This window comes from Dermacentor andersoni, chromosome 5, assembly GCF_023375885.2.
Source record: "Dermacentor andersoni chromosome 5, qqDerAnde1_hic_scaffold, whole genome shotgun sequence".
Lineage (NCBI taxonomy): Eukaryota > Metazoa > Arthropoda > Arachnida > Ixodida > Ixodidae > Dermacentor > Dermacentor andersoni.
The window spans coordinates 1,578,327-2,035,166 of NC_092818.1; the positions used below are offsets into that span (position 1 = coordinate 1,578,327).

Consider the following 456,840-nt stretch of genomic DNA (forward strand, 5'->3'; position numbering starts at 1 on the left):
TTTTGGACTGAATTTTTTTATATTAATCTGGTTCCAAATGGCAGCTTTTATGGCCACACCATGCCACTGAAAGCTGCATGTGCTTTGAGCGATTCTTAATGTGTGCTAAGACTTGCTTCACTAAATAAATTTTCTTATGACTCTTCTCAAACATCTAAATTAAAATTAATTTACTTCTAGTGTTCTATAAGTCACAACCACGATACGATTACGAGGCATGCCATAGTTGCGGACTCCGGCTTAACTTTAATCGCCTGAGGTTTCTAACGTGCACCCACTCCACAGTGTGCACCAAGACAGAAAGACCAATGTTGTGCTGCATAGTGGTCCTAACATGCTCAGTTTTCAATGACCTAATAATGGCATGGCTTACTCATGAACTGCAGCGTGCATCATTTGTTTGTGACCTACCATGCAATGTTGTCACCAGATTATGGGGCCACACTGCCTTTGGCACATGTTTAAATGTTGGCGTTAAGGATATATTTGTGGCGCATAGAAGGAATTTGAAGTTTTGTAGTGTAGTTAACTGAATGACAGCTACACACGCATAAGAAAAAAATTGTGCCAGGACTACTTAAACTCTGCAGTGTTTGAGTTTGACCAATTCTTGCGATTTTGCACATTTCGGATGACTGCAGGTCATTCATTACAGTTATACCAGCTTTTGTACTCTTTAGACATGCTGTTTGCCCCGGTTTTATACAGTGATCATAGATAGCCACACCACACCATGTTGGTAGAAGAATTCAGAATTTTAGTAAAATGGGGTTGCTCCATGTTGAGGTGCACCAGCATGTCATAGTAAGTGGAAGCCAGAAGCAGCAGCATTTTAAGGTATTGTGCCGCACCATGTAAAGTCAAATTATTGTGCCCCCCTCCACTCTCGCTGGCAAAACCTGCTGGTGAAGCATTGTGAGCAAGCTTTCGAGGTACGCTGCGCTCTTTCCAAAACAGCGTCCGAGGCAGCCATCTATTTTGCCTACAGGACGAGAAGTCCCTGGCCAGGAGTGCATCGAACATACGGAAATATCTGTCAATTGTGCTGCTGAACATCTAGAGATTTATAGTTTTGACCTCAGGTTGCAGAACACAGCAATGCTATAGCAAACAGTGTAGTGAAAGCTGTTTCACGGCTCTACCACGGCATAGCCAGCACTGCATGCATATACTATACACAAGCATGAGGTTTTAGCAGCAATACTTAACAGTAAATTGTATTTGTACAAATTCACTCTGTCTTTAACACTGCCAGGCTTTAAAATACATAAGAAGAGGTCACTGTCTTTCATTTGATGTGTTTATACAAAAAAAGTGTGTGCATGGAAGGGGTTAATTAAGGCTCCTTTGTCAAGCCAAAATGCTTCCTGGCATGATAAAGTGAAGCCTTGTGCATTTCAGTCTGCAAGTTGCTCACTGCACTTTCAAAAGCGCAATCAGCACAGAGAGCACAGGAAAACACACAAGCAATGGTTCAGCAGTTTATTTGAAACAAATGCAACTTTGTTTTACAGAAAGACCACATTCCAAAAAAGCAACCACATGCTTTGCAGACAATACAGCCAACTTATGTTAATTGCACAGATGTTAACATGCCCTGCCTTTATATGTGGAAATGTTTCAAGTCTCAAAGTGTGCTCCTACTTTGTAGCTTGTCCTTGGAACAATGGATGATTCAAACAAATGCTAAATTTAGCACCATTGCCACACTGATAGAAGAAAACTACATATTAAAATGGCAACTTCTTGGAGAACAGAAAAGGGTGTATAGTAAACTTCCAATAATCTGACTCCGGTTAATTTAATTTTTTCAGTTAATTCGATCCTGGCCGACGCCCATGCATTTCTATGGGATTAAACATTCATTATTTCGATCCTAAAACTGGCATTCGCCGGATAATGCGAACTTGACCACACCCCAATAATGACCCCTTTTAGTGGCAGCCCATGTCTCAGTAGAGCTTAGGGGACAGTGAATGCGTTAAACAAATGCCATCTCTCTGAAATGCCTATTTTTGACCCACCCGTGAATGATTTTCAAGCAGTAACGGTAGCTGACGATGTCCGATTGTGGTACTTATCTGATTCTAACGAACACTTTTTGTTTTCAAAGGACATTGAGACGAAAATTGCCTAGCTGTGCAATCGATTGCGAAACTAAAACCGTGGTTGCACCCTTCATATGCTTTACCACATATCATGGCTGTAATACGGCGAAGCTGGCTTTGGAAAATCAGCTGGCATTCTAAAAAATGAGGTACGCGTAGGTTTCTACTTTGGTTTGGAGTTAAGTCATTTCTACTTTAGTTTTATACTGTGGACAAATAGAAATTTGATGCACGTTCGTTTCAGAGGCGTGTTACTCAAGCACATATTGCCAAATGTATCAACGGTGCATCAGCAGGTTTTTGCATCTTAATTCGACCCGTCAGTCTCGTGAGGGTAGAATTAATGGAAGTTGATTGTATAAATTGCGTGATGAAGCACCAAGAAAGTTACCTTGCTCAGGTAGTGAAAAAGCATGGAGAAAGTGCTTCACACAACATCCACCAATGTTCTGTTGCAGATGCAAAAGCTGCCTCCCTTATCTGGAACAGAATAAATTCCTTTCGAAGGCAAAATAAAAAACAGAAAGAGAAGTCATCAAGGCATTCCACATCCATCTTATTCAGTCTTTACAGTGTTGCTACATCACCATTTGCTTAGCCTCCTATGCCAAAAAAAATTGTCGAAAATAAAATGACCTGATTCCCATGTTTTTCACCACCCAAGCAATGTTTACTGTCAATTATTACTGCTTTCTGTAACCTCACCTGTAAATACTGTATGTTAACCTGTATGTTAACACTGAGCTATACGATAAGCTTAGTGAAAGTTAAAAAAGAATACTGGATGTTCATTTCTGTTTTTTTTTTAGAGATAAGAAGGGGTGCGTAGAAGCGAGCCACATTTGCAAAATGCTTGAATAAACAGCAACTGCCCCGGTCATGCGCTAATTGTGGCCATGCTGTCCCTGCAAACTTCTCATCCGCCCACCTAACTTTCTGCTGCCGCCTGCTACGCTTCCCCTCTCTTGGAATCCAGTCCATAACCCTTAATGACCATCGGTTATCTTCCCACCTCATTACGTGCCCTGCCCATGCCCATTTTTCTTGATTTCAAGTAAGATATCATTAACTCGCGTTTGTTCCCTCACCCAATCTGCTCTCATCTTATCCCCTTAACGTTACACCCATCATTCTTCTTTCCATAGCTCGATGTGTCGTCCTCAGTTTAAGTAGAACCCTTTTTGTAAGCCTCCAGGTTTCTGCCCCGTAGGTGAGTACTGGTAAGACACACCAGTTATACACTTTTCTCTTCAGGGATAATGGCAACCTGCTGTTCATGATCTGAGCATGGCTGCCAAACGCACCCCAGCCCATTCTTATTCTTCTGATTATTTCAGTCTCATGATCCAGATCTGCGTTCACTACCTGCCCTAAGTAGATGTATTTCCTTACCACTTCCAGTGCCTCGCTACCTATCGTAAACTGCTGTTCTCTTCCGAGACTGTTAAACATTACTTTAGTTTTCTAGAGATTAATTTTTAGACCCACCCTTCTGCTTTGCCTCTCCAGGTCAGTGAGCATGCATTGCAATTGGTCCCCTGAGTTACTAAGCAAGGCACCATCATCGGCGAATCGCAACTTACCAGGGTAATCTCCCATTAACTCTTATCCCCAATTCTTCCCAATCCAGGTCTCTGAATACGTCCTGAAAACACGCTGTGAATATCATTGGAGAGATCATATCTCCCTGCCTGACGCCTTTTTTGATTGGGATTTTGTTGCTTTCTTTATGTAGGACTACGGTGGCTTTGGAGCTGCTGTAGATATCTTTCACTATTTTTACACATGGCTCGTCTACACCCCAATTGCATAATGCCTGCATGACTGCTGAGGTTTTGACTGAATCAAACACTTGTAATCAATGAAAGCTATGTATAAGGGGTGGTATTAAAATTAGATCTTTCGTCTCCTGCGATAGCTTACTGGTATCCTGTCTAACGAAGTTACAACTGACTTCTATTGCATACTCCTTAATGATGCCCATAAGATTTTCGTTCATTGCTTCAACACTAAGGTTCTCTTCCCTAGTTAAAGCCCTATACCTCTTCTGTAGCTTGATCCGAAATTCCTCTATTTCCCCTCTTACCGCTTACTCATTGATCGGCTTCTTATGTACCAGTTTTTTCCATTCCCTCCTCAAGTCTAGGCTAATTCGAGATCTTACCATCCTATGGTCACTGCAGCGCACCTTGCCAAGCACATACACATCTTGTATGATGCCAGGGTTAGCACAGGGTATGAGGTCTATATCATTTTTAGTCTCGCCATTAGGGCTCCTCCACGTCCACTTTCGGTTATCCCGCTTGCGGAAGAAGGTATTCATTGTCCGCAAATTATTCCATTCTAATACTAATAACTACTAATAACTCTTCCCTACTATTCCTAGAACCTTTCCCATATTCCCCCAATGACTTTTCTCCAGCCTGCTTCTTGCCTACCCTGGCATTGAAATCGCCCATCAGTATACTGTATTTTGTTTTGACTTTACCTAGCTCGATTCCACGTCTTCATAGAAGCTTTCGACTTCCTGGTTATCATGACTAGATGTAGGGGCGTAGACCTGTATGACCTTCAATTTGTACCTCTTATTAAGTTTCACAGCAAGACCTGCCACCCTCTCGTTAATGCTATACAATTCCTGTATGTTACCAGCTATATCCTTATTAAACAGGAATCCGACTCCTAGTTCTCGTCTCTCCGCTAAGCCCTGGTGGCACAGCATGTGCCCGCTTTTTAGCACTGTATATGCTTCATTTGTCCTCTCAACCTCACTGAGCTCTATTATATCCCATTTAATGCCCGCTAATTCCTCCAATAGCACTGTTAGACTCTCCTCACTAGAAAACGTTCTAGCGTTAAACATTGCCAGGTTCAGATTCCAATGGCGACCTGTCCAGATCCAGAGATTCTTAGCACGCTCTGCTGCATCACAGGTCTGACCGCCGCAATGGTCAGTTGCTTAGTAGCTGCTGGGGACTGAGGGCCGAGGTTTGATTGTTCTATTCATACAGAAGGTCAAGGACTGGCCAAGTACTGCACCAAGGTGGCCAATCCTGTTCTGGTGAGGGAGTGCATTACCGGTTCTGGTCACCGGGGTCAGGCCACCAGGCCTGTTTATACAGCTGTATCAACATGTGGATTTTTTTTTGTCCAGTGGAAAATTGCGTGGCACCGGGATTTGAATCACAGTCCTTTTGCATGTGAGGCAGATGCTCTACCTCTACGCTATCGCATCGGGGCGCAAGTAGTAAGTAACTATACAGAAAGCGTTTTATTTACTGTAATTGGAGGATTGGAGCAGATTAGTTCGACCACTCAAGGAGTGGGAATGGTTCAACTGTCAGAACCCCAACAAAAGGACTGGAATCACATAAACCACAACTCTGAAGGAATGAAGTGGGAATAGAATGGAGCGCCCCACTCTGCAATTCTGCACCATGCCGATATATCCTGTTCTTGGGCAATGCCAGCGCAGCTCTAGAACCACAAAGACGACCGCACTACCAGGGCGAAACACATCGAAGGCCCGTCAGCTGCTGCATGAGCACGTGCTGCCAACGAGCAATCCTGCACAACATATTATATATATATATATATATATATATATATATATATATATATATATACACACACACGCGCAGTGCACAGACTGGTGCCCTAGGTAGGGGCTAGGACTCACAAAAACTATAGTGTTCTCCACAAATGTGACGAGTACCAGGCCACCAAACTCCTTGCCCTGTGCACGTTGCTGTCTATCTTCATGAGCCTAGATCCTGATGCAACCACTGGTGCCACACTGCTATTTTCAAAGGCCACCACTAGGTGAAGCGCCAGGGACCGCCCAGGCCAGGGGACATCGGCTTGGTCCGATACACAAACGACAGTAAACTTCGAATTGACAGGACTACGAATTGGATTAGTAAATTCTTAACTAACCGGTACCAATTTGTAACTACTAATTAACTTTCTTCTCCGCGATCGCTAGTAAGATCTGGTGTGGCACAAAGCTCTGTATTGGGACCAATTTTATTCCACCACAAACATGGCTCCACACAATAATTTTGTTTGAAAACATATGTGAGTGCATATGCTTGTATTGGACAGCGAGAATAATTAAGAGTCAGTAAGCAATGCCAAACACATGCAATCCGGCTTACAAAACAAAAGGAACTGGTCACTATTTAGTAATAGTTTTCCTTTGTGTGAAACAACTTCACCCTTGAAAAGTTCCTCATTTTCTCTTCAACATGGCGATGTGTCGCCTCGCGCGCGATCTGGATCGGATACCCGACCTAGGTTACACGCTCTACGCAGACGACATCACGCTGTGGACGAGCAGAGGTTCACTGGGGGATAAGGAATATACGCTCCAAAGTGCAGTATTAGCGGTGGAGAAATTTTCTAGATGGAGTGGCCTGAAGTGCGCACCCGAAAAATCTGAGGTTATCCAGATACACGCGAAAGGCTACAAATCCAGAGGATCGATTAACATCGTGGTTGAGGGCCAATCAGTCCGAGAGGTACCCATGATGCGAGTCCTGGGATTGTGGCTTCAGAGCGACGGGAGAGCAGTACAGACACTCAAGACCCTCAAATCCACAGCCAACAACATAGCCCAAATGATACGTCGCGTGACGTATCGAAAAGCGGGAATGCGAGAAGACGATACCCTAAGGCTCGTACAGGCTTTAGTGGTTAGTCGAATAACGTATGGCTTACCGTACCAAATCCTGAACAGGGAGGAGGAAAAGCAGGCTAACACAATAATCCGAACCGCTTTCAAAGCTGCTCTGGGCCTACCTAAATGTACTTCAACGGAGCGCATGTTAGCTTTGGGAGTGCACAATACTTTCGACGAACTGAGGCAAGCCACCCTGATGCGACAGAGGGAGCGCCTCAGCTTCACAAAAACTGGTAGGGCAATATTGGCTAGACTCAATATCCCAGCATACCCCATTTATCTCACAGAGCAGGCCGTACCTCTCCCTCCTTCGATGAGATCCAAAATTACAGTAGCCCCAATTCCAAAGAATATGCATCCCGAGTACAACAAAGAAAGGCGCAAAGCACACGCACAACACATTCAATCAGCCTACTCTAATAACCATAGGTACAACACGTACTACACAGATGCAGCTCTGTATGCAGAGGCGACTGGGCAGCGCTACCAAAGGAGGTACGCCCTGGCAGTCGTGAACGCTATCAGCCAACAGCATATTACCGCGTCGGCCACGGCGGGATCCCCCACCTCGGCTGAAATATTAGCAGTGGCGATCGCACTCGCTCACGCGGAGCGTTCGCAAAGGGACTCGGTCGTGGTCACGGACTCCCAGGAGACATGTCGCATGTTTCTCAAGGGGCACGTGACTGCGGCTAGCCTCGCGATAATCCCCAAATCTTTCAACCACCATCATCGCCTACTCTGGTGCCCGGGCCACGCGGGGGTACAGGGGAACGAAAAGGCTAACGCGTTAGCTCGAGGGTTCACTAACCGAGCGACGGTGTCCTCTTCTAACCCCAACCACCCGCACTACCCCTCACAAAATTCCACCAATTTAAATGCCAAAGACATCCTTGCTGATCAGCGTGGAGTCCGAAGAAAATACCCGCCGCCTCACCCACAACTTAACGGGGAAGAGGCCGCCGATTGGCGTAAAATACAGACCGGAGTGTTCCCCCATTTAAAGTTGCTAAACGTCATGTATCCCACTCGTTATAGGGCCAACTGTCCTTGGTGCGGTGGCATACCTACCCTAATACACATAACCTGGGAGTGCACTAAGCACCCTCATAGGCCAAATACCAGTAGGACAATGGAGCAGTGGGAGGCACAGCTCGCCAGCTCCGACCTGGCAGGACAAAAGTCCTTAATCAGCCAGGTCAGGCAGGTGGCAGAGGCCAGTGGGGCCCTGGAATGAGAGGCTCCGACCACCCCTCCTTCAAATTTTTACAATTTCAATAAAGTTTCTCTCTCTCTCTCTCCTCATTCTACAAAGGTTTATATAGTGAAATATAGAAATATTTGGATGTATTTGAGTTATCACCTGGCCCAAGGAACTTCTAGTGGCAGCCTGTCTCGATCTCGCAATTCCTGGCACTGCCCAATATACAGCATGCTTGACTGCTGCAGTGGTCAAGTGCTCTGCAGCTGTAGGAAATCGAGGGATAAGGGTTGATTGCACAATTTATGGCATTTCCAAATTTTTAACTTAGTACCATCTCTATACTATGTCGACACTATGCCACTAGACCATTGCTGTGCTGCAGTCATCATAATATTAATTACTCATCGTATACACAAGCTAGACAACTGCTTAGGCAAAATATTAAACTGCGCGAGGAAGACAGGACGTGAACTGAAACATAGACACACACAAAGCACAGGCTTCCAACTGGTTTTATTTTGTGAAAGCAAAGAATATATAAGGTACTTCAATATAGCAAAACAAGGAGCAATTGCAAATAATTTGTGCACGAGGTATTGACGAAAAATATCAAGGCCATGTATGCATTAAGAGTGCAGGAGAGTCTTAATGTGCCCATCTAAGACTTCAATTCTTTCCTTGAGAATCTCCTCTTGCAGTGCAGGAGCTGCGACAGCAAAAGCTGCCTGCCTTATGAGGAACAGAATAAATTCCTTTCGAAGGCAAACTCAAGAACAGAAAGAGAAGTCATCAAGGCATTCCACATCGCTAAAAGGTGTGACAACTAAGTTAGCTCACCTTCTTGATCCCTATCAAGGAAAGAAATAGAATTCTTAGATGGGCACATTGGGACTCTACTGCGCTCTTAATGCACAGGTGGCCTTGCTATTTTTTGTCACTTCCTCGTGCACAATTTCATTGCGAATGTTCTTTGTTTTGCCATATTGAAGAACCTTATAAACTCTCTGCCTTCACCAAACAAAGCCAGTCGGAAGTCTACACTTTGTGCATGCATCTATGTTTTTGTTCATGTCCTGTCTTCCTCGCAGAGTTTAAAATTTTGCTGAAGCTACGAGCTGACTAGCCCAAAACATGCCTTACTTCAGTGTACAGCTGGGCTTGTTGGTAAAGCTACACAACGCAGCTCAAGTGTGTGTCTGCTCTTCCGTGTTCTCATGATGTGGCTCAGCCTTGAGTGCATGTGTAGTTTCAATACTGGCTACTACATTTTAACGACTAATACAATTTCTATCTTCAACTTCCAGCCAGACAGAGTACTTCATACTACATTCTGAACATTGCTGCAGTGTAGCAGGATTTCTGTCTAATGCATTGGCCTCTACCACCAAATGCCTGAGAAATTAAAAAAAGTTATGTAGATTCCAAGCACAGTGGGGATTCATGTTACAGGAGGCATACTGCAGGTAAATGGCTACATAGTGTTGGTTCGGGTTCTTCCAAACATTGCAGTGTTGACCAATGTGTTTGTGTATGGTGAGTGATTGCGTATATGACACAAGCTTTGTGAGGAGAGTACGAATGCAAAGGCATGGTTTCTTTGCCTCTTTCCTAACACTTTGTGGCGGCTGCTGTTTTGACGAGTGGAAAACTTGGCTTATGCAGTATGCGCAAATGGGTTTGAGACTTTTAAGACCAATTTCCTTGAGGCAAAGTTTAGCATGGAGTCAGTTTTGTCACAAGGAAGTTATTCCTATTCACACATGCCTGTTTTGTTTTTTGTTTTTTCATTTAGTTTCAGGTCCACCTAAATTATTGCCGTCATGACAGCCGTCACATATATGGTAGCATCAATCTTTGTATTAATCATTCGAGTATTGAAATCTAAAAGTTTGCAGCAGTGTAAAAGGACAGGAGGACAAGAGGAGAGAGGAGAAGAGAGGTTGCAGTGTAACAGAAACAGGCAAGCACTAATTGAGCGACAAGACCACTGGACACAGGAAAAGCAGATTTAGCTGAAACACAGCAGCCTGTAAGGAAGAGACGGAACATAATTCTTTGTGAAGCTTAGTCTGCATCAGTTTTATATACCATCGGAGATCATGAACATGCCAGAGGCAAAGCATACTGTTACGGGGATGTTGGGAGTATAGAAAGACTGTATTTACAATATATATTGTCACGTGGTAGTGACGGTTGAGAAGGCAGCAAAACTATGATTGACGAAACAAGCGTTTTATTGGGCGAACTTGTGCCCTCAAAAGAGGCTACACTCAAAGAAGGATGGTAGCGGCGAACACAATCGGCGGTCGTCGAAAATCTGATGAGCGGGTCAAGCGCATCGGCTTTTATACATCTGTCGTCGAATGTTCCAGAGCAGTCACTGGGACCTGCGTGCCTTCCACAATGTTCCACATTATTCGCGTCGCGCACACATGCAATCAGATAACACAAGTTGCAGTGAGAGACAGTGGATGGAACCATCGATAACATTCCAGAAACTTCTTTTACATGCAGGCGCGTCCTGTGCTGTGCGATAACATTTGTTAGGTGGCGAGAAGTGGTCACCCAATAAAGATAAAGAAGTACACGTGTCAATATACAAGATGAGGCAGAGTAGTTAAGATGGCTGACCACCAACAGCACGCAGCAGCCAGCGTGCTGCGGTCTTCTTCCTCTCTTTTTTCATCCTTCCGTAACAGGACCCCCGGGTGGTGAAGCGCCGTCTTGGCTCATGGTATGCAAAGAGTCGCGAGCGAAGTATGGCTTCAGCCGCGAAACATGCACGACATCAACAGGCGTCAGACTTGAGGATGCATCAAACTGAAGTGGTGAAATCTCGTAATTTACGTTGTTAACTTGACTTAGGACTTCATAAGGCCCTGTGTAGTGAGAGAGAAGCTTCTGGGAGAGGCCAACCCGACGACATGGTGACCAAAGGAGCATCCAAGCACCTGGTGCGAACTTAAAATCGCGATGGCATCAGTCATAACTCTTTTGGTATATGCTGCGGGGCTAATAAACGAGATCGGGCGACTTGACATGCCCTGTGAGCGCGATCGATGATCGAGTTGCAACACGTGGCACAGAAGGGATTATGATGTCAAAGGGCAAAGTGGGGTTGCAACCATACAAAAGATAAAAGGGTGAATATCCTGCAGTGTCACGTCGGGACAAGTTATACACAAACGGCAGTAAGGCCAGCGTGGTGTCCCAGTCGCGGTGATCGTTGGAGACCTACATCGACAGCATCTCTGTGATTGTTCGGTTGAGACATTCCATAAGACCGTTTGTTTGTGGGTGGTAGGCGGACAGCTTATGCTCAGTGGCACAAGAGCGGACGAGGCCGTCGACAACTAGAGACAAGAATGAGCAGCTGCGGTCTGTAATAACTGTCGAGGTGCACCATGGTGGAGAATGACGTCGTGGAGGAGAATATCGACGACGTCTGTTGCACAGCTAGTCGGCAACGCCTTTGTTATCGCATAGCGTGTCATGTAATCAGTAGCGATGGCAGTCGACTTGTTAGCTCTAGTCGTCGTCGGAAAAGTGCCAGGTAAGTCAAGGCCTAAGCGAGAGAACGGTTCACAGGGAACTTCAACTGGATGGAGTCATACGACAGGTGGTAGGGGAGGTTTCTTCCGGCACTGACACATTTCGCAAGTTGCGACATAACAGTGGACAAAGCAGTAGAGACCTGGCCAGAAGAACCGGCGTTGTACATGATCGTATGTATGCAAAACTTCAAGGTGTCCCACCGTCGGTGCATTGTGAAGTTGTTCAAGAGCAACAGATTGCAGATGATGAGGACGGCCAAGGAGCAACTCAGGGCCATCAGCGTTCATATTGCGGTGGTAGAAGATGCCGTTGCGTGGCAAGAACATGCAGCATGTGCCGTCAGTGCTGTCGGAGTGATTGCACTCCGGCAATGATGGACTGTAAGGACTCGTTGCGTTGTTGTTCGGTGCGCATGTCAGTCATGTCAGTGAAAGCCATCACGCAGGTCACTGGATCTTGCACAGAAGGATCAAGTGGATCCACGGGGTGACGAGAGGCAGTTAGTGTCCTTGTGGAGGCATCCAGCCTTGTAATTGACAATAAATGCAAATTCCTGGAGCCACAAAGCCCAGCCACCAAGCCGTCCTGTTGGGTCCCAAAGGGAAGACAGCCGGCAGAGTGCGTGGTGGTCTGTAACGACCGAAAATGTACGGCCGTACAAATATGGCCGGAACTTGACGACAGCCCAAACTAAAGCGAAGCACTCCCACTCGGTGATGGGGTAATTTCTCTCGGCAGGTGACAGCAGGCGGCTGGCGTAAGCTATCACGCACTCCGTACCATTCTGCTGTTGATCGAGAACAACGCCGATGCCATGGCTGCTTGCGCCAGTGTAGACTTCGGTCGGTGCAGATGGATCAAAGTGGGCAAGTATGGGAAGGGTGGTCAGAAACCTGATGAGAGCGGCAAACGCATGAGCCTGCTCCGGGCCCCATGAGAATGGTGTGTTCTTCTTTTTGATCTGTCAAAGGCCGAGCAATGTTGGCAAGGTTTTTGATGAAATGATTAAAGTAAGAACACAGGCCGAAGAAGCAGCGCACGTCAGAAGCAGAATGTGGCACAGGGAAACTCGTATGGCACGAACTTTTTCCGAATCTGGTTGGAGACCGGATGCGTCAATGAGGTGCCCCAACACGGTAATCTGACGGTGCCCAAATTGACACTTCGTGGAGTTGGAGGCCAGCTTTTCAGAAGACCGCAATAACGGCAGTGAGTCGGGTAAGGCAGCTGCCCAACATGGGAGAAAAAACAGCTTCGTCAAGGTAACAAAGACAGGTGGTCCATTTGTAGCATCGCAAAAGAGAGTCCATCACAAGTTCAAATGTCGCAGGAGCATTGCATAGGCAAAAGGGCAAGACTTTGAATTGATATAAGCCATCCGGTGTGATGAAGGCTGTCTTCTCCAACCATTTCATCAACCGAAATCTGCCAGTAGCTGGATCGAAGATCGATGGACGATAAGTATTTAGCTCTGTGCAAGCAGTCCAAGGCGTCATCGATGCATGGTAGTGGGTAGACGTCTTTTCGCGTGATCTCATTTAAGTGGCAATAATCGACGAAAATATGCCAGGCACCATCTTTCTTTTTTCACACGGACGACAGGCGTAGGGCTGGCTGATGGCTCGATGACCCCTTTGCGGAGCGTTTTGCCCACCTCTGATTGGATGACTCGAGGTTCAGCACGCGATGCACGAGAGGGACGCTGACAAATAGGATTTGTGTCTCCAGTGTTTATATGGTAGTGAACAACAGATGTTCAGCCTAAAGGCCTGTTGCCGAAATCAAAGATTCCACTGTACGATTCAAGCAGGAGACGTATGTCCCTGGCCTGTGCAGAGGTGAGGTTAAGTGCAGTCATTTTCGCAAAGTCGTCCGTTAAGGAACCAGAGCTGGGCACTGCGATTGGCACTAATAAACCACTCTCAGAATTCAGACTCACAATATCAAATTCAGAACCACTAGAAACGGTGTCCAAGAACATGCTGGCCGGAATCACTTGAGGGCACAGGCTCAAATTCAGAAGAGGTAAAACAATGTCATTATTAGTAACCGTGACCGGTTCAAAGCACATCGATGATGGGGCCAAGCACATATTCACCATCAGGAAACTGTGGCTGGGCGGTCAAAGTGACGTAAGTAACTGCTTCGAGTGACAGACGCACATCACGAAGCGAGCACAAGTGCGGTGGGGCGGTGCTCGGAGCATCGGCGAGTTGAGGCAGTTCTAACTGAAGAACGTCGGCCGTGCAATCGAGGAGAGCAGAACGAGTGGACAAAAAGTCAAATCCTAGAATAACGTTGTGAGGGAAGATGTTGCTCACAGTAAAGAGAACAAAAGTAGGGCGGCCAGCTATACTTGCAGTACACATTCCAAGAACCAGCATTCCACCGTCAGCCATATGAAGCACTCGGGCAGCTGCTGGGGTGAGGACCTTCTTTAAACGACTACGCAGGCTAGCACACATCACAGGTATGTGGGCTCCACTGTCGATGAGTGCTTGGACAGCTATGCTGTCTATTTTAACACCAATTACACTTCTCCTTGTGTGCATAGACAGAGGATTTGCTGCAGCATTAGGCAATGCAGCACCACCTCCGAGGGCTGCATTTCTTAGTTTTACGAACGGGTGCGGCCAAATGCCACAGGGGACGAAAGGCGACGTGGCTGTGGCGAAAGCGAAGATGGGCGACGTGTTTGCGGTGAACGAGACTGGTGTCCGTGCGGCGATGGTGAGCGACTGTACCACATGTTCCTAGCAGAGTTGGCGCTGTTAGATTCGGCGGTGGGCGAAACATTGCGGGCATTTTCATCACAACGGCTCAGGTTGGTCGGCATGCGAAGTGTTAAGGGCCACGAGTTGTGACAGTATCAGGCGACATGACCAATGCGGCAGCAGGTGAAACATATCGGCTGGTCGTCCGCAGTGCTCTACTCAGTCGGGTTGCGATAACGCGGAGAGAAGCGTCGGGGTGGAGCAAAAATAGTAGAAGGGCGTTTGTTAGCTCTGGGATTGGCAACAGCACAGACAGAACGTAAGCCAATGTTTTCAAGTTCCTGGTGAATGATGGCTTGTAAGAAGGGGACTGAAAATGTTGTAGCATCAGGGATAGGCAAACAGAAATGCAGGCGCCATCGCATCCAGTTCACGTCAACGATTCGCACCACATCCTCCGATGGCGACGCATGCTGCTGTGTGGGTTGATCTTCACACGTTGGCGTTGCAGCAGTAGTGGGAAGTCTGGCGAATGGTTGCAAGACGCATCGGCTTTTGGCGTGCTGGAATTGTTGGCACTCTTTAAAGATAACATCAACTGTAGAGCAGCTTTTGTTTGCACATGAGCAGATTAAAGGCGTCGTCAGCAACCCTTCAGCACATGCCCGACCTTCTCAGCTTCTGTCATGTCGTGATCGTGTTTGCTTTACGACAAAGTGCCAGCATGTCTTGGATGTACAAGAGATAGGACTCCGTGGGAGATTGGGTACAGGAGGCCTATTCCTGTTTTGCGTCAATTTTACGGCCGGCTGGTTTGCCAAACAACTCTGTCAACTTCTCTTTGCATTGGTCCCAGCTGGTTAGCTCCTTTTCGTGGTTTTCATACCACACCTTTGCCGTGCCTCTTAGGTAGAACAACAGGTTAACTAGCACACGCGTGGGGTCCCATCTGTTGATTCCACTCACACGTTCGTACATAGCCACCCACTTTTCAACATCGGTGCCATTGGTCCCACAGAAAGTTCCAGGATCCTTGGGTTGTGCAGCCACAACCTTGGCTATGCCCGATGACAAGGTACAGCAAGATGCTACTTTACCCCCAGATGTCACCTCTTATGACATTTCAAGGCAGCGAGACTGAGACTGCACTGTATTCAGCGGCACTGACAACCATGATGTAGAGGATTGACTTTCCCCCTATGTACAACACATCAGCAGAATAAGAACGAGGAAATGCCCTACACAGGTGCATGGCACTAAACTGGACGCACTACCTGCTGTATGCAAGAGAGAATGAGGAAGAATGAGCTTCCCGTTACTCCTGAGCACCTACCTACAACTGCTTTTATGGGCACAGCATTGAAGCAGCAATTGAGGTAATGCCTAACACCACATGAAATACAAAGCACACTACGTCAACACAGAGAAACCAAAACAACTGCACACACTTCTCACCGAAATAGACACAACACCTGCTTTGTTGCATCTGAGCTGAAACGGGTGAATCCCAAACTCTGTGTCACATAACATCTGAAAAAATTAGATGCTACGAGAGAACCAACGAGATTAATCTGGCGCACTATGCATGCATATTTAGCCTAATGGGTAAAGAATTGGGCTGCTGCACTAAGGACCCAGATTAACGACCCACCATCAGGCACGTTACTAACTGTTATTGAGCCTATCTGACCGGATGTACCAAGAAGCCAGGAGACAGCTCATGATAATACTTTGCATAAGAGACAACGAAGCTGAACCCACGTTTTCGGCCTTGTGCTTGCAATGCTCTACCAAGTGAGCTTCAACGGTAGTTGTCCCGATGTCAATTTTCTTGGATAGCTGCGCATATGTACTAAGCAAAGCCATGGGAGTGCTAGGCAGCAGCACTCACAGTTATGATGGCAGACGTGTAGTATCCTTTAAAACACCCACATTACAAAGCACACGATCTTAGAAGCTGACAACTGGCTAATAAACACTCGTTTTCTACCATGAGGCCCCAAGGCAGCCGAAATCAAAACATTTGTATCTTATGATCGAGAAAAATCAGGGGAATCATGCAGCTCAATTTTTTGTTTATAACAAGCATGTGATGGCAACAGACAATGAAGCAACAGTGACTATATAGAAAAATGGGTTAGAGCTGACGACAATCATTGGCAGCTCACACTATAATGCTTTCTCAAGTTTATTGTCGCAAGACATCTGGCAGCAAATCCTCTGGATTCTTCTTCTACTATGTCTTTTGCAACTGAAATTTTAAATGTGTGTAATACTTCATGGCAACTTAGAACACTTAAATGGTTAAGCATCTCCATACCTTAAATTTGTGGACCAGCTTTGTCACCTTTCTAGAACAATAACTCTCTGGTGTCATACATCACTCAAAGCAACTAATTCCCACTCAAACCACTACTTATTAAATCTACCTTTAGATGAGCAGTACCTGCATTAGACGCAGCTGCATACCCTTTTAGCAAATGGATATACATACCACGCTCAGACTGAGCAAACATCAAACCAACAGCAACCAGTACTTGTGTCCATTTGTCTTCAACGAGGCAGAGACAGGCACAGGTCTTGACAAACACAACAAATATAAGGTGCAGGCAGAGGAAATAAGCAGAAGCTGTAAAGACAGCAGCAAAGTGAAACAAATTAGACAAGTTCGCAGACAGTCAGCGATCTGGGCCGAGGACAATTCACAACGTTACTGCCACAATTAGAAGCAAATGCTCCTCATGCAACAAGAAAAAACACGTTTTAGCTGTAAACAGCACGACTGCACGGGGTTGGTTGATATTCTAAACACAGCACATACAACAATTAAAGCAGACACATTACTTGTGCCATCTGTCTTCTTGCTGTTTTTACAATATCGGTCACGGTTGCAAAGCTACGCACATGATCTATGAACGAAAGCAACGGACGTGCATATAAAGTTTGGTGAGCCGATTCATACTCATATAGGTTTAATTTTGAAAGTTCCCGTAAAAGTGATAGTAGCAGCAGCAGTAAAGTGGTTTCGTTTACCAGCTCGCTCACAACGTACGCATTGTATGATTTAACTCCACGGCTCGCAAAGGAGCTACTAAGAAGCTTTAAGTGAAGGAAATACGCTTTCGTTATCTCACTGCAACGAATGAAAGCCTCTGACGCCCATACCGCGGTCAGCAGTGAGAAAGGTAATTAAATGCAGCAATGCGCTGCATGGGTAAATAAGAAGGCCATAGCATAGTCATCCTATAGAGATGGAGAAAAATAGACTTAAGAACGCGATAAACATCATAGGACGACATCCACGCTAGTTGAGTGCATGCATTTCTGGCGCGTGGAAGATGTCGCTGTTTTTTGTTCATTTTTTTACATCGGTGCAACGCGTAGGAACTGCAGCGTTGAAGGCACGAACGAATAAATTATACTGCGATCACTGCGGGACCTGCGACAACCGTTTCGTGTTCCTTCGAATTTCGAGATCACATCGACCACAGCTCGAATGCGCAACCGGTTTTTTACGTGTCAGCAAGAGAACGGGTAATCGCACAACGCTTACCGTTGTTCCAAGTACTTCGCGGTAGCACCAGCAGCTGGGCAACAAATGTCATCAAGCCCTGGCCCACCGCAGTGTCCGCAACTTGAAGCTTCTAAGCATTCGCCAAAAACTAAAAGCGGACCACATTTATACGTACGCGCGCGAACGAGACGCGAGCCATGCCGTCTGAGTTCGAGAGTAGTTATTTCATAAAAGCAAAAACAAACAACAATGTGACGTCAGATCCGGTAAAGCCAACTTGTCCTCTTTTCTCACCTTCTCTCAGCTAACGCATGCGCAGCGACCACGGAGCCCTCGGGGGCGATGTTCAGGTCTAGATTCGGAGAGTGGGTCCAACGAGGGCTCCGCGCTGAGGCATTTTTTTTATTGAAAATCCAGAGGGCGCCACCATCGCCTTCTTCTGGAGGCCACGCCCCCGCGCGCGGCGGAGGTCGCGGCGGCACCGGTCGGAGAGCGTGCCCAACAGAAAAAAAAAAAGCACGGCCGCGGTCGAGCGCAGCGTCGTAGTTGCGTTCGAGGATGACCTTTCTCTTTCTATTTCGCCTGGGCTGCTCGGGTGTAGGCTGCTCGTAGAGATGATCCTGAAAATACGGCGAAGGATTGTGGGTACCGCAACAGACCGAAGCGCAGGCTTTCCACGCTGAGTAGATACTTCCTGGCCTTCAATGATATGCCCATAATGCCTCAGTATGTACTTTGCATCAAAGTGCAGCTCACGAATGGAGTCGGTGCGGCGAAGAATGAGCTCCTGCACGCGTCGCCGTTCTTCATATTTAGGGACTCCGAAGAGCGAGAGCTTGGCCTGACCTTTCAATCTACTGTATACGGTTATGCAACCAGTACACAACAGTAGTTCTTTCGCCGAAGTGTGCTCATCCTCTCATTCTTCTAACACTGTGCCAAGTCGACGAGTTACGAGACAAACCATAACACATATGCGAGGGCCGTCTGCGCGCGTAGATATCGTGCAGACGGCATCGTTTGACGGAAGCGAGGAACCTCAATTCATGGCAAAGCAGTAATTATATTGTATTCTTATTTTACATACCTGGTACAAAAATCAATTAAAGAGAAAATGACGAAATAAACACAAGCACGACGGCGTGTTCAGGAGACGGCGGCGCGTCGAGCAGACGACAGTTGGGCGCCGCCGTAACCACCATCGGTAGGCGTGGTTCCGCTGGGCCGTCGAGGCACCGGATTGGCCGGAACGTCAGAAGAAGGCGACTGCAGCGCCGCCGCAAATTTCAATTTTTTTGCTTCACTCTCGCCGCTTGTCGGGGCTTCCGCTGGACCCACTCCCCAATTCTAGGCGTGCGTCTATTTGTCGTACAAAAATCCCTCACGTGACCTGATCCTAGGTGCCTAGGGACAGCATCGTTTAGGGATTTTTGAGAAGGCGCGATGCTGGCGCCGAGCGACGCCGTGGCGTGTTCGTCCTCGGCGTGATCGTTCTCTGGACCGCGCGTTGTTCAACATTGCTCATGTAATCGTGCGTGCGTTGCTTGTGTGTTGGTTGTAGGTTCTGTGTTACTTGGCGGAAAGCCGTGAGTAGCGGCGGTGCGGCAATGCGGCTTTGGCCTCGATGAGCCCTGGCACTACAGAATCTGCGTTGTGCGACCCGTACTTTCTTGAGAACCCGGCGGTGGTGACAATTGTAATATCGAAGTGGCCTAGCGCCTCGGCAGCGAAGTTCTGCGAACCGCGATGTGGCGTCGCCGTGTCCGACTTTGCTTAACGGACATCGAGGCATGTGCTGCTCGCTGCAAGTCATGTAAATGCAACTGCGTCGACCGCCCACTGTTCAGCGCTGAATGTGTGTTTGGTGTGCTGTGCTTGAAACGAGTGGTGCAGCCGTGCAGCGGGGGTGGCGGAGGAGCAGAGTGGCTTAGGGTTTGCGCGTTCACAGACATGTGCTCCCGTCTTGGTCTCATTAGCGGCTGTCGCGGTATTGTGGTGTGCTAGCTCCTTGCCTAGTATGAAGTTTACGACGCTAACACACAGCATGTTCACGTTTTTCCGCGCTATATGTAATTTGTATGACGGCCGAGTTGAAAACGAGACGTATAGTGTTCTTTGCGTTTGTGTGTTGTAAATTACTTTCTATTGGGGAAGTTCTGGGAGTCTTATTACGCAAGGTGTGCGAACGTAAACATAAACACATATGTGTGTCTGAAATATTGAATTACCCATAATACCCTTTACGACTGATAAGTGGGCTACACGGCCTGTGTGAATCAGCTACCGTATGTTGCGACGCTCTTTCGTGTGGTAGAATGATGCATGGTGCGCGTTTATTTCTGTACTGTTGTAAAAACCATTTGTTTATTCACTCAATACAAATGTACGGCTTCTTCGCCGCAGTACAGCTGAGTACGCGGTGCAGCTTACTAGAAGTGGGAGGGGGCCGCTATCAGCCAGCATAGTATGTCCACTTAGGTGACCTGAGAGGCGGCGGGTGCACGAGTGTATAATTTAAGAACTCTCATTATGTCCAGTGACAGTGGAGATCATTAACTGTAGCACCAAAGTAGTGGACCACTACCAGAACAAAGGCATGTAGTATGCTCAACTCAATTCTTGTGCTTATGCCAGTCTTATTTTTTACAGCAATAGCTGCTATGGGCTAACTCCCCTGGTTGTTCTGATGTCTACTGGTGTTGTCACTGGAATTCCCGAAATTCTTGCTAGAATATTGCAAATAAAGTTCTCATTGTGCTGCGAGGATTCAAACATACGATCAAAAGAGTGGCAGTCCACAATTCTACATTTCAGCCACTCTGCTGAAGGTACTGTCGTGGTGAATACTGATCCCGGAGAGCGTTATCTAGCCAACAGGTGCTTAGATTGGCTAACACCTGCTCAATGTCTGCATACCGTATATAGAGCTGGCATGCACACCTTCAAGTTCTTACACATCACCTTCCCACTTGTGAAGGCAGTCCTATGTTAAGTTTTCGTCTTGCATGCGGTGACAATGATTGGGTGCATCTGCTTCATTAATCTTCTTCTAGTGCTTGGCTTCTCAGATTTACTGGATGGAGCTGTTGGTGTCTTGTTTTCCTCAAGCAAAGCGCGAGACAGCAATGCGTAGCCCAAATATAGATTTGAGAAAACAAACGAATTCAGCAATAAGAAGCTAAGGGTTGTTTTGGTGTAAATCAGTGGCTAAGTCCGGATATGAAAGAGGAGGAAGAAAAGCAGAGTCTTTCCACTTCAACACTGAGGCACAACTCCCACAAATAAATAGGACTCTTACTTATTTTACTTTTTTAAGCAGATTACCGACTTGCATTGGCAAGTGTTCACTTCAGCAAACACTGCATGAAGTAGGCTTCCTGTGCATATTTCACCAGCTACTGCATCATTGTTTCACATTATGAGTGAAACTGCAATTTTCTTTATGCCACAACTTGCCCAATTTTGTGTTTTGCAGTGGGATGTTAGCAGTGCTGAAAAGGCACCTAAATACTCCCATGAATAGTAATACAGAGAAAAAAAGTAAGAGAGCAGTGGCTTTTTGTGCGTAGACTATGCATACACCTGGTGCTCTTATGGTCATTTTTTCGCTTTCCGCTCAGCCATTGCAAACAAGAAAAGTTTATACACAATTAGTTTATTCACAGACCACAACTACACCACAGGTATCGTTGGTAAGCAAAGTACATTTATTCGGTGACATTTTCTGCAGCACTGCAATTGAGCTTTCCTTCCTTCCTTTTCAGCTGTGCAGGTTCATTAAGAAGTGATGATACAGTTTGACAATTTTAATAATTGAAAGACTTAGCGAAACCTTTTTCGGGTTGTTTTTTCTTGGTTTCAGACTCTGCACATTGCATTTTAAGGCGTGTTTTCTGTGTTTGTTGCTTTTTCTTTATGGGTAGGGCATGTCAACATCTTTTACACCATTAAGATTTCAAGTATGTTTCCATAGACTGTTCTTAGATGAAGTCTTGCCCTTTCATTCTGTACAATATGATGTCGGTTTTTTGTGTCCAAGGCGGTTTTACAGCGTGATTGTAGCATTTTTCTAAGTTTTGCCTCTGTCACCCAAGCTTGAAAGATTGCTACCCACTGGTGGTGGCATGACACATGTCACGTTTCTTTTTCAATAAAAGGAAATCTGTCACTTATCCTGTGCACTGGTTGCCTTTTGTCTCTTTGAATTACAATTTGTTGCCTATATTTGCTCTTTGATGCATTTCAGATTAGGAATGGCTATCATAACTGACATATAACCATATTGCACACAATGTGGATGATATGTAATTGCAATATATGGCCACCATAAATATAATAGAAGTTAATAATTCAAGAATAGTGCCTTTGCATGGTGGTGCAGCCATGAATTGTGGCTATAAGGTACCAGTACTGCAGATAGCACTGCTATATAGTGCAGCTCTACTACTTTCAAACATCATTCTTTTTATATGCATTTGCATAGCTCCAGTTTCGGTGAACAACACACATGTGGTGGAAGGGTGGCTTGCAGCTGCAGTTGGGTCCAATGAATAGCCAAATTTCTGCCTGTTTTCATGTTATTAGCATATTAGTAAAGGCAGTCGTTTTTATAGTAGCCTGTTTGCCCAGTGTAGAAGCCGCTGCAGGGTGTCAGGTTCTCATACACATCTTCAGCTTTGCAGGGGACACAGCATCTGGCACATAGTTTGTCACAGGCCATGTATTCGGGGCAAGTTGAATTCACTCACTAGCAAAGGCAGAACCAAGCCTGTCGGATATGAAGTAAACCGCCTGTATACTCAGTGGCCTTCATTTCGTGTGACAAATGTGTTTATAGCGACCCTTGTTTTAAGCACTTCTTGTCCAGCAGCGGTCGTTTGCTTTTGAAACACTCAGGATAGCTTTCAGCAAGCTGAACAGGAATAACACTCAAAAACCAGCAGATGTTAATTGTCGCACTTATCATGCGAAGCTTCATACAGTATGATGAGGTCGTAAATAAATGAGGGTGTTCCTCAAGGCCTTGTAGCACATGTTACGAGTTTGGAGGAACATGATGTATAGCACTTTTTTGATCGCATGCTATAGGTTTAGCAGGTGTGGCCATGGTTGAAGTGCAGTGCAAGGTCAAGAAAACAGATATCTATGAGCAGCACCCTGGTAAGGAGACTCTGGGAAAACTAGTGGGTTGAACATCTGGTTGAACCACTTGCTGGCTCCACCAGGCAAAGTATGATAAAGAGAAGGTAGTCATCAACACATCAGAAGGTTTTTACATATAAACAGTGTGCTAAGGTCATAACATGCCAACAAGTCTTAGTGCGCAGGCTATGCACGACACTCTACATATGCCTTCTGTTCGGACATTGCTCATTGTAACTAACAAAGATGGAGTGGACAAAAAAAGAACAGCAGCTCCATTAATTTAGTTTCACTGGTATTGACAGTGTTTTGTAGGCGTACATTGCCATACTCCCCAATGCCTTCTTGGGTGACATCAGCAAAGACCAGCTTCAGGCAAGGGGCAATAAACGTCTTTACAAGCTAAAAATGCATGAATGCATGGAGAGCACATTGTGGCCAAAAAGTAGGCACTTCACAGGAGCACTGGAGAAGGAACAGGTTATTAACAGTGGGCAAAGACAAGCTACTAAACACCCAACACTGTTGCCATGTAACGACCTCTGAAACAATCCCTGTTAAAGAGGAAATCATCTTTGTGTATCCATAAAGAGGGCAGATGGGCAAAGCCCCTTCAGTAATGCTGCCAGCTTCAAAAGCCTATTTTGCACATCCTGAATGCTTCCTTCTTAAGACTTTGCTGGGTGGAAGCATTCTACTGTCCAAAAGCTGTCATTGAGAGCACTGTTGTTTTGGTGGCAATAAAGTTCAGAAGCAATTGCAACAAACGTCCCTTCCTAGTTGGCCTGGATGCTCACGGTGCTTATGAAGCAGCACCATGAGGCAAGCAAGGTGAATGGATGCCTCCAAGCCCTTGTTCGTTTATCACACTGTTCTGTTAGTAACAACCATGAGACTTGAAACCAACAAGCTCAAGCTTAGCACTCGCATGGTTACTGTGGAGGATCCATAAAAAGCACAAAAACAGAAAGAAAACTCAAGGGAAAGGATAAAGCACCATTTAACACTTAGTATTGCTACAGCCCATCCCTTTCTTTTATTTTGTCTGGTCGTGCTACATCTTTTTACTATATATAGGCATGAACTTATTTGATGTTCCCAATCAGTGTGTAATTTTTATATACACTATGTGCTGGTTCAAAGAGTCTCGAAACACTGCAATGGAAGCTTCAAGTAGAAAAGGTGCCTGGAAGAAAAAAAAAAAGAAGCTGTGCTGCAACCATCTCGGCAACATCTTGTCCCCTTAATAAAAATTGCGCTTTCACATCACTTCATACTAGGCAAAGAGCCAGCACACCACAATCCCGCGACAGCCGCTAATGAGACCAAGACGGGAGCACATGCCTGAATTCGCAAACGGAGCCCCTAAGCCACTCTGCTACTGCGCCACCCCCTCTGCACGGCTGCACCACTCGTTTCAAGCACAGCACACCAAACACAAATTCAGCACTGAGCAGTGGGCGGTCGACGCAGTTGCATTTACATGACTTGCAGCGAGCAGCACATCCTTCGATGTCCGCTAAGCAAAGTCGGACACGGCGACGCCACATCGCGGTTCGCTGCCAAGGCGCTAGGCCACTTCATTATTTCAATTGTCACCACTGCCGGGTTCTCAAGAAAGCACGCGTCACACAACGCAGATTCTGTAGTGCCAGAGCTCATCGAGGCCAAAGCCGCATTGCCGCACCGCCACTACTCACGGCTTTCCGCCAAGTAACACAGAACCTACAACCAACACACAAGCAACGCACGTAAAATCACATGAGCAATGTTGAACAACGCGCGGTCTAGAGAACGATCACGCCGAGGACGAACATTCCACGGCGTCGCTCGGCGCCAGCATCGCGCCTTCTCAAAAATCCCTAAATGATGCTGTCCCTAGGCACCTAGGATCAGGTCACGTGAGGGATTTTTGTACGACAAATAGACGCACGCCAATTCTAGTACACTCTACTACTGGGGAATACAAACTGCGCGAGCATTGGCGCGAGACGAAGAACCGTCGGCCAAGCAATCCAATCCAATCCACCGTCAGGACAGTGGCCCGCAACCGTTTGTCGACGTTTGACTGTCAAAGGTTTTGACAAGATACTGGTGCAGACATGTGTAGTTTCAACGCAAACACTGCGAGAAACTGCTGCCATTTATTGATACTTAATCCTGCCTGAAGAATGGAGAATGACACGGATGCTAGGGAGCGCCTCTTTCACAATGCAATCCGTGAAATACTGGTTCGTGTCAGCTTGCCAAGTGTTTTAATCATTGGGCACTCGGGTTTTTCATCGTTGTCGCTCGCGTATTGCTCATACATATGCATTTCGCGTGTCCGCTTTCAGCAGTTTGCATGCTTTAAGCTTTTTAAGCGCTTGTTGTGCACGGTATCTCTGCCTGCAAGTTTAGTGAGCCTGACCTGTGACGGAGTTTGTACATTGCCATGAGATAATGCTCTTGTCGGCGCGCTGTAAGCATACCGCATAAACTGTCCGTATAGCGTGAACCGAATGCTTTTGGAACTTCTAATAACATATCATTTGCCTGCATGTAGATCTTTAAAGTGCTGTTTGCTTCCCGTTTCAGATTCACTTTTTATTTTTTCTTATCCTCTACGTTTTTGCGTACCTTTTGATTTCGAAGTTTAAGAAGAAGAAAGAGTACTACTTTGCTGGTGAGCATTCTATTTTGCACCTAAACTTCATGAATATTTGAAAGCTTATTGTAGTGCAAACGAAGTCTTATAACTTCAATTTGTTTATTGATTCATAGCCTCCTATATTTTTTCATGCCCGCCCACTGACGGGAGGAACAAAGCGCGCGTCCGTACCGCCTAGTTCATGCGTGCGCCACCAGATCGCGCTGCCTTCCCATACCCATAAAGAAGGCTACAAGGAAGCAATCTAGGGTATAATCTGTCGTACAGATTAAGCGGAAAGGTTGCTGAGCAACGACTACCGGGTTTAATGTATGCGGACGATATTGTACTCTTAGCAGATAGCCAGGAAGATTTGCAAACTCTGGTTAATTACTGTGGAGATGAAGGAGACAGTTTGGGTTTCAGTTTTAGTGCAGCTATGTCCGGTGGGATGTTTTTCAATTATACAACTGATCAGGAGCTTACAACACAAGGCCATGAAATACCCCGAGTGGCTGAATACAAATATCTCTGGGTATGGATAAACAAAGGGCAGGTGTACACAGAAAAGCACGAACAGTCTCTCATAGCAAAAGGGCGAAGAGATGCTGGGATAATGAAACATAGGGCATTTTGGGGGTATAACAGGTATGAGGTACTGAGAGGTATTTGGAAGGGAGTAATGGTGCCGTGGCTTACTTTCGGGAATGCAGTCCTGTGCTTAAGGGCAGAAATTCAGTCGAGACTAGAAGTAAATCAGAGAGCTGTTGTTGAGGCGCCCACGGGAAAACCACAAACGAAGCAGTACAGGGGGATATAGGCTGGGCATCGTTCGAAGCACGGGAAGCTCAGAGTAAGATCCTATACGAAAAATGCCTGAGGAAATTGGACGATAACAGGTGGGCAGCTAAGGTATTTAAATACCTATACAGAAAGAGCGCTGACTCACAATGGCACGAAAGAACTAGGAAGCTAACCAGTAAGTATGCCAGACACGAGGACGAAGAAAGACAGAGCATTAAATGACAGGTTAAAAACATGGAAGGTAAAAATTTGATAAATTCAATGGAAAAGACGCATATTGTTGAACTATATCGACGCTGGAAACAGCAGATCAGGAAGGAAGCGTTTTATGATAACTCAAGAGGCAGCGCCCTACTCTTTGAAGCTAGGTCAGGATGTCGTAGAACGCGGAGCTATAAAAAGAAATTTAACGAAGAAGAAGACATGTGTACTGTGTGTGGTAAATCTGTAGAAACAATAGAACACCTCATACTAAAATGTGATGGCATCCATCCCGATGTCGATACGGGCACAGTCATGCTTCCCGAGGCCCTAGGGTTCAGAGATAACAATATTCATGTAAATAAATGTGCGGTGGAAATTAGCAAAAAGTGATTGGAGGATTGGTGGCTCAAAAGCAGAGAGGTGACATAAGGTTAAAAGTGTAGGAACACGTAGTTAAAGAAAATGGCGAATTTTAATAACTTACAACACAGTTAAACAAAAATAAAAAGCTGAGCATGGTGGCAACTGCCATCACCCCGTTTCAAAGGGGACGCTCCTATCTCGCATCCATCCATCCTGTCCCAGAGCAGACGACGCGGCGACGCTGCTTGCGCACGCGCTCGTGGAGACACGTTTGGCGTTCGTATTTGACATGGAACTATAAAATAATATTGCATGTTGAATTGATGTTTCTAGACAATGTGCATCTGAAGTAAGCAACACAAAACATGTTGTGGAGAGTCAGCGCTTCACCAGAAAGTGCCGAACTGTGGCATCATAGTTCACACTATGAGGGTCTTTTGTGACAACAGTTTTATTTCAGACGCTTTAGCCAAGTCGTGTTTGCCTGTTGCATTCATTGCAAAATTTATGACTATTGGGCAAAAAAGCTTTGCCAGCAATAGTTTCAGCAGGTTCACTTGGTGTCCTGGCGTTGAGCACATCAAGGTTTTGCGCTCGCGGAGTATTGCAGCCTTCAATCACAGCCTTCTTCAAAGGGTGATTCATGTGCCTTCTTGTGAGAAGAACATTGATAAATTTTTCAAATACGTAGAGAACCGCTAAAAGTTGTCCAGATGGGTAGTTGAGTCCACCATGGTCTTGGTGCGTTATCAGCGAGTGCGAGGGCGCCAAGGCGTTTGGCTTTGTTAACAGGCTGATGCACTCCACACATTCGATCTTTTCTTGTACAGCTCTTGCGAAGTAGCTGCCTACCATAGCCAATGCTGCGACATATGGAGTAGGAAGTAGAGGCTGTTCTCGCTTGAGTCGCTCTGTGAGCTCACTACATGCATCTGCAGGGAATTCCTTGCTGGTTCCTTCTCTTGTGTTTTTCTGTTGCGGCAGCGTTGATAAGCAATTGTTGCCTTCAGCTGCCATTACGTTGCTCGTACTTGACGCCAACGCGATGGCAGTCTTCGGAGTCTTCTCAATACCTGAGAGCTCGGGCATCCGTCTGATCATTTGAGCCTGCTGACTTCCCCAGCCAGCCAAAAAACGAGTCGATTGGGTCAGACGACATCTTCCTCCTTAAAACAAAGTGAAAGCATATCTCTTCAAGAATATATCGAATGTAGTCAACATTTGAACGAGTTGTCAACACCAGGCCTTCGTATGTTTCCTTAGGTAAGAAGTTCTTCGCCAGGACTGGCTTTTGAGATCGACCAGGTAGTCGAGGAAGCTTGTTTCAAGCCAGTTTAGCCGTCCATCGCTTGTAGATTCGAACTGCTAGCAGTCGGCATTGTTCTGGTGTATGTGCTAGGTACAATTGCTCACGTGCATGAGCATGAACCAGCGGTGCACAGTGTCCATGAATTCAACCGTCCGTCCGACACCCGTGAAACTTACGTCGCATGTGTGGCCCCCTTGCTCTTGCAGGAGCTTGCAGCTGTCACGGCAGGAGACAAAACATGAATTGCTCTTTTCACATTCATTTTTTCAATATATGTGGGGAACACGTGTTTTCTTGTTAGAAATCGAACTGGCCCTACAAGGCTGTCTTGCTGCATTTTGTAGAGGCTCTTTAAGTGGTTCGCCGTTACTTCACCGCCTTTTCCTATGTCACGCGACAAAAACTGTGATTGCACGTTCTTGACCAAGTGGCACTGATCGAATGCTAGGAAAAGCTTTCGATTCGGTGTTCCTGGATGCTCAATAGAATGCATGGGGCTTCTGTTGCATAGAAGTTGGAACGCTAAGACATAGATCTTGTGGTTGTCGGTGACAATATGCATGACGAAAATCCTATGTCTTGAACTTCCTTCAGGACGTGTTGCATGAGCGTGTGTAGCTTGCGGCCAGTGCAATTTCTCGTGAAGAAGTAGGCCACGGCTATTTTGAACGAAACTGAAAGGCTGTTGAGGACAAAGCACAGAAGTGAGCTGGCCAGCAAAGGCTCATTTGTTGTTTCCTTAGGAAAGCTCCCACCATAGTCTACTTTGCCAATGAAGGCATCCCTTTGTTTATGGTAAAGTAGTTTCTGTTTCACGTGCATTTCGTGTACAATTAACAAGCACGCTCTGGCTTCCGATGAGGGATGAGAAGCGAGCTCGGTCAGCGAGTCCGAGGGAATGCAAGTATGGGGCGCGAGTGCCCCTCACAGAGAGCCGAGGGCCATGGACGGTCTCCGCGGCACCATTGTGCGTGCATGAAAAAGTATAGGAGGTTATGATTGACCTTATGCAAGAAACAGTTACTTATGCACTGTAAAACATGGCATTTGATGTTGTAACAATAGTTGAGAAACATTGTGGGCATGTGTTTTTTGAGTGCACCAAGGTGTGAATATGTGGGTATTAAGCTACATGTAGCCGATGAAAGAGGACAGTGCTTATTAACAGGACGTAAAACAGATGACACAGCAGGCTCAAAAAAAGAGCTTGTGTATCCAGCACTGTCTATAGATTTTTGTTTATTGGGGGCGAGCTCCACCACTGGAAAAGCAGGCACCACCATCGGCGTGACGTGACATGAGGGATCACATGGAGAAAGCGGCCGCGTCAGCTGCTTCGGAAGCGCTGAAGAGAACTGAGAACGAAAGTTTAAAGTTCCACCTGTTGCATGGTTCTGATTAAGTGGTGAGGCTTTCCCGCCTTGGGTGTCTGCTTGACAAATTTGAAAGCACTATAATAGGCAGTGGCTGCCTTTGGAGGCATGCAGCACGGTAGGCTACTGCACGCTCGTTGCCGCAGTGCCGGACGTATGCAACGAAGCTCGGTGTCAGCCTTATTCGCATGCAGCTGCGGGACAAGAAGCTGCGTGAAGCTTGGCTCGCGAAACTTAGAACCAGCAAACAGCCATTGGCTACAACTCGGGTATGCAGCAAGCGCAGACGCGATGATTTCTGCTACGGCGCTGGGTCTGCGATGTTCGGTGAGTGGCAGAAAACGCGCGCCCGCTGCCCCGCTGTCATGATGGTTTGGTCTGTGAACTTGTTCATGCTAGATACTGGTAACTTCATTGGAATGGAAAGGGAGTGGTAAGAAGCACATTAAAAAAAGACATGCCATATGGTCATGTTTGTATTATGAATTAATACACTGGTTTATGAAAAAGAAGCAGCGGGAAATCACACGTTGAGAAGACTGATAAACATAAAGTGCGACGCAGCTTGAGAAATAATATTGAATCGTCCAAGAATTTAGGAAAAAGAAAGATTGAATCGTTGTGACGGCACATCACAGTCACCGTAGGCGTTGAAGTCGCTATAGCGAAATTATTTTTGCACAGCTCTGATAGCGTCCACACAACAATGGTTGCTTGTGTACTGTCAAATGCTCGTACTCTGCGGCCTAAAACTCACAGCATGGTGCGAAAGCGCGCACGCAGCGAAAGCAAAACATTGTGCGCGGACATGCATGCAGACGCGCAGTCGGTCACTGCGAACCTGTGCGATCGCTGCATTGAGGCTTCATTCTGTTATGCTCCATCTGGTTATGCAGACAGCCTACTATAAGAAAATACTTCACATAGTTTGCTCTCAACATTTGCCTACCTTACATGCAAGAAGCCGGTTCAGGAGACTCCATCGCGATGACTGCGCACAACGGCGTTCACTGTACCTATTCGGTAAAGAGATAGCGTCTGTAAACAATTCTGTGCTTTCAGTTTGCCCAAGATTATTATTTTAGCAGTTAGAAATTTCTCTTGTTTTGAGACTACTTACAGAAATGTCCAGGAGGACTGCCGCGTGGTGTTTTTACTGAGCGCCGTAAGCCAAACCTATGAGGAGTGCGCTGCGTGATCCCTCATACTACGCAAGGGAAGCGCTTCTGACAGATGGCGGCTCCGTAAGTCCTCGCCCCCAATATGCTCAGTGAAGGAATCTTCCCATGAATAAACATAGTTATTGCTATTAAGCGCTTTGTATGGCTTTATGTTCAGTTAAACAGTGCCATTTTGTTTAATTTCTCTAGGTATGCAGCACTTTGTCGAAATTTGCATACGTTTCAGTATTTTGCTCTGGACTTATTCTTGTCATTGCTTCTGATTTATTGTTTGATGCTTTCAGAGGATGATGAAGATGCCATTGTGTACCGAATATCGTGAGTACACAAGATTTTATATTGACACATGTACTTCTTTATCTTTATCGGGCGACCACTTCTCACCGCCTAACAAATGTTATCGCACAGCGCAGGACGCGCCTGCATGTAAAAGAAGTTTCTGGAATGTTATCGATGGTTCCATCCGCTGTCTTTCCCCGCAACTTGTGTAATCTGATTGCACGTATGCGCAACGCGAATAGTGTAGAACTTTGTGGAAGACACGCGGGTCCCAGCGGTTACTCTGGAACATTCGACGACTGATCTATAAAAGCCGACGCGCTTGACCTGCTGGTCAGATTTTCGACGATCGCCGACCGGGTTCGCCGCTATCGTTGTGCTATAAGTGTAGCCTGTTTTTGCGGACACAGGTTCACCCAATAAAAGTTAGTTTTGTCTTTCACAGTATTGCTACTGTGTTCTTCAACGTTACCACCACGTGACAATATGTAGCTCCATTAACACAAATATGACAGAAGCACATCATGTCACCCTTTGAGTGCATCACATCTCATGTAAATTCTTTTCAAGTTTATTACCTGTATTAAAAACAGTAGAACTTTTAATTTGAAAATTACCATCTGATTTCTGTTCTTCCCTTCCTTGACATAGTTCTAGAGAAATTTATAGAAACAAGACTACACAAGTGCTATGTGAAATTTAACATGCTAACTTCGCAGCTTGGATTCCGCTAGGGTTGTCTACAAACGCTGCCATCGCAGGTTTCACGGTTAATCTTTCACGGTATATCTTTGGTTGTAGTTTCTTTTCTTTTTATTGTTGTCATTGTGATTGGTATACTTCATAGTTCTTGTGTGCAGTTTTGCCATATGTATAATGCCAGCCAATATTCTTTTTCGTGTTATACTTTTTCCTGCCCAACCTTATATTTGTCGTCATACCATATTATCATCGATTCCTCTCCATTTCTTTGTGTACACTGACGAGTTACTTTGCGCTTCTATTACCCCCCTTACTCAATGCCCTGTCAAGGCGCCTGTAAGGTAACTTAAATAAATAAATAAATAAATAATATTAAGTCTTACATTGATCATGGTGATACTTCAGCTTCTGTATTTATAGATTTCTTTAGGGCTTTTGATTCTATTGACCATAATATTCCTTTAATAAAGGGAAAATCAGACATCCACCCGTTTGTAGCAATTGGTACAAAGGAAACCCAAACGGGTTCCTCAAAGGAAAAGCCTCAGAGTTGAAGGAAAAGTTTGTCCTGGTCCGGGAGTCGAACCAAGACCACCGCCTTTCCGGGGCAGCCGCTCTACCATCTGAGCTAACCAGTAGGCTGGCACATGGCAGGGCGAAGTCGAAATCGTCGACCACACACGAAGCAAAGGCAAGTGTTTGACGTAGTAGTACTGCGGAAACCTGCAAGGTGGGTTTTCTTTGTAGCAATTGCTACGAACGGGTGGATGTCTGATTTTCCCTTTATTAATTACTTGTCTCCACCTTGCGGGTTTCCGCAGAACTACTATGTCAAACACTTGCCTTTGCTTCGTGTGTTGTCGACAAATTCGACTTCGCCCTGCCATGTGCTAGCCGCCTGGTTAGCTCAGATGGTAGAGCGGCTGCCCCGAAAAGGCGGTGGTCCTGGGTTCGAGTCTTGGACCAGGATGAATTTTTCTTCAACTCTGAGGCTTTTCCTTCGAGGAACCCATTTGGGTTTCCTTTGTAGCAATTGCTACGAACGGATGGATGTCTGATTTTCTCTTTATTAATTACTTCTCTCCACCTTGCGGGTTTCCGCAGAACTACTACATCATGACATTCCTTTTTTGAAGCTTGATTGTTATGTTATTGTTGGGTTAGCGCTATCACTCCTAAACAGTTTTCTTTTTCTAATAGATGGAAGCTTTTTGTTGATGATTGCTTTTTTAATCTCTCATATATTATTTTAAAGCAGTTCCCGAAGGATTTATTTTAGGGCCCCTTTTGTTTTTAACATACATAAATGACTTGCCTTATTGCCTTTCTTGCTCAAAGTGTATTTTGTATGCAGACAACAGGACCATCTTTGCGTACAGTCCTGACCCCAAAGGGGCCCTGAACCACATTTTATCGAAGTGGAGAAAGGCATCTGAAGTGGAAATAGGCTATTTTAGAAATACTTTGCCACAAAAAGTACTTCAATGCGTTTAGCAGAAGCAGAATTATTGGCAATCAAACACAGCTTTCGCTGTGCTCCCGTTTCTTCTTCAGTGCAAGTCACTGCGAGGGCTACGGCGCAGTGGGGCATGCCCATAAAGCTCAGCCTTCAAAATGTCACTGTGGCGTGCAGTTAAATTTTCATTTTGGATGTTAACGTAGATGCCATGATTTCTGCCTTTAGTGCCTACGAAGCACTAAACAAGCAAGGTTGTCCTCAGCGAGCCGCAGTGCGCTTAGCCTGTGGACTCGTGGCAGCACCCCGCGGCAGCTGTGGTATCTATGCCATGTAGCTGACTGCAGCTTGTCAGCTGTCGGCCAATAGCAAATGTCTACAGGGTGTCTACCAACTGGGAAAACCGGGAATTCTCAGGGATCTTGAGTAGTCTGGAAAAAGTCAGGGAATTTGGGCCTCTATCAGGGAAAATTAGCGGCAATTTTATTGAAACGGTCGAAAGTCGCGGTAATGCTGGCTCGAGTAACAGACAGGAATCGTAATGAATCGTCTTTGACGCTCTGTCGTCGGCTGGAGGAGTTGCCAGTGTACAGTCAACGACAGACTTTCTGGATTCCCGATAATTTGGACTGCTTCGCGGCACCGCCACGTACCCCATAGAGTCAACGTATCAGAACGTGTGACATTTCTGACGCAAGAACTCTTCGCCGTTTGATGTTCCGGACGTTTTGCCGTGACTGCAGGTCCGAAACGGCAATAATCGAAGGCACTACCACTGCCATTTTTTTTTACTTTGCCACCTCGAACCAGCACTCTCGCACGCAGATCCGCTGGCAGCCGTTGCCGCCACTGCGGCAACGCTAGGCCTAGCTACTTCTATATTCGCTATGAAGCTTCTTGCCGTTGGATGCCAAGTTATTTATTGAAAGAATTAGCTGCTGTCAGCAATGGCACGGACTCCGCCTTTGTGGTCCTAGTGATTGGCTTAGAAACTTGGAAAACATGGTGCGTTGCATAATGCCGGTTCCTGAAAGTCAGCTTCGCCTCTGTACAGAAATGTTACTTGGTGAAGCATACGCAAAAGTTTTGCAGTGAAGCATAACAAGCGTGGGAAGGGGCTATTGCCACGGAACACAGTATGTATTCCTTAATTATACACGCGTGCACCCGGTATTTCCTGTCACAGTACGAGCACCGATATGCCTAATATATGTACTGACAGGCCTTCAGAGCGTTTTCGAACGTGCCTGTGGCAGTTTGAGCCCCTAAAGGCACTAAATGACACGCATTTATTTTTTTTCCAACTGGCCGATTTTTCGGACGTTTTCGCGGCCCCTGGGAGTTCGAAAAATCGGCCGTAGACTGTGCAATTGACCGAGATACTCCAAATGGTCTTTGGGACGAACGAATGGCGGAAGGAAAACAAGAACAGAAATGGCCTACACATTGAGGAATAAACAGGAAAGGAAGCTTGCTGCCACCGTTTTGAAGGAGCCAGTGCTTAAAAAATTAAGTTTTGGCTAATGCCAAGCTGCTAGTGTCTCTCATCCAAACCAAAATAAACTCGTTAAAGCAGTGAAACACAACACTCAAGAGTCGTGCGCGGGCTGAGAGTATGTCAGGACAGTTGAGGTTGAATTACGAGCTGTTGAGAGAGAATCTCAATTGTGACAGAGTTCGGGCCTAATACCACTGAACTTGCTATCAGTTGATAGAAATAGCTGATATTCGAGAATACTTGCTTCTATATCCATCTACTTTTTATTCGTATTTGAGAATGTCTGACTCCATTTGCAATTTTGTTTTGAAGACATTTTATTTGCTGTGCATTTTACTAACCCCCCATTCTGTTCTCTTTTTGAATAACATGAACACTACTCCTTAGTATTCAAATTAGACTAAGTCGTTTTTTTTTAAATTTTTTTCTATAGCTTACCAGAGAGTGACAGCATCGGGCGATATTGTTTCAGCCCGTCTTGACATAAAACATAGTTCTGCATCACTCAGGGAAATTTGCAATGGCACTCAGGGAAAACCTGGAAAACTCAGGGAATTTGGAAATGTCAACTTGGTAGACACCCTGTGTCTAAGGGAATGACGAAATAGTGCGTCTAGAAGAGAGTGAGGACAGGGCCTTTGTTGGCATGAGAGCATTTGAGAGAAAGGTGACTTCGCTTGCGAGTTCCGTGCACCGTGTTAGACAGCAAAATTTGGCTGAGGTGTTCACAGCAGTGTGTGCTACCTGCAGACTATGTTATTTCACCAAGCCTGAGAGGTGTTTCGGGGCCCCTCTAATGTTTTAATTTCCAACATACAAGCAGATTTAAATTCCCTGGTGCAGTGGTGTGCTGCAAACCGGCTATCAATTACCACTTCTAAATCATATTTGATGCTTTTTCATTCACCAAACAGGAAAACTATGTCTTGTATTTTCATCAACAACCAGACTTCATCTGATCATGTTAGTTTTCTCAGAGTCATTGTTACCACTCATCTTATGTTTTATAAACACATTTATTCAGTCAGCATTAGAATATGTTTTGGCATATGTGCCCTTCTTAAACCAGATTCTACTCCCATCTCCGTGTACTCGCAACATGAGCCATACATAAACATAGCCAACATATACTGCATCTCGTCATACTTACAGAAGTACATGTTGCTGGGCTAGTCGGTTCATATTGTTGACTAGACCATAAATATGATCTCTCTGCCTCAAACAAGGAAAGACGGAAGGGAACAAGGGGAGCACCATGTTCGCTCCCCTTGTTCCTTTCTGTTTGTTTGCACCAAACCGATCATATTTATGGTCTACTCAATGTCACATGTACCTTACTGTGTTAAGCTCTCCCCATTGATTAAACTCCAGAAACAAACTGTTCGCAATACTAAGTTTGCTGCATAGTTTTTTACCTTCATTTCCATTTTTGTTGACCTTAATATTTTGCATTTGTCTAGCCTTTATATTTATAATATAGGCATAATGTTCTTTAAAATTTATAATCATATTCTCACTTCAGAAAATTTTCCACATGTGCTCTCTAATCCTACGTAAACTTGCTTTACTACCCATAGTAACTTTCTCTTGCCTACTACCTGTACTAATTATGATAGATCTGCCTTGCATTTTTCTTCAGTAGCATTCTGAAATAATTTACTCACACACGAAATGTGTTGCTTCCTTGCAAATGTTTAAGAAAATCCTGGAACAGTTTCTGTTTTTAAACCATAAATAATCGCCATCTACCAGAGAACATTATTGACTCAGTTATATATGCATTTTTTTTATAATATATGCTCCCCTTCATTTGCTTTGCTTCATGCCAACAAGGCAAAGTTCGTGCCCACAGTGATTAACCCTGGGGACCTTCTTCTGTACGCACACAACTATGTGCTATTTATAATATATGTAAAAAACTTGAATTGAATTGGAAGGTGCACCTCAAAAAGGGGACCCGTGCAAAAGGATTGGAACCATCGTGCAAGAGCCAATAGCTGATTCTGATATTGATGTGTGTTGCTGGGTTTACACCATCAGACCAAATGGAAGAAAGACTGTCTGATTTGTGTAGTGCATAAAGTGAGATACAATCTTGCTGGGAAGGCATGTCACTTGCAAACACAATAGCATGCAAGCAGATGCATTTGAATTTAGAATAGAAGGAATTGGTATTTGTGCCAGTATTTATTTCACACAAAAGTAGAAATTCTGACGAGGAAAGCACGAAAAAAGCTGCAGGAACAGCAGCTTGACTGGCCCCACCTCCCCGTTCATCCAGCAGCAACGTGCAGTTTGGTGCATAATTTGGTGAAACAACCAGGCAACCTGGACTTCCTATGCCGTAGCTAGGTGCAGCTAGGTGCAGAGTAGAAAAAAAAAACTGTGCTTGCAGATGCTTATGTATATTTTTCTGTGGGCCACAAAAGAAGTATATATACATATATACAGAGAGAGAGCATGCAATGAAATGGTGGCACGTTATGTAGATGACTCGTGTGTCTGCAGCAGCAGATGACGGCAAGCACAAGCAGTGCTTGCACTGTAAGCACGGCTCTCTTCACAAACTTTTGCACAAAATATGCAAATAATTTCCGCTGTTGCATCCTAAACCTACACTACCTTGATTCCCATTACTATTGCAACTTAAAAATTACTGAAAGAGAAATTGTTAGTGTTGAGTTTTATTTTCAGCAAGCTTTCTCTGGGGTGTGCAGTTGCTTTCAACTCGATCTTTTATCTAATTAAGAGCTTATGGATTGGTCTAGACATAGCAGTTTCACTTAGGATATTTAACTGCATTTATGCCTTAACACTAAGCTAAAATCCTTCATTGTATTCGTAAACAAAAAATAGGCATTTCAATGTATCTTTCTGCATTCACGTGCTATCTACACGAACAGTTCAAACTGCAGTGTTGAGATTGTGGCCGGAAAAGCTTGTTGCTTGGAGAACTGCTTGGAGACTAATTTTCGGTTATTTTAATTTCCCTGAAGTTGATTGGGCTAACCCTTCAACAGCAACCTACCTATCTGTGGCCCACAGTTTCCTGCAGTCATGCCTCGACTTTTCTTTAACACAGCTTATCACCTGTCCCACATGATCTTCGACTACATCCGCTAATACTTTAGATCTAGTATTAACCAGTGATCCTAAAGTGTGCTTCGACTTAACTTATCAAGATGGGCTATCTGATCATGATATCATAACAGGTAGTCTTGCAGTTTCTCTTCCAAGATGTCTGTGCTCTGATAAGTACATCCAATGTTACAATAGAGTGGATTTTGACAGCATAAACTCCGCGCTATCTGACTTCTCTTTACATTTCCTCAATAGATGCCAATTTCAAACCATTGGACAAAACTGGGCTGAACTTAAAACCACTCTTACTGAATTAATCGATTCGTCCCTCTAACAAAAATGGCCTGCACCCCGACAGCCCCATGGTTTACCGTAAAGCTTCGGTGCCTTAACAGTAAGAAAAAGCGTTTCTAACGTAAAACCCATAATGCCCGCAACTCAGATTCCTGGCACCGTTATAAGACCTGCGATAAGCTATATCAGTCACTGCTAAAATAATCTAAATGACATTTCTTTGCCCATGACCTATATTCTATGCTCACTAACAATCCTCAACATTTACGGTGTGTAATAAACCCGAAGAGTTACCCCGATTTAATACCCCTGCCACACTGGCACAGAAAATGACATTAACTGGCTAATGCCTTAACCCTTTGACGGTCAATGGTGTAAATATATGGCGCCGTGAACAAATCCGAAAATGGTCGATGCCGCATATTTATGGCGCCGTCTGTACGTTTAAAAAGTGTGCCAATTTCCTAACTTTTTCTTTTCTTTCATGTGCTGCCACTATGTGGGGATACAGGGAATTTTTTTTGCGTGCTTCCCTCTCTCGGTTTTCGTTGCATGATTTGTTTTAGCGCTAGTTTGCCCCGACACGTCTACATACTACCGCTCGCGCATTGGTATGCGCGCGCATGGGCGGCCGTTTGGATTTTGTTTCGCGGGTGGTTTCAGCTTTTTGCGCTTGCAAAACTGATGGCTATCTCGTTCCTAATCGCCCAGGGGGCAATCGCTTGTTTCTCGCTCGTTTAGTGCTCACAGGGGTGCGCATAGGAAGGATGCCGCCGTGCATGCGTTTCCGTTCCTTTTCTTGTTTTTAACACTCGCGAAAACTAATTGCCCTAGCTGGTTGGCGATAAGATGAAGATTAGCGGAAGTTTGTCACACGTGTTGCTTCTTTTGATGTCCGCACAACCAAACAGTTTTATTGAGTGCGCGCACCTACGCAGTTCGATTACGCTACGGACGTACGTATCAGTGTAAGAGCAGGAACATTTGAGGCTTGCGAAATATTCTCATGTGCAGATTTTCAAAGCCTTGGAACTGGGTGTATGAAAATGCATCAAATTTTTAATTCTGATAAGTTTATTTCCTTCTTTATTGTTGTTATTCATGAATGAAGAGTGCACATATACCAATGCAATATATTTTTTTCTCACTTTACAGTCACCCTAGAAAAATTACGGTAATTTTTTTTCCGAGATAGGTCCCTAAGAAGAATCGGAATCTGCAATAAAAAAAATCGACCCTGGTCGCATATGGTAATAAAAAATGGACCCGCGAAGGGTTAAACATAAATGTTATTTGCGGGATGCCACATGGACATGCTTAATGGCATTAAAGCTTAATGCCATTTGCGACGTAGTGCGTTCTCGTAACTCACTTGGCCACCAAATGCGTACTCTCGTTCCCAATGTCTCCACATTCTGACGAGACTAAACGGATTCTTAGTGAATAACAATTAATATATTCTTCACTTTCTTTAAAAAATTGCTCTTTCTTGCGGTGTAATGCATTCTTACAATTGAGTGAATGGGCATGGGAAAGCGGCAACCACGCAGTCGCCGTTAAACCCTTTTTGCTTCTACATGCAGTTCATCGAGCTTCTTGGAGCATGGCTGTATCCCTCGACCTGCGCATGTATGGTTTCACTAGTGCTCATCTTTAATGACTCACCGGCACCGCTGCCAGTCCTGCTATCTGATGCTAGTCAAGATCTTTGGTGCCAGCAAGTAATCCAGGGCGCCATCTTCATACCTTTGCACACGGATTCACAGCTGCCAGGAGCGACGTCTCCCTTCTGGCTCTACTTAAGCAGCTGTCTTCGTCCAGCCACTTTCAGTGGGCACGGGAAAGTGGCGATCATGCAATCACCGCTAAATCCTTTTTGCTTCTACATGCAGTTCGTGTTTCTTGGAGCATGGCTGTATCCCTCGGCCTGCACATGTGCAGTTTCACCAGTGCTCATCTTTAATGGCTGCCAGTCCTGCTATCTGACGCAAGTCAAGATCTTTGGTGCCAGCAAGTAATCCAGGGCACCATCTTCATACCTTTGCACCCGGATTCACAGCCGCCAGGAGCGACATCTCCCTTCTGCCATGCAGTCGCCGCTAAACCCTTTTTGCTTCTACATGCAGGTTTGTGAAGCTCCGTCTCTTTACTCTAAACGTACGAGTAACGTCTGTCTGCTGCTTTTCCCGTGCCCAAGTGTATTTTTTGCCTCACTGTGTGAATGTGCGTTTGTTGAAAGGCTACTCATCCTATGTGGTGACGTTGAACTTAATCCGGGACCCGCATCTGACATGCAGTACAAAGAATTTCTTGCAGCCATTTCTGCCCTTTCAGCAAAAATAGATTCATGACACACAGAGGTAATGAGTGGTCTCGCCAAATTAAAAGAAAAGCAAGCTCAATTAACTAATCAAGTGTCCGATTTAACCACTATATTGATGAGTTAAATCGCTTCTTGAATCACTTGAGCTTAACCCGTCGTCAGCCGACATACCTGCAGTTGTAGCTCACGCCTTTAAAACTGAAAATGCCTCTCTCCTGATACGTCTCGATGATCTAGAAGATCGCTCCCGCCATGATAACTTAATATTTTATGGTATTTCTGACACTTTGTCGGAAACATGGGCGCAGTGAAAAATTGGTATGTGGATTTTTATCTCATCATCTTAAGTTTGAGGTCCCCAAGAATATGGTATGTAGAGTCCACCGACTTGGCTCATATATTGCTAATAAGACTCGCCCAATTATAATAAAATTTTCTTGCTCAAAACTAAAGGATAAAATTCTGGCACTAAAATCTAATCTGAAATCCACCAGGGTATGGATAATGATAATGGAAGACAGAGTAGTCTAGAGGAATTCGACATCCCACAAGTACTGCCGGAAGACGTAAAGAAAGCCTTGGGAGCTATGGAAAGGGGCAAGGCAGCTGGGGAGGATCAGGTAACAGCAGATTTGTTGAAGGATGGTGGGCAGATTGTTCTAGAGAAACTGGCCACCCTGTATACGCAATGCCTCATGACTTCGAGCGTACCAGAGTCTTGGAAAAATGCTAACATAATCCTAATCCATAAGAAAGGGGACTCCAAAGACCTGAAAAATTATAGACCGATCAGCTTACTGTCCGTTGCCTACAAAGTATTTACTAAGGCAGGCACGTACCCAGGATTTTTTTTCGGGGGGGGCCCACCACCTCCACCATCATCATCATCAGCCTGTTTTATGTCCACTGCAGGACGAAGGCCTCTCCCTGCGATCTCCAATTACCCCTGTCCTGCGCCAACCGATTCCAACTAGCGCCCGCGAATTTCCTAATTTCATTGCTCCACCTAGTGTTTTGTCGTCCTCGACTGCGTTTCCCTTCTCTTGGTACCCATTCTGTAACCCTAATGGTCCAACGGTTATCTAACCGGCGCATTACATGACCTGCCCAGCTACATATTTTCCTCTTGATGTCTATTAGAATATTGTCTATACCCGTTCGCTCTCTGATCCAAACCGCTCTCTTTCTCTTAACGTTATGCCTAGCAATCTTCGTTCGATCGCTCTTTGCGCGGTCCTTAACTTGCTCTCAAGTCTCTGCCCCATATGTCAGCACTGGCAAAATGCACTGATTGCACACCTTACTTTTCAATAATAATGGTAAGCTTCCAGTCAGGAGCTGGCAATGTCTGCCGTATGCGATCCAACCTGTTTTTATTCTTCTGTGAATTTCCTTCTCATGATCAGGGTTCCCTGTGATTAATTGACCTAGGTAAACGTACTCCTTCACAGTCTCTAGTGGCCAACTGGCGATCCTGATCTCTTGTTCCTTTGTCCGGCTATGTATCATTATCTTTATCTTCTGCATATTAATATTCAACCCCACTCTTACACTCTTTCTGTTAAGGTCTCCAATCATTTGTTTTAACTCGTCTGCATTGTTGTTGAATAGAACAATGTCATCGGCAAACCGAAGGTTGCTGAGATATTTGTCGTCGATCTTTACTCCTAAGCCTTCCCAGTTTAATAGCTTGAATTCTTCTAAGCACGCAGTGAATAGCTTTGGAGAAATCGTGTCTCCCTGTCTGACCCCTTTCTCTATAGGTATCTCCCTGCTTTTCTTGTGTAGAATTAAGGTAGCTGTAGAACCTCTGTAGATATTCTTACGCGAAGGACGAGTCAGTAAGACGAAAAACTATTTACAGATTATATTTACAACAACGGTTGCAGCGCTGACCGGTTAGATTCACAGCGCGAGCCCAGTTCGTTCTTCCTCCTCTTTTCTGGAGGGATGGCGCCCACGCGCCTCGTTCAAACAAACAAATACCACACGCATGTAGCAATATTTTCCAAGCTTTTTACGTAAGCGTTTTGTTCTCCTTGATTACGTAGTGCATCTATGACTGCTGGTATCTCTACTGAATCAAATGCATTTTCGTAATCTATATAAGCCACATGGAGAGGCTTATTGTACTCTGCAGATTTCGCGATAACCTGATTGATGATATGGATGTGATCCATTGAAAAGTATCTCTTCCTGAAGCCAGCCTGTTCCCTTGGTTGACAAAATCCAGTGTTGCCCTTATTCTATTGGATATTATTTTGGTAAATATGTTATATAATACTGGGAGCAAGCTAATGGTCCTATAATTTTTCAATTCCTTAACGTCTCATTTTTTGTGGATTAGTATAATGTCTGCATTCTTCCAGTTTTCTGGGACCCTTGCAGTCGATAGACACTCCGTATAAAGAGCCGCCAGTTTTCCAAGCATTATGTCTCCTCCATCTTTGATTAAATCGACTGTTATTCCACCTTCTCCTCCCGCTCTTCATCGTTTCATGTCTTGCGGGGCCCTTCTGACCTCATCGCTAGTTATAGGAGAGTTTCTGTATCCTGTTCATTACTGTTTCTAAGTGAGGTATCGTGACTCCTCTGGGTACTGTATACAGGTCAGCTTAGAATTTTTCCGCTGCTTTTACTATATCTTCGAGATTGCTGATGATATTATCCTTCTTTTCTTTTAGTGCATACATCATGGTTTGTCCTATGCCAGGTTTCTTTTTTACTGATTTCAGGCTGCGCTCATTTTTTACGGCTTCTTAAAGGGACCCTGAAACGATTTTGACGATTTTCTACAAACGTACTGAGTCGTTAGAGTAGGTCCTTCTGATCATTAATTGACGCATCTAAGTGTTCCGCGTAAAGCGTGTAATTTATTATAAGGTTTTAAAAATGCACATCGCTGCCGATCGGAGCACGCTGCTCGGCGGAATTTCAAGCCGCCCCTACCCATATGACGAAAATCACCCATATGACGTCAGTGGGGAGAGCTATCCGATTGGCTGACCAGGGCGCGTGATCAATAATTTTTCCAACTTTATGGTAAACAAATGATCTTCGTAATAGTTGGAATGTTAGTTCATTTGTTTTTATAAACAGAAAGTAACATAAAGAGAATGCACAAGAAGGACTTTTCAATACAATTAAGCACTTCCGGCACACAGCAAGTGTCGTCTGCTTGTGTTACAACGTACTCCATTTTGACAAGAGCTCCGCGGTCAGAGTCGGTCTCAGTCTTTTCGCGAGCACTACGATTCGACTTTGTTGCTTTGTGAACTGCAAACGTAGCGACTGGCAATATGTCAAGCTGCGACATCGTGTCCCTCTGCAAGGCAGCATACGAGCGAGCTGGCTGCTGCGCATCGGACTGCCGCTATCCGATCGGCTCCAGGGTTTGCACGTTTGTGGCCGTCACTTTACACCGGAAAATTACTAACGGAATAGCGTTTCGCAAGTCCGGTATTAGGGCAAACGCAAGCGCAAGGGGACAGGGTCTGGCCGCTTGACTGTGCCATAACGGGATGAGCCATGGGATGAGCAGAATCGCAAATGCGAATGGTCTGCACGGTGCAGCCACCTGGTGGCACAGAGCTCAACCATACACAGTAGCAGTAACGAAGTGTATTCTTTTTTGGCTGCTGGTGTGTATTTTTCGCTGGAGTGTAATCATCAACACTTTGTTTTTATAAATGTTTAAAATGTTTTATACTTGGTTAGAGCAATATTAGCGATTTGTTTGGCTGGTTAAGCACTGCGCCAACAAGTGGCTGGACCGTGCAGACCGATCAGGCCGCACGTACGTCTACGCTAAAGTTCCTTCATCGGCTTGAGTTTATGCCTCCAGTCGTTTGCCGAAATGACCAGCTTGCCTGTGGTTACCCGAATACCAGACACGTTCGGCGCTACGACAGAATGCTCGCAACGCACGCTGCTTTGATAGCTCTCGCTTGGGGTCGACGGCCAAGCGGCTAGCGGTGATGTTTCACGCGGGCGGGGGCGGGCTCCAAAACAACCGGAAGTGGACGATGTGACGTCGCATCGTGACGCGAAACCAGTGAAGGCGGAGCTTAGCCCCGATCGCTCGGCGAACGAGTTGAGGAGGAAAAGCATGACTAGGGAGGAGGGTAACTTCTAATCGCTTGAAGCTCCATTAATACGTAACGCTTCACTTAAATTGTGGTGTGAATGTTCTACTTAAGCTGTACCCTACGCGTCTACAAAATTTGTCCGAACCGTTTCAGGGGCCCTTTAAGTCTTTCTCATGTCATAGTTTCGAATATCAGTTATTTTCGCCTTGTTGATCAGTTTTGACAGTTCCGCGAACTGCGTAACGCTGTGCGGCCGCCAGTCCCATACAACCGCGTAGAGCGCAGGACTCTGCGATTCTAGACGTACTGCGCTCACCGCGAAAGGTTAGAAAAACACCCATATAAGCAGAGCAGAGAAGTAGCTACGTGAGGCGGTTCGACCGATAACTGTAGAAGCGTCATTCAAAACAAGTAATTGTTCTCCACTTCCGGCGGCGTTTTCTCTACTTCCTTTTTAAATAAAAAGATGTTGATCCATAAACATTCTCATAAACAACGATTAACTTTTTTATTATTCGCTTTTGCTTGCAGTTTGGTTGTTGCCTTGGCTCTCTCCCTTAGTAGATCGCTTAATTTCTCAACTCCTTGCGATTTTTGTTTCCAGTTGCCAATTTTGCACGAAAAGGGCTACACAATTAGGGAAAAACAGACGAGGTAACGGGCGACAGTGATCTTGCTTATGGGTTTAAGGGTCATAGCAGGGTTTTATGATGGACGCACTTTCACATTATTTTATTTCTCACCTTATCTAACCCATATCACGTGTATATGGTTCCGGGCATCTGCCAGCGTCGCGGCGAGCCGTAACTCAAGGAAATAAGGAAGCAAAGGGAAAAGTTAAACGCAATTGGCGTTTTCTCCGGCAGCAACTCGTTCCATGAGAGTACAGACCAGCTGAGTAACAGCCGCATCCCTCTCCTGGTCCCATGATCAGCCTAAACAAAGAAGGTTGAACTAACAAAAGCAACAGCTATGCGCGTGACGGTTGAAGAGATGGTGACAACTGAACGCATCTCGAGTTAATCGCGCGGGTGCGGAATCTATGAGAAAAGTCTCCTTCACATTACAAGAGATGCCGATAACTACCGCCATCTAAAAGGAGTGAAAAAGGCAGCATAATGCTGGCCGATGAACAGCTGCCAAGTCTCAACATTGATGTGGCGGCGCTTTAGGAATGTGTGAGGAGTGGTGGCGTGGGTGGGGAGGGGGGGTATGCCACTTGATTTCGGGCGGGGGCCGGGCCCCCCTCCTGGGTACGTGCCTGTACTAAGGTAATTGCAAATAGAATCAGGAACACCTTAGACTTCCATCAACCAAAGGACCAGGCAGGATTCCGTAAAGGCTACTCAACAATAGACCATATTCACGCTATCAACCAGGTGATAGAAAAATGTGCGGAATATAACCAACCTTTATATATAGCTTTTATTGATTACGAGAAAGCGTTTGATTCAGTCGAAACCTCAGCAGTCATGGAGGCATTGCGAAATCAGGGTGTAGACGAGCCGTATGTAAAAATACTGAAAAATATCTATAGCGGCTCCACAGCCACCGTAGTCCTCCATAAAGAAAGCAACAAAATCAAGAAAGGCGTCAGGCAGGGAGATACGATCTCTACAATGCTATTCACAGCGTGTTTACAGGAGGTATTCAGAGACCTGGATTGAGGTGAATTGGGGATAAGAGTTAATGGAGAATACCTTAGTAACTTGCGATTCGCTGATGATATTGCCTTGCTTAGTAACTCAGGGGACCAACTGCAAAGTATGCTCACTGACCTGGAGAGGCAAAGCCGAAGGGTGGGTCTAAAAATTAATCTGCATAAAACTAAAGTAATGTTTAACAGTCTCGGAAGAGAACAGCAGTTTACGATAGGTAGTGAAGCGCTGGAAGTGGTGAGGGAATACATCTACTTAGGACAGGTAGTGACTGCGGATCCGGATCATGAGACTGAAATAATCAGCAGAATAAGAATGGGCTGTGGTGCGTTTGGCAGGCATTCTCAGATCATGAACAGCAGGTTGCCATTATCCCTAAAGAGAAAAGTGTATAACAGGTATATCTTACCAGTACTCACGTACGGGGCAGAAACCTGGAGGCTTAAGAAAAGGGTTCTACTTAAGTTGAGGACGACGCAACGAGCTATGGAAAGAAGAATGATAGGTGTAACGTTAACGGATAAGAAAACAGCAGATTGGGTGAGGGAACAAACTCGAGTTAATGACGTCTTACTTGAAATCAAGGAAAAGAAATGGGCATGGGCAGGACATGTAATGAGGAGGGAAGATAACCGATGGTCATTAAGAGTTGCAGAATGGATTCCAAGGGAAGGGAAGCGTAGCAGAGGGCGGCAGAAAGTTAGGTGGGCGGATGAGATTAAGAAGTTTGCAGGGACAACATTGCCACAATTAGTACATGACCGGGGTAGTTGGAGAAGTATGGGAGAGGCCTTTGCCCTGCAGTGGGCGTAACCAGGCTGATGATAATCTGTGGGCAAAGATTTTTGCCGAGCAATGCGCCAATCTAGGAAAAAGCTACTTGATTTTGCTAAGGCATCGGGCCAGACATACTCAATATGGCTAACCATGTTATTTTTGAACAAGAAGTGCTACGTTTACTGTTCTACCACTGACAATGTAGGCGAAGTCGACATGCCACGAGCAGCACGCTCCTCAGTTCGGTCGCCTCTGTTTCGTTCTCGTGTGCAACGAACAGACTGGACAGCTGGGTTGTCAAGAAGCAAAATCCCCCACGCCTTTATTCTGCATCGGTATTTATAGTCGAAGGTGGAAAGGGTTAGTAACAGTGAGGGGCGGGTATATGCACGTGGCAATCATGCATGTAGATAGCACGTGCGCTTTCATCAGATATGATACAGCCTCAAGCTATCAAAGAAAATGGTTTGACATAGCTAGCACATGAGCAATGTAATAGCAGCATGTCAGCTTTTTTCACTAATGTGCGAAGTCTACTAAATAAACGTGCTGCAGTGTCCTCACTGATTGATTCATGCGCTGCTGACATCGTATGTCTCACCGAAACATGGCACTCTGCTCGGATAAAAAATTTCAAAATTTTTTATTGTGAGAAACTGTATGCATGTTATCCCTGCGATCATGGTGTGCTATCAGGTGGAGGTGCCTTGATTGCAGTTACTGAAACGCTCACTTCGAACTCAGTTTCCATAGAAACATCACTTGAACTTGTTTGCGTGCGCATTGTACTCGACAGCAGAGATGCCATTTTTTGCACATGCTATCGCCCTCCAACTGCTTCGACATCATTTTGCAATGACCTTCACGACGCATTGAACAACTTAGCTGTCAGATACCCAACGCGCCCCTTTTTCTTCTTGGTGACTTCACCTTCCCCGATATCATTTGGCATAACGACACGGCAAGGTCCCAGTCTTCTCAGAGTACCCAGTTTACAAACACTTGTTTGGACTTCCACTTCATCTAGCTTGTACTAAAACTAACGCGCATGTCTGCCTCTTCATCTAACATACTAGACCTGATTCTCACCATGAACACTGACACAGTTCTTTACTCAAAAAGGCTTAAGTGATCACCTTGCACTCACTTTTCATATCAACACACGGGCTCCTGTTAAGAAAACTACGAAGGTGATCCGCGATTACAGCAAAGCCGACTTGGCTTCCATTACCGCTGAAATGGAAAATTTTGCAGCTTCTTGCATCGCTAATTGCGATCAGCACTGTGTTGAAGAAAACTGGTGCATTTTCAAAAATAAATTGTTGTCACTAATAGAATGTTTCGTACCGCTAAGAACAGTCGCTTGCAAGCCACGGTCCCCTTGGTTCAACCCCTTTTTGAAGCGACTATGGAAAAAAAAGAAGAAGAAAAAAAAAAAGAAAATGGTTGTTTCATCGCGCGAAAGCTTCACGCAGTGACGTTACTTGGTCCGCTTACTACCGCACTGAAAGTCACTACAACGCAGCCGCCGCTGGTGCGAAACAGCATTTTTATTCTGTTACACTTCCGTCTATCTTGCAAACCAATCCTTACAAATTCTGGACCATAGTTAACGGTACTCCAAGCAAAATAATGCAATTAACATGCCCCAATGATGAACCTGTTGCTCCTGAAGAATGCTGTAATGTTTTTAGTGATGTTTCTTCCCATGTTACCGCAATGCCACATAGAATACCGCTTGTATCCAATTCTGGTTTTTTGCCCATGGATTCAATCTCTGTTGACTGGGTTGGTGTTAGCTGCTTAATTAACAGTCAAAAAAGGTCTTCCTCTGCCGGCCCAGACTGCCTGAATTCAAAAATTTTGAAGTGTACTAATGTACCGTATTTACCCGCGTATAACCCGCCCCTGCGTATAACCCGCACCCCTAACTTTGAACTCGGCGGAAAAAAAAAAAAAAAAACTCGCGTATAACCCGCACGTTTACCTGAAAAAAAAAAATGAGCGCTAGAAAGATGCAACTCACACTCAGTGATCATTTCGTTTTCAGAACATTTATTCAAACGACCGCCACCACGTCACTGGTTATCCGATTCTTAATCGTCGCCGCTCTCACTACTGCCATCCGAGGCTTCATCGCCACTCTCAAAGACGTAGTCGTCCTCGGAACCATCCAAACTATTACTGATCGCACATTTTTTAAAGCTTTTCCGCACCAAATCGGCCGGTATCGCTTTCCACGCATCCACGATCCACTGGCACAGCAATGGAATATCAGGCCTTCGCACGCGTCCCGTCGGTGTGAGGGCGTAAATGCCGTCGGCCATCCACTGGGCATACAGCCGCTTCACGTGTGCCTTGAACGGCTTGTTCAGGCACACGTCGAGTGGCTGTAGCATGGACGTCATGCCGCCAGGTATTATGACGAGGTCGGTGCTGGTCTCGGCAAAGCGAGCCTTCACCGCATCAGTGCAGTGGCCTCTGAAGGAATCTAGTACGAGCATCGACCGGCGTGCCAGCAAGGCACCTGGTCTTCGCTCCCAGATTACTCGAAGCCAGTCACCGACTAGGCCACTGTTCATCCACGAATTTTCTTCCGCACGCACAACGATTCCTGGGGGCAGTGGAATGCTAGGTAGCGTCTTGCGTTTGAAAATGACATACGGGCGCAGTTTCGTGCCGTCAGCCAAAGCGCATAGCATGACTGTGCAGCGCAGCTTGGCATTTCCGCCGGTCAGCACGCTGACTGATTTGGAGCCCTTTTTTTCCATGGTCGTGTCCATCGGCATCTCAAAGTACACAGGTGTTTGATCAGCATTTCCCACCTGAGACAGCAAATAGCTGTGCTCCTTCCGAAGTGCGATCACATATCGTTGAAAGTTCAACAACTTTTCCTCGTAGGCTTCAGGAAGCCGCTGGCACATGGTTGTTCGCCGCCGCATAGAAAATCCATGTCTTCGCATGAAGCGCTGAAGCCATCCACGGCTTGCACGAAACTCACGTGGAATGTTCAATTCCCGGGCCAACTTCAGGGCTTCCATTTGCGCCATCTCAGTCGAAACAGCGTGGCCACGACTTCTCTGCTCCTCAATGAACTTCGCAAGCTGCGTCTCGAGGTGGGGGTACGCGCCAGTCTTCGGACCCCGAAACGCTCGCCTGTCCCGGTTCGTTGCTTCGAGACTCTCTTTTTTCTTCCTCCAGTCGCGAATGCACGACTCGTCGACGTCATGCTGTCTTGCAGCAGCTCTGTTGCCGATTTCTTCGGCAGCGGCTATAATCTTTAGCTTCTCTTTCGCTGTGAAACACTGCCGTCGAGTCGCACTCATGATGCCAAAACAAAGCAGGCAAACAGTGCAAACTGGGGTAAGTACACTAAACAGCGCCTAACGCGAGGCTCAACAATGCTGGCCTTTCGTTGGCCCTTCATCGGCTTGACAAGCGTCGATGACGATGGGGATGGCGGACTACACGGGGAGGCCGCCGCACATTGCGGTGAAGCCGACCCCCCCCCCTCCCAAGGAAAAAATTCGCAGATAACCCGCACCCCCACTTTTTAAACGCGTTTTTTCACATTTTGGTGCGGGTTATACGCGAATAAATACGGTATTTTCTGCTGTTATTTTGTCGCACATTTTTACTCAGTCATTACAGCAGTCTGTTCTTACACACGACTGGTGCGTGGGAAAGGTGATTCCAGTTCACAAATCAGGTAACACACACTTACCCAGCAATTACAGGCCTATCTCACTAACAAGCATTTCATGTAAAATTCTCGAGCATATAACATTTGGCTGAGTTTTTAGAATCAAACTCCTTTTTCAACCCCTGTCAACATGGTTTCCATAAGTTATTTTCCTGTGAAACACAGCTCTTATTTACTAACGATCTCTTTGCAATTTCCGATCTAGGTACTGACATTGACTGCATATTTCTTGATTTTGCCAAAGCCTTTGACTCTCTGACCCATGATTTGCTTGTGCTTAAGCTGGCTGAACTTAACTTGGACGTAAATCTACTCGAGTGGATAAAAAATTTTCTTTCCAACAGGACGCAGTTTGTAAACACTAATAACCGTAATTCTCGATTTTCTAATGTACCAGCAGGTGTTCCTCAAGGCTCAGTCCTGGGTCCACTTCTCTTTCTAATCTACATTAACGATCTTCCGAACTTCGTTCTTTCCTCTTCCATAAAGCTTTCCGCGGATGACTGTGTTCTTTACCGTAAAATTACTAATCCTTCGGATTCCCAAGAGCTGCAGGACGACCTTAACCACGTAACTGAGTGGTGTTCTAATTGGTGCATGCAACTAAATTTAAATAAATGCAAGGCCATGCGTATATCTCGTAACACTGCCACGCACACGTACTTTATTAATGGTGCACCTGTGACGTCAGTTACCTCTTACAAGTATCTCGGCCTTCACATATCAAATAACCTTTCTTGGCACTCGCATATTGACTATGTTACTAAAAACACTAACTGCATGCTTGGTTACTTGCGGCGTAATTTTAGCTCTGCCCCGTCTTCCCTGAAGCTAACTTTTTACAAAACTTTAGTTTGCTCCAAATTGGAGTATGCTTCAGCCATTCGGGATCTGACTCAGTCTTCATTAGTTTCTACTCTTGAAAGTATTAAAAACCGCGGTGCACGCTTTGTCTTATCCAATTATTCTCGCTATGCAAGTATCTCTTCAATGAAACGAACTCTTTAACTTACCTGATCTTTTGTCATGCCGCAAATCTTCCCGTCTCTCCCTTTTTCACTTGAACCCCCTTTTAAAAGAAACCCTTCTTGCCCCTCCGTCTTACATTTTGGCCCGCACTGACCACAGCCTTAAAATCGGGGTGCCATTGTGCCGTACTCACCGCTACAGTGACTCATTCATCCCTAGGACAAGCACGGACTGGAATCGCCTTCCCGCATCAATCGCACTCATCATCGACTCTACCAACTTCAAGACCGCTGTTCAGAACGCCTTTTGTTAATATTTTTTGTTAATACTTTGTTTGTATTTTTGCTGCATTACTTCTTGTTTTGACTCCACTCCTTCGAGCCTTGAAAGTACGTGAAATAAATAAATTACAACTCACTTGGCCATCGAATGTGTACTCTCGTTTCCAATGTCCCCGCCGTGGCCATGGTGATCACATTCTGACGATATTAAGCTAACTTGTAGATAAAAACAACTAATGTATTCTCAAATTTTTTAAAAGGAGCTCTTTATTTTCGTAGAGATCACCAGGCGATCTTGCCGCTACGCATGGCTAGAGCACTAATCATGAACGCGCTAGCCAGGAGAAGCTGCTCGATCGCACGGCGGTGGCTCCATGCCTTGTTGGCCTCATACTGAAGCTTTCTAATTTCTCGACGATGTTTGGCTCGAAGAAGCACATATGCCACAAAAAACTGGAGCACATAATCAAATTCTTCAGGATCGCTGCTTGGGAGCTTGGAAGCTGTGAGCGCCATTTTTCCATTTTCAATGCTTTGGCTACACTATGGATTGGCCGTCGAGCTAGCTTTGGCTTCAAACAGTTTACGGCTGGGTGCAATAATGACCTTCCTGAAGTAATCTACATACAATATGCCTATTAATGTTTCTCACTCCATTTCTTAAACATCTGCTCCCTAGAAAACTTTTTTTATTGTATTACAATGGGCAAGCAAACTTAATTGTTTCATTGCAGCTATCGCCATCACAATGTTTAGTATGCATGTGTAGCAGCAATCAAAATATGATGACATTAAGAAACTTAAGGTCTTAAACTTTTGATTGCATTAACTTCACCCATCTAACATGGGTATTACACTAGCTAACGAGCACGGTGATATGGTCCACCACTTGGAATGTGCCAATTTATTGAATAGCGCATTTTCATCTGTATTTACACAGGAAGACACTACATCATCACTATCCCTTGACAATCTCATTAACATATCAGTGCCAGAAATAATTGTTAGCGAAGCAGGTAATTCTTCTTTACTAAATAAACTTAAAGTTTCTTCGGCATCTGATCACACTGGCATTAATAATAAAGTGTTAAAACATTTGTCACCTAGTTTATCACCTATATTATGTGCACTCTTCTTGCAGTCTTTGTAAACTAACACTATTCCGCACGACAGGAAGGCGGCAATTTTAAGTCCGGAGACCGAACTCGCCCATTAAATTACCGCCCCATCTCCGTAACTAGTACTATTTGTAAATTACTTCAACACATCTTGTATACTGAAATTATTAACTACTTAGAAGACTACAAAATTATTGATTACCAACATGGCTTTCGTTGTGGTTATTCATGCGACACACGGTTAGCTGGCTTTTTACATGACTTACATTCATACCCAGACCTAGGGTTTCAAGTTAATGCTATCTTCCTGGTTTTCTCAAAAGCTTTCGGTCACGTCGCTAACCATAGACCAGGACTGAAGCTGATGAACCTAAACGTACACCCAACCGTTATTGGATGGATTAAGGATTTCCTCTCATCCAGAGTACAATACACGTCTGTTAACAGCAGCAATTCCTCTTCTACCAAAGTAACCTCCGGTGTTCCACAGGGCAGCATTCTTGGCCCTTTACTTTTCTCAATCTATAATAATGACTTTCCTAACTGTGTGCCTTCCCACATCAGACTTTTCACCGATGACTGCATCATATATCGATTAATTTCATGTGACAATGACAAAAATATTCTTCAAACCGATCTTAACGCTATTAACACATGGTGTTCAACACGGTTGATGACTCTTAATACAGCTGAAACAAAGTTATTATCATTTACTGCCCGCAGGGGCATCTGCGTCAGCAGGCGTTTGGTGTGTTGTGACACCATGTGCCCAAGCACACGAGGGTTGGACCCTCCCGCGTGTAGCCGTGTGCGGCTTCGCTGTGTCTGGGGAAAGGGGGACTCTGGGGGTTGAGCCGATGCTGGGTGTTTGGATCTTCAAGGCCCCCCGGCGGAGGCAACACACCCCTTCGGCCTCTGCTTCACATAGACGGTACCTCCAGACTGACCCACCTGGAGGAAATTGGCAGTCACCTTTTCCTGTCCCTTTATTCAATCTTTTGCTTTCCCTATCGCTGTCTCTTCTTTCCAGTCTTCTTATCACTTCTCACTTCCGAATTTCAAGGCGGCAAGGGTTAACCTGGTGTATGTGTCCAACCTTGGGTATATTATATTAGGTTATAGTATCTACGTACAGCTGGCGTCTGCGTTCCCACCCGGACTTGTGGCGTCCTATTGTTGGGCTTGGTGGTGGGCGGCTGGCGTAGCTACCGAAATTAAATTAATTCTGCATGGCTAAGATGTCATTCCCCCCCCTTTCCGATCGTCCTCTTTCAAAAAGAGGGTGCACCGAAGAAACCTTTCAGCTATTCAGCCAGCGCAAAGAATTTTTCCCCCGCTTTCATGTGATACACAGTCAAGATCCCGAAAAGACAGTCAGAACTATCTCATTTTTCATCGTAGCTAAATGCCTTACCGACACACTAGGTGCTGGCTAAAAAGTGACGAAAATGAGCAGTGGCAACCTTCTTCTTGAGGTCCGTGACACTCAACAGCAGGGCAAACTCTTTAATCTCCTAGCATTTCGTAATGTGGCAATCACCGTTACACTCCACCGATCATTGAACACATGCAAAGGAGTCATCTCTGATGAAGATCTATTGAGCCTAAGCGAGGAAGAGCTCCTGGAGGGCTGGAAAGAACACAATGTGATTAAAGTGCGAAGAATAAAGATCAAGCAAGACAACCAAGATATTCCAACTAAGCATCTCATCCTTACCTTTGCATCGAGCGTGCTACCAGAAACCCTGGAAACGGGATATACCAAAATTAGTCAGGCCTTACCCCCGAATGCAGAGATCTAACTTGGATCGTGCTTGGACTTGACGTGACGAAGTCGGCCCGAAGCAAAAGGTGGACTTTAAAACGCCCAAGTTGGCTTTCGCGTTTCATAGATGCTCAAGCTGACTTGCTTCGTCAAGTCAAGACAGTGCTTCAATGCAAAAGCAGTTGCTCGTCTGTGTTCGAGGTTAACAATAAATTTATTAGCGTAAGACACGTTGTACAGCAAAAAAGTATGTATCTTCTCCAATTTCTACCAGGGCATAAGTGCTGAAGTATAGTTTGGGTAAATTTATTCCATCTGGCTACGTCCGCCGCTGCGATGGGCAGTGTTGCTTGCGGAAAGCGCGCGTTCCCGGCGGGTTTAAGTGGTCTTCAAGTTTCGGTGTTTTGGCGCGCTTTTTGAGTTGCAGGTATCACCATTTTTTTCAAGTCGCTGCTCTACTTTTAGGCGACAGTGCATTTGAGTGCAAATCAATTTTATAGTCACATTCATTTTGGTTTTAGCTTATTTTTAACTCGGAGGTCTTGTTGCGTATTTGTATAACTGTCCGTAGAGAAGCGAACAAAATGGTTGGTTCGTATGGTGGTCTTTCAACGGCTTTTGTTCTCGATTGCCGCAAGCCATTCATGCGCCGTCTGGGCCGGCAGCCGGATACAAGAGGCCAAGACGAGGCACACGGTCGATTTCTGAGGGAGCTCGCGCGTCCCTTTTCGCCTATAGGCATTCCAGCAGGAAGGTGACGGCCGTTGTTCTGGTCGGGCTACGTGACCCCTTGAAGAAAAGGCCAACCTATTCGAATGCACTAGGCCATAGTCATAAACGAAAAAAAAAAAAAAAAATGCAACATGTGCCGCGAACGAGGAGTACCGAGCGCCGTAGAGTCCCCTGTCCGGACCCATATGGGTGACAACACCCGATAAAAAACAAAATAAATAAATAATATGACAATTGCAAACGATTTGTCTACTGGCTCGGCCTCCTTGTCGAGAACGAGAGGCAGAGTGTGGCACAGTCATAGACATCGCAAATTGGCAGCGCATGTCGTCTGCTAGGAAAGTGTCGTCTGTTAGGAAAACAAGTTATGGGGCTCGCGCGACGACCGCGCGCCGCATTTGGTACGAAATTGCTGTCCTGTCAACAGGCTTTGACGCTGAAATGTGGCACTCACGTACAGTGTCCTCCCAAGAGAATGCACCGCAACGCAAGACGGCACCCCGTTTTACAGAAGACGAAAAGAGCCTGCTGGCGACACTCTTGAATGACTGCAAGCATATTGTGGAATGCAAGAAGACTGATGTCGTGTCGTTGACGAAGAAGAATCAGTTGTGGAATGAAATAGCAAAACAATATAATGCCAACCATGGGATTACGCGGCGCGATCACCTGCACCTGAAAAAATGCTGGAACAACCTGAAGCAAAAGCAGAAAGAGTGCGAAAGAAAAGCGTGAGCGCCACAAAACTGATAAGCGCACATGTTCTGCATGACTGCCCCATTTAGGCTACTTTTTATTATGCTCATGCGCATGTTCTGTATTCGGTGGATGAGTGCGTGACAGTCCGGCAATGCTGAGCGTAAATATCGTCGTGAGCGCTAATAACTAGTGATGGCATGTGTAACCATTGAAGATGAGAAGATACGCTCGCAATCAATCTTACCACGAGTGCGGGAAGCGCACCAGCATCGGGCGCAGGTGCTTCGTGATGAGCAGAGTCATCGTTCCAACTGCGCGACATGCTGTTGACCGAGGAATGCGTACCAGATTCCTGGTGACTGTTTGAAACGTGCCAGCGCTGTAAAACAGTAGAGCCATCAGCAACTGCAGCATGGGAGGCACACAGGCTGTCTCTGTTGTCCCCGCTTACCTGGATAGGCAACATAGCGAGAAGTTGCACGGTGTTCTTCGTGAATCTGTAGCGACCGAGGAATTGTTCGTCGTATAGATCCATCGGATTCCCTCGGTCACGTAGGGCGGGTCGTGAAATTTTCGGCAAGGGATGCGCCTCTGAAAATGCTGTATCCATGGCATGGCAAGCAAACTCGAAAGCAGCTAACCTCGGCGCGACGTGCGTTCGGGAGGCTGCCATGTTGGAATAACGCACGAAGTCAGTTGCAAGATAGTCTGGCAGCAGACTTGAAACTTGAGCGGACTTCAACCCAGCCAAGTCGTTCGCAAGTCGCCGCAAGGTCGAGTAGGATTTAGGACGCGCGGCGAAGCGGTCTTGAGAATGCCAGAAGTCAAGTTCGAGCCAAGTTAGATCTCAGCATTCGAGGGTTACATCCGAAACACCCGAAGATGCTTCAAGTGTCAGAGATATTGCCATGGTTCGCAAAGCTGCCATGTCCGACTTACTTGTGCAAAGTGTGGCGAACACGAATGCAAATCTAACAACTGTAATGGCACGCTCCGCTGTCCCAACTGTGATGATGGACACACAGCATACTCTAGAACTTGCCCTACATGGAAAAAAAAAGACATAATCACAATGAAAATCAAAGAAAACATCTCATTTCAAGAAGCGCGGAAATGTGTTTCCTTTTTCCATACCTCAGGATATGCTGATGCGGCGCGCAAGGGGGCAACGACGCAGCAGACTCTGGCTCTCGCCCGGCCCACAAAGAGTGTGGCCGTGGCCGTGCCACCAGCCTCCTTGGCGTCAGCAGCCAGCGCTGCTGCGCCGTCCCTGAAGGAGGGCCCATCGACCTCGGGGTTGGTGGCCTCCAAGGCCCTGCTTTTCAAGGCAAGGCCTATGGTAAAACACCCCGCTTGTGTGAGCGGAAGTCCAGCGGCTCCCAAGAGTCTATGGACATAACCCCGAGCCAGACGGCGCATCCAGCACCTCGGGAGCAGCGCAAATCTCGCGACCCCTCCAAGAAAGACAAAACCCGAATCACGGGGCCTGAAAAGGCTCCGTAAGTCAGTTCTCTAACTTGACTCCTCTTGACACACAGCATAAGAACACAAACAATATGGCTACACAAATAATACACTGGAACGTTAGAGGTCTTATCCACAACCTCGATGACATTAAAGAACTCTTACACAAACATAACTCAAAAGTGCTGTGTGTTCAGGAGACACATCTTAAATGTACACAAACTTTCTTTGTCAGTACGCCATCTACTGTAAAGGCCACGACGAGGCGAATACCTCGTGTGGCGGTGTAGCAATAGTTAGTTGTGGACAAGTCCGTAGCTTGTCGCCATGTTGCCCTTCAGACGCCCCTTGAGGCAGTGTGAATTCGTGCAATTCTTTTTAATAAATTGATCACTGTATGTTGCTTATACACCGCACCCCCCCATTTTCATCTGGAAGAAAGTGACTTTTATAACCTAATTGATCAGCTTCTGGACCCTTACATACTCGCAGGCAATTTTAATGCCCACCACACCGTGTGGGGAGACTCGCGATATGACGCGAGAGGTCGTTTCATTGAAAATTTTCTTATGAACTCCAGTGCATGCCTCTTCAACAAGAAGGAGCCAACGTATTATAATATTCATAATAATTCATATTCATCAATAGACCTGTCTTTTGCCTCGGCTTCAATTTTCCCGGACTTGCAATGGCATGTAATCAAAAATCCCTATGGAAGTGACCACTTCCCTGTAATGTTAAATTCAATACGTCAACACGAATGCTTTCCACATACCCCCCGGTGGAAACTAGCCTCCATTGAATGGATTCATTTTAAAGAATCGACTTACTTATCACGAGATCTTATCACTGATTTTAACACAGACAAAGCAGTAGCATATTTTACTTGTCTTATAATCGACGCAGCTGAAAAGTTTATTCCCCAAACACAAGGTCTCTCTTGTAAAAGATGGATACCCTGGTGGAATGAGCAGTGTAGACTGGCACGAAAAAAAACAAAACAAAGCGTGGGGTTTGTTGTGTCACTCCCCGACTGCAGAAAACTTCATAGAATTTAAACTGGCAAAATCACTGCGAAGGCGCATGCCGAGACAGGCAAGGAGGGCTAGCAGGGAAGAGTTTCTCTCGGGCATCGCTTCTTACACCCAAGGGTTCAAAGTATGGAATGGCGTAAGAAAGATAAAGGGGCAACAAATCCACCCTTTGCCCTTAGTGGATGGCCAAGGGACTACCTTGGAGGATCAGGTGAACGCTCTGGGCGAACACTTCGAACATGTATCAAGCTCCACACATTACTCAAAATCATTCCTCAAATATAAACAATTAGCTAAACTTAAGACACTTGATCGTAAATGCCGTCCGGATGAACCATATAACCGTCCTTTTAATGTTGCCGAGCTTAAAGCTGCATTGAGCACATGTAGAAGCTCTGCACCAGGAGCTGATAGAATCATCTATGACATGATTAAGAACTTACACGAAGACACACAAATGACACTTCTGGCACTTTTCAACTCTTATCTGGGCTGCGGGGTACCTTCCATCTTCATGGAAGGAGGCTATTGTTATTCCCATCTTGAAGCTGGGTAAATACCCTTCCTTGGTGGCAAGTTTTTGCCCGATAGCTCTTACAAGTTGTTTTTGTAAGCTATTTGGAAAAATGATTAATCGTAGACTAATACATTTCCTTGAACTGAGCAATATGCTTGATCCCTATCAGTGCGGCTTCAGAGAAAGGTGCTCCATAACTGATCATCTTGGACGCATTGAAGGAAATATCCGCGATGCATTTGTACATAAACAGTTCTTACCGATATTCCTCAATATGGAGAAGGCGTACGACACAACGTGGCGACACGGGATCTTGCGAGACTTGTCGGGGATGAGCATTCGGGGAAATATGCTAAACATACTAGAAAGCTATCTGTCCAAACGTACCTTCCGCGTGAAAATTGACAATGTATTGTCGCGACCTTTTATACAAGAAACCCCAAGGAGGTGTGCTTAGCTGCACGCTCTTTATTGTGAAGATGAGCACGCTTTGGGCTTCATTACCGCCAGCCATTTTTTATTCTGTGTACATAGATGACATACAAATAGGTTTCAAATCCTGCAACCTTGCAGTGTGTCAGAGCCAATTACAACAGGGCTTGAACAAAGTAAGTGGGCAGACGAAAACGGATTTAAAGTGAACCCGAACAAAAGTTCTTGTGTGCTTTTCACAAGAAAGAGAGGGCTCATTGCAGATCCTAATATCGAAATGTATGGCCAGCAAATCCCTGTGAACAAAGAGCACAAGTTCTTAGGCATCTTACTTGACTCTAAACTAACATTTATTCCACACGTAAAGTATCTCAAGGTGAAATGCTTAAAAACAATGAACTTGCTGAAAATTTTATCCCATACAACATGGGGCAGCGACAGGAAATGTTTGGTGAATCTCCACAAGAGCCTAATTCGATCACGATTGGACTATGGTGCCGTGATCTATCATTCTGCCGCCCCGAGTGCGCTAAAAATGCTAGATCCGGTCCACCATCTAGGAATCCGACTGGCCACTGGCGCTCTCAGGACAAGTCCCATTGAAAGTTTGCATGTAGAATCAAATGAGTGGTCACTGCAGAGAACATACATAAGCCAAACATATTTCTAAAAGTTTGCTCTAATCTTCAACATCCGTGTTTTAATACCTTTAACGATATGACATATGCTACACTCTTTCGCAATCGTACCTCTGTAAGACAGCCCTTTTCACTGCGTGTGAGGGAGCTTAGCGCTGAAATGGATGTCCCACTCCTCAAACATCGCCTAATGCCTCCAGCTAAGCTGCTACCTCCTTGGGAGTGGCAGATGATACAATGCGATATATCTTTCATGCAAGTTACAAAGCACGCTCCAGAGATTGAAATCCAAATGCATTTCCTGTAACTCCAGCATAAGCATTCCTGCACGGAATTCTACACAGTGTTACACACAGTGTGCGTGTGTGTGTGTAAACCGTCCCGCGGAGAGGCGGCTGGTCTACGGTGACGTCGAACGATGACGTCGAACGGAGTGCTTATAAGCAGCAATTGTTGGCTGCTGGAGTGTGCTCGTTGTCGTGCTCGAAATGTACTAGTGAGCTGTGTGCTCGTTTGCTGTATGCTTCGTCTTGCGGGCTCCATTTGGGAGTCACGCTTGACTGTCGATGTATGTCTTGTTTAAACTGTAAATAATGTAAATAAACCCTGCTCGCCTAGTCCTGTCGCCGCAAGTTCCTCCGATCGTCCTACAAGCCCGACTCCAAACCCTTACAAATGGTGGCAGCGGCGAGATCGTCTGACAACTCCTACATCTGGTTAACAGCGGTGGGAACGACCTCCAAATCTTATAACAGACGCATCAAAGTCGCACAACGGGGTGTCCTATGCAGCCGTCGGTCCATCCTTCTCGGGATCCGATTTACTGCATCAGGAAACTGGTATCTTCACGGCTGAGGCCTACGCACTATTGTCGGCTGTGAAGCATATAAGGAAATCAAAACTAAAAAAATCAGTTATTATAGGGACTCCCTAAGTGTTGTGAAGTCTGATATCATTCTGTAAGCACAGAAATCCTGTAATTATTGAACTCTATTCCGTCTTATGTAAAGCATATGTATCTAACCAGCATGTGATTATATGCTGGGTGCCAATACACATCAATATGAGATCCTTGAAGGAAATCCACAAATCATCTACATTTGCTGTTGACTTTGAAAAACTATCAAAATGAAAGGATAAGACACTGATTATCGATGTGTCATCTGCACGTGAGAAGTTAGGAAAACAAGTCTTTTCGATTTCTGTCGATAGCAGTGTCAGATAAGGTAACGAGTACGGCCTGGTGATCGGAGATTCCCGTGACAATTTCGCATTTTGATTTAGTACTAATAGATCCGATCACTAAGAAAAGGTCTAGTATAGATTTAGAACTGTCGTGTATCCTAGTGTACTCGCCAACAACTTGAGATAAATCAAAAGCAAATGCTATATCCAACATAGCATCACCTGTTTTGTCATTATGGTTTATGAGGGACATTGTGGAACAGTCAATATTAGGTAGGTTGAAATCGCCAGCAAGAATTATCCGATCGCCAGGTTTTATATACGTGTTCACGTAAACTTTTAAATCATCCAAAAGTGACAGGGAAGAGGAAGGGGGCCTGTACATCATGCCTATGATGTACGTACCTGATTTGACCACAATAAGCTTTACTAAAAATGCACTCAACATTTGACACATCAGGCATCCTGAAAATGAATGATTTTTTGTAGATAATACAGACGCCACCACCTTTACCAATATGGTCTTTCCGGAGTGCATTGTACCCAGCAGGCACGAATTAGCTGTCAAAAATGTCATCATGTAACCAAGTTTCTGTCAGCACAGCAATGTCAGAATTATTAGAAAGAAGCAGCCCCTCAAGCTCGGTTGCCTTATTAACTACACCTCTGCAGTTAACGTTCAGGACTATCAAGGACGTAGTATCGTGTTGTTTCTGTCACTTATTTTTCCTTTTGGTCAATCTGATACTCTTTTTTCTGTATCCCAGGCATACAGAACACCATCTATGCTTATTTTATCAAAGACCAGCTTTACTTTAGCGCCGCTTGCTTTTTCTTCCGTTGCACACTCCCACAAAAGTTTACGCACCTCACAAACGCGCTTTGAAAAGTCTTTGGACAAAGACGATGATGAGCCTTTTAGTTTGTGGGATGCATGTAAAATGGACGTCTTTTCCCGATAGTCAAGAAATTTTATAATAACCTGCCTAGATTTCCCATTAGATTTACGGCCAAGATTTAAGTGCACATTAAAGAACCCCAGGTGGTCGAAATTTCCGAAGTGTTCCACTACGGTGTGCCTCATAATCAGAAAGTGGTTTTGGCATGTAAAATCCCATAATTTAAGATTTACAGCCAAGCCTATGAAGTCTTTCAATACCTGTAGGCGTTATACCTAGGTATCTTCTTTGTTATTAGGTCATCCTTTATCTTCTTCTCAAGTTCTTCAAATGTCTCCTTTTCCGACTCTTCAAATCCATAAACAATAAGGTTATTGTGACGGCTTCGGTTTTCTAATTCATCCACTTTATTTGTGAGAAATGATAATTGACTGTCAAACTCTGTAATTGTCTTTTTTATTTCACTTACTTGTTTCGGCAGTGAGCCCAAACTGGATAACTGTTGCTCAATGTCATCTACTCTATTGCTTAGTGTCGAGATTTGCTCTTTGATTTCATTCTGTGTAACGACAATTCCTTCAATAGTTCCTTGGACCATCTTTTGGCCATCTAGTAGTTCTGATAGCAGCTCCTTTTAAGAAGGTTCTGGGTTTGTCTTAATGTCGCCCGAAAGAAGTAGCTTAGTAGGCAAACGCAGTATTTTTCAAAATACATTTGATACACTGTGGGCAGGGCAGCAGCAACAAAAACAGGTCATCGCTACGGTAACATTACATAGGAATGCTTTTACTAACCTGTAGAGCAAAGAAGAAGTGATTACTGAACATGTTGCCGATACTGCTGCTGGCCTGCCCACTGATGAAAGGCGATGTTGCTCGGTCCTTTAAAGGAGCTCGGCGAGCCACGTGATGTGACGTCACAGTTGTCAAGAAAGAGCAATACGCTCTTACTTGTGGAACGGGCAGCAGCGGTGGCGTAGAGGTAGAACACCCGCCTCGCGTGCAAGAGGTCCGTGGTCTGAATCCCGGTGCCGCGCAATTTTCCACCGGATTAAAAAAAAAAAAAAATCCGCGTGTTGATAAAATTGCATAAACAGGCCTGGAGTGTCGCCTGATCCCGGTGACCAGAACCGGTAACGCACTCCCTCACCAGAGCAGGAATGGCCACGCTGGTGCAGTACTTGGCCACAACCTCCTATATGAACACAACAATCAAACCCCTGCCCTCAGTCCCCAGCAGCTGCGAAGCAACTGACCACGGTGGCGGTCAGACCTGTGACGCTGCAGAGGGTGCTAAGAATCCCTGGGTCCGGACAGGCTGCCATTGGAATATCAACCTGGCAACGTTTAACGCTAGAACGTTATCTAGTGAGGTGAGTCTAGCAGTGCTATTGGAGGAATTAGAGGGCAGTAAATGGGATATAATAGGGCTCAGTGAAGTTAGGAGGCCAGAAGAAGCATATACAGTGCTAAAAAGCGGGCACGTCCTGTGCTACCGGGGCTTAGCAGAGAGACGAGAACTAGGAGTCGGATTCCTGATTAATAAGAACATAGCTGGTAACATACAGGAATTCTATAGCATTAACGAGAGGGTGGCATGTCTTGTTGTGAAACTTAATAAGAGGTACAAAATGAAGGTTGTACAGGTCTACGCCCCTACATCCAGTCATGATGACCAGGAAGTCGAAAGCTTCTATGAAGACGTGGAATCGGCGATGGGTAAAGTCAAAACAAAATACAGTATACTGATGGGCGACTTCAATGCCAAGGTAGGCAAGAAGCAGGCTGGAGACAAGGCAGTGGGGGAATATGGCATAGGCACTAGGAATAGCAGGGGAGAGTTATTAGTAGAGTTTGCGGAACAGAATAATATGCGGATAATGAATACCTTCTTCCGCAAACGAGATAGCCGAAAATGGACGTGGAGGAGCCCGAACGGCGAGACTAGAAATGAAATAGACTTCATACTCTGCGCTAACCCTGGCATCATACAAGATGTGGACGTGCTCAGCAAGGTGCACTGCAGTGACCATAGGATGGTAAGAACTCGAATTAGCCTAGACCTGAGGAGGGAACGGAAGCAACTGGTACATAAGAAGTCGATCAATGAGTTAGCGGTAAGAGGGAAAATAGAGGAATTCCAGATCAAGCTACAGAACAGGTATTCGGCTTTGACTCAGGAAGAGGACCTTAGTGTTGAAGAAATGAACGACAATCTTGTGGGCATCATTAAGGAGTGTGCAATAGAAGTCGGTGGTAACTCCGTTAGACAGGATACCAGTAAGCTATCGCAGGAGACGAAAGATCTGATCAAGAAACGCCAATGTATGAAAGCCTCTAACCCTACAGCTAGAATAGAACTGGCAGAACTTTCGAAGTTAATCAACAAGCGTAAGACAGCCGACATAAGGAAGTATAACGTGGATAGAATTGAACATGCTCTCAGGAATGGAGGAAGCCTAAAAGCAGTGAAGAAGAAACTAGGTATTGGCAAGAATCAGATGTATGCGTTAAGAGACAAAGCCGGCAATATCATTACTAATATGGATGAGATAGTTCAAGTGGCTGAGGAGTTCTATAGAGATTTATACAGTACCAGTGGCACCCACGACGATCATGGAAGAGAGAATAGTCTAGAGGAATTCGAAATCCCACAGGTAACACCGGAAGAAGTAAAGAAAGCCTTGGGAGCTATGCACAGGGGGAAGGCAGCTAGGGAGGATCAGGTAACAGCAGATTTGTTGAAGGATGGTGGGCAGATTGTTCTAGAGAAACTGGCCACCCTGTATACGCAATGCCTCAGGACTTCGAGCGTACCGGAATCTTGGAAAAACGCTAACATAATCCTAATCCATAAGAAAGGGGATGCCAAAGACTTGAAAAATTATAGACCGATCAGTTTACTGTCTGTTGCCTACAAAGTATTTACTAAGGTAATTGCAAATAGAATCAGGAACACCTTAGACTTCCGTCAACCAAAGGACCAGGCAGGATTCCGTAAAGGCTACTCAACAATAGACCATATTCACGCTATCAATCAGGTGATAGAAAAATGTGCGGAATATAACCAACCTTTATATATAGCTTTCATTGATTACGAGAAAGCGTTTGATTCAGTCGAAACCTCAGCAGTCATGGAGGCATTGCGGAATCAGGGTGTAGACGAGCCGTATGTAAAAATACTGAGAGATATCTATAGCGGCTCCACAGCCACCGTAGTCCTTCATAAAGAAAGCAACAAAATCCCAATAAAAAAAGGCGTCAGGCAGGGAGATACGATCTCTCCGATGCTATTCACGGCGTGCTTACAGGAGGTATTCAGAGACCTGGATTGGGAATAATTGGGGATAAGAGTTCATCGAGAATACCTTAGTAACTTGCTATTCGCTGATGATATTGCCTTGCTTAGTAACTCAGGGGATCAACTGCAATGCATGCTCACTGACCTGGAGAGGCAAAGCCGAAGGGTGGGTCTAAAAATTAATCTGCAGAAAACTAAAGTAATGTTTAACAGTCTCGGAAGGGAACAGCAGTTTACAATAGGTAGTGAGGCACTGGAAGTGGTAAGGGAATACATCTACTTAGGGCAGGTAGTACCACGGATCCGGATCATGAGACGGAAATAACCAGAAGAATAAGAATGGGCTGGGGTGCGTTTGGCAGGCATTCTCAAATCAAGAACAGCAAGTTGCCACTATCCCTCAAGAGGAAAGTGTATAAGAGCTGTGTCTTGCCAGTACTCACCTACGGGGCAGAAACCTGGAGGCTTACGAAAAGGGTTCTACTTAAATTAAGGACGACGCAACGAGCTATGGAAAGAAGAATGATAGGTGTAACATTAAGGGATAAGAAAAGAGCAGATTGGGTGAGGGAACAAACGCGAGTTGATGATATCTTAGTTGAAATCAAGAAAAAGAAATGGGCATGGGCAGGACACGTAATGAGGAGGGAAGATAACCGATGGTCATTAAGAGTTACGGAAGGGATTCTAAAGGAAGGAAAGCGTAGTAGAGGGCAGCAGAAAGTTAGGTGGGCGGATGAGATTAAGAAGTTTGCAGGGACAACATGGCTACAATTAGTACATGACCGGGGTAGTTGGAGAAGTATGAGAGAGGCCTTTGCCCTGCAGTGGGCATAACCAGGCTGATGATGATGATGATGTGGAACGGAGGGCACCTTAATCACCGGACATCTGGCACGTGCCAGAGTTTCTGCAGTCAGTTCATTGAAAACATCCACGTTGATTGTCGTTGATGCACAGTCGCAGGGCCACCAATGATTCCCGTGATGCATAGGCTTGTAGGTCTGGTGAGCTGCTGAGAAGCAGCCATGCAGTGGAAGCGGTCCGCTCAGAAGGGCCGCCAACACCTGTAGAGCAAAGCAGAAGTGATTGCTGAACATGTTGCCGATACTGCTGCTGGCCTGCCCACTATATGCATATGCCAATGCAGAATTGCATAATTGTGCCCAATATGCATAATTGACCAATTAACCTAATTTTAGTTATTTTTCAACTAACTGCATTACTGCATATATTGCAATACACAATTTGAAGCCAGTAATCTCACATCAGGCTCATCTGCTTGGAACTAATTTTGAAACTAGCACCAATTTTGAAACTAGCACCAAACTATTCCACTCAAAGTTGCCATAAAAATGCCCTGTTCTTCCACTTACTTAAAGGGACACCAAACGCAAATATTAAATAAAAAGTGATAGATTACTGCTTGAGAATGCGTAAGGCATCAATATTATTGTGAACAGAGGTTTAGAAATGAGTGAGTGAGTGCGAACTTTATTTAGGTCCTGAGAGAGAGAGAGAGAGTAAACTTTAATGAACACCAGCAGTTCTTTCGGCTGGGCCTAGGCCTCCCACGATGGGACGTCGAGGTCTTGCCTCTTCGCCGCTTCGTAGGCCTGCTGGGTCGCCCAGAGTTGGTCGTCGAGATGGGAGCTGCGCAGGGCGGCGTGCCATCTCGACGAGAGGGTCACGGGATTAAGCTCTTGGTATTGATCTTTTCACTCCCATAGCATGTGGGGGAGTGTTGCCGATTCAGTTTTACAGACCTTGCACGTCTGGCTCGGGTAGATGTCTGGGTATATAGTGTGATAGCGTGTGAGGGAGGGGTATGTATTCGTCTGTAGCAGGCTAAGGGTGGTTGCCTGTGCCCTGTTTAACTTGCGGTGAGGGGTGGGGAAGGTTCTTCTTGTGAGGTAAAATGACTTTACAAGGTCGTTGTATCTCGTAAGGCGGTTGCGCCCTGCGGGTGCACCTGCACCGTCTCCGGCACGGTTGACTAGTCCTCGTGCTACGGAGTGTGTAACCTCGTTGAGGTTGGTGAGGTGCGGGTGGACAACGCCGGCGTGTGCTGGGATCCAGACGAGGGTGATTTGATTTTCAGACGAATGCGGGGCTTGTCGTAAGATACGGAGTGATTGATGAGAAATACGACCTTTGATGTAGTTGTTGACTGCTGCGCGAGAATCGCTCAGTATGGTGTGACAGGATGGGTCAAGAGTGGCCAGGGCAATGGCCACTTCCTCGGCCGTCTCGGCATTTTTTGTAATGATGCTGGCAGCATGTTGGAGCAAGCCGCCTGCTGTGGTAACCGCCGCAAAGCGCTGTCCATCTTGGTACTCAGCTGCGTCGACGAAGGTGACGCCCACTGTGTTGGCGTAAGCTTTGATGAGGGAAGTAGCTCGTGCCTTCCTGCGTTCTTTGTTGTAGTCTGGGTGCATGTTTTTCGGAATAGGGTCGGCGTGTATCCATTGCTGAATTTCGCGTGGTATTGGGTGTTTGTCTCCATGTTGACGGTGGTAGGTGATATTAAGCTTGTTTAGAATGCTGCGGCCCGTTTCCGTGAGAGTAAGCCGCTCTAGTTGAGATCGACGTTGGGCCTCGATTAACTCGTCTAGCGTGTTGTGGATACCTAATTGTAGTAGAAGATCCGTGCTGGCGTGGTTGGGTAGTCCTAAGGCCTGCTTATAGGCTCCTCTAATGATGATGTCCAGTTTAGTCTTTTCAGCTTTGTACCAGTTGAGAAAGGGTGCAACATAAGTAATGTGACAGACGATAAAAGATTGGACAAGGCGGATGAGGCTGTCTTCCTTCATACCCCCTCGCCGGTTGGTCACTCGTTTCAGCAGTCTGGATGTATTGGCGGTCTGTCGAAGGATCTTTGAGATAGCCGTAGAGTTAGCTCCGTTGGCTTCTATGGTCATACCAAGAACGCGGATGCAAGGGACCACGGGTATAGGTCTGCCATCCCTCAGGTTGAGCTCTATTTCCTCGTATTGGCGTTTAGTCGTGGAGCTTCGCGGAGGGCGTCCACGGAGTGTGGGGCGGTATAGGAGAAGCTCTGACTTTTCAGGGGAACAGCGGAGTCCCGTGCCTTCAAGATAATTTTCTACGACGTCAATGGCGTCTTGTAGGGCAGTTTCGATTTGGCCGTCACTGCCCTTTGCAGCCCAGATTGTAATATCATCGGCGTATATGGTGTGTTCAATGCCGTCGAGTTTTTGTAGTTCTTGTGCTAATCCGAGCATAACCAGATTAAACAGTATTGGGGAAATGACAGAGCCTTGCGGTGTGCCCGTGCTGCCGAGGGAGAGTTCCTCTGATCGAATGTCTCCGACCGACAGGAAAGCCTTCCGATTGGATAGAAAGTCCCTTACATAGTTATAAGTGCGTTCTCCAAGGTTGAGCAAGGAGATGCGCTCGAGGATGGTGGAGTGCCTTATATTATCGAAGGCGCGCTCGAGGTCGAGGCCCAAGATCGCCTTCGTGTGACGGGATTTGCCATCTCGGATTTGATGCTGAAGTTGGAGCATAGCGTCTTGGGTGGAAAGATGCTGTCTAAAGCCAGTTATCGAGTGGGGGTAAGCACATGTGTCTTCGAGGTGAGTGTTTACACGGGTTAGGAGTGCGTGCTCCATAACCTTGCCTACACATGAAGTTAGCGATATGGGCCGGAGATTGGCGAGGCTAGATGGCTTACCGGGTTTCGGGATTAGAATTACTTTGGCCGTTTTCCATGTCGGGGGAATTGATCCCTGGCGCCAGCAGTTGTTGATGTATTCGGTGAGTTGTTGCACCGAGGGGTCATCTAAATTTCTTAGTGTTTTATTCGTAACCCCATCTGGGCCTGGCGCCGAACGGCTGTTCAGCTTATGTAGGGCAGCATGAATCTCTGCCACGCTGAAATCTTCATCAAGGGCAGGGTTGGAGGTCCCTGTGTATGGGCCGTGAGGTTGAGTGGGCCCAGATGGGATGTACTTTTCACATAAGCTATTCTTAACGTGGTCCTGGCCATGCGTCTTGCTTTCTGTGAATAAAAGCTTGGTGAGGCGATCTTGTTGATATGAGCGGGTGGTGCTATCAATCAAATGTTTGAGGATTTTCCACGAGCGGGGATGGTGGAGTTGCCCGTCTAGAGAGTGACAGAGCTCTGTCCATTGTTGTTGACTTAGAATGCGGCAGTGTGCTTCAATTTCCTTGTTGAGAAGTGCGACCTTCCGTCTGAGTCTTCTATTGAGCCGTTGTCCCTTCCATCTAGAGAGGATGGATGATTTGGCCTCTATAAGGTGGGCGAGTCTACTGTCCATGCGCTCAGTCGGGGCGTCTGTTGCGATAATGCGGGTGGCCGATTTAGCATCAGACAGTAGATCGCATGACCATGATTCTATGTCGGTAATGGGAGTGTCCGTCGTTGCTGTTACACGGCGTTTACGGAACGTATCCCAGTCCATCCAAGTAAAGTCCCTTGTTCTTCTCGTAACGGCTGTTAGGTGTGGGAGAGTAATTTCGATGATAGAGTGATCACTCCCGAGGTCGTGTTGGGTGTTGCGCCAATGGGCGTTGTCTGCGTTTTTGGTGAAAGTGAGGTCTGGCGTCGTGTCTCGTTCAGTAGAAGTGCCGAGGCGAGTGGGGAAGGCTGGGTCAGTAATGAGCGTAAGCCCGAGATCATGGGAGTCTTGCCATAAGTTACGACCTGCAGCAGAGCTGCGTCTGTAACCCCATCCTGTGTGCGGGAGATAGAAGTCACCTCCGATGATAAGGGGGCTGCTGCCTGCGATGTTAAGGGCCTTTTTGAAGAGGGTTAGAAATCGGCTATGGCGTTGAGATGGAGTATTGTAGATATTGACACGTGTGCTTATCTTTATCGGCCGACCACGTTTCGCCGCTTAACAACTGTAATCGCACAGCGAGGGACGCGCGTGCATGTATCCGACGTTTCTGGAAAGTTATCGATGCTTCTACCCGGCTGTCTGTTGTCGCCGAACCTTGTGTTATCTGATTTCATCGCGTGACTCGAATGTTCTGGAACATTCGACGACTGTTGTATAAAAGCCGACGCGCTTGACCCGCTGATCAGATTTTCGACGATCGCCGAGCGTGTTCGCCACTATCGTTGTGCTGTAAGTGTAGCCTGTTTTGTGGGCACAGGTTCGCCCAATAAAAGTTTGTTTTGTCGTTCACAGTATTGCTACTGTGTTATTCAACGTCACCACCACGTGACATCTGGTGGAGGTGCTTTTCGTTCATGTACCGGACGCCCCCGACAAGCCGTGATCCAAGCCCAGACCGCAAAGAGAACACCAACGTAGTCCCGGAGCATCGAGAAAGCCGCCGTCTTCAACAGCTGCCCCCGGAGCACGGACTTCTACCTGAGAAGACCAAGAAGATTGTGGACAAGGCAACCCCAATGGCAGCCCCAGCGTCCCCCATCGTGCTGCAGCAGCCCAGGGAACCTCCGACGTTCCGCGGATCAACATTCGAGGACCCGGAAACCTGGCTCGAAACGTATGAGAGGGTCGCTAAGTTTAACAGTTGGGACAGCGACGACAAGCTGCGGCATGTCTATTTCGCATTGGAAGACGCCGCCAGGACGTGGTTCGAGAATCGGGAAGCCACCTTAACGACGTGGGACCTTTTCCGAAGCGGCTTCTTGCACACGTTTACAAGCGTCGTGCGAAAAGAGCGAGCCCAAGCTCTACTAGAAACCAGAGTGCAGCTGCCAAACGAGACGATCGCGATCTTCACGGAGGAGATGGCCCGTCTTTTCTGGCACGCCGACCCGGAAATGTCGGAGGAGAAAAAAGTTCGCTTCCTGATGCGCGGCGTCAAGCAAGACCTTTTCGCCGGACTTATTCGTAACCCACCGAAGAGTGTGGCTGAGTTTTCTGCAGAGGCATCGACGATCGAGAAAACTCTGGAGATGCGCACCCGGCAATATAACCGCCAGGGGCACACGCCGCAGTATGCCATCCAAGGACTGGGTTCGGATGACCTTCAAGAGACCATCAGGGCCATTGTGCGCGAAGAATTGCGCAAGGTCCTGCCTTCATCGCAGCCTCAAGTAGCTTCGATCGCTGACATCGTGAAAGATGAGGTTCAGCGATCGCTTGGTGTTCCTGAGGTGCAACCTCAATTACCGCAGCCCCAGCCAGAAGCGATGACCTACGCCGCCGTCGCACGCCGTCAAGGTCCCCCTCCGCGACCACGCCAGGGCCCTGCAACGACGCAATTCCGTCGTCCGCCGCCGCCAGTACGCCCACCCGTCGCCCAGCGCACCTACGCGAGGAAGACGGACATTTGGTGAGCCCCCGACCACCGCCCGCTCTGCTATCACTGCGGAGAAGCCGGCCATGTGTATCGCCGATGCCCATACCGGGAGATGGGACTGCGAGGTTTCGCCGTCAACGCTCCGCGCCCGCAGCAAGGTGAACGCCCTCGCGATATCGCCGACTACCTCGCCGCTACTCAGTGGAGCTCTCGACGACCGTCGCGTTCGCCATCACCAGGCCGCTACCTGTCGCCGCAGCGCCGACCATACACTGGCCCAGCCCGGGGCCGGTCAGCGAGCACATATCCGGAAAACTAAAAGCAGCAACCGATGGATGTGCGGTTGCTGTTCGTCGAAATGACGAAGATCCTCCGCCGCCGACGAAGACGACAAGGAAACCATCTCGACGACCTAATGACGACACGCCGCCATCTCGACGAAGTCAGAAAGCCAGGACTACACCGACGAAAGACGGCTTGACGACGCGACGTTCCAGCTTCAGTTCAACACGACGCAGCCGTGATCCGACGCCAAGACCCAACTGCAACGTCAGACAAAGAACCACCGACCTCGACGTACTTCTCGACGGCCACATAGTCACTGCCTTAGTCGACACAGGGGCCGATTACTCCGTAATGAGTGGACACATCGCCGCCCAGTTGAAGAAGGTTAAGACTGCATGGGAGGGCCCCCAAATTCGGACCGCTGGAGGACACCTCATTACGCCGACTGGAATCTGTACGGCAAGAATAACCGTTCATGACCGGACTTACCCTGCCACCTTCGTAATCCTCCAACAGTGTTCACGAGACGTCATTCTCGGCATGGACTTCCAGAACCATCACGGCGCAATCATAGACCTGAAGTCAAAATCGATAACGCTGTCGGAAGATCAATTGACACCGCTGGAGAGCTTTCGCAGTCACCACACCTTGAGTGTTCTCGAAGATCAAGTGAGCATCCCTCCTCGCTCGAGCATTGTTATTTTGGTCGGCACCGAAACACCCGTTGACGTAGAAGGCGTCATTGAAGGCGACCAAGGTCTACTGCTAGACCGTGAAATTTGCGTCGCAAGAGGGATCGCTCGACTGCATGGAGGGAAAACTGAAGTGTTGCTGACAAACTTCAGCCAAGAGTTCAAGCATATCAACAAGGGCACGATGATCGCGTACATCGAGGAAATTCTGGAAACCAGTAATGCGTTTGTCCTCGCGGATTCCACCACATCTACCCGGACGACGATGGTTCCCGAACCAGACTACGACATTAATCCAAGTCTCCCCATGAATAAGCAAGAGCAGCTCAGAAGTCTGCTCCGACGATACAAAGGCTGCTTTTCGACGTCATCGAGGATTCGACAAACACCAGTCGCCAAGCATCGCATAATCACCGAGGAGTGCGCTCGACCACTCCGCCAGAGCCCTTACCGAGTTTCGCCACGAGAACGTGCAGCTATAAGAGAACAAGTCGACGAAATGCTGCGCAACGACATCATCCAGCCGTCGAAAAGCCCGTGGGCATCCCCTGTTGTCCTGGTAAAGAAAAAGGACGGAACCCTACGTTTCTGCGTCGATTATTGTCGTCTGAACAAGATCACGAAGAAGGACGTATACCCCTTCCCACGGATAGACGACGCATTGGATCGGCTCTGCAACGCTAAATACTTCTCGTCGATGGACCTCAAGTCTGGCTGTTGGCAAATAGAAGTCGACGAAAGAGATCGCGAAAAGACGGCCTTCATCACGCCAGATGGCCTCTACGAGTTCAAGGTTATGCCATTCGGACTGTGCTCGGCGCCTGCAACGTTCCAGCGCGTCATGGACACGGTGTTAGCAGGATTGAAGTGGCAGACCTGTCTCGTTTATTTGGATGACGTCGTCGTCTTCGCCGGAAATTTCGACGATCACCTCAGGCGGCTTGCGACAGTACTAGAGGCCATCAAGTCGTCAGGGCTTACTCTGAAGCCGGAAAAATGCCGCTTCGCTTACGATGAGCTTCTGTTCCTAGGCCACGTAATCAGCAAATCTGGTGTCCATCCAGACCTGCAAAAGACAGCTGCCATCGCACAGTTCCTGCAACCCATCAACAAGAAGGGAGTGCGTAGATTCCTTGGCATGTGTGCCTACTACAGGCGCTTTGTTAAGAACTTTTCACGCATCGCCGAGCCTTTGACACGTCTAACTAAATGTGACATCGAGTTCCAGTGGGAAACGCCGCAGGCCGACGCATTTGAAGAACTCAAACGACGCATGCAGTCGCCGCCCGTACTTGCGCACTTCGACGAGCTTGCCGACACCGAAATCCACACTGACGCCAGTAGCCTAGGCCTCGGTGCCGTCCTAGTCCAGAGAAAAGATGGACATGAACACGTGATGGCTTACGCTAGCCGGTCGTTGTCAAAAGCGGAAGGCAATTATTCCACAACGGAAAAGGAATGCCTCGCCATCGTTTGGGCTACAGCTAAATTTCGCCCTTATCTTTATGGCAGGCCATTCAAAGTCGTCAGTGACCATCACGCGTTGTGTTGGCTAGCGAATATAAAGGATCCTTCAGGACGACTGGCGCGGTGGAGCCTCAGACTACAAGAATACGTCATCACTGTAACCTACAAGTCCGGACGAAAACACTCCGATGCCGATTGCCTATCACGCGCACCCATTGACCCGCCGCCGCAAGATGACGAGGATGACGACGCCTTCCTTGGAATAATAAGCGCGGAAGACTTCGCCGAAGAACAACGAGCGGACCCGGAACTTAAAGGCCTCGTCGATTATTTGGAAGGGCACACCGACGTTGTTCCCAGGGCATTTAAGCGCGGATTATCTTCCTTCACCCTTCAAGACAGTCTACTCGTGAAGAAGAACTTCTCACCAGTCCGCGCCAATTACCTTCTTGTTGTCCCGTCAGGACTTCGTCCAGAAGTATTGCACGCCCTACATGACGATCCGACCGCTGGACACCTCGGATTTTCCCGGACACTATCGAGGATACAAGAAAAGTATTATTGGCCGCGCCTGACCGCCGACGTCACCCGTTATGTCAGAACATGCCGAGACTGTCAGCGACGCAAGACACCGCCGACAAGGCCAGCCGGATTACTACAGCCAATCGAACCTCCTCGCCGACCATTCCAGCAGATTGGGATGGATTTGTTGGGGCCGTTTCCGATATCAACATCCGGGAATAAGTGGATCATCGCTGCGACGGACTACCTCACCCGCTTCGCTGAAACAAAAGCACTGCCGAAAGGTAGCGCAGCCGAAGTGACGAAATTTTTTGTCGGAAACATCCTGCTGCGACATGGCGCCCCAGAAGTCCTCATCACCGACAGAGGAACGGCCTTTACAGCGGAGCTCACCCAAGCCATTCTGAAATACAGTCAGACAAGGTACAGGAGGACAACCGCCTACCACCCGCAGACGAATGGTCTTACGGAGCGGCTGAATAAGACCCTCGCCGACATGCTAGCGATGTACGTCGACATCGAACACAAGACCTGGGATGCCGTCCTGCCGTACGTAACATTCGCATACAACACGGCGGTGCAAGAAACAACACAGATCACGCCATTCAAGCTGGTCTACAGCAGGAACCCGACGACGACGCTCGACGCCATGCTGCCGCACGTCACTGACGAGGAGAACCTTGACGTCGCTACCTACCTCCAGCGTGCTGAAGAAGCCCGACAGCTCTCCCGCCTGCGGATCAAGAACCAGCAGAGGACCGACAGCCGACACTACAACCTCCGACGACGCTTTGTCGAGTACCAGCCCGGCGACCGTGTTTGGGTGTGGACCCCGATACGCCGACGAGGACTCGGTGAAAAACCACTGCGACGATATTTCGGACCCTACAAGGTCATCCGACGTCATCCGACGCACTGGACTATGAGGTCGTGCCAGACGGCATTTCGCATTCACAGCGACGCCGCGCACGATCTGAAGTGGTCCACATGGTGCGTCTTAAACCCTTTTACGGACGCTGACAAACTTCCTTATTTTGTTGTTTTCTTTGCTAGGAGTGCTTTTCTTTTATTCCTTTCGTTTGTTTGCAGCATCGGGTCCATGCTTTTTAGGAGGGGCGTATTGACACGTGTACTTATATTTAACGGGCGACCACGTTTCGCCGCCTAACAAATGTTATCGCACAGCGAGGGACGCGTCTGCATGTATCCGAAGTTTCTGGAAAGTTATCGATGCTTCTATCCGCTATCTGTTGTCGCCGAACCTTGTGTTATCTGATTTCATCGCGTGACGTGAATGGTGTAGAACTTTGTGGAAGGCACGCGGGTCCGAAGGATTAGTCTGGAACATTCGACGACTGCTGTATAAAAGCCGACGCTCTTGACCCGCTGATCAGATTTTCGACGATCGCCGACCGTGTTCGCCGCTATCGTTGTGCTATAAGTGTAGCCTGTTTTTGTGGGCACAGGTTCGCCCAATAAAAGTTAGTTTTGTCTTTCACAGTATTTGCTACTGTGTTCTTCAACGTCACCACCACGTGACAATATGCTTCTTTTGTCTTCCTAACCTCACTGAGCCCTATAATATCCCTTTTACTGCCCGCTAATTCCTCCATTAGCACAGCTAGATTCACCTCACTAGATGACGTTCTTGTGTTAAGCGTTGCCAGATTCAGATTCCAATGGCGGCCAGTCTGGACCCAGAGATTCTCAGTACCGTCTGCTGCGTTGCAGGTCTGACCGCCGCCGTGGTCAGTTGCTTCGCAGCTGAAGGGGACTGAGGGCCGGGGTTTGATTATGGCATTCATTTAGGAGGTTGTGGCCAAGTACTGCACTAGGGTGGCCAATCCTGCTCTGGTGACGGAGTGCATTACCGGTTTTGGTCACCGGGATCAGGCCGCACGCCAGGCCTGTTTATAGAATTTTATCAAAAGCGGATTTGTTATTTTTTTAAAGCGGCACCGGGATTCGAACCACGGTCCTCTCATGTGAGGCGGATGATCTACCTCTACGCCACCGCTGAGCTTTTCGCTGTGCCTCAAACAGTTTGGTCACCGTGTTGTGTAGCCCCCAGTTGGAGGAGTCGTTCCGTGATAGTGTTTCTAGGGAGGCTTAGAACCTTTTTTTTTTAATCAACATACTAACCAGAACAGGTTTAGTAATAAAAAAATCGAGGTAAATGTGGGACACAGAGACTTGCCCAAGACATTCAAGTGCTAGTCCAATGATGTTGGCATGCTTCATTATTATTCTGTCACTTGTATTCAACCACTCGCAATAATGAGATCATTGCATTACATTATAAGACGGAAGGAAATGCTACTTGTCCAGTTCTATTAGATTTTTAGAAAAAACAATTCGTTGACGTTACTCTTGACAACAACATGGGCAGTCGAGAAGTCTTATTTTCGCTTGACTCTGTGCTGCCCATGCTTTTGTGTTTCAGTAGTGTCATTATCGCATAGTTTGTGCTAGTTTTGCTGGCTCTGGAAACCTGCAGAAGCTTCAAGTAGCAGAGAATTCCGCACCCATGTGTTGTCGAGGGATGCCCGAACGGTCCATGCCACTTGACCAAGAACAGCTGCAGCGGCGAATCTGACACTGTCTTGGCTCGGTGTCACTCTTTGCTAAAAAAATCGTAGCGCCATCTGCTGGGTGCCATTTTACTTCATGATGGCAGTAAAGGGCGGTGATGGTGTATGCAGCGTCACCACTCCTTGCTTGGGGGCAGGCTATTTGAATTACGCTAAAGGTATGCGGACCCTTCAAACATGATTTTCTCTTAAATTAAGTCTTTGCACGAAACAAGCTCTGTGAGGTTTCTGGAATTATATTTTAACAGTCCATGTAGACGTAATATTTGCCTTTAATGTCCATTTAAGAAAATGTCTTTTTATGCACTGAAGCTCAAAAGTTACTGGAACACCTGTGCTTTTCATTGCAAGCTTTGGGAATGCATATCTCGAAATGGGTGTCATCCTCTGAATGCGTTGAGTAGGTCGCCATAATTCGTAAATTGCAAGATGGGCTGTGAAGTAATTAGTTTAACATATATTAGCAATAAAATGTTAATTAGGCTAATATTTACTTTAAATTTTTGTGCACAAAATGTCTTCTGCCTGTGTGAGGAACGTAGCGCAAGAATTGATCTTTAAAAAGTTTGTTAATGATAAACTAAAACATGTACCTCATATATATTTGTGGTTTTAAGTAATCGTTCGCTCCCTAGTGACCGCTCCAAGAAACAGCCAATCCAGGTTTTGGCTTGAATCAACGTGGGTTTCCTATCATGACATGTACGGAATGCCTCTTAGTTCTCAAATTGTCATGATGCACTATTTGAGAAATAGGATGTATGAATCGTCATGATGTATGATTTCATCATTGCCCTAAAGAAGCAGACAATGTGCATCAGAGACCGACATTGATAAGAATCTTACACATTGCGAAAAGATGACTGACACTATGGTGCTTTGTTTGAACCACTTCACTCGAGATGACTTCTTTATTCCCAGCGAGTAAGACCATTGCTGTCGTTTTATATATATTAAATATGTTGCTGGCATTTCAAATCATGGAGTGTGCTTTGTTTAGGCATTTAGGCAGACACTTCTATAAATTAGTGATGTATGCTTAAGCTTCATTTGCTCGGGATAGCTTAGTTTTCTGCACCAGCATTAGTGTTACTAATGCCTTAAGCAGCAGAAATATTCTCGATGATGTACTTTATCCGTAGACAGAAGGTCTAAAGTTGATTATGACACGTTATGCCTGTTATGTTATGTTATGTCATTAAGGCAATATATTGTTTTGATAGCATGCATTAGTTAAGCGGTGTACGCAGAAAATGCTGTTTTCTCATTGAGGGCGGGGGTGTTGTCAGGTTATATGGCCGCGAGAAATTTAGAAGCTACTGCAAACAGCGCTCATTCCAGATTTGGAGCATTCGACCTGTGCACAGCGCCGCTAGTTTGCTTTCTGACTCTGTGCTCACAGCTAAATTCAATTACAACTGGTTCAATTTGTTTCCTAGTCATGCAACTCGAAAGAAAACCCTTGCCAAATTTCAGAAACCTGTTGGAAAAAATGCAACCTGGTCCAATTGGTTGTTATTCACTTCTCACGTTTCAATGGGGTTTGAGAATTCCTACAGGCAGCAGGTGCCTGTTGTGTTCCCATGTCCGGGCTTTGCCTTGAACACTGCATACTGCGAGTGTGAACAAAAACCAGTCATCGGACGCAGATGACCTTATCACACGTATCGGCTAACTATAAAAAGAAAGGGGCACCCCGACTAACAAACGGAACTCTCATTTGTTTTTATCCCAAGACACACTGACCACATAACTTAATGGTTTTCAGCCTCGTTCTGTCAGTGAACAATATCTGTATTTACCTTCTGAAAGCACGACAGACGTTACTGCTTAAATATTCTGGGGTGCTATGTGGTACACTGCAACATGAGTCGCAGTGCGGATATATGGATGTTGAAAACAGTCAAGTATCGTATCAGTGGAGAGCAACACTGCTTGCACCTTTCTGAGAGGCTCGCTATGCACCAACTCTTCCTTTTATTAACGTCAGTCTTGCTTGAAAGGCTCAATATCTTTAAGAAAGCACTAATGCAGCTCGCTAGGCAGGCCGAATCTTTACTCACACAGTGTATCTATTTCTGCGGTTTCGTCGTTGAGAGCCTTTAGACTAATCAGAGATCATCGGCAGCATGACCCTTTCGGCTTTGAGGAAACACCTCGTTTCTACGCCGCAAGCAAGAAACTTGAGCACAGCACCAAACAAAAGAGCCACTGTGAACTGTGATGTCCTAGCCGTATTTGCTTATTTGGCCAGTGTTGCTAGCACCAGTAACGAATTCTGGAGTTGCCAATACACAGCAAATTTCAGTGACTTTGTCTGTGGACTCATTAGCTGGAACTGTCTTGTGGTAAAGACCACCATCTTGATTGGGTCCTTGTTCCTCAAATAATGGCGCATGCCCGCTATGGGGGAAGGGCCACCATTCCAGAGGCAAAATTTGCCTGTGTGCTGCGTCTACTGGCAAATGTTTTTAATAAAGTGCGCATGTATCCCACAAGAGGTCTGTGCAGCTATGAAGGTGGACTGAAGTGTCATTTAATGTTACTAGAAAGTCTCCTGAACTGATTGTTTCATTGCTGCCTTTTGGGTCTGGTCAAGCTGCTAAAATGCATCCATTTCCTTGTTGCACTTACCCTTAAGGTTGTTTGGTGAAACAATCAAATGTCAAAGGAAAATGTGCGCAGCCTCTGGATGTGCTGCTTCAGTCTTGCGGTGTCCCTGGGGGCAGCGCTGCTTCTGCCTGTGTCCATTATCAGCAACGAGGTGCTGCTGCTCTACCCGTCTAGCTTCTACATGCAGTGGCTCAACAGTTCACTCATCCACGGTAAGCCCACTTCTGGTGACCTGTACTTAATTGGAAACATATTTATTCCTCCTAATGTTGCAGATATTAAAGCTGGGCGTGAAATGTGAACTTTATATATGCCAACACCCCTGCCCAAATTTTCTTCAGCAGCAAAAAGCGAAAGAAAAAAAAAAGCAATTAGTTTTGTTGTTTGCATATGTCGATCAGCTAGATGGTGGTACAGTTGTACCTCGATATCATGAACTTCAATATAACACACTTCTCGACACTACAAATTTAACATTTTATAACTTCTTTTTCATAGGACACCATGTGTTTAGAACCTCATTGTTAAGAAGTGTGTTTGTACACGATTTCACGAACGCGAACTTGTACACGAACTTTCACTGCAGCCGTGAAGGAATACTGAGACTATAAATAGAAACTTCCACATATGCAGATAGTCAGGTGGTTGAATTGGCTGCTTGTAAACGTACCTCTCAAATCAAGTGCTGCGCCACTAAGAGCCGAAGCGGAGCAGCAGCATATTCCTTATAGAGTGCAAGCGTGATAAAGTCCTATCATGTCCCATGCAGCCCACTGACTGCACTGCACTGCAATGCCTTCTGTGTGTTTGGTATGCAACAAGCTGGCAGAGGGCAAATTCCTTATATGTTCCGGTTGCAAAGCAAGTTTCCATCTAGGGAAACACTGTTCTGCGATAACAGACAGTGTTTACACCAAAATGTCTGCTGATAAACGTGAAACATGGACGTGTCAGATTTGTAGGTCTGCGCAGTTGGAGAGGTGCGTTTGCAAGCAGCTGCTTGTATTTCAATAATTTGGCCATCTGCATCCGTGGAAGGTTCCATTTATTGTCTCGGCATTCCTTTGCGGCAGCAGTGAAATTTCATTATATTGAAATTGCATGCAAGAACACTTCGTTATAGTGAGGTTCTAAACACATGGTGTTCTATGGACAGGAGGTTACAAAAAGTTAAATACTTTATTATATTGAGAATTTTTTTATATTGAAGTCAGTTATATCTACGTTTAACTGTAGTTGCAAGTGACGCTCCTTCCAGTCCTAAAGCTTTTTTCCGCCCTTGGTTGCGTCTTCACGGAATAAGATGAACCAACTAGCTCAGCAATAAAATATTGATAAGCTGCTAGTTGTATTGGTTTCACTGGGTTTCTGCCATTAGTTCTGCAAGGTGGGGCACTCTGAAGCATTTATTATTGTTAAAAAGAAAAGTGGGTGCCATAAAAAATTGTTGTTGGTCCTTTTAAAGGAGCTAATGAAGCTGTGCCTCTTCAGTTATTTAGTGTAAAAGGAAATACGTATGTGTGCTTACTGAATTCAATCTCAATGAAATCATTATTTGAATACGCAATGTTGGGGACACAGCCAAAAAGCCATTAATTGCCTTGACGGGGACTGTGCCTTGTTGCAGTGCAACTGCAGCAGTTACTGCATGTGAAAGTGCAAACAGATATGGTACACATATAAAGATTTTGGCTTCTAGCGCGAAGTGAAACACGGACACAGAAAGGAGCAGACAGGACGAGCGCTAACTCTCAACTAAATTTTTATTAAAACGAAGAACATATATATAGGTGATTGCAAAAACCGTAGCAAAGGAACATGACAAGGTAAAAAGCATCAGTTTAACATATCAGGGGGTATCGAAGTCAAAGAACAAAAATTACTTCAGATTAGTACACGTATTGCGAAGGTACTGAAATTCGCAATCTAACAGAGACAACGAAGCATGACTGACGCAAGTGTCTCCTAATCTTTTTATGTGGAATGCCTCGATAATTTCCCGCGTGGTTTGGCATCTGTGTCTAGAAAGAATTTTTGTGTCTTCAAAGAAAGGTTTGCAACCACAATCGAAACTATGTGCCGCTAAATGTGATGCATTAGGGTTGTTTAGTGAATGTTTGTGTTCTTTTAGTCTAATGTTAATGCACCTGCCGCTCTGTCCAACGTAAGCTTTCCCACACTCGAGTGGAATCTGATAAACTATACCCGTGTTGCAAGGCACTAAAGGGGACACATATTTAACTCCGCAATCATCTTTTCTTATTTTGCCTTCCTGTTCAAGTCTCCTATTTATCAAAGGGCACATGTTAGACAACTTGCGTGGGGCCGAGAAAACGGTACTGACGTCATACCTATTGGCCACATTCCTTAAACCATGGGATAATCTATGTATGTAGGGTACTACTGCAAACTTTGTTTCTTTTTTCTGTTTTTCTTGTTTCTTACCGGGGCTTTTTACTCATTTTACAAGTTTTTCGCAGGTTAGACACTTGCGTCAGTCATCCTTCGCTGTATCTGTTAGATTGCGAATTTCAGTACCTTCGCAATACGTGTACTAATCTGAAGTAATTTTTGTTCTTTGACTTCCATACCCCCTGATATGTTTAACTGATGCTTTTTACCTTGTCATGTTCCTTTGCTACGGTTTTTGCAATCACCTATATATATGTTCTTCGTTTTAATAAAAATTTAGTTGAGAGTTAGCGCTCGTCCTGTCTGCTCCTTTCTGTGTCCGTGTTTCACTTCGCGCTAGAAGCCAAAATCATGTTACCGTACCAACTCGCCCAACTGTCTATCCTTTTACACATATAAAGGCTAAGTACAAGCAGGTACATGTATAGGCATTATACATTGACAAATAAAGCAAAATTCATGTGCATTCAACAAATGAATCAGTGAACGAAGGTAACAAAAGCTAAAGAAAAGCATGCCAGAAAGCTTTAGTTAATTTCTTCTAATTACAGTAAAACCTTGTTCATACATTTCAGAAAAAAAAATATATACAAACTGGGAAAACATGTGATTCAAGGTCACTAAAAATTTTGCAGACTCGAATGTAGTTTACATCTGTGTAATGTGAACTATAGCGTGAATCATTGCAGCATGAGACGCCGATGCATGCTGCCCAGCTGGTGGAGCTTGAGTAGTCCGAAAAGTGTGTTGTCACTTTTGTGGCTTCGGCAAGCTTACGTTCGTGCTCTTCAGATTTGGCCTGGGTCAGCTGCTCTTTCAGGTGGAGCATTTTGGTGGGACGTTTTGACATGCCCACTCAGCGAGAATTGTTGCAGCATGAGAAGTTGATGTGCCTTGAGCTAATGAGGCGCAAGTTGCCTGAGATGTGTGCTGTCATTTTAAGACTGTGATGGAAAACCAAAGTGAAATCAAGCTGGTGGGCAATGCCGGAAATGCTGCGAGCGAGAGCAAAATGTGATGCTTACTTTGTGCTGCCATTCCCCGGGTTTATCGCCTATGAAAAGCTGGCAGCACGCTTCCTATGCCACGCCCACCGTGAAACAGATAGGTGAAGATGCTTGGTAGTGATAGCTGTGACTGGTGACGACTTATGAGGAGATTTGTTGGTACTGGAACAGGAAACCGAGTGAGTGGTGGAATTTTCACATTAGACGGGCGGGTGAGTGCTGTGGGGAAGCTGCTGTTGCAGGCACCTACTGCTTTCGATTGTGTGTGCTTCGCGCTATTTCTTGTTCATATGGGATTTAGTGGCCAGAAAATGCATTGTATGATCACAGCTAGGAAATTCACTGCACGTTGATGCTGAAAGATAGTACAGTCGAAACCGGATATGTCGAACTCGAAGGGGATTGCGAAATAGTTTGATGTATCAATAATTCGATATACAGAAATTGTCTTGAGACGCTGCTTGCGGTCGCGACAAAGGGTGACTTATCGGAGCATTCAAGAACAGTGAAGTCCATATGCACAATGTGAAAGCACACCTTATTTGAGAGAAAACAATATCACTAATCTTTGATGACTGCTTCTTGCTCTAGGAAATAAAGTTGAAAACACTGCTTTCGATTTTCTCGAGACTTTCCAGGTGCAATTGTCTGGTGCCCTTCATTCCACAGCAACGCTGAATCAGGCTGGCCAATCAAGCCTTCATCACCATGGAATTGCCTTCCTCTTGGATGCCAGCAATTCATGTCACAATGTCCTCATCAGCTAGAGCGGCTACAGCTTGAACATCGCTGTCAGCGTCGACAAAATCGTCAACAGTCACTTCATGCGGGACAACACCTGGAAAACGGGACAAGTCGCGAAATGCCTTGTGCAAATATCCCTATTCGTCTGAGGCTTCTGGAAATTCGTCTATGGCCACTACAGGACTTGCTTTGTCGAAACAATTGGCCACGGTGGCCTGCTTCATGTTGTTCCAGGCGCCACTGATAATATGAATGGCCCCCAACAGGTTAGCCTTCAGATTGACTCTCATGCGGAGGTAAATAAGGAGCTGCTGAACAAGTCTACTCTTGTAGCCGGCCTTCAGTGCCTTTATGATGCCCTGGTCCAGTGGCTGCAACGTCGGTGTTGTGTTAGGCGGGAGAATTTTCAATTCTATATTCTGCAGCTCGGAAGTGGTGTGATGGGCCGAGCAGTTGTCGACGAGAAGGCAGACTTGGCGGACTGACTTGCCCAATTCAGTGTCCCATGCATTAAGGCATTTCCGTAAAAGGCTGCCATGTCATCCACACTTTCCTGTTAAAGCTGTAGTGCACTGGAAGCTGCTTGCAGTTCTTGAAGCACCGAGGTGACATACTTCTTCCAATCACCAATGGCTTCAGCTTGCAAGATTCATCCATATTTGCTGCGAGCAAAACCGTAATGCGCACTTTGCTCATCTTCTCACCGTGACATGTGCTCCCTCGGAGGTCGAGCATCTTGCATGGCAGCATTTACCAGAAAAGTCCAGTCTCATCCGCATTGAACATTGCTGCAGAAGAAAACTCGCGGTGATCTTCGGCCACTCATCAGAAAGCCACTGTTGCATTTCCTGGTTGCTGACAGCTTCACTTTTGCCTGAAATGGCTTTTTTGACAATGCTGTAGCGGCTTTTGAACCTCTGTAGCCACCCAGTGCCATCGCAAAAGCTTTTCTCGCTGAGAGCAGCTGCGGGCCATTTCGCCTTTTCCATCAACATAGGGTGATTCCCGAAAATGTTTTTAGCTCTGACCTCCAGAAACTACGCATACGATGCTTTCTCAACTTTCTCAAAAGCCGCAGGGCACGCACAACATGCTCCAGAGCGACTTTGCTCAGCTCCTTTGAGCTTGATATCTTCCTTTGTTTTGAGCAGCGTACTTAAAGTGCTCCGTGGAATGCCAAATGCACCAGCTACCGAGAACTTCTTCTTGCCCTTTTCGACACTCTGTATGATCGCTAGCTTGGATGTAAAGTAAAAAATTTTCCATTTGTTTACGTTTGCAGCCTTCATAGCTTGCACTACAAGACAAAGCCACATGTCACACACGCCACCCACGGAATGTTCACCACATGCAAGAGAAAGCGACAGGTGTTCTGTGTGGTGTTGTGTCGGCAGCGGCAGGCAAGCGGGGGGCCCCGACGGGCGAACGCGCGGCTAGCGCCGGCGCAGTGAAGGAGACACGGAGCTAACTGCTCCCGATGAAAACCGGAACGAAGACTCCGCCGACCCGCGGCTGTTTATTACTTATAAAGGCTTCACACGCTAGATGACACCTCCCGATTGGTACAACCTCGTCACATGACAGAAGGGGGGTGCGCCATCTAGCTAAACAACTACAAAACATACATGTACGATGACACAGAGATCTGACAGGGGGCGACACTATACTACATCATCCCCCCCTGGAAACAAAGCGAGCATACAGTGAAACGCGCACACAAGACGCGCACTTAAGTCCAAAGGCAATTTCAGTTCATTCCCCCCCACGTTCACACACGCGCACCAGTCGCACACAAAGCACGCACTTAAGTCCACAACAATTTCAGTCCGTCCCTGCCCAAGTTCACATACACGTGCACCAGTCTTGGGCACCAAAACACCGGCAGTCACTCAAGGTCTGACAAGGAACACTGTACAAAACTGACTGCACCGCAACAAGGAGCACTTTTTATACCTGTGGTAATGAAACATGTGGACTGTCTCAACAAGGCCCCTAGCCGTGGCATTTAGAAGACTTAAATACATTCTACACTACATAAACAAAATCATCGAGCCACGGAGGCCGTTTTCTGTCACGATGAGGACGCGTGCGTACCTCGGAAGAACTTTGGGGGTTGCGACGCGTATCGGTCGACTTTAAAGACCCAGTCGTCCCACTACTATTTCCCTCCCCCTGGTTGGACAAATGAATGTGGTTAGCGCTCAAAGCTGGAGAGGGTTGCCCAGGAGGCTCCTCTCGAAGTCCCAACAAGTCCTGGGAGGCTACAGATTCCTCCACGGAATCACAGACGACTGCTGACTGTGCAGACTCTGAAGTGATACAGTCAGACGCACTACTTAACTGATGCTTATGAAAGGACGATGTCACTACAGACGAGTCATCGGAATGACTATCCAAGTTTGAATATGAGTACAAAAAGTTTCTATCACTTGTACACAATGTACTACCTGCTGGATCCTTCATCACTACGGTTAACTTAGACACATGCCACGTCTTCCCATCACTAAGTACAAAAATAGATGGTCCTATCTGGGCCTTGACTTTACGAGGTTTACTGTACTTAAAAATTCCTTTCCTGTTAAATCTTATTCTGACGGTGTCTCCCACCTTGACACGAGTTGCCTGAGCACCTCTACGTTTGTCTACGTACTGTTTAGTCTGCGACTGTTTCTGCAAGACCCTTTCTTGAACTTGAGGCACAAGGCTGTCCTGTTCTCGTAGATCTACACAGAGCCGCATGGTTCCATCCTTCTTGCGCACCACCACGAGTGGAGACACCCACTCAGTAGCCTCGACGCGCTCGATGACGTCGCAGTCCTCGAGACGTGGCAATTCATGTGTGACCTGGTCACGGAGAGCCAGGGGTAGTCGGCGCAACTTTGGAGATACTGGTTTCGCATCTTGCTGCCGATGAATTCGGTGCACAAAGTTGTTGACGAGGCCCAACTCGTCACTGGAAAGGTGATCAAAACCTGGAGGCACACCTGTGGGGCTCTGTACTGAAGGAAGCGATGGTAGACATGTCAGCGACGTGCCGTCGATCTGTATGCCCAAGCGTTGGATGGCGTCTAAACCCAGCAGCGATGTTCCTGTAGTCGTTACGTGGAACGTGACGGAGCATGACCTTTGGAAAAACTGGACAGTGGCTTGAAACAGGCCTTGAATGTCGATGCGTTGCTTGGAGAAATTTTTCAAGTCCACTGCTGTTTTTGACAGTCTGTGCTGTCGACCAAAGTGCTTTCCAAAATCCTCGGCCGTCATCAATGAGACAGACGCTCCTGTATCCACCGGCAGTCGCATGGAGACGCCGTTCACTACGACTGGAACTTCCAAATCTTTTTTAGTTTCAAAAGCCCTTACCGTCAAGACAGACGCGGACGGCTGCCCTGCGGAAGTCGAAGACAGCGTCTCTGCGGAAGAGACGTGTTGAACAGTACGGGTTTTTCGGCAAACTGATGCAAAATGGCCCAACGTGTGGCAGGCGTTGCACCGCCGGTTCCTTGCGGGGCAATTCCTGTACGTTGCGATATGCTTCGTACTGCCACACCGGTCGCATGAACTATGCTCGAAATTAGGGTCCTTCGCATCCTGTGCTTCATTGCGGGTCCCGGAGGAGCCTCGCGGAAAATTTCGATCATCTCGGCGGCCTCTCGGAAGAAGTCGGTCGTCTCGGCGGCCTCTCGGAAGAAGTCGGTCGTCTCGGCGGCCTCTCGGAAGAAGTCGGTCGTCTCGGCCCGTCGACGGAACGCCAAGTTGAGATGCCTCGATTCTTCGAACATTTTCGGAGCCGAACGCGCGGTTCGCTCGATGCAAGGCTTCTAACGAGCGTCCAATTTCTTCTGCCTTGTCCAGGGACAGGGTTTCGCCATGAGCCAGCAACTTTTCGCGAACGCTGACGTTCGCTACGCCATGTATTATCTGGTCTCGGACGCGCTCGTTGTAGGCTGTGCCGAAGTTGCACTGTACCGCCTTCTCCTTCAATGCGGTCACGAATTCCAGGAATCCTTCTCCGTCGAACTGCTTCCGACTGGTGAATTCGTGCCGTTCCGCCAGGACATTTGTTGACGCGGCGAACAGCCGGTCAAGCCGCTCCAAGAGTCTCGGAAACTCTGACGCTGGCGGGACCGCATCACTTGACGTTGACGCTGCGCCGGTTGACTGCCTTGCTGCTTCGCTTGAAGCTGACGCTGCGCTGGTTAACTGCCTTGCTGCTTCCTGCTCCTCGTCTTCAAAGTACTTCCGTTGTCCCTCACGCCCGAGAGCGCTGACGAGCGCGGACGCTCGTCGCGCGTCTGTCCAGTCGCCACCGCCGGCCGCTTCGAGGTGGGCCTGAAAAATTTTTTTCCATCGATGCCATGGAATTAACGGTGGTCCGGGCAATTCCAGAAAAACGGGAAGGTTCGCCGTGAAAGACGCCATGCCCGGTAGCGTGCGGAAGGCAAGCCGGAGCTCGCCGCAGGAATGGGGCAAGAACAAAGGGGCGAGTAGGCCTAGGCTCGGAAGCCTCGCGACGCCGAGTGCGTCGGCGGCGTTTGCCTGCCGTGCGGACACGGGAAGGGTCGCTTCACTTACGAAGCTCGTTGGTGTCCCGGGGCTTCGGTCGGAACCGCTGCGGGAATCCCATCTTCGTCGCCAAAAGATGTTGTGTCGGCAGCGGCAGGCAAGCGGGGGGCCCCGACGGGCGAACGCGCGGCTAGCGCCGGCGCAGTGAAGGAGACACGGAGCTAACTGCTCCCGATGAAAACCGGAACGAAGACTCCGCCGACCCGCGGCTGTTTATTACTTATAAAGGCTTCACACGCTAGATGACACCTCCCGATTGGTACAACCTCGTCACATGACAGAAGGGGGGTGCGCCATCTAGCTAAACAACTACAAAACATACATGTACGATGACACAGAGATCTGACAGGGGGCGACACTATACTACATGTGGCATGCACTGATCTGGTTTTTCGGCACCTGCGTACTGCTACAAAGGAGAAAAAATGGCCAGGCTTAGCTTGGTTAAGCCAAGAATGCGTTGCATATTGTGTTGGGGCCCAGCTTTTCTTCCGGCTGTTGTGACGTCACGTCACGTGGTTGCGCTAAAGGTCAATGGTGGCTGCCCGGCCGCGCCCAAGGGCTGAACTGAGTGATTGCAATATGCAATGCATAAAACTCTAGTGTAGGGGTATGAGCCACTATGGTGGCTCATACCCCCAATGGTGGCTGCCCGGCCACGCCCAAGGGCTGAACTGAGTGATTGCAATATGCAACGCATAAAAGAAGAGAGGGAAGGACGGAGAGAGAGCTTGACAGCACTCGGCAGTAATGGCCATAATGGCGGCATGCGCCGTGCATGCCTCCCTCACACCCCTGTTCGCTTTTTCGCATTGTCTCCCCAACTACGGCTCCATTGGCTGTGTCTTCTCTATACCGGCTTTTGCCAAACCGGTTTTCTTGTTTCTTCACACACGTGGCTTGCAAACGCCCCGGGGCGTCGTGCGCCTAACGACCGCGGGAGATGCGAGGGGCTTTGGGGAAAGCGCACCTTCCAGGGAGTGACGCTGCTCTAGACTGGCCGTTGCCAAGCCGGTTTCCTCATTCTTTCACGCATGTGGCTTGCAAAAGTCACGCGGCGTCGCACACCGAATGACTGCGGGAGATGTGAGGGGCTTTGGGGAAAGCGCACCTTCCAGGGAGTGACGCTGCTCTAGACTGGCCGTTGCCAAGCCGGTTTCCTCATTCTTTCACGCATGTGGCTTGCAAAAGTCACGCGGCGTCGCACACCGAATGACTGCGGGAGATGTGAGGGGCTTTGGGGAAAGCGCACCTTCCAGGGAGTGACGCTGCTCTAGACTGGCCGTTGCCAAGCCGGTTTCCTCATTCTTTCACGCATGTGGCTTGCAAAAGTCACGCGGCGTCGCACACCGAATGACTGCGGGAGATGTGAGGGGCTTTGGGGAAAGCGCACCTTCCAGGGAGTGACGCTGCTCTAGACTGGCCGTTGCCAAGCCAGTTTTCTCTGCGCACGCAGCTTGCAACTGTCATACGGCGGCGAACAACCGAGCATGGGCGTAGCAGATGCCTGCCTTTGGAGAAAGCACACCTTCCAGTGCGCGGCGAGGGGTTCGATATGTCAAATGACCTGCGAAATTAGAGTTCGATATATGACGCAACTTTTCTTTGGATTTGCACAGGATTTTCAAGGCGATAATCTATGTGTTTAATATAGCCAATAATTCGAAATATCCAGGTTCGACTGTATTTTCTGGGAACGTATTAACTAGTAAAAGAGGAGCGTAACTGTGTTGGGTCATTTTTGTGTTCTTGGTTGGGAACATTGGAACTGGGAAATCGTACGAAACAGAATCGTATCGAGGAAGTTCTACTCTATCATGGTAATAGTGTTACCAAGGCTATTTGTTAGTTGAAAAGTTAGCATGATTTGACTATTTCTGGCCAAGTCATTCCAATTGTAGTGAAATGCAAAAACACTATTTCTCGTAAGGTTGGCTGCACTTTAATATAACCCCATGGGTCGAAGTTAATACAGAGCACTTTGGCATCCCCGATAACCAACTGTGCAGTTTCTGTACATCATAGCCCATTTTATATTGTGGCCCATTTATTTGCGGCTGCTGCACTGAGCGGGCGTCTGTTTCCTGGCACAGGACTCTGGAACGAGATCTTTCTTTTCTCCAATATCTCCATCTTCATTCTGCTGCCATTTGCGTACCTGTTTACGGAGTCTGAGGGGCTCCCAGGTTCTCGAAAGGTGAGTCATTACACCATTTGGGCCGAACTTCAGGTGCACAGTGAGTTGCAATCAGCACATAGGGTGTTTTTAGCATGCTCTACAACTGTTCTGATGCAACATTTGAAGCAAGCACATGTTTACAAATTTGCGTAGGTAATCTTTACTATACGAGCACACAAAAATATGATAAACAACCGTGATCACTATGCTCATCTTCACATTTGTCTACAATGTACTACTTTATACAAGAACGAAACTTTTTAATTACTGGGTGCCTAAAAGGTTTTTGCCAAGAAAGGTATGGGTGGGAAACTTAATGAACAATTTATTGAAACACTGAGGACTAAAAAAAAATGGCCAGAGTTCGTAAAGCCCTTCCTGTGCCTTGGTGCAAGCCTTCAAACTCTTTGAGAATGCATCCACAGTGGAACGGAGATGTTGTTCATCGATTTCGTCCGATTCCTTTGGAAGGGCATACTGCAGGCTATTCATATTCTTGTGGAAAGTAACACAGGCCCTGCCCTCAAGCAACACAGGAAAGTTGAGTGCATATAAGTCAGGTGAACAAGGCAGCTCGTGCAAACTGATCAAGTCCGAAAACTGGGTGCTGCTGCTCCATTGCTGGAACACCTTGTCCCTGTGTACAGGCCTGAAATCAACCTTTGAAGTGAAATTGCTTCCAGGGTAATGCCCTCTTCTCCAGAATGTCCCTCAGGTGGTTTGACCATTCACTTTCACTCCCTGGTAGGTGAAAACCAATGCTGTTTTGCCAGTCAACGATGCACTAGCACGTACTGCAACCATGCCTGGGGCCCCTTTTCATTAATGTAACAGCCACATTAATTCGCTTCTTGGACTAATGAAATCGGAATTCAATCATTTTGGCATCAGAAACTTGTTCACCGGTGAATTGTTTTGTCAGTGTACAGCACCGCACAATGCCACTCCTGGTAGAAATACTTGCGAAGTGTACGGCACATCTGAGTGATTAGACTTCATAAGGTCATCCAAAGCATGTGCCTTCAGGACTGTGATCGAATGCATGCCCAGATAGTGTTTTGTGATGTTTCTGTTTCAACCTTTACTCATGCAAACTCCTTTCCCAATTCCCTTAATCTCTTCCTGACATTCCCTTAATCCTTTATCTGCTTTCTGACAATCCTCACCATCATTGCATATGCTGCAGTACAAGCTCTTACACTCCTTGCTTGATGTTTGACTGTAATATTATCCTAAAAGCATCAAAGGAGGAGTTGTATTGTCCTGTGAGAAACACCAGTGATTTCTACCATTTTCTTTTGCCAGGTCCCAAACCTAAAGAGAAGAATGATCCTGGTTCAAATGCATTTAGAAACTAGTATTGCCTTCAGAGGGTGAAAGTAAGCATTATCATGCTTCACCAATTCAAACAGAATGATATAAAATGCAAAAATGCAAAGCTGTAATATTATTTGACATCTACGACGAAAGTTAAACCAAAGTCCTTCAGTCCTTTTCATCTGGTCATGAAACTGCCTTGAATGTTTCATATAGAAATAGAAGGTGGTACCAGAGGTGCTGCCGCAAGTAGAAGGTGAACAATCTGCTACTATGCCAGGTGGCTGCAACAAGGAAAGGCCCACATTTATTTCAACTTGTTTGTAGAGTGAACATGCAATTGGAACTTCTGGCAAAATAATTTATTGTGCGATGGGTTAGCGATTAAATTGTACACGGCACTTGTCCTTGCACACACTGTTTCGTTCGGCAGTCTCTATTTGCACTTTGTCTAGTTGGTTAGTTGGATAAATCAGTTATATTTGGTTTGCGGGTTCAGTGTGTTAGTTATTAATTACAGTCGAACCTTGATATATCAAAGTTGAACTTGCAGCGAAAAACTTTGTTAAATCGCGAATTTTGTTAATTCGAGGTTTTAAAGGTTGAGCATGAAAAACAACTTCAGCATGTGTGGTGCAGATTGCACCATTACAGGGTGTTCACTCTTGCGCAGGAGGAATTGTCAGCTCTTGTTTACTGATGCAACAAATGGCACAGCGGTGTTTCCTGTCTACCTCGTCCTGGCATGTGTGCTTTGACAGTGGTTTTGCCGCTCAAAGTTTTCATGCAGAAGGATGCTTGAAATAACTTTTGCCTCAGCCGACATAGTTTTGCTGGATACAGGCTCGAAGTACATAATTGAAATTGCCAAAAACTTCGTTAAATCGAAACCTTGTGACGAAGTTACATTGTTAAATCGGAAAAAATAAATACACAACTAAGATTGGGAAATGAAAATAGTTCATTACATCTTAAATTTTTTTAAATCTAGGGTCATTATGTTGAGGTTTGTTGTTGATTAGTTAAGATGGTAATTATATTTGCTTAGTTATAGTTAGGTAAGGTATTAGTGAATAACTGTTATTTCAGTTAGATAACTTAGTTAATTAGTTGGTTAGCTTTGCTAGTTTCATTAGTCTTGTTAGTTACCTTATTAATTTAATTGGTTTAGTTGGTGTATTACTTAATTATTATGTAATTAGTTTGTTGGTTGAGCTTGTTTTGTTGCTGTAGTTTGTTACGTTACTTATTATTTAGTTAGTGTAGTTGTTAGACTAAATAGTAAGTTATGTTTGATAATTCGTTAGTGATTACCTATTTGTTTTATTAGTTATTCAGATGATTAGCTGTGCTAATTTTGTAATTAGTTGGGGATTAGTAGTTCATTAGCAATTAGCTTATAATAATTCAGTAATTGAAGAATAATCTAGTAATAATTGAGAATAAGTTTAGTAACATGGTAATTATTTTACTAATCAGTTGGTTAGCTTTGTTAGATTGAAACCCAGGCTTTTTTATGTGCAATTACGTGAATGTGCAACATGAACTCTGTTTTCGATTTCTAACGATGGAGTAGTACAAGCGTACAATTTTAATTATGAATTAAGCCACCGTAGTGAACGCAGTTGAACCTGGAAATGAAACAAGGCATTGTAGTTGTTTAGAAATAGTTTGTTTCTAAGTTTCTGAACACTGTACAGAAACAGGGCGACAATTGCATGCTGTGTCGACGTGCCAATACATGCCCTCGACCCTTGGGCAAGGCAAGTGTATGCACATAATGCCTGCGGCATCCGTTTGGCGTCTGCTCCGGTCCACCTTCTATTGCGCCAGCGCCATGATCTGTGCACTGCAGGTGCTATATAGCGTTATAGTGTTATATATAGTGTTACGTGGATGCTTCATGACCAGCTAGAAAGTATTGAAGGACCCTGGTTGCACCTTATAAAACTCAGGCTCAAGGACTTTTTAGTTGCCCGGTAAAGAGTTTGTCTAGTTGTGTGAAACATTTTGTTAGCATAATGCTACGGAATAGTATTTGCGATGACAAAGAGGCAAGCAGGGTGAAGACGACGAGGACGATTAGAGGCTAGCGTGGGCTGTTGCCTCTTGGCCAAGTGCAGCGTATTCACTTGTAAATATACTTGTATATAGCTTTTCGTCTGCGTCTTTCTACGTAACATATCTGGTGGAGGTGGACGCTCCCTGTACCTCATCACAGAGCTTCGCAGTGGACGGTATTGTTTAATACCACTTTAAACATCCACCTAATAGGTGTGTCTCATTCTTAAAGGTGCAGTGGTGGTGTAGAGGTAGAACATCTGCCTCGCATGCAAGAGGACCATGGTTCGAATCCCGGTGCCCTGCAATTTTCCACCGGATTAAAAGAAAAAAAAGAAATATGCATGTTGATAAATTGCATAAACAGGCCTGGAGTGCGGCCTGATCCCGGTGACCAGAACCGGTAACACACTCCCTCACCAGAGCAGGATTGGCCACCCTGGGGCAGTACTTGGCCACAACCTCCTATATGAATACAATAATCAAACCCCGGCACTCAGTCCCCAGCAGCTGCAAAGCAACTCACCACGGCGGCGGTCAGACCTGCGACGCAGCAGAGGGTGGTAAGAATCCCTGGATCCGGACAGGCCGCCATCGGAATCTGAGCCTGGCAACGTTTAACGCTACAACGTTATCTAGTGAGGCGAGTCTAGCAGTGCTATTGGAGGAATTAGATGGCAGTAAATGGCATGTATTAGGGCTCAGTGAAGTCAGGAGGACAAATGAAGCATATACAGTGTTAAAAAGCGGGCACGTCCTGTGCTACTGGGGCTTAGCGGAGAGGCGAGAACTAGGAGTTGGATACCTGATTAATAAAGATATAGCTGGTAACATACTGGAATTCTATAGCGAATTCTATAGCATTAACGAGAGGGTGGCAGGTCTTGTTGTGAAACTTAATAAGAGGTACAAAATGAAGGTTGTACAGGTCTACGCCCCTACATCCAGTCATGATGACCAGGAAGTCGAAAGCTTCTATGAAGATGTGGAATCGGCGATGGGTAAAGTCAAAACCAAATACACCATACTGATGGGCGACTTCAATGCCAATGTAGGCAAGAAGCAGGCTGGAGACAAGTCTGTGGGGGAATATGGCATAGGCACTAGGAATAGCAGGGGAGAGTTATTAGTAGGCTTTGCAGAACAGAATAATATGCGGATAATGAATACCTTCTTCCGCAAGCGGGATAGCCGAAAGTGGACGTGGACGAGCCGTAATGGTGAGATTAGAAATGAAATAGATCTTATATTTTGCGCTAAGCCTGGCATCATACAAGATGTGGACATGCTCGGCAGGGTGCGCTGCAGTGACCATAGGATGGTCAGAACTCGAATAAGCCTAGACATGAGGGAACGGAAGAAACTGGTACATAAGCTGATCAATGAGTTAGCGGTAAGAGGGAAAAATGAGGAATTCCGAATCAAGCTCCAGAACAGGTATTCAGCTTTAACTCGGGAAGAGGACCTTAGTGTTGAAGATGTGAACGACAATCTTGTGGGCATCATTAAGGAGTGTGCAATAGAAGTTGGTGGTAACTCCTTTAGACAGTAAGCTATCGCAGGAGACGAAAAATCCGATCAAGAAACGCCAATGTATGAAAGCCTCTAACCCTACAGCTAGAATAGAACTGGCAGAAATTTCCAAGTTAATCAACAAGCGTAAGACAGCCGACATAAGGAACTATATATGGATAGAATTGAACATGCTCTCAGGAACGGAGGAAGCCTAAAAGGAGTGAAGAAGAAACTAGGAATAGGCAAGAATCAGATGTATGCATTAAGAGACAAAGCCGGCAATATCATCACTAATATGGATGAGATACTTCAAATGGCTGAGGAGTTCTATAGAGATTTATAGAGTACCAGTAGAACCCACGACGATAATGGAAGAGAGAACAGTCTAGAGGAATTTGACATCCCACAAGTACTGCCAGAAGATGTAAAGAAAGCCTTGGGAGCTATGGAAAGGGGCAAGGCAGCTGGGGAGGATCAGGTAACAGCAGATTTGTTGAAGGATGGTGGGCAGGTTGTTCTAGAGAAACTGGCCACCCTGTATACGCAATGCCTCATGACCTCGAGCGTACCGGAATTTTGGAAGAACGCTAACATAATCGTAATCCATAAGAAAGGGGACGCCAAAGACTTGAAAAATTATAAACCGATCAGCTTACTGTCTGTTGCCTACAAAGTGTTTGCTAAGGGAATCGCAAATAGAATCAGGAACACCTTGGACTTCTGTCAACCAAAGGACCAGCAGGATTCCGTAAAGGCTACTCAACAATAGATTCAACACTATCAATCAGGTGATAGAGAAATGTGCAGAATATAACTGATAGCGCCGACAGGCGTCGTTCAGTGTTTGTTATCAGAAGCGGATAAGCAACCGCCAGCGTGTATAAGAAGCACGCGCTGTTCCGAATAAAGCATTCTCTGTTCCGGAGCCCGCTGGTCTTCTTGCTCGTCACGCTGCGCGCCTGGGCACGTCCCCGTCCGCACGTAGTACACAAAACATGGCGACGAGGGTGAGACCGACGCAAGTGGCTTCCCAGGACCGTGGCAGATGCTGACAACAAGCGCGGCAGGCAACCAGGCCATGGCGGCGGAACCTCGAGGACACGGCAACATGTCAAAGGTGGGAAGAATCAGTTGCTTTGATGAGAAGGCCGAAAGTTTTGACTCGTACGTGGAACGGTTCGAGTTGTATGTGGAAGCAATTGAGGTAGCCGACAGCAAGAAATTAGCCGTATTCTTGACGGTCGTAGGACCGAAATCATACGAAATACTGAAAAACCTGCTCGTACCCGATGCGCCGTCCAGTAAAACGTACGATGAAGCTAAAGCGGCTCTGAAGAATCATTACAGTCCCCGGAAAGCCATCAAAACGGAACGGTGCAGATTCAACCACCGCGTACAGTTTGAACACGAAAGCGTGACAGACTTCATACTCCAGCTGAAGAATTTAGCGAGAAGTTGCGCATTCGGTGACTTTCTTGACCAAGCCTTGAGGGACAGGCTCGTAGCGGGGCTGCGATGCGCGGACGCCCAGCGGCAGCTGTTTGCGGCTGACGCCGGGGTTTTGACCTTTGAAGGCGCTTGCAAAATTGCTCTGAACCAGGAAATGGCATCGAAGCAGTCGCAACAAATTAAGTCTGAGGAAGCAGCTCGTCAGACGGACCTGACAGCGGAAAGCAGGCAAATAGGCAAGCTCTCAGGCCAACAACGCCCCGTCAGAGAAAACCGCAGGCGAGGAGTCGCGGCAGAACCAATAGAATGTTTCCGATGTGGAAACAACCACTCGGAAAGAACATGTCGGTACCACAGGTACAAGTGCCACAACTGTGGCACGCAAGGTCATCTCAGGACGATGTGCAGGCGAGGAACCGAACGACGCAAAGAACTAAATTGGGTGGACGACACCACGGAAAAATCGGATAATGATTTGCAGATTTGTAGTATCACCAGCATCAAGTCCGCGTATTATGTTACCGTTGAGGTAGAGGGCCACAACGTGACCATGCAAATAGACAAGGGCACCTCAGTGACGGTGATGCCAAAGGCAATCTATCGGCAGAACTGGGCGCACCTGCCCCTGGAGGCGGTGGCTGATCCGTTAAGAACATACACGGGCGAGCTTGTCCCAGTCCTTGGTTCGGTCGACGTGCAAGTAAAATACAACAAGCAGACTTGCGTCCTTCCCCTGATAATAGTCGATGATGCAGGAAAGCAGTGGTTATGCCTATTGGGAAGAAACTGGCTGAGTCGACTTAAGGTAAATTGGAACGAAGTCGCTGCTGACAGCAGCGTCGTTTCAAAAACTGCCGTCGAGCCCAGTACTCTGCTACTACAACCCAAAGCGACCACTTGCACTCAGTTGCGATGCATCCCAGTACGGTCAGTAGACATTGTCACTGAGCTGAAACAGAAATTTACGCCTGTTTTTTCGAAGCAGTTAGTACCAATTTCCGGGTTCAAAGCGCAAATACTAATAAAACCGGACAGCAAACCCGTGTTCTGCAGAGCACGTAAGGTACCTTCCGCTCTTGTTGAACCAGTGGGAAATAAGCTGGATACTTGGGAGGAAGCAGGCGTCGTGAAGCGGGTAACACGGAGCGATTGGGCAACACCCTTGGTCGCTGTGCCAAAGGACGAAGGGGCAGACGTCCGGTCGTGTGGTGACTATAAGCTCACTGTGAACCCTGTGCTGAAAACAAAGCATTACCCGCTTCCGCTACTAGAAGACTTGTTCGCAGCTTTAGAGGGCTTGAGTGTTTTTTGCGTTTTGGATCTAGCCTCTGCATACCAGCAAGTAGAGCTATGTGAAGACTCCAAGTCACTCTTGACGATAAACACGCATAAAGGGCTCTTCCAATACCAGCGTCTGCCCTTTGGCATTGCAAGCACTCCGGCAGTATTCCAGTCGCTTATGGACAGAATTCTCAGTGGTATTCTTCACGTAGGATGCTACATCGATGATGTAATCATTGGGGGTACCACCACGTCGGACTGTCGCGAGCGGCTAGAACAAGTACTCCAGCGGTTTCAGGCCCACAATGTAACTCTTCAAGAGGAAAAATGCTAGTTTTTTCAAAGGGAAGTTCGGTACCTCGGTCACCGGATATCTGCAGCCGAAATCCAGCCTTTGGGACCAAAGTTAAAGCAATTACGGCTGCGCCAGAACCCTCAAACGCAATGGAATTGAAATCATTCTTGGGCATGGTGACATTTTATTCCAAGTTCATGTCGAACTTGGCGACCGTGGCAGCACCGCTGTACGCTCTTTTAAAGAAAGGCCTGCGGTGGCACTGGTCCAAAGAATGTTCTGCTGCTTTCCACAAAACAAAGAAGCTACTCACGTCGAGCCCAGTACTCTGCTACTACAACCCAAAGCGGCCACTTGCACTCAGTTGCGATGCATCCCAGTACGGACTGGGTGGAGTGATTTCGCATGTGCAACCAAACGGGGACGATAGGCCCATTGCGTTTACCTCTCGAACATTATCATCGGCAGTGGAACGCGCATACTTGCAAATTGAAAGAGAAGCGTTGGCCATAATATATGGGTTGAAAAAGTTTCATCGCTATCTCTACGGCCGTCGTTTTACGCTTTTCACGGACCACCAGCCATTACTCGGCATTCTAGGTGCCTGCAAGCTTATACCAACTTTGGCCGCTGCGCGCATGCAACGATGGGCGCTTATCTTGGCGGGATATCGTTACGAGCTTAAGTATCGGAAAGGGTCCCAAATGGAAGTGCCCGATGCGTTATCGAGATTGCCACTTCCAAGTCAAGCAAAGGATGAAGAGGCCGATTGTTTGGCAGTTTTTGAAACGACGCCACTGTCAGCCAGAGATGTTGCCAAGGCTACCAGACAGGACAAAGTGCTGTGCAAGGTTGCTGAACTCACGCGTAGTGGATGGCCACTGCAAGTAGAAGCCGAGCTACGACTATACCACACCAGACGAATGGAACTATCGCTAGAGCAAGCATGTGTGACATGGGGTAGCAGGGTCGTGGTTCTGCCCAAACTGCAAGAATATGTGTTGGCATTACTGCATGCTGAGCACTCTGGAATAGTCCGAATGAAGATGTTAGCTCGCAGCCTAGTGTGGTGGCCTGGGCTTGACGCAACCATCGAAACCGTCGTGAAAAGTTGCAAAATCTGCCAAGCAACACACAGTAGCGCTCCCCGCGCCCCTTTGGAACCCTGGCCATTTCCCGCTCGCTGCTGGCAAAGAGTACACGTTGATTTTTTCGAGTGCAAAGGCGCTTCATTCTTGCTGTGTGTTGACTCTTATTCGAAGTGGATTGATGTCTTTCACATGAAGTCGACAACGGCCTTGAACACCACTGAACGACGCCTGTCGTTGTGGGGGAAGGAATGTGATAGCGCCGACAGGCGTCGTTCAGTGGTGTTCAAGGCTGTTGTCGACTTCATGTGAAAGACATCAATCCACTTCGAATAAGAGTCAACACACAGCAAGAATGAAGCGCCTTCGCACTCGAAAAAATCAACGTGTGCTCTTTGCCAGCAGCGAGCGGGAAATGGCCAGGGTTCCAAAGGGGCGCGGGGAGTGCTACTCTGCGTTGCTTGGCAGATTTTGCAACTTTTCACGACGGTTTCGATGGCTGCGTCAAGCCCAGGCCACCACACTAGGCCGCGAGCTAACATCTTCATTCGGACTATTTCAGGGTGCTCAGCCTGCAGTAATGCCAACACATATTCTTGCAGTTTGGGCAGAACCACGACCCTGCTACCCCATGCCAGTCATCCCAGCCAGCCATTCCAGAGCACCTGCCGTACGCAGGCCCCCAGACAGTCCCGGCGTGTGTGACCGGGATCACGGCGGGTGTGCACGAGCCAGACCAGCCCATGGAGGGAGACCGTCAGCCAATGGGTCAACAAGAGCATCTTCAAATAAATCCAGAGGATGAGGCAACCGTTCAGCCCACGTTCAGCCCGTTCAATATACCTGTGATATTGCTAACAGATTTTTTTCCTATCTTATCGTTTATTTCCGATGTAGAAACTGTATAATATATGACATTGACTCACTGTTTGCCACGATCTTACTATCCCCTTTTCATGTTTTGTTAGGAGGTCCCCCCGACAGTTGTTACTTCGGGACCTCCGAATGTGTACTTATACCCATCTTGTATTTGTTTTGTCAAAAATAAATATTGATTGATTGATATGATATGACCAGCACGGCCCCTATGCCACGTCACCCGAGCCCCCTGCCGTACCACGTAGAAGTCCACGACAGCGGCACCATCCTGTTCGTTACGAGTCGGAGGACTTTCGCAAAGGAACTTAATTTGTGGGGGAAGGAATGTGATAGCGCCAACAGGCGTCGTTCAGTGTTTGTTATCAGAAGCGGATAAGCAACCGCCAGCGTGTATAAGAAGCACGCGCTGTTCCGAATAAAGCATTCTCTGTTCCGGAGCCCGCTGGTCTTCTTGCTCGTCACGCTGCGCGCCTGGGCACGTCCCCGTCTGCACGTAGTACACAACAATAACCAACCCTTATATAGAGCTTTCATTGATTACGAGAAAGCATTTGATTCAGTCGAAACCTCAGCAGTCATGGAGGCATTACGGAATCATGGTGTAGACAAGCTGTATGTAAAAATACTGAAAAATATCTGTAGCGGCTCCACAGGCACCGTAGTCCTCCATAAAGAAAGCAACAAAATCCCAATAAAGAAAGGCGTCAGGCAGGGAGATACGGTCTCTCCAATGCTATTCACAGCGTGTTTACAGGACGTATTCAGAGACCTGGATCGGGAAGAATTGGGGATAAGAGTTAATGGAGAACACCTTAGTAACTTGCGATTCGCTGATGATATTGCCTTGCTTAGTAACTCAGGGGGCCATTTGCAATGCATACTCACTGACCTGGAGAGGCAAAGCAGAAGAGTTGGTCTAAAAATTAATCTGCAGTAAACTAATGTTTAACAGCCTTGGAAGAGAACGGCAGTTTACGATAGGTAGCGAGGCACTGGAAGTGGTAAAGGAATGCATCTACTTAGGGCAGGTAGTGACCACGGATCCGGATCATGAGACTGAAATAATCGGAAGAATAATGGGCTGGGGTGTGTTTGGCAGGCATTTTCAGGTCATGAACAGCAGGTTGCCACTATCCCTCAAGAGAAAAGCGTATAACAGCTGTATCTTACCAGTACTCACATACGGGGTAGAAACCTGGAGGCTTACGAAAAGGGTTATACTTAAATTGAGGACGACGCAACTAGCTATGGAAAGAAGAATGATGGGTGTAATGTTAAGGGATAAGAAAAGAGGAGATTGGGTGAGGGAACAAACACGAGTTAATGACATCTTAGTTGAAATCAAGAAAAAGAAATGGGTATGGGCAGGACATGTGATGAGGAGGGAAGATAACCGATGGTCATTTAGGGTTATGGACTGGATTCCAAGGGAAGGGAAACGTAGCAGGGGGCGGCAGAAAGTTAGGTGGGTAGATGATATTAAGAAGTTTGCAGGGACGACATGGCCACAATTAGTACATGACCGGGTAGTTGGAGAAGTATGGGAGAGGCCTTTGCCCTGCAGATCAGATCTTGATCTGATCTTGATCTTGATCAGATTCGTCTCCTGCGATAGTTTGCTGAAGTATTCTCTATTAACTCTTATCCCCAATTCTTCCCAATCTAGGTCTCTGAATAGCATTGGAGAGATCGTATCTCCCTGCCTGACGCCTTTCTTTATTGGGATTTTGTTGCTTTCTTTATGGCTGTGGAGCCGCTATAGATATCTTTCAGTATTTTTACATACAGCTCGTCTAACCCTGATTCTGTAATGCCTCCATGACTGCTGAGGTTTTGACTGAATCAAATACTTTCTCGTAATCAATAAAAGCTGTACATAAATGTTCGTTATATTCCGCACATTTCTCTATCACCTGATTGATAGTGTGAATGTGGTCTATTGTTGAGCCTTTACGGAATCCTGCCTGGTCCTTTGACTATCAATTTTTGTCTGTGTTCTAGGGTAAAATGAAGCGCTTACTACAATGCTTCCGTGCGGCATTATCGATCACTGTATAGACCCGTTTAAGGGTCACACTTTCTTTTCACAATTTTGACGAGGTGTGGCCTTTACACGGTACCAAACCTTTTGGTGAAGATTGTGCCGGTGCAGCTGCCGACTTGTGCAAACCCCAGATGTAACATTGCATCAGAGGTCAGCGCACAGCTCTCGCCATCTAGTAGCTGCATGCAAAAGTATGCTGTGTAATCAAGAGTTCGATGAAAACTTGTCTTGTCAGGATTGCTCATTGTCAAGGGTAAAACGGACCCCAACCAGAAACATTAAAAATAAAGAAACCAAGACATTTCGGCTCCTGTACGGGGGCCTTGTTTACAATGAAAGTAATCGAAATGGGGGAAATTATTATGTGCGTGTGAATAGATGGCGCAAGCGGGCATAAACATGAGGAGGGCTGCCATCATTGTGGTTCAGCATAGTGTCAGCAGTTTGGATTAGTAATGACTCGAGATGCAAATGCTTCACACGATGAATGGCTTTGTGGTGACCAGACCCGCGGCCATAGCTAATGGCAATGAAGATACAGTAGCCGCTGTGAGGTGCGTAGGCACACTGCCCACACAGGTCATGCGCTCTCCTTTTTATTGTCCCTCGCGTGCCCCCTGGTGGTGTCAGTTACCATACTTTCTCCCTCCTTAATACAATAGATTAACAGCATATAAGCAGTTACAGTTCAAGGAGAAAACCGAAGCACCGGACGGCGTTCCCTAGTGCTTCAACAAAGCCGAGTTGTGGAAGGAGGCGCGGAGCAATCGGTGCGTGTTGATGTTATGGTGTCACTGGTCTCCAGCTGATAGGGCTTGCCAGATAGTAGTGTTTGACTCTCCAAGCTTGTCGCTGCTTCGGGTAAACCACTGTCAGTTGTACTTCCGGTCGCTTAGGATAAAGTCAAATGTGGTTTTGAGTGTGCTGTAGAAGGGCTGGAGCATCGACGGTTGTGCTGGTCGGGCATCGACTGTGGCCTTACATCATCGTGATGCCGGGTCCATTGTTGCCCGTCATCTAATTGTACCTCCACCTGTGAATTGTGTTGCCTGGTGACTACAGCAAGAATTCAGCTCGGACCTGGCCGAAAATTCCTGGTGAATACTCTGTCTTCTGGTTGTGCTGGCACCCTCAGTTTCGTTCTTTGATCGTAGTCCATCTTCTCAGCGAGTTGTTTCTGGCGGACTGTTTTCCTTAGGTCTGGCTGCAGCAGATCCAATGCAGTCCTCAGCCTCTGTCCCATCAACAGCTCGGATGGGCACTCCCCGGTGACCTTGTCGGGTGTCGACATATATGATAACAGTATTCGTGCAATTTGTGCACGAAGGTCCCCTGGGCCAACTTTCTGTAATTTTACTTTCATAGTTTGAACGGCTCTCTCCACCGCACCATTAGAAGCCAGGTGATAGGGCGGTACCAGCATCCTCTTCACGTCATTATTCTTCCAGAATGTCTCGTACGCTTCACTTGCGAATGCGGGTCCGTTGTCCGATACCACCATGTCTGTGAGCCCCTGATTCGCAAACATAACCCGCATGCCTGCAATCATGCATTCCACTGAGGGTGATGAAACGGGAAAAACTTCAATCCATTTGGAGAATGCATCAATTGAAATAAAAGAATGGGAGTTCCGGTAAGGTCTCACATAGTCCACGTGGATCCTTGACCAGGCCCTGTCTTGGAACGGCCACGGCATCATAGGCATTGGTCTCAATAGTCTCTGTTGTTGGCAGGCGAAGCACTCTTGAATTGTGGTTACGATGCCACTGTCTAACAACGGCCACCACACATGACTTCGGGCGATGGCTTTCATTTTTGTGACCCCAGGGTGGCTCTCGTGCAGTACCTTGAGGACTTCCCCTTGGAGGCTGGAGGGTACCACAACATGGTTTCCCCAGAGCACACAGTTCTGATGCACACTCAACTCATTGAATCGGGACACATACGGCAGGCGAGAGTCTGGTCATGTCTTGAACATGACCAGACCATAAATCCTGTAGCACTCATGACAACACTGGATCTCTTGCAGTGGCTTCTGCAACCACCTTTGATGAAAGGAACTGGGGATAGACACCTTGAAGCATGAATACCTCCGCAGGTGCCCCTGGAGAGCAATCAATTGTCGGCAAGGAGAGTCTACTCAACCCATCTGCATGGGCTATCAGGCTTCCAGGCCTATAGTTCAAACTGTAGCTGTACCCTGCCAGCAGCAATGGCCAGCGAAGAAGCCTCGGCAGGCATGTTTCCGTAATAGGCCTCCCAGCACCTAACAGGCCCAGCAAGTGTTTGTAATCGGTAGCCGCTTCAAATTTTCGTCCCCAGAGATACTGCCTGAACTTTGCGACACCAAACATGAGACCAAGGGCCTCCTTATCCAATTGACTGTAATAATTCTCAGTGGCTGTGAGGCTTCTTGATGCAAAGGCTATCGGCCGCTCTTCTTCAGTAGGCCCTCTCTGTGTCAAGACTGCCCCCAGGCCATGAGGAGAAGCATCAGTGATCAACCCCGTGGGTTTGGAGGGGTTGTAATGGGCCAAGACAGGCGGATGCGAGCAGCTACTTGCTCTTTGCTCAACTGCCGTCCAGCGCTGCTTTGCTCCAGGGGTAAGCAAGCCGTTCAATGGCTGCAGTACATCTGACATGTCGGAGAGAAACATTCTATAGAAGTGCACCAAACCCAAATAACTTTGCAACTCTCTCACATCTCGAGGTTTGGGAGTATTTCCTTGTCACTCACTGATCTTGGGGCCGTGCGGCTGTTGGGAGAGATGGAGTCGGGAGACGCAGGCGAGCACAGCAAACAGATTTTACTAATAACAAACCCAAAATAAAACACATTCAAAACTCAGAACTCGACTGACAAAGATAAACTCCACACATAAATAGCCTAAATATGTCTTTATTCTCCCCTACGTTCGTCCTTAGTGCGTTCAGCGTGAAAGTCCGGCAACCCTGGCCTATGGCCGCACGCTTACAAAAAGGAACGCGCTTACAAGGTTCCGTTGGTGCACGTCACTCCAAGTCCGATGTGCGGAGGCTCTTGGTCACTGTCAGTGCTCCTGCCGACTCTGCTTGTTTTGCATCCTTAGTATCGGCCGGCCAGCTCCTCCGTCTTAGATGCCAGCGTCCCGAACTAAGTTGGTGATGGTGCATTCAGGCCTGCCTGGCTAGGCCTAACACCAGGCTCCGCCGCTGCCTCTCCGAGTGCCGACGAGAAGCCTGGGGGACTATCGTCTGTGCTGGTCTGCCGAAGAAGGGGGATCTAATTCCTGGAGTGCCCGGCACTGCCGTGGGAGGCTGCAGCAGGTCCAGGGAGCCTCGCTCGAACGTCGCCGAGGTTGACGGCCACACCCTGGGTCGCCAGCTTCACAGGCCTGTCCGAACCTCCATGGGTCCCGTTGCCAGTACGAAGCTGGTGCTCCAACCTTCTTGGCCCAAAGCCACGTTGATAATCCCACCTTGGTGCCGCTTCTTCTCCGATCACACCTCGGGTCACGCGCATCGAGGGCTCGCGCCGTTCGGACCGGTCGGCGCACATCGTCCTCTTCTTTTCTTTTTGTGTCCCCTGCCTGTTACATATGACATTCCTACGGCTTCAGTCTTGGCAGGATCTGGATGCAGCCCGGCAGAACTTATTAAGTGGCTCAAGTACTGGACCTCAGGTAACAAAACTTGCATTTTGCAAGTTTCAGCTTCAAGCTGACCTTGTGCAAGTGCTCTAGTACCTTGAAGATGTTTGCCCAATGTTCGTCGTCATTAGCGCCTGTTACGAAGATGTCATCGAAGTAAACTGTGACATGATCAAGACCTCCCAGGAGGCTTTCCATTTCTCATTGAAATATGCCTGGGGTGGAAGCAACCCTAAATAGCAGTCTCGCATATTGAAACAAGCCCTTGGGGGTATCGATAGTGACGAACTCCTGTGACTGTTCTTCCAGCTCGATCTGCTGGTAGGCATCCTTTAGGTCTAGCTCTGCGAACAATTCCTCTACGTGTGGCATGGGATAAGTTTCCACAAGTGCTATGGGATTTACAGTCGGCTTGAAGTCGCCGCATATGCGCAACTGCCCATCTTGTATTAGCACTGGAACGACAGGTGCTGCCCATCTGGCAGTTTTCACTGGTTGCACCATGTCTTAATGGAGAAGTCTCTGCAACGATTTTTCAAACTTGTCTTTCAAAGCGAAAGGCAACCGCCGAGGCTTAAAGAATCTGGGTTTGGCATCTGGTGGCACCAAGATGCGAGCCTCAACCCCACGGATGGTGCCTAACCCATCTGAAAACACCTCTTGAAAACGGTCCACAGCTTCTTCCGCAGACGCCACAGGCAAAATAGATTCTAGCCTGCTGATTTACAACTGGAATTGCTTCATCCAACTTCTACCAAACAATGCTGGGCACTGCCCCTTTACCACAAATAGAGGTAGCCGTCTCTCCTACTCCCCAAGCATTAAGCGGCCACAAGCTTTCCGGCGACTGGTCGCGTGTCTCCGCAAAAACTCCTCACCTGTACGTTGGATAGTTCCAAGGCGGCTAATGGTAACAGTTGCGGGAACTTTGTTTCACTTATGGTTGACACTGGTGCCCATATCAAGTTCTATCTCTAGTCATCATCATCAGCCTGGTTATGCCCACTGCAGAGCAAAGGCCTCTCCCATACTTCTCCAACTACCTCGATCATGTACTAATTGTGGCCATGTTGTCCCTGCAAACTTCCTAATCTCATCCGCCCACCTAACCTTCTGCCTCCTCCTGCTACGCTTCCAGTTTCTTCCGTTCCCTCCTCAAGTCTAGGGTTATTAGAGTTCTTACCATCCCATGGTTACTGCAGCGCACTTTGCCGAGAACGTCCACATCTTTTATGACGCCAGGGTTAGCGCAGAGTATAAAGTCTATTTCTTTTCTAGTCTAGCCATTCGGGCTCCTCCACATCCACTTTCAACTATCCCGTTTGCGGAAGAAGGTATTCATTATCCGCATATTGTTCTCTCCTGGAAACTCTACTAATAACTCTTTCGTGCTATTCCTAGAGCCTATGCCATATTCCTCCACTGACTTGTCTCCAGCCTGCTTCTTGCCTACCTTGGCATTGAAGTCTCCCATCAGTATAGTGCATTTCGTTTTGACTTTACCCATCGCCGATTCCACGTCTTCATAGAAGCTTTCGACTTCCTGGTCATCATGACTGGATGTAGGGGCGTAGACCTGTATGACCTTCATTTTGTACCTCTTATTAGGTTTCACAACAAGACCTGCCACCCTCTCAATAATGCTATAGAATTCCTGTATGTTACCAGCTATATCCTTATTAATCAGGAATCTGACTCCTAGTTCTCGTCTCTCCGCTAAGCCCCGGTAGCACAGAACGTGCCTGCTTTTTAGCACTGTATATGCTTCTTTCGTCCTCCTAACTTCACTGAGCCCTATTATATCCCATTTACTGCCCTCTAATTCCTCCAGTAGCACTGCTAGACTCTCCTCATTAGATAATGTTCTAGCATTGAAAGTTGCTAGGTTCAGATTCCAATGGCGGCCTGTCCAGAACCAGGGATTCTTAGCACCCTCTGCTGCGTCGCAGGTCAGACCGCCGCCGTGGTGAGTTGCTTTGCAGCTGCTGGGGACTGAGGGCCACGGTTTGATTGTTGTGTTCATATAGGAGGTTGTGGCCAAGTACTGCAGCAGGGTGGCCAATCCTGCTCTGGTGAGGGAATGCATTACTGGTTCTGGTCACCAGGATCAGGCCACACTCCAGGCCTGTTTATGCAATTTTATCAACACGCAGATTTAAAAAAAAAAAACCGTGGAAGATTGCGCTGCACCGGGATTCGAACCACGGTCCTCTTGCACTCAAGGCGCATGTTCTACATTTACGCCATCGCTGCGCTATCCATCTCTTGTGGAACCCCGTTAATGATAACCGCATGTGGAACCCCGTTAATGATAACCGCAATGCACATAGGCGCTGGCCTAGCCGCCTGAAGTGCCCAAAGGTCATACGCTTCTGGCGTTTCACTCGCTCTGGATGCCCCAAGCACTTCATCGACGGTGTTCACGTGCCTCGAATCTGCGCACCGCGCCTTTCTATTTACTAACTCGCTATCACTTTTGCACACACTTGCCAGATGCCCTTGCCGCCCGTATTCGTAGCAAACTGAGTTGGTGTGTTGGCTCCGACGCGCTTGATGGGCACCGGCGCAGCTGAAACACCCACATTCACAACGCCTAGGTTGCACTATGTTTGTTGCCCCCATGACAGTTCTGCTTATCTCATGAGAAAAACTTGAAAGTTGCTACCACTTCCAACACCTTTGGCACGAAGTGGTTGGTGAGGGCCTCAAAAATTGCCACTAAGTTTGCTGCGGCAGGTTTCTCCGGTTCCAGTAGGCTTCGCAGCAAGGAATACATCGTGGCCCCACAACACCTTAGAAATACAGCCGTTTTCTTACCATCTGGCACGTCGTTCACAGTCAGGAACAGTTCCACCCGCTCTCGGTATTCGGTCCAGTCTGCAGTGCCTGCGTTAAACTTGTCTATCTTTCCTATGACTCGCATGCTACCTATGTGTGGGCGTAGGCGCACTGCCCACACAGGTCATGCGCTCTGCTTTTTATTGTCCATTGCCCGCCCCCTGCTGGTGTCAGTTACCACAGACTTCCAAATCTTTTCCTAGGTCTTTAGGAGAACTTCAGGTTTGTTGTGAATGCTGTATGAGCGATGTAGCGACGGAATGTTTGTGGCAGGCAGGATGAATTGACATGAAGCTTAAGTAGCATCCCGTGTGCATAGGTTTTTGGACATTTGGAAGCCATACATCTTGAACTTTCATGCAACAACTATCCTACTGCATTTGTGGCTTCAGTGCAGTGCCACCTATCTCACCTGTCTAGTGCTTCCTCTGCCACACTTGCTCCTTGTAAACATGCTGTGATATCTTATGCTCCCTGTACTAGCAAGGCCCTAGCCCGTATACTTCATTCTTTTGATGTGCACGTTGCATATGTGCCAGTGAAAAAGCAGAAAAATGTGCTTGTAGATGTCAGAGACAAGCTTCTGAAAGAAAGGTACCCAGGTGTTGTGTATAATTATGCAAAAAAGAGGTGAGGCGTGCAGACGGGACACAAGAGTAGAGAAGTGGACAACACGAACGCCGTGTTGTCCACTTGGCGTTCATGTTGTCCACTTCTCTGCTCTTGTGTCCTGTCTGCACGCCTCACCTCTTTTTTGCATAATGAATCCTTACCAGCTAGCTCAGCTTTCTGTCGTTCTGTTGTGTATAACATTCCTTGTGCAAACTGTAGTTACGTCTACATCGGCGACACAGGCAATTTACAAAGGTGCATCAAGGAACACTGTCATGATGTCAAAAAACAATAAGTTTCTTCTAATGCTCTTGCCGAGCATGTTGTAACAGAAGGACATGATATTGACTGGGTTGGGTGCATGTGCTAGTCATTGAAAGCAATCTAACCTCACGTTTCCATCTCAAGTTATTACTGATCTAAACTGCTGATACCACGCTGAATCGCAATGATGGCAGCCTTCCTTCCGTTTATGCCTGCTGTTTGCGCCATCTATTCATATTTACATAATCATCTCCCCCCTTTCGTTTACTTTCATTGTGAACAAGGCCCCTGTATGGGAGCCAAAACGTCTTGGTTTCTTTTCTTTTAATGTTTTTGGTCGGTGTCTGTTTTACCCTCAAATATAACTATGCCTATAACTATAACAATGAAGAGAACAGCAGTTTACAGTAGGTAGCGAGGCACTGGAAGTAGTAAGGGAATACATCTACTTAGGGCAGGTAGTCACCGCGGATCCAGATCATGAGGCTGAAATAATCGGAAGAATGGGCTGGGGTGCGTTTGGCAGGCATTCTCAGATCATGAACAGCAGGTTGCTATTATCCCTCAAGAGAAAAGTGTATAACAGCTGTGTCTTACCAGTACTCACATACGGGGCAGAAACCTGAAGGCTTACGAAAAGGGTTCTACTTAAGTTAAGGACGACGCAATGAGCTATGGAAAGAAGAATGATAGGTGTAACGTTAAGGGATAAGAAAAGAGCAGATTGGGTGAGGGAACAAACGCGAGTTAATGACATCTTAGTTGAAATCAAGAAAAAGAAATGGGCATGGGCAGGACATGTAATGAGGAGGGAAGATAACCGATGGTCATTAAGGGTTACGGACTGGATTCCAAGGGACGGGAAGCGTAGCAGGAGGAGGCAGAAGGTTAGGTGGGCGGATGAGATTAGGAAGTTTGCAGGGACAGCATGGCCACAATTAGTACGTGACCGGGGTAGTTGGAGAAGTATGGGAGAGGCCTTTGCCCTGCAGTGGGCGTAACCAGGCTGATGACGATGATGACAATTCATGTTTGAGAGGGTGGTGCAGCGCAGAGCTACAGGCACAGCCCATTTGTGTTCAGAGGGGTGGAAGGGCAACACAAGGGAGTCACGCGGAGAAAGCTGGAAAATGAGTGCATGGCGGCTGTTGGGGCAGCAGGCCATCGTGCAGCGGCTCGAATTCCTCATTCCTCAGCGAATTCCTCAGCGAAAGCTTTACTGGCTGCAAACTTGCGATTTCGCTGTGTCGGTGCTCCGAGGAGGCACATGACGTCACAAAGCGCACCTCGCCACAAATATTTCTCTCTCTCTCTTGCTCCCTAGTCACTACTGCGCATACGCCACTAGTAGCACTGTGCCACAGGTGTTCCGCCGCTGTGCCACGCCTTTCTGCTGCTGCCATTTGGTATGACGTCACACCGCATTCTTCGTCGTTGCGCTCGCCTCCGCTCGCTTCGCCAGCTGTGTCGCATGCCTGATAACATGTCGGAGGATTGAAAATTAGAGCTCGCGTGTACCGTAACCACAGTTGAGGCAGCAGTATGGACGGCGACAATTCTGATAAGCAGGAGAAGGCCTGGAATAATACATCGAAACGAGATGATGAAGAAATGAATCGCCCAGGAAACAGACGAACAGCGCGCCGAACAACTGGCTAAACGCCGCAACATAGCTAGACAACCAGACTCACCTGGACTTGCAATGAAGATTAACCAAGGCTAACCATGCTATGCCTTTGCTTTCGCTAAGTATATCCTGGCATAGCCAAGCTAAGGCACTGCCAATTTTCTTTTCAAGGATTTCGCATTTCACTACCTTTTGGCACGGACACCAGCAGCCAGACTTCATCGTTATAACCGATAATGCGGTATTGAGGCATTGAAGTAAGCAGGGTATTTCACCATAGAAAACATAGAAAGGTTGACGGTGCAGCAGCTTCTCATTGTTATAACCAAAATATTGTTAAAACCGGTATTGTTATAAATGGGTTTGACTGTACTATCACTTTGACACCATACAACATGTGGAAATATCATACCACTGACAATCTTCAAAATTGAATTAAGATGTCATGTTGTTACAGTGTAATTGAGCAACCTATTTCATTCATTATTTGCCTGAGTTAATACATGCTGCTAAAAGCAACGAGAGTCAGCTTTGAGGATCGATGCATATTAACGAGTAACTGTTTCATTGTCGTATCACACCTGATTTCACAGTACAGTTAAGCCTCATTTTAACCAAGTCGGTAAAAGTGGCCCTTTACTTCATTATATCGGAACTTTGTTTGACTGAAATTCATATTTTTTGCAATTAAGTAAAGTCACCGACTAAATTTTTGTATTGTGAAAAGGGCTGGAAATTTTCCGATATATCAAGCAATTGGAAAATACGAATATCAATTAGAAAAAGATCATTTTGGTGAACTTGAGAGTTGACAACCAAAGATACGGTTTCATGTCGTGTCGACGATATCTTTGTGTTAGTACTACAAAGCCAAGCCTGCAACACCTTCGTGTCCACTCCACCGTCGCGGCTGATAGGGGTCTTGCCCAACAATGGCAAGACCCCTATGCCCATGGCCATTTCATTTTCTTGATTTCAACTAAGATGTCATTAACTTGTGTTTGTTCCCTCACCCAATCTGCCCTTTTCTTATCCCTTAACATTACACCCATCACTCTTCTTTCCATAGCTTGTTGCGTCGTCCGCAATTTAAGTAGAACCCTTTTCGTAAGCCTCCAGGTTTCTGCCCCTGAAACACGTCTGCAAGCTTCGTGTAAAGCATGCAAGCCTGACGGACATAGGATTTTCTTGTGCAAGCCAGTGAGAAGTACGTGGCGACATGCTTGTCGCGATCTTGCCTCAGCGTTTCTTCTGGACTTCTCAAGCTAACAGGCTGCCGTAGAAGCCTCCTCGTGTTTTTTTCAAAGCCCATTTTAGGGCCACTAAAGCGATGTCTCGACGGAGCTCACATATCGCTTGCCGCCCATGAGCCCTCTTTGAGGTTGTTATAGCAGTCTCATTTTTTAATGCCGACAGCTGCGGCTTGTTGCACGCGATCTGAGCACCCAGAAAGCGGTTAAAGGAGTGGACATAATCAGCAGCCAGATGGGGGAAGGTGGTGAGGAGGGGCACTGGCGTCCCTGCCATCCCCCTATTTTGATTTTTGTCGTCCAACCCGGTTATAACAGTGAAATTTTTGTGGTACTTGAATATTGTTATAAGTGGGTTTGAGTGTACTTCTATTAATGTTGTTGCTGTCTTGTGTTTACTGACATGCAAGTTCTTGCGTTATTGCAGTTCCTGCAGTAGGAGTCTCATGTTATGCTTGCACGATAGCAGGTCTGAATGAATGAAGGCTGGCGAGTAGCCAAATGCGGATGATCCTTTGCAGGGGCTGATCTCGCGCCTTTATGAGACGTTCCTTGTGCTCACCCTGGGGGCTGCCCTGCTCTTTGGCATGACCTTCCTGCTGTCAGCCATCTTGGACTATGGCCGGTCCAGCATCCACTCTTTCTTTGGTGCGTTGGCTCCACACAGAGCCAGTGCTGTGCCCATTATATGTGCTTAATTTAAGCACTGCCACCTGTATGCAGCCAGCAGAATAGTTTCTAGACAGGCTTGTTGGTACAATGACATAATATGGCAAACAATATTCGTGTCGTTTGTTCCCTTCATCTTTTGGCCCGTTTTTGCCATGTTTGCCATATTATGTCTTCCAGTCACAGTCACGTGTCGAAGTTGCCTTTTGTTGCTGTCACTTTTCACTAGTGATACATTGCTTTCTTCTATGTGCAAAACCTGCTCTTGTGGCTATTGCTTCCAAACGCAAGACTGATGGCTTGATTTTGAGTCAGGCATTTCCATTGGGGTGGAATGGAAGAACTAGCATTGAGTTCAGATATAAGAACACCAAGAGGTCAAAATTAATTCTGACCCCTGTCATGAAACACATGCACTGCTGTGACCTCATATGAGTTTAGCTGCCAGCACAGAAAGCCCATTGTTATGACACTGCACATAGTAGGCAAGTTCACTAAAATAAGATTTTGAGTACAGTAGAACCTTGTCGATACGTTTTAGAAAAAAGCACGAGAAGTTCTAACTGGATAAACGTATGCTCTGAATTGACTCAAATAATTAGTAGGCTCAACTGTAGTTGACATCTACGCAACGCAAATGGTTGCCGCATGACACCGAGCTGCTGAGGCCCGAGACGCATGCAGTTTTTTTGGCTTCGACATGCTTACGTTAATGCTCCTCGTATTCATGCGTCAGCAGCCTCTTAAGTGAGGCACTTTGGTAGTAAGTTCTGAGTGCTCGGCGCGAATCATTGTGGCACGAGATGCCGATGCATGTCGAGCTGGTGAGGCCAGAATGTCCTGAGATGCGCATCGTCGTTTTTGTAATGTGTGGTGTTTCCAAAACTAAATTTAGCCGCTGGACTTTGCCAGAATACAATTCCGCTCGAGGAAAAACTTGGCGCTCACTTCGGGCTGCCTGCAACAGAGAATGGCGCTTTGTTTGGATTATTACCTTCTAAAAGCATACAGTAACCTTCCAAGCTTCCTCCACACATGCTGCGACACAGATAGGTTAAGAAGCTTATTGCAATAAGGCTGGTGGCAATAGTTTTGAATGTGGTGGGCAACGACCCATAAGGAGATTTGCTGGTACCGGAATAGGAAACGAAGTGTACGCCACCATTTTCATGTGACTTGGGTGGGTGAGTACTGCAGGGAAACTGAGTGGCTATGTTCTCAATCGCTTGCCCCTTTTCTTGTATACAGGGGATATAGTGGCCAGAAGACGTGTCATATGTTTGCAATTTGAGTTTGTACTAGAGGTTACTGCTGAAAGTGTTTTCCGGGAACGTTTCAATCGGCAAAAAAGAAGTGCAACTGTATCAGGTCATTTTTTGTGTTCTCGATCCCGAATGTTGGTGATTGGAAATCGAACGAAACAGGATTGTATCAAGGAGGTTCTGCTGTATATACTATGCAAAGAAGTAACTTCTTTATTTGATATTCACTCCAGTAGAGGGCTAATCGCTGAAAAATATTAACTCGTTCCTTCAAAGTTACTTTGACATCTCTTGGAACTCACTAGTCTTACAATGCTTCAAACAAAAAAAAAAGCTGATTTTTAATTTTAAATTCTCTTCAGTGGCAAAATAGTCACTGAAAAACAGAGCAATGAGATTAAATGTTGCTTTATTGGGTGCATACAATCATAAATTTAAAGAACCCACATTACTGAACCAGTGTGGAGAAACAAAAAAAAACATTGATAGACAACTTTGCTGAAAATTGTTTGTGACTCATAAAGATAAGGATGGGCAGTGGATGGAATCAGGAGGAAGGTCATCCTAATCTGTTGCTGCTCAAACAAAGAACGAACCTAAAACAGTCAGATTGGGCATGCCAAGTGTCACCCGTGAATTGCTATACCATTGTGGATTTTTTTCCTAACTACAGATATTGCAGTGCTGCATAAAGGCTTTTCTGAAAATATTTTTTCTGAAAGGGAAAATATACACGTACACTTATTGTGTGTACTGGGCAAGGGAACAAGAGTTCAGGATAGCAAGTCAGACTCTAGAGTCTGTGAAGGAGTACGTTTACCTAGGTCAACTAATCACAGGGAACCCTGACCATAAGAGGGAAATTCACAGAACAATAAAAATGGGTTGGATCGCATACGGCAGATATTATGAGCTCCTGACTGGAAGCTTACCGTTATCACTGAAAAGGAAGGTATACAATCAGTGCATTTTACCGGTGCTGACATATGTTGCAGATACTTGGAGACTGACAAAGAAGCTTGAGAACAAGTTAACCCTTTCGCTGTCACGGACGTACCGGTACGTCATCGCGCTTCCCCCCCACAGTGTCACTGACGTACCGGTACGTTCTCTATCGCGCGTTCAAAATTTTGCGCCTGAGCGCAAAGCTGGCGCTCCCGGACGTGACTCTTCCTACAAGTTCGTATTTTCGCCCCGACCTGTGTAAGTACATGTATTGAAGAGTATGGTGCGACTGCCACGCCCCTCTCTCTTTTTGCTGAGTGGCGCGGTGGCTCCGCGTTCGCTGGATCATGCGTCGCGCGTGTGTGGTTATTGGTTCAAGTGTTGTTCTGCCATCTCCGCCGGTTTGATGGTTTTTATTTTTGTTCTGTTGGTGCGTCTGCTACGGCGCGTCAAGTTCGGGCGCACGCGTCGCCGTTGCCTCTCCGAAAAGAGTGATTCGATTGCTGCTTTTGCTCTCTCGCCGCACCCTCGCTTCCGACTTGCAGCAGTAAACGTAAAGCCCTTCGAACTTTGTTTTAGCCTTTTTCCATCTCCCTCTTCTTGATCACGCAACGTCCCATTTATCTCCGTTGCGCGGGCGACTGAAAGCGCATCCTCCCTGCGCGCGGTTACTTTCGGATAGCTGAGCGGCGCAAGACCTTCGTCTGTTCATTGGAGCGGTGGCTCTTACGATTCAGAATACGAGCCGAGCTCGGATTTGGACTTGGACAGCGTCTAACGCGACGAAGAGATGAGTTCCGCATCGTCAGATTCGGATGTTGAACGGATGTTATAGTCAGGCTGATGATGATGATGATGTTTACTAATAATGGCTGCAGAACATTGAAATGTGCATATTGCATTGACTACGTTATTTGTGTACCAATCATAATCAAAAATAAATTGCTATGTTCATTCCCTGTTATGCTCGTTCCCTGAAACCAAGCCGACACTGGGGGTGCGTCACGGCCAGAAAGGTCCGACAGCGAAAGGGTTAAGGACCGCATAATGAGTGATGGAACGAAGGATGCTAGGCATAACTTTTAAGAGACAGAAAGAGAGCCGTTTGGATCAGAGAGCAAACGGGTCTAGACGATATTCTAATTGACATTAAGAGAAAAAAATGGCACTGGGAAGGTCATGTAATGCATAGATTAGCTATCCATTGGGTGGCAGAATGGCTACCAAGAGAAGGGAAGCGCAGTAGAGGACGGCAGAAGACTAGGTGGTGTGACGAAGTTAGGAAATTTGTGGGTGCTAGTTGGAATCGGTTGGCGCAGGACAGGGGTAATTGGAGATTGCAGGGAGAGGCCTTCGTTCTGCAGTGGACATAAAATAGGCTGATGATGATGATGATGACGATGATGATAATGATATCATGTGTAGTGCTTTTCAGCTTTGATGAAAAATGTCGACTGTGTGATGCAAGAAAGTTATAAGTGTTTTTGGGTGCAATGCTGCACAACTTTGCCTGTAGAACCTATAAGGATTCATCCTTCATATGTATTAGTGTTTATAGGCAACTTCAGTAAGGAAAATTTTTTTAGAGGCCCTATTCCTTACAAAAGTCTGCCAAGTTACTGCTTTTTCCTGGCAGGACTATTGTTGATTAGTTTACTATTATGATTTCACTGCACTGTCCTAGAGCTGTACTTTACAGTAAAAATTTTCCTTGCAGCAATGCCTTGTAAGTTTTGTTTAAAAAACAAAAAACAAGAAAAACAAATGCACCAGGGTGCCAGTTTCGGTCCAAGTAAAAATATGACACAGCTCAGCTTCAACATGTTTGTAGCAGCAGACCTCATCAGTGACAAGCATGTAGATCACGTGCATGAGCTAGACTTGACGGCCTTAGTAGTGGAGTACAGGTCCGCATGCTGCCCTCTCAATCTAAAGATATTGGTTGGTGATTGTATTCGCCAGGAGCGACTTGAAATTGCACATTCTGGACATTTGTATGCATGTTAGCCAGTGGCTTATCTTAGTTGGACTGCAGCTGGCAAGCCTAAATGCCGATCTTGTGTGCTCACACTGAATGCACAGTTGTGTGCCAGCAGTGATGCACTGTCTATTTCATCGTCTTATCTCCATGTGTGGCGCTGATTTTAATATGTGCTTAACAAACCAGTCTTGGCTGAGGGAGCTAGGGGGTCAAAATTTGTAACTACCCACCCTAATGTCTCTTATAACCCACCCATTTCGGCTTTTGCATTTGAAATGTTGCTGACCAGACTGGATTAGCCAGGTGCTTATGTAGCTGTGGCAGCTACATATTCAGAATTCTGCTTTCACTTTGTGCCATTTTGCAGCCCTGTGGAGTGGATACCTGCCTTTCTTGTATTCGTGCCTGTCATGCTTTGGAGTTGTGCTGTTGCTCAGTGAGTAGTCCTTCTCCCTTGTCTGCTGGTGGGCCACATGAGAGGGAAATGTTCAGAAGCCGTAAAAAGCTTGTGCCATATTTTTCAAGGAGATAATGCAAGTTCCTCAGAAGAATTATGACTTTGAAGAAGCATGTTGCGTTAATTTGTAACCAAGTTTTGAACATTATGAGAGATTGGTTTTTCAAAAATTGGAGGACGCTTAAAATTTGCCTTTAATACCCTTGTTACACTGGCAAAGATAACTGCAGTTACAATTAACCATGTCTAACTGCATCAAACTGCGGTTATCGAGAGTCACGGTTCGCCAATGTTACACAGTGTACCAGCATCCTCGGTCAAAGCAACTAGCACCACCTTGGGTGAAATAAACAAACTGACTTTCCTGATCCTGACATCACATTTTTGTCGGGATAAGGACGGCAGAATCGACTTGGCATCATTTGGCAGCAGTGGTCACGGCCGGAAACTACGAACTTCAGGAAAAACTTTCAGCTTGCTTTTGCAGATTAGTGCCGCTGCTGGTCAAGCATTTATACAATTTACCGTTTCTTCCGTGACTGCTGCTGCTCCAAGTGCTCGTATTATTTTTGTGCTTGCCATTATGCCTACTTGTGCAGAGCTCGCGAAACGAATTGATCAGTTAGAAGCCATGTTCAAGGGTCGATGGGACGAGGCAGTCGCTTATCTTGTAAAAAAGTGTTCGCTGAAGCTATCTACAGAACTAAACATTGTTGACTTGACACGTGAAATGGGCTTTCTGATAAAAAGTGCCGACATGCTCAACTCAATGGCTGAAAAAGCTCGAGCTCAAAATGCTACTTTGACTGCAGCTAGCAAAGAAATAAAAATGGAGAATGAAGCACTCGGCCCTGTATTTTCAGTTGGTGAGTGTACGTTTATTCAGCCATGTTCTTTCCTCGCCAGACGAGTTTTTGTCAAACCCTAGACTTCAGCAGTCGGCAAATGCCTGTCAGAACTTGAGCAGCGCTCAAGAATAAACAATGTGGAAATCAAGTGAGTAGCATGTACACATGGCGAGAACTGTCTTGCGATCATGAAAGCTGGTGGTGAAAAAATATGTTGTCCAATTTCTGACGACGACATCGATGTTGTTCACCGCATCCCGAGGTCAGGAACGGGCAATAAGCACATTATTGCTCTGTTCTGCTCAAGGACGAAGAAGCAGGATTTTGTTTCTAAGGCATGAAAGGCTCGCCTAAATTCTAAAGATCTCAGCTTTGCAGGACCGAATCATGTTCCCATTTCTATTAATGGTCACCTGACCAGAGAAAACAAAGTGCGGTTTGCGAAGGCTCAATCACTGAAAAGGGACAAAGGATAGCAATTTCTATGGACTGAGAACTGCCAAATAAAAGCAAGAAGGACGTGCAACAGTCGAGTCGTTCGTATCTTGTCCGAGGATGATTTATCGGTCTTCCGGTAGCTATGGGAAGGTGAAGGAACTAACCTATTTTGTTTCGTTCGATAATGTCATCTTATTTTTCAACTGAACAACTTAGACCTTTTTTGGGAACCCATGCCTATCTGTGATTCACTTTAGCGCTCGAAGCCTAAAAAAACACCATGATGAAATCTACAACTGTTTAGCATCTTTAGACCACACATTTTCTCTCATCTGCATTTCTGAAACTTGGTTTTCAGATGTAGATAATGATTTATTTGGTTTTCCCTCTTATGCCTTGGAATATTACTACTGCCCTCATAAGAGCTACGGAGGTGTCGCAGTATTTATATCACCAGATGTGGGTTACAAACGAAGACATGACATATAATTTTCAGTGCCAAATTGTGAAGCTGTATGGATTTAACTGGAAGATGCGAGCCAGACCATTGTCGGTTGCCTTTATCGTTCACCTTCAGCTTCAAAATCCACTTTTTGCAATGATCTGAACACTATACTTGGTAACTTGTCTCCAGAACGGAATAATGTTGCGCTTCTTGGTGACATTAACATCAATCTTTTGGATGACTGCAGCTCTGCTACTACTGCCTACACTAACTGCCTGCATGGATTTGGCTTCGAATCATTGGTTTCCCTTCCAACTAGACGTAGTTTAGGGGCTTCAGCCACCTTAATAGATCACATATTTTCCAACCTTATGTGCCCTCCAGTTTGCGGTGTACTTGAAGTTAACATCACTGACCACTTTCCTGTCTTTTTTAAGCTTCCTTGTTAACTATATAAATCTTGTCGTGAATTCTATAAAGCTGTGATTAATAAAGAAGACTTCATCGCTCGCATTGGTGAGCTAAATTGGTGTTCTGTGTTTTCAGAGTCAAACGCTGAATCTGCATTTAATGACTTTCCGGAGAACATAAAGAAATGTATTGCTAATTCTACAAGCTTTGTAAAATGCAGAACACATGTCCCAGCGTTACAGAACCCTTGGCTAACCAATGGTCTACTAACTAGCCTAAGAAAAAAGATAACCTGTACCGAAAAGTTAAACAACGCCCTTTTAACATTCGGCTCAAAACTCACTGTAAGATCTATTGTAACTTGCTAAACCGGCTGCTCAGGGTAGCCAAAAGAAATTATTATGAATTCAGAATAGCCGAAGCCGGCACAGATTCAAAACGGCAGTGGAAAATAATAAATTCCTTCTTGAACTGACCCCATCGAGCTAAACCATTAAGTAAGCTTCATTCATCAGATGCCACGTATCAACAAGCAGAAGAAATTGTGAACGCATTTAATGAGCTTTTCTGTGACCATTCCTCTGATCATACCACTGATACTCAACTATCATTTCAGCGATGCTTACAATCATTGTACGTATTTCCAACTGGCCCAGATGAAATAATCAATGTCATCATCATCATCATCATCAGCCTGGTTACGCACATTGCAGGGCAAAGGCCTCTCCCATACTTCTCCAACTACCCCGGTAATGTACTAACCGTGGCCATGTTGTCCCTGCAAACTTCTTAATCTCATCTGCCCACCTAACTTTCTGCCGCCCTCTGCTACGCTTTCCTTCCCTTGGAATCCAGTCCGTAACCCTTAATGACCATCGGTTATCTTCACTCCTGATTACATGTCCTGCCTATGCCCATTTCTTTTTCTTGATTTCAACTAAGATGTCATTAACTCGCGTTTGTTCCCTCATCCAATCTGCTATTTTCTTATCCCTTAACGTTACACCCATCATTCTTCTTTCCATAGCTCGTTGCGTCGTCCTCAATTTCAGCAGAACCCTTTTCGTAAGCCTCCAGGTTTCTGCCCCATACGTGAGTACTGGTAAGACACAGCTGTTATAAACTTTTCTCTTGAGGGATAATGGCAACCTGCTGTTCATGATCTGAGAATGCCTGCCAAACGCACCCCAGCCCATTCTTATTCTTCTGATTATTTCAGTCTCATGATCCGGATCCACAGTCACTACCTGTCCTAAGTAGATGTATTCCCTTAGCACTTCTAGTGCCTCACTACCTATTGTAAACTGCTGTTCCCTTCCGAGACTTAAACATTACTTTAGTTTTCTGCAGATTAATTTTTAGACCCACCCTTCGGCTTTGCCTCTCCAGGTCAGTGAGCATGCATTGCAGTTGGTCTCCTGAGTTACTAAGCAAGGCAATATCATCAGCGAATCGTAAGTTACTAAGGTATTCTCCATTAACTCTTATCCCCAATTCTTCCCAATCCAGGTCTCTGAATACCTCCTGTAAACACGCTGTGAATAGCATCGGCGAGATCGTATCTCCCTGCCTGACGCCTTTCTTTATTGGGATTTTGTTGCTTTCTTTATGGAGGACTACGGTGGCTGTGGAGCCGCTATAGATATCTTTCAGTATTTTTACATACGGCTCGTCTACCCCTGATTCCACAATGCCTCCATGACTGCTGAGTTTCGACTGAATCAAACGCTTTTTCGTAATCAACGAAAGCTATATATAAAGGTTGGTTATATTCCGCACATTTTTCTATCACCTGATTGATACTGTGAATATGGTCTATTGTTGAGTAGCCTTTACGGAATCCTGCCTGAATTGTCCGTAGCTCTCTTAATATGAGACGCTTCCCACAAATTGTGGTGCAAATGATTAACTTTAGCTGTGCCCTACGCGTCTACAATATTTGTCTGAGCCGTTTCAGGGGCCCTTTAAGTGTCCTCCAAAATTTTTTCCCCATGATAGGGAAACAGTTAAAGACGGTGATGAGAAACCGAAACGAAATCGAGCTGGTGGGCGGCGGTGCTTTCGGATTATTGCTCACTAAAAGGACAACCAACGGCACCACACCCCACACTGTGAAACATGATAGGTGAAGATGCTCATTGCACTAGGTTTGGTGGCAATAGCAGTGAATGCGTTTTTCGATGACCCAGAAGGAGAATTGCTGGCACAGGAATAAGAAAGTGAGTGCGCACCGGCATTTTGACATCATGTAGGAGGGCAAGTATTGTAGGGAAGCTGATGTGGCAGGCACATACTGTTTTCAGTCGCACTTGCCTTGCACTTTTACTTGTCTACATAGAGTATAGCGGCTGGAAAATATATACAGTGGCAGTCTGCAGGAGGAAATGGTGGCGCATTTGGGTTATCACCTAATAAAAGCATACAGTTCGCTTCCTACAGCACCACGCACTGTGAAACAGATAGGCGAAGGGGCTAATTGTAGTAGAGTTGGTAGCAATAACTGTGAATGCGGCGTGCGATGGCCCCAGAGGCGATTTGCTTGTACTGGATTAAGAAACTGAGTGTGCGCCAGCGTTTTCATTTGAGACAGGCAGGCAAGTATTGCGGTAAAGCTGCCGCGGTGGGTGGCTATATACTGTTCTCGATCGCATGTGCCTCGTGCATTTTCTTGTTTGCATGGTATCTAGTGGCCAGAAAACGCATCACATTATCACAGTTTGCCAATGTACTTAACGTTGCGTTGAAAAATTGTTTTCCAGGAATGTATGAACCAATAAGCGTAACTTTATTGGGTAATTTTTTCGGTTCTCCATCACAAATGTCGGCGCCTGGAAATCGTATGTAATGGGATCGTATCAACTAGGTTCTACTATGTTTGGCGCATGCACTATACTTATGTCTATATGTAGCAACATTGAGACAATGGTCAAAATACAGGTCACATGCAACATATGTCAGTGCCACAACGCGTTGACAAGCTTTTCTTGCCCACTTCAAATAAGAATACTCATTTTTTTCTGAATCTGTTATTTCGGATTCACGATTATTTGTACTTCAGGGGATACTTCAGGGGATCCCCACCGAATCCAAATTACTAGACGGTGACTGTATAGTGTGTGCCAAGGGCTTCATTTGAGGACGCCTAGCAGTGGATTTCAGAATTGTGGATGGAAAAAGGAGCATGGCCGTCCCCCCTGTGAACCAAGGATGGCAGTCATACAGGGCTGCAATTTATTTTTTGTGTGCTTCTGTGGTGTCCAGAAAGGAAATGCGCCTGCGGTTTGAGATTGCTTAGTACGCATATGAGCAAACAGCTTTTAAGGGTTCTCAATCACCATGGCCTCCATCTGCTGAGGTAAGACAGCAGCCAAAATGACATCTGACCACTTCTAGTGTTTATTTCTCTTAGATGATAATTGACCATAAACTTGTTTCACTGCAAAAAAAGAAAAGAGTTGGCAACATTTTTTGGAAGGTTTCAACTGTGGTCGGCGGCATGTAAGGCAACTAGGACAGCATACACATTCGGCTATTGTGTCCAATTGAAGCTGATATCCTGAAATAAATGTTCGTGATAGGGGTTGTAGACGATGAAGTCAAGTGTCTAAACAGATAGAATGTGAATGTCTGTGGCTATTCAAATGCATGTCCTCAAATATAGTACACTGGCACATGCAAGAGGTACAAATTCTTTATTAGGGTCTTGCACTCGTCGCATAACTGCAGTTAGAAAGCAGAGCTAGTATAGCTGATTCTAAGAAAATGCCTTTGCCATATGCACCTCAGCTTTTATTAAGAGTATTGAGTGATTATATTGACACGTGTGCTTATCTTTATTGGCCGACCACGTTTCGCCGCTTAACAACTGTAATCGCACAGCGAGGGACGCGCCTGCATGTATCCGACGTTTCTGGAAAGTTATCGATGCTTCTACCCGGCTGTCTGTTGTCGCCGAACCTTGTGCTATCTGATTTCATTGCGTGACTCGAATGTTGTAGAACTTTGTGGAAGGCATGCGGGTCCCAACGATTAGTCTGGAACATTCGATGACTGCTCTATAAAAGCCGACGCGCTTGACCCGCTGATCAGATTTTCGACGATCGCCGACTGTGTTCGCCGCTTTCGTTGTGCTATAAGTGTAGCCTGTTTTGTGGGCACAGGTTCGCCCAATAAAAGCTAGTTTTGTATTCCACCGTACTGCTTCTTTCTTCACCGTCACTACCACGTGACATCTGGTGGAGGTGCTTGTGCGTTCATGTACCGAACGCCCGCACAAAGCCGCGATCCAAGCCCGAAGCCCGAGGACAAAACCGACATCGCCCAAGACTAGCGTGCTAGCCGCAGACTGCAAAGACTGCCCCCAGAGCACGGACTTCTGCCTGAAACGACAAAGAAGATCGCCGTGGTCAAGACAAACCAAATGGCTGCCCCAGTGTCCCCCGTTATCCTACAGCAACCTCGGGATCCACCAACCTTCCATGGAGCAGCAACTGAAGACCCGGAATCCTGGCTGGAGACGTACGAGCGAATCGCGACTTTCAACAACTGGGACTCCGACGACAAGTTGCGGCATGTATACTTCGCCCTAGAAGACGCCGCCAGAACGTGGTTCGAGAACAGGGAGTCGACAATGACAACATGGGACCTGTTCCGTACCGGCTTCCTGCGCACCTTTACAAGCGTCGTGCGCAAGGAAAGGGCTGAAGCTATGCTGGACGCCCGAGTGCAGCTACCAAATGAGAACGTTGTCATCTTTACGGAAGAAATGAGCCGTCTGTTCCGCCACGCCGACCCGGATATGGCCGAGAAAAAGAAAGTACGCCTACTCATGCGTGGTGTGAAGGAAGAACTTTTCGGCGCAATGGTACGAAGCCCACCGACGACCGTAGCAGAGTTCCTTCGCGAGGCCACCGGCATTGAGAAGACACTCGAAATGCGGAACCGGCAATTCAACCGCCGCACAAGCTCTACCCACTACGCAGGAATTCAATCACTGGCCACGGACGATCTGCGCGAGACCATCAGGGCCATTGTGCGCGAAGAACTGCGCAAGGTCTTGCCTTCGTCGCAGCCTCAAGTGGCCTCTATCGCCGACATCGTGAAAGAAGAGGTGCACCGATCCCTTGGAGTTCCTGAAGTGCAACCAGAACCACCGCAGCCGGAAGCAATGACCTACGCCGCCGTCGTCGCCCGCCGTCAAGGCCCCCCTGCGCGACCGCGCCAAGGTCCTGCAACACCGCAATTCCGTCGTCCGCCGCCGCCAGCGCGCCCACCCGTCGCCCAGCGCACCTATGCGAGGAAGACGGACATTTGGCGAGCCCCCGACCACCGCCCGCTCTGCTATCACTGCGGAGAAGCCGGCCATGTGTACCGCCGATGCCCATACCGCGACATGGGACTGAGAGGGTTCGCCGTCAACGCGCCGCGTCCACAGCTTGGGGAGCGCCCACGTGACATTGCCGATTACCTAGCCGGCACTCAGTGGAACTCTCGACGACCGTCCCGTTCGCCGTCACCAGGCCGCTACCTGTCGCCGCAGCGCCGACCATACACCGGCCCAGCCCGGGGCCGCTCTGCGAGCCCATATCCGGAAAACTAAAAGCAGCAACCGATGGAGGTGCGGTTGCTGTTTGTCGAACTGACGAAGATCCTCCGCCGCCGACGAAGACGACGAAGCAACCATCTCGACGACCTAATGACGACACGCCGCTGTCCCGACGAAGTCAGGAAGTCAAGACTACACCGACGAAAGACGAGTTGACGACGCGACGTTCAAGCTTCAGTTCAACACGACGCAGCCGTGATCCGACGCCAAGACCCAACTGCAACGCCAGACAAAGAACCACCGACCTCGACGTGCTTCTCGACGGCCACGCAGTTACCGCCTTAGTGGACACAGGGGCTGATTACTCCGTCATGAGTGGACACATCGCCGCCCAGTTGAAGAAAGTTAAGACTGCATGGGAAGGCCCTCAAATTCGCACCGCAGGAGGACACCTCATCACGCCAACTTGAATCTGCACGGCAAGAATAACCATTCATGACCGGACTTACCCTGCCACTTTCGTTATCCTCCAACAGTGTTCACGAGACGTCATTCTCGGTATGGACTTCCTGAACCAACACGGCGCAATCATCGACCTGAAGTCACAGTCAATAACGCTGTCGGAAGATAAAGCGATACCGCCGGAGAGTCCTCGTAGTCACCATGCCTTGAGTGTGCTCGAAGATCAAGTGAGCATCCCGCCTCGCTCCAGCATTGTTATTTTGGTCGGCACCGAAACACCCGCTGACGTAGAAGGCGTCATCGAAGGCGACCAGCGTCTACTGCTCGACCGTGAAATTTGCGTCGCAAGAGGGATCGCTCGACTGCACGGAGGAAACACGAAAGTGTTGCTGACAAACTTCAGCAAGGAGTTCAAGCACATCAACAAGGGCACGACGATCGCATACATCGAGGAAATTGTGGAAACCAGCGATGCCTTTGTCCTCTCGGATTCTGTCGCATCTACCCCGACGACCGTAGTTCCCGAGCCAGACTTCGACATAAGTCCAAGTCTCCCCGTGATTAAGCAGCAACAGCTCAGAAGTCTGCTTCGACGATACAAAGGCTGCTTTTCGACGTCATCGAGGATTCGACAAATACCAGTCGCAAAGCATCGCATAATAACCGAAGAATGCGCTCGACCACTACGCCAGAGCCCTTACCGAGTTTCGACGCGGGAACGTGAAGCTATAAGAGAACAAGTCGACGAAATGCTGCGCGACGACATCATCCAGCCGTCGAAAAGCCCGTGGGCATCCCCTGTTGTCCTGGTAAAGAAAAAGGATGGAACCCTACGTTTCTGTGTCGATTATCGTCGACTGAACAAGATCACGAAGAAGGATGTATACCCCCTCCCAGGGATAGACGACGGATTAGATCGGCTCTGCAACGCTAAATACTTCTCGTCGATGGACCTCAAGTTTGGCTATTGGCAAATTGAAGTCGACGAAAGAGATCGCGAAAAGACCGCCTTCATCACCCCAGACGGCCTCTACGAGTTCAAGGTTATGCCATTTGGACTGTGCTCGGCGCCTGCAACGTTCCAGCGCGTGATGGACACGGTTTTAGCAGGATTGAAGTGGCAGACCTGTCTCGTTTACTTGGATGACGTCGTTGTCTACGCCGAAAATTTCGACGATCACCTTAGGCGGCTTGCAACAGTACTCGAGGCCATCAAGTCATCAGGGCTCACTCTGAAGCCAGAAAAGTGCCGCTTCGCCTACGATGAGCTTCTGTTCCTAGGCCACGTCATCAGCAAGTCTGGAGTCCGCCCCGACCCGCAGAAGACAGCTGCCATCGCAAAGTTCCCGCAGCCCACCGACAAGAAGGCAGTGCGTAGATTTCTTGGCATGTGTGCCTACTACAGGCGATTTGTCAAGGACTTTTCACGCATCGCTGAGCCGCTGACACAGCTAACTAAATGTGACATCGAGTTCCAGTGGGAAACGCCGCAGGCCGACGCATTTGAAGAACTCAAACGACGCATGCAGTCGCCGCCCGTACTTGCGCACTTCGACGAGCTTGCCGACACCGAAATCCACACTGACGCCAGTAGCCTAGGCCTCGGTGCCGTCCTAGTCCAGAGAAAAGATGGACATGAACACGTGATGGCTTACGCTAGCCGGTCGTTGTCAAAAGCGGAAGGCAATTATTCCACAACGGAAAAGGAATGCCTCGCCATCGTTTGGGCTACAGCGAAATTTCGCCCCTACCTATATGGCAGGCCATTCAGAGTGGTCAGCGACCATCACGCGTTGTGTTGGCTAGCTAACTTAAAGGACCCTTCAGGACGGCTGGCACGGTGGAGCCTCAGGCTACAAGAATACGACATCACTGTAACATACAAGTCCGGTCGAAAACACTCAGACGCCGATTGCCTATCACGCGCCCCCATTGACCCGCAGCCGCAAGATGACGAGGATGACGACGCCTTCCTTGGAATAATAAGCGCGGAAGACTTCGCCGAAGAACAACGAGCGGACCCGGAACTTAAAGGCCTCGTCGATTATTTGGAAGGGCACACCGACGTTGTTCCCAGGGCATTTAAGCGCGGATTATCTTCCTTCACCCTTCAAGACAGTCTACTCGTGAAGAAGAACTTCTCACCAGTCCGCGCCAATTACCTTCTTGTTGTCCCGTCAGGACTTCGTCCAGAAGTATTGCACGCCCTACATGACGATCCGACCGCTGGACACCTCGGATTTTCCCGGACACTATCGAGGATACAAGAAAAGTATTATTGGCCGCGCCTGACCGCCGACGTCACCCGTTATGTCAGAACATGCCGAGACTGTCAGCGACGCAAGACACCGCCGACAAGGCCAGCCGGATTACTACAGCCAATCGAACCTCCTCGCCGACCATTCCAGCAGATTGGGATGGATTTGTTGGGGCCGTTTCCGATATCAACATCCGGGAATAAGTGGATCGTCGTGGTGACGGACTATCTCACCCGCTTTGCTGAAACTAAAGCTCTACGAAAAGGCAGCGCAGCCGAAGTGGCGAAATTTTTCGTCGAGAACATCCTTCTGCGACATGGTGCCCCAGAAGTCCTCATCACCGACAGAGGAACGGCTTTTACAGCAGAGCTCACCCAAGCCATTCTGCAGTACAGCCAGACAAGCCACAGGAGGACAACTGCCTACCATCCGCAGACGAATGGTCTCACGGAGCGCCTGAACAAGACCCTCGCCGACATGCTAGCAATCTACGTCGACGTTGAACACAAGACGTGGGACACGATCCTGCCGTATGTAACCTTTGCGTACAACACGGCGGTGCAAGAAACAACACAGATCACGCCGTTTAAGCTGGTTTACGGCAGGAACCCGACAACAACGCTCGACGCCATGCTGCCCCACGTCACTGACGAAGAGAATGTTGACGTCGCTAGCTATCTCCAGCGCGCCGAAGAAGCCCGACAGCTCGCCCGCCTGCGAATCAAGAGCCAGCAGAGGACCGACAGCCGACATTACAACCTCCGACGACGCTTCGTCGAGTACCAGCCTGGCGACCGTGTTTGGGTCTGGACCCCGATACGCCGACGAGGACTCAGTGAGAAACTACTCCGACGCTATTTCGTACCCTACAAGGTCATCCGACGTATTGGCGCTCTGGACTATGAGGTCGTGCCAGACGGCATTTCGCATTCACAGCGGCGCCGCGCACGATCTGAAGTGGTCCACGTCGTGCGCCTTAAACCCTTTTACGGACGCTGACGAACTTCGTTATTTTATTTGTTCTTTTCTTTGCTACGAGTGCTTTTGTTTATTAACTTCGTTTGTTTGCAGCACCGGGTCGATGCTTTTTTAGAGGGGGGTATTGACACGTGTGCTTATCTTTATCGGCCGACCACGTTTCGCCGCTTAACAACTGTAATCGCACAGCGAGGGACGCGCCTGCATGTATCCGACGTTTCTGGAAAGTTATCGATGCTTCTACCCGGCTGTCTGTTGTCGCCGAACCTTGTGCTATCTGATTTCATTGCGTGACTCGAATGTTGTAGAACTTTGTGGAAGGCATGCGGGTCCCAACGATTAGTCTGGAACATTCGATGACTGCTCTATAAAAGCCGACGCGCTTGACCCGCTGATCAGATTTTCGACGATCGCCGACTGTGTTCGCCGCTTTCGTTGTGCTATAAGTGTAGCCTGTTTTGTGGGCACAGGTTCGCCCAATAAAAGCTAGTTTTGTATTCCACCGTACTGCTTCTTTCTTCACCGTCACTACCACGTGACAATATACATTAAAAGAAAACAATTTTTCTAATTCAAAGTGACCATCTTCTTTGCCATAATTAGCTCGGCCACTCCAAAAAGTGTTTGATTCGGGTACTTCAGTCAAAACCTTCCTGCTCTTGGCCCTAAAAACATTGCAATCAACACCTAATCTCAGAAAGACTGGGGACTGGGGACCCAACACTGCACATACACCCTGTCCCAGGAGTCAATGGGAATCAAAGGGCAAAAAATGCAGAAAGGGGCGCTTCTAGGAAAAGTCCCTGCAGCTATGCTGCTAGCTCTTGTAATAACCAATGGGTCCACTCGTGAGAGCACAGGCAATCTCCATCGGCTTGGGCCTCCGATAAGTGCGGCTCGGTACAGTGTGATCACGCGAGTACTAGGCACCACCCTTCGGCTTAGCGTTCGGAAAAAGGAGCATCACAAGGTACGCGCTCACCATAGGTGCAAAGGCACAGTGGATGAGCTCAAATCCGAGGCCCTAGCAAAGGGGCTGGTGGATAACATGTACGTACCAGGCGAGCACTGTCCCGGAGAGGTCTCTCTCGCTCTTGTTCTGCCTATCGCGCCAGTCGCATTGCTGTAGCGCCACAGCCACCACAAGTGGCAGGGCGAAATGCCACTGCCGCAAGTAAGTCTGTGGTAAACACCGCCCCCGACAATCATCACGAGTGGAAACAGAGACACGTACCGACGACAGAACTGGTGAATGCCTGCACTGAGGCATAAGGCTCACCTTAATCCCCACAAATACACACTCTTGCTTATTTATAGATGTCATATTGAAAAAAAAAAATTAACTTCAGAAGAGTTCATGCTGTAATGACCTTTTGTGCTTACTTAGCAAACAAATGACCACAGAAAGAGAGCACACAAGGACAGGCACAGTCCTTACGTGCGCAGTCCTGCTCTCTCTGTGTGGTGGTTTTTTTGCGCAGTTGTAAAACTGTTTGTTAATATGCACCAACTCGCCCAACAAAAAGTTATTCTAACTGCGCTTGTGTGCTCTCTCTCCGTGGTCGTTTGTTTGTGCAGTTTAAAACTGTTTGCTAATATGCACCGACTGGCCCAACAAGAAGTTCCTTTGAGCTACGTGTTCTTACTTAACCTGACATTTATACACAGCCTGGTCTTGCCTATGTAAAATACAAACATGTCAAGGGCATTGAATAAACGGCACTCTGCCTACAATATTGATTCTGGTGCTTCAGTTACATGACATAATTTTTCCATCTTCCCTAGCTTCGCCTTCTTTCTGAGCCTTTCTTGAGGGGCTGTAACATAGAACACAGTATAAAGGACATTAAGTAATCTCCAAGTGTTAAGCTACATTCAGTAACATTTGGAGAGACTGGAGAAAATTGCGAAATATTGGGAGCATTGGAACAACATTTGCACAACATTGTGTAGAGTCGGGCGACTTCATGCCGTCACAGGTCTCTCTCTTTTTTTGCTTCATTCACATTTAGCCCACTTTCTGTCTTGTTTTTGCAATTTCTTTGCCACGATGCAGTTTGCACGCCAGTGGGATTTGCTCGTCTCTTTACGGTGCTTGGAGAGCTGGTGATCAAGCCCAAGGTACGGTGGACACATGTGCTGAGCAATCTCTTCGTAACTGTTTTCATAAAGCGCTAAGGACGAAGACGAATACGAAGGAACACATATGACAGGACTGGCACTACTTCCAACTAACATTCATTACAAATGGTCATATATTTATGCTCTGTGCATCAGGTACATCATGAACTTGTCATCATACACACAAAGATTGAAATGAATCAGATCATACACACGATTTGATGGTCAGTCAGTTCAAGTGTCTAGATATCTTGATAGAAACGTCACTTCTTTTCCTTGCAAAACCAAAGATGGACAGCTGATGCACTTGTCGCCTGCTTTCCTTGTAAAATACGCCTCAACTATTTCTCGTTCTGTTCTTGTGTTTTCTTTCCTCAAGAAGGTTGTGTCACCAAACATGGATGTGCATGTGGACTTTTCTTGCGATGCTCAGCCAAGTGACTGCTGTATCCTTTTCTAACGTCATTGTTGTGCTGTCTAGCCCTGTCATTGAAGCGCTGGCCGGTTTGTTCGATATAAATGCATCCACAATCTAAGGGTATTTGATACACATCTGAAGTGCATTCGGTGTAATTGGTCCAGTGATTAGTATGAGATTGCATGCGTTTCTGGTGCTTCTTGTATTGAAGGTTACACACTGCTGACAATTTACAAGGCGCTGAAAAAGCTAGATTGACATTGTGTCGGTTTGCCACCTTTTTCAAATTATGTGAAACTTTATGGTGGTATGGGATTACATGTACAGGTCTTTTGTCGCAATCTTTAGTTGGGTGCCACCTTCCTCGTTTTAATTTTGTTTGAAGCAATGTTTAACAGACATGAAATGACACTTAGAATGACAGATAGCTGAGCTAGTTGGTAAGGAATCATAATGCGAAGGAGGGGTAAGGTGTGCAGACACGGACACAAGAGAAGAGAAGTGGTGTCCGTGTCTGCACGCCTTACCCCTTCTTTGTATTATGATTAAATGACAGACACTGGAAAACCAGCAAGTTTCAATCTGTCTACTTGGCTAGACATGCTATGCTCAATTTGCTGAACACATAACTTTTGCAAAGCACTCTGAAGGCGTGTAGTGGCTATGCCCCTCTTTATCAATCTCGGATGGGCGCTATCGAAAGGCAAAACACTTTTCTTTGATCTTGGGTTGTATCTCCAGCATACGTGGCCATCCGAGGAAAATAAAATTTTAAGATCCAGAAACTGAATACAGTTGCCATTAGGCAGTTCAAAAGTAAACTTGAGCCCCTGGAGAAACTTGGGGAAATTTTTAAACAATCTGCTACAGCATCGTCAAGACACATAACTGATGAATTGTTAAGGACTATTAGATAGTTAGATATTAGATAGTATTAGATAGACATACCTAAATACACAAATGATTGAGTTCGCAGTTAGTTCTGCATTAGCGCAGTTTTCAAAGGACGCAAAATAAATATCACATAATATTGGGGCTATACAGATTCCAATACAGATTCCTGTGCGTTGATTGTAATAACAGGCATTGTGACTAATGGCAGTCGAATCGAAGTAAAACTCTAACAAGGTAAAAAAAATTGTCGCAGTTCATGCATACTAAGTTCTGGAATTTCAGTTCACCCATTTCATCAGTTGTTTCACGAACAGCTCATTGAATGCCTTCACGCGTCACGGAATAATAGGTCTTCAACGCCTAGTGAGAAAGCTGTGGCCACAGATCCAGGACCATCTTGCAGCTCTAAGTTAACATCATCAGAGTACCTCACCATGAAGGAATCTTCGATTGGTAGTCACTTTAGGCGCCCTTGCAGGAACCATCCTACTTGGAGCTACCACGACGCCTTCTCTAAGACGATCACGTGCAAAGGATATTGACACGTATACTCGTCTTTATCGGGCGACATGTTTGGCCGCCTAACAAATGTTATCGCACAGCGCGGGACGCGCCTGCATGCATCCGAAGTTTCTGGAAAGTTATCGATGCTTCTACCCGGCTGTCTGTTGTCGCCTAACCTTGTGTTATCAGATTTCATCGCGTGACGCGAATGGTGTAGAACTTTGTGGAACGCACGCGGGTCCCAACAATTAGTCTGGAATATTCGACGACTGCTGTATAAAAGCCGACGCGCTTGACCCGCTGATCAGATTTCCAACGATCGCCGACTGTGTTCGCCGCTTTCGTTGTGCTATAAGTGTAGCCTGTTTTGTGGGCACAGGTTCGCCCAATAAAATCTAGTTTTGCCTTTCACAGTATTGATACTGTGTTCTTAACATCACCCCCACGTGACAATATTCAAGTTTTTGGGCCTTGCATGTAAAGAAGGTTTCCAGGTAATTATTTTCAGCAGATTTCCAGACAGCAACTGCATGTCTTTCAACAGTTTTAGTGCTGCTTTCTTTTGTTTCTCTAGTCAGTCACCTTGAAGTTCTTGTTTATAGCTGCATTAGCCTTCTCTCTCATCAGGTTTTTTGGCAACACCACAAAACGTCCTTTATCTGCTTCGGGATTGAGCAATTTTTTATCCTTCAGGCAAGTGACTATCCTCTCTAGCGGAGGTCTGGACGCCATTCCACAATTGCCTATTTTTCAGGACGCAGTCCACAGCTTCAGTGATGACTCAATCTCGGTCACTTTCTTTTGCTCTAACGCCTGTGTTTCTTGTTATAGCCAAGAGCTGCTGCCTGCTGAGGTGCGGCTCAAAACGGTATTTCGGGCCTTTCTCCAGGGTCTTGCTTACGGTGCCAGGTAGACTAGCGTCTCCCAAGATGGTGACCGTGTTTGCTTTGGAACTTCTTGCTGCCTGTTTAGGTAACGTGAGCCTTGTACGTTGCCAGATGAATTCTGTAGTCTTTCCTACTAACTTCTTGTAGTATCTCAGCTTTCTCATGTCTTTATTCGGGTCGTTACCTTTATGAATTAACACTTTCAGCCAGTCATTGTAGATTCAGTTTTGGCCTCACTTCTACGATTTTAAGAGCTTGCACATTCCTCTGACGTGTCCCCAGGATGGCTCGACAAGCCCGAAAATGGCCTGAACTTCAGCATGCATGAGTTTTTTCTTGGTGTAGTATGACAACATTCTTGACTGACAGGTACATATGGCAATAAGGTTAATGCAGGCAATGGCAGGGTTGATTGTAGCTCGTGATGAGAGGATAGAGCCCCATTGTAGAAGAAATTTGTTGCAACAATACCTTGATTTGGGCAAGTTGGTATGTAACCTTCAAAACAAGAAGCACCAGAAATGCCTACAATGTCATGCTAATCATCGGACCAATTACACCGAATGCACTTCAGATGTGTATCAAATACCCTTAGATTGTGGACGCGTTTATATCGGACAAACTGGCCAGTGCTTCAATGACAGGGCTAGACAGCACAGCAATGATGTTAGAAAAGGATACGGCAATCACTTGGCTAAGCACTTCAAAAAGTGCGCATGCACACCCATGTTTGGGGACACAACCTTCTTGAGGAAAGAAAACACAAAAACAGAACGAGAAAAAGTTGAAGCATATTTTATAAGGAAAGCAGGTGACAAGTGCGTCAGCACTTGTCGTCTGCATCTTTGGTTTTGCAAGAAAAAGAAGTGACGTTTCTTTCTAGATATCTAGGCACTTGAACTGATTGACCATACAATCGTATGTATGATCTAATTCATTTCAATCTTTGTGTGTATGATGATGAGGGCATGATGTACCTGATGCGCAGAGCATAAATACATGACCATTTGTAATAAACGTTAGTTGAAAGTAGCGTCAGTCCTGTTGGTATGTGTTCCTTCATATTCGTCGTCTTTAGTGCTTTTATGAAAATTGTCATGATGAACTAACTCGCCCAAATCAAGGTATTCTTTGTAACTGTCCTCTGTTTTGGCAGTTCCTGCGGGACATTCAGGATGAATACCATTGCGCCGTGATGGAAGAGGAAAACCTGCGTCGCAGGGCCTACATCACAAGCCACGGTAGGTGCTTCACAATTTGCATCCAATGGAGGGTCCTTCCTACCGGGTTTACATGTAAATAGTAAAACCATAGCCCGCAGTAGAGTGGTTTTTGTGTTCCCCCTCCTGTAAGCTGTGTCCTGGAGATCATCGCTGAAATCGTCACTCTGCGCCTGTCCTTGTGTGCTCTCTCTCTGTGGTCGTTTGCTTGCGTATTTATAATAAAGCTGTTTGCTAATACAGACGAACCTGCTTATATCGAAGTCGCAAAAAGACGCCTATCAGTTCGCTATAAAGCATAATTTGATATCATCATCATCATCATCAGCGTGGTTACGCCCACTGCAGGCCAAAGGCCTCTCCCATACTTCTCCAACAACCCCTGTCATGTACTAATTGTGGCCATGTCGTCCCTGCAAACTTCTTAATCTCATCCGCCCACCTAACTTTCCGCCGCCCCCTGCTACGCTTCCCTTCCCTTGGAATCCAGTCCATAACCCTTAATGACCATCGGTTATCTTCCCTCCTCATTACATGTCTTGCCCATGCCCATTTCTTTTTCTTGATTTCAACTAAGATGTCATTAACTAGCGTTTGTTCCCTCACCCAATCTGCTCTTTTCTTATCCCTTAACGTTACACCCATCATTCTTTTTTCCATAGCCTGTTGCGTCATCCTCAATTTAAGTAGAACCCTTTTCGTAAGCCTCCAGGTTTCTGCCCCGTAGGTGAGTACTGGTAAGACACAGCTATTATACACTTTTCTCAAGGGGGATAATGACAACCTGCTGTTCATTATCTGAGAATGCCTGCCAAACGCACCTCAGCCCATTCTTATTCTTCTGATTATTTCCGTCTCATGATCCGGATCCGCCGTCACTACCTGCCCTAAGTAGATGTATTCCCTTACCACTTCCAGTGCCTCGGTACCTATTGTAGATTGCTGTTCTCTTCCGAGACTGTTAAACATTACTTTAGTTTTCTGCAGATTAATTTTTAAACCCACTTTTCCGCTTTGCCTCTCCAGGTCAGTGAGCATCCATTGCAATTGGTCCACTGAGTTACTAAGCAAGGCAATATTGTTGCAAGAAGAAAGCAGGCCCACGAATGTAAAATAATGTATATTTACAACTGAGGTTAATGGCGTTCAGGCAACTGCCAGACTTCGTCTTCCTCTAGTCCAATCCAACTTCTTCCTTCCCTTCACTGTAACAATATCAGCGAATCGCAAGTTACTAAGGTATTCTCCATTAACTCTAATCCTCAATTCTCCCCAATCCAGGTCTCTGAATACTTCCTGTAAACGCGCTGAGAATAGCATTGGAGAGATCGTATCTCCCTGCCTGATGCCTTTCTTTATTGGGATTTTGTTGCTTTCTTTATGGAGGACTACGGTGGCTGTGGAGCCGCTATAGGTATCTTTCAGTATTTTTACATACGGCTCGTATACGGCCCTGATTCCATAATGCCTCCATGACTGCTGAGGTTTCGACAGAATGAAACGTTTTCTTGTAACCAATGAAAGCTATATATAAGGGTTGGTTATATTCCACATAATTTGATATAAGCCTGCGAAATAATTGGATGTCATAAAAGCACATACCATTTATAAAATCACTTTATTGATGAAACTATTAGTTTCGCATAAATTAGTCCTGCATTTTCTTCTGCTTCGGCAATTTCGCTGCCTGCAACGCAGCCACTTCCCCACATTGTCAAGAGGAGTCTGAGCAGCTGAGGCCGCAACCTTTCGCATTTGCGCAGAAGCACCGTACTAGTGAGAGTGCACCAATCACTTCGAAGGATGTGGGCGTGGGCAAAGGATCGTTGTTGCTTTCCTCATTGTCATCATCTTGGTTACGCCCACTGCAGGGCAAAGGCCTCTCCCATAATTCTCCAACAACCCCAGTCATTCCTCATTGTGCCCACTTTCATTTGTGCTCGGTACGATGTCGGCGTTGTCGGCGTTTAGTCTTTGTTTTCGGGCACTCCCGTGGTCGCGACACCATCATCTGCACTCACAAACTCGTCCACCATTGATTCATCAACAGCTTCCGGAAATTCTGACACTCGCTCCAAACTTTGGCAACGTCGGCAACGACTTCGTCGCATTTATCAGAATTTGCAGTCATCACCAAGCACGCAGAAACCAGCACGTATGAAGAACCACGTGTACACGACCGTGCGTACGCGTGTCTGGCGCCGCGGGCACCAGGCCACTAGTTTGGCCACTTTAGCCCTAATCGTGCCGAGTGCTCCTCGGCGTCTTGCATGCTGCGGGGACATCTGACTTCTCATCGCATTCGACCCGATTTACGATTTACAGCTTCACGACAAAAGGCGAATTCTGCTGCTTCATCAAGGCAACCTGTTGGACAAGGCCCACAAGGTGCAAACACAATGAACCAGAAAAGCAGCGACACAACTTGCACTTTCGCCATCTTGCATGACAAGAGCAGAGGAGCCTCTGATTGGCTGTCTGAGCAAGCACTGCGGGCGGGCCAGGATAATTTTTTGCAGGGGGTTGTAGACAGCTCGTCCGAGCAGCTTGAGGCAGCGCGGTCACGGTAGGTAGAGTGGTTGGATGGAGCCGCGCCGCCTGGTTTTCCCGCTACCGTGTGGAAAAGCCAACTTCTGGAGGCACTTTTCCGCTGCTTGACGTTCGATATATCGGGAGTCGCTGCTATTTTTTTTCGATGTAAGCGTAATTTTTGCTATATATGTTCTGCTGCGGGCTGTGGTTTGTGTGTACCCCTCCTCTGAGCCGTGTTCTGGAGATCATCGCCGAAATCGTCACTCGGCGCCTGTCCTTGTGTGCTTTCTCTCTGTGGTAATTTGCTTGCGCATTTCGGTCGGTCGGTCGGTCGGTCGGTCGGTCGGTCGGTCGGTCGGTCGGTCGGTCGGTCGGTCGGTCGGTCGGTCGGTCGGTCGGTCGGTCGGTCGGTCGGTCGGTCGGTCGGTCGGTCGGTCGGTCGGTCGGCTCGGTCGGTCGGTCGGTCGGTCGGTCGGTCGGTCGGCTCGGTCGGTCGGTCGGTCGGTCGGTCGGTCGGTCGGTCGGTCGGTCGGTCGGTCGGCTCGGTCGGTCGGTCGGTCGGTCGGTCGGTCGGTCGGTCGGTCGGTCGGTCGGCTCGGTCGGTCGGTCGGTCGGTCGGTCGGTCGGTCGGTCGGTCGGTCGGTCGGTCGGTCGGTCGGTCGGTCGGTCGGTCGGTCGGTCGGTCGGTCGGTCGGTCGGTCGGTCGGTCGGTCGGTCGGTCGGTCGGTCGGTCGGTCGGTCGGTCGGTCGGTCGGTCGGTCGGTCGGTCGGTCGGTCGGTCGGTCGGTCGGTCGGTCGGTCGGTCGGTCGGTCGGTCGGTCGGTCGGTCGGTCGGTCGGTCGGTCGGTCGGTCGGTCGGTCGGTCGGTCGGTCGGTCGGTCGGTCGGTCGGTCGGTCGGTCGGTCGGTCGGTCGGTCGGTCGGTCGGTCGGTCGGTCGGTCGGTCGGTCGGTCGGTCGGTCGGTCGGTCGGTCGGTCGGTCGGTCGGTCGGTCGGTCGGCTCGGTCGGTCGGTCGGTCGGTCGGTCGGTCGGTCGGTCGGTCGGTCGGTCGGTCGGTCGGTCGGTCGGTCGGTCGGTCGGTCGGTCGGTCGGTCGGTCGGTCGGCGTCGGTCGGTCGGTCGGTCGGTCGGTCGGTCGGTCGGTCGGTCGGTCGGTCGGTCGGTCGGTCGGTCGGTCGGTCGGTCGGTCGGTCGGTCGGTCGGTCGGTCGGTCGGTCGGTCGGTCGGTCGGTCGGTCGGTCGGTCGGTCGGTCGGTCGGTCGGTCGGTCGGTCGGTCGGTCGGTCGGTCGGTCGGTCGGTCGGTCGGTCGGTCGGTCGGTCGGTCGGTCGGTCGGTCGGTCGGTCGGTCGGTCGGTCGGTCGGTCGGTCGGTCGGTCGGTCGGTCGGTCGGTCGGTCGGTCGGTCGGTCGGTCGGTCGGTCGGTCGGTCGGTCGGTCGGTCGGTCGGTCGGTCGGTCGGTCGGTCGGTCGGTCGGTCGGTCGGTCGGTCGGGTCGGTCGGTCGGTCGGTCGGTCGGTCGGTCGGTCGGTCGGTCGGTCGGTCGGTCGGTCGGTCGGTCGGTCGGTCGGTCGGTCGGTCGGTCGGTCGGTCGGTCGGTCGGTCGGTCGGTCGGTCGGTCGGTCGGTCGGTCGGTCGGTCGGTCGGTCGGTCGGTCGGTCGGTCGGTCGGTCGGTCGGTCGGTCGGTCGGTAAAACCGTAAAAACCGGACTATATGTCGGACCGGAATATAGGTCGATCCCCCAGCTAACGAATTCTAAAAATGAAAAAAATCTTTTTCAATGGCAAAAGTACCGAAAGACAACCTTACCTTGAAACAAATGCGACTCATGCACAATAGTGACAGTATTTATTTAAATGCTGCTCGCATGTGCACCCGGCCAATTTTTAACAGTATCGCGCGACCATCGACCCGCATGCTTGTCAGCTCCTTATTAACGGCGCTGAGCGGCGAAACATAAGAGATACGCGCAGGTGTACACGTGTGCTTACTTTCGCTATTTCGCCACTCCGTGCTGATAAGGTGCTGACAAACACGCGGGTCGATGGTCGCGCGATACTGTTAAAAATTGGCCGGGTGTACAGTACGCAGAAGGGCACGAAGTGCGCAAGCGCTACTCCGAATCAGAGCAACGCGTTTGATTAGAGGGGTCCGAACTAGAGTCGTATGACGAGTGCTTCTCGCTGCCCAGTCGAGAGGCGCGTGCGATCTCTACTGCTTTCAAACAGATGTTCGGCTGTCACAGGCAGCGATCTTACATGCAGCTCCCGGATGAACTCCGCAACCTTGTCTTCCAGTTTTGCGGTCCGCTGCGGTACGCCCACGAAATGACGTTTTCTGTTGGTTTGCTGCTTCTGTCTCCGCCAGTACCGAATGCTCATTTCAGATACTCCAAAGTGCGCTGCAGTAACCATGGGATGGTAAGAACTCGAATTAGCCTAGGCTTAAGGAGGGAACAGAAGAAACTGGTACATAAAACGCTGATCAATGAGCTAGCGGTAAGAGGGAAAATAAAGGAATTCCGGATCAAGCTACAGAACAGGTATTCGGCCTTAACTCAGGAAGAGGACCTTAGTGTTGAAGATATGAACGACAATCTTATGGGCATCATTAAGAAGTGGGCAATAGAAGTCAATGGTAACTCCGTTAGACAGGATGCCAGTAAGCTATTGCAGGAGACGAAAGATCTGATCGAGAAACGCCAATGTATGAAAGCCTCTAACCCTACAGCTAGATAAGAACTGGCAGAACTTTCAAAGTTAATCAACAAGCGTAAGACAGCTGACATAAGGAAGTATAATATGGATAGAATTGAACATGCTCTCAGGAATGGAGGAAGCCTAAAAGCAGTGAAGAAGAAACTAGGAATTGGCAAGAATCAGATGTATGCGTTAAGAGACAAAGCCGGCAATATCATTACTAATATGGATGAGGTAGTTCAAGTGGCTGAGGAGTTCTATAGAGATTTATACAGTACCAGTGACACCCACGACGATAATCGAAGAGAGAATAATCCAGAGGAATTTGAAATCGCACAAGTAACGCCGGAAGAAATAAAGAAAGCCTTGGGAGCTATGCAAAGAGGGAAGGCAGCTGGGGAGGATCAGGTAACAGCAGATTTGTTGAAGGATGGTGGGCAGATTGTTCTAGAGAAACTGGCCACCCTCTATACACAATGCCTCATGACTTCGAGCGTACTGGAATCTTGGAAGAACGCTAACATAATCCTAATCCATCAGGAAGGGGATGCTAAAGACTGGAAAAATTATAGACCGATCAGCTTACTGTCCGTTGCCTACAAATTATTTACTAAGGTAATTGCAAATAGAATCGGGAACACCTTAGACTCCCGTCAACCAAAGGACCAGGCAGGATTTCGTAAAGGCTACTCAACAATAGACCATATTCACACTATTAATCAGGTGATAGAGAAATGTGCGGAATATAACCGACCTGTACATATAGCTTTCATTGATTACGAGAAAGCGTTTGATTCAATTGAAACCTCAGCAGTCGTGCCGGCATTACGGAATCAGGGTGTAGACGAGCCGTATGTAAATATAGTGAAAGATATCTATAGCGGCTCTACGGCCACCGTAGTCCTCCATAAAGAAAGCAACAATATCCCAATAAAGAAGGGCGTCAGGCAGGGAGGTACGATCTCTCCAATGCTATTCACAGCATGTTTACTGGAGGTATTCAGAGACCTGGATTGGGAAGAATTGGGGATAAGAGTTAATGGAGAATACCTTAGTAACTTGCGATTCGCTGATGATATTGCCTTGCTTAGTAACTCAGTGGACCAATTGCAATGGATGCTCACTGACCTGGAGAGGCAAAGCGGTAAAGTGGGTCTAAAAATTAATCTGCAGAAAACTAAAGTAATGTTTAACAGTCTCGGAAGAGAACAGCAATCTACAATAGGTAGCGAGGCACTGGAAGTGGTAAGGAAATACATCTACTTAGGGCAGGTAGTGACGGCGGATCCGGATCATGAGACGGAAATAATCAGAAGAATAAGAATGGGCTGGGGTGCGTTTGGCAGGCATTCTCAGATAATGAACAGCAGGATGCCATTATCCCTCTAGAGAAAAGTGTATAATAGCTGTGTCTTACCAGTACTCACCTACGGGGCAGAAACCTGGAGGCTTACGAAAAGGGTTCTACTTAAATTGAGGATGACGCAACAGGCTATGGAATGAAGAATGATGGGTGTAACGTTAAGGGATAAGAAAAAGCAGATTGGGTGAGGGAACAAACGCTAGTTAATGACATCTTAGGTGAAATCAAGAAAAAGAAATGGGCATGGGCAAGACATGTAATGAGGAGGGAAGATAACCGATGGTCATTAAGGGTTATGGACTGGATTCCAAGGGAAGGGAAGCATAGCGGGGGGCGGCAGAAAGTTAGGTGGACGGATAAGATTAAGAAGTTTGCAGGGAGGACATGGCTACAATTAGTACATGACCGGGGTAGGTGGAGAAGTATGGGAGAGGCCTTTGCCCTGCAGTGGGCGTGACCAGGCTGATGATGATGATGATGATGAATACTATTGATTTCACTTTCGGTAAAGGCATCCAAAACAGATGAATTGACTCGATGAGAAGGCCATTAGAGCCCACTTTGTTGAACAGACGGCTGGGGTACGGCTGCATAAATGAAATACTCGTTAATTTCATCTGCTAGTGTCTTGCCTCCTATAGAGTAATTGATTACTATTTGGTCAGCCTGAACTGGTGATGGGTTTCTGCCAGTAAGGTAATTTACCAGTCTCCAGATCTTCGCCAGATCCGTTCTTATCCTAGCAAACATTATAATAATAAACTTCATAATATGCAAGTTTGGCTTTCTTGATATCAGTGTTTAATTTATTGCGATATGTTTAAAATTCTTTGAACAAGCCACCGTATTTGCATTTTATGAATTTGTGGCACATATTATTTCTCTTCTTGATGCGTTTTAGTAAGGCAGTGTCAATCCAGGGCTTTTTAATTTTCTGATTTCATTTTTTACACTCTCAGTGGAAAATCATCATTGTAGCAACTAAGAAAGACCCGAAGAAAAACCTCATGTGCAGAATTTGCATCCTGCTGTAAGTACACATTTGACCAGTCAGCCCGCTCAATTAAAGAATGAAAATAGCTTAAGGAGGAGTCATTCTCCACCCTAGCATACTTCGTTTATAGTTAGTGGTTATGGTGTGTTGTGTGGCAAAGAATATAGGCAGATGGTCACTGATGTCGCATGATAATGCTCCTGCTTTGAAATCTGATGCATGCAGGTTTGAAACACATATGTATATCTATAGAAGTGCAACTTTGTGAAGTAATCTGGGTTGGCATACGAATGGCATTTTTGCACCCATAAGAGGATAAGAGTCATAATTCATTTTTTTTATCCGTAACGTTACACCCATCATTCTTCTTTCTATAGCTCCTTGCGTCATCCTCAATTTAAGCAGAACCCTTTTTATAAGCCTCCAGGTTTCTGCCCCGTAGGTGAGTACTGGTAAGACACAGCTCAGTCATGCTGTTCATGATCTGAGAATGCCTGCCAAAGCACCCCAGCCCATTCCTATTTTTCTGATTATTTCCGTCTCATGATCCGGATCCGCGGTCACTACCTGCCCTATGTAGATGTATTCCCTTACCACTTCCAGTGCCTCGCTACCTATTGTAAATTGCTGTTCTCTTGTGAGACTGTTAAACATTACTTTTGTTTTCTGCAGATTAATTTTTAGTTTCGTGCAGCAGAGTCGTCGGCAAATCTGTCGATGTTTACATTTCCCAAGAGAAAGAACTGCTTATTAGTATTAATACAATAGATTACTACATTTTCTAAATGCTGTAGAAAATGCCGCTTGTATCCAGTCGGTTGTCTGTACAGGTCAGTAACTAAAAACGTGCTGGTTTCCACCATTAGGCACTCTATATCCCTATTCATAACTGTGCACTCATCGACAATATGATATGTGTACTTTCGTTGTAGATAAATAATCAGGCCACCACCTCTACCAGTTCTGTCTAATCGTATTGGCATGTAATCAGTAAAACTAGGGGAAGGCTCGTCATTGCTTAACCATGTTTCTGTGAACATGAATGCGTCAAAATTAACTTGCAGGGACTTTAGCCAAATGTCCAGCTCATCTTGCTTGTTTCTCATGCTATGGACATTCAAGTTTAATAAGGAAAAACATGGGTGTAAATATTGGAAGATTTTATTTTTGTGTGGACGGTTCAGTAATGAAAGAGGCTGAGTTGAGCATCATACTGATTTAATGAGAAACCCGGACCAACACAATGACGTCTAAGATTATTTGATGCGGGCCATATCTTCTTTGTTTGCAATTCGAATGGCATCGGTCTGTTCATTTTTCCATGCCATAATTTTACCCGAGTTGACCCGGACGTATTTCCATCCCGCCTTTTTCTTTTCCTCAAGGGCAGCACCAAGAACCTGCTTGTTCTGTCATGTTAAAGGGCAGCTGAAACACTTTTAGAAAAAAATGAGTTCCCTGTGGCATTCTACAGTTTTGAGTCCACTCAACACGAATATCTCGTTTAAAAAGGGCGGAAACAAACGTAAGCGGCTGTTTTTTTGCAAGAAAACGCTCACCAGCGCCAGCGCCACTGTTGCCCGTGATTGGTCGGGGCCGCTGTGACGTCATTCACGGGGACTGCCGGTTTGCACCGCCACTTCAGAGCGTAGCACACTGTTCTGTTCTGGATTCACAGCTGAGTTGTAAGCATTATGGAACTTTGTCCCTATCTTGGACAGGTTGTATCTCCGCCGTACATGTTCGAACCGACAGCCGATACAGAATACGATGGCGGCAATGGTAGCAACGATGATTTTGAGTGTGCCAACAGCAAGAGCGATGTGTGCACCTTCTCGCGCGATGGAAATCTTAGCTAGCACATATGTTTTTTTCATGTAGCTGCACGTTCCAATGATGGGAGAAAAAATGCGCTAAAGTGTCACTGAGAACTTGCTGCTGGAAGAATGCCGAAGCACTAACTTCTCATTAGATTGCAAACACGGGTGAAATTCCGCGATGTCAAGCACCTTGCCACTGCTTGTCTAAAGTTTCGTGGCTTTTTGTGCGTTGATACGCGATCGTGAACATAAGTGCCATGTTTGGCTACTTCAAAATCTTTAACATTATATGGCTGTGTCACACTGGCTACTCCGAACTCTTCGATTGGTGATGGTAGTGGAACAGGTTCATCAGGGGCTCGGTTCTCAAGGAGCTCTGCTAGAACCTGAAAGAGTGCAAGGCATGGATGTCATGAATTTCAGCATATCATGCATATCAGCAAACATGAGAACAGTTGGATTACTTACGTTGATTGAAATGCTTTTTCAGTAATTCATCTGATGGATTAGTTGTCTAGTGATTTAGTAGTGTGAATTATTTGGTGCCTGTAATTTCATGGCTAAAGTAATTTATTAATTGCATTAAATGTGCACCAGTAAGCTGTGTACGGCGCCACAACGTTGGTAGTGTGGTGAGGTGTCGTGGAGGAACATGGGGGGAGGGCATGAAATGTTGGCAAGTGTATGTTACCTTGAAGAAAATTTGGCGTCCCTTTATACTTTGCTTTTTGCTTCTTGTATGCATGAAAACTGTTTGGAAGCAATCGTAAAGTAATACCATTACTTTTTTGAAAGCCGTAATTGCTAATGTAATTGAAATCAATGAGCGTAATAAGAAAATAATGAGTGCTGTAATATAATTACTTTAAAATAATAATGCTGCCATTCGTGATGCATATCTAATTCTCTAGGTAAAAGGGCAAGAAAACATTTTTTTGTCCAGCAGCGATGCCTGTACTGGGCTAGACCACGTTGAACGCTGACAAGTTCAATACCTCAAAACGTTACTTCATTGTTTAAGCCCGTTCGCCTTGCCACGGGCGCGACTGTGCCGACGCTCGTTTTTGCGGCACTTCGCTGCTGGTAGCAAGCTGTGAGTGCGATACCTACGGAACGAAGTTTTTACACGCCGAGTTCAACTACTCTAACGCGAGCATGAAAATACTACCGTAACACCTCATGTCGTGCGACTTGAACACAAATGCTGAACAGCTAAACCTGCGGGCACCGCGTCGTAGGACGAATAACAAATATCACTGAATGGGCAAGCGTACCCCCGGCCAGTTATTTCACCATATCAAAACAGCACCGAACAATCAGCCGTAGTACAGTGTTCCGTGACAAAGCGGAGTGGCAAAACAGGATGAAAACGGCAAGCTTTTTGCACGCATGTGCATATTCCCGGCTTTGCCTCCACCTCGCTTCGTCATAGGCCGCTGTAAGGCCGTTTGTTCGACACTCAGGTGATCATCTGTTAAAAAATTGCCCGTGTGCACATAAAAACCCTTACCTCACGCTTTTTCCTCTTGGCGAAGGCCGCTCTTAGAGGTGGCGAGGCGTTTCTCTTGTGGGAGAATATAGATGGAACAACGCTGGGCTTCAGTCGCACTGATTTAATTGGAATACCGATTGCCCGCATGGTTGTTAAGCTCCGATGATAATCACTGTCGTGGAAATGGTCCGAGCACAGCACAGTTGATTTCGTCGGCACGAAATTATCTCTCCTCACAGCACTGCGCTGCAAGCTTCTTGTCCTTCGGGAACATGTGAAACACCACATCGTCTCGCCCGCCCGTGTTCGCACAGCCAAATGCTGCACAGAATGAGGGCATGTTGGGCGCCCTTGGCTGTAGGCACTCACTAAGCACAAAAAGGAAGCACAGTTCATGAAAATCGCAAAAGAAAACAAACGTGAGTGGTGACAGATCTCTCGTAGCGTCGTTTACTAAAGCGCAGGACAGAAAGAAACATGCCAGCACATGCCAGCACGCCGGTCCGGCAGCACGATCCCCGGGAATTACGTCACTCTTGCCGGTTCTCTCCTCTGCCTGCCTCCTCACTCGGCGCCCCCGGAAACGACGGGGGCGTGTCCGTGGGGGGGATTTAGAAAGCAATTTCCACCCCTTATATTAACAAAACGCAGAAAAAAAAAATTCAGAATCGTAAATTAATAGGTCTGTTCTTCTCAACCTCAGCAATTCATGGCAATTGAAAACTCTTTCAGCTTCCCTTTAAAGGGACACTAAAGGTTACCAGAAAGTCAAGTTAAAGTGGTAGAGCAATGTTCTAGAACGTCTAAGGCATCAATATAATCGGGAACAGAGCTTTAGTAACCGAGAAATTGAGGTAAATGCATGACACGATTTGAGACCCCCCAGCGACATTCCGGTACTAGCCCGATGACGAAAGCACTCCTCATAATTTGCGTTACTAATACTCAACTACTCGTATTAAAAATATAATTTCATTCGATTATAAGACGGAAGAAAATGCTACTCGTCTACGTCTATTCGATTCTAAGAAAAAATAACATTTTGACGTTACCCTTCAGTAGTATGGGTGGTCGAAAGGTTTCGTTTTCGCTCGACTCTGCATGCTCGACTCTGCGCCGCGCACGCTTTGGAGTTTCAATAGTTTCATTATCGCATCGTGCTGTGCAGGTTCTGCTGGCTCGCGAAACTTTCATTTGGAACAAGCAGCGAGAATGCCACATCCATGTGATGTCGTGGGAAGCCCTCGTTGCTTTCCCGCTCAGGAGAGCCGGTGTCGAGGCCGCCGTCGTAATACGCAACGACCCCGGCAGCGCGAGCCCTCAGCAGCAGGACGCGCTAATCAGTGCTCAAATCGCTGAAGTTGAGCCCAGCATCGCGAGTCAATCTGTCGTTGTCAGGGTCCATTGCGACGAGCGTCGAAGTTTGCCTCATAGAATGAAGTACCAGCTCATGGTCGCGCGTTTCTCCTTCCGCTAGCCACCATAGTCCCGCTTTCGCTCTGCTGTCAACTATGTCTTGGCTCTGTTTCTGGCCGCGCATTTGCGTTTTGCGCAGAAAAGCCGTAGCGCCGTATGCGGACGCCGTTCTACTCACCGATGGCGCAACGTCACTGTGAGACCATGATGTCAGTACTCCTCGATCGGAGGGCGGGCGATTTGAACTGCGCTAGAGATACGCGGACGCTTCAGAACGCATTTTCTCTTAAAATAAGTCTCTCCTTGGCACTAAACAAGCATTTCGAGGTTTTTGGGATGGTATTTCAACAGTCCACGTTGACTTAATAGTAACCTTTAGTGTCCCTTTAAGTGCTCATTCACGTAAATGGTAGTGGTGCCGGTTCCCTCAAATCCCACATCTTCAGATGACCGTTTCTTTTTTTTTTTTATTTGGCAAGGAACATGTCCTTGGTTCACAATATGAACTGTACAACGATGTTCTTATCCTTACTGCAGGCCGTGGTCACCCCGTGGCAAATGTTGATATCAGTATCAGTTACCGCTTCACCCACAAGTTCACAGATCTTTTTTATCACTGACGCCGAGTCAAGCTCCTCTTTCACGCCCATAATTTCCAGGTTATTACTTCGCTGATATTGTTCGAGCTCGTCAACTCTCTTTTCAAGTCTCTCGCTTTCTGCTTTGAGATGTTGATTCTGAACTGTTAACGCTTTTATTTCTTCATGTAACGCCTTGATGTCACTAGCAATTGCCTTAACTTTATCACAGGTGTCGCTACAGAAGCGCAGACTATCTTTTATTTCCCTCATTTATTTATTTATTTATTTAAAATACCTTACAGGCCCTATGGGGGCATTGTGTAAGGGGGGTTACAAAATCAAGGGGAAAAAAAAAAGAGAGTAAACAGCCTTCTAAAGAGTAATACAAAAGATACGCCTCAATGCAGGGCTCATCAACATTAATACCACAAACATGTAAAAGGCAAGCTTTTACATGTTTTACAAAAGGCAAGGAACAACTGAAGTAATGAAAGGCCACAAAGGCACACTTAAGGAAATAACACGAGTAAAACTCAACGTAAGGTACTAATACTAGAAAGTAAAATACACGAAAAATGAACATATCAGGGAGTACAATTCTTGAAGGGATATTTAGGGAAACAGACGTAAAATAGCTATAATATATACAGGGCATACAAGTGAACACGTGACGCAGCATAAAATAGCAATTTATAGCAAATAGCAGCCAACATTTTCCTGCAGAAGTCAGAAAACCCACTTGCGAGTTCTTTTTTTCTTTCTTTGACATTGTGTGCCCACGTCAAAAAGCAGTCAAAACACAAAATCAAATACAAATCAATACAAATACAAGTCAAATACAAAATACATTATAAAACTCGTCGTAAAACGTGAGTAGTTGCATGACCAAGGGGATGTATAATCGAGGTTCCACACACACACACACGCACGCATGCATGCGCGCACACACACGCGCATGCACGCACGCACACACACACACACACACTCTCTCTCTCTCCCTCTCCCGTTAGCTCTCCCGCCTCTGCACCACGTGACCAGCTTTCCACACTTCACATATGTACACTTTTTAAAGCAAAGCTTTCGTTGCCTCTTCCTTCGACTTTTCCACCACTGCTGCTGCAGTCTTGCACGCCGTATTGGGAGGTGGTTTAGAGCGTGAATATACAGGGCAGGAGCATGGACAGAGACGAAACATGACGCAAGAAACTCATTTGGAACTTCGCATCGATGGTTCTCACAATGCCCTGTGGAGCTCCCTAGGCCTCAGCATAATACCATCTTGGCAGTTGTAATTACCTGCGGCCCGCCGCAGATGCATTGCGGAAACTGCCGTGCTTATCTTTCTACTAGCATGCAACAGCCTAGAGGGGAGATAGAATGGTAGAGAGAGGATGCAGAGAATATGTAGAATCGAGGCAGCCATGAAACGAGTGAATGACAGCCTTGCCACCCTTCCCTCGCAGTTCCCACACATGGGAGGAGGGCGCGACAGGTAAAAGGCGACGTAAGAATGCAGGCAAACGGTACTACTAGACATGACTGGTTGCAGACAAGCTGGATAAATTTACGTTTAAGGTGTCGTGCGGTATGTTTCTTATTTCTGAAAAATAAACACCATGCAAATTTTGTCAAGCCGGCAACTGACTCACGACGTGCAGATGCAAAGCCGCATTAAAGCATCATAGCGTCTAGGTGACACTACGGAAGTGGTTGTATGTAAAATCAACACTTATGGGTCCACCGTGGTAGCCCTGGGGTAAAGGCATTGCTTGAAGTTGCGGGTTTGATCGCGACTGCAGTGGCTGAATTTCGGCAAGGATGAAATCAAGAACACTCGTGTAATTAGGTTTAAGTGCTCTCTAAGCAAGTCCAGGGGGTCAAAATTAATCTGTAGTCCGCCACTACCGCATACCTCGTAGTCCGATTGCGGTTTTGGCATGTGCAGCCCCATAATTCGATTAGAGTTTAACACTTATGCCACGATGTGATATGCCGGGACAATGCTACCTTCTCGAAGGTTGTGAACAACGGCACACAACAACGCCCTAGGCAAATGTGTCTCGCTCTTTGTTTTGTGCACTACTCAGACAAACAGTAGTATTGCATGCAAGGTAACGTTTAACATCAACTCACCAATCTTGTATTGTACTAAATGCTGAATAAATTAAACCTTTGCCGTCAAGATCACTGCTAATTATCGTGAATCAAAGCAAACAGCATAGAAAGCTTTGCTTACGTTGATTCCCACAGTGCATGGGATCCGCATGACTTTTTCCCACTTTGACACTTCTAATGGTAATGCATTAGAAAAAAATGATGTAAGCTGTAACTTACAGGGCTTATGAAGGTTTTGCAGGAGCTCTTAGAAATTAGTGCTGTTTCAGAATGGTGTATAATACATCTGTTTTGCCCACTATAGACGTTATAATAGATGCAATTCTTGCAGAGTTGGGATATGGTGTTTTTATTGCTGAGTTGGAGTTGTAAACTTATTAATTCATAAGCATTCTTTGGTGAGTACCCCAGCTAAATGTGTCTGTCACGCGAAAAGTGTAATGCCTTATATCTGCACAAAAATGTGTAATTTGTGAAATTAAGACATGTAGTCACTATAATAGCGTAAATGTAGATGATTGGTAGCTTTGTAAGCGACAAGGAGCAATTGAAACAAACAAAGACTTGATCGGAGAGAATTTGGTTAGCAAAATTGTGTCTAACGCGAAAAGCATGATCCCTTACCCATAGGGATACCTAGGGCTGCTTAGAAAATGCATGGGGAAGCCAATAGTAGGGTTGGGCCAACTGAAATTCGGGAAACAAAATGAAAAGCTAAGTAACAGCTGAGCCAAGGAATGCTTGCATGCATTTTTAGGCAATTCTCAGAATCTCTCTAATTTTCTCGTTTTTCTTTTTTTTTTCTGTTCAAGAATGTTGTGAAAGGATTGATGGCTTCAGGGAAAAAATGTACTCCCTACATCTGGTAGATTTTACTTTTAAATACAACTAACTTCATCAAAATTGGTGCAGTAGTTTTCCCATGACAACAGCTACTTAATGTGGGTGTTTTTCATGGGCGCTTCGGCGCCTCTCACAGGCACTGGGCTGGTGTGGATGCAGGCACTAGGCCGTGTCTGAAAGAGCTGCCCAACTTCGTCGCTGTAGCAGCAGAGAATCCTCCATGTAGCACGTTATCGGATATTATGGAAGTAAATATAAAATGTTTCTACCAATATCAGTGTATAGCAAATATATGCTTATTACGAATATTGGATGCAACATAAGTACTTTCATGTCAGATCCAACTTGGTTTTAACAAAGTTCAACACTAACTTGGGTGACTGCACGAGCAATGGTGGAATCCCTCACACATCAACAGCCTGCCATTTGCTAAAACCCGCTGCAACCACTTTGCTACAGTGCTTTGCTTCGTGACTGCTTTTTCTTTTACCTCGATGGGCATTTGTTGTAAGCTGAAATGATTATTACTCCAACAGTGCTAGTTGCATGCATTTTAGTGTCGTATCTCGTCTGGATCTCGAATGTTTTGCTGCAGCTGTAGTCGCACACTGTTCTTGTTGCTGAGAATATTTTGGGTTTCTGTGGCTTCCTAGAGCAGCGTCATTCTGTCTGAATAAAGGAATGTGTCTTCACCTAAAGAACTTGTATGTTAAATTAAAAGCCACTGTAGCATACTAGAAAAATTTGCATGTGTTGTAATGTGGAAGTATAATGCATGAAATAGAAGCACTGGAGCCTTAATACAGTGAAGAACAAGGTGCTGCCTTAGTTCATACGTATGATCTATAACTGCAGCCATGTTTGAGATGACTAAGCTCCTGTGCTTTGAAATAAGTGCGAGCGATCATAGGATGGCCCTCTAAACATGCATTGGAATCTGTGTGCAGAGTTGGAGATCCACTACTCTGTGCCTGGTCACAGAAATGGAACAAATGGCTGTGCCGCTTCTGTGTTTCAACGAAAACTGTCGCAGCTCGGCAAGATGCGCAGAGAACTAGGTGGGTGAACATTTTATTTCCTAGTATTGTAGAAGGGTAATTTGCTATAATACATCTGATTAGCCTGGATTGCCACGAAAGAAACATTGTCTACGAACACCATCTGTTGCCCTTGTGTATTCCAGGTTGTTTTGCAGAAATGACTGTCAACTTCTGACTGAACATTGCAGGTTCTCAATATTTCCTGATCGAAATCAAAGTTTCTATTAAAAGAGAATGAGCAATCACTGTACCTTTCCAATTTTGCTCCATGACACACACGAACTCTTTCCTTATACAGTGGAATCTAGGTGATACAATCATGCCTGATGCAAATTTCAGGATGATTGAAAATTCCTTTTATTTCTGCATCAAAAACGCAGTACTGCAGTTATTAAATCTCCAATCTCTCATGTTACAAAGATGGCGGCACTGCATCGACGAAAAGCCGTGCTCGTGCGGTCAGGGGTGCAGTAGCACGTCCTGAGAGCCAATTTTCTTCCCGATTTCAAAGACAACACAATAAAAAAGACAACACCCCCGCCCTCAGTCCCCAGCAGCTGCGAAGCAATTGACCACAGCTGCGGTCAGACCTGCGACGCAGCAGAGGGCGCTAAGAATGCCTGGATCCGGACAGGCTGCCATTGGAACTGAACCTGGCAACGTTTAACGCTAGAACGTTATCTAGTGAGGCGAGTCTAGCAGTGCTATTGGAGGAATTAGAGGGCAGTAAATGGGATATAATAGGGCTCAGTGCAGTTAGGAGGACGAAAGAAGCATATACAGTGCTAAAAAGCGGGCACGTCCTGTGCTACCGGGGCTTAGCGGAGAGACGAGAACTAGGAGTCGGATTCCTGATTAATAAGAACATAGCTGGTAACATACAGGAATTCTATAGCATTAACGAGAGGGTGGCAGGTCTTGTTGTGCAACTTAATAAGAGGTACAAATTGAAGGTCGTACAGGTCTACGCCCCTACATCCAGTCATGATGACCAGGAAGTCGAAAGCTTCTGTGAAAACGTGGAATCGGCGATGGGTAAAGTCAAAACAAAATACACTATACTGATGGGCGACTTCAATGCCAGGGTACGCAAGAAGCAGGCTGGAGAAAAGTCACTGGGGGAGGGGAATATGGCATAGGCTCTAGAAATAGCAGGGGAGAGTTATTAGTACAGTTTGCAGAACAGAATAATATGCATATCATATTGACCGCAAATAAAGACGGGGACTCCCCGTCTTTATTTGCGGTCAATATTATATGCAGTAAATACCAACTAGGCCAAAGTGAAGTTCTTCTGAAGAATAATATGCGAATAATGAATACCTTCTTCCGCAAGAGGGATAGCCAAAAGTGGACATGGAGGAGCGCGAATGGCGAGACTAGAAATGAAATAGACTTTATACTCTGCACTAGCCCTGACATCATACAAGATGTGGACGTGCTCGGCAAAGTGCACTGCAGTGACCATAGGAGGGTCAAAGAAAAAGAAAATCAAAGAAAAACTAAGAAAAAGAAATGGGCATGGGCAGGACATGTAATGAGGAGGGAAGATAACCGATGGTTATTAAGGGTTACGAACTGGATTCCAAGGGAAGGGAAGTGTAGCAGGGGACGGCAGAAAGTTAGGTGGCCAGATGAGATTAAAATGTTTGCAGTGACAACTTGGCCACAATTAGTACATGACCGGGGTAGTTGGAGAAGTATTGGAGAGGCCTTTGCCCTGCAGTGGGCATAACCAGGCTGCTGCTGCTGCTGCTGATGGTTACACTAAAAAGTGTGATTTTGTCAAATTTCGCTGCGTATATCTTCCAGATATTTCACCGTGAGAGTAAGAAAGGTGTTACGATTCCAGAGAAAAAGAAATTGCAAAATAGAAAATTTTGAGAAAGTTGACTGTTTCACTGCAGTGTATCCCCTTAATTTCCCTATTTTTCTGTGTTTTTTACCGTTTGTGGTTGAATTTAATTTTGGATGATATGAATTTTTACGCCGTCCCCAGAGATTTGTATCATCGAGATTCTACTGTGCCAGTTTTTCACATGTGCACATAGTAGCATGTGAGCACATATCGCTTTAAGAGATCCTTGGATACAGATTACAATATTGTTAAGGGCCCCATGTCGCAGAAAATCTGGCATCCCGCATCCAGCGTCAACCGTCTTGTGAGCGAAAAATTATCCTGACCCACATATACCTAACTATGCAGGCCCTCCGTGTAGCACAGAGATGTTATTGAACTAATTGAAATTCTCAAAGTAAAATGCGTCAGAAAAATCATAAAGTATGACTTACACACAACCTACAGACATGATAACGTCGGATTGTAATTTTAATATACGAGAAAACAATTCTGTTATGCGGAAATTCGAAGACAAACCCCGTTTCCAGCATTTCTACTATTCGTAGAGTGGTGTGCCTGGTTCCTTGCAACACCATCCAGGTGGCACTCACGTCCGCAGCCCGTGCTAGAGGCTGCATTTTTACCAGAAAGCTCGCCTTCATGCATAGCATTCGCCAGTCTTGGTAAACATTACGGTTACATAAGCTGCAGTTTGCCGGGAAGCATGAGAAGCAGTCAGGATATTTGAATGCTGTCGCAAAGTTTAAGGTGGGATGGCACTTGAAATACGAAAATTGACCCGAAAATAACATTTTCAATCTCTCCATTTTCACGTTGCCAAGAGCCTTCTGCACCGATCTGCAAGTTATAGCTTCAAAATTTTGCATATTTTATTAGATATAAAAGATGCAAACGACTAATGTGCGCATGCGTACCTCTATATTGAAGTCTAAAGTCGCCCTCATTCAACAACCCGCAGCCCACGAACTATGTGCTCCACCACTGCCTCTTGTTGGAAAGCTCGTGTTTCCAGCGTTTCATCTTTTTTCAGCAAGCAACCCTGCTCACCAGGCTAAAGAGAAGAAAGCAACGGCAAAATAATGTGCAGCTTGGGCTTCTATTCGTTGGTTGGTGCACGTGACCAAAATGGCGGTTTTTGATGGGCTAGGGAAGCTTGTTTTCAGCATTGTTGTGCCTGCACCGTCATTATGAAGAGTTATTTCTCTTGCAGAGGTATGTTATACCTAACGTGATCATGTGGTTCATCATGCCCGGCGGTGCGACGAAGTTCTGATCTGTGCATCATTTCATGCGTGCATGACGAAAGAAAGGCAGAGGCAGAAAGCGTGTTGGAGCTGCTACTGCGTTGCAGGAGCACGTGAGGAACAATCTAGCTATGATAACGCCGTCGTGACTGAAGGCGCTTCCCCGGCAAGCATGTGCAGTGTGGACTCAGGCTGCGCAAGTGCAAACGTCAGTGGTGACGGGTGTGTGCGAGATCGCTTCCACTGACTGTGTGGACTCAGGCCATGTTAGGATAAAGAGCGATGCTATCGGTGACTGCGAGGTGCACGAGGACGCTTCCCGTGACAGCGTGCGCGATGTAGACTCCGGCCGCACGAGAATAGACACTGATGTTCAGTGTCGGAGAAGTGCGCAAGGCGCGCACCCGTGAAAAGGCCACACTTGAGGGGCTTTGGTTGGTACCAGCAATGGCACGAAAGGTTGAGCCTTTCACAGAGGTGAGCAGCGACGGCGCCAGCGTTAGATCAACCTACCGCTCATTACATTCTGTGATTTGGAGTTCAATCTCAAAGGAACAGCATGCATTTCTCTTTGCCGTGTAAGCTGCTGTTGCAAAAGCTGTCCTATGCTTCAACACTGGGAATCTGCATGCATATATGCTGCAATTCTACGGCAGCTATACATGAATATCTGTGGCAGTGCATCTCAGAGAGCAAAGGAGAAAGATCTCTGTCGAAGTGCTAGCTCTAGCAAGAAGCGAGAAGCCTCTTTGAGTGCAAGGAAGCCGGCCAAGAAGAGGCATAAGGATGGGATGCATCCAGATTATGCTTTGGGTGCATTTCAGTTTCAGTTTCAGTTTTATTCCTTAAAGGCCCCCATTTCAGGGGGTGTTACATAAGGGGTAGGATTACATTTGTAGTGAGGAAAACAAACAGCGATGGTGATTTAACATTGAAGGTGATCTGTTACGCGTTCTTGAAAAGCAGGTGTTGAAGCGATGGCGACGATGTCATGGGGTAGGCCGTTCCAGTCCGTGGCTGCTCGAAGAAATAACGAAGCTGAAAACGTAGTACAGTGCAGTCCACTTATAACGATACCACATATAACGATATATCGGTTATAACGATGGGTCGACATGAGAGTGTCATTTTATGCATTAGGTCTATGGGGAAAAAAGCCATTTATAACGATAGGTTATTCACCGCATATCGGATATAACGATCAAAATTTTGCAGTCTGGACGGCGTTTTCCGTGCCAAATAATCGTAACGTTTGCGTTGCTTAGTTCCCTGAAACGAACGATGTCGAGACGAGGCGATGTTTACCTCCGTAAGTTCGTATCTGCCGCCATTACCGCGCAGCGCGTCTCGCCCCGCCCGCGCACGAGTAGGCGCAGCAAACGTTGGCGCAGCGCGCCACAAGATGGCGCTAGCTGCTTCATGCGAGTCGGCCACAGTCGCTCCGAAAGAGAGAGAAAGAAAAAAAGAAGCGACAAGCAAAGCGGCGCGGTGGCGCCCGTTCCGCGTCTCTCTCGCGATAGCAGGCTGACGCCACCGAAGCAGCGTGCAACCAACGGTTCAACCCAGTTCGAAGATAGCGCCGACAAAGCGCAAAGCTGTGTCGCTTGACACGAAGATGGATATTTTGCAGGACTCTCGATGCGGCTTCAAGGTGAGCGCCCTCGTGAAGAAGTATGAGCTCGTCCAGTTAACGATATCAACCATCTTGAAAACCGGGAGCACCACGATTGTGAAGGCAGGAGCTATCAGCGGCCATTCCGATCAGCGGAAAAGGGTTTAGAGACCCCTTGTACGCCGATGTTGAAGAGGCGCTTTACCAGTGGTTCATCACCAATGGCTTAAAGAAGGCGGGCTTTGTGCGTAAGGACGAACTTCCCCAACCCGCTGAGACCGACCCGGTGGAAGTCGCTGACATAACCGAGCTCTGGGAGCTCGTTCCTACTGGTGACACAGGTGGTGTGTCGAAGGAGGAGTTTTTGACTGCAGACAGTGCTGCCTCGTTCTGCGATGAGGTCACCGACGACGCGATCGCCGAAGATGTGCTGTCTCGACAGACGCAAAGTTGTGCGACGGAGGCGACGGCATCAGCGACAACGAGATCGACAGTGGCTCCTTGACCTCGACCACGATGTCCACGCAAAGTGCACTGTCGTCGATCGACTCCTTAATTGATTTTATGCATGCTAAAGGATTGCCGCCAGTGTTCGCGCAGCAGCTGGAATCCATGCACACCGCGGTTGTGAAGCTGAAGCTGCCGCAAAAGCAAGTGCAGATTTCGGACTATTTCGGCGCGCCTAATCCTTGACACGGTCATTGGCGCTAGAAATAAAGTTTGTTTTTCACGGCCTACTGTATACATCGTCTATTCTTTAGAGCAAGTAGCGAATTCGAGTTCAGAGCTGCAAAGGTAAAGAGCGCAAACGCGTTTAAAAAAAAAATTTTTTTTTTGATAACTGCAGTCCAGATATAGCGATCATCGGTTATAACGATCATATTTTTCGTCTTTATCGATATCGTTATAAGTGGACTGCACTGTAGTACGTGATAGTGGGCGGGTAACTTGAAGGGGATGACTGGTGCGGTGAGATATGCGTGATGCGGCGGCGATATACGGTGCTTGATTGAGAGGAGAATAAAAGAATTTGTGATAAAGGGTGAGGCTAGCAATGTGACGACGAAAAGAGAGGGGTGGCAGTCCGGATGTAGCTTTCAAGGATGAAACACTGACGTCATATGAGTATGAGGAATGAATGAATCGGGCAGCACGATTCTGCACAGCTTCCAATGCGGTGATTAGATATGCTTGATTTCCTTGAGATTTGGTATGTTTGCAATAAAGATGTTGCAGAATGTTTTTCCTTGATTTCTCAAAACAATTTTGACACACTTCCAACTTTGAAGGTAGAATAGCTTCTGTCCTATTTCAGCTATCGGCATAATCAAAAAAAATTTTTTTTGCCAGAAAGATAAATGTATACAGTAAGCAATATGCCTTTGTTCAGGGCAGTGCTCTTCTCAAAATTTTTTTTGAAATGGGTCACATGTTTGATATGTGAAGATGGCATTTTTTCTAACAAACTTTATGAGCTCTAACTCTTGTTCAAATTGGCGTAGAACATTGATTAATACTTCATGACATTCCCTGAACATTCTAGATAGTCTTTATACTCAAATCACTCCGTTGAGATTTTCTGTTTAGATGCTAATTTTCGTCCAAACAAAGAACCCAGCATATAGAATCTTTTTGAGTATATCGGAAACTACTTATCCTATGATGTAATTAATTACACATTTAGAATATTCACATTAAAATACACAAAGTGTGAAAATATCGTTCAGATCTGCCTACAAATAAAAAAGTTGTCTTTCAAGTGTAGCCTCCTCCCTTAACCCTTTGAGGATCAATGACGTAAATATACGGCGCCGCGAACAAGTCCAAAAATGGTCGATGCTGTATATTTACGGCATCATCTGTACATTTAAAAAGCGCGCCAATTTCCTAACTTTTTCTTTTATATCACGTGCTACCACTATGTGGGAATACAGGGAATTTTTTTCGTGCACCTACCTCTCTCGGTATTCGTTGCATGGTTTGTTTTAGGGCTAGTTTGCTGCTGCACGTCCATTTACTACCGCTCGTGCATTGGCGCGCGCGGGAGTGGGCGGCGGTTTCGTTTTTTTTTTTCGCAGGTGGTTTCGGCTTCTTTCACTTGCAAAACTGATGGCTATCTCGTTACTAATTGCTCAAAAGGCTACTGCTTGTTTCTCACTCGTTTAATGCTCACAAGAGTGTGCATAGGAAGAATGCCGCCGTGCATGTGTTTCTGTAGCTTTTTTTTTGGACACTTGCGAAAACTTATTGCCTCTGGTTCACGATAAGATGAAGATTAGTGGAAGTTTGCCACACATTTAGCTTTTTTGACGGGCACACAACCGCACAGTTTTGTTGAGTGCACCCACCTACGCACTTCGATTACGCTATGGACGTAAATGTTAGTGTAAGAGCAGGAACAGGTGAGAGTTGCAAAATATTCTCGTGTGCGCATATTCCAAGCCTTGAACTATAACAATGCATCAAATTTTTAATTCTTATAAGTTTATTTCCTTTTTTTATTGTTGTTATTCATGAATGAAGAGTACATACATACTAACGCAAAATATTTTTTTTTCTGACTTTACGGTCATCCTAGAAAAATTACGGTAAATTTTTTTCGAACTAAGTCCCTAAGAAGAATTGGAATCTGCAATAAAAAAAAGATTTAGCCTGGGTGGGCGCATATGGCGAAAAAATCAACCCTCATAGGGTTAAAGGGAGACTAAAGGCAAATACTAAGCCGACGTGCACTGTTTAATTACCATTCCAGAAACCTCGCAATGCTTGTTTTGTGACAATAAAAGACTTGGTTTACGAGGGAATTGCACCTGAAGCGTCTGAATACTTTTATCGCAATTCAAATCTCCCACCATCCAACAGGGGGAGTGGTGACATTGCATATGCCATCACCACCCTTTGCTGCCATTGGTAAGTAAAACGGCACCAAGCAGATGGCGGTACCAAGCCAAAACAGAGCGGCGGATTCTCCGCTGCAGCTGCTTCTTGGTCAAGGGGTGTAGACCATTTGGGCATCCCGTGAGATCACATGGAAGTTGAATTCTCTGCTACTTGCAGTTTATGCAAGTTTCGCAAGCCAGCAAAACCAGCACAGCACTACACGATAACTAAACTACTGAAACATGAAAGCATGGGCGGTGCAGAGTCAAGAGAAAACAAAACCTTTAGAGCTCCGACGTCGTTGTCAAGGGTAATTTCAGTGAGTTCTTTTTTCTAAAAATGAAATTTATTTATTTATTTGTCAGATACTGCCGGCTACTTTTTGGGAACCGTGGCAGGAGTGGGTACATCGATTTTATAAATAAATTGTACATTGCAATCATTCTAATCAACAAAATTGATCACAATAATAGTATTGCATACAAATACTGAGAAAGCAGATGGGACTAAACAATGACTGGAGGCGAGAACAAGAAACGGTACTAAATCATTAGTACTGCACTAAGCTCATGAAATGGTATTTTTTCTGAGACAATACTGCAGGCACAAGAGCACCAAATTAAAAGTGACAGATAGACAGACTGATGTTTTCAATCTGTCTGTTTGTAGCCATAAGCCGAGACACTAAAGAGCCATTCACAATGAAGATAGAACTGGACAAGTAGGATTTTATTTAGTCTTACAATAAAAGGATGTGAAATCGAGGTTTTGACGGAAGCTTGTTTGGTTGGAAGGTATCATGAAGAAGGGTAAAGAGGACTCCGGCCACAGAAAGAGTACAAGAAAACATGTTTTGGCTCCCCTGACAGGAGCCTTATTCACAATGGAATCAAGGATGTGCTACACAATGTTTATATGGCTTTAAAATAGGACGTAAGCAGCGTGTGTAGATGGGAAGGGTTCCGTCATTCCGGTTGAGGGTGCTATCTGTCATTTGGATTAGGAGGGATTCCAAGGGCTGTCCTGAATTCAATTTTTTTTTTCTAATATCTTGACATTATCCCAATCAATTCTGTGGCCCAAGTCACCTGCATGTTCTGCGAAGGCGGTTATCGCAACCTTTTTCTGTTCGAAATTGCCTGTCTCGCCGATATATACTCAGTCGTAGTGTTCACATGGAATCCCGCAGATGATGCCAGGAAACTGTGTCTTCGGAAACTTGGGTTTCACGTTTACCAGCCGATGGCGTAATTTTCGGGACAGCACGTGAGCTACCTGGACGTCATAGCCGCGTAGAACGCGGGCTAAGCCCTCGCTCACACCATCTACGGCACATACAGTATGGGGGCGCATTTTCTTGGGAGCACGCAGCAGCAGCTTCAAGGGCAGCAGCATTTAGCATCAGCGGCAAGCAAACTGGTAAATGAAGCTGCCCTTGCAGAAGGGCTCAGTGCCGCCGCCGCCAAGAGCACCTTGTCCTTCAGCATCAGATTCTTTGCTATAATATATTGCAACTTGAAAATGCCTAAACAGCTATGTTCGTAATTGGCATTAGAGAGTATCGTAATTGTCAGTGAAATTTTTTTCTTTTTACCCTCATTATTTATGTCAAATGCACCAACTTTGTGACATGTAAAGTAACCAGGAGGTGGCAAGGCTAGTCAAGATGCTAAATCAGCGTTTCCCGCTATCCTCACCATTTAAATACATTCTGTTGTGTACTGATGTGCTGAAATGGTGAAATAAACCCTACAATCTAAAAAAAAAAAAAAATCTGTCTTAAGTCCTCAGCAAGTCCTTTCAAAAGTTCAGTTCAACTTGGAGAAGATGCTTTCTGCATACCTGTCAACCTTTACAATTTTATCTTAAAATGCCTGACTTTTAGAGCTTGTTTGTGATTTTTATATAAACATCAATTATTTAATCATTTTTCATTTGCATCTAAGTTAGGGCAAAACGAGTTCTAAATATTGTTACGTAGGAAGATGCCTACGAAAAGCTATATACAAGTATATTTACAAGGCAATACGCCGCACTTGGCCAAGAGGCAACAGCCCGCGCTAGCCTCTAATCGTCGTCGTCGTCTTTACCCTGCTCGCCTCTTTGTCATCGCAAATACTGTTCTGTAGCACTACCCGCGGCGGCAAAAGCGCCGTCCTGGAGCGACTAAATGCCGGACTCGGAAGCAGTGTAGTAGGCCTTGAGCCTACTGACGTGCACAACATCACTAAATGCCAGAGTAGAGGACGAGGTTGAATGCACAGGAGGAATTTCGTACGTCACAGGCGTCACCTGGCGGAGCACGCGGTAGGGCCCTGTATATCGCGAAAGGAGCTTCTCTGAGAGTCCGACGTGACGAGAGGGCGACCACAGGAACACGAGCGCACCAGGCGAAAACTGTACGTCACGGTGACGGGCGTTGTACTGGCGCTGCTGAGTGGTTTGCGAGGCTATCAGTCGAGTACGGGCAAGCTGGTGTGCATGGTCGGTGAGGGCGATGGCGTCGCACGCATACTCGCTTGTTGAGATCACAGCAGGAAGAAGTGCCGTGTCTAGGGGCAAGGTTGGTTCGTGACCGTACAATAGATAAAATGGAGAAAATCCGGCGTTGTCGTGCCGGGAAGAATTGTATACAAATGTGACGTAAGGAAGGGCAATGTCCCAGTCGTGGTGGTCCATGGAAATGTACTTGGACAGCATGTCGGTAAGAGTACGGTTTAACCGCTCTGTCAGGCCATTGGTTTGAAGATGGTATGAGGTAGTCGGCTTGTGTTGAATGGAGCAGGAACGCACAATGTCGGCGATAACTTTCGAGAGGAAGTTACGACCACGGTCAGTAAGCAGCTGTCGCTGGGCGCCATGAAGTAGGATAATGTCCCGCAAGAGAAAGTCTGCAACGTCAGTGGTGCAACTGGTAGAGAGAGCCCGCGTGATAGTGTATCGGATGGCGTAATCAGTTGCGACAGCTACTCATTTGTTCCCACAGGATGACGTGGGAAAGGGACCGAGGAGATCTAATCCAACACGAAAGAATGGTTCCACAGGGACGATGATTGGCTTGAGATGACCGTCAGGTAGCACCTGAGGTGTTTTTCGACGCTGGCAGGGATCACAGGCAGCAACATAGCGTCGGATAGAGCGAGCGAGACCAGGCCAATAGAAGCGGCGGCGGACGCGGTCGTACGTGCGGGTTACCCCAAGATGTCTTGCAGTGGGTGCGTCATGCATCTCAAAGAGCACAGTCTGTCGTAGATGTTTTGGCATGACAAGAAGATGATCAGAGCCGTCAGGGAGGGAGTTCTTCAGTACAGAATGCCACCCTGGAGGACATATCGGCGAACTGATACGTCGGTAGGTGTAGAGCGCTGACGCTCGATGAGCACTCGCAGCGATAGGTCTCGGTACTGCTCTTCGGCGATGTTTGCAAAGGCAGACACAGAGAAAATGCCGTTGGCGGTACTACTGTCGGCATCGTCAGGCCCGTCTACCAGGTAGCGAGACAGGCAGTCAACGTCCTTGTGTAGTCGGCCAGATTTGTAGGTGACAGAGTACGAATATTCTTGGAGGCGTAAGGCCCAATCACCAAGTCTACCTGTAGGATCTTTCAGTGAGTATGACCAGCAAAGCGCGTGATGGTCTGTGACAACAGAAAAGGGTCGGCCATATAAGTATGGGCGGAACTTCGCAACTGCCCAAACTAAGGCCAGACACTCACGCTCAGTGATGGAATAGTTGCGCTCCGCGGGCGAGAGGAGCCTGCTGGCGTAAGCGATAACACGATCGTGGCTGCGCTGGTGTTGTGCCAGTACTGTACCGATTCCGTGACTGCTGGCATCAGTATGGACTTTCGTAGGCACAGAAGGATCAAAATGGGCCAGAACGGGAAACGTGAGAAGGTCGATGAGAAGCGAGAATGCAGAGGCCTCGTTATGGCCCCATTGGAAAGTGGCGTCTTTTTTCAAAAGCTCGATTAGTGGTCATACTATGGCCACGAAATTTTTCACGAAACGGCAGAAGTACGAGCAAAGGCCAATGAAGCTGCCCATATCCTTGACACACTTTGGAACAGGGAAGTGCGTAACAGCATGGATCTTGCCAGGGTCCGGTTGCACTCCGTTCGCGTCAATGAGATGTCAAGGACGGTAATCTGGCGATGGCCGAATTGGCACTTTGATGCGTTGCGTTGTAGACCGGCTCGACGAAAAATGTCCAGGACTGCTGAGAGGCACTCGAGGTGCATAGCGAACATTGGGGAGAGTACTATAATGTCGTCCAAGTAGCACAGGCATGTGGACCATTTGAAACCCTGAAGAAGGGATTCCATCATGCGTTCAAAAGTGGCAGGAGCATTACATAGGCCGAACGGCATCACTTTGAATCGATAACGACCGTTGGGTGTTACAAATTCAGTCTTCTCGCGGACGAGATCATCCACGGCAATCTACCAGTAGCCGGAGTGAAGATCAATAGAGAAGAAATAGCGAGCACCGTGGAGGCAGTCAAGGGCGTCATCAATCCGAGGTAGGGATATACGTCCTTTTTGATAACCCTGTTAAGGTGCCGATAATCCACACAAAAGCGCCATGATCCATCCTTCTTTTTCACCAGTACAACAGGTGGCGCCCATGGACATGACGGTTCAATAATGTTCTTGGCAAGCATTTTGCGAACTTCGGTGTGAATAACTTGACACTCAGCCAGTGATACTTGATACGGGTGGCAATGAATAGGAGGGGCATCGCCGGTAATTATGAGATGTTTAACAGCTGTAGTTTGGGCCAAAGGACGATCGTTAAAGTAAAAAATGTCGTGGTAGGAAAACAACGCGGTAGAGCTCGCGAGCATGCTCCGACGGCATGTCGAGCGCAGTCATTTTCTGTAAGTCGGCGATGGTACAAGTTGCCGACTGCGATGGTAGAGGAGGATCGGCTGAATTGTTGTCTACTGCAATAGATGCTACTGAGTGATCCTCGAATGAGCAAAGCTGGGCCAGAGACATCCCGCGTGGCAGCACTTGTGTTGTCAAGCCAAATTGACCACTGGCAGGCAGACGGAATTCGCCGTAATAGATAAAACTGTATGAGGTACTGTGATCCCGTGTGTAAGGAGGACGTCTTGCATAGGAGCCACGATGTAGTGACCGTCGGGGACTGATGGGGATGACACGAACTCAACGTAAGTCAGTGCCGAAGGTGGCAAGTGAACGAAGTCGACGGAACTAAGGCGACTGGGGTGTGGTTCAGCGGGATCCAGAACAGGCAGGTCAAGGCGGGAGAGTGCTGGCGCAACAATCGATGAGAGCAGAATGTGCGGAGAGGAAGTCTAAGCCGAGGATGATGTCGTGGGGACAGTGGGTGATGACTGTGAATAGCACGATAGTGGAGTGATCGGCGAAGGAGACGCGGGCGGAACACATACCAATTACGGGGGCTGTTCCGCCATGGGAGACATGGACAACAGGCGTCGTGGCGGGCATGATTATTTTCCTCAGCCGGTTACGAAGGTTAGCGCTCATTACCGACAAATGCGCCCCAGTGTCTATGAGAGCAGATAGAGAAATACCGTCGACTTGCACGTCAGGAAGGTTCAGATGGGTGGGCAACGTTAGTAGAGGATTTGTTGGCATAGGGAGCAATGCAGCGAGGGCGAATGAGAATAGGGGCGATTCGACGCAGGAGAATCGGTGGCGGCATTATCTGAGCGGGCAGCATATGGACGAGAAAGGCCACCTGGGGGGCGAGAGTAGGCAGTATATGTAGACTGGTTCGGGGAACTCCAGCGACTGCGACAGTGCCGAGAAATGTGCCTGATTCGATGGCAGTGAAAACAAATGGGCTTGTCGTCGGCTGTGTGCCATTCAGATGGGTTGCGGAAACTTGGTGGGTAAGAAGATGCGGGACGGGGCAGAATCGAAGAAGCCAGGTGGGTATCAGAGCGATGGGCTGAGCAGATGGTGTGAAGACCCATGTTGGCGAACTCCCGGCGGACAACTGCCTGGATCAGGGAAACCATGACTGCAGGTGCGTTGGAGGGGCTGGAGTCGAAGGCAGCCAGATAGGCGGCCTCGATCTCACGCCGGATGATTCTGTTAACATCGCCAGTGTTGTTGGGACGAGGAGCGTCGGCACAGGAAGATGTCGCTAGGGTGTTGGGCAGACAGGCAAACAGCTGGTCGATACGTCGGCTTTTAGCGAGTTCCAGGCGGCGGCACTCTTTTATAACTACATCCACCGTCACCACGTTGTTGAATACGAGCAAGTTGAAGGCGTCATCGGCAATGCCTTTGAGGATATGGGATACCTTGTCTAACTCAGTCATGTGTGCATCAACTTTGCGGCACAGAGCCAAGACGTCCTGAATGCACGTGACGTAGGGCTCTGTTGACATCAGCACATGGCCAGAAAGCGCCTTCTGCGCAGCAAGTTGGTGACCGTAGGGGTTGCCGAACAAGTCTTCGAGCTTTTGTTTAAGCGAATCCCAACTGGTGAGCTCATCTTCGTGCTTCTGAAACGAAACTCGAGGTGTGCCACCGAGGTAAAAGACTACGTTGGCGAGCGTGATAGTAGGGTCCCACTGGTTATTGCGGCTGACGTGTTCGTACAGGCTGATCCAGTCCTCGACGTCTTCCCCATCTTTGCCCGAGAATATGCCAGGATCACGGGGAGCGGGGAGAGTGATGTAGGTCGTCGAAGTGGCAGCAGGTGTCGAGTTGTCGTTGCGGGGAGCCATGAAGGAAGGCTCGACGTACTGTCCACTGCAAAGCTCCGTGAGTAGGTACAGGGAACGTCCACGTCCACCAGATATGTTACGTAGGAAGACGCCGATGAAAAGCTATATACAAGTATATTTAGAAGGCAATACGCTGCACTTGGCCAAGAGGCAACAGCCCGCGGTTGCCTCTAATCGTCGTCGTCTTCACCCTGCTCGCCTCTTTGTCATCGCAAATCCTGTTCTGTAGCAATATACAGTCGCTAAGTGAGTCCAATAGCCTGATTTGTTAGGCTTGTCGATTTTACAGATCTACCAGTGCAGTAGAGACACCAACTTATAAAATCAAGCTATTGTGTCAATTGAAATTTGCCCTTCCATTTCCTGAATATATCACGAATGAACTTCATACGCGCTTCCATTTGTTCGCAGCACGTCATTTTTGCTGTCGATATACCTAGATCAACGTGCTTCACAGCACCCCTACTAACAAAATCAGGGTGTCTACCAACCGGGAAAACCAGGAATCCTCAGGGAACTTGAATAGTCTGGAAATACTCAGGCGACACTCAGGGAATTCGTGCTTCTATCAGGAAAAATAGGCTGTAATTTTAGTGAAAGGGAACGAAAGTCGTGTGAATGCTGGCTCCAGTAACAGACGAATTGCAACGAATTGGCATTGACGCCATGTCATTGGCACAAGGTATTGCCAGAGTAGTTAACAACCGATTTTTTGGACATGCTCGATAATTCGCACGGCTTTGCGGCACCACCACATATTTCATAGAGTCGATGTATATTGCCCCTACTGCAGGTCTGAAATGGTATTAATCAAAGCCACCACCCACCGCTGCCATTTCGATTATCCCGCCGCCTCGAACTGGTGCTCTCACACGCAGATCCGCTGGCAGCCGTTGGTACCACCACGCAACTTTAGGCCTAGCTGCTTCTACGTTCATTAGCTCCTTCCCATGCGGTGCTGTGTTTTTCATTGCAAGAATTTGCTGCTGTCAGCGATGGCACTGACTCCACCTTTGTAATTTTATTTATTTATTTAGGAATACTGCAGACCTTAGAAGGCCCAGGCAGGAGGGGAAAGGTACATATAAAAAAAAAAAAATACAATAGATTGACGAAAAAAGCTCCGGAAAAATGTAATAGAATGTAGGAATGTATGATGAGTAAAGCATCTAAACAATGCATAGACAGTGGCAAATACAAATTGAAATACTGTTTCATTAACACAATTTCGAAGCACTGGAAATGTAATAGAAAAAAAGAGGAGTATATAATTCAAAATTATTACTACGCATAAATAAATAAATATTGCATAACGATACAAATTGAAAAAATATTTCCTAACAAGCACTAATTTTAGATAGTAATGGACGCTATTGTGTCAGTGCTGACAAGTTTGCTATAAGGTAGGCTGTTCCATTCCGTTACTGTGCGAGGGAAAAAGGAATACATAAAGATGTTGGTTCTACCATTATAAGGCGTTAATGAGGCAGCGTGGACATGTCTTGTTCGGCAGGCAGTAGGGGTGTTATATAAGGTTCGGGAGAAAGAGATAGTTTATTGTTACTCAGTAAGAAGAGAAATTTAAGCCTGTGAATTTTCCTTAGTTGCAAAGACTGAATATTGTGTTCAGCCATTAACTCACTTGGGGAATCGCTTGAGTGATATTTAGAGAAGATGAATCTTACTGCTTTACGTTGTATCATTTCTAGCGTATCAATGTTAGTTTTAGTATAGGGATCCCATACAATAGCTGCATGTTCAAGTTTAGGATGGACAAGAGAGGTGTAGGCGATAAGACGGGTTTCAGAACGAGTGTGCTTTAATTTATGCCTGAGGTAGCAAAGCTTTTTAAAAGCTGAGTCTCAAAGATGAGAGAGGTGCGAGTTCCAATTAAGGTTACTGGCTATTGTAACACGGAGGTACTTACATTCATTCACCTCTGTATGAGGTTTGCATGCTAACTATAGGTAAACGACAATTTATTAATTTTTCTAGTGATCTTCTTAATTGCTGTTTTAACAATGTTAAGCTGCATATCCCAGCGTGCACACCAAGCTAGTATGTCTTGAAGGTTAGAGTTTAGAGTAACTTGATCTTGTTGGCAGGTGATTTCGTTGAAGAGGAGACAGTCATCAGCAAATACTTTTATTTGTACGGGCTGAGTAACAATGCCTACAATGTCATTAGTATATATGGTAAATAATAATGGTCCAAGAACACTACCCTGAGGAATACCACAAGTTACAGGAAAGATACTGGAAGAGCAATTATTAACTATTACAAATTGTGTACGGTTGGAAAGATACACGCGAATCCGGTTTACGAGATGTGAACAAATGTTGAGATGTTCAAGTTTTTCTATTAGCTTTGCATGCGATACAAGATCAAATGCTTTCCTGAAGTCCAAAAATATTATGTCTGTTTGCGCTGATTTGTCGACACTGCTAGCGAGACTGAATTACAGTGGTTGATTGGGTTACAGTGGAGAGGCCCTTTCGAAAACCATGCTGCATAGGAGATAGAATGGCTCTATCATTGAGAAAATTATTGATTTCAGAAGCAATAATGTGTTCTAAAAGTTTGCAAGAAGATGAGGTTAGTGATATGGGGCGGTAGTTTGCCACTAGTGATGGATTGCCTATCTTTAGTATCGGAACAATACGAGCACAAAGCCAGTCATTAGGAAGCACTGCCGATGAAAGTGATGCACAAAAGATAATAACGAGAAAGCGAGATAGCATTTTGGCGTACCTGTGAAGGAACGCGTCTGGTAGGTTATCAAGCTCTGGAGACTTTTTTGTTTTTATATTCAGAAGCATAGAAAAGACCCCAGACAAAGAAATAAAACTAAAATCATCATTGTGTGCTACGCCATTCACACGAGGGGAAACAGGCAAGTTTGAAAAGACACTGTTAAAATAAGCATTGAAGTGATCAGCGATATCTTGCTTAGCTACGACAGGATCGTCCTCATCCATAATATGGTCAACTGATTAACTTTTTTTACGGAGATAGCCCCAAAACTTGGAAGGAGCAGTTCTGATGAAGTTAGGGAGTGTTAACTGGAAATACCGAAGTTTAGCAGCACTGACAGCCTCATTTAATTTTGCTTGGTAAGGTCCTACTATGTCACGAAAAATACCCTGTGATCTTAATCGCTTGACCTTTCTTTTTATGTGCACTATGTCACGCGTCATCCAGGGAGTACCTCTAGATGTTTTCTTTGTTTTAGTTGGAATAAAGTTTTCGATACAGTGCTTATAAATATTCTTAAATTCATCCCAAAATTGAACAGTGTCATGTCCCACAAAACCGCTAAGACAAAAGTCAAGATAATCCAGTATGCTCTCATCGCTGGTGCGTGGAAAATCTTTTACAGTAATTGTTTTACAATGAGTAGATCTGAGAGGATCAAGGTAGCAAGCAAAAAACCACAAGTTCATGATCAGAAATGCCATGTTCAACAGAGACTGAATAATTATCTAAAGACCGGCTAATAAACACAAGGTTAAGTATTGAGGCGGAAGCAGTGCTAATTCGTGTTGGCTCAGTGACCACTTGCTGCAAGTTGTGCATCAAGATGATGTTGTGCAAGTGCTCATTATTTATATTAACATCAGTGCTAGGAGTTCCGCGAATCCAGTCAACTCCCGGAAGATTGAAATCTCCATTTAGAAAAATTTTGTTGTGTACAAAAGACGCCATGTCATCACGCTGATCATTGAAAAACTGCGGAGCAGAATCAGGAGCGCGATAAACAGCGAAAAGCAAAACAGAGGCGTTGTGGCATAAAACTTTTGAGGAGATTGTTTCAAGATTAGCAGCTTGACGTAGGAGAACTGCCAAGATATTTTGTCTTACCAAAATAGCAACACTGCCACCTCTAGTAGGTCTATCACGACGGAAAGCACGGTAATTAGAGGGAAAGACATCCGTATCTTCTATTTCGTCGTGCAGCCATGTTTCTGTGATGACGAGAATGTGTGGGTTACGCACAGAATAATCGCGTCAAGCTGATCACTCTTGTTGATAACACTGCATGCATTGATATTTAAAATTTGGAATTCTTGAGGGGGAGGAAATCGGTCCTTTTTTGAAGTACTGCGGTAGTCATGAATTTTAATCCTGGTGTTTGTGGCATTGTTCCATCTAAAGTATTCATTGTTGACCCGCAGTTTCGCGTCTATCAAACTAACTTTCTTGCCTTCTTTTTTCTCAGCCTTCACGCTATCCCAAAGCAGTTTACATTTTCTGAGGGTTTCATTGAATGATCATTTTGTACAGAAATTCTGGCCCCTTTTAGCTTGTGGGCATTTTTTAAGATTGCAAGTTTTTCATTGAAGTCCTGAAAGAACATAATAGTGGGTCTTTGTTTATTGGTCTTCCCTAAACGGTGGATTCGTCCAATCGAGCTGCAATTTATGTTTAGCATATGAGAAAATATATCAGTCACAATTTTTTGCTTAAGCTCAGTTTCTGTTTCAGTGGCTTCCTCCTGAAGGCCAAAAATGATTAAATTGGAGCGCCTACTCCTATCTTCCAATTCCACTATTTTGGTTTCTAGAGATTTAACAGCTTTTTGAGTTCATCTACACGAGCGACATGTTTTTCTAAAGCAGCAAAACGATTGTGCCAATCAGTAACAAGTTTTTCCATAGTGTTCTGCTGCGTTCTAAGCATCACCATATCTTCAACCAACTTGGTTTGTCCTGCCAGTATTTCTTGCAGCAATTTTTCAATATCGGGGCCTGGATTTGTCTCAACGTCGCCACGCAACAAAAGTAAGCACATACAGTACATTTCGTAAGCAATACTAGCACAACGCTGGGGGCACGGCAAGACCAAAATACAGCGGCAATCGCTCTTAAATGAGGCAGAGTAGTAACTAACCTACATAAAGCAGAGGAAAGGCTTGTGAGGCCACATCCCCGCATTTGGTCCACCGTGCCCACTGATATTGTGCAGCTGCAGTCGTCCTTTTGTACAGCAGCCCACTGATGTCACATGATGTGTAGGTGGCGCTAGGGTTGGAATGTGTGGGACCTAAGCTGGTGTAACGTGGAAGGAAGGGGTTTCGTGATAAGTCTTCATCGTTGCTGACGTGTTAAGAAAACACGTGGAAGGAACAGGCACATTTTGGCAGCTTGTAGATCTGGTAGAACAACAGTTTCAGTGATACGTCGCTCCGGTCAAACCAGGAACGAGCACCTGCATAAAGCAGAGTAAAGGCTTGTGAGGCCACATGCCCGCAGTTGGTCTGCCTTGCCCACACATCCTTGCAATTGGCTTCGAAACTCGCAAAACACTGCATGTTGCGTAATGCCAGTCTCTGAATGTTAGCTTCGCCTCAATAGAGAACTGTTACATGGTGAAGCATAACAAGCATGGGAAGGGGCAATTGTCACGGGACACAGTATGTATTCCTTAATTATACACGCGTGCACCCCTGTCTCCTGTCACAGTATGAGCACCGATATGCCTAATAAGTGTACTGGCAGGCCTTCAGAACATTTTCGGACATGCCTGTGGAAATTCGAGCCCTTAACTTTTTCGTTACAGCAAGAAAATGGTAGTATCTTATAGGTCTCGGGAAAAAAAAAAAAAAAATATTTACCACTACAAATAATATTCCAGCACACATTGCAACATAGCATGTTGTGCATAATGAAATTCTATTTTCAAGAACACACGTTGCCAAACAAAAATTTTTTTAGGTAAAGCATAATAATTCTAGACTGCCATTTTTGCTGCCAATTGATAAAAACAATAAAAAAACGGTATCTGCTAAAACATTAACATCAAAGGAAATTCCGAATATACGTTTGAAAGATAAGTAACCCAGGAATAGTGTTTGAAAAAATAGATGCTCAGTACACCGCCGTTCTTTAGATACAAAAAAAGAAACTAAGACCAGTTCATTGCTCATGCCATGCAGTGAAGCAGTTCCTGCATTTTGTGAAGCATAGGTGCACTCCGCACTTTTCCCACAAAATGTCTGGTACGTGTTCACCTTTGCGGTCCTTGTAGCACAATTTGCAGTTCCGTCTTTTCGGTATCTTCTGAGGATGGTCCGGTGAGAAGTCCAGGGAACATACTTCAGCAGTTCGTCTGGAGTCATTCACCTCTTCCAGGACCAATCGCTCTCAGCGTAGCTGGGCAACCACAAGATTATGAATCCAAGCATATCTGTTTGCATTTTTGCAGGTTGTCTTTATCACTTCTGCAAAGAAGAAAAGTAGAAAGAAATCCCGTGCCGTTGCAAACTGTCTTGTGCTGCAGGTGGTCTTCTTGGCGTGAACAGAAGTTTCTTTGCTGCCGATCGCAGCACATCATAACCAAGTGAAGTATAAGCCTTAAAGAAATCAGGAAAGCTCTCAGGTTGTGCAAAAAGATCGGCAGATAAGTGCTCGCAAGGAAGGAGACCGCTCAAGGCCATAACGGAAACTCGCCGGTGAACAGCGGATGTCCCATGCTGATTCAAAACATGTTGCTGTCAGAGCTTGAATCTGCTTTGCTGTCATCTTCAGAGTCCTCCCTACTAAATTGAAGTGCAGGTGGAGCACAGTTTTAAGCACAACGCTTTTCTCACGACACAGCCGCGCGGTATGACGCCATGGGAGCCACTTTCAATAACTGCGCAGTGACACCGGCAACGCCCCTTGCCTCGATTTTACAAGAGAAGTGAAACCGATACTCTTGGAAAGGGGTTCAAAATGCCAGGTGCACATTCTAGACATGCGGCGGACCTTCAGAAATACACTTTGGTGGAATAAAACGGCTTGGACTCCAAACCAAAGCTCACTAGTTAACAGCTGACGTCATTTTTGGTTAATTATCACTGCTCAGCACTACCGGACAGCAAAGCTGGTGATATAATTTAATTCATGACTTACTGGGAGTCATTTGATTACAAAATTTTGATGCTAGTGCAGTGTAATCGTGAGCAACATGATTTTTTTCTCAAGCATGGCAGAAGGTGACAGCCACGCCTCTTTTTGCTACAACATACGCGCGTTCGTTCGTGAAAAAGTCCGTCAAAAATCACATCACCGGAGCGCGAAAAGTTTAACTGATTCTGAAAGTTCAGTGCCTGTACTAACTACTGGATGGCCTTAAGTGGATATGAAATGGCTCGAACATGTTGAAATCGGCGATCGAAAGTATCGATCACCGTTGATCGATTTTAATATGCATGGTAACAAAAGAGTTAAGGGCAGTTAAAGACATGCATTCATTTTTTTTCGGACTGCCCAATTTTTTTAATGTTTTCGCAGCCCCTAGGGAGTCCGAAAAATCGGATGTTGACTGTACAACTGACCAAGAGGATGCTTCAAACGATCCCTGGGGTGAACGCGTGGTGGAAGGAGGATGAGAACAGAAAGGACCAATGCACCGTGGAATTAACAAGAAAGGAAGCGTGCTGCCGCCTCATTGAAGGAGCTTGAGCTCAAGAAAACAGTGTTGGCTGACACCGAGATGCAGGTGTCTCTCGTCCAAACCAAAATAAACTCTTTCAAGCAGTGAAACCCAACACTGAGATATTTTAGACGGGCTGAGAGTTTAATGTAGTAGTTCTGCGGAAACCCGCAAGGTGGAGAGAAGTAATGAATAAGGGCTAAGAGTATGTCAGGACAGTTGAGGTTGTGACAAAGTTCAGGCCTCATACCAATGAGCTTGCTATCAGTTGATAGAAATAGCTCACATTCGTAAATATTTACTTCTGTATGCATCTCCTTTTCATTCATATTTGAAAATATTCGAATCGATTCGGAATGGGTTTTACCATTTTTTCCGCTGTGCATTTTACTATCACCTGCTTTGTTTTATTTTTGAATAAAATAGATATTACTCCTTACTATTCAAACTGGATTAACTCATCATTTTATTTGTTTCAACATGCTTACTAGAGAGTGACAGCATCGGGCAACATGTTGTCAGCCTGTCTTGACATAAAATAAAATTCTGGCTCGCTCAGGGAATTTCGCAAAGGTGCTCAGGGAAAACCTGGAAAACTCGGGGAATTTGGAAATCTCAACTCGGTATACACCCTGAAAATGTCTCAATCATGTGCAGTTTGCTACATGTAAGCAACACATCCCACATTGCACAGACACCACATACACATGTGAGTGGGGTTTCAATGCTTGGCCTCTTCTGCGGCGCTGTTGCTTCACACATGCATGTCTGCACCAAGTCAGCACTATCAGTAGGAAGGGTGCAGAAAATTGTGAACCAGCCCTGCACCTTTTTTGCATCTTTTGAAATTAACGGTGTGGTTCAGAGGGTGCCATTGCTGCACTGCTGAAATGAATGAGAGTGTGCAGCTCCTCGATAACTAGTTCAGGTGGTGAAGGTGAATCAAACAGACCTTGTGTTTCGCCATATGGTCTTTGGTACATGGTTGTGTGGTCATATTGTGCTGTAGTGTGCTCTGCAATGCTACGCCTAGCTGTTTCGACGTGTGCTACTGGGCTTTCTGCTGTTTGGTGCCATATTTTGATGCAAAAGCATCAAGTGGCCTATTGTGCGAAAAAGCCGGCGTCTGTTGTCTGTAGCAGCGAAACGGCAGGTAAATTACTATTGGCTGCTATGCCACGTCACGAGCACGGCTCGACGGAGCAGAGCGACTGAAAGGGAACACCTGCTGGGGGCTGCGGTAGTAGGCTAGGTGTTGCATGAGGGGAGAGGGCATCCCTGCGACGCCAAGTCACTCTCACTCTTGGAAGCCTGTGTTACCGTATTTACTCGCAATAATGATTGTACTATTTTGTCAAAAAAATTGATGCAAATTCAGGGATGCGATCATTACACGGGTTAAATTTTCCGCAAAAAGAAAATTTTGCTGTTCATCCTGCGTTTGCTGCGGAATGACAACAGGTCAACAAACAGGCAGCTGCCATATAGGCAGCTGCCGCTGTAACAATGTGGGAATGGTGTGGGACACCAAAACAAAAGTGGCGGCTGGCAGAGCAAGCCGAATGCGATTTTTTTTCTTCTCATGAGTACATTATGTGTGTCGAAACAGCTTTTCTGTATCAGTAAGGAATAGTATTGTTAATATCGTCAAGTTTGTGGCAGTAACGTAGCGATGTCCACTTTGAGAGGACAGAAACAGAGATGGGTGCGCTTAGCTGCAAGTGACATAGGAACACATGGCGGGCATGCTGCGAAAACTGCGGCATTTGTCTTCACTATTATCCTAATACGGCACGTTTCTGCTAAAGGTGGGTGACTATGTTAGCTCTGTTACAAGCGTTGGCATATGAATAGCTTACACTTCTAACATACCAGTGTAAATATGGCTACTATCGTTGTCACTTGCGATTTGTTGAGTGGAGACGAGAAGAATTATAGAATAATCCGCTCCAGTGTCCACTAAAGCTGTCAATTCACGACTGTTGAACAGTACAGGAATGTCCAAGAAAATTCTTCTTCCGTAATCAGCAAGTACTGTCGTCGTTGATGTATCGTCGGTCCGCGTACGCTTCAGTAGGGGTCCTTGAGCACGTCCAGAGGAGCGGCCTTGCCACCGAAGGCCGCTGTGGTTAGTTTTCCCGGCGCGGGCTGGGCGACTGACACCGCACCACGCTCGAATACGTATGGCGAGTCGGAGAAAACCGCCACGGCGAAGGGGAGCGTGACTGGTGTCGAGCTGATGGGGATTCGCGCTGCTGGGCAACATATTCTTCAATTTTAGGAGGAAGCTGGCCGAACCTAGGTCGCGGCGAGTTTGCTGAGAATCCGCATAGTCCGAGCTCTCGATAGGAGCACTGTCGGTAGACATGCCCAGCTTCGCCACAGCGAAAGCAAAGGGGACGACGATCAGGTGCCCGCCACACGTCTGATTTCCTTGGGGCCTATTGGGGGTCCTGGTAATACGGGGCCGCTTGGACGGGCTGTAGCATGGCCGGGCACGTGGTGCGAAGCAGGGAGGGAGGTGGAGCAGGTTGCCTCAAAGCTTGCGAATATGACATACGAGGAATGTCAGTTCTTAGCGGTCGAGCTTCTGTGTTGAAAGGTTGTTCTTTTAGCGCATGCTGGACTTCGTCACGGAGAACGCTGGACAAGGAGCTGAGCGTTGGCTGTGAGGGTACCGACGGTTTCTGGAGTTCTTCGCGGATTACGGTACGAATGAGCTCTCGAAAAAAATTGACGTGGCCCCCGAGAGCTCCGGAGAAGTCCGTAGGTGAGGCAGAGTTCACTTGGCGTTTGTATGATGGTGCCCGCTGCCCAGAAGTCTGTTTCATGGTGACGGCCTCGGAAAGAAATTCTGACACAGTTTTCGGAGGACTGCGCACGAGACCGCCGAACAGCTGCTCTTTCACCCCGCGCATCAGGTACCACACCTTATTTTCGTCCGGCATGCTGGGGTTGGCTCGTCGAAAGAGACGCGTCATGTCCTCGACATATATTGTGACACCTTCGTTCGGCATGTGTATACAGGACTGGAGATCATGCTCGGCAATCAGGGATCGCATACGTCTCAAGAATTCGACGTTTGAATTCTGCCCATGAAGTTAGGGCATCTGCACGGTTCTCATACCAAACACGTGAGCCATCGTTAAGGCTGAAATATACGTTTTTCAGTATGTCTGCGTCATCCCACTTGTTGAATGCGGCAACACGTTGGTAGTGTACCAGCCAATCTTCAACATCCTCACGTATGACTCCGTGGAAGGAATTCGGCGTTCGCAGATTGAGTAGTGTACAATGAATCGGCGTTGTGCCTTCGATACCGGTTGGGGTGGTCGGAGCTGCCATTTTCTCTGAGAGGAGTCTAAACTCAGGGGCTTGTCCACGGATCCTTCTGCTGGCGCAGTGTACAGGCGTAACCACGGCTGGAGCTCCTGCTGCTCGGAGGGGTTTGGTGCATGGATTAGATTACCCCGCACCTCCACCAGTTCGTCATGCGCTAAGGCAAGAGTAAGGAACAGTACCAGCAGCCAGACATGAAAAATGCCAGACACGAATGCCAGACACGAAGGTAGGTTCTCCAGCTGGTGCGGGGCCATCGACTTGATCGTCTTCTTGGCCGCATTGCTGGGCATGCAATGCTGACCGTTTGCTGGCTCAAAACATCTGGTGGTAATATTGTCACCCCCGTCAACTCTACCGACCCCGCTGATCACACCAGCACAAACAATGCCGTATCCTCGACATGCGACTCCTGGGCTCCAGGGAGAGTTGCTGCCAAACTATCAGCGTCGGAAAACGGATTTGTGGCGCACTGTCGATCGTTGACTAGTGTGCCACCATTGTGGTTAAGCTGGACACGTCTATCGAATTTGCCACAAGTGGTAGAACTATCGCGCCGCTTAATACCCAAGCTTTCCTGCCAACTATGACTATTCTCCATATGACGGTCGACGCGCCTACAATGACACTCCTGTGAACAGTCAGCCGCAAAATATGACAATGCCCCGATCACGTTCTCCTGCTCCATCTCCTGTGCGCTACAATTCACCGACTCATCACAGTTCTGCCGACGTCACTAGGGGCAGGTCACTAGGGACAAGTCCCCTACCTCGCAATGGGGAAACTAGTTGCAGCGACTTCTGGGGGTGAGGCTGCCAGTACTCTAACTTCTCCACATCCCCCATTATCAACGAACGATGACGTGAAGACCCTGATGACGAAGACGCTGAATGCAATGATGAATATGACGGATACAACTACAAAATGCGTAACTGATGTTGTCATCTCCGACCTCATCAGACACCATGTGGCCAAACACAAGTGGCTACATTGACCACAGTGGCTACAGCTGCCAATGGATCAGCATACGACAGTTCAAGGCTGTAAGATAATCAAAATGGCGGTGGTGGTGGCTTCAATTAATGTCGGTTCATGGCTAAAAGTCTGAAAATTTGAACAGTGAACTGTTTTTTATCCAAGATTTCAGACTTTCTTGTACATTGGCTTCACAGGGTATGTGGCGGCACTGTGAATGTGTCCGAATTATCAGGCATGTCAAACAAAGGGGTGTTGGAAAAATTGGTCATTGATTGAGTAAGAAAGGCACATGCAAATACAGGGAAAACATGTGGAAGGCGGGAGATGGAAATTCAAGACGACGAGCAAAACGAGAACAAGGTGAAAGCAGGCTCCTGCTTTCACTTTGTTCTCAATTTGCACATACAAATACAGTCATACAGAAATGAATAAGAACAAATGTTTAGCAAGCATTATGAAATCAAACAAATAGACATGTAACGCATAAAGGTAAATGTAAAACAAGTTTGACTGGGTGATGGGGCACATTATGTAATGCTGGTTGGTGCTGCTTCACGAAAGTGTCCTATGTTAGTGGTGCTTACTAATTAGGCAGACAAATGATTCCAGTTGTGACTTGTTTTTTGCATGAATGGGTTGCTGTGTTGTGACTGGTATGTAGACCTTGTCGTGGCAGTGATCTACACAATGGGAGAAGCTCTAGCAAGCCCTGTCCTTCATCACGAGGGGTTGTGGACATAAGGTAACGCTTGCTTGGCCTTGTCTTGATTTTTGGCATGTGCAGCTCTGCAGCAGCTGGCATCCCCTTGGAGGAGGAACCTGGGCTACCCTTTGGCCATGCTGGCTCTGCTGAGCCTCACGGTGAGCCTGGCCTAGTGTGAGAGTGAAGGCTTTCTGCTTTATGCTTCCATTCAACATGGGGGCATTAAATTGAAGCAATCAAGAGCAAGCCAATTTATGCTATTTATATTAAAACTGTCATTTGTAAAAAAAAAAATGGTTTAGATATTGCAGTAGGCTGTCAGTAATTCAACTCTGGTTAATTCAATTTTTTGAGAAATGTAATTCCAGCTAAAGACATTGGCCATTGCCCGTACATTTCTACGAGCCACCACTTAAGTGCGATTTAACGTATTTTGATCCTGAAGTGCTTTTGCTGGATAATTCAAACTTGACCGGTCAGCACCCATGTCTGTGGCTGCATTGTCGGTCTTGGAGGCATTGGGGGCAATGAGCATGCCGACACATTCTGCCATGCTGCAAGTTCCTATTTTTAGCCTGCTCTCAGCACTTCCGAGCGAAAATGGCAGTTCACTATGAGTGCCAGCGAGCGAAGCAACTTTATTAGGAATTCCTGCAGAACGATTAGCCTTCCCCTGTAAGGGAGGCCATGACATCTTCCCGGCAAGTGGTGCCTCTTATCTGGCCGTGGTTGCACTACTCCCTTTGGTCGACTGCACCTGCCCCTCTTTTGGGGTGGCAGCCTCCTCCGGTTTCACTCGGTCATTGCCTTTCGAGGGCCGCCGAGATCTGCTGGACGGCTTGGGCTTAGACCTCTTGATCATAGCACCTTGTTGCGGCCTCGAGCTGCGGCGGGATCGTTATCATCGTTGCAGCTTTGTGTGGGTTCTTGGCACAGTCCCAAAGGATGTGAGCTGCAGTGGCTCTTTCCTTTCGGCACACACAATACAGGTCACTCACATAAACACTCGGACACAGGTGCCTCATCAGCACCAGGGTGAATAACGACCCCGTCTGAAGTTGTCGATATAACACCGCTTCTTTACGGGTCAAGCCCGGATGAGGTGATGGCATAGTCCTCTTTAGTTTGTACCACTTCTTAATTTCGTTGTAGGAGGTCATTTTGTCCTTGGTTTCCCACCACCACAATGGGTTGAGGGCAGCACCAGCCATACGGTTGGTTATTCCTCGCGCCGCTGCATTCGCAGTCTTGTGGTTTGCGTTACCGTGATCCAACACATCACTGCCCATGTGCGCCGGAGACCACTTTATCACGACACTGATTTTCACCCTCGTGATTGACCGCACGCAACACACATGCGGCTTCACCACACACCCTTGCTCTAGTGCAATTTCTCACTGCCATCCTAAAATCACAGAGCAAAGTCATGCACTCGGGGTCAGCGATGGCCAGGGCAATGGCCATCTCTTCGGCTCGATGCGCCCCTCGAGTCCGCACTCTCGCCGTAGTTCTTGTTGCACCGGTTGATGCCCCGACGACTGCTGCGGCGAATGCCTTTCTGTGATCTGGATACTTTGCCGCATCCACAAACATGGCACCCCTTCTTTGGCATAGAGATCGATGAGCGCCTTGGCCCTCGCTGCCCACCGCTCTTTGTGGAACTCAGGGTTCATATTTCTTGGCACTGGACATACCCGTAGCCACTACTAATTGCGACCGGTACAGGCACTTCAGTATTTTTGGGTCCACTTTCCTTTGGCCCCAGGAGTAGGTCATGCAGCACTTGTCTGCCCATTCTTGTTTCCGATAGCCGCGCGAGCAGGGCAGTCCTTTGCGCCTCGGCTATTTTTTCCAGGGTGTTATGCACTATGTTGTATCCGCTGTCGTGCCCTTCCCGACTACGCCGCGGACGCCGGAGAACCGCGAAGTGAACTGCCCAGGCCGTACCTCGAACGACACTCCTCCTTATTAGTCCCTGATGAACATATATATACAGGTGCAAGCGTCATCTAACATGATCAGGCGTGTGCCTAGCGCCATCTAGATTATATAAACAAAACTACTGAATACCACATTTTCCCCACTCGAAAGAGTTACTTAATTGACTGGAAACACTATAAGCACTCACTGTTTATGATAGTCTTTAAACCACGATGGTGGTCTTCTTTGCCTTCTCGAACGCCTCAGTTCCGGAATGTCCCTTTCATCTGGTGTCAGAACAGATGGCTGTTGAGGTGGGTCATGGCTTTCCTGCTGTGGCTCGCCAAACGGTGTTACGTTTTCAGATGAACAGCTTCTTGCCACGTTCTCGAAGTATTGCTCATCTGTGCTTCCATACACAAGGACATCATCTATGTGGCACAAAGTGTTTTTGCAGTTCTGCAAAATAGTGAACATCGTTTTCTGAAAGGCAGACTGGGCTGATGCAACGCCAAAGCAGACTTGTTTGAATCATTATAATCCACTATTGGTGATGAAGGTAGTCTATTCTCTGCTTTCAGGAGTCAGAAAGACTTGGTGGTAGGCGGCTGCTAAATAAATCTTGGAAAAATACCCTGCTCTGTGAAGTTTGGGCAATTGTTCTTCCGTGTGCGGCAGCAGAAATTTGTCAACAACAATCACTTTGTTTGGTTCGCACAGATCGACACAAATTCTTATCTTGCCATTTTTTCTTTGCAACTACTACAATTGGCGATACCCATTCAGACACCCATCAACCTTTTCTATGACATCATCATGCTCAAGGCACTGCAGCTCTTCACCTACTGGATCTCATACCGAAAATGGCATGCGCCGTAACTTAGCAGTGACAGGCGTGATTCCTTCTCTTATCTTGACCTTATGAATAAATTTTTTTGCCAGACCTAATTTTCCATCAAACAAGTGCGAAAACTGCCATAAAAGTTCCGGATCAAGGCTTTATGGCACTTGCATAATGTGGGTGCATTGCAATGACATACCGTTGATGTGTAGCCGCAGTGCTTTGATGGCGTCGATGCCAAGGATGTCAGTGGCATCGTTGACGACGTAGAAAAGTATGTCAGCATGTCGACTGTGGAAGGCGACTGGCACTGTCAAACACCCCTCTGTGCTTGTCCTGCACCTAGAAAAATCATAAAGGGATGCTGATGTCGGCTGCGTGGAAAGGGATTTCAACCTTGGATACCTGACGGTGGACAGAATCGAGACAGCAGAGCGCGTATCTATGAGGAAACATACGGGTACATCTTGCACAAGGACTTGGATGTGTATTCCTGCTTTGCTAGGCTGCACGAGAAGCAAGACGTTGAGGTCGCTGGATGTACTGCAGGTATCGACTCCTCTGACTGCGAAGGCCCGCTCGTTTGGTATGCCGCTCTTACGTGCTGAAAATGTCCTCGTTTGCCACATTCGCTGCATATCTTATTCTGCACCTTGCATTTCTTGTAATCTGCAAGATGCTGCGAAGACCCACAACGAAAACAAGACTTGTGCCGGTAATCGGGATTCTGTACGGCATGGAATCTGACGTTTTTCGACCTTTTGAATGCTCGTAGCGGATGAATGCAGCTCAAGCAAGTATTTCGTATCTTCTTCAATATTGTTCACAATAGCCAGCGCTATTCAAGAGTAAGCGAAGTGCCTTCTAGAAGTAGGCGTTCCCGAAAAACATGGTTTCTCGTTTTTGCCATAAGTTGGTCACCAATAAAATCGTCAACTTGCTCACTGTAGTCGCAACTCAATGCCAGCTCGTGTAACATCATGACGAATGCTGCTGCGGTCTCCCCAGGCAGTTGGATGCACTGTCCAAACCTATGCCGCTCCACGATGACGTTCATTTTAGAAGTGAAGTAAGTGTCCAACTGCTGCATTGTACTCGTCGCACGTGCCGCCTTTATCCTTTTCCTCTGCATGCGGCGTCGACGGTTTCTTCTCTGGCAATGCGTAGTACAAGCGTTTGCCTTCAGTACCTAAACAGTGCAGTAGCAAAGCTTTGTGATGCGCAGGTGGGTTGGCGTTGCTCCCCGATGCCAGGAGATAATTCTTGAAAAGGTGGTGCCACTGCGTGCAAGGAATGGCGGGCTTCCTTGGCGCCGGCAGGAACTCGGGCGGCTGATGTAGGCTCATTTCTTCCGCTTTCGGGCACTTCAATCCTTGTCGCCAACTGTTGTATCCACCGTTGTGCCCTGCCCAACTATGCCACGGGCGCCGGAGAGCTGCGAAGTGAACCGCCCAGGCCGTACATCGAACAACACTCCTTATTATTAGTCCGTGATGAGCGTATATATACATTGGAAAGCATATTTAGCGCCAGCAAACAAGGACAGAAGGGAGACGACACCGCAATGTGCTAACTTCAACAACTTGATTTTCATGAAACACACCTATTTAACCCATGCACAGTGGAGCCACCTCATCCAAATCTTAACCATCCAAAAAAGCCATCTCCTTATCTAACAAGTCGACCGAAGGGGCACTAATACACGTATCACTATTCCGACAGATAGCCTGAACCTCAGTAATCTCTCGCCCATCTGTATCTTTGTGCGTCGCGAGAACCCGGCATGATCCATACACCGGTGCACAGCCGCATTCCTGACAGTGAGTTGACAGATGACCGTATTGCTTATTTTTCACGTTTAGGCTATGTTCCCGTAATCGGTCATTAAGACACCTTCCTGTCTATCTGATGTATTTTTTCCCACAGGACCGGAGAGCTCATAAACAACAGCTTCTACGCAACCCACTGGTGCTTTACGATGATTCATAGAGCATCCGACAGCTGGCATTAGGTACGGGTCCGTTAATCGACATATTTTTGCCAGCTTTTCTGTTGCTGAAAAGACACTTCTGTGTCCATCCGGCTAGCCGTTTTCTTAAGACTATGTGCTGTTTTATGCAGGTAGGGCACTACTGCTACCTTCCCTCTACGTTCCGTCCGTCGATTTGCCGCGTCCAATAATATGTCCGCGTCCAAAAAGTTCACTTCATATTGCAGTGAGGGTGAAATAATCAGAAATGTAAGAGCAGGGCATGATAGTTATGGTAATATTTTCTTGGAAAGGTGAAGACATATTGATGCCAAATAGGTGATGAATATGTTGTTTACTGGCCGTCTTTGGGGTGGTGGCATAACGTATATGGCAAGCGAGACCACTCTTGATGCATTTCATAAGTGAGTTTTTTTTATAGACATTCTGCTAATGTACTTTACTGAATTAGAAATGCAGTCTTAATCTAGAGCACAGAGAAGGCTTAACTTGGGCAAAATGTCTATTTGGCTTTGACGCCTTCGGCCTGGCTTTCCCCAGATCATCTCTCTGCTGATGGTAATCCACAACACGCTGCAGCTCCTGATTGGCATCAAAGCTCTGCCAGTCTCTCCTCAGGTTGAGGTAAGTGCTCTCCTCAGGTTGAGGTAAGGTTAGTCAAAATACAAGTTGTATTTTGACTAGCCTTCGGAACATACCCAAATGAAGGACCGTGATCGCATGCTGCAAGGCATAGTGTGTGCACTCCTAAACATGGGTACAGTGGCCTGCATAATCAGGGAGAGATTATAGACTTAAACACAGAATCTTCTTTTTTTTTTGCTTTGCCATGAACATGGGCACCAGCCTATTTGGTTTTACAGCATGCTCTGTAGTGGCATTGTGCACTTCCTAGAGAGCTGGACAGTAGTAAGGATTCATTATGCCAGTTCAGAGAACATATGCATACCTGCTGACTCTCCTGAATTTTCTATAAAGTTAACAAACTTTGGATCGCTTTATAGTGTTACGAATGTTGCACCAAGTTCTACAGAAAATACTCTTTGAACCTTCCATTGTGTTAAATATTACGCTCCGAAAAAGATGAGAAAGAAGCCGAAGTTAGAAATGAGCGTGAACCCGAGCGCGCGCCTGCATTTTTTTGGAGTTGTTTTTACAATCGTCGAATAAAGAAGACGTTTCGATACGGCTTCCTGATTTCAACAGTATGATGCCGTGACCTGGATTTAGATCTACAGTTGAAGACCCCTTACGATGAAGCGAGCTACCTGAAGAGGACGACCGACCAACGCGATCAACCTGTCGGCGCTGTGACAGAATCAAAGAGTGATCCACGTCATCACGAGGCCTCCGATTCCTGACGTGATAACATGGAAAGACTACGATGGAAGCATGCTACCGTTCGAGCGGCGGTCACCAGGATCATCAACAACATGACAACTCTTATGCAGACGGAACCAACACCATCTGGTGAGCTCACCGACCATCTTAACCTATTGAAGGTAAAGGAAACTATGCTTAGGGACCTTGATAACAAAGTAGAAGAGCATGTTACCGATGATAACCTTGAGGATGAGCTTCAAAGCGTCGTACAGTATCAAGAATTTATCGTCCTCGCGAAATCCCGCGCTGGACGCATTTTGTCCGCTCTGCAAACAACGACTATGCACGCATCTCACATGACTTTCATCAAGCACGCGTACACATTAAGCTACCTAAGCTCGATGTGCCGAAGTTTCATGGTGACCCCATTAAATCGCCAGAATTTGGGGTCAATTTGAGTATACTGTTCACCAGAACCGATATATCACAGACGTAGACAAATTGAAATATCTTGGGAGCTACTTGTTGGGTAAAGCGGAAGGTGTGATCAGCAGCCTGTCGACAACTAACGAGAGCTATAGCACAGCTATAGAACTTCTCAAAATAAGATTCGGTTAGAAGTCACTGATTGTTAACGACCACATGCGTCGTCTTCTAAACCTACGTAAAGTACGTTCTTGTGAAGATTTCCAAGGGCTTTAAAGGTTGCATGAAGAAGTGCAGACTCGCGTGAGATCCCTGCATAACCTTGGCGTCGATGAAAAGAACATGGAGTGCTTCTGAAAACTGCTATAATACAAAATCTTCCGCAAGAAATAGTACTCCGTTATACTCAGCGCATCTTGTCTTCGACAAATACAGGCGTTACTAGTGACAGGCTAAATGAAATGTTTGTTCTTCTACACTTCTTGAGCCTTGAAATAAGAAGCTGGGAACAGACTAATGATGACTTCTGACAAGAGAGAACAAGCCTCAACCGTAAAACGACAATCTAATGAGCATTTCCAAGGTTCTGCATCTATGTTAACTGTGAAACTGACTCCAGAGAGTTGTATATTATGTGGAGATAGAGATCACTCGGTGGATGTCTGCCCAGCCGAACTAACATTAGACGAGAAAAAAGAAACTCGCAAATTAGGATGTTGTTTCCGCTGCGCTAGATAATTTCACAAAGCTAAGGAATGCCGAAGCTGGAAGAGACTAAGCTGTGCGAAATGCAAGGGACGACATATCACCACGATGTGTGACCGAAAATGGAAGCAGAAGAATACAGAAACGCAGACAACTGTTTCCTGCTCGTCAACTGACTCGCTAAAGTACACAGTTCTTCTGCAGAACGCCCAAGTTTGGGCTCTGGATACTGGAAGCAAATGCTTTGTAAGAATGTTGGTTGGTGGCAGTCAGCGCAGCTTCATCACAGAAGAATTGTCTAGGAAGCTGAAAGCCACTGTGATAGCCGAAGAGCAGCTCACCATCTCGAGATTTGGAAACGTTTCAGCACCGTGGAAATATTATCAGAGAGTATGAGTCATGCTGCATAGCCAGTGCAACTCAAACTCAATTGAAGTAGAGGCTATAGAAGTTCCCGAAATATGCAATGACTTGTCAGCATTGACAGAAACAAATGTACTTGCAAAGTTGAAAAGCAAGAACTTACGTTTGGCTGACGTCAACACTCAGGTCTTGCCTGAGCCTAGAATAAGTGTCCTTATAGGTGCAGACTATTACTGGCAGCTCGTCAGCGGAAGAATTCATAGACGACAACTCGTTGACCGCCATCGAAACTATCATAGATTGGACACTTCATGGAGATACCAGTAGTCCACCTAAGTACTACAAGCCGGAACCCAAAAGGTACTTCAACATATGTCTAACGGACGCCAATGTTTCTGCGCAACTGAGGTCTTTCTGGGAAGTAGAACATCTGTTACTGACTAACAAAGAGAGACTTTCGAAAGATGATGAACACGTCCTGAAGAACTTCTTGGAATCAACTATTAGAAACAATGGTTCATTATGCAAAAAAGGTGAACCGTGCAGACAGGACACAAGAGAAGTGGACAACACGAACGGCGTTCGTGTTGTCCACTTCTCTTGTGTCCTGTCTGCACGCCTCACCTTTATTGCATAATGAATCCTTACCAACTAGTTCAGCTTTCTGTCCTTCTAGAAACAATGGTCGCTATCAACTTTAACTGTCGTGGCGCAGCAATTGTTCCCTGCTTAAAAATAACCGGGATGCCGTGTTAAAGAGGCTGGAGTCCTTGCAGAGAACGCTACATAGAGAACCAGAGTTTCAGAAGGAATATGACACTGCCATTAGGAGCTATATAACAAAGACTTCGCTGAGAAGGTCACAATGGACAGTACGAGTGAACATATCACATACTATACGCTACACCGAGCAGTAGTGCGATGCAACAGAACTACAACTAAAGTACGGGTGGTATTCGACGCCTCTTCTCATGCTTCGGACTCACCTTCACTCAACGACATCTTGTGGACAGGGCCGAATTTTAACCCCAACATCCTCGACTTTCTGCTGAAGTTTCGCAGCTTCAAGATTGGAATTGCCGCCAACATCGAAAAAGCGTTTCTTCAATTGTCGCTGGCGGAACACGACCGAGATGGGTTTCATTACTTCTGGTTTGAAGAAGGGTCTTCCAATAGTGTTGAAAAGCAGGAAGCGGAGCCGAAGTAGAGAACGTCTTTTCTATTCGACGCTTGTTAAAACAACTAAAAAAATGCAGATGTGTGCTCGGCTCCACGCTTGCTTCTAACTTTGTCTTCTTCTCATCTTTTTCAGAGCATAATATTTAACAGCACCCAGCCGAACAATTTGTGTGTGCTTGTTTCTTTTCAAAACGGAGCTTGCCCAGCAGATTCTAGGTGGTACAGTATCTGTACCGGTCTCCGCAATGTGTTGTCACTAGAAGTGGGTACTTTGCGTGAGCGAACTTTGCCGTCGCTGCCCGGAAATAATTCTGTCACTTGTCCCATCTTCCACAATTGTCTTGGCGAGTTTAATTCTTTTATCAGTACTATGTTTCCAAGCTTCACTGATTCTGAGTGCCTAGTTTTATTAATGTGAGCTGAATGAAGTTCTTGGAGGTACTCTCGTCGCCACCAGTTCTAGATATTGTTTGACACATGTTCTCTGTGTTCGCATGACTGACGTACATAATTCACATTACGACGGTGTATTTTTTGTTGCTGTGCTGGACAAGTCTGGAGGAAGCATAGTCAATCTTTCGCCTATGAGGAAACCACTTGGCGTAAGCGGCATTGGTTCAGAGGCTTCTGCATACACAAATGTTATCGGTCATGAATTTATCATCACTTCAACTTGATAGAGCGTGGTCGAAAGTTCTTCATAGTTAAAGAAATTGTTTCCCAGTGTTTTCTTCGATGTAGACTTCACAGATCTAATGAGTCGTTCCCAAAATCCTCCCCACCAGGGAGCTTGTTCAGTGATAAACTTCCAAACAATCCTGTGACTTCCGAAATACGATTGTAGTTCCTGTGATTTCATTCATTCATAAAGTCACCGGATCTCCTGTGAGGCCTTTCTTAATGTCTTGGTGTTGTCGGAATATACAATCTCAGAAATTCCTTGTCGCGCCACAAATAGTTTAAATGCTATCAGGAATTTGTCGTAAGTAAGACTGGTGACAAGCTCCAGACGAACTGTTCTGATGACTGTACATTTGAAGATGAGTATATAACACTTCTTGAATTTTTTCGTGTGTTTCTATTTGCAGTCTTAAGTCTTGGGAACGGATTTTCTATCCATGTATGTTTATCCTTCACAAATTTACATTTTTCAACAGTTCTGTCCTGGTGGCGAGCTGGTGTTGTTTGGCATATTTCTGCATCACACAATTCTTTGTCGTCATTGATTATGGCTACTGTGCATTTAGACTGTAAAGGATTGACAATTTCTTCACTGGCGGACTGCTCTTGTTTCCTTCTCAAAGGGTACCGCTGTTCTTGCTGCTGTTCACTTGGTGGGGGGGGAAACAGCAAGTGCTACTGCTCCTTTTCGAGGTGACTGTACAATCCTTTGCACCATGTCATGCATGCTGCACTCACTTTGGCTGCTTTTAAATTTGAACTCTGGCTGGCAACTTCGTTTGTGCTCCCCTGTTCCTGCTGGCTTTGTGCGACCTTTCTTGGCAGGACTTGGAGGAGATGGCCTCTGCTGGCGAAGACTACTCTTTCTGCAAGGGTCCACTGCATTATTTGCTTCCACAGGCAATTTTCCTTGATTGGGACTATGGCTAGCATCCCCTCCTGGATCTATAGAAGATGGGCAGGTGCGGCCTCTGCGTGGATGCTCCCAAGACACTTGGTGGCTGCCCTTCTCATACCCAGCTGGCTTGAGCACCACTGGTGCTGCAGCAGCCTGTTCACCACCCACTTCTTCGGGAACACTGCAGCAGGCCTGCATCTCGGCCAGTTGGCGCTCTTTAAGTTGCATTGCATATGCTTGTTGTTGGGCTACGAAGTACTGCCTGACAAAGTCATGCCGTCCGGTCAGTTCATCTTGGTGGTCAAGGTTGGGCACACATTATTCAGGTTTAAAAGACTCCTCGTGCAGTTCCTCTATCTTAAGTTGCAGCTTCAGTCGCTCAACAAGTTCCTTCTTGCTCCCACTTTTCGGTAGTCCTCGTTTTTCAAGTGCAGATCTGAGGTCTACGATGCGTAGCGAATGTAGAGCTTTGCTATCTAGTCCAGCTTCCTATTTATCCGATATCAATTGGAAGTGGTGTTGCAGAGTTGCAGCAAGGAGAAAGGGACTGCTGCAGGCGCCAAAAGGAACCCTTGTCATGCGCAGTCCTTCAATATTGGAAGACCCTTCTTCAAACCAGAAGTACCGAAACGCATCTCGGTCGTGTTCAGCCAGTGACACTTGAAGAAACACTTTTTCGATGTCGGCACAAATTCCAATCTTGAAGCTGCGAAACTTCAGCAGTAAGTCAAGGATGTTGGGGTTCAAATTCTGCCCTGTCCACAAGACATTGTTAAGTGAAGGTGAGTCCGAAGGATGTGAAGAGGCGTCGAATACCACCTGTACTTTAGTCGTAGTTCTGTCGCGTTGCACTGCTGCTCGGTGTGGCATATAGTACGTGATATGTTCACTCGTACTGTTCATTGTGACTTTCTCAGCGAAGTCTTTGTTATAGTAGCTCCTAATGGCAGTGTCACATTCCTTCTGAAACTGGTTCTCGATATAGCGTTCTCTGCAAGGACTCCAGCCTCTTTAACACGACATTCCGGTTATTTTTAAGATGGGAACAATTGCTGCACCATGGCTGTTCAACTTGATAGCGACCATTGTTTCTAACAGTTGTTCCCACGAAGTTCTTCAGGACATGTTCGTTATCTTTTGAAAGTCAGTCTTCGTTAGTCAATCCCAGATGTTCTACTTCCCAGAAAGACCTGAGTTGCTGGGAAACATTGGCTTCCGTTAGGCATATGTTGAAGTTCCTTACGGTTTTCAGCTTATAGCGCTTAGGTAGACTTCTGGTATCTCCATGAAGTGTGCATCCTATGATAGTTTCGATGGCGGTCAAGGAGTCATCCAGTCGAGGAATTCTTACGCTGATGAGCTGCCAGTAATAGTCTACACCTATAAGGACGCTCAGGCTCAGGCGAGACCTGAACTGCGTTGATGTCAGCCAAACGTAAGTTCTTGCTTTTCAACTTTGCAAGTACATTTGTTTCTGTCAATGCTGACTAGTCATTGCATATTTCTGGAACTTCTATAGCCTCTACTTCAATTGAGTTTGAGTTGCACTGGCTATGCAGCATGACTCATACTCTCTGATAATATTTCCACGGTGCTGAAACGTTTCCAAATCTCGAGATGGTGAGCTGCTCTTCGGCTATCACAGTGGCTTTCAGCTTCCTAGACAATTCTTCTGTGATGAAGCTGCGCTGACTGCCACCAACCAACATTCTTACAAAGCATTTGCTTCCAGTATCCAGAGCCCAAACTTGGGCGTTCTGCAGAAGAACTGTGTACTTTAGCGAGTCAGTTGACGAGCAGGAAACAGTTGTCTGCGTTTCTGTATTCTTCTGCTTCCATTTTCGGTCACACATCGTGGTGATATGTCGTCCCTTGCATTTCGCACAGCTTAGTCTCTTCCAGCTTCGGCATTCCTTAGCTTTGTGAAATTATCTAGCGCAGCGGAAACAACATCCTAATTTGCGAGTTTCTTTTTTCTCGTCTAATGTTAGTTCGGCTGGGCAGACATCCACCGAGTGATCTCTATCTCCACATAATATACAACTCTCTGGAGTCAGTTTCACAGTTAACATAGATGCAGAACCTTGGAAATGCTCATTAGATTGTCGTTTTACGGTTGAGGCTTGTTCTCTCTTGTCAGAAGTCATCATTAGTCTGTTCCCAGCTTCTTATTTCAAGGCTCAAGAAGTGTAGAAGAACAAACATTTCATTTAGCCTGTCACTAGTAACGCCTGTATTTGTCGAAGACAAGATGCGCTGAGTATAACGGAGTACTATTTCTTGCGGAAGATTTTGTATTATAGCAGTTTTCAGAAGCACTCCATGTTCTTTTCATCGACGCCAAGGTTATGCAGGGATCTCACGCGAGTCTGCACTTCTTCATGCAACCTTTAAAGCCCTTGGAAATCTTCACAAGAACGTACTTTACGTAGGTTTAGAAGACGACGCATGTGGTCGTTAACAATCAGTGACTTCTAACCGAATCTTATTTTGAGAAGTTCTATAGCTGTGCTATAGCTCTCGTTAGTTGTCGACAGGCTGCTGATCACACCTTCCGCTTTACCCAACAAGTAGCTCCCAAGATATTTCAATTTGTCTACGTCTGTGATATATCGGTTCTGGTGAACAGTATACTCAAATTGACCCCAAATTCTGGCGATTTAATGGGGTCACCATGAAACTTCGGCACATCGAGCTTAGGTAGCTTAATGTGTACGCGTGCTTGATGAAAGTCATGTGAGATGCGTGCATAGTCGTTGTTTGCAGAGCGGACAAAATGCGTCCAGCGCGGGATTTCGCGAGGACGATAAATTCTTGATACTGTACGACGCTTTGAAGCTCATCCTCAAGGTTATCATCGGTAACATGCTCTTCTACTTTGTTATCAAGGTCCGTAAGCATAGTTTCCTTTATCTTTAATAGGTTAAGGTGGTTGGTCAGCTCACCATATGGGGTTGGTTCCGTCTGCATAAGAGTTGTCATGTTGTTGATGATCCTGGTGACCGCCGCTCGAATGATAGCACGCTTCCGTCGTAGTCTTTCCATGTCATCACGTCGGGAATCGGTGGCTTCATGATGACGTGGATCGTTCTACGATTCTGTTGCAGCGTCGTCGCATTGATCGCGTCAATCGGTCGTCCTCTTCAGGTAGCTTGCTTCATCATCAGGGGTCTTCAACTGTAGATCTGATATCCTGGTCACAGCACCATATGTTGAAAACCAGGAAGCAAAGCCGAAGTAGAGAACGTCTTCTTTATTCGACGCTTGTTAAAACAACTAAAAAAATGTAGGCGTGCGCTCTGCTCCATGCTCGTTTCTAACTTTGGCTTCTCATGTTTTTCGGAGCATAATATTTAACAAATATTGAAGAATTGCGCTTGAGAAGGGTTCCTTTTGGTGACTGCACCAGTCCCTTTCTCCTTGCTGCAACTCTGCAACACCACTTCCAACTGGTAGAAGACAAATACCCTTCTACTGCCAAACCACTGAAAGATCATTTCTATGTAGATGACTTGCTTATTGGGGCACAGAACAAAGAAGAAGTGCAGCAAGTCGTTAGCGATAGTTTCAGTATCTTGAAAGAGGCAGGAATGCATCTAACAAAGTGGACGACAAATGATGGACACTTACGAAATTTTTACTATAGTAGAGACTTAAACGTATAGTTCAATGTAAAAAAGAAAAGAAGATTCTTGGTCTCGTTTGGGATACCGACAAAGGCATCTTAAAGCCATCACTAACGAAGATGCTTGAATCATTGAGGGAACAAAGGGTTACGAAGAGATAGATCTTAAGCTTCGCCTCACTCATGTGCGATCCCTTTGGATTCTTAGCGCCGTTCGTGCTGGTAGTCAAGTTATTTATACAAAGGCTGTGGTTAGAGAAATACACCTGGGATGCGCCACTTCCTGAGTCCCTTCTTATAGAGTGGACAGTGTGGACTAAAGGCCTCAGAACTGTTAATCAGCTGGAAGCTAAGAGATATTTTGGTCAAACCCTCCTGGGCAAGAATGTGCAGGTTACAATCCATGCATTTATTGACGCTAGCCCAGTTGCATATGGCGTCGTGCTTTACCTTCAGATACGAGGCTTCAAGGGTGCCACAACAGTTCAGCTACTGCTAGCCAAGTCGAGAGTCACACCTATACAAAAGATAACTGCGCCACGATTAGAACTGATGGGAGCCCTCGTTGCAGCTAGACCAACTGCAACACTGAAACGTGACCGAAATCTTGAGGGCATTGAAACAGTTATGTGGACAGATTCTATGATCATGATTCATTGGCTATGCCGTTCAGTGAAACGCTGGGAACAGTTCGTAGCCAACTGAGTTACAGAGATATTCTCCCTAACTGATTTGAACATGTGGAGACATTGTCAGAGTGATCAAAATCCAGCCAATTTACTGTCTAGAGGATCCACTGCGGAGCAACTCTTTCAATGTTGAATTTGGTGGAAAGGACCAAACTTTCTCTACACTGAGATGACAATCGATGAGCCCTGCTACACCGAGGATACAGTCGAAATAGAAGAAACTACCTGTACAGCAGCAGCAATTCAGGATACAGTCAGCCTAGAAGAGGAAACTACGTGTTTGAAAGCAGCTGCTCTACCAGTGCTTACAATTGTAAACATCAATGACTACAGCTCTTATAACTGACTGATGCATATAACTGCATGAATACGATTTGCTGGAAATTGCAGGTACGCAGGCACCAGAAAGAAGGAACCTTTAGATGCAACTGAAGTACAAGAGGCTGAAATTTATTGGATATGTCGATCACAAGATAAAGTATTTGAACCGGATATCAACAGAATGGACATTACACTCCAGCTGTTCAGACCACATCATGACGAATTAGGGCTTCTTTGCTTGGGAGGTCATCTTCAGTTCAGCAACCTCCTGGAAAGTTCCAAGCACTGCATTCTGCTTCCTGCGTCAGACACATTCACAAAGTTGTTGGTCAAGAAGGAACACCAATGACTTTTACCCGCTAGACTCAGTTTTTTTTTTACTGAACTGAGAGAAAACTTTTGGATACTGAAGGCCAGGCACGTTGTAAAGAAAGTCATTCACGAATGCACAGTCTGCCAGCGATATTCCTGCAAGCAATACTCGGAGTCCTTTGTGCGTCTAACAGCTGAACGTGTTCAGCCCTCTCCACCTTTCGAAGTCAGTGGTATCGATTTTGCCAGACCGCTCCTACACAAAGATAATGGAGGACCAACGAAGAAGTGTTATATATTCATCTTCACATGTGCAGTCGTCAGAGCGGCTCATCTGGAGCTTGTCAACCAGTCTTACTTATGACAAATTCTTGCTACCATTTAAAATATTTGTGGCACGACGAGGCATTTGTAAAATTGTATATTCCGACAACGCCAAGACATTTAGAAAGGCCTCAAGGGAGATCCAACGACTTCATGAATTAATGGAATCACAGGAAGTACAATCGTATTTCAGAAGCCACAGGATTGTTTGGAAATTTATCGCCGAACAAGCTCCCTGGTGGGGAGAATTTTGAGAACGACTCATTATTTCTGTGAAGTCTGCATTGAAGAAAACACTGGGAAACAATTTCTTTAACTATGAAAAACTTTTGACCACGCTCTATCAAGTTGAAGCGATGATAAATTCGCGACCGATAACATTTGTGTATGCTGAAGCCTCTGAACCAATGCCGCTTACGCCAAGTCATTTTCTCATAGGCCAAAGATTGACTATGCTTCCTCCAGACTTGTCCAGCACAGCATTAAAAGAGACACCGTTGTCATACGAATTACTTCAACGAAGATGGAAACACAGAGAACATGTGTTAATATCTGGAACTGGTGGCGACGAGAGTACCTCCAAGAACTTCGTTCAGCTAACATTAATGAAACTAAACACTCAGAATCAGTGAAGCTTGGAGACATAGTACTGATAAAAGAATTAAACTCGCCAAAACAATTGTGGAAGATGGGACAAGTGACAGAATTATTTCCGGGCAGCGACAGCAAAGTTCGCTCATGCAAAGTACGCACTTCTAGTGGCAAGACGTTGTGGAGACCGGTACAGATGCTGTACCACCTAGAATCTGCTGGGCAAACTCCGTTTTGAAAAGAAACAAGCACACGCAAATTGTTCAGCCGGGTGCTGTTAAATATTATGCTCCGAAAAAGATGAGAAGACAAAGTTAGAAGCGAGCGTGGACACGAGCGTGCACCTGCATTTTTTAACCCTTTGAGGGTCGATGCTGTAAATATACGGCGCCGCGAACAGGTCCGAAAATGGTCGATGTCGTATATTTACGCCGTCGTTTGTATGTTTAAAATGAGCACCAATTTCCTAACTTTTTCTTGCCTGGCATGTGCTGCCACTCTGTGGGAATACATGTAATTTTTTTCTTGCGTCTCTCTCTTTCGGTTTTCGTTGTATAGTTTTTTTTTCTCCGGCGTGTCTGCTACCGCTCGCTCATCGGCGTCCTCGCGGGCGCACGGCGGTTAGTTTTGGTTTCGTTCTGCACGCGGGTTCGGTTTCCTTCGCTCGCAAAACTAATGGCTATCTTGTTCTTATCACTCAAAGGGTGACTGCCTGTTACTTGCTCGTTTGTTGCTCACAGGGGTCCGCATACGAAGGATGCCGCCGTGCATGCGTTTCCTTTTTTGGAGACTCCGAAAACTAAGTGCCTGTGGTTGACGATAAGATTGAAGGATGAGCGGAAGTTTGTCATGACGTTTCACTTTTTTGACGAGCGCATAACCGCCCATTTTTCTTGAGCTTGCTCACCTCACAGTTCGATTACGCTATGGACATGCGCACTGGCTGCTCTGCAGCAAGTGAGTCGAGCGATGATTCTTCCGATGAGGACTACTGCCCAAGTACCGGGCCGGAGTCACATTCATTGGACCTGAGCCCGTCAGATGAGGAGTTACTCACCAGTTCAGACTCAGAATCTGACGAAGAAGCAACATCGCAAAAGCGTTCGCGGCATGACGACGATGACTGGGTCAAAGGTAACTTTTCTCCCTCCTTGTTTGCATTTGACGCCACACATTCTGGACAAGTGTCCAGCTCTATGCTACCCCCAGACGCAAAAGAAGTCGACTACTTCAAGATTTTCTTTTACGAAGGTGTGGTTTTGCAGATCGTAACCGAAACAAACAAGTACGCAAAACAGAAGGCTGACGAGCGTAGTCTGCCCCGAAAGTCGCGACTCATGGAGTGGCAGGAGACCGACGTCTCAGAACTTTACTGCTTTCTAGCGGTTGTGCTGTTGATGGGCCTGGTGAGGAAAAATACTGTCAGGGAATACTGGTCTAAAGATACGATGTTGGAAACTCCGTTTTTCCGGTCAGTCTTTTCCGCCAACCGATTTTGCCTATTGACGCGAGTGCTGCATTTCAGTTCAATCAAAGATAAAGAAGACCGCCTAAGAGCAATCAGACCAGTGATGGAAGCAATACAAGAAAGATTTGCCGCACTTTTTGTTCCTTTTCAAGACTTGTGCATTGACGAGTCTCTGATGCCTTGGAAAGGACACCTTGCTTTTCGGCAGTATATTCCTTCTAAGAGGCATCGGTTTGGTGTAAAGCTGTTTGTGCTTTGTGATGTCAACACAGGCTACATCTTGCGGTTTATCGTGTACACAGGAGCTACTACAGCTGTGACCATATTGAAAGAGCTGGGATTCACAGGGTCTGTTGTGGTGGAGCTGCTTGGAGACTTTCTCGGGAGGAGACATTCCCTGTTCATTGATAATTGGTATACCAGCCCAGCCCTGTTCAAGTTTCTCCACAGCAGGCAGACGAGTGCTTGTGGCACGGTGCGAGCAAGTAGGAGGGGGCTTCCAAAGTTTGCAAAGAAGCTTCAGCAAGGACAAATTGATAGCTTTCACACGAACACCATGCTGGCCCTGAAGTGGCATGATAGAAGAGATGTGCACATGCTGTCAACAATGCATGGAGCGGAGATTGCTGAAACGGAGAAGCTGGACTGGAGGACAGGTGAAAGGAAGAAGAAGCCGAAATGCGTTTTAGAATACAACAAAAAAATGGGACTGGTAGACAAAGTTGACATGCAGCTGAGCTTTTCCGAAAGTATTAGAAAGACAATGAAGTGGAATAAGAAATACTTATTTCGCTTTCTAGACATGTTGCTGCTCAACGCGTTCATTCTCTTTCGTGAGAACACCGAGTCGACAACAAAATATGCAGAGTTCAAACGGCTAATAGTGAGCCAACTCATTGAAGAACATCACACTGAGAAAAGCAAACGGGGAAGGCCAACTGGAGAAAATCCTCTGAGGTTGACAGCGCGACACTTTATTCAGAAGTTGCCTCCCACAGCTGCTCAGGGAAGCAGTAACCAGAGGAGCTGCCACGTCTGCGCCAACACCACTCGGCAGCAAACACGTCGCAAGGACACAAGGTATATGTGCGCTGAGTACAACAAATCGCTCTGTGTGGAGCCATGCTTCAAACACTACCACACGCTGAAGAAATATTAGTCCAAGAGGAACATTTGAGACTTGCGAAAAATTTTCGTGTGCGCATTCTTCTTGTGTATTTTTCTCATGTGGACATTGTTTTTCATGAATAAACAGTACATATATGCCAACGCAAAACATTTCTTTTTCACTTTACGGTCAGCCTAGAAAAATTACGGTAAATTTTTTTTGAAATAGGTCCCTCTGAAGAATTTAAATGTGCAATAAAAAAAATCGACCCTGGGTGGTGGCATTTGGCGAAAAAAATCGACCCTCAAAGAGTTAATAGTTTTTTAGCAAGCGTCGAATAAAGAAGACATTCTCTACTTCGACTTGGCTTCCTGGTTTTCAACGCATTGAAATCCTTCTGATGGCAAAAGAAAGCCAGGCGGATACTTACTTAGATCAATGTAGTGACTACTTCCGGTGCAGGAGTTATGTCTATTCTGGATGAAAAAGGACTGGATGCCAAGTGAAAGTTGAAACTGAAAGGACTGTTTATTTGTATCGCAATTGAACGCTATGCTCATGGCGGTCATCCCATGAGCCCAGTTTCACGCCGGGTTCCATCGGTACTGCGCATAGAGGGCCTGCTGCCATTTGTCTGCCAGCTTCGAATGCGCGCGCTTCTCAGGAACTTCAGGAAGCTTGATTCTAATCTTTCGTCCAAATAGCAGTTCAGCAGGTGTGAAATCGGTTGTTTAGTGAGGTGTCGCCCTGTAGTTTAAGAGGAATTCATTTAGCTCCGCCTCTCTTTAACTCTCTACTCAACACCAGCACTATTCACCAGATTTTTGATGTTTGTTATAAACCTTTCGACCTCTCCATTGGCTTGGAGCAACAGAGGAGTGAAACAATGATGATGAATTCCAGAAGATTTCATGAACTATGCAAATTTTTCCCCAAGTATGTCCTAGGCACTAAGAAGCTGAAATTCTTTGGGTACATGTTTTCTTCTGCAGGAGTCAGTGAATACCCAGAAAAGCCTTCCCAAAAAATGGAGGTCCATTGACCGTCTTTAATGTCTGTGTCATTCCGCGTACTGTGAACATGTCGCTTAGTCCCTCAGTCACATCTTTCAAACATAGCGAGGAAGGTGCTGCTGACAGAGGAAGGCATGAGTATTCATCGACAATGACTAGGATGAACTTGTTGCTAGGTGAAGGGCTGGCAAAGTCTGCTGTCACAGACTGCCATGGTCCATTTGGAAGAGGTGTCATGATTAGCGGTTATGACTTGTTCTCCACCACAATTCTCTGGCACGCTTCGCAGTCCTTTATTGCCGCTTCTACTTTTCTGTCAATCCCTGGAAACCACACTTTCTCTCTAATTAGTTGTTTGGTCTTCACCATGTCTTGGTGACCTCTGTGTGTGAGGGGAATGATTTGGGCTTGTGCTCCTTATCAGTCATGTTCCTCTCAGCACAAAGTCATTTTCGGCAACTGTGAGCTCGTCCTTTATTTGAGCAAATGGTTTCAACTTGTTGCTTTTCCACAGGTCTTCACAAGTCTTTGAGCTGTTTGCCCGCAGAGCCTTGGTCAAGAGCTGCATCTGAGCATCTGCTGCATGCGTTTTCTCAATTCTTCATCCATGATGAAGCAGACATACTCTTCTGTTGCACCTGCTTTTTGGCTGGGGACTATACTGTCGGTAGGTGGCTGATGCCTTGACAGGAAGTCTGCAGGGTTGTTCTTCCCAATGCCAAAGGTGTAATGCTGTAACCTCAGGCTCAAACATTCAAGCCTTGCTGAGAGCTTCGTGCTTGGCTTTCGAATGATAGACACCAAAGGCAGGTAGTATGTATTCATCTAGAACTTGCTGCCTGTAAGGTACGTGTGAAAGAGTTCAATAGCTGCCACTATGGCCAACATTTCACGGTCAACATGTGGATATTTTCTCTCTGTTGGTGTCAATGCTCTGCTAAAGTATGCCAGAATGCTGTGACTTTTGTCTCTTGGATATTCTTGAGCCAGCGCCCTTGCTATCCCATGTGATCCAGCATCAGTAATGATGTGGGTCTCCTTCGTGTTATTGGAGTATGCTAGAGTGCACATTTGAGATATTTCTTTCTTGATATCATCCAGGGCCTTCTGGTGCTCTTAGTTCCAACAGAATTCTTCACCAGCATGTGTGATATTTCTGAATGGCTCCACCATCTAGGCTAGGTGAGTAATGAATCGGCTGCTGTAGTTTACCATGCCGAGGAGACTTCTGACCTCGGTGGGGCTTTTTGGTGGTGTCATTCTGGCTACTGCTTCGACCTTTTCTGGGTCTTCACTGACTCTGGCAGAAGAAAACATGTGCCCAAAGAATTTCAGCTTCTTAGTGCCTAGGACACACTTGTTTTTGTTCAGAGTTAGCCCGGCGTCTTCCAGGTGTTTTAACACCAGACGAAGTCTTTGGTTGTGGTCTGTTATGGTGCATCCAGAGGTGATGTCATCACTGATGTTGATTATTCTGTCCTCATACGGAAGTACTTGTCTTATGGCATCTCGAAAAATCTCTGCAGCAGCGTTGACACCAAACAACCACCTCTTGTATCTTCTCAGACCACAATGGGTAGCGAAAGCAATTATCATCCTGGATTCTTCAGCAAGTTCGAGCTGATGGTAGCCCTCTTTCAGTTCTAACACCATTCAGAATGCTGATAATATCTTCTACAGTAGGCACAATGTATCTTTCTCGTTCAATGACCATGTTGGCTTCTCGTATGTCAATGCACACTTTGACTGTGTTGGGACCATGAAATTTGGCAACGATGATGATTGGCGACACCCAAGGTGTCGGTCTGGTTACTTTATGATGTCCAGCTTCTCCAGGTTTTCTCGATTGGAAAGGAATGGAACAGTGTTGTCGGGCTGCTGGTTGGACGTCTTGTGAGTTGTTCAGCTGGAATGGAAAGTTCTTGAGCCAGCAGACCTTGCCAAGCAGCTTTGGAAACTCTTTTTTTGCGTCAACACTACTATGTTCAGTAACCAGCTGAAGTATTGTGCTGAGCTTTAGGTCTGATGCTGTTTTGTAGCTCAGAAGCGATCGATGTGCCCCTCTTACAACATATACTGTCGCTTCGATGATCTGGCCTGAGTACAGAACATTGCAGAAAACTTTCTCATGACTGGGATTTCTTGGTGACCCCACATGGCATTAGCTTTGTGGTTTTGTGTTCTAGCTGCATTGTTTGTAGGAGCTTTCACCATATTATCTCTTCGATACCGTTGACACCTGCTCAACAGTCTACACAAAACTCAACCAGTGTGTTGTCGATTGTAACTCTTACCACTGGTAATTCTTGGCTGTGACTTTGCACATGGAAAACATAATCCTCCACGCTTGTATCCTGCTGTGTGCTCGCGGGGGTGCCTGTGATGTCAATGGTGGTCTTCGTCTGCGGAACTTGGCACAGTGGTTTCTCTTTTGACACTTGTGGCAAGTGGCGGTCCATGCTGGGCAGCTCATTTCCCCTCCTTTGTGGTGCCACGCTTCTCCACAACAGCTGCACTTCTCAGATTGCTTGTTTTCTGGACGATTGCTCGACAGCTTGAATTCTGACTGGCGGCTCGAAGGTGTGTTGTGACGCCACTGCTTCTTCTTAGTAACTTTCTGCACAAGTTTGACATGCTCACGGCCTTCCGTGCTGGTTGCTTGAAGTTCTGCTGTCTCGAGGCTGCGGTCTATTTCCATGAGTTTCTTGTAGTGCACTGAAGCGCAGCTTAGCTGAATTGGTGCCTTCTATCATTTGCTATATGATTTCTTGTTCTTCGTTCGCAAACTCGCATGTTGCAGCCAACTTTCTGAGCCTAACTTGAAACTGGTCCACTGTTTCTTTGGAGCTTTGCTTTTCTTGACGAGAAACATGCCTCTCATGGACCTAATTCTTTTTTGGCATTGAATGTGTGTTCAGCTGTGTGACTGCTGTTTTATAGTTCCTGCCTCGATCAGGAAGCGTCAGAAAAGTGTCATGCACCGCATTTCCTGCGTACTGTTGCAGCATAGCATGTTTGCAAGCTGCATTCTGTATGCTTGCTGCCAGCAGAAAGTTGTCAAAACGAGCTTGCCATTTAGTTCACTGTGGGGCGAGCGATGTCGAATCCGAGTACAGGTCGAATGACGGGAATGCAGTCAGCATGGCTTCTATGTTTAGCAGCTTTGCTCTTGATCTGCGTCTGCTGATTTCAGTTTCTTGGCTTCTGGTGCCGTGTGGGCTCTTGAAAACGGTATGATCCACATTGCCAGCTTGTAATGTCTACTTCTGGTGCCAGAGTTATTTCTATTCTGGATGAAAAAGGACTGGATTCCAAGTGAAAGTTGAAACTGAAAGGACCGTGTATTTCTATCATAGTCAAACGCCATGCTTGCTTTGGTCCTCCTCCAACGAGCCCAGTTGTTGTGCCAGGTTCCTTCCATACTGCATGTAGGAAGCGCTTCCTCTTGTCTTGCTATGCTAGAATCAAATTTATAGAGTCATGTTCCTGATGCTGATGAAATCGGCAATAGCAAAGTCATGCGAAAGCTGTGAATCTCGTAGGATTTGAGGATCGTGGCCTCAGAGTTGGGCATCACACTGAGGGTGGCTCTTTAGCCTAAGCTTACACTGCCGGTGCGTCTCCGAATGGGTAACTGGCCTATGCTACTGGGGCATCACACGTAGGCTTAGCTGGCCCACACCGCCGTCCAAGCTTTCCTGGTGAGGGTTGCTTCTTTAGTGATGAGTACGAGGCTGAGAGGATGGAGAAATGGAACAGGGGGTCTATTTACATAGGAGAGACAAACTTATTTACATAACAAGGGATACTCGTACTGGCCGGAGCACAAAGCGCAGTACATTGTTCTCATAGCATGAGCTACAGTTCAGACCAACCTACATCTTTCTGGGAGAGCATGTCAGGACACATCGGCACACACCAGCACACCAGAGGTGCTGAAAAAGTCCTCTTATATCCCTTTTACCCTCCCTAGGTCAGGTAAATATCTGGTCACACCTTCTCCAATCGGAGCATCCTAAGTCGCCGAAGGCTCCGCCTTGAGGGCAAGGGTGTGCATAATCACTCTGGCACCTTTGTTCACCAAATGCAATTGGCAAAGTACCCTCTGGCGCACACGGCTCACTGCCCCAGAGAATGGAGGGGACACGCATTAATAGGAGGGTTCACGTTTGTCTCAGTTGACACATCTGGCTCATAATAGCCCAGCAGTTAGCTGGTTCTTGGGACGGTAAGTTATGGTGGCTTGCAGCGACCATAATAAAATGATGCAGAATGCACTTTCCAGGGAGTTTCCTTGTCTCAATATAGTGGTCGTCGGCCCAGTGGCATCGATCAAGCACGTAGTTCTCCGCCAAACTTGTCACACCATTGTGTCGACACTGGTCTGGCTGATGGAACATACTGTTAACTTCACAAAGCTGAAGTGATTTGTATTGGGAAATCAAGAGAGGTTTGAAGGCTGCTGTCCCCACTGGCCGATCATAACAATGTATCAAAAAAATGTGTTGCTTCTCAGTCCTTGCTGTTTCAAGTTTGCTGCTGCTTGGGTGCTCTGTTTAAAGGTAAATCATTGTTAATAAATAGCATGAGTGGCACAAAAGGTGTGTGCTCCGGAAAAGCTCACCCATTCCTTTTTGGTTTCTAGGCTCCAGGGTTTCTCGCAAATTTTTTTCACTGCTTAGCAGATATACATATGCACATGAGGGACTAGTGTGCAAGTGCTAGTAGCAGCTGGAAAATTTAATGTTAGGATGCAGCAGAGCATGTGTACAAGTATGTATATTCAGCATATAGTTTTGCAGTGTGCCTTGTCAGCTTCTTTCACAGCATGTACCTGCACGTCCTTTCATCCTCCACCATTTGCTTGGAAATTAGGGGTGTGCGAGTACTGAATAGGTGACTTCGAATCAAATATCGAATTGAATAATAAAAAAGGCTGAATACTGAATATTGACACACTCTTGACACAAACTTGACACAATCTTTTGTGCTTACAAATTTTGTGCAAAAAGCATTGTGCTGCACATGCTCAGGAGGTTACTTAGATTACGCAACAAAAGTTTTGCTAGCTATCAATAACTTAGGTACCTAGGAATCATGAGGTATCGTATGCTCCACGCTTATTAAAGAGAACACCAAATTAGTATTCCAGCACTGATAACCACCCAGATCGTACACAAAAGTCTGGAAAATATTTTTATCAATAGAATCAAGTGCTTTTTTCCCCTGAAGCAAAAAAAAATAGTGAAGTTGTCCTGAATACCAATGGGGTTTTCAGTTCAATAGTAGGCCATACTGTGCTAATGACAGTCTTGTATTGCTTAGAAAGTTCTGCTCTCCAGTTTTCTAGCAAAAAACGGGGGGGAGGTTCCATCTTTATGGCAGGTGGTTTCTATGGGTAATTGTCAGCTCGTTAAGGCCAGTCTGTATCACAGAGTGGGGAATGCACATCATGCGAGTGGGCACCGCCCCATGCTTTCATTGGCACCGCATGGGTCAACTGCAGTCGGCGCCAACGTTAAAGAGTTCTCAAATTGGGAGGCCCACAACTAGTTCACCCGATTCCCTCCCTCCCTCCCTCCTTGTTGTCTGGCCACGTCCATCTGCCATCTGTGTAAAATATGCCTGCAGTGGGGGTCGGCATGCTAGTCGGATAACGTGTTCAAGCCCGCCATGTAAATCCAAAGCTAGTCTTTTGATGGGTTGCTTGAGTCTACAAAAAGAGACTGTTGCATGCCTACAAACGACATTTAAAACAAGGGACAACCGTACGGTGCTTTGCAAAGATGGCGGCCATGAACAATGGTCATTCCATACACTTGCTTTCACTTTCACTTTTTTACCTTAAAGGCCCCATGGTGGGGGTATTACATAATGGGTGGGTGTACAGAAAGGAAAACACGTTGACCATTCAGGATGAGTAGTGAGGTCTTACAGTGTCTATGAAGGCGTGGGGGTTGGTGATGGCCACGATGATGTGGGGAAGGCTGTTCTGGTCTACAGTGGTGCTTAAAATTAGAAAAAAAGAGGACGAAAAGGTGAGAGTATGGGTTCGGGGGTGAGCAATACTTAGAAAATGTCCTGTACGAAGTGATATGTGAGCTGGTGGCAAGATGTAATATATTTGATTGAGAGAACTATGATATATTTTGCGAATAAGGGATAGACTAGCGATGCAACGGCAGCAGTAAAGGGGGGGCTGACCTGTTTCTGCCTTTAATGAAGATATGTTTATGTTGTATAAAAATGGCGAATGGATGAACCTAATAACACGATTCTGCACCATCTCTAGTGCATTTATAAGAAATTTGATTAGGTATCCAAATTGCTGATGCATGTTCGAGTTTAGGACGAATTAGAGACTTTAAGCAATGAGTTTAACATGAGGAGGGGAGTTTCGTAAATGACGTCTCGGGATACCTAGGGTTTTGTTACTAGATGAGATGATGTTGGACACACGCGGAAGCCAATTGAGATGTTGAGAAAATGTTGAGAGATAGTGACACCTAGATATTTAAGCAAATTAACTGTCTCAGTGCGAGTGTTAGAAATTGTGTACAGGAAAAGGAGAGGGTTACGAGAACGAGTGAAAGATATTGCTTTACATTTAGTGGGATTTAGAACCATTAGCCAATGGTTGCACCAGTTTGGGATATTTATGTTGCGCTGCAGTGCGACATGGTTGTTAGTGTTAGTTCATCATCATCATTATTGATGATGGTAAATACCGTATTTACTTGCATAATGATTGCACTTGCGTAATGGTCACAAATTCGATTGGTTCCCTTTCCTGTGTAATGATCGCACCCCAAACTTGCCTCAGCGATACGTCGCGTGCGAAGTCTAGCTAATGATGATCACGCTTACCATCTGTCGAATGCTGTCGAATGCTACGTGAACGACTCTTCAAGATATACCAAGTGGTCTGCATGCATCAAATATTCTTAAGCAGATGCTCATTTCATTCCTTTCATCACTTTCCACACTTCCATGAAACAAAAAAAGAAAAGCTACAACCAAATTTGCCTTCGCTTTATTATTTGTAGGCTTTATAAAGGTTGTGGTTTACAACAAAAGAGGCACCTTTCATTTCTTCTTGTCTGCACTCGTGGGCACGCAACAAATCGTGAGTGGCAATGATAGTAGCCACGTTTACACTGATACGTTAGAAGTGTACCCTATTCATACGCTGACGTTTGTAACACAGCTAAATATTCGCCCACCCTTAGCGGAAACGTGCTGTATTAGGATAGTAGTGAAGACAAATGCCGCAGTTTCCACATCATACCCGCCGTGTGTTGCTATGTCACTGGTAGCTAAGCACGCCCATCTCTGTTTCTGTGCCCTCAAAGTGGACGTGGCTACATTATTGCTGCAGACTTGCCGATATTAACAATATTATTCCTTACTGATACGGAAGAAACTGTTTCAATGCACGTTCGGCTTGCTTCGCCGGCTGCCATTTTTGTTTTGGTGTCCTGCACTGTTACAGTGGCAGCCGCCTGTTTGTTGATCTGTTGTTATCCCGCAGCAAATGCAGGATGAAAAAAATTTTTTTTCTTTTTGCAGGACATAATGATCGCACCTCTGAAATTGTGGCAATTTTTTGACAAAAAAGTGTAATCATTATGCAAGTAGATACATTACATCACTCTATTTTCACTCTAGACCCCTTTTGGTGTGTTACATAAGGGGTGGGGTTTACAAGATGCAGGCGTTTACAGAAGTCGAGAATGTGGATGGGCAGATTATGGCAGCGATATGGTGGGGAAGGCTGTTGCAGTCAGTTGCCGTTCGAGAAAAAAATGAGTTCATGAAGGTAGTAATACGGGCTCGTGGACGCAAAACTTGAAGAGAGTGACCGATGCGATGGGATCTGCATGGTGGGGGTGCGCAGATGTATGGTTCTTGTCTTAGGGGTGAATAAAAGAACTTGCGATACAAAACAAGACTGGCAATGCGACGACGAGCAGAAAGATCCCACAAACCTGATTGCAATTTTAGAGATGACATGCTAACGTCGTATGAGTATGAAGAATGAATAAATCTGGTAGCCCGGTTTTGTACAGCTTCGATGGCATTTGTTAAATATGCTCGATGAGGGTTCCAGATAGGCGATGCATATTCCAGTTTAGTTCTGATAAGGGAGATGTATGCTTGTAGTCTGACGTGTTGAGGGGCTTCCTGCAGGTGTCGTTTTAAGAAACCTAATGTTTTATTAGCTGATGATATTAGGTTAGTCACGTGCAGACGCCAAGATAAGTCATCAGAAATGGTGATACCTAAGTATTTGTAAGACTGGACGATGTCAATAGGGGAGTTAGAAATGGTATATTCAAAAACAAAAGGGTTGTGACGGCGGTGAAAAGACGTGTACTTACATTTGTTAAGGTTGAGTGTCATCATCCACTGCGAACACCAGTTTAGTGTGTAGTTTAGGTTTGCCTTAAGGGATTCTTGGTCAGAATGGTTAGTTACCGAACGATAAATAACGCAATCATCAGCGAACAAGCGGATATGACAAGATACGTGCTGGGGTAAGTCATTAATGTAAATGAGGAATAACAAGGGATCGAGGACGGAACCCTGCGGGACGCTGGAGGTGACTGGGAGCAGATTGGAGGATTGGTTAATAATGAAGACAGACTGAGAGCGATGCGTGAGGAATTTGTTACTCCACACGATGTTTGGATGTAGGCTCAACTGGGAAAGTTAAGAAGCAAGCATTGGTGAGGTACTTTATCGAACGCCTTAGCGAAGTCTAGGAAGGTGGCGTCAGTTTGTAGATTAATATCAAGATTGGCGTGAATGTCATGAATAAAAATGGCTAGTTGAGTCCCGCACGAGACCCTTACGAAAACCATGCTGTTACGGATGGAAGATGTTATTGGAATCTAATAATTGCATGATTTGGGAGTAAATGACATGTTCCATGATTTTGCAGGGTATACTTGTCAATGAAATGGGCCAATAATTAAGAGGTGAATCAGTATTACCTGTTTTATGCATGATAACGACCTTCCCCATTTTGAAGTCTGGAATGATTCCTTCGGAGAGTGATTGTGAAAACAATAAACAGAAAATACTAGAACAGGCTAGGTTAGCGTTTTTCAAAATTTTTGGGTTAATGTCATCTATGCTAGCGGCAGATGAATTTTTTATTTTATCTATTATGCACGAAATTCCACTACTGTTGAATGATATGGCGTCCGTGGCTGTAGTAATAATAAGTGGTAATTTAAAACATGGTGCTTCGGATTCGTTGGTAAAAACAGATGAAAATGCAGTGTTAAACGTGTGTGCACGGTCGGTATCAGCCATGATTTCACCAGCATTGTTAGTGAGGGTGATAGCGCGTGCTTCCTTTGGGTTTATCACCTTCCAGAATTTCTTGGGGTTATCGACTATCATTTTTGGTAGCACTACTTCGTAAAATGAGTGCTTAGCACTTCCAATCGCGGCCAAGTATATGTTCTCAGCTTCATAATACTTTTCCCATGCCTGGAGATTTGCATGGCATTTAGCTGTATGAAATGCAAGTATTTTCTTGTTTTCGAGCCTTTTTAGTGTCCTTGTGGACCAGGGTTTCTGATTATTCTTTCGTGAACTGCACGACGGAATGTATTTATTCGTTAGTTCGATAATGTTATGTTTGAAAAGGATGCAGTTCTCATTTACACTTCTGGAACGATAGGTCGTTTCAAAGACTGACAGAAAGTTCGTTATTTCAGTATTGATTGCTTCGTAGCTTCCCTTATCGTAGATCCTAATAGTTTTCTGGGAAGTTTGTTTTAATTCAGGTGAGAAGTTAAAATTGGCGTGGATTACTGTGTGGTCACTGACTTCTCGGAGGCCTGTAATGAAATTAAGGCTGTCTGGATGAGTGGTCAGTATGAGATCCAGAGTGTTATCTGCTTCCCCTGTGACGCGTGTCGGTTCGGATACAACTTGGGTCAAGTTAAAATTAAGGGAAATATCAATGAAGTCATTTGGCTCTTCTTGACAAACTATGGGCTGAGGTTGATTACTCCAGTCGATATTGGGGTAATTGAAGTCTCCAAATAGTAGGATGTGTGCTTTAGGATGGTTTGAAACTAGTTTATTTAGAGCATTGTGGAGCATGCGGAGAAAGTCGGGACTTTTGCAAGGTGGCCTATAACACACACCAATTAATAACGTGAGTGGTGAAGTGCAGCACATAATCCACAACATTTCTGAGTCTGACGCGACATTAATGGCAGAACATGACAATTGTTCACTGACTGCAATTAGAACTCCTCCCCCACGAGAATACTTGTGATCAGCACGAAAAAAATTAAAATTGGGCAGGTCAAACAGAATTTCTGAGTCAGTGATATCGTTCAATCACGTTTCGGTTAATATAAGTAGATTGCTGCCTGACGAAGTTACAAGGTTTGATACGATATCGCATTTCGGCAGGAAGCTGTGAATGTTAGTAAAGATTACTGATTGTGAAACGTTGGCACATGGTGTGGGTGGGGGATAGCTCGATGGCCGGCAAGGATGAGTTGATTGTTAAGATATTTCTTTTACAGATTCTGAAAGTTCATCAAAAACGTAACGTTTTGGGCCAATATGCAATGTTTTAAGTCTCAGGGAAAAAGGCACGGACTTTGCCCTGGCAAAAGCGACAACATGTTTCCGGCAAATTTGAATGCGGCGTGAAAAGTCTTCACCTATGCTGTAGTCGATACCTTTGAATATTGAACCTTTAGAAAGAATTGATTCTTTAGTTTTGAAGGATGTAAACTTAACGATAATTGGGCGTTTCCTGTCCTTAGAGTGTCGTCCGAGGCGATGGGTGGGTTCAATGTCGTTAGGGCTTAACTGGGTGTCCAGGTGGTCAGAGCAGTGGTGAATGATTAAGTCTTCTGTAAGTGAATACGTTTCAGTGGGGTTAGTACCGGGTAAACCATTGAAAAGTAGGTTGTTTCGCCAGGAGCAATTTTCTGCATCATCTAGATGAGCTTCTAGCATATTAACTAAACGAGTCATTGCAGCTGAAGTGGCTTGAATTGTCTCTAGATCACTGCGGAGTGTAGGTAGACTTTTGCAGTGAGTTTCTAAGGCGCTGAGACGCGTAGTCAGATTAGTCATTTTCTGGTCCATTGACAGCAGTTGGCCCTTAAGCTCCTGCACTTCATTAACCAATTCAGTCTGGCCGGCGGACATCTTTTTTAGTTCGTCAAGGATTACGTCTAGCTTGTCGGGGCCAGGGTTGCTCTCAATGTCAGCACACATCAGTAATAGGGACCGAAGAACATGAAAGCACACGATACAGGTAGCAAGGCAACACTGGGGACTTGGAAGCTGTACCAAAAAGTAGTTGCTGGTTTTTTTTGTGAATAGAGTCCGATGGTTACCAACCTGCATGGCAAAGAGGAGTGGATTAGACAACTGTGTTGTGGCACAGCCACCGAGCCCACAGGGTGTGGTGAACGATCACTGCTCATTTATAGTTTGCACGTTGAGTGCGGTTACTGACAATGGGGCCTTCTAATCTGCGCTGAGGGTCAAGTTGACTTGAGTTGGCAGAGCGGAAAAGGGGGTTGCTGTGCAGAATGTCCCACCATCAGCCACGTCGCGCAAGGGCGCACGCTCTATCGTGGTCGCCCAGGGAGCGCAAAAGACAGCAGGGAGCATGACGCAGATGATCAAGGGCAAGTACACCTGCATGGCGAAGACGAGTGGATTAGACAACTGTGTTGTGGCACAGCCACCGAGCCCACAGCTGGTAATACGGTAATACAATCGTCTGCAAACATGCGAATTGTGTCAGTGGCAGATCATTTATGCATATGAGCAACAATAGGGGGCCCAATATGGAGCCCTGGGGGACGCCAGATGATACGGGGACAGGGTTAAAGGCAATGTTATTGATGCTGACATACTGTGAGTTGTAAGTTAGGACTTATTTAATCCATCGTAAGACAGCTGGATGCAAGCCCAAATGAGAAAGTTGGAATAGTAAGCATTAGTGGGGTACTTACATAAGGAAGTATAATATGGATAAAATTGAACATGCTCTCAGGAACAGGGGAAGCCTAAATGTTGTGAAGAAGAAACTGGGAATAGGCAAGAATCAGATGTATGCGTTGCGTTAAAAGACAAAGCCGGCAGTACCATTACTAGTATGAACGGCATAGTTTAAGTGGCTGAGGAGTTCTATAGAGATTTATACAGTACCAGTGGCACCCATGACGATAATGGAAGAGAGAATAGTCTAGAGGAATTTGAAATCCCACAAGTAACGCCGGAAGAAGTAAAGAAAGCCTTGAGAGCTATGAAAAAGGGGAAGGCAGCTGGGGAGGATCAGGTAACAGCAGATTTGTTGAAGGATGGTTGGCAGATTGTTCTAGAAAAACTGGCCACCCTGTATACGCAATGCCTCATGACTTCGAGCTTACCGGAATCTTGGAAGAACGCTAACATAATCCTAATGCATAAGAAAGGGGACGCCAAAGACTGGAAAAATTATAGACCGATCAGCTTACTGTTCGTTTCCTACAAAGTATTTACTAAGATAATCGCAAATAGAATCAGGAGCACCTTAGACCTCCGTCAACCAAAGGACCAGGCAGGATTTCGTAAAGGCTCCTTAACAATACACCATGTTCACACTATCAGTCAGGTGATAGAGAAATGTGCGGGATATAACCAACCCTTATATATAGCTTTCATTGATTACTAGAAAGCGTTTGATTCAGTCGAAACCTCAGCAGTCATGGAGGCATTACGGAATCAGGGTGTAGACGAGCCGTATGTAAAAGTACTGAAAGATATCTATAGCGGCTCCACAGCCACCGTAGTCCTCCATAAAGAAAGCAACAAAATCGCAATAAAGAAAGGCGTTGGGTAGGGAGATACAATCTCTCCAATGCTATTCACAGCGTTTTTACAGGAGGTATTGAGAGACCTGGATTGAAAAGAATCGGGGATAAGAGTTAATGGAGAATACCTTAGTAACTTGCAATTCACTGATGATATTGCCTTGCTTAGTAACTCAGGGGACCAATTGCAATGCATGTTCACTGACCTGGAGAGGCAAAGTAGAAGGGTGGGTCTAAAAATTAATCTGCAGAAAACTAAAGTAATGTTTCGCAGTCTCGCAAGAGAACAGCAGTTTACAATAGGTAGCGAGGCACTGGAAGTGGTAAGGGAATACATCTACTTAGGGCAGGTAGTGACCGCGGGTCCGAATTATGAGACTGAAATAGTCATAAGAATAAGAATGGGCTGGGGTGCGTTTGGCAGGCATGAACAGCAGGTTGCCATTATCCCTCAAGAGAAAAGTGTATAACAGCTGTGCTGTAATACAGCTGTAACCAGTGCTTACCTACGGGGCAGAAACCTGGAGGCTTACGAAAAGGGTTCTACTTAAATTGAGGAGGACGCAACAAGCTATGGAAAGAAGAATGATGGGTTAAGGGATAAGAAAAGAGCAGATTGGGTGAGGGAACAAACGTGAGTTAACGACATTTTAGTTGAAATCAAGAAAAGGAAATGGGCATGAGCAGGACATGTAATGAGGAGGGAAGATAACCAATGGTCATTAAGGGTTACGGACAAGATTCCAAGGGAAGGGAAGCATAGCAGGGGGCGGCAGAAAGTTAGGTGGGTGGATGAGATTAAGAAGTTTGCGGGGACAATTAGTACATGGCTGGGGTAGTTGGAGAAGTATGGGAGGGGCCTTCGCCCTGCAGAGGGCGTAACCAGGATGATGATGATGATAGTGATGATGATGATGGGGATGATAGGTCATGAAAGACGAGGGCTAACTGAGTTAACAATACAGTCCCTTGCGAAAACCATGATGTGATGGATAAAAAAAGCTATTGGAATCAAGGAAGTACATTGTATGAGTGTAAATGATATGCTCCATGATTTTACATGTATGGCAAAGAACTACGACACGGCTGTGGACGGCATGATGGACGCGGACAAGAAGACACAACAGCGTAGGCTTAGCCAGTCACACCAGAAACAGCCTCTAGCCCGAGCCCCACTTCAGTAGCATTGGCGATCCGGCTGCGGCACTCTGCACGGCGCACTTCTTCTTCCTTACAACTTCCCCCCTCGCTGAAGACGAAGCCGCACAGGAGGGCTCGTGACACGGCTTGAGCCGATCTACGGGCACAGTTTCGCGGCCTCGGCGACGCAGGTCCGTAGGGGGCGTCAGAGATTCGATGACGTAGTTCACCGGAGAAGTTTGCTGTAGAACCCGGTACGGCCCATGGTATCGGGATACAAACTTGGAGGAGACACCTGGTGTCGAAGTAGGAGGCACCCACAACCAAACGAGAGCGTCAGGCGAAAACTGGTCATGACGAAATTTCTGTAGGGCTTGTTCTTGCGTTGTAAGGAAGCGAGCTAGTTGCCGATAATCTTCTGCATACCGGGTGGCTTCAGAAACAGGTGTACCCTCTGATAAGTCGGGACCGTAAGGAAGAATAGTGTCAATGGGAAATGATGGTTCACGGCCATATAGAAGAAAGAAGGGAGAAAAGCCCGTCGTTGACTGGGGTGCCGTATTGTAGGCGCATGTGACATAGGGAAGGATGAGGTTCCAGTTGGTGTGGTTGGAGGCGACATACATCGAAAGCATGTCGCCGAGAGTTCGGTTAAAGCGTTCTGTCAATCCGTTTGTTTGCGGGTGATATGCAGTGGTACAGCGATGAATAATGCGGCATTCAGCGAGAAGTTCTTGAATGACATCGGCGAGAAAGACGCAGCCACGGTCGTTCAGGAGTTCGCGGGGAGCGCCGTGATGTAGAACGAAGCGTTGAAGGAGGAAGGAGGCAACGTCACGAGCCGTCGCGGCTGGCAGAGCAGCCGTTTCTGCATATCTCGTGAGATGGTCTACAGCTACAATGACCCAGCGATTGCCAGCAGCTGTGTATTGCAGAGGCCCGTAGAGGTCTATCCCAACCCGGTCAAAGGGCCGCAAAGGGCACGGCAAAGGTTGCATTGGTCCAGAAGGGCGGCAAGGATCAGGCTTCCGGCGTTGACATTCTGTGCAAGAACGAATGTACTTTTGCACAAATGTGTACATACCACGCCAATAAAACCTATGACGTAGTCTGGTGTAGGTCTTGTAGGTCGTGTGCGCACTGAGGGTCGGCGTGGAAAGCGGCGCATACATCAGTGCGGAGCTGCCGGGGTATTACAAGCGGCCGTCGGAACTGTAGTTACGGCGATAGACAATTCCGTCGCGGATGGCGAAGTGCGAAGCTTGTCGGCGTAACGCTCGGGATGGTGGGTGTGTAGGTGAATTGGAGATGTAATCTATCAAAGATGAAATCCAGGAGTCCTTGCGCTGCTCCAAAGCCATGTCGACAGAAGTGAATGGAAGTGGGTCGTCTAGGACGGACACACTGACAATGTCGGTGTGGGCAGGCGAGCGCGAAAGAGCATCGGCATCGGCGTGCTTCTTGCCTGAGCGGTAGACAACCTGGATATCGTACTCTTGGAGCCTCAGTGCCCACCGGGCTAGGCGGCCGCAGGGATCCTTGAGAGACGACAACCAGCAAAGTGCGTGGTGATCGGTAACTACATCGAAGGACCGGCCATACAGGTATGGGCGAAATTTTGTGATGGCCCACATGATCGCGAGACATTATTTTTCCGTGACGGAATAGTTCGCTTCAGCTTTCGTCAGAGTGCAGCTCGCGTAAGGAACAACATATTCTTGGCAGCCGGGCTTTCGCTGGGCGAGCACAGCGCCAAGACCAACACCGCTAGCATTGATATGGATTTCCGTGGGAACAGCTGGATCAAAATGGCGCAGTATCGCTGGTGTTGTGAGCAGGCGACGTAGCGTTGCGAAGGCATCATCGCAAGTCGGGGACCACGCGGAAAGATTGGGGTCTCCCCGAAGAAGCTCTGTCAGAGGTGCCACAACCGAAGCGAAATTTCAAATAAAGCGGCGGAAGTACGAGCAGAGGCCAATGAAACTGCGCAAGTCTTTTAGAGTTATGGCCTCGGGAATTCTTTAACAGCACGAAGCTTAGCGGCATCAGGGAGAACACCGTCCTTCGACACGACATGTCCGAGAATTGTCAGCTTGCGTGCCCCAAAGTGACATTTTTTCAGATTTAGTTGGAGGCCAGCGTCACTGAGACAGCGTAAAACCTGCTCCAAGCGATGAAGGTGAGTAGGAAAATCTGGTGCGAACACTACATCATCCAAGTAACACAAGCACGTGTTCCATTTGAGGCCTCGAAGAATAGTGTTCATCATCCGCTCAAAAGTCGCGGGCGCATTGCAAAGTCCGAATGGCATTACACGAAATTCGTATAAGCCATCCGGTGTGATGAAAGCAGTTTTAGGCTTATCTTCTGCAGCCATAGGCACCTGCCAATAACCAGAGCGTAGATCGAGGGAGGAAAAGAACTCTGCACCTTGTAAGCTGTCGAGGGTGTCGTCGATCCGCGGCAATGGATAAACATCCTTTCGGGTTATTTTGTTTAGGTGGCGGTAATCCATGCAAAAGCGGATCGAGCCATCCTTCTTTTTAGCTAAAACAACTGGCTTTAGCATGTCACCTACTTGCTCATCAATGACGCGTCGTTCTGTCGACGAGACGCGGTAGGGGCGCTGCCGTAGCGGTGAGTGAGAACCGGTGTCAATATTGTGACATACAGTCGTCGTTTGGCCCAGAGAAGTGCTATGACTGTCAAAAGCAGGGCGAAATTTCTCGAGGAGACGGAGAAGGTTATGGCGTTGCGTGGGGCTTAAGCCGTTGTCGATGACGTGGCTGAAAACGTCTTCAGGCGATGCGGCAGGTGCGGGACTACAGTAGAGGGTGTTGACCTCTGACGATCCAACAGGAAGTTCCGACGTGGTAATGGTGTTGTAAGGCTCCACAGTGCCGAGAGATTCACTGCAAAGCAACGCAATCGAGAATGGGAAGTGGTTGTGTATAGGAAGGTGAGTAGCACCAGCTTGAAGGCTAAGCAGCGCAGTTGGGAGTGGTGAGAGGTGGCGGTGAACGAAAGCAGTCGAAGGCTTGAAGAGTACGGTAGAGTCGGAAGCAACGGAACTGTTTACAGGTGCCAGAACGGATGCGTGCGGAGGTATATGGATGTCGTCAGTGAGGGACAACTTGGTGCAGGAAAGCGAAACGTCATCAGATATGGCATTGCCAAGCGAAGAGAAAGCGACTTCTGCACGGGAGCAGTCAATAACAGCTTGGTGACGGGAGAGAAAGTCCCAACCTAAAATAATATTGTGGGAACAGTGGGGAAGAACGACGAACTCGACTGTGTAGACCACTCCTTGAATTTCAAGTCTGGCGGTGCACGCAGCCACCGGCTGGACGTGCTGTGCTGCGGCTGTGCGGAGCAAAAGACCGAAGAAAGGCATCGTGACTTTTCGTATTGAGCGGCATAGTTTTTCGGCAATTACAGATATGGCGGCACCTGTGTCAATGAGGGCAAGCACAGAGACACCTTCAACAGCGACATCAATAACGTTGGGCGGCGAAAGAAGAGGGCTTGAGCGTTGTGACGATGACGCAGTTCTTGCCTCGGGAACTGCGCCACTTAGTTTTCCGTGTCAGCGGTAGAGGGACGTCGACGCATCGGGGAGAGCGAGCGACGACGAAGGAGAACGGCGGTCGGAAACTGGGCGATGGCTTGGGCGGGGAAGGGGTAAATCGCGGTCTGGAGCGTAAGAGAAAGGATGGTCGTACGTGGCTGTGCGTGGGTCGTCACGTGGATGAAGTGGACGGCGGCGGCACAGGCGTGCAACGTGTCCGGGAATACCGCACGAATAGCAGATGGGCCGATTGTCTGGTGTGCGCCAGGGATTAATTACTTGATGGGCTGGAGGTCGTGGCGGCGTGGGGGTAAAAACAGGGCTAGGCATCGGAGGCGGAGCCCGGAAGGTCGGCGGTCGTGGTCGTGTGTCGGCGTCGGCGTAAGTCAATGAGGCGGTGAGGTGAGGCGCCCGTTCCAGAGGAAGGACCTCGGACACTTGCTCTTCTATAACATGTCGTAGGGTCGGACTAAGGGACGAACTTGAGTCCGGCGGGTTGGGGATGAGGGAGAGCTGGCGAGCTACTTCTTCTCGGACGAAAGCCTTCATCTGCGAGAGGAGGGTGGAATCTTGAATAGGGGAGGTCAAGCTGGACAACGATTCGTGATGGGGAACAGGACGGCGAGTGAGGATGCGTTGACGGCGGAGCTCGTCATAGCTATGGCACAGTTCAATAATTTGTGCAACAGTAGAGGGGCCCTTTGAAATGAGCATCTGAAATGCGTCCTCGTCGATACCCTTCATTATATGCTTGATGTTATTGCCCTCAGTCAGTGATGCATCGACGCGTTTACAGAGATCGATGACATCTTCGATGTAGCTGGTAAAGGTTGTGGGTGGTGGCGGTGGTGGTGATAAACTTTATTAAAAGGGGGAAGGGTAAAGAGGGACGTGGCTGAGGGTTAGGGCTCAAGTAAGGCCCTGGGCCTGCTTGGCCTTTTCCGCCCAGTCCACCAGTTCAAGTTGTCGGTCGACGTCCCCGGAACTGAGCCAGGCTGTCCAGTCAGTCTCGCTGCTGACGGGGAGATGAGAGAACGGGAGTGAGGTGCATTCCCACGTTATGTGTGTTAGTGTTCCTGTTTCTGAACAGAGCCTACATTTGTCGCTTTCCCTGCCCCCTGTGATTTTGTTAATGTATTTTGGGTGTGGGTATGTATTTGTCTGAAGTCGCCGAAACGCGACCGCTTGCGTTTTGTCGAGTTGCTTGGCCGGTGGTGGAAGCGCACGACGCCTCAAGCGATACCGATGAGCTATTTCATAATAAGTCTCGCAGGGTTCCTCGTGTCTCTCCTCCTCATTCACGCCGTCCGCATCCGCGGACGAGGCTCGGCGCGCGAGATCTCGAGCCAAACTGTGAGCCGACGCGTTGCCGGGCACAGCTGCGTGAGCGGGGGTCCACACGAGGGTTTTCAAGCCGCTTAGGGGGCGTCGTGTGAGGACATGGTACGCCTGTTTGCAAATTCTACCACGGACGAAATTGCCAATGGCCTGCTTGCTGTCGCTGATGACGGTATTCGCTTCCGCATGCATGGCCATGGCAATCGCAGTTTCCTCCGCTTCCACCACTCGGCCAGCCGTGATTGTTGTATATTCTATCAGTCCTCCGTTGTGATCCGCTACCACCGCGGTCATGAGGTCGCCCCGAGGGTGTCTGGCTGCGTCTGTGTAGAGCACTCCATCTTGCGAGCCGTAGCGTCGCCAAATGGCTTCACTACGGGCCTGCCGACGGCCCTGATGGAACTCGGGGTCCATGTTGCGGGGTAGAGGGGTGGCATAAATATGCCCCCTGACCTTTCGCGGAATCGTAATGTACTCTGTCCCCTCGGGGATAGCCTCGAGACTGAGCTTCCGGAGGACTGTGCGGCCAGCCGGGGTTAGCGAGAGACGACGGACTTGGGCTGTGCATCCCACCGGCTAGCGGATTCAAATTCCGGCAACGGCTTTGTCGGTGCGCTACCATCACACACCCCCTACACCTAATCTAGCTCTGGAATTGAGACCCACCACCTGGGGATGCGCGACTCTCGCGCGTCCCCTGATGTTTTTCCCGCATAGCGCGTCTCCTGCAGGGCGGCTTCGCCCGCCGCGTGGCCTGGCGCCCGCGGCGGTCGGAGTGGTTGAAGCCCAGTGCGAGAGATGCCGCTAGTGTTGCGCAGCTGCTAACGCCGCCGACAAGCGAGGTTACTTGGGCGCCGGGGGACAAGGCGCTGGCTCCCCCCCGGCGGGTCGGCGGGCGCGGACGTCCGCGCGGGCGCCGTCCGATGCTTCTGCGAGACTGTCTCGCGTGGCCGCCTTCGAACGTGCCACCATTCGCGTGACTGTACACGCGAACGACCAGGCGTTGGGATCCAGCATGGGGCGAACATATTCGCTCGCTATCCGGTCGCTCGGTGAGTCAGACTTCTAGATTTGTCGCGCGCCCATCGGCATGTTTTGTGGATAGCAACTCGGCTAGCTGGCATTGATCTATGAAAGGTGCAATAAATGCCCTCGTGATTGTTTGCACTACTGTGTTGTCGTTCCTTTGTCCCAAGAGTACGGAGGAGAACCCATATCTCCCACAAGGTCTCACCAGGCTGCTGAGAGCGCGACTGCAAGCGCTGTTCGGCATGAAGCTTTTGAACAGCAGGGCGGCTGAAGACCTCGCTGAACTTTGTTTTGAACACCGTCCAGCTTGGGACTTCGCTTTCGTGGTTCCGTAACCACAAGTGGGCAATTCCGGTGAGGTAAAAAGGGACGGTGGTCAGTTTCGTGATGTCATCCCATTTGTTGTTCAGACTGACGCGTTCATATGACAAGAGCCAGTCATCAACGTCGTGGTCGTCAGTGTTGCTGAAGATGGGAGGGTCCCGCTGACGGAGTGTGCCGGGGCATACGGAGGACTGGGGAGAAGGTGGTGGTAAGGTCGTGGCGCTTGCGGTGGTCATGATAGCAGGGAGAGTTCGGCTGCACAATTCCAGGATGACAGGAGACCCAGCAAACCTCCACCAATTATGGCAAAGAACTACGACACGGCTGTGGACGGCACGATGGATGCGGACAAGAAGACGCAACAGCGTAGGCTTAGCCAGTCACACCAGGAACAGCATCTAGCCCGAGCCCCACTTCAGTAGCATTGGCGATCCGGCTGCGGCGCTCTGCACGGCGCACTTCTTCCTTACACATGGTATGCTTGTTATGGAGATAGGCCGCTAGTTTAACGGTGAAAATTAGTTACCTGACTTGTAGATCGAAACGACCTTGCCTACTTTTCTTTCATTTGGTAGAGTGCCCGAAGACAAAAGACTGTGAGAACAACAAAGTTAATAATGCGGCAGAAATATGCTTGGTGTTTTTTAATAGTCTAGAGGTGATTTCATGAACACCCGCGGACGAAGACACTTTTACTTTTTCTATTAGTGATGCAATGCCGTTAGCCGAAAAATGTATGGCCGGCATTGTAGACGTGGCAAGTGAAGAAAACGTGTAGGAGAACTTCAGGCTCAATTGTAAAAACTGATGAAAAGGCAACATTGAAAGTATTAGTGCACTCAGAGTCTGCAAGAGTACTACCGGGATCATTATAGATATGTATAGTGCGAGTAGGCTGAGGGTTCACGGTCTGCCAGAATTTACGAGGATTATCAGTTATCATGCGGGGGAGGTCTGAGTGAAAAAAAGAATGCTTACGTTGGTGAACTGCTGTTAGATAGGCGTGCTCAGCTTGATAGTAACTGTCCCACAAGTCGTCATTTGGTTTTAACTTTGCAGAGCGAAATAGCCGTTTCTTTTTGTTCTCAAGTGTTTTCAAGGTTTTTGGTGAACCATGGTTTGTGGCGGTTAGTAGTAATAGAGATAAGTGGAATATGCTTAACTAAAGAATTAATCTTGTTCCAAAATAATAACCAGTTGTTTTGCACAGACCGATTTCCAAAAGCTGACTCGTGTGTTTGGTAAAATTTCTGCAGTTTGTCGTTTATAGCCGAGTAGCTCCCTTTTTCGTAGAGGCGAATTTTTTTCATGTGTTACTGGTGCCAAGACGGTTTGAAAGAAAATGTAGCATGAATTGTTTGTGGTCACTGGGTTTGTGAAGGTAAGCAATGGATGATAAATATTCGGGGTGCGTGGTTAGTATAAGATCAAGGATGTTTGCACTATCTTGCGTGACACGGATTGGTTCATTTATCCATTGTGTCAGATTATGGTTAAGACAGAAGTCAAGAAATTCGACAGTCTCCTAGTTACCTGTAGTTAACTGTGTAGTAGTCCAACCAGCCTGCTGGAGCCGTCCAGCGGGCTCACGTACCGGCCGCCAGGTATTCCCTGTCGGTCCCTGCGTGGGAGATGCCCACTGCGCGCTGACATGTGTCCTGCAGGACTTTTATCTAATCTAATCCAACCAATACTGGGGTAATTAATGTCACCGAAAATCAAGATGCACACACTAGGATTTCTTTTGGTTAATTTGCTCAGGATTTTGTTAAGGGGGGACGTGGCAATGAAAACGTTTTATTTATGGGAATAAATTGGTGAAATTTGGCATGCAGGTGTGATTTCTTATGCTGATGTCATAACTGAAATTAGTATTGTGCTATCTAATATAGTTTTCGAGTTACAACATTTGACAACCTTTAATGGTAACCCCCAAATTAATTAATTACACATAAGTTTGCCAAGATTTCCCCATTGCCATGTTCGCAAATGCCCATTCTGTGCAATAAAGCTCTTGGTTTATTTTTTAAATGCTGAAATGAGCGTAAAAATATTTTTCAAACTTTCCTGTGCATATTATCTTACTAACAACTTGTGTAAAAATTCATCGTAAATTTTTTATGAGGTGCAGTTAAAGATGGACAGCTTTATTGCATTCATAAATTTTTCAGGCTGTAAGTGCAAAAGACAGAATAATTTTGTTTTCGTTCATTGTGAAATGGCACTGGGATGACCTAAAGCAACTGCACAGGAAGTGAAAGCTGAGAAAACGGAGCTCAGTTTCATTTGTTGTAAACATTTAAATATTACCGTAAAACCTGCGTATAATACGAACCCGCATATAGTTCGAGGTGAAATTTTTGGGATGCGAAATGGAAAAAAAAAAAAAGTTTTATCCACGTATAATACGAGTTAGGAAAACTCAAGGAAAACATTTAAAATTTCACTCCGCACTTCAATCACTGTCTTCCTCAGCTGCACTCTCTTCGGATAGTTCTTTGTCGGACATATCTTCCCAGAGGTACTCATCCTCTGTGCCATTGAGCGCGTTCGAGATGCCGTACTTCTTGAATGCGCGATGCACAAGGTACTCTGGTATGCTGGCCCATGCGTCCACAATCCAGTTGCATAGCGCGGCTGGCGAAGCCCGCTTCAGCCGCCTGGTCGGCGTCACTGCAGGCTCACCTGAGCGCATCCAATCTGCAAAACACAGCTTGTTCACGCAAACATCTAAAGGCTGAGACGTCATCCTGCCTGGGATAACGACTAGTTCAGTGCCGGATTTGGCCAAATGGCAACTGTTGTGGCTTCGACGGGGCGGCCGGACGAAAGGGTTACGGCATGAGGCCTAAACCGCCGGGGCGCGCAGCGCCGCAAGAAAGAGCCGGACTGCTTCAGTCGGGGACCAGACAAAGAATGCTCTTTTATTTCTCCGAGGGGAAGCAGGAGGCAACTTACACCGTTTGGCGCCGAGTGGCGCCCTGATGTAAAGACCCAAAACCGAAACTAGAAGTTAACACAGGATACCACATCACCTCTCCCTTGAAAGGAAAAATGCTCTACTCGCTCTCCTCGCAACAAAAGTAAGTCACGAGTCAAAGAACACATGTTAGCACTGTAACACACATGATTAGTGATGACATCTTTACACAATAGAAAATGATATCTTTGGCTTCCCCATTTAAAAAAAAAACGCACATGAAAACTGAATATGAATTATTGCACTCCAGTTCTGCAGTTTCAGTACCCGTCTTGGGAGGATGAAATGCAGCCTTGCACACACAGATAACAAATGAAAAAAATTCACAAAGTACAGAAGTATACAGTAACAAACATCTGTGTGCCCCCTGGGACAGCACTGATGGGTGGCTCATTCGCCCTGAGCCTGACTCGAGACAGTCTGGCTGTCGTGGATTGGACATTGTGCGTAAAAGCACTTTACACTCCATAGTCCCCCCGTAAGAATGCTAAGGTCTCTTATAGTTTAAAAAAGCTTTTTGGCATGAAAGACCAATTAGTATGGCGGTCAGCACCGTAGTAATGATGTGCGTACTGCACGATTACGCTACAAGAAACGTAATGTATCCCCTATACCAGTAGTAACTGGAAGAAAAGGTGGGAGACAATCGTCAAGGGACGGGTAGTCACTGGAGTGACTCTTTTCAGTGAATTTTCCAAGAAAATCCTGTAGTGCAGGGCATTTTACAAGTTTGGATGCATTCCATCGTTTGCCATTTTCAAGCGGGAAAGTATTGCGACTTACCCTACGGTAAATCTTAAATGGTCCCGAGTATTTAGGATCGGACTTTCTCGAGTTACGTACTCGGACAAGATCTGCTGGACGAAATTGAGGGCATTTTGATGCACGACAACGGTCCACGTACGTCTTAACACTTTTAGCGTAAAAGCCGAATTCACATGCAATTACCTCCTTAATAGTCTTGAAGCTATACTCGGTATCCTGATCCCAGACAAAGGGTTGTCCTCGCTTTAGCAGTTTCCTAAGCGGCTCTACCAATTCATCGTACTGCGGGATCAGTTTAGCGTGGTATCGCGTGACACCAAGAAATGAATGCAGCAACTTCTTGTCAGTTGGCTGTGGTGCCTCAACAACTGACTGAACTATGTTTTCCAGCGGCGAAATACCGTTTGCAGCGCAGACTTGCTCACGGAGAACTCGAGGTTGAGGACCTAGTTTCGCCGAGACTGGTTGCATTGAAGCTCGAAGATTAACGAAGTCCTTTGCAAGTCCCGATTGTCCTGAGTACGGCTGGGCGAACTCCGAGGGAGCGTTGTGCGAGAGAGACGGAAACTGAACGCTTGGGTCAGCTGGAACTCCTGACACCTGTTGGCATGTAGCGAAATCAAGCTGCGTACGAGCAGGGGACTGTCAATTCTTTCGGTTCCTCGAACGGCAAACTGAAGCGAAATGTCCTACTTTTCCGCACGCACGGCAGGAAACGTGCTTGGCTGGACACCCTGGATCAGATGCGATGTGGTGAGGTGAACCACATCGGTAGCAATGGGGTGCGAATTCTCGACTGGCTTCGCAGAGTTCGGGCCAGGCGTCACGTTGGCCGGCCGCTCGAGGATGCGACTGTCCGCCACGCCGTTGATCGCCATCTTGAAGGCGCCGAGTCGAGGGAGAAGGGGGGCGGGGACCGCCATCTTGCGCGCCCGGGCGAGGAAGGAGATGGCTGGCGACGCCATCTTGGCGTTGCGTCGAGACGCGCTGAATAGACGAGCTGCTTAAGACTTGATGTTCCTTGTCAACTTGCTCCACCCTTCGTCCGATTTCCTCGCCTTTCTTGAGCGTGAGGGACGCTCCTTCGTATAGTAGCCGTTCTCGTACTCTTTTTGATTCGACGCCTTGGAGGATTTGGTCACGAAGGGACTCGTCATGCCAAGTGCCGAACGCACAAGCAGGCGCTAGCCTTTGTAGCGCGGTGACGAAATCCTGGAAGGTTTCCCCAGGTAGTTGCTTCTTGTCCCGGAAGATAATGCGGTGCACCAGGGGATTGGAGCTTTCTTCGTAGTGCTGGTCGAAGATGCGAAGAATGTCTTCGAACGTAGCAGCGGTCTGGTCCGTTTGCGACGCGAGGTCATAGTAGAGACGCTGCCCCTCGAAGCCTAAGTTGCTCAGTAAGATGGCTTTTTTCCTCTCGTCTTGTAGTGCCTCGCCTCCGGTTGCCTCGAGAAATGTGGAAAAGTACCGTTTCCATGTGAGCCACGGTACCGCAGGACTACCGGGTAGCGCCAAAAAAGGCGGCATGGGTGGTGCAAACGCCATGCTGGGCACGGAGAACAAAGGCGGGGAAGTTGCGGTGGACGACGTCGAAGTGGACGTAGCGTCTTGCATGCCGGAAGCAGGGGAGCAGCAGAAGTAGAAAGGCAAGGGGACGTAAAAAGGAAAGTGAGCGGTTTACCTCGTCGCCAGTTTGTTGTAGCTTCGACGGGGCGGCCGGACAAAAGAGTTACGGCATGAGGCCTAAACGGCCGGGGCGCGCAGCGCCGCAAGAAAGAGCCGGACTGCTTCAGTCGGGGACCAGACAAAGAATGCTCTTTTATTTCTCCAAGGGGAAGCAGGAGGCAACTTACAGCGTTTGGTGCCGAGTGGCGCCCTGATGTAAAAACCCAAAACCGAAACTAGAAGTTACCACAGGATACCACAGCAACGAAATGCGTCGAGCACAAGGATGGACGGGAACGACAACAGTGTGCCGGGCCACCTACACCAGACGAACTTTATGCAGTCAAGCACAAGATTCCGTTTCATTCAGCCATTCTCATGGCATCTCACGACCACAATTTTTGGCAGCTCCTTACCTTTATCCACTGTCTTGCACTTGAAGATGACATAGGGCAGAAACTTGTGTCCTTCTGCCGTGCACGACAACATGATGGTAACTTGCGTTTTCTCGTTGCCAGTGTACTGGACATAAACTTGTTTGGAACCCTTTTTGTGCATGGTGAGGGGTGATGGCATGTCCAGATAAACCGGCGTTTGGACAGCATTGCCGATTAGCCCTAGCTGGAAGTTCTTGGACTTGTGCAGCGAAATAATGTGGTGCTAGAAAGCCAGAAGCAGTTCTTTGAACGATTCGGGCAGCTATTGCGAAATTAAAGTTCGGTGGTGTAAGGAAAAACTAGCACGGCACAGTGTTTGCTCGCTTTGAAGGTGGAGCTTGGTAGCCCTTTTTCTCTTGCAAGCTCCTTAGCTTTAGCCTGCATAAGCTGCACGCTCACAGCTAGATGCGCAGCTCACTGTTGGTTTACGAATTCAGCGAGTTCGATTTCAGTGAATGTCCCACACTTTGGGCCGTGAAAGCTTCTTCGCGTTCCGCTGTACGCGAAAAGGGTCTTCTTCTGTCGACACCATCCCCGAATGCTTCCCTCGTTGATGCCAAACTGCCTCCTGGCCACACTGTTGCCGATGTCCTGTGCGGCTAAAATAACCTTTCTCTTGAAAGCAGCCAAGTACTGTTTTCGTGATCCGGACATCTTGGTCCTTCAATGCGGAATAAAAAAAGATGCATATCGCGAAGCGGGGTTTGCACGTGGGCTGCCAGTGTGCACACTCAACAATAAAGAAATGATGCTGTAGTCACGCAGCAATAACACAACCAAGCCGTAGCCACGCAGCAATAAGGAAGCCCAGCTGCAGCCATGCAGCAATAACAAAGTCGAGCCATAGCCATGCAGCAATAACAAAACCAAAACTGTTAGTCCAAATTTCTGACTGAAATTTTCGTTCAGATCCGCATATAGTACGAGGCGAAACTTTGGGATGCTAATACAGTGAAACCTCGTTAAACCATAGTTGACTGGAGCTCGGAAAAAGTACATACTAAACAGGTAGTACTGCTTACCAAAATAGCATGAGATCGCGCACTTACCTGTCAAAAACGGAACTTAGAGAGAGCGAGATGAAATGGGAAAAAAACATGCAGTATTTATTCACTTTGCCCGACAAAAGTGTTATTTTCGTTTGATGCCGCGGCAGCCTAGCAGCGACCACAGCGGCCTCAAACTTACTGAAGCTACGAGCCAGCTTTTCGGCCAGCCCCCTCTTCTCGGCAAACACTCGCATGGCAGATTCCTCGTTGGCGTTACGTATTCTCCATGCACATGCACGGTAGAGCTGCAGAAGTCTCGGGGTGCTGTTCTCGTCGCGACGATTGGATTTGTGAGGCTGACGTGACGCGCAGCTTCTGCTACTGTCGGGCCTGAATCGCCCATGCTGCCGCTTTCTGTGTCGTCCTCGTCATTGTTGCTAGTCGACACTTCAGCAACGACAGAGGTAACAATGGCGAAAAGTCAAACCTCATAGCCAACATCTCTTCGCAGTCGCAGCTGCCAAGCAACTTCGCATTCCATATGCCACACACCGTAGTCAACAGCAGATCCCTGTCACATGCCAGTGTCGACTTCTTCGTGTCATGTTCGATAGCACGAACATGGCACGAACAATGTCTAATTTTTCTTCTATGCTTAGCACCCGGTGTCTTTTTTATCTGAGCTTCAGCATGACAAGAGTCCTTGGTTGCATGACGCCACAAGGCTCTCTAGCACGGCGCCGAAATGATGTTGATGTTGATGTGGCTTCATGCGCAAATGCACAGGTCACTTGGAGGCCGTTGTTCCAATCTCTGAGGCTTGTTGTTCTGCTGGGCCACCCGATAGAGATGACACACCGCCGTGCTTGCACGACAAAAAGTGGAAACACTACGTGTTAACCGATACGTACGCAATAAGCTGGTACTGTTTATGCAGATACAAAACACATTATTTTCAATGGCCACTGAGTCGGGGATTTGACATTACTACTTTTAAAACGAAACTACTGTTTAAGCGGGTACAGTTTAACGAGATTTTACTGTAATAGGAAAAAAAAACTCGGATTATACGCAGGTTTTTACGGTAACTTTGAGCACCTAAAACCCTCCTGGGATGGCGCATTTTCTTTACATTTTGATGTTGCTTTTCGCTTTCTTGCAGCAGTTTCGTTTACCTTAGTTGCCTTTTTGATCGTCGTGCATCCATGTGTTGTGTAGAAGTAGATGACAGCGCATTCAAAACGTCCGCTCTTTTCTCTGGCCGCGCAACCTCTTTATTAGTGAGAGTTGGAGCTGAAATCCGAAGTTGAATATTTGACGCAAAATTTCTGCTTCCGCCGAGGTCGCGTTGCCGTCGTAACCACACGCGGACACACCGTTACCATCGCTTGCGGACACGCCTTCATCGCAGCCCACGGTCACGTCGTCAGCGCCACACGCGTATGCGCTTTCCCGGTCACTCACGTGCGCCAGTCGTGCCTCGTCAACAAGCTCAGCATCATCCACTTTTACGAGTGGCTGCCTCCCTCTTTTCGACTCCTTTTCTGGTCTTCCGTACACATGGGCTGTTCGGAACTTGATTCCTTTAGCGATCATCACAGAACACATATGTTAAGCTGCCATGATCGTCACTGACGTCAATTGGATCACGCAGCTCGCTGCTGCGCAAATGTGCATGAGAGAGGTTTATCAGCAATCCAAATCTACAGCAACCAATAGGAGCGTGCCCTGTACCTCACATGACTACTGCACCCAATCGCAATGCTGCATCTGCCTTTTTTTCGCCTGTGTTTGCTGCTTTATTTTTCGGTGGAGAAATATGTCACTCCGGCTATCTTTAGCTCCGATCTCTCCTCTTTACGATGATACCAAGATGGCAGCACTGCATCAACAGATAGCCGAGCTATAGTGAACTAGGAGGCTTTCAAAACCTTCTAGTTCACTGTCGACGAGTGATCCGCGGTGCCACAGGCTTTCCAAAGCCCATTTTTTTTTTTTTTTGCAGTTTTTGATGACAGCACTTTAGGAAACTGCTGTTTTCTCGATTTCTACCCAGTATTTCATTATAATATTTTACCACGAGGTAAGTAAAGGTCAGTAGATCATGAAAAAAAGAAAAAATTGAAAAAGAAAGAACTCTGACAATCTGACCACTTCAGTTGCATCGTCCCCCCTTAAGTTTGGCTGAGGAAATCAGGATTATGGTTAGGGGGTCTGTAGCATACACCAAGAATGATTAGTTGGGGATCGGCATGGCAGATTAGCCATAGAATTTCATGGTCACATGAAATACTGACAGGGTAGCAGGACAGCTCATTGTGAACAGCGATTAGAACGCCAGCCCCTCTGACACCACTGCGCCTGTCCCTCTGTCACCGCGCTTTCGTTGGAGATATGCATTGATTCAGTATGAAACGGTAACTTTAGTTGCCGACACCTGACGAAGCAGCTCTGATTAGGCCTAACGGGCCAGACAGTGTTGCGAATACTGTGGCCTTGACGAAAATATGCCACCGGCCAGTGTGATAACAGGCCACAAACCGTTGTGCAAAGCTTGTTGCTGATGTGTTCGTACAGGTGGCTCATTGGCAATTGGTCGCAAGATCATGCGTTTGGGTGAGATTCAGAGCCGTTGACGTGGAGTTCAGGTCCACAGTCGATCAGCTGGCAACTACTGTGAGCACGTGTGCGAATCTGCATGTGTGGACATTGACTTGCATATTTGATACGACCAGCTTACATTCCTGTGTCTAATCAGCCTGATCTTCACGCATGCTTCCGTGCTATCCATACGCTCTGCTTTTGTTATTCCTTTTGTACGCATAGTGTTAATCATTTCGATTGATCTGGTGGACGAGATTTAACCTTGTACCAATGGAGACTGCGTGCCATCAAAACACAATGCGTATCAAGGCACCAACCATGGCTGGGTCAATCACCGAATATATTAAATGTTAGAAAAACGAAATATTCGAGGAATTGAGCACTAGATATTTGATTCAGAAGTCAGATTATTCAAACATTTGCTATTAGATTCGAAAATGAATATTCGAGTATCTGCGTACCTCTGTTGAAATAGTTCGTGCAGACGCAAGCTTGTTAATGTGTTTATGGCTCTGGTCAAGCTGTGTGAGGTAGCATTTTGTTCAGTGAGTGCTCAACTGTGTATTAAGGTGCATTAGAAGCTAATGTTTAAATAATTACAACAAATAAGTATGTTTTGTTGCTGTAAATTTTAAAGGAAAAAAACACAGCTTGTGCATAAGAAAATATGTTACATCAGCTCCTTTCACCTGTACTGTGGTTTTGATTATATATACTTTTGTGCATGGAAAGCTTTCTTACTTTCTGTACCCTTCGTGAGATGAAGAAACTGCTGTGCTAAATTATATATGTGGTGCTCAAGATGTTGTAGATGTGGCTACTAAGCATTGCTACATTCAAAAACAGATAAACCTGGGACATCAATTTGCAAAAGACTATTGCAACACATGTCTGCCTAGTAGATGACTCAGCATCTTGCTGTATGTGTACAAAAGTGCAATCAACGGGTGAGACCTGCAGCTAGAAGTTCCTCTGCTACCAACTCTGCATCTTGAAGCTGATTTTACTGGTGCGTGCTGGCATTAGCGAACTAGCAGTCAGCCTGAAGGTGCTCTTGTGAAAAGTGCGCCACTGATTGCCCAGAAATTGTGCAACTGAGTCATGATAGATCCATATTTAAAGTGACTAGGTTGCTCTGAGCAATGTGCTGCTCACATGATTGTTATCTTGCTTTTTTGACCACCTGCTTACAGCAGTGCACATTGGCGTAAGTCCAAAACTTTTGTTCCTCCTGCTCATAACATACCGTAGTCTAGTTATTGGGTGACAAAATTGTTGACTTTTGCATAATTGTTTAGGCTGCTGGGTCATAATTTTGAATGTTTTGTTTTGTTTTATTTATTTTATTTAGGAAGACCTCACAGGCCTTTGAAGTGACATAGGGTGACGGGAGCATATGGTACAATTTATCACAACATGCAATTAGTAAAGAGATATCAATGCATACAAGGATTCAAATATTGACTCAAAACGAAGCAATGTTGAATATCACGCAAACCAGAAAGATTTTGAAGAAAGAAAAAGAACTGAACATATAATCATTGCATAAAAATGGGAAGTACAGCAATAACAGCAAGAAGGGTTTCATAAAAGCAGCAAGTTACTTTGTGTTGGGTCAATATACATTGCGTAATGTTCAAAAGAAAAGAACATGGCACAATGCGTGACAATGCATTGGAAACATAAACACTATGGGATTGATAAGTATCCATGTACTAACTCAACTCTGCATATTTGGCCAAACTCTGCAATATTTGGCCAAATTGCTGCAAAAGGCATCATGATTTCTAAGCAAATCAGTGCTATCTGAAAGGCTGTTCCAGAGATGGATAGTGCGATGCAATGATGAAAAGTTAAATGGTTGGCTCACGCCATATATATGGGCATAGCTGAAACTATTGTACGATCTGTGCGATGTGAAGACGTGGTGTTTCAAGCATGGCAGGGATAATCCGTTAGAGAGAAGGAATTTATGGAACAATGACAGCAATGCAATATCACAGCGAGTACTCGACGACTGCAACAATAGTTCAGCTTTGATCTGCATTATGCTAGACTGGGAACTGTAATTACGAGTAATCAAGTGACTTGCCCTATTCTGAATAATTTCCAACGCTCCAATAGGTATTTATGATGTGGTGACCAAATGGGAGATGCATACTAAAGCTGGGGTCGCACGAACATTAAGTAAGCCAGTTTACACGAGGCAGATGGAACACTATGCAAGTTCTGGTACAGAAACCCTAATGATTTGGATGCATTGGCAGAGACATGCGTATGTGCTCAGACCATGATAGGTTATGTGTAAGGTGCATGCTCAGATACTTATATTGTGCAGTCAGGGATATAATACTATTGTTAATGTGGTAGATAAACTGCGAATTAAGAGATTTACGAGTGAAAGACATTGTTTTACACTTTGACATGTATAGTGTCATGAGCCATGTAGTACGAACATCACTTTATTATCCATGAATTCCTATATGAAGCGGTTGCGAGTACAGCACAGCAGAAAAGGTTAGTTGAAGACTCGACTGTGTTACTCACTTCCACTGTCCACATGATTAGGCAAGAAACAGAGCCCCGGTTTAGCAATCTAGGCTGTCGGAAACTACCAGTTCCCTGTCATTAAGGACTCGGGTGAAGGCAGAAATGAAACTTGAACTTTCAAACAAAGTGGGACAGGTTCTCAGTCACCATGTAACTGTAGGCAGTTAGTACTAACCATGCAGACAAGTTACAGCACCTACAAGGCAGCTTTCCTGCACTGTAAAATTTCATCCACAGTGGTGGCATAGCCCATTCTCACTGTAAATGTCAAGTGCAACACATCATTTCTCATGTTTGACTTCTGTGAATACCTGTGCCAGCAGCAGCAGCAGCTCATTGCAGCACAATTCAAGCAAAAGTAGTGGCATCTAAAAGCCACATGAATGGAAGGATTGAGCCCCAGTTTGGAGGCTTCTCCACAAGAAGTTGAATGCATGTTTGCAATGAGGACAGGCTGCACCACTGTTGTGAAGCAAATATTGCAGTGCACCTTTGTAGGTTTTAGAATTCATCTTGGGTGTTTCTGTGGCCATTCTGATCGACAAATAGAGTGTAGCTTCTCCGCCAAAAGGGAACGAATCCCATCCACCTGACAGTAGCGTGGAGCTGTGAATAAAACCCAGACAGGTTTCTTGGAAAGAAAGCTTAGTAGTTTTAAGAAAATTTTGTACTGGTCGAGCGTATGTACCAGAGGCCACCAAATTTCCAGCGCAGTCGCTCCACCATCTGAGCTGCTCTTAAAAAGTGAGAGGGATTGAACAACTCAAAGAGCAGGGCACAGAATATCAGTTTTGTGGAAATCCCTTTACTGAAACTTGCCCATTCTTGTGGATTTTCACATAACTAATTTGCCAGCTTCTGTACTGATTAGAATGGCTGTATGATATATATACATTTTTTTTTACATTTACTTTGTGAGTGTATGTTCGGCATTTTTTGAAGCATTGCAACACCTTTAATCTTTTCATAATAAGGTAATGTTCATTGCCTGTCCTCTCTTCCTTGTGTTTCTGGTCTGCTATGAAATTGCTGCTTTGAACTCTGAAAGAGTTCTCAGCATGCAAACAAACTGCATATTTGTTCCTAATGCTTCATTTTTGCCAGTAATGAACAGCGCTTCATAATATGCAATGTAATGATAGAAACTTGCTATCATTGTGAATATACTAGGATGTGAACATTATTTTATAATAATGGTGAAAGCACTTACTCATTATTGAAGAACTACTTGAAAAGTGTTCAGTTATATTCACTTCTGCCACTTCTCAATTCATATTTGATTCAGTCTCAAAAATGACTATTTGCACTCCTCTGCTCTAGGCCACAAGAAGGTGAAGTGTTGCTTGCCAAGTTTGACAATGAAACATGTTTTGACTAGTTGGGAAGCTTTATAGGAGAGGTTGTGGATGCATGTAACGTAACAAATAATTTTCACACTTCTGGCATAATAAATTTTAAAATAGAAAATTACACAGCAGGCTTGCAAGAGGAGTTTCTTCTAACTTTGCATGTTCATGTTTCCCAGCATAAGCAAGCCATAACTTTCAAACTCACCTGCCATGTTCTACATCATTGTCCAAATGAACATTTTATGACATTTGTTTTAGTGTTAAGATCGCTGTCTGAATGTTTTAAATGTGCGTCACTGTCCTCTTTCACAAATGAAAAAAGATGGATTTTCTTCACCATTGACATGATTATTGTTGCTTATTTTAAGGTTAAGGAGCATTTAAAAAAATCATTCCTGTATAGTGTTCCTAGTACAGCACATACGGCATGCCTAGAGACCCTGTGGAAAGCATTGCACATAATGCACTGCAAGCAGCCATTGTGTCAGGTGCGCTTATGACTTGCGCAAGAATCATATTGTAATCACCGTGCAGTTATTTAGCATGTTTTGTTTTGAGGTAAAATGGCATGGTAAGTAAATTGCCTGGCCCTGAAGCGTCTTCTTGTTGGAAATTGCAATTTTTCCTGCTCCTCAAGAGCTGCTCTCAAATGGGAAATGCCGCTTACGCTAGTGTACTGCTTGTTTCAGCAATTCTCATTGGGTATCAGCTCACTTTCAGCTTTGGGTGTCGTCGGCTCATCGTTGGAGATTGTGCTCATCCTGTATCCTTATCACATGCTGCATTTTTGTACGTTCAAGTGTGGCCCCTGTTTCTTTTTTCGTTACGGCCCCCACAAACATAAACACGAAAATGCAGTCATATACACTGATTCTTTAAGCACACTGAAGTCTCTACATCTGAAGTCTGAGTGTGAACCCCTGATTGGAGACATTTTGAGCATGGTGGCGCTTAACAAATACGAGAGGTCAATTAGTTTCTGCTGGGTTCCAAGCCATGTTGGGATACTGGGTTACGAAGCAGCTGATAGATGTGCATCGATGGCAGCATACAAAGACATAACAAACACAACACTTCCATATAAAGTTGTATCCGTGTGATTAGAAAAGCCATAACGTTAAAATGGCAACATGAATGGGGCCATTGTGCCGACAACAAGGTACATCTCACGAAACCCATAGTTGGTGAGTGGAAGACGTTATCATCGAGAACGGTTCTTCGAAGTAGTTTTATGCCGACTACGTATTGGGCGCACACACCTCACACACAATTACAGTAAAACCTCGTTAATTTGCACTGTTTATTCGAAATCCCGCGTAATTCAAAGATTTTCGGCGGCCCCAACAGTTTATATGCAAATTTTGCCGGATAATTTGAACAGCCAGCTTGCCCATATCCGGATAATACGTCAGTTTAAACCATGCCCCCGTGATTTTTCCATGCCTCCGTGATCCGCAAAAAAAAAAAATTAGTGCGCCAGTCTCTGAGGCCACAGTATAGTAAATCAACATTCTGTTTCCGGCGCTTTGTTGTGCCTCAGCGATCTGCACAGTGCTACAACCAGTTTTGGAGGCTAGCTTTAGTTGACAAAGCAACAATCGGGTGCCGCGAGGTCGAAATTTTTCTGGTTCCGTTTACGTTGTTTCTTTGTCTAGCTTGTGACAGGCACTGCTCATAGTGTTTTGATTGTTCGGTGCCGCGACCAGACGTGTTCTGTGCTCTGCTAGTTATTCTTGACCACGTGTGCGGTGTTGGTGTTAAGAAAATGTCGAAGTACAGAACTCTGACTCTCTGCCAGAAAGTGCGCCTGATTGAGGAGGCTGAAAAATGGGCGAGCTCCAAAACACAGCTGATGGAAAAGCACAAGGTGCCTTTATCGACCCTTTAGACAATATTGAAGAATAAGACAAAGATCCTCGAGGCCTACGGGAAGACGCATTCGACGAAGCGGACAAGGGTTCGTTTTCCTGCGTGTCCAGTCTCTGTTGAGACGCCTCGATAAAGTGGCTTCAGCATGCAAATGCAGCACACCTGCCTGTGAACGGCACGCTGCTGCTCAAAAAGGCCGATGAGCTTGCACTGCAGCTGGGCCATGAAGCATTTAAGTGCAGCAGCAGCTGGTTGTCCAGATTTAAAGACCGCAATAACCTCACATTCGTGACAGTGGGCGGCGAAAGCGGGAGCGTCGACCCAAATGTTGTTGAGAATTGGAAAAAGCATTCATTGGCTCCGCTGCTTCGGCAGTACGCGGAGGACGATGTTTACAACAGGGACGAGGCCGCATTGTTTTATAAAATGCTGCCAATGAAGACGTTTGCCCCAAAGAATGCGGTAGTCACGAGAAAAAAACAACCCAAGGACAGAATAACCATTCTGTTTGGTGCAAATATGTCCGGCAGTCACAAACTCTCTCTGCTGATCATTGGAAAAGTGAAGAAGCCTCGGTGCTTCAAGAATGCACGACTTCCTTCTAAGGATGACGTGCTGCACAGAAGTAACAAAAAGGCTTGGATGACGGCAGCGCTGTTCGAGGAGTACGTGAGGCACCTTCACCGTACGTTTGCTTCCGTGGGACAGAAAGTTGTTTATGTTGTTGACAACTGCCCAGCCCATGCCGACATCCAGAACTTGACAGCAGTTAGGCTTGTCTTCCTGCCGCCAAATGTTACAGCTGTACCGCAGCCTATGGACCAAGGCGTTATTCTGCAAGCGAGGAAGATTTATCGCTGCCATTTGCTTAAAAGGATCTTGTTGTGCTATGATAATGGTAAACAATATTCCGTGGACCTACTGGGTGCCATTTGCCTAATCGTGTACGCCTGGAAGCAGGTGGAGGGAGATATGATCAGGCGTTGCTTTATGCGCGCCGGTTTTTTCAAGCAACAAGATGACAGTTCTGAGGATGCACCTGATGCCAACTGCACCCTGGATGATGAAGGAGAGTCATTGTGTGCGCGCATGACCGACTTCGACGAAGAAAACGGCGATGAGAGCAACGTATTGACCTTCGCAGAATATTTGAGCGTGGAACTTGATGTGCAAACGTCTTATGCCGACTTGGAAGGAGAAATATGTAACAACGGGCCTTCCAACGAAGGTGAAGGCGATGTTGAGCCCGCCCGAGCACCAGCTTTAGCTGCAGTTGTTGAGTTGCTGAACGTTGTGCGCAGTGCGCAGTCTTGTGGAGTGTAGCGGCGGTAACAGTGAATTGCTGCACACTGTAAGCAGACTGGAGGACGCAGCCTACTATGCAGCTAACTACCGCGCCAAGCAGTCATGCATCGATGACTATTTCAAGTGATCGTTTTTCAGGCGGAATAAAGGTGCAGTGTTGATACAGCCACGTTTTGTATGTTTGTTTCTCATTTTATTGTCCATTTTTGATCATTCGAAAACCCGGTTAATTCGATGATGATCGTGGTCCAACGGACTTCGAATTAACGAGGTTCCACTGTATTTAATTACGACAGAAGACACACCAACATGCGAGAAATGCCAAGAACCACTAACAGTTATGCATATATTACTGACATGTACACACATTGAAATACACAGATGAAAGCTTTTGCACAGGTTATATCAACTACACATACCTTTACACCCTGCTTTAATTTTAGGTGATGATCCGCTAGTCCCACTATCTGACGTGCGTAAATTTCTAGATGACACTGGATTTTTACATAAAATATAGATTATTAACACAGCCTTTTCCTTCCTAAACTGGATTATAAAACACCTCGTGTTTGCTGCAGCATAGCCTTAGCCGCTTTTGCGCCATTAAACCACATTCAACTAACTAACAGTTTCTTTTTTCATAAAGTGCGCTATTGAGAGAGCAAGAATAGCATGTAGTGTGTGCTTACTACAGTTCTATACAGTGCAGAATGTGTGGTGGAATATTTGCTGTCTAGTTATGAAACATGGTTAAAAGGCATCCCACTTCAAAGTGCGAAAAACTAATTTGTCTGCTTCAGATGCTCTTGCAGTGGCAGTTTACAGCAGTGCGATATCTGTCTTTGGTGCAGAGTTATACATTTATAAATTTTGTGCTTTAATTTTATTGGAGCCTAAGAGTTCTTTTGGTAAATTTTTGTAAAAGGAAAGTATGCCCTAAATAAAAAATATGATGCTTGCTGTTGGAAGAATGCAGCGTTATCTCTTAAATGTTGCAGGTTTCTTTTAGATTGGCCCAGTGGTTGTCTGACGAGAACAGTTTTGTATTTTACATGAATATGAAAATTAGAGTTGGCCCTGAGGGGAAGTCTCATGCTTTTGTGCCAGTCAAGTTTTTTTTCCTGAGCTGCGCCAGCTACCTGTGGTTGGCATCTGTGGTGGGCTTTTTCACCCTGCCTGTGTTCTGTCGGCTGCGACCCAAGCCATCATCAGCCACGCTGACACAGATCATCGGCAACTGTGCAGTCCTACTAGTGCTCAGCTCTGCACTGCCCGTCCTGGCAAGAACTCTGGGTGAGCTTTCCCACACAGTCCCATAAAGAAGTTCATTTGCTCGTCGAAGAAACCGTGCATAGCTTTCGAAGCTATCGTCTTCAGATAAATATTGCAAGGCCATCATACTTGCTGCTCGCTTTTCACAAAATCAAAATAAAAAGATATGGTGCAAAACACGGTCCGCGAAACCAAACTGGACGTCAATACACGGCGGCTGGCTACTGCGGCCTAGGCCTCGCACGGCACCTATTATAGCCGAGTGTACCGCGTACAAACTCGTGTGGAGAAGCATGCGTTCAGTTAGAGGAGTACGGTTAGGAAGCATGAAGGTAGCACTCCGGCTTTCTAAGCACGGGGAAGCACCAAGGAGGCCCTAACTTAGTGCCCCTTAGTAAGGTACGTTTAAAGAATTGACGCCAGGTCGCCTTACAGCGTGTGAGACATCCTTAGTAAGGAAAGGAGTGTTTCAGAATCCGAGCTTTAATCTGTCGTGGTGAATGAGTGCCGAACCCCGCTGAAAGTGATGTACTCGGCATGTAACGGTCGGGTATTATTTGGTTTTGGGGATGGATCTAGTCCATTCTGTCCCTTGGCAGGACAACTTCAATTCATTAAAATGAGGCTTAAATTTCATGGGCTTCTATAGGGCCCCGCAGGAACGTCTGTGGAAGCAGGCGTTTGGTGTGTTGCGACACTACAGACCTTAGCACATGGGGGTTGGGCCCTCCCGCATTGAACCATGTCCGGCTTAGCAGTGTCTGGAGAAAAGATGATCCTGGCGTTTGAGATGATGTCGAGTGTTTGGACCCTTAAGTTTTCTTAGTGGAGGCAGCACACCCTTTTCGCCTCGGCTTCCCACAGACCTCCCCACACCTTCCTTCCCACACACCTCGGGGAAATGGGTAGTTGCCTTTTCTTATCCTTCTCTCCGATCTTCGTCTTTCACTCTCACTTTCAATCTGTCCTGTCTCCTCCTCTCTTCTATTTATTTCCAATTTTTTGGGCAGTGAGGGTTAACGTGTGCGATAACCAACCTTGATTATAGTGGCTGTGTGCAGCTCATGATGGCAGGCTTTGTCTATGCACAAATCTTGTCTTGTCCCCTTGTTGGGCTCCGTGGTGGGCAACTGGCATCGCTGCCGAAATCAGTAAACACTTGATAGCTTCGTCATTCCCCCAACTCAGTGATCATCCTCTTGCTAAAAGAAGGTGCACCAAAGAAAACTTTAGATTTTTTGTCAAACGCAAGGAATGTTTCCCACGTTTTCACATCACTCATAGTCTTAACCGTGAAACAACCGTTAGGACAATTTCACCTTTCTGTGTTTCCAAACAGCTCAATGGCACGCTGGGCTGAGGTTACAAACTGACCAAAATAGCCAGTGACGACCTCCTCCTTGAGGTTCACGACAAGGACCAACATGATAAGCTTTCAAATCTTGGGGCATTTGGCAATCTCCAAATCACTATGACACAACACCGGTCAGTGAACGCAAGCAAAGGAGTGATCTCTGATGAAGACCTACTGAACCTGAGCAAAGAAGAGCTCCTAGAGGATTGGAAAGAACAGAATATGACTGAAGTACAAAGAATAAAGATTAAGTGCAACAATAAAGAAATCCCTACTAGGAATGTGATCCTAACCACTGCAATGAGCGTGCTGCCAGATTCTCTTGAAGCAGGATACACAAAGACAAGAGTGTTAGGCCGCTCATCTCTCGAGCATGCAGAATAGACGGTGTAGGGCTGCATGATTGTTTTGTATATACTTTTGCAGTGCCGCGAGTTGCCCATGTGCTTTGTGAATGGGGAGGCGTCCACCCCCCAGTGCGTCGGGCAGCAACCGTTTCTGTTTTTGAGGGGTCGGACGGCCCGCGTGGTGTCGGGTGACGAGCCGAGGCGCGCGCCGGGGGGGGGGGCGCGGTGCGGAGGCGGAAAACGGATTTCGGAGAACATGCTCTTACGCGCGCTGTGTTGACATTCCGCCGATGGTCATAATAGGGCCACGCGGAAAAACCTCGAGTGGGACGGTGGTATACGCGACATTGTGGCGCCGGCTCCCGAGTCCCCTGGTTAGAGACGCAGCTGCTAGCAATGTTGACCACGCGCTGCGCGTACGGAGCGGGGGGGTTCACGCCCCTACGCATTCGGGCGGCAGCCACGTGCATCTTGTTTTGAGCGCTGAGGAGAGCCCGCTTGGTGTCGTGTTACAACTTGCAGTGCGCGCCGTAGAGAGGGGCGCGGGGCGCATGCGGAGGCCACGTTCGGAGAACTTCGTTTAAGAACACCGAGTCCGGATGCCGCCAGCGGTCATTATTTTTCTACAAGGAAAGACCTCGAGGGGGACTGCGGTACGCGGTGTTGGGACACCAGCGGCCGAGCCCCCTGCTGGCTAGAAACGCCGCTGAGGTGCGAGATGGCCGCAATAAATCGTGCGTGCCTGGCGTGTTTGCCGAGGCCGTCACTGGCCACGTGTAAATAGGAGAGGGAAACGAAGGTGTGGGAAGAGGGAAAACAGGGTTGTTTTCCAATACATTTACTTTTGAGAGTAAGCCCATCCCTTTGGGTTGTGGCTTAAGAAACTGTCAACTCTCATTGGCAACTGCTTCCGTGGGATGGGCTGACGACCCTATCGCCCCTTTTCTTTGTCTCTTCCGACTATAACAATCGAGACGAGGTGCTTGTTCCTCAGTCTAGGCTGTAATCACTAAACCTGATATAACAGTAAGACTCCGTACGATGCAACGCTAGTCTGGGCCGTAACCACTTAGTGGTAGAACAGTGAGACTCGGTTGGTCGTATGTAGTGACAGTTGTCCTAGGCTCTAACTTAAGAAAAAGTAGAAGAGTAAGGCGCTGTTTACTTGTGTGTTTTGTATCAGTGTTCTTTTGCTAACTCTGTATTTGACTGTGTAAATATTTCCGTTGCAATATATCTTCAAGTTTTGTTACCTCCAACCTGCCTCCTGCTTCATCAACGCCGATAATCACCTTGAAGAGACTTTGGTCGATTTCAAGGAGAAAAGAACAAACAAAAACTTAACTCAAGAGTAAGACCGCACATCCCGAATCCACGTGGATGCTTTGAGTGCCAAAGATTTGGCCATGGGTCTCAAAGCTGCCATGGCTGACTGTCATGTGAAAAATGCAGTAACAATGAAAACACTTCTGGTGGTGGTGATAAACTTTGTTGAAAGGGGGAAGGGTAAAGGGGGACGTGGCTGAGGGTTTGGGCTCAAGTAAGGCCCTGGGCCTGCTTGGCCTTTTCCGCCCAGTACACCAGTTCAAGCTGTCAGTCGACGTCCCCGGAACTGAGCCAGGCTGTCCAATCAGTCTCGCTGCTGACGGGGGGATGAGAGAACGGGAGCGAGGTGCATTCCCACATTATATGTGTGAGTGTTCCTGTTTCTGAACAGAGCCTACATTGGTCGCATTCCTTGCCCCCTGTGATTTTGTTAATGTATTTTGGGTGTGGGTATGTGTTTGCCTGAAGTCGCTGAAACGTGACCGCTTGCGTTTTGTCGAGTTGCTCGGCCGGTGGTGGGAGCGCGCGACGTCTCAAGCGATACCGATGGGCTATTTCATAATAAGTCTCGCAGGGTTCCTCGTGTCTCTCCTCATTCACGCCGTCCGCATCTGTGGACGAGGCTCAGCGCGCGAGATCTCGAGCCAAACTGTGAGCCGACGCCTTGCCGGGCACAACCGTGTGAGCGGGGGTCCACACGAGGGTTTTCAAGCCGCTTAGGGGTCGTCATGTGAGGACATGGTACGCCTGTTTGGAAATTCTACCACGGATGAAATTGCCGATGGCCTGCTTGCTGTCGCTGATGATGGTATTTGCTTCCGCACGCATAGCCATGGCAATCGCGGTTTCCTCCGCTTCCACCACTCGACCAGCCGTGATTGTTACACACCTACACACATTACTACACTTCTGATAAGTGTAGTAATGCTATCTATTGTCCAAACTGTGATAGTGACCATGCGGCATATTCACGGTCATGCTCTACCTGGAAGAAAGAGAAAGATATTATAATTACTATCAAAGTGAAAGAAAATATCTCTTTTCAAGAAGCGCGAAAGCGCATATCTTTTCTCCATACCGCAGGGTATGCTGATACGGTGCAAAAGGGGGCGACGCTGCAGCAGACTTCGGCATCTGCCTGGCACACAGTGTGGCCGTGGCCGTGCCACCGGCCCCCCAGGCGACAGCAGCTGGTGCTGCTGCACCATCTCTGAAGGAGGGCCCATTGACCTCTGGGTTAGTGGTGTACAAAGCCCCGCTTTTCGAGGCAAGGCCTACCGTGAAACCACCCTGTTCGAGTGAGCAGAAGTCCAGTGGCTGCCAGGAGTCAATGCACACAACTCCAAGCCAGACGGCGCAGACAGCGCCTCGGGAGCGGCTAGATTCTCGCGACCGCTCCAAGACAAACCTTGGATTACGGAGCCTGGAAAGGCTCTGTAAGCCAACTGAAAACCTCTTGACATACAGCACAAAAACACAAACAATATGGATACACGAATATTACACTGGAACGTCGGAGGTCTTATGCACAACCTCGATGACATTAAAGAACTTCTACCCAAATACAATCCAAAGGTGTTGTGTGTTCAGGAGACGCACCTAAAACCAACACAAAGCAACTTCCTCGGACAATACGCCATTTTCCGAAAAGATCGAGAGATCATCGAGTTGATGCACTTGCCTCGTCGGGCATCGTCGCAATCATAGTGGACAAAGATGTTGCTTGTCAGCAGTTCTTCGAACTCCCCTTGCAGCAGTCGCAGTTCGAGCCGTGCTCTTCCAGAAGTTGGCCACTATAAATTTCCTATACATCCCTCTGAATTATCAACTTTCTAGATCAGAGTTTCTAAGCGTTATCGCTGAACTTCCAGAAGCATATGTTGTTCTTGGAGATCTGAATGCCCATATCAACCTGGGAGTGACTCTTGTGACGCGAGAGGGTGCTTTATTGAAAACTTTTTTTTCTCCACGAGTGTGTGCTTGCTAAATAAAAAAGAGCCCACACATACATGGCACACAAAACATACTCATCTGTAGATTTAAGCATCACATCAAGTGAACGCATGCCATATCTGGAGGTGAACATCACCAAAAATCTTTACGGGTGTGACCACTTATCGATCGTTTTAACATTAACAAAACGTGAATACTTTCCCCATGCCCCCCAGTGGGAAATTGGCTCTGCCAACTGGAAGCAATAGAGAGCGCTCACCCACCTATCATGGGATGACATGTGTACACTTAACATCGACGACGCAGTGACATATTTTACAGCATTTATTGTGAATATAGCATCCGTATGCATCCCAGAAACACAAGGAAAGCATTCAAAACGATGTGTTCCCTGGTGGAACGATGACTGTAGGGAAGCACGAGGAAAGTAAAATAAGACTTGGGGCCACCTTTGTGACTCTCCAACCGCGGAAAATCTCATAAACTTTAACAAAACAAACAGTGAGGGTAAAAGAATGCACCGTTGTGCAAAAGAGGAAGCTGAGGTTACATATACATATATATGAGGCATAAACTCTTACACTGACGAAAGGAAAGCCTGGAAACCTAGGGAAACACTCTTGAGGACCAGGCTGATTTATAGGTGCCTACTTCGATTACATCTCTAGTCCAGCCACACAGATACATTTCTGCAGTACCAGCGGCAATCGAAACGATTGCCCATGGATCGGAAAATAACAAATAATGAATCTTACAACTGTCCATTCATCATGTTGGAGTTTCAGACATCATCATCATCAGCCTGGCTATGCCCACTGCAGGGCAAACGCCTTGCCCACACTTCTCCAACTACTCCAGTCGTGCTAATTGTGGCCATATTGTCCCTGCAAACTTCTTAATCTCATCCGTCCACCTAACTTTCTGCCGCCCCCTGCTATGCTTCCCTTCTCTTGGAATTCAGTGTATTTTATTCTGTTGTCTGCATCTTATTTTTTGCACCTAGAACCATTTCTAAAATGCTTTGGCATGCAAGCTGCCAGCAGTGGCTGTCAATTTTGCGTTGACTACTGCTGTTTCACCAACAATGGCTACAACATGACTGTGCTTTGAAGTGCAGACTGTTAAGGGTGCCTTTCAAGCATGCCCTCGACTACTGCTATTAATTGCTTCCTGAATGACTATTTTGGGCCTCACTAAGCTAATGTTCTTTTATAATTGTTCTCTTATTGGCATTACTTGCCTGAGCAAGATAACCAAAATAAAGAATGCGACCACATGAATGTGCTTTGGCATGCAAGCTGCTAAGAGTGGCTCTCAATTTCGTGTTGACTACTGCTGTTTCACCTACAATGGCTACGCATGACTGCGTTTTGAAATGCAGACTGATAAAGGTGCCTTTCAAGCGTGCCCCTGACTGTTGCTATTTCACCGAGGGTATCCATGTGGGTATCTGGGCATATTGCATCCTCATGGAAAGAAGCGATTGTCATCCCAATTCATAAGCAAGGCAAAGACCCCGCATTAGCCAGTAGTTATAGGCCAATAGCGCTAGCAAGCTGCATGTGTAAGTTATATGAAAAAATGGTAAATCGGCATCTAATCTATTTCCTGGAAAGCAACCATCTACTTGATCCCCTTCAATGTGGTTTCAGGGAGGGTAGGTCAACAATAGACCACCTTGTTCGCATTGAAGCAAATATTAGAGAGGCTTATATACACAAACAATTTTTTCTCTCTGTATTTCTGGACTTGGAGAAAGCCTATGAAACAACATGGTGATTTGGAATCTTCCGAGACCTATCTGCAATGGGCGTACGCGGCAATATGCCAAATATAGAAAACTACTTGACTAACCGCACGTTCCATGTTAGAGTGGGCAATGCCCTGTCCAGGCTATTCACTCAAGAGACTGGTGTGCCACAAGGTGGCGTGCTTAGTTGCACCCTCTTCATTGTGAAAATGAATTCCCTCCACAAAGTCATTCCATCCTCAATGTTTTATTCAATATATGTAGATGATGTGCAACTAAGATTTAAGTCTTGTAACCTTGCTGTCTGCAAGCGCCAAGTCCAACTCGGACTGAACAAGGTCTCAAAATGGGCAAATGAAAATGGCTTCAAGCTAAACCCCCTCAAAAGCTCCTGTGTACTTTTTTCTAGAAAGAGAGGCTTGATACAAGATCCTGATGTTATGCTGCATGGAGAACACATACCACTCAACACTGAACATAAATTTTTAGGCATAATACTGGACTCAAAACTAACCTTCATTCCTCATATCAAATATTTGAAAGCTAAATGCCTTAAAACAATAAACATCCTGAAAATACTGTCATATACAAAATGGGGAAGTGACAGGAAATGTCTCATGAAGCTCTACAGGAGCCTTGTACGATTGCGGTTAGACTACAGTGCCGTTGTGTATCACTCAGCTACACCCATCAAGATGCTGGACCCTGTGCATCATCTTGGTATCCGCCTCGCCACCGGCACCTTTAGGACGAGTCCGATTCAAAGCCTCTATGTCGAATCAAATGAATGGTCGCTCGATCTGCAGCGGTCATATTCTACTTTTAATTATTTTCTTAAAGTACATGCTAACAAAAACCATCCTTGTTATTCCACCACAAACGATATGACCTCTGCAACACTCTTTCATAACAAACCTACAGCCAGAGAGCCATTCTCGATCCGTGTGAGAAAGCTGAGCGAGGAGATGGATGTTCCTATTCATGAAAATCGTCTAATGGCTTCTGCCAAGCTGTTTACACCGTGGTTGTGGTGAATCATTGACTGTGACACGTCATTTGTGGAGGTAACGAAGCACGCTCCAGAGGCGCACATTCATATGCATTTTCTGGAATTACAATTTAAATACCCGTGTCCAGAGCATTACACAGATGCGTCTAAATCACTGGCGTGTCATATGCAGCCGTCGGCCCATCCTTTTCCGAGTCCGATGTTCTGCACCCTCAAACAAGCATCTTTACAGTAGAGGCGTATGCACTGTGGTCGGTTGCGAAACACCTCAAACAGTTAAAACTACATAAGGCAGTAATATACACACACTCATTAAGTGTTGTGAAAACACTTATGTCATGTGTCAACCACATAAATCCAGTAAAATATCTTGCAGTTTCTCTATTTTGTTGACTATACTTTGAGCATTTAGTGAAAGCAGCCGAAACTGCTTCAACTGTGACTGCTAGTTGGTGTGGTTTGGTCGCAATTCTGCGCTCTCTTTTTTCTTTGCAATGAGTTTCCGTGTGTGCTGTACGTCATCGCAAACGTACAAGTCGTCATCAATGCGAATCTTATCATGAATAAGCCTAACTTTTCTTCCGTTGTCTTTTTCTTCTTTCGCACTGCTCCAAAGCAGACGGCGCTTGCGCAGCGTGTCTGCACAATAATCGTTTTGCAACGATATGCCTGTTCCCTTCAATTTGCGTGCGTTTTTCAAGAGCACTTGTTTTTCAGAATAATCCTGTAAGAACGCAATGACTGGCCTTCGTGTAGGTGCGTTCCCAAATCTGTGAATTCGCGCCACAGATGTACAGTTTATTCCTAACTTATCTTGAAAGACATCCCGGACAACCTTATTCCGCAGTACCACTTCTATTTCATTCGGATCCTCAGAAATTCCAAAAACAACGAAATTCGAACGGCGGCTGCGGTTTTCCACATCAATAAGTTTTTCTTGTTGCGTTTTAAGTATTTCCTGTACTGCAGTCACAGTCGCATTTACTTCTACGTTCTCTTGGTTTCTTGCTTTTAATTCAATCATACTGCCTTCCAAGTTGTTTAAACGCTTTTCAAAACCATGTATCGCTTTCTCCGTTGACTCAAGGCGTTCTTTCAAAGAAGCAATGTCTTTTCTAATTGCCTGTTGGCCACTTATTAATGACTGGAACATTTCCTTGACGGTTGGACCTGCCTTCTCTTCTATATCGCCACATACTAAGAGCTTGCAAGAATTCAAACACTCATATGCAATACTCATACACACAAGTGGGCATGGCAGTACAATCGGAAATCTATCATCACTGCGTATTGTATTATTGTAACTAACCTGTACAAGAAGAACGAGACGCAGAGTCAGCGATGTGCGCCTTGCGCTTTCGCCATGCCCACCGGCAAGTCCATCGTTCGGTGCTGCCTTTATAGGAGTTGAATCCGCTGAGGTCAGGAACCCGTGACTTGTAATCACTGCATCATCCGTGTATGAAGGGACGCATGCAGCTTCACCGTCGATGTCGCATGTTGTCTCTGTTGTACACGGCTTGACTGAAGGCGCAGTAAGGGAGCTGGCGGATGACAGGAACAAAGCCTGTACAAGAAGAACGAGACGCATAGTCAGCGATGTGCGCCTTGCGCTTTCGCCGTGCCCACTGGCAAGTCCATCGTTCGATGAAAATTGAAATTGAAATTGAAATTGAAGTTTATTCAAAATAGGAAAGTACACAGGATGCTGCCTTTATAGGAGTTGAATCCGCTGACGTCAGGAACCCGTGACTTGTAATCGCTGCATCATCCGTGTATGAAGGGACGCATGCAGCTTCACCGTCGATGTCGCATGTTGTCTCTGTTGTACACGGCTTGACTGAAGGCGCAGTAAGGGAGCTGGCGGATGACAGGAACAAAGCCTGTACAAGAAGAACGAGACGCATAGTCAGCGATGTGCGCCTTGCGCCTTCGCCGTGCCCACTGGCAAGTCCATCGTTCGATGAAAATTGAAATTGAAATTGAAGTTTATTCAAAATAGGAAAGTACACAGGATGCTGCCTTTATAGGAGTTGAATCCGCTGACGTCAGGAACCCGTGACTTGTAATCGCTGCATCATCCGTGTATGAAGGGACGCATGCAGCTTCACCGTCGATGTCGCATGTTGTCTCTGTTGTACACGGCTTGACTGAAGGCGTAGTAAGGGAGCTGGCGGATGACAGGAACAAAGCCTGTACAAGAAGAACGAGACGAATTGTCAGCGATGTGCGCCTTGCGCTTTTGCCGTGCCCACTCTATTGGCAAACAGGGTTAAGCACATGCTTACTCTGCCATATCATCCTCAGTCCAATGGTTCGGCCGAACGTGCGGTTCAAACAGTAAAGCAGTCGCTGTTGAAGCAATTGCTGGAAGACCAAAAGAATGAAAGTTCCAGGTCACTGTAGCACAGAATCGATAATTTTCTGTTCGCTTATAGAACAACGCCGCATACATTTACCGGCCAAACACCTGCAGAACTCTTCGTGAGGAGGAAGTTGTGCACAAGGTTGTCGTTATAGAAACCAGATCTGCAGGATGCAATAAATGCCAAATCTGGGAGGAATGTACACAGTGCAAACAAGAGGAGGAGTTCACCCAGAGTATTTTCTGTTTGGACCCGCCGTGGTTGCTCAGTGGCTATGGTGTTGGGCTGCTGAGCACGAGGTCGCGGGATCGAATCCCGGCCACGGCGGCCGCATTTCGATGGAGGCTAAATGCGAAAACACCCGTGTACTTAGATTTAGGTGCATGTTAAAGAACCCCAGGTGGTCAAAACTTCCGGAGTCCTCCACTACGGCGTGCCTCATAATCAGAAAGTGGTTTTGGCACGTAAAACCCCATAATCTAATCTCTATTTTCTGTTGGGGATAGAGTGTTTGTGCGTTCAGTATGTGGGGAACAGGTGAAATGGCGTCCAGGCAAGATTGTGGATGTGAAATCAGCAATGACATACCTTGTGGTTGTGGATGGGCAGACGTGGTTTGTGCATGCGGACCATTTGCGACATTCCTGTGTAAAGCGTGGTGGTGTTGTGAAAGAAAATGATGTACCTTTTCCACATGCAAGTGAACTGTTTGAAAGTGAAAGTCTCTTGCACCCGCCTCAAACCGGCCAGTGTTGGATCGGAGTGATGGTTACCCACTCTCACGTGGAGCCCAAAGTGCATCAACGTTACAACAGAGCGATGCCAGTTTACCTGTGCTACCCAGGTGCAGAGCTCGTAATAAGCGGAAGCCGGATCGTCTGACATATGACAGATTCTGATCTTGTTGGACGAGAAGTGTTGTATCTGTGCAACGTTTATCAAGCGTGTTGTCTCTAGTCACTGTGCGCCGCATATCTGATGCACGCGCTCACTGTTCACATGTGCTTTTGTATCGCTAGCCAATGGCATGCCTCGGTTGCACCCACGCTCCCTTTATAAGGCGAAGCCAGTGAATCGTTGCTGTCTGTTAGGTTCATGTTGCTGTCTGAATAAATGCTTGACTTCACGGCGTCTCTTCAGGCGCACAGTTCATAGCTTGATCGTCAGTGACCTTCCGCCTGAGCACACCGATGCCCTCAGACGTATTCTCGTCTTCTCGGGACATTTGGTGATTGGCATTTGGGCTAGACGTCTCTTGTCACGCATCGCATACACACAGGCGATGCCAGCCCTGTTCACCATCGCCCCTATTGAGTGTCTGTGTCTGAGCGAAGCGTCATTAAGCAGGAAGTCAACAAGATCCTTGCGAGGAACATTATCGAGCCATCCTCCAGTCCCTGGGGAACCCCTGTTGTTTTAGTGAAAAAGAAAGACAGATTGTGGTGCTTTTGTATGGACTATCGGCACCTCAGCAACATTACGAAGAAAGACGCTTACCCGTTACCACAAATTCATGATGCCCTTGTTTCTCTGTAGGGTGCCAATTGCTTCTTTTCTATCGACCTTTGATCTGGATATTGGCAGATTGCTATGGACCCCATGAACCACAAGAAAATGGCTTCTGTAACTCCTGATGGGCTTTACCAGTTCAAAGTCATGCATTTTGGTCTGTGTAATACCTCATACACATTCGAACGAATGATGGACTCTCTGCTTCATGGGTTCAAAGGGTATGCATGCTTGTGTTATTTAGACAACATGATTGTATTGTTAGTGAAGCGATGTGCATCTTGCAAAAGAATGAGGCACTACGTGATGGCAGGAACAGGAATGACCGGAGGGTTTATTGTCATGTCGTTATATAGCCAAGAGTGCTATAACAGTCAACACCACTGAGTGTGTTCGTGCTGTTGTGATAAGGTAGGGCATACAGCGCATGCCTGATACATCCTCTGGGGGGAATAAAGAAGCACAACAGTTCAATAACAGTTAAACAAAGAAGCACAGCAGTTCAGAAGCCCCACAGTTCAGGTCACTTGATTAAAGTCCTCATCGTAACTAAGTTGCTGTGGTGGCTTGACTGTTCGACCTGACCTCCTCGGGACCAGTGTTGGCCTTGGAGGAATTGCTGTCACGTGCTGAGCTGTCATAGGTTCCGCGCCCTCGGCGGACGACGGTTGTGGTCGCGGATATGTAGGCACTGTAACACCACAGCTGCTCGATGCAGGGGCACCAGAGTCAGCGGACGGACTGTCTGGCGAACCGCAGTCGTCATCATCACTTATGCTTGCTGCACACTGCTCGCGAGTCTGAAGGAGATGCCGTCTGTTACGTCTAAACACACGACCATCTTCTCTTTCCACCTCGTAGGACCTCGGAGAAGTTCTTCTAACCACAGTTCCCTTCGGTGACCATATTGCGTTCCTAAGCCTTACGACGAACCCTTTATCCAAGGGCGATAAAGGTTTTCTGCCGCTGTACTGACGATGCTTCTTGATCACCGTAGACTGCATGCCGCCAAAGTCTGGTACATTAGATCTGAGGCGCCTGCCTTGAAGTTCTCCCGGGGATCTGCCGTCTTCAAACAGTGTAGAACGACAGGCCAGGAGGCCTAGCCGGAAGTCTTCGCCCGAGTCTTCACTTTTCTTCAGGAGGCTCTTCACTATCTGAACTTTTGGCCAGACCATTAGACTGTGGGAAGTGCTGACTTGATGTGTTGTGAGTGAAGTCGTATTTTCTTGTGAATTCAGCAATTTCACAGCTTGAAAACTGTGGTCCGTTGTCGGTGCACACCTCTAGAGGTACACTATACCTGGCGAATATGGCGCTGAGTGCCGAAATCGCCGTTCTTGCAGTGGTGTCCAGGAGTTTCTGGACTTCTAGGAAGCTTGAAAGCGCGTGATACGCCACGATGTTCGAACATCCCCCAAACGAAAAAATGTGCACACCGATGCGAAACCATGCGCAGAATGGGACTCGGTACATCATTAATGGTTCTTTCGGTTGCTTGTAGGAAAACTTCCGACAAGTAGAGTAACTCTAAGTCAGCAGGTAGATAGGGCGGGGTCGTTGCTGAGCCCAGGCTAGAAAACCAGGTGTCGTGCTCTTCCTTTGCATTTCTGCGATCCCAGGTTCCCAACATGAATTCATCCTAAGATTTCACATCACATGCTTTTTGGTAGGACCACGTTCGTTCCTTTTAGCAGTATTCCATTCACGACCGAAAGCTCTGACGCAAATGCTTTAGTTCACCTTGCAGGCTCTCACTGCTCAACAGGCTGGATATGACTGTGCTTAGGTAGCAGTCACAAGCAGTTTCACGCACCAGCTCCTGACACGTAGCATCTGTGACCAAGTAGCCCAGGATTTGTACAGTGTGCACCTCCATGTCGTCCGCAGCGCCAGCATTGTCGTCCTGACTAGCCAGCGATGACCTTGACAGCATGTCAGCCAAGATTAGGTGCTTTGCTGGTTCATACTGCAATAGGAAGTCATATTTCAGAAGCCTTAGGAAGAACCTCTGAAGGCGGGATGGCATGTCACAAATCCCTTTGGCAGCAATGGATTGGAGTGGTTTATGGTGTGTCTCAATAACGACTTTGTGCTGGTATATGAACTGGTGAAACTTCTCGCAGCTGAATGAAATGCTGAGAGTCCCCTTTTCATTCTGTGTGTAACACTGTTCAGCTTGTGTTAGCACACGAGATGCATAGGCCACTGGCCTCACCACCATTGTGGCACTGCAAAAGCGCTGCGCCTACTCTGTCTTTGGATGCATCGCACGTTATCTTAGACTGCTTCTGAGGATAAAAAATAGCAAGCATGGGCGTTGTGCTTAGAATCTGTGAGGTGCTTTTCTACTCTATCCTGTGGTTTTCAGTCCACTCGAACACATGCGCTCTTTGATAAGCACTCGCAGAAGCACAGTCCGCTCTGATATTCGCGGCACGTACTTAAAGTAGCAAAGTAATTCAGCATACCGAGCATGCGCTGAAAATCACATTTGTTTTTGGGCTTTGGCGTTTCAAGCAGGTTCTGAGAGGTTTCTACCCCTGAGTCTCAACTAGAATGAGTAGCTACCAATGTTTTCTATTACTTGCTGCTGTGTTCCCACCTCTGCTATGTTATCATTGCCCTTCATAAAGAAAGCTCTGCATCTGTAGCAGGTGGTCGCACAAAGGATGGTGAATAACCTAAATGCTACAAACTTTGCAAGTGTGGTTTTTATTGCCGTGTTCCTGCCTCTGTAATGTTTTCATTGCCCTTCATAAAAAAAGCTCTGAAGCTGTAGCAGGTTGTCACACAAAGGATGGTGAATAACCTAAATGCTTAAAAACTTTATAAGTGTGGTTTTTATATGAGCCAGAAAAGCAACAAATGCACAGCGTACACAGTTGTTTACAAAAACAGGCTCTGGGTTGCTCATCATTGCATGCAGGCATCACCAACTTTGACCTGTTGGGCGACTTTGGCCGCATTGAGTGGCTGGCCAGCTTTCCACTGGTGCTCACCTACAACGTGGTGTTTGTGGCTGCGGCTGCCACCAGCCTGGCCACCAAGGTGACAGCGACAGTGCGCACTGAGCTGCTGGGACGCCTTGCAGCCTGGGGCACGGCCACCCCTTGGTTGGTACCAAAGGAGGACTGACATTGCACTAATTATTTATTAATAGTTCCTAATTTTTTTAGCTTTAACAGTGGCATTACTTATGTTGCTTTAGTTAAGTATTGTGGATGCATATATTGCACTGACCACCTGACCTTTGTCTTGCTACCCTGTGTACAAGCCCATGTTTATGTTTACCTATCTTCAGGCCTGTTCATTATTTTTCTTACCCCTGTGTATTTTCTTTTTGTAAATAATGATCACTAAACTGGTATGAACAACTCGGACAATTGCAGTGGGCTGATCACCTAGTCACAGCTTTTCAGGTCATGTGTTAACATGCTGCAGTGAGCAAGAAATGCCTCGTGGCACTGGTGCGATACTAAGACATACCCTATGGCGTTCACATGGATTTGTGTATTCAAAGCATTAGCTTTGCACTGCAGGCCCCAACACTCGGGGGAGAGCATTGGTTCAAATACCTGCTGCCCAGCTGGTACTATGGCTTTTTTGAAAGATTTGTGTGGGAGAATATTTCTTGTACAGATGTGCCACCTGCAAATAAGCTGTTCAGCTGAACATGGCTTAGTGCCCTTTACAGGGGACATGCATCACCGTAACATTGCCTTCTCAATTATGAACTTACAATTGTCGTATTTTCCTATGTGTAAGTGACGTTGTGTCTCATCCCCCATGCAGGCACTCGTTTTGGTGAGAGAAGGTGGCATAAAAATTGTACCTCTGTATAAGATGCATGTCTTTATTTGCTCAGCATGGTGAAACCTGACCACACAATTTTATGTTCCATGCATGAAATATTTTAGTGTTTTAGCCATCATGATCTTTAGTGTAGTGTGCGATACACAATCTGCCACAAGAGACATGCTCACATGTGCAGTTGTAATCTTGCCTACCTGCAGGTGAATATTGTAATTCTTTTCCATTTTTGGCATGCTCAATTAACCTGTAAGCCATCTCCACACACTGCGCAATACTAATGTGTCAGTGGGAGTGCTGGGTATGTGTGGCTCGCCTGCCTTCAACTGCTGGCATGTTCGTGCTCACATAGAGGTGGCATTTCACAGTGCATGCAGCTTAATGACACGATTTGTTGCATTACTGCCTGTTTTGCCCGCAATAAATCGGAAGGAGCTTAATTTGCGGTAATGCTTGACAAGAATGTACAATTTGTGTGAACAAAACAATGACCGCTATTTCTCACTGTAATGGCAAAATAAGGCACACTGTGTTTTGCCCTGACACTACCAGATGGTGCCACTCTTTCAGTGCAGCAAAATAAGCAAGGTGTTTGCTGCACATTATTTTCCACCTAGAGAACACGCACAAAAATGCAGAAACATCTACAGTCACAAGGGCAGCTCTTCCAACTGATCTACTTAGGGTGTATACCCATGAATAATTAGACATAGGGAAGAAGGTGGATCACAACTCATCACATCACATCACTTTATTTTCCTTAAAGACCCCGTTTGGGGTGTTACATAAGGGGTGGTGTTTACAAGATGCAGGCGTTTACAGAAGTAGAAATTGTGGATGGACAGGTTATGGCAGCGATATGGTGGGGAAGGCCGTTCCAGTCAGTTGCCGTTCGTGAAAAAAGTGAGTTTATGAAACTGTTGATTAGTAAAAACTTAGAGCGCTAAATACACGAAAGACGTAGAAAAAGAAACACACACCACACGAGCGCTCTGAGTTTTTATTAATATGCGTTACCAACTAGCCCACCTAACTATCCTTTTACAGCTGTTGAGACAACCAGTTTAATGTGAAAGAAGCTCATTTCAGACTTATTACAGCAGAAGCAATATACAGCATAAACTGCTTTTAGCGTAAGTCGCCAGAGTCATGAATATGCACGTAAGCAGTACTGCACTATAACCAAAACATTTTTCAAAGGCTGAACACATGCAAAACATGTAGACCAAGCAGCCAAATGTATGTGAGAATCGAAGCATGCGACCAGGATGTTTGCATTCGTTTAAATTGACAAACATTGAAACATTAATGTGCAAGGACCGGTGGTCTTCGCATGAAGCATACAAAGTAAATCAGAAAAAAGAAAGTTGTGCAGATCCCATGCACTGTGAGAGCCTATGTTATACGAAGCATTTTGCAGGTACCTGGCTATCCAATGTGAAAAAGTGAGAACAGATTGCGAAGTCGTCAGCAGTGTCTGTTAAAATGACGATGGCATTTGTACCTTGGTGAAGAAATGTTAGAACCTGATTAACTTGGGTGATCATGAAGTTTCTACAATGTCTGACAGTTCCTATGTAGCATAAGCTGCTAGGAATGGGCTGTGTGTTGAAATGCAAAGAACATTGTAGCTGCGCAAAAGTTGTATCGAAGTCTCGGGACCTTCGTTTCGGTCACTTGAAGCGCATATGTTTCGAGAATGTTACCACCTTCGTCAAATATTTTCTTCTTGCATGGTGCTATAGGTGTTAGCACCAAGCGGACCATAAAGTGAAATGCTTAGCTAATGGGATACAAAGGTACAGTGCAATAAGATGGTTCACAACCCATAATTGTATTAAACATACTTGATTCATGCTATCAGAGGCCTCACCGCAAATTTATTGGCCATGTACTGGCCGCTATGCCTGTGTTGTTAAGCCACAAAAATAAAATGTTTAGTGTGTAAAAGCAAACGGAAAGAAGTGAGTTGCATGGGCATGCTTGTGCTGATATAGACTGATAGGCATGAAGGCACTCGCACTGGAAGCCTGATTGGTTCGATAAGGTGCCCATAGGTCAGTGTTGGCCGCGTTTAGTAATTGGGCGTCGGCGATGCCAATAAGAGGATTCAGTATAGCAGTATGCAGTGTATAGCGGTATGTGAATGCCAAAGGGCTCGAGCAGCTTCTGGGAGCCACATTAATGTTTCTCTCACTTAGTTCTCTCACACACTTACTCTGAGGATACTGTAAATAAATAAATAAATAAATAAATAAATAAATAAATAAACTGCATCCATGGGGGAACAGCGCACTTGTAAATTCACAAAATAGTTAATAATGCTCAAAAACATGTTTGTTGACGAAACATTTTTATGCAAATTGCGATAAGAATTGTTGCAAGAACGTCTACAATATGCAAAACAATTTATTTATTTATTTATTTATTTATTGAAGATACCTTACACGCCCCTTGACGGCATTGAGTAAGGGGGTAAAAAGTGCGAACTAACTTGTCAGTGTACAAACATACGGCTCAAACTTGCAATTTAACACAAAGAAATGGAGAGGAATCGATGATAATGTGGTATGACGGCAAATATATGGTTGGGCAGGAAAAAAGATAACATGAAAAAAAAAATATTGACTGGCATTATACATATGGCAAAACTGCACACAAGAACAATAAAGTATACCAATCACAATGACAACAGTAAAAAGAAAAGAAACTAAACCAAAGATAGGCAGCCAAAATGCGGATTCTAGGTGCAGGAACAATTGGCAGTGTTTAAAAGACGCACAATGGTAGGGCATGATAAAAACGCAGGAACTAATCACGTGCACAGTAAAAACATTTATCAATATAAAAAGTGCAGTTGGGCACAAAGTGAGATACTGAAAGAAAATTAACAGAAAAACATGTGCAGTGGTACAAAAAATGGCGGATGTCCTTTGTCTTAAAGCTCTAAAAATAACAAATAAATAAATACATGGGCGGGATGCAGGACATGGCACAGGAAGTAAAACAAAATTGTAAAAGCTAGTAAGTTTTCATTGCGAAAAGAAAGACTGCAGAAGTTGACAGAAACTATCGTGGTCTGGTTCGGATGCAATGTTGCCTTGAAGACCATTCCACAAACGTATGGTGCGAGGAAGAGCAGATGAGTTGAAGGCATGAGTTGACCCATATAATCGTGTGAAAAGTGATTATGCAACTGACTTGATGTAATGGAAGGAGCATCAAGGTGAAGTGGGAATGGTCTGTTGCTGAATGCGTGTTTGTGAAAAAGGCATGAAAGAGCAATTTCATGACGAGCACTAAGGAGTTCAAGTGAAAGATTGAGCTTAATTTGCGTTATGCTTTTATGGTTGTCATAATTGCTTGAAATGAAACAAGCGGCCCTATTCTGAACCGCTTCAAGCATGTTAATTAAATAATTGTGGCAGGGAGACCAAATAGATACAGCGAATTCAAGCTGTGGGTAAACAAAGGTCTGATAAGCTAGTTGATGAACGTGAGTGGGACAGTTATGTAAATTTTGACGTAAATATCCTAAAGATTTTGAAGCTTTTGCGCATATGGTGGTAATATGAGTAGACCAGTAGAGGCTGGATATGAAATGAATACCAAGGTACTTATAAGGTGATGCCTGCGACAGTTGGTAATTGTTAATGGTGTAGCAATAGATGGAAATGTTTTGTTTGCGTGTGAAGGAGATTATTTTGCATTTTTCTGTATTCAGCGACATGATCCATTTTTTACACCAGTTGTTAATGCGGTAAAGGCAGATTTGCAGCCTTAAGTGGTCGTCAGCACAGGTTATTGGACAATATATGATGCAATCATCAGTGAAGATTCGCATGCAGGAAGAAATGTTTTCTAGCAAGTCGTTTATGTAGATTAAAAACAATAGGGGGCCAAGGACGCACCCCTGTGGTACGCCCGAAGTTATTACCTATAGCCATACATGAATGGAGTGGCAGGTCCACTATTGCACCGTCATCACATGGTCCCTGCTGGCACCTGGTGTGTAGAAATCCCTCTAATGTGTAGTCTGAACATGGCTTGGAAAAAAACAAAAAACAGTTGCATGCGCCTTAGCATTCAACTGTAATTTTGGTTTGTGTCTGGCCATTCTAGTTATTTATTTCTGCGATAAGTGGTAGGTGGGAACGGGAATTTTGCATGAAATATCGGTCTTGCACCTTTATGTGTTCATACACCAAAAAAACATGGGGAAGGCAGGAGATGGAAATTCAAGATGATGAACAAAACGAGAACAAGGTGAAAGCAGGAGCCAGTGTTTCGACTAGTGGACTTGTCTTCTTCAAGGCCTTGAAGAAAAGTCCACTTGTTTAAAAATTGGCTCCTGCTTTCACCTTGTTCTCGTTTTGCTCATCATACGCGAAGAGTTTCTCTCCCTTTAAATGTCCCCTGCCATGACGGGGCCCAAAGTACAGTTCCGAGTTATCCGTTAGTTCAAATTATAGGAGTTGAAATTATAGGGACTTCAGTGTACATTTTAAACACTAGAAAATGGAAGACTGCAGTTCTTTTGCATACTCTGAAGTCAGTTCTATGACAGCTGTGAGGCAGTTATTAAAAATGGCAGGAGTTAATCCAAAAATGAAGGACTAATCTACAAATTGTGGCCCTTAGCTTACTGAGCTGCTCCATGGAGTGTTATGTTGAATTCCAATGGCGGAGTCGGAGCAGCCGACGGACTCCGCGAGCGAGCACTTATACTGGCACAGAGCAACGCCTCCAGATCCACGAGTGGAACACAACCTGCGCCGCCGGAGCAAGGCGGAAGCGGAAGTTCTATCACCGAGTTACCCAGGATACCTTGCGTGTTGTTATTTTCTTCCGCTGTTTGCTCCCAGCACCGCCGCACTGGTCACTTGTCTCTTCAGTGCCGTTCACCTGTTTTTTTAAAAGTGCGTAATGGATATCTCGCCAAGCGTGCAGCAGCTTTTGCTTCCTCGCGAGACAAACGTGGTAAAGAAAATACGTCACGCAGAGTTCCAGTCCCCTCCGCCGATTTTGGCGGAGCATCTTTTTCTGCTCCACGGAGTGACTCCCGCTCTGAATCCCCTCCGACTCTCTCATTGGAACATCTTGCTCCCGCCCTCACTCTGCCATTGGAACAAACTTGCTCCGAAATGAGCAGAAAAACTTGCCCTGACTCCGCCATTGGAATTCAACATTAGTCTCAATATAGCTGCCCAAAATTTGAACTCTGCCGCTCCAAAAATGTCCTTTTCCACCCGTTTAACCTGCAGCAAATTTGAGATGTCCTGCTCCCAATTAAAGATTTTCCTGCTCCAGAAGTTGCGCCAAAAGCTGTTCTCGCAATCCCACCCTGTACATAATGCCACCTATCTTGAGATTATGGGTGAACTTGTGAACATAACAAACCACTGCAAGTCTTGTGGTTCTTGTAGTTGCTCTTTTGCTTGTTGCTTGTGTCTTTTAAAAGTGAAGGTGTTTCAGCTATTTCAAGGCTTTTTGACATAAAATATTTCTTGGTCATTTTTAACTGAGAAGGCTCCCCGAAGCACTGTTCTAACAGTTGAACCATATTTAGAAACCACAGCAAGGGCTCTCATTTACACATAAACTTCCACTGCGTAACACCCTGCAGATTTTAGATTTAAAGTTAACTTTTTTAGCACATACATAAACCTCGACATAATGGAGTCCGTAAAATCGGCACATTATATATTGAAGTTTCGTACTGAAACGCGACATTTTATGCAAGTAAGTATACAGTTGCCAGCGAATCTTTCTTTCAAGAAGGGGGTCGTAAAATGTTCAAAATTATTGGGCAATTGGGAGAAACTAATTTCAGTAAGAAAAGAAATTGTCATTTTGCTGAATGTGGGATTCGGTGATCAAAGATACGGCGTTATGCCGTGTCGATGATATTTCCACGTCGGCAGTACGAAGCGAAGCGTGCAAAGCTTTCGCATCCACTCAATCACCACGGTTGATAGTGTAGCCCACAGTGGGATGACGCTATTATGAAGAGCGGAAGCAAAGAGAAGCTAACACTTTGTCTGCCTCTCACTTCAATGCGTCTACGAAACTTGAGGTTACACGACATCCAGCACTAAACGCCTAAAAAGACAGCGCACATGAAGCCTCGGCTTGGCAAGCCTTTCCACCTGGCATAGATAATCTCCAAGATAATGCGCACGGGCCACATATGCCTTCAGTCATGCTGACAACCACATGCACCCACAACCGTGCTCGAAGAGGCATCAAGCCACCATCCTTCTTGGCTCACCCTCGCACCCACAGCATACGTCGTGTGAGGCATAGTAGGACTTGGTGCTAAGACCGGATGTTTAGGCATTAAAAAATGCTGTTTTAGATGCCTGTGAAAGGCACTAAAGCCGTTATTTAAAGGGACACTATAAGCAAATACTAAGTCAAGCTAAAGTGATAGTGCTCGAGAATCTCTAAGGCGCCAATGTTATCGCGAACAGAGCCTTAATAATAGAGAAATCGAGCTAAATGCAGGACATGATTAGAGACTCCCCCGGGACATTCAAGCACTTGCCTGATGATGAAAGCACTCCTCAGTTAAATTCTGTCACTAGTACTCAACTACTCCTTGCAAAAAACATCCTCGCATTGTATTATAATATGAAATAAAATGCTAGTTGTCCACTTCCATTTCATGTTTAGAAAAAACACATTGAAATTACCATTGACAATGATGTGGGCGGTCGAAAGATTTTGTTTTTGCTCGCTTCTGCACCGCCCACGCTTTCGCGTTTCAGTACTTTCCTGATCGCGTAGTGCTGCGCAGGTTTTGCTGGCTCACGAAACTTGTTCAAACTACAAGTAGCAGAGAATTCAACTTCTATGTGATGTCGCGGGATGCCTGAGTGGTCTACGCCACTTGACCAAAAAGCAGCTGCAGCGGTGATTCCGCCGCTCTTTCTTGGCTCGGTGCTGCCGTCTCTCGGGTGCCGTTTTATTCACCGATGGCAGCAAAGGGCGGTGATGACGTATGCAACGTCACCACTCTCCGGTTGGGTGGCGGGAGATTTTAATTTCGAAAAAGGCATTCAGACCCTTCAAATAAAATTTGCTCGTAAACTAAGTCTTTTCTTGGCGTGAAACAGCCGTTGCAAGGTTTCTGGAAAGGTAATTAAACAGTCCAGGTCGCATTAATATTTGCCTTTAGTGTCCCTTTAAAGCATATATAGGTACCATATAATATCTTTGAGTCATCTATAGGCTTAGTTAAAGGAACTCTAGCTGTGCAACTGAGGATAAATTCTTCGGAGCACAGTCTACAAAACCCTTGTTTTCTGAAATTCACTTTATTTTCTTGATAAAGTAGAATGAAGCAGTGTAGGCTACAAGATTTATTTGAAGTTTAGTGTGACTAGGCACCATGCAGAAAGTTGTGAAATTGTGGACAAACATGCAGAATCTCAAGATTTTTGGGTTTCGTGTTGAGCCTTTCTGTATTGAATATTGATTTGTATGCAGATAAGGAAGACTCGGCAACCACCGAAGTTAGGGGCACATATTTGTACTTTGGCTTGTTTGATGGCCTTCCAGAATTCCACAATGTCTGCCAGTCAGAACCTTTGATAACTCTGTCAGCAACAGGTTCATTGGGAACAGTGGCGGCCCTTTCTTAAACGTCCAGAATGTGGCTCCACATTCTGGGTCAGAGTTGTGCTGGGCATTCAAGTTTCTCAGTGATGTAGGCTAATAACATGAAGTGAGCGCACAAGTGTGCTTAGCCTCCTTCTAGTGCATTGTACAGTTTGAGCCCTTCTCACAGCGAGGCTTTTGTCTGCTACAAAGCTGTTAATAATGGGCACAGGCAAAGTGTTTCTGGTAACAGTCCACTGCCTTCAGCCAAGGTCCCAGGAGGGTGATCACATTATAAACAATAAGGATAGTACAAAACAGAAGAAGGCATTTTTAGGCTCTGATAATTCAATATAGGCACTAATATTGAAATAGGCTTTAAGAGGCACAATAAAAGTGTCGCTGAAATGTTTCTGGGCCCATAGTTCATGCTTATATGGTAAATAGGCATGATAAGGACGTAAGGGAAAAATAAGCATATTGCCTAAAGTTCTGGTCTCCGTTTATTGCACTTGGACTTTATTAATAAAGGGAAATGAGACATCCACCCAATCGTCCTGGAAAGGCGGTGGTCCCGGGTTCTAGTCCCGGACCAGGACGAATTTTTCCTAAACTGCGAGGCTTTTCTTTCGAGGAACCCAGATGGGTTTCCTTTGTAGCAATTGCTACGATTGGGTGGATGTCTCATTTCCCTTTATTAGTTACTTCCCTCCACCTTGCGGGTTTCCGCAGAACTATTACGTCAAACACTTGCACTTTATATGGAGCATGTTGGTGAGAGGGCTTTGCACTTAGCACTAGTACCGCTACTCGTGTGTATCAGGCGCTGCTCCATTTTGACGGCCACTCTCTGCCGGGGCGCATGTGATTTGAAAGATGCGTTCACAAGTAGCTGCATGTAATTCAGCCATTTGACCAGCTGTGGGTTTAGCGTATGTATATATATTAACCCCTTCGCTTCTGCCCGTGTGGTTCTTTGCCACACCTGGTGGTCCGCAGCACATTTACCTGCTTCATCGAGCATGTACCACATTGTAAGAAAATTGCTCTAAAATCTGCTACAGCATTTACAAAATGTCTTATTTATTTTGTTCACAAAAGGCTTCCGCATCAGATGCAGTGAAAAAAAAAAAATCAAGAAAAATTTCAAGCGTGCTGAAACGTGATGTGCACTTTTGAGTTTCTTGCACCCAGAACGCCTCTTAGACTTTGGAACTTGGCCTTCGAAAGCATTCAATAGTTCTGCTTTGCAGTTTTCAGTGGTATGTGCTGAAAGAAATGCATCCGCTCGGAAGCCTTTCCGCTTTCTTCAAGTGAGGTACTCTGGTTACAACGGCTACCGCAACAGAATGGAGTAAGGCGAGCCGGAAGCTTTGCATTGTTTTACAGAATACTCCTGCTGAAAGTGTAGACAAGTAGGACGATCCAGTGCGCGAAGCCCAATACAAGTAGACAATAACCTGCAATGTGCTGCCATCTATAAAAAATAGCCAGAATCAGCCGTTCTTTGAGCGACTGGTGAATCACTGGTCCACGACCTACTGTATATATATATATATATACAATAGATCGTGCACTGGTCACTTCAACGTTGGCCTTGGCAATCGTGGCTGGTGTATCAGCGGTTGTAGAAGTGAATGGGTTAATGTTTTTTATTAACGTTTGCTGACAAAAATATTGCATAAGCCAAGAAAAAGGTGCTGCCGTACAATCCTTCCCCATTCCGAAATAGTGAAATGAGACATTACTACACTCTGCCTCGAGTTGGCCTTCAAAAAGTCAGGTTCATCATCTTCATAGGCATGTGATGGCAAAGTTCCATAGGTAATTGGTAACGTCGGTTCATCTAAGGAAGTCAAAGGTACAAGCAGTGCAGCAACTACAAGAATCCTCAGAACTTCAGTGGTTCCATATCTTTATAAGGCTGCCCATAATTTCAAGAAGGTGGCAGACTGGCATTATTTACGTTCTGCTTTCACTGCCCCTGTCAAGCTCGCTTGCCTCTGCTTTTGAACCACTCGAGAGAGAGCAGATCAGCAAGGTTGCGGAAGAAATATGCAAGTTATTGCAAGCGTTCAGTATAATAATAAAAAAGAAACTGACTGTATAATTAATATTTTGCTTCTGTTGTAGCAATCTCAAAGAGGATTTTTCGATTGCTGGTTATCTCAAATGTTGCGATTTGTCTTGCGCTCATGCATCTCCGATTCCCTATGTCAGCTTGTTCATGGGTATGCACCTTCAACGAATCAGTTGGAAATGCTGCCAGTGTTGTTGTCAATGTATATATAAAGTGAAACTTTCTTTGCCTCAAATGCCTCATACGCCAATATATGAAAGCCTCTAACCCTACAGCTAGAATAGAACTGGCAGAATTTTCCAAGTTAATCAACAAGCATAAGGCAGCTGACATAAGGAAGTATAATATGGATAGAATTGAACATGCTCTCAGAAACGGAGGAAGCCTAAAAGCAGTGAAGAGAAAACTAGGAATAGGCAAGAATCAGATGTATGAGTTAAGAGACAAAGCCGGCAATATCATTACTAATATGGATGAGATAGTTCAAGTGGCTGACGAGTTTTATAGAGATTCATACAGTACCAGTGGCACCCACGACGATATTGGAAGAGAGAATAGTCTAGAGAAGGGGTAGAACCAGCGCAGTCACGAAGGAGTGAATAACAGCCTTGGCACTCTTCGCTCGCAGCGCTCGTATATGGGGGGGAAGGGCAGTAGAGGAAAAAAGAGATGCCAAGAAGGCAAGGTAACACTAGTACTAGATACAGCAGCAGCTGTGGACAAACTGAATAAATTTAAATTTAAGGTATGCTATGGTATGTTACTGCCATTTCTGAAAAATAGTCACCGGGCAAATTTGCCGAGCGCACAACTGGTGCAGGGAGTGCAGACATAAAGCCTCAAAGCACTGCAGCATTTAAACGACATTACGGAAGCGCCCGTTTATCAAATCAACACTTCTGTACCCGTCACAGTATTCTTGTGGCCATTGCTCAAGGTGATGGGTTTGAGGCCAACCACAGCAGCCGCATTTCAGTGGGGGCAAAAATGCAAGAACACTTGTGTACTCAGATTTAGGTGCACGTTAGAGAATCTTGGGTAATGAATAATCGGATTGAGGACTTGGCACTTAAAACCCATAATTTAATGAAAGTTTAACACATCTGCTACGATGCGTTGTGCCATGTGAGGGTATGACAGGGCTAACCATCTCGCAGGCTGTGAACAGTGGTGCACAACAACACCTCAAGCGAGCGTGTCTCGCTGTGTATTCTGTGTACTACATAGACAAACACAAGTGGTTCACGGAAGTAATGTTTAATACTAACTTACCACTCTAGGATTGCACTAAACGCTGATGAACATAAACATTCGACAAACATCACCGCCAATCATCGTCTCTGTACACAAACGGCACAGGAAGGTTTTCTTACATTGATTCCCATAGTGCGTGGGATCCACATAATCTTTTTGTGTTTGTTGTTTTAGTGGCAAATATGCATTTTAGCAAGCAGAAACTATGCTGAGAAACAGTTCTTCTGAAACAAGTTTTTACTTGACTTCACCTCGGGCTATGCATACTTCTTATACTGGTTGAAACGCCCAAGTAATGCACCCAAACTGAATATTGTCACTTTGTAGTTATGCTGAAGAACAAGACAGTACCAAAATATGATTAACAAACTTAACACTTTAGTGAACCTGTACCCAAGAAAATGAATTACACTCTAAGCACAACAATAGCAGCAAGCACAGTCTGTGATCATTGAAAATCTAACCTGCAGATCGAGTGCAACGGTTATTTATACACAACTTGTTGGAGGTTCCAGCATAAACCCCGGTGCTTGTGTGCCGGTCAGAATTTACAGCACTATTTGTGACTGCATGTACAGTTAAAACTCGATCTGACAAAACCCAATTTTACAAAGTTCACAATCTAACAAAGAAATTTCCATTCCCTGGCAGGTACCCATAGGGTTCAATGTTGTCATCTACCCGAATTAACGAAACTAATTGGCCACCAAACTAGATCTAACAAAGCTTTTCCTGAAATAAATGTGTAAAAAAAGCAGGGATTTCTTTCTAGTTGTGACACAGATGGGTTTTTCTTTGAGCGTACACTCTAATGCTATTGCGTTAAAAACATCTAGGTGCCCTAGTCACGGCCCTACCTTTATTTTGGTGAGGCTGCACGCCACGTCCATGCATGGAACAACAGACTCTGTAGTTGCTGGTGCACTTATGTACCAGACGGTGCTAGGGGTGACGGTGATTGCTTTTGTTATTTCATGGTTTATGCAACAGATGGCATTAATTGTCTCCTCGCAACTTCCTCCCAAGCGAGGAAGCCCATAAAGAGGGAGCACTGCCTTGCTTGAGAGGAATCCATTTATCCATTATAATGTGAAGCGATGCCATAAACAAACGAGACACAACTTATAAACGCATATGCCAATAGGGCTTTATTCATTGTTTCTGCGAATTGCCACCACAAAATGAAGTGAAAATCCGAGTACCGAAACCTTTGTTGCTGTTGGCGAGAGCAGCAGTGTCCTTTATGACATCCACCAAGGTTATGCAGCACTGCTGAAATACCTGTTACACAATCGAACTCAACAAAGCTGATTGCCCAGTGACCCACCGCATGACTTCGAAAGACCGCTAGTTTGACGCGCCTGCACAACAATTCCAATGGTCTTGTTCACTGTTCTTCTTATGAAAACAAAATTGTTATTTCCGTGTCACGAACCTGAACCGTCAGGCACATTTTGTGGCCATAAATTAAAGAAAACAACCAATAAATTCGTTATATTCGTGCAAATATATGTAGCATGTGCTATTTCAATTTAAAAATGCACTTGAATGCTTTGCTGGCATGGTGACGTGACATTAAAAGAATGTATTTTATTTTTAAAGGGACACTAAAGGCAAATAATTCAAGCTAAAGTGACAGATAATGCTCGAGGACGCCTCGTCAATATTATCGTGAACAATGTTTTAGTAATCGAGAAACCGAGGTAAATGCAGGTCATGATTTGAGACTTGCCTGGGGCATTAAAGTATGAGCCCGATGGCGAAGGCACTCGTCATTTTATTTATGCCGCCAGTGCTAAACTTCTTGTAATAAAAAGATAATTGCGTTCCATTATAAGACTGAAGAAAATGCTACTCGTCCAGTTCTACCCAATGGTTGGAAAAAGTAACTCATTGATGACAACGATGCGGTGGTCAAAAGGTTTCATTTTCGCTAGATCCTGATTTGCCCGTGCCTTCGCGTTTCAGTAGTGTCATTATCACGTAGTGCTACGCTGGTTTTGCTGGCTCTTGAAACTCCCACAAAATGCAAGTAGCTGAGAATTCCAAGTCTGATATGCGGGATGCCCGAACGGTCCATGCCACTTTTACAAGCAGCTGCAGCAGTGAGTCCAACGCTCTGGTCTGGCTTGGTTGCTCCATGGCTGTGCATTTACATTTTGCACGAAAAAATGTAGTGCTATCTGTCAGGCACCGTTTTACTGACAGATGGCTGTTTCATTCTATCAAACTACTCCTGACATGCTAGCGTTACCTCAATGAAGACGACACTTAACTTGCCTGAACTTTCTTTCCGTCGTAGACGCTTCTGCCTTTAGCTATTCCGTAAGATCTACCACCACAACCCTTTGCTGAAAGAATAGCTTATAACCCAACCGTCATACATATCATCTCGCTCTGATCACAGTTTCAAAGTTGGTGTGCCGTCTTCACATACTAAACTTTGTAGTAATGCATTCATCCCTAGCACAAGCAAAGATTGGAACCACCTTCCCGCCACCGTTGCAGCCATCCTGGATACCGACACCTTCAAAACCAGCATCCATGAAACGCCATGTTAAATATGTCTTTGTTTTGTTATGTTCACCCACTCCTTTCTGTAGTGCCTTTGGGCCTTGAAAGTATCTTAAATAAATAAATAAATAACTAAATAAATAAATAAATAAATAAATAAAAGGGTGGAGATAGCATATGCAAGATCACCACTCCTGCTCAGGGGTGGGCGATTTGAATTTTGCCAAAGGTATCCGCACGCTTTAGACACATTTTTTATTAAACGAAGCCTTTTCTTGGAAACAAGCGCTGCAACGTTTATCCAATGGTAGTTTAATATTAAGTCAACACTTAATACTTGCATTTGGTGTTCCTTTAAGCTAGAGTATAAAATTGATGGATCTCCTGGCAGCTTTCCCTAGGAGCTGGCACATGTAGTGTCATCAGACAGGCAATGACAATCGTTGCTGCTGTCGAAGAACACCTCAGGAGGCCAAGACATGTCCGAAGTGCTTGGGCGCTCTGCAGTGAAAGTAGATTAGTCTTGCATGTTTTGGACAAAACAGGAAGACTGTATCGAAAAAATCCGAAAAGAAGAGCCGTGTATAGCTGCAACATGGAGCGCACGGATGGTCCTCACAATTTTCCTGCTACAAATTTGGGCATATTCACAGTACAAATTAGCTTTTTCTTCATGTATAAGACGTGGACTCCAGGTGAAGACATGATCTACAATAATGCCTAAGAACCTGTGAGCTTTCTTGTACGCGATAGACTGGCCCTCGACAGACTGGCCCCGACAGGCAGCTGCTGCTGTATCCACAGCCTTCGAATTAAAATCTTGCTTTTCATTTTTCACATGTTGAGGTTAAATGTCTGAGCATAAACTTGTTACCCTTAAGGAAACTTGTCTGTAGCTGTATGTCCTGCATTTTGAGATGCCACAAGTAATAGACATCTGCAGCAGAAGAAGTAGATTCCTGACCTGTTGAATCGGGCGACAAAGGACCTGTGCTCATCACCAGTGATATTGTGTAACATAGTTATGGTCATTGATTTTCAGATACATTCAAGCAACATATGGGGAATGAACTTTTTACCTTGTCCTTATGTCATAATTCATGCATTTATTAAATCAGCTCTTGGTATTAGCACATCAACGGTCTCACTTTAATGTGGCTTGGGACAATGTTCTTCAGAGCAGTTTACATTTCCAAGCCTTGAACGCATGTTTTGAAAAGCACTTGCGGGACATGAAGTCATGCAAACCACATGATTTGTCCTATTGACCAATAGTATGTATAGATGACTTTCACATTTCACCTTAAAAATAACTAAAGAACAATAGGTTTTCTTCTTTCCTACATTTTTGTATGAGAAGTGCGTATGCCATGTCAGTGTTTTCTGCTTTTTCCCATATACATTGTAACAAGCTGCCACAGAGCCATTTACTATGATGTCAGAAAGTTGATGTGTGATTTCTTCTGATTAAAAGAATTGCAAGTACTCCTCGATCTGGTCCCAAGTTACTGTGAAGTGTGATGGTGTATACTCCTGTATATTGCAGTTGCACATACAAGGTGCTGTTCTGGTGTAGTCAACGACCTTCTTAGGCTCCTGGTCCAATATCGACCTTGCTGTGTAGCATATTGCTTGCTTATTTAAATCTACTGCAGGGCAGAAACTTGCCTGAGCATAAGACGTGAAAATAAAAGCAAAGCAAACAGTAACTAAAAAATATTAAAGAAGGTTACACATTAGTTTCGAGAACATAAGGTGTAAAGAGCTCCACTTTTCTATGCACTGAGGGAATGCTTATGGCAGTTCGTTTATGCAAGAATCCAGGCGAATATTTGTGACGGTGACAAGTTTATTAACTAACGATGTGCTTCATAAGTTCAGAAGTGCTTTTATCAAGTGATGAGATGTTATATAGAAACATGAGCTGACTGAACTCTTCAGTCCTCATTAATGGGGCCATGACACCAAATTTTAGAGCTTGGAGTATTACTTGCAGTATTACTTTTGCTACCCGGTGTTGTGCTACAACACGTTCCTTGTATACTCCCTAGGTTGATCCAAAAAGAATTAGGAAAATTTGCATGGGCAAACAAGAAATTTTTCTACTTGCAAGTTCAAAATTGAAGCAGACAAAAAGAAAGAGAGCAGGCATACCCTTTGACATTTCACTCGGCTGGCGAGAGTTGAGCCGCTTCCAATCAAAATGCAGCCTACATTTAGTGGTGGCAGAGGCCGTCCTCTCCAACATTGGTCCTCTCATGGACGACCGCACGCCAAGTTTCATCCTAGACGCCAGCGCTCGTTTCTCCCCTGGCGGAACGATTGCATCTCCAACGGGTGTAGGTTTCCGCCGCCGCTCGGTCGCGCCCGCGTTCAGTTCGCGCTGCGCGCGAAACGTCGCTTGTTTGCGACGGTGCCTCTTCGGATGACCGGAAATTTTTATTGTGTTGTTAACTGTCACGACAGCAATGTAAACACGAAAGGGTTGATGCCACCAGTGAAATTCTGCCGGTTCACAAGAAAATGGCACGAAAAAAGCAGACGACACGCATGGATTACTGCGGTGCGCCGAGCGATGTAAACAACTGACAAACGAAGCGAGCTCGTTCATTGATCACTCCTGAGTGTACGACGGTTTTTATATGTAACCCACATGAATTTAATAATTACTCGGTACATAATCCTATCATTCATATAAAAACTAAGTTGTTCGACGAGTGCTTGTCCTGTCTTCTTTCTCGTGTTTCGTTTATGTGTGCGCTGCCCAAGAATGGAAACCACTTCTGTTGTATGCACTAGTAGTGGCCAAAGTTCACGCGTGCCGAGAAATTGAATATGTGCACGATGCATTGAACATGACCGGAGTTCATTCCCGCTTCACCACTGCACCGATCGATCGAGTTACTGGACGATACACGCCCGCGTCTTGGTCGCGCCGGCATTGCTGAAGCAGGAATGATTACTAATACTTTCAACTTCGGTCTCTTGAGCACTGTTAAAAAATGGCCAAGCTGTCTACATTGCTGCTTCTATTCCATATTGTAGGGGACGCGCTAGTTAAAGTTGTGTGCGCATGTCGTACTTGTGCTATGCAGCGATATATTTTGTTTATTTCCGCACAGTGTCGATGGAAGTCCGTTGTCGCCATCAGAGACAACACGGATTTGTAGTAAACATATTGTGAGAAACTGCAAAAATGACTTTAGCTCGTATGTGCCGTATGTATGTGCCGCATCGTATGTGCTAACGATTTTTCCGGCGGTACGTACGATGTCGTTTCCAATCACCTGCTCAACGTCACTTACATGGTTAAGCAGACGCTGCCCTTTCGCCGCATTGCAGCCATAAAAATAATCGTCAAGCGTACCGAACTTCTTAAAGGCAAATAGAAGCGTGTACAGTCTGCTTCACACTTAGGGGAAAACTCGGAACGTATTGCATCGCGATGCGGCAAGCAATGGAGTCGTGCGGTGGCAGCAGCTCGAGCAGGCGCAGACGCTCGAGGGGCGGAGTCGTGATCTGCGTCGTCTGCTACGGCAAGCGTGTTACTGTCAGGGGCAGTGCACGTATATTTCTTCACTGTGTGTGCTACCGTAATAAGCAGCGACAAGACGCACCAAGATGTGCGCGCAACGTGTTCAGTCTTTGTTTGACTCGAAAGGAAAACAAAGCACTCAACAACGATAACTATGGGAGTCGAACACGATGAAACAAACGAATACGATTAAATGAATGTTTTAGGTTCAGACAATGAGCTGGAAATAATTTTTCTCGACAATCATTCGCTACACCAGACAGACTCTGCCCGCCGGCGGGGAAATGGACACGTCACGCTCGGAACTTCAGTTAGTATCTCGTCATGTCCCCAGCGGCAGCGATGACAGCGCTCATCCTGGAAGGCAGTGAAGTGCGGAATGACTTGATCAGGTATGAGTTCATTCGCAGCGCGTCTCAGTCGCTGACGATGGTGGATCGAAGCCTATCCTCGGGCGACTGATAGAGGGGGTGGTGCGCCAGCGATCCTTTCAACGAGCCCCAGACGTTTTAAATGATGTTGGCGCCCGGGGATTGAGGCGGCCACTCCAAGAGAGTAACTGCGCGCTCTTCTAGCAGTTGTTGCACAACACGAGCAGTGTGGATCGACGACCTATCGCGTTAGAATATATAGTCGCCTTCCAGAAACGGGCCGTCAAGAATATATGGAATCAATAAGTCGTCTATGACTGCCCTGCAGCGATGAACTTACCTTCGAGGCGTATCAGTTGGCGTCGCACAACGCATATTAAAGAGTACCGGCTCATTTCACGCCGTAACGATGAGATCGGCGCCCTGCAACTGACAGTAGAACGTGTCCCGACAATGCGGCCAGCGCGCGCCGCCGTAGCAGACGACGCCGTTCAACATCCCGCCCCTCGAGCACCTGCGCGAGCTGCTGCCGCCGCCTGACTTAAGCGCTCGCCGCATCGCGATGCAATGCGCTCCGAGTTTTCCCCTAAATGTGAAACAGACTGTACGCCGCCCTTCGAAGGAAATCTCCAACGCGCACACGCGTAGGCACACACCGCGCGCGGCGCGAAACGTGCCCAAACACGCGCAGTGCAGGAGGCAATCAAGGCGGCGCGAACGAGAGATGGGAGAGGGGTACCACCCGCTAATAGAATTTTGGTTCGCGTGCAGCGCTCTCAACGCCGGCGCAGCAGCGCCGCTCTCGGTGCCGTTCTTGTCCATAGTGGCCTTCCCGCAGTAACTTGCAGCTGCACTTCCTGATGAACATTGTTACGTTAGCAGAGAAGGCATGTGCCTCACTGCTCACCTCCCCCACTTTGTGCTGGGTGGCGACATTCTGCGTTGCACACAGTGCACTAATAATTGAGAAGTGGCTGGCAAATGTTCTCATTTCCAAAAGTTTTTAAGAAAAGGCTTCTGTGGATGTTGAACATTAAACAGAGCAATAGGCGGCCACAAACGCTTTGTGCATGCGCTTTTGCCTTTGAGATACGCTGTAGCGCCCACCGACGCCGCAACGCAGGAACGGCAAGGTCGGCACACTCAGCCGGTGCCTTAGTGCTGGCTGCAAAAGACGAGAAAAACAAAGACTGGCAACACATGCTTAATGCACAAGCATGGCACGCGCAGTTTTGTTCTAGATGCTGCATGCTATGCTGGTACTCTTGTTCTGGTGCTCCGCTGCAACCCCTAGATTCCCGACAACACTTTATTTGTACAAATGATTAAACTAATGCACCTAATAGATCTTTATGGCAGTTGTTATGTTTGCATGCTACGGTCGCTTGCACGCCGCGACTAGTTTTATTATTGTTGTGAATCAGCATGCGCCGCTGACACGTGTTTGTTTTCTTAGATTCACCAGCCATGCCTCTTGTGAATCGGCAGTGGCTGCGGTGACGTCACAAGGTAAAGACTATAAAAGCTACACTAACCTTTAATAAAGCGTTCGTTCTTTGCCAACTGCTTCTCGAGTTGCTTCAGTGGCGACGAGGCTGCCCACCACCGGGCCGTGCCTGCTCCATGGCGGCCCACTCCGGACCACCGGGTTTCGACGAAACGGAAGACAGTTGGGACGCCTACCAGGTGCGTCTGCAGTCCTACTTTGAAGCTTACGATATCGTCGACTCGAAGAAACGACGAGCCCTGCTAACGGCAGCCTTAAGCACGGCAACAGTCGGCATAATAACGGTACGGTGCGCGCCGGCGAAGATTCAAGACCTTACCTACGAGAAGCTGCTTGAACTGCTGGCAGAACACTTTGCGCCACAGGGCAACGAAATAGCGGAGTCCTACAAGTTCTTCACCCGGTGCCAGCGTCCCGACTAGGCAACGAAGGACTTCATTGTGGAAATTCGGAAGAAGGCCTGCAGTTGCAACTTTGGCGAGGCACGGGACAGGATGCTACGAGACAGACTTGTTTGTGGTCTACGTGATGCCGGCGTTCGTCGGAAGCTTTTGGCCAGACCTTCGCTGACGCTGAAAGAAGCCGAAGATATAGCGTTACCAGCAGAGATGGCAGCTCTCAACGTTGATCACATGGAGAGAACACAGGATTATGGCGACGTCCATGCCGTGAGGAGCAAGGTGCAAGGTCAACCGTATTACCACAAGGCTCATCCGAGCACTTCTCGACCAAGCGAAGACGTCGTTTGCCCGTGCTGTGGTAGCACTAAGCACAAGGTAGCAAAGTGCAAGTTTCGCCGGGCGGAGTGTTTTCGCTGCCGACGTAAAGGGCACCTAGCTAAGATGAGTGTATGGAAACAAGGGGTGGCCCTTTGTGAGGAGCATTCTTCAGAGAGCGACGACAATGAACTTTATCTACTGAGTTTGTACACTACGTCAATAAACTTGGTCAAGCCTGTGGTTCGCACCCTCTGCTGGAGCGGAATTCCGCTGACAATGCAAGTGGACACCGGATCGTCTGTCTCCATCATTACGTGGAAAACATACTGCAAGCATCGGCATGCCTGGCCTGCGCTCCGCGAGACGTCCTTGCAGTTGTCCTGCTTTCTTGGCAAGCTTACCGTGAGGGGTCAGCTGAAACTTCCGGTCTCGTACGCGGGAAAGACCCTAGATGCAACTCTAACCGTACTGCAATGCGATGGCCCGAACTTGTGCGGGCGAGATGTCATCAGCGCATTTGAGCGTAGCGGAAGGCCCGTCTTCAGCATTCTCGGCGAGGAAACCTCCGGTGAGCAAAATGTCCCTGACAGTACTTTGGTTAGCGCACTCTTAGAGGAGTTCGGCGATTTGTTTCCGTCAGGTCTAGGGCTGATTGATGGCCCCGCAGTCTATTTGCGGTTGCGGGAAAATGCGATGCCGCGGTTCTGCAAAGCACGTTCTGTGCCGTATGCAATGCGGGAGCAAGTGTCAAATGAAATAGACAGACTTGTTAAGCATGGCATTCTCTCGCCTGTCGACAGTGCAGAGTGGGCCACGCCTTTGGTTCCCGTTATCGAAAAGAATGGTTCCATTCGGTTGTGTGGCGATTTTAAGGTGACCGCAAATGCTGTATGTGTCACGGAGCAGTACCCATTGCCAAAAATAAGGGATATCTTTGCAAACCTAAACGGTGGTGAAGTATTCAGCACCATCGACTTGAAGGATGCTTACAGTCAGTTGCCGCTTGACGATGAAACGAAGAAGATATTGGTCATAAACACTCCGAAAGGCCTGTTTTGCTTTAATAGGCTTCCTTTTGGTATAGCCTCTGCTCCTGCGATTTTTCAGAGGCGTATGGACGGCATCCTGCAAGGCATTCCGGGCATTCAAGTATATTTGGACGATGTGGTAGTCGCGGAGAAACGCGGCAACTGCGAGACGCTGCGTGAAGTTTTCAGACGTTTCCGGCAACACGGTGTCAAGCTGAATCCGCAGAAATGAAAGTTCCGACAAGCAGAAGTTGAATTTCTGGGACATCGTATAAATACGAACGGATTGTTACCTAAGATGGACAACATTGCTGCAATAATGAAAATGCCGAAGCCAACCGGTCTAGCGGAACTACGGGCGTTTTTGGGCTTCGTGACCTACTACCACTCATTTCTGGGAAACTTGGCTACTGTTCTAGAGCCGCTGCATGAACTGCTAAGAAAGAACACGCTGGCAGTGGGGAGCGAGACAAGATAACGCGTTCCGAGCAACAAAGCGGCTGCTAGAGGAAGCTAAGTTCTTGGCGCACTACGATCCAAGTAAGCCGCTTATCTTGGAAACCGATGCGTCGTCGTGTGGCGTCGGCGCTGTGCTATATCACAGAGTAAATGGGCAAGATCGACCAATTGGGTTCCGGTCGCGAACGCTTTCAGCTGCTGAGCGTAATTACGCGCAAATTGAAAAGAGAGGCATTGGCAGTGGTCTTCGGGGTTACAAAGTTCCGGGAATATCTGCTCGGGAATCATTTCACGCTTGTTACAGATCACGAACCTCTTCTGAGCCTTTTCAGCCCCGACAAGCCCGTTCCCGCCATGGCCGCTGCCCGGATTCAGCGTTGGTCCCTCTTGCTAAGCGCCTACAACTACAAAATTCAGTTCAAGCCAGGAAAGACGTTGATTCCTGCAGACACCCTCAGTCGTTTACCGGTGCGGCAGGAGCATAACACTAAGGCTGCAGAAGATGACGCTCGTATGTGCTTCTGACTGGTCACCTCAATACCTGTCCTCTGTCGACGAGTGAATTGGCTAAAATGACTGTTGACGACAGCGACCTCGCGCAAGTCCGCGATTACATTCAGAATGGCTGGCCACGGTACTTGCAACCGGCTCAGGAGCCGTTACGCGTGTACATACACAGGAAAGACGAACTGACGTACAGCCACGGAATTGTGTACTGGGGCCATCGAGCGGTTATTCCGATAAGTGCGCGGCAGTCAATGCTGCGTATGCTGCATGATGCACATCAAGGGATAACGGCTATGAAGAACCTGGCACGTTCTGTTTTCTGGTACCCAGGGCTCGATCGGGACATTGAGAAGCTGGTCAACGCGTGTCCAACATGCATAGAATGGGGCAGCATGCCTCCTGCCCGACAACCCGTGCCTTGGCCGGACACAGAGGAGCCATGGTCTAGGGTCCATGTCGATTTTGCGGGTCCTGTGGAAGGTAACATGTTGATCGTGGTTGATTCCCATACGAAATGGATCGAGGTTACCGCCATGAAGACCGCCAGTTCGGCAAAGACAATTGAAGCACTGCAGACTATGTTCAGCCGGTTCGGTTTGCCGAAGACCCTGGTGACGGACAACGGCCGCAGTTTACTAGCGAAGAGTTCAGGGCATTTATGAAGCGCAATGGCATCGCTCATTTGCTGACAGCTCCCTACAAACCGCAGTCTAATGGCCTGGCGGAAAGAGCAGTACGGACCGTCAAACAGGAGTTAAACAAAAACACACGCGGCAGTTTGCAAGCTCGGCTGGACCACATTCTTTCGCATTATCGTCGCACTCCCTTGCCAAATAGGCAAACCCCAGCTTCTATGCTTCTCGGATATCAGCCACGTTCTTTATTGCACAACGTCGTGTCACGACCATTCCCTTCTGCAGGTGCGTGCAACAGTGGCCCACCGCTGAGCGAAGACGTCTGGTTCAAGAACTACGGAGTGGGTGACAAATGGAAACCAGGCGCGGTAGAGTCCACCGAAGGCTCGCGAATGGCAACGGTAAAGACTGCAGATGGGGAGCAAGATCGCCGCCACCTCGACCAGCTAAAAACCAGGAGGACCAGCATTGGAGGAGAAGCGGTGGAACCCGAGGCCCCCATGAAAGTACCAATGACTAAAGGCAGCCAGAACGCAGCGGCAGACTCGCAGTCTCAAGGACACGACAGCAGTCGCAGTCAGGCTCAAGTAGGCACCGACATTCCAACGCCGTCAGACGGGCGGGCCGAAGCCGAGGTTGCTACCAGCGAGCCGCAAGTGACTGACCGGGCTGAAGTGACACTGCGTAGGTCGAAGCGGAAGCCCCGGCCCCCGGACCGCTTCACTCCTTATGGCCGATCCACACGACGGACCAAGTCCGCGGGCCGCTCGGTCACGTGATGCGCCGTCAGGGCCCGGCGCGGTCCGGTCCGGCGCAAAGCACATCCACATGGCGGACCGCCATAGCAGACGGCAGTGCAGACCAACCAGCTACACTCTCGGCCAGAGTGTTATCATTGTGATCATTCCGGCTCGAGTCCCACAAAGCCGGGAACTGCTCAACGAGGTATACAAAATGAAAAAAAAAAAAACCTCCGTCATTCCAAGAGGACACGGTGTTTAAAAAATGTATCTGCTGCACGCACGTGTAGGCGGAACGGCGGACATGAAACGACTGGCTTGACTGGCTTTTGCTGAGCCGAGAACTATTTTGGATTTGGCTGAAGACACTCTGTTGCCGGTCAACATTCGTTGGCTACGCCAAAATCGCTGCGATTTGCATGAGGTCCGCCGCCAAAACGGAAGCGGGAAAAGCCTCGGTGATTTGTTGTACCGCGAGGGCCGCGGTCTTGCGCGGGCCAACGGCGGTACGCACGAAGTAGTGACGTCCTATCACGTGATGCGCGGACCGCGGTCCAAAAGAGGAATTTGGTCCGTCGTGTGGATCGGCCTTTAAGGGGGAAGAATTGTGAATCACCATGCGCCGTTGACACGTGTTTGTTTTGTTAGATTCACCGGCCATGCCTCTTGTGAATCGGCAGTGGCTGCGGTGACGTCACAAGATAAAGACTATAAAAGCTACACTAACCTTTAGTAAAGCGTTCGTTCTTTGCTAACTGCTTCTCGAGTTACTTCAATTATGTTGGCAACTTTGCTTGGTTATCACTGTGATGTCATAAAAGTTAATAAACAGCGGCCGCAGCAAGCGGCTGTGCCTTCAGTTGAGTCTATAGTGAACTAGAAGAGGTGAACTGCGTGTAGTCTGCTGTCGCCTCATCGCTTTCGCGATTCAACACTGGCGACGAGGATGGGATCGGCGCCTAGATAACGGAATGCTATAACTGGGAGTTAATTGTCGCAGATTCACTGTCGGGGGCCAACTTGAGGAAAAGGACAACGCCCCCCCCCCCCCCCCCCCACCGGGATATCTGATGGGCACCACCACGGAAGGCTACCATAGGCTACATCGAGCCATTCGATTTATCTCGGCCAGAGGGCTCTGAGGTCTGCACTGAACGATTCGAGTTCTCATTGGAAGCCCACGACATAAAGAACGCCGACAAGCAGAGGTCCACCTTCCTGAGCCGATGCAGTCCTTGCCGCGACGTTTCAGTTAGCCAAGGCCGTTCCCAAACAAAATTGGCCCAGGGCTGACCATCGGGCGGTGCTCGGCGGATCGCTGGGAGCCGATCACGTAGGCATGAAGAGATTGTAAAGGCCAGACCTATCTTGCCAACTCCCATCAGCGCTGGCTCTTCCGCGGGTGCTGGCCTGGATGCGTAGGGCTGCATAATGCCAAGCACGAAAATTTTGGCTGGCCAGAGACGTCGGCTTCAAGCTGGCATGACGCTGCTTTCCGATGGTGCTGCCGCCCCTGCCTAGTCGGCGCCTGGAAAGATGACGCCTGCTGGCCCCGACGACTTGTGTGCCTGGAGCGCGAGAGTTGGGGGGGGGGGGGGGTGTAATCGGGGAGCGAAAGATTAGAGACTGTCGCCTCAACCATCTGTGGCAGTAGAGTCAGGCAGCATTCACCGGGAAGGAACCGGCAAGAGGCGGGCGTGTGGGGGTGGCTCTTTGGGGGAGCTTTTGGTGGAAAGAAGCTTTCAGTGGCTGCTTGATCGGCACAGCTTCGCACAGTTTCTATGGTGCTGCGCTTTTTGTTCGTGAAGAATGGATCTTTCCAGCCTGCGGATTGTCATCTCCTATGGACATCCACATTACACGTAAGTCGCACATATTACGCTCCTATCGTTTGTAGCGTTGTGGATCCTTGGAGAGTGTGTAAGGCAGCATTTATGTTGAAATAAACACGTTAATAGCACAGCCTAAATTCGATGCCTTGTGGTCATTGTAGCTGCACTTAATGTGCAAGAGTTCGCATGCCAAAGCTTGTCGTGCAAGCGAATTAAGAGACTGGGTGCATCGCGATATGCATGGAGCGCTGATCTTTGCATGCAGTGTCCGTATCGTACTATGCAGGGTGTCCCAGCTAATTTTCGCTAGAGTTTAAAAAATGCAAATGTCACGTAACTGTACAGAACAAAAATAATGTTGTTTACCGTCGTTTGGAGATACTCCAACTTTTCATTCCGCCTAAATCATCATCATCAGCCTATTTTATGTTCACTGCAGGACGAAGGCTTCTCCCTGCGATCTCCAATTACCCCTGTCCTGCGCCAATCGATTCCAACTAGCGCCCACAAATTTCCTAATATCATCGCTCCACATAGTCTTCTGCTGGCCCTGACTGCGTTTTCATTCTCTTGGTACCCATTCTGTAACCCTAATGGTTCAACGGTTATTGAACCGGCGCATTACATGACCTGCCCAGCTCCATTTATTTTCTCTTACTGTCAATTAGAATATCGTCTATACCCGTTTGCGCTCTGATCCAAACCACTCAGTCTCTTAACGTTATGCCTAGCATTCTTCGTGCCATCGCTCTTTGCGCAGTCCTTAACTTGTTCAGGGTGTCTACCAACCGGGAATTCTCAGGGATTTTGAGTAGTCTGGAAAAACTCGGGGAATTTGTGCTTCTATCAGGGAAAAGTTGTTGTAATTTTATTAAAAGGGAACGAAAGTCACCGTAATGCTGACCCGAGTAACAGAAAGGTGTCGTAACGAATGGTCTTTGACGCCGCGTCGTCGGCTGGAGGAGTTGCCAGAGTACAGCCAACGAGCGACTTTCCAGACGCCAGATAATTCGGACGGCTTCGCGGCACCACTAGGTACCCCATAGGGTCGATGTATAAGAACGTCTGAAATTTCGGACGCAAGACCCCTTCGGCGTCCGATTTTCCGGACTTTTTGCCGTGACCGCAGGTCCGAAGCGGCAATAATAAAAGCCACAACCGCCGCCATTTAGATAACCTCGCTGCCTCGAACCGGCACACTCGCACGCAGATCCGCTGGCAGCCGTAGCCACCACCGCGGCAATGCTAGGCCTAGCTGCTTCGAAGTTCGGTATTAAGCTTCTTGCCGTTCTGTGCCGTGTTTTTTCATAAAAAGAATTTGCCGCTGTCAGCAATGGCACCGACACCGCGTTTGTGGTCATCGCGATCGGCTTCGAAGTTCGGAAAGCACGGCGCGTTGCATAATGACGGTTCCCGAAAGTCAGCTTCACCTCATTATTGCAATGCTACGCTGTGAAGCATAAGTGTGAGAAGGGGCAACTGTCACGGGACACAGTATGCGTCCCTTAATTATACACGCGTGCACCCGCCATCTTCTGTCACAGTACGAGCACCGATATGCCTAATAAGCGTACTGGCAGGCTTTCAGAGCTATTTCGGGCCTGCCTGTGGCGATTTGAGTCCTTAAGGGCTGTAAAAGACATGCATTCATTCTTTCGGACGTTTTCGCGGCCCCTAGGGAGTCCGAAAAATCGGACGATGACTGTACAACTGTCCAAGAGGATGCTTCAAATAGTCCGTGTGGCAAACACACAGCCGAAGAAGAACGAGAAGACAAAGGACCTACGCATCGAGAAATGAACGGGAACGGAAGCATGCCACCGCTTTTTTGAAAGAGCTTGCACTCTAAAAGCAAAGTGTTGGCTGACACCGAGATGCAGGTGTCTCTCATCCAAGCAAAAGAACTCTTTAGAACACTGAAACGCAACACTGAGGCGTTGTGCGCGGACTGAGAGTATGTCAGGACAGTTGTCATTGACATACCAGCTGTTGCGAGAGAATCACACTTGTGATAAAATTTGGGCCTCATACCATTTGGCTTGCTATCAGTTGATAGAAATAGCTCATATTCGCAAATATTCTGTATGCATCTCTTTTTTTATTCGTATTTGAGAACGTTCGACTCAATGTGCAATTGGTTTTACTATTTCTTTCGAAGGTATTTTATTCACTGTGCATTTTACTAAACCCTACCTTCTGTTTTCTTTTTGAATTAAGTAAACACTACCCCTTACTATTCAAACTGGATTAGGTTCTTTTTTATTTTTTAACATGCTTAGTAGAGAGTGACATGATTGGGCGACATGATGTAGGGAGCCTGTCTTGACATAAGACAAAGTTCTGTGTCACTCGGGGAATATTGCAAAGGCACTCGGGGAAAACCTGGAAAACTCAGGGAATTTGCAAATGTCAACTTGGTAGACACCCTGCTTGTTCTCAAGCTTCTTTGTCAGTCTCCAAGTCTCTGCCCCTTATGTCAGCACTGGTAAAATGCACTGATTGTACACTTTCCTTTCAATGATAATGGTAAACTTCCAGTCAGGACTGACAATGTCTGCCATATGCGATCCAACCAATTTTTATTCTATGAATTTACTTTTCATGATCGGGGTACCCTGTGATTAGTCGACCTAGGTAAACCTACTCTTTTGCACATTCTAGAAGCTGACCGGCGATCCTGAACTCTTATTACCTTGCCCGGCTATCCATCACTCAGCCACGTTCTCACCAGTTCTGATCTCTCTAAGGCCGATTATATCCCAAACCATGTCTGATAGTTCCTCAAAGAGTCCTGCTAAGCTAGCCTCACTCGACAGAGTTCGTCAATTAAAGGTCGACAGGGTCAGTTTTCATTGGTGGCCTGTGCGGACCCAGAGATTCTTAGCACCCTCTGCTGCATTACAGGTCTGACCACCGCCTTGGTCAGGTGCTCCGCAGCTGCTGGGGACTGATGGCGATGGCAGGTTTGCAGCGATGACGTAAAGGTAGAGCATCCGCCTCGTGTACAAGAGGACCATGGTTCGAATCCCGGTGCCTCGCAATTTTCCACCGATTTAAAGAAAATTCGCGTGTTGATAAAATTGCATAAACAGGCCTGGAGTGCGGCCTGATCCCTGTGACCAGAACTGGTGGCGCACTCCCTCACCAGAGCAGGATTGGCCATCCTGGTGCAGTACTTGGCCACAACTTCCTACATGAATACAAGTCAAACCCCGGAGTCCCCAGCAGCTGCGAAGCAATTGACCATGGCGGCGATCAAACCTATGATGCAACGGAGGTTGCTAAGAAAATGGATCCGGACAGGCCGCCATTGGAATCTGAACCTGGCAACGTTTAACGCTAGAACGTCACATAGTGAAGTGAGTAGCAGTGGAATTAGCGGGCATTAAATGGGATATAATAGGGCTCAGTGAGGTTAGGAGGGCAAATTAAGCATATACAGTGCTAAAAAGCGGGCACGTCCTGTGCTACCGGGGCTTAGCGGAGAGGCGAGGGCTAGGAGTCCGATTCCTGATTAATAAAGATATAGCTGGTAACACATGGATTCTATAGCATTAACGAGAGCGTGGCAGGTCTTCTGAAACTTAATAAGAGGTACAAATTGAAGGTCGTACAGGTCTACGCGCCTACATACAGTCATGGCAGCGCGCACACGTGGTCATTCTGGCAAGACGTCGTGCTAAGCTCGCGCATTTGGCATTTGGCAGAGCGCTTACGCGTCTTTTCGGCCAAGACGACGTGCTAAGCACACGCATGTGCCTTCTGGCACCGCCCGCACTCGGCCTTCTGGCAAGACCACGTGGTAGCTCGCGCTTGTTTCTTTTGGCAGTGCGCGCACGTGGTCTTCTGGTAAGACGGCGCGGTCAGCGCGCGCATGTGTCTTTTGCCACCGCGCGCACGCAGCCTTCTGGCAAGACCACATGGAAGCTCGCACATGCTGCTTCTCGCAGCGTGCGCACATGGTCTTTCTGGCAAGACCACGTGGAAGCTCCCGCATGCTGCTTTCCGCAGCGTGCGCACGTGGCCTTTCTGGCAAGACGTCGTGCTAAGGTCGCGCATGTGGCTTTTGGCAGAGCGCGCACGCAAGCTTTCTGGCAAAACCACGTGGTAAGCATGTGCATGCGGCTTTTGGCAGCGCGCACACGGGGCCATTATATGAAGACCACGTGGTAAGCACGCTGATGCGGCTTTTGGCAGCGCGCGTATGTGGGCTTTCTGGCAAGACCACATGCTAAGCGTTCGCATGGGGCTTTTGGCAGAGCGCGCACGGGAGCTTTCTGGCAGAACAACGGGCTAAGCTCGCGCATGTTCCTTTTAGCAGCGCGTGGCCTTTCTCAGAAGACCTAAGCACGGGTGTGCTGCTTCTGTCTGCTCGCGCATGTGGTCTTTCTGCCAAGAGTACGTGTTAAATATGCGCATGCTGGTTTTCTCTGCACGCGAAAGTGGTCTTTCTGCCAAAACCACATGCTAAACACGCGTATTCTGCTTACTGCAGTCCGTGCACGGGGTCTTTCTGCAAACTAGAAGCGTACGGTGAGGGGCTAGTTGGTATGACATTATGAGAACAAAGAAAAACTGCTCAAAAAACAACAAGACAAGGAAAGAACGTGTCGTGTGGTTCTTTCCTTGTCTTGTTGTTTTTTGCGCAGTTTTTCTTTGTTCTTTCTGCAAAGACCACGTGCTAAGCACGCGCATGCTGCACGCGCACGTGCATGCCCTTTCTGCCAAGATAACGTGCTAAGCACGGGCATACTGCTTACGGCAGCGCACGGACCTGTGTTTCTGCCAAGACCGCGAGCTGAGCACGCGCATGCTGCTTTTGTCTGCGCGCGCACGTGGTCTTTCTGCCATGATTACGTGCTAAACAAGCGCATGCTGGTTATGGCAGCGCGCGCGCGTGGTCTTTCTGGCAAGACCACGGGCTAAGCACGTGCATGCTGCTTTTCATTTCGCGCACACGTGGCCTTTCTGCCAAGACCGCGAGCTGAGCACGCGCATGCTGCTTTTGTCTGCGCGCGCACGTGGTCTTTCTGCCATGATTACGTGCTAAACAAGTGCATGCTGGTTATGGCAGCGCGCGCGCGTGGTCTTTCTGGCAAGACCACGGGCTAAGCACGTGCATGCTGCTTTTCATTTCGCGCACACGTGGCCTTTCTGCCAAGACCGCGAGCTGAGCACGCGCATGCTGCTTTTGTCTGCGCACGCACGGGGTCTTTGTGCCAAGAACACGTGCTAAGCGCGCGCACGTGGGCTCTCCAGTAATAGCACGTGCTAAGCACGCGCATGCTGGTTTTGTCTGTGCGCGCAAGTGGTCTTTTTACTAAGACCACGTGCTAAGCACGCGCGTGCTGCTTTTGGCATCGACCGCACGTAGTGTTTTTGCCAAGACCACGTGCTAAGCACGCGCATGCTGCTTTTCACTGCGCGCACACGGGGCCTTTTGCCAAGACCACATGATAAGCACGCGTAGACTGCTTTTGGCGGCGCACTTGCTTTCTGCCAAGACCACGTGCTAAGCGCTCGCATGGTGCTTACGGGAGCGCGCACGTGGTCTTTTTGCCAAGACCACCTGCTGAGTACGCGCATGCTGTTTATGTCTGCGGGCGCTTGTGGTCTTTCTGTTAAGACCACGTGCTAAGCATGCGCATGCTGCTTTTGTCCACTTGTGCACGTGGTCTTTTTGCGAAGAGTACGTGCTAAGCACGCGCATGCTGGTTTTGTCTGCGCGCGCAAGTTTTTTTTCTGCCAAGACCACGCGCTAAACAAGCGCATGCTGCTTATGGCAGTGCACGCACGTGGTCTTTATGCCACGACCACGGGCTAAGCCTGCGCATGCTGCTTTTCGTTGCGCGCGCACGTAGCCTTTCTACCACGACCACGTGCTAAGCACGTCCATGCTGCTTTTGGAAGCGCGCGCATGTGGTCTTTGTGCTAAGACCACGTGCTAAGCACGCGCATGGTACTTTTGTCTGCGCGCTGGTGGTCTTTCTGTTAAGACCACTTGCTGAGCACGCGCATGCTGGTTTTGTCTGCGCGCGCAAGTGGTCTTTTTACCGAGACCACGTGCTAAGCACGGGCATGCTGCTTTGGCAGCGAGCGCACGTGGCGTTTTCGCCAAGAAAGACCATGTCGTAAGGTGCAACAAGCATCTTGTGGCAGCGCACGACTGGGTCTTTCTGGCAAGACCAGGTGCTAAGCACGCGCATGCTACTTTTGGCAGCGTGCGCACGTGGTCGTTCCAAGACGACTTGCTCAGCACCCGCATGCTGCTTTAGGCGGCGCACGTGCTTTTTGCGAAGACCACGTGCTAAGCACAAGAAATCTTCATTTCGCTGTGCGCGCACGTGGCCTTTCTGCCAAGGCCATGGGCTAAGCACGCGCATGTTGCTTTTGTATGCGCGCGCACGTGGTCTTTCTGCCATGCTGCCAAGCTGATCGGTCTATAATTTTTCCAGTCATTGGCGTCCCCCTTTTTATGGATTAGGATTATGTTAGCGTTCTTCCAAGATTTCGCTACGCTCAAGGCCTTGAGGCATTGCGTATACAGGGTGGCCAGGTTTTCGAGAGCACTCTGCCCACCATCCTTCAACAAATCTGCTGTCACCTGATTTTTCCCAGCTGCATTCCCGCTTTGCATAGCTACGAAGACTTTCTTTACTTCTTGCGGCCTTACTTGTGGGATGTCATGCTCCTCTAGAGTATTCTTTCTTCCATCATTGTCGTGGGTGCCACTGGTACTGTATAAATCCCTGTAGAACTCCTCAGCCACTTGAACTATCTCATCTATATTAGTAAAGATATTGCCGGCTTTGTCTCTTAACGCATACATCTGATTATTCCCAATTCCAAGTTTCTTCTTCACATCTTTCAGGCTTCCTCCGTTCCTGAGAGCATGTTCAATTCTATCCATGTTATACTTCCTTATGTCATCTGTTTTACGCTTGTTGATTAACTTCGAAAGTTCTGCCAGTTCTATTCTAGCTGTAGGGTTAGAGGCTTTCATACATTGGCGTTTCTTGATCAGATCTTTCGTCTCCTGCGATAGCTTACTGGTATCCTGTCTAACAGAGTTACCACCGACTTCTATTGCACACTCCTTAATGATGCCCACAAGATTGTCGTTCATTGCTTCAACACTAAGGTCCTCTTCTTGAGTTAAAGCCGAATACCGGTTCTGCAGCTTGATCTGGAATTCCTCTATTTTCCCTCTTACCGCTAACTCATTGATCGACTTCTTATGTACCAGTTGCTTCCGTTCCCTCCTCAGGTCTAGGCTAATTCGAGTTCTTACCATCCTATGGTCACTGCAGCGCACCTTGCTGAGCACGTCCACATCTTGTATGATGCCAGGGTTAGCGCAGAGTATGAAGTCTATTTCATTTCTAGTCTCGCCGTTCGGACTCCTCCACGTCCACTTTCGGCTATCCCGCTTGCGGAAGGTGTTCATTTCCGCACATTATTTTGTTCTGCAACTTCTACTAATAACTCTCCCCTGCTATTCCTAGTGCCTATGCCATATTCACCCACTGACTTGTCTACAGCTTCTTCTTGCCTACTCAGGCATTCAAGTCGTGCATCAGTATAGTGTATTTTCTTTTGACTTTACCCATCGCCGATTTCCACGTCTTCATAGAAGCTTTCTACTTCCGCGTCATCATGACTGTTAATTCCACGTGCTAAGTACGTCCATGCGGCTTGTTGCTGCACGCGGACGTGGTCTTTGCACGCGCACGTGTTTCTGCGGAGACCACGTGCTACGCACGCGCATGCTGCTTTTCGCTGCTTGCGCACGTGGCGTTTCTGCAGAGACCACGTGCTTAGCATGCGCATGCAGCTTCTGTCTGCACGCCTACGTGGTCTTTTTGCCAAGACCACGTGGTAAGCTCGCGAATGCTGGTTGTCTGCGCACGCAAGTGGTCTTTTTACCGAGACCACGTGCTAAGCACGGGCATGCTGCTTTTGGCAGCGAGGGCACGTGGCCTTTTTGCTAATACAACATGCTAAGCACGTGCAGGTTGCTTTTGGCGGCGCATGTGCTTTCTACCAAGACCACGTGCTAAGCGCGCGCATTGGGCTTGTGGCGGCACACGCACGTGGTCTTTCTACCAAGACCACGTGCTAAGCACGCGGACGCTGCTTTTGTCTGCGCGCGCACGTGGGCTTTCTGTTAATACTGCTAAGCACGCGCATGTTGCTTTTTTCTGCGCGCACATGTGGTCTTTCTGCCAAGAGCACTTGCTAAGCACGCACATGCGGCTTGTGGCAGCGTGCGCACGTGGTCTGTCTTCGAAGACCACGTGCTAAGCACGTGCATGCTGCTTTGGCGGCGCACGTGCTTTCTGCCGAGACCACGTGCTACGCACGCGCAAGATGCTTTTCGCTGCGCGCGCACGTGGCCTTTCTGCAGAGACCAGGTCCTAGGCAAGCGCATGTGGCTTATGGCAGGGCGCGCACGTGGCCTTTCTGGTAATACCACGTGTTTAGCACGCGTATGCTGCTTCTGTCTGCGCGCGCACGTGGTCTTTTTGCCAGGACCACGTGCTAAGCTCGCGCATGCTGACTGTGTGCGCGCGCATGTGGTCTTTTTGCCAAGAGCACGTGCTAAGCACGCGCATGCTGCTTTTCGCAGCGAGCGCACGCGGTAGACCACGTGCTAAAACGGGCATGCAGTCTTTGGCAGAGATCGCACGTGGCCATTTTGCTATGACCACGTGCCAAGCACGTGTAGGCTGCTTTTGATGGCGCATGTGCTTTCTGCCAAGTCCACGTGCTAAGCGCGCGCATGCGCCTTGTGGCAGCGCGCGCGCGTGGTTTTCTGCCAAGACCACGTGATAAGCACTCACGTGCTGCTTTTGGCATTGCGTGCACATGGCCTTTCCGCCATGACAACGTGCTAAGCACGCACATACTGCCTATGGCAGCGCGCGCACCTGGTGTTTCTGCCAAGACCGCGTGCTAAGCACGCGCAGGCTGCTTTTGTCTGCGCGCACGTGGTCTTTCTGCCATGATTACGTGCTAAGCACGCCCATGCTGGTGGTCGCTTCGCATGCACGTGGCCTTTCTGCCAAAACCAGGTGCTAAGCACGGGCATGCGGGTTGTGGCAGAGCGAGCACGTGGTGTTTTTGCCAAGACCACTTGCTAAGCACGCGCATGCTGCTTTTGGCAGCGTGCGCACATGGCCTTTCTGCCATGACAACGTGCTAAGCACGCGCTTACTGCTTATGGCAGCGCGCGTACCTGGTGTTTCTGCCAAGAGCGTGTGCTAAGCACGCGCTTGCTGCTTTTGTCTGCGCGCCCACGTGGTCTTTCTGCCATGATTACGCGCTAAGCACGTGCATGCAGCTTATGACAGAGGGTGCACGTGGTCTTTCTGCCAAAACCAGGTGCAGAGCACGCGCATGTTGCTTTAGGCGGCGCACGTGCTTTCTGCCAAGACCACATGCTAAGCGCGTGCATGTGGCTTCTGGCAGCGCGCACGTGGTCTTTCTGTCAAGGCCACGTGCTAAGCACGCGGATGTTGCTTTTGTCTGCGCGCGCACGTGGTCTTTCTGTTACGACCACGTGCTAAGCACACGCATGTGGTCTTTTTGCCACGAGTACGTGGTAAGCACGCGCATGTTGGTTTTGTCTGCGCGCGCAAGTGGTCTTTTTGCCAAGACCACGTGCTAAACACGCGCATGCTGCTTCTTTCTTTGCGCGCACGTGGTCTTTGTCATGATTACGTGCTAAGCACCCGCATGCTACTTACGGCAGCGCGCGCACATGGTCTTTCTGCCAAGACCACGTGCTGAGACGGCGCATGAAGCATATGGCGCACATGCTGCTTGTGGCAGCACGCGCAGGTAGTCTTTCTGCCGAGACCACGTGCTACACACACCCATGCTGCTTTTCGCTGCGCTGGCACGTGGCCTTTCAGCCTGATTTGGTGCATGACGATCAGTCTCCTCGGCTGTTTTTCAACGATAACCTGTCTCAGGCTAATCGCGAGTTGTTCCGCCTAGCAAGGTCTCGTGGCAAAGAAAAGGGTTTTGAGTACGTCTGAACCAAAAATGGGAAGGTCATTGCAAAACAGTCCGTAGGCGCACCTCTCATTCGTATCAACAAGCTTTCGGATCTTGAAAAACTAACATAACCATGTCTGACATTGGTTTCGTGAAGTGTTCCGATTTTTCTGAAGTCCTGAAGTTCTTTCAGCATCGCACAGATAATTCACTTCAGTTTACTCACGTTAATATTCGCAGTATACGGAAGCACTGGGACCATTTCTGTGCGCTGACTCACCCTTTTCATTGAAACTTCGACGTTGTTGCTCTCACGGAAGTGAACGTTTCGTCAGATGTGTTATCACGTTTCTCGCTGCCAGGTTACCAGTTACATTCTTGCACTCGTCTACAACGAACAGGAGGAGGAATCGCAGTTTTTGTTATTCTTGGTCCGTTTCTTAAATAAGTATTCATTTTACTCAAGCAGAAGTAGTTGCGCTCCGCCTAAGTACACCTTGGTTGTCGTTGATTCTACTCACAATTTACCGCCCCCCGTGTTGTAACGGTCGAATCTTTTTAGCTGAGCTTGATTCTGCAATATCATCATTTTCCAGTGAAGAACACGTGTGCATTATTGGGGATATGAATATCGATATATTGCGCCCAACTGTGCCAACGGTCGCAGATTATCTTGACACTTTATCAAAGTGGGAACTAGAGACTAAAATCCACAGCCCTACACGTGAGGATTACTTCTCTGGGCAGCTGGTCTCGTCTTGCATCGACCACATAAACGTGCGTTCTCAAAACCGGTTGGTGCGGTCTGCTGTGGTTGATGTCAAGCTTGCAGACCATTATTTCGTCTGCTGCTCGTTAACGGATGGTTCTAGCCACCCTGCACCTTTGCGCAGCCAGGAAAACGTATCAGTACTTGATTATAAGCGTTTCGATTAAAGAATTGCAAAGTATGATTGGTATTCTTTTATTTAAAATGTGTATTTACAATGTGTCCCCTGCAGACTTATATGACAGTTTCGTCGAGGTTTTTCGTTCACACAAAGCCGAATCTTCACGCATGGTGATCTTTAAGCAACGAAATTTAGACAATAAGTGGATGTCACCCGTAATACTGGAAGCCATTAAAGAGAAAGATCTGCTCTGGGCTCGATCGAGACGTGCTCCAAACTGTTCTGAACTACGACTGCAGTTTAAACATGAACGAAACCGAGTTAATGCCATGATCCGTCTGGCTAAGCTCAACCACTTTAGGCCTCAGTTTAACGACGCACGTTTTAACAGCAAGAAAACATGGTTATTGGGAAATAACCTGAAAGGAGTGAGCGCTACTATTTATATTGACACATATTTCATATCTCATTTCCATAAAGACGGACAGAGCATTGCGAATGGCTTTAACAAACTATTTTCTCGGGTCTCTGGTGCCTCCCGTAGCTTGCCTAATGATTGTCCTATGCCTCCCAGTGTGATGGAATCTGCTTTCCTTCCTGACATTACCGAAAGTGATTTAAGGTGTATACTTTTCAGTCTTAAACGTACCAAATCTCCTGGTCATGACGGCCTCACTGTTTCTGAATTGTGCAGAAATTTTGAAGCAATTAAAGGTGTCCTACTACTTATCCTTAATAGTATAATTTCCAGGGGTATAATACCGACTTCAATGAAAACTGCTAAAGTTATACCTTTGTATAAGGATGGCTCCAGAAACATGATGAGTAATTACCGACCTATCTCTATTCTGCCATGCAATGGCCAAATTTGTGAAAAGCATCTACTACTTACCGTGACGAATTTTTTGAATACGCACAATGTTCTATCACCTTGTCAGTATGGCTTCATACAAGGAAAAGGAACAACAGATCTTCTTGAAGAATTCTCTGACATACTAAATTCAGCTTGTGATAAGAATGAAGTCGTAAGCTCTCTTTTTCCTGACGTAAGCAAGGCCTTCGATAGCATCTGCCACGTTCTTCTGCTTGATAAACTTTCTACATTGGGATTTCAAGGTTCGTTTTTACATTTACTTACTAACTTTTTACAAGATAGGCGCCAATATGTGTCGGTTTCAACATTCCATAGCGATTTCACGGCAATTACTTCCGGAGTCCCGCAAGGTTCTATATTGAGTTCTTTGTTGTTCAATCTATACGTTAATGATCTTGCTAACAATATGCCTGTTTCATTGTTCCAGTATGCTGACGACACTGTCATTGTTGCGCGCGCAAAGAAATACACTGATGCTGTTACAGCATTACAGATGGCAGATATTAAGCCATGGACTGGTTTAAGTCTAACCTTATCAATGTTAATACTCCTAAAACGCAACTTATATGTTTTCATAACCCTTTAAAAAATTTGATTTGAGTCATCCTGTTTACTTGCATACTTCCTCCTGTTCTCATTGTAACTGGGTACCAGTAAAATACGCGCATTCGGTCAAATATCTTGGCCTGATCTTCGACAGTGATCTCTCTTGGAACTCGCACCTTTCCTTTGTTTGTCAAAGACTTCGTGCTGTATCTTTTGTCCTGTATATTAGATATTTTATGCTTTTTTCTGTCCGTAAATGTGTTACATACGCTCTAGCCTATAGTGTGCTTAGATACGGAATCACTGTTTATGGTCACTGCACGGTTCGCTGGCAGCGCAGGGTGAATTCGCTTCTGCGTTTACTTTTAAAGAATATTGCCTACGACCTGCCCATTGGTAATAACATTGATATTTTTAGAAAGTTAAAGCTTCCAAATTTTAACGCTTTATTAACAAACTATTGTGCTTAAACATTTCTGGTACAGTCAGTTAACCATTCCATATGTTCCTGCACGTGATTTAAGACCAAAATGCCGTTACTGCATTCCTCGCTCCTCAACCCGGTACTGAAAGCGCACACGTCAATACTATGAACCTGACTGTTTTAATAGTATGCCACCTAGTGTATTCCGCATGAGAACAAAATACACCCTGAAAAAAATTTTGCGGTATGTCTCCGCGTTGCTTCCTGCCCCATAATGATTTAATGGAGAGTTACTGTCTTAATTTCGCATTGCTGTCATCCCTTTTGATATTGTAATAGTTATGTCTCTATATCTGTCTCTCTGAGTTGTTAAATTTTTCTTTTTTTGTTTGTCGAGTTCGTTGCAACATCTCTATTTTTTCCTTTGTTTTGCTAATTTTCGCTGTCTGCCAGGCGCTGCCACTGAAGCCCTTGGTGAGGCTTTGGTAGGCCTGATTTTGGTGTACAAGAATTTATATGAATAAAAGTACTATCTATCTATCTATCTATCTATCTATCTATCTATCTATCTATCTATCTATCTATCTATCTATCTATCTATCTATCTATCTATCTATCTATCTGTCTGTCTGTCTGTCTGTCTGTCTGTCTGTCTGTCTGTCTATCTATCTATCTATCTATCTATCTATCTATCTATCTATCTATCTATCTATCTATCTATCTATCTATCTATCTATCTATCTATCTATCTATCTATCTATCTATCTGTGTCTGTCTGTCTGTCTGTCTGTCTGTCTGTCCGTCCGTCCGTCCGTCCGTCCGCCCGTCCGTCCGTCCGTCCGTCTGTCTGTCTGTCTGTCTGTCTGTCTGTCTGTCTGTCTGTCTGTCTATCAAGACCACGTGCTAAGCACGCGCATGCTTCTTTTCGTCGCCAGCGCACGTGGCGTTTCTGCCAAAACCACGTGCGAAGCACGCGCATGCTGCTTTTGTCTCGGCGCGCACGTGGTCTTTGTCATCATCATCATCAGCCTGGTTATGCCCACTGCAGGGCAAAGGCCTCTCCCATACTTCTCCAACTACCGCGGTCATGTACTAATTGTGGCCATGTTGTCCCTCCAAACTTCTTAATCTCATCCGCCCACCTAACTTTCTGCCGCCCTCTGCTACGCTTTCCTTCCCTTGGAATCCATTCCATAACTCTTAATGACCATCGGTTATCTTCCCTCCTCATTACGTGTCCTGCCCATGCCCATTTCTTTTTCTTGATTTCAACTAAGATATCATTAACTCGCTTTTGTTCCCTCACCCAATCTGCTCTTTTCTTATCCCTTAACGTTACACCTATCATTTTTCTTTCCATAGCTCGTTGCATCGCCCTCAATTTAAGTAGAACCCTTTTCGTAAGCCTCCAGGTTTCTGCCCCGTACGTGAGTACTGGTAAGACACAGCTGTTATAAACTTTTCTCTTGAGGGATAATGGCAACCTGCTGTTCATGATCTGAGAATGCCTGCCAAACGCACCCCAGCCCATTCTTATTCTTCTGATTATTTCAGTCTCATGATCCGGATCCGCAGTCACTACCTGTCCTAAGTAGATGTATTCCCTTACCACTTCCAGTGCCTCACTACCTATTGTAAACTGATGTTCCCTTCCAAGACTGTTAAACATTACTTTAGTTTTCTGCAGATTGATTTTTAGACCCACCCTTCGGCTTTGCCTCTCCGGGTCAGTGAGCATGCATTGCAGTTGGTCCCCTCAGTTACTTATCAAGGCAATATCATCAGCGAATCGCAAGTTAATAAGGTATTCTCCATTAACTCTTATCCCCAATTCTTCCCAATCCAGGTCTCTGAATACCTCCTGTAAACACGCTGTGAATAGCATCGGAGAGATTGTATCTCCCTGCCTGACGCCTTTCTTTATTGGGATTAATTTTATGGAGGACTACGGTGGCTGTGGAGCCGCTATAGATATCTTTCAATAATTTTACATACGGCTCGTCCACACCTTGATTCCGCAATGCCTCCATGACTGCTGAGGTTTCGACTGAATCAAACGCTTTCTCATAATCAACGAAAGCTACATATAAAGGTTGGTTATATTCCGCACATTTTTCTATCACCTGATTGATAGCGTGAATATGGTCTATTGTTGAGTAGCCTTTACGGAATCCTGCCTGGTCCTTTGGTTGACGGAAGTCTAAGGTGTTCCTGATTCTATTTGCAATTACCTTAGTAAATACTTTGTAGGCAACGGACAGTAAACTGATCGGTCTATAATTTTTCAAGTCTTTGGCGTCTCCTTTCTTATGGATTAGGATTATGTTAGCGTTTTTCCAAGATTCCGGTATGCTCAAAGTCATGAGGCATTGCGTATACAGGGTGGCCAGTTTCTCTAGAACGATCTGCCCACCATCATTCAACAAATATGCTGTTACCTGATCCTCCCCAGCAGCCTTCCCCCTTTGCATAATTCCTAGTTTCTTCTTCACTGCTTTTAGGGTTCCTCCGTTCCTGAGAGCATGTTCAATTCTATCCATATTATACTTCCTTATGTCAGCTGCCTTACGCTTGTTGATTAACTTCGAAAGTTCTGCCAGTTCTATTCTAGCTGTAGGGTTATAGGCTTTCATACATTGGCGTTTCTTGATCAGATCTTTCGTCTCCTGCGATAGCTTACTGGTATCCTGTCTAACGGAGTTACCACCGACTTCTATTGCACACTCCTTAATGATGCCCACAAGATTGTCGTTCATTGCTTCAACACTAAGGTCCTCTTCCTGAGTTAAAGCCGAATACCTGTTCTGCAGCTTGATCTGGAATTCCTCTATTTTCCCTATTACCGCTAACTCATTGATCGACTTCTTATGTACCAGTTGCTTCCGTTCCCTCCTCAGGTCTAGGCTAATTCGAGTTCTTACCATCCTATGGTCACTGCAGCGCACCTTGCTGAGCACGTCCACATCTTGTATGATGCCAGGGTTAGCGCAGAGTATGAAGTCTATTTCATTTCTAGTCTCGCCGTTCGGACTCCTCCACGTCCACTTTCGGCTACCTCGCTTGCGGAAGAAGGTATTCATTATACGCATATTATTCTGTTCCGCAAACTCTACTAATAACTCTCCCCTGCTATTCCTAGTGCCTGTGCCATATTCCCCCACTGCCTTGTCTCCAGCCTGCTTCTTGCCTACCTTGGCATTGAAGTCGCCCATCAGTACACTGTATTTTGTTTTGACTTTACCCATCGCCGATTCCACGTCTTCATAGAAGCTTTCGACTTCCTGGTCATCATGACTGGATGTAGGGGCGTAGACCTGCACAACCTTCATATTGTACGTCTTATTAAGTTTCACAACAAGACCTGCCACCCTCTCGTTAATGCTATAGAATTCCTGTATGTTACCAGCTATGTTCTTATTAATACGGAATCCGACTCCTAGTTCTCGTCTCTCCGCTAAGCCCCAGTAGCACAGGACGTGCCCGCTTTTTAGCACTGTATATGCTTCTTTTGGCCTCCTAATTTCACTGAGCCCTATTATATTGACGCGTGTACTTATCTTTATCGGGCGACCACGTTTCGCCGCCTAACAAATGTAATCGCACAGCGCTGGATGCGCCTGCATGTATCCGAATTTTCTGGAAAGTTATCGATGCTTCCATCCGGCTGTCTGTTGTCGCAGAACCTTGTGTTATCTGATTTCATCGCGTGTCGCGAATGGTGTAGAACTTTGTGGAAGGCACGCGGGTCCGAAGGATTAGTCTGGAACATTCGATGACTGCTGTATAAAAGCCGACGCGCTTGACCCACTGATCAGATTTCCGACGATCGCCGACCTTGTTCGCCGCTATCGTTGTGCTATAAGTGTAGCCTGTTCTTGTGGGCACAGGTTCGCCCAATAAAAGTTAGTTTTTGCCTTTCACAGTATCGCTACTGTGTTCTCAACGTCACCACCACGTGACATCTGGTGGAGGTGCTTTTCTTTCATGTACCGGACGCCCCCGACAAACCGTGATCCAAGCCCGGACCGCAAAGACAGCACCAACGCAGTCCCGGACCATCGAGCAAGCCGCTGTCTTCAACAACTGCCCCCGGAGCACGGACTTTTGCCTGAAACCAGGAAGATCACCACCAAGTCCACCCCAATGGCAGCCCCAGCATCTCCCATCGTGCTGCAGCAACCCAGGGAGCCTGCGACGTTCCGCGGTTCAACGTTCGAGGACCCGGAAAGCTGGCTTGAGACATACGAGAGGGTCGCTGCTTTTAACAACTGGAACAGCGACGACAAACTGCGACATGTCTTCTTCGCATTGGAAGACGCTGCCAGGACGTGGTTCGAGAACCGAGAAGCCACCTTGACGACCTGGGAGCTATTCCGAAGCGGCTTCCTGCAGACATTCGCAAGCGTTGTACGCCGAGAACGAGCCCAAGCGCTATTAGAAACCCGGGTGCAACTACCAAATGAGACCACCGCGATTTTTACAGAAGAAATGAGCCGCCTATTCCGCCACGCCGACCCGGAAATGTCCGAGGAAAAGAAAGTCCGCCTACTCATGCGTGGTGTAAAGAGGAACTTTTTGCCGGGATGATACGAAGCCCACCGAAGACTGTCGACGAGTTTCTTCGCGAGGCCACCAGCATCGAGAAGACACTCGAGATGCGAAACCGGCAATTCGACCGCCGCACGAACTCGACAAACTACGCCGGAGTTCAGTCACTGGCCACCGACGACCTACGCGAGACTATCCGAGCTGTCGTGAGGGAGGAGCTACAAAAGCTGTTCCCATCATCACAGCCTCAAGTGGCTACGATTGCCGACGCCGTGCGTGAGGAACTCCAACAACAACTTGGAGTAGCCCCTGAATCGCCGCAGCCTGAGCCGCAAGCGATGACCTACGCCGCCGTCGCACGCCGTCAAGGTCCCCCTCCGCGACCGCGCCAGGGCCCTGTCACGCCGCAATTCCGTCGTCCGCCGCCGCCGCCGCCAGCACGACCACCCGTCGCCCAGCGCACCTACGCGAGGAAGACGGACATTTGGCGCGCTCCTGACCACCGCCCGCTCTGCTACCACTGCGGCGAAGCCGGCCATGTGTACCGCCGATGCCCATACCGCGACCTGGGATTGCGAGGCTTCGCCGTCAACGCACAGCGCCCGAGGGAAGGTGAACGCCCTCGTGACATCGCCGACTACCTCGCCACTACTCAGTGGAGCCCTCGACGACCATCCCGTTCGCCGTCACCAGGCCGCTACCTGTCGCCGCAGCGCCGACCATACACCGGCCCAGCCCGGTGCCGCTCTGCGAGCCCATATCCGGAAAACTAAAAGCAGCAACCGATGGAGGTGCGGTTGCTGTTCGTCGAACTGACGAAGATCCTCCGCCGCCGACGAAGGCGACAAAGAAACCATCTCGACGACCTAATGACGACACGCCGCCGTCCCGACGAAGTCAGGAAGCCAAGACTACACCGACGAAAGATGGCTTGACGACGCGACGTTCCAGCTTCAGTTCAACACGACGCAGCCGTGATCCGACGCCAAGACCCAACTGCAACGCCAGACGAAGAACCACCGACCTCGACGTACTTCTCGACGGCCACGCAGTCACTGCCTTAGTCGACACAGGGGCCGATTACTCCGTAATGAGTGGACACATCGCCGCCCATTTGAGGAAGGTTAAGACTGCAGGGCCCCCAAATTCGGACCGCTGGAGGACACCTCATTACGCCGACTGGAATCTGCACGGCAAGAATTACCATTCATGACTGGACTTACCCTGCCACCTTCGTTATCCTGCAACAGTGTTCACGAGACGTCATTCTCGGCATGGACTTCCTGAACCAACACGGCGCAATCGTCGACCTGAAGTCGCAGTCAGTAACGCTGTCGGAAGATCAAGCGATACCGTCGGAGAGCCCTCGTAGTCACCACGCCTTGAGTGTGCTCGAAGATCAAGTGAGCATCCCGCCTCGCTGCAGCATCGTTATTTCGGTCGGCACCGAAACACCCGCTGACGTAGAAGGCGTCATCGAAGGCGACCAACGTCTACTACTCGACCGTGAAATTTGCGTCGCAAGAGGGATCGCTCGACTGCACGGAGGGAAAACCGAAGTGTTGCTGACAAACTTCAGCCGGGAGTTCAAGCACATCAACAAGGCCACGACGATCGCATTCATCGAGGAAATACAGGAAACCAGCGATGCGTTTGTCCTCTCGGATTCTGTCGTATCTACCCCGACGACCGTAGTTCCCGAGCCAGACTTCGACATAAATCCAAGTCTCCCCGTGATTAAGCAGCAACAGCTCAGAAGTCTGCTTCGACGATACAAAGACTGCTTTTCGACGTCATCGAGGATTCGACAAACACCAGTCGCAAAGCATCGCATAATAACTGAAGAGTGCGCTCGACCACTCCGCCAGAGCCCTTACCGAGTTTCGACGCGAGAACGCGAAGCTATAAGACAACAAGTCGAGGAAATGCTGCGCGACGACATCATCCAGCCATCGAAAAGCCCGTGGGCGTCTCCAGTTGTTTTAGTGAAGAAAAAGGACGGAACCCTACGTTTCTGCGTCGATTATCGTCGACTGAACAAAATCACGAAGAAAGACGTATACCCCCTGTAACGTAGCCCAGCCTAGCGGGAGCGCATTGCCCAGCCGGCAACCCTGAGCTCCCAAGAGGCTGTTGCGCGCTCTCGAGTCGTCGGCGTGCGTTGCAATAAAGCCAGTCTTTGTTCAGCACTCGCCTTGGTGTGCGTGACGTTACTCGCGCTCGTTACATGGTGTCAGAAGTGGGGTAGCCGTTCCCGCGCAAGCGACCGTTGCATAGCGAGCTCGAATTTCAAGCCTACGCATGGAAGCCCTACCGCCTCCTGCTCCGCTGGTGCTCGCTGAGAACGCGGCAGCCAATTGGAAGAAGTTCAGGCAACGCATCGAGCTATATTTCGTAGCCACGGGAAAGGAACGTACCAGCGCGGAGAAGGCTGCCATTTTTTTACATGTGGCCGGCCAGGAGGCCATTGATGTCTTCAACACTTTTCGACCTACGTCTGCCCAAGCGGAGGACTACGATGTGCTGGTGCGCAAGTTCGAAGAGTACTGTGCACCACAACAGAATGAAACATTTGAGCGATACGTCTTCCGCATGCGACTCCAGAATGAAGGTGAGCCATTTGAACAGTTCTTGCGGGACGTGCAGCTCAAGGCGCAGTCGTGTAACTTTGGCGATCTCAAAAACTCCATGGTGCGTGACCAGTTAGTCTGTGGAACTCGGGACAAAAAGCTGCGCAACAGGCTGCTGCGCGAGAAGGACTTGACACTCGATTTCTGCAAAGCGGCGGAGGCTGCCACGAGCCAGGCGCGAGTATGGGAGCAGGCAGAGACGGCACAGGTGATCGGCGCAGTGGAAGGAAAGTTAGACGGGCCGGCTCGGAGCAAGACTTTGCGGCGGTGCAACTTCTGCGGCAGCTGTCACCCGCCGCGAAAATGTCCGGCATGGGGAAAGAGGTGCGTGGTGTGCCGAAAACTAAACCACTTCGCGGCGTGCTGCAGAGCGAAGAGAAGCGTTCAAGAAGTTGAGTGCCCTGAAGAAAAGTCGGAAGATGATTTTGAAATATTAGACGTGCATATAGCCGGCGTCGCCAGCTGGAACGATTGGATCGTCCCGGTTAAAGTTGACACAGATACAGTGCACATGAAGGTCGACACGGGAGCCCAGGCGAATTTGTTGCCGTTATCTTTATACCGGAGACTCAAGCGAAAGCCACCGTTGTGTCCCAGCCAGACTGTTCTTTCAGGCTATGGAGGCAATGCTATACAGCATGTTGGTACAACGGTGCTGCCTCTTCAAGTGGGCGATAAATGTGAACAGCTGGTTTTCTATGTGGTGAAGAAGGGCAAACAGGCATTACTCGGCCTTGAGGCATGTGAGAAATTCGGCTTTATAGCACGAGTCCGGTCAGTGTCACAAGAGGAAGGAATGGACAAGCAGCGGATTATTGAAGGAGTTTCCCGCTCTATTCCGTGGCCTAGGATGTACGAGGCGGAAATACAGGATCAGCCTGAAAGACGATGCGCGACCTATAGCGCTACCATCGAGGAGGGTGCCACACGCACTGAAGGAGCCCCTGCGCCAGGAGTTGGACCGCATGGAGGCGGAGGGCATTATAACTCGGATGCAGGACCCAACTGATTGGGTAAGCCCGCTTGTCATCGTAACTAAGAAAAATGGGAGATTAAGAGTGTGCATGGACCCGCGGCGTGTGAATGAGGGTATCCGAAGGGAGCACTACGAGCTGCCCCGAAGAGAGGACATTGAGGCAGAGTTGGCCGGAGCCAGGTATTTTAGCAAACTGGACGCTAATAGAGGCTTCTACCAGATACCTCTAGATGACTATACGTCCTGCATTTGCACGTTTAGCACGCCGTTTGGCAGGTACCGGTTCCTGAGGCTTCCATTTGGGCTGAGTTCAGCGCCGGAGGTTTTTCAGAAAGCCATGAGTGATGCCCTGGACAACCTCCCGGGGGTGCGAGTCTACATAGATGACATCTTAGTATGGGGGGCAACCAGGGAGGAGCACGACGCCCGACTGAAGGCGGCGCTCAGAGCAATTGAGACTGCAGGCTTTACCCTTAACCCGGAGAAGTGTGTAGTGGCCGCTGACAAGATCAAGTTCCTAGGGGATGTCCTCTCTAAAGAAGGAATACGGCCCGATCCGGATCTGGTGCGATGCTTAGCCAGCATGCCCTCACCCACGTGCAAACAGGAGGTGCAAAGACTCCTAGGCGCAGTCAACTATTTCGGAAAGTTTTTGCCTTGTCTGTCTGAAAAAACACACATGCTACGCTCCCTCGTGAGGAAGGACAGTGAATTCGAGTGGACTGAGGCGCATGACAAGGAATGGAAAAACTTGTGCGGCATGCTATCCTCTGCCCCCTTGTTGGCCATTTTCGACACTCAGAGGCCCACTAAAGTGTCAACCGATGCGTCCAACTTTGCCTTGGGTGCTGCTCTCCTCCAGCTACATGAGGGGGGTTGGAGACCGGTGGCGTATGCCTCGCGTGTTCTAACGCAAGCGGAAACCCGGTATTCTCAAATTGAAAAGGAGGCACTAGGAATAACATTCGGCTGCGAACGCTTCAGAGAATTCATCGTGGGGTCTCATGTCACCATAGAAACAGACCATCAGCCCCTTCTAGCTATTGCGAAAATGGGACTGAATGAAATGCCCCCTCGTGTTCAGCGTTTTTTCTTGCGTCTGATGCAGTTCGACTTCACCCTGCAGTTCGTGCCTGGAAAGCAGCTCCTACTGGCGGATGCGCTGTCGCGTCTGCGGATCCCACCAGACTCAACTCGGGCAGAGGAATATGAAGATGTAGCCATACATGCTGTGAACGTACTTTCATCCCTCGTCAGTGACGCCATGGTAAACAGGCTGCAGGCAGCGACGGCTGAAGATGAAGACCTCAGGCGAGTGATGACCGCTCTCGAGAATCGTGAGGCCATTCAAGGGCAGTTATCGCCGGTGGCAGCAGAGTTGTCGGTTGTGAATGGTATCCTTATGAGAGGCGCTAAAGTAATGATACCTAAGAAGCTACGGAAAGAAATGCTGGACCGCGTGCACGAGGGGCACCTCGGGGTGAACAAGGCAAAGGCGAGAGCCCTAATGTATTGGCCGGCTATGCAAAAGGACATTGAGGAAAAAACGTCAAAATGTGAGACCTGCTGTCGCTACGCGTATCGGCAGCCATCAGAGCCAGTGCTAATGAAGCCTGTCCCTTTGTCGCCGTGGTCAAGAATAGGGTTGGACCTGTGTGAGCATGCGGGAGTGCACTACTTAGTGGGCTATGACGCTCACTCAAACTACCCAGAAGTAGAACAGCTGACTCAAACAACGAGCCACCAAGTCATCCAGAAACTGGAAATGTGGTTTGCCAGGCATGGGATACCTTTAGAAGTGTGCACGGATGGGGGACCGCAGTTCTCCTCGAGGGAGTTCCTAGAGTTTGCCAAGCTATGCGACTTTCGACACGTGGTATTGAGTCCGAGGTTTCCAAGGGCCAATGGGCTAGCCGAGAAAGGAGTACAAGTGTTCAAAAGACTCCTGAAGAAAACAAAGCATGCTAATGAGCCTCTGTGGCTTGGACTTCTAAACTACAGGTCATCTCCACTAGAGGATGGAAGGAGCCCTGCGCAGCTGCTGATGGGAAGACAACTTCGAGGCCGTCTTCCAGACTTCTCCACCCCTCAGGCAACCGAGGTGAAGAAGCAGACACAAAGGCACCGGCCAAGGCCGGAACTACCGCCACTCAGGACAGGAGACACGGCCCGCCTTTTAGAAGATCAGGGTTGGACTAGCAGAGCCAAAGTAACGCGGCAGGTCACACCACGATCATATTTGATGGAAACCGAAGACGGGAGCCTACTGCGTCGAAATCGGCAGCACATCCTGCGGACGGCAGAGCCGTTCCACTCGCCTAGTGACACAGCGGGCAGCCCCCACCATCCTCAGAAAGCTAATGGCAGCGGCCAAGAAACAAGCCCTGCAGGCACCCCGGAACGTCCACCAGCCTCTGGCCTGCACGACGCAGCAACTCCCATGCGCCGCCCTGTGCGGGCAAGGAACCCGCGAGTGCGTCTAACTTACGATGAGAACTTCGAGCAAGAACCTGGACCCTCACGTGGGAGTGAGGGAGGTGTAACGTAGCCCAGCCTAGCGGGAGCGCATTGCCCAGCCGGCAACCCTGAGCTCCCAAGAGGCTGTTGCGCGCTCTCGAGTCGTCGGCGTGCGTTGCAATAAAGCCAGTCTTTGTTCAGCACTCGCCTTCGTGTGCGTGACGTTACTCGCGCTCGTTACACCCCCTCCCACGGATAGACGACGCATTGGATCGGCTCTGCAATGCTAAATACTTCTCATCGATGGACCTCAAGTCTGGCTACTGGCAAATAGAAGTCGACGAAAGGGATCGCGAAAAGACCGCCTTCATCACGCCAGACGGCCTCTATGAGTTCAAGGTTACGCCATTTGGACTGTGCTCGGCGCCTGCAACGTTCCAGCGAGTGATGGACACTGTTTTAGCAGGATTGAAGTGGCAGACGTGTCTTGTTTACTTGGATGACGTCGTTGTCTTCGCCGCAAATTTCGACGATCACCTTAGGCGGCTTGCGACAGTATTAGAAGCCATCAATTCATCACGGCTCACTCTGAAGCCGGAAAAGTGCCGCTTCGCTTACGATGAGCTTTTGTTCCTAGGCCACGTCATCAGCAAATCAGGAGTACGCCCCGACCCACAGAAGACAGCTGCCATCGCAAAGTTCCCGCAGCCAACCGACAAGAAGACAGTGCGCAGATTCCTTGGCATGTGCGCCTACTATAGGCGCTTTGTCAAGGACTTTTCACGCATCGCGGAGCCGCTAACACATCTAACCAAATGTGATGTCGCGTTCAAGTGGGAAACGCCGCAGGCCAAGGCATTTCAAGAACTCAAACGACGCATGCAGTCGCCGCCGGTACTTGCACACTTCGACGAGGACGCCGATACCGAAATCCACACTGACGCCAGTAGCCTAGGCCTCGGTGCCGTCCTAGTCCAGAGGAAAAACGGAGTCGAACAGGTGATAGCTTATGCTAGCCGGTCGCTGTCAAAAGCGGAAAGCAATTATTCTACGACTGAAAAGGAATGCCTCGCCATCATTTGGGCTACAGCTAAATTCCGCCCCTACCTCTATGGCAGGCCATTCAAAGTCGTCAGCGACCACCACGCGTTGTGTTGGCTAGCTAACTTAAAGGACCCTTCCGGACGGCTGGCGCGGTGGAGCCTCAGGCTACAAGAATATGACGTCACGGTAGTATACAAGTCCGGAAGAAAACACTCCGACGCCGACTGCTTATCACGCGCCCCAATCGATCCCCCGCCGCAAGACGACGAGGACAACGACGCCTTCCTTGGGATAATAAGCGCGGAAGACTTCACTAAACAGCAACGAACAGACCCGGAACTAAAAGGCCTCGTCGAATATTTGCAAGGGAACACCGACGTTGTCCCTAGGGCATTTAAGCGCTGGTTGTCTTCGTTCACACTACAAAAGAGCCTGCTCGTGAAGAAGAACTTCTCACCAGTCCGCGTCAGGTACCTTCTTGTTGTGCCATCAGCGCTGCGTCCAGAAATACTGCACGCCCTACACGACGATCCAACCGCTGGGCACCTCGGATTCTCCCGGACGCTATCGAGAATACAGGAAAGGTATTACTGGCCGCGTCTGACCGCCGACGTCGCCCGTTACGTCAAGACATGCCGAGACTGTCAACGACGCAAGACACCACCGACAAGGCCAGCAGGATTACTACAGCCGATCGAACCTCCTCGTCGACCATTCCAGCAGATTGGGATGGATTTGTTGGGGCCGTTTCCGATGTCAACATCCGGGAATAAGTGGATCGTCGTGGCGACGGACTATCTCACCCGCTTCGCTGAAACCAAAGCTCTACCGAAAGGCAGCGCAGCCGAAGTGGCGAAATTTTTCGTCGAGAACATCCTGCTGCGACATGGTGCCCCAGATGTCCTCATCACCGACAGAGGAACGGCTTTTACAGCAGAGCTCACCCAAGCCATTCTGCAGTACAGCCAGACAAGCCACAGGAGGACAACTGCCTACAATCCGCAGACGAATGGTCTCACGGAGCGCCTGAACAAGACCCTCGCCGACATGCTAGCAATGTACGTCGACGTCGAGCACAAGACGTGGGACGCGGTCCTGCCGTATGTAACCTTCGCTTACAACACGGCGGTGCAAGAAACAACACAGATCACGCCGTTTAAGCTGGTTTACGGCAGGAACCCGACGACGACGCTCGACGCCATGCTGCCGCACGTCACGGACGAAGAGAATCTTGACGTCGCGACCTTTCTCCAGCGCGCCGAAGAAGCTCGACAACTCGCCCGCCTACGGATCAAGAACCAGCAGCGTACTGACAGCCGACATTACAACCTCCGACGACGCTTCGCCGAGTACCAGCCCGGTGACCGTATTTGGGTTTGGACCCCTATACGCCGACGAGGACTGAGCGAGAAGCTTTTGCGTCGCTATTTCGGACCGTACAAGATCATCCGACGTGTTGCGGCACTGGACTATGAGGTCGTGCCAGACGGCATTTCGCTATCACAGCGGCGCCGCTCACGACCTGAAATAGTCCACGTTGTGCGACTCAAGCCGTACTACCAGCGATAATGAACTTTGGGACTTCGCGTAACTGACCTTTGGACTTACTTTCTTTTCGTTGTTTTGTTACTTATGTTTAATAAGTGTACTTTTGTGTTTTGCTCTCTTATATTTGTAGCATCGGGACGATGCTTTTTAAGAGGGGGGTATTGACGCGTGTACTTATCTTTATCGGGCGACCACGTTTCGCCGCCTAACAACTGTAATCGCACAGCGCTGGATGCGCCTGCATGTATCCGAATTTTCTGGAAAGTTATCGATGCTTCCATCCGGCTGTCTGTTGTCGCAGAACCTTGTGTTATCTGATTTCATCGCGTGACGCGAATGGTGTAGAACTTTGTGGAAGGCACGCGGGTCCGAAGGATTAGTCTGGAACATTCGATGACTGCTGTATAAAAGCCGACGCGCTTGACCCGCTGATCAGATTTCCGACGATCGCCGACCTTGTTCGCCGCTATCGTTGTGCTATAAGTGTAGCCTGTTCTTGTGGGCACAGTCTCGCCCAATAAAAGTTAGTTTTTGCCTTTCACAGTATCGCTACTGTGTTCTTAACGTCACCACCACGTGACAATATCTCATTTAGTGCCCTCTAATTCGTCCAGTAGCACTGCTAGACTCGCCTCACTAGATAACGTTCTAGCGTTAAACGTTGCCAGGTTCATATTCCAATGGCGGCCTGTCTGGTCCGGTCCGGCCTGCCGCGTGGTCTTTCTACCAAGACCACGTGATGAGCACGCGCATGCTGCTTTCGTCTGGGCGCGCACGTGGTCTTTGTCATGATTACGTGCTAAGCACCCGCATGCTGCTTACGGCAGTGCGCGCACATGGTCTTTCTGCCAAGACCACGTGCGGAGACGGTGCATGAAGCATATGGCGCACATGCTGCTTGTGGCAGCACGCGCAGGTAGTCTTTCTGCCGAGACCACGTGCTACGCAGCCCCATGCTGCTTTTCGCTGCGCTGGCACGTGGCGTTTCTGTCAAGACCAGGTGCTAAGCACGCGCATGCGGCTTGTGGCAGCGCGCGCACGTGACCTTTGTGCCAAGAACATGTGCTCAACACGCGCATGCTGGTTTTGTTTGCGCACACAAGTGGTATTTTTACCAAGACCACGTGCTAAGCATGCGCATGCGGCTTGTGGCAGCGCGCGCACGCGGCCTTTCTGCCAAAACCACGTCCTAAGCACGCGCAGGCTGCTTTTGGCAGCGCCCACATCTGGTGTTTTTGACAAGACCACGTGGTAAGCACGCGCACATGCTGCTTTTCACTGCAGGCGCACGTGGCCTTTTTTCCAAGACCACGTGCTAAGCACGTGCAGGCTGCTTTAGGCGGCGCACGTGCTTTCTGCCAAGACCACGTGCTAAGCGCGCGCATGCGGCTTATAGCAGCGCGTGCACGTGGTCTTTTTGCCAAGGCCACGTGCTAAGCACGCGGATGCTGCTTCTGTCTGCGCGCGCACATGGCCTTTCTGCCATGATTACGTGCTCAGAACGCGCAGGCTGCTTATGGCAGACTGCGCACGTGGTCTTTCTGCCAAGACCAGGTGCAGAGCACGCGCATGCTGCTTGTGGCAGCACGGGCACGTGGCCTTTCTGCCAAGACCACGTGCTAAGCACGCGCATGTTGCTTCTGTCTGCGCGCGCAAATGGTCTTTCTGCTAAGATTGCGTGCTAAGCACGCGTATGCTGGTTTTGGTTGCGCGCGCACATCGCCTTTATGCCAAGACCACATGTTAAGCACGCAAAGGCTGCTTATGGAAAGAGCGCGCACGTGGTGTCTTTGCCAAGGCGCATGCTCCTCTTGGTAGCGCGCGCGCATGGTTTTCTGCCAAACCACTCTACAAGCAAGCACATGCCGCTTTTGGCAGCGCACGTGGTTTTATAACAAGCTCAAGTGCTAAGCACGCGCATGCTGCTATTTTCAGCGCGCGTGTGTGCTTTTCTGCCAAACCACTTGGTAAGCAGGCACATGCTCCTTTTATTACCACGCGCAAGTGGATTTCTGCCAAACCACGTGCTGAGCACGCGCATGCTGCTCTTGGCAGTGCGCGCGCGTGGTTTTTTTCCAAACCTCTTGGTAAGCATGCACAAGGAGCTTTTGGTAGCGCGTGCACGTTGTTTTCTGCGAAACCATGTGCTAAGAATGCACGTGCTGCTCTTGGCAGCGCGTGTACGTGGTTTTCTGCAAAACCCCGCGCTAACCACGCCCATGCTGCTCTTGGCAGCGCGCGTGCGTGGTTTTCTGCCAAAGCACTTGGTAAGCATGCACATGCAGCTCTTGTATTGCACGCGCGTTGTTTAATGCCAAACCACGTGCTAAGCATGCACATGCAGCTCGTGGCTTCGTGCGCACGTGGTTTTCTGCCAAACCACGTGCTAAGCCCGCGCATCCTGCTCGGGGCAGCGCGTGCGCGTCGTTTTCTGCCAAGACCATGTGCTAACCATGCGCATGCGACTCTTGGATGTGCGCGCACGTTGCTTTCTGTCAAACCACGCTATAAGCACGCAGAGGCTGCTCTTGGCAGCGCGCGCACGTGGTTTTCTGTCAAACCACGCCATAAGCACGCGCATGCTGCTTTTGGGTGCACATGTGGTTTTCTAACAATCCCAAGTGCTAAGTACGTGCATGCAGCTCTTGACAGCGCGCTATCGTAGACTTCTGCGAAACCACGTGCTAAGCACGCCCATGCTGCTCTTGTCAGCGCGCAGACGTGGTTTTCTGTTGAAACGCTTGGTAAACAGGCACATGCAGCTTTTGTTACCACGCGCACGTTGTTTTCTGCCAACCCACGTGCTAAGCATCCAGGTGCAGCTCTTGGCAGCGCGCTCACGTGGATTTCTGCCAAACCACGTGCTAAGCACGCCCATGCTACCCTTCTCAGCATGCCCGTTTGGTTTTCTACCAAACCACTCGGTAAGCATGCACATGCAGCTTTTGGCAGCGCGCGCACGAGGCCTTTCTGCCAAAAGCATGTGCTAAGCACGCGCATTATGCTTTTGGCTGCGCACCTGGTTTTCTACCAAGCCCAAGTGCTAAGCATCCACATGCAGCTCTTGGCGGAGCGCGCACGTGGATTTATGCCAAACCACGCGCAAGCACGGCCAGGCTGCTCTTGGCAGCGCGCGCACGTTGTTTTCTACCAAACCACGTGCTAAGCATGCACTTGGAGCTCTTGGCGGCGCGCGTACGTGGTTTACAGCCAAACCACGTGCCAAGCACGCGCATGCTGCTCGGGGAAGCGCGCGAGCGAGTTTTTCTGCCAAGACCATTTGCTAAGCATGCGCATGCTAATCTTGGCAGCGCGCGCACATGGTTTTCTGCCAAGCCACCATTTGAGCACGCAAATGCTGCTTTTAGCGGTTCACGTTGTTTTCTACCAAATCAAAGTGCTAAGCTCGTGCATGCTGCTTTTGGCAGCGCGTGCACGTGGAGTTCTGCCAAAGCACGTGCTAAGCTAGCCCATGCTGCCATTGGGAGCGCGCACGCGTGGTTGTCTGCCAAGCCACTTGGTAAGCATGCGCGCGATGCACCTTTTGGTAGCGCGCGCACGTTGTTTTCTGCCAAACCACGTGCTAAGCATGCACATGCAGCTTTGGGAGCGCGCGCTCGTGGCCTTTTTGCCAAAACCGTGTGCGAACATAGGCATGCTGCTTTTGGCAGCGCGCGCACGTGGATTTCGGCCGAACTTCGTGCTAAGAATGTACATGCTGCTCTGGGCAGCGCGCACGTGTGGTTTTCTGCCAAGATTATGTGCTAAGCATGCGAATGCTGCTCTTGAAGCGCGCGCGCGTTAATGTTTGCCAAACAACGCGATAAGCACGAGCATGATGGTTTTGGCTGCGCACGTGGTATTCTACCAAGCCCAAGTGCTAAGCACGCGCATGCTGCTTTTGGCAGTGTGCGTGCGTGGTTTTCTGCTGGACCACTCGGTAAGCATGCACATTCCATACATCAAGAGATTGGACCCCAAGACACCTGAGGATGCTCCGGACGCTCATGCGCAGTCTGGTCTTCTGACATTTAGCGAATGTCACTCCATCGGCCCTGCAGCTGAATTGTACACCGGGACTAGGCCTAGTGCGTCCGGTGACGCGCTGGCGGCGGTAGATTCGCCGGCGCCGCTCGTCACGACGGCATTACCAGCCGCACAATTGACACCTGAGCCTGGATCCCAGCTCCTGGTTCCTGCTCCAAGTCCTCCGGCTACAGCCCACCCGTCGCCTTCCCAAAATGCACATCAGACCGTGAGGGATCTGCCCTCAGGGAGGAGCCCGGCGATTGCTTCCCAGAAACCGATCGGGAATGGGGCTCCAATTGTTGTGCATGACGAACCGAGTACCCATACGGACTTGTCTTCTGCGCTACCATCTGTGCCGTCGGCCCCCCGTGGTTCTCAGAAGCCTCCTTCGGAGCAATCTGCACCAGATTCGTGTTCGGCCAACAGCGGCTCCCAAGGCAAGCGTTCCTGTCTAACGACTGACCACCCAGTTGTGTCGACAGCGGGCTCGGTTTGCTATAAAGCAACCATTAAAGCTCTGGCCCCCACAAGCCTCACGGATATTCCGAACAGGATTATTCAGGCGAACCTAGACGCTTGTCTTGGCACCACAGGCTTCCGCGGCTTCATGGCCAGGAAGAAGTCTAATACCATCGCTGTGTGGCTCCCGACATTGGCTGCTGTCGAGCGTTTGCAAACGCTTCAACGTCTCTCGATAACAAGCGAAGTCACCGTGCCGGTCCAGGTGTACCTGGTAGAGGGCTCGGATTCACAGCGCTGTGTCGTTTACAACGTTGACGTTGGCGAGGACCAGACTGCCCTCCAGCGTGAGCTCCACTGTCCTACTCACCGTGTCATTCAAGCACGTTACATGGGAAAGGGGCGCTCTTGCATCGTCACCTTGCAGGGCCCACCAACTCCCCCAGCCCGCCTGTACTACTATGGCTGCATTCTACGACCTCGGCCATATAAACCCAGTGTCGTCTATTGTTACAACTGTTTCCGACCGGGCTACATGCGCCGATCCTGTCCATTTACAGCGCCAGATGAAGCTGTACTAGCTGGCGCAGTGTCTTACCGATGTGGACTCTGCAAGACCGACGACCACGAGATCACGTCTCCAACTTGTCCCACAAAGCAAAAGGCCACTCAGATGGTTCGTCGCGGGATTAATAAGCAATGGCCTCAACATGCTGCAACACAACCAGTGCCGACATCTAACAGGTTTGCGGCGCTCCAGTGGGATTGCGACGACTGGCCAGAGCTTTCTGAGCCCGACACGCCTGCACCCCATTCCCAACAGACTTACAGTGACAAAGTTCGGAAAGACCGCCGTCGCCCGCTGGTTACACAGAAGCAGAGCGTGCCGGAACATCCGCGTGATGATATGGCAGCAGTTGACAATCAAATTGCCCGCCTTTTAGCGGAGGTATCCAAGCTGCGACAGCACCGTGCACTACTTGCGCGTCGGCGACGTGCAATGGAATCTCACACCACTACAACTATTGATTCCGCTGCATCATCGTCACTGTCACGCCCTGCTGTATCGTTCGCAGAGCCTACCAGGTCTTCAGATCCGTTGCCGGATAACTCTACAGCATCCCTTTTGCGGTTCATAATCAGCCAGTTATCCAACTTGACATCTGTGATTTTACAACGCCTGGACTCGTAATCAATATGGCGGGCACAGGTGTTTGTGGCGTGCTGCAGTGGAACTGTAGAGGGCTCTGCACGAAAGTGGGGGAGCTTAAATTCCGTCTACGTATGAACAAGCTGCAGGTGTGGGCCCTGTTACTACAGGAGACCAACGCCTTGCCTGCCATTCCGGGCTTCAGTGGATACGTGTCTCCTTCCATGAGTGACCGTCGCGTGCACACAGCTGCCCCTTCAGGAAATGCGGCAGTGTATGTTGATACGCGCTATCCTCAGGTCTGCCTTTCTCTTGAAAAGTGGTGTAACTCATATCAGGAGGTAGTGGCAGTAGCTGTGAAGTTACCCAAGGCAACTGTTGTGGTAGTGTCATACTGCATAAGACCAGCCGGTGGCTCTTCAAGAGTTAATCTCGGCTGGTTAGTGAATGTCCGTCGCCAATACCCAGCGTGTCCTATTTTAGTTGGTGGTGATTTCAACGCCCCTCACCCAGATTGGGGGTACCCTACTTCTAGCCCTCGAGGTAGGCGTGTGCGGAACGCCTTCGCGGATGCGTTGTTTGTACTACTGAACCATCCCGATTCAGCAACGCGGGCTGTGCCTCAAGCTCGACGTACAACATACGCACCGGATCTTACGTGGTGGGCGGGTCCCGGCACTCCCACTTGGCACCTGGAGCCCGAGTGTTGGGGTAGTGACCACCACCCTATCATCATCGGCCTTCATCCATCGCAGGCCCGCCGATTGCGCCGCAAGTGTTCTGTGGTCAACTGGGACACATTTCGCTCCGTTCTCCAAGATACCTTTGTGGACTCGTCACCACTATTTGTTGACCGCATACAAAGCACGCTCAATGAAGCTACAACCATCAGCTGGGTAGACGTCGATCGACCGGCACCGGATATCGGCCTGCTCAACTTGTGGGCTGCTCGCAGACAAGCTGAGCTGGCAGCATCCCGAGACCCCACTTCTGCACAAGCACGTGCAAGACTGAATTTCCTTACTGCTAAGGCCCGCAGATATGAACGCGACCTCTCACGGAGGCACTGGCATACGTGGTGTGAGCGGTTTTCATCCAAGACATCGAATGCTTCTCTCTGGCGAACGTTCCGTGCCATGGAACACGGTTGCCGCCGTCCAGACGCGGCAGCCACAGCCTGCTTCGCTGCTGGCTTGTCGCCGGATGATTTCGCCAGAGAATCAGCCCGGAAGTTTATCACTTCCTGGGAATAAGGCAACTAGGGCACTCGTTGATCTCACCTTCGTTTCCCACTTTAAGAAGATTTATCCGCAAGACACCATATTGTTGTGCGGGGACTTTAACGCTCAGCGCATCGCCTGGGGATACAACAAATGCAGCCCGCGTGGTCGGCGCATCATGCAAGATACCTCGGAGTACGGGCTGACACTCCTCAACATGCCTCAAGCACACACGAGGCTGGGACAGACAGTTCACCAAGCAGACACATCACCAGATCTTACCTAGTACTCGTCCGCAGCTTTTTCGATGGGAGGTGCTGGACGATTGCATGGGGAGCGACCACTTTCCGATCCTCATACGCTTTCGCACAGGCCACGCCAATCCGAAAATGAAGTCACACGCCACTACATGGCTAAGCCACATAACACACTGGGACAAATACCGCGAGTTACTGCAGCAGCAGTCTCCAGCCAAGAACATTGACCATCTGGTATCACAGCTGTGCGTAGCGAAGCGAAGAGCCACCAAACGCTTACGGGTTCCCTCTGACCACCCAGAGCCTGATAGACATCTGCTCACCTTATGGAATAGAAGGCACCGGATACTCGCTCAGTACAGGCAGTCTGGTCGCACTGCTCACCAAAAAGCACGGTTGCGCAAAATACAGCGTTTGATCGAAGAATATACGACTACGCTCGCGTCAGACCGCTGGATGGGAATTTGCGAATCCATCAATGGACAGACTCATAGGTTTGGGCCATCCTGCGCTCTCTTCTCGGCCAGCGCAAGACCAACAACGGCGCGGCTCGTGTGGCCCTCCGCGAAGGCATCAGCGCTCGGGAACTTGCCGAACAGGCCGCTGAACTGTTTTCCCGCAGACGTCTCGCCCCACAGACACCACATACCAGAAGGATGTAGATTCTGAAGATAATGAACCACTTAACAGCCCCTTCACCTTGATCGAGCTGGAGCACGCCTTGCAGCGTGCTAACGCACGTAGTGCTCCAGGGGTCGATGAGGTGGGCGTGGCTCATCTACGCAATCTGCCCCTTGAGCACAAGCACGCTCTTCTCGAAGAATTTCATAGAGTCTGGGATACCGGGATACTGCCCTCCATTTGGAAGTTTTCGGTGGTCAAGCCCATTCCGAAGCCTGGTAAACCACCACATACCTTATCCAACCTCCGTCCGATCTCTTTGACCTCGTGTGTCTGTAAAGTAGTTGAGAGCATGGTCAACACACGCTTGATGTGGTACCTTGAAGATCGCGACCTTTTGGCTCCTACACTGTATGGATTTCGCCGTGGGCTATCAACACAGGATGTGCTAGCCCGCCTAAAACAGGACGTCCTCGACTCTAATTCGGTGGACCCACGAGCCGTTGTCGCAGTGGATATACGCAAGGCATTTGATTCCGTCCCACATAACACTATCATGACCAAAGCACGTGCCCTTGGCATCAGAGGGAAGATGTACAACTTCATAGCGGGTTTCCTTGAAGAGCGAAGATACCAAGTCGAAGTTGGTCACGACGCCAGTGCCATACGAACCAACCGCGTAGGCGTCCCCCAGGGCTCGGTTATTTCACCGACGCTGTTTAATATAGCTATGCACCAGCTACCTAAGCACCTTGCCGACGTATCGGGCCTGAAACATGCGGTGTATGCCGATGACGTCGCCGTGTGGACGCATCAAGGGTGCATCGGGGAGCAGGAGGACGTCTTACAACGAGCTCTCGACATTATTCACGCCTATGCCACGGAAACGGGTTTACACACTGCTCCAGACAAAACAGAGTTTGTCGTCATTCATGGTGGCAGGTCTACTTTTGGAAAGCAGGAAGAAAAGCAGTCTTTTAAACTGTACATCGGTGACCAACCCATCACACGGAAATCTACTATCCGAATACTCGGTATGCACCTAGACGAGAACTGCACAGCTAACACATGGTTCCAATGCGTTACGAAGACCAGCAAACAAATCCTGCACGCTTTACGCAGAATCTCTACCCGCACCCGTGGAGTAAACGAACGTGAAATGCGGCAGTTCGCCCAAGCTTTTCTTGTCTCCCGTATTATGTACGGGCTGCCGTATCATCCAGTCAACCGCACACAGATGCACACGCTCGACCGGTTACTTAACGAAGCCAAACGCATTGTAACTGGACTCCTAAGGTACACAAGCCTCGAAGCGCTTAAAAGTTGTAGCAAACTCCACAACCTGTCCGAGCTCGTAGACATGCACATCTATAGACAAGAGACGAGACTTCGCGCCACAAAAGCCGGGCTACACACGCTCATGCTCCACGGGTATGACGTCCACAAAATGCCGATTTTGCCCAATAACACGCCGCCGTGGGAAATCACGGCTCTCACCGATGGCAGGCCACTTCCTCTCAATATGGACCCTACGCAGCGAATGCGGCGCCTTGCATATGCCAAGAGGCATGCTAAGGCTACGAGTTCACTCTCCTTGACTGAACGCATCGTATACACGGACGCTGCACTGCCTGCAGACGACGTTAGTAACATTTGTTATGCGACTGCGTGGTACGACCAGACAAATGAAAATCAGAACCGCCGCCATCATATATCAGCAGAAGCAGTATCCAGCACCCGCGCTGAGCTAATGACCATCCTAGATTATTTGGAGTGGGCCCTCGCAACTTCATCTCAAACTGACCCTGTTCACCATCATGTGTACACAGATTCTCAGGCTGCCCATCGGGCATGTGCTAATATTATTTACACAGATCCCGTACTGCAGAATATCCGGCACCAGGCACGCCTGCTCCGCGAATGCGGTCACGATGTTACCATTCACTGGGTCCCTGCGCACTGCGGTATCCCCGGAAACGAGAAGGCTCATAGACTGGCGCGCGCTCATCTCTCTACCGCGCTAGCCAGAGCCTCCGATAATCCTTATCCTCTCTTAGCTACCACACCTGAGGTAGCAGACCCAATGGCAGACAAGCATGCGACCAAACAACGACGTGCCGCCTACCTCGCAGCAGTGGGCAATCCACTCTCTATACCGTCACTTCCACCGAAGGTATTCACACGGCGAGAGTCAGTCTTGCTTCGGAGAATCAAAGAGTCAAAGAGTTTATTCAGACAACGTGGTACAGTTGCCTAGGGCGCAGACCAAAAGGCAAGTGGTTGCCTGACAAGGAGTCTGTGCCCTTGCTCCCATTCGAGAGCACAAGACATTCAGCGCATAAAATCAACACTAAACAAGATGGAAAGATGGAACAAGATGGAATCCAGACAAGCACCCTCCTTACTCCTCACTTGTTGAACCGTTTCCACAAGGGTGGCACACCACCACCCGTAAGTGGGTTCTGTTCCATGTGCACATGTCGTGCTGATCTAAACCACCTTTGTTGGGAGTGCCCCCTCTACATCCCACCAAGGCTTCGTGCCCTGGCCACCATACAGCGGGGACGCTGGCCTTCTTCTCTCCGGACTTGGGCTTGCCCGGATACCACGTCTCCGGACCATGCCATCGAGCTCTGGCGAGCACTGCTGCTGTTCCTTCAGGACCCTGCAGCACCACCCGTCGGCGATCGGCTCCGCGACAGCCACAAGCGTCATGACGCCCCCACTTAGCTGCCTCCAGGACGTTCATTAATAAAACGGAGGCAGCCTTACCCTTCCCCTTTTCCAATAAAACCCCTCCTCTTTCCACCGCAGCGTCTTCGACGCATTTTAATGTGGAATAAACGTGGTTTCATTCATTCATTCGGAAGTTTATCCCGCAGTACGACGTGTTGCCTCAAACAGCCTATGGTGCTTCCTTGGCAGGAATTCCGACTCATGTCGACAGGTTACCATCTACAGCAGACTCCGAGGGGATTGCTAGCTCTTTCACCATGCCTGAGTTGCTTGCAGCGGTAGATGGTACCAGTCGCAAGACAGCACCCGGTCCAGACTCTATTACTTATGAGGCCTACAAGAACCTGAGTTCCGCTGTGCTGCCTCAACTCCTCGACACCATTAACAAGGTATGACTAGATGGCGTTGTCCCTCCAGGTTGGAAATCAGCTATTGTGATCCCGATTCCGAAACTAAGCAAGCCGCCGACTGACCTTGGCAACTTCAGACCCATTTCCCTAACGTCAACGTTGTGCAAGCTTGCTGAGAAAATGCTAGCCACACGACTGTCGTGGTGGCTAGAGCACCACGGTTTCTACCACTCTGCTCAAATTGGCTTCCGTCCATCCGTACTTCCGTACTGGGATCCTCAGTTTTATTGTCAACTCGTAGCCACAGTGGCCGTACTGTCCTCGCTATGGACGTCGAAAAGGCGTGTGATAACATCAGTCATGCTGCCACCAATTGCTAATCCGCCATTGTCGTGACAAATTACGGATAACCTTGGACCCATGTCAAATTGAGCGTGCACATCGCTTGGGCCGCTACGAAGATGGCCGTCAGCGGCCGATTATAGTAGAATTTTTGTCCTCTAAAATAAAAGAAACTGTCCTCTCAAACGGGCCTAAGTTAAAGGGCACCGCGTTTAGCATCGTAGAAGACTTTTCCCTTCCTGTTCGTAAAGCACGCAAACACCTTGTCGCGTTTGCAAGAGTAAAAACCGGACCGTCCTCCCTGCGGTACAAGACATTGTTTCTCGGAAAGAAACGCTACACCTTTGATGCTGCTACAGAAACAATTACGGAAATAGCATAGCGCTTACCTCGCCATCGTCACAAACCTAATCTTTGCGATACCGCCCCTCGAGAGAATATTTGCCTCTCGGTTATCTATACCAACATACGCAGCCTGCTTCAAAAAAGTGATCTTGTGTCCAGCCTCGTGTCTTCAACGGGCAGCAACCTGCTCATCTTGACAGAGACCTGGCTGACTGATAATATAAGCGACGCTGTAGTTCTTTGCAACCTACTTAACTTTAATCGTTTCCGTGCTGATCGCACAAACTCTCGGGGGGGGGGGGGTGGCGTCCTTATTGCTACAAGTAATAAGCTACAGTGTTCCCACATCAACATCTCATCGGACCTCGAAATGTTATGGCTCCTTTGTCGCGCCACACCAGTATCTATATTAATTGGCGTTTGTTATAGACCCCCTCATAATAGCCCCGAATTTCCCCGTAAACTGCACAACATTTTAAACGAACTTAAATCTAAACACCCTAAGGTACACATCCTTCCTTTTGGGGATTTCAACAATCCTGGCATAGATTGGTGTGACCCTCATTGTGCTATTTTTAGACAGGATGAATCCCGTGAATTTATGGAATCCCGTGAACTTTTAACATAGCCCAACTAGTAACCCAGCCTACACGCATCACCGGAGATACTGCTAACATTCTTGACCTCATACTATCTAGCCACCCCGACAGCCCCAACGCTATTACTTATCTCCGTGAAATCAGCGATCATAAAGTCGTTCATGCATGCTTTAACTTCACCCCAATAACAAAAGCAACTTGCCAAAAAGCAATTTCTCTTTACAACAAAGGAAACTATGAGGCCTTCAATGCGGAATTGGAGGCCTTTTTTCCATCATATCAGAGGTCATTTGACGAACAAGACATCCACACAAACTGGGCAATGTTTAAACATAAAATGAATGAATTGACTAATAAATATATCCCCAAATTCAGCTTCCGCGCTAACCACCACAAGCCATGGTTCACCAAGGCTCTGGGAAGATTAGAAAATAAAAAGAAACGCCTTTTCCGTAGTGCTAAACTGAGCAGAACAGACTGCGCAAGGGAAAAGTATTACGCTGCTCAAAAGGCGTATTTGGTCGCAGAAAAAACGCTAAACGTTCCTTTTACCACATCGATTTGCCAAACATACTTAAAGATAACCCGACTAAATTCTGGCAGCTTTTAAACCCCCAATCTTCCCGCGTTGTTACCCTGACTGACGATTTTGTACGTGTTATTTCAGACGTTCCGTGCGCTAAAATATTTCATTCTGCCTTCGCATCTGTATTCACTAAAGAACAAAAACACCACCGCTCATGACAGCCAGTAACCCCACAAATGCAATGCCAGCCGCTGCGTTCTCAGAAACCGGCGTATCCCTTCTTATAGATAAGTTATAACATTCATCTACCGGCATTGATGAAATCAAAACAAAGGTCTCGAAAAACACTCGCCACACGTCCGCCAAGTTTTTATGCTTGCTATTCTCGCAGTCTATTTCTACAGGTAACATACCCCACGACTGGAAAGTGGGGAAGGTCGTCCCAGTCCACAAGTCGGTAAAAAAGATTCACCACTTAACTACCGCCCCATCTCACTTACCAGCATACCCTGCGAGCTCATGGAACACGTCATTTACTCTTTAACAATGCAGTTTCTGGACTCAAATAATTTATTTCATTCATCACAGCATGGATTTCGTAAAGGTTACTCCTGTGAGACTCAACTAGCCATTTTCGTTCACGTCCTGCATGCCAACATTGACGCTAACGTCCAAACTGACGCAATCTTCCTCGACATTGCTAAGGCATTTGACAAGGTACCCCATAACCGCCTATTTCTGAAACTTTCCGGCCTAAACTTGCATTGTGACATACTAGCATGGATAAAAGAATTCTTGACTCACCGCTCCTTATCAGTCGTCATTAATAAACAAATGTCTAACTTATTCCCAGTTTCCTCAGGGGTGCTCCAAGGATGCGTCCTAGGGCCTCTTTTGTTTTTAATTTATATTAACGACCTACCTCAGAAATTATATTGCCATATACGGATGTTTGCCGACGATTGCGTTATTTGCAAAACATTTACTGACACCTTTAACCAACAATCTTTACAAGATAACCTAAATCTGGTACAAAAGTGGTGCAACGACTGGCTAATGACACTTAATATAAACAAATGCAAATATATATCTTTCCGCCGTCACAGTAATCCTCTGCTGTTTCCCTACACTATCTCTAACGTCCCTATCGACCCGGTCCTATCATATCAATATCTCGGTGTTCATCTTTGTCATGATCTTACGTGGAATAGCCATATCGCTAATATTATTTCATCTGCTAACAAAACGCTTGGCTTCTTAAAGCGTAATCTCCACTCTGCCCCCCTGCATGTTAAGCTAGTCGCATACAAATTACTAGTTCGATCAGAATTAGAATACGCATTGCCCATCTGGTCTCGGAAACAAGTATACCTTGCTAATTCACTTGAATCAGTTCAAAACAGGGCAACTAAATTCATTCATTCCTCGTACTCTTTTGATATCAGCATATCATCTCTGAAATCGCAGTCCAACCTACCTACTCTTACACTTCGTCGCCTCATTCCTAGTTTGGGCTTATTTCATAAATTCTTTTATTTTGAGCTATCACAGGAACCCTACATCTGCCCTCTCTCACCACGTTTCCCTCTTCGCACCGGACATCAGCAGCAGGTATCTCGACCACGAGCACGCATAAAAACATTTTCTTCGTCATTCTTCCCCCGGACTGCATGCGACTGGAACGGCCTTCCCCAAGAACTTGCTGCCATCACGTGCCCATCTATCTTGCTTAACCAAATTACGCGTGCGCTTGCATCACAATAATCATTTTTGTTGGTATAACTCGTTCAAAATTTTTTTCTGTATTCTGTTGTTAACCTATATGTGTCCCACCCCTTATGTAATACCCTCACATGAGAGTCTTTAAGGAAATAAAGTGAAGTGAAGTGAATTGAAGTGATCCACGTGCTAAGAATAAACATGCAGCTCCTGGCTGCACGGCCATGCTGCTCTAGGCAGCGCGCGAGCGTGGGTTTCTGCCAACACCATGTGCTAAGCATGCGAATGCTGCTCTTGAAAGCGCGCGCACGTGGTTTCTGCCAGACCACGCTATAATCACGCACAGGCTGCTCTTGCCAGCGCGCACGAGGTTTTCTGAAAAACCACGCCATAAGCACGCGCATGCTGCTTTTGGCTGCGCATGTGGTTTTCTACCAATCCCAAGTGCTAAGTACGCGCATGGTGCTTTTGGCAGCGCGCGCACGTGGACATCTGCCAAAGCACGCGCTAAGCACGCCCATGCGGCTCTTGGCAGCGCGCGCACGTTGTTTTCTGCCAAACCACGTGCTAAGGATGCACATGGAGCTCTAGGCTGCGCGCGTACATGGTTTTCAGCCAAACCACGCGCCAGGCACGCGCATGCTACTCGAGGCGGCGCGCGAGCGAGCTGTCAAGACCATTTGCTAAGGATGCGCATGCAGCTCTTGGCAGCGCGTGCACGTGATTTTCTTCCAAACTGCTTCCAAACCACGCGCACATGGTTTTCTGCCAAACCACGCTTTAATCACGCAAATGCGGCTTTTAGCTGTTCACGTGGTTTTCTACCAAACCGAAGTGCTAAGCACGCGCACGCTGCTTTTGGCAGCGCGCGCACGTGGATTTCTACCGGAGCGCGCGCTAAACTAGCACATGCTGCTCTTGGCAGCGCGCGCGCGTGGTTTTCTGCCACGCTACTTGGTAAGCATGCACATGCAGTTCTTGGTAGTTCGCGCACGTTGTTTTCTGCCACACCACGTGCTAAGCATGCACATGCTATTCGGGGCAGCGCGCGCGCGTGGTTTTCTACCAAACCACGCTATAAACACGCACAGGCTGCTCTTGGCAGCGCACGCACATGGTTTTCTGCCAAACCACTTGGTAAGCATGCACATGGAACTTTTGTTGGCACGCGTTAAGAGACAAAGCCGGCAATATCACTACTAATATGGATGAGATAGTTCAAGTGGCTGAGGCGTTCTATAGAGATTTAGACAGTACCAGTGGCACCCACGACGATAATGGAAGAGAGAATAGTCTAGAGGAATTCGAAATCCCACAGGTAACGGCGGAAGAAGTAAAGAAAGCCTTGGAAGCTGTGCAAAGGGGGAAGGCAGCTAGGGAGAATCAGGTAACAGCAGATTTGTTGAAGGATGGTGGGCAGATTGTTCTAGAGAAACTGGCCACCCTGTATACGCAATGCGTCATGACCTTGAGCGTACCGGAATCTTAGAATAACGCTAACATAATCCTAATCCATAAGAAAGGGGACGCCAAAGACATGAAAAATTATAAACCGATCAGCTTGCTGTCAGTTGCCTACAAACTATTTAATAAGGTAATCGCAAACAGAATCAGGAACACCTTAGACTTCTGTCAAGCAAACGACCAGGCAGGAATCCGTAAAGGCTACTCAACAATAGACCATATTCACACTATCAATCAGGTGATAGAGAAATGTGCGGAATTAAACCAACCCTTATATATAGCTTTCATTGATTACGAGAAACCGTTTGATTCTGTCGAAACCTCAGCAGTCATGGATGCATTACGGAATCAGGGTGTAGACGAGCCGTATGTAAAAATACTGAAAGATATCCATAGCGGCTCCACAGCCACCGTAGTCCTCCATAAATAAAGCAACAAAATACCATTAAGGGAAGGCGTCAGGCAGGGGGATACGATCTCTCTAATGCTATTCAGAGCGTGTTTACAGGAGGTATTCAGAGACCTGGATTGGGAAGAATTGGGGATAAACGTTAATGGAGAATACCCTAGTAACTTGCGATTCGCTGATAATATTGCCTTGCTTAGTAACTCAGGGGACCAACTGCAATGCATGCTCACTGACCTGGAGAGGGAAAGCCGAAGGGTGGGTCTAAAAATTTATCTGCAGAAAACTAAACTAATGTTTAACAGTCTTGGAAGGGAACAGCAGTTTACAATAGGTAGTGAGGCACTGGAAGTGGTAAGGGAATGCATCTACTTAGGGCAGGTAGTGACGGCGGATCCGGATCATGAGACGGAAATAATCAGCAGAATAAGAATTGGCTGGGGTGCGTTTGGCCGGCATTCTCAGATCGTGAACAGAAGGTTGCCATTATCCCTGAAGAGAAAAGTGTATAATAGCTGTGTGTTACCAGTACTCACCTACGGGGCAGAAAGCTGGAGGCTTACGAAAAGGGTCCTACTTAAATTGAGGACGACGCAACGAGCTATGGAAAGAAGACTGATGGGTGTACCGCTAAGGGATAAGAAAAGACCAGATTGGGTGAGGGAACAAACGCGAGTGAATGACATCTTAGTTGAAATCAAGAAAAAGAAATGGGCATGGGCAGGACATGTAATGAAAAGGGAAAATAACCGATGGTCATTAAGGGTTACGGACTGGATTCCAAGGGAAGGGAAGCGTAGCAGAAGGCGGCAGAAAGTTAGGTGGGTGGATGAGATTAAGAAGTTTGCAGGGACGACATGGCCACAATTAGTACATTGACCGGTGTTGTTGAAGAAGTATGGGAGAGGCCTTTGCCCTGCAAAGGGCGTAACCAGGCTTATGATGATGATGATGGTGCAGCTCTTGGCTGCGCGCGTACGTGGTTTTCTGCCAAACCACGTGCTAAGCACGCGCATGGAACTTTTCTTGTTAGCACGCGCACGTTGTTTTCTGCCAAATCAAGTGTTAAGCATCCATATGCAGCTCTTGGCAACGTGCTCACGTGGATTTCTGCCAAACCACGTGCTAAGCACGCACATGCTGCTTTTTCCAGCGCGCACGCGTGGTTTTCTGCCAAACCACTTAGTGAGCATGCACATGCAGCTCATGGCTGCGCGCGCTCGTGGTTTTCTGCCAAAGCACTTCGTAAGCATGCACATTCAGCTTTTGTTAGCTCGCGTACGTTGTTTTCAGCCAAACTTCGTGTTAAGCATCCAGATGCAGCTCTTGGCAGCGCGCTCACGTGGATTTCTGCCAAGCAAGTGCTTAGCACGCCCATGCTTCTCGTTTCAGCGCGCACGTTGATTTCTGCTAAATCACGTGCTAAGCATGCACATGGGGCGCTTCGCTGCGCGCGTACGTGGTTTTCAGCCAAACCACGTGCCAAGCACGCTTATGCTGCTCGGGGCAGCGCGCTAGCGAGGTTTTCTGCCAAGACCTTTCGCTAAGCATGCACATGCAGCTCCTGGCAGCGCGCATACATGGTTTTCTGCCAAACCCTGCTTTAGGCTCGCAAACGATGCTTTTAGCGGTGAATGTGGTTTTCTACCTAACCAAAGTGCTAAGCACGTGCACGCTGCTTTTGGCAGCGCGTGCACGTGGTTTTCCGCTAAACCAGGCTATAAGCATGCGCATGCTGCTTTTGGCTGCGCACGTGGATTTGTGCCAGAACCATGTGCTAAGCACGCGCATGCTGCTTTAGGCAGCGCGCACGTGTGGTTTTCTGCCAATACCATGTGCTAAGCATGCGAATACTGCTTTTGGCAGCGCGTTCGGGGATTTCTACCAAACAAAGCGCCTGCTGCTCTTGGCAGCGCGCGCGCGTGGTTTTCTCCCAAACCACTTGGTAAGCAGGCACATGCAGCGCTTGGCACCGCGCGCACGTGGATTTGTGCCAAACCACGTGTCAAGCACGCGCATGCTGCTCTGGGCAGCGCGTGCGCATGGTTTTCGGCCAAACCACGGTATAAGGAAGCGCATGCTGCTTTTGGCGGTGCACATGGTTTTCTACCAAGCCCAAGCGCTAAGCACGCGCATGCTGCTTTTGGCAGCGCGCGCACGTGGTTCTCTGCCAAACCAGGCGATAAGCATGCGCATGGTGCTTTAGGCTCCGCGCGCACGTGGTTTTCTGCGAAACCACGTGTCAAGCACGCGCATGCTGCTCTGGGCAGCGCGTGCGCATGGTTTTCGGCCAAACCGCGCTATAAGGAAGCGCATGCTGCTTTTGGCGGCGCACATGGTTTTCTACCAAGCACAAGCGCTAAGCACGCGCATGCTATTTTTGGCAGCGCGCGCACGTGGTTCTCTGCCAAACGAGGCTATATGCATGCGCATGCTGCTTTTGGCTGCGCACGTGGTTTTCTACCAAGCCCAAGTGCACGTACATGCTGCTTTTGGCAGCGCGCTCATGGATTTCTGCCAAACCACGCGCATGCTGCTCTTGGCAGCGCGCTCGCGTGGCTTTCCGCCAAACCACTTGGTAAGCATGCACATACAGTGCTTTGCAGAGCGCGCACGTGGATTTCTGATAAATCACGTGCTGAACACGCGCATGCGGCGTTTGACTGCGCGCGCATCTGAATTTATGCCAAACCACGTGTCAAGCTAGCGCATGCTGCTCTTGGGAACGCGCGGGCATGGTTTTCGGCCAAACCACGCTATAAGGACACGCATGCTGCTTTTGGCGGCGCACATGGTTTTGTGCCAAGCCCAAGCGCTAAGCACGCGCATGCCATTTTTGGCAGCGCGCGCACGTGGTTCTCTGCCAAACCAGGCTTTATGCATGCGCATGCTGCTTTTGGCTGCGCACGTGGTTTTCTATCAAGCCCAAGTGCACGTACATGCTGCTTTTGGCAGCGCGCTCGTGGATTTCTGCCAAACCACTTGGTAAGCATGCACATGCAGCGCTTGGCAGCGCGTGAAAGTGGATTTCTGCCAAATCACGTGCTGAACACGCGCATGCGGCGTTTGGCAGCGCGCGCACGTGGATTTATGCCAAACCACGTGTCAAGCACGCGCATGCTGCTCTGGCCATCGCTTGCGCATGGTTTTCGGCCACACCACGGTATAAGGAAGCGCATGCTGCTTTTGGCGGTGCACATGGCTTTCTACCAAGCCCAAGCGCTAAGCACGCGCATGCTGCTTTTGACAGCGTGCGCACGTGGTTCTCTGCCAAACCAGGCTATGTGCATGCGCATGCTGCTTTTGGCTGCGCACGTGGTTTTCTACCAAGCCCAAGTGCACGTACATGCTGCTTTTGGCAGCGCGCTCGTGGATTTCTGCCAAACCAGCCAAGCACGCCCATAGTGCGCTTTACAGCGCACGCGCATGCATTTGTGCCAAACCACTTGTTAAGCGTGCACATGCATCTTTTGGTAGACGCGCACGTGGCTTTCTGCCAAACCACAAGTTAAGCATGCACATGCTGCTTTTGCCAGAGGGTGCACGTGGATTTCAGCCAAACGACGTGCCAAGCACGCCCATGCTGCGCTTTACAGCGCACGCGCAAGCATTGGTGCCAAACAACTTGTTAAGCATGCACATCATTTGGTAGACGCGCACGTTGTTTTCTGCAAAAATACAAGTTAAGCATGCACATACTGCTTTTGCCTGAGCGTGCACGTGGATTTCTGCCAAACCACGTGCTAAGCATGCCCATGCTGCGCTTTTTAGCGCACGCGCATGCATTTTTGTCAAACCACTTTTTGAGCATGCACATGCATTTTTTGGTAGACGCGCACGTTGTTTTCTGCCAAACCACAAGCATGCACATGCTGGTTTTGCCAGTGCGTGCGCATGAATTTCTGCCAAACGACGTGCTAAGCACGCCCATGCTGCGCTTTACAGCGCACGCGCATGCATTTGTGCCAAACCACTTGTTAAGCATGCACATGCATCTTTTGGTAGACGCGCACGTTGTTTTCTGCCAAACCACAAGTTAAGCATGCACATGCTGCTTTTGCCAGAGGGTGCACGTGGATTTCAGCGAAACGACGTGCCAAGCACGCCCATGCTGCGCTTTACAGCGCACGCGCAAGCATTGGTGCCAAACAACTTGTTAAGCATGCACATCATTTGGTAGACGCGCACGTTGTTTTCTGCAAAAATACAAGTTAAGCATGCACATACTGCTTTTGCCTGAGCGTGCACGTGGATTTCTGCGAAACCACGTGCTAAGCATGCCCATGCTGCGCTTTTTAGCGCACGCGCATGCATTTTTGTCAAACCACTTTTTGAGCATGCACATGCATTTTTTGGTAGACGCGCACGTTGTTTTCTGCCAAACCACAAGCATGCACATGCTGGTTTTGCCAGTGCGTGCACATGAATTTCTGCCAAACGACGTGCTAAGCACGCCCATGCTGCGCTTTACAGCGCACGCGCATGCATTTGTGCCAAACCACTTGTTAAGCATGCACATGCATCTTTTGGTAGACGCGCACGTTGTTTTCTGCCAAACCACAAGTTAAGCATGCACATGCTGCTTTTGCCAGAGCGTGCACGTGGATTTCTGCCAAACGACGTGCCAAGCACGCCCATGCTGCGCTTTACAGCGCACGCGCATGCATTTGTGCCAAACCACTTGTTAAGCATGCACATGCATCTTTTGGTAGACGCGCACGTTGTTTTCTGCAAAAAGACAAGCTAAGCATGCACATGCTGCTTTTGCCAGAGCGTGCACGTGGATTTCTGCCAAACCACGTGCTAAGCACGCGCATGCTGCACTTTTCAGCGCAAGCACATGCATTTGTATTACCACTTGTTGAGCATGCACATGCATCTTTTGGTATACGCGCACGTTGCTGTCTGCCAAACCACAAGTTAAGTATGCGCATGCTGCTTTTGCCAGAGCGTGCACGTGCATTTCTGCCAAACCACGTGCTAAGCACGCGCATGCTGCACTTTTCAGCGCAAGCACATGCATTTGTATTACCACTTGTTGAGCATGCACATGCATCTTTTGGTATACGCGCACGTTGCTGTCTGCCAAACCACAAGTTAAGCATGCACATGCTGCTTTTGCCAGAGCGTGCACGTGGATTTCTGCCAAACCACGTGCTAAGCACGCCCATGCTACGCTTTTTAGCGCACCGCATGCATCTGTGTCAAACCACTTGTTGAGCATGCACATGCATCTTTTGGTAGACGCGCACGTTGTTTTCTGCCAAACCACAAGTTAGGCATGCACATGCTGCTTTTGCCAGAGCGTGCACATGGATTTCTGCCAAACGACGTGCCAAGCACGCCCATGCTGCGCTTCACAGCGTACGCGCAAGCATTGGTGCCAAACCACTTGTTAAGCATGCACATGCATCTTTTGGTAGACGCGCACGTTGTTTTCTGCGAAACCACAAGTTAAGCATGCACATGCTGGTTTTGCCAGAGCATGCACGCGGATTTCTGCCAAACGACGTGCCAAGCACGCCCATGCTGTGCTTCACAGCGCACGCGCATGCATTTGTGCCAAAACACTTGTTAAGCATGCACATGCATCTTTTGGTAGACGCGCACGTTGTTTTCTGCAAAACCACAAGTTAAGCATGCACATGCTGCTTTTGCCAGAGGGTGCACATGGATTACTGCCAAACGACGTGCCAAGCACGCCCATGCTGCGCTTTACAGCGCACGCGCATGCATTTGTGCCAAACTACTTGTTAAGCATGCACATGCATCTTTTGGTAGACGAGCACGTTGTTTTCTGCAAAAAGACAAGCTAAGCATGCACATGCTGCTTTTGCCAGAGCGTGCACGTGGATTTCTGCCAAACCACGTGCTAAGCACGCCCATGCTGCGCCTTTTTGCGCACCGCATGCATTTGTGTCAAACCACTTGTTGAGCATGCACATGCACCTTTTGGTAGACGCGCACGTTGTTTTCTGCCAAACCACAAGTTAAGCATGCACATGCTGCTTTTGCCAGAGCGTGCACGTGGATTTCTGCCAAACGACGTGCCAAGCACGCCCATGCTGCGCTTTACAGCGTACGCGCATGCATTTGTGCCATACCACTTGTTAAGCATGCACATGCATCTTTGGGTAGACACGCACGTTGTTTTCTGCCAAAGCACAAGTTAAGCATGCACATGCTGGTTTTGCCAGAGCGTGCACGCGGATTTCTGCCAAACCACGTGCTAAGCACGCGCATGCTGCACTTTTCAGCGCACGAACATGCATTTGTGTCAAACCACTTGTTGAGCATGCACATGCATCTTTTGGTATACGCGCACGTTGTTGTCTGCCAAACCACAAGTTAAGCATGCACATGCTACTTTTGCCAGAGCGTGCACGTGGATTTCTGCCAAACGACGTGCCAAGCACGCCCATGCTGCGCTTTACAGCGCACGCGCATGCATTTGTGCCAAACCACTTGTTAAGCATGAACATGCATCTTTTGGTAGACGCGCACGTTGTTTTCTGCCAAACCACAAGTTAAGCATGCACATGCTCGTTTTGCCAGAGCGTGCACGCGGATTTCTGCCAAACCACGTGCTTAGCACGCCCATGCTACGCTTTTCAGCGCACGCGCATGCATTTGTGTCAAACCACTTGTTGAGCATGCACATGCATCTTTTCGTAGACGCGCACGTTGTTTTCTGCCAAACCACAAGTTAAGCATGCATATGCTGCTTTTGCCAGAGCGTGCACGTGAATTTCTGCCAAACGACGTGCAAAGCACCCCCATGCTGTGCTTTACAGCGCACGCGCATGCATTTGTGCCAAACTACTTGTTAAGCATGCACATGCATCTTTTGGTAGACGCGCACGTTGTTTTCTGCAAAAAGACAAGCTAAGCATGCACATGCTGCTTTTGCCAGAGCGTGCACGTGGATTTCTGCCAAACCACGTGCTAAGCACGCGCATGCTGCACTTTTCAGCGCAAGCACATGCATTTGTATTACCACTTGTTGAGCATGCACATGCATCTTTTGGTATACGCGCAAGTTGCTGTCTGCCAAACCACAAGTTAAGCATGCACATGCTGCTTTTGCCAGAGCGTGCACGTGGATTTCTGCCAAACCACGTGCTAAGCACGCCCATGCTACGCTTTTTAGCGCACCGCATGCATCTGTGTCAAACCACTTGTTGAGCATGCACATGCATCTTTTGGTAGACGCGCACGTTGTTTTCTGCCAAACCACAAGTTAGGCATGCACATGCTGCTTTTGCCAGAGCGTGCACATGGATTTCTGCCAAACGACGTGCCAAGCACGCCCATGCTGCGCTTTGCAGCGCACGCGCATGCATTTGTGCCAAACTACTTGTTAAGCATGCACATGCATCTTTTGGTAGACGCGCACGTTGTTTTCTGCAAGAAGAGAAGCTAAGCATTCACATGCTGCTTTTGCCAGAGCGTGCACGTGGATTTCTGCCAAACCACGTGCTAAGCACGCCCATGCTGCGCTTTTTAGCGCACCGCATGCATTTGTGTCAAACCACTTGTTGAGCATGCACATGCACCTTTTGGTAGACGCGCACGTTGTTTTCTGGCAAACCACAAGTTAAGCATGCACATGCTGCTTTTGCCAGAGCGTGCACATGGATTTCTGCCAAACGACGTGCCAAGCACGCCCATGCTGCGCTTCACAGCGTGCGCGCAAGCATTGGTGCCAGACCAATTGTAAAGCATGCACATGCATCTTTTGGTAGACGCGCACGTTGTTTTCTGCAAAAAGACAAGCTAAGCATGCACATGCTGCTTTTGCCAGAGCGTGCACGTGGATTTCTGCCAAACCACGTGCTAAGCACGCCCATGCTGCGCTTTTTAGCGCACCGCATGCATTTGTGTCAAACCACTTGTTGAGCATGCACATGCACCTTTTGGTAGACGCGCACATTGTTTTCTGCCAAACCACAAGTTAAGCATGCACATGCTGCTTTTGCCAGAGCGTGCACATGGATTTCTGCCAAACGACGTGCCAAGCACGCCCATGCTGCGCTTTACAGCGCACGCGCAATCATTGGTGCCAAACCACTTGTTAAGCATGCACATGTATTTTTTTGGTAAAGGCGCACGTTGTTTTCTGCCAAACCACAAGTTAAGCATGCACATGCTGGTTTTGCCAGAGTGTGCACGCGGATTTCTGCCAAACCATGTGCTAAGCACGCCCATGCTGTGCTTTTCAGCGCATGCGCATGCATTTGTGCCAAACCACTTGTCAAGCATGCACGTGCATGTTTTGGTAGACGCGCACATTGTTTTCTGCCAAACCACAAGTTAAGCATGCACATGCTGCTTTTGCCAGAGCGTGCACGTGGATTTCTGCCAAACGACGTGCCAAGCACGCCCATGCTGCGCTTTACAGCGTACGCGCATGCATTTGTGCCATACCACTTGTTAAGCATGCACATGCATCTTTGGGTAGATGCGCACGTTGTTTTCTGCCAAACCACAAGTTAAGCATGCACATGCTGGTTTTGCCAGAGCGTGCACGCGGATTTCTGCCAAACCACGTGCTAAGCACGCGCATGCTGCACTTTTCAGCGCACGAACATGCATTTGTGTCAAACCACTTGTTGAGCATGCACATGCATCTTTTGGTATACGCGCACGTTGTTGTCTGCCAAACCACAAGTTAAGCATGCACATGCTACTTTTGCCAGAGCGTGCACGTGGATTTCTGCCAAACGACGTGCCAAGCACGCCCATGCTGCGCTTTACAGCGCACGCGCATGCATTTGTGCCAAACCACTTGTTAAGCATGTACATGCATCTTTTGGTAGACGCGCACGTTGTTTTCTGCCAAACCACAAGTTAAGCATGCACATGCTCGTTTTGCCAGAGCGTGCACGCGGATTTCTGCCAAACCACGTGTTTAGCACGCCCATGCTACGCTTTTCAGCGCACGCGCATGCATTTGTGTCAAACCACTTGTTGAGCATGCACATGCATCTTTTCGTAGACGCGCACGTTGTTTTCTGCCAAACCACAAGTTAAGCATGCACATGCTGCTTTTGCCAGAGCGTGCACGTGAATTTCTGCCAAACGACGTGCAAAGCACCCTCATGCTGCGGTTTACAGCGCACGTGCATGCATTTGTGTCAAACCACTTGTTAAGCATGCACATGCATCTTTTGGTAGACGCGCACGTTGCTTTCTGCCAGACCACAAGTTAAGCATGCACATGCTGCTTTTGCCAGAGCGTGCACGTGGATTTCTGCCAAACCACGTGCTAAGCACGCCCATGCTGCGGTTTTTAGCGCACCGCATGCATTTGTGTCAAACCACTTGTTGAGCATGCACATGCACCATTTGGTAGACGCGCACGTTGTTTTCTGCCAAACCACAAGTTAAGCATGCACATGCTGCTTTTGCCAGAGCGTGCACATGGATTTCTGCCAAACGACGTGCCAAGCACGCCCATGCTGCGCTTCACAGCGTGCGCGCAAGCATTGGTGCCAGACCAATTGTTAAGCATGCACATGCATCTTTTGGTAGACGCGCTCGTTGTTTTCTGCCAAACCACAAGTTAAGCATGCACATGCTGGTTTTGCCAGAGCATGCACGCGGATTTCTGCCAAACGACGTGCCAAGCACGCCCATGCTGTGCTTCACAGCGCACGCGCATGCATTTGTGCCAAAACACTTGTTAAGCATGCACATGCATCTTTTGGTAGACGCGCACGTTGTTTTCTGCAAAACCACAAGTTGAGCATGCACATGCTGCTTTTGCCAGAGGGTGCACATGGATTACTGCCAAACGACGTGCCAAGCACGCCCATGCTGCGCTTTACAGCGCACGCGCAAGCATTGGTGCCAAACCACTTGTTAAGCATGCACATGCATTTTTTGGTAAACGCGCACGTTGTTTTCTGCCAAACCACAAGTTAAGCATGCACATGCTGGTTTTGCCAGAGCGTGCACGCGGATTTCTGCCAAACCACGTGCTAACCACGCGCATGCTGCACTTTTCAGCGCACGAACATGCATTTGTGTCAAACCACTTGTTGAGCATGCACATGCATCTTTTGGTATACGCGCACGTTGTTGTCTGCCAAACCACAAGTTAAGCATGCACATGCTACTTTTGCCAGAGCGTGCACGTGGATTTCTGCCAAACGACGTGCCAAGCACGCCCATGCTGCGCTTTACAGCGCACGCGCATTCATTTGTGCCAAACCACTTGTTAAGCATGCACATGCATCTTTTGGTAGACGCGCACGTTGTTTTCTGCCAAACCACAAGTTAAGCATGCACATGCTCGTTTTGCCAGAGCGTGCACGCGGATTTCTGCCAAACCACGTGCTTAGCACGCCCATGCTACGCTTTTCAGCGCACGCGCATGCATTTGTGTCAAACCACTTGTTGAGCATGCACATGCATCTTTTCGTAGACGCGCACGTTGTTTTCTGCCAAACCACAAGTTAAGCATGCACATGCTGCTTTTGCCAGAGCGTGCACGTGAATTTCTGCCAAACGACGTGCCAAGCACCCCCATGCTGCGCTTTACAGCGCACGTGCAAGCATTTGTGTCAAACCACTTGTTAAGCATGCACATGCATCTTTTGGTATACGCGCACGTTGCTGTCTGCCAAACCACAAGTTAAGCATGCACATGCTGCTTTTGCCAGAGCGTGCAGGTGAATTTCTGCAAAACCACGTCCTAAGCACGCCAATGCTGCGCTTTACAGCGCACGCGCATGCATTTGTGCCAAACCACTTGTTAAGCATGCACATGCATCTGTTGGTTGACGCGCACGTTGTTTTCTGCCAAACCACAAGTTAAGCATGCACATGCTGCTTTTGCCAGAGGGTGCACATGGATTACTGCTAAAAGACGTGCCAAGCACGCCCATGCTGCGCTTTACAGCGCACGCACAAGCATTTGTGCCAAACCACTTGTTAAGCATGCACATGCATCTTTTGGTAGACGCGCACGTTGTTTTCTGCCAGACCACAAGTTAAGCATGCACATGCTGCTTTTGCCAGAGCGTGCACGTGAATTTCTGCCAAACGACGTGCCAAGCACGCCCATGCTGCGCTTTACAGCGCACGCGCATGCATTTGTGCCAAACTACTTGTTAAGCATGCACATGCATCTTTTGGTAGACGCGCACGTTGTTTTCTGCCAAACCACAAGTTAGGCATGCACATGTTCGTTTTGCCAGAGCGTGCACGCGGATTTCTGCCAAACCACGTGCTTAGCACGCCCATGCTACGCTTTTCAGCGCACGCGCATGCATTTGTGTCAAACCACTTGTTGAGCATGCACATGCATCTTTTCGTAGACGCGCACGTTGTTTTCTGCCAAACCACAAGTTAAGCATGCACATGCTGCTTTTGCCAGAGCGTGCACGTGAATTTCTGCCAAACGACGTGCAAAGCACCCCTATGCTGCGCTTTACAGCGCACGTGCATGCATTTGTGTCAAACCACTTGTTAAGCATGCACATGCATCTTTTGGTAGACGCGCACGTTGCTTTCTGCCAGACCACAAGTTAAGCATGCACATGCTGCTTTTGCCAGAGCGTGCACGTGAATTTCTGCCAAACGACGTCCAAGCACGCCCATGCTGCGCTTTACAGCGCACGCGCATGCATTTGTGCCAAACTACTTGTTAAGCATGCACATGCATCTTTTGGTAGACGCGCACGTTGTTTTCTGCAAAAACACAAGCTAAGCATGCACATGCTGCTTTTGCCAGAGCGTGCACGTGGATTTCTGCCAAACCACGTGCTAAGCACGCCCATGCTGCGCTTTTTAGCGCACCGCATGCATTTGTGTCAAACCACTTGTTGAGCATGCACATGCACCTTTTGGTAGACGCGCACGTTGTTTTCTGCCAAACCACAAGTTAAGCATGCACATGCTGCTTTTGCCAGAGCGTACACATGGATTTCTGCCAAACGACGTGCCAAGCACGCCCATGCTGCGCTTCACAGCGTGCGCGCAAGCATTGGTGCCAGACCAATTGTTAAGCATGCACATGCATCTTTTGGTAGACGCGCTCGTTGTTTTCTGCCAAACCACAAGTTAAGCATGCACATGCTGGTTTTGCCAGAGCATGCACGCGGATTTCTGCCAAACGACGTGCCAAGCACGCCCATGCTGTGCTTCACAGCGCACGCGCATGCATTTGTGCCAAAACACTTGTTAAGCATGCACATGCATCTTTTGGTATACGCGCACGTTGTTGTCTGCCACACCACAAGTTAAGAATGCACATGCTGCTTTTGCCAGAGCGTGCACGTGGATTTCTGCCAAACCACGTGCTAAGCACGCCCATGCTGCGCTTTTTAGCGCACCGCATGCATTTGTGTCAAACCACTTGTTGAGCATGCACATGCACCTTTTGGTAGACGCGCACGTTGTTTTCTGCCAAACCACAAGTTAAGCATGCACATGCTGCTTTTGCCAGAGCGTGCACATGGATTACTGCCAAACGACGTGCCAAGCACGCCCATGCTGCGCTTTAGAGCGTACGTGCATGCATTTGTGCCATACCACTAGTTAAGCATGCACATGCATCTTTGGGTAGACGCACACGGTTTTTTCTGCCAAACCACAAGTTAAGCATGCACATGCTGGTTTTGCCAGAGCGTGCACGCGGATTTCTGCCAAACCACGTGCTAAGCACGCGCATGCTGCACTTTTCAGCGCACGAACATGCATTTGTGTCAAACCACTTGTTGAGCATGCACATGCATCTTTTGGTATACGCGCACGTTGTTGTCTGCCACACCACAAGTTAAGAATGCACATGCTACTTTTGCCAGAGCGTGCACGTGAATTTCTGCCAAACGACGTGCCAAGCACCCCCATGCTGCGCTTTACAGCGCACGTGCAAGCATTTGTGTCAAACCACTTGTTAAGCATGCACATGCATCTTTTGGTAGACGCGCACGTTGCTTTCTGCCAGACCACAAGTTAAGCATGCACATGCTGCTTTTGCCAGAGCGTGCACGTGAATTTCTGCCAAACGACGTGCCAAGCACGCCCATGCTGCGCTTTACAGCGCACGCGCATGCATTTGTGCCAAACTACTTGTTAAGCATGCACATGCATCTTTTGGTAGACGCGCACGTTGTTTTCTGCCAAACCACAAGTTAAGCACGCACATGCTGCTTTTGCCAGATCGTGCACATGGATTTCCGCCAAACGACGTGCCAAGCACGTTCACGCTGCGCTTTACAGCGCACGCCCATGCATTTGTGCCAAACCACTTGTTAAGCATGCACATCATTTGGTAGACGCGCACGTTGTTTTCTGCAAAACCACAAGTTATGCATGCACATGCTGCTTTTGCCAGAGCGTGCACGTGGATTTCTGCCAAACCACGTGCTAAGCACGCCCATGCTGCGCTTTTTAGCGCACGCGAATGCATTTTTGTCAAACCACTTGTTGAGCATGCACATGCATCTTTTGGTAGACGCGCACGTTGTTTTCTGCAAAACCTCAAGTTAAGCATGCACATGCTGAGTTTGCCAGAGCGTGCACGCGGATTTCTGCCAAACGACGTGCGAAGCACGCCCATGCTGTGCTTCACAGCGCACGCGCATGCATTTCTGCCAAACCACTTGTTAAGCATGCACATGCATCTTTTGGTAGACGCGCACATTGTTTTCTGCCAAACCACAAGTTAAGCATGAACATGCTGCTTTTGCCAGAGGGTGCACATGGATTACTGCCAAACGACGTGCCAAGCACGCCCATGCTGCGCTTTACTGCGCACGCGCAAGCATTGGTGCCAAACCACTTGTTAAGCATGCACATGCATCTTTTGGTAGACGCGCACGTTGTTTTCTGCCAAACCACAAGTTAAGCATGCACATGCTCGTTTTGCCAGAGCGTGCACGCGGATTTCTGCCAAACCACGTGCTTAGCACGCCCATGCTACGCTTTTCAGCGCACGCGCATGCATTTGTGTCAAACCATTTGTTGAGCATGCACATGCATCTTTTCGTAGACGCGCACGTAGTTTTCTGCCAAACCACAAGTTAAGCATGCACATGCTGCTTTTGCCAGAGCGTGCACGTGAATTTCTGCCAAACGACGTGCCAAGCACCCCCATGCTGCGCTTTACAGCGCACGTGCAAGCATTTGTGTCAAACCACTTGTTAAGCATGCACATGCATCTTTTGGTATACGCGCACGTTGCTGTCTGCCAAACCACAAGTTAAGCATGCACATGCTGCTTTTGCCAGAGCGTGCACGTGAATTTCTGCCAAACGACGTCCAAGCACGCCCATGCTGCGCTTTACAGCGCACGCGCATGCATTTGTGCCAAACTACTTGTTAAGCATGCACATGCATCTTTTGGTAGACGCGCACGTTGTTTTCTGCAAAAACACAAGCTAAGCATGCACATGCTGCTTTTGCCAGAGCGTGCACGTGGATTTCTGCCAAACCACGTGCTAAGCACGCCCATGCTGCGCTTTTTAGCGCACCGCATGCATTTGTGTCAAACCACTTGTTGAGCACGCACATGCACCTTTTGGTAGACGCGCACGTTGTTTTCTGCCAAACCACAAGTTAAGCATGCACATGCTGCTTTTGCCAGAGCGTGCACATGGATTTCTGCCAAACGACGTGCCAAGCACGCCCATGCTGCGCTTCACAGCGTGCGCGCAAGCATTTGTGCCAGACCAATTGTTAAGCATGCACATGCATCTTTTGGTAGACGCGCTCGTTGTTTTCTGCCAAACCACAAGTTAAGCATGCACATGCTGGTTTTGCCAGAGCATGCACGCGGATTTCTGCCAAACGACGTGCCAAGCACGCCCATGCTGTGCTTCACAGCGCACGCGCATGCATTTGTGCCAAAACACTTTTTAAGCATGCACATGCATCTTTTGGTATACGCGCACGTTGTTGTCTGCCACACCACAAGTTAAGAATGCACATGCTGCTTTTGCCAGAGCGTGCACGTGGATTTCTGCCAAACCACGTGCTAAGCACGCCCATGCTGCGCTTTTTAGCGCACCGCATGCATTTGTGTCAAACCACTTGTTAAGCATGCACATGCATTTTTTGGTAAACGCGCACGTTGTTTTCTGCCAAACCACAAGTTAAGCATGCACATGCTGGTTTTGCCAGAGCGTGCACGCGGATTTCTGCCAAACCACGTGCTAACCACGCGCATGCTGCACTTTTCAGCGCACGAACATGCATTTGTGTCAAACCACTTGTTGAGCATGCACATGCATCTTTTGGTATACGCGCACGTTGTTGTCTGCCAAACCACAAGTTAAGCATGCACATGCTACTTTTGCCAGAGCGTGCACGTGGATTTCTGCCAAACGACGTGCCAAGCACGCCCATGCTGCGCTTTACAGCGCACGCGCATTCATTTGTGCCAAACCACTTGTTAAGCATGCACATGCATCTTTTGGTAGACGCGCACGTTGTTTTCTGCCAAACCACAAGTTAAGCATGCACATGCTCGTTTTGCCAGAGCGTGCACGCGGATTTCTGCCAAACCACGTGCTTAGCACGCCCATGCTACGCTTTTCAGCGCACGCGCATGCATTTGTGTCAAACCACTTGTTGAGCATGCACATGCATCTTTTCGTAGACGCGCACGTTGTTTTCTGCCAAACCACAAGTTAAGCATGCACATGCTGCTTTTGCCAGAGCGTGCACGTGAATTTCTGCCAAACGACGTGCCAAGCACCCCCATGCTGCGCTTTACAGCGCACGTGCAAGCATTTGTGTCAAACCACTTGTTAAGCATGCACATGCATCTTTTGGTATACGCGCACGTTGCTGTCTGCCAAACCACAAGTTAAGCATGCACATGCTGCTTTTGCCAGAGCGTGGAGGTGAATTTCTGCAAAACCACGTCCTAAGCACGCCAATGCTGCGCTTTACAGCGCACGCGCATGCATTTGTGCCAAACCACTTGTTAAGCATGCACATGCATCTGTTGGTTGACGCGCACGTTGTTTTCTGCCAAACCACAAGTTAAGCATGCACATGCTGCTTTTGCCAGAGGGTGCACATGGATTACTGCTAAAAGACGTGCCAAGCACGCCCATGCTGCGCTTTACAGCGCACGCACAAGCATTTGTGCCAAACCACTTGTTAAGCATGCACATGCATCTTTTGGTAGACGCGCACGTTGTTTTCTGCCAGACCACAAGTTAAGCATGCACATGCTGCTTTTGCCAGAGCGTGCACGTGAATTTCTGCCAAACGACGTGCCAAGCACGCCCATGCTGCGCTTTACAGCGCACGCGCATGCATTTGTGCCAAACCACTTGTTAAGCATGCACATGCATCTTTTGGTAGACGCGCACGTTGTTTTCTGCCAAACCACAAGTTAGGCATGCACATGTTCGTTTTGCCAGAGCGTGCACGCGGATTTCTGCCAAACCACGTGCTTAGCACGCCCATGCTACGCTTTTCAGCGCACGCGCATGCATTTGTGTCAAACCACTTGTTGAGCATGCACATGCATCTTTTCGTAGACGCGCACGTTGTTTTCTGCCAAACCACAAGTTAAGCATGCACATGCTGCTTTTGCCAGAGCGTGCACGTGAATTTCTGCCAAACGACGTGCAAAGCACCCCTATGCTGCGCTTTACAGCGCACGTGCATGCATTTGTGTCAAACCACTTGTTAAGCATGCACATGCATCTTTTGGTAGACGCGCACGTTGCTTTCTGCCAGACCACAAGTTAAGCATGCACATGCTGCTTTTGCCAGAGCGTGCACGTGAATTTCTGCCAAACGACGTCCAAGCACGCCCATGCTGCGCTTTACAGCGCACGCGCATGCATTTGTGCCAAACTACTTGTTAAGCATGCACATGCATCTTTTTGTAGACGCGCACGTTGTTTTCTGCAAAAACACAAGCTAAGCATGCACATGCTGCTTTTGCCAGAGCGTGCACGTGGATTTCTGCCAAACCACGTGCTAAGCACGCCCATGCTGCGCTTTTTAGCGCACCGCATGCATTTGTGTCAAACCACTTGTTGAGCATGCACATGCACCTTTTGGTAGACGCGCACGTTGTTTTCTGCCAAACCACAAGTTAAGCATGCACATGCTGCTTTTGCCAGAGCGTGCACATGGATTTCTGCCAAACGACGTGCCAAGCACGCCCATGCTGCGCTTCACAGCGTGCGCGCAAGCATTGGTGCCAGACCAATTGTTAAGCATGCACATGCATCTTTTGGTAGACGCGCTCGTTGTTTTCTGCCAAACCACAAGTTAAGCATGCACATGCTGGTTTTGCCAGAGCATGCACGCGGATTTCTGCCAAACGACGTGCCAAGCACGCCCATGCTGTGCTTCACAGCGCACGCGCATGCATTTGTGCCAAAACACTTGTTAAGCATGCACATGCATCTTTTGGTATACGCGCACGTTGTTGTCTGCCACACCACAAGTTAAGAATGCACATGCTGCTTTTGCCAGAGCGTGCACGTGGATTTCTGCCAAACCACGTGCTAAGCACGCCCATGCTGCGCTTTTTAGCGCACCGCATGCATTTGTGTCAAACCACTTGTTAAGCATGCACATCATTTGGTAGACGCGCACGTTGTTTTCTGCAAAACCACAAGTTATGCATGCACATGCTGCTTTTGCCAGAGCGTGCACGTGGATTTCTGCCAAACCACGTGCTAAGCACGCCCATGCTGCGCTTTTTAGCGCACGCGAATGCATTTTTGTCAAACCACTTGTTGAGCATGCACATGCATCTTTTGGTAGACGCGCACGTTGTTTTCTGCAAAACCTCAAGTTAAGCATGCACATGCTGATTTTGCCAGAGCGTGCACGCGGATTTCTGCCAAACGACGTGCGAAGCACGCCCATGCTGTGCTTCACAGCGCACGCGCATGCATTTCTGCCAAACCACTTGTTAAGCATGCACATGCATCTTTTGGTAGACGCGCACATTGTTTTCTGCCAAACCACAAGTTAAGCATGAACATGCTGCTTTTGCCAGAGGGTGCACATGGATTACTGCCAAACGACGTGCCAAGCACGCCCATGCTGCGCTTTACTGCGCACGCGCAAGCATTGGTGCCAAACCACTTGTTAAGCATGCACATGCATCTTTTGGTAGACGCGCACGTTGTTTTCTGCCAAACCACAAGTTAAGCATGCACATGCTCGTTTTGCCAGAGCGTGCACGCGGATTTCTGCCAAACCACGTGCTTAGCACGCCGATGCTACGCTTTTCAGCGCACGCGCATGCATTTGTGTCAAACCACTTGTTGAGCATGCACATGCATCTTTTCGTAGACGCGCACGTAGTTTTCTGCCAAACCACAAGTTAAGCATGCACATGCTGCTTTTGCCAGAGCGTGCACGTGAATTTCTGCCAAACGACGTGCCAAGCACCCCCATGCTGCGCTTTACAGCGCACGTGCAAGCATTTGTGTCAAACCACTTGTTAAGCATGCACATGCATCTTTTGGTATACGCGCACGTTGCTGTCTGCCAAACCACAAGTTAAGCATGCACATGCTGCTTTTGCCAGAGCGTGCAGGTGAATTTCTGCAAAACCACGTCCTAAGCACGCCAATGCTGCGCTTTACAGTGCACGCGCATGCATTTGTGCCAAACCACTTGTTAAGCATGCACATGCATCTGTTGGTTGACGCGCACGTTGTTTTCTGCCAAACCACAAGTTAAGCATGCACATGCTGCTTTTGCCAGAGCGTGCACGTGAATTTCTGCCAAACGACGTGCAAAGCACCCCTATGCTGCGCTTTACAGCGCACGTGCATGCATTTGTGTCAAACCACTTGTTAAGCATGCACATGCATCTTTTGGTAGACGCGCACGTTGCTTTCTGCCAGACCACAAGTTAAGCATGCACATGCTGCTTTTGCCAGAGCGTGCACGTGAATTTCTGCCAAACGACGTCCAAGCACGCCCATGCTGCGCTTTACAGCGCACGCGCATGCATTTGTGCCAAACTACTTGTTAAGCATGCACATGCATCTTTTGGTAGACGCGCACGTTGTTTTCTGCAAAAACACAAGCTAAGCATGCACATGCTGCTTTTGCCAGAGCGTGCACGTGGATTTCTGCCAAACCACGTGCTAAGCACGCCCATGCTGCGCTTTTTAGCGCACCGCATGCATTTGTGTCAAACCACTTGTTGAGCATGCACATGCACCTTTTGGTAGACGCGCACGTTGTTTTCTGCCAAACCACAAGTTAAGCATGCACATGCTGCTTTTGCCAGAGCGTGCACATGGATTTCTGCCAAACGACGTGCTAAGCACGCCCATGCTGCGCTTCACAGCGTGCGCGCAAGCATTTGTGCCAGACCAATTGTTAAGCATGCACATGCATCTTTTGGTAGACGCGCTCGTTGTTTTCTGCCAAACCACAAGTTAAGCATGCACATGCTGGTTTTGCCAGAGCGTGCACGCGGATTTCTGCCAAACCACGTGCTAAGCACGCGCATGCTGCACTTTTCAGTGCACGAACATGCATTTGTGTCAAACCACTTGTTGAGCATGCACATGCATCTTTTGGTATACGCGCACGTTGTTGTCTGCCACACCACAAGTTAAGAATGCACATGCTACTTTTGCCAGAGCGTGCACGTGAATTTCTGCCAAACGACGTGCCAAGCACCCCCATGCTGCGCTTTACAGCGCACGTGCAAGCATTTGTGTCAAACCACTTGTTAAGCATGCACATGCATCTTTTGGTAGACGCGCACGTTGCTTTCTGCCAGACCACAAGTTAAGCATGCACATGCTGCTTTTGCCAGAGCGTGCACGTGAATTTCTGCCAAACGACGTGCCAAGCACGCCCATGCTGCGCTTTACAGCGCACGCGCATGCATTTGTGCCAAACTACTTGTTAAGCATGCACATGCATCTTTTGGTAGACGCGCACGTTGTTTTCTGCCAAACCACAAGTTAAGCACGCACATGCTGCTTTTGCCAGATCGTGCACATGGATTTCCGCCAAACGACGTGCCAAGCACGTTCACGCTGCGCTTTACAGCGCACGCCCATGCATTTGTGCCAAACCACTTGTTAAGCATGCACATCATTTGGTAGACGCGCACGTTGTTTTCTGCAAAACCACAAGTTATGCATGCACATGCTGCTTTTGCCAGAGCGTGCACGTGGATTTCTGCCAAGCCACGTGCTAAGCACGCCCATGCTGCGCTTTTTAGCGCACGCGAATGCATTTTTGTCAAACCACTTGTTGAGCATGCACATGCATCTTTTGGTAGACGCGCACGTTGTTTTCTGCAAAACCTCAAGTTAAGCATGCACATGCTGATTTTGCCGGAGCGTGCACGCGGATTTCTGCCAAACGACGTGCCAAGCACGCCCATGCTGTGCTTCACAGCGCACGCGCATGCATTTGTGCCAAACCACTTGTTAAGCATGCACATGCATCTTTTGGTAGACGCGCACATTGTTTTCTGCCAAACCACAAGTTAAGCATGAACATGCTGCTTTTGCCAGAGGGTGCACATGGATTACTGCCAAACGACGTGCCAAGCACGCCCATGCTGCGCTTTACTGCGCACGCGCAAGCATTGGTGCCAAACCACTTGTTAAGCATGCACATGCATCTTATGGTAGACGCGCACGTTGTTTTCTGCCAAACCACAAGTTAAGCATGCACATGCTGGTTTTGCCAGAGCGTGCACGCGGATTTCTGCCAAACCACGTGCTAAGCACGCCCATTCTGCGCTTTTCAGCGCACGCGCATGCATTTGTGTCACACCACTTGTTGAGAATGCACATGCACCTTTTGGTAGACGCGCACGTTGTTTTCTGCCAAACCACAAGTTAAGCACGCACATGCTGCTTTTGCCAGATCGTGCACATGGATTTCCGCCAAACGACGTGCCAAGCACGTTCACGCTGCGCTTTACAGCGCACGCCCATGCATTTGTGCCAAACCACTTGTTAAGCATGCACATCATTTGGTAGACGCGCACGTTGTTTTCTGCAAAACCACAAGTTAAGCATGCACATGCTGCTTTTGCCAGAGCGTGCACGTGGATTTCTGCCAAACCACGTGCTAAGCACGCCCATGCTGCGCTTTTTAGCGCACGCGAATGCATTTTTGTATCACCACTTGTTGAGCATGCACATGCATCTTTTGGTATACGCGCACGTTGCTGTCTGCCAAACCACAAGTTAAGCATGCACATGCTGCTTTTGCCAGAGCGTGCACGTGGATTTCTGCCAAACCACGTGCTAAGCACGCCCATGCTACGCTTTTTAGCGCACCGCATGCATCTGTGTCAAACCACTTGTTGAGCATGCACATGCATCTTTTGGAAGACGCGCACGTTGTTTTCTGCCAAACCACAAGTTAGGCATGCACATGCTGCTTTTGCCAGAGCGTGCACATGGCTTTCTGCCAAACGACGTGCCAAGCACGCCCATGCTGTGCTTCACAGCGCACGCGCAATCATTGGTGCCAAACCACTAGTTAAGCATGCACATGCATTTTTTGGTAAACGCGCACGTTGTTTTCTGCCAAACCACAAGTTAAGCATGCACATGCTGGTTTTGCCAGAGTGTGCACGCGGATTTCTGCCAAACCATGTGCTAAGCACGCCCATGCTGTGCTTTTCAGCGCAATCGCATGCATTTGTGCCAAACCACTTGTCAAGCATGCACATGCATCTTTTGGTAGACGCGCACATTGTTTTCTGCCAAACCACAAGTTAAGCATGCACATGCTGCTTTTGCCAGAGCGTGCACGTGGATTTCTGCCAAACGACGTGCCAAGCACGCTCATGCTGCGCTTTACAGCGTACGCGCATGCATTTGTGCCAAACCACTTGTTAAGCATGCACATGCATCTTTGGGTAGATGCGCACGCTGTTTTCTGCCAAACCACAAGTTAAGCATGCACATGCTGGTTTTGCCAGAGCGTGCACGCGGATTTCTGCCAAACCACGTGCTAAGCACGCGCATGCTGCACTTTTCAGCGCACGAACATGCATTTGTGTCAAACCACTTGTTGAGCATGCACATGCATCTTTTGGTATACGCGCACGTTGTTGTCTGCCAAACCACAAGTTAAGCATGCACATGCTACTTTTGCCAGAGCGTGCACGTGGATTTCTGGCAAACGACGTGCCAAGCACGCCCATGCTGCGCTTTACAGCGCACGCGCATGCATTTGTGCCAAACCACTTGTTAAGCATGCACATGCATCTTTTTGTAGCCGCGCACGTTGTTTTCTGCCAAACCACAAGTTAAGCATGCACATGCTCGTTTTGCCAGAGCGTGCACGCGGATTTCTGCCAAACCACGTGCTTAGCACGCCCATGCTACGCTTTTCAGCGCACGCGCATGCATTTGTGTCAAACCACTTGTTGAGCATGCACATGCATCTTTTCGTAGACGCGCACGTTGTTTTCTGCCAAACCACAAGTTAAGCATGCACATGCTGCTTTTGCCAGAGCGTGCACGTGAATTTCTGCCAAACGACGTCCCAAGCACCCCCATGCTGCGCTTTACAGCGCACGTGCATGCATTTGTGTCAAACCACTTGTTAAGCATGCACATGCATCTTTTGGTAGACGCGCACGTTGCTTTCTGCCAGACCACAAGTTAAGCATGCACATGCTGCTTTTGCCAGAGCGTGCACGTGAATTTCTGCCAAACGACGTGCCAAGCACGCCCATGCTGCGCTTTACAGCGCACGCGCATGCATTTGTGTCAAACCACTTGTTGAGCATGCACATGCATCTTTTGGTAGACGCGCACGTTGTTTTCTGCCAAACCACAAGTTAAGCATGCACATGCTGCTTTTGCCAGAGCGTGCACATGGACTTCTGCCAAACGACGTGCCAAGCACGCCCATGCTGCGCTTCATAGCGTGCGCGCAAGCATTGGTGCCAGACCAATTGTTAAGCATGCACATGCATCTTATGGTAGACGCGCACGTTGTTTTCTGCCAAACCACAAGTTAAGCATGCACATGCTGGTTTTGCCAGAGCGTGCACGCGGATTTTGTCCAAACCACGTGCTAAGCACGCCCATTCTGCGATTTTCAGCGCACGCGCATGCATTTGTGTCACACCACTTGTTGAGCATGCACATGCATCTTTTCGTAGACGCGCACGTTGGTTTCTGCCAAACCACAAGTTAAGCACGCACATGCTGCTTTTGCCAGATCGTGCACATGGATTTCCGCCAAACGACGTGCCAAGCACGTTCACGCTGCGCTTTACAGCGCACGCCCATGCATTTGTGCCAAACCACTTGTTAAGCAGGCACATCATTTGGTAGACGCGCACGTTGTTTTCTGCAAAACCACAAGTTAAGCATGCACATGCTGCTTTTGCCAGAGCGTGCAGGTGGATTTCTGCCAAACCACGTGCTAAGCACGCCCATGCTGCGCTTTTTAGCGCACGCGAATGCATTTTTGTCAAACCGCTTGTTGAGCATGCACATGCATCTTTTGGTAGACGCGCACGTTGTTTTCTGCAAAACCACAAGCTAAGCATACACTTGCTGGTTTTGCCAGAGCGTGCACGTGGATTTCTGCCAAACCACGTGCTAAGCATGCCCATGCTGCGCTTTTTAGCGCACGCGCATGCATTTGTGCCAAACCACTTGTTAAGCATGCACATGCATCTTTTGGTAGACGCGCACGTTGTTTTCTGCCAAACCTCAAGTTAAGCATGCACATGCTGATTTTGCCAGAGCGTGCACGCGGATTTCTGCCAAACGACGTGCCAAGCACGCCCATGCTGTGCTTCACAGCGCACGCGCATGCATTTGTGCCAAACCACTTGTTAAGCATGCACATGCATCTTTTGGTAGACGCGCACATTGTTTTCTGCCAAACCACAAGTTAAGCATGAACATGCTGCTTTTGCCAGAGGGTGCACATGGATTACTGCCAAACGACGTGCCAAGCACGCCCATGTTGCGCTTCACAGCGCACGCGCATGCATTTGTGCCAAAGCACTTGTTAAGTTGCACATGCATCTTTTGGTAGACGCGCACGTTTTCTGCCAAACCACAAGTTAAGCATGCACATGCTGCTTTTGCCAGAGGGTGCACATGGATTACTGCCAGAGGACGTGCCAAGCACGCCCATGCTGCGGTTTAACAGCGCACGCGCAAGCGTTGGTGCCAAACCACAAGTTAAGCATGCACATGCTGGTTTTGCCAGAGCGTGCACGCGGATTACTGCCAATCCACGTGCTAAGCACCCCCATGCTGCGCTTTTCAGTGCACGCGCATGCATATGTGTGAAACCACTAGTTGAGCATGCACATGCACCTTTTGGTAGACGCGCACGTTGTTTTCTGCCAAACCACAAGTTAAGCATTCACATCCTGCTTTTCGCAGAGATTTCTCATGGATTTCTGCCAAACGACGTGCCAAGCACGCCCATGCTGTGCTTTACAGCGCACGCGCATGCATTTGTGCCAAACCACTTGTTAAGCATGCACATGCATCTTTTGATAGACGCGCACGTTGTTTTCTGCCAAACGACAAGTTAAGCATGCACATGCTACTTTTTAAGAGGGTGCACATGGATTACTGCCAAACGACGTGCCAAGCACGCCCATGCTGCGCTTTACTGCGCACGCGCAAGCATTTGTGTCACACCACTTGTTGAGCATGCACATGCATCTTTTGGTAGACGCGCACGTTGTTTTCTGCCAAACCACAAGTTAAACACGCACATGCTGCTTTTGCCAGATCGTGCACATGGATTTCCGCCAAACGACGTGCCAAGCACGTTCACGCTGCGCTTTACAGCGCACGCCCATGCATTTGTGCCAAACCGCTTGTTAAGCATGCACATCATTTGGTAGACGCGCACGTTGTTTTCTGCAAAACCACAAGTTAAGCATGCACATGCTGCTTTTGCCAGAGCGTGCACGTGGATTTCTGCCAAACCACGTGCTAAGCACGCCCTTGCTGCGCTTTTTAGCGCACGCGAATGCATTTTTGTCAAACCACTTGTTGAGCATGCACATGCATCTTTTGGTAGACGCGCACGTTGTTTTCTGCAAAACCACAAGCTAAGCATACACTTGCTGCTTTTGCCAGAGCGTGCACGTGGACTTCTGCCAAACCACGTGCTAAGCATGCCCATGCTGCGCTTTTTAGCGCACGCGCATGCATTTGTGCCAAACCACTTGTTAAGCATGCACATGCATCTTTTGGTAGACGCGCACGTTGTTTTCTGCCCAACCACAAGTTAAGCAGGCACATGCTGATTTTGCCAGAGGGTGCACATGGATTACTGCCAAACGACGTGCCAAGTACGCCCATGCTGCGCTTTACAGCGTACGCGCAAGCATTGGTGCCAAACCACTTGTTAAGCATGCACATGGATCTTTTGGTAGACGCGCACGTTGTTTTCTGCCAAACCACAAGTTAAGCATGCGCATGCTGATTTTGCCAGAGCGTGCACGCGGATTTCTGCCAAACGACGTGCCAAGCACGCCCATGCTGTGCTTCACAGCGCACGCGCAAGCATTGGTGCCAAACCACTTGTTAAGCATGCACATGCATCTTTTGGTAGAGGCGCACGTTGTTTTCTGCAAAACCACAAGTTAAGCATGCACATGCTGCTTTTGCGAGAGCGTGCACGTGGATTTCTGCCAAAGCATGTGCTAAGCACGACCTTGCTGCGCTTCACAGCGTACGCGCATGCATTTGTGCCAAACCATTTGTTGAGCATGCACATGCATCTTTTGGTAGACGCGCACGTTGTTTTCTGCCAAACCAAAAGGTTAGCATGCACATGCTGCTTTTGCCAGAGCTTGCTCATGGATTTCTGCCTAACGACGTGCCAAGCGGACCCATGCTGTGCTCTACAGCGCACGCGCATGCATTTGTGCCAAACCACTTGTTAAGCATGCACATGCATCTTTTGGTAGACGCGCACGTTGTTTTCTGCCAAACCACAAGTTCATTTCATTTCATTTCATTTTATTACCTTAAAGACCCCTTGATAGGGGTATTACATAAGGGGTGGGAATACATTAGTACATAATTTGCATAATACATGAGTGAACACGTAAACGACAACAAAAAACTGCATGTGCTAAAGGGTTACATACGTCAGCGCAAATACATAGAACTATGTAATACAAAATAAAGTTGCACGAGCATATAAGTCTATTAACACAAGTCAATTCTATTGTGAAAAGTGCGCAGTTACACTCTCCATGAACGTAGAAGGGCAAGTGATGGTGGAGATTTGGTGGGGCAGATTGTTCGAATCTGTAGCGGCATGGCAAAAGAATGAGGCGGGAAAGGTAACAGTGCGCATGGGAGGCGGCCCACTTGAAAAGTGTGGCGTGTGCGATTAGATGTTCGGGCTGCGGGGAGGATATAGGGTGGTTGATTAAGCGAGCTGTGATAAAATTTATGGAAAAGTGAAAGGGTTCCAGTGCGCCGGCGCGTACAAAGGGGAAGTAAATTCAATTCTTTCTTTAAGTAAGATATGCTCACGTCATATGAATAATTAGAATGGATGAACCTTGTGGCACGGTTTTGAACGGGTTCGAGTGCGTTAATGAGAGATGTTTGGTGCGGATTCCATATGGCGGATGCATATTCCAATTTCGGTCGGACTATTGACTGGTAGGCCAGTAGTTTAACAGGTTTGGGGGCGCGTTTTAGATGACGCTTGAGAAAACCCAGCGATTTGTTAGCAGATGAAATGATGTTACTGACGTGTGTTCGCCAGCATAAGTCGTTAGATATAGTAACACCTAGGTACTTGTAAGACTGCGCAGCACACACGGGAATGTTATTAATTGTGTATTGGTAAGGAAATGGGTCGCGCCGACGAGAAAATACCATCAAGTTGCATTTCTTAGGATTAAGGTCCATTAACCACCGGTCGCACCATTGCTGTAAACAGTTAATGTCCTCCTGAAGTAAGTCTTGATTAGATGTGCTAGTAATTGTTCGATAAATGACGCAATCGTCTGCGAACAAACGAACGTTGCAAGACACGTGCAGGGGTAGGTCATTAATGTATATTAAGAAGAGTAGGGGTCCAAGAACAGATCCTTGCGGTACACCGGAAGTCACTGGTAGGTGGTTAGATGCGCGGTTGTTAACTGTAACGAACTGAGATCTGTTTGTTAGGAACGCTTCAATCCATCGCAAAATGTCGGGGTGAAGGTTCGCAAGAGAAAGTTTTAGTAGCAGACGTTGGTGTGGTACCTTGTCAAACGCTTTTGCAAAATTTAGAAATATCGCGTCTGTTTGGAGGTTAGAATCCAAGTTAGTGTGAATATCATGTAGGAAAATGGCCAATTGTGTTTCGCAGGAAAAGCCTTTGCGGAACCCATGCTGTGAAGAATGAAAGTATTTGTTCGAGTCGAGAAATTTCATGATTTCTGTGTACATGACGTGTTCCATGAGCTTACAGGGCACACTCTTTAATGAAATGGGGCGATAATTAAGCGGGAAATTCCTGTCACCTGATTTGTGGATGGGAACAACCTTCCCCACCTTCCAGTCATGTGGTACTTCACCAGTTGAAAGTGACTGCGAGAATAGCATACACAGAAACACCGCGGTGACGTGTTTAGTATTCTTTAACAGTTTCGAATTAATGTTATCTATGCCGGCTGACGATGTGAGTTTAAGGTTGTCAAATAACGATGAGATACCATCTGGAGAAAATGTAATGGTTGGCATAACGCTTGTTTCGTTAGTACGCGAAGAAAAGGGGGACGTGGTAGGCTCTTCTGTAAATACCGAGACAAAAGCTGCATTAAAAAGGTTCGCGCACTCTACATCGTCGACCGTTTCACCACCTTCATTGGTAAGTGTTACACCGTGCCTTTCTTGAGGGTTTATCACCTGCCAGAATTCTTTCGTGTTATTGACCAAAAGTTTCCGAAGGTCATCACCAAAGAATGCATCTTTCGCCTTGCGAATCGCTGATAGGTATGCGCGTTCAGCAGTGTAGTATTTTTCCCATGCACACGTGTTCATCCTGCACTTTGCGGCACGATACATGCGTTTCTTTTTGTTTTCTAGTCTTTTTAACGAATTGTTAAACCATGGTTTTTGTTCATGTGTTCGAAAGGTGATTTTGGGTATAAACTGGTTGGCTAAGTTGTTTATTTTTTGTTTGAATATCAGCCAAGTTTCATGAATGCTGCAGTTATGACACGTATCTTGGAAGGAAGGTAGAAAATTCTGTAAATGTTCACATATTGCATGATAATTTCCTTTGTCGCATAAGTGTATAGTTTTTTCCCGCTTCTCCCGCAGAGCTGGAGCAAAGCGAAAAGAAGCATGGATGACCTTGTGGTCACTAATTTCTCTAAGATAGGTGATGGACGACAAACTCTCTGGACGGTTGACCAGTAGTAAATCTAATATGTTTGCAGTATCTTGGGTAACGCGCGTTGGCTCTAACATGCGTTGTGTCAGATTGAAGTTGAGGCAAACATCGAGAAAATCTCTCGATTCGGTTTGGCTTACCAGAAAGGGTACTGTGTTGTGCCAATCAATGTCTGGTAAGTTAAAGTCTCCAAAAAGAAGAAGGTCGGCATTAGGATAGCGAGAGCAAACCAGATTTAGTGCATTGTTTAGATTACGAGCGAAGGCGGCGCTATTGCGAGGGGGCCTGTAACATACACCTAAAATTATGGACTGTGGGGTGGCGTGGCATAGAATAAACAGTATTTCTAATTCTGATGTGATGTTAATTGCAGAGTACGATAACTGTTGACTAACGGCAAAAAGCACACCTCCTCCTCTAGTCCCGGCACGATCTTTTCGAAAGACGATGAAGTTTGGCAAATCAGCCAACACTTCCAAGTCATAGATTTCGTTACAAAGCCACGTTTCCGTCAGTACAAGAACGTTGCTGTTGGAAGACAGCATGAGGTTAGACACGTGTTCTCGTTTTCAAATGAAGCTTCGTATGTTAGTATAAATTACTGAAAGTTAAGCATGCACATGCTGCTTTTGCCAGAGGGCGCACATGGATTACTGCCAAACGACGTGCCAAGCACGCCCATTATGCGCTTTACAGCGCACGTGCAAGCATTGGTGCCAAACCACTTGTTAAGCATGCACATGCATTTTTTGGTAGACGCGCACGTTGTTTTCTGCCAAACCACAAGTTAAGCATGCACATGCTGCTTTTGCCAGAGCGTGCACGCGGATTTCTGCCAATCCACCTGCTAAGCACGCCCATGCTGCGCTTCTCAGCGCACGCGCATGCATTTGTGTCAAACCACTTGTCGAGCATGCACATGCATCTTTTGGTAGAGGCGCACGTTGTTTTCTGCCAAACCACAAGTTAAGCATGCACATGCTGCTTCTGCCAGAGCGTGCACGCGGATTTCTGCGAAACCACGTGCTAAGCACGCCCATGCTGCGCTTTTCAGCGCACGCGCATGCATTTGTGCCAAACCACTTGTTAAGCATGCACATGCATCTTTTGGTAGAGGCGCACGTTGTTTTCTGCCAAAGCACAAGTTAAGCATGCACATGCTGCTTTTGCGAGAGCGTGCACGTAGATTTCTGCGAAACCACGTGCTAAGCACGCCCATGCTGCGCTTTTCAGCGCACGCGCATGCATTTGTGCCAAACCACTTGTTAAGCATGCACATGCATCTTTTGGTAGAGGCGCACGTTGTTTTCTGCCAAAGCACAAGTTAAGCATGCACATGCTGCTTTTGCGAGAGCGCGCACGTGGATTTCTGCCAAACGACGTGCCAAGCGCGCCCATGCAGCGCTTTTCAGCGCATGCGCATGTATTTGTGCCAAACCACTTGTTAAGCATGCACATGAATCTTTTGGTAGAGGCGCACGTTGTTTTCTGCCAAAGCACAAGTTAAGCATGCACATGCTGCTTTTGCGAGAGCGCGCACGTGGATTTCTGCCAAACGACGTGCCAAGCGCGCCCATGCTGCGCTTTTCAGCGCATGCGCATGTATTTGTGCCAAACCACTTGTTAAGCATGCACATGCATCTTTTGGTAGAGGCGCACGTTGTTTTCTCCAAAACCACAAGTTAAGCATGCACATGCTGCTTTTGCGAGAGCGCGCACGTGGATTTCTGCCAAACGACGTGCCAAGCGCGCCCATGCTGCGCTTTTTAGCGCATGCGCATGTATTTGTGCCAAAGCACTTGTTAAGCATGCACATGCATCTTTTGGTAGAGGCGCACGTTGTTTTCTCCAAAACCACAAGTTAAGCACGCACATGCTGCTTTTGCGAGAGCGCGCACGTGGATTTCTGCCAAACGACGTGCCAAGCGCGCCCATGCTGCGCTTTTCAGCGCATGCGCATGTATTTGTGCCAAACCACTTGTTAAGCATGCACATGCATCTTTTGGTAGAGGCGCACGTTAATTGTTTTCTGCAAAACCACAAGTTAAGCATGCACATGCTCCTTTTGCCAGAGCGTGCACCTGGATTTCTGCCAAACCACGTGCTAAGCACGCCCATGCTGCGCTTTTTAGCGCACGCGCATACATTTGTGTCAAACCACTTGTCGAGCATGCACATGCATCTTTTGGTAGACGCGCACGTTGTTTTCTGCCAAATCACAAGTTAAGCATGCACATGCTGCTTTTGCCAGAGCTTGCACATGGATTTCTGCCAAACGACGTGCCAAGCACGCCCATGCTGCGCTTTAGAGCGTACGCGCATGCATTTGTGCCAAACCTCTTGTTAAGCATGCACATGCATCTTTTGGTAGACGCGCACGTTGTTTACTGCCAAACCACAAGTTAAGCATGCACATGCTACTTTTGCCAGAGCATGCACATGGATTTCTGCCAAATGACGTGCCAAGCACGCCCATGCTGCGCTTTACAGCGCACGCGCATGCATTTGTGACAAACCACTTGTCGAGCATGCACATGCATCTTTTGGTAGAGGCGCACGTTGTTTTCTGCCAAACCACAAGTTAAGCATGCACATGCTGCTTCTGCCAGAGCGTGCACGCGGATTTCTGCGAAACCACGTGCTAAGCATGCCCATGCTGCGCTTTTCAGCGCACGCGCATGCATTTGTGCCAAACCACTTGTTAAGCATGCACATGCATCTTTTGGTAGAGGCGCACGTTGTTTTCTGCCAAAGCACAAGTTAAGCATGCACATGCTGCTTTTGCGAGAGCGTGCACGTGGATTTCTGCGAAACCACGTGCTAAGCACGCCCATGCTGCGCTTTTCAGCGCACGCGCATGCATTTGTGCCAAACCACTTGTTAAGCATGCACATGCATCTTTTGGTAGAGGCGCACGTTGTTTTCTGCCAAAGCACAAGTTAGGCATGCACATGCTCCTTTTGCGAGAGCGCGCACGTGGATTTCTGCCAAACGACGTGCCAAGCGCGCCCAGGCTGCGCTTTTCAGCGCATGCGCATGTATTTGTGCCAAACCACTTGTTAAGCATGCACATGCATCTTTTGGTAGAGGCGCACGTTGTTTTCTGCCAAAGCACAAGTTAAGCATGGACATGCTGCTTTTGCGAGAGCGCGCACGTGGATTTCTGCCAAACGACGTGCCAAGCGCGCCCATGCTGCGCTTTTCAGCGCATGCGCATGTATTTGTGCCAAACCACTTGTTAAGCATGCACATGCATCTTTTGGTAGAGGCGCACGTTGTTTTCTCCAAAACCACAAGTTAAGCATGCACATGCTGCTTTTGCGAGAGCGCGCACGTGGATTTGTGCCAAACGACGTGCCAAGCGCGCCCATGCTGCGCTTTTTAGCGCATGCGCATGTATTTGTGCCAAAGCACTTGTTAAGCATGCACATGCATCTTTTGGTAGAGGCGCACGTTGTTTTCTCCAAAACCACAAGTTAAGCACGCACATGCTGCTTTTGCGAGAGCGCGCACGTGGATTTCTGCCAAACGACGTGCCAAGCGCGCCCATGCTGCGCTTTTCAGCGCATGCGCATGTATTTGTGCCAAACCACTTGTTAAGCATGCACATGCATCTTTTGGTAGAGGCGCACGTTGTTTTCTGCAAAACCACAAGTTAAGCATGCACATGCTCCTTTTGCCAGAGCGTGCACGTGGATTTCTGCCAAACCACGTGCTAAGCACGCCCATGCTGCGCTTTTTAGCGCACGCGCATACATTTGTGTCAAACCACTTGTCGAGCATGCACATGCATCTTTTGGTAGACGCGCACGTTGTTTTCTGCCAAATCACAAGTTAAGCATGCACATGCTGCTTTTGCCAGAGCTTGCACATGGATTTCTGCCAAATGACGTGCCAAGCACGCCCATGCTGCGCTTCACAGCGCACGCGCATGCATTTGTACCAAACCACTTGTTAAGCATGCACATGCATCTTTTGGTAGACGCGCACGTTGTTTTCTGCCAGACCGCAAGTTAAGCATGCACATGCTGCTTTTGCCAGAGCGTGCACGTGGATTTCTGCCAAACGACGTGCCAAGCACGCCCATGCTGCGCTTTACAGCGCACGCGCATGCATTTGTGCCAAACCACTTGTTAAGCATGCACATGCATCTTTTGGTAGACGCGCACGTTGTTTTCTGCCAGACCACAAGTTAAGCATGCACATGCTGCTTTTGCCAGAGCGTGCACGTGGATTTCTGCCAAACGACGTGCCAAGCACGCCCATGCTGCGCTTTTCAGCGCATGCGCATGTATTTGTGCCAAACCACTTGGTAAGCATGCACATGCATCTTTTGGTAGAGGCGCACGTTGTTTTCTGCAAAACCACAAGTTAAGCATGCACATGCTGCTTTTGCCAGAAGGTGCACATGGATTACTGCCAAACGACGTGCCAAGCACGCCCATGCTGCGCTTTACAGCGCACGCGCATGCATTTGTACCAAACCACTAGTTAAGCATGCACATGCATCTTTTGGTAGACGCGCACGTTGTTTTCTGCCAGACCACAAGTTAAGCATGCACATGCTGCTTCTGCCAGAGGGTGCACATGGATTACTGCTAAAAGACGTGCCAAGCACGCCCATGCAGCGCTTTTCAGCGCACGCGCATGCATTTGTGTCAAACCACTTGTTGAGCGTGCACATGCATCTTTTGGTAGACGCGCACGTTGTTTTCTGCCAAACCACAAGTTAAGCATGCACATGCTGCTTTTGCCAGAGCGTGCACGTGGATTTCTGCCGAACAACGTGCCAAGCACGCCCATGCTGCGCTTTACAGCGCACGCGCATGCATTTGTACCAAACCACTAGTTAAGCATGCACATGCATCTTTTGGTAGACGCGCACGTTGTTTTCTGCCAGACCACAAGTTAAGCATGCACATGCTTGGTTTGCCAGAGCGTGCACGCGGATTTCTGCCAAACCACGTGCTAAGCACACCCATGCGGCGCTTTTTAGCGCACGCGCATGCATTTGTGTCAAACCACTTGTTGAGCATGCACATGCATCTTTTGGTAGACGCGCACGTTGTTTTCTGCCAAACCAAATGTTAAGCATGCACATGCTGCTTTTGCCAGAGCGTGCACATGGATTTTTGCCAAACGACGTGCCAAGCGCGCCCATGCTGCGCTTTTCAGCGCATGCGCATGCATTTGTGCCAAACCACTTGTTAAGCATGCACATGCAACTTTGGGTAGACGCGCACGTTGTTCTCTGCCAAAGCACAAGTTAAGCATGCACATGCTGCTTTTGCCAGAGCGTGCACGTGATGTTCTGCAAAACCACGTCCTAAGCACGCCAATGCTGCGCTTTACAGCGCACGCGCATGCATTTGTGCCAAACCACTTGTTAAGCATGCACATGCATCTGCTGGTTGACGCGCATGTTGTTTTCTGCCAAACCACAAGTTAAGCATGCACATGCTGCTGTTGCCAGAGGGTGCACATGGATTACTGCTAAAAGACGTGCCAAGCACGCCCATGCTGCGCTTTACAGTGCACGCGCATGCATTTGTGCTAAACCACTTGTTAAGCATGCACATGCATCTGCTGGTTGACGCGCACGTTGTTTTCTGCCAAACCACAAGTTAAGCATGCACATGCTGCTTTTGCCAGAGGGTGCACATGGATTACTGCTAAAAGAGGTGCCAAGCACGCCCATGCAGCGCTCTTCAGCGCACGCGCATGCATTTGTGCCAAACCACTTGTTAAGCATGCACATGCATCTTTGGGTAGACGCGCACGTTGTTCTCTGCCAAACCACAAGTTAAGCATGCACATGCTGCTTTTGCCAGAGCGTGCACGTGATGTTCTGCAAAACCACGTCCTAAGCAAGCCAATGCTGCGCTTTACTGCGCACGCGCATGCATTTGTGCCAAACCACTTGTTAAGCATGCACATGCATCTGCTGGTTGACGCGCACGTTGTTTTCTGCCAAAGCACAAGTTAAGCATGCACATGCTGCTTTTGCCAGAGCGTGCACGTGGATTTCTGCCAAACCACGTGCTAAGCACGCCCATGCGGCGCTTTTTAGCGCGCGCGCATGCATTTGTGTCAAACCACTTGTTGAGCTTGCACATGCATCTTTTGGTAGACGCGCACGTTGTTTTCTGCCAAACCAAATGTTAAGCATGCACATGCTGCTTTTGCCAGAGCGTGCACATGGATTACTGCTAAAAGACGGGCCTAGCACGCCCATGCAGCGCTTTTCAGCGCACGCGCATGCATTTGTGTCAAACCACTTGTTGAGCGTGCACATGCATCTTTTGGTAGACGCGCACGTTGTTTTCTGCCAAACCACAAGTTAAGCATGCACATGCTGCTTTTGCCAGAGCGTGCACGTGGATTTCTGCCGAACAACGTGCAAAGCACGCCCATGCTGCGCTTTACAGCGCACGCGCATGCATTTGTACCAAACCACTAGTTAAGCATGCACATGCATCTTTTGGTAGACGCGCACGTTGTTTTCTGCCAGACCACAAGTTAAGCATGCACATGCTGCTTTTGCCAGAGCGTGCACGTGGATTTCTGCCAAACGACGTGCCAAGCACGCCCATGCTGCGCTTTACAGCGCACGCGCATGCATTTGTGCCAAACCACTTGTTAAGCATGCACATGCAACTTTTGGTAGACGCGCACGTTGTTTTCTGCCAAACCACGAGTTAAGCATGCACATGCCGCTTTTGCCAGAAGGTGCACATGGATTACTGCCAAACGACGTGCCAAGCACGCCTATGCTGCGCTTTGCAGCGCACGCGCATGCATTTGTGCCAAACCACTTGTTAAGCATGCACATGCATCTTTGGGTAGACGCGCACGTTGTTCTCTGCCAAACCACAAGTTAAGCATGCACATGCTGCTTTTGCCAGAGCGTGCAGGTGAATTTCTGCAAAACCACGTCCTAAGCACGCCAATGCTGCGCTTTACAGCGCACGCGCATGCATTTGTGCCAAACCACTTGTTAAGCATGCACATGCATCTGTTGGTTGACGCGCACGTTGTTTTCTGCCAAACCACAAGTTAAGCATGCACATGCTGCTTTTGCCAGAGGGTGCACATGGATTACTGCTAAAAGACGTGCCAAGCACGCCCATGCTGCGCTTTTCAGCGCATGCGCATGTATTTGTGCCAAACCACTTGTTAAGCATGCACATGCATCTTTTGGTAGAGGCGCACGTTGTTTTCTGCAAAACCACAAGTTAAGCATGCACATGCTGCTTTTGCCAGAAGGTGCACATGGATTACTGCCAAACGACGTGCCAAGCACGCCCATGCTGCGCTTTACAGCGCACGCGCATGCATTTGTACCAAACCACTAGTTAAGCATGCACATGCATCTTTTGGTAGACGTGCACGTTGTTTTCTGCCAGACAACAAGTTAAGCATGCACATGCTGCTTTTGCCAGAGGGTGCACATGGATTACTGCTAAAAGACGTGCCAAGCACGCCCATGCAGCGCTTTTCAGCGCACGCGCATGCATTTGTGTCAAACCACTTGTTGAGCGTGCACATGCATCTTTTGGTAGACGCGCACGTTGTTTTCTGCCAAACCACAAGTTAAGCATGGACATGCTGCTTTTGCCAGAGCGTGCACGTGGATTTCTGCCGAACAACGTGCCAAGCACGCCCATGCTGCGCTTTACAGCGCACGCGCATGCATTTCTACCAAACCACTAGTTAAGCATGCACATGCATCTTTTGGTAGACGCGCACGTTGTTTTCTGCCAGACCACAAGTTAAGCATGCACATGCTGCTTTTGCCAGAGGGTGCACATGGATTACTGCTAAAAGACGTGCCAAGCACGCCCATGCAGCGCTTTTCAGCGCACGCGCATGCATTTGTGTCAAACCACTTGTTGAGCGTGCACATGCATCTTTTGGTAGACGCGCACGTTGTTTTCTGCCAAACCACAAGTTAAGCATGCACATGCTGCTTTTGCCAGAGCGTGCACGTGGATTTCTGCCGAACAACGTGCCAAGCACGCCCATGCTGCGCTTTACAGCGCACGCGCATGCATTTGTACCAAACCACTAGTTAAGCATGCACATGCATCTTTTGGTAGACGCGCACGTTGTTTTCTGCCAGACCACAAGTTAAGCATGCACATGCTGGGTTTGCCAGAGCGTGCACGCGGATTTCTGCCAAACCACGTGCTAAGCACACCCATGCGGCGCTTTTTAGCGCACGCGCATGCATTTGTGTCAAACCTCTTGTTGAGCATGCACATGCATCTTTTGGTAGACGCGCACGTTGTTTTCTGCCAAACCAAATGTTAAGCATGCACATGCTGCTTTTGCCAGAGCGTGCACATGGATTTTTGCCAAACGACGTGCCAAGCGCGCCCATGCTGCGCTTTTCAGCGCATGCGCATGCATTTGTGCCAAACCACTTGTTAAGCATGCACATGCAACTTTGGGTAGACGCGCACGTTGTTCTCTGCCAAACCACAAGTTAAGCATGCACATGCTGCTTTTGCCAGAGCGTGCACGTGATGTTCTGCAAAACCACGTCCTAAGCACGCCAATGCTGCGCTTTACAGCGCACGCGCATGCATTTGTGCCAAACCACTTGTTAAGCATGCACATGCATCTGCTGGTTGACGCGCATGTTGTTTTCTGCCAAACCACAAGTTAAGCATGCACATGCTGCTGTTGCCAGAGGGTGCACATGGATTACTGCTAAAAGACGTGCCAAGCACGCCCATGCTGCGCTTTACAGTGCACGCGCATGCATTTGTGCTAAACCACTTGTTAAGCATGCACATGCATCTGCTGGTTGACGCGCACGTTGTTTTCTGCCAAACCACAAGTTAAGCATGCACATGCTGCTTTTGCCAGAGGGTGCACATGGATTACTGCTAAAAGACGTGCCAAGCACGCCCATGCTGCGCTTTACAGCGCACGCGCATGCATTTGTGCCAAACCACTTGTTAAGCATGCACATGCATCTGCTGGTTGACGCGCACGTTGTTTTCTGCCAAACCACAAGTTAAGCATGCACATGCTGCTTTTGCCAGAGGGTGCACATGGATTACTGCTAAAAGACGTGCCAAGCACGCCCATGCTGCGCTTTACAGCGCACGCGCATGCATTTGTACCAAACCACTAGTTAAGCATGCACATGCATCTTTTGGTAGACGCGCACGTTGTTTTCTGCCAGACCACAAGTTAAGCATGCACATGCTGCTTTTGCCAGAGCGTGCACGTGATGTTCTGCAAAACCACGTCCTAAGCAAGCCAATGCTGCGCATTACAGCGCACGCGCATGCATTTGTGCCAAACCACTTGTTAAGCATGCACATGCATCTGCTGGTTGACGCGCACGTTGTTTTCTGCCAAACCACAAGTTAAGCATGCACATGCTGCTTTTGCCAGAGCGTGCACGTGGATTTCTGCCAAACCACGTGCTAAGCACGCCCATGCGGCGCTTTTTAGCGCACGCGCATGCATTTGTGTCAAACCACTTGTTGAGCTTGCACATGCATCTTTTGGTAGACGCGCACGTTGTTTTCTGCCAAACCAAATGTTAAGCATGCACATGCTGCTTTTGCCAGAGCGTGCACATGGATTACTGCTAAAAGACGGGCCTAGCACGCCCATGCAGCGCTTTTCAGCGCACGCGCATGCATTTGTGTCAAACCACTTGTTGAGCGTGCACATGCATCTTTTGGTAGACGCGCACGTTGTTTTCTGCCAAACCACAAGTTAAGCATGCACATGCTGCTTTTGCCAGAGCGTGCACGTGGATTTCTGCCGAACAACGTGCAAAGCACGCCCATGCTGCGCTTTACAGCGCACGCGCATGCATTTGTACCAAACCACTAGTTAAGCATGCACATGCATCTTTTGGTAGACGCGCACGTTGTTTTCTGCCAGACCACAAGTTAAGCATGCACATGCTGCTTTTGCCAGAGCGTGCACGTGGATTTCTGCCAAACGACGTGCCAAGCACGCCCATGCTGCGCTTTACAGCGCACGCGCATGCATTTGTGCCAAACCACTTGTTAAGCATGCACATGCATCTTTTGGTAGACGCGCACGTTGTTTTCTGCCAAACCAAGAGTTAAGCATGCACATGCCGCTTTTGCCAGAAGGTGCACATGGATTACTGCCAAACGACGTGCCAAGCACGCCTATGCTGCGCTTTGCAGCGCACGCGCATGCATTTGTGCCAAACCACTTGTTAAGCATGCACATGCATCTTTGGGTAGACGCGCACGTTGTTCTCTGCCAAACCACAAGTTAAGCATGCACATGCTGCTTTTGCCAGAGCGTGCAGGTGAATTTCTGCAAAACCACGTCCTAAGCACGCCAATGCTGCGCTTTACAGCGCACGCGCATGCATTTGTGCCAAACCACTTGTTAAGCATGCACATGCATCTGTTGGTTGACGCGCACGTTGTTTTCTGCCAAACCACAAGTTAAGCATGCACATACTGCTTTTGCCAGAGGGTGCACATGGATTACTGCTAAAAGACGTGCCAAGCACGCCCATGCTGCGCTTTTCAGCGCATGCGCATGTATTTGTGCCAAACCACTTGTTAAGCATGCACATGCATCTTTTGGTAGAGGCGCACGTTGTTTTCTGCAAAACCACAAGTTAAGCATGCACATGCTGCTTTTGCCAGAAGGTGCACATGGATTACTGCCAAACGACGTGCCAAGCACGCCCATGCTGCGCTTTACAGCGCACGCGCATGCATTTGTACCAAACCACTAGTTAAGCATGCACATGCATCTTTTGGTAGACGCGCACGTTGTTTTCTGCCAGACAACAAGTTAAGCATGCACATGCTGCTTTTGCCAGAGGGTGCACATGGATTACTGCTAAAAGACGTGCCAAGCACGCCCATGCAGCGCTTTTCAGCGCACGCGCATGCATTTGTGTCAAACCACTTGTTGAGCGTGCACATGCATCTTTTGGTAGACGCGCACGTTGTTTTCTGCCAAACCACAAGTTAAGCATGGACATGCTGCTTTTGCCAGAGCGTGCACGTGGATTTCTGCCGAACAACGTGCCAAGCACGCCCATGCTGCGCTTTACAGCGCACGCGCATGCATTTCTACCAAACCACTAGTTAAGCATGCACATGCATCTTTTGGTAGACGCGCACGTTGTTTTCTGCCAGACCACAAGTTAAGCATGCACATGCTGCTTTTGCCAGAGGGTGCACATGGATTACTGCTAAAAGACGTGCCAAGCACGCCCATGCTGCGCTTTTCAGCGCATGCGCATGTATTTGTGCCAAACCACTTGTTAAGCATGCACATGCATCTTTTGGTAGAGGCGCACGTTGTTTTCTGCAAAACCACAAGTTAAGCATGCACATGCTGCTTTTGCCAGAAGGTGCACATGGATTACTGCCAAACGACGTGCCAAGCACGCCCATGCTGCGCTTTACAGCGCACGCGCATGCATTTGTACCAAACCACTAGTTAAGCATGCACATGCATCTTTTGGTAGACGCGCACGTTGTTTTCTGCCAGACAACAAGTTAAGCATGCACATGCCGCTTTTGCCAGAGGGTGCACATGGATTACTGCTAAAAGACGTGCCAAGCACGCCCATGCAGCGCTTTTCAGCGCACGCGCATGCATTTGTGTCAAACCACTTGTTGAGCGTGCACATGCATCTTTTGGTAGACGCGCACGTTGTTTTCTGCCAAACCACAAGTTAAGCATGCACATGCTGCTTTTGCCAGAGCGTGCACCTGGATTTCTGCCAAACCACGTGCTAAGCACGCCCATGCTGCGCTTTTTAGCGCACGCGCATACATTTGTGTCAAACCACTTGTCGAGCATGCACATGCATCTTTTGGTAGACGCGCACGTTGTTTTCTGCCAAATCACAAGTTAAGCATGCACATGCTGCTTTTGCCAGAGCTTGCACATGGATTTCTGCCAAACGACGTGCCAAGCACGCCCATGCTGCGCTTTAGAGCGTACGCGCATGCATTTGTGCCAAACCTCTTGTTAAGCATGCACATGCATCTTTTGGTAGACGCGCACGTTGTTTACTGCCAAACCACAAGTTAAGCATGCACATGCTACTTTTGCCAGAGCATGCACATGGATTTCTGCCAAATGACGTGCCAAGCACGCCCATGCTGCGCTTTACAGCGCACGCGCATGCATTTGTGACAAACCACTTGTCGAGCATGCACATGCATCTTTTGGTAGAGGCGCACGTTGTTTTCTGCCAAACCACAAGTTAAGCATGCACATGCTGCTTCTGCCAGAGCGTGCACGCGGATTTCTGCGAAACCACGTGCTAAGCATGCCCATGCTGCGCTTTTCAGCGCACGCGCATGCATTTGTGCCAAACCACTTGTTAAGCATGCACATGCATCTTTTGGTAGAGGCGCACGTTGTTTTCTGCCAAAGCACAAGTTAAGCATGCACATGCTGCTTTTGCGAGAGCGTGCACGTGGATTTCTGCGAAACCACGTGCTAAGCACGCCCATGCTGCGCTTTTCAGCGCACGCGCATGCATTTGTGCCAAACCACTTGTTAAGCATGCACATGCATCTTTTGGTAGAGGCGCACGTTGTTTTCTGCCAAAGCACAAGTTAAGCATGCACATGCTCCTTTTGCGAGAGCGCGCACGTGGATTTCTGCCAAACGACGTGCCAAGCGCGCCCATGCTGCGCTTTTCAGCGCATGCGCATGTATTTGTGCCAAACCACTTGTTAAGCATGCACATGCATCTTTTGGTAGAGGCGCACGTTGTTTTCTGCCAAAGCACAAGTTAAGCATGGACATGCTGCTTTTGCGAGAGCGCGCACGTGGATTTCTGCCAAACGACGTGCCAAGCGCGCCCATGCTGCGCTTTTCAGCGCATGCGCATGTATTTGTGCCAAACCACTTGTTAAGCATGCACATGCATCTTTTGGTAGAGGCGCACGTTGTTTTCTCCAAAACCACAAGTTAAGCATGCACATGCTGCTTTTGCGAGAGCGCGCACGTGGATTTCTGCCAAACGACGTGCCAAGCGCGCCCATGCTGCGCTTTTTAGCGCATGCGCATGTATTTGTGCCAAAGCACTTGTTAAGCATGCACATGCATCTTTTGGTAGAGGCGCACGTTGTTTTCTCCAAAACCACAAGTTAAGCACGCACATGCTGCTTTTGCGAGAGCGCGCACGTGGATTTCTGCCAAACGACGTGCCAAGCGCGCCCATGCTGCGCTTTTCAGCGCATGCGCATGTATTTGTGCCAAACCACTTGTTAAGCATGCACATGCATCTTTTGGTAGAGGCGCACGTTGTTTTCTGCAAAACCACAAGTTAAGCATGCACATGCTCCTTTTGCCAGAGCGTGCACGTGGATTTCTGCCAAACCACGTGCTAAGCACGCCCATGCTGCGCTTTTTAGCGCACGCGCATACATTTGTGTCAAACCACTTGTCGAGCATGCACATGCATCTTTTGGTAGACGCGCACGTTGTTTTCTGCCAAATCACAAGTTAAGCATGCACATGCTGCTTTTGCCAGAGCTTGCACATGGATTTCTGCCAAATGACGTGCCAAGCACGCCCATGCTGCGCTTCACAGCGCACGCGCATGCATTTGTACCAAACCACTTGTTAAGCATGCACATGCATCTTTTGGTAGACGCGCACGTTGTTTTCTGCCAGACCGCAAGTTAAGCATGCACATGCTGCTTTTGCCAGAGCGTGCACGTGGATTTCTGCCAAACGACGTGCCAAGCACGCCCATGCTGCGCTTTACAGCGCACGCGCATGCATTTGTGCCAAACCACTTGTTAAGCATGCACATGCATCTTTTGGTAGACGCGCACGTTGTTTTCTGCCAGACCACAAGTTAAGCATGCACATGCTGCTTTTGCCAGAGCGTGCACGTGGATTTCTGCCAAACGACGTGCCAAGCACGCCCATGCTGCGCTTTTCAGCGCATGCGCATGTATTTGTGCCAAACCACTTGGTAAGCATGCACATGCATCTTTTGGTAGAGGCGCACGTTGTTTTCTGCAAAACCACAAGTTAAGCATGCACATGCTGCTTTTGCCAGAAGGTGCACATGGATTACTGCCAAACGACGTGCCAAGCACGCCCATGCTGCGCTTTACAGCGCACGCGCATGCATTTGTACCAAACCACTAGTTAAGCATGCACATGCATCTTTTGGTAGACGCGCACGTTGTTTTCTGCCAGACCACAAGTTAAGCATGCACATGCTGCTTCTGCCAGAGGGTGCACATGGATTACTGCTAAAAGACGTGCCAAGCACGCCCATGCAGCGCTTTTCAGCGCACGCGCATGCATTTGTGTCAAACCACTTGTTGAGCGTGCACATGCATCTTTTGGTAGACGCGCACGTTGTTTTCTGCCAAACCACAAGTTAAGCATGCACATGCTGCTTTTGCCAGAGCGTGCACGTGGATTTCTGCCGAACAACGTGCCAAGCACGCCCATGCTGCGCTTTACAGCGCACGCGCATGCATTTGTACCAAACCACTAGTTAAGCATGCACATGCATCTTTTGGTAGACGCGCACGTTGTTTTCTGCCAGACCACAAGTTAAGCATGCACATGCTTGGTTTGCCAGAGCGTGCACGCGGATTTCTGCCAAACCACGTGCTAAGCACACCCATGCGGCGCTTTTTAGCGCACGCGCATGCATTTGTGTCAAACCACTTGTTGAGCATGCACATGCATCTTTTGGTAGACGCGCACGTTGTTTTCTGCCAAACCAAATGTTAAGCATGCACATGCTGCTTTTGCCAGAGCGTGCACCTGGATTTTTGCCAAACGACGTGCCAAGCGCGCCCATGCTGCGCTTTTCAGCGCATGCGCATGCATTTGTGCCAAACCACTTGTTAAGCATGCACATGCAACTTTGGGTAGACGCGCACGTTGTTCTCTGCCAAAGCACAAGTTAAGCATGCACATGCTGCTTTTGCCAGAGCGTGCACGTGATGTTCTGCAAAACCACGTCCTAAGCACGCCAATGCTGCGCTTTACAGCGCACGCGCATGCATTTGTGCCAAACCACTTGTTAAGCATGCACATGCATCTGCTGGTTGACGCGCATGTTGTTTTCTGCCAAACCACAAGTTAAGCATGCACATGCTGCTGTTGCCAGAGGGTGCACATGGATTACTGCTAAAAGACGTGCCAAGCACGCCCATGCTGCGCTTTACAGTGCACGCGCATGCATTTGTGCTAAACCACTTGTTAAGCATGCACATGCATCTGCTGGTTGACGCGCACGTTGTTTTCTGCCAAACCACAAGTTAAGCATGCACATGCTGCTTTTGCCAGAGGGTGCACATGGATTACTGCTAAAAGAGGTGCCAAGCACGCCCATGCAGCGCTCTTCAGCGCACGCGCATGCATTTGTGCCAAACCACTTGTTAAGCATGCACATGCATCTTTGGGTAGACGCGCACGTTGTTCTCTGCCAAACCACAAGTTAAGCATGCACATGCTGCTTTTGCCAGAGCGTGCACGTGATGTTCTGCAAAACCACGTCCTAAGCAAGCCAATGCTGCGCTTTACTGCGCACGCGCATGCATTTGTGCCAAACCACTTGTTAAGCATGCACATGCATCTGCTGGTTGACGCGCACGTTGTTTTCTGCCAAAGCACAAGTTAAGCATGCACATGCTGCTTTTGCCAGAGCGTGCACGTGGATTTCTGCCAAACCACGTGCTAAGCACGCCCATGCGGCGCTTTTTAGCGCGCGCGCATGCATTTGTGTCAAACCACTTGTTGAGCTTGCACATGCATCTTTTGGTAGACGCGCACGTTGTTTTCTGCCAAACCAAATGTTAAGCATGCACATGCTGCTTTTGCCAGAGCGTGCACATGGATTACTGCTAAAAGACGGGCCTAGCACGCCCATGCAGCGCTTTTCAGCGCACGCGCATGCATTTGTGTCAAACCACTTGTTGAGCGTGCACATGCATCTTTTGGTAGACGCGCACGTTGTTTTCTGCCAAACCACAAGTTAAGCATGCACATGCTGCTTTTGCCAGAGCGTGCACGTGGATTTCTGCCGAACAACGTGCAAAGCACGCCCATGCTGCGCTTTACAGCGCACGCGCATGCATTTGTACCAAACCACTAGTTAAGCATGCACATGCATCTTTTGGTAGACGCGCACGTTGTTTTCTGCCAGACCACAAGTTAAGCATGCACATGCTGCTTTTGCCAGAGCGTGCACGTGGATTTCTGCCAAACGACGTGCCAAGCACGCCCATGCTGCGCTTTACAGCGCACGCGCATGCATTTGTGCCAAACCACTTGTTAAGCATGCACATGCAACTTTTGGTAGACGCGCACGTTGTTTTCTGCCAAACCACGAGTTAAGCATGCACATGCCGCTTTTGCCAGAAGGTGCACATGGATTACTGCCAAACGACGTGCCAAGCACGCCTATGCTGCGCTTTGCAGCGCACGCGCATGCATTTGTGCCAAACCACTTGTTAAGCATGCACATGCATCTTTGGGTAGACGCGCACGTTGTTCTCTGCCAAACCACAAGTTAAGCATGCACATGCTGCTTTTGCCAGAGCGTGCAGGTGAATTTCTGCAAAACCACGTCCTAAGCACGCCAATGCTGCGCTTTACAGCGCACGCGCATGCATTTGTGCCAAACCACTTGTTAAGCATGCACATGCATCTGTTGGTTGACGCGCACGTTGTTTTCTGCCAAACCACAAGTTAAGCATGCACATGCTGCTTTTGCCAGAGGGTGCACATGGATTACTGCTAAAAGACGTGCCAAGCACGCCCATGCTGCGCTTTTCAGCGCATGCGCATGTATTTGTGCCAAACCACTTGTTAAGCATGCACATGCATCTTTTGGTAGAGGCGCACGTTGTTTTCTGCAAAACCACAAGTTAAGCATGCACATGCTGCTTTTGCCAGAAGGTGCACATGGATTACTGCCAAACGACGTGCCAAGCACGCCCATGCTGCGCTTTACAGCGCACGCGCATGCATTTGTACCAAACCACTAGTTAAGCATGCACATGCATCTTTTGGTAGACGTGCACGTTGTTTTCTGCCAGACAACAAGTTAAGCATGCACATGCTGCTTTTGCCAGAGGGTGCACATGGATTACTGCTAAAAGACGTGCCAAGCACGCCCATGCAGCGCTTTTCAGCGCACGCGCATGCATTTGTGTCAAACCACTTGTTGAGCGTGCACATGCATCTTTTGGTAGACGCGCACGTTGTTTTCTGCCAAACCACAAGTTAAGCATGGACATGCTGCTTTTGCCAGAGCGTGCACGTGGATTTCTGCCGAACAACGTGCCAAGCACGCCCATGCTGCGCTTTACAGCGCACGCGCATGCATTTCTACCAAACCACTAGTTAAGCATGCACATGCATCTTTTGGTAGACGCGCACGTTGTTTTCTGCCAGACCACAAGTTAAGCATGCACATGCTGCTTTTGCCAGAGGGTGCACATGGATTACTGCTAAAAGACGTGCCAAGCACGCCCATGCAGCGCTTTTCAGCGCACGCGCATGCATTTGTGTCAAACCACTTGTTGAGCGTGCACATGCATCTTTTGGTAGACGCGCACGTTGTTTTCTGCCAAACCACAAGTTAAGCATGCACATGCTGCTTTTGCCAGAGCGTGCACGTGGATTTCTGCCGAACAACGTGCCAAGCACGCCCATGCTGCGCTTTACAGCGCACGCGCATGCATTTGTACCAAACCACTAGTTAAGCATGCACATGCATCTTTTGGTAGACGCGCACGTTGTTTTCTGCCAGACCACAAGTTAAGCATGCACATGCTGGGTTTGCCAGAGCGTGCACGCGGATTTCTGCCAAACCACGTGCTAAGCACACCCATGCGGCGCTTTTTAGCGCACGCGCATGCATTTGTGTCAAACCTCTTGTTGAGCATGCACATGCATCTTTTGGTAGACGCGCACGTTGTTTTCTGCCAAACCAAATGTTAAGCATGCACATGCTGCTTTTGCCAGAGCGTGCACATGGATTTTTGCCAAACGACGTGCCAAGCGCGCCCATGCTGCGCTTTTCAGCGCATGCGCATGCATTTGTGCCAAACCACTTGTTAAGCATGCACATGCAACTTTGGGTAGACGCGCACGTTGTTCTCTGCCAAACCACAAGTTAAGCATGCACATGCTGCTTTTGCCAGAGCGTGCACGTGATGTTCTGCAAAACCACGTCCTAAGCACGCCAATGCTGCGCTTTACAGCGCACGCGCATGCATTTGTGCCAAACCACTTGTTAAGCATGCACATGCATCTGCTGGTTGACGCGCATGTTGTTTTCTGCCAAACCACAAGTTAAGCATGCACATGCTGCTGTTGCCAGAGGGTGCACATGGATTACTGCTAAAAGACGTGCCAAGCACGCCCATGCTGCGCTTTACAGTGCACGCGCATGCATTTGTGCTAAACCACTTGTTAAGCATGCACATGCATCTGCTGGTTGACGCGCACGTTGTTTTCTGCCAAACCACAAGTTAAGCATGCACATGCTGCTTTTGCCAGAGGGTGCACATGGATTACTGCTAAAAGACGTGCCAAGCACGCCCATGCTGCGCTTTACAGCGCACGCGCATGCATTTGTGCCAAACCACTTGTTAAGCATGCACATGCATCTGCTGGTTGACGCGCACGTTGTTTTCTGCCAAACCACAAGTTAAGCATGCACATGCTGCTTTTGCCAGAGGGTGCACATGGATTACTGCTAAAAGACGTGCCAAGCACGCCCATGCAGCGCTCTTCAGCGCACGCGCATGCATTCGTGCCAAACCACTTGTTAAGCATGCACATGCATCTTTGGGTAGACGCGCACGTTGTTCTCTGCCAAACCACAAGTTAAGCATGCACATGCTGCTTTTGCCAGAGCGTGCACGTGATGTTCTGCAAAACCACGTCCTAAGCAAGCCAATGCTGCGCATTACAGCGCACGCGCATGCATTTGTGCCAAACCACTTGTTAAGCATGCACATGCATCTGCTGGTTGACGCGCACGTTGTTTTCTGCCAAACCACAAGTTAAGCATGCACATGCTGCTTTTGCCAGAGCGTGCACGTGGATTTCTGCCAAACCACGTGCTAAGCACGCCCATGCGGCGCTTTTTAGCGCACGCGCATGCATTTGTGTCAAACCACTTGTTGAGCTTGCACATGCATCTTTTGGTAGACGCGCACGTTGTTTTCTGCCAAACCAAATGTTAAGCATGCACATGCTGCTTTTGCCAGAGCGTGCACATGGATTACTGCTAAAAGACGGGCCTAGCACGCCCATGCAGCGCTTTTCAGCGCACGCGCATGCATTTGTGTCAAACCACTTGTTGAGCGTGCACATGCATCTTTTGGTAGACGCGCACGTTGTTTTCTGCCAAACCACAAGTTAAGCATGCACATGCTGCTTTTGCCAGAGCGTGCACGTGGATTTCTGCCGAACAACGTGCAAAGCACGCCCATGCTGCGCTTTACAGCGCACGCGCATGCATTTGTACCAAACCACTAGTTAAGCATGCACATGCATCTTTTGGTAGACGCGCACGTTGTTTTCTGCCAGACCACAAGTTAAGCATGCACATGCTGCTTTTGCCAGAGCGTGCACGTGGATTTCTGCCAAACGACGTGCCAAGCACGCCCATGCTGCGCTTTACAGCGCACGCGCATGCATTTGTGCCAAACCACTTGTTAAGCATGCACATGCATCTTTTGGTAGACGCGCACGTTGTTTTCTGCCAAACCACGAGTTAAGCATGCACATGCCGCTTTTGCCAGAAGGTGCACATGGATTACTGCCAAACGACGTGCCAAGCACGCCTATGCTGCGCTTTGCAGCGCACGCGCATGCATTTGTGCCAAACCACTTGTTAAGCATGCACATGCATCTTTGGGTAGACGCGCACGTTGTTCTCTGCCAAACCACAAGTTAAGCATGCACATGCTGCTTTTGCCAGAGCGTGCAGGTGAATTTCTGCAAAACCACGTCCTAAGCACGCCAATGCTGCGCTTTACAGCGCACGCGCATGCATTTGTGCCAAACCACTTGTTAAGCATGCACATGCATCTGTTGGTTGACGCGCACGTTGTTTTCTGCCAAACCACAAGTTAAGCATGCACATACTGCTTTTGCCAGAGGGTGCACATGGATTACTGCTAAAAGACGTGCCAAGCACGCCCATGCTGCGCTTTTCAGCGCATGCGCATGTATTTGTGCCAAACCACTTGTTAAGCATGCACATGCATCTTTTGGTAGAGGCGCACGTTGTTTTCTGCAAAACCACAAGTTAAGCATGCACATGCTGCTTTTGCCAGAAGGTGCACATGGATTACTGCCAAACGACGTGCCAAGCACGCCCATGCTGCGCTTTACAGCGCACGCGCATGCATTTGTACCAAACCACTAGTTAAGCATGCACATGCATCTTTTGGTAGACGCGCACGTTGTTTTCTGCCAGACAACAAGTTAAGCATGCACATGCTGCTTTTGCCAGAGGGTGCACATGGATTACTGCTAAAAGACGTGCCAAGCACGCCCATGCAGCGCTTTTCAGCGCACGCGCATGCATTTGTGTCAAACCACTTGTTGAGCGTGCACATGCATCTTTTGGTAGACGCGCACGTTGTTTTCTGCCAAACCACAAGTTAAGCATGGACATGCTGCTTTTGCCAGAGCGTGCACGTGGATTTCTGCCGAACAACGTGCCAAGCACGCCCATGCTGCGCTTTACAGCGCACGCGCATGCATTTCTACCAAACCACTAGTTAAGCATGCACATGCATCTTTTGGTAGACGCGCACGTTGTTTTCTGCCAGACCACAAGTTAAGCATGCACATGCTGCTTTTGCCAGAGGGTGCACATGGATTACTGCTAAAAGACGTGCCAAGCACGCCCATGCTGCGCTTTTCAGCGCTTGCGCATGTATTTGTGCCAAACCACTTGTTAAGCATGCACATGCATCTTTTGGTAGAGGCGCACGTTGTTTTCTGCAAAACCACAAGTTAAGCATGCACATGCTGCTTTTGCCAGAAGGTGCACATGGATTACTGCCAAACGACGTGCCAAGCACGCCCATGCTGCGCTTTACAGCGCACGCGCATGCATTTGTACCAAACCACTAGTTAAGCATGCACATGCATCTTTTGGTAGACGCGCACGTTGTTTTCTGCCAGACAACAAGTTAAGCATGCACATGCTGCTTTTGCCAGAGGGTGCACATGGATTACTGCTAAAAGACGTGCCAAGCACGCCCATGCAGCGCTTTTCAGCGCACGCGCATGCATTTGTGTCAAACCACTTGTTGAGCGTGCACATGCATCTTTTGGTAGACGCGCACGTTGTTTTCTGCCAAACCACAAGTTAAGCATGCACATGCTGCTTTTGCCAGAGCGTGCACGTGGATTTCTGCCGAACAACGTGCCAAGCACGCCCATGCTGCGCTTTACAGCGCACGCGCATGCATTTGTACCAAACCACTAGTTAAGCATGCACATGCATCTTTTGGTAGACGCGCACGTTGTTTTCTGCCAGACCACAAGTTAAGCATGCACATGCTGGGTTTGCCAGAGCGTGCACGCGGATTTCTGCCAAACCACGTGCTAAGCACACCCATGCGGCGCTTTTTAGCGCACGCGCATGCATTTGTGTCAAACCACTTGTTGAGCATGCACATGCATCTTTTGGTAGACGCGCACGTTGTTTTCTGCCAAACCAAATGTTAAGCATGCACATGCTGCTTTTGCCAGAGCGTGCACATGGATTTTTGCCAAACGACGTGCCAAGCGCGCCCATGCTGCGCTTTTCAGCGCATGCGCATGCATTTGTGCCAAACCACTTGTTAAGCATGCACATGCAACTTTGGGTAGACGCGCACGTTGTTCTCTGCCAAACCACAAGTTAAGCATGCACATGCTGCTTTTGCCAGAGCGTGCACGTGATGTTCTGCAAAAGCACGTCCTAAGCACGCCAATGCTGCGCTTTACAGCGCACGCGCATGCATTTGTGCCAAACCACTTGTTAAGCATGCACATGCATCTGCTGGTTGACGCGCACGTTGTTTTCTGCCAAACCACAAGTTAAGCATGCAGATGCTGCTGTTGCCAGAGGGTGCACATGGATTACTGCTAAAAGACGTGCCAAGCACGCCCATGCTGCGCTTTACAGCGCACGCGCATGCATTTGTGCTAAACCACTTGTTAAGCATGCACATGCATCTGCTGGTTGACGCGCACGTTGTTTTCTGCCAAACCACAAGTTAAGCATGCACATGCTGCTTTTGCCAGAGGGTGCACATGGATTGCTGCTAAAAGACGTGCCAAGCACGCCCATGCTGCGCTTTACAGCGCACGCGCATGCATTTGTGCCAAACCACTTGTTAAGCATGCACATGCATCTGCTGGTTGACGCGCACGTTGTTTTCTGCCAAACCACAAGTTAAGCATGCACATGCTGCTTTTGCCAGAGGGTGCACATGGATTACTGCTAAAAGACGTGCCAAGCACGCCCATGCTGCGCTTTACAGCGCACGCGCATGCCTTTGTGCCAAACCACTTGTTAAGCATGCACATGCATCTGCTGGTTGACGCGCACGTTGTTTTCTGCCAAACCACAAGTTAAGCATGCACATGCTGCTTTTGCCAGAGGGTGCACATGGATTACTGCTAAAAGACGTGCCAAGCACGCCCATGCAGCGCTTTTCAGCGCACGCGCATGCATTTGTGCGAAACCACTTGTTAAGCATGCACATGCATCGTTGGGTAGACGCGCACGTTGTTCTCTGCCAAACCACAAGTTAAGCATGCACATGCTGCTTTTGCCAGAGCGTGCACGTGATGTTCTGCAAAACCACGTCCTAAGCAAGCCAATGCTGCGCTTTACAGCGCACGCGCATGCATTTGTGCCAAACCACTTGTTAAGCATGCACATGCATCTGCTGGTTGACGCGCACGTTGTTTTCTGCCAAACCACAAGTTAAGCATGCACATGCTGCTTTTGCCAGAGCGTGCACGTGGATTTCTGCCAAACCACGTGCTAAGCACGCCCATGCGGCGCTTTTTAGCGCACGCGCATGCATTTGTGTCAAACCACTTGTTGAGCTTGCACATGCATCTTTTGGTAGACGCGCACGTTTTTTTCTGCCAAACCAAATGTTAAGCATGCACATGCTGCTTTTGCCAGAGCGTGCACATGGATTACTGCTAAAAGACGGGCCTAGCACGCCCATGCAGCGCTTTTCAGCGCACGCGCATGCATTTGTTTCAAACCACTTGTTGAGCGTGCACATGCATCTTTTGGTAGACGCGCACGTTGTTTTCTGCCAAACCACAAGTTAAGCATGCACATGCTGCTTTTGCCAGAGCGTGCACGTGGATTTCTGCCGAACAACGTGCAAAGCACGCCCATGCTGCGCTTTACAGCGCACGCGCATGCATTTGTACCAAACCACTAGTTAAGCATGCACATGCATCTTTTGGTAGACGCGCACGTTGTTTTCTGCCAAACCACAAGTTAAGCATGCACATGCTGCTGTTGCCAGAGGGTGCACATGGATTTCTGCCAAACGACGTGCCAAGCACGCCCATGCTGCGCTTTACAGCGCACGCGCATGCATTTGTGCCAAACCACTTGTTAAGCATGCACATGCATCTTTTGGTAGACGCGCACGTTGTTTTCTGCCAAACCACAAGTTAAGCATGCACATGCTGTTTTTGCCAGAAGGTGCACATGGATTACTGCCAAACGACGTGCCAAGCACGCCTATGCTGCGCTTTTCAGCGCACGCGCATGCATTTGTGCCAAACCACTTGTTAAGCATGCACATGCATCTTTGGGTAGACGCGCACGTTGTTCTCTGCCAAACCACAAGTTAAGCATGCACATGCTGCTTTTGCCAGAGCGTGCAGGTGAATTTCTGCAAAAGCACGTCCTAAGCACGCCAATGCTGCGCTTTACAGCGCACGCGCATGCATTTGTGCCAAACCACTTGTTAAGCATGCACATGCATCTGTTGGTTGACGCGCACGTTGTTTTCTGCCAAACCACAAGTTAAGCATGCACATGCTGCTTTTGCCGGAGGGTGCACATGGATTACTGCTAAAAGACGTGCCAAGCACGCCCATGCTGCGCTTTTCAGCGCATGCGCATGTATTTGTGCCAAACCACTTGTTAAGCATGCACATGCATCTTTTGGTAGAGGCGCACGTTGTTTTCTGCAAAACCACAAGTTAAGCATGCACATGCTGCTTTTGCCAGAAGGTGCACATGGATTACTGCCAAACGACGTGCCCAGCACGCCCATGCTGCGCTTTACAGCGCACGCGCATGCATTTGTACCAAACCACTAGTTAAGCATGCACATGCATCTTTTGGTAGACGCGCACGTTGTTTTCTGCCAGACAACAAGTTAAGCATGCACATGCTGCTTTTGCCAGAGGGTGCACATGGATTACTGCTAAAAGACGTGCCAAGCACGCCCATGCAGCGCTTTTCAGCGCACGCGCATGCATTTGTGTCAAACCACTTGTTGAGCGTGCACATGCATCTTTTGGTAGACGCGCACGTTGTTTTCTACCAAACCACAAGTTAAGCATGGACATGCTGCTTTTGCCAGAGCGTGCACGTGGATTTCTGCCGAACAACGTGCCAAGCACGCCCATGCTGCGCTTTACAGCGCACGCGCATGCATTTCTACCGAACCACTAGTTAAGCATGCACATGCATCTTTTGGTAGACGCGCACGTTGTTTTCTGCCAGACCACAAGTTAAGCATGCACATGCTGCTTTTGCCAGAGGGTGCACATGGATTACTGCTAAAAGACGTGCCAAGCACGCCCATGCAGCGCTTTTCAGCGCACGCGCATGCATTTGTGTCAAACCACTTGTTGAGCGTGCACATGCATCTTTTGGTAGACGCGCACGTTGTTTTCTGCCAAACCACAAGTTAAGCATGCACATGCTGCTTTTGCCAGAGCGTGCACGTGGATTTCTGCCGAACAACGTGCCAAGCACGCCCATGCTGCGCTTTACAGCGCACGCGCATGCATTTGTACCAAACCACTAGTTAAGCATGCACATGCATCTTTTGGTGGACGCGCACGTTGTTTTCTGCCAGACCACAAGTTAAGCATGCACATGCTGGGTTTGCCAGAGCGTGCACGCGGATTTCTGCCAAACCACGTGCTAAGCACACCCATGCGGCGCTTTTTAGCGCACGCGCATGCATTTGTGTCAAACCACTTGTTGAGCATGCACATGCATCTTTTGGTAGACGCGCACGTTGTTTTCTGCCAAACCAAATGTTAAGCATGCACATGCTGCTTTTGCCAGAGCGTGCACATGTATTTTTGCCAAACGACGTGCCAAGCGCGCCCATGCTGCGCTTTTCAGCGCATGCGCATGCATTTGTGCCAAACCACTTGTTAAGCATGCACATGCAACTTTGTGTAGACGCGCACGTTGTTCTCTGCCAAACCACAAGTTAAGCATGCACATGCTGCTTTTGCCAGAGCGTGCACGTGATGTTCTGCAAAACCACGTCCTAAGCACGCCAATGCTGCGCTTTACAGCGCACGCGCATGCATTTGTGCCAAACCACTTGTTAAGCATGCACATGCATCTGCTGGTTGACGCGCACGTTGTTTTCTGCCAAACCACAAGTTAAGCATGCACATGCTGCTGTTGCCAGAGGGTGCACATGGATTACTGCTAAAAGACGTGCCAAGCACGCCCATGCTGCGCTTTACAGCGCACGCGCATGCATTTGTGCTAAACCACTAATTAAGCATGCACATGCATCTGCTGGTTGACGCGCACGTTGTTTTCTGCCAAACCACAAGTTAAGCATGCACATGCTGCTTTTGCCAGAGGGTGCACATGGATTACTGCTAAAAGACGTGCAAAGCACGCCCATGCTGCGCTTTACAGCGCACGCGCATGCATTTGTACCAAACCACTAGTTAAGCATGCACATGCATCTTTTGGTATACGCGCACGTTGTTTTCTGCCAGACCACAAGTTAAGCATGCACATGCTGCTTTTGCCAGAGCGTGCACGTGGATTTCTGCCAAACGACGTGCCAAGCACGCCCATGCTGCGCTTTACAGCGCACGCGCATGCATTTGTGCTAAACCACTTGTTAAGCATGCACATGCATCTGCTGGTTGACGCGCACGTTGTTTTCTGCCAAACCACAAGTTAAGCATGCACATGCTGCTTTTGCCAGAGGGTGCACATGGATTAATGCTAAAAGACGTGCCAAGCACGCCCATGCTGCGCTTTACAGCGCACGCGCATGCATTTGTGCCAAACCACTTGTTAAGCATGCACATGCATCTGCTGGTTGACGCGCACGTTGTTTTCTGCCAAACCACAAGTTAAGCATGCACATGCTGCTTTTGCCAGAGGGTGCACATGGATTACTGCTAAAAGACGTGCCAAGCACGCCCATGCAGCGCTTTTCAGCGCACGCGCATGCATTTGTGCCAAACCACTTGTTAAGCATGCACATGCATCTTTGGGTAGACGCGCACGTTGTTCTCTGCCAAACCACAAGTTAAGCATGCACATGCTGCTTTTGCCAGAGCGTGCACGTGATGTTCTGCAAAACCACGTCCTAAGCAAGCCAATGCTGCGCTTTACAGCGCACGCGCATGCATTTGTGCCAAACCACTTGTTAAGCATGCACATGCATCTGCTGGTTGACGCGCACGTTGTTTTCTGCCAAACCACAAGTTAAGCATGCACATGCTGCTTTTGCCAGAGCGTGCACGTGGATTTCTGCCAAACCACGTGCTAAGCACGCCCATGCGGCGCTTTTTAGCGCACGCGCATGCATTTGTGTCAAACCACTTGTTGAGCTTGCACATGCATCTTTTGGTAGACGCGCACGTTGTTTTCTGCCAAACCAAATGTTAAGCATGCACATGCTGCTTTTGCCAGAGCGTGCACATGGATTACTGCTAAAAGACGGGCCTAGCACGCCCATGCAGCGCTTTTCAGCGCACGCGCATGCATTTGTGTCAAACCACTTGTTGAGCGTGCACATGCATCTTTTGGTAGACGCGCACGTTGTTTTCTGCCAAACCACAAGTTAAGCATGCACATGCTGCTGTTGCCAGAGGGTGCACATGGATTACTGCTAAAAGACGTGCCAAGCACGCCCATGCTGCGCTTTACAGCGCACGCGCATGCATTTGTGCTAAACCACTAATTAAGCATGCACATGCATCTGCTGGTTGACGCGCACGTTGTTTTCTGCCAAACCACAAGTTAAGCATGCACATGCTGCTTTTGCCAGAGGGTGCACATGGATTACTGCTAAAAGACGTGCAAAGCACGCCCATGCTGCGCTTTACAGCGCACGCGCATGCATTTGTACCAAACCACTAGTTAAGCATGCACATGCATCTTTTGGTATACGCGCACGTTGTTTTCTGCCAGACCACAAGTTAAGCATGCACATGCTGCTTTTGCCAGAGCGTGCACGTGGATTTCTGCCAAACGACGTGCCAAGCACGCCCATGCTGCGCTTTACAGCGCACGCGCATGCATTTGTGCTAAACCACTTGTTAAGCATGCACATGCATCTGCTGGTTGACGCGCACGTTGTTTTCTGCCAAACCACAAGTTAAGCATGCACATGCTGCTTTTGCCAGAGGGTGCACATGGATTAATGCTAAAAGACGTGCCAAGCACGCCCATGCTGCGCTTTACAGCGCACGCGCATGCATTTGTGCCAAACCACTTGTTAAGCATGCACATGCATCTGCTGGTTGACGCGCACGTTGTTTTCTGCCAAACCACAAGTTAAGCATGCACATGCTGCTTTTGCCAGAGGGTGCACATGGATTACTGCTAAAAGACGTGCCAAGCACGCCCATGCAGCGCTTTTCAGCGCACGCGCATGCATTTGTGCCAAACCACTTGTTAAGCATGCACATGCATCTTTGGGTAGACGCGCACGTTGTTCTCTGCCAAACCACAAGTTAAGCATGCACATGCTGCTTTTGCCAGAGCGTGCACGTGATGTTCTGCAAAACCACGTCCTAAGCAAGCCAATGCTGCGCTTTACAGCGCACGCGCATGCATTTGTGCCAAACCACTTGTTAAGCATGCACATGCATCTGCTGGTTGACGCGCACGTTGTTTTCTGCCAAACCACAAGTTAAGCATGCACATGCTGCTTTTGCCAGAGCGTGCACGTGGATTTCTGCCAAACCACGTGCTAAGCACGCCCATGCGGCGCTTTTTAGCGCACGCGCATGCATTTGTGTCAAACCACTTGTTGAGCTTGCACATGCATCTTTTGGTAGACGCGCACGTTGTTTTCTGCCAAACCAAATGTTAAGCATGCACATGCTGCTTTTGCCAGAGCGTGCACATGGATTACTGCTAAAAGACGGGCCTAGCACGCCCATGCAGCGCTTTTCAGCGCACGCGCATGCATTTGTGTCAAACCACTTGTTGAGCGTGCACATGCATCTTTTGGTAGACGCGCACGTTGTTTTCTGCCAAACCACAAGTTAAGCATGCACATGCTGCTTTTGCCAGAGCGTGCACGTGGATTTCTGCCGAACAACGTGCAAAGCACGCCCATGCTGCGCTTTACAGCGCACGCGCATGCATTTGTACCAAACCACTAGTTAAGCATGCACATGCATCTTTTGGTAGACGCGCACGTTGTTTTCTGCCAGACCACAAGTTAAGCATGCACATGCTGCTTTTGCCAGAGCGTGCACGTGGATTTCTGCCGAACAACGTGCAAAGCACGCCCATGCTGCGCTTTACAGCGCACGCGCATGCATTTGTACCAAACCACTAGTTAAGCATGCACATGCATCTTTTGGTAGACGCGCACGTTGTTTTCTGCCAGACCACAAGTTAAGCATGCACATGCTGCTTTTGCCAGAGCGTGCACGTGGATTTCTGCCAAACGACGTGCCAAGCACGCCCATGCTGCGCTTTACAGCGCACGCGCATGCATTTGTGCCAAACCACTTGTTAAGCATGCACATGCATCTTTTGGTAGACGCGCACGTTGTTTTCTGCCAAACCACAAGTTAAGCATGCACATGCTGCTTTTGCCAGAAGGTGCACATGGATTACTGCCAAACGACGTGCCAAGCACGCCTATGCTGCGCTTTTTAGCGCACGCGCATGCATTTGTGCCAAACCACTTGTTAAGCATGCACATGCATCTTTGGGTAGACGCGCACGTTGTTCTCTGCCAAACCACAAGTTAAGCATGCACATGCTGCTTTTGCCAGAAGGTGCACATGGATTACTGCCAAACGACGTGCCAAGCACGCCTATGCTGCGCTTTTTAGCGCACGCGCATGCATTTGTGCCAAACCACTTGTTAAGCATGCACATGCATCTGTTGGTTGACGCGCACGTTGTTTTCTGCCAAACCACAAGTTAAGCATGCACATGCTGCTTTTGCCAGAGGGTGCACATGGATTACTGCTAAAAGACGTGCCAAGCACGCCCATGCAGCGCTTTTCAGGGCACGCGCATGCATTTGTGTCAAACCACTTGTTGAGCGTGCACATGTATCTTTTGGTAGACGCGCACGTTGTTTTCTGCCAAACCACAAGTTAAGCATGGACATGCTGCTTTTGCCAGAGCGTGCACGTGGATTTCTGCCGAACAACGTGCCAAGCACGCCCATGCTGCGCTTTACAGCGCACGCGCATGCATTTCTACCAAACCACTAGTTAAGCATGCACATGCATCTTTTGGTAGACGCGCACGTTGTTTTCTGCCAGACCACAAGTTAAGCATGCACATGCTGCTTTTGCCAGAGGGTGCACATGGATTACTGCTAAAAGACGTGCCAAGCACGCCCATGCAGCGCTTTTCAGCGCACGCGCATGCATTTGTGTCAAACCACTTGTTGAGCGTGCACATGCATCTTTTGGTAGACGCGCACGTTGTTTTCTGCCAAACCACAAGTTAAGCATGCACATGCTGCTTTTGCCAGAGCGTGCACGTGGATTTCTGCCGAACAACGTGCCAAGCACGCCCATGCTGCGCTTTACAGCGCACGCGCATGCATTTGTACCAAACCACTAGTTAAGCATGCACATGCATCTTTTGGTAGACGCGCACGTTGTTTTCTGCCAGACCACAATTTAAGCATGCACATGCTGGGTTTGCCAGAGCGTGCACGCGGATTTCTGCCAAACCACGTGCTAAGCACACCCATGCGGCGCTTTTTAGCGCACGCGCATGCATTTGTGTCAAACCACTTGTTGAGCATGCACATGCATCTTTTGGTAGACGCGCACGTTGTTTTCTGCCAAACCAAATGTTAAGCATGCACATGCTGCTTTTGCCAGAGCGTGCACATGGATTTTTGCCAAACGACGTGCCAAGCGCGCCCATGCTGCGCTTTTCAGCGCATGCGCATGCATTTGTGCCAAACCACTTGTTAAGCACGCACATGCAACTTTGGGTAGACGCGCACGTTGTTCTCTGCCAAACCACAAGTTAAGCATGCACATGCTGCTTTTGCCAGAGCGTGCACGTGATGTTCTGCAAAACCACGTCCTAAGCACGCCAATGCTGCGCTTTACAGCGCACGCGCATGCATTTGTGCCAAACCACTTGTTAAGCATGCACATGCATCTGTTGGTTGACGCGCACGTTGTTTTCTGCCAAACCACAAGTTAAGCATGCACATGCTGCTTTTGCCAGAGGGTGCACATGGATTACTGCTAAAAGACGTGCCAAGCACGCCCATGCAGCGCTTTTCAGGGCACGCGCATGCATTTGTGTCAAACCACTTGTTGAGCGTGCACATGTATCTTTTGGTAGACGCGCACGTTGTTTTCTGCCAAACCACAAGTTAAGCATGGACATGCTGCTTTTGCCAGAGCGTGCACGTGGATTTCTGCCGAACAACGTGCCAAGCACGCCCATGCTGCGCTTTACAGCGCACGCGCATGCATTTCTACCAAACCACTAGTTAAGCATGCACATGCATCTTTTGGTAGACGCGCACGTTGTTTTCTGCCAGACCACAAGTTAAGCATGCACATGCTGCTTTTGCCAGAGGGTGCACATGGATTACTGCTAAAAGACGTGCCAAGCACGCCCATGCAGCGCTTTTCAGCGCACGCGCATGCATTTGTGTCAAACCACTTGTTGAGCGTGCACATGCATCTTTTGGTAGACGCGCACGTTGTTTTCTGCCAAACCACAAGTTAAGCATGCACATGCTGCTTTTGCCAGAGCGTGCACGTGGATTTCTGCCGAACAACGTGCCAAGCACGCCCATGCTGCGCTTTACAGCGCACGCGCATGCATTTGTACCAAACCACTAGTTAAGCATGCACATGCATCTTTTGGTAGACGCGCACGTTGTTTTCTGCCAGACCACAAGTTAAGCATGCACATGCTGGGTTTGCCAGAGCGTGCACGCGGATTTCTGCCAAACCACGTGCTAAGCACACCCATGCGGCGCTTTTTAGCGCACGCGCATGCATTTGTGTCAAACCACTTGTTGAGCGTGCACATGCATCTTTTGGTAGACGCGCACGTTGTTTTCTGCCAAACCAAATGTTAAGCATGCACATGCTGCTTTTGCCAGAGCGTGCACGTGGATTTCTGCCGAACAACGTGCCAAGCACGCCCATGCTGCGCTTTACAGCGCACGCGCATGCATTTGTACCAAACCACTAGTTAAGCATGCACATGCATCTTTTGGTAGACGCGCACGTTGTTTTCTGCCAGACCACAAGTTAAGCATGCACATGCTGGGTTTGCCAGAGCGTGCACGCGGATTTCTGCCAAACCACGTGCTAAGCACACCCATGCGGCGCTTTTTAGCGCACGCGCATGCATTTGTGTCAAACCACTTGTTGAGCATGCACATGCATCTTTTGGTAGACGCGCACGTTGTTTTCTGCCAAACCAAATGTTAAGCATGCACATGCTGCTTTTGCCAGAGCGTGCACATGGATTTTTGCCAAACGACGTGCCAAGCGCGCCCATGCTGCGCTTTTCAGCGCATGCGCATGCATTTGTGCCAAACCACTTGTTAAGCATGCACATGCAACTTTGGGTAGACGCGCACGTTGTTCTCTGCCAAACCACAAGTTAAGCATGCACATGCTGCTTTTGCCAGAGCGTGCACGTGATGTTCTGCAAAACCACGTCCTAAGCACGCCAATGCTGCGCATTACAGCGCACGCGCATGCATTTGTGCCAAACCACTTGTTAAGCATGCACATGCATCTGTTGGTTGACGCGCACGTTGTTTTCTGCCAAACCACAAGTTAAGCATGCACATGCTGCTTTTGCCAGAGGGTGCACATGGATTACTGCTAAAAGACGTGCCAAGCACGCCCATGCAGCGCTTTTCAGGGCACGCGCATGCATTTGTGTCAAACCACTTGTTGAGCGTGCACATGTATCTTTTGGTAGACGCGCACGTTGTTTTCTGCCAAACCACAAGTTAATCATGGACATGCTGCTTTTGCCAGAGCGTGCACGTGGATTTCTGCCGAACAACGTGCCAAGCACGCCCATGCTGCGCTTTACAGCGCACGCGCATGCATTTCTACCAAACCACTAGTTAAGCATGCACATGCATCTTTTGGTAGACGCGCACGTTGTTTTCTGCCAGACCACAAGTTAAGCATGCACATGCTGGGTTTGCCAGAGCGTGCACGCGGATTTCTGCCAAACCACGTGCTAAGCACACCCATGCGGCGCTTTTTAGCGCACGCGCATGCATTTGTGTCAAACCACTTGTTGAGCATGCACATGCATCTTTTGGTAGACGCGCACGTTGTTTTCTGCCAAACCAAATGTTAAGCATGCACATGCTGCTTTTGCCAGAGCGTGCACATGGATTTTTGCCAAACGACGTGATAAGCGCGCCCATGCTGCGCTTTTCAGCGCATGCGCATGCATTTGTGCCAAACCACTTGTTAAGCATGCACATGCAACTTTGGGTAGACGTGCACGTTGTTCTCTGCCAAACCACAAGTTAAGCATGCACATGCTGCTTTTGCCAGAGCGTGCACGTGATGTTCTGCAAAACCACGTCCTAAGCACGCCAATGCTGCGCTTTACAGCGCACGCGCATGCATTTGTGCCAAACCACTTGTTAAGCATGCACATGCATCTGCTGGTTGACGCGCACGTTGTTTTCTGCCAAACCACAAGTTAAGCATGCACATGCTGCTGTTGCCAGAGGGTGCACATGGATTACTGCTAAAAGACGTGCCAAGCACGCCCATGCTGCGCTTTACAGCGCACGCGCATGCATTTGTGCTAAACCACTTGTTAAGCATGCACATGCATCTGCTGGTTGACGCGCACGTTGTTTTCTGCCAAACCACAAGTTAAGCATGCACATGCTGCTTTTGCCAGAGGGTGCACATGGATTACTGCTAAAAGACGTGCCAAGCACGCCCATGCTGCGCTTTACAGCGCACGCGCATGCATTTGTGCCAAACCACTTGTTAAGCATGCACATGCATCTGCTGGTTGACGCGCACGTTGTTTTCTGCCAAACCACAAGTTAAGCATGCACATGCTGCTTTTGCCAGAGGGTGCACATGGATTACTGCTAAAAGACGTGAAGCCCATGCAGCGCTTTTCAGGGCACGCGCATGCATTTGTGTCAAACCACTTGTTGAGCGTGCACATGTATCTTTTGGTAGACGCGCACGTTGTTTTCTGCCAAACCACAAGTTAAGCATGGACATGCTGCTTTTGCCAGAGCGTGCACGTGGATTTCTGCCGAACAACGTGCCAAGCACGCCCATGCTGCGCTTTACAGCGCACGCGCATGCATTTCTACCAAACCACTAGTTAAGCATGCACATGCATCTTTTGGTAGACGCGCACGTTGTTTTCTGCCAGACCACAAGTTAAGCATGCACATGCTGCTTTTGCCAGAGGGTGCACATGGATTACTGCTAAAAGACGTGCCAAGCACGCCCATGCAGCGCTTTTCAGCGCACGCGCATGCATTTGTGTCAAACCACTTGTTGAGCGTGCACATGCATCTTTTGGTAGACGCGCACGTTGTTTTCTGCCAAACCACAAGTTAAGCATGCACATGCTGCTTTTGCCAGAGCGTGCACGTGGATTTCTGCCGAACAACGTGCCAAGCACGCCCATGCTGCGCTTTACAGCGCACGCGCATGCATTTGTACCAAACCACTAGTTAAGCATGCACATGCATCTTTTGGTAGACGCGCACGTTGTTTTCTGCCAGACCACAAGTTAAGCATGCACATGCTGGGTTTGCCAGAGCGTGCACGCGGATTTCTGCCAAACCACGTGCTAAGCACACCCATGCGGCGCTTTTTAGCGCACGCGCATGCATCTGTGTCAAACCACTTGTTGAGCATGCACATGCATCTTTTGGTAGACGCGCACGTTGTTTTCTGCCAAACCAAATGTTAAGCATGCACATGCTGCTTTTGCCAGAGCGTGCACATGGATTTTTGCCAAACGACGTGATAAGCGCGCCCATGCTGCGCTTTTCAGCGCATGCGCATGCATTTGTGCCAAACCACTTGTTAAGCATGCACATGCAACTTTGGGTAGACGTGCACGTTGTTCTCTGCCAAACCACAAGTTAAGCATGCACATGCTGCTTTTGCCAGAGCGTGCACGTGATGTTCTGCAAAACCACGTCCTAAGCACGCCAATGCTGCGCTTTACAGCGCACGCGCATGCATTTGTGCCAAACCACTTGTTAAGCATGCACATGCATCTGCTGGTTGACGCGCACGTTGTTTTCTGCCAAACCACAAGTTAAGCATGCACATGCTGCTGTTGCCAGAGGGTGCACATGGATTACTGCTAAAAGACGTGCCAAGCACGCCCATGCTGCGCTTTACAGCGCACGCGCATGCATTTGTGCTAAACCACTTGTTAAGCATGCACATGCATCTGCTGGTTGACGCGCACGTTGTTTTCTGCCAAACCACAAGTTAAGCATGCACATGCTGCTTTTGCCAGAGGGTGCACATGGATTACTGCTAAAAGACGTGCCAAGCACGCCCATGCTGCGCTTTACAGCGCACGCGCATGCATTTGTGCCAAACCACTTGTTAAGCATGCACATGCATCTGCTGGTTGACGCGCACGTTGTTTTCTGCCAAACCACAAGTTAAGCATGCACATGCTGCTTTTGCCAGAGGGTGCACATGGATTACTGCTAAAAGACGTGACGCCCATGCAGAGCTTTTCAGCGCACGCGCATGCATTTGTGCCAAACCACTTGTTAAGCATGCACATGCATCTTTGGGTAGACGCGCACGTTGTTCTCTGCCAAACCACAAGTTAAGCATGCACGTGCTGCTTTTGCCAGAGCGTGCACGTGATGTTCTGCAAAACCACGTCCTAAGCACGCCAATGCTGCGCTTTACAGCGCACGCGCATGCATTTGTGCCAAACCACTTGTTAAGCATGCACATGCATCTGCTGGTTGACGCGCACGTTGTTTTCTGCCAAACCACAAGTTAAGCATGCACATGCTGCTTTTGCCAGAGCGTGCACGTGGATTTCTGCCAAACCACGTGCTAAGCACGCCCATGCGGCGCTTTTTAGCGCACGCGCATGCATTTGTGTCAAACCACTTGTTGAGCTTGCACATGCATCTTTTGGTAGACGCGCACGTTGTTTTCTGCCAAACCAAATGTTAAGCATGCACATGCTGCTTTTGCCAGAGCGTGCACATGGATTACTGCTGAAAGACGTGCCTAGCACGCCCATGCAGCGCTTTTCAGCGCACGCGCATGCATTTGTGTCAAACCACTTGTTGAGCGTGCACATGCATCTTTTGGTAGACGCGCACGTTGTTTTCTGCCAGACAACAAGTTAAGCATGCACATGCTGCTTTTGCCAGAGGGTGCACATGGATTACTGCTAAAAGACGTGCCAAGCACGCCCATGCAGCGCTTTTCAGCGCACGCGCATGCATTTGTGTCAAACCACTTGTTGAGCGTGCACATGCATCTTTTGGTAGACGCGCACGTTGTTTTCTGCCAAACCACAAGTTAAGCATGGACATGCTGCTTTTGCCAGAGCGTGCACGTGGATTTCTGCCGAACAACGTGCCAAGCACGCCCATGCTGCGCTTTACAGCGCACGCGCATGCATTTCTACCAAACCACTAGTTAAGCATGCACATGCATCTTTTGGTAGACGCGCACGTTGTTTTCTGCCAGACCACAAGTTAAGCATGCATATGCTGCTTTTGCCAGAGGGTGCACATGGATTACTGCTAAAAGACGTGCCAAGCACGCCCATGCAGCGCTTTTCAGCGCACGCGCATGCATTTGTGTCAAACCACTTGTTGAGCGTGCACATGCATCTTTTGGTAGACGCGCACGTTGTTTTCTGCCAAACCACAAGTTAAGCATGCACATGCTGCTTTTGCCAGAGCGTGCACGTGGATTTCTGCCGAACAACGTGCCAAGCACGCCCATGCTGCGCTTTACAGCGCACGCGCATGCATTTGTACCAAACCACTAGTTAAGCATGCACATGCATCTTTTGGTAGACGCGCACGTTGTTTTCTGCCAGACCACAAGTTAAGCATGCACATGCTGGGTTTGCCAGAGCGTGCACGCGGATTTCTGCCAAACCACGTGCTAAGCACACCCATGCGGCGCTTTTTAGCGCACGCGCATGCATTTGTGCCAAACCACTTTTTGAGCATGCACATGCATCTGCTGGTTGACGCGCACGTTGTTTTCTGCCAAACCACAAGTTAAGCATGCACATGCTGCTGTTGCCAGAGGGTGCACATGGATTACTGCTAAAAGACGTGCCAAGCACGCCCATGCTGCGCTTTACAGCGCACGCGCATGCATTTGTGCTAAACCACTTGTTAAGCATGCACATGCATCTGCTGGTTGACGCGCACGTTGTTTTCTGCCAAACCACAAGTTAAGCATGCACATGCTGCTTTTGCCAGAGGGTGCACATGGATTACTGGTAAAAGGCGTGCCAAGCACGCCCATGCTGCGCTTTACAGCGCACGCGCATGCATTTGTGCCAAACCACTTGTTAAGCATGCACATGCATCTGCTGGTTGACGCGCACGTTGTTTTCTGCCAAACCACAAGTTAAGCATGCACATGCTGCTTTTGCCAGAGGGTGCACATGGATTACTGCTAAAAGACGTGCCAAGCACGCCCATGCAGCGCTTTTCAGCGCACGCGCATGCATTTGTGCCAAACCACTTGTTAAGCATGCACGTGCATCGTTGGGTAGACGCGCACCTTGTTCTCTGCCAAACCACAAGTTAAGCATGCACATGCTGCTTTTGCCAGAGCGTGCACGTGATGTTCTGCAAAACCACGTCCTAAGCACGCCAATGCTGCGCTTTACAGCGCACGCGCATGCATTTGTGCCAAACCACTTGTTAAGCATGCACACGCATCTGCTGGTTGACGCGCACGTTGTTTTCTGCCAAACCACAAGTTAAGCATGCACATGCTGCTTTTGCCAGAGCGTGCACGTGGATTTCTGCCAAACCACGTGCTAAGCACGCCCATGCGGCGCTTTTTAGCGCACACGCATGCATTTGTGTCAAACCACTTGTTGAGCTTGCACATGCATCTTTTGGTAGACGCGCACGTTGTTTTCTGCCAAACCAAATGTTAAGCATGCACATGCTGCTTTTGCCAGAGCGTGCACGTGATGTTCTGCAAAACCACGTCCTAAGCACGCCAATGCTGCGCTTTACAGCGCACGCGCATGCATTTGTGCCAAACCACTTGTTAAGCATGCACATGCATCTGCTGGTTGACGCGCACGTTGTTTTCTGCCAAACCACAAGTTAAGCATGCACATGCTGCTTTTGCCAGAGCGTGCACGTGGATTTCTGCCAAACCACGTGCTAAGCACGCCCATGCAGCGCTTTTCAGCGCACGCGCATGCATTTGTGTCAAACCACTTGTTGAGCGTGCACATGCATCTTTTGGTAGACGCGCACGTTGTTTTCTGCCAAGCCACAAGTTAAGCATGCACATGCTGCTTTTGCCAGAGCGTGCACGTGGATTTCTGCCGAACAACGTGCAAAGCACGCCCATGCTGCGCTTTACAGCGCACGCGCATGCATTTGTACCAAACCACTAGTTAAGCATGCACATGCATCTTTTGGTAGACGCGCACGTTGTTTTCTGCCAGACCACAAGTTAAGCATGCACATGCTGCTTTTGCCAGAGCGTGCACGTGGATTTCTGCCAAACGACGTGCCAAGCACGCCCATGCTGCGCTTTACAGCGCACGCGCATGCATTTGTGCCAAACCACTTGTTAAGCATGCACATGCATCTTTGGGTAGACGCGCACGTTGTTCTCTGCCAAACCACAAGTTAAGCATGCACATGCTGCTTTTGCCAGAGCGTGCAGGTGAATTTCTGCAAAACCACGTCAAAGCACGCCAATGCTACGCTTTACAGCGCACGCGCATGCATTTGTGCCAAACCACTTGTTAAGCATGCACATGCATCTGTTGGTTGACGCGCACGTTGTTTTCTGCCAAACCACAAGTTAAGCATGCACATGCTGCTTTTGCCAGAGGGTGCACATGGATTACTGCTAAAAGACGTGCCAAGCACGCCCATGCTGCGCTTTACAGCGCACGCACAAGCATTTGTGCCAAACCACTTGTTAAGCATGCACATGCATCTTTTGGTTGAGGCGCACGTTGTTTTCTGCCAAACCACAAGTTAAGCATGCACATGCTGCTTTTGCCAGAGGGTGCACATGGATTACTGCTAAAAGATGTGCCAAGCACGCCCATGCAGCGCTTTTCAGCGCACGCGCATGCATTTGTGTCAAACCACTTTTTGAGCGTGCACATGCATCTTTTGGTAGACGCGCACGTTGTTTTCTGCCAAACCACAAGTTAAGCATGCACATGCTGCTTTTGCCAGAGCGTGCACGTGGATTTCTGCCGAACAACGTGCCAAGCGCGCCCATGCTGCGCTTTTCAGCACATGCGCATGTATTTGTGCCAAACCACTTTTTAAGCATGCACATGCATCTTTTGGTAGAGGCGCACGTTGTTTTCTGCAAAACCACAAGTTAAGCATGCACATGCTGCTTTTGCCAGAAGGTGCACATGGATTACTGCCAAACGACGTGCCAAGCACGCCTATGCTGCGCTTTTCAGCGCATGCGCATGCATTTGTGCCAAACCACTTGTTAAGCATGCACATGCAACTTTGGGTAGACGCGCACGTTGTTCTCTGCCAAACCACAAGTTAAGCATGCACATGCTGCTTTTGCCAGAGCGTGCACGTGATGTTCTGCAAAACCACGTCCTAAGCACGCCAATGCTGCGCTTTACAGCGCACGCGCATGCATTTGTGCCAAACCACTTGTTAAGCATGCACATGCATCTGCTGGTTTACGCGCACGTTGTTTTCTGCCAAACCACAAGTTAAGCATGCACATGCTGCTTTTGCCAGAGGGTGCACATGGATTACTGCTAAAAGACGTGCCAAGCACGCCCATGCAGCGCTTTTCAGCGCACGCGCATGCATTTGTGCCAAACCACTTGTTAAGCATACACATGCATCTTTGGGTAGACGCGCACGTTGTTCTCTGCCAAACCACAAGTTAAGCATGCACATGCTGCTTTTGCCAGAGCGTGCACGTGAATTTCTGCATAACCACGTCCTAAGCACGCCAATGCTGCGCTTTACAGCGCACGCGCATGCATTTGTGCCAAACCACTTGTTAAGCATGCACATGCATCTGTTGGTTGACGCGCACGTTGTTTTCTGCCAAACCACAAGTTAAGCATGCACATGCTGGTTTTGCCAGAGGGTGCACATGGATTACTGCTAAAAGACGTGCCAAGCACGCCCATGCTGCGCTTTACAGTGCACGCACAAGCATTGGTGCCAAACCACTTGTTAAGCATGCACATGCATCTTTTGGTTGAGGCGCACGTTGTTTTCTGCCAAACCCCAAGTTTAGCATGCACATGCTGCTTTTGCCAGAGCGTGCACATGGATTTCTGCCAAACGACGTGCCAAGCACGCCCATGCTGCGCTTCACAGCGCACGCGCATGCATTTGTGCCAAACCACTTGTTGAGCATGCACATGCATCTTTTGGTAGACGCGCACGTTGTTTTCTGCCAAACCACAAGTTAAGCATGCACATGCTGGTTTTGCCAGAGCGTGCACGCGGATTTCTGCCAAACCACGTGCTAATCACTAGAGGGTTAGTGCTATATCACTAACCCTCTCCCTCGAAGCCATTTAGAACCGCGCGTGTCGCTTTATTCTATCTAATTACTCTCGTCATGCTAGCGTAACACTCATGAAGCAAGCCCTTAATATACCGGAACTTTCAGTACGTCGTGCATACAGTCGCTTCTGCCTTTTCCACAATATTTACCACAACCCGGTATTAAAAGCAAAACTTCTTACTCATCCTTCCTACTTTTCATCCCGCAGCGATCACCTTCATAAAGTTTTCGTGCTATCTCGTCGCACGAACGCGTACTATTACTCTTTTTTACCTAGCACCTGCAATGACTGGAACCACCTCCCCGCATCGGTCGCTACTATTGTAGACTCATCGGGGTTCAAGACTGCTGTTTTCCATGCCATCTAACAAATGTTTTATTCATTCATCTGCATTCTTTTTTCCTATGTATATGTACCACTCCTTTCTGTAGCGCCTACGGGCCTTGAAAGTATTTATTTTATTTATTTTATTTATTTATTTATTTCATAATACCCCTAAAGGCCCCCGAAGGGGTATTACATAGGGGGAACCGATACATGAAGAAATGCGAGCTTTGCGCGTTACGAAAAAAAACAACTAAAGTGCACAAAAGTTATACAAAAGTACGATACCTAGGAAAATACACAAGTAAAACAATATACGAAATACATTAGTCAAGTGAAACTTAAATAGAAAATACAAAACTGCCTGAGAAAACAAATTAAGGGAATTAAATAGGCACAATGTAAATGAAGTAAAACGAGGTGTTGCTCGAAGCTGCGTCAGTTGTCACCTTGACAAGTTAATGAGACATGAAATACACTTGTACAATGTGCACGCAGAACAGTAAGACAAATGATCAAAACAATATATACACTGAACAACGTATGAAGAAACAGTACATGATGAATATTTACAAGTCACTATTGCGTAAAAGTTCCTGAAAGGTGGCGAAATCGGTTTGAGTAGCAATGTGTGATGGTAGGTTATTCCATGCAACAATTGTTCGGGGAACGAAGGAGTTAGCATAGTTAGCTGAGCGACAACTGATGCGTTTTATCTTGAAGATATGGTCTGTGCGTGGAAAGAAGGCTGTCGCTAGTTCGAAGATACGGTGAAGGTGCGGATGATGATAAAGTTTGTGCAGCAGCGACAGGCGGGCAATTCTGCGGCGATGGGATAAGTCGTCAAGCTGAGCACGAGCTTTTAGTGCTGAAATGCTAGTATATGGTGAATAATCAGAAAAAATGAAACGAGCCGCGCGGTTTTGCAATGATTCGATTTCTTGGGTGATATATGTTTGAAAAGGATCCCAGATAGCTGATGCATACTCGATTTTGGGGCGTATTAATGTGATGTATGCTAGTCTGCGTAGTTTAGCTGGTTCATGCTTAAGGTTGCGTTTGAGGAGGTCTAAAGAGCGGTTAGCTGATGCCAACGTCAGGCGGATGTGATGATGCCACGTTAGATCAGACTGCAAGTGAACACCGAGGTACTTATATGAAGTTGTAAGATCAATTATGTTGTTAGATATTACGTACGAAGTTGGAATACGGTGGTTGCGCCTAGTAAATGATAATAACTTCGTTTTAGCTGTATAAAGAGTCATCAACCGTGTTGAACACCATGTGTTAATAGCGTTAAGATCGGTTTGAATAATAACTTTGTCATTGTCGCATGAAATTAATCGATATATTACGCAGTCATCGGCAAAAAGTCTGATGTGGGAAGACACACCGTTAGGCAGGTCATTAATATATATTAACAAAAGTAAAGGGCCAAGAACGCTGCCCTGCGGAACACCGGAGGTTACTTTGGTAGAAGAGGAATTACTGTTGTTAACAGACGTATATTGTACTCTGGATGAGAGGAAATCCTTAATCCATCCAATAACGGTTGGATGTATGTTAAGGTTCATTAGCTTCAGTACTAGTCTATGGTGAGCAACGCGATCGAAAGCTTTCGAAAAATCCAGGAGGATAGCATCTGCTTGAAACCCTAGGTCTAGGTATGAATGTATGTCATGTAAAAAGCCGGCTAACTGTGTTTCGCATGAATAACCACGACGAAAGCCATGTTGGTAATCAACAATAATTTTGTGCTCTTCTAAGTAGTTAATGATTTCAGTATACAAGATGTGTTCAAGTAATTTACAAATAGTACTGGTTAAGGAGATGGGGCGGTAATTTAATGGGTGAGTTCGGTCTCCGGACTTAAAAATGGGTATTACTTTTGCCACCTTCCAGTCGTGCGGAATAGTGTTAGTTGATAAAGACTGCGAGAAGAGCGCACACAATATAGGTGATAAACTGGGTGACAAATGTTTTAAAACTTTATTATTAATGCCAGTGTGATCAGAGGCGGAAGAAACTTTAAGTTTATTTAGTAAAGAAGAAATGCCTGCTTCGCTAACAATTATTTCTGGCATTGATATGTTAAGAAGGTTTACAAGGGTTGGTGAAGATATGGTGTCTTCCTGTGTAAATACAGATGAAAATGCGCTATTCAATAAATCAGCACATTCCGAGTGGTGGACCATATCACCGTGCTCATCAACTAGTGTTGAATCGGGATAGCTCTTCGGGTTTATTACGCGCCAAAAACGTTGAGGATTGTTAGTGAGCATAAAATATAGGTCATGGGCAAAGAAATGTCGTTGAGATGATTTTAGCAGTGATTGATACTGCTTATCGCAGGTCTTATAACGGTGCCAGGAATCTGAGTCGCGGGCTTTATCGGTTTTTCGACATAAACGCTTTTTCTTATTATTAAGGCGCCGAAGCTTTACGGTAAACCACGGCGCTGTCGGGGTGCAGGCTATTTTTGTTAGAGGGACGAATCGATTAATTAGTTCAGTAAGAATGGTTTTAAGTTCAGCCCAATTATGTTCGATGGTTTGAAATTGGCATCTATTCAGGAAATGTAAAAAGAAGTCAGATAGTGCGGAGTTTATGCTGTCAAAATCCGCTCTATTGTAACATCGGATGTACTTATCAGAGCACGGACGCCTTGGAAGGGAAACTGCAAGACTACCTGTTATTATATCATGATCAGATAGCCCATCTTGATGAGTTAAGTCGCAGCACACGTCAGGATCACTGGTTAATACTAGATCTAAAATATTAGCGGATGTAGCCGAAGATCGCGTAGGACGGGTGATAAGCTGTGTTAAAGAAAAGTTAAAATAAATAAATAAATAAATAAGCACGCCCATGCTGCGCTTTTCAGCGTACGCGCATGCATTTGTGTCAAACCACTTCACTCCAAAAACTAAGGGAGTGCCGGGCACTCTCTTTGAGGGAGTAGCTGCTTGTCCCATATTTCACTCTCTTTTCGAGAGTAGATCGACCCTCTTTGAGAGAGAGTAGGTCAACTCCTCCTGACAGAGTTTTGTTACTCCACCGCAAGGGATTGCTAGTACTCTTCCGCAGAGTGATAATACTCTTCCCACAGGGAGTGCTAGTACTCTTCCGCAGAGTGCTAATACTCTCCCCGCAGGGTTAACCCTGCGGGGAGAGTATTACACCGCTAGACCGAGTACTTCTACTCCCCCAAACAGAGTGCTTGTACTCCTTCAGAACAGAGTGCTAGTACTCTTCCCAATACCCTCTTAGCCAAGTCCTGGTCACGCATGCAGGCAGGAAATCAGATCAAATTAGGGCCGCTGATATACTGTTCCCTAGGCGGCTCCTCAGAGTCACTGGCCCTATTCCAAGCGGCCTCCAGAATAGGCGTGAGCAAAGTTATGCAGGATTTTAAAGTCATTTTTTCCTGGCTATTTGCTGCCTACCGTGAGGCGTGACTGCTCTGAAGCGGCCTATGCGTATGCGTCACGAACGCCACTGAGGAGAAAAAAAAAAGCGAATTAACACTTTATCTGCAAATATCTTCGCAAATTTCACAATCAGGAGTCACACAATCTAATTAGAATGCAATTGTCAAGGGGATCACATACTTATCAAGAATCACAATGCTCTATACATCATGTGGATTCGAACCCGCGTACACTCGCATTTGTACAATTCAAAACACACATCATAACCATTACACCACAGCGCCGCCACGCCCAGTCGTGTTCTTTTAGAGGTTATATATATACGAAACGTATTTGATGAATCGGCTGTGGTGGGTGGGGTTTCTCTGCAGTGTGCTGTGCTGTTGTGTACTGGAATACGTGTGCGTTTGCATCATTTCCATTCCTTGCTACGACTAACGAAGGAAGACAACGTAGACGACAACGTGAGAACTATTCACGGCTTGTCGTCACCGCAGGAAAATAACAAATGTGCCGTTCAGCTCATGATCGAGTGCTTCTCCAGTCCATGTTCTCCAAAATACGCGGATACAAAGTATTGCGCCAACCATCCACGTATGTGAATTTAATTCGCGCGTATACTGGTGAGCAACTGCGACGCCAGTACCAGGCATTTCGACGTGCCTCACGCTGCCGTGTAGGCGTTCTTTTCAAGTGCATTAGTTTAGAGTTTGGTTCAGTCCGCTGTGAGCTGTTGTCCTGCATTAGCAGTGGATCGTTAGCGTTTTGAAGCGCATGCATTCCAGCATTTGGAGACTGCTTATGCCGATAGCCGCGTCAAATGCATTGGCACGCATGTTTAAATGACCAATGTATGCACTTGTTACGCATGCACTGCTCGTATCCTGTGGCAGTGCTCGTTCTAAAAGCTTCGAAGACCATCTACACTCATGCGTGTGTTCAATTTATATATGCACAGGATGGACTTGCCGGCTAGTTGTTTGAGCATTTTAGAAGAAACAGCGCAACACAAGGACGACGCAAAAACATGCCACACCACGAAGCGCTGGTGTGGTTGATGCTTTTTTTCGTCCTTGTGTTTGCGCTGTTTCTTCTTCCACGATACACGCACACCACAGGTACGTGAAAGTTTAGGAGCATAAGTGGTTAACTCTGTTTTCCCCGTTTTCTCTCAGTGTCAATGGCACAGTGCGTTGCCCGGAATTGTGCACGCTTACCCCCATATGCAGAAATGCATCATAACTTGAAGCCCATGCTTGACTTGATCTAAACGACGCAAGCCGTGAACGCACCAAAAGAAAGGCAGTGAGCGTCTTGGGGGACGTTCGCACCAGGCGTCGTTTATATCAAGTCAAGCATGAGCTTTGTATTAAGATACATTTCTGAATACGGGGGCTAGACATCTGCTTCTTCCAGAAAATGTCGAAGAAACGCCCGCCAAAACCAGGCACATTCGTAAACTTAACTAGGCAATACGAAGCTCCATAGAAAAAAAGAAGAGTGGTATTAAAAGCTTTGAGTATTTTTCTTTACTCCAAAATAGTTGCGCTCTCGTGGCTTCACTGTACAGAGATAGTGCAGCGTTAGCTAGAAAGCATGAATTTCCTAACTCCATGCCAAAATAAGCTTGTAAAATTATTTAGGTGCTAGAATCCAGGGTTTGTAGCGATCCTTGAAAATCCTTTATTTCTAAAATGCCATTTTCAAGGCATTGAAAACCCTTGAATTTTTAGAAGTACTGGAAAGTCCTTAAACTTGTACACTTGGCTAGACTTAGCAGACATTGCCAAGCGCTTTTTTTCCCTTCTGTGACACTCTTTCGCATGTCACAGAAAATTGTCTCTGGAGGTAATAGAAGGAAAGCGACATCCTTAAAGTTGAAATTACAAAGGAGCTGCAGATAGCAGTTTTATGCACATGTAACCGGCGACAAATGTGCTTGGAGGAGCAGAAGCAGGAAGCTCAACAGTTGAGGCATTCGAAGAGAAGCCGTGAAGAGTAAATTGAGAGCGACAGACACAATAAAAAGAAATTAGAAATGACTATTGCTTATTTGATGGTGAAAAAAGCTGAGGCAACAGATGACATCACATACACTGTCAAACCAAACAGTATTCAAAAACTGCAAATGTTGCAGGTCCAAGTAGTTAATTGTGCTATTGCAGAAAAACTTTGAGCGCTTTCTTGAAATGCTTCCTTGTGTGCGTTTAGTGGTGGGCGGTGAAAGGCAAATTAGCAGTCTTTCAAATGTTTGAAATCACTGAAATGCGATTTGTTTTCTTTTCTTTTGTTTGCATTAAAGTTAACGGTGTTCTTGAACAAGTTATTGCCTGTCCAAACTACTACACACATTGCACGAGGTCCTCGAAGTTACTGCGTCGGGGCCTCGAAAGTCCTTGAAAACCATTGAATTTTTTTCTTCAATATTGCTACGAACCCAGTAGAACAACTGTCATGGAGTAAAAACCTTGGCTGAACAGGGGCTTATACGCAGAGCACAGGAAGACTAGAAATGCAGTAGTAGGCATGGAGGGCCCTGAAAAAAATGTGCCACATCCGCTCGTCTGCCTTATGTTTCTGCACCGACTGTCGCATTTTTAATAGAAGTGCACTTTCTGTTCTACTCCAATAAACGCAACATTACGAACTCCAGTGTGGGGCAGTCCTTCAGCCAGTGCAGAACTTTTTCTGCACATCCGAGTCAGCTCTGTCATTTTTCCAGCATTGTAGTACAAGATTTGTTAAACTGGTTTAGCAGAATATGAGCAGTATACTCTTAAATTAGCTGTTTATTTGTATGCACAAGTGCAGGTCCTCAGTTTGGTTGCATGACAAATTGCCATACCTCAATAGATACAAGAAACAATTTTATTACAGTTTAATAAAATCCAAACAGTAATAATCACAACAATATAATGACATACATTTCTTTTGGTACGTATACAGCCCATGTCTTGGCAGTGTATAAATTGAACTATACACCGCAAGTACTGTGTCCTGACCACTATTATTCACATGTGTAAAACCATCACAGCAATTAGTGACATACACTTTGTAACGGCTTTACATGAGCATAATGTATACAAATGGTCCCTGTGTACCTACACATGACTAGTGCCACCCGAGTACTATTACTCACAGGTGTAAAACCAACAAAGCAGTTCTTTAAAAAATATCACAGCGCTTAGTGACGTACATGCTGTAACTCCCTTGTAGAAACTTAATACAAACACGTGAGGACACAGAAAGCTAGCAGTGGGCATACATGGGAATACCACGGCCTCAATACTAATTCACAAGTGTAAAACCAACCAAGCAGTTCTTTAAAGAATATCACAATGCTTAGCGACATACATTTTCTAACTAGCTTATATAAGCTTTATACAAACATGAGAACATACACAAAGCTAGCGGTGCACCCGCATAGAAGTGCGGCCATCTGAACACGATTATTTGCAAGTGTAAGCTCAACAGAACAGTTCGTTATAGTGACGCACATTTTGTAACTGCCTTATACAAGCTTAGTGCAAGCACAAGAATGCAGAAAAATATAAATTAAAAACTTGCTCTATGCATACACAAACAGATCAACACAAATGGTAAACACCGCTTTGAAGACAAATGTGACTGTGGCAAAGCGCAGTGCTGTGCCGGTTGAAATTGCCACCCACAAAAGTATTGAGCAATGCTTAAACCACAGGCAATAAAGTGCTGAAAGACTGCGTCTCTAACGTAACTATTTTAATTCAAATTTCTTGAATATAGGGCTCGCTTGCAGATAAGGCATTTGATCCAACTGACCTGATTTTACACCTGCTACATGCATACAATGCACTCAGATATAACTGGTAATAATAATTATAAAAGGCATTTAAAAACTTGATAGTATGATGAAGATGCATGACTAGAAAAGTTCTGTCCCCCTCGTACTTGTTAAAAAGGTGTAAGTACGACACATGTTCTTTTTTTCCTCAATTTTTGCATTAATGGACAGCCGGGAACCTCGAACCGACACAAAAAAAAAAAAGATACTGCTATGTTAATAGTGTTACGAATAATTTTTTGTGAAAGCTTTTTTACAGACAAGTTGCAGTCTCGTTTCTGGAGGTTGAGCTGTATCTTGCAAAATAACTTGAAAAGTGGTCACATGGGAGCATGACACTATATCATAATGTTAGTTTCAGTTGACTCTCTTGCCCTACAAGTCGCTGCTCACTGTGGCCAGTGATGCAACAGCAGTGTCTGTGTGATTTTCATCACACTTCTGTCCTATGCCATTCTTACCAGAGTTGGCGGCACATAGATACCCAAATTTCGATAGTGTTGCTTTCTCAAGTGGTTGCTTTTAATTTGCTCAATATCAGTTGGCACTTCAGCTGCATCAAACTTCTTTTTTACCTCTTCAACATCAACAACAATCTTATGACACCTGTGTTGTCCTTCTAGTTGCCTACAAAGACCAGTCAATCCAGCAACAACACTGACAGTCTCTACTATCTTGTAATGGGGGAGAGGTGTGTCCCACCATGTGTTCTACATTGTTGTCACTATGTGGGCTGGCTGGGGAGGCAACAACTGTAATATGTTTGCATTTGCATATATTAAAGTGATGCTTGTACTGTGTTATAACACCTAACATAGTCTTGCACTTGCTGCACAATAACACAGGCTCACAGTCGTGGTGAAAAGCTTTTGTATGTTGAGCAAATGAGTTGTATCCACTACAAAAAAAGTCAGTGATAGCACACATGTTGCTCTACCAGGCCTGGTGTGGTTCCTTCTAACACTGCTGCTGATGCTGACGCGCTGCTGCTTGCCTCGTACACTGTTGCAGCTGCAGTAGACATGGCAGTCTCTGTATCTATTGCTGCCGTGCCATCTGTCATGGTAACTTCCAAGTGGTATCGGGCTCACTTCTGCAACAGAGATGTTGTTTGCCCCTTGAGGGCTCTCATGATCAGGGCCAATAATTTCATAGGCATTGTCTCCTGCATCGAAGAACCAATAAGAACAGCATGAATTAATAAACATAGCTCTAAAAAGTACGGACATCAAGACTTAACCACAAGCTTTGCACATAAGTGACCGGGCTTAATGAATAATACTTGCAGGACGAGTTACACAATTGTTTGTGTATATTACAGTAAAGCCTCATCAGAAGATATTCAAGAGGCACGGGAAACATGTCTCTCGAAACCAAAAATTTTGAGACACTGAGGAGCCAGACTAGATCACTTTATTATGCATCATCACTAAAGTATGTTTTGATATATCTGAAGGAATAAATGCTCAGGGTGGCTTAAAGGGCCCCTAAACCACTTCTCGACATTTTTTGAACATTTCAAGTAAACACGCGTATCGAAATCAGAATGCCGTCACGATCGACGAAGCCAAATGCCAGAGTGCGTAGCACTGCCGGAGCACCACAATATGAAGAAAATGACCCCGTGCGCCTCTCTGGACCTATCCTGCACCCCCCAGTTTGTCCTGACGTCACCAGGCTGTCTCTGATGATGTCACCAGTTTCCGGTGCTGTCGATTGGTCGAACGAAAGTGTACGACTGCCGGCAAGGCCTGCAAGCAAATACACACACTCCTTCTTCCTCGTCGCGTTGCGCGCGATGCCATTGTGGGCAGCCAATGGGGGCAAAGAACAGAAACGCCAACAGAAGGGTCTCCCTATGAGGCTCTTCAACACGAGTCACCATACAGTTCCGTTGTATTAGCGCCACCCCTCGCAGGACGACGGGCCAGCGCGGCAGCAACAGAGCTCGTTGGTGTTGGCCTGTCCCGTAACATTTGGAGGTGTACTAGGCAAGGAAAAGACGATACTGTCCATATGGCGTGTACCAGATGAAAGAGTAAAATGAGTGGGGACTACTTTTCGATAATCAAACACACGTAGCTCCACTATTACTGCACCGTCTCGAAAAATTCTCGTGGCTACCTGTTCATTGCCTTATTGTGTAGAACTGCAACACCGCAACTAAATTTCAACCTCGGTGGTTTAGGGGCCCTTTAAAGAAGACATTCACAGCTTTTTAGTGACTGTAGATTGTGTTAGCTTCCTTCCCAACTTCTGGAATTTAAACACTTCACTTTGCAAGCCTTGTTGCTCGCAGTACCTTTGAGGTGCTCTTAGACGCTCGTCAGCTTCAACTGCCGACACTTTCTGCCCTGCATTGTCCTCCTTTTCTGGTTCATGCTAAAAGAGACATGCGCGATTGACTTGTGTAAGGATTGCGTGATCTTTACGCCCTTCGGAACACACAAGGTGCACAAAGTGAATCTGTCTGGGTTGTGTCCCTTCGAAGTAGTGAATACTTAAAAAGTCATCCTTAGTAACAAAGGTGTCTCTTGTATACAGTATTGTTAACGTGGCAAACATCGGAAAACCAACCAAACCATTTTCAGATGTCTCTTACAACCAAGTGCATCTTGTAATGAGATTCTACTGTACTGAATATTTTTCAACTATGGATCATCTGCATGTACAGTGCTCACGGAATGAAACGCGTCAATTTAGGGCTAAGTAATGCGCACACTTTCGTTTCAACCGATTGCAGTTCGTGTCACATCGACGTAATTCTGGCGCATACACTTACATCGGAGTCCTGGTCACCTTTGGTGATCAAATTCCTAGCGACATGACATGCTGCTCTCGCGTACTTTGCACATATGTAGGGTTCTACTAAATGCTCCGTGTCCCATTTCATTCCGTGAGCACTGTACATATAGTCACAAAGACATGTTGTGTGGAATGGCAAAACGGGAAACAGTTCGTACTCTTACTTTTTGTCCCTAACATAAGCAGCTGATAAAAATATGATAAGAAAGCAGGCAATGAGGCTAGAATGGAACATAATCCTTCAGCTCTAAACAGTTTTTTGGGCCCACATCATTCCCTCATATGACATAAGGAAACAACTTGATTGCAGTAATGGCTGCATGTGATCTGAGTTGATTGAAACAAACTATACGTAAGGTTGTCGTGTATGTAATTTTATCAGAGTGCTTTTTAGATGTCCTGCTGGTGATCCTGGCTGCGCGATGCTTCTCATGCTTTTTGGCACGATTCCTTTTTTTCCACTCCACTTTTTTTTCAGATTTTCTCCCCTTTCCCTTCCCCCTTGTGTAAAATAGCACACTTGAAGTATCAAATCTGTTGAACTAACGTGTGTATCAAACCTGTTAACATGTGTGCTTCTTTGTGGTCTGTGTTGTATTTTTGCGCTGCACAATTCAATTCAAGATGAAAGATGGAACGTCCCTGCCTTTAGTTTAATTGTGTGGGTGTGTGTGTGTGTGTGTGTGTGTGTGTGTGTGTGTGTGTGTGTGTGTGTGTGTGTGTGTGTGTGTGTGCGTGTGTGTGTGTGGGTGTGTGTGTGTCTCATGTTTTGAAATATATGTACATTCAGGGGAGTGCCTGCATCCCCTTCTCTCCTGCTCCAGTGACGAAAAGAGAGCCTGTTTATGTACCATAGTAAAAAATTCAAAGGTTTTCGCTGTGCCCATTACATTCCTTATCATATAGATCTGTCACAATACAGAGTAGCAGTGGTCCATAATACTAGCCCATCCCAACATAATTATAAATTAACACATACCGACATGCTGCGAAACAGCTGTTGCAAAGCCGCTGGTGAAGGCAATTTCCGCAGCACTGCAGTGGTACAGCCGAGTTCCACCTGTATAGTGACAAATCCATATGCGTGTTAGCAACTCAGTAGTTGCTGACGGTTTCATAAGCTTTACACTACACAATAAAGTAATCTAGACAACTTTGTTGGAACAAATGCACATAATTAGGACACCACTTAAACACTAACATGATTAATTGCCCCCAATCTCTCACTCACTAAGGGATAATACTACTGAAACATCGGTGGAGAGCTCAGATTAACACAGCCCATAAAGGACAAGCGTTCTTTGAGGAAAACAGCTACAACAGCGGTTAGTTTTCTTGATCATTTTATGTGGTAGCTTTGATTTAAATGTCATGCAGTACTATAAAATACGAAGTGCCGCATTTCTAGCAGCAGAAGGTGTCGTCAGGCTCATGGTACAACAGATTTTTGCACTGTTTGTCAGTGAGCCGACACATACAAAGAAAACCGAATTCACACATACATATACAGTGTCAAGTGCACTTCTTCTGAAAACGCAGCCACCAGTTCCAATGTTGCTGAAAGGAAAGGTTATATAAAGTGCGAGACTGCATGGAACTGCCACTTATGACTGTAAATGTATGGTCTGCTGATTGCAGAGGTAGTCACATGCTATTTCTAGTCTCTTTTAGAAGCATTACTATAGAATAAATTAAAATCTATTCATAAGTCACGAATTTCATGCATCCACAGTTTGGCTAAATAACCTGTGAGAAAAAGACATGTTTACCTGGAATAGCAACCTTTTTTCCTGCTGCAAAACTTTCCTTCGAATTAATGAAATAACTTTACAGCGTCATAATGCGTTTCTCGCAACTACTTGCCGGCAGTGGCGAGTTAGTGTTTATATCCGACTCACTGGGCGACAATACTGCCAAACACAAATGCTTCACGAACACGAGAACACGTCCCTCGCAGAGAATAGCAACCATATATGCCTCTGTGAGACATGATCGCACCTTTGTGGTCAAAATGTACATTAGAACGACATCACCATCTCATTAAAAAAAAAGCCTCCGTACAAGGCAGCCCCCAACTGCATAATGTGAAATTGCAACTGATGTCCACTTACTGGTGGCCTGTGTTTGAGTCACTTTTGGCAGTTTACTGGGTGCTGAGAAATGCACGTCCTGGCTTGTCCCTGCAAAACATACAGGGTTATGTCAAATGTTGAAAATATATATATGCCGGCATTTCATCAGTCGCAAAACAAACGAGTAAACTAATAAACAACTGTAATGTAAACAGAGTACACATCTTAAGATAGGCTGTCAACTGTTAATGCATTACGCAAAAAACCTATTGCATAGGAAAGACTATATGTATACACACGAAGCTGACACACAATTTAATTCGCTCTAGGTTTTTCCGTGCAGTATATTCAAATTATTATGTCTCGTGGTTAGAGCAAAATTAGTGTAAATTACGAACTAAATTATCTACCCTGGAAACTTTTCTTCAATATGCACCTGTGCGCGCTTCGAACGAGTAGCGTTGTAAAATTTACGTACATGGCATTTAACATAGTTGCTGAACACGGATTTCCTTTGCCCTGTGTCGTGTACAGTGAGCTACATATATCTGCCCCCCCCCCTTTTTTTGTACTAGCCATACTGCGTGCCACTGCACCTATACGCACGTCAATAAACCTCACGACACAGAAATAAAAAGAGCGCCAATCACCCATGCCTGCATGTCGTAGTGGGCCTAACCTAACCAAGCATGGGCTGTTGCTTTTTATAGTAAACACAGGCACCGTGCTCATTGCAAGTATGTATCATGTCGCTAAGCAAATATGCAATTTCATTGTACCACTATTTTTTTATCACATGGATATATCTGTTGAGAGGCAAGACAAAAAGCAGTCACTTCTCAGAACTAATCAGCTTTCTTAAAACACATTTTTAACTTTTCAATGACACTTGCTGCTATGTGTTTGTTTCCAGAGAGCATACTTGATTTGACTTTCCAATCAGAGACATTACATAAATATACCATGTTAAGATGACTTCCTGGAGCACGTGAGAATTTTCATCTTCGTGTAACATACTGTATCTCGATTTTGTTGACATTTGGTCAAATGGTACACCCAATATACCCACATACTAGTTTTCTTGTCCAAATAATATGCCAATGTGTTTTGATTTTTTGGCATTGGCTCCTCTGCACTACGTGAAGTCGCGCTGCACTGGCTCTTTCACATCCACGTGTCCTTGCAGCTGCCTTCTTGCGTTATATAAAGCGGGTGCCTGAAAAATATCGTATGCAAAAGTCAACACAAGGGCATGGTGTAAAACAACATCAAGACAGTCAAGGCCATGGCAATAAAAAAGTCTTAGCTCTTAGTCTTCCTAGTGAAATGCATGCAAAACATCCAAATGACTGCAACAGTCAACTGCTAAACTAACTTCAATTTTTAGATTTAAGCAAAAAAAACAAATAAACCACAGTTCATCCTTGTTTTTCATGAATGTTAGAATACTCCTGCTAATGAATAGAATATTGGTAATTTTCAGACGTCATAGGTCTGTCATGAGTCTGGTGCATCGCAAACACCACTTGTGACACATCCTAAGCACGTGCCCAGTGTCGCCCCCCCCCCGCACCATCCCTGTTTGTGCCACTGCTGAAGCCATAATTTGAGGATTATAGCTGCAAACATGATGCTCAGTAGGGATGAAAATATTGTCCTTCAGCTCAATGGATATATGGATGTGCCTATAAAAAAGGGCAACAAGGCTTGTTATGGCAAGCTTACCCACATTTCAATACTAACAAGTTCACTGCGGCCTGCATCTAAGCTTACTAAAAGGCATGAACTTATTTTCATGCATGAGGTGCGCAGTGGAGTTCATTTTTGACAGACCCGAATACTGCTGCAGTTTGAAATCTAGCATTTTAGATTCTTGTAGGCATGTAAAAGTTGCAGTTAAACCGCAGTTATTAGTTTATAACACCAACCTATTGTTCTGTGTACGACAGACTGGTAACACGGATTTAAAGCAACATTTTATTTTGATATTTTATTTCTCTACTAAAAATATTCAAGCGATAAACACATCTTGATCTGCCATGCTATAGCAAAATGCACACATTACGCTTGTAACCCCCAGAGGAAGGCTGATTTAGCTGTTCATATGACATAACTCTGACACGCCAACTCATATTAGCAAATGCACAGGCATGTCCAAAACAATAAGCGTATGCAAAGCGCCCCTGCAATTGTAATTCCACACAGCAGCCTTTATATTCGATGCCGATGCGTAACTAGCTGCTCGACAATTCACCGAGTTCGTAGACATAAGCATCCTTTCAGTTTCGCACCGTGCACGAAAACCGCAACAGGAGACAAAACCAGACCTATAATCACACCATTTCAACATGAGCAAAAACAGTTCAGTCTTAGGGATAAACACTGTGAGAGCGATTTAGTGCGCGACGGCGACGAGCGACGGCTTCGAGCAACAAAACGGGCCGTCGCTTGAACAGATGGCTCGGTTCTGGAAATCTAGAAATCGTCGCTCGTCGCCCAGAAGTGCTATGAGCGACTAGCCAATAGCGCGAAGCCGGAACTGGATGTACATACATCGCTCAAATACTACCGATTGTCGCGCGGAACAAGCAAATGGTTCAATTTTTATACGTGCAAGGATAAGAACGTACTGCAAGACCTCCGAAAATATTTTATGCTACTTTTTATAGTAAAATACATCAACGTAAATTACTAAAGCACACGTCACGCGTGACTGCAGCCCTCATGCCGGCAACAACGGGGAGGCGTCGCTCAAAATCGTCGCTCGCACGGAGTACGACTTGTAGGCGACGAGCGAACGCGACAGCCATCTCCGTCGCGTCGCTTGTAGCTGCCGCGCGCAAGATCGCTTATATGGGGTTTATACTTTTTTCAGCATAAAACATGGATTCCTCATGCGTTTTCAGTAAGTTCAAGATAACGCGCCCAACTGATCTCTTGCAGCATGCAGCTGAATGCCTGCGGCAAAGTTTCTAACTAGCACTGGTGCTGCACGTAACTTCAGTGGTCGTAGTTTCCACCTGCGCGAGACACCGTCAAGCGCGCGGTTTATTTATAAAAAGAAATCATGCTGCCAGCAAAATGACGCCTTCTGTTATGTGATTCCTTAGTTCAACAGCGTTCCGTACACAGTAGACTGCCAAACTGAATAAATTCAAACACACAAAACGCACGCTAATCACGCTCCGCATAGGCTCGGAATCACGGGCTGGTGAACTAACCATTTTAAGCGTCCTCTCGCCTGGCGTGTTATTGAACATACCATAGTTCTGGCAGCGTTTGCGATTTTTAAAGCTCTCACGGACAACGGCAAAGTGATAAAATCACATGCAGTTATCGCGACGACTGGCTTTTTCGATTGACATCGAGAGACAGCGCGTACGCCTAGTCCTTTGTCAATCGCGTCGGCTAAGCGCAGCGACGACTTCCTGGCGATAGCATGACATACGGAGAATGTGCACCTCAGTTAGAATTCACTTACCGTGGAGGATTTGTTGTTATATCCAAGGCATGACGAACGACTGTCTTGTTTTCGTGGCGAGGCGAGATGGCTGACACACGATCTCCCTCGGCTGGCCTTTGCTCGCTGGACCGATCATCTTTCTCCGGTGCTGTGTTGTTCCGCGATCTTGAGCGCGCGCGCGCGCGGTGGAGCCACTCCGAGTGAAAAAGTAGAGCGCTCGCTACGCGTTCCTTTGAACTGCGGCGGCCTGTTCTCTTAGAAGCAAAACGATGTGTTCTTTGCTCAGCGTGCATGAATGATACATTGCCATGTTCGGGGCCAGCCACCTACAGTTGAAGCAGAAGATTACGCTACGTTTTGTTTTCTATTGCAGCAAGAGTCTCTCTTTTCTATTGTCGCAAGAGTCTTTTCACTCTCTCTCTCTGAAGGGGAGAGTGAAAAGCGCATTTCACTCTCTCCTTGGTGACAGAGTGAACAATGCATTTCACTCTCCTCGACATTTTGCGAGAGTAAAACGACGCTTTGAAGAGTGAACCGGCAGCTTCACTCCTGCGATACCCTTCCTAGTTTTTAGAGTGTTGTTGAGCATGCACATGCACCTTTTGGTAGACGCGCACGTTGTTTTCTGCCAAACCACAAGTTAAGCATGCACATGCTGCTTTTGCGAGAGCGCGCACGTGGATTTCTGCCAAACGACGTGCCAAGCGCGCCCATGCTGCGCTTTTCAGCGCATGCGCATGTATTTGTGCCAAACCACTTGTTAAGCATGCACATGCATCTTTTGGTGGAGGCGCACGTTGTTTTCTGAAAAACCACAAGTTAAGCATGCACATGCTGCTTTTGCGAGAGCGCGCACGTGGATTTCTGCCAAACGACGTGCCAAGCGCGCCCATGCTGCGCTTTTCAGCGCATGCGCATGCATTTGTACCAAACCACTTGTTAAGCATGCACATGCATCTTTTGGTAGACGCGCACGTTGTTTTCTGCCAGACCACAAGTTAAGCATGCACATGCTGCTTTTGCCAGAGCGTGCACGTGGATTTCTGCCAAACCACGTGCTAAGCACGCCCATGCTGCGCTTTACAGCGCACGCGCATGCATTTGTACCAAACCACTTGTTAAGCATGCACATGCATCTTTTGGTAGACGCGCACGTTGTTTACTGCCAAACCACAAGTTAAGCATGCACATGCTACTTTTGCCAGAGCATGCACATGGATTTCTGCCAAACGACGTGCCAAGCACGCCCATGCTGCGCTTTACAGCGCACGCGCATGCATTTGTACCAAACCACTTGTTAATCATGCACATGCATCTTTTGGTAGACGCGCACGTTGTTTACTGCCAAACCACAAGTTAAGCATGCACATGCTGCTTTTGCCAGAGCGTGCACGTAGATTTCTGCCAAACCACGTGCTAAGCACGCCTATGCTGCGCTTTTCAGCGCACGCGCATGCATTTGTGCCAAACCACTTGCTAGGCATGCACATGCATCTTTGGGTAGACGCGCAAGTTGTTTTCTGCCAAACCACAAGTTAAGCATACACATGCTGCTTTTGCCAGAGCGTGCACTTGAATTTCTGCAAACCCACGTACTAAGCACGTCACTGCTGCGCTTTACAGCGCACGCGCATGCATTTGTGCCAAACCACTTGTTAAGCATGCACATGCATCTGTTGGTAGACGCGCACGTTGTTTTCTGCCAAACCACAAGTTAAGCATGCACATGCTGCTTTTGCCAGAGCGTGCACATGGATTTCTGCCAAACGACGTGCCAAGCACGCCCATGCTGCGCTTCACAGCGCACGCGCATGCATTTGTGCCAAACCACAAGTTAAGCATGCACATGCTGCTTTTGCCAGAGGGTGCACATGGATTACTGCTAAAAGACGTGCCAAGCACGCCCATGCAGCGCTTTTCAGCGCACGCGCATGCATTTGTGCCAAACCACTTGTTGAGCGTGCACATGCATCTTTTGGTAGACGCGCACGTTGTTTTCTGCCAAACCACAAGTTAAGCATGCACATACTGCTTTGCCAGAGCGTGCACGTGGATTTCTGCCGAACAACGTGCCAAGCACGCCCATGCTGCGCTTTACAGCGCACGCGCATGCATTTGTGCCAAACCACTTGTTAAGCATGCACATGCATCTTTTGGTAGACGCGCACGTTGTTTTCTGAAAAACCACAAGTTAAGCATGCACATGCTGCTTTTGCGAGAGCGCGCACGTGGATTTCTGCCAAACGACGTGCCAAGCGCGCCCATGCTGCGCTTTTCAGCGCATGCGCATGTATTTGTGCCAAACCACTTGTTAAGCATGCACATGCATCTTTTGGTAGAGGCGCACGTTGTTTTATGCAAAACCACAAGTTAAGCATGCACACGCTGCTTTTGCCAGTGCGTGCACGTGGATTTCTGCCAAACCACGTGCTAAGCACGCCCATGCTGCGCTTTTTAGCGCACGCGCATACATTTGTGTCAAACCACTTGTCGAGCATGCACATGCATCTTTTGGGAGACGCGCACGTTGTTTTCTGCCAAATCACAAGTTAAGCATGCAGATGCTGCTTTTGCGAGAGCTTGCACATGTATTTCTGCCAAACGACGTGCCAAGCACGCCCATGCTGCGCTTTACAGCGCACGCGCATGCATTTGTACCAAACCACTTGTTAAGCATGCACATGCATCTTTTGGTAGACGCGCACGTTGTTTTCTGCCAGACCACAAGTTAAGCATGCACATGCTGCTTTTGCTAGAGCGTGCACGTGGATTTCTGCCAAACCACGTGCTAAGCACGCCCATGCTGCGCTTTTTAGCGCACGCGCATACATTTGTGCCAAACCTCTTGTTAAGCATGCACATGCATCTTTTGGTAGACGCGCACGTTGTTTACTGCCAAACCACAAGTTAAGCATGCACATGCTACTTTTGCCAGAGCATGCACATGGATTTCTGCCAAACGACGTGCCAAGCACGCCCATGCTGCGCTTTACAGCGCACGCGCATGCATTTGTGCCAAACCACTTGTTGAGCGTGCACATGCATCTTTTGGTAGACGCGCACGTTGTTTTCTGCCAAACCACAAGTTAAGCATGCACATACTGCTTTTGCCAGAGTGTGCACGTGGATTTCTGCCGAACAACGTGCCAAGCACACCCATGCTGCGCTTTACAGCGCACGCGCATGCATTTGTGCCAAAGCACTTGTTAAGCATGCACATGCATCTTTTGGTAGAGGCGCACGTTGGTTTCTGAAAAACCACAAGTTAAGCATGCACATGCTGCTTTTGCGAGAGCGCGCACGTGGATTTCTGCCAAACGACGTGCCAAGCGCGCCCATGCTGTACTTTTCAGCGCATGCGCATGTATTTGTGCCAAACCACTTGTTAAGCATGCACATGCATCTTTTGGTAGACGCGCACGTTGTTTACTGCCAAACCACAAGTTAAGCATGCACATGCTGCTTTTGCCAGAGCGTGCACGTAGATTTCTGCCAAACCACGTGCTAAGCACGCCTATCCTGCGCTTTTCAGCGCACGCGCATGCATTTGTGCCAAACCACTTGCTAGGCATGCACATGCATCTTTGGGTAGACGCGCAAGTTGTTTTCTGCCAAACCACAAGTTAAGCATGCACATGCTGCTTTTGCCAGAGCGTGCACGTGAATTTCTGCAAAACCACGTACTAAGCACGCCAATGCTGCGCTTTACAGCGCACGCGCATGCATTTGTGCCAAACCACTTGTTAAGCATGCACATGCATCTGTTGGTAGACGCGCACGTTGTTTTCTGCCAAACCACAAGTTAAGCATGCACATGCTGCTTTTGCCAGAGCGTGCACATGGATTTCCGCCAAACGACGTGCCAAGCACGCCCATGCTGCGCTTCACAGCGCACGCGCATGCATTTGTGCCAAACCACAAGTTAAGCATGCACATGCTGCTTTTGCCAGAGGGTGCACATGGATTACTGCTAAAAGACGTGCCAAGCACGCCCATGCAGCGCTTTTCAGCGCACGCGCATGCATTTGTGCCAAACCACTTGTTGAGCGTGCACATGCATCTTTTGGTAGACGTGCACGTTGTTTTCTGCCAAACCACAAGTTAAGCATGCACATACTGCTTTTGCCAGAGCGTGCACGTGGATTTCTGCCGATCAACGTGCCAAGCACGCCCATGCTGCGCTTTACAGCGCACGCGCATGCATTTGTGCCAAACCACTTGTTAAGCATGCAGATGCATCTTTTGGTAGACGCGCACGTTGTTTTCTGAAAAACCACAAGTTAAGCATGCACATGCTGCTTTTGCGAGAGCGCGCACGTGGATTTCTGCCAAACGACGTGCCAAGCGCGCCCATGCTGCGCTTTTCAGCGCATGCGCATGTATTTGTGCCAAACCACTTGTTAAGCATGCACATGCATCTTTTGGTAGAGGCGCACGTTGTTTTATGCAAAACCACAAGTTAAGCATGCACACGCTGCTTTTGCCAGTGCGTGCACGTGGATTTCTGCCAAACCACGTGCTAAGCACGCCCATGCTGCGCTTTTTAGCGCACGCGCATACATTTGTGTCAAACCACTTGTCGAGCATGCACATGCATCTTTTGGGAGACGCGCACGTTGTTTTCTGCCAAATCACAAGTTAAGCATGCAGATGCTGCTTTTGCGAGAGCTTGCACATGTATTTCTGCCAAACGACGTGCCAAGCACGCCCATGCTGCGCTTTACAGCGCACGCGCATGCATTTGTACCAAACCACTTGTTAAGCATGCACATGCATCTTTTGGTAGACGCGCACGTTGTTTTCTGCCAGACCACAAGTTAAGCATGCACATGCTGCTTTTGCTAGAGCGTGCACGTGGATTTCTGCCAAACCACGTGCTAAGCACGCCCATGCTGCGCTTTTTAGCGCACGCGCATACATTTGTGCCAAACCTCTTGTTAAGCATGCACATGCATCTTTTGGTAGACGCGCACGTTGTTTACTGCCAAACCACAAGTTAAGCATGCACATGCTACTTTTGCCAGAGCATGCACATGGATTTCTGCCAAACGACGTGCCAAGCACGCCCATGCTGCGCTTTACAGCGCACGCGCATGCATTTGTGCCAAACCACTTGTTGAGCGTGCACATGCATCTTTTGGTAGACGCGCACGTTGTTTTCTGCCAAACCACAAGTTAAGCATGCACATACTGCTTTTGCCAGAGTGTGCACGTGGATTTCTGCCGAACAACGTGCCAAGCACACCCATGCTGCGCTTTACAGCGCACGCGCATGCATTTGTGCCAAAGCACTTGTTAAGCATGCACATGCATCTTTTGGTAGAGGCGCACGTTGGTTTCTGAAAAACCACAAGTTAAGCATGCACATGCTGCTTTTGCGAGAGCGCGAACGTGGATTTCTGCCAAACGACGTGCCAAGCGCGCCCATGCTGTACTTTTCAGCGCATGCGCATGTATTTGTGCCAAACCACTTGTTAAGCATGCACATGCATCTTTTGGTAGACGCGCACGTTGTTTACTGCCAAACCACAAGTTAAGCATGCACATGCTGCTTTTGCCAGAGCGTGCACGTAGATTTCTGCCAAACCACGTGCTAAGCACGCCTATCCTGCGCTTTTCAGCGCACGCGCATGCATTTGTGCCAAACCACTTGCTAGGCATGCACATGCATCTTTGGGTAGACGCGCAAGTTGTTTTCTGCCAAACCACAAGTTAAGCCTGCACATGCTGCTTTTGCCAGAGCGTGCACGTGAATTTCTGCAAAACCACGTACTAAGCACGCCAATGCTGCGCTTTACAGCGCACGCGCATGCATTTGTGCCAAACCACTTGTTAAGCATGCACATGCATCTGTTGGTAGACGCGCACGTTGTTTTCTGCCAAACCACAAGTTAAGCATGCACATGCTGCTTTTGCCAGAGCGTGCACATGGATTTCTGCCAAACGACGTGCCAAGCACGCCCATGCTGCGCTTCACAGCGCACGCGCATGCATTTGTGCCAAACCACAAGTTAAGCATGCACATGCTGCTTTTGCCAGAGGGTGCACATGGTTTACTGCTAAAAGAAGTGCCAAGCACGCCCATGCAGCGCTTTTCAGCGCACGCGCATGCATTTGTGCCAAACCACTTGTTGAGCGTGCACATGCATCTTTTGGTAGACGTGCACGTTGTTTTCTGCCAAACCACAAGTTAAGCATGCACATACTGCTTTTGCCAGAGCGTGCACGTGGATTTCTGCCGATCAACGTGCCAAGCACGCCCATGCTGCGCTTTACAGCGCACGCGCATGCATTTGTGCCAAACCACTTGTTAAGCATGCACATGCATCTTTTGGTAGACGCGCACGTTGTTTTCTGAAAAACCACAAGTTAAGCATGCACATGCTGCTTTTGCGAGAGCGCGCACGTGGATTTCTGCCAAACGACGTGCCAAGCGCGCCCATGCTGCGCTTTTCAGCGCATGCGCATGTATTTGTGCCAAACCACTTGTTAAGCATGCACATGCATCTTTTGGTAGAGGCGCACGTTGTTTTATGCAAAACCACAAGTTAAGCATGCACACGCTGCTTTTGCCAGAGCGTGCACGTGGATTTCTGCCAAACCACGTGCTAAGCACGCCCATGCTGCGCTTTTTAGCGCACGCGCATACATTTGTGTCAAACCACTTGTCGAGCATGCACATGCATCTTTTGGGAGACGCGCACGTTGTTTTCTGCCAAATCACAAGTTAAGCATGCAGATGCTGCTTTTGCGAGAGCTTGCACATGGATTTCTGCCAAACGACGTGCCAAGCACGCCCATGCTGCGCTTTACAGCGCACGCGCATGCATTTGTACCAAACCACTTGTTAAGCATGCACATGCATCTTTTGGTAGACGCGCACGTTGTTTTCTGCCAGACCACAAGTTAAGCATGCACATGCTGCTTTTGCCAGAGCGTGCACGTGGATTTCTGCCAAACCACGTGCTAAGCACGCCCATGCTGCGCTTTTTAGCGCACGCGCATACATTTGTGTCAAACCACTTGCCGAGCATGCACATGCATCTTTTGGGAGACGCGCACGTTGTTTTCTGCCAAATCACAAGTTAAGCATGCAGATGCTGCTTTTGCGAGAGCTTGCACATGGATTTCTGCCAAACGACGTGCCAAGCACGCCCATGCTGCGCTTTACAGCGCACGCGCATGCATTTGTACCAAACCACTTGTTAAGCATGCACATGCATCTTTTGGTAGACGCGCACGTTGTTTTCTGCCAGACCACAAGTTAAGCATGCACATGCTGCTTTTGCCAGAGCGTGCACGTGAATTTCTGCCAAACCACGTGCTAAGCACGCCCATGCTGCGCTTTTTAGCGCACGCGCATACATTTGTGCCAAACCTCTTGTTAAGCATGCACATGCATCTTTTGGTAGACGCGCACGTTGTTTACTGCCAAACCACAAGTTAAGCATGCACATGCTACTTTTGCCAGAGCATGCACATGGATTTCTGCCAAACGACGTGCCAAGCACGCCCATGCTGCGCTTTACAGCGCACGCGCATGCATTTGTGCCAAACCACTTGTTGAGCGTGCACATGCATCTTTTGGTAGACGCGCACGTTGTTTTCTGCCAAACCACAAGTTAAGCATGCACATACTGCTTTTGCCAGAGCGTGCACGTGGATTTCTGCCGAACAACGTGCCAAGCACACCCATGCTGCGCTTTACAGCGCACGCGCATGCATTTGTGCCAAAGCACTTGTTAAGCATGCACATGCATATTTTGGTAGAGGCGCACGTTGGTTTCTGAAAAACCACAAGTTAAGCATGCACATGCTGCTTTTGCGAGAGCGCGCACGTGGATTTCTGCCAAACGACGTGCCAAGCGCGCCCATGCTGTACTTTTCAGCGCATGCGCATGTATTTGTGCCAAACCACTTGTTAAGCATGCACATGCATCTTTTGGTAGACGCGCACGTTGTTTACTGCCAAACCACAAGTTAAGCATGCACATGCTGCTTTTGCCAGAGCGTGCACGTAGATTTCTGCCAAACCACGTGCTAAGCACGCCTATCCTGCGCTTTTCAGCGCACGCGCATGCATTTGTGCCAAACCACTTGCTAGGCATGCACATGCATCTTTGGGTAGACGCGCAAGTTGTTTTCTGCCAAACCACAAGTTAAGCATGCACATGCTGCTTTTGCCAGAGCGTGCACGTGAATTTCTGCAAAACCACGTACTAAGCACGCCAATGCTGCGCTTTACAGCGCACGCGCATGCATTTGTGCCAAACCACTTGTTAAGCATGCACATGCATCTGTTGGTAGACGCGCACGTTGTTTTCTGCCAAACCACAAGTTAAGCATGCACATGCTGCTTTTGCCAGAGCGTGCACATGGATTTCAGCCAAACGACGTGCCAAGCACGCCCATGCTGCGCTTCACAGCGCACGCGCATGCATTTGTGCCAAACCACAAGTTAAGCATGCACATGCTGCTTTTGCCAGAGGGTGCACATGGATTACTGCTAAAAGACGTGCCAAGCACGCCCATGCAGCGCTTTTCAGCGCACGCGCATGCATTTGTGCCAAACCACTTGTTGAGCGTGCACATGCATCTTTTGGTAGACGTGCACGTTGTTTTCTGCCAAACCACAAGTTAAGCATGCACATACTGCTTTTGCCAGAGCGTGCACGTGGATTTCTGCCGATCAACGTGCCAAGCACGCCCATGCTGCGCTTTACAGCGCACGCGCATGCATTTGTGCCAAACCACTTGTTAAGCATGCACATGCATCTTTTGGTAGACGCGCACGTTGTTTTCTGAAAAACCACAAGTTAAGCATGCACATGCTGCTTTTGCGAGAGCGCGCACGTGGATTTCTGCCAAACGACGTGCCAAGCGCGCCCATGCTGCGCTTTTCAGCGCATGCGCATGTATTTGTGCCAAACCACTTGTTAAGCATGCACATGCATCTTTTGGTAGAGGCGCACGTTGTTTTATGCAAAACCACAAGTTAAGCATGCACACGCTGCTTTTGCCAGTGCGTGCACGTGGATTTCTGCCAAACCACGTGCTAAGCACGCCCATGCTGCGCTTTTTAGCGCACGCGCATACATTTGTGTCAAACCACTTGTCGAGCATGCACATGCATCTTTTGGGAGACGCGCACGTTGTTTTCTGCCAAATCACAAGTTAAGCATGCAGATGCTGCTTTTGCGAGAGCTTGCACATGTATTTCTGCCAAACGACGTGCCAAGCACGCCCATGCTGCGCTTTACAGCGCACGCGCATGCATTTGTACCAAACCACTTGTTAAGCATGCACATGCATCTTTTGGTAGACGCGCACGTTGTTTTCTGCCAGACCACAAGTTAAGCATGCACATGCTGCTTTTGCTAGAGCGTGCACGTGGATTTCTGCCAAACCACGTGCTAAGCACGCCCATGCTGCGCTTTCTAGCGCACGCGCATACATTTGTGCCAAACCTCTTGTTAAGCATGCACATGCATCTTTTGGTAGACGCGCACGTTGTTTACTGCCAAACCACAAGTTAAGCATGCACATGCTACTTTTGCCAGAGCATGCACATGGATTTCTGCCAAACGACGTGCCAAGCACGCCCATGCTGCGCTTTACAGCGCACGCGCATGCATTTGTGCCAAACCACTTGTTGAGCGTGCACATGCATCTTTTGGTAGACGCGCACGTTGTTTTCTGCCAAACCACAAGTTAAGCATGCACATGCTGCTTTTGCCAGAGCGTGCACGTGAATTTCTGCCAAACCACGTGCTAAGCACGCCCATGCTGCGCTTTTTAGCGCACGCGCATACATTTGTGCCAAACCTCTTGTTAAGCATGCACATGCATCTTTTGGTAGACGCGCACGTTGTTTACTGCCAAACCACAAGTTAAGCATGCACATGCTACTTTTGCCAGAGCATGCACATGGGTTTCTGCCAAACGACGTGCCAAGCACGCCCATGCTGCGCTTTACAGCGCACGCGCATGCATTTGTGCCAAACCACTTGTTGAGCGTGCACATGCATCTTTTGGTAGACGCGCACGTTGTTTTCTGCCAAACCACAAGTTAAGCATGCACATACTGCTTTTGCCAGAGCGTGCACGTGGATTTCTGCCGAACAACGTGCCAAGCACACCCATGCTGCGCTTTACAGCGCACGCGCATGCATTTGTGCCAAAGCACTTGTTAAGCATGCACATGCATCTTTTGGTAGAGGCGCACGTTGGTTTCTGAAAAACCACAAGTTAAGCATGCACATGCTGCTTTTGCGAGAGCGCGCACGTGGATTTCTGCCAAACGACGTGCCAAGCGCGCCCATGCTGTACTTTTCAGCGCATGCGCATGTATTTGTGCCAAACCACTTGTTAAGCATGCACATGCATCTTTTGGTAGACGCGCACGTTGTTTACTGCCAAACCACAAGTTAAGCATGCACATGCTGCTTTTGCCAGAGCGTGCACGTAGATTTCTGCCAAACCACGTGCTAAGCACGCCTATCCTGCGCTTTTCAGCGCACGCGCATGCATTTGTGCCAAACCACTTGCTAGGCATGCACATGCATCTTTGGGTAGACGCGCAAGTTGTTTTCTGCCAAACCACAAGTTAAGCATGCACATGCTGCTTTTGCCAGAGCGTGCACGTGAATTTCTGCAAAACCACGTACTAAGCACGCCAATGCTGCGCTTTACAGCGCACGCGCATGCATTTGTGCCAAACCACTTGTTAAGCATGCACATGCATCTGTTGGTAGACGCGCACGTTGTTTTCTGCCAAACCACAAGTTAAGCATGCACATGCTGCTTTTGCCAGAGCGTGCACATGGATTTCAGCCAAACGACGTGCCAAGCACGCCCATGCTGCGCTTCACAGCGCACGCGCATGCATTTGTGCCAAACCACAAGTTAAGCATGCACATGCTGCTTTTGCCAGAGGGTGCACATGGATTACTGCTAAAAGACGTGCCAAGCACGCCCATGCAGCGCTTTTCAGCGCACGCGCATGCATTTGTGCCAAACCACTTGTTGAGCGTGCACATGCATCTTTTGGTAGACGTGCACGTTGTTTTCTGCCAAACCACAAGTTAAGCATGCACATACTGCTTTTGCCAGAGCGTGCACGTGGATTTCTGCCGATCAACGTGCCAAGCACGCCCATGCTGCGCTTTACAGCGCACGCGCATGCATTTGTGCCAAACCACTTGTTAAGCATGCACATGCATCTTTTGGTAGACGCGCACGTTGTTTTCTGAAAAACCACAAGTTAAGCATGCACATGCTGCTTTTGCGAGAGCGCGCACGTGGATTTCTGCCAAACGACGTGCCAAGCGCGCCCATGCTGCGCTTTTCAGCGCATGCGCATGTATTTGTGCCAAACCACTTGTTAAGCATGCACATGCATCTTTTGGTAGAGGCGCACGTTGTTTTATGCAAAACCACAAGTTAAGCATGCACACGCTGCTTATGCCAGAGCGTGCACGTGGATTTCTGCCAAACCACGTGCTAAGCACGCCCATGCTGCGCTTTTTAGCGCACGCGCATGCATTTGTGTCAAACCACTTGTCGAGCATGCACATGCATCTTTTGGGAGACGCGCACGTTGTTTTCTGCCAAATCACAAGTTAAGCATGCAGATGCTGCTTTTGCGAGAGCTTGCACATGGATTTCTGCCAAACGACGTGCCAAGCACGCCCATGCTGCGCTTTACAGCGCACGCGCATGCATTTGTACCAAACCACTTGTTAAGCATGCACATGCATCTTTTGGTAGACGCGCACGTTGTTTTCTGCCAGACCACAAGTTAAGCATGCACATGCTGCTTTTGCCAGAGCGTGCACGTGGATTTCTGCCAAACCACGTGCTAAGCACGCCCATGCTGCGCTTTTTAGCGCACGCGCATACATTTGTGCCAAACCTCTTGTTAAGCATGCACATGCATCTTTTGGTAGACGCGCACGTTGTTTACTGCCAAACCACAAGTTAAGCATGCACATGCTACTTTTGCCAGAGCATGCACATGGATTTCTGCCAAACGACGTGCCAAGCACGCCCATGCTGCGCTTTACAGCGCACGCGCATGCATTTGTGCCAAACCACTTGTTGAGCGTGCACATGCATCTTTTGGTAGACGCGCACGTTGTTTTCTGCCAAACCACAAGTTAAGCATGCACATACTGCTTTTGCCAGAGCGTGCACGTGGATTTCTGCCGAACAACGTGCCAAGCACACCCATGCTGCGCTTTACACCGCACGCGCATACATTTGTGCCAAACCTCTTGTTAAGCATGCACATGCATCTTTTGGTAGACGCGCACGTTGTTTACTGCCAAACCACAAGTTAAGCATGCACATGCTACTTTTGCCAGAGCATGCACATGGATTTCTGCCAAACGACGTGCCAAGCACGCCCATGCTGCGCTTTACAGCGCACGCGCATGCATTTGTGCCAAACCACTTGTTGAGCGTGCACATGCATCTTTTGGTAGACGCGCACGTTGTTTTCTGCCAAACCACAAGTTAAGCATGCACATACTGCTTTTGCCAGAGCGTGCACGTGGATTTCTGCCGAACAACGTGCCAAGCACACCCATGCTGCGCTTTACAGCGCACGCGCATGCATTTGTGCCAAAGCACTTGTTAAGCATGCACATGCATCTTTTGGTAGAGGCGCAGGTTGGTTTCTGAAAAACCACAAGTTAAGCATGCACATGCTGCTTTTGCGAGAGCGCGCACGTGGATTTCTGCCAAACGACGTGCCAAGCACGCCCATGCTGCGCTTTACAGCGCACGCGCATGCATTTGTACCAAACCACTTGTTAAGCATGCACATGCATCTTTTGGTAGACGCGCACGTTGTTTACTGCCAAACCACAAGTTAAGCGTGCACATGCTGCTTTTGCCAGAGCGTGCACGTGGATTTCTGCCAAACCACGTGCTAAGCACGCCTATGCTGCGCTTTTCAGCGCACGCGCATGCATTTGTGCCAAACCACTTGCTAGGCATGCACATGCATCTTTGGGTAGACGCGCAAGTTATTTTCTGCCAAACCACAAGTTAAGCATGCACATGCTGCTTTTGCCAGAGCGTGCACGTGAATTTCTGCAAAACCACGTACTAAGCACGCCAATGCTGCGCTTTACAGCGCACGCGCATGCATTTGTGCCAAACCACTTGTTAAGCATCCACATGCATCTGTTGGTAGACGCGCACGTTGTTTTCTGCCAAACCACAAGTTAAGCATGCACATGCTGCTTTTGCCAGAGCGTGCACATGGATTTCTGCCAAACGACGTGCCAAGCACGCCCATGCTGCGCTTCACAGCGCACGCGCATGCATTTGTGCCAAACCACAAGTTAAGCATGCACATGCTGCTTTTGCCAGAGGGTGCACATGGATTACTGCTAAAAGACGAGCCAAGCACGCCCATGCTGCGCTTTACAGCGCACGCGCATGCATTTGTACCAAACCACTAGTTAAGCATGCACATGCATCCTTTGGTAGACACACACGTTGTTTTCTGCCAGACCACAAGTTAAGCATGCACATGCTGCTTTTGCCAGAAGGTGCGTATGGATTACTGCCAAACGACGTGCCAAGCACGCCTATGCTGCGCTTTTCAGCGCACGCGCATGCATTTGTGCCAAACCACTTGTTAAACATGCACATGCATCTTTGGGTAGACGCGCACGTTGTTCTCTGCCAAACCACAAGTTAAGCATGCACATGCTGCTTTTGCCAGAGCGTGCACGTGAATTTCTGCAAGACCACGTCCTAAGCACGCCAATGCTGCGCTTTACAGCGCACGCACAAGCATTGGTGCCAAACCACTTGTTAAGCATGCACATGCATCTTTTGGTAGACGTGCACATTGTTTTCTGCCAAACCACAAGTTAAGCATGCACATGCTGGTTTTGCCAGAGCGTGCACGCGGATTTCTGCCAAACCACGTGCTAATCACTAGAGGGTTAGTGCTATATCACTAACCCTCTCCCTCGAAGCCATTCAGAACCGCGCGTGTCGCTTTATTCTATCTAATTACTCTCGTCATGCTAGCGTAACACTCATGAAGCAAGCCCTTAATATACCGGAACTTTCAGTACGTCGTGCATACAGTCGCCTCTGCCTTTTCCACAATATTTACCACAACCCCGTATTAAAAGCAAAACTTCTTACTCGTCCTTCCTACTTTTCATCCCGCAGCGATCACCTTCATAAAGTTTTCGTGCTATCTTGTCGCACGAACGGGTACTATTACTCTTTTTTACCTAGCACCTGCAATGACTGGAACCACCTCCCCGCATCGGTCGCTACTATTGTAGACTCATCGGGGTTCAAGACTGCTGTTTTCCATGCCATCTAACAAATGTTTTATTCATTCATCTGCATTTTTTTTATGTATATGTACCACTCCTTTCTGTAGCGCCTACGGGCCTTGAAAGTATTTATTTTATTTATTTTATTTATTTATTTATTTCATAATACCCCTAAAGGCCACCGAAGGGGTATTACATAGGGGGAACCGATACATGAAGAAATGCGAGCTTTGCGCGTTACGGAAAAAAAACAACTAAAGTGCACAAAAGTTATACAAAAGTACGATACCTGGGAAAATACACAAGTAAAACAATATACGAAATACATTAGTCAAGTGAAACTTAAATAGAAAATACAAAACTGCCTGAGAAAACAAATTAAGTGAATTAAATAGGCACAATGTAAAAGAAGTAAAACGAGGTGTTGCTCGAAGCTGCGTCAGTTGTCACCTTAACAAGTTAATGACACACGAAATACACTTGTACAATGTGCACGCAGAACAGTAAGACCAATGATCAAAACAATATATACACTGAACAACGTATGAAGAAACAGTACATGATGAATATTTACAAGTCACTATTGCGTAAAAGTTCCTGAAAGGTGGCGAAATCGGTTTGAGTAGCAATGTGTGATGGTAGGTTATTCCATGCAACAATTGTTCGGGGAACGAAGGAGTTAGCATAGTTAGCTGAGCGACAACTGATGCGTTTTACCTTGAAGATATGGTCTGTGCGTGGAAAGAAGGCTGTCGCTAGTTCGAAGATACGGTGAAGGTGCGGATGATGATAAAGTTTGTGCAGCAGCGACAGGCGGGCAATTCTGCGGCGATGGGATAAGTCGTCAAGCTGAGCACGAGCTTTTAGTGCTGAAATGCTAGTATATGGTGAATAATCAGAAAAAATGAAACGAGCCGCGCGGTTTTGCAATGATTCGATTTCTTGGGTGATATATGTTTGAAAAGGATCCCAGATAGCTGATGAATACTCGATTTTGGGGCGTAATAATGTGATGTATGCTAGTCTGCGTAGTTTAGCTGGAGCATGCTTAAGGTTGCGTTTGAGGAGGCCTACAGAGCGGTTAGCTGATGCCAACGTCAGGCGGATGTGATGATGCCACGTTAGATCAGACTGCAAGTGAACACCAAGGTACTTATATGAAGTTGTAAGATCAATTATGTTGTTAGATATTACGTACGAAGTTGGAATACGGTGGTTGCGCCTAGTAAATGATAGTAATTTCGTTTTAGCTGTATTAAGAGTCATCAGTCGTGTTGAACACCATGTTTTAATAGCGTTAAGATCGGTTTGAATAATAACTTTGTCATTGTCGCATGAAATTAATCGATATATTACGCAGTCATCGGCAAAAAGTCTGATGTGGGAAGACACACAGTTAGGCAGGTCATTAATATATGCTAAGAAAAGTAAAGGGCCAAGAACGCTGCCCTGCGGAACACCGGAGGTTACTTTGGTAGAAGAGGAATTACTGTTGTTAACAGACGTATATTGTACTCTGGATGAGAGGAAATCCTTAATCCATCCAATAACGGTTGGATGTATGTTAAGGTTCATTAGCTTCAGTACTAGTCTATGGTGAGCAACGCGATCGAAAGCTTTCGAAAAATCCAGGAAGATAGCATCTACTTGAAACCCTAGGTCTAGGTATGAATGTATGTCATGTAAAAAGCCGGCTAACTGTGTTTCGCATGAATAACCACGACGAAAGCCATGTTGGTAATCAACAATAATTTTGTGCTCTTCTAAGTAGTTAATGATTTCAGTATACAAGATGTGTTCAAGTAATTTACAAATAGTACTGGTTAAGGAGATGGGGCGGTAATTTAATGGGTGAGTTCGGCCTCCGGACTTAAAAATGGGTATTACTTTTGCCACCTTCCAATCGTGCGGAATAGTGCTGGTTGATAAAGACTGCGAGAAGAGCGCACACAATATAGGTGATAAACTAGGTGACAAATGTTTTAAAACTTTATTATTAATGCCAGTATGATCAGAGGCGGAAGAAACTTTAAGTTTATTTAGTAAAGAAGAAATGCCTGCTTCGCTAACAATTATTTCTGGCATTGATATGTTTAGAAGGTTTACAAGGGTTGGTGAAGATATGGTGTCTTCCTGTGTAAATACAGATGAAAATGCGCTATTCAATAAATCAGCACATTCCGAGTGGTGGACCATATCACCGTGCTCATCAACTAGTGTTAAATCGGGATAGCTCTTCGGGTTTATTACGCGCCAAAAACGTTGAGGATTGTTAGTGAGCATAAAATATAGGTCATGGGCAAAGAAATGTCGTTTAGATGATTTTAGCAGTGATTGATACTGCTTATCGCAGGTCTTATAACGGTGCCAGGAATCTGAGTCGCGGGCTTTATCGGTTTTTCGATATAAACGCTTTTTCTTATTATTAAGGCGCCGAAGCTTTACGGCAAACCACGGCGCTGTCGGGGTGCAGGCTATTTTTGTTAGAGGGACGAATCGATTAATTAGTTCAGTAAGAATGGTTTTAAGTTCAGCCCAATTATGTTCGATGGTTTGAAATTGGCATCTATTCAGGAAATGTAAAGAGAAGTCAGATAGTGCGGATTTTATGCTGTCAAAATCCGCTCTATTGTAACAACGGATGTACTTATCAGAGCACGGACGCCTTGGAAGGGAAACTGCAAGACTACCTGTTATGATATCATGATCAGATAGCCCATCTTGATGAGTTAAGTCGTAGCACACGTCAGGATCACTGGTTAATACTAGATCTAAAATATTAGCGGATGTAGCCGAAGATCGCGTAGGACGGGTGATAAGCTGTGTTAAAGAAAAGTTAAAATAAATAAATGAATAAATAAGCACGCCCATGCTGCGCTTTACAGCGCACGCGCATGCATTTGTGCCAAACCACTTGTTAAGCATGCACATGCATCTGTTGGTAGACGCGCACGTTGTTTTCTGCCAGACCACAAGTTAAGCATGCACATGCTGCTTTTGCCAGAGCGTGCACGTGGATTTCCGCCAAACCACGTGCCAAGCGCGCCCATGCTGCGCTTTACAGCGCACGCGCATGCATTTGTGCCAAACCACTTGTTAAGCATGCACATGCATCTGTTGGTAGACGCGCACGTTGTTTTCTGCCAGACCACAAGTTAAGCATGCACATGCTGCTTTTGCCAGAGCGCGCACGTGGATTTCTGCGAAACCACGTGCCAAGCGCGCCCATGCTGCGCTTTACAGCGCACGCGCATGCATTTGTGCCAAACACTTGTTAAGCATGCACATGCATCTGTTGGTAGACGCGCACGTTGTTTTCTGCCAGACCACAAGTTAAGCATGCACATGCTGCTTTTGCCAGAGCGCGCACGTGGATTTCTGCGAAACCACGTGCCAAGCGCGCCCATGCTGCGCTTTACAGTGCACGCGCATGCATTTGTGCCAAACCACTTGTTAAGCATGCACATGCATCTGTTGGTAGACGCGCACGTTGTTTTCTGCCAGACCACAAGTTAAGCATGCACATGCTGCTTTTGCCAGAGCGCGCACGTGGATTTCTGCCAAACCACGTGCCAAGCGCGCCCATGCTGCGCTTTACAGCGCACGCGCATGCATTTGTGCCAAACCACTTGTTAAGCATGCACATGCATCTGTTGGTAGACGCGCACGTTGTTTTCTGCCAGACCACAAGTTAAGCATGCACATGCTGCTTTTGCCAGAGCGCGCACGTGGATTTCTGCGAAACCACGTGCCAAGCGCGCCCATGCTGCGCTTTGCAGCGCACGCGCATGCATTTCTGCCAAACCACTTGTTAAGCATGCACATGCATCTGTTGGTAGACGCGCACGTTGTTTTCTGCCAGACCACAAGTTAAGCATGCACATGCTGCTTTTGCCAGAGCGCGCACGTGGATTTCTGCGAAACGACGTGCCAAGCGCGCCAATGCTGCGCTTTACAGCGCACGCGCATGCATTTGTGCCAAACTACTTGTTAAGCATGCACATGCATCTGTTGGTAGACGCGCACGTGCTTTTCTGCCAAACGAAATGTTAAGCATGCACATGCTGCTTTTGCCAGAGCGTGCACATGGATTTCTGCCAAACGACGTGCCAAGCACGTCCATGCAGCGCTTTTCAGCGCACGCGCATGCATTTGTCTCAAACCACTTGTTGAGCGTGCACATGTATTTTTTGGTAGACGCGCACGTTTTTTCTGCCAAACCACAAGTTAAGCATGCACATGCTGCTTTTGCCAGAGCGTGCACGTGGATTTCTGCCGAACAACGTGCCAAGCACGCCCATGCTGCGCTTTATAGCGCACGCGCATGCATTTGTGTCAAACCACTTGTTGAGCGTGCACATGTATCTTTTGGTAGACGCGCACGTTGTTTTCTGCCAGACCACAAGTTAAGCATGCACATGCTGCTTTTGCCAGAGCGTGCACGTGGATTTCTGCCGAACAATGTGCCAAGCACGCCCATGCTGCGCTTTATAGCGCACGCGCATGCATTGGTGCCAAACCACTTGTTAAGCATGCACATGCATCTGTTGGTAGACGCGCACGTTGTTTTCTGCCAGACCACAAGTTAAGCATGCACATGCTGCTTTTGCCAGAGCGTGCACGTGGATTTCTGCCAAACCACGTGCCAAGCACGCCTATGCTGCGCTTTACAGCGCACGCGCATGCATTTGTGCCAAACCACTTGTTAAGCATGCACATGCATCTGTTGGTAGACGCGCACGTTGTTTTCTGCCAGACCACAAGTTAAGCATGCACATGCTGCTTTTGCCAGAGGGTGCACATGGATTACTGCTAAAAGACGTGCCAAGCACGTCCATGCAGCGCTTTTCAGCGCACGCGCATGCATTTGTGTCAAACCACTTGTTGAGCGTGCACATGTATCTTTTGGTAGACGCGCACGTTGTTTTCTGCCAAACCACAAGTTAAGCATGCACATGCTGCTTTTGCCAGAGCGTGCACGTGGATTTCTGCGAAACGACGTGCCAAGCGCGCCCATGCTGCGCTTCACAGCGCACGCGCATGCATTTGTGCCAGACCACTTGTTAAGCATGCACATGCATCTGTTGGTAGACGCGCACGTTGTTTTCTGCCAAACCACAAGTTAAGCATGCACATGCTGCTTTTGCCAGAGGGTGCACATGGATTACTGCTAAAAGACTTGCCAAGCACGTCCATGCAGCGCTTTTCAGCGCACGCGCATGCATTTGTGTCAAACCACTTGTTGAGCGTGCACATGTATCTTTTGGTAGACGCGCACGTTGTTTTCTGCCAAACCACAAGTTAAGCATGCACATGCTGCTTTTGCCAGAGCGTGCACGTGGATTTCTGCCGAACAACGTGCCAAGCACGCCCATGCTGCGCTTCATAGCGCACGTGCATGCATTTGTGTCAAACCACTTGTTGAGCGTGCACATGTATCTTTTGGTAGACGCGCACGTTGTTTTCTGCCAAACCACAAGTTAAGCATGCACATGCTGCTTTTGCCAGAGCGTGCACGTGGATTTCTGCCGAACAACGTGCCCTGCACGCCCATGCTGTGCTTTATAGCGCACGCGCATGCATTTGTACCAAACCACTAGTTAAGCATGCACATGCATCTTTTGGTAGACGCGCACGTTGTTTTCTGCCAGACCACAAGTTAAGCATGCACATGCTGCTTTTGCCAGAGCGTGCACGTGGATTTCTGCCAAACGACGTGCCAAGCACGCCCATGCTGCGCTTTACAGCGCACGCGCATGCATTTGTGCCAAACCACTTGTTGAGCGTGCACATGCATCTCTTGGTAGACGCGCACGTTGTTTTCTGCCAGACCACAAGTTAAGCATGCACATGCTGCTTTTGCCAGAGCGTGCACGTGGATTTCTGCCGAACAACGTGCCCTGCACGCCCATGCTGCGCTTTATAGCGCACGCGCATGCATTTGTGCCAAACCACTTGTTGAGCGTGCACATGTATCTTGTGGTAGACGCGCACGTTGTTTTCTGCCAGACCACAAGTTAAGCATGCACATGCTGCTTTTGCCAGAGCGTGCACGTGGATTTCTGCCGAACAACGTGCCCTGCACGCCCATGCTGCGCTTTATAGCGCACGCGCATGCATTTGTACCAAACCACTAGTTAAGCATGCACATGCATCTTTTGGTAGACGCGCACGTTGCTTTCTGCCAGACCACAAGTTAAGCATGCACATGCTGCTTTTGCCAGAGCGTGCACGTGGATTTCTGCCAAACCACGTGCTAAGCACGCCCATGCTGCGCTTTACAGCGCACGCGCATGCATTTGTGCCAAACCACTTGTTGAGCGTGCACATGCATCTTTTGGTTGAGGCGCACGTTGTTTTCTGCCAAACCCCAAGTTTAGCATGCACATGCTGGTTTTGCCAGAGCGTGCACGCGAATTTCTGCCAAACCACGTGCTAAGCACGCCCATGCTGCGCTTTTCAGCGCACGCGCATGCATTTGTGTCAAACCACTTGTTGAGCGTGCACATGCATCTTTTGGTAGACGCGCACGTTGTTTTCTGCCAAACTACAAGTTAAGCACAAGTTAGACGACCGCACGCCAAGTTTCATCCTAGACGCCAGCGCTCGTTTCTCCCCTGGCGGAACGATTTCGTCTCCAACGGGTGTAGGTTTCCGCCGCCGCTTCCCTCGGTCGCGCCCGCGTTCAGTTCGCGCTGCGCGCGAAACGTCTCTTGTTTGCGACGGCGCCTCTTCGGATGACCGGAAATTATTATTGTGTTGTTAACTGTCACGACAGCAATGTAAACACGAAAGGGTTGATGCCACCAGTGAAATTCTGCCGATTCACAAGAAAATGGTACGAAATAAGCAGACGACCCACATGGATTACTGCGGTGCGCCGAGCGAAGTAAACAACTGGAAAACGAAGCGAGCTCGTTCATTGATCACTGCTGAGTGTATGACGGTTTTTATATGTAACCCACATAAATTTAATAATTACTCGGTACATAATCCTTTTATTCATATAAAAACATTAAGTTGTTCGACGAGCGCTTGTCCTGTCGTCTTTCTCGTGTTTCGTTTGTGTGTGCGCTGCCCAAGAATGGAAACCACTTCTGTTGTATGCGCTAGCAGTGGCCGAAGTTCACGCGTGCCGAGAAAGTGAATATGTGCACGATGCATTGAGCCTGACCAGAGTTCATTCCCGCTTCACCACTGCACCGATCGATCGAGTTGCTGGACGATACACGCCCGCGTCTTGGTCGCGCCGGCATTGCTGAAGCAGGAATGATTACTAATACTTTCAACTTCCGTCTCTTGAGCACTGTTAAAAAATGGCCAAGCTGTCTACACTGCTGCTTCTATTCGATATTGTAGGGGACGCACTAGTTAAAGTTGTGTTCGCATGTCATACTTGTGCTATGCAGCGACATATTTTTGAGAGCAGCATTCCGGGCAAGTTGGTAATCCATTACTTAAGTGATATTGCGCGACAAAAAACGACACGGACGTGAGAGACGACACACCAAGCGCTTGGTGTGTCGACGACATGCGCTTGGTGTGTCGTCTCTCACGTCCGTGTCGTTTTTTGTCGCGCAATATCATTTAAGTCATCGATATATTTTGTTTATTTCCGCACAGTGTCGATGGAAGACCGTTGTCGCCATCAGAGACAACACGGATTTGTAGCAAACATATTGTGAGAAACTGCAAAAATGACTTTAGTTCGTATGTGCCGTATGTATGTGTCGCAACGTATGTGCTGACGATTTTTCCGGCGGTACACACGATGTCGTTTCCAATCACCTGCTCAGCGTCACTTACATGGTTAAGCAGACGCTGCCCTTTCGCCGCATTGCAGCCATAAAAACAATCGTCAAGCGTACCGATCTTCTAAACGGCAAATAGAAGCGTGTACAGTCTGTTTCACACTTAGGGGAAAACTCGGAACGTATTGCATCGCGATGCGGCAAGCAATAGAGTCGTGCCGTGGCAGCAGCTCGAGCAGGCGCAGACGCTCGAGGGGCGGAGTCATGATCTGCGTCGTCTGCTACGGCGGCGCGCGGTGGCCGCATTGTCGGGAAGTGTGCTACTGTTAGAGGCAGTGCACGTATATTTCTTCACTGTGTGTGCTACCGTAATAAGCAGCGACAAGACGCACCAAGATGTGCGCGCAACGTGTTCAGTCTTTGTTTGACTCGAAAGGAAAACAAAGCACTCAACAACGATAACTATGGGAGTCGAATACGATGAAAGAAGCGGATACGATTAAATGAATGTTTTAGGTTCAGACAATGAGCTGGAAATGGTTTTTCTCGACAATCATTCGCTTTACCAGACAGACTCTGCCCGCCGGCGGGGAAATGGACACGTCACGCTCGGAACTTCAGTTGGTATCTCGTCATGTCCCCAGCGGCAGCGATGACAGCGCTCATCCTGGAAGGCAGTGAAGTGCAGAATGACTTGATCAGGGATGTGTTCATTCGAAGCACGTCTCAGTCACTGACGATGGTGGATCGAAGCCTATCCTCGGGCGACTGATAGAGGGGACAGTGCGCCAGCGATACTTTCAACGAGCCCCAGACATTTTAAATGATGTTGGCGCCCGGGGATTGAGGCGGCCACTCCAAGAGAGTGACTGCGCGCTCTTCTAGCAGTTGTTGCACCACACGAGCAGTGTAGATCGGCGACCTAGCGCGTTAGAATATATAGTCTCCCTCCAGAAACGGGCAGTCAAGAATGTATGGAATCAGTACGTCGTCTATGACTGCCCTGCAGCGATGAACTTACCTTCGAGGCGTATCAGTTGGCGTCGCACAACGCATAGTAAAGAATACCGGCTCATTTCACGCCGTAGCGATGAGATCGGCGCCCTGCAACTGATAGTAGAACGTTTCCCGACAATGCGGCCAGCGCGCGCCGCCGTAGCAGACGACGCCGTTCAAGATCCCGCCCCTCGAGCACCTGCGCGAGCTGCTGCCGCCGCCTGACTCAAGCGCTCGCCGCATCGCGATGGAATGCGCTCCGAGTTTTCCCCTAAATGTGAAACAGACTGTACACCGCCCTTCACGCGCACACACGTAGGCACACACAGCCCGCGGCGCGAAACGTGCCCAAACACGCGCAGTGCAGGAGGCAATCAAGGCGGCGCGAACGAGAGATGGGAGAGGGGTACCACCCGCTAATAGAATTTTGCTTCGCATGCGGCGCTCTCAACACCGGCGCGGCAGCGCCGCTCTCGGTGCCGTTCTTGTCTATGCACATGAATTTCTGCAAAACGACGTCCTAAGCACGCCAATGCTGCGCTTTACAGCGCACGCGCATGCATTTGTGCCATACCGCTTGTTGAGCATGCGCATGCATCTTTTGGTAGACGCGCACGTTGTTTTTTGCAAAACCACAAGTTAGCATGCACATGCTGGTTTTGCCAGAGCGTGCACGCGGATTTCTGCCAAACCACGTGCTAACCATGCCCATACTGCGCTTCTCAGCGCACGCGCATGCATTTGTGTCAAACCACTTGTTGAGCATGCACGAGACCGAGACCGTTTTTAACCCTTACGGATGAAGGGGACCGTTTACTTTAGGTCGCGAAGGTGAGCGCAAGAGCGGCCAGCTGGTTAATCAACTCAGCGTCGTTCTCTTCATCCTTCCTCTACTCGGGACCGCAAGCACGTTTACCAGTCTTCGTTTTCTTAATGTGTAACAATATATATATATATATATTGTCACAAGCTGTCATGAACCACGCCTGCCGCGGAGACAACGAAAAGAAAGAAGAGAACGACGTTAGCCGGGCTGCCGCGAGACCGCTCTTCAACAACCGCGCCTATCAACCAGATTCATCTGGTTCTGCATTAAACACCTCGTGTGTAACATTTGGTGGAGCTGTGCGGGGTAACTCCCACGACCTACAACGGAGCCACCAGCACAAGAGCTACGCCGAAGCCGTCGCCTCGCCGGACTTTCGCCGTCGCGCTCAATCATGGCCACAGAGCAAAATATCCTTACCAGCAGTGCCTCGGCGAGCCCAGTCCCTATCCAGCACTACCGAGAGCCACGCACGTTCTCGGCGAAGGCAGAGGAAGATGTGGATGAGTGGCTAACCCATTACGAAAGGGTAAGCCAATACAATAACTGGAACGCTGCCAGTCAGCTTAGGAACGTTGTTTTCTTCTTGGCCGGCACGGCATTGGTATGGTATGACAACCACGCGGACATGCTAACTACTTGGACACGCTTCGTTGAGGAGATCAAAAAGTGTTTCGGTGACTCAGACGCAAAGAGGAAACGTGCGGAACTCACATTGGCCCAGAGAGCTCAGGTACCCGGCGAGACTTGCACTACCTATATCGAAGAAGTTTTGAAGCTGTGCCGAACCGTCAACCCTCAAATGACAGAGGAAGATAAAGTGGGGCACGTGGTAAAAGGAATAGCGGAAGACGTGTACAACTTCCTCATTGGTAAAGAGAACTTGCACACTGTATCAGAACTGATACGGCACTGCCGTACGTTCGAAGCGCTGAAGACTCGCCGAATTACACCAAAGTTTGGACGGCTGGCCAATGTAACGACCGTAGCAAGTGTTGACACGAGTCCTCCGCTCCCAGACCTATCGTCCGCCATCCGCCAGATAGTCCGCGAGGAGCTACAGCGACATGACGAACAGGCACGTTATGCGGCGCCACGTTGCAGCTCCTCCGTTTTCCGAGACACTCTTTGGGAACCCCCTTCGGCTACTTGGAACCACTCGGTGAACGTCGCGGATCTTAACGGCTCCAGAGACGAACCGCATTACATTACGACCAAACCACCACGTAATGATTCGCCCCCTCAGCGTTTTGATCCACGCCCACGCAACTTTCGTCCACGAAGTCTCGCCGCTACCTACGACTTTCAAGGGGAAGAGCCTCGTTACCCTCAACCGATGTCTCCGGCAGAATACTTCAATTCGCATTCTGAAGTTCGCCCTTCGCCAGTGTGTTACTGCTGCGGCATGCCTGGCCATATAGCTAGGTACTGTAGCCGACGCCGAGCATCAAACTACGGATCGTCAGCGCCGACTATGCGGTCTAGCGGTCGTCAACTGCGCACTCAGTGGCCAGGAGACTCCACTTCAGGAAGCCACTTTCGAGAGGACCGATGCAGCGCCCAGGAGACCTACCTTGGAGAAGAAAGAACCCGGAACCGCTACCGCTCCCCTGCCTCCGACCGTACTCTGACGCCACCACCAGCCTTCCGAGCCTCCCGATCACCATCCCCTCGGCCGCGATTCACGTCACCATCGCCTCGGCGCCGTTTCGTGTCGCCCCCGCCGGGAAACTAGCCAGCGCGGCCGATGGAGGTGAGGTCGCTGGAAAATGTGTGCTGCCGACTCAACTGCCTCCAACTATTTTCATGCTAAAGAATAAGGTTCATGTACTGATTGATGGGGTCTCTACAATGGCTTTAGTCGACACGGGAGCAACTGTCTCGGTCATGAGTGTGGGGTTTAAAGGCCTTCTGGGACGCAAGGTTATGTTTCGTTGGGACCAGTGCACAAGTTTCCGTGGAGTCAGTGGTGAATCATTATACCCGGTTGGTGTGTGTAACGTGGATGTGTCATTGGGTGGGAAAGTTTTTAATGCAGAGTTTACTGTTCTTCCTCGCTCCTCGCATGACGTGATTCTGGGGATTGACTTTTTGCAATTGTGTGGTGCGAATGTTGACTGCCGGACGGGAGAACTCAGTGTCGACACCAGTGTTTCACCTGTGCTCTTTGAAGGTGAAGCTTGCCCGGAGAGTGTGCTGTGCGTGTCTGAGGATACAGTTGTGCCCGCCTTATCCGCGATGCGTGTTGCCGTCGCCTGTTCATCTCCGGCTCCTATCTCGTTCGACGCTGCAGTGGAACCTGTACATCGGAACTGCCTCAAGAAAAACGTGTTAGTTCCGCACTGCGTAGTCTCAGTGACCAATGGATGCGCGGGGCTGTGGGCGCTAAACTGTTCCACTGAAGCGGCAGTGCTACCTCAAGGCCTAAAGATTGCCACGTTTCAGGAAGACTCGCCCGTATCGGTGGCAGTACTTACAGAGCTCCCCGATGGAGGAGCAACCAGTGTCTCGAGCCCCGGGAGCTCGAAGATACTTTCCATGATTGACAAGTCACTCAGCGATCACGAGCGTCGAGTTTTGATGGCCCTGCTTACGAAACATACCTCGGTATTCGACTTTGCGCAGCACGATGGCCCGCCATCAATTCCTGCGTCCAGAACTCGTCACCGCATCAACACAGGAGCCGCCCAGCCAATCCGACAAAAACCCTATCGTGTATCTCCGTCAGAACGCAAGATAATCAGTGATCAGGTCCAAGAAATGCTATGCAAAGGCGTCATTCGAGAATCATCTAGTCCTTGGGCAGCACCCGTGATATTGGTGAAGAAGAAAGACGGTACGTGGCGGTTCTGTGTTGATTACCGTCGCCTAAACGCCGTCACTAAGAAAGATGTGTATCCGCTCCCACGAATTGACGACGCCATCGACTGTCTGTTTGCGGCATCTTACTTTTCCTCAATCGATTTACGGTCAGGTTACTGGCAAATTCCTATACACAAGGACGACAGAGAAAAGACAGCATTTGTAACACCCGACGGACTATTCGAGTTTAACGTGATGCCTTTCGGGTTGTGTAACGCACCTGCAACGTTCGAAAGGTTCATGGACACGATATTACGCGGCTTAAAATGGGAAGTTTGCATGTGCTACTTAGACGACGTTGTGATCTTCGGGCGAACGTTTAGTGAGCACAACAAACGTTTGGATTTGGTCTTGAACTGCTTGGAGAAAGCGGGCCTTGTGCTCAATTCAAAAAAATGCCGTTTTGGGGAACGACAAACTCTTGTGCTAGGCCATCTCGTCGCTAAAGAAGGCATCCGACCAGATCCACAAAAGACTGCGGCCGTAGAAGCATTTAGAGTACCCAACTCTGTCAAGCAGTTAAGGAGTTTCTTGGGCTTGTGCTCCTATTTTCGCAGATTCATTCCCCGGTTTGCTGACATGGCTCATCCCCTTACACGCCTTCTCCAATAAGGCGTTCCCTTTGAGTGGACTGCAGATTGCGACTCATCGTTTCGCCAGCTCAAGTTCCTGTTGACATCCCAACCAATTCTTCGGCACTTTGATCCTTCATCACCAACTGAAATTCACACCGATGCCAGCGGCGTAGGCATCGGTGCTGTGCTAGTTCAGCGTGTTGACGACAGTGAGCACGTGATCTCTTACGCTAGCCGGTCCTTGAGCCGCTCCGAGCGCAACTACACAGTCACCGAACAAGAGTGTCTGGCGGTCATCGTCGCCGTGCAACGGTTTCGTTCGTATCTCTATGGGCACCCCTTCACTGTGATAACAGATCATCATTCGCTATGCTGGCTTGTGAATCTGCGGGATCCCTCAGGACGACTAGCGCGCTGGGCCCTCCGTCTACAGGAATACGATTTCGTTATTTGCTACAAAAGTGGCCGGCGACATGCTGACGCTGATTGTCTCTCTCGGATGCCACTTCAAACAACTGAATGTGATGCGGACAATTTTGATGAATACATCACTTTTGTGTCCCCGGAATTTCCGGATATGGGTACCGTCATATCCGAGCAGCACAAGGACGAGAGCTTACAACCGCTCTTCGCGGCAGCACAGGAGTCACCTGCAGGCAGTCGCTTTCGCCTACGTGATGGTGGCGCGCTGTATAAGAAGAGCTACTCGACCACCGGTGCACGCTACCTTTTAGTTGTCCCCAAGAACCTTCGCCACCAAGTATTACACGCCATGCACGATGACCCAACTTCCGGTCATCTTGGTTCCACACGTACACTCTACCGGGCTCAAGAACGTTTTTACTGGCCTAAGATGCGGAAAGATATCGAACGGTACGTCGCCAGCTGCTCTCAATGCCAGCGCTACAAGCGTCCGCCACAAGCGCCACATGGCCTGCTTCAACCAGTTCCCCCTTCTAGCGTCCCCTTTGAGCAAGTTGGTATAGATCTTCTGGGCCCTTTCCCGCGATCCTCCAAGGGTAATCGTTGGGTTATCGTTTGCGTAGATCACCTTACCCGCTATTGTGAGACCGCCGCATTGCCATCGGCCACAGCTACAGAAGTTTCTATCTTCTTGCTGGCTAACGTTATACTCCGACATGGACCTCCTCGCATAGTAATCAGCGATCGTGGGCGACAGTTTACCGCGGACGTGGTTGAAGAAACCCTTCGTCTGTGTTCATGTAGCTTCCGCCATTCTACGCCCTACCATCCACAAACTAATGGTCTGGTCGAGCGCACAAACAGAACGCTTGCCAACATGCTATCCATGTACGTCGATTCAGCACACAAGAATTGGGACAGTATCTTGCCTTTCATTACCTATGCCTTCAATACCGCGAGACACGAGACCACTGGTTACTCACCATTTTTCCTTCTGTATGCTCGTCCGCCGCGCTACACCCTCGACACCATATTTCCCTACTTCGTTCATGACAACGAATCAATTGATGAGATCCTATGTCGAGCAGAAGAAGCGCGACGCCTCGCTAGGCTACGCACCCTAGCATCGCAGGACCGGTCCAAGATCCGCCATGACGGGCGTCACCGCCACGTTTCCTTCGATCCTGGGGACCTTGTGTGGCTCTGGACGCCGTTGCGGAAGCGTGGCTTGTGCCAGAAGTTTCTCGCCCACTACGTCGGCCCTTACGTTATTCTGGAGCGCCTCAGCGAAGTAAACTACCGCATTGCGCGTCTCACGAGCAGTGGACGACGCTCGGCCAAGGCTGAAGTGACGCACGTCGCGCGTCTGAGGCGTTACAACCCACGAGATGACTGACTCGCCCGGCGGGCTTCGTCTGCCAGCGGGGAAATGTCACAAGCTGTCATGAACCACGCCTGCCGCGGAGACAACGAAAAGAAAGAAGAGAACGACGTTAGCCGGGCTGCCGCGAGACCGCTCTTCAACAACCGCGCCTATCAACCAGATTCATCTGGTTCTGCATTAAACACCTCGTGTGTAACAATATATATATATATATATATATATATATATATATATATATATATATATATATATATATACATACATACATATATATATATATATATATATATATATATATATATATATATATATATATATATATATATATATATATATATATATATATATATATATCCAAGTGCTCGGACTGTTTATATTAAAACCGCAGTTTTCATTACTCAGACGACTGGGCACAATATGTTGCCTTTATAAGCAAGAAAACTGTAAAGCACTCGTGCCTCAGCAGTAAAAAAAAACAGAGCCGTTCAGCGGTAAGGTGTTCACATCACTACATTGTGAGTAAGAGGAAACACGGCAAAGCTGCCTTGTCCAGCGGGAATTTTGAAGCATTTGCATGCGATGCTGCTCATTTTCAAGGAGCTCGTTGTCACATTTAGTGACGACACTTTTGATATGCCAAACACACTGGAAGGAACCGGGTAGTCATACAGATCTTTCTTCCTGTTGAAGGCTCGGCCGGCTACCATTGCCGTAAGGGCGGCTTCGATGTTTCTGTACTCGCGCTCCACATCCTCCTGGCGCAAAACACTTCCCCTTGAGATGCCACGTTCATTTGCAATCGTTCGTCTCTTCTGACCTGAGGTTAACACCACAAAAGAATTTCTTTTTGTTGCCGCACTCATTCTGATGTAGGTCGAATAGAGGAGCAATTGACGCGAGTGCTGTTTGACAAGCGAGGAATTCTCCCGCCAGAAACGGCGCTGTCGAAAGCGTATCCGGTACGCTTGATAACTAAACAGATAGAGCGAGTTATGTGAAGTCGATTTCAAAACGTATTCACCCCTCTTTTTAAGTTGTTTGGCTTTCAACGTTTTCAAAATGTATTCACCCCTCGTTTTTAAGCTGTCTTGTTTGGAACGTCTTTGATGCGTCGATTTTGGTCAAAAAGCCGTTTCAGACGTTGAATCCCTTAATACGACGTTTTCAAGACTTTGTGTGCTACCTGGGAAGGGGCGAGACCTGTTCCAAGACACAATAGACCTAGGCTTCACCCTCATCACAGGCTCGATTGATAATGCGAGGATTGGGAAGTCTGTGTCCAGGGATACGACGCCAGACCTCACGTTCGTGAAGCACGACGAGAAGGGAAGTATCTCCTGGCACAACATGGGGTATGAGCTCGGCAGCGACCACTACATCGTAGAGGTCATCATACCGGAGGAGGTCAAGGCCTCGGAGGACACCAGAAAACATAATTTTACGGATTGGGATGACTTCCGTAGTCTGTTACCAACGGAGATGGAGGAAATCGAGAACATAGAAGTATGGTCAGCCCACATCGCGGGGAAGATCAAGGAGGCGGCCAAAATCATAGAAACGGATGAGCAGGTCGACAAGGTTGACAGCCGCCTCGCGCACTTAATCGAAGCAAAGCAATCTATCCTAATCAGGTGGAAGAAGCAACGACTAAATCGGCGCCTAAGGAAAAAGGTGGCGGAGCTGAATCGCGCCATCGAAGTCCATTGTCGGGTGCTCGGCACGCAACAGTGGAACGAAATCTGTAGCGCTGCGGACGGGCAGATGCATTGCGGCAGGACCTGGAACTTGATGCGGCATCTGCTCGACGAGACTAAAACAAAGTCCCACCAACGCGACCGCCTCACAAAGGTCATTCACAGAGCAGTCAAGGAAAACGGGGAAACCGAAGTAATCAGACGCCAGCAAGTACCTCTCGGTTACACCCGCGGAAAGGCGTCCCGAGTACGGCCGCCAAGCCAACGAGAAGCTCGACCGCGACATCAGCGTCGAGGAGGTGCGAGCGGCCCTGCACGAACTAAACAGCAAGTCGGCGGCCGGCCTGGATCACATCTCGAACAGAGCGCTCAAGAACCTCAGTGATGCGGCCATCGAAAACCTCACCGGTTATTACAAGTGCAGGAGGGCGGGGTCACTGCCCCAGCAGTGGAAGACTGCCCAGACCATCCTCCTCCCCAAACCAGGCAAGCCGCCGAACACGGACAACCTCCGGCCCATCTCGCTCACGTCCTGCGTGGGCAAGGTGTTGGAGCACGTCCTCATGTGTAGGTAGCAGGACTACCTGGAGGAGCCGGGCTATACAGCACCACGATCATCGGGTTTCGGCGTTCCCTCGGCACCCAAGACGCGATGATTCTGTTGAAGAAAGATATCCTTGACGATGACACCCTAACGAAAGACAACAAGGCCATCCTGGGGCTGGACCTGCAGAGTGCCTTCGACGAGGTGAAGCGCTCTGCGATCCTAGCCCAGGTGTCCAGACTCAACATGGGCGCAAGAACGTACAATTACATCAAGGATTTTCTGACGCGGCGGGCTACCGAGCTCTGCGCCGGCGATCTACGGCTCCAAGAGAAGAGGCTCGGCAGTGTCGGGACCCCCCAGGGCTCGGTCATGTCACCGTTGTTATTTAACCTCGTTATGATCGGGGTGGACAAGCGACTCTCTCGCGTCGAGGTGGTCCGGCACATCATCTACGCCGATGACATCACGCTGTGGGTTCCGGGAGGCAGCGATGGTCACATTGAGAGCACGCTGCAAGAAGCCGTCGATGCGATCGAAGACCGGCTAAACGGTTAAGGTTTGATCTGCTCACCGAGCAAGTCAGTATTGCTGGTGTTTCCACCGAAGTACGTCAGACGTAACAAGAGCGAACCAAGGGATTACGAGTCCATCAAGATCGTGACGAGGAACGGCCAAGGTGATCCCGGCGGTCGACAAAATGCGGGTGCTCGGCATGATTATAGACAAGCGACGGGGCAAAGGCGAGACCATTACCCGCTTTACAGCGAAGATTACCAACGCAATACGTCTCATCAGACAGGTCGCCAACCACAAGGCCGGGATGAAGGAGGAAACCTTGATTCGGCTTGTGCACTCCTTCGTAATCAGCCACGTCACCTACGTTGCAGCCTTCCACACCTGGATGCAGTGTGAAAAGAATAAGATCAACGCCCTGATACGCCGAGCTTACAAGGTGGCGCTCGGACTATTCGAGTGTACGAACGCCAACAAGCTCCTGAGCCTGGGGGTACACAATACCTACGAGGAAATTGCGGAAGCGCAACGGACCACCCAGCTGGAGCGGCTCTCTATGACCGAAACCGGCAGGCGCATGCTTCGATACTTGGGGTTCACGCCCGGGGCGAAAAAGGCGAGTAGCGACGTTTCTGTCCCGGACGGGACCCGGCGCCGGATTCCGGTAGACTTCATCCCGAAAAACATGAACCCTGAGTTTAACAAGGAGAGAAGAGCGGCGAGGGCCAAGGCCCTCATCGACTTTCACACCAAGGACGAGCACGCAAAGTTCGTGGATGCGGCAGAATATCAGGGAGACAGCGCGGCGTTCGTAGCTACCATCATGGAGGCGTCGTCCGGCGCGAGGAGGGCAGCGGTGAGATTGCGGGTCCGAGAGGGGTGTCAGGCGGAGGAGGTGGCCATTGCCCTGGCCATTGCCGACCCCGGGTACCAGACGGTGTTATGTGATTCGCGAAGTGCAGTGCGGAGTTATGCCAAGGGCAAAGTGTGTGGTGAGGCTGTGCGCGTTCTGTGCTCGGCTGATCTCCAACGAGAGAATAGGTATGTTATAATCAAGTGGTTCCCGGCGCACGCGGGCAACGATGGGTCGGAGGGGCACGATAACCACAACGAGACGGCACACGCAGTGACGTGAGTGCTAACCAACCGCGCCGCTGCAACCGACCGTCCAACGTGGTGTAGTGCCAAGGACCGCAAGACGAGGTTCAACGAACCTGCACAGTTTCACTGCCTGGCTTAAAGGACTTTCCCACCCCGCACCCGGGGCTGAGCCGAGGGGAGGCGGTGCTGTTCAGACAATTCACACAAAGACCGCCTCGAAACAGAAACATTTCCGGGCGTCATCTACAAAATTCCTTGCCAGGACTACCATGCGTGCTACGTAGGCGAGACGGCGAACTTTAAAAGAAGGCTACAGCAGCATCGCAAAGATGTAGCCAAAGGACACACGGTTTCTAGCGCCCTGGCAGAGCATCACGAAAGGACTGGACACAATATTAATTGGCATTCGGCTTCCATCATCGAAAGAGAGAAAGAATTATCATCCCGATTGCTCCTTGAATCATTCTGGATACAATCTACTACTAACACGATAAACCGGACACGGGGACCCCTCCCTGAGTTGTACGCAAGCGCATTACGTCTTCCGACGCGTATAAAGACCATCATGCATTCGTTCATTGTGAACAAGGCACCAGTATTGGGCGCCGAAACGTCAATCTGTGTTTTGAATTTTTTTCAGGTGGCGAGTGTACGTTTATTCAGCCATGTTCTTTCCTCGCCAGACGAGTTTTCGTCAAACACTAGACTTCAAATAAAGTTGTTCCTCTCACTCTCTCTCTCTCTCACTGCTCATTATCACGAACCAACCATCCCAAATGCGTACTTTTCTGCAGATGAATATGTTTCTGCTTGTTCACCACGCTTCAATTTGTTTTGCGTGCTTTTTTGACCATGAAGAAGAACCTATAGAATTTAGTGACCCCTTCAGCAGTCTTTTATCTATGGTGTGTTATTGCTTCTGGTTGCATGAATGGTTGCAGTGGTTCTCTTTCGAGCAAGCAATGCTAACCACTCGTGAAAAAAAAATTCTAATAAGTTACGACATTTATTATGGATGGAAACATCGTCAGTTGCATGCAAAGTTCATAAATATATACAGGGTGTTCTAACTAACTATCGTGCACCAAGATTTAAAGAAAGAGCAATACGTTACTGGAAGAAAACCTAGTTTATATTGTTTACAGTACAGTGAAGTAGCTGTCAGTAATTTTTTTAGTTACTGAGAGTGAATTAGGTAATTGTAATTAATTAGCTAACTCGAGACGTACTATCCTAATTGTCCAAGTGTCAATGAGGCATCTAACATCTAACTACGGTATTTTCAGCGACGTACTAATTGCGCACAATTTTTTTCCCAACTGATAAATAAACCCCGCGAATTATGGAGAATACCACGTGACTGCACTCCCACCCGGAATATAAAGCAGCGTTCTTGTACAGGCTCTCTATGAGTTATCCAGAACGAAATAAATGAAATGAAGAGAAACTTCGCGATCGAACTGGTGCCTTATCTGTCGCGCCCCGACCGAAGTAACACGTCGCGTTTGGTGTTATTTGGAAACAAGCTGTCATAGCTGTTCTCTAGCGCATACAAAGTGCACGCATGTCTTTTTTTTTTGCCAAAAGATCTATCACCACAAAAGCCAATTGACAACGTCAGTGCAAATGTTTAAAGGTGCGTTTTCTTTCGTCCCAGTGTCATTTGTTTCTCTATTGAGCAGAAGGTAAACATGACCCTTGCCTCGGGATCTTCAAATGGCAACAAGAAGAACGCCGCACATTATATATATATATATATATATATATATATATATATATATATATATATATATATATATATATATATATATCGGTCGTGGAAGTGAGGCTGTAGACCAAACGCGTCGACTATCATCAGAAATTATGTAAACCGGAGAGAAACTGGCAGCTTCAAGAAACCGCCGCGGAGGACTCCGTCTTTGAGTCCTAGCCTAAGCACGGATTTTCAAGCATTTATGGCCTCAAACCCTCTTGTTAGCGTGCGGGACGTGGCCACCCAATTACCGATTTCCAAGTCATCAGTTTGGTTGATTCTAAATGACAGCCTCTCACCTGTACCACCTTAACCAGCACCATTGCTTAGAAGATAGGGACTTGTAGAATCGTCTAGATTTCTCGAATTGGGCCCTCACAAAAGCTGAAGTGGCACGGGACTTTTTGAGCAATATCATGTGCACAGATGAAGCCCATTTTCGTGGAAACGCCAAGGCAAATTTGCAAAAGGATAGACAGTTGGGCGAGTTGGTACGGTAACATGATTTTGGCTTCTAGCGCGAAGTGAAACACGGACACAGAAAGGAGCAGACAGGACGAGCGCTAACTCTCAACTTAATTTCTATTAAAACGAAGAACATATATATAGGTGATTGCAAAAACCGTAGCAAAAGAACATGACAAGGTAAAAAGCATCAGTTTAACATATCAGGGGGTATCGAAGTCAAAGAACAAAAATTACTTCAGATTAGTACACGTATTGCGAAGGTACTGAAATTCGCAATCTAACAGAGACAACGAAGCATGACTGACGCAAGTGTCTCCTAATCTTTTTATGTGGAATGCCTCGATAATTTCCCGCGTCGTTTGGCATCTGTGTCTAGAAAGAATTTTCGTGTCTTCAAAGAAAGGTTTGCAACCACAATCGAAACAATGTGCCGCTAAATGTGATGCATTGGGGTTGTTTAGTGAATGTTTGTGTTCTTTTAGTCTAAATCGGGAGTTTGTATTGGTTCTAAAGTTGCGCCAGTTTTGAGTGACATTTATCTAAGTCGCGTTAACAGAAAACTACAAAACAAACTTAAGGAATTGGCGGTGCATGCGTTGAGATACGTAGACGACTATCTGGTATTTTGTTCTCGCGATAACTACATCAAGAAAGCTACGGATATTTTAAAAGTTTTTAGGGAATGTGGTGGGGGCCTAGGTTTCACGCTAGAGATTATCCAGGACAACAAATTACAGTTTCTAGATCTGTGCTTAACGTTCCAGGATGAGCATGTCTGTTGGCATTATTCGCCTAGGGCCAAGAAGCCACTGCTAGAATATGCTTCTTGCCATTCCAAACTTGTCAAACAGGGGATAGCTTATTCAACTCTTAGGTCTGCCATTACTAAGTCATGTCCGCACAATATGCAACAAAGTTTTTCACAACAGATAGAAAGGCTTGGAAAAGCTAGCTATCCAGTGCATCTATTATCACTAACCTGCGAAAAACTTGTAAAATGGATAAAAAGCCCCGGTAAGAAACAAGAAAAACAGAAAAAAGAAACAAAGTTTGCTGTAGTACCTTACATGCATACATTATCCCATGCAGCAGAAGCTTGATGTGGGCGAGTTGGTTGAGCATACTTGATGAAAACAGAGCGCTACGAAGACGAGGACGAAAGAACAACATGTACTACAGACGAGGCGCTAACTTCCAACTAAATGTTTTTTGAAGAAACAGAACTTTAAATAGATGCAACCAAGGGTGGCCCATCGTGACATCACGACCTCCCTATCTCTTCAGAAATGCTATCTCCTTTTCGGTAAGCGTCACTGAAGGGAAACTAATGCACGTGCCCTCGGCCTTTGCAATGTAAAAAGCTTCCAATATCTCCCGTTCTAGTCTATCTCTAGACCATGCCAGAAACCTGGTGTCGCGAAGATACGGACGGCAATTGTGACGTTTACAGTGTTCTGCCAGATGGCCCCCCGCATTGTTATTTACGGCCCAATTGTGCTCACGCGCCCTTTCATTAGAACACCGTCCGGTTTGACCGATATAAACCTGTTGGCAACGCTTACCGAAAAGGAGATAGCATTTCTGAAGAGATAGGGCGGTCGTGATGTCACGATGGGCCACCCTTGGTTGCATCTATTTAAAGTTCTGTTTCTTCAAAAAACATTTAGTTGGAAGTTAGCGCCTCGTCTGGCGTACATGTTGTTCTTTCGTCCTCGTCTTTGTAGCGCTCCTTTTCATCAAGTATTATCCCATGGTTTAAGGAATGTGGCCAATAGGTATGATGTCAGTACCGTTTTCTCGGCCCCACGCAAGTTGTCTAACATGTGTCCTTTGATAAATAGGAGACTTGAACAGGAAGGCAAAAAAAGAAAAGATGATTGCGGAGTTAAACATGTGTCCCCTTTAGTGCCTCGCAACACGGGTATAGTTTATCAGATTCCACTCGAGTGTGGGAAAGCTTACATTGGACAGAGTGGCAGGTGCATTAACATTAGGCTAAAAGAACACAAACATTCACTAAACAACCCCAATGCATCACATTTAGCGGCACATTGTTTCGATTGTGGTTGCAAACCTTTCTTTAAAGACACGAAAATTCTTTCTAGACACAGATGCCAGACGACGCGGGAAATTATCGAGGCATTCCACATAAAACGATTAGGAGACACTTGCGTCAGTCATGCTTCGTTGTCTCTGTTAGATTGCGAATTTCAGTACCTTCGCAATACGTGTACTAATCTGAAGTAATTTTTGTTCTTTGACTTCGATACCCCCTGATATGTTAAACTGATGCTTTTTACCTTGTCATGTTCTTTTGCTACGGTTTTTGCAATCACCTATATATATGTTCTTTGTTTTAATAAAAATTTAGTTGAGAGTTAGCGCTCGTCCTGTCTGCTCCTTTCTGTGTCCGTGTTTCACTTCGCGCTAGAAGCCAAAATCATGCAAATTTGCGAAGTGCACACTATTGTAGGGACTCCAATTTACACTGGGTAAAGCGCAATCGTTGCCAGCAGCAGTGGTCCCTCAATGTGTGGTTCGGAATTTACGCCGTATTATATTCGGTTCCATCTTCGATCACACACTGACTGGCCAGCGTTACGTGAACGAAATCCTTGAAGGAGTGGTGGATGAGTTACTCAGTGAGATCCCGCTGTCACGTCTTCCACTTCTGTGGCATCAGCAAAATGGGCCGCCAGCACACAGCAGCAGTCGAGCACGAAGTTGGCTGGATGCGACTTTTCATGCGCAATAGATTGGAAGGCACAGGCCTGTAAATTGGCCAGCTAGGTCACCTGACCTCTCTCCGTTCAATTTCTTTCTTTGGGGTTATGCAAAAATCGTGCTTACAAGATCGATACGGACGTGAGATTAGTTCAAGGCAAGGATAACGGATGCCTGCCGTAGAATTCTGGCGCTGGTCATCAAGAAAGCCACTGAAGATGTGATAAAATGGACACAGTACTGCGTAGCTGCAAAAGGAGACCTATTCGGACACGTCCTCTAGGGAAGCGCTGGTGTTCAACGGCGCTTATGAATTCGTTGATAATAAGGGCACACTGAAATGTGATGTTTACTTTTTTCATTTTCTTCCCCTTTTTTCGTGCAGACAGCCTTTGCAAATTCGGCTAAATTAGAAGTGTTATATTTACTTTCTTGAACGCATAGGTTTTGCCTCTTCTCTAACGTTGGTCGCTTCCCGATCTGTTTGCGTAGCTCTCATTTTTTTACACGTATCTTTTTTTGCAGCACTTTACACTTTCATTAAAAATAAGACGGCCACTTTAATTTGGCTTTGGTCCGAAGCAAGTTTCGGGCGCGAAATATAGCTTCGCGCGCACTCTTTCGATGCGGATAGAGCAATGCCGGGATATTGAATCATTTTATGCCTATTACATTGCGTTTCGCGTTTATTGCGTGGTCAGAGCGGCGCTTCGGCCTCGGTAGCAAGGGGCTTTTGTTACCAACGTGATCAGTCGGCCTTGAGAGACGGATAATAAGTGTGACGTGGAAATGAGAGAATGGAATAGCTGCGAAGCCGCAAAACCTGCTGGTGGTGCTCCTTCCGTACCATTATTAAGGTGATGCGCTCTCTCTTCGGGTTGCGACAGGCAATGCGGGTGCTTTCAATCAGCTTATTTGAGGGCGCTGCATTATGGTGCGGGTGGAAGCGCAGTCACGTGGTATTTTTCATACTTAGTGAGATTTCTTTGGCAGTCGGAAAAGAGTTGTACGAAGTTTGTGCCTCGCTGAAAACACCGCATTTAGATTGCATCTTGAGGTGCTTAGAAATGTCTCATCGACACTTTGAAAATTAGGACAGTATTTCTCGAGCTAGATATTTATTGCAATTACTGAAATAAATCTCAATATACAACGAGAGCATTACTGGCGGGTACTCCACTGTACAGGAAACAATAAGCACTAGGTTTTCTTCGAAAAACCCAACTGCTCTTTATTTAATCCTTGGTGTATGATAAATGGGGAACACTGTATAATTCACTCAGCAACTGAAATGAGGCCAAGCCGGATTCACTGGAAATCAGAATGAACAGCATTCATGCGCAGGAGCGCTTATACTCGGATTCAAGAAAATAAGAAATACAAGAAAAAGAGAGAGGCTGCAGTTTCGCCGGAAAGGTGAAGCAGTATTAGTGATAGCCAATTATGCGACAATTACACTAAGAAAGATTACACTACCGAGAGGGCTCAGGCTGGGAACTGGAAATGTCTCCAACTTTGAGGTCTTGTATGTACAGGTATAACGCCGTCACTTCACTGCTCAAATCGTCAAGGTGACATGAAGTTTCTGCAAGTGCAAGAAATTACATATATATATATATATATATATTGGGACTAAGAAGATCGGCTAGCTAAAAAGCCCCGTTGCCATCGCGTGGCTCGTACCCAGTTCGTTCGCTGGCTGCGCCCTACCTGCTGTTGCCGCGTTGGTTGCTGCTTCTCTACGACCCGAATAAACCCCCTTTTACAATTGGTGGCGCTGCTGGGTACAACTGGAATTCTGGAACTTCGCAACCGGACACTGCAGCCTGTCTTCATTATGCCGGAAGAAGGACCACCGCAACCACAACCCGCTGCCCCGGTGACTACCATGGTCTGCCCCGGCCCGTTGCGTCAACGCCACCCACCTATCTTCAGCGGTACCGAAGACCATGACGTAGAAGACTGGCTCGCTGACTACGACCGGGTGAGCATCCACAACCACTGGGACGATACGAAAAAACTGAATTATGTATCCTTTTATTTGAGCGGTGTCGCCAGCGTGTGGCACCGCAACCATGAACGTGATCTCATGACGTGGACAGCCTTCAAAACTAACGTGACGGAGGTATTCGGGCGCCCCACCGTTCGCAAGCTTCGCGCCGAGCAACGCTTGCGCAGTCGTGCGCAACAGTGCGGGGAGACATTTACAAGTTATATAGAAGATGTTGTCGACCTCTGCAACCGCGTTGACGTCACAATGGCTGATGCCGAGAAGATCCGCCATATCTTAAAAGGAATTGAAGACGACGCCTTCCAGATGCGGCAAAAAATCCGGCGACAGTCTCTGAACCCGTCAGTCTCTGCCAAAGCTTCGACGAACTCCGCAAGCAACGCATAGCCACCCGCCATTCTACTCCTCAGGCGACTTCAATGTCGAGCTTGGCTGTTGCCCCGGATAACACGTCGCTACTGCTACAGATCAAGGAGTTCGTCCGTGAAGAGGTGGCTCGTCAGCTTTCTCTGATTCCCGTTACACACGGCCAGTCGAATTCTCCCTTGGCGCCCGCTCTTCAATCTGTCATCAAGGAGCAGGTAGCCGACCACATTCCACCTTCTCTCCAGCAGGCTCCGGTTGCCGCTCCCCTGACGTACGCGGAAGTCGCTTCGAGGCCTGCACCACAGACCTACGGTCCCCTTCGCCCTCCTTTGCGCCCGCCCGTATCCGCTCCAGTCCGGCCACTGGTGCAGCATGCACGACCTCAAGATCATTGGCGCACGGAAGACAATCGCCCGATTTGTTTTTATTGTGGCCGTGCTGGACACGTAGCACGTCACTGTCGCCTCCTTCCACCGAACGTCCCCAACAATGTGCGTCCATATGCGCCACGTTTCCAACAACGCCGCAACTATTCGGACACCTTTGAATATCCTCCTGTCGTCGACACCGCATTCTCCGCCGCTCGCCGTTCACCTTCTCCTCGCCGCCGCTCGCTTTCCCCCATGCACCGGCGTCGGAGCCCTTTGCGCCAGGGAAACTAAATATCGCAGTTCAGGAGGCGAGAACTGCGGTGCCAGCGAAATGTATAAGGCCTCACACTTCCCCGAAGAACGTCATTGAAGTCGCAATAGAAGGAAAATTGACGCTAGCAATTGTCGACACCGGCGCTGCAATTTCAGCGATAGATGCCCGTATTTGCCGCAAGACAGGAAAAGTGACGACGCCGCTTTCTGGACTGTCTCTTCGAACTGCCCACGAGCAGCACGTCGAGCCATCCGGCGCCTGCACTGCTCGTGTCATAATTCAGGAGGTCCTCTATATCATAAAATTTATCGTGTTGCCATCATGTTCACACGACGTCATATTAGGTTGGGACTTTCTCTCCTCACATCATGTGATCATTGACTGCGCCCGCGCTGAAATCGAGCTGTTTCAGTTTTCGACCGATATTATCACTGACCATGAGGTCCATTGTCGCAAAATCGCTGTTTCAGAAGACACCGCCTGGTCTTCCACTCTTGTCAGTATCTCTTGCGAATCTGTAGATGACGGCACAGTGCTCTTCGCTCCGTCCGAACTTTTAGTTCGCCGCCGCCGTTCACTACCACTGCCGTTCGCCGTCCTCGAGTTCAAAGCTGGCGCTTCTCTCATGTGCGTCTCAAACCCATCGGCTGAACCAATTACTTAACGCCGCCGTGAAAGCCTTGGCAGAGCAGAGCCACTGGCCTCATCTTCAATATTTGACACGGTGGACGACTCCACTTATCTTGCTCCTCTCGAGGCATCGCCTCCTCAGTCACTGCCGCGTTCTTTTACGCCAGCTATTGGCAGTGACCTTACGACGACACAGCGCGACGAACTTCTTCGCCTGCTCCAAGGCTTCCTTCGTCTTTTGACTGCCAAGCAACATGACTCGGCCGCACAACGACTGTTTCGCACACTATCGACACTGGGAGCCATGCACCAATTCTACAGCGTCCCTAACGAGTATCGGCGACTGAAAGACGCGTTATCACTGACCAGGTGAACGATATGCTAAATCGCGGTGTCATCCAGCCTTCTAGTAGTACTTGGGCATCACCAGTCGTCCTAGTTAAAAAGAAAGACGGCACCATACGATTTTTCGTCGATTATCGAAGGCTTAACAAGATTACCCGAAAGGATGTATACCCGTTGCCACGTATTGACGACGCACTTGACTGTTTGCAAGGAGCGGAGTTTTTTTCCTCCTTAGATCTCCGCTCTCGCTACTGGCAGGTGCCAATGGCTGACGCTGACTGTTCGAAAACCGCGTTTGTAACACCAGACGGCTTGTATGAATTCACTGTAATGCCGTTCGGTCTGTACAATGCGCCCGCCACCTTCGAAAGCATGATGGACGGCATCCTACGCGGCCTGAAGTGGCATACTTGCCTCTGCTACCTCGACGACGTTGTTGTCTTTTCTCCTGATTTCCGGACCCGTCTTCGGCGTTTACATCAAGTTTTGACCTGTCTCCGGAATTCTGGTCTCCAGCTTAATTTAAAAAAGTGCCGATTTGCAGCTCGAAAACTGACTATATTAGGCCACGTTGTCTCCAAAGAAGGCATTCTTCCTGATCCTGCTAAACTTCCCGCCGTATCCGAATTTCCAAAGCTCTCTAACTTGAAAGCACTACGCAGCTTCATTGGCCTATGCTCTTATTTTCGACGTTTCGTTCGCAATTTCGCTACTGTGATCGCACCTCTAAACCAACTTCTCCAAGGCGACAATGAACTTTCTGCTTGGTCGGAAGCCTCTGATGATGCCTTTACGACTCTTCGTCACCTACTCACGTCTCCGCCAATCTTGCGCCATTTTGATCCAAGCGCACCTACAGAACTTCACACTGACGCCAGTGGTGTCGGCCTTGGTGCCGTGCTCGCACAACGCAAGAACACTAATGCCGAATACGTAGTCGCCTATGCCAGTCGTGCCCTCACGAAACCTGAGGCCAATTACTCAGTAACAGAAAAAGAGTGCCTGGCTATCGTATGGGCTCTTCAAAAATTTCGTCCATATCTCTACGGTCGACGCTTTGACGTGGTGACGGATCATCACGCTCTTTGCTGGTTGTCCAGCCTAAAAGACCCGTCAGGCCGCCTCGCTCGGTGGGCCCTCCGAATCCAGGAATATGATATCCGTGTCGTCTATCGCCCTGGACGCAAACACGCCGACGCCGACGCCCTCTCGCGCTCCCCAGTTACTTCCGACAGCAGCACTTCTACCGACAGACATGACATCTCACCACTTGACATCCTGGACATGGCATCGGAGCAACGAAAAGACCCATGGATCGTCATGATGTTCAACTTTTTGTCAAATCCCCTGGCAACTTCGGCACCTCGAGCGTTACGCCGACAGGCGCAGCATTTCACAATCCGGGACGGACTTTTATACCACCGCAACTACCACAATGACGGCCGCAAATGGCTCTTAGTAGTGCCTCACCACCTACGACAAGAGTTCTGCTCCACTTTTCATTCTGACCCGCAGTGTGGTCACGGCGGAGTGTCAAAAACTTACACACGGCTTCGCCTACAATATTATTGGCGAGGGATGTACGTACACCTTCGTCCACAAATACGTACGCTCCTGCATAGCCTGCCAGTGACGCAAATGTGTCCCGCATCTCTCCACCGCACCCCTCCAACCACTTCCCTGCCCAGCTCAGCCATTTGAGCGTGTCGGCATTGATATATACGGGCCTCTTCCATCTACTGGCGCTGGCAACTGATGGATTGTTGTCGCCGTAGATCATTTGACACGGTATGCTGAAACTGCCGCCTTGCCTGCCGCATCAGCAAAAGACATCGCCTCGTTCATTCTAAACAACTTCGCTCTCCGCCATGGCGCACCTCGTGAACTGTTGAGCGATCGGGGCTGCGTATTCCTCTCGGATGTCCTGCAGTCACTCCTATCTGAATGCCAAATTATTCACCGCACTACTACTGCTTATCATCTACAGACCAATGGCTTAACAGAACGATTCAACAGAACTCTTGGCGACATGCTATCAATGTATGTTGCATCTGACCACGCCAACTGGGACCTTGTACTTCCGTTCGTCACTTACGCATATAACACTGCCTCTCAAGCCACTACCGGATTCTCCCCATTCTTTCTGCTTTACGGCCGCCATCCCTCCAGCACCATTGATACTGTTGTCACGTGGTGGTGACGTTGAAGACGACAGTAGCAATACTGTAAAAGGCAAAACTAGCTTTTATTGGGCGAACCTGTGCCCACAAAACAGGCTACACTTAAAGCACAACGAGAGCGGCGAGCACAGTCGGCGATCGTCGAAAATCTGATCAGTGGGTCAAGCGCGTCGGCTTTTATACAGCAGTCATCGAAGGTTCCAGACTAATCGTTGGGACCCGCATGCCTTCCACAATGTCCTACAACATTCAAGTCACGCAATGAAATCAGATAACACAAGGTTCGGCGACAACAGACAGCCGGGTAGAAGCATCGATAACTTTCCAGAAACGTCGGATACATGCAGGCGCGTCCCTCGCTGTGCGATTACAGTTGTTAAGCGGCGAAACGTGGTCGGCCGATAAAGATAAACACACGTGTCACTGTTCTCTCGTACCGCCCGGACCCTGCTGAATGCTCCCCTGTTTCTATGATTGCTCAGCACGCCGAGAAACGCTGACAACTGGCCCGTTCTTTGACGTCTGCTCAACAGTGCCGCCAAAAAGAACGCCATGACCTCAATCCTCCCCTTCACCCCTTCCCCGTCGACTAACTCGTGTGGCTTTGGGTCCCATCTGTTGCTGCTCCTGGCCTTTCGTCGAAGCTCCTCGCGAAGTACCACGGGCCCTACCGCGTGGTTGCACAAACATCACCAGTGAACTACGTGGTCGAACCCGTATCGCCATCTTCCGATCTGCGTCGTCGGGGGCGAGATACTGTGCACATTGACCGGATGAAGCAGTATTACGATCCGCCTACATCTGCCTAGGTTGCCAGGATGACTACTCTTCAATTCCGGGGGTAATTGTGACGAAGATCGGCAGGCTGAAAAGGCCCGTTGCCATCGCGTGGCTCGTACCCAGTTCGTTCGCTGGCTGCGCCCTACCTGCTGTTGCCGCGTTGGTCGCTGCTTCTCTACGACCCGAAAAAAAAACCCTTTTACATTATATATATATATATAGAAAATGACGCTTAAGAAAGCCTAGTGTTTTATTCGCAGATGATATTAGCTTTGTTACGTGCTCGCACCATGATAAGTCATTGCTGATAGTGATACCGAGGTAAGTAGAGGACGGAACGAGTTCGACAGGAGAATCGGAAATCTTGTAAGTAAATAAATGCGGGTTGTGACGACGATGAAAGATATGAGTTTGCACTTATTGGGATTAAGCGTCATCAACCAGTCATTGCACCATGATTGAATGCGGTTAAGATTGTCCAGAAGGGATTCTTGATCAGCTGTATTAGTAATCGGGGCATAAATAACGCAATCGTCGGCGAACAGACGGACATGACATGATAAATTTTGAGGTAGATCATTATTATAAATTAAGAATAGCAGGGGGCCAAGGACAGTTCCCTGAGGAACGCCCGAGGTTACTGGTAGACGGTTAGAGGAGTAGTTGTTAATAGTAACGGACTGTGAACGATGTGTGAGGAATTCTTTTAACCATGCAATAATTTCTCGATGCAAGTTTAGTCTGGAAAGTTTTAAGAGTAGACGTTGATGAGGTACCCTATCGAATGCTTTGGCAAAGTCTAAAAAGATGGCGTCAGTTTGTAAGTTAGCATCAAGGTTGGAATGAAGATCGTGAAGAAAGATGGCAAGCTGTGTCTCACATGATAAGCCTTTTCTAAATCCATGTTGGGATGGAGTGAAAAAATTTATAGAGTCTAGATGCTGCATTATCTATGAGTAGATGACGTGTTCCATTAGTTTACAAGGGATGCTAGTTAGGGAAATGGGGCGATAGTTGAGTGTAAGTCTCTGTTACCTGATTTGAAAACAGGAATGACCTTCCCCATTTTCCAGTCTTCTGGGATGACACCTGTGGCGAGTGACTGAGAAAACAATGTTTTCTTGGGATCGGAACGCTACCTTTGGTGGCGTTGGCGGGGAAATGTTACGCCCACTTGGGGTCTGTTCTGTTTCAGTTACAATAGGGGAGCAGACATTTAGAAGTGAATTTACTGTGCTTGCACGTACAACGCATGACATTATTTTAGGAATTGATTTCTTGCGTGAGTGGGGGGCAACTTTGGATTGTGGAAGTGGCGCGATTTCTCTTCGTCGCGACGCGCAAACTTCAATGACAGATAGCACCAGTGATGCCGACGACGTTCTCTCCGTGTCACAAGATGTGTGTTTGCCCCCTAAGACTGCAATGTTTCTACCTGTCAATACTTCTCGCCCTCGTACAGGTTCTTGTTGTGGTTTAGCAGAGCCCGATTATAACAATGCGCTCAAGAAAAATGCGATAGTCCCTCGCTCCCTCGTTGTCACCACTGATGGTTGTACTCGTTTGTGGACAGTGAACGTTTCAACCCAATCCATAACATTGCCGCTGGGACTTAAACTGGCAAGTTTTGATGAACAAGCCATTGTCAGCGTCAGAACGGCCGAAATCTCAACTGCCGAAAAAAAGTCCAACCCCGATTCCAACCATCATAATTCTGCTGACCTTAAGCGCATGATTAACAAGTCGCTGTCTTCTAGTGAGCAGTGTCTGCTGGAAGCTGTGCTCGCTCGCTACGCCACAGTGTTTGATTTTGCTCAAGGCCAACGAGCGTCCCATACACCACCGGCGTCTCGTATGCAACACCGCATCAATACAGGGCAAGCAACGCCAATTCGTCAGAAGCCCTACCGCGTTTCATCTTCAGAGAGAAAAGTCATCGCCGAGCAGGTCGAAGAAATGTTACAGAAAGGAGTGATCCAGGAATCATGTAGCCCTTGGGCTGCTCCTGTAATCCTAGTCGAGAAAAAAGACAACTCATGGAGATTTTGTGTGGACTATCGCCGCCTAAACACCGTCACAAAGAAAGACGTGTACCCCCTACCACGAGTAGATGACGCCGTCGACTGCCTCCGCTCCGCGTCGTATTTCTCTTCTGTTGATTTGCGGTCAGGATATTGGCAAATTCCCATGCACCCCTCAGACAAGGGGAAGACAACCTTCGTGACACCTGACGATCTCTTTGAGTTCAACGTTATGCCCTTTGGCTTATGCAACGCTCCAGCGACATTCGAGCGATTTATGGATACCGTGCTCCGCGGACTCAAATGGGAAATTTGCATGTGCTATTTAGACGACGTCGTTATCTACGGCCGGACATTTCACGAGCACAATCAGCGCCTGTCGATCGTTCTTAATTGTATCCAGCAAGCTGGCCTTATTTTAAACTCGAAGAAATGTAATTTCGGTGAGCGTCAAGCCCTCGTACTAGGCTTTCTGGTCGACAAAGACGGCATACGACCAGACCCTGAAAAGATAGCAGCGGTTCGCGACTTCCAACAGCCACAAACGGTGAAAGATCTGCGAAGCTTTTTGGGCCTTCGCTCCTATTTCCGACGCTTTATCAAGAATTTCGCGCAGCTTGCCTCTCCCCTCACGTCTCTCCTTCACAAAGACACCCCATACTTGTGGACTGCTGACTGCGAGTCGGCGTTTCAACAGCTGAAATTTTTGTTGACTTCTGGACCGGTACTGCGGCATTTTGATCCGGAGGCGTCAACTGAGCTGCACACTGACGCCAGCGGTGCGGGTGCTGGCGCTGTGCTTGTTCAACTCTGCGATGGCCGTGAGCATGTAATTGCCTACGCTAGTCGGACACTTACAAAAGCGGAGACAAACTACACCGTTACTGAACTCGAGTGCTTAGCACTCGTCTTCGCCATTCAGAAGTTTCGTCCGTATCTACATGGCCGCGCATTCACGATAGTGACTGACCATCATTCACTCTGTTGGCTGGTTGGGCTGCGTGACCCGTCTGGCCGGTTGTCCCGCTGGGCTTTGCGCCTTCAAGAGTACAGCTTTTCCGTTAACTACAAGAGCGGACGCTGTCACACGGATGCTGATTGCCTATCCCGTCTCCCTTCGCCGCACACTAAAACTGAGGATGATGACTTCGACGACTACCTAGTTTCCATCTCTTCCGACTTTCCAGACCTGCGTACCTTCGATAGCGAGGAACGTTGCGACCCTACTTTGAAATCCCTACGGGCAGCTGCACGTGAGCCAGCAGGAACAACACCGTTTACTTTTCGTAATGGTTTGCTGTACAAAAAAAATTACTCGGCTGATGGTCCCCCATTGCTTCTAGTTGTGCTCGAAAACCTGCGCCCTGCTGTCCTTCGTTCCATGCATGACGATATCACGTCCGGGCACCTTGGCTTTACACGCACACTACACCGACTTAGACAGAGATATTTCTGGCCCAAGCTCTGGAAAACAACGAAACAGTATGTCGCCAGCTGTACTGTTTGCCAGCGCCACAAGCAAACGACGACGGCCCCAGCAGGCTATTTACAACCAGTTAAGCCACCGACGTTACCCTTCGAAAAAGTCGGCATCGACTTGCTTGGCCCGCTCCCAAAGACGTCAGCTGGCTACCGCTGGATTATAGTATGCGTAGATTATCTTACTCGCTACACGGAAACGGCGGCCCTTCCATCTGCCACTGCAGCAGATGTCTCTTCATTTTTGTTGCATCACGTCATACTCCGTCATGGCGCTCCCCGTGTTGTCATCAGTGACCGTGGACGGCAATTCACCGCCGACGTCGTTGAAGAACTTTTACGGCTTTGTGGTTCTGCATATCGTCATTCCACTCCTTACCACCCGCAAACCAATGGCCTCACGGAGCGGACGAATCGAACCCTTACCAACATGTTATCAATGTATGTCGCTGCTGACCACAAGAATCGCGACGCCGTCTTACCTTTTGTAACGTACGCGTACAATAGTGCTAAGCACGAAGTTACTGGATATGCGCCGTTCTTTTTGCTGTACGCCCGCGCACCCCAGAGCTTTCTGGACACTATTCTACCTTTATCGTGCCAAGAAGATCCTTCCATCGCCCAAACTCTGTGTCGTGCTGAGGAAGCACGTCGACTGGCGCATCTTAGGACGTTGTCCTCACAAGGCAACAGCAAGATTCGCTGTGATGCGCGGCATATCCCTGTCAGCTTTACTCCCGGTGATTATGTTTGGTTGTGGACACCTGTTCGCAAAAAGGGATTTTACCGCAAGCTTCTCGCCACTTACACCGGACCATTCGCTATACTGAGCCGCTTGAGCGATGTGAACTATGTCGTCGCCAAAGTCACGGCAAGTAATCGGCGTTCACGGGCGACGCAAGTTGTTCACGTGGCCAGACTCAAGCAGTGCCATCACAGGTCCCTTTAACTCGCTCAGCGAGCTTCGTCTGCCCCCGGGGAGAATGTCGCAGCACTGCGCGGCTGAGGCAGAGAAAGAAGAAGTAGAGTGTGCGCGCGTGATCTCGCGGTACTCTGCGCCGGCTTGGCCTGGCCGGTAGCTTCCCTCTCGGACCTCGTTTCACCGTTTCACCCTGTAAATAAACATCTTTCGTAACAATATATATATATATATATATATATATATATATATATATATATATATATATATATATATATATATTGTTACGCACAGTTGAGTGACGCTACTTTAATAACGTTACATTGGGCGAACTTCTGCCCGACAAACAGCTAAGCGAGCGCCTCACTAGAACTTCCACAGTCTTTTTGGCCACAGTCCCGCACCTCTTCTTCTTCCCTCGTGTCCCGCGCTAATGACAGGTTGCTCCGATTCCGCGTGCCTTGCGGGCCCGTGTTGCCCGCTTCACTGGCGCTATCTTTCGCAGGTAGCAGTAAACAATTGGACGGACGCAGGAGGCGGCTGGCGCGCGTAATTTGAAATCATCTTGTGTCATTGTGCCCCTTCCAAGAGTGCATCGTCCCGATGCTCATACAGAATGCGGTGGTTTGTAGACTGTCATGAATTCGCAATGCTTGTAGGCGGAAGCAGTTATTGCTTGTCGTAGTACGGTTTCATTCGGACGGCATGGACGATTTCTATTCGATGCCGCCGTCGTGATGAGGTTACTTGACCTTCTCGAACAACTTCGTAATTCAAGGGATTAATTAGGCGAATTATCCTATATGGGCCAAAATAACGGCGAAGAAGCTTCTCGGATAGGCCGCGCATGCGTACGGGAGTCCACACCCATACTTTGTCTCCAAGTATGGGTGTGGACTAAAAAAATAAAAATAAATTGTTGCAAGTGACAAGCAATCAGCATCACTGTGCTTGTGACCGGACTTGTATACGACCGTTATATCGTATTCCTGCAGCCATAGACTCCATCTTGCCAGCCGTCCAGATGGGTCTTTGAGATTGGCCAGCCAGTACAACGAATGATGGTGGCTGATAGCTCGGAATGGTCGGCCATATAAGTATGGTCTAAACTTGCTGATGGTCCATATCACTGCGAGGCATTCTTTTTCTGTCGCTGAGTGGTTCACCTCAGCCTTCGAAAGTGTTCGACTAGCATACGCAATGACTCGTTCTTCTCCGTTTTGTCACTAAATGAGGACAGCACCGAGGCCTAAATTGCTTGCGCCTGTGTGAATATCAGTTTCGGCTTCCTCGTCGAAATGAGCAAGAACTGGGTGGTTCTGAAGATGCTTTCGAAGCTCACTGAAAGCATTCTCCTGCTCATTCCACCAGACGAAAGGCTTGTCTTCTTTAGTTAGCAGCGTTATTGGTTCGGCGATCCTTGAAAAATTTTTGACGAAGCGTCTGTAGTAGGCGCAAAGTCCTAAGAATCGCCTAACAGCCTTTTTGTCCACTGGTTTAAGAAATTTTTCCACTGCCGCATTCTTCTCGGTGTCCGGGCGAATGCTTTCTGAACTGACGACATGGCTGAAGAAAGGAAGCTCGCGAAAGCCGAAATGACATTTCTGCGGTATTATCGTCAGACCTGCAGATCGAATAGTTTTCATCGCAGCCCGCAGTCGTTCTACGTGTTGCTCGAAGGTGGTAGAAAAAACCACGACATCGTCAAGATAAACGAGACAGGTTTGCCATTTCAGACTGGTGAGCACAGTGTCCATCATCCGCTGAAATGTGGCAGGCGCGGCACAAGGGCCGAATGGGAGCACTTTGAATTCGTACAGTTCGTCTGGCGTCACAAACACCGTCTTTTCACGATCTTGTTCGTCCACTTCTATCTGCCAGTAGCCGGTTTTGAGGTCCAGGGAGGAAAAGAATTTGGCATCTCGTAGTCTATCTAGAGTGTCATCGATTTTTGGAAGTGGGTACACATCCCGCTTTGTGACTGCGTTCAGCTTTCTGTAATCAATGCAGAAGCGCAACGTTTGATCCTTTTTCTTTACAAGTACCACAGGCGACGCCCGCGGACTTCGCGACGGCTGAATTAAGTCGTCTTCAAGCATTTCCTTAACTTGACTTCCGATGGCTTTTCTCTCTTTTGGTGACACTCGGTAGGGATGCTGGCGAATAGGCCTCACTGATTCGTCGACAATTATCCGATGTTTGACAATAGATGTTCGCCGGACTTTGGATGACATTGAACAACATTGGGCGAATTCTATTACGAGGGTTTCTATTAAATAGAGACCCTCGTACGAGGGTCTCTACTTCCTCTTTTTGTCTGGGCGATAGACCTGGTTCGATGTCGACGGCTGCAAGGACAGAATCCACATCTTGGAAATTCGATGGTGAAGTCTCTGGAATGCTGAGATCTGTAACTTGTAGAAGTTATTAAGGCTGGCAATAACGGTTCCCTTCGCGACATGTTGCACCTCACTTCCAAAATTAGTGAGGAAAACGTTGGCATATCCGCCACGTAGCTGAACAAGGCCTCTTGCCATGCAAATCCCTTTTTCGAGTTGGAGACTGGTGTTGCTGTCTGCAATTCCTTTGTAGTCGCTGAACGCGTCGCTTCGGACTGTGACGGCTACGCTTGATCTCGCAGGAAGCATCACGTCGTCATCGGCAGTGTAAAGGGCGTCGAATTTTTCTTCAGTGTTGAATGCTGCAACAGCGTGATTGGTTGAAAAAGAAACACATGATTACCTCAAGTTGATTACAGCGCCGTTATCCTGCAAGAAGTCCATGCCAATAATCAAGTCTCTTGAGCACTCGGAAAGCACGATAAAGCTGGCGACGTACGTCAAGCTTCGTATTCCTATTCTAGCTGTACACTTGCCCGTCGGGTCGATGAGGTTTCCTCCTGCTGTGCGAACTTATGGCCCTTTCCAAGGAGTCAGCACTTTCTTCAGTTTCCTGGCGAGCTCACTACGTATTACCGAGTAATTTGCACCTCCATCCACTAACGCGTTCACTTCGTAACCGTCAACAAACGCACGTAAATCGGAAGCAACGTCGCTCTTACGGCACTGGTTTCTGAGTCCCTCGTCGTCGCTCGGAGTCATCGATGGAGGTTCTTGTCTTTTCGCGTTGGCAGTGGCCTTGTCTCCCGAGGCCGCTGACTCTAGTTTTCCCGACGCGGGCTCTGTGAATGGCGTCTTGGGGAGCTTGATGACGGTTAGGGCTCGGTGACCGATGCCTCAACGGCGCTGTTCATCGAGGTTGGTGTTGCAGGTAGGC

The 456,840-nt window shown here is 47.8% G+C and overlaps 3 protein-coding genes across 6 annotated transcripts; 2 read left to right on the forward strand and 1 right to left on the reverse strand.

Annotated features, from left to right (window-relative positions):
- The first annotated feature begins 24,887 nt into the window (after positions 1-24,887).
- Positions 24,888-267,732, forward strand: lili (LMBR1-like protein). 4 transcript variants are annotated; one of them, XM_055070088.1, is made up of 16 exons: positions 24,888-25,149; positions 25,496-25,583; positions 31,066-31,099; positions 80,180-80,319; positions 90,927-91,030; positions 113,683-113,809; positions 118,386-118,454; positions 131,917-131,981; positions 135,841-135,925; positions 152,704-152,814; positions 179,640-179,716; positions 184,850-184,933; positions 233,614-233,687; positions 237,234-237,391; positions 241,481-241,633; positions 251,914-252,003. In XM_055070088.1, the coding sequence occupies exons 1-15, from the start codon at positions 25,090-25,092 to the stop codon at positions 241,609-241,611; spliced, it is 1,407 nt and encodes a 468-aa protein (XP_054926063.1). In that variant the 5' UTR covers positions 24,888-25,089; the 3' UTR covers positions 241,612-241,633; positions 251,914-252,003. The 4 variants fall into 4 exon arrangements, with proteins under 4 accessions (XP_054926063.1, XP_050033301.1, XP_054926064.1 ...); XM_050177344.2 differs by lacking the exon at positions 241,481-241,633 and having other exon boundaries at positions 251,914-267,732; XM_055070089.1 differs by lacking the exons at positions 184,850-184,933; positions 241,481-241,633 and having other exon boundaries at positions 251,914-267,732.
- LOC129384574 (uncharacterized) lies at positions 85,743-89,196 on the reverse strand. Its single transcript, XM_055070091.2, has 2 exons — positions 88,843-89,196; positions 85,743-88,599 (listed from the first exon to the last, which is right to left on the reverse strand). The coding sequence occupies exon 2, from the start codon at positions 87,568-87,570 to the stop codon at positions 86,296-86,298; it is 1,275 nt and encodes a 424-aa protein (XP_054926066.1). The 5' UTR covers positions 87,571-88,599; positions 88,843-89,196; the 3' UTR covers positions 85,743-86,295.
- Positions 267,733-311,566: 43,834 nt separating the features above from the next.
- Positions 311,567-314,053, forward strand: LOC140218421 (uncharacterized). The gene is made up of 2 exons (XM_072288130.1): positions 311,567-313,458; positions 313,611-314,053. The coding sequence occupies exons 1-2, from the start codon at positions 311,608-311,610 to the stop codon at positions 313,983-313,985; spliced, it is 2,226 nt and encodes a 741-aa protein (XP_072144231.1). The 5' UTR covers positions 311,567-311,607; the 3' UTR covers positions 313,986-314,053.
- Positions 314,054-456,840: the final 142,787 nt, after the last annotated feature.

Bases quoted from the DNA above. Each gene is read 5' to 3' on its own strand.
- LOC140218421 (XM_072288130.1), top strand. From the start codon at position 311,608: ATGGTCAACACACGCTTGATGTGGTACCTTGAAGATCGCGACCTTTTG. The intron at 313,459-313,610 runs CGGAGAATCAAA...ATCAACACTAAA, and splicing joins GGCGAGAGTCAGTCTTGCTT to CAAGATGGAAAGATGGAACA.
- LOC129384574 (XM_055070091.2), bottom strand. From the start codon at position 87,570: ATGCGACTGCCGGTGGATACAGGAGCGTCTGTCTCATTGATGACGGCC.
- lili (XM_050177344.2), top strand. From the start codon at position 25,090: ATGGAGAATGACACGGATGCTAGGGAGCGCCTCTTTCACAATGCAATC. The intron at 131,982-135,840 runs GTACGGTGGACA...CTGTTTTGGCAG, and splicing joins AGCTGGTGATCAAGCCCAAG to TTCCTGCGGGACATTCAGGA. The intron at 184,934-233,613 runs GTAAGTGCTCTC...TGCTTGTTTCAG, and splicing joins CAGTCTCTCCTCAGGTTGAG to CAATTCTCATTGGGTATCAG.